Below are 533,193 nucleotides of genomic sequence, written 5' to 3' on the forward strand. Positions count from 1 at the left end.
CTACACTTTCTTTTATGCTGCTATAACAAGTAAATTTCTCCATGTGGGATGAATAATGTATATATCTAATATAATCTAATATAATATAATCTAGATTAGATCACACATCACAGATTACACAATGGCAATAAAATGTGCTCTACATATTTCATCATGAAATTGCAATTGCACACATCAAAGGAGTGCATATTGACAGTCAAATGTAAGTTTGAAAAGCAAAACAAAACCGAAACCAGAAGAAAAAAAGAGATTCAAGTACTAGTGTTGTGACAGGCTAACCACAACTGTCGTCTCAGTCAGAAGTTTTCAACCGGTCTGGGCAGTCAGTGCTCTGCCTTATGTTGTTGGATGGATACGAGCCAACAAGTCTGAGGACCTGGGCAGGTTACAGGAGAGGGAAGGAGAACACAGGTAGAGGAACTTCAGAACGTCCTTCAGCAAACAATAGTAAGTACTGATTTATATGAAAAGAGTCTTCTTTGTCATGTAGCTTTGACACACTTAAAAACAAAGATCCCTGCTCGAGGTAGTTGTTAAATATTCACGAGGCATTTCATTCTAAGTGTCAATTTAGAGTTTCTAAGTGAAACTTTCAAAACAAATATCCTATCGTACTGTAGGTGATTATGATCAATTTGACACGATAAGTTTATGTTCATTTTTATGTATTTATCAGACGCTTTTATCCAAAACGACTTACAAATGAAGATATAACAAGCTATCTAAAAAGCTAACAATAAATTTTAGAGCATTTAATACTTAATCATGTGTCTTTTTTTGGGTATGTTCTTATATCTGAAGTAAGACACCACGAACATTGCATTATAGAGTTACAACTGTCATATGGATCATTGGGCTTTTAAACTGACTCTAAAATAGAGATTATTCGTGTATGCTAATACATTAATAACGCAAAGAAATGGTATCCTAATGAATATTATATGTAGGTGTTTGTGCCACAAAGAAATAAGGCTGTTATTTCATCATATGTATAATTTCTTTATAAGATCTCCCTAATCATAGATTTTATGTGATTTCTGCTACAGCTTTGTTTTAGGTTGGCACCTCCCTGTGAATATAATGCGTTTTTATTGCTGCCGACTCACACTTCCAGTAAAGTTAGCAGTTCCCTGCTTTCTGAGTGTGCTTTTTGTTGTATGCTACTATATCAACAACACAGCCACGACGCTCTCATCACTCGTCCCTGCGGGAAGTGTAGTGAGACTTGAAGGATCCATCCCTGAGCATGCTGGCACATTGCCTGATCTCTCAGGTCCCAGCTGTCCTCCTGGATTTTACAGTGAAGAGGAGCTCAAGCCTTGCCTCAAGAGGCCTCTCCAAGATCCCAGGGCACCGGGCGCAAATGGCAAAGCATTTGTGTCACATCTGATGACTTCTGAAGAACACAAAGAGGAATCACGTGGGTTTAACAAAAACCAGTTCAATCAGTTTGCCAGTGATCGCATCTCCCTGCATCGTGATCTGGGTAAAGACACGCGGCATCCAGAGTGAGTAACCCCTCTGCTCGTTATGATCTCAGCATAGCGTCGGACATGGCTGACATGGCTGACCCTCACACGAAATGTGTTCGTCTTACAAAGCTGGTACCTGTTAACTTTCAGTTTCGCTCTGACAGCTGCTTGGAGCAGAAATTTTGGCGCTGTCCTGGTCTCCCAACCACCAGTGTGATTATTGTGTTCCACAATGAGGCCTGGTCCACTCTGCTCAGGACAGTCTACAGCGTCCTACACACAGCTCCTGCCGCACTGCTCACAGAGATCTTACTGGTGGATGATGCAAGCACGGACGGTGAGTGTGTTTGCTGTGCTGCACAACAAGGCTGATCTGATTCTATCCAATCCCTGATTCCTGCAACACATGGATTACTCCATCGTATTCCTTGCATATGTAGCGCAGTACATATATCAGTGGTGGGAAAGGTAAACCCATATTTTGCAGAAGAAAAAGTAGCGTTACATTTTGGAATGATATGCAAAAGATTAGAAAAGTACTCAGCATAAAACATCACAAGTGAATGTTATCCAACAAATCCCATTTCTAGAAAAGTCGGAATTTTACAAAGAAATGCAAATGAAAACTTGAACATGTAATGGATTTGTATGTTTGAGGCTTTATTTAACAGACACGAGTACAAAGGAAATTCTTTTGTGCTTCGGTTCTACGGTTGTGTGCTCAGTCTTGTGCTGTACGCTTTATACGCCCATAAATGCAGCACATACCCAGACATGAGCGGAACAATTTTTAGGGGATAAAAAAAATCAACAGTTTTCAGTGTGGCGCACAGAGAGCTAAGTCTGACCTGCTGCCCAATGCCAACATAACGAAGGGCAGATCATTGGGTTTAGAAGACAGGAAGCAAAGAGTCACAGCCATGTCAGCATCTGTGGAGCTTGGGTTAAAAGGGTTAACAATTTTAGGTTCCCGAGAATCGATATTATGAAGATCCTGTCATGGTCATCTCACATTTTGGTTATGACTACTATTGGAAGAAAACTTTAGGCAGCTGCACTCCTGCGTCAGGTTCTTGTGTAGAGAAACAATGAGACAGCCTGAAGAAGTGCAAACTGACATGGTGTGTTTAGGCCCAAGCACAGGATAGGTCTGCAATGAGTGATTAAAACTGCTTCGAACCTCATCAACACCTGTCTCTGCTTGAATGTAAAATCCAGATAAGTCAAATTTTTTTCTACAAATGAACATTTGGATTCTGCGAGTCTGTCAGATTTTACAGAGCAGTAGAGTGTCTTTTCTGTAGCATCCTGAATATCTCAGATAAATGTCATAGCTTAAGAACTGTGTTGTTGCTGCTGTCCACAGACACAGAATCTCTCTGAAAAAACTGATCTTTGCCGGTCAGAGTTCCCCTCACCCGTCATGTACACTTGTTCTGTTTTCAGATTATCTGAAGACTCCACTTGATGAATTTGTGAAGCAGTTGCAGGTGGTGCGTGTTTTACGCCAACGGGAGAGGAAAGGCTTGATTACAGCCAGGCTGATGGGGGCGCAGGCTGCACGAGGGGAGGTCCTCACCTTCCTGGATTCCCACTGTATGTAGTCCATCATGATGTTCTTGCTATGCTTTTCTGGTCACGCATTTTTCTGTAGGTTCAAAATAGAAAATAAAATGCACAAAGGAGACTCTGCCTATTTGAACGAAAACTTTTTAGTTGCGCCTCAACGGTGAAAACTATTTTAAACTGTTCCCCTTTAAATTCCTACATAGGCGAATGCTTCACTGGATGGCTGGAACCTCTGCTGGCTCGAATTGCAGAGCAGCCTACAGCTGTCGTGAGCCCAAAAATCACCACTATAGATCACAATGACCTAAGGTTCCTCAGACCAAACCCTAAACTGCAACATTACAGCCGAGGAAACTTTGACTGGAGGCTCAAGTTTGGATGGGAGGTTGTCCCAGAAGAGGAGAAGAAGCACAGAAAGAATGAGACCTATCCCATAAGGTAGATACGAGTAAATTACAACAACACACGATAAGGATCGATAACGCTCTACAGGTTTTTTTTATAGAATACTAACTGTGCATCTAGTGTCATCTTTTTTTTTTAATCTGGCGGAAATTACAATTGCTCAATATATGGGAATTATTTTGCAAGAATTTAGGGATCCCTAAAAAACTAATGAGGTGTATCATTTATATACTAGCCAGATTATATTTTAAGATAAAAATGCTAATTGTGTGCTGCTGCTGCTATATGAACAGTTTCCCTTTTGTAAGTCCTGGCAAGAAAGTAAAGAAGAGGAATTCCCCAAAATCTTAAATTACATCAAATCGTCATAGTGAATGACTGATTTAAGTCGTATTTCACAGAACTCCTACTTTTGCTGGTGGCCTGTTCTCTGTTTCTAAATCCTACTTTGAGCATATCGGGACTTATGATGACCAGATGGAGTTCTGGGGAGGGGAGAATTTGGAAATGTCCTTCAGGGTAAGAAATAGTCTTTGAATAATTGTCTTTGAAACAAGTTTCATGAATGGTTTCGAGCTTCAGCTTGATGTGCTGTGTGTTTTCCCTACCACAGGTCTGGCAGTGTGGGGGCCTTTTGGAAATCATTCCATGTTCTGTTGTTGGGCACATTTTCCGTAAAAAGAGCCCCCACACCTTTCCAAATGGCAGTGATGTCATCCTTCGCAACCTGGTCCGCTTGGCTGAGGTCTGGATGGATGACTACAAATGGGTCTTCTATCGTTCTAACAGAAGGGCCGCTTCTTTTTCTAAAACGGTTAGGACAAATGCACAATAGCTCCACGATCCAGGTAGTCTTATGACATCTGTGTTGAATTGAAGCCAGCATCACATTGCTTTAATTGTGCCATTATCCTCTCAGAATTCATTTGGAGATGTTACAGAACGGCATAAACTCAGGGAGAGATTAAAGTGCGCAAACTTCTCTTGGTACCTGAATAATATTTACCCAGAAGCCTACATCCCTGACATCAGGCCCGCCATGGACGGGCAGGTAAACTTCTTTTACATTTTCATCTTGTTGTTTCATCTCTAAATAATCTCACTAGAGTTTTTATTTGTAAAACATGCAAGTGTGTGAATATTTGTATGAGTCATTAGGTTTTAGGTTTTAAAAAAAAAAGAATGCGCATGGACAACATAACCTTGACTTTTCTTTGTTTTCTTGACACTTTTTATTGTCGGATGACTTAAAGTTAAAAAACACTGGATGGAGATGCCGACTGGATGTGGAGAAGACAAAAAGGGAGTGGAAGCCTGGTCAGAAGTTAAAATGTACCAAAAAACATAAAGCACAGGTATTACATATTTTGCTTCGTACTGTGGAGTTGAAATGATTTTCAAAAAAAGACCATCCATCTCCTCATTTTCTAATTCCATGTCATTCCATCTTATCCCAGCCACATTGATAGAAACTGCCTTTTCAATGGGCATTTTTTTTTTTTTGGGCATTTTAAACTTGATCTTCATTTAGACTTTTATCTTTTTTTTCTATAGAAATCAATACATAACAGGCAATGTATTGATGACACTGTTAACATGTTGCACATGATATTGATTGGCCTTCTTATTTCAGACCCATCATGTGAGCACACAACAGACTGCAGCCTGTAATTCAGCAGACACTTTATTTGCATTTCGTCTGAGTAGATGTACTTTAGTTACATTTATCAGCTTGCAACTCTTGGTATTCAACACCCCCTTTACATGAGAAAGAGTAAAAGTGACAGATTGCAACATTTACATAAGAAACGTGAACCAGTCTGTCCCTTCTCACTTCATGATGTTCATTTTAACCCCCCTAAACCCAAGCATAAACCTATGAAATCAACACTCCAAATCACTGCGGATTAGTTCAAACATTTGATGTTGAACACCGACCCATTTGGCCTTCTGCAGCCAGGTGTACTAATAACCACTGCCCCTCACTTGCAAACTGATCCCCCTCATTTAGCATTGAGCATTTACTATGCCATTGTTATTTACTCTGAACAGCTTCTACTTATTCAACTAGGCCCTAAATCATACCAAATACTCCAAAAACAAGGGTGCGCACCGCTAGCTGAACATCCCCACTACAATAGAAAAATCCCTTAATGTGTAGTATTAGCATGGTTGTGGTTATTGTAGCTAACATTATCATCTCTTTGCTCTTAGTACTTACATATAACAGATTTAGACAGAGTTGTGTTACTGATAAAGTTACTTATTTTCTGAAACTATTCTCAGAATAATTTAAATCATCATAAAATGCCCAAGTTCACTAAGACTGCCAAAACCTTTTTCCAACTCCTGCATTGTTCCGCTAAAATTCTGTGATCATACGAACTATGTTGCCGCTCAAAATCCTTTTACTCGTGTCAAGAACCATGTTTGTGCTGTGATTCAGATTCAGATGTACAATATGATTCAGAAAATTACATTCTGGAGTTATGTGAGACCTGTATTATCTTGTTGATGAGGGTATTATTTGGAACAGGAGACTTAGCATCTTAGAGGCTACTCTGTTGAATAAGCATGTTAACATACAGTTCAGTTTGAAAGGTGTAGTGTGTAGTAATATGGTTGTGGGTTATTTTCTCAATTTATGTATGTTTTTTTTTGGTGATTTCTAGTATTTTGAATACACATCCCAGCAAGAGGTACGGCTAAGTGCTGGCATTGAGTTCTGTTTACATGCGACCCCTGGAAGAGGGGTGACTCTTGAACTGTGTCGACTGAGGGGAAAAGCTGCAAAAGAGCGAGTTTGGATCTTCACACAGGTACAACATGTTTTTCCACATTGTCTCAGGCTTTGTAGCAACAGGTGTTACAACAGTGTCTCTGAAGTTGCACAAGGAAGTAGTGAGATTTCAATTTCCTCAATCCTTTCACTCTGTCTCTATCCTCTGACACAAAGCTTTTTTCTTTTTTCTATTTATGATCTTGTTTGCAGACAAACCAACTGATGAACCCATCATCACGCAAGTGTTTGGCTGTAGCAGGAGGCAACGTGATTTTGACCAGTTGCAACTCCACAAGAGGGAGGCAAAGTTGGGTCTTTATTTGAGACTGTATGGATCGGTGCATGTGGGCTCTCTTTCTTAGCGCTCACATGGTGTCAGACACACTGAAATAGTCATGGGTTCATCTTTGAGGTCCTGGTGTGGTGAAATGACGCAGAGAAGGTATGAATCCAATCCTTGTTCCGCTCAAAGAGACCTTTTGAAGCTTGTTTACATTAGAGGAGCCCAGAGGGTATTATCCAAAGTTCCACAGTCTTTTTAGTACAAAATTCTCTTTTTCCTCTGTCTGTGCAACATGGCTTAAAACACGACAAAGTGTCTTTGTAAGCACAAAGAGGTCATTTTGGAAATACCCTCTTGCTTTGATTCATTCTGGCTGCCCTCATTAGCTTCAGCTGAGCTTTAGAAATCATTTGCGACGGAACGAGAACTGTGACACTCCTCTCTTCAGTATGTAGTTGCACAAGGAAACCCGATAACGGCGAGTGTGAAGAAAAGGAAGTGATTTTATCATCATCAAAAAATTTCCAAAAAGTTCCCACAACAAAACAAATCCAACATTGAGCTGATGTAGGACTGTCAATGTAACTTATTCCACCGAGCGATAGTTCTTCATTGTTTTACAAAAAAGAAACATAAAGGGACATCAGTGAGCCATGTTGTTGCACTAAGTCACATGTTCCTTTATTGTGGTCATATTAATTATCATGAATATGACCACTATATATTGCATCTACCTGCTGTGGGACTAATAAAGGTTTATCTTATCTTATGCTGTATTCTAACTGAACCCTATAGGGAATCCTGCTCGACGAGCCGTTTATCAATTAATATAAAGTCAATTAAAATCCTCTTAAAGTAATGATTTACAGCAGCTAGCTGCTGCTGACACTGTTTCCACTCTGAGTTTGTTAAGTGCACCTAAACAGAGGCTAAACAGCCACCCTTTCAGACATAACGCTGTCTGGCACACAACTACCATCTATTACTGTATGGCCTTGATAATGAATCAAGCTTATTCAAAGAATAAATCATCTGACATCAGCAGATCTGGGAAATGGTCAAGCTTTTTCAACGTAGATTCATGGCAGAGCTGATGTAATAGATTACAGGGTTTTTCCCCCGCCATAATGACCTCTCTGTCACTATATGAACAAGTGATGTTAGTCACAAGTATCTAAAAAGATGATGAAAATCAGTCATAATGACCGTATCATCAAAAGCATATTAATTCTCACCTCTTTTCAGCGCACTGCTAAGGGGATTTTCAAATAGAATAAACCTATTATTTGAAATGAGCATGTGATGAATGTCAAATTTAAGCACATCATTAAAAATGTATGTATAAAATGTTGTTGTATTTTTTGTAAAATGATCATTATAATTTAAAGACTTAAAGCCAAATATAAATGTATGTGTACATGTTTGTCTCCTGAGCTTTATTGCACTTGTCGAGTTTTTATTTTGTAGTGTGTGTGTGTGTGTGTGTGTGTTTCCCTCTCATAGTGATGCCATAAGGTAAATCAGTTTACACTGTTTTGTTTGACAGATGCAAATGTGAGGACTTAGCTGGACATAAGAGCAGAACTAGGATTGTCGTGGTCGTATTGTGTCAAAGCTTAGGCAAGTAGTAATTAGAGTTTGGGTAAGTAGAGGTTATGTCCTCTGAAGTGTGTTAAATAAGCAGTATGCGAAGGCGGGGTCTGCACATATAAGCACCGCCCATCTATTGAGTCAGTGACGTCAGAGGATTCGACAGTGATGGGATCTCGAGCGAGCGCTGGTGAGTTCCTCTCAAACCAATAAAATCTCTCAATTCTGCTTTGTCACTTCAACAGGGAAGTGGGCAGAACACACAAATACGAACCGCCAGGCTTGGCTGTTGTTGCAGGAAGTTATCTTACGGGCTGGGTCTTCTGTCCGAGTTTGCTCAGGGGTTTAACTGGCAGGTTGTCATCTCTTTAACGAACCTGTGAGTAGCTGGAGTATTCGGTCTACTTGTGTTACATTTATTTCTTCATTTTTAATTTGTTTGAATCTTTCCTCCCAGGGTGTGTGTTAGCTAGGTGTAAGCTAAGAGGTGTTTGTTAGCTGTAAAACAGCAGTTTGGTTTGTTTTCTGTCAAGTCATGCTGCAATATCTGTGAGACAAGAGGCTAATGACAGGGCGAGGATAAAGACTCTGTTGCCCAGTTCAATATTAGCATAATCTGGGCTCCTGCATCATGGCTGTTTGCTGCTAGCGGTCCATTTAATAATCACTCCCGTGCAACACGACGTAATTTTGTGGTATCCTGACATGCTTACCGAACGCATCCTGCTTTATCACGGTGTTGTGCAGGGTGAGGTTTAGCCCTCTAAATACGGGATTTGGGGATTTGACTAATATCATTATGGTTTGTTGTGTGCGTTGACGCTATTTCGGGGTGCGGCAGAGATCATATAACACAAATCCACGGGCAATGTGTGGATGTCAGTCATAACATGCAGTCTGTTCTATACTGATATTTAAAATTTCAGCGTTTAAAAAAAAAATAAATAAATTAAATAAATGAAAGCATCGGTGGTGAAATTGCTTAGCAAACCAGTACTTCCTGGATGGGTTCAACTGAAATGAGGTAAAAAGGGGAATCTAACTTTGTTCTGTCTGCCAGATGTGACCTCTTTAAATGTAAATTCAGGAGGAATTCAACGATTTGTGCCAATGGTTTGTCCACATTTGGCCTTTTTACGAATAACAAAGTGCTATCCCGGCTGTTATAATGCACAGCGTGACATAAACTTTCTTACAAAACGCTGCCTTGTCTACATATTTTAACCATCCGTCTCTTATTGCTTCAAGGACTCCATTGGTTTGCGAACTGGCTTCCATTTGGTTGCTGCAAAGTCTCATGTTTGAGTCTGTAATTAATATCTACCTGGCTCATTACTGCCATGGTTAATTGGCACCTATTAAATGTCCTCAAACCTCCATGTCCATGTTTTCTTTTCCCCAGAGCCTTAAAGGAGACATTTTCAAGGTTCTCGCTTTGTCTTAATGCCAATGCTAATCCGTTTATAAGGGTTCAAGTCAAGGTCAAAAGTCACAGTCATTTCTAAATACCCCAAACTACTTGATAACACAAATATAAATATGTAGTGAGGCAATAAAAGTGTTAACAAAGCTAAATAAGTTTTGTGTTTTAGATTCCTTAAACTGACCCTTGTTTGGTTTGGATGCTGTTGCCTGTATTTAAACTTGTTTTATAAAGTTGTCACCTGGAATGTTCACTGATTTTAAAATATCTCGTCTTCTCTGCGGAGACCGCATGAATCAAGCCTTCAGGGAGAAGAAGATTAGGAGATATCAGTCTTAACATGTATTTGTTTTCATTAAATCGCTGGTAGAAGTCTCCTGGGGTTTATGGCAAGCAGAATTGGATTGATATCCATAGCTGCTAATAAAAAAAGAGTTTATACAGGTTCTGTGCAAAGCTTCGTAATACAGCGGCATTAAACAGGCATCTTGACTGTCCTTACAGCGATGGTCCTAAAGAGCAGTTTTCGGCCACAGGAAGAAGAAGTCCTCCTGCAATAGATGGTGTGGCTCCACAGAGTCCTGATATCGACATCACAGACTCAACCGGTGATTGCGTGAAAGAACAGAAGCGTTTGAGATGGTTTGAATAGCTGAAGATGATTTGGGGCTTGTCCTTCAAAATGACTTGGAATAAACTACCTGTTAAGGGCTTTGGAAGGAAAAAGAAAAAGAGGGCTATTTTAAATGGGTTCAAATACACAAGAAACACTTTGTGTTCTCGATCATCCTTCCTTTACTTTTAGAGGCAAAAACTTTTTGGACGTCACCACACGGACCGTAGAATTGCATTCACAAATGACAAATGCATTAAGTAGAATTTCTTCTGTCTGAAACGGTCATTGTTTAAAGTGGATTTTCTATTTGTCTGCTTTTATTTATTTATTCTTTTTAGAGAAAATGAGCAACATTCCCCTCTCTCGCTCCGAGGTGTTTGGGGAGCTGAGGAAGGAGCTGCATGAAGATGAAGAGTTCCGTCAGTCCGACGTTCACGTCTTCATCATCATGGGAGCGTCGGTGAGCTATCAGTGATGGGAGCGTGTTGTTTTTTCTCTTTGTCCTGCTGTTCTTATTGTTTCTGGTACACGAAGAGTAAAGGGGTAGTTGGGTGAGGATGTTTGGCTGCTATTTTACAGAAAGTGTGTTGAAATGGGGAGGAAAAAAAACTAATAATTGCAACAATTACGCAGAATGTGATTAAGTAAATGTTGAAACTGATTTCAACCAACTTCTGCAAACAAGCACCTCTCAGTATACTTTCAAATGTCTCAACGTGAGACGGTGAAAACCTCAAGGTTCCTCTTTTACTTACCGCTTACTAGTCCTGTTTAGGACATTTTTGAAAAAGTGATTTACTTTAAAATGTTTTCTTTTCTTTATCGATACTGAGCTGTAATGTTGATCCCCATAAACGTTTTGGTGTTTGTTGCCTGAACGCTCAAAATTTGTTCAGTTTAGTGCAAAATAAAACGATCCGTCCAAAAGAATACAATGAAAAATGTCCTGTGTTCCTGTGTAAGTTTCCTCATACTTTTCATGCGCTGTGTCAAGGAACTAAATTCTTTCTGGGATTTTAAAACCGTTCATTTCCTTCCTTCTTTCTTTCTTTCTTGGATTACGTTTCATCGTCCTGGTATACTTTCTTCCTCGTTGCAAGAGCTCGGTTTAATGTGTCTCCTCAGCTGCTTCTATTATTTAAAGAAGACTAATAACCAAACCCAGTCAATCCACTGTCCACAGAAAACATTTTCCATGACTACTGAAATCTTGTGTGAGAATGGTTCTTTTTTTTTTTTTTTAATTTGATTTAATCTAATTGAGTATTTCCACAGCGGTTCACTGGCTGTGAGCGTCTCTTTTATGCTGCTTGCTCTTTGTAGAAGAGAGTCACACTGTGGCCTGTTTTTGCAGTGTCACCGTCTGTCAGCGTTTTTCTTTCAGTGCAATCTGCTGGCAGATCAAGGCTAAGGCTGGGCTTTTTGCAGCCTCCCTTCGGTTGTGTTTGTTTTATCAGTGTAGGTGTGGATGTGCTGAAAACCGATGAGGCTTTCATGATCTATCACGTACTTATTATATCATATTATTGTAATTCAACTACATGGTTATGTGCCAACTGTGGCTGAGGTTGCTGGGTAGTTTTTTTTTTTTTTTCTTTTTTCTTTTTAGCTTCTTGCCCAAAGTGTAAGAGTATAGACCGCGGATGAGAAGAACTCGGATAAAGACGGTCATTCCAAACACACAATCTTATAAATAAAGTTGCGAGGTTGCCGTGTGAGGTGATCCCAGTTGAGAATTAGTTTTTACAAAAACTAATTTTCTTTTTTCTTTTTTTTGACGTTGTGGTATTTTGTGGATGCCTGAAGTCATCCCTGATTTCTGAGAGTCTCCTGTTTGATTTCATGAGCTGGTCTTCCAGGCCTTTGTGTAGCAGACACATGACACTTTTTTTTTTTTTTTATACACTTGTGAAACACCTATAATATTGCAGTTTAAGCACTAAACTAGCAGGTTCTTCAAGATGATTTCAGGAGGAACTTGTGCAGTCTTTTGTGTCTTGTTGGTCGACATTTGTTTCCAGTGGGATTACTCATGTTGCGCAATTCTTGAATAAGCCAAAGCTGCCTACTTACCTGTCGCAATATGGTGTTACAGGTAATGCTTTAGCATCTTAAAGGTTGAATGCAATGGAACGTGAGTGTCTTTCTGATAGAGGTCAGCGGCTTATGTGCTCAAAGACTCTTAAACAAAGCGTCCACACCTAATGACCGTTTACAGATCATGTACTTTGAAGGTGGTGTCGTATTAATAAATGTGTATTTGGACCTGCAGGGGGATCTGGCGAAGAAAAAGATCTACCCAACTCTTTGGTGAGTGACTCATTATGATGGCTAAGCCTGTTGAAAGATGCCTCTCTAATGTGGAACCTCAGAGGTTGGACGTAACGCTCCGTACGTTCCTCTGTTCTCTCCCAGGTGGTTGTTCAGAGACGGCCTCCTCCCCGAACAGACGCATTTTGTGGGCTTTGCTCGCTCTGACTTGACGGTTGACGCCATTCGCACTGCTTGCATGCCATACCTGAAGGTAACATCGGACCTTCTGAAGCTCTTTTAAATTCTCCAGTTGCCTATATTCCTCTTTTTTTTTTTTTTTTTTTCTTCCTTAAGCTTTTTCAGTAACACTCAGTGCTTGCTTAAATGGTTGCACCCTCTGGCCCAGGTGATGGACACAGAAACAGAGCGACTGACGGCCTTCTTCAGCCGGAACACATATATCAGCGGGAAATACGCAGACGAGGGTTCCTTCTCCAAACTCCATACGCACATCCACTCTCTTCCCGGAGGAACGGAGGCAAACCGTCTCTTCTACCTGGCACTGCCTCCTACGGTCTATCATGATGTTACCAAGAACATCAAGCACCACTGCATGAGCACAAAGTCAGTACAAACTTCACTCCCTAACTGTAGATGTGTCACACTGACTGTGTTTCTCCTTTGTCCAAATGGCCGTAAACACTGTGGGTATTAACCTTGGCAGGCAGCAGCATGTCTTACACTCCAGGGACGTCTCTGATGTACTGTTCTGCTGTGTTGGGTCTATCGGGAGCCAGTGTTTTTTTTTTGTTTTCAGAGAAGCAACCTATTCAGTCATCTGGCGAGCAGGAATCAAAAACTGATTCTACATTTGATTATTATCTTTTGATCTGTATTGTTGACTGTTGAGAAGTAAAAAATTAGGAATTTCAGGATGTTACCTTGGGTTCTGGATAATGTATCCCTTTTTTTCCCCCATTGTTACTCTTATATAACTTTCTTTATTATCATCCATTTCTCTTTGAAAGTGCGTCTAATAGATCAGGCCTCAGCAGCTGCTATTGTCAGTTTGAGTGGAAACCCGGGGGAAGTGACCGGAGAGCGACCGCCTGGTCAGTGAATGAGAGTTTGCGTTCATGTTCGTCTTTGTGTGTGTGTTTTTAAGGGGCTGGAACAGAGTGATCGTAGAGAAGCCTTTTGGACGTGATCTTCAGAGCTCCGAGGAGCTGTCCGCTCACCTCTCGTCCCTCTTCACCGAGGAGCAGATCTACCGTATAGATCACTATTTGGGCAAAGAAATGGTACAGAACCTGATGGTGCTCAGGTAGGAAAGCATCTGTTTGTTCCACTTTCCATTGATTCGATTACAATGCTTTGTAAAGTACCTGATAATTAAACAGATCCTCATATAGGGACTGTGATAAGATTGCCACCTTTCATGTTGGTGACCTGGGTTCAAATCCCCTGCATGAAAGATACTACCTCCAGTAGGGGTCCTTAGGCAAGACCCCCTTACCCTACCTGCCTACCTGTAAGTCGCTTTGGATAAAAGCGTCTGCCAAAATGTATAAACATAATGCCTTTAAAATAAATAAAGTTAGCTTTCCTACACTTACGTTTTTTTATTTTTTTTTAAGTCACATTAAACAATATATTCCAGCAACTATGATGTCCAGTTGATGCTGAAGGAATAACCAGCTGTTGATTTAGTGGATTTTAATTATGCAACACTTCATCTTCAGCTGGCTCATTGTTTTGAAAAGCTCCCGTGAATAAAAGGCAATATAAACAGAGGTTGGTTTCCATCCAAGAACCGAAGTGAAGATGGTTGTTTATGCATGCTGTCATGAACGGCTGTCCTGTTGTCCCGTGTGCTGCCGTGTGGGAACAGTTATGTGTTGCTCACTGCAGGTTCGGAAACCGAATCTTTGGGCCCATCTGGAACAGAGACAACGTAGCCTGCGTCGTTCTCACCTTTAAAGAGCCTTTTGGCACTCAGGGACGAGGAGGCTACTTTGATGATTTTGGCATCATCCGGTGAGTAGAAAAACCAGGATAATGAATCCCAAATGTTTTTTTGCTCTTCCGGGTAGGTTTGGCTGCAGTAAAAGTTTGCGCCAGTGTTTTAAAAAGTACAAATTGGCAAGAAATAACAAGAGAAACTTTACACCCCATTTTAAGTGAATATTTTTTAGCTTTTTGATTGAAGTTGCATCTAGAGATTGAAGTTGTGTTAACCCCAACTGCCGTAGAATTTGTAATTGTTTACAACTGTGAGGCAAAGTCGCGTTAAAGTGCGTTATAACCTGTTTTATTGGATGTGATTTTTCTGGCTTTAACGTTAAAGCGGTGCCGATTTGAACAGACTCGATCCCAGCCGCCACGGTGTCCTTGTCTGTTGTGTGACCACCTGTTCCCCTTTGTCGTGATCAGAGATGTCATGCAGAACCACTTGCTCCAGATGCTCTGCTTGGTTGCCATGGAGAAACCAGCTTCCACCAGCTCTGACGACGTTAGGGATGAAAAGGTACAGGACTGTCTCCCAGGAACCAAATGCTTTATAGTTCCAATGTGACTGACACAGAGACATTTGGAGGGATGGGTTTACACCATGTGTGAGAAGATGAAGCCTGTCTGTTCTGCTGTCCCATGTTCCTTCTCACAGGTGAAGGTGCTGAAGTGTATTGCTCCAGTGTCCATGTCAGATGTGGTGCTGGGTCAGTATGTGGGGGATCCAGAGGGTGAGGGAGACGCCAAACTGGGCTACCTCGATGACCCAACGGTACCTAAAGGATCAACTCAGGCCACTTTCACCACAGCTGTGCTTTATGTGCGCAATGAACGCTGGGATGGTAAACGGGCCCATGTCTTTTTAAAAAGACTATTGTTTTTTTTCCACTGTGCTCCTCCTTCATACATTGAAAATATTCCTTAGGTGTTCCTTTCATCCTTCGCTGTGGGAAAGCTCTGAATGAGAGGAAAGCTGAGGTGCGGCTGCAGTTCACGGATGTCCCAGGAGACATTTTTGGAAAACAGTGTCGACGGAATGAACTGGTGGTGCGCGTGCAGCCCAACGAGGCCGTCTACGCCAAGATGATGAGCAAGAAGCCCGGCGTTTACTTCAGCCCAGAAGAAACGGAGCTGGACCTCACCTACAAGAGCAGATACAAGGCAGGCTCCAGCTGATTTAGTTATTTATTTATGTATCTCACTCTTAATCTTTGTCAAGTAAAACACTTTAAAAAAAAAAAAGGCTACAACTGTAGTAAAAAAAAAAAAAGCAAATTACAGCTGCAGCTAAACATGAACCTGCCCATAATTTTCTTAAGTTTTTTATACGTCTTTCTAATTCAGAACAAATTGTTCTTGATCTCAGGATGTGAAGCTTCCAGACGCTTATGAGCGTCTCATCCTGGATGTGTTCTGTGGGAGCCAGATGCATTTCGTACGCAGGTCAGTCGCTGCCGTCTCATTTTACGGCCTGTTGAATTGGTTTATGTTGCAAGAGCGTCCCACTAGATGGCGCCATAGAGCTTATTTAGTCTGCTTCAGCATGCCAGAAGCTTGACCTGCAGAAACCTCATGTTCCGTTATGCCTGACTTGAATTATTGATATCTGCAGCGATGAACTGAGGGAAGCGTGGAGGATCTTCACCCCTCTCCTTCACCACATAGACAAAGAGAAACCGCAGCCTATTCCTTACAGATACGGAAGGTAGGGAATGTTTCCACTCTGTGCTCAACCAGAGGACACATTTTCACACCGAATGTTGATTCTATCCTTTATCTTTTCATTTTATTTCCCTTTAGCCGTGGCCCCACAGAAGCAGACGACCTTGTACAGAGAGTCGGATTCCGCTACGAAGGCACTTACAAATGGGTCAACCCTCACAGACTTTGAATTGAGATTAGATGAGGGAGCAGAGGTAGAGTAGGAGGGGTTTCGGCAGGGTAAGCGAGCTATCATGTTCCAAAACTGGAGTGTCTTTAAGAAAGCAGATGTTTACACCACGTGGGTGCATTGAGGAGAGGAAAAAAAGGAAAGTAGCTGTCTAAACATGATCATCTCAGGTATAGGAGTTATTCTTTGGAGCCTGCTCAACGAGCATTCAAATGAGGATTTTAAATTCACATCATGTGCATCATTCCCCCTTTTACCTTCACGACAGCTTTTAAAGTCTTAACTGATGGTAGGACCAAATTAAAGAGGATGTTTTTGTGGAAAGAATAATTGTCTGAACTGGCTCCATGTCCCTCACTCCAAAAAGTAAGTTTTAAAAAAACCAAAACGGTGTGGTAAATGGAACCACAGCAACCGACCAGACCAGCTGGGTCATATTCACTTAATGCAGACACAAGGAACAGGAACCAGTGTCCCCCAGCTCATAACCTCTGATTGTAATACCGTTACTCTTTCACTCCATTGATTAGTAACACATAGGAATAGCTGTTTTTAATTTTTTTTATTTTTACAACTTGCATTCTCTCTTTTTTTGCCTAACCTGCTTGGGACCAAGGACATCGGCGTTGTTGAGGATGGATGCTGTAGCTCACCAAAGACGATGCAGGCAGTGTCTCTTTGAAGCATTCATCCTGGAATAGTCTTAAGCGTCCTCCAGGACAAGGAAAACGAGCCGTGTCCTGTTTATTACCCGCCGCCTGAGCTTTATTCCATTTTTCCACATTTACGTTAGTTAACATTTCATTTTAAAATCTCCACACAGCAGCCGTTTCTGCTACAGGTCAACATTGAATGTCTGTTATGGCGTACTGAATGCTGCTGTCCACTGTGCACTCATGTGAAGCGCGCAGCGCTTTATTACAACTTTGTAATAAACTAGTTTTTGCTTCTGTTAATGTTTCCTGGCTCTGGTTGTTTCTGTGTTTTTTAAAGTGCAAGACTGTGTTGGAGTACTGGGGGGGAAAAGGCCAACAAAACTATTAGAATGTCAGTTTTTACTGTTGGGCCGATGCCATTTTTAATGCAACACAGACAACGACCTGAGATTTGACACCAGAATGAATTTATTCAGACAAAAATGAGTGACAACTCTGTGAGGCAGGACCACAGGAGATAGATGGTACAGTTGGACAGAAACACAGAAACGAGCTGCCTTGAATGGCCATTTTGTTAACTCTTACTCTTATAAGAGACAACGCTATGGTTCAGTCGTTCTTTGGAAAGCTGCGGGGGGGGGCTCCCACTGGGCACCCTCGTTGTGCCACTCTGTTTTAGGACTCTGTTCATGTCAGAATATACATAATATAATTTCAGTTGCCAAAACTTAGCAACCATGCAGTTTAAGGCACATTAGCTTAGTTTAAAAACAGTTGCTGTGCGTTCGACAGGATTCAGTTTACAGTACAGGGAGGAAATGTCTAAAGGATGGAGGACGCTTGCATACTAAAACAAAGTGAGGTATTGTGTCTAAGATCAACTAACTTATGATGGATACACTGGACGGCAACGTTATAAATCTCTCCTGACTGTTCCGCCATAGAAAATTAATGGCAGTCGGGGGATTATTTTTAAGCTGTGAATTCTGTATTAGTGTTGCAATTTCAAAGCAGACACCATGCATTCTGTTTGAGTCAGAATAGAAAAAAAAAAAAAAAAAAAAAAGGATGCTTCTCATGCAAAACAACTTTCTAACCCCAAAGTTTCAGTATTACAACTTGAAAATGAGAAGAAACACATAAAACTGAACTGGAGCCGAGCAAGATCAACATGGATTCGCTGGCTGGATTCGTTACGTTGCACGACAGCTTTGGAGTGACGCATCATCATCATTCATCCAAATGTCACATAAAACCGGACAGTGGTCACGTTCCCCGTTTAAAAAGGCACTCTCAGTTTTTTGTTTTGTTTTCACATGTGCTCCGGGTGGTTCTGCAAACAGCTGATGAACTCTGTGACTGGATGGCCCTGGTAGCAGATCTGATAGACTGCGTTGAACAGCGGAAACCTGGAGAAGGAGGAGGCGTTAAAGCTTGATGAGGTCCTCTCAAGCTACTGCTAATGGGAACAGTGATGCTGCGGGAACACGTGTGCCGCTCCACTTACTTGTCAATCAGGTTTTTGTGCTTGAGGATGAGATAAACCTCAGCCGCCGTTGCCGGTCCCTGCAGCTTCTGACCGTTCAGCATCTCTTTCTCCAGATCCACGATGGACTGATGAGAAACAGAATCATCAAAAAAAAAAAGAATTTTGATTTCTGAATTTAACAGGGAGCCAATGTAGGAAGGACAAAATGGGATAAATGTAACCTGGTGTGGTGGTACCATTCAGCAGTGTTTTGGACCAACTGAAGGAGGTTCAGTGGGGGAAAAAAAAAAAAAAAAAAAAAAAGGTTAAACAACACGGTTCTCACCTTTCCCGTCTTCACAAAAGCTTCGGCCACTTTGCGGTTGCGGCCGCCGTAGCAGGTTGTGATGAGGTCAGCGACGCCGCAGCTCTCCAGGAAGGTCGCGGAGGACACGGGGCTGGAGGTGCAGAAAATGCGGGCGAAGGCGATCATTTCCATCAGGCCCAGCCTGATCACGGCTGCCTTCGTGTTGTCTCCAAACCCCAGGCCGTCGCAGAAACCCGCCCCCATCGCCACGATGTTCTACAGGAAGGAGGAGCGTGAGCGAACGCTGCAGACATTAAACTAATTCAACCCATCAATGAATAAATGAAGTTGACCTTTCTCATTAAATCTGGAGCGTTAATCACATCCTTTTATCCCTCTGAGCCTTTTAGAGATTATAACCTCAGTCTGACTGAAATTGGTTTCTCCTTCATTTTCATCCACCTCCACCGTGGTTATGCGTGTGGGTACTTGGTCTGGATACATATCTTTTTACAAAAGATTCACTGAATTCTTACAGGAAGCTTAGTTAGTTTGAAGAATCTGACCAGAATCATGCAGTTAGAAGGCATGCAACTATTTACTTATTGACAAATAAATGAATTAGTGATTTCTTTGACAAAACAAAAAGGTAAACCTGCAAATAAATCATTATTATTTCCCATATTCTGTACTTTCAGACTTTTCTCCCTGCGTCAATGTGCCACTTTAGAGGCTTCGGCTCGCACTATAAACCATTTCTGTTGTTCCGAAATGGACCGAAGAGAAATGCAACTAGTGTGAATGTCACATTCCACACTGGAATCTCAGTTTTTCTGGCATGCTTGTGTGTTTGACTTTAGGAGCTCACCTTCAGAGCGCCACAGATTTCCACCACGTCGTACTCCTCCACTACAGTTACCCTGAAATTGCTGGTCTGCATGAGCTCCTTCAGGAGAGCCCCGTGGTTTTTATTCTTGCAGCCTGCAAGCAGAAAAATCTCATGTGTAAACACGGGGAGGAGCTCTGATCCAGCAACATAACTAATATTAGTCCTGTCAGAAGAGGCATGTTTCTGTTTTACTACAGTTGTTGTTGTGCTGACAGTAAATCCTGAGAGGAATGCAGATATAAAAAGAAAGGAAATGTCAAACCAAACATTAAGCTTTAAACCCATCATCAAGTATGCAGAGAGCTGGAACTGAGATTATAACCTTCTCATTTGGATCTTGTTGAAACGACAGTCTCCGTCACAGCAGACTCACCGATGGTGGTCTCGCAAAACTTCTCATCGGCAACCTCGTTGGCAATGTTGGCCCCCATCAGTACGCTCATCGTGATGCCAAGCTTCTCCTGGATCACATCAGAGATGAGTTTGAGTCCATCGGGACCTTCGTCCACTCCCTGGAGGAACAAAAAAAAACAAAAAAAAAACAAGCTGATGTCTGGCTCAGACCGCACTGCAGAGCGAAACTTCTGACTGCCGCTTCCGGCTGAATATGGACTGAGAAAAAAACCTTCATATCTGATTGGAACAGTTCTTATCAAAGAGCAAAGTCTAACCTTAATGAGAGATATTCCCAACGCATCACTCTTAATCTTGCCTTTCACCGAGTCGCACGCTTTGCCAACAAACTGATGCGGAATCACAAACACCAAAATGTCTGCATCGTTGGAGGCATCTACCAAGTCTGGCACGGCCAGCTGAGAAGGGGAGGAAGGTAAGGATGATGTTTTAAGAGAGGAAATGTACATTTAAGACTGATGCAGCCCACTGAAGAAAAATCTGATATAGACTAACATGCTTTTAGCAGTAAATATGTGAAAAGCATCTATAAAGCAGCAGCAAGCTTTAGGAGTCAAAAATAACCAGTAGAGGCAGCATACAAGAGAAAAGTTACACCTGCAGCTTCTTACCACATTAGCTGGTAGCTTGTGTCCAGGTAGATACTTCACGTTTTCATGGGTGGTGTTAATTATTTCAGTGAGTTTGCGCCCGTTCACCATCTCCTCAAACACCCACATTTTTACTGTGTTGTCAAAATTTGGATTCCGAGCAGCATTGGTACCCACAATCTTGGCGATGGCGGAGCCCCTGTGGTGTGAATAGCTCCAGTTTATTGTCTTATTTGCACGTCAAGTTCACAGCGACCAGACGTATCGTTTAAAGCTCTTCTTCGAGTCCTTTACTGCTGTTCACTGAGCTGCACGCGCGCACACAGGGGTGAGCTGATAAAGTTCGCTCTCGTGTGCGCCAAACTAGATTGAGAAATAAGGTGCTTTTAAGTTTGCGAAATCAGTTTCTTTTTTGTAAGGGATTTGGGTATTATTTTTGTGAAACTCCTCTTGTTTTGAAGCAAAGGTGAATTCGGCATGAAAAAGCAACACAAAACACGTATCTTTATTTTCTTCCCAACAAGAGCTACTATACTAATTATAAAAATGTCAAATGGAAAAGTGAAATTTTTGAGAAATGTTTGAGAAACAGAATGTTCCCGCCGAATTTACAGGATCATTTTAAGCATCTGTTTTTACCCTGGAAAGACGTTTTTATCTCGCCGGACTTTTTCAAGTCGACACGGTCATCAATAATCTCCAGTAATTCAGAACGGAATACTGCTAGTGAAAACGAGCTAACATGTTCTATACACATTGTGGCTAACTTCAAGGGCACAAAACACAAAAAACGGATATGTGGTCTGTTCACTGAACATGCAGCCAATTTATTAGCATGTGATTACAACCAGTCTTTGCTCCTGTTACCTAAACGTTCCACATCTGCTTGGAATGGTGGAGAAGATCAAACTTCACTCGTGTTACTATGGAGAGTGTTGCTAGTTAACGATCCGCGTAGCAACGTGGCAACGCCGAGCATGCAGCATGTAACCTGAAACAACCTGACAGTTCACCACATTAACATTAATCAACTTGCCAGTTTCCAGAGCCCACGATGCAGACTTTCTTCGGAGCTGCCATTGCGAGGAGATGTAGCGCTGAGCGGAGGTGAAAATGCACTGACTGCAGTTGTGTTACGTAACAATACTCTGATTTTATTGGCCTGTCCTGTGGGGAGACACCGGCCCGCCCACTCCGTCGAGGGCCGATTCTGGTCACTCATTTATGGGACAGAGGTTAGCAGGTCAAAGGTACCGGGGACAAAGATCTGCGGATGAATAGTTTTTTATGATTTTAAACAATCAGTGTACAGCACTTAAGTTGTCCTCACTGAATTTATTTTGCAGACGTGGCTAATATACAGATTGATAGCGGCAGTGTGTGATTTTTAATAGCTTTACTATGATATACTTGATTGAAATGGTCAACATTATATTATGTGATAACACAGCTTCAACCTTAGCAACTGAAGATTAAGTTTTAAGAGCCCACATTATCTACAAAGCCCAATCTATTGGTTTCTAGTTTTGTTTATAATGCAATAGATATACATACTTTAACGTTTTAATGTTCCCTGACATGAAATACCATGTTTTAGCCCCTGTCCCTTTAGGAGGAAATGTTGAGTGGGACACCAATGCTTCAGTAGTTTTATCATCATTCTGTCTGCTCCTGACCCATGTCCTGTCGTTTGAAATAATTAAAAAGCAAGTCTATTCCATACAAGTCCCCTTTAGAACAGGGGCACCTGAACGGACCCTGGCCTGCAGACAGAGATCACAGGATGAGCATCAACAGTTGTTGTGCTGCATGTGGTTTAGTGTGGAGACATTCAGACACACCCATCTTCAGCAGCCATGAAGTCCATCCACACACACACACCCATGGGGTGTGGCTGTCATGCTCTTGTTTTTGCATATACAGTCAAATGTCCACATTATATTTCCTGCATCAGCAGCTTCCCTGACTTCTGGTACTAAATTGTATAAATGGCACAAACAAGGGCAATTGTTATACTTCTGCGTCACAGAAATGGAAAAAAAACCATTGTAATTTGTTGTAAAACAGTTAATACAATACTATTTATGAATCCCTTGAAGTTAGGCTAAAAAACAATTACTTTTGAAATAGTTTTGTGCTTTTTTTTTTTAGTTTTTGTTACTTCGGTGCAGGACTTTATTATGTATTTGAGTATCTCAATGGAACATTTGTTATGACTTGACTTATCAAAGACATGTCACTATCCGGAGAGAGGATGAATAAAATATTGTGAGATTTTTCTTTTTGTGTACTTCTTTTTTGTGTTATATCTGTCAGTGTCAGGAAGTCAGAGATCATGAGATGTTATTTACTGTACAAGTTTCATATTGTACATAGATGGGACAGCCACAGATACACAGAGAGGATAATGTATGAGTAGCAGTTTACATCTACTGCAGCTAACATTAATGATTTAGAAGAGACCCGATATATATATATATATATATCACAGCTTTTGAACTACATAATTAATTTGTTGTTGAGAGTGCGTTGCTGTAATTTCATAATCTGGCTAAACTATGAAACAAATGTTCAGAAGGTTTCTTTATTTGCCTGTTTTCCGCACTACAAGCCTTTCTGTTTAACTGCCTGCATGCATGCTGTGCTGACTTTTCACACTGAAAACCATTAAAAGTCAGAAAGCTCTCTCTGGGAGAAAATATTTGGTTCAAAGGCCTAAAACAAAAGAGGACCTTGTTGCATAAGAGCTGGACAGCAAACAAAAGAGGCGATGGAGGAAGGAACTAAAGTCAGCAGTCTGGGTTTCTGAGAGCAGGAACAAAGTGAGAAAATCTAGCTTATTTTGCTGAAAAGTGTTCACCATTTTAGGTCAACCACAAACTCAGTCACACTTTAATGAACTACAAGTGCGTCCTCTTTGGAGTGTCCCATTTGAGTTCTCCATACATTCGCTTCTGCTCTGGACAGCAGCATGTGAGCATGTACACCCGGTTGTCACCTGCAGTGGCTAAAACTAAATTCAGTATGAAAACTGCTTCACGTCACCCCTCTACTCCTCAGCGCGAGTGCAAATGACGACACAGAGCACGTTGAAATGAAAAAAACTACATAAAGTTAAACTTTAATCTTTAATATAACTGCTGCAAATCCATAATTCATCGATACATCACCAAACTGTAACAGCATTCTGTCATTGCTCAAATGAAAATGCAAAAATGAGCAATGAAAGCCAAGAGAAGGGCAGAAAACACGCCGACCTATGGACACGTATTGAGATGCATGACCTCATGCAACGATCAAACAGCAACCTTTTCATGAACTGATGAGTACAGCTGCTGTGACTGTAGCAGTACAAAGTAAAAGACTTTGCCCACTTTCGTATACTTTAGATAAATAAACCATCTACAGTCATATATAGACAGAACTTAACTGAGACACACAGCTAGTCTTTGCCAAATTAAAACAAACACGGACAACATTGGATAGACCCGACTATACTAAAACATTAAGATTATTAACCATAGTCATTGTAATATTTACATTTAATTACAGCTGATGGCACGATTGTGCTTGATAGCAACACAACACAGCTACACATTCTCATTTTCCTGCTGAGACTAACACAGAGCTCAGAGTCGAGTAGATTCACTGCAACAGAACATTTAAGATGGTTTCATTTTTGTAAACACAGTCAGAAGGGAAATTCTTGAGCATGCTCACACGCTTACAGGCTAACAGAGGGCGGCATTTATTTGATATTTTTTACATTTCTCCTGATCGGCTTCTGAATTTGGCACCAACGTCTGGTGACTCTGTAAAAACACACTCAGCCTCATAAACACATGAACACGTGACAATATGGAACAAGACATGTAACTCAAAGTGGAGTGAGATGCGCGGCTGAACTGTTGGACCATGTTTAAGATGCCTGCTGTACAATGCTACATGCAAGTCGGAGCCCTAGATGATGGAAAAACACATTCAGCGTATTTATTGGAGCAACAGCATGCCTCCTCTTCTGTAGTTATTTGTTCATAGCATAGTTTGTGTACATTTAGTTATTATTTTTTCTTCAACTGATTAGGTTAGAGCTCTTGTTTGAGAGTATTCCTCGTATGTTGTTAAAAAATTCTGACTTTTTAGAAAAGAGTTCAGTGAGAATATTAATACGGCTCTTGTGCCTGTACGGTGAATAAGAAGCTAACTTAGTTTAACAGAAAGGATGGACACAGGGACCTTATATTTAATATTGTTTAATGTGTATCTTATTAGTTTTAGGCCTGTTTTATATTGAGCAAATTAAATAAAATGGGTTACAAAGTTAATTCAAGGATTTTGTTGCTATCAGAACCCGCCTGTCTTAATGTTTAACTCTGAGCTCTCTCTCGACATTTTACTACCCCTTGATGAGATGTTCCTGATATCCAGCTTTGGGTGTTATTTCAGTCTTTGCTCTGGCAGTAATCTTTGGACAGAGGAGCAGCAGCTGTTAATGTGAGACATCTGCGTGTGGCTGGCCTTGATGTCTTTGTTTCCTTGATTTTGGGACTTTGAGCGCTCACTTTACACCAAAAGACGGGTACAGTAGAGCTGTTCGCTGGCTACTCATCGCTGAAACTAAAACTGAAAAAGCTGCACTCAGTTCTGCTGCTGCTGCCTATTGACTTGACTTTGAGACTGGCAGGAAACAATAACCGGAGAGTGAACTCGTATCACTGCAACAAACAAATTAAATTTTATGTGAGAGTTGGGAGACTCTCTTAGTTGTGACTGAAATTCACCATCTGCTGGTGGGGTAAGTCTATGAGCTGAGTTCCAAAACAACTTACTGTGTCCTTACTGCTGTTGTGTAACTGAAAGAAAATGACAATTTCATGGCATACAGACAGAGTTATCAGTCCTCTCATGTAACCAAGCCAATGAACATGCTTCCAAAAAGTCAACTCAACATACTCAGATGACGTAGATGATGTAGACTAATGATAAACTATGAGGTCAATTTTCTGAGGAAATTACTTCCCACACAAGGTATTTACCATTACATGCCTGTTCCACAGCAGACGTTTGAACCGGCTAGCTACCAGCTACTTCTAAGTGGGAAACAAAGCATACTAACAACAAGGGTCTGAGTAAACCAGCAGAAGCCATCAGGTTCATGTGGGATTTCTTCAACAATAAGTTCCAACATTATCGTGCCACAAAACATTTGTTTAACAGTTTAGATAATTTGATCAGTTGTTGGTTGAATTGGTAATGGCTGAGATTAACGAGACAATATGTGGTTGTATGGTTTAAATCTAACTTTTTAGATCAGCAGGTCAGAATTCAGGTCTGCAGCAGTAAGGTTCTGCCAAGATTGTTGCTTTTATATCAATGACAACTAATTTTCATCAAATCTTTTTTTCATTCACATCCCCCTCCAGAAACACCCCACCCAAAGAAAGCTCCCACCTCACCAATCGCAGGGTCTCTAGTTAGGGGGAAACATCAAATTGACAGTAACATTTTTTAGTTCTAATTTCAGGTCTAATGAAGGAAAGGGTGGAATGCTCTCTCCGGGTCGGGAATGAGATCCTTCCCCAAGTGGAGGAGTTCAAGTATCTCGGGGTCTTGTTCACGAGTGAGGGACGAATGGAGCGGGAGATTGACGGGCGGATCGGTGCGGCGTCTGCAGTGTTGCGGGCTCTGCACCGACCCGTCGTTGTGAAGAGGGAGCTGAGCCAGAAGGCGAAGCTCTCTATTTACTGGTCAATCTACGTTCCCATCCTCACCTATGGTCACGAGTTGTGGGTAGTGACCGAAAGAACAAGATCGCGAATACAAGCGGCCGAAATGGGTTTCCTCCGCAGGGTGTCTGGGCTCTCCCTTAGAGATAGGGTGAGAAGCTCAGTCATCCGGGAGGGGCTCGGAGTAGAACCGCTGCTCCTCCGCATTGAGAGGAGTCAGATGAGGTGGCTCGGGCATCTGGTTAGGATGCCCCCTGGGCGCCTCCCTGGGGAGGTGTTCCGGGCACGTCCCACTGGGAGGAGACCCCGGGGAAGACCCAGGACACGCTGGAGAGACTATGTCTCTCGGCTGGCCTGGGAACGCCTCGGGGTCCCCCCGGAAGAGCTGGAAGAAGTGGCCGGGGACAGAGACGTCTGGGTTTCTCTGCTCAAGCTGCTGCCCCCGCGACCCGACCCCCGGATAAGCGGCAGATGATGGATGGATGAAGGAAAGGCCAGCAGCATCAGCAGGACCACTGCAGCAGGTCATAATGATACCACAGAGCACTCAAAGAAACTACGAAACTCAAGAGACTTCTGTGAAAAAACAAGACGCACTGCTTGCTTTATGGTCACTTCATTTTTAGAATGACCTTTTAGTCAGTCAGTGATGGCTCACAGACTGATTGTGGAGCTGTCGTCCTGAGAGATGAGGTAGTACAGTGTATTGACAGAATGCACAAGAATTTAAAAAGAGCAGACAGTCTTCAGATGAGGATGGATGACATGAATACAAAAACGAAAAGATGGATAAAATGGGGATAAAGCCAACAAAGTGTAGATCTGAGAATATTCCTGCAAACTAATAATTATTCCACATAAAGCCTAATCAGACCGACGGATAACAAACACCACCGCGATGCTGATTCACTGAACACATATGAACCGTCATTTAGCTCATGCCCCTATTGACTGAGTCTGTTACTATGTCTTGAAAAGGTGTTTACAGATGACCATGCAGTTATTCTATCACCACAACATGTTGATCACTGGTTTCTGCTGCCACGCCATCTCTGTGGTCGTCCGCTTGCTTTGGCCACGCGATCGTGTTCTGCACACGGCCCACAAACCTTAACCAGGCACAGTTCACACACATCCTCTGCTGCTGAAGCAGTCGACAAACTGCAGTGTACAAAGTTCAGGAAGAGGCTCCCGGCTCAAGGCCGCAGAGACTCAGTGAAAGTTACTGACGTGACACTTGACATCGTCTAAGCTCAGAACCGTTCCCTGGTCATTGTTGTTGTTGTGCTTGTGCTTTTTATCAGAGCAGCGGCACAGCTTGTGCTTTATCACCTGAGAGGATTAAAGACAAGAGGTTTAAAAAAGAACAGCAGGGGAATTTAAATGTGATCAAATTGAAATACTCTTAGTCTAAAACTTGAGGAATTTGCCTGTATAACACTAGAAGGAAAAGGACATGACACAAACTAAAGTGAGCAACCTAAATCTTTGCATATATCAGGATTATGCCTCTATGCAAACACTTTCTCACCTCATAAAGGTAGTCGAATATCTCAAGAATAGTCAGTATGCTTGCCCCAATAAAAAGGCCCATCTGACCACCGATATCACCTGGAAAAAAGAGAATATTGTTTAATCGTTTACAGCACGACCAGTGGCTGCACTCATCTGCTGTGCGTAACAAAATACAGCTGTACCTAATAGTCCAGCCACTTCATATGCTTTCTTCTGTTCAATAGTTTCATAGTTGAGAGCCTCAAAGAAGATGTCTAAAACCAGGATATTTTCTCTGCGGAGACAGAATAAACAAGTGAAACCTTTAATGCCTCATTTTAAAGTTGCTCCTGTTGGAGAGGCTGCGGGGGGGATTTTGTACATCTTCATGGGGACACTTCTGTTACTTTAGAGCGACTGATCCAAAGTCTGAAATACGACCATGACGATATCATCGGGGTTATCAGAGTCAGCGTTTGACAGGAAGCTGCAGTTTCAGAAAGGAGGCGGAGCCACCTCTGCATTGAGTGCAGAGTGTATACTATATTGGAAAATCACACAAGGTGGTTTGCTCTCATGTGATTATGAGATGGCCATCATGCAATTTAGAATAGCTGGTTTAACAAAAACAAGTAATAGGGAAGTGATGATTGTTTTGAGCCCACAAAAATGAATACACAACACACGAATCACTGATACTCACTTAATGTACTGCTCAGATTTGTTGTATTTCTTTGCCAGATACTTGGCAGAGGCCTTGCTGGGGATCTTGACGAAGGACAGCTCTTTGCTGTATCTGGTCATGTTGCACGGCGTCTCACACACACAGAAATCATTGTCTCGCTCCACCAAGAAATCTGGAGAGAAGAGAACCACAGCACAGCTTGACCTTTGGATCAGTGCGGCTGTGGCTTAAAGAGGCCATGGAATAAGTGCATGTGGGTGTACTTGTATTATTCATGCTGGAGGGACACAAAATGTGGCAACCTGCCTCCTTACTGAGAAAAAAATCAAGATTTATATAAATAAATTGTTAAATCATAGTATGTATACTTTGTTAAAGGTAAGTTTAAGGGTTAGGTTTAGCCTGTGTCTGCAGGAAATGAATGTGAGTAAATATGATGGCATTTGAAGTGATGGCAACACATCTGTGTATGTGTGTGTTCTTTAATTCAGACATGGCTGAAGCCTCTTTCTTACCAAGAGCTGGGTCAGCACATTCTTTGTACAGCTCGGGGCTGCAGTAAGGTGCATCGCCTGCAGTCAAAGCAACACACACTCGCATCAGTGTTTATTTCTTTTGGACTCCCTCTCTGAAGTCTTTTAAGTAAGTAAGTAGTTCTCTGCAGCAGTGCTCAAAGTAACTCTTTCCTACCAGGCATGTGCACCATGCGACAGTTGCAGTTGTCCACCAGGTAGCGAGTTTCACAGTCGATGCGACAGGCAGTGATGCTGTAGCTGTCAAAGAAGTCAGAGTCCATAGGCGTCACCTTACAGTCACCCCACGGTGGCGGCAGGTAAATCAGCTGCAACAACAACACACTTGTCTGATACTGTATGTAACAAATAATACTTTGGAGAACTGAAAATGGAACAGTCAGAAAATATTAGTTGCAAGTGAAGTGCAAGAAAGAAAATAAAGAACAAGAATGCGACATAAATCAAAAGCATGCTGCCGCCAGTTACAGACGAATAAATCAAGTCAAGATTGCAAACCAATTACATCGTACTGTATTCTACATCTGCATGAATAAAAGGAACACTTTTCAAATGATGGATGTGATACTTCTAATGCATTTCAACTAAAATCTAATAGTTTTGGCAATCGTCCCTCTCAGTCATAATGAAGTAACATTCTCCTAAAATTAACTGATGAAATTTTGAGATTTTTGGGCTTTTGGAAAAAAAAAAAAGCCTTATTTTAAGTGATCAACCAGTATAGTTCCATGTTAACGTTGATTAGTTGTATTCACCTATTCTCATTCTCTGATTCCAGAGTTTTTGCTTTTATATTTGATGAGTTTGTTTTTGGGATAAAATAATCTTGTTTTAACAGGTTGCTTTAATATCTTTGCTGCGTATAATATTGCTTTAACTGTTAAGATTGATGGAGGTGGAAAAATTGCATCACCAGTTGCATTATATAGTTTTACAACAGTTTGTACCCGCTGTTCCTGGCAGGACACAAATGTCTGGAACCCAGGTGCCACCCCGAAGCCAAGCTGGTCAATGAAGGACGGCTCGTCCTGACTGTGAATCTGAACTTTGATCCCGGCTTCAAACGAAGTCTCATCTGCAGGAAAACAAAGGTTGAGAATATGTGGTGATTGTGAGAAAGTATTTTATGAATTAATCCAGACACTTGGAAGAGTTTTATCTCTTAGTCTCACAATGTGAGATATTAACGCCCACGTAAGCCACCCCAGCAACACCGTCAAACTGCTGACCAAGAGAAAGGTGCAGGTGCCAAGAGAAAGGTGCAGCCCTAACCTGTTTCTCCCCAGACTGGCAGGTATTCATCCTGCTGAATGTCCAGCATGAGCTCGAGCCCGTTACCCATGCCTCCTTTGGTGGTGATGAGGGGAGGACGTCCATCACCGCCAGCGTTAAAGGTGTAACACTTCCCATAGCGAGTGAAGACCTGAGAGACACAAAAGAGAGGTTAGATCTACATACTGTTAGAGGACTTTACTATGCTTTTCCACTGGGGGTCAGTGTAGGACTCTTCTAATATTCTAACGCCGTGTGTGTTGGAACATATGGGCACATGACAGATATTGTAAGAGAGAAACAGAGAGAGGGAAAAGTGTGACCAAAAGAGGAATGAGAGGGAGAGTGAAGGAGCAAATGGGAAAAAGGAGGTGTAAGTTACACAATCAAGCCAGTGTGGCGATGGAGCGTGGCACAGTGGTGATTTAACGTTTCCTTGCTCACTCTTTATGGCACTTATAATGGACTTGATGTTACCATGGAGACCAAGCATCCCGGCCAGTAAGAATATAGCCTTGATTTTAAAGGAGAGCTGAGGCACAGATGTTAAAATGAGCTGCTAAGAGTAACAGCAGCAAAGACCCATATGATCGACAGAAAGCTAACTTACTGCATTAGGCTTTGCAGGAATCTAGCATTAGACTGTGGAGTGTTGTGTGAGTCACATAGCCCATGCAGAGATAGTGGGAGAGTGATGGAGGGTTGGGATGCAAAGTGAAAAAGACAGAGAGATAGAGGGAGTTTAACTGCTAATGCTTGGAGCAAGCTATTGTTCAGCATTTTTGTCACAGTCTGACATATCTATGATTAGAAATAGAAAAAAACACCCAAGTAATTGTCGAGAAAGAGTTTGGATATTGCCAACGGCAGTGTAAACATTTAGGCCATCTATCAAGTAAAGTCAGCAAGGGATTGCTGCTGTTTGCAGCAGATGCAGACATTAATCCTGAAATGGGAAGAAAAAACCACACTCAGCACTAAAAAAGGCAAATGATAGGCGCAAATGATGTGTTCACACATAGACTCGCCCAGCTTTGCATTAGTGAGTGCAACAGTATGAACATCATCCACACCTTCTGAAAAATCTCCATATTTAAGCTTATAACAAGGAGCTACTCATCAGCTGGGCTGTCATTAACCACTAAATAAATCCTAGTGCCTGTCTGTGAGTGTCTGATGATATACTGCAAAGTGTTAAACTGAATGTTAGGGAAACCTATTAAAAAAAGATCCTGTAGATGTGGATTTAAAAGTCATGGATTTAAATACTAAACAAATGGCCTCTATGCCCCCAGAGGAGAAAGTGGGCCAAAAATGGAACAAAAATGTAAATCTAAGCAGAAAAAGATGTCAGCTTATGTATGAGTATGTCTTTAAGTGCCACAATCATGAAGATTTAATGAAGGGCCAGTTAAACAGGGAGCAGTAAGATAACTTTATGACTTACAGGTACTTGAGGGAAAACAACATGTAAAATTGTCCATTAAGGGTTTAAGGAACATCATACAACTCCCATGTTAACAGAGCTTACAATGCTAACACAAAGCATACATGTAATGTTTGCCATGTTCATTTAAGTTTTTTTTCATACAAAGAATGGCTGGAACTATTTGGGCATAAACAGTTTCTGCCACAATTAAAAGATGACAGAATTACTAAAGTAATGATGTCATTTTGCATATGATAATATGCAAACCCATGATATTTTTACTGAGATACCCTACTTGAAAACACAAATATGTCTATGAAACTATGGAAGCAATACAGTCTCAATAGCTATGTTGATCTACATTATAAGCTTAAAATAGCATGTTTTTATAATTTTTTTGTTTTAATGCCAAACAGATGGAATCCCATTTTATTGGGTGAAGTGAACTGTATACTATATTCTGCCAGGCGTGTTTGAGTTTTTCCATAAACTGTAATCACATGTATAATTTTTAAAAAAATTGTTAGAACCTTATTCTCTTTTTTTCTTCAGATGTTCTGACAAGTCACAAAGTTGCATGGGAGAAAAAAAAGCCACAAGACACATATCCCAGCTTATTTGTATTTCCCATGGCATAGACTCCCAACAGCCAAGGGAATTATGCCGTGACACCACATGAACACTGGCCAGACGGCACTAATCGCCACAGGAACCTTTTGTCATTGAGACCCGTTGCTAAAATTTACACGTCAGCCACGTAAACAGTGGGAACAACATTGCCCAACTAACACAAAGTGCAAATACAACCTGAATACAGTGATTGCGCGAAACATCACAGCAATCCTGTCGGTAAAGGATGCAAGTGTGGAAATAGTTCAGTCAGGAACCAAGTGATAGCTCAAATGACAGACTGACAGCGCCGTCCCTTGGGCCATGCCGCCATCATGACTTAAAATCATCCATTAGACACAGTACTCCTTTTTGCTGTCTTCTTCCAGCCTCTACACACTCATTTGCACTTACTGATCACAGATTCCTTATGGAATCTTTGGACTTCTGTAAAAGAGGAAAAGCGCTGCCCTTTTCCCACAAAAGAAAGGATAAATGTGTCAGATCATCCAGTGGCTGCACTTCATGAATAAATCAATCATTACATAAAAGTTCAATCATGTATTTAAGAAGTGCACAATGTTCTCCGGCAGCTTGATCAATACACAGATGTGAGTTGATGTCAGTTAACACTTGTTCTCTGCTTTTTGTTCAACAGTTGATGTTGTGACAAAGGTGCTGAGAATAAAACATGTAGAACGAAAAAAATCTGCCCGGCGTGTACACTGCAGGCTGCCTTTTACTGCAAATAAATAAATGATTGCACACATATGAAAAAAAAGCTTTTCAACTGCAGAAATCACATGGAACACAAGATGACAAGTTTTACACCAAAGACAAAGTTTTCCCTCTATTTCTAAGGGGTTTTAAACAGCAAAATTGACATAATCTACATAATTTTATTGATCACATACTGCAGTTTAAACAGACTGATCTTCAAAGCTCTGTGATCAGAACTGTCACTCAAACACAATTTTTCATGTAATCCCACGTACGTATGGAAAGCACTCAGCAAAGCTCAGCAGTAATAAATCATTATGCACATAATTATATGTGTCTGTTTCTATAACCACACCCGATTTTAAGAGAATCTCTAAATGACAAATCCATACACGTTGCCATCCATTTAGCAAGGTCTTAATACAGTGTTGCAGTCTGTGACCAACTAAAAGACATCTCAGCAGGCTAAGTTCAATCCATTAGTGCTCTCTTGTTTTATGGGGATGTTTTCAAAGACTTGAAAGCTGTCTCGCTAAAGTGCAAACACTTTTACTGTTATTAGGCAGTAAGCTGTAACAGCCACCCCTGGGAAAATGCTGTTTAAATGCAAATGCAGGCAAAGAAATATCCATAGTGACCGGTGCAAAAATAAACAAATAATTATACTGATAATATTAATATTATTAGAGAAGAAAATAAATAAAACTAAACACATGTGCATAGTTGTGACATGCTATTGTGCAACTCAGGTCTGTGATCTGATAAAGATTTCAGTTGACCTGGAAAAATTTGGAAATTTCACACTTTAATGCTTTCCTTCATCCATGAATAAACTTACAAAAGAAATAAAAGGATTTGTATTATTGGGGGAAAGAATGTTTTCAGTCATGCTTGTGGCTCTGTCGGGCAGTAGTCAGTGCTGCTTTACGCTAAAGTTCAACGTCATCAAGCTAACATGTACCCAGTGCTACAATGTTGCTGTTCAGCATATTATTTACAATTTTTACCTTTTTAATTTATGCTAGCTAACCCCGAACCCCGAGCACAGCTGCTGCTGATGGAATTATGTGCGAAGTATTTGGCTGCACATCAGGAAGACAGATTTACAAGGACATCAGTAACTCTGTGTCCTGTGTTAATTGTCTCTCTTATTACATGCAAAATATATCAAAGGATCTCACTGCTCACTTCACTGTTTGCTAGCTGGTAACGATCAGAGCAATAATATTAGTGGAGAGTTTGGAGTGTTTTTGATTTGTGAGGAACAAAAACTCAGTTTACATTTCGAAATAATGTTGCTGAGGAGTAATCACCATCCTCTTCCTCCTGATCCAACAATAAGTGTGGGAGAGCTGAGCAGGTCTGTATTGTGAGATTGTTCAAAAACTCAAATGTGTTACAACTTAAAGAAAGAGGCAAAGCCAGCATGGACAAGTCTGTAGTGTGAATGTATGTTATGATTTTTCCTAAATTTACCATACAGTATAAGGGATGGTGTTTAATTCAACAGACCAGCAAACTTTGCTGGCTGTTCCCCACAATGCAAAGCCCCGATAAAATCTTGACAGCTTGACAGTGAGATCCTCATGTCAGTGTTGGACAAAAAGTTCAACTTGTGTTTCCAACGGAATTTTCCCAGGAGAAGAAATACCAAGCGAACAAAATCGAGCCCTTGTTACATTTGCATGCATCACTCTTTCATTTTTGGACAAAACATTGAATTAAACTTTTCTAACTTCTCTTTTCAGAGAGTAAAATATGCAACAGAAAGCTGCCTCAGCCTGACTTAACAAAATGATTAGTTTCATTCAGCTTATTAAAGGCGGTTTCAAACTCAGCCTTAGAATTTGCTCACTGATATTAGCTGAACAGACGTTCTAGTATTTCTAAGATAAATGTATCAGAGCCATCTATTTCCAAACTCTCTGTATGAATAGGTGACTCACCATGCTAATAACCTGTTTTGGATTGAACAGAGAGCCATTCCAAAGAGAAAATAATATATAGGCAGAGGACTGAAAGCCAGAGCAGAACATTTCTGTGTGTGTTTGTGCAATAATGATGCCCAGAATATAGAATATTCTGAGTCACTTGTTAATGCAAAGAAGATGAGAAACATGCAAGGCTATGTTGAGGGGAAGTGCAGAGGGCGTTCTGAGGAGAGCAGATAACTAAATGCTTCATTCACACACGTTTAGTCTTAATTAGAAACCAAAGACCGTCCTGCGCTGCTGTGATACCTGTTGTGAAGATATGTGGCAGCTTTGTACCTGTAATCTCAAAAAGGTAAAAAAAAAGTGAAAATCACAAGCTTCATAGTAACCCAGTTTGTATTACAGGATTACGTTTATGACCTGAGCTCTGCCGGGTCTAACAGGTGCTGTTCATGTTTCTAAAACTGAATAAAACATAGGTAGCAATACTGATCATTTATTTTATTTCAATGTGTCCTGACCAGCAATTATTATTGTGATTTGTTTTGTTATAGAAACTCGTATAGGAGTAGTTTGCACCCCACGGCAGCTTGGTGGTGACTCTACGCAGACATTAACCATAGATTATATGATTTAATTTTAACCGTATATTAACTTAACACAAATAATACCTTTTTACGATAAATAATACATGATTGGTGATTGAAAAAATTCACTATTCACTATTAACAGATGTTTGAAGGAGTACATTTAGCTCTGACTCTGTCCCACAATAACATGGAAATCACGTAAATCCTTGACCAAATATAAGTGATTTTCTTTTTGGATTGATTATTCTTTGATGTATGAGCCTAAACTAATTATTTCTATAGTCTGTGGTGCATCATGTATTAGCAGCAGGCTACAGAATGTATCTGTTGGTGAATCAAGACAACTACTGAATGGATGGTTCCCATGGCAACGTGACGCACAGCCTACATGCTGTTTTTACTGCAACTGAAAAGACACTTTGGTAGGTCAAGAGGTTTGGGAGGTGAATATAGGTTATTCATTCAGCTGAGAATCTGCACCATAAGCTGTTAATTCAAATCTGAGTTTGGGTCAAGAAAGGGGATTTTAGTGTAGATTCAAATCCCTGGTGAGTCAGATATTTTATAAATTACTCACTGAAAAGATGTCGAGAGTCAACATTGGATTGTGGTTAAATTTAGAGATTAAAACGGCAAAATTCAATCAACATCTATGGCCCACTGACTGTCTTTTAAAATTATGGTTCTATGGGTTAGGTGGATTATCACTCAGTCAGGCTATTACAATCTGATGTTTGTTCAATGTCAGTTATGCATTTGAATTGTCTTACAGTGTCAGACATCAAATTTCAATATCCTGATGACATTCAAATAAATTTTCTGTCTGGAATATCATTAGAACGAGAATCAGTGAAAGTCTTTTTTTTTTTCAGATGATTTAATCCAAAACTCAAATGAGTTCAGCCTAAATTAACACAGTGATATTGTCAGGTTACGAGAGAACCGCCTTTGTGACATCAAAAGCTCAACATAACTCGCTAAGCAACTGATGTCAAAGGTAATCTCAAAGTAACAGGTTAAGAAAGCATGCTGATCTCAAAGCAAGAGTTATTTAGCATCATAAAGGTGGATCTCTTTCCCGCGATCACAATGAAAACTTATGCTGAAAACAGAACTCGATGGCATTCTAGAGAACAAAATCAGATAACAGAAACATTTAACTGTCATCAGTCAAGCATATCTTGCAGTAAATCAGTTCTGCTGCAACCGTCATGTAAAGTGACTCAAGAGTTTAGTGTATTGATCTAATGTTGATGAAATGTTGGCATTTTGCGCGTTCCTATATTACCAACCTAATTCAAATGTTTTTTCACCACTGAGTTGATCAAGCATGGATTTAATAAGCTTTACCAAAAAGCAACAATTTGTAACATTTTTAACAAAAAAAAAAAGAAATTAAAAAATTCTCTGCATGTGTACACATCTCTGCAATAGAACACAGACTGAAAGAGTGATTATTCAAATGGCATTTTAAAGAACATCTAATTAATAAGATCAATATCACTTTTATTTAGCCTAAAATCCAAAGTCATTTTCACCTATCTGTGTCAGAGGTGTAATGAGTTATTTTTATGGGAGCACGCACAGAGCCTGAGGAGAAGGAGTTGACAAGTAAAGTTGATAGCTATTACTGCGATACTGAACATCTCGAGTTTTAAGTTTTAGTCGAGCAAGTGAATACAAAGAGAGCTGGGATATCTTGAACACAGTTTCTAACACGTCCCTCAGCTAAACCTGACACACTTTCACAGGTGAGGCTAATTGAGATAATCGTTAAACAGATAAACAAAGAAGCCAAAGCACAATTTAAACACTGCTGTACTGCCACCACATGGCCAACAGAGATGCGAAGGGACACAACACCTTCCTCCTTAAAAGGATTCATTTAAGAATACACAAATACAGAAAGTAGCTGCCACAGATCCAAAGGTCAACCAGGTAAAATCAGTCCAACACTCCAGTTACATAAGGAAGAAACATACTGATCAAATAAATGGCTTGAGCCACCACACACTCTCCTAAATATTGAATATTTTTCCCGCAGCACAGAGATTGTCAACAAATAGGTCTTGACTTATGAATTGCTTTGTATATTCGCAGATGCTCTCCACAGTTGCAAAGAGAACTACAGCAAAGCTGAATATCAAATAGTTCAAGAGGACTTGCAGAATCATATGTGATGGAACAGCTCGTGAAAAATCACCCAAAGTTGCCACGCTTTACACACGTACTAGTAATGTGGCATATGCAAAACGGAGCGCAGCACCCACAAACCTTAAAGGATACCTCACACAAAGTTACACATTACATACAAGTTGAAACAAGGAACCTAACCAAAAGCAAACTGCTGTCTGCAGAGGATTCAATTCAAAATAGAGCACAATGAGTTCCAAAAACAAAAGACAACTGCTGCAAGCTTTACAGTATTTTCACCTTCACAGCTGAAACCAATTGGGATTATCAGGACAATAAAGTCAAATGCACAGCCTCAAGACTCTTGTACTGCCACTGCAGCTCCAGGGGGGATTTAAACAACAACAACATCACTGTGTTTCACTATGAATGCATGTACAAAATTGGCAGTTGTACCCGAACAACAGAAAAAAAAGTGTGTATGTCAAGGATTGTTTACAGGAATCCTCACGTGTATCCGAGGCTGTCTGCTCAGGCAGTGATTGCTAGCAGGATAAATTCTGGTTGCTTATGATAAGAACAATACATTCTTCAGGTATGAATGACTCTAGAGGATCAACCATTTCTTCTATCTCTTGTTGTTTTGTTCCTCTACTTTTTTTGTTACAAAAGTGAGAATAACGAACGAGAATTGATCACTGAAGAAACTCATCCAGTGCACGGACAGGTGGGGGTGGTACTGGGCAAAGAGTGGCGCCGCCTTATGATACCCTAATCGTTTTGGATGTTATTGACAACAGAGTAGAATCTATTAATTCTACAGCTAAACTTCTCTGCTGCTTGAAGAAAATGAATGTTTATCTGAAATGAATCCTCCATCAGTCTATCTTCTGCCTTACCAGTTTTATAGATAAAATGTCATAAAACCTGTTCGACTGTTGTGAGGAGTTTTTTCCCCCTTCTTATATGGGATTTTACCTACCAGCCTCCACACAATAAAAATATCTCGTTCCCTCCTATGTTTCCTTCCTCCCTGGTCTGCGCTGCTCTTCCATGGTTCCCCTGTGCCCCCTAAACTATGATGTTCCTCTCCCTGTAGATTCCACTACATCTCCTGCCCCACTTTGCCACCCACCCCTGCCTCATTTGATGAATATTTCACAGGCCTGCAGAGATAGGCATCCTCCTCTCCCATTTTATTCTCAGACACCGTCCAGCTCTCAGTACCTATCACCTTCAGAGACGATAGCATCATAGCGCCGAGTAAGGGGCATCTCAGGAGACCGTGAGAAAGCATATCGTATGAAGAAAAATGGAAATGTCTGTTCACTTAAGTATTATTTGGTTCTGAGTGATGCCCTGCACTAGAAAAAAAAGGAATTGTGCTGACTTTAGCTCTATCACAGTGTTTGAGTGAGTTTGATTCGGCAGACAATATAAAACAAGATGACAACACCTCACATGTGAGAAGAGGCGAGGGCTATGTTGTCCAGTGATGGAAGACGTGTTCAAATTCTTCATGCAACCAAGACATAGATCCAAAAATATGCCATTACAAATAACAGCCCCAAATTGATATACTTACTAAATAATACTAAAGGTTCAGCTATACGGCCTGGCAGAATGTTTATTAGATTGTTTGTACTGATCCATTATCCCTGGTGCTGCAATGATTAGTCAGTTAATTAGTCACTCAGCAGAAAAATATAATTCCACGCTAGTTTTATGATTAGTTTACAGTTTAAGAGCATTCATGAGAAAATATCCTCATTATTATCATAATTAAGCCCCAGTGGACTTGCTGCGTTTCTTTCACCCATTGGAAAGCAAACGTTATATTTGGTTTTGGATCAAACACGGCATTTTAATATGTCAGCAGGACTTAAAAAAATTTGATGGGCATTTTTTTGTCTCCATATTTTCAGTCAGAAGTCAGTAGATCATGATTATTAAGTTTATCATTAAGATTATCTGTTAGCATAGACAGATCTGGTTGTTCATTGCAAATTTAACACATTTGGGTTTTTGGACTGTTGGCCAGAGAAACCAAGACGTCTGAAGCTGTTTTCTTTGGTTCTGGGAAACTGCAGTACCAGTGCTTCATTGCCATGTGGATAAATGGTCTGAATTGAATCAGTGGCAAATTAAAGAGGCCCTTTCGGAAAAAAAGAAAGAGGAGATTAACAACATAATAACTGATCAAGCTGAAACAGCAGAGCCTGTGGGCCATTGTCTGTCTCCGAAGACAAGTAATTGTTGTTTCACTGCAACCCCTGGTCTCCACAGTGGATGAAGTTGCAGTGGCACAACACACGGAGAGGAAATAACCTCCCGAGGGAAGACTCCTTTGACTTTTCCCACTTTTGTCTGCTGTTTGCTGAAATTAGGAAAGGAGGATATTTTGTTAAAGAAGGAGAAAAGAATACTTTTACAGGCTGCCAGGCTTTAAATTGGTCTTGTGAATTTCAGTGGCAGATGTAAACGCTGGTTCCCATTCACACAGAGTTGTTTAAGCTTTTGCAGTAAGTAGAAACGCTCTTCTTCTCGCTCATGTTCCAAATGAGGAAAATAGATCAGAGTGAGGTGGTAGATAGCAGGCTGGAGACAGTGTGACACTGTAAGTGATGTAGATGTTAAGTTTATTTTTGTGATATAATTATGTTAAACCAAATTATCTACAATGGCAGCTTGAAAGTGCTTATATGCAGCTGGCAAATTGTGACATGTAATATCAGTCTCAGCACTGCACCACCCACTGCAAGCCCATCCCCGGTGCCAAACCTTGATGCAGCAGATCCATATGGGATGCTAAAACCTCCTCTGCCTGTCTTCTCCCTGTATGTCTCAATCATCATAGTCGCCTACAAATCTGTCAGCACGCTTGTGCCAGCCTTGTGCAGGTCCCACGCTCGAGCTCTGCTGTGAGAGAAATGGCATGTAGGCAGTGAAGCCATCACAGCAGCAACTAGCAGCGCTGTAACTCCAGCACGCACCGCCCTCATGTCACACAGCTGAGTAAACATCGAGGGATAAATAGCCCTGGGCTGAGCCAAAGGGGAAGAGGCATTACTACGGCTGAGGGCGTTTTCAGTTTTCAGACAGGGTTCGACTGGGATTAAATCATTATGTGTGGAATGTGAAAGCACCAATTATCCATTTTTATATCTCAAACACATAACTACCTTTCGAGTAAAACGGTGATGAAATGATCAACAAAATATAGCTGAGACTGCTGAGCTGAAAAAAAGAAAATTCTTATGAACCGGACCTGTTACTGCAGCTGCGAGGAAGTCCACATTATTGCTTGTGACAGCCGTAGAAGTGTCTGTGAGGTTTCCCTTAGGATGCAGAAGCAGCTCCTTCACAACAACCGAGGGAGGTGGAGACCATTGTAGGGTAGGTGATGGGTAATATTCACTCAGGGTTCATAACTGCAATCTTGAAATTTATGCACCCATGTATTTGAAATTGGACACGATCCTTCAAAAGCTGAAAGAGTGATAAAGCTATTTTCATCAGAAGATTTTCTTCTCCCAAACTTTGCTCACATCTCCATTGTAGAGATTCAGAGAGATAAAAATGTACTCATTTGGGTACATTAAGACAAGCTGTGCAAGTTGCCATGATTTTTACCATGATTAATTCCCTTGAAAATACACCTGCTACATCAGAATGCCATTAACTAATCACAGCTCAACATTCAGTAACATCTCCCCAGTGAATCTGATTGGACTTCTCCGCTCTCTGGTATTGAGCACCACATTGTGCAGCTGGATATCAGCCATCTTCACAAACAGGCCTCAGACAGTTCAGATTAACAGTCAAACTCTTTCACTGGTCCCACCAGATTTGTGAGCTCCTTCCCGTCTTGTTCCCTCTGTAGACTTATGACAGACTTATGACAACATCTGCTGCTGGACCAGAGTTAGGACCAATTTCTTTCCTTGGGCTGTGAGATCATTTAGTTGACACTAATGATATAGTGAAATGAAGGGTATTGTCTCTTGTTATTGACTGAGCATCACTCTTTTTGAATTGTGATAATCAATCTTGACGAATTAGCTGTCTAGCGCGGTTACATGCCGGTGTGAGGATGAGGTTCTTTTGCATTTAGTGTGTTTATACCAAAAAAGTCTTACAAAGATCACAATGTCTTCTGTACTAACCACAGAGTGTTGCATGAAATAAGATGGTTCTGCAGTTATTCATTTCTTTTTTGAGACTTCTTTAGTTTGTATGTGCAGCTCTGATAAAAGACTGAGTCAGTTTCAGTATTTCAGTTATGTTGCGTGGATTAATCTTTTTCATGACTGAGGATTTCCTATGCTTAAGATATTTTCTTTTCAGATTCTAAGAAGGAATTCTTAATATTCTTGAGAATAAAATTAGTAGGAATTAGGAAGCTAATAGATGATTTACTTGATACACTTGTAATATTATACTGTTACATGAGCATTTTTTTCTGTGGCCTAAAGCAGTCTTAAGTCCAAATAAATGTATTGGTAACAGGCATTCTTGGCACCATTCTTAGCATGATTTCTACATGCGCAGGGTGCCTTTAGAGTGTTACTTTTATTTGGGCTTGGTCTTCCAAAATGATAATGTAAAAGTCCTCATGGCTACACGGAAAATGTTGGTGAAGCTTTCCTCGATAAAATGCGTTTTAATGTGTTCTCCAACTTCTAACCACGATATTGAAGTTGTAAACTATGATTCAAGAGCAAAGACTGAGCTTCACATTACTTGCTGTACTTATATAGGTATTACTGACCTCTCTGTCTTTGCTTGTATCAGTTCTCAAGACCTTCCCACCCCACAAACCCCTCTCTTTCCTCCTTTTTATTCAGGAATTGGAGTCAAGGAGCTGATGGCTCCAAAGGTGTACCTTCACCCTGAACTTTGCTCCTCTAACCAGAAGTTCTCCATATTCCATAACTTTATTCATCCCTCCCTCCAGTTAGTCCTCAATTAATCACCTAACTCTACCATGGTGTGGTGTTTGCTAGCAAATCAAACCTTAACCATGTTCTCTTCTTGTGTAAAAGGTATGTGAAGTTGTAGTAGACCACAGGAAGTCATAATAAAAACCTATTGAATTAAAAGAAGGAAGGTAAAAATGCAATCCGAAGTTTGCTTTCGAATACAACTCAAATGTTTGAGAGTCTGGTGACTATATCCTCCAACCTGCTTAATTAAGCGAACTAGGTTACTTCATAGTAGAATGATGTATCTATATTTATCTTCTTTCAGCCGGAGTGTGGCTATGGCAGGTTTCAGATAGATGCGATGCGCTAACCCTCAACGTTGGGCGAAGCGGACTTTTAAAATTGTAACAACAATCAGTCACCTCAGCAGGCCCACTATCAGTCAGGCAGTTGGCTCACAAACAGAGTTTTCAGCATGAAAAGTTCAAACTATTTTTTAACTTCCCACCGCAATCTACGCCACCCAAGCAAAGAAGCAAAGACTCAGAAGTCACTGGAGGAGGTTACCCTGATCCAAGTGGATGATAAGTGAGACTAGTGTTTCTTAAAACACGCATGTGAGAATCCTGCCTTGCCACTGCGGCAGGATGACTGTAGTCATGCAGCTGACAAGCAGTTCCTGTTCATCAAAAAGCGATGGTGAAAGGGTACCTTGTGCACTGAAAACTAATGCAAGGGGCTATTGACCAATAGTCTGTATAAGAAGAGTTCAGATTCAGTGCTACAGTGTATAATGGGTCACAATAAACTGTGCCACTGTAGAGTCTAATAATGGCGGGTCATTTCTGAGTTTAAATGCGTCTCCAGAGTCAGATGATTGCGTGTCTGTCTGGCTGCAGAGATGGAGACGAAAGGTTGTATGTGTATGAAGCATAATTACCTGTAATAGAAGCTGACATACTGATTGCTAATAATGGGTAGAAAATGTATTGATAGTTACTGTGCGTGTGTCTGTCCATGTGTGTGGTCTGTTGAATATTCAGATCATGTGGAAGTCTCTTCAATGCATGTCTAATCATTTTCAGTGCGTAATAATGAGCTGTAATCACCTCCAAGCAGCATGAGGGGAAAATTCATGTCGTAGAACCAAAAGGCTGTCACAGAGCATTTCAACTGACACCTGACTTGAACTCAGTAATGGACTCAGGGGGCTGTTGAAATTGTACGTTTCACTTTCCATACACTCTTCTCACAATCCACACTGACTTTAATCATTATAGTCTTTGCTTGCCTGATGGAATTGTTAGTCGCGTTTAAGTTGTTTAAGTTGTTGACAGTCACTGTCACCATTTTGCTTCGGCTGTGTGCGTTGCAAACACTACGAGACCTCAACTCACAAAACTGTGTGTGCTAAGCAACATGGTGTCAGACAGCTTCCCTGGATAAAGCCTCATAAATAATTCAAACATTGTGCTCTGGTGAGATAAATACTGTATGTACGGACGTTCGGTAATAGAAGGTAACAGTGGAGATTCCCTCTTAACACACACCTTATACAATCCAGTCTAATTGCACAGTATAGTACTCCTGGTTTTATTTTAGGCAGAGGATGGTGTTTCAACATCTGAGTGGCTGTAATAAAGCAGCAGAGCTCCTGTGGGGGATGAGTTGTGACCAGCTTGTACAGTAGATACTGTCCTGTGCTGGGAGCTGGACAGCAGAAAGTCATTGCAAACAGCCCCAAGCTTTTGTTTACCAGACAATTTGATCACTGGGGACTACATCCCAGCAGAGGAGGAGCAAACAGTCACCCTCATTAATAAGAAAACATCAAACGACACAGATAGAGGTGCTGCTGGCACACATCCCCCCTTGGGGAAGAGAAACTTTCTGCCTCTTTGCAGCCAACGAACCCTTCTTTCATTAAACATCTTTCATTTTAATATTCTCAAAATATTAACATGCAAAGGTGGGATGAACCACAATTAATGAATGCAGCCATTTGAGGGACTCCTGTCACTTTTCGGTGCAGTTTAGAGGGCGGGAGAATCGTCAGGAGGGAAAACAGGCCCTGTGGCTCTACCCCAGGAGTGAACCTCCTCCATGTGACAAATTTCACACTCCGCTGAGAAAAATCCACTGAGACTTTAGAATTCTCAGCTTGTCACATACTGTTGCTGGATACCAAGAGATTAATTCATTTTGCAGATAACGCATATAAGCAACTCCATCTTTCCAACACACTGCATTCACATTCACCTGCCCGATTTAAAAGTGACAACAAAGAAGGATTCCAGCTGGGGGGCAAAATGAGCCTACAGATCACAGGCACACAGAGATCGGCACGTTGCACAAACCGCCCTATTTGGATGCTGAAACACACTATACAGTATCAACATAGTTATATATACTTTGGCTATAATGGCATGGGACCATTATTAAATACATCATAATCGTGCTTTTCAAAGAGGTATAAATCAGGCAGCGTTGAAATTATATTACAAGACAAGATAGAAATTCTTTGGATGAATTGTTTCTTTTTAAACATACAGCACTTGCCTACATGCCTACCATCTATTTCCATTCTGATAGAAAATGCGTTTCACTCTTGGATTATGAAGAGGAAAGAGCCTCTGTTCAATGTTCTTCTTTTTGTTGTGCACAGTGTTTCAAGCAATCGATCTCTTGTTTTATTTGCCTCACTCTGCGTGTGATTCTTTGTGTGTGTAGGTCAGGGGGGAAGGGGGTTGGTGTGTTTACCGTTACGGCACGCTCGGCTACCCTGCTGTTGGAGAGAAAAGGACAGCAGGCGCTGGCACAAACATCGCAGGAAAACAACGCACGCACGCTTTTGAAGTCCGAGGTATATCAATTGTATTTGTCGCTTTTCACTGAAGAAAACAATGCCCAAGTGTTTGTTCTATTTGTTCTTTAATAGTCTTTTTTATTATCAAAAGAAAGGAGAAAATCTGTTGCCGGGGAAAGATCGGAATTGTTTTTTTACTTACAGCCTTAGATGAATGTGTTGGTGTCAGTGTTTAATGGCAGCCGGTAGTCTGTCAGCTTTCAAGCCCTGTTCAGACAGTGGTCTGGTACTGGTTGTATTCAGGAGAAATTACCACCTGAGAATTTATTTACAATTCTGCAATAAAGAAGTGCAACAACTCCGTTTGTCTTTAAACTTCAGGAAAGCAGCACAGGTTTTGCTTTCACAGTGGTTCGACTTTTGAGGAGATTCGTAGGCAGGAGGGCTGGTGTAAATTTAATCAGTTAAAGACACATTATTTTCAGTGTCTTTATCCCAAAAAAGAAACCGACAAAGATCAAACACTTGGTGACTTGGTTACATCCAATGTAGTACAATCAAATAAAGATTGCCGGTGATGTGTGCTGCACACAGTATTCATTCTTCTACAGTTCAGCTTTTGTTATTTGATGTATTCTCTGCTTGAGGGATAATTTACACTCCAGTCCTGTATGTCTTAGTCATGTTTCTAAAGACACATTATCCCAAGATAAGTCAGGAAACAAGCAAACAACACGGGTACATTTGAAAAACGTTGCCTCATTCAGAACTTTTGACATGTTTTAATAGAAATGTCCAAATATTAGACCACCTCCACATTTTCTACTTTCTGGCTCTTTCATGGTTATCATTCTGTCTGCGAGCACATGGCAACAGAAGAGAGGAGGAGATGCTCAACTGCTAGTTGAGATCACAATCAGTGCTATTGCGTAGTGTGTGTGTGTGTGTGTGCTGTTGTTATCTCTTCAGAACCTTTTTTGAACACTGATCCTTGCAGTGCTAGTAGCCCTCATGGAGACCAATGCCTGGTCCTAATGAGACATTTCTAAGGCCCCTGTGAGGCATGAGGTATTAAATGGTTATGGTTAAGTTTTGGCGATCATCTTACATCCACATTTAATAGAATAACACCAGTTTCTCAATATAATAGCTAGAAGCTGTAGATTTCTGACTCGGAATATTATTTTCCACTTATGAGATCAGTTTTCGAATACAGTTATAAATTAACAAGTGACTAAATGAATGCTGAGAAATCAGAGTCCTGACCAACTGAAATCATCAGGTTTAAGAAAAACTGCATAGGATTCAGAGAATGTTATTAACAAGTTATCACAGTACTCTGTATTATCTTCCTAATCTGAATGGATAACCTACATTACCTGCTCAAAAACTAACTGTTTTTACTTCCAAGTCACATACTGAGGCTTGATCAGGTTGGTTAGGAGTCAAAGTTTCACTTTTGAACGTGCAGGGAATCTACGAGCTAGTAAGTTGGTGTCGGTGAAGCTTTCTGCCATAAAATTGGTTTCACTGTGTATTCAAACTATGATGTTTTCCTCACCTTAGCAAGAGTACTTAAACACTTAACTGTGGTAATTACAATTTTGCATTTATTGATTTATATATTTCTATTGGTCCTGGGTGCCGGCTGGTTTTCTTTGTTTGTTTTCAGGCTGGGCTGGACGGTTTGGAGGAGCGCTCTCTCACCATTCTCACCTGTGGCTGATTAGCAATCTAGCACCGGTTAAAGCAGTGTTTTTCAATTCAGGTCCTCATGTCCCACTGCCTTGCATGTTTTTGATGTTTCCCTCCTCCACCACACCTGATTCAAATGAATGGCTCCTTATCAAGGTCATGAGTGGGTCATCTGACCTGTGCCAGATGATTGTCTCTATTCAGTGTTATACGTATGCCTGCTCTAGCACACAGCCTTCCACTGAACCAGCCAGCAGCCCACCTCCAAGCCTCTCCTCATGAACCCCTGCATGGAATCCCCTGGACACGAGACCCCACAGCCCACAGATCATCTACCTTATAGTCTCCTGTTTGCTTCTGGATCCAGTCTTCCCCAGCCCTAACACTTAACCGAAACTAAGTCATTTTATTGCATTGCAAAGTTGTGAAGTAGTAGAGCAAAAGAAGCCTAACTAGAAGTCAAAATAAAGGCAAGAAAAAGGAAGTGCAAACAGATGTGGCAGAGTGGGAACAAGTTGGATGTCTATTCCCCTCAGTCTTTTTTATTTGTTGATAAGCCAGCTCTACAGAGTGACATTTTGCTTCTGGCGCAGTTAGAGTGTCACTTGCTGTTGCAGAAGGAAGACTGGCATTATGCAGCTGTGGAGCAGTTTGCTGTTTGTCAGAAATTTCAGGATTTAAAATAACATTTCACACAAGTGGTGGATGAGGAAGTAGACCGATTATAAATGGACATCCCAAACTGCGACATACTGATATGAAACTGATTTGCATCTCTAAACAAAGGGCTCTTATTACTCTCACTATGACAACTCTGTAGATTTGAATTGTTTTTTTATCAGTTAGAAATGGACAAAGAATCTTTCAGCTCTCTGGTTTTCTCATTTCATTTTTGCTGGGAGCTGCGAAATTTTAGAAAACCCACTGAGTTTATGGGAAGTGAATGGTGTTACTGAAAGTTGAGGTTCAGGCCTGAAACACCTCTTGGCGGGCTGAAGTTTCCATGGTAACCTGTGTTAAAAAGAAAAAAAAGGACAGTGGGAAGCTTATAGCTCATTTAGACTGAAATTTGCCGTAATCTTAAACGCATTCTTTTTCTACAGACTTGTGACAGTACATCTGTTTGTAAAGTATAGAGCTATTTTGAAAGTAGACAACAAGAACAAGAAAGACGAGAAGAACAAATACATCGACATTATCTGGAGGAGCAGCCCAGGTCTCAGAAGCAACTAATGAGAGACATCTTTCAAGGCGACAGCATCTTTTTTTCCCCCTTTTAATCGAAACACACAGCACAATCAAATGATGACTTGATGAGTGCCTCACTGCAACACAAATCACAAGCCAAACACAGAGATGCACATCACTCTCCTCAGAGCAGCATCTGCATATTGGCATTTCGCAACTGAACGTGAGGCTCTAGTTCAAATGAGGCACACTTTAAATATAACAAATTCATTCAAGATCTACTAAAAACACTCAGGGTCTACAAGTGAGAAAGTTTTGCCAGTAGCAGAAAAACTGACTCAGTGTAGCTAAGAGTCAGATGAGGTCTACTGAGAGTAAAAGAGCAAGAAAGTAAAGACTTTGGAGACTACTTGCTGTCCATCAGTAATTTTATATTTCATGACCCTGGCTGTTCTATAAACTACTCCCCTCAGAATAGCCTCAGTCGGCTCTTTGAGGCATACTTATACATCAAACTGATTTTCACTTTGGCCACACTGATATTCTCTGAGTGTTCGAGAGCAGCAGGACACAGAGTCTTTGCGGTTTGCATACGTCTGAACTTTGAGCTGGACCGTCTGGTTGTCTTCAGGACTGGAAGTAAATTAGATACATTTCGGAATAATACATGAAAAATTCAGCCTGTTTATATTTTTGGATTACTGCTAGGGTTTTTTTGAAGCAATGTGTTTGAATGATCTGTTGGCTCTGTGGCTCCTCTCAGCGAGAAGGTCCTGAAGGCATGGAAGCGCATGCTGGGTTTTGGATCTTGTCCCCTCTGTGCCCTTGAATGAGACAAAGCTGCCATAGAAGGTGGAGAGAGGGATATACAGGATGTGCATATGCTGCTAACCTTTGCTTTAATCATCTTTTCGACACAGCTATTCACACATATTCTTACCTGAGACCAGAATACCATCTTGCTGGTAAATGTCCTGTTCTGGTATATCCTGACACTAATTAGATGATTATGCATAATCAAATCTTCTCTGAAGGTGTTTATCATGAAACAAAAGGTTGGCTCGTGAAACATTTGAAATAAATCCAAGCGCACTCAAAATTTGCATTTGAGTAAGATCTTTAATTTATTTGCAAAGCTTGTGCTTAGTTGTAATTAATTGAGATTAACTAAACAGATCAACTGTGATTAAAAACATGAATTGCTTGACAGCCCGTTCACGGGAATCCCCTCTTAAGTTCTCGGAGCTAGCAGCAGCTAATAGGAGCTGATGACTAATCCCTGCTGGTTTGATGAACCTCGGTAGTTATGAAACTGGAATTTTTTGCACCAATTTCCTAATAATGACTGTAAGCAAATTACTGCTCTGCCAAGCCAATGTAGTCTGAAATCTTGGTTAAAGTCATATGAATCTATGCACGGCGAGCCTTTGCTCTTCTTCACTCAAAAGTTGTACACAACAATTTTTTTTTTCATTTTTAAAGAAAACCTACAGCACAAAAAGTACTATTGAAAGATCAAGGGAGTCTAGAGAAATCTCAGTTCATAAAAGCAAAGAACAAAAACGACTGTTGGATGTTTGTGACCTTTTAGTATCAACTGTCATGCCACTGAGATCAGTATAGCCACATGGGCTCAGAGGAACCCTTGGAAGCCAATTCCACTCAACACAGTCTGCAGCTGCATCCAGAAACCCGAGACTGCATTATGCAAGAAGGAAGGCATATCTCTGGGTATGAGCTCATCTCAGACGGACAGAAAAAGAGCGAACAAGTGTTCTGTGGTCAGAGGAGGTCTTGTGAGCCCTGAAAAATAATCAGCAAAAAGGAGCACAGCCATAATTCATTTTTGTCTTTCAAAACCTGTGCTTTCCTAAAGTGACATTTCAAAGCGCTTCTCGTGATAAAAGGCATCCTGACCACCAAGTTTACAACCGTGTTCTCACTTTCACCTGACAGCTTTGATTATATAATATATATAATATCAAGGCAGGGTTTACAGCAGCTTTTTTTTCTCTTTTCTCTTCCTCAGTTAGCCCAAACTATTCATTATGCCTTCTTCCTTCCTTTTGTGGTATCTGAACCTAAGCAGCCCACTTTCACAAAGTGGAACTCATTTGTCTGTCTTCAAATGCTAATGGCGCACATAATGAATGTCACTCAAAATTATCTCCACTCTCTGATATCAGCGCATAATTAAAACAACTCTGTCCTTAATAAGGTGTCAGAGGTGATAACGCAGGACTCTGATAACTCTTCAAAGAGGCACACATACACACGACTGCCAAGCAACAATAGAGTTATAATGAGTGAGACCGCCAGGCCAAAACTCATTTTCGAGTATAAAGACAGTAAGTTATTGTCTTTAGTTATCAAATATTTTAATTAACCTCTCCTGCATGTATATAATTACTCCTAAAAACACTTTACACTTTTTCACAGCTAATTCTCAAGAGTAGCAATTTTCTATAAGCTTTTGCTTGTTCAGCTCTTCACATTTAGTGTCTTTCAGCTAATTGTTTTGGATTTTCCTAATTTAACTTGACCACATTAAAAAAACATAAAAAGGTTGAACTTTGGCACGTTGCAGCTAAAGAAACAGGTATTTCTCGCAGGGGTTGATGGCAAAATAAGAGTAAACACTCAATTTACATCCACCTGTGATGGCTTGCTTCCTGTTTTATTTTTGAGTTTCTGTTTTCTGCTCTTTTTCCTGTACCTGCTTTCTGTTGCTGCTTGCCTCACCTGCTGCTCATTTTGTGCTCACTCCCTCAGTATATATTCTCTTGGTTTTTCCTTTGCTCTTTCCCAGTTCATTGATGTCTCAGCCTTTGTCCAGTCAATCTGCATAGCTGTTTTTTTAGTTTTTGTTAGTAAGTTATTTTACATTATGTCTTTGATTTATTTAAATAAAATCCTGTGTCATTACCCACTGTCCTTGTCTCCTCCCTCGGGAACTCCTGCATTTGGGTGGCAGATCAGCCTCCTGCTCTTTAAAACATTATGTGGCAATGTTGTAGTTATTTGTTACATAGAAAAAATTTGCTATACGTTGAAAAATATGCAATCTCAAAACAAATGCTCAAACTATTGTTTTCTTTTGTCTTTTAGAGACACAGCGTACATCTTACTGCTTGATCACACAGGCTCGACGTCTCTATGTGCCATGCGTCTCATTATGTCGATATCTGACATCTCGCTACACGGCAATGAATGTGTTCAACAAATGGAGAGTTCGACATTACAAAAGATACAGTTAGGGCTACAAAAATATAAATAGTTCAGGGTTTAATATTCTATTATTAATAGGTTGCTGTTCCCATCATGCCAGATGGGCGCTGCTCTACACAAAATAACGGGCAGGGGAAATGTTGCCATCTCACAATTTCAAACCTCGCATTGTAAGACTAAAACATTTTGGAGACGTGCAAAAAAATATCTACTCCATCTTTTTCTGGTGAGACTAGGCTCAAATAATTAATATTAAAACTCTGTCTTCTGTAACTTCCCTGTGTGGGACTGCTAGCAACTTTGCAAAATACAAGTCAGCGTGTTCTTTGTTTTATTTGTGCTGGAAAACATCTGAAAACATCAGTTAAAACAGATGACACTTACAGTACAGACATCTTAAATAAAAACAAATCTGGTTATTTTGTCCAAGAACTAAGAAAACCTCATTAAAAATCTCAGTATTCGAAAGGCATTTGTTTAACGAAAGATGATGGGGATTAGGAGAATGATGAAATTGTTGTGGAAGTGAACGACAGAGCAAACACGAACTAAACCTGGGATAAGAGTAGAAGTAAGAAGAAATTACAGATATGAATGTAAAATGTACTTTTGTGAGTTTTAAGTTACAACAAGCACAGACGCAGCAACAGATTTCTTTTGCACCTGTTTGTTTCCTGATAGGTCTGTTTGGTTCAATCTCCAAACAAATGTGAAGAGGTGAGGCACACTCCTTCATCATTATTCTTATCTGCTGCCCTGACAACATATTTCCCGTTCTTTCAGTTTAGCGCAGAGGCATTTTTAAGGTTGAAGGGTGGAAGAGTGGCTGATCCGGTGGGGTCCTGCAGGTCAGACAGCAGCATCTGCAGGCGCCGGACACTAACGACAGGGGGAGCATGATAAGCTGCTGCTGCTACTGTAAGCAGGTGTGTCCCTGTCATCCGGAGGGCACACAGAAATACGATGGGCCTGACAACTCAGTCACAGCTCCAACTTAAGCTCTGCTCCATTTATCAGAGCAGCGGAGAAACCAACAGCGAGTAAACAACAAACACTGAATCAATTTACTTGTTTGGATATACCTGTCTTCTCCAAGTGCACGCACCTCAGTACCTCAGTGACTGATGTCCTCCATTAGGTCTTATTGTCTGAGCGTCACTCCAGTGAGTGGTAATGCCTCTTTTATCTGATGTCACTATAAGCAACATAACGAATGGCGTTTATTCCCTTTCATTAGATAAAGATACCAGTTCAGATCATATTTGCTCTGACTATGGGAGAAATGGTCATTTGTCCTCAAATGCGTTTGATAAAGAGGCATAAAGAGGGGCAGGACTACAGTCACTGTGAACAAAGAGCAGCACTGATTTATTTAAGAGATGCTATTTCTTGAGGTTAAACACTTTTGTCCCCACCTGCTGCACGATGCTGTTATGAATTAAACTGTTAATAAAGATGACCTCAGATGTAATGCAGGGTGGGTTTTCCGGGGACTTAAGTTGACAGTGGGTTTAAGAGCAGCTGGTTAAGCACAGGTTGTTGAGATGTCAAGCAAAAGTTTATCGAGCATTTTAGCAGCAAAGTCATGTCTCGACTTCAGGGCTGCGCAAAGCTACTCTGATTGACAGATGAAGCAGAAAGATGAGGAGGCCAAGTCTACGCTCAAGTGGATGATCACATTGTGGAATAATAACGCGATAGTAACTTTACATCTGTCCAAAGCAGTTGTTCCCCTGCTATTTTATCCACATCAAAGCACCATTTTAAACTCTTTACTAAATTCAACAAGACACATGAGGATGTTTTTCTGTTATTACAGAAGCACAGTCTCAAGTAACCGGTTAAACTCTGTTGTCCTCCTGATGGAAACCTTTGGCTACTTTGCTGCTAAACTGACCAGCTCATTGCTATCTGCATCTTGATGTTGTTTGGTGCTGGGCCTGTGGTATTCAGTGATTTTTTTTTTCTTTTTATAAAGCTTCTCTGCTGCATGCTCTGCCTGGAAACAACACTGTGGAAACAGCAAGTGTGAATGGAAATAATGTTAAAGTACTCCTGTTGATCTGTGGTGGACTGCAGGTACTGGTGGTATTTCATTGTGGACTTGACCCTTCAAGCAACAGATTTCAAAAACTGGTTTGCCAAGTGTTATCTATCTATCTATCTATCTATCTATCTATCTATCTATCTATCTATCTATCTATCTATCTATCTATCTATCTATCTATCTATCTATCTATCTATCTATCTATCTATCTATCTATCTATCTATCTATCTATCTATCTATCTATCTATCTATCTATCTATCTATCTATCTATCTATCTATCTATCTATCTATCTATCTATCTATCTATCTATCTATCTATCTATCCATCCATCCATCTATCCATCCATCTATGTATATGTATATAGCTATAATTGCTATTCGACATTTTCCAAACCAGCCATTCTATTTTCCACTTCCTCCTGCCCATCTCAAATCTTTTATTATCAGTCAGTCTGCAGCGCATTCTGTGCCGTGAACACCAAATGTCATAATTATTATCCTTCAAGAAACTCCAGCATTCCGAGGTGTCAAGGTCCCAACACATTAACAATGCACCACCACCACAAACACACAAGCACCACCAGCAGCGAGCAGGGAAACAGTTTTTTTCCCGCCACAGACACGCCATTATTTGTTATAGTCATAGCAAAAGAGAAAAACAGAGAAAAACATTGCCCGGACTTAGTCAGTAGATGAAAAGAGGAGCCATCACTGGTTAACTGATTAGCTTGGTAATTGCGGTGTAAATGCCACTCTGAGGTTGATATGAAAAAAAAAGAAAAAAAAGTGTGATGGCACATCCAGGAAATACTAATCAGCCTCCCGGCTGTTTTCCCTGGAGGCTGCAGTTGTTGTGATTGCAACTGCCTCCTGCAGGAGCATTTTATCTGCGTTCAGGTTTGTGTTTCTCTGTCAATGAGTGTGTTCGCCCACTTTCCCATCACTTTTCCCTCTGACAGTAATTAAAACCTTTTATGAGAGGAGAGTGAAATTTGGATAGAAACTTCCAGCACGTAAAAAAAAGACTCATCACAGCCAAGGCATAAAGCATGCAGAGAGAGCGCTCTTTTTTTCAAATCCTTCTCATTACAATAACACTCATTTTTGTTATAAATAACATGCCTCCGGCTCTTTTCTTCGCTCCCCCCACTTTCATCCTTTTGTCCTTGCCTCATTCAGAGCCTGCATCTGTGATGTGTTCAGTAGACTACCGTCTGCACCCTCACCTGTCTCTACAACTGCTCCCATCTGTCCTTTCTCACTTTGTCCTGCCCTCCGTCCATCTCGCCGACCTCGTTACACACAGAGTCTCCGTCTGTCTGCACACAGTTTTTCTGCAGTTTACACACACACACCCACACACACACACACACACAGACATAAAAGTAGGGCTTTCTGAAAGAGCGTTTGAGCCGAGTGAAAAACCCAGCAGCTGTCTCTCTCCTCGTCTGAGTCTCTGTCAGCAGTGTTTGTACTGTGGCAGGATAATTCAATTGTTTACAGATTTAGAGCTTGTCTGTTATCAATCAACTTTGTTTACAATGCATGTTCCCAGCTTATGCGTGGTATATTTGTGCTGCTGTTTATGTGTGTGTGTGTGTATTTCTGTGAATCGGACCAGGTCACCTGCATTAACCACACACACAAAAAGCTCTGAGCATCCCAGTTTGAATTCTGTTACATGGCGTCATTTCTTCCACTCTGTCGGGCCGTTTGTTCCTGTACTTTATTAAAGCGACATGACATTGAAACTGAGAGAAATGTTTTGATCTGATATGTTGTGTTTTTCTTGCGGGATCAATACATTAAAAAAAATAATTGGGAGATTTTGATTCAGCTTTTGGTTTTAAATGAACATAAATCGCAGTGGGTTAAAACAGTAGCATCTGTACATCATGATGGCCCAGATTTTTACCATCCTCATCCATCTGATAAACACAATATACAACCCACATTGCTGGATGAAGATCCTTTACTTTATCATTCCCTATGCTTTATGTACAATTCTACTTTAGTAAAGGCACAAAAGCATTATTAGAAAATACATTAAGCATTAGAATGGGTCACACGTGTCTGATCTGTTATTTCATGCATTAGATGGCTAATACTAATGCATCTGAGCCCAAGTAGCACTTTACTGCTCATCCAGGGGGAGCTTGTTTAAAAATGGAGGCAAAGCTGTCACAGCTCTGGGTTTTTGGTCGAAGCTTTGTTTCTAGTTTTATTTTGTGAACTGCATTCTTATTCTTCAGCTTGTACATCTCTGATTCCTCACCTTGCCTCTTCTCTTTGGGTCTGAATCCCACCTCAGACGTTAGTGGAGGAGCAACAGACATGAGAAGTTAACGCAACAGACGATTAATCAAGTGAAACATTCTTGCTTTGGAGCCATCATTTTTAAAATGTTAAACATCAGTTAAACATGACATGTGGCGCAGCTGCATCATCTGTCTCTTGTGTCATTACACTCTCACACTGTATATATTATGATCCCTGTCAGATGAGCATTACCAGTGACTGTGAGAAGTCATTTTATATACTTATAATTCAGTAGAAAATATGGATCTTTTGTAACTAAAATGAGAAAAGGCTGTCATGCTCCTCCCTGATTAGCCTCTCTTGTGCCTTTTTCCAGCACTTCCAAGTGTATTTAGGATGCTGTCTTCTTTCTCACTTCATTGCTTCCTCATTTCCTAGCCCCTCCCAGCAGGGATGATAGAAAGATATGTGGACAGAGGAGTTAAAAAAAACTGCCAAATGAGACATTCTTATCTGCTTCTGCTTCAGTATAAAATTGTGTGAAGGTACATCTATACATGACGTTGCTTCTATAAAGACTACACCTTTGTTTTCTTGGTTTAAGCTTCTCCAGAAGCCTCTCTCAACTCTACTCCTTGCATTACATTTAAGGTAATAGGGAGAATAGTTTCTTGGTCATTAGAAAAGAGATCAGATGACCAAGTTAGTGTGATGGAAAGTGTTTTTCATCATCTTCGTCAGCTTCTCATATTCTCCTTTCGCTTGTATTCCAACAGTTTCTCTAGAACCTTGCTTTAGTTTTTGGATGATCATTTCTTGACCTGTTTACCTCCCTCCTGTGTTTCTTTACTTATCTGAACTTTTGTTGCCACCTTCAAATCAAAGCTTGCCTCTGTTTCTTTTTTTAACTTAATGCCTCCAGCTTCTGGGTCCTCTCTTGATCTCTTCATGACAAAAGCAGCACAGAATAATTTTAGTGCTTGACAAAATTTATTCATTATAGATGTTGACTACTCTGTCTCTCTGTGTCACATCTAACAGGAACCTCAGAGAAATACACTGACTGGTTTGGGGTCAGACTGTTGCAGTCTAAATTGCGGCATTCTCAGTCTCCTCCTCCTAAACCCGCCATCCCTTAAGTCACCCGTACTGATCCTTAGAATAAATAAACAATGTGTACAGCAGTGCAGCCAGCCCATGCTATTTTCAGTTCCACTGTCCTTTTCCCCCAATCTGAAATGTCTTCATAAAAAGTGTTTCCCTCTTTTAGGCTTGGGGATATAGAGCGTGCACAGGCAACAGCACTGATCCTTCTTAAAATCAGCTGAAGTCATGGAGACGCCGTGTCTGCGTCTGCACAACAAACTAGGATAAGGAATATCTTTAAGATGAGCAGATTTGTTTGGAATTATTCGAGTGGGTGTTATGGTTTAAGTAGGACATTAAAAAGAACGGTTTGGATACTGGTGTGCTGGAATGATGCTTTAAAGCTCGTCGTTTGCAGATGATTAAACCAGCACAGTCTTACATCAAAATGTGTAATAGTTATACTGATCCACAGTGTAAAACATATTAGTTTTACAATCCAGACTTTAAAACTCCCTTGCATCTAAAAAAAATGACAAGTTGTGAAATTGTCCATGTGAATCTAAGCTGAATGCATGATTACTTTGGAGGGCCCAAAGTGCTGACATAGAAGCAGGGTGGCTGTTTAAAATCCTGGTTTAAAATAGATGCAATAAAGATGTACTTGAGCTCTCTTGCTGTGTTGTGTGGTCTCACTGCTGACAGATGGCTTTCATATAAAGGATTATGCTCTATTATGAGCACTGAGAATTTACCTGGTGATCTGGGTATCGGTGTAACTCTGCCTCTTAATCAGTGTTTAGGGCTGGTCAGCACTAAATAAGTCATGCTCAGCACTGTGAGGAAACTACTAATTTAATCAACGCAGAGTGTCCAAAGGTAAGTTCATCACGGTTCTGTTTTTGGAGGTGGGAATAAATCTAAAAAGCAATTTACCATTTAATATTTCTAGCTACACTCACTTTATAAAGATGTTTCTTTCTTTATCAAACCCAAAGCTCAAGATTTGGGGAGTAAAAAGAGTGTATCATGGGAGCAAAGAGAACAAAGGGGAGGGAATAAGCGGGATGTAAAGAAAGGGAGATAGAAACAGGAGGAGAGAGCATGACATGAAAACACAATGAGCATTGTCAGGCGCATGGGAATTGTTATGAAGGATGTGTTGTGCAGAGGTTAAGATAGAGGAGGAAAGCATGAAGCTGCCCAAGAATTGAGGGAGAAGGGGGATAAAACAGAAGATAAACATCACTAAGAAGGTGAGTAACTTTGCTAGCTCAGCGCAGGAACCAGTGAGCAGCTATCCTGACCTACAAACTACTGGGTGATGTGAGTGGTGACTGTGCTTCACATCTTCACGTCTCTTCAAGCCACAAAGAAACATAAGCCTAGGAATATTTTTGCCAGTGGAAAGATGGCCCGCCCCCTTCCAAATGTCTGGTTCTGTTCAGCTCCCAGCGCAGCTGAAGTTGTCAAATAAATCTAAGCTCAATGTCATACTTTAGGTTGCCTTTCTAAAAATTCAGGCTGGGAATGAAGACCATTATTAGAAGAACTGCACAGCAGTAAAATGATTAATCAGACACTAAATGTGCTCACAACTGCACTCCTACAGTTTAGGAAACATATTATTTCAAATGTACACAGAGTCTGCAACTTATTATTCGCCAGTTAAAGCCAACACAATTTGAAGTCAAGTCCCTAAAAGTCCCTAAAACCAGCTCAAGAAAATCATCCATCACCTAAAAGTCTTTAGTTACCTTTCTGTTTATTTATTGTGACAGTTACTTTATGTTCGCTGCATAATGTGACAGGACATACTACTTCTAAAACTACAACACTTTAGCAAACACTCTGTAAGAGAGTAAACAAAACAGAGAGCAATTATAGTGAACAGATGAAAACATGCAGACAAGGTCAGTAAGATTTTACATGTGTATTTTTTTTAACAGGATTTCTCAACGCATCCACAACCACGCAGCCTAAATGCGGTGATTCTCTGTTCTGTCCGGTCTCTTCCCAGGTTTACGTTTTGTTTGCAAAATCTACAAATGCATGTTGCCTTCTTTAAAACATGACAGCCGCGATCAGTACAGAAATCATAGCACGACTGACTAAACAGCAGTGAGCTGGGAGCTCACGAACTTACATCTATTCCCGGGGTGGGGCTGTCAAAGCTTGACTTTGACAAATGAAAAAGGGCCAAGCATTAGACCAAGGGAAGCTCTCGTCAGAGTAAGACTCTCATTTGGTTCCCCCTTACTGGAGTTCACTGGTGAGTGGGTTTTAAAATGAGCACAGTTTGCCGTCTACACCAGAAATACCTCAGAGTCCAATTAGCAGGGATGATTCCACTCAAATGTTGAGGAATACAGGAGGGGCTCGGGGAGCTTTCAATAACTCTGTTACAACTGCCAGAGTATTTAATCGATCCTCAAAGTATTGCTCTGAGTGAAGGAACTCAATAAAATTGCACATGACTGACTGTGCTTACGTTTCACTGTCTAACACACTAAGTGATTATTAAGGAATAGCATGCAAAATTGAAGGGAAAACACATCATCATAACAAACCGCTTAATCTCAAATTGTCTTGAATTGAAGCTTTGATGGGGAATAATGGCTTAAAGCAAAGACAGACATTTGAGTCCATTAGTTGAATAAAGCAACACTCAGCTTAGCTGGTTATCTTAGTACTACAGTGATTGAAGAACAACAAGCCTAGCTCTGTCCTCAGATAACAAAATCTGCCTAAAAACAGCTCTAAAACTCACTAATTAACATGTTACATCTAATTTTTTTGCTCATACTTTCATCACTGTTTTGAATATGCACATATTCTATAAAATGATAAATTGCCTCTTTTAGCGTGTTTTAGCATCTTAATGAATGGGATTCAGTGGTTCTGCTTGGCAGATTTTTGTTTAGCCAGGCTAGTTATTCACCCCATGTTTGCCTTATGTGGGCAAGCCTGATTAACAGTCCACTGGCTGTGGCGCCATATTTACAGATACAACAGTGGCATTAATGTTTTCGTCCAGTCCTCTGCAAAAGAGTAAAAAAATGTAGTCCTTAAAAGGAAAACACATTTTAGATGAACTCAAACAAAAACTCTCAGGGGGACAATTTAACAGCCATTCCGTCTTCATTTTCTGTACCATCAACTTTAATAGCAATTTTGTGAATAAACCCAAACAAAACAAACCCTTTAAAGGGGCCACTGATCACTATGCTTAACTAGATTGTGTATTAAAAAATGGAAAAATGATTAAGACATACCTCTTCGACAGAATATAAAAATGTTTAGCATTATTTGGAAAAGTGGTCCGGAAGGCAAATTTACAGATTCATGCTTTTGTTTTCCAAACCATTTAGGCAAATTAATTATTTCCTTAAAAGAACCAATCTTGGTCATTTATCTAAGAACCAAATCGTCTCTCTTATCACAGCCTCTTTTTCTGATTTGATCTTTTCACAAAGATCAGTAAGTAGGGATGCATTTCTTTCCTTATTCATCAGGCACTGTGCAATGAAACGATGGAAAGATTAACAATGTCGTGCATCAAAGGCCATCTTCAAAGGCAGTATACCATGCCATCTTCTGGAGTTGTGATGAAGATTATAAAAGGAAGTTGAGAGGAGAGAAATAAAAGCCTTAAATCTCTTCAGGGGAAACACCTTTCTACTGTCACTATGTTCTATCCAGATGCAATTTTCTGAGCGCTTTCTGCTCTTCAAAGAGTCTCTATTAAAGTAGACACAGTTGAAATGGGATTAAGGGGTAGTTTTAGAATCAGCCCCAGACTTGTGTGCTACCTAAATTAACCACAACATAAATTATCCATCCCCATGAATACTGAAGAAACACCGAGATGTCAGTAAGATGATTCAGCGGGTATAAAAGTTCATACGATATAACAACACACACACACAGACATCCAAAACAAAAACTTAACCGATTCCTGTGTGTGCATTTCATCTTCCAGTGCTGGAGAGAGTGACTGAAGTGGAACTAATCAGGACTTTGGAAGCATGTGCTCACAACCACAAGGCAGTCTCGAATCCTATCAAGGCAAAGTAATGATGCAATGTTTGGGTTGAAGAGACAGGCTTTGTGCTCAGCCAGCGCCCACTACATCATTAAAGGGCCACACAAACACAATCTTCCCCTCTCAGCCTAAAAAGGACTGTTTGGTTTTGGATATTATTTTCTTTTTATTCTCACTGTGAGAAGAGCAAACTCATTACAAGCCTTGTTATGTTTCTGTGTGCAACAAGAAGGCAAGCTAAAAGGGGATCTCAGTTTATGAAATCCAGACCGACTTTTTACAGCAAAAAGGCTGAAAATCACGGGCATAACTAACAACATCAGCAACTGATGGTGACCCAGTTAGCCATGACGTTGTGACGGTAAGCCAGCTGAACTTGGAGCCTGAAGCTGTTCAATAGAATTCAGTCACCGCTGATTCCATGATTTACACCTGTGGTCTCCTTTCTGTGAAATTTCACAATTTCTTCAATGCAGTAAAGATCTCGATTTACCAGTTAGAAAAACCCCAACAAATCGTTCAATTTCTGCCTTCTGTTTATCTCAGAACAGACTCAAACGGATCAACAGCAGTTTCACATCTATGGTTGTTAAGATATAACTAAAGCTCTGCAAACTACTTTGCACCAATCTGACTTTTTATCCCTTGATACCAATTTAGATACCAGTGCTCTCTTTGTGGTAGTTTTAGAATATGTATAATCCTATTTCAGTGCTTTGCCTGGAACTTACTGTGATGAGATAAAAGAAAATGTGACTTTGTTTATCATTGATTGGAAATTAAGAACAGTACAATAAAAGGTGTGGGGTTTACTCAACAGACAAGATAATAATTTTAATGATAAAAAAGTTATGTAGAGATAATGAAAAAAAAAATTATGCTCAATGGCTGAATAAACAATATGCAATAAAAGTCTATATATATCATTTCTACATCATACAAATTGCTTTTCAAACAAACTGCATGCATGTGTAGTGTGCACTCTAATTAGGACAGAAACCATCCATCCATCCATTTTCTATACCCACTTAATCCGTCGGTTGGGTCGTGGGGGGGCTGGAGCCTGGACCCTGGACAGGTCGCCAGTCCATCACTGGGTCACACAGAGACAAACGAGACAAACAACCACACACACTCACTCCTAAGCACAATTTTAGAGACACCAATTAACCTAACATGCATGTTTTTGGATGGTGGGAGGAACCCGGAGTACCCGGAGAGAACCCATGCATACACAGGGAAAACCTGGAGCCGGGAGTTGAACCTGCAGCCCTCTCGCTGTGAGGCGACGGTCCTAACTACCACACCACTGTGCATCCCAGGACCGAAAACAAACCTCTTTATATCTCCAGTTAATAGATCTCAACAGGTTACTTACAGAGTATAACAATAAAAAAGGTTTCCGTCAGTATTTAAAGTTTATTTTATTGGCTAGAATGATTCACATACTGTTTACCTCGTTTAGTGGGTCCTTCTACACACCGAGGAATGGCTATGTTAGCTTTATAAAAGGCATGTAGAAAAGAAGTCATGTTCTGAGGGAGATGATGAAGAAAAAAGTGGAGGAATTAGCTTGAGGGAGAATCTTGTAATTTTCTTTACCCAGATGAAAACATTAATGAGGAACAAAGGTCTTCAAAGTGATGCCTAAGTTGCTTGTTTTCTCCTCTATGGATGATTTAACTTAGCAATGTAAATTAAATTTGTTTGTAGATAGTGGGTGGATGGCATTTACGATGGCTGCTATCGCCAACTTGACCACTAGACATCAGTCATTTTTATACACTGTTTTATTTTCAGTGTTTTGTCGTTAGATACCATAAGTTGTTTCAGTCGCAACAGCGGTAGTCATGTCCCCATTTTGCCTTTTTCCTCAAACATCACACTATACTATAAAAGAAACTCAGCACATCCCTCTTTTTTTGCCAGAGGGGAACAGATGTACTAATCATACCAATGTTGTTTATTAGTCCAGTACATACTGTAACTATTTTGGTCACTTTAAAACGGGGAATGTCACGTGCAGAATAGTTAAGTGTTGGAGTTTTCAAATTGGCTGTTCCTCTCTCACAATGTTTTGACGTCACCTTTCTCCCAGAGCCTGTCTATGAGCAATTTTGAATTTGGTCCAGAAACATGCTTCCACCAACCATCAAAGGTCGTAAACTAACTACAAGCAGTACTGAACTAAGTAAAACAACTATGGTACCTTTCCTGCAGTTAGGTGACAATCCAACTCCCTTGAACCAATCTGACCAATCTTGAACCACCAGGCATGAGCACCCAATCTTCACCTGCCATTCAGCTCATAAAGCTCCTGAGGCCGGTGCCTGGGGGCCAGACTCATGTTTCTTGAGCTGTGCCCCTTAAAGAGGGCACTCACTCATATTTGATTGTCATCCCACCATATAAAAAGACCTGACTCCAACTCCACCTTTGAATGAACTGCAAATCTGCATGTTCATACACTTTACTGGCTGACATGTGACATTGGTTCTTTTTCCTTGATAAATAAACAGACTGTATGAATATGTGTTTTGTTTAATTTGGTTCACTTTGTCCACATTTTGGACGTGAAAGTCTGATGATTTCTGAGATCATATTTATGAGGATATAATGAAAAATTCTAAGGAACGCACAACAGCAGGCAGAGACACAAAAACACCCAATAGTGCTGTTTTCACTGGGTTTGGGGAGGAAAATTGCCAGAGTTACCACTTCAAAGCCACCTCAATTAGCTGCTGCGGGGCAGTGTGCACTGCTCCTTCTTGGTGTCATTGAGTGGGAATGCCTTTTAACATGTTCCCCTGTTATATCTTTGGTCTACACATCCAAGCCTTCTCTTACTGAAGTCTGCTGAATAACATGCTATTGACCACTTTGATAATTACCACTTAATAATGACATAAATATCCACTGAGGATACAATTAAAATTGATCAAAAGTAAGTATGAAAGACGGAAGTTCCAAAGTTCCAAATCTAGAAAAAAAAAAAGCTACAGTTGCTATTGCAGGGTTTTATGGCAGACCCAGCCCTGCAGATCTCCCCCTCTGCTGCAGGGGAAACTTATATATGCATAATTCAAACCATATACGCTATATAATATCACTGCTCTACTTATGCACATTTTCTTCACCAATTTTAATCTTAATACCTTTCCCGCAATGGTTTCATTTCCAATGATATCTCTATAAAATGATGGCCCCTCCTTGCATGAAAATGAATGAAATAAAAAAACACATGGAAACTCTTACAGAAGACTACACGGATTGCAGTAAATAAATAAATCTAATTTCAGGCTCATATCAACACACCAGAGGGTGATCATCAGAAAAGAGGACAAAGAAGAATTGATCTCAGAAGTTTGAACGTGATTCTAAAAAAAACAAATTTGTAATAACTAAATGTCTTATTCTGCGATGATAGTGCTGTACATTTTGTAGCACAGTGTATATTTGGGCGATTGTGTTTTACCGCCGCTAACCATCAATGATTTCAGCAGAACAAGCTCTAAAAACCTCTGTTGAGCTCGATATATTTTTCTTTCTGCGGTTTGAGCGACCTCACAAAAAATGACTAATCTTGTGACAATACTGCAAGAAAAACTACTTTAGAGGAATGAAGTTTTGCTTAATTTCTGTTTCATTTGGAACACTAGACTTGAGTGCTCACTCTAATGCCATTGATAAAAAAAAATAGAGGTATTGTGAACAGGAGAAAGATTTTTCTAAAAAGTGAGTGAGCAAGAACAGAGTAATTTGGATAAAAACATATCACATGCTGCATCCTAGTGAAGACCTAATGTAGTCAGGCAGTTTTATTGTCACCTAAATAGCTCCCACTTGGCACAGGTGTAGGAAGATTTTCAGCTCCAGACTCAGAAAACTGCAGCCCCCTTGCTACTTTAACGTTTTAATGTCATGTGACATGATCGTGTCCTCTAGTGCCTGCATAAAGTCCGATGACATTTCTAACCAGCGTGTATTGTTTTAGGCCAAGCAGGTATCACGTTTAGTAAGAGCTGTGCAGCATCACATTAAGTCGAAGGCACATATGGTGTGGCTCTGATTACAGAAAGTCAGATTGGTGCAATATCAGTGTGGGTGGACATTAATAATGTATTCTAATATCACTTCCATTTCAGTGGTTGCACATCAGTTAAACCAACTAAGGTGCTGACTTTGGCTGTTCCTTAGTCCCATCTGTGATGTGAGTACTCACAACGTGACTCTGTGTCACGAATGGAGTCTCTGGTTGCTGAGTTTTCAGTCTGTTGGTTGTTTTTCTCTTTGCTTCCATACTTGACTCAGTGCCAGTGGAAAAACATGGCTGCCCCTCAAGGATTTCTCATGCATAAATATAGGCTGAACGAATATATGAATGAAACCCAGTATAATATTAGGCTCGGGCTGTGTCTGAACCCCGCCTTCTTTCCATTTACTCTACTATGAATTTAGATTTAAGACAGCTGTAAAAATAGAGCATTGAAAGGAGAAAGTGGTGATGATGACATGAATTTATTTAAATGCTGGAATTTGGTAATTGCAGTAACAGCCGGTTTTGTGGACTGTCCTCTGTCAAATCTTTATAAACAGATAGCTGTGTGTGAATATTCAGAATTTATAATAAAGGAACAAGATTTTGGTGCGAAAATGCTTTCTGCTTTTTGTTTGTAGTCTGAGTTGTATAAACTAATCCTGCTTGAGTAGACTTTGGTAGCATGTAAACATTTTGTGAAGAGCAAAAGAGGCTGAACAATTTGGCAAATGTACCCTCTTAAAACTTCTAGCGACGGTTTTTGTCTTTACAAAAGAAATGCATTCAAACAACGATCAGCTCATATAGGAGGAAGGCTTGGTCCTAATGTTCACTATCCAATATTCTATATCCAATACTTCCGGGCAACACTGCAAGCCCCTAAACACTGGCGTCTTCTCCAGGTAGCTATATGATTATCCATAACTATATATACTATGTACTATAACTGCTGGGTTTACAGACTGTTATCAGATCAGATCTTCCAAAGAAAAAGACTTACCACTTTGAAGTCCTCTGGTCTGCACTCTGTGCCGTGGAAGTGGCAGGACAGCAGCATGTCATTGATGTCGTGACCGGTGCGGTCGTAGAATTCCCACATGTTGAAGGATTTTGGCTTAAAATTGTGAAAGTCGGCTTTGACCTTTAGGCTCTCCAGCACGCTCTCTTCAACAAGGTGTATGTCCCTGATCTCATACCTGGCAAAATAGATGAAAGCGAAGAAAATGCAATTTTATGCCCAGTAGTTTGACACGTACTGATGGATCTGCAGTACATTCTCACAGTTAATAAACACTACCTCAAAGGGAATGATGTTCAGCCTTTAACCATTTTTGTGCACTTTGGGGAGGTTTATGGGGAGTGTTTTGCTCTGCTCAACTAGAGCTAAAAAATAATTGTCCAGAATCGATCAAAAGAGACAGAAAACAGACAATGAAACTCTGCATGATGACTTTTCTGTTGCATTTGATGGCTCTCAAATGAACGGAATTACCAGAGTGTAACACTTTATTGCACACTTCATAATAAAGTTCAGACACAGGCTCATAAACCCAGTCGTCAAATCAGTGTCAATGTAACAGCTCTCTCACTTATCTGGTTTCAAGAGAAAAAAACGTTTGACTGGGTTGTTTTTGCCATGAGACTTTTAGTAAAACGCTCGTGTGGATTCTTGAACTCAGCAACACCTTTAAAGCTAAGTGTGACTGAATGATTAAATGGTGGGGATTAAGTTTGACAACAAGAGAAGAAAACAGTTCAGCTGGAACTCCAAACCTTAAATTAACAACCACCTTGGAGCCTGTTCCAGTTGAGACTTAGAGATTTGAGATTTAGAGGCTGACTACATGCTGGACACCCCCTGGAGGTAAAAAAAAGAAACTCATGCTCATATCCTGAATCACTACTGAACCCAATACACATGTCTATGGACTGCGTAAGGAAACTGGGGCTCTCAGAGTTTACAGCCAAACAGCAGGTTAAAACCTTTATGCTGTGAGGGATCAGTAGAAACCACCTCAGGATTAATTAACCGCAGGATTTAAGGATTCAAAATAATGAATCTTCATATCCTTCTGATATACTGGACTCCTAGTATTGACATACAACTACAACTCAATTAAGTTTCTCTGAACTCAACTCTGAGCCACTTCGGAGCTGTACTGACCAGGAACTAAAAGCAAGTATCTTTTAGCCGAAAAGTGTCTAATTACTTTTGAACCCATTTAATTTTGGCCTGATCAAATTATAGCTCAGACTTGGCACTTTCGTCAAGGATCATTAGAGCTATTCTAAATTGAATGTAGAGCCTCAGAGACTAAAAATGCTCTGGACTGCACCTGTCTCCTCAGCTAATTGGTCCTCTGTGCTCAACAGCTAGCTGCCAATGGTGTATGTCTGCTGTTAGATACCAAACGCTAAGACATCAGTGAAAAAGGACCAAATCAGGGCAGTTCTTGGCTGAACTGATTCTTTGTAGGTTTCTCTCTTTGTCTCTGATCATAGCTATAATCAAAGGTCTTTACATACCATCACAGTGTTTTGTATATTGTTATTTGATATATGTGTATTTTTAAAATATCAGTTAAAGCCACTCCAATTAGTACAAATCAGCTATCTCACAAACTTAAGCTGCTAAACATCTTAATGTCAACAAACTCAATGGCCTTGTTTACACATGGCATTATTATGTGTTTTTAGGTGGTCACAACAGCTCTAAGTATGTGCATGCACAGAAGATTCATTAAGGCCATATTGAGATCAAATAGCTCAGGCAATTTTCATCTACTGCTTTGCCCCTATTAGCCATTATTGTGTTTAGTAACTCTAATGAACCACATAATCGATTGTCATGTCTGGATGTGTTTGGCAGAGTCCAGTGCAATGTTCCTGTGTCTCCATGTGACTGTTGGACAAATGATAACTGCAGGAGTGGGTCGGTTCTAATATTGAGCCAAACAGGTGCAAACAGATGCAGGTTTGCAAAATTGGACACATGCAGGACTCCAGCATTTGGTCTTTGCAAGCTAAAATGATGTTGGTTATGTGCTTATTTGGAAACAAAGTGTGGAAGCAAGGTCTGAACGCACCGCTGGGTCTCATGTGAAACAGTCACAGAACAGAAAACTTCCATAATCATGAAAACGAATGCTGTATTCTGGTTTCTGTTTTAGCCTCAACCAAATACATTGTAAAGCCTAACTTTAACCACGCAGTTACTTTACTAAATTAGTGGTTGCTCAGCTTGATATGTGTCTAGCTCCAACACCCTGTCTCTGATTTGTCTGATTTTCACTTTGTAGCAAGTTTCTAGTCTGAGCACTGTTGACCAGTGATAATTATTATGCTTTGGCTGCATGGAGGGCAAAAGACAAAGAACCCACTAACTAAAATCTCTAAATATTATGAAAATATATCAAATGAAAATGTGCACCAGAAAATCCAAAAGACTGTACATGTTACATGTATAGGTACTGAATACTAAATCCCTGATATCGCCACACTGAAGGTTTTTCTTTACCATCTGATAGTCTTTTAAAGCTAAACTGGGAATAAAGGGTGACAAGTGACTGCGTGGGGAGCTGGAGAACCCACATCACATGCAGCATTATTGGTGCCACTGAGAAATGTACTTTTATTTAACGGAGCTCAGAAAAATCTGACCACGCTGCCTTGTGGTATAAGAGAACAGAATAGCTGTAAATGCTCCCACTCTCTACCCTTGCTGTGATCTCCCACCGTGCTATTATTAAAAATGTCACCATTTTAATGGACTTACCAAAGAGCAGATTGCTTTGAGGTTTCTTTTTTTCCTCAAATGAAAGGCCTTTAACAAGATCTTCATATGAATGCACCCATATGTGAATATGGTCTTTTATTGATCTTTTGAAGGAAAGAATTACTAATCCACCCCATGCATTTTCATGGACCACATGAATAAGAATGAGATTCGGCGGTTGGATTTATTAAACTCAGAGCGTGTCACATTTGATGTTATTACACACATCTAGAAAATGAATTACGGTCGAACATTTGGAAATATCCTTTTAATTCCACTTTCATGGGGGCAATGAGACATCCAGCAGTCAAACTGAAATCCTCTCAGATTTACATCAGTCACATAAGTAATATTTGTGACATTAGCATTAGTCTAAACCCCATAAATACAGAGGCAGGGAGTGCTTTTGTTTGAATGAGAGAGAACTTCATTGAGGAAATGCGTTGGGTCTCTACTGTTCGGATTTTAGACAAATCTGCTAAGAAGGCACTTTTGAGATAAAGTCCCATAAGTGCAAGCTGACGAAGATGGCAGAGATTGCCCCTTCAGCATGTGTGCAGCTTAAATATCATGCAAGGAGACATTTCTCAGACTTAATGACTCCTAACATGAGAGGTGGGTGGAGAACAGTCTTAAATGCATTTAATGCCACAAGCGCTTTTATTTGTGACCGCGGGGTGTCAGAGCTAAGTGTGTCATCGCATCGCCTCTCTTCCTTGCAAGGGAGGCCAGAGAAGGAGGACTAAACCTATTTAAGAGCGGGATCGTTGAGATGAGTATACAGAGAGGGAAACTCCTTCCTTCTAAGGTGTTCAGTGTTGTGAAATGTTGCCTCAAATGGGAGATCATGGGTCTTAATGTAGAAAAATCCAAATAGCAAGAACTGATTGTAAGTGATACCAGCGTCACAGGACAAAACAACTCATTTTAATGTTCGTTTTCCAATCTTTATAAAAGATTTTCAATGGAAGTTGTTTGAAAGCCTCCATGAAAATAAACACCTTCAGAACTAAGCTGAGCTTTTAGTCTTCACTTTCTTCTCCTGAAATACTGTTACACCCTAACAGCAGCGAATAAAAGAATCTTGTTAATTGCTTCTCTGTTGCGGCCTTTGTTGATATTTGGAAAAATATTACGACACAATGGGACAAGCAATCAAAACCATCAAAATCAAGGATCAGTCGTAATGAGTTTCTCTCTCTGAGATCGTTTTCTTCCTCTGCCTCTTTGACAGGCACCATGCACAATCTTAACCACTGACAATGTCATTCGTGCTGTTCTTTAATAATGATTTCAAAAGGCATTGTTTTTGTTCAAATTTTTGGGAACAGGTGAATTTAAATGTGCAAGGGAGGAGTGTATCTGCAGCTTTGCTTAAGTTCCAGGCGCCAGAATTTAAGTGTAAGAACGACACAAATGCCCACATCTTTTGTCATTTAATTTGTAATCAAAGAAGCAGACTCTCCACATCTTTTTTTCCTCCAGTGCATACAGTTGCCAAGCACCAGTATCCAGAGCCTCCAGCTGCACCAACAAAACAGCTGGAGGTTTCTGATTATAATGCCTCACTTAATTCAAGGCTGACAAACGTACTCTCCAAGCACTGTATGACTCAACAAGGTGGAACCAACTGGGGCTCGTTGGATGAATGAAACCAAATTGGCAGGATTAAGTATTAAATCCTTTACTCAAGTAGCAATTCCAGCCTGTGAAACACTATTAGGAGAAGCAGTGTTTTAATCAAAATACAACTTAGAAATATGTATATATATAAGCAAAACGTTCTGAAATCATTGGCTTCTTAGAGCTAAAAACCAACATATAAAATAGTTTTAATATGTTAGCAACCTTTACAACGCAGGTGTAGCATCTAAAATCTGCATCTACTAAGAATCAGCAGCCTTCAGTATCTCTCTAAACTGTAGTGGAGTTAGAATACAAGGTGGTGCAAAACATAAATACAAGTGAAGGAAAGTAGGTACACAATAAAGTGTGGAGACTTTTCTGTTCCCATAAGAAAGAATAAAACAAGTGCAGAGATGCCTTTAAATTTGAATTAAATTCTGGGCTTCATTGGACTCTTGAAAAATGAGATGTTAATGGCTACCTCTGGTTGAGTAGGGCCAGCAGCTCCCCTGCGTGGTACAGGTCGTTGCGCGTGACCCGGCTGAAGCGGAACGCGTTCAGGTTGCAGAATGTGACCGCGGGGAACGTCATAATCGGGGTCGTGACCTCATCCAGTTTGGTGACGTGCGGGTACTCGAGGTAGAAGTGGATCCGGTCCACGCACACATACAGCAAGAAGGTCAGAGAGCCCAAGAAAACAACGAGCCACAGGCAGCGTTTGATGCAGAATCGCTCGTACGTGAAGATGTGGGAGATTCCGTGGAGGGTCGAGCTGTGTGCAAAAACTTCTATGGGTGGAGGTTGATTTGAGTCCATTTCCTCGGTTTCCACTTTGAGATCCATTGTTAGAGTCCACGAATCTTAATGCCAGAGTCAGTGGGGGAAAAAAGCCTGAAAACACTAACTGAGAAAGTATTCATTCACATGTCATCCATCTGAACAGGAGAAAACGTGCAGATGGCCACTCTTGGGGCTGATAGGGTTTTGTCGCCATCACTCATGCACTCGCAGTAAAAGACATCCGCCGTTCATTAAAAAAAAGTGAGAGCAGCAGGATTTGTGAGCAGAAGTAATGGCTCTCACAAGAAGCAGACATGCAAAAGCAGCGTGACTCAAAGGCGAGCATAAACCAATACGTAAGAGCGAGGGTTCACCAACACTGCCTGTATTAATGTTGAGTAGGTTTCTCAAATAGGTTGCAGTGCAGAAAAGAAAAAGAAGGCTAGATAAAGTGTTTTAATCAGCTCGCTGATCGCTAGAAGATTACAAGTCCCGCGAAGCACAAATAATTCCAGCACGCCAGCAAGAGGAAACCCTGGAGCTTGATGAGAGAAAGAAATCCGGTTTGACACTTGAGCGCATTTATTAAGAGTTGCTCTGTTGCTCCGCTTTACGCATGTCTCGTTGTATCCGCATGTTTACAGGTTAGATCAGGAGATGCTGACTGCTTTCTGAAACCGCGTTTAGGAGTGGTTCGGTGGGGAGTCGTGAGGTTTCCTCCTCTTCTGTCTGTGTCGGTCTGAGAGCATCAGCAGCGGCGGACGAGAGGAGAAGAAAGAAGAAGAGAGGAGAACGGAGGAGAGCGGACTGACGCTCTGCGCCTGTTCACCTGTGACTTACTGTTTTTATGCCCTCCACACACAAAGCTTCCCGCGCACAGGGACAGACAGATGATCAGAGTTATATATAACTCTGAAATTGATTTCACTGGGTCATTTTGGTCATTTTTTCCCCAAGGTATTTACAATATGATGTCTCCAGTCATGTTGAGGCTTATGTTAATGAGAACTGAGTGACTTTACCAGGTTAAGCACTATGTTCCTAGGATCTGCTGAAAAACATTGATATTTTCCTTTAATTGTTTAAAAACGTCAAAAGTACAAGTGGACGTCAGAAGACGAATTGATAAATGTTTATGGAAATTTGATCCAAACCGCTTGATATAACACCTAAGATAACAGTGATGTTGAACTTTTGCTAGCCGTTCAGATGATTTTAAATCTTCAAAGAGGCAAACGGCAAACCAAAAAAGTAAAACTCCTGTTAACACTAAACAGAAACAGTCAGCTAACGGCGTCTCATAGAAGTGCATCCATTTTAAAACTTGATGGAAAAATGATCAGTATGTTAAAAAAATTCTCCCAATGAGGCTCAGAGTCACTAGAATCAGTTAACACAAAGGTTTAATCTTGCAGCAAGGAGACAAGTCTGCGCAACATATCACAAGGCCGACACAGGGTTGTCTGAGTTCTAAAATGTTTTCTCTTTCTATAAAGCATTAGCCACATAAGGTAATGTGACATCCCTGTTGTTCCCTCCTATCACTGTCTTTGTTAGATGCCTGGAGTTAATATCATGACATCACGTAAGACTTTTTTGTTCAATAAATCAAGGTTCATATCGAGAATAGAACTAGCAAAAATAGGAGGCCTTTTTCAGCACACAGCTTTAATCTAGATAGATTTAACAAGATAGGATGCCTCCTTCTAAAAAAATTATTAAAAAATGCAAATTAAAAACAAAAAAATAAAGAAACACAGCTATGAGATCTAAGCAGCTGAGGAAACAAATCTAGTCCTCCAAAACTGGGAAGACCCCACCTGACATTGTGTCTGGATAATGTCTTTTGCTAAACATGCTCCCTAATAAACACCCATTGCTACTTAGTCTGTACTGCTGGAGCTTTCTTTGTGGTCTTATTTGGGGCTCTGGAAATCAAAATTCCCAATGTTCCAAAGAAATGAACATTGAATATCAACTTTTTTTTAAATCAGCTACTTACTACATTTAATTTTAATGTTGTGTTAAGTTCTTAATGGAACTGTGTGATGTGATGCATAGAACGTATGCCATTATGTGATAAGAATATTTTCTTGGTCCTGTCTTCATGCATTATGAACTTATTAAACTCACACTTGAGTCTGAGAAAAGGAGACCGCAATTTGAATGGAAACTGCCTACACATACATCCAAACTACTTTCAGAATATGACGGTTGCTGAGTTTGTCTGAGAGCAGCTTCTCTCAAAAACAAAGTCATAAGAAGCAGCAATGTTTGCCGTGTTTAGATTGAGCCCATGAATAAGAAATGGCATTTAGTCCCCAGCTGGATACTGGTGTGAAAAATGGATCTAGCTGTTCCACAACACCAAATGAGCCTTTGTTATTATCACAAAATATTTATTACGTGTGATGAAAGATGCATTATCTGCCCTAAACACATAAGCTTGAAAGGAAAAATCCTCATCAGTGACATTAGAAGCCTTCTCAGCTCTTAACAAAGATCACAGTATTTTGGACTGAATTTCATATTTTCATAAAGTTCAAGCAAACCTTTTCCCCCATGGTTATTCTGTTAGACATACTTCTGTGTGGGATTCTGTTATTGTTAGTGAGCTCTCGATAACCTGCACAGCAGCTAAGCTGTAGAGTAACTTGATATTTTGAGCACTACTTTTGCTCATTAATTCCAATGCAGAGTTTGAAGTGTTCAGCTTCCTCATTTGAATTTGACATTTAGCACAAACCCTAATGGTTTTAGTTTGTTTTAGTCAAATGCTGAACATCAAACCAATGTTTCTTTTGATGTTTTTCCATGCAGCTACATTGATATGCAACGGTTAAACAACATAATGGAGAAAGGATTCAGTATGTCTTCACCAAAACATAACTTCCAACAGTATATCCAGATAAGTATGAAATAGTCTTCATATTTATATGATATTTATGCTTAGATATAGATAAATGTTATGCTATTACTAAACGATTTCCACAATTTCCCTATACAACTGATGTATGTAGTCGAATCAGGAACAATAGCCTCAAATGCCTCAAACCTGCATTTTATCAAAAGCTCAACGGATTGGGGGGGGGGGGGGGGGGGGGGGGGGGGGGTCTTGTTTGGGATTTCACAGACCTCAGTAAGTATTTTTGTAATAGATGTATGGTCGGTAACTATCATTTTGATATTTCATATAAAAGACTGTAATGGCTATTTAGTGAAACATTGTTCCATTTAGAGTAAGGCAGATGATTAAGTAGGGTTGCTTAGGAGCAGGGCTATGCTGTGTCTGACAAGTCATTACCCTCTGGGTGTACATAACTTCCATGTTCCTGTCAGATCCAATGCTCACTGTTGGAACTTTTGAAAGAGACAACTCAAAAGAGCAACAGCTTAAATGCTAAATGTGAAGTTTCACAAACCAGTGGATGACAAGACAGTGGCAACATCTGTCTTCTTCATACAGTCGAAGAGGGAATGTTGCAGGGGAAATTTTGGTTGGGCTAAGAAGCAGCGCTTCATATCCTGAGATTATGAGTTTCTGAATTTTCTGCTTTACTGTGTGATAATGTACGGGATATTTTTGGGTTAAATCATTTGTTTACTTCAGAGAAGTGTTGCAGAAGCACACCTTTGGACAGGTGTGACAGGCATCTGCTGGCTGTGGTGCTGTTGGGTGTTGTGGTCAGACTCGTAATGTCGTTCCTCTCCAGGCCTGCAGGGGGCGGCTGAGAGTGGAGCAGCTACATTTCGCAAGCAGACGGAGCGACAACATGTGAGCAGCGACAGCAGCAGTGAGGAAAAAAAACTAAACATGGCGACGCCCGTTGGAGTAGCTCGTCTCTGTCGTTTGGCAGGACGGAGTGTGTCCTCTCTGTCAGCCAGACACAGGCGAGCTGTCAGCCTGCCAGCGCGAACATGCTTCATATCCACAACGACGAGGAACAGTGAGTTGATGTTTTATAGCAGTCACTGAAATGCTTGCTTTTTGATTCTGCACCTCAGAGGTCAGTGTCCCATATCGGGCACAGCATGAATGACAGGCGTTTGTCTTTGTTGGGGGGTTCAATTTACAGCCCTCCCCTCCCAAACGTCCTATATTCTCTAATGCGTAGCAACAAATTAAACATCATCTCTCCTTAATGGCGAATCAGCAACAAATGTTTTCTCAGGTAGATTTGCTTATTGCATGTAATGAAACAAGACTCTTGGCTGTTCGAAATGCTTATTAATGTTTGTTAAAACCAGAGTGGTATAAGGTAAATAGTGTTAACACTATACATTACATTTTTTAGCGGGTTACTGGGATAATCATTTAGGAAATGTTAACGGGTGTATTGACTTTCTCACTTATTTCAGCCAATAAGTTTTGCTTTCTGAATTACAAAAAAAAAATGGGATCATCACACATGGAGGATGTTGATTAGGCTTTTTTTTGTGTATGTTTTGTAAAAAGAATGAACTACTAAACGAAAGTATTATTCTGGTAAACCTCGGTTCACGTGGCTTTAGGAAAGCTGTTTTGGTTGTAAATAACATGGATGCTAACACACAGCTTAAGCTTTCATTATGAGATGTCAAGCTGAAAGTAATCATGAAAACAGAAAAAAAAAAAAGTTGTCTTCCTCTTCAGATCTGCAGTTCAGACTTGATGAGCGCACGGCCCACAGCAGCCTGGACCTCTTCAAGAAAGACACCGGCGTCATTTACCGCATGTTGGGCCTTGACCCCAGTCATGTCCAAGACAATCCTGAGCGCTTCCGAGACTGGGCTGTCGTGTTTGCTGATGAGAGGATCGGCAGCGGACGACACTATTGGGAGGTGACAGTCAAAAAGTCTCAAGAATTTCGCCTCGGTGTTGCAGAGGCACAGATGTCCCGAGAGGACTGTGTGGGCACCAACAGCTGCTCCTGGGTGTTTGGCTATGCTCAGCGGAAGTGGTTTGCCATGACCAACAGTAAGATAGTTCCCGTGACGCTGGTGGGAAAGCCTGACCGTGTAGGGATCCTTCTTGACTATGAAGCAGGCCTCTTGGGGTTGGTGGACATCGAGAACCCCCGTATCATTCACACTCTCAGAGCTCAGTTCAAGGTTCCTCTGTGTCCTGCGTTTGGACTATGGGATGGAGAGCTGCTCACACACTCTGGTCTGGAGGAGCCAGAAGGCCTGAAGTGAGGCACGACTGACTCATATTTGGGATGGCTGTAAAATGCGGGGGGCTGCGTTTGGTCCTCTGGCAACACTTATCACGACAGTATCTTAAATAACTCTGCAGGAAAGAAAGCAATATCTACACTGGGAATCATGTGTAGCTTCACAACAAGTGACGGTTAATTTCTGTGGTCCAGTTAAACATCACATGTTCTAACAATGTATTTTCAGTTTTCATGTGTTGTTGTCAAGTCTCAGACAGTTGCATTAAATACGCTGTTTTTAAGTGCAGCATATACTCACCTCACAGACTGTTTGAGATAAAAAGAATGTGTGGTTGGTTTTGAGAAGAGCATTAACTGCCAAGTTGTTCTTTTATACCGAATGTTGTAGCATTTCCCAGCATTACAAAGCTCATATCAATGCAAAACCTGATGCAGTCTCATTTTCATACTGTATACTGTTTAATAAAATTCTTTTAACTTAAACTGCTCTCACACTTTTCTTTTATTTACAGCAGAGTGATGATATCTACAGTGACTGAAGCTTTGTACGGAGGTCATGTTGAGGAATAATCACACTGAAACTTGAAGGAAATGATAAAACAAAATGGGTAGATGGCAGAGGCAGATGGTAAGAAATGAACATAAAAGAGCAAAAATATCAAAGATCAATGAATGAAACTTCAATGAACATATGGATATGAAAAAACAACCTGAAGACATAACCTGAATAAAATCAAAATGGGTCAGAATGTGTGTTATTCCATGAAAAAGACCTTTCAGCTTTGTAGACTCGACTAAATCTCCTCCTGTCGAGGTAGAATTATTAATGAAGCAGCCCTGGGAATATTGTAGTTTTTCCGCAGATGGCATAAACCCTCTCCCATTAAATAGCATACTATTGAAATAAAATATACAACTTTTAAGTTCAAAATAAATGTCACGGTATATTAGATATTTACATCTCAGTGGCATTCATCTATCAGAATCTGAGCACAAAAACAGCATTATTTCCACACCAGCAAGATCATCGTCCGTTAACATTTTTTCTCCACACTAGCAACACATTGCTTGTCGATATAATGCTTTGATATACATTACTAATCAACCCTCAGGCTGCAAAAAAAGCATAGTCTAAAGGATGACATGGTTTACCACATTTTAAATAAAAACTCATTCATTCATCGGTGTTTTCATTCACCCTGTGTCCTTTCATTCCTCTCGGGTGCATTGCTTTAAAGAGTACTCTTCATTGTGTCCAGTGTGGTCTTCTGCTCTGCGGTGATGCTTGGTGAGTCGCTGTCGGTGTACTCACTCTGGTACTTATGCAGGACTGAAACGACAACATCATGGCCAAACTGCATGGCGTCATCAAGGGGTGTGTTGCCCCATCTGATAGATAACACAGTGTGATATGGAGATGGATGGATTCTTATAGTTAGTATAATGAGTTAGTATAAGATGAATGAGTTTAATCTTGAATACCTACCGGTCTTTGGTGTAGGGATTCACTTTACATATTTCAGTTAGGAAGATCACAGCGTCTTCATGGCCTAACAGAAAGAAGTGAGGAAACCCAACGTCAAAGCACAAAAGAGAAATCAATAACACTGTGATGACAATGCCATTTTCCCTGGACTCTTGCATGAATGCCAAAGCTGAGATCATTGAGGAATGAATGGACTAATGATTAGGTATGTCACCTTCTGCAGCAGCGACGTGGAGAGCTGTGCGCGAGTCATAGTCTCTCTGCTCCATGTCCACAGCTGAAAGGGCAAACCTGGGGGGGGGGGTTGACAATATGACTGTAACTGGAGTGACTCAGGATTGTCACACTGTCAGAGTGTGTGCTGTGTAGAGTTGAGCTTTTCTGAGGGTAAATATGTTTTAAAAACTCTCTTTTTGCAAAGAGATTGATGGAACTCTCATTGCAGTCAGTCAGGACTCGGTTGGTTTAGCTTAGCATGAACATGGGTATGCCTATATGTACTGCTTTACAGTGGATACCATAGCTTGTAAACTCTGACAACTACAAATTGAGATTTACGTGTTGAACTGTTTCATGGCCAGGTGCAGTGACTTCCTGCACATATGAAAAAAAAAGGTAAATCTACAAGTTAATTAGAGAGCCTTCATACAGCTGGTAGATGGATTTTCCAAACCTTTACTTCATAACGTCTTAATTCATCACGACTGTCTTATTAGGCAGATATTAATGTGGTAATCGTGTTGTTTCACGCTTGTCAAGAAAGCAAATACACTTGGTGTAATCAAGAAAATGTCAAACTGCTAATTCAAGTTTCTGTGCAGCAAGTTTAGTCCCCCTTTCCCGTTGAAAAAAAAGCTTTCCACTTACCTCCTCAAAGCAGAGACGTCACCGCTGTATGCTGCAAACATCAAGTTCACCACTGACTTGTTCTGAAGGATCAAAAGGAAAATATTAATGAAGTGAACTGTTTTTAAAAACTCCTGCATAAACATTGTCTCTTTGTTACACAAATACACATAAAGTCTACCCTTGTTGAACTGAACTTACTGGGTCATCATCTGATCCTCTCCTGGGGTCGTGTTTCTTAGTGAAGTGCCTCAGGTTGTCGTAATTGTGGAAGTTGAAGTGAGACACAAGGTCCTTGTGGATAAAAAATGTGGATAACTCATCATAGGCATTCACAATAAAATAACATCTATTACACACATCAAATAGAAGAAGACATGATCAAAAATGAGAGTTTCAAGCTGAAGTTGAAACTGTAAACTGCTTACCTGACAGAAGTGAATGCCGCGAACGCTGTTTCCAAGCCGATCTAACGGCGGGGACCAACACAGCATACCCATGACATTGGGAACTACTAGCAGCACAGCCCCTGAAACTCCAGATTTTGCCGGCAGACCCACCTAAACAAGGAGCATCAACTGCAAAATTGGAGGCCTGGGAGCCACACCTTAAGACTTGCTAACGCTCATGCTTTATGGCCACAGTACATTGAGAAATGTTGCTAGATTAAATCAAAAGGACTCACGTGGAAGGCAAACTGTCCAGAAAAGTCGTACATGCCGCAGGAATGCATGAGACTTAGGGTATTACGCACGGCTTCAGCACTTAACACACGGTCACCTGTGATTGGGCAAATTCCCCCATTGGCCAGCGTAGCAGCCATGACACTTCCTGACTCACAGGTTATCTCTATGGAACACAACTGCAATGAAGAGGCATACAGACCAGTTTAAAAGTTTCACTTAGAGACTTTAAACAATCATTATAATATATATATTATTGCTGAACCGGTTCCAGAGTGTAATCCCAGTTACTTTGCTTCACTAAAAGTTACAAATGTTCCCCAAGAACCTCATAGGAAAGTATTTACTCATTTTCATAAGTGTCATGGAAAAAAAAAACTTTTGTTCAAAACATTAGAAGGCCCATCCTAAAGAGGTCTTAAGTTTGAAATAGATCAGATAAATAATTAGTGTGCCTCCATTTGTGCCTTTTTCTTTTCTTCCCAAATTACAAACCTTGATAACAAAGTAATATTTTATATCTCATCATACTAACATTATACATGTGATATAGTCTCTTTGTGACCACATGATGAGATAGCATTAGATCTAAAGCATTTTTTGCAGAGTATCTTGAACATTGTTGTCAGACTGATTGTAGCACACGTATTTTTGGATTTCTTTGGATTTGGATTTCCATGGACATGACATGTTTATGATTACTTAAGTCTTAGGGCTAAAATTGGGTTCAGTCAGGGTAAAACTGAAGTAACCGACAGACTTACATAAACCCTCTCTTGCCTCACCTGAAAGTAGAAGTCAAGAGCTGCAATCATATCTGCATTGTCAGGAAAGCACTGCAAGAATCAGAATAAGAATCAGCACAAAGTGAGGATATTAATGTAAAAACCTGAACACTGAACATGCATGGAGTGAATGTGATTAAATGCAAAACTACGAGAAAAAAACCCTCACAAACCTTCTTCTCTTTAAGGTAATAACCAATTGCATAATTTCTATCACCAGTCTCCCTCTCTGACTGGAAACTGCAGGAAAAAAACAGGTTTGAAAAACTGCATTTCATGAAGAGAACAAAGTACGAGGAAAATCACTGTGCGTTTTTGAAGCAGTTCTCACGTTGCATTGCTGAATCCCACATACTCTGTACCAGCCATGCTTTTCAGGAAATCCATCACCTGTAATGACATCATAATGAAAAATTCTTCAGTAGGGAGATTAAATGAAAGAGTGTAATTAAAAAAACAAATGAGAAGCATTTACTCACATGGTCAAACCTCTCAGCCTTATTTGAATGAGGCTGTCAAAACAGAGAGAACATAATCATTTATGTCAGCTTCACAGGACATCAAGAGTTACTAAGTCCCTATAGATGGCAGTGTTTGAGTACTTTGCCATTGAAGCAGACTTTTAAGAAACTTGGCTGGATGTCATTGTCTGACGTGAACATGTTGCCGCTGAGCGTGTCAGTCCATGTGCTCAATGTAGCCTGGGGGCATTTTATGACTGTGCTTGAATTTCAAGGTCCAGTAAAAGATCATTACCAAGTTGTGCAGTTACCAAAAAGGGATTGCACTAACATTCAGATTTAATGACTCTACCAAGAAAGGTTAAGGGTGATATTAGTCATTCTGTGAGTTGAAAGGAAGACATAATACAAAATCTGTTGGTTCAATGTCTTTCCAAGTAGTTTAGCATTCTGCCTGATGTGAAAACCATTTTTTAAAAGACCTTTTGATCTTCATAGACAGCGATTCCCACTGGGGCACGATTACTGCTGTGAGTGAAACCAAAACAGCTTTTGACAACTTCATACTTCTGCCTTTAATTTTACACGACCTCCAAGAGAATATTAAACACATGCAAATACAATAAACAAACAGTGTTCACTTAAACATTGTCCCCTGTCGACATGCACATGCAGAATGAGGGTGGCAAACACACTTTCTATTCTGGAGGCTGTAATTGGCCAAAAGCACATACACACCCCTGTTGTCAGGCCTGAAGTCCCTCCCTTACTACTGAACTTGGCCCACATTTGATAAAAGGACCTACAAACTCAGCTGTGAAACTGAGGAAACAGCCATATATGGCTAAAACACAGGTAAAGCTAACAGATAAGTTTGACAGTAAGCCACATGGTGATGACGATAGTTCAGCTGCCACTGAGAGGTTGTGCTCGGTCAATTAGGTATTAGGTATGTCAAGGCTGTTGCTGATGTGAAACCTCAGTGACTTTGTTTACCAATTTTTCAAGCCAAAAAAGTCTCTTTCATGTAACTTTCTATTGTGAAAAACATAAAATCATGGGTCGTCTTTAGTTAGAGGAAAGCAGTATTCTGTTTGCTAAGCTTAAATACAGTTCAGTGGCTTATTTGTTTAGGCCTACAAAACATGATTAATCCATTACGACCTTATGCAACATATAAGTAATGTAGTTTCTGTGCTGAGAGGAAGCCTCAGGTCTGAATAGGTTAATAAAATATTCAAAATCAGCTTACAGCATAGTCAAACGTGTCTCTATCTGAGTGTTTCACTGGCAAAAGTACCACGATGAATGTTTGATTAGACCATTGTGCATACAAATAGCGTCAAAAACATGTCTCAAAAAGAAGAAAAAGCATACAAATCTGTGAGTCTTACAAAATTCTTGCATACATCCATGGGGAACAAGAAAAGGGTGAAATCTGATGTAAGAGGATAACGTCATGTTGCGAAAGGTTAGTTGGATTAAAGAACACATGAGATGCCCCTCTTTATTTATTGCCCACACACCCCCATTTAATGACACTCAACTGTGTCAAATGATCATGTACGCATATTCTGCATTCAGTAAATACCTATTATCATATCCATGTAATCAGTCATTGTGCTATAAATTTTACCTTAATCAAAGAACTGATTACGATAGCTCCGGCATTCACCATGGGGTTGTGTGGCTTATCTGCACAAGAAATAAAAGCATGGCATCACTGATTTGCCCCTAACCACAAGACCAAAAAAAACTGCTGAGAATAAAGGTTGGTTTCCTATATGGGGGTCTTGCATGTACTATTAGATAATAAGTCAAACAACAGCATGTGGCTATGAAAATGGGGCGTTAAAATGGTAAACAGACTAGATAAAAGCCCACTGGTAGTACTTTTTGTCTTTGGTTTTTCCTTGTTTTTCTTGCACTATGCTAGCTTTGCTGCTAACAAACAGAATCTGTTGAATCATAGATCAAGAACCACAGATGACACAGCAAACAATCTTCTTTAGAACTTTCACTGCAGGCAAGAAATTGGGTTAAAGCCAATTCAGTGGTCCGCTCAGTCTGTCCACCGACCATGATCTAGTGTTTGTGGTCAGAAGCCATTTCTCAGTGGTCCCTCTTGTTCGTTTTTTAGGGTTTTTTGTAGCAACAAACAGACACCATCAATAATAATATTCTATGAAAACTGCAGTGTTGAGAACGCCTCATACGAAGAGAAGGCTGAACTTCTAAAGACTTAATAACTGACCACTGAGCAACAGTGGACAGACTTACCGACCACTGCATTGGCAGCAACTGCAGTTGAGTTTTTGTATACTAGAATAATATAGAAAATTTTTTTTTTTAGTATAAAGAAGAACTTGTCATGCGTACACTCAGCATTATTGTCACTACTTGTGACAGGATAACTAGAATAAATCAGACCAATCACTTACCTTCCTCATTCAGTGACAGTTTGTTGAACTTGAATCCGCTTGGCTCTTTGCCCACAAATTGGTGAACATGGTCACTGCCAAGCTCATGGACAGCAATGGCATACTCCAAAGGCTTCACACATGACTGCAGGCAAAAAGGAATCTTGGTGTCACCCACTGAGTATCTGCATGATATGAGGGTGTAACAGAGAAAAAAAAGAAAGAAAACAAGCAAAGAAAAACAAAAAAACATGGAGGATGGTTAGTAAGGTGGTGTAAATGGTGAAGGTTTTCAGGATGGAGAGATGCATTAGAATGGAACTGTGCCTTCACCTCTGCCCATCAATTGTGCACAGAGACACGCCCCAGAGCTCAGGACTGAACTTAGCCAGCTGAGGAATGTAATCAGCTACCTGAATAAAAACATGAAAGATGTGTGAATGTGCTACAGTGAAAGAAGTCGACACTAAATTTGCATGTCTGTTACTTACGTGTCCCCTTGTTTGCTGATGTGCACTGTCATACATCGAACTGATCTGTTGGGTAAACTCTTCAAAGTTAGGGATGATGAATTTTTTCCTGAAAGCCTTAGTCAACAGCAGGATGTTGTTGCCCACACACCTACAACAGGACATATTTTAAAACTGATATAGAGAATTGAAAAAAAAAACACTTAAGAAAGATACAATACAATTTTTTGGGACACATAACTGGCAAAAGATATCAATAAATGCCACATATCATATAAAACTCTTTTATGACCCTGAAGTGTTGATTTCATCAAAACATCAAAAGCGTGTCGCCACACTTTCGTCTGATGGTATGTGGTCATGCAGCTAATAACTTGTTTTAAGATATAGGTATTAAAACTTGGGATGCAATCCAAATTGGAGTTAAAAATGTAAGTCTTTTCAGACACAGCCTACTAGTTTCTGAGACAGTCCACGTGTAACTAAAATGCCTTAAAAACTAACACATGAATATAAGTAGACAAACAACCACAAATCAACAACAAGAAATAATAAATCTGGTAACGAAGAGGAGATATTGAAACTGTCATAGTCAGGAAAGCCCAGATTTTATAATAACATCAGAAAAGCTTCCCTTTTAATTCCAGTTAGGATGTCAGTGAGTCATTATTGTACAGCAGAAAGGCAGCACACTAAATGTATGAACCTTGAAACTAGAATGGAATTCATTCATTTATCATTTGCACTTGTGGGATGGAAAAGTGCCTATTATATAGTAAAATGGAGACACTGCACGCAAATGCAAACAGGAATTCTATTTACCGCTGTTATTTAGAACAGAAGCAGAAATAGTGACAAATATATCTCAAACAGTGTTACAGGCTGTTCATAATGTGAGTTAGAGAACAACCACAACTCAACTTCTAGCTCAAAATTACATTAAAAGTTGAATGGCCAAGACTAGAGCTGATCATATTTCAATTTTTCTGTCTTTGAGTTTTATCAAGGTGACTATAGTGTTCAAACCACTGGAAAATAGGCAACAACAACATGATTTGCAAAAACACCATGAGGGGACAGAAGTTCCCTTTTCCTGTTTGCTCTGGGAACACAAGCACTTGTCAGATAGGATTAAAGCCCAACATGCTCAGTTACTGAGACTGATGGTGCCGAAAACTCTAATCAATTTCCATTTATCTCAAAATTCTTAACTCATGACTGAACATATTTTCATAACCGTAATAAATGCAAACTAACCAGCATTGGGCGGATAAACACCTCGCAGAAACAAGACTGTCTATATCAGCACATCTAACAGTTATCATACATTTTAATTACTGCAATTGGCCAGCAACACTGCTTGCTCTCAAGGAACGGTATGCACATTCTGTCACAGCTGGTCTGAACTAAAATATCTGGCCCTGACTAATCCAAGGCGAAGCTAGACTGAGACACCAGCAAAAGAGAGTACGAGGAGCTTGAATTATTCATAGTTCAGAGTTATTTCCTAAAAATAATAGAAGATAGCTCTATCTATTTCCAGTAGCATATTCATAGTGAGCACTGGAAAAGCCTGTGAATATGGATAACCTCGTAATTTTAAGAAAAAAGCAAAAAAAAAAATAGATAGGCAGATTCATTTTGACAACGATCGACTGCCAAACCCTGGACGGTTTCAGACTAGAAGATACATTTGAGTAAATTACACTTGTCAGTTTGGAAATTATTCCATTAGAACACCAGGGAGCGTAATGGCGCTTATAGATCCATTGAGCCTACTAATGTAATTGCCGCAGTCTGGAGTTCAACCAGAATGATACCCTTTCATTAACAAGCCCTCAGACCCCTCTGTCTTCCTCTACCCTCCACTGCATCGCTTGGCATGCATGCATGCACATGAATTTGGTTCGTAGCAGCTGTCAGCTATAAAACGCCTGTGTCTGTCAGTCTGCTGGACTCAAATAGAGTTGACCACAAATCAACTCTCTCACGAAATGAAAAAACATGAAAGTCCCTTCAACTTTCCTAGCCTCACATCTTGTACACTTTCATCCACTTACTTATGCTTTTAAGAATTTCTGTTTTAAAGGCTGATTGGGGAGCAGTGACTTACACCCAGTGTTTATTTAGACTACCACAGATGGTGTTTTTGTCTTCTTGTCACAGTCATGTTATTTTCCTTTTGAGTTACTGTGTGCAGAAATATGTCCCCGTAAATAAACAAAGCTTTTCTCACCTTCTGAAGAGCTTCTTGTCCATCATGACTGGTCCAATAGAGTCACGTGTGGACTGTCGCATCTGACGGACGCAGTCACGCAGTCGAGGGTCTGAAGTTAATAAACCTGTTTTTTTCAAAGCCTGCATAGTGGAGAAATTATATGAAGGGATATGATGAAGGGAGGGGGTGATAAATGACACTTTTCAATTTATCCGTGTAATGTAAACTGGCAGCATCTTAAACGTGTGCACATGGGATATAGTTCGGGGATTTCAAAGCTTCAGGTGTGCCAACAAGAGAATGAGGCGAGCTGAGACCGGATCGCTGCGATCCTTCTCACTCTGTGGGTCACACTGACAGTCACTATATGTAGCACGTGCGTCTATTTTGGGGACACCATGTGCATAACCCTCCTGACCAAGGAAGCTTGAGTAGTAGTTGTTTTATTATTTTTTTTTACTCATCACATCTGATAAATGCTTCAGTGAGCAAACAGACCTAACCTGTGGCTGCAACTTGGTGTTCCAGTTATTGAATGTCTGTGAGATTCTTAGCTTCAGGGCAGGAATGCAGTGCACAGAGTGTTCCTGGGCTTATTTTAGAGTTTTATCCTTTACACTATGTGACTGTGGGACTGTTTTGTGAGCTGCTTTGCATTTACAAATACAATTGTTAGCTTATTTTTGTTAGTTGTATTGACAAATAATAGTTATGTTTCACTTATGGATTACTAGAATGCTTTATAGTTCATTAATAAAATAAAGAACACAGTTTAAATGGTTTTGAGGCTTCATAATTCAATCTTATCTATATCTATAATTGTAAAATACTTTGAGAACATAGATCATACTTTCCTGTTGACATTTCTATGAAATATGCTGCCCGGGTCACCTCTACAAACACATCCAGTCATGTGTACTGTAACAAGTTGCCACCAGTGTTGACATATGTCTTGTCTCCTAATTGCGTGCCTGTTTTTAAAAGAACTAAGTTGTCATAGTCACCATGGTCTCCAGATGTCTGTCTTTTTATCTATAGTTGCTGCTATAGATGCTGTCAGAAATAAAAATAAAAAATCAGTATCTGCTCCTCAGTGTTTATATTCACTGGTTCTAGGTTTAGAAATGTGACTATAAAGAGCCTGTCTGCTTGGTGTATTATAGTTGTATCATTTTACCAAAGGTTTGGAACCTAAGAGTTTGAAAATATGAACTACGGCCAATTTCCAACGAAATTTATTTAGCAACATGTTTCCTGCTCAGGGAACTATTTACCTACCATGTATCCCATGTGCAGGTTAGTATGGAGTCTATAATGTACAATGTATATAAGGTTTTGTGGTGACGACCCAAAAAATAATCAATCCTGTGAACTATAAAAGCTGCTCTCAGATGGTATTTTATCTCAATCCACAGAGTCACACCTACTATTTTTAGACCTATTACGTAAGACATTCCCAAAACACCATTAAAACCTTGCAGTCAGCCGGAGACGCTTAAAATTCCTGTTTTGGGCTATCAGGTTGCCCACTGAGGTTTATTTAACTGAAGTCAAAGGTAATTTAGAGCAACATAACAATCTTGTAGGACACATGGCAGATGTGTATGTTTGCATATGTCATGTGAAGTCTAAATGGGGCTTGCCGTGACAGAGGAAGAGCGAATATGCTTTTGACTCACAGAGAAGAAAAGGGAGAGGGGAATCATCTCTTTGCCATCGGTGATAGTGTAGAAAAGTAAGTCCTCCATACTGGACATCAACTGATTTCTGTCAAAACAAACAACAAACACACCATGCTGTGATCTTAAAACCAGACGGGCTCCCATGTATTGAGTGAAAACCATGTGCAGGGCCTCAAGGATTGTGTCAACAACACTGAGAGCAGGAGAAATAATGGTACCAGGCCAGATATTGACATAGATCCTCCCATTCAGTTTGGTAATGACAGAAGACATCACCTCTAAGCAATAACTGCATGCACTAAAGACACAGTAATACAAATAATAAAGTGTTATATACACAATATCTTTTCAGGTTTAGCCAACAGAAGGATTACAACAATTAACTTGCATAACAGGTACAGTGTATCTTTTCAAGATCACACTAAGTCTTGTGGTAAGCTGTCACAGAGTTGTCAGTAGGGCACCACATTGTAAACACATTAACTTCTGAATGTTTGCAGGGATGGTCTAATGAAAACAGACATTTTTACAGCCCAATAAAAACTGCACCGAGTTATTTGAATGTGACTGTCAGTATGGATTGCAGTACATGTTATTCCAGTACTGTACATATTGTTCAGCAAAAACAATGCCATCAGAGATGAGATGTTACTTGTGCCACGTGCACTACTGCAGTCACATGCCGTCATGGATTCTGGCTTTCTGACTACGTGTTTATAACAGATCAGGTGTTTGGTCCAAAAGAGAATTTCTCATTTTTGTTTGTCCGACACAGGATAATTTTCTACTTTGACTGTGTTTAGAGTCTTTTAACTGGATTATGTGCTCTGTATTAAATTCTTCTCAGTTTTGTGTTGCTGTTATTGTTGAAACTGTTGAACTACTTGCTCACATAGTCTCTCACAAAGTGGTGAACTCCTCCACAACTATTCTTCTGAAAGCCTCAGCCTCTCTGGGAGACTTTAAAAAAAAAATTTGATGAAAATTTGATATGATTTTCTTTTCTTTTGAATAAACTATTTCAATTACATATAGGTTTAAACAGGTGAATTGGTTTTCATTTGTTTTTAGGTTTTTCCCCTTTGACACTGCAACGATTCTGGAAATGGGACATAAACAGACATTTAGTTAACACCATATAACAAAGAAGTGTGTCAAATTCGTATAATTTCAAAGCTAGAATCAGCAAATGTGCAACATTGTTGCATTAAAGGCCTACTTGATTATTATATTTTTACTGCTTGATTTGAAATTGACTGAATGTTGCTCCAACTAACACTTCTATCTAAGGGATAGGGATCATTCAAACTATAACTAGCCTGGAAACGATTAGCTCAACATAAAGACTGGAAGGAATGGAAACAATAAATCTTTTACCGCCTAAAGCTAAAAAACACGTATGAGCACCTCTGTGGTTTACGAATTAAACACATTATAATTTGCTTGCCTTCACCTTTTCACCTTGAAAAAGTAATAGTTGTGATTATATGTGCAGGAGTTGTAAAATTCAATTTTCTTGTCCAGGTGTACCAACTACAATTAATGGGACTATTCTGACGTTGCCAGGCAACCAACAGAGATTCTTGTAAATGACTGCGCCTGTCTAACATTATAAAAACCTTATAAAAACACAGTTTGTTTTTCATCTTTTGTGAGTATATACATATTGATAGTAGCAAACTTTTGTACTATTGGTATATATAAATTTCTTTCAGTATTTCGAATTTTGTTTTACTGTAATACCAATCTGAAAGACAATCAACTCTTCTGAACTGGATCTCTGGCTGCAGCGGTCAAACGCCAGTGACATTTTAAAATCTCTGGTTATTTGCAAGTGAACATCTAGCATTTACCCTGATTTGAACTCTGAACATGTCTTCAGAGATACAGAATTTTGCTTCGTAAGTGGTTTCTTGTTGACTTCTTACTGGCAACTTGAACCAAATAACACCCAGACGCTTTTAATGATAGCTACATCGCTACATCAGGCAAATCTAACTTTCGTAAAATGACTGTGGGAGTACTTATGGTAAATCATGACGAGGTTACTATTGTTGAACAATATTGCCGCCCATTACACTGGCTAAATCCTGTTGTGACCTACTTGGAGTGCCCCTTGTCCACATCAGGGCCCTTTTGATGAAAGGCTTTGTGGGTGTGGGGTGATGCGACCCAGCTGGATAACAGAACAGGTTGCTGACTTCTGGACATGTCAGCTCCAACTCTAGCGGAGATGACTGCATTTTTAAATAGCAGCAGGATTCCCGGGTTGGCTGTCCTCAGGCTTTTCAGGCAATGCATTATAAGTCGGGCCTAATCTTTAATAATTGAACATATATATATATATATATTGTCCTCTCGTCACGAGCTGATCTTGAGAGGTAGATGTGACCGGTGCCCTGTGGTCCACGGAGCTTTAATAGCAGCGGCTGTTTTGCAGACTGGATCAAGTAGACAGTACTGGCTGTTACTCGGGGGCGGAGCTGTGACACAGACAACACGATGGGTTCAATAACCACTGACATGAAGTTGAGCGTGATGCAGCCCACCAGGTATGATTGCTGCTACTATTTCAACAACATCTGCTGATTCACGAAGGTGAAGATCACCTCCGACCTTTTGGAAAGAACTGTCATGCTCTTGAATGTCCTTATAAAGTGCTACTGGCCTCTGACAACAAAATTGTTACCATAGACAGTGGGCCACTCAAGGTGGTTGTGTCTGTCTGGTGTGTGTGATCTTTTATCTGTTCTTCCAATTTTTCTATTATATTGTTTGTTCTCTGGCTTTATAAAGATGTGTGCAGTGCCATTCTTACTTACTCTAAGGCAAATCTTTGTTGGTTTTGTTATTACTGCAAGTAATGATCAGAACGGTGGCGATTGTGATACAAGTCAGGACAACATTGATAATGTTATAGTTTTTGTGTAATGTTATGCTGCAAAGAAGAATATCAGCCTCATCATCTGTTTTGGGGGTCTGTAAGTATTCTGACCTGAATCATTATAAATCAGCCTGTGGTTTGACTCTTTTGCTATCAGTCAATAAATTCTGTGCATGATGGGTGTAAAGTGTGGGTTGTTGTTCTGTAAAGAGTGACTTTTAAGTGAGGAGCCTTTAAGTCTACTGCTGTGATATGGTGACACCCCATGGTGAGATTCTCACACTGATTCAATGATGTCTCACCATCCTGTCCTCTAGGTGGCACACTCACACCAGGAGCCTCTGCTCAGGTCTGTCCCTGTTCCCTGGCAGTTTTCTTATTGAGGACACATCCGAGTTATGTATCTGAGATCCTTCCTCTCCACGGGGGTTCTCTTGTGCTTCAAAAATGCTGCATTATATTACTTTCTTAGTTAGGTTTTATTGTTTTTGATGTCAGCTGCTCCGCTATTAGGCCCAATGAAGTGCATCACAATACCTTTGACACAATACATTGTGTTTTGGGGAATTAGTTGGAAATCTATGTATTTTTTGTTTTCTATCTTTGTCTATACTAGTCAAAGAGTTGTTCTTATGTTGGTCAGGAAGTGTAGAACACAATATTATAGCACAAAACACACACTCTCACACACAAATCACCAAACAATCGCGTTTTCTGAAATGTTCTCTAAAATGTGTTTTACTTTTGTGTTTCCTAGCATATTGGGATTGTTGAAATGTTGGGCTTTTGGTTTCGCTTTCTGCTTTGCTGTTGTTCTCTCTGTGATGTTTTAGGGTTCTTTTGTTTTGTTTTTGTGTTTTTATTGAAATGTGATTTGGTCTCCTGTAATGTCATGATTTCTGTTGTGGTGTTTTGTGAAATCACATTGTGTGTTTGATGTTGTGGTGTTTTCTGCCAGTGTTTTGTTAAGTATTTCTTAAGATTTTCTTTATGTTCTTGTATTTTGTACCTCAGGGCCACTGTGGGCCTTGTAAGGCCAACTTAGAGCTTTCAGAAGTTGTTGAAGTATCCTGATGATGATCCACCACGCCCACACTCTGTTACACTGCGCATACGCTACACATACAGTCTTTCTCATTCATGCAGACTGCGAAATATCACATTTGGTACAGACTTCAGAAGGTGACATGATATAATCTCCATTTACAAATAAACGAGGCCTCATTAAGTTCCAGTCCTATCGTCTGCATTTCTAGGCATGTGACTTCTCCAAAGGTGTGCTTGCTTACCCGTGGCCTCTCTGCGCTACCTCTGCCGGTTGTAGCTTCTCTGTTTTCAGGAGAAAATGTTTTCCATTCCTGGGCCAATGAATGCCACCTTTGTCCCTTCATCCTCCATCTTGTGTGAGAAAGCCCCCCTCACTGCACTCACCAAGCCTGCACAAACTTAACCTCTTCCCCCTCCACCTCACACAGGAAAAGAAACATACCGGCTCTGGTGCTTTGATTCAGGCTCAGTAATCTGAAGGTCTGGATAAAGCCTTGGCTGAGGAGCCAGATGCAGGGCCTTTCAGGAAAGAAAAGGGTCAGTGACTGTCAAAGTGTGATTGGAGCATTCGTTTGGATTAATCAAATGGAAACTTTAATTCTGGATTACAAATAAAACTGAAGACATTAGCAGACATCTAAAAGCTTTAAAAGAGCTGTCCAGAGATGTCGACTCCTCGCTCAAAGTCAGTTTAGAATAGCTGAAAGATAATTAGGTCTAATGAACTTCAGCCATTTGAAGGAATGGAAAACATTATTCATCCCTATTATCAGCCTGTCCTGGTTGTATTACCTATTATTACTGCCATTATCTTAGTATCGATGCTTGCTCACTTTTCCAAATAACCTGAAGCTAAGGGAACTTATTCTACTCATGTTGCCATACACAGTACTTAGGTTCAAACATTACCTCAGAGACAAAGTGTATAAAGCACCTTAATTTAATTCATTTCTAGTTTCATTAAAACACCAAACCTTCTGCATTGCCTGTGTGCTAATGATTGGACAAGAAATAACAATATCACACAGAGAAACAAAGCCTTTTATTAGAGACTGTTAAATACTTGTAGAGATTTAATGCATCGTTTACTTCATTTCTCAAATTAAAGGATCAGAGTCATTAAGCCTTTGCCTCCCAGGGAGGACAGATTTCCATCTCTTGTCTAAATTTAATCTTCACCACATAGCGACACACATGGACTTGCATCCATTTCCTGGATAAATATACCAACCTCAATGTACTTTGAGTATCCTTTTACCTGTGCATACTATGAATGGGAATTTGCAAAGTGACTGTGATGGAGTAGTTTAAGGAACAGCCTTTGTCTTAATAGTTCTGACTATACTGACTATATGTATGTTAAAACTTTTTAACATACGTCTTTTTTACCCTCTGTCTTAATCATATTTATCCCCACCCAATGCCTATATTCCTAATCTACTACCCTTTCAGAATGAAATATCATTTTTGTGTTTCTCTTCAGCGCTTCCTAACAAAGTCCTAGTGAAGGAATAGTGAAGTGTTACAGTTAAACATGAGGATGCATTTTCACTTAGAGCAAGCTGAGTCATAAGAATATATTCTCTTCAGCTTCCCTTACAATACAGCCAGGTAAAGGAATGACAACAATTCCCATTTTGAATATGTCTGCCTCTCTGGATATTCATGGTTCCCAGAAGATGAGTCCCATCATTAAAACTGCTGACTGAATTCTTGACTCCAGTTGTCTCCATGACCCCATGGCAAGTGGTGGAGCTCAGCAAAATGTCTGCATAGGCGACAGTCCCACCTGTTAGTCTCACATGCACTTTTGCTTTACTATGTTATATTACCGTGTAACTGTTTTATTAAGCGCACCTCTGAAAAACTGGAAACTGGAATGCACAGACACGTCTCAGTACCTGAACCTTTATTTTTTGCCCTGAAAGTAAGACAAGAATTGAGAAAATATCAGTTGAAAATAGATGTGTTTCTGCCATTATTTAATTCAGCAGTCAGTTTTGTTCACAAGCATTTAATCAACATTACAGCCTTAAGGAAACAACAGTTCGCCTGCTGGATTTTATTGCACTACAAACAAGTAATTAAAACAGTTTCCTTTCATTTCAAAAGAAATATCCACACTGGTTATGAGGACAGGATATATTGTGAAGCAGTCTTTCATCTAACAGACCTGTTCATGCTCTCCTCCAGGTGGGTACTGACTATCCTCTGGCCACTGGCTTGTGTTTGCACAGAGGCCCGCAGCCACCCCTCTAATATGGTCACTGTGCCGAAACCTAGACACCCTGTAGACCCCTGGAGCCTCTGTACACCCGTACAGTACAGAGATCAGCCCCTCCATCACCACCCTCCTTCCGTCACTGCCATCTCTTTCCCTTCCCCTACCCTCAAACCCACCCCTCTCCCCCTTCTCCCTTTTTTCATCCTCTTAGCTTCCACACCCTTCCTCACCCACCAACCCCCATCCTCACCATGCAGCTATCCCACTGCCCTGCCATCTCGCAGCATTCCGCGGGCCGTGCACACAGAGGCCTATTGTGTGTGCTGGAAGACGGCAGAAGGCAGTATACAGTCAGAGCACCAGAGAAAAAGGTTGTGCAGAGCTGAACTGGACTTAGAATTCCTGCTGTACCTTGACACAGATCTGCAGCTAAAGTGGCATAAGCATTCAGTGGCATTACTGCAGCGTTGTTTTAGATGGAGCTGTGTTAATGTTGGACTGCTGACTGCAGCCCTTCACTGTGTTTGTAGGGTAGACATTTGCAGCAATTGTTTGATGCTATAGATAGTGTCAGTTAGCTCTTTAACTTCTGATGATGATCAGGTTTGCCACCGGTACCATCTGAACTTAGTTGCGCTATCTATTCACTATCTCACATATATTTGAGTTTTTAGAGTGGGTTAGTTATGTCTGTTTTTCCCAGTAGATACACACAGCTATAATTGAACAGTTATCCTCCATGTTAATGCTCCCTCCTATAGAAATGCAGCTTTATCTTTTTTTTTTTAGGTGACAGAGCAACAGTGACCTGACAGTACTTCAGTGTTTGTGGCACTGTGCACTCCTACTTGTGTTTAAAAGCAATCATTATTGATTCAGCTGGCAAACTGGCTGTGTAAATTCCAGAAATGCTTTAGTCTGGACTCATCAGCATTATCACTGTTTGGTATTCTCTTTTATCTGAAATACCAAAAATAAAAAATCAACAAATTTCCTAACTTTTTTCCTTGGAAGCAGCTGTATTACCCTTATTAATGACAATAAACCTAAATTGTCACAGGAAATTAAGATTATTGAAAACACGGTGCACAAAAAAGAAGAAGCATCTTGGTGTTAAGTGATGCAATTAGAGCTGACATAAGAATCCATTTTAGGACTTTTGTCTTGGATGTAATTCCAATCTACCAAACCACTCCGAGCTGGTAGAGGTAAGATGTTCAATCTGTCTTTCCTGCACGTAGAATGAGTGGGACACACTCAAAGGTCATAACCCTGGAATTACTGTGCCTCTTCACGTGACAAAGACTCCTTTTCAAGCCCAACTGGTCACTTGGGCCTATCTACTGTAGATATACATGACAAAGATCCCACAGACATTTCCTCATGTCTCTGGCTCAGCTTCACAATAAATAATCTTGGCATATATGTGTTATTTTGTTGAGACAGTTGCTCTGAAAGTAAATAAATCCTATTACAGACTGACTGTACAAATAAACTGCATAAGTGATAAGAAACACAACTCTAACATTTAACAGCAGATTGCAGAACATTTAGTTCTGTCTCAAGGGAAAATGCATATTGATACAGGCCATAGTAGGATTGGTCTTTTGCCTAGAACTCACAACTTTTTGTTAAACGTCTTTGTCCAAACAAGCAAGCTTCTCAGACAGTTTTACTGTAATGGGAAAGTGCCACAACTGCTGATTGGTCCGCACTTAAAGGTTGAATGTTTGCAAATTAATCCTTAATCCAAGAAGCCTGAGTGGAACAAAGAATCCTGCTGACCTAGTGTTGAGTTCCCATAACCTGAGAGTTTAACTGCAAGCAGAAACTTGACTGTTTATTAAGCGCAGATACAGAGTGGGAGTTTTTGCAGCTACAATATATGCTTATCAAATAGATAAATAAATAAAACATTTTTAGATCAGCAAGCAAATCAATCTAGTTTAGAGTCAAACCGTCATTTGTATATACAGTTGTGCTGTGGTGAAGACTCTACTCATGAATCTTATGGATGGACATGGATTTTTCACAGGAATGAAATACAACTCTGGATTGGTTTGGATTTCGACAAAAAATATTCTGACCTAAAATATTGTATCTCTTATTTGATTATTAATATAATTGATGTTTGATCAGTAGCCTATTTGGTTAGTCAAAGGATGTGTACAGTGTTCCGTTTGTGATTTGCACTTAGTTTTAGGGTTTGTCCACATGGAAGCCGTTACTTGACCTGATAACATGTAAGTTATGTCAGTTTAACTCAGAAAATGGCACTGAGAGTTGGGATTTCCTCATTCAGCGACACAATGGCAAGCAGTTGAGTCGAAGCTTGACCTGTGTTCTGCTGCATGTGGATGTCTTTTTTAATGTGAAAGTGAAGATACATATCTTGGCCAGGTCAAGGGAGGGAGGAAGGTTTTTGTGAAAAAAAAGAAAAAGAAATCCCTGGGAGTGTACATGCTGTTAGATTGAGAGGGAGGAGTAGGTTCAGGTTTCAGCCTTACAGGGGGTCAGGGGGAAGGACTGGCATTTTGGAATATACGAAGATCCATACAAGGCACAGTGGACATAAAATCGCGGTGCTTGCCCTGACGCACTGGGTGCAGAGTGCCAGCTGGGGCCCCGCGTTGGATTCCACTTAGTTTTTGGAGGGTTTGACTGCATGGTGCCATAAGTCTCTGGGAACACACACTTCAAACATCACCTCACTGAGAGCCTGGTCTCCGGCATCCCTTCATTTCTCACCCAAGCTCCTGCATGTCTAATATTTAGACATGTTCAGCTTTGTGGATTCAAGGACTGTTCTGCTACTTGTAGCATCCCAACTTGTTTTACTATCCGTGGTCAGATGTCAGGAGGAGGACGACCGTAAGTCTTTTTTTCCTTTTTACTTGCAAAAACTTTTACCAGCATTGCCAAATGTTTGTCTCTATTTCATTATTCTTTCCCTGTACTTCCAGAAGATTGAGTGGCATAATGCCACATGAATGGATGTTGTAGTTTTTTCCAACAGTTTTTTTTAAAGTAGTAACTGTCAGACAAACATACAAACTCGTCAAGGAAGCCTGTGAATTTCTCTCTGTAGGATGGGTAAGAATGTTGAGGTGCATCTGTATGGGATGGAGGACAAGGTTTGTCCTCACCTGAGTGCCACTGCTCAACCTCTCCTGCCGTGTTTGATCACCTTGTAATTCTAGGTATCAGTAAAGGAAGAAATATTGCAGAGGTTCTTGATGCCATATTTCACTCACTACGTAGCAGAGACACTTACCACTGTGGAGAAGTGAAACGTGTTTAATTGTTTTTGTAATAATTAAGATAAACCCCACTCACAGGGTTTGGCTTGCACACCCAGGATTTTCTTGATGTGAAGTGACAAGGTGAGACAGGGCTTGACCCCAAACTTGAAGACTCAAAGGGTAGCAGGAAGGGACTCAGACAGAAGACAGTGTGCACAGCAAGCAGTCAGCAGATGATGGATTGATATTGTAGCAAGATTAACTTTTATCTTAGTTTTATTCCAAAAGTTTAGAAACAGCAGTTCAGAAAAAAGTTTTATTTGCAAGTAGGCAAACTTATTTTGCAGCACATATATACTAAGTATCCCTGTCAGAAATATTCTTGAAATAATAGTTGCAGTCAAGCCCAGTCCTTAACTGTATACATGAAACAAATCACCCATTCTCACTTCCTCAATGTGCTTGCACTGGCGCTTAACACAGCTGTGGGATCCAGATGGATAAATTTAGAGGGACCCTCTGTTTACTTACAGCAGCAGCTTGTCAATTGGGCACAGTGTCCCTATAAGAGAGGTTCATTCATACAAGCAGCAGAGCAGGTCTGCAGGTTAAGTACACTCAGCCGACTCTGTGAAATACCTCGGTTAGGGCTTCAAACACAACTGCTGACTGTGGCTTGTGTTGACATTACATTTTGTGCGACTATAAAGTTCTCCTTATGATAACTTGGGGCATTTTTTTTCCTGCCTCATTAATTATGTTTAGAATTTACTATTCATAGATGTGCTCCCCTAGAAACTGTGTATTTCTGGATCAAACCAGCAGCTGATCATCAACATCAGAGAAGCAGTGAACTCCACAATTATGAAAATAAGATGATCTCACTCACTCATGCACATCATGTTGTTTGTCAATTTGAACAACAATCTTTTTTATGCACAGTTTATTGTTTTATTCTATACAACATAACATCTTTCTGCTTCTTCCCTCTACGCCCCTCCCCTGTATTTGCTAACCCTACCTTCTCCATTGTGACTCCTCCCACTTCCTTACCTTTCTCCCTTGGCCCCTAACATCCCCTTATCCCCACTTCCTTCTCCCACGTCAACAACATGCACTATACAAACTCATTCCTTTGTATAAATCTCTTTACCTTTCCATGTCTAATTCTCCCTTGAACCAACCTTTCTCTTCATTCATCGCTGCCATTCTCCCCGTCCATCTGTCTCGTGCCCCCTGCTGGTCACCACAGAGGACGCAGGTGGCTGCATCCAGGATGAGCAGCAGTATAATGATAAGGATGTGTGGAAGCCAAAGCCGTGCAGTATCTGTGTGTGTGACAGCGGATTGGTTCTGTGTGATGAGATAATCTGCGAGGAGATCAAAGAGTGTGCCAACCTTATCATCCCATCTGGAGAGTGCTGTCCCATCTGCGCTGCTGATGCCAGTGACCCTATTGGTTGTAATTTATTTATTCAAACACCTATAAATAAATTACTCTTTATGCTTGCATCTATATCACTCCTGGCTAACTGGGGAATGGGGAACTGCCATTGGATCCAAACATTATGTCCGATCAGGCCTCAGTCACAGATTACAGTGCCAGTTGGAGATTTAATAGCTTTGGCTCCTCTAATTGTAGTTTCATGATTTGGTATTTGGGGCCTTTTATTTATTATCCACCCGGTGTTCCCTATTCCAAAGTGACTCTCTAAATGTTAATTATGGAGACTAGATAAGAAACATCATCAGGATTGCAATGAACATATGGGATTTGGATCCTGGGATGTGCTGTCTAGTCCTCTCCTCTTAAAGCAGCCAACACACTTCTGCTCAATTGAACAAAAAGCTACCAAGCCATAACTTAGTGATTAACATGACCCATTTGGAGGTTTTCTACAAAATCATATTGTTTTCTCAAAGTCTTTCAAAGTCTAGTCTCAATGTTTCAAGTTCTTGTCATCAGTTACTGCGTTCCTGTTGTGTCTTACATGACAATTAATGTTTAACAGTCATCTAATCAGGTTCACAGTTATTAAGAATGATGTATCTAAATAAGAGGGATAGGAGTAAGGTCTCAAACTGATCAAAATGATATGGCTTACATCTTAGCAATGGGTCTTGTCTATGACATATTTCAGACACAATAAAACAAAGTCATAAATAACTCAACAGCTTAAGAGGCAAAAGGTAAAAAGGTAACTTCAATTTTGGTTGCACTAATTCATACTAAATAATTTCTGATAGCAATGTTAGATAGCGAAGCAAAGACAGAGCATCTGCACTTGTTGCTGTGCTTTATCCAGAACAAGCTCATAAGACATTACTCTCACATTCAACATTAATGATTAGATTGACTAAACTATCATCTCTTTTCCAATGCTTGCTTCTGCTTCTTCTCTTGCATCATTAATATAACCTGGATGGGTTCTTTGCCTTTGGGTTTGGTGAGTGGTATTTGATCTCTGTAGCATCCTTATATTTGCTTGTAGGTCTCCTTTCCCAAGAATCATATCAAAGAATTTTCAAATCAGTTATGCTGATGTCTGAAATGTTTTCCTGCAAAATTTCACTTTTAATTATGTTTATCTCCCTTTTCCCTCATCAATCCATCTGCAACCTCAGAGACATTCGGTGCTAAGGTGAGGCAATGGGCGATATTCATGTGCACAAAGAATGGTGACGGCACACAGCAAAACCTTTTAAATTTTCCTGTCAAAGAACTAATCTAAATTATAATTATGCTTTCTTTTTGAAAATCAGGGTCAGAAAGGAGAACCAGGAGACATTGCAAATGTAAGTATAGACCCGCATCAGTACATGATAGTGACATTGTACTTAAAACTCTGGACATGGAAAACTATCAACTGAACAACCTTTATTTTTCCCATAGCTTTACTTTGGACTGATTTGTTCCACATTTCTATGTCAGTTTGTTTTCTAAAGCTACTTCTTCAAGAGGTTTCTCACTGATCAGAGACTAACTGAAACATTTCAAGCTCTCTTAAATGAGGAAAAAAAAACCTGCATTCCAGGGACATAATGAACCCAATCAAATCCTCTTAGATCTTCTCAGCAATTTTGGTGCAAGTGCACTTCAGGTGAAAAAAGCCAGCCAAATCAGAGGTTAGGTGGAGGTGATGTTTTCAGAAAAAAACTGGTCTTGTCAAATCAGATTCTCTTCAGATTTAGTTTGATTTCCACCCACAAAGTTGGAATGTTCTCCTGTACAAAAAGTACAAAACAACTCAGTATGAAAGACGGTTATAAAGAGTTGTCTGAAACAATTTATCTATCTTTGTGCAGGTTGTAGGACCTGAAGGACCACCAGGCCCTATGGTAAGTTTTTTTTTTTTATTGTTTTCTTCAAATTATTTAAAAGATAATAATAATTGAGTAAAAGTGTGTATGATTCCTTTCCAAACTCAAAACGTTTTAATAGATTGTTGCAGGATAACAGCATGACTTTGGCTCGATTATAATTTGAATATTGCTGAGACACATATTTGTTTGTGCAGGGCCCCTCAGGTGAGCAGGGACCCCGAGGAGAAGCTGGCGCTAAAGGTGATAAGGTAAGAGAAGACACACTGAGTGTGTAATCCAAAATGCTTGGTTAACACAAAGTACTTACTAGTTAGCACAGAGCCATAGACAGCAGTTAGATAGTGTCACATGGGGATGTTTTGTCCTGCAGTCATGTCACAGATAGCATTTACTATCTCTGATACGCCGAGTGACTTGGAGAAAACACAGCTCTCTCTTTTCCCCAGGGAAATATTGGACCTAGAGGAAGAGATGGTGAGCCCGGCACCCCCGGAAACCCTGGACCCCCCGGCCCACCTGGACCACCAGGGCTCGGAGGGGTAAGCCAAGAGACACAGAATCAGCTCCCTCAGATTTAACTCTGTGTTAGCTTCAGGTCGCACCAACTTGCTGTGAGAACAGGCGTGCAGCTGGATTGAGATAAATTAATTGAAAATAGTATAATTGATATCACTATCCTTCCTTCTGTTGGTGAAATAAAGGAAAAGGTAAACTCCTGATAAAAATCTTGGCTGCACTTAACGTGATCCAACAGCACAGAACTGTGTTGTGTTTTCTGAAGGAAAAAACACTTGTAATAGAAACATGATAGCTACAAGGAGCAGGTGCACATTTTTCCAGGTGCATCCTCTGTCATGCTAATGAAGCAGCGTTCAAATCTGTCTTCGAGGCTAGTCGAAGAAAGGCAGATAAACGTCCCAAAAACTGATTTTTGGTCTTTGCATGATTTGTGTGCTCACAGAACTTTGCAGCTCAGATGGCTGGAGGTTTTGATGAGAAGGCAGGGGGCGCACAGATGGGTGTGATGCAGGGACCAATGGTAAGTAGTACATCCTACAGCCCAGGTTTTCTGTTGGTGTACTTATGTCATGGTAAAGACACTTAATCTGCCAAGGAGACAAAACATCGTGACTCACATTTAGCTGGTCATGCTGCAGAAAATGAACCGTGAAGAATAAGTTATGCCTCACAAAGATGGAGGCAGCGCTGCCACCTTGTGGCTCAGCAATTTCACTCCAACACACATTTAATCTGAGCCAAACACTGAACTGGAGCATGCAATAAAAGAATAATTACAAGAGGAATATGTTTGAGTGTGAATTACATTGAAATGATTGCTAAGAGCCATTGTAAAGAGCCTTGTAAAGGATTATTCTGAGAATATGATTTTGAAAATGCTTTAAAACCCTGTAGATATTTTCAGTTTTTTTAGAATGAAGTAGTGTTTTAAATATCCCCCTACACTCTGGATATTGTTCTGGATAATTAACATTTCAATAATCTTATCTACTATAAATTAACTGATTTTCCACAAAATGCTATTTAAGAAAAGCAAATTACAGTGATGTCAAGTTTACATTGTACATCTTGTGTCACTGCAGGGTCCTATGGGTCCCCGTGGTCCTCCTGGACCTACTGGAGCTCCTGTAAGTACCTTCATTACAGCTCCTACTCATCAAGTGATTTGTATTTATCATAAAACAGCTAATGTGGGGATAAATACGAAGCATATTGACCTAATGTAAATAAACAAATTCCTAATGTTTTGCTTTGCCATTTTCAACAACAGGGGCCACAAGGTTTTCAAGGTTCACCTGGTGAGACTGGAGAGCCCGGTCCAGCTGTAAGTATTGGCATCAATACCAGAGGTCCTCTGTGTATCTCCCAGACTGACTTTAGTCTGTCACATCTGGTCAAATACGTCGGAAAAGCACCAACTTTACTTAAACTTTATCATTTATGAATGATAATATGACTTAATTTTAAGTTCATCTACCACTTAGTGAATATACAAATATCAACACATTTTGTAACAGAGTGTCTAATTGTCTTTATATGTTTCATGCAGAGAAGTGTCATTTATGCTTTGTTTTACTTTGCTGTGTGACAGGGAGCAATGGGACCTCGTGGACCACCTGGACCTTCTGGAAAACCAGGAAGTGATGTAAGTATTGAGGCTTCCTCTACACAAGAAAACAGCACTTCAAAATCAACCCAAGTTCCATGACCAAACCACATGTTTGAAAGTAAAAGATGAATATAAGCCTCATGTTAAAAAAAAACAAAACATATATTCTATATTTATATTAACATATATTTCCTGACTTTTATTTCCAGCTGATATGTCAGTTGATTAATATTGCCCCAGTTTTACAACCTCTCAGGTGTTTGTCATTATAAACTCTTCCTACCACAAGGGGGCGCTATCTATCTCTAACGGTGCTGATGACCTCACAAAACATAAAGGACATACAGAAACCTAACTGTGGGGAGCAGTGCAGCTAAACTGCTTCAATAATCTTCACATGTTTGTTTGTAGGGTGAAGCTGGCAAACCTGGCAAACCTGGTGAGCGTGGACCTGCAGGGCCTCAGGTGAGGAAATCCTAATCATTCAGTCATTGATTATATCATTTTCAGATTATTTCCCACAGAACTAACCCAGCTTCAAAAGCAATAAATAAATGAATAAAACAAATACAACTATGTTTTTTATTTCAGGGAGCTCGTGGATTCCCTGGAACTCCTGGACTTCCTGGAATTAAAGGACACAGAGTAAGTATTGGACCTTTGTGCTTGATGGGAGATGCAGGATAACATCTGATCAATCACAGTCACAGAGCTGTAGCTGCCGACGCTGTACTGAGGTGTCTTGTTTTGTCTCTTGTAGGGTCATCCTGGTCTGGATGGAGCAAAGGGAGAGACTGGTGCTGCAGGAGCCAAGGTACATTCACCAGTGGTGATATCCCTTTAATTCAAAAAGCAAAGGAAGGAAATTCAGAATTTCATTGTTTATTTACTGGTTCTTGCTCATAACTTCCTATTTGAATGATCTCTCCTCCTGTCAGGGTGAGGGTGGTGCTGCTGGAGAGAACGGTGCCCCTGGACCCATGGTGAGGCTTCTATGCTTTATCTGGTCTGCCACATTATTCTGAGCCCTGTTGTATAACACTGAGAAAAATTGTAGATTCTTTGTCATTTTCTCCTGCTTTTTCTTAGTTGTGTAGCTGTACGATGTGAGAAGTGAAATGCTTGAGTATTTGGATTCAAATGATTTAAGTCACTCATCAACTGTGTGTTCTGTCTTAGGGCCCACGGGGTCTGCCTGGTGAGAGAGGACGTTCTGGAGCTGCAGGAGCTGCAGTGAGTAACCACCTCTTATCTGCTTCAGGCAAAGAGCAGAAATGTGTTTCCAGTCTGCCACTCTTGCAAGTGTGACTCCATTGGAAGGACTTCTCATTATGATGCATAAAGCTAACTATTCTGTCTTTGCCCTCTTCAGGGTGCTCGTGGAAATGATGGCTTGCCCGGTCCTGCTGGTCCACCTGTATGTTTCACCATTTCGTATCTTTCTTTTTTAATTCTGTTACCCTCAGCATAACAGCAACAAAGTGATGGTGACCTTACATGAGGTCTAATCTGAAGATTTTTGTTCTCTCTACAGGGACCAGTTGGTCCTGCTGGAGCCCCTGGTTTCCCAGGATCCCCAGGAGCCAAGGTTTGTACATATTTCATCAATTAATGACCTTTTTTCAGTCTTGTTTCTTGCAATTAAAACGTGTTGTTTCTCATGATTATATCTGGTCTTTTATTTTTGTTGTTTCCATTGTTTTCCATTTCAGTGGGATGTTTTGCAAACTACTCTGTAAATCTGTAATTTTAAAATTTAGCTGAGGAAGTCCTCAGTTAAAAAAATGCATAGAACTTAGGCAGATCTGGGATCCATAAGTCATATATTACTGTGATTTATATGTCTTTGTCTGATGTTTGGGACAATAGCTTTCAGCTCAGTGGCACAAATTCTACATTCATTTGATCATTTGACGCTGAACATCTGAGGTCTTGTTTCTGTAAATGATCAATCTTTTATCTCCTGTCAGGGAGAAGCTGGCCCTACTGGTGCCCGTGGAGCTGAGGGAGCACAGGGACCCCGCGGAGAGGCGGGTACACCAGGATCTCCTGGACCTGCTGGAGCATCGGTTTGTTTGTCATTACTTGTTTTCATTATCCAGACTTTGAATTCACCATTGAACTTCACAGTTTTACTCCATATCCATTTATATTGATACACTGTAGTCTAATGCTTCTTTTTCTGTGTCTGCACAGGGTAACCCCGGTACTGATGGTATTCCTGGAGCCAAAGGTTCTGCTGTAAGTTCCTAATGGTTTTTGACTCTTTGGTTATCTTATATCACTTTGTATTATATAGAATTGATCTTATTTTTGCTTTACTCTGATATGTCATTGTCTCTTTCTTCTTGAAGGGTGGTCCTGGTATTGCTGGTGCTCCTGGATTCCCAGGCCCCCGTGGCCCACCTGGACCACAGGGAGCAACAGGACCTCTGGGGCCCAAAGGACAGTCTGTAAGTCAGTTGGGGATAATTTGAAACAACATGAAGCATTCATACTTGCCTGAGTTATGATAATTTACTGCTGTGACTGTCTTCATTGTGTTTCCATGTTTAGGGGGATCCTGGACTTCCTGGATTCAAAGGTGAAGCTGGACCAAAGGGAGAGCTTGTGAGTTTCTCATTTCAAACTTAATTCAAAAGATGTTTGACTATAAATGCAATAAACTCAAAGACACCTCTGAGAATATAAGTAAATTTAATGAAATATTTAATTATTACCAGGGCTCTGCTGGTCCTCAAGGTGCCCCTGGCCCTGCTGGAGAGGAAGGAAAGAGGGGTGCAAGGGGAGAGCCCGGAGCTGCTGGACCACTTGGACCTCCAGGAGAGAGAGTAAGTAACTGGAATGAGCACTATTTGTCATCTGTGTCATCTGTCACTAACACTAACATTTGGCATTAACATAGCTAACATCGGCTAAGTCTTATCAAAAATATTTATCTTTTCTGTGATTGTTTCCAGGGAGCTCCTGGTAACCGTGGTTTCCCTGGTCAGGATGGTCTGGCTGGCGCTAAGGTAGGTCTTCCCTAAACTGATATTTCTAAAACAGTCAGAACTGATTTAAGGTCTCTGACACCACGGAATTAATGACTTTTTCTATAGCAAATACTGTGCAGCACAACATACTACTACAGCTGATTGTAGTAGAACAAATGCAATTTTTTTTGTTTTATCTCCTTCAGGGGGCTCCTGGTGACCGTGGTGTCCCGGGAGCTGCTGGGCCTAAAGGTGCTACTGGAGATCCTGGGCGCACAGGAGAATCTGGTCTCCCTGGAGCAAGAGTAAGTCTTGCACCTTTTTTATTTACCAGTCTAGAACCAGTCCAGAGGTGTTGCTCTCTTGTAGTTCTCTAAAAGGAGATTTAGTGAGCATTTAGTGAGATTTAGTAATTGATGGTGAGCTTTAATACATGTCTGCCTTTCACAGGGTCTTACTGGTCGTCCTGGAGATGCTGGTCCTCAAGGCAAAGTTGGACCTTCTGTGAGTAAAATATTCACAAAATTTGTCTTGATATACCATGACCTCAATATTCATGCAATTTTTAGATTAATTATAGAAATTGTAAAATGAGAAAAGTGTGGATTACAGCATTAATCCCCATGATTAGAGTATTTCAAATAAAAAACCGGAGCAGCTAACTCATCAAAAAACACATTCCCCTGGAACACTGTTGAGATAAAAAAGCATTTTAGAAAAACCACAAGTTAACTTTGTGCTAACTTTGTGCTGAGCTGCAATTCTCAATTTTATGGAATCCATATAGCTGAAACAGGACAGTGTACATTGTCCTTTCAGCCAAAAAAAACTGATAATCAACCTACAGTACAAAACTCTTTGGTATAGAATCTACATAAACAGTAGTATAAATATGATTCTGAGGATAATTTACAAGTTTCATCACCCAGATTGATGCCTGCTGTCTCAGGATTCCTTGCTGATTTGTGTGAATTTGTGTCTTTGACAGGGCGCCGCTGGTGAGGATGGTCGCCCTGGCCCACCTGGTCCTCAGGGAGCGCGTGGACAGCCCGGAGTTATGGGATTCCCTGGACCAAAGGGAGCCAATGTATGTGTGTGAGGGTTTTTATAACAGTAGATTAAGAACATTTTGCTGGAATGACTTTTGTTAAACTTGTGACGCACTGAAGCTAAAGAGAATTCCTTTGCAACAGGGTGAACCTGGAAAGTCTGGAGAGAAGGGGCTTGTGGGCCGTCCTGGTCTGAGAGTGAGTACATGTTCATCATTTACATTTAACCCTCTTGCAGAATCACAAATTGATTGTTACTGTTTTGTGTCCAGATGACTTTCATAGTTTAAATACTTCTCTGTGAACAGGGTCTGTCTGGAAAAGATGGTGAGACTGGTGCTGCTGGACCACCTGGCCCTGCTGTGAGTATTTCAATAAAATCCTATGTTGTGATATAAATCTTATAGTTAACTGACAGTCTACTTGACTGATCTTGTATGTTTGCATTTATCAACTTAGGGACCTGCTGGAGAGAGAGGAGAGCAAGGACAGCCTGGACCTCCTGGCTTCCAGGTAAGTTTATTTCCACTAAATCCCTAAAACCACTATCATTAAACTAAAACATAAATAAAAGTCATCTTAAATTCAAAGCTTGATAAGCAGTTATTAATATCAGCATTTATTCAAGATACAATAGAATTCTTGGATTCTTGACAGGTAGTCACTTAAAAATTGGGTATTTTGGAAAATTGCTGACATTTAGGAAAAAAATCGAGTCTGTACGTATTGATATGATTTCACTTGTTTGCTGTTGTTTGACAGGGTTTGCCTGGACCAAGTGGTTCCCCAGGAGAGGCTGGAAAACCTGGAGACCAGGTGAGCTGTCATTATGCCCAAATTCGCTGCATCTGTGATTCGTTCTTTATCCGGAAACTCCTTGAACACTTTGGACACAAAGGTGTCCTAAAGCATTAGTGTACTAAGACCTACATACATGATGAAAGACCTTAATTTTCTGGGGAATTAATAAAACACGGTTAGACATTGTGGAGATGTGCGGTGGCAAAAGGCCAGAAATCTAGTGAGGGGAGTTGAAAACAAGCTAAACAGCCTCTAGTGTAAAATGCTAAATGCTACTTATCGTACACAATGTCAAAGAAAACTGCAGAATATTCATTCAGGCATAAGTCTAGTATAATTTTCTTGCTGTATGTGGCAGTAATACTCAACACTCACGTCTTGCTTTTTTGCAGAAGCAGTAACAAGCTACTTAAATATATCAATGCTAATGCTAAATGCTAATCACCTACAGCCTGTGAAACACAAAATCATCGATCTTATTCTCAAATCTTAATCTTCAGACATGATTCTACGCTATTATTATCACAATTTGTGATTTACATGACGTAGCTGCTACTATATAATTTCTCTTTGTGCTTAATAAAGAGCCCTCCTTTGTTACCGCAGAACAAGTTGTGAAGTGTCATAACTTGTGTGCCTTTCTGCAGGGTGTTCCTGGAGAGGGTGGAGTTCCTGGTGCTGTTGGACCCAGAGTGAGTTTCCATGTTCTAATTTATAGGCCTAGCAATGCAAAGCAAACTACACACAATCAGTTATGCAATTTATGGGCATTTGCCAATGTAATTTCTTGTTTCTCTTATCGAATCTGTCTGTTTGTACACCAACAGGGTGAGCGTGGTTTCCCTGGTGAGAGGGGTGGTGCTGGAGCCCAAGGTCTTCAGGGGCCCCGTGGCCTTCCTGGAACACCTGGAACTGATGGGCCTAAGGTCAGTAGATAACGCTTTAGCAATCTTTACCTCCCCTCATGCAAGCTAATGTCCTTATGCTGTGTTAGACATGCAACAATAGCTCCCATAGTGAAGTTTTATGAATTCATGTGCAGCTTGCTAAAATTTGATACATTAAACCACATTTAACACTTTGATTTTCAGTAGATCAAAGAAGCAGTTTACGATATAGTCATTCGTACGTTTTAGATATACTTTTGGGCAGATTTGGTTACCCTGGAACAGAGTCAGGTAGCTGTTTCCTTGCATTGAAAGTTGTTGAGCTAAGGTAAATGGCACAATATCTTCTGAGCAAACATGAAGGTATTATCTAGATCATGAGAAATCAAGTGCTCCCCAAAATGTTAATTTAATCATTGATACGCATTAAGATGAAATAATCACATGAAAATATACATATAAAATTTGAACGTGAACCAACAACAATTAATCCTGGCTACTTTGTTTTCTGCCAGGGAGCAATTGGACCAGCTGGTGCTCCTGGATCCCAGGGCCCCCCAGGTCTGCAGGGTATGCCCGGAGAGAGAGGAGCTGGTGGCATCCCGGGACCCAAGGGAGACAGAGTGAGTAACAGATTGTTACAGAAGCCAGTATTACAGACTTACTGTAGAATATTTCTACATCATGGATCACTTCATGAGTGAAGGAGCAGCTTATAGTTGTGATGTCTAGTATAGCACAAATAAATAGACAAAAATGTTTTAGTCTCTTCTATGTTAAGTTTATTATTAAAACCCAACTGTCTTTTTTGTCCAACAGGGTGATAATGGACAGAAGGGGCCTGAGGGTGCTTCTGGAAAGGATGGTTCTAGAGTGAGTTAAAGATAAATCCTTGGTCTCTTCTTTTATTTAGTTCTACCTTTATCATGTTTCCTCTTATGTCTCCATTCGTGCTCTTCTCTTTGTCAGGGTTTGACTGGTCCCATCGGCCCACCTGGCCCTGCTGGACCCAATGGTGCCAAGGTAAGAATAACAGTGTTACCCTTTGGACAGGTAAAGGGATGAAGCAGATCTAGTTTACCTCAAATTGAATATGCAGGTTAGTCATTTAATGACTTTTTACTAACAGTTTCTATTTTACGCAGGGTGAGACTGGACCTACTGGCCCTAGCGGTGCTCCTGGTGTTCGTGGTGCTCCTGTAAGTATCAAAAGTAGCACAATATGGGGCACTTAAAAAATTGGAGCTCCTACTTATCAAAAAAAATATTCCAACTGAGAGATGATTATACATAATTTCTCACTGTTTATTCATTTTTCAAAGATACTGTCTATGATTATGTGAAAATCTGCTATAGTCAAACAAGTTTTGATTTGGGGTAGTGTGACCAAATCTCAAATGGATTAGCACATTTCCCAACTTCATAGAGTATGATGCTGTGAGTTTTCTCACTGAGAACGAGATGGGTTTGTATTTCCAAACTAAAACAAGCCTTAAAAATCTATTTTAGATGAAAAATAAATAATAATAACCTATCAACCCAAGCTCGTGTTGACCCAACTACTCTTGTGCACTCTTGCAGGGTGACCGTGGTGAGGTCGGCCCCCCTGGGCCTGCTGGCTTTGCTGGACCACCTGTAAGTAAAGCCAGTTAATTTTAAAATCGAAAACTCTTATCAGTTGACATTCTGCCTATACTACTGCTCTGTTTGATATATGTAGGGTGCAGATGGTCAGCCTGGTGCCAAGGGAGAGCTCGGTGAGGCTGGACAGAAGGGAGAGGGTGGTACTCCTGGACCTCAGGGACCATCTGGAGCTCCTGGACCTGTGGTGGGTATTTGACCTGGGAAAAAAGCCCTTGAACCAGATCCTCTGGCACATTGCAGAACAGCACATGAGTATCTATCATGCTTTAGGGTCTATGAAGTTTGACATGGACACGATTAATTGTTGTTCCTCTTTTTCAGGGACCTACTGGTGTATCTGGACCTAAAGGAGCACGTGGTGCTCAGGGAGCTCCTGTGAGTAACTCCTACACACCATATCAATCCACCGATTTCCCATGAGTGAAACAATATTTGAATTACATTTGACATTTTTCCACTCTCCACTGTTCACACATAGAGCTGAACTTTTTTTGATTGATAACGATTTCATTTTTGTTTATTTCATCGGGAAAAGGCTCATTAAGGTTAAACAAATCTTTTGCAATACCACCTGTGCCACACTGAAGCACAATTTACAGTGTTGCAGACAGTAATACTGACTGCATATATCAATTTATACATGAATGATTATTAAGAATCATAAGGCCTGTAAAACATAATTCTAATATCCACGAGTCACAAGTCATGAACATCAGAGATCAAACAGGGGGATATGAACCAGTCTAAACATTCTCAACCACTTATTTGTCTCCAAGTCAATTACAGTTCATTCAAGTTAATTCAGTAAGACCAGCAGATTAAGGTAGTTTTGTAAATAATTCAAAGCAGAGTGTGCAGGATATGTTTTTAGGTTATTTTTCCCACTTCAGTCAGGGCCTTAGGGACCAACTGTAGTAATGAAAAATGGATTAATATACACTAACTCCCCACATGTTTTGGATGGATGAAACAGACCATCTGACCTTAGTATACAACAAACTTTGATGTGTAGAGATTTATCATTTTTTATGAGCCCCGGCGTTCAGTATTAAGACATATCAGATATATGACATTGCCACCACCAAGGGAAATAAAGGCACCAATGACAAGGTGCATTTTGGCCTAGAAGGATAGGCATTACTTCTAAAATGTAAACCCAAGTTAAAGATCCCAGACTGGCAATTTCATTGTAGCCAAAACAGGTGGAGAGAGAAAATGAAAAAGGTCATATCAAAGATAAGATGAAGCAGTACATATGGATTACAATAAATGCATTTACGCCCTAATTATAACCATAGTTAAAAGTGTTAACCAAAGAAGTTAACCAAAATAGTTTTTAGGGAGTGACTGTTTAATAATCTGATCCTGTAAAGCGTGAGGCTCACGCTTTACAGGATCAGATTATAGAGCAATTTGATTTGTCTGATCTCTAAAACAGATTAGACTTTGAATCTTAGAATATTTCCACTGTTCACACAAGAGCTGCGAATAACCGTCAGATTAACAATTGCAATAATCTTTAACTGTAACCTCAAATGAATTTTTAGGAATATAATTTGTCTACAACATAGAAAGTAAATCAAACTGACAAGTCAACCAGCCAGATGAAGAATAATTAACATTTTTGTAACACATTACCAACAATAATGAGCACTGCAGAGATGCCTTTGACAGCAGCGCAGTTCCTGTTCATTGTGGAGATTAACAGATACTACATCAGGCACAGGAACAATATGTGTAAGAATTTGTTCAGATGAAATGTAGAGTTGACATACTTCTCAGCATCACATAGTGCACAGCTGTGAACACTTTGTTTTCCAGGCCGACATTAGTCACCTAAAGATGTCCAATGAATATATAAATGGGATCCAACCACTATTAAATACAAAAAGAAACCCATATGATCAGCTCTAGTTTGTTCTGACTGAAAAAAAAAGTTTTTTACAGCGGATCCTTTGACTTTTTATGGTAGGAAAAGCTAGCAGTATGCACCACACCAGGACTCTGGAACTTAAGCAGTTAAATGGGATCCGATAAACACTAAATGTACAACTGATTTTATGTGCATTTCCCACTGTGACAACATATAATCTCTATAAAAGAGCTTTAACACCCAGAGCTATTTATTGAATGATACAGTAGTGAAAGTGTGGACATTTAGGAAGTCGTGCAGGTTATTTTGATTCAATTCTCACACACAAGGAGAGGAGAGGTGCAGAGTTGTGTTAGGCAAACTGCAATATCTCGCTTGCACATTTTCCAATATAACTCAGTAAAAGATGATGAAGTTGAACTAATTTAAAAGGCACCAAAGAGCAGCCGAAGTGGAAACGTTGTCCTGATATGTGCTTTGTCCATCACCTGTGTTACATTCATTGGCTCAACTCATCATCTGGAGAGCTTCAATAGTCACTACAAACATGCAGTACCAAAAAAGACATGAAGCCTCCATACAGCCTAACAATAATTCACACTTTGCATCGATGAACACAAGCATAGTGCAACAACAGTGTGTCGGTGATGAGCAGCACCTGAAGTGTCTGCCTTCTTAAATACGACTCCATAGTCTTAAACACAACACAAATGTGCCATCTAGTGTTCAGATTTGAAAGCATCACTGAGGTCAACCAGTGCAGCTGTTTATGTTTACAGAATTATTATTATTTTTTTCTCTTAACAGGGTGCCACAGGTTTCCCTGGTGCTGCAGGAAGAGTTGGACCTCCTGGTCCTAATGTGGGTATTTTGTAAGGTTTTTTTCATGTTTGTAAAATTATTAATATTTTCTCCTCTTAGACATTACAATTCTCTGTCTTTTGCATCTCAGGGTAACCCAGGCGCTGCAGGTCCCGCTGGCCCTGCCGGTAAAGACGGACCAAAGGGTGTTCGTGGTGATGCCGGTCCACCGGGAAGACAGGGAGATGCTGGGCTGCGTGGACCTTCTGGCGCTCCAGGAGAGAAGGGAGAGCCTGGGGAGGATGGACCTCCTGTAAGTTACATTTTTTTGGCCCCACAATAACACATCATCTGTCACTAGGCTGATGCTCTAAGACAATGGGTTCTGTTGAATGGTGGGAAAAAAAATCTTATGCCCATCTTATCTTAAGCACTTTTCTTTGAATTTGTTGGAAAATATCATGAAGTAAAGGAAAGATGTTTAGAACAGCTGAACTAAAATAACCAAGCATTGCCTTTGTCTCAGGAATTATAGGACAAAATTAACACTCTTTCTTTCATGAAGACGGTTCAGAATTGCCTACGATGAAGGAGACAGTAAAGGAAGCATTGGAACATATTTTCTTAGCATTAAGAAAGTTTGACCGGGTCTTATCATGGCAGCTACTTGCATACTTCTGGGTCAATTCACTCGACCCCCAATTCACAATTCAATTCACTCGATTTTACAGCTCGACCCCCCCGTGTCAATTAGAAGTGGTGAAGCTCAACATGAACATTTCACAACTGAGTTGCCTTTGTCTCACCTCTACAGGGTGCTGATGGGCCTTCAGGTCCTCAGGGTCTGGGTGGATCACGTGGTATTGTTGGTTTGCCAGGTCAGCGTGGTGAGAGAGGTTTCCCTGGTCTCCCTGGACCTTCTGTAAGTGCTTTTGTTTGTTGTCTAAGTGCCCTTTGTTCTTTTTAGCTTTAATGTTAGCTGTTTGAAAATTGAATAGACATCAAATTAGGCCTGAAAATCAAGAGTCTCTGCAACATTTTTTAAACTCACACAGTTAGTCAAGCAGTCGCCTAACTGTATGTCTCAGATATACATTTGATATACCTTTAGCTTGTTGCAGTATGTGTGTACAGTTATTCTTTAAGTGCTATATTTAAAATCAGAGGATTATTGGGGCCAATTTATGTTAAAGGAGCTGCTGAAAATTAAAGACAATATTCTGTATAGGGAGAGCCTGGCAAGCAGGGAGCATCTGGTACTGCTGGTGACCGTGGACCTCCTGGACCTGTTGGGCCACCTGGACTTACTGGACCTGCTGGAGAGACGGGCAGAGAGGTTAGAGCTCAACAACAGCCAAATATCCATATTTATAATACTTGAAATAGCACTGCCATCAAATGAACTCATTATGTGCAATATGCAAATATATTTCTGTATCTTAGGGAACCCCTGGATCAGATGGACCCCCTGGTAGGGACGGCTCTACTGGAATAAAGGTGAGAGACTTCAGCGGCACATAAAACCTTGAAATCAGTTAAACTAAACCACTGTTTGACAGAAAATCTACCAGATCTGCAAGTTCTAGCAGAAACTAATGTTATTCTGCATAATCACTTGTAGGGAGAGCGAGGTAACACTGGACCCGCAGGCGCACCTGGAGCTCCCGGTGCCCCTGGTGCCCCTGGACCTGTTGGACCTCTTGGCAAGCAGGGAGACAGAGGAGAGGCTGTAAGTAGCATGCTATAAAGACTGCAGTTAATATTTTTGATAAGGACAAGAAGAAGCACCTCCAATCATCATGTCACTCTTCAGGGTGCTCAAGGACCTGCAGGACCCTCAGGACCAGCTGGTGCTAGAGGAATGGCTGTGAGTATCATCATCTCTGACTGAGAAATCATTGATTGTTTTTTTTTAACTTTGATTGAATAAGGTTAAAGTTTTACAGATGTGCAGCCATGAATTTCAAAACATGTCAAACCTTTATTCCAGGGACCTCAAGGACCACGCGGTGACAAGGGAGAGTCTGGTGAGACTGGAGAGAGGGGACAGAAGGGTCATCGTGGCTTCACCGGTCTGCAGGGTCTTCCCGGACCCCCTGTAAGTGAAAATAGTTAATCCTTGTCGTGACACTTTTTTCATCTGTATTCTCCATCCTTTGATCTTTTGATGTTCCCTTCCTGACAGGGTCCCGCTGGAGATGCTGGAACTTCCGGGCCTGCAGGACCAAGTGGAGCTAAGGTGAGGAAACTGAGCGAAAGTTTACAAAACTCTTAATTCCAATTTAATCAGTTTCATCCTGCTGCTTTAAACGCCAAAGATATGTGATGGTAATGAAGTGCATAGGTTATTCTTTTTGTAATTCTCCAATCACCTGATGAAGATGGGGACAGGAAAGGCCGCATGTTTTAATTACCCACTGCTGTGATAAGATGGGCAGCCGAGGTATTTTGTAATTACTTTCTGCTAGACAGACAGGAGGGGCCAAGATATGTGAAACCACCCCTGCTGAGATCAAATAGGCTTCAATATGTATTCTAGATTAGCCAAGCAGTGTGCATAAGAAAAAGAAGGAAAATGTCACCACTCAAATCATTTTCATGCATAAGCTACCGAGACAAAGGGTCTGAAGTATTTGAGAGAAACTGAAGTGCCTTGAGATTACATTTGTCTTTCTTTTCATCAAGACTTCAATGTGGATCTAAAAATATCACAAGTATAGATTGATAATTTGAACAAAAAATGAAAAATAAGAAAATTGAGCAGTTTTAACCAGTTACTTTGATTGACACTCATTTCTGTAGGGACCACCTGGACCAGTCGGACCTGCTGGCAAAGATGGTAATAATGGACAGCCTGGCCCCATTGGACCCCCTGGACCTCGTGGACGCTCTGGAGAAACTGGTCCTGCTGTATGTAAAAATAACACTTACCACACTCAGTAGCGTCTGTACCATCCTATTTCAGTGAGTTCTCATTTTCTGCTTTTATTCCTCTTCAGGGTCCTCCTGGTAACGCTGGACCTCCTGGTCCTCCTGGTCCACCAGGGCCCGGCATCGACATGTCAGCCTTCGCTGGCCTGGGTCAGATTGAGAAGTCACCTGATCCTCTCAGGTACATGAGGGCCGATGAGGCCTCCAGCTCCCTGAGGCAGCATGACGTTGAGGTCGATTCCACACTCAAGTCCCTCAACAGCCAGATTGAGAACCTGCGCAGCCCTGACGGCTCCCAGAAGAACCCTGCTCGCTCCTGCAGAGACATCAAACTGTGCCACCCTGAGTGGAAGAGCGGTAAGTAGACCAAACATCAAGGTCTGATCAGCCGCTGAAAGCGACGTGAATCACCATGAGCATGTATAAAACAACAGAAAAATGAATGAAAACTGTATGCTCTGATTTAAAAATGTGTTCTTCCTCTTGAGTAGGACATACTCAAGGACAATAAGCGGAGATACCTATAAAGTTTTTTGACCAAGACATATTGTTACTGCTGTCAAACAGATTAGCTTTTACAAATTTTTCATTGTGTAGAGAACACTGAAAGTTGGAATCTTTTGCCATTACCTGAGCTCAAATACAAATAAAGGCTCTTTTGTCAAGAAGATTCAGCATCCGATGCAGGAGTCTGATTCATTCAACAGACCAAGCCTTGCATTTAATCAGTGGGCTTTTCTCATTAAACCATTATCAAACCTCATCTCTCTAGGTGACTACTGGGTTGACCCCAACATTGGCAGCATAGTCGATGCCATCAAGGTTTACTGTAACATGGAGACTGGAGAGACCTGCGTCTACCCAAGCATCCCCAAAGTACCAAAGAAGAACTGGTGGACCAGCACAAGCAATGATCGCAAGCATGTCTGGTTCGGAGAGACCATGAATGGAGGCTTCCACGTGAGCACATATACGTGTCATGAGTCAATATTTCAGTGTGCAAACTGATCCTGATAAGACTGAAACTAATGTGAAAACTTCTACACTTGTTTGGCTCCACAGTTCAGCTATCCTCAGGATAGCCCTGCTGCCAACGTCCAGCTGACTTTCTTGAGACTTCTGTCCACTGAAGCATCCCAGACCCTCACTTATCACTGCAAAAACAGCATTGCCTATATGGACCAGGCCACAGGAAACCTGAAGAAAGCTTTGCTGCTGCAGGGCTCCAACGATGTGGAGATCCGTGCTGAGGGCAACAGTCGCTTCACTTACAGTGTGTTGGAGGATGACTGCAAGGTAAGTGCAAAACATAATAATAATAAAAAAAAAAAAAAAAGTCATGTCAGTCATTCCATTATGAGGCTGCAGTTACACATTTCTCTGCTCTCAATCAACAGAAACACAGTGGCCGGTGGGGCAAGACTACCATCGAGTACAAAACACAGAAAACCTCCCGTCTGCCAATCGTGGACATTGCTCCTATGGACATCGGAGGAGCGGATCAGGAGTTCGGAGTGGATGTAGGCCCAGTCTGCTTCTTGTAAAGTGGAGTATCACAATGACCCCCCAAAACACAGGAAATGAACAAACTCAACCATGAAACATTACACACACTTCCACAATAAAGAAGACTGGAAATTTAAAAAAGAAAATTGATACTTTTTCTCTCAAAACGAAGTGCTCTCCAAGTTGTACTCCCTGGATGTTAGCACTGAAGGGCACCGGCAATATCTGTACACCACACCAGCATTCTCTGTCAACCCACTTCCTGAGATCCAGTCATGTTTCCCATGGCCCAATGTTGACGGGAATGAGTCCGAGCCAGGAGGAAGATGGACCAAGCAAACAAGTTATGGAGAACAGAAACATGACTTGATGTCACTTATTTATTGTCTAACCTGAGTGGGCAGAGTTGAGGTAGGACTGGACGGGTTCACTTTTGTAAGTAACACAAGCCCCCATTCCACTACAGAACAGCCGCACAACCTCTGTCCCAGTCCTACGCCATCTCCCTCCCTATTTCCCTCCCTGACACGTAAATACGGCATTTTGAATTAGTGTAGACCGAAAAAATAAAAATTCTCAGTAAGCAAATTCAACCAGGTGCTCCAGGCCTGTCCATCGAGAGCAGGAGCAAAAGCTTTACTGTGTATCATAAATCCTTGGTTCTATTGTTGTAAAAGTCTGTGTTTATAAACAACCAGATGGTTTTATATATATTTCCACATTATGTGTGTACATGTGTCTATATGCACACCAACACTTTTTTTGGAAAGTGAGCTTACATTTGGGATGCATGTTTTAATGTCCTGTACCCCTTAACTGCCCATCAGAAGAAGGCCCAGCTCTCATCCGAAAAAAAGATTAGCTCTGAAAAATTGGAGGAAAATTCATTTTGCTTTTTTCTTGTAGTCATCCAGATTGTTTAAAGCTACCTCACGGTGAAAAACAAAGTGAAAAAGTTGAGTCAAAATCTGAGCGGACCAAAACATTAGCTTTCAGATGGATCTAGGGCTGAACAGCCATCTTTGTTTTGGGTTGCTCTCTCCTCAGAAGGTGCTACGAGTCCCCGACCCCCTTGCCTCCCATCCTTGATTCCCACTAGCCTCACACCACACATGCACACTCCACCCTGGAGAAAGGGTGCAGTCGGGTTAAGACAGGGGAGACATTAGGCTCTCCTCTGGACCCCCACATCTGAACGTGGGACTCCGAGGACAGTCGTTCAAAAACAACCAGGGTGGGTTGTGTCTGTGTGTGTGAGGGCATGTACATTTTTTCGAATGAATTTTATTATGATTTTTTTTTTCTATTCGTTTGTTTTTTGTTTTGTCACACCTCTAATTGATGTAAATTGGAAAATAAAAGGAAAGCCTAACTCAGAATTAAGCTGATTTCTAATTGAGTTTCGAATAAAAACAGAAACGGTGTGGGGACGTATTTCTTCTTTCAACAGAGTCATTCATGTGCTTAAATGTCTTTTTTTTTTTGTTAAACTTGTATTTCTTGAGGTCAGATACTCTAGACTGTGAGTGTGTGTGTGAACATATGTGTGAAAGTTTAAGACTGTGAGGCAAGTGTGTTTTCTTACAAGAGAATCTCATAACAAAAAGGAACTAAAGTACTGTACTCATTGTGCGGATTCAGGGTGGGGCTGGGTGTAGTTGGCTCCTGTTTGTCTGAGCTAATGGACATAAATAAAGAACATACTGTTGACTGAAATCAAGCATTTTGTAGAGTTATGGTGCACAGAACAGCTGCATCACTACTTGTCTTTACTGTGGCCTGCTTTCTCTCTGGTCTGTCCCGACCAATAAAAGCTCTACTAAAGCTTTAACAGACACTCTTATTGAAGATTCATTCACACATACAGTTTCATTTTCAAATTGTCTGCTTGCCATTTGAAATGAGTTTGAAAAATAAACTCCTGTAAAATCAACAACAAAAAGTCTTGGGAAAACAGAAATCCTTACATCAAGAAGTGATGAAATCAAGAAGTGCTATGTTGCCACGGATACGGTGCTTCACATTTGCCATGGAAACTTAAATGGCATCATTGCTAAATATGGTACTGAAAAAAAAATCTTAGAAGCATGAGTTCCCTCCAGCACCATTCTCACTCTGGACCTTTAATCTTGATATTACCTTTTATTTCTTGAGATCTTCAATTTCTAAATATGTTATAACTAAGTTATTACATAATGTTTCATAAATGCTATAAATAATATCTAGTTGGTCACAATAATGCCTCTTTATGTACATAGATGGTGCGCTTTGCTAGTATTGTGGGTAATGTAGTTGTCAGGTGCTGATGAGGAAGAAGAAAGCGTGGAATTTGAATTAAAAAAAGCTACATTAAAGATTCACGCCGTCTGTTGATAGAAAATCTTGAACAAAAACTTTACTCTTGCAAACAGAGCAAAGTTGACAATTGGCTCCCTACCACAACTTAATGCAACTGATCCTCCTCCCTCCATTAGTCTTTCAGAGCGACTGGGTGTCGTATTTAATCAAATTTATTTCTCTTTCAGTAATCGATTGCTCAGCATGTATAACGTAATAAGACAATGCAAAAAAAAAAAAAACATAAATATTTGAAAGTTTTACCCTAAAAATGTTTATTACATATCTGACTTTCAGTTCTCTGAACTAACTCAATTGTACTGCTTGGATTCCAAATGTCGGGATAAGTACTGAATCTCACAAATACAGATTATATCTCCTCACAGCTGTTCCTGTTTTGACACTTCTAAAGTGTAAACATCCCTCATACTGTTCAGAGCAAAAACAGTATTTGACTGATCCCTGAAAATCTAACTTTATATTTATTCGCAAACACTAAGACTCAAAGTTCAATCAATGACTCCAATGTCTATTTGCTTTAAATTTGGATAAATAAGCAAGAAAGGAAACCTTGCAAAGCATTAACTTTTGACACCATTTTATTAACAATCGTTGATTACAGAAATCACAGGAAGGTCAAGAGATGAGCTCTGTATAGAGCGACTGATTGGCAAAGTCAGCGGGCCTCTCTTGTGGGTGAGGCATGGCTGGACTCCCGCTGAGGCCAACATGGGGGTTGGCAGCGCTCAGGAAGTAAAAAGGCACATGAGTAATTCTTCCACTGGACCAACACTGCAAACAGAGACAGAAACATAACTCTGGAGCAGGTAGATAACCTTAGGAGAAGCCATTCTTTTATCAGGGTTAGGGCGATTAAATCTAAAATGAGGTTCAACGACATGAAAGAAATTTGCAAGAGTGGATTTACAGATAAAAGTCAACTTAAAAATAATGCTGAGTTAATAGTCTGAAGTTGATAATCAAACTTCACCATATGTATTATGTGACTGACAGTAACTTCTGAGACCTCTGAGGCTGTATAGATGTTATCAGTGGTTAAAGGCACTACATTACTTCCTAAAACATAATAACATAAAAAATACGTTATGAAGTGTGAGACTGACCACAGTGAGAAGAGCCCCGTGCCGGAAATTTGGGTGGAACTGCATGAGTCTCGGCTCCACGCCTGGTTCCCCTTGAACAAAACCACTAAACAGGGAAGAATATTCAGCACATGCAGATCGGATTTTAACTCATGAACTCCGCCAAAAATTAAAAAAAAAAAAAAAAAAAGCATGAAAACGATCCGAACAACAAACCATGGCAAAAGCTCGAAGATGGGGTTAGCTCTGGTCTTGAACACAGCGATGACTGCTGGCCGGTTTGCTGCTTGTGGATCACCTGAGAAGACGGATGAGACTGAAATTAACCCCTTTAACTTAAATGCTGACGGGCTTCAAATGGGGCGAACAGAAGAAATGAGAGACCTTTAAGAAGCACTGCGAGTCTCTCCCCTCTTGGATCCCAGGCTAAAGACTGAATCTCTCCACCAACACTGGAAGAAAGAAAACTCGCATAAAAACATTTTTATCCCGTCTCTGGCCCTTTGTCAGCGTTTGAATGAACCTCTGTTATTGATACAGTTAGGCTAAAAGTCGGCCAAAAAGCCATTTGCTCAGGCGCTCTTACATGATGTCTCCGTCTGGTGTGTTAAAGGTCGTCTCCGATAGGTCGGCCACGACAGCGGCCGCCTGTGGCCCCTTCGACGTGCTTGTAGTTACGCCTGTCGGATACAATGACATCCCACATCATTTATCCATTTATCTTATTTACTCTACACACAAATTCAGAGCAGTTACGACACTGTAATAACTCGAACTCGAGAGAAGAAAATGAATTTAATTTATGCCATGCCCGAGTTTCTTTAGAAGTTCTACTAGCGACAGCTAACCTGGTGTGCCAGTGAAGGTCAGAGCGTAGATGACCGTCTCCCCCTGAACAGTGAAGAGCAGTCGACTCCCGTCGGGACTCCACCCGCCAGACTGACCCACGGAGTCAAACACATGAGTCAGAGAATATTTGGTCACTTAACAGAGGGATAACTTCAAACAAGGTGACAAGTTTTCACCTGGCAGCGCCCTTTCAAACATGGCCAACGCTCACAGGTCCACATCCTGGTCTCCCAAACCCTGAAGAAAGAGATCTTAGTTTCACATCTACATTTAAAAGCTTTCTATATTAATCTTATATCAGTATCTTAACTATGCTGCTGATTCTTCAAGTATTGCTAAACATTCCTGAAACTTAGGCAGGTCTCTATTAAAACACAGCAAGTGGCCAATCACTTGGTTTCACACAGACAGATAACAACAGAGGTCTTTACTTAAAATGTGATGTAGTAGCTCTAAAAAGAAGGTTAGAAACTTCTGATCTCTGCCGTTTTTGCCAAACCTGAACAGGGCAGATGGAGTGGAGGCCAGGACATGGCTGCCATCCGGGGACCAGGACAGGTAGGTGACACCGCCTCCCCCAACACGCTGAAGCGGTACGCAGCTCTCCGCGGCAACATCCCAAACCTGAAAGACGAGTTTATCTTAAAAGGTACGAAGACAAAAAAAGGCAGAGTTCCAGTCTTTGTGCATCAAGCTGAATCGAACCATCATTGCCGTGTCCACTGGCGAGGCCGACACCAGGAGAGATCCGCTAGGAGACCAGGCGATGGATGTGACGGGGGAGTGACCGGGGTGGGCCAAAACTTGAGCACAACTGGACGAAGGCCTGGACGGGTCGACGAGAAGAGCATACAGTGAAGCAAAAATTTAACTGTTACGAAATACAATTCTGTGGCCAGCAGGGATAAAAGGGATGTGAGAGATGGCTTTAACTACAAAGAACACAGCTTTAGCTACCTCTGTTATTACAGACCCTCATGGAAAATAAATAGGCTCCATTAGATTGCAGCCTGCATGCCCCCAGAATGAATAAGCAGTGAGGAGTACCAGCAGCAGCGTATGCTGCATTTAGAATGTTTTCATCACTGCCAGACACCCCTTCAGAGAGGGAACTTACGCTGATCCAGCAGAATGCAGCATACGTTACCAGCTTTTCTCTTAATACAATAATACAAAAAGAAATGTGTGTTTGGTAGATCAACAGCTTCTGTTGTCCAGGTAGTCTGAAGAAGCAGTGGACAGGTGTGGCAAAGGGCTGTGTGACAACAAGTTTAAGCAGAAACAGCCTTTTACAGACACTCATATAAACTTTTAATCTGGGAATTGTTTTTTTAGTCAATGAGTTGATGCAGCAACAGCCCTCTTCAGCTGCAATCAGACTATACTGAGACATGACATCATTGACAGGAGACTAAAATGAAATACAGGGTTACAAATGTTTCTCTTTCTCTGTGTTTGAACACTGTAGGAAACATTTTGGATAAAGTACATACACCAGTCGGCAAAATGCCCAACATGGGTGCAGTCATTATTGTACAATTAAATGTGGAAACATTACACATATCTTATACTTTGTTTTGCTGAAACTGATACATATCGCTGAAACACTGTATGAAAAAACAGAATCCTGTATTGTCACTACAATCCCACTTTTAGTTTTAAAAGTTCTACCGTTTACATCTGACAAGAATGAAACGTAACAGACTTTATTAATGACATTCAAACTTCTTCTTTTTTCCTTTCTTTAGAATGTTTTTTAATGTTTTAATGTTTTTTAAGGCCCCGTAGACATCCTGAATATAGAACGCACCTGGTTGACAGCGAGCAGGGGTCAACGTGCCACACAAGCAAACAGTTCTGACAGGCAACCGCCAGGGCAGACGCACACAGCGGCTTCCACTGCACGGCTGCGACACTCTTCTGTAGACGGTGCTTCAGGGTGGGCGTTGTAGCGCTGAGGGAGGACAAAAGGAGACGGAGCAGTGACAATACCACCACAGAATCCCGGAGAGGTCAAAGAACAACACTGCTGTATGTCTGTTGTGGAGACACGCAGCGTTGCTGAGATTCAGACCATAGGGTCTTTGTTGCATCATGTACTTGCACAGTGTGCGACTGTTTTCACGAGGAGTGAAAGCACCGCCAGTCGTGTTGCACTGTAAAACTTTATGTTGATCGCATCAGATTTAGATGAAAACCGTGCAGTCAAAGTTTAACTGTGTTACTGAACACCACAACCTGCAAAGGTGGCACTTTCGAAAGAGAAATATAAACCTTACAGTACAGTAATGTTACCTTCTGGGGTTGTAGATCTTGATGGAGTCGTCTAACAAAGCTACGGCAAATTTATCAGTGTGTGGATGCCAGGCGAAGGCTCGCACCACACAGTCGGACCTGATGACACAGGAGGGATCACAGCACCGAGAGATCAATTACAAATGGATAAAACAAAAAGACTTCAGCAAATCTAGCTACACAAAATGATGCGAAGCTTTAACTGGCAATTATGTTCATTTCCATTAATCTAACAACAAATCACCTGAGTAATTGTCTGGCAAATAAAACATGTCTCTATAAAACTATAGCTCAAAACCTGAGTAAATGGCTTCTGATCTTCACTTTGAATACATTTTAAAGCAATAACTGTCAAAAAAAAACACAGTAATACATCATTCTGTCTGCACTTACCAGTTCAGCACTTGTGAAAACTCTGCGATCATGTCCTCACTGCTCAGCTATGAAAAACAAACAGGTAATGCACACTTTATCTGAACGCAATAAGCCCTTTTGTGATCAAATGTATACAAAACCTACAGTGAGATGAGGAAACAGGGAGCCGTGGAAGGAGGAGACCCATCGGAGCAACGCCAGGATACAACCAGAGCTCACCGACAGCCACTTCGGCACTGCAAGAGTCACAGGAGAGTTGATGTGTTTGCACCTCGCTCAATGCACAGGGACAGAGAGTTCAGATCCTAACGCAACATGTGAAATTTCCGTGCGTCACGTACCCTCTGTATGCGAGGTGGTAATTTCATCGAGCAGTCCTGTGAACCCGCCATCCCGCCTGGAAGACAAAGAGAGAAACTCAATACATTAGCTTTGTCAGTGATAGACTTACAAACTACTGGAATACTGAAATAAGCTGCTGGCTATGTCGTGTTGTGTTTGAGGCAACATATAAGGCAAAACTTGTCTGGAAGGCTGCAGTGATTTGCATGACTGAGGTCCAACTGTTCCACTCCATTAAGCTTCAGAGCAGTTCTGTTTGGTGTACATTTTGAAACTGACTGACAGCATGTCTATTCTAAAGGTTAAAAACCAGTTACACTGTTATCTTTGATCTTTTATATGAAACTTCATGACATTGAGTAAATGCTACTAAAATATATGATCGGTGCTTTTTTTCAAAGTATGTACTCGCGTGTTTAAAGAGAGCTTTGGGTTCAGTGTTGTTCTTAATAACATTTCAACACGAACCCAGAGAAGATGAGGGATCAATGCACAAACTATTGCTGTTGAGCCACGTATTATACGGGAAGCTGAGACAGATACTTCATGGAAATGAGCTAACATCTTCAGCTGTAAACTTTTGCTGTTAACAGTCATCTTGTTTGAGGGTCACGACACCAGAACAAATACTCCCAGTTAATAGGAGGACATTTTTGAATGTGACACAGTGCAGTACACTAACATTCAGTTTGACCCAAACAGAATAGTAAAGTTACTGACATCGACAAAAACTAAAAAATTTAAAGTTTTAGAATCATCATCATCATCATGGCCAAGCTGTTGGATTGGATCAAATCAAAGTTTGCAGGTGTGCCCAATGAAGCGGCCCGAGAGTGCAGGTATCACACCAAACTAACAATACAAGAAGTCTACAGAACACAAAGACCTACATATGAAATAAAACTACTGAATGTAATACTATAACTGATAAAAAAGTATGAAAGACAATTTGGGAAAAGTATGCAATTATTCAACATCTGCAACAACACCAGCCGGCCACATAACATAATCCCTCTGAGGGGATTGTACAGAATCTATTAAGCTATTTCAGGCTGTGTATGTGTAACATTTGTACGGAATAGAATGGAGTGGAGTGGAGTTTTGTGACTTTGCAAGCTCCAAGGACTTAATGGAAGATCTGTTTTATGTGTTCGTCTTAGCTAATTCAACCACATGATTATTTAGATGGGTGCAGTTTGTGGTATTGTTGATCTGTCCTTAAGTACACTAACTCATGTCTGACCAATCTACTCTAATGAAGGGAGGCTTAAAAACAGAAGCACTTCTCAGTGTAATGCCATGCAGATCTGAGCGCTCTATAACTTCTTGTGTGACTGTTGATCGTGTGTCAGTTTTATTCGTTGTCCTACCATGCCGCTGCACTCCTCATCCACAGTGTTTCAGAGTGGTCCAGGAAAGCTGCTTTACTGCTGCTTTCTGTCCGACTGTGGAGCTTCAAAGACTCTCTGGGAAAATGCAGACTCAGAGGACTGGAGTCCTGCACAAAACACACAACAAAACATACTTCAACCAGACAAATGCGCGACGCTGACGTGATGCTCAGGGTTAAATGTGGCAGTGCGACTCTAAAATCCTTCCATGACCACCATGAACGATAAAATTAACAACTGGCCCAAGTAGAAACGCGATCGCTTGTGAGTGACATGTGCAAGACATTCTGGAAAAAGAAACACAACAACTGTGACGCAGACCTGTTTGAGTCGCTCTTCACTGTTGTTTCCTGACAGCAGCTCGTTGTTGGACTCGCACAGAGTGGTCTGTCCGGAGGGCAGCGGAGGGGGAAACAACGCCAGAGAGCACATCTTCCCCACGGTCAAACCCTGCGTTCAGAACCTGGAGATACGTCATGGACCCATCAGGTAATGTTAAACAGACAGAGGTTTTCTGTTTCCAACAGCGTTACGCGGACAGTGAACAAGCTGTAAAGCCGTCTAGTTAGCTAGCTAACTATTAAAGTGGGATAACAAGCCTGCTTTTGCTAGCTTTTTCTGTTTTGTTTTGTTTAACTGTTTAGCTTTCGCGGCAATAAGGACAACGTCTTATATACCATGGACCTTACCTTGTACCGTGTCCTCTACACTACACTGTGCTTAATTATTATTCGGTGGGTCTCTAAAAATAAAGTAACACACGCCACGCTACGTTGTTTTGACTCAGTTCTTTACATTTAGTCAATGAATCCCGCCGTGTGGTCTACGGGACAACGGAGGGACAAAAAGAACAGAGATGTTCTACAACCCACTAGGTGAACAAACCTTGACGTGCTGCCCCCCTCAGGTCACAGTGCGACATTGCCGGCAGACTGTGGCAAGCAGGAGTTCAAAATACAACACAGCAACATGAGACAAGCACAAACATTATCACAAGAGAATGAAATGTTTCCCTTCACAGACAAAGTAGATGAAAACAGAACCAAAACCAAACTATTTCAGAGAGAAAACAAACCAGAAAATATGAAGTTTAACAACACAAAGTAACAGAAACTTTTCCAGTTAAATCGAGAATCATTACAAACCAAATTAGTCATTTTTTTTACAATGCTGAAAATAGTAGAAAATGACAATTTCTTAATAAAAAAATATCTAGAAATAAAAAATCTACCTAGCTAAGGAAACCAACAGATTACATCAAAACTTCTCTTAAATTGAATTCCCTGTCCTGAGTCTGCAGGAAGCGACAGTGTAGAGGAAAACTCCCTTTTAAGAGGAGTAAACCCCCAGCACCATCTGCCTCGACCAGAACGGAGTAGAAGGGACAAGGAAGAGGGGTCAACAATCACCATAACACAAGGTAAGGAATTCCTGCTGAGACAGAGAAACACAAGTTAATGCGAAAAAATGCACAATGTACATTACATGTACACCATGGGAGGTCTCTCAGCTGCAAAGACCTATAGCAGCAGGATGTTCAGGGTCTGCCTAACTTTGTCAAAAAGGAGCGTTTTAAGCCTGATCTTGAAATTAAAGAGGGGATTTTGTATTTATAATAATTTTGTATCGTGGAAAGGTGATGCTGTGTGTTATGTTTCTTAAAATGTTGAACGTGAAGTGTCGCGGCTTTTCTGTTTCCTACACGTTTTCTTATTGTTAAATGCTGAAAAATGTGAACTACTGTCTTGTGCCACATTCTTTTAAATGTTTAGTGAAACGGTTTTGTGTGCCACCAAGAGGAGAAAAAAACGTGTTGTGTCACGTGTTGCAAAACTAGTCTTTCCAACGCGCATAACTTTTGTCAAGAAGACAATTAAGATCCATCGTGTTATTACAAGAAGTTAATGATGCAGGATTTTTGTTCTTTTTGGGAGAGCAAAAGTCGCCGTCAGTTAAACACGGGAATCCTGGGCGGGCAGAGATCCAGTGCGTCTTGCTCAAGGACACATCAGCAGCAACAGACGCAGAACTGGCGCTCATCCTGCTGCTCCGGAACCACCCGTTGAAGCTCAAACACAGAAATCACTGAATGACATGCGTTCATGTTGACACATTTTGCGAATGAAAATGATGGATGTGTTGATGGAGAGCAGTCTTCCATATGCGTTTACAGAAGGGGGGTGGGGGTGGGTGGAGGCAGCGCCCTCTCGCGGCGCAACTCACCTTTCCGTGACGTCAATTCAGCACTGGGTAGGAGAAAGCTCCCCCCCCCCCCCCCAAAAAAAAAAAAAAAAAAAAAACCCAGCGCGCCTCACGTTGCATGGGTCCCCGGTTATTGATAACACATTTTACCCGATGGGATCTATCCCAGTAACGTGAAACTCGTGGATACGGGCGCTGGAAATGCGAGAGGCACCTCTGAGCGAAGAAAAACAACGATTAGCTCGTTAACACGAACAAGCAGAAAGCCGAGCCCACCCCTTCACTTGACAACGCGACATCAACCAGGCAGAAAGGTATGGGAATGTCATGCTATCCAGTTAAATGCTGATTGAATAAGAAATCGGGCATCACAGGACGTTCGGGCAGGATGCCGTTGCTTGGTGCGGTGGCTTCATGCCCCTCACACTGCACCACTGAACTGATGCTGCCAAGAAGCCAATCATCGTCGATGAATGCTACAAAATCATATTTGTGCAGTGAGAAAGCGCACGTTACGAAATATTTGTGTTGATGCCAACGCTGAGTAAATGTACAGACGCTGCGGCAGTTTCACTTGGCATGGACCATAGTAGGTACCATCGGGCTTGCAATTCATGCACGTCGGCTATGATGCTACTGAGTGTCATCATCACATCCTCGGTTATTTAAAGATTGATCTTCCTGTGTGTGTGTGTGTGTGTGTGTACTCCTCCTTCGCACAGGCCTGGTAGATGTTTATTGCCCATTTTTCCACGCTCTCATTTTGCTTCTTGTGCAGTGGTGCAGTACAAGACACTGAGCTGGTGGACGATGTGTGAATTGGGTACATGTGCTCTCTCCCTCTCACACACGCATGCACGCACGGACTTACGTATACATCCACACTGAGGCGGTTATGCAATTCGTCACATTCTTTATTATACACAAAGCGCTTCACTTGATGCATGACGGTCCGCATATGGGAGCCTCTTGGCTGTGATCCTGTCATACACTGATGCTGCTAAGAGGGACAGTTAAGAAGCAGGTGACAAGTCGGTTCTGTGGACTGTGCAACCTCCTCTGGTAGATTCATTCATAAAGCCCATTTCCACTCTGGATGATGGCTCCACTGGGCCGTCTGGTTTTCCCATTCACAGACACAGAGTCGAGGCTTTACTACATGATTCAGACAGAATTTGGTCGTGGAAATGAACTGACTGAGTGGATAAACTGGCTCAGTGCCCAACTCACATCACGACTCCACTGTTGTGGTGTTTTGCATTGCCTGAATGGAAGAAAGTTAGTATGTACTCTGGAAGTAAGTTGAGGGTAAAGGAAATGTTAGTTTAAGCACTGGACAGCTCCATAATGCAATGATGGTCACATTTGTGGAGCTGTCCAGTTCTGAAAATAACCCACAAGTTAGGATCTGGAAATGTATCAACACGCACCTGGTTCTAATGCATTTGCGATCGTGAATCTTCTCCTTTAGGCTTTCTTCTCATCTGTCCATCCTCCATCCACCCTAACCTGCTGTGTTGGGGAAACCCCTGATGAGTGGGACCTGTATCCATGAGCCCCGTGCCCCTTCCCCCTCCCTGTCAGGCTTTAGTACCCCCATCTCAGAACCCCCCTATCGAAGACTCGATGGAGACACCCCTGCCTGCACCCCAGAAACAGACCTGACCCCAACACAGTGTGTCCTCCGAAACGTACTGTCCATTGACACTGGCGGACAGGGGGCGCCGGGCGGCAGCAGCCCCACTCCCAGTGATGGACCCTCAGGACACTTTGACAACAGCGTGCTGAAACTACATGAACATGAGGCCTGCCAGTTTGCCGGCGGTGCAGAGGCAGGACACAGTCCGGAGGCTGGCGCTGTTCGGAGCCAAGCAGAGAACATTAGACTACAATCAGGAAGTGGAGGTTTTTTGGAGGGACTGTTTGGCTGCCTAAAACCAGTCTGGACCATGATTGGAAAGGCCTACTCCACTGAACATAAACACAACCAAGAAGGTATGTTGCACCTCTGTGCTATCTGATTGTAATGTGTTTGGAAGGAGAGTTCAGACTTTAACATAGTTGTTAGTTGTTCACCACATAAGATTATTGTGCTGTCTTCCTTAATAGAGCACCACAGAAGATGAATATTTGAAGCTTCATCTTCACACTGGTGGAACGAGTTTAAGTCCTACTTTTAAATTGATCCTTAAATAGAAGTACAGAGGAGTATAAGCAATTATTCAGCTCCAAGTGTCTGCTTTTTTGTGAAATATAGGATAATTTGAGATGGATGTCAAACAGTTATTTTAATAAATCAACTCAAACCACTGCCAAAAAGGCTCGTAATTGCTGTTTTAACCTTCAACAAAGTATTGATATGTTTCTTGTTAAGTCCTAATCGAAAAAAGTAACTGGCTGTGGGTTAAATGTAGGAAAAAAAACTTAAGTACAAAGGCCTGAAATGCAGAGGAGCTGAAATATAAAGTTGCAGGAAATGAACGCCTTGTACTCAAGAACACCACTTGAATAAGTCTGCTTTGTTACTTCAAAAACTCCTTTCACTGCTCACTGACTGACACCTTGTCCAGCTGGCAGCCTGTCTGTTTTTTTCTCTCTCAGCCAGCATCATCAGCTACGCTGAGTTTTCACGGCTGGGGGGGGGGGCATCATGTGCATTTGCCTTCGCTGCTGCAGCTCTCAAGAGATGCCGACCCTTCATGAAGCTCATGAAGAATTGATCTGCCTGTCTCTTTTATTCTGTGATGCTCGTCCGTCTTTAGTGACCATGCCTTCACAGTTATTTAAGCAATGCCAGTGTGACAGATGACAGACAGATTAGACTATCAGTGGATTCTTGTTTCTTCTCCAGTTTTTCTTTTAGCTCTGGATATAAATGAAATGAACTGCTTGATAAGTGCCAGCATACCATTTGCGTGATCATGGCAGGTGCTTTGTATGATGCAGTTGTAGGCCCCAAATTTGCTCGGACAACCCCTTTAATCCTTTAATGTTGACACTGGGATGCTGTCTGATGTGTCATAGATATCAACCAAATTATTACCGTGAAAAAGCCACTAAGAAACCATTTCTTGCTTTTACATTTAATCATCAATGTTTGTTTTGTTGGTCTGAGTTTAGAGTCCTGGGAGGTTCCTTTTGAGGAAATTTCTGACTTGCAGTGGGTGGGCAGCGGGGCGCAAGGGGCCGTCTTCCTCGGAAAGTTCCACGGAGAGGAGGTGGCCGTAAAGAAAGTGCGGGACATCAAAGAGACCGAGATCAAACATCTCCGTAAACTCAAGCATCCCAACATCATTACTTTCAAGTGAGGAACTTATCACTGATATTTTACTGTGACAAACTTACAGTCACGCAACTCTGACTGTGCTTCCCTTTTTCTGTTCACCAGTGTTCTGCCATCTGACTGCCTTGCTTTTTTCCAGGGGTGTGTGCACCCAGGCTCCCTGTTACTGTATCCTGATGGAATATTGCGCCCAAGGCCAGCTGTATGAGGTGCTGAGGGCGGGCCGTAAAATCACTCCTTCCCTCCTGGTTGAGTGGGCCATGGGCATTGCAGGCGGCATGAACTACTTACACCTCCATAAAATCATCCACCGAGACCTCAAGTCCCCAAAGTAAGACTCAGAGCAGTCAGCCTGGTGACAGCTTCTTTCCGCACAAGAACTGCAATTTCACGACTTGGTCTTTATTATGTACTATATGTGTAATCTCACCTTCCCCAGCATGCTGATCACACATGACGACCTGGTTAAAATCTCTGACTTTGGCACTTCGAAGGAGCTCAGTGACAAGAGCACGAAGATGTCGTTTGCTGGCACTGTAGCCTGGATGGCTCCTGAAGTCATTCGGAATGAACCAGTGTCAGAAAAAGTGGATATCTGGTGAGCCTGATGATCATTCACATACATCTGATTCTTGATCCAGTGTGGCAGTTTAGCAGTTGTCTGTAATATAATGCATTACAGAGAAAGTGGACTGTGATTTGATAGTTATGATTCAGAAATTTCTCTCAGGTATTTGAAGTTGTACTTACTGATGCTTTCTAAGTCTGAATTTCCTTGTTGTGATTTGTATAAATCTAATTTCCTCTTCTCTCACTTTTGTTGAAAGTAACTTGAAACCCGTTGAAACTGTCTGAACAAATAAAGCTTTGATTATCTTAAAGGTCCTTTGGTGTGGTACTGTGGGAGATGCTAACTGGGGAGATCCCTTACAAAGATGTAGACTCATCTGCTATCATCTGGGGAGTGGGAAACAACAGCCTACAGCTGCCCATACCTGAGAGCTGCCCAGATGGCTTCAAAATCCTCCTCAGACAGTGCTGGTGAGCAGTGCCTGGAAATGGACAGTTGGAATGAGGATATGAAAGCAGATGAAAGTATTAGAGCTGATGGCTGAGTGAAGTTGCATGGGGAGGTGTTAGTCTTTGGTTTAAAGACTTTATTGATTTTACAGTGCATGGTGAATGTACACAGCTGTGTTTCCCATCTTGGATTTGCAGGAACTGTAAGCCCAGAAATAGGCCCTCTTTTCGTCAGATCCTTCTTCATCTGGATATAGCATCAGCTGATGTACTATCCACTCCACAAGAGACATACTTCAAGTCTCAGGTATGGGTAACTTTTTTTGGTTGTGTTTACCTTGAAATCAATGTTTTGGGCTTTGGGCATGGTCAAAATTTCTGTTTACATTTCTGAGTTTAAGGGTTGTCTGATCCTCAGAAGGAATAAGGTTAAAAATGAAACAGCCTCCTTGATATCTTAAACGAGATCAGTGTATCATTTGGAGTTTTTTTTTTTTTTTTAAAAACCATGCAAAAGAATGGGCACCCCAAGATATCTGAGTTTCAGATAGCTTATGTCAAGATGTCAGACCATGTTTAGCTTCCACTGGCCATGGCTTTTTCACAATTACCTTTTAGGTCAGGTGATACAAATACTCTAAGTCTTGTTCCATTGATAAGCAGCCATGGGTTCATGTGCACATCTGCTTACAACTCTGCAAAGTAAAATTAATTAAACTCCCAAAAAATGCAATAACTCTGAAACAATAATGACAAAATCCAGCCTTAGAAGTTTGCAAATGAGCACCTGAACAAGCATGTTGGAAACAGGTCCTCTGAAATGATGAAGATAAAACAGAACATCTCTCTAGATGCACAGCAGAGAGGTGGATTAATCATATTAATCATATGTTGGGCTTGTGTTGTAGCCTGTGTGACTGACAGAAAATAAAAACAAACCCACAATGGACTACCTCAAGAGGTGCATAAGTTAAAGGTTTTTGCCACTGCCCTCAAAACTAAATATCCTCAAAAAGTATGTGGATAATCAATAAAAGAGCAGTGCATACAGGAATCTCACAGAACTAAAAGCATTTTGCATTACCTGAATATAAGATATAAGATATATTTTCCAATTTTTTTTTCTGCAGCTGTTAAGTAAATGTACTTTGTCATTTGAAAAACTATGGTGGAGCTTCATTATTTCTACTGTTTTGCACACCACTGTATGTCAATATACACAACCAGAGAAATACATCAAAGAAATCAGTCAAATTAAATGCCATGCAAAAGAGAACTGCTTTTTAAGTCAGTTGGTAAGAGCTGGTTAACAGAAATGTGCGCTCAACAGGCTGAATGGCGGGAGGAGGTGAAACAGCACTTTGAGAAGATTAAATCTGAAGGCACTTGTATTCACCGACTTGATGAGGAACTGATCAACCGACGCAGAGAGGAGCTCAGGTTTGTTCCTCGTTGTCGACCTCAGGTATATTGTTGATGTATACTCCAGGCATCATGCTATGCCAGATCATTGGTAATCAACAGATCCTTGTAATTGTATGTTGTATTGTAAGTGTGTATGCATGACCCCACTTCCCTTTGTCCCTCCTCTTGTTGCCTCTCCTTTATCTGCCTCTGTGAGTGAAATAAGTGCCTTTAGTGTACATCTGTTGCAAAGGATCTGGATTCTCTCAGGCAGATACACAATGACATAAGCACCCTCTTTTGTTTGCAGACATGCTTTGGACATTCGTGAACACTATGAGAGGAAACTGGAGAGGGCTAATAACCTTTATATGGAGCTGAGTGCTGTCATGCTGCAGTTAGAGCTCAAAGAGAAAGAGTTGCAAAGGTACTTTTGAATCCACGAAAAAAATGTACCTTATAAATGAATTGGCCACGGCACATGTACATGCACACTTTGATGTAATTTGTTATTTCTTTTCAGGAGAGAGCAGTCTTTGGATAAAAAGTATCCAGGTTTATTCAAGCATCACAGCTCAAGACAGAGCAGCTCCTCCAACTCCATGGACAAACTCATGAAAAAGAGAAATGTGCCACAGAAACTGCCCTCCGGAAAGAGGTGTGAGATCTCATTTCAGTGGGTATTTGATAAAAGATTGATACTAAAATGGATAAATGAATATTCATCAGGCTTGCATAAGTGTAGTTGTTGACTAATCCCTCCCACTCTTTTAGGCCAGACATCCTTAAGTCTGAGGTCATCATTCCCAAAATGGATTCTTCCGTAATGCAAGTCACTATCCCAGCCTGCCCAAACAGAAGCTCCACTTCTCCTAGCCGGTCTCGGAGAGTAAAGACCCGCCATCGCAAGACAGGTAAGGGCAGCAGTGGGGACCTGGCTGGACTTAAAGCTAATCAGTCCTCCCCTAACAGGGACACTACTGCCCAGGCTAACAGTTCTACCACCAACACCTCCAAGCAGCTTTTGGAGCCCTCTGCAGCCCTGCGAGGCCTCAGCCACGAGCAGCAGCAGAGGCAGTTCTCCTCCTCCAGCCCAGACCTCATCTGCACCACACTCGAGGCAGACGGCCAACGAAAAGGGGAGTCATCAGTAAGTGGGCTCGAGAGAGGGGGGAGCCTCAGCGCCTCTGCTGGTTTAGGGGGGTCAGAGGGAGGGGTGGCCGGTCTGGATGATCTCACAGAAACTCCTCCACGCAGCGACACTCCCAGCGAGGATGCTGCGTCATTCCCGTTCTCCAGCAGTCCAGACTCACCGTGTGGGAGGGGAGCGGGAGCAGGAAGGGGATCCCTGGGGTCTCGTCGCCTTTCTCACGATGGGGAGGACAAAGAGGATGGAGCTGGTGCTGTGAGGTTACCGCGGGGGGCGTCAGGGGGAATTGGGAGTCAGCATCTCACACCTTCAGCCATTCTGTACAGGGCAGCTATCACACGCAAACAGGTACAGATCTGGATATTTGTTCATGTTCCTCACTATCCTTCTGACGGGCCTTTGAACATTTTCACTTGTGCATTTTTTTCTGCTTCTGATTACAGAGGCGTGGAGTGTCATCCGAAGAGGAGGAGGGTGAAGTTGACAGCGAGGTTGAGTTACCACGGAGACGGTGAGTAACTTGCTGTCCTTCGTCACTGGAAAATTCCCTTAAGCCATCTTTCCTCTCTGACAGTTTGCAGATTTGTTTTGAGAACTAAGAAATCTTTTTTCGGCTTGCATCATTCTCACAGTTTTCTTTCTTTTTAAATCTCACCAGACGTCCGACCAGCATTACCAAGTGCCAGTCGGTGTCTACGTTCAGTTCAGAGAACCTGTCGGTATCAGACGGCGAGGAGGGCCACACAACTGACCACTCTCACAGCGGGACACCCGACGTGGTCAGCACCAACACCGACGACAGGTTGGACGACCGCAGTGACGATCTTCTCTCTCAGGGATCGGAGATCCCGGCGGACAACACTGATCCTGCGCAGGCTTCTGATGGCCTGTCAGAGAAGGACGGAGCACTGGGGCAGGGGAAAGCTCAGCTGGACGCCGGGCAGAATCCTAATGAGGTAAAGAAGGAAAAAAAGTTATCACGTTGGGGCCTGCTGCCACATGACAGATGTGTATGAGTCCTCTGATTGTTTTGTTAAAATTCAGTAACTGCTTAAGGTCCCTAATATACAGTTATCCATCATCTCAGAAAAAAAATAGAATATTGATGTAGGTCTATTTCCCAAAACCATGTCCCTCCAGATTCATCTGATGAGATTTCAAAGGGGCCTGACCCCCAGGTTTAGCAACCAAATAACAAAACTGTCAAACTATATCTAGAACAGAGAAACTATTCACTATAAATCTTTACCTGCTGCAGGGAGGTTTACTGGAACTACTTTTTTTTTTACTGCAGAGTGTACTAAAGTATTATTATGCTTAATAATAGGACTCCACAATATTAGGAAAAAATGCATTGAAATTAGTGATTTTGAAAGATTGAATGGGCTGCATTTGTTGTAGGAGAAGAGGCTCTTTGAATAAAAGAAAAATCTTTTTTAAAAGCCGAAAATGTTTTTTTTTATTGCAAAGACTTTTTCTTATGCAAACCATTTCTTGAGTTTAACAACTCTTCAAGTGGTTTTAGCAAAGCTAAGAAAGAAAAAAAAGCAGGCAAGTCTTTCTTTGGTGAAGAATCAGCTTATTTTAGAACAGTGGATGAGTTACTGTGACACCATTGCATTCATTTAATAGTTTTCAGTCAATGAAGGCTGAAGTCAGTGATTCAACACAACAGGAGAGTATTTGCAGTGGATGTCAGTCAGATCTGGCTTTTTACTGCTTTGCACTTGCGATAAAGAGCTTTGTGGTGCCACTTTAAAATGTCCAAACGAATGATTTATATCATCTTTTGTTGTGGAAACATTTTTGAAAGGCCCTGCCAACAATTCTGGAAAGCACTGCCAAAAAAGCATCAGTTTTTTTACTTACATGATATTCTCTGCATCTCATTTGAGTTTTCCTTTTGTATCAAGCAGCAAAAAAGGTGCAGCGTGATGTGTTGGAGATAATTTGCCCTTTTTGAGATTGCACATCCTGCTTTGTGACCATGCCCCATCCTTGTGTCATGATTTTGGACATTGACTCAATATATAGTGTTATTTTGCAGTACGGTACAGGCATTTGTAATGGACTGCTTTTACATTGCTCTGTTGTTGCTTTTACTTGAGTGCCCTCAACTACTTCCTGAAAAGAAAAAAAAACAACAAAAATAAATTCCTCTCCGCTATGGCTCACACCTCTTCTCACTTGCTATTCTATCTTTAGAGTCGGGCTTTGTGTGACGATTCTGACTGCGACAGCGCTGAGCTGGATCAGTCAGGTAGTGGAGAGCCGAGCCGTCCCCCCAGTGCTGGAGCGTGGGTGCCACCGTCTCAGCCCTATCAGGGGTCTCCACAGGCGCCCCACACGGGACCTCCGTAGTTCACTGGACACAAGCAAAGACCTCCAGCTACCCTTCAATGAGCAACCATTACAAGCGGACACCAATCTGTCAGTGCAGTACATTACTGTTACCATGAGGGATCACACTTACCACACCACTCAGACTATGACAAGTCGACTTATGGAGTCTCATAAGTTAGTTGACGGGCAGAACTGCATCAGATGACATAGGACATTTGTCATAACCTGACATCAAATATTTTGGCAGCTTGTGACATCAGATAAATGACATTTATGTTAAGTAGGGTTTTCTTAGGCAAAATAGTTACCACGGTAACCCTAGCCACTGGTCCAGTTCAGCAAAAACCCCTCCTCAGATGCACACGCACGCACAAAAAGATGATACACTCTTAGTCCTTTAAACACTTTAATCCTCACTCTGGAGCATCCTCCACGATACTCCACACACTAATGCATTAAATACTAATGAATAATAATGTAAATATCCATGACATACCACATGAGAAATATCTAACTTTATTTTATTTGTAAGATAAAATGTAAAACTTAACGGTATGCAGCCTTGTGAACAAATGCATGACTACATGTTTATAATTTATGGTTCGAATGTGTCCGTTTTATATTTTGTGAAAGTTTACACTTTTTTAATCCTGAAAGTATTAGTTCCCTTATTATTTTTTCTATTTTCCTTTTTGTTCATAAATGTCAGCACTTAAAGGAAAAAACAAAAACAAAAAAGAAGCTAAATGGAATGAAAATCACATCAAAACATTGATCATGATGCATAAATAGGGATCTCAGTAGATAATATATTATTTTTTTTAACCCTGTTACTACTGAGTTTCACACATGCGCGCACGTTTGACACGTGTGAGGTTTTTATCGAGTCTAGCAAAGCTTTGACAAGATGGGAGACTTTTGGACTCACTCAAAATGAGCCTTTGCCATTTTATATTCCCTCGGCTGACTAGTTTATTCGGTGCAGTGTACAAAATGTTTTATTTTCCTGTACAGGAACAGAAGATACAGTTCAAAATAATATAGGCATCTGTCTGCTGTTTCAACACCTTTGCAAAACAATTTAATTCAAATGAAAAAAGCAAAACAAATCTAGCATTATAACCTTTATGATGGTGACATTCATGGTAGGACTGTTACACTAAAGTACATTAACGTAGGCAAGTTGTGCCAAATAAATTGGCAACTTATTGTTTAGTGGTATTGCTGTGCCAGGTCTTCAAAATGCTGGCTTAAGAAAAAGTTATGGTCGTCCTCAAGCATGTACCAAAAACATGAACGTAGATATCATCTTTTGCTTCAACAATTTAAGCATCAAAGTGTTTTTTTTCGCAAAAGCACTCCAACACTTTAGCATTGCATCGTTACTCATTGACCAATGTTAAGACTCATTGTGGAATATTAAGATTAGGTCACAATTTATTTTACATAAGCAAGGATATCTCTTTATTTATCCCGTAGATTTCCCTCCGATGTAAAAACCCCGGCACCTCCATTCTGCAGAATGTGACTCGACCGCCAACAGTAGCAAATATGAATCAGGTGCGCTATGCTAGCTGCTAATGTAGCCTCCAGTTTCTTGTCTTGGTTAAAATTGTGATCAAATGTGGAAAACCTGTTCGGTCTCCATCTTGTGCATCCAAGATATGTAGAGTTCAACAATGCAACACGGCAAAAGTAGTGAGTTTGAACATTTCATTCGATGCAAAATATGGATAGCAAAGAGCTTCCTTGGAATGAAGAACACTCCAAAGTCAGAGTGTTTCCCCCTTGATGAAGGCAGCATTAAGCCACGAAGCAGTACTTCTGCTTTGTTAAAACTATATAAACAGTGATGTGTGGAACTGGTAGTGGTGGCATTTTTTGTAATGAACCAAAAGGCCTCCTTATGACGTTGGCAGGCTTCTTAAAAACCTCATTCGACTTTTACCCTTTAAATGACTGCAGGAGTAGCCAGATAAAGAGTCGTGCACTTCTCTGTGGTGGTTACAAGTAGAACTGTAAGTATCCTTTGGGTTTAAATATCCGTTTTGTTTTTATACAGCATTGCACATTGTACTTGTAACATAGGAGTTATATCAAAAAGCTAAATATTATGAGCAACAATAAATAATGTTATTGGTTAAAAACAGACGTGTGAAGTTTGTTTCAAGAAGATGGGCCACGGTTTAAGCTACAGTTTGTGCTGTCGCTGCGTCACCTGAGACGAGTGAACGAGAAATAAATGATTATTTTCAAAGACTTTGAGCATGTCCAAAATGTTCCGGTGTCATTTCTTTACGTGTCCTTCGACCAGAACGAGCACGGTCTAACAGATACTGATGATTAGGTGCTTGGAAAGAACACGAGAGCCACAGGGGGTGTGTTTAAGCATTTCACATCTTTTATTTCTGTATTTCTTTTCTTCAACAATTGCACCCAGATCTACAATAGTTTGAAAACGTGCACAAAAAACGTGAGTTTCTTCATCCTGCAAAGAATAATAAAAATAAAATCTGACCCAGGCAAAAAAGGATAGCAGGAAACTAGTGTTAATTCTATAATTCTCCTTCTAGTTAATCATAATTTAATACCTCAGCATAATATACTTATAAAGACCAATACGTCTTGTAGTTTTTGCCCCTTGCAGCATTCCCCCAGCCCTGCAGTTAAAAAAAATATTTTCTCTATTTAAAACAAACATTTCAATGTTATCATCACTATGGTCTTAGTAATTTCTGAGAAAAGAAAATATTTTCCTCTCATTCAGGTCCCCCCCACCCGTGCCCCTCCCCCCTCCTGGGGACCAAGGCCCACCCACCCTTATCAGAATCCAATACACAACAATGCTCAAAAGTCCTGATCGACAAATAAAACGGATGGAAACACAGGAATGACACAAAACAATTACTCAGCAAGTTAGAGGTTGAGACATGATGTAGCTTAAAAATCATCATTTGAACCCGCACTAAAGAAGAGATAAATCACCTTCCGACTTCAAAGTTTTTTCCTGCATACGTCCTCAGCTCCTTTGCGCCCACCGAAACCCGTTAAAACCTACAATGCCTCGTCCAGGAAGTACAGCTTCAAATAGTAAATGGCAAATATCAATGAATTTTACTTGTACAAGGAACCGAGTATTAAATAAAAAATAAATAGATATTTAAAAAGGAGGGAAAGAACAGTCCATCTATAATGTTATTGTGTGGTTTGGTTGTTTTTTTTTTCAGAATTTTTACATTTTCTAAGAAAAATCTGACATAAGAAAAACATTATTTATGCCTTTTCAGATTTTTCTAAAACGCTTAACCTACAGTATATCAAGAAGATCATACAGATATACAGCAAAATAAGAGGTGTGGGGGGGTAAAAATAAAATACAACCGAGGAGAGTCTTTGAAAACTATATGCAAAGGGAATTTAAAAACATAATAAATAAATATAATACCATTATCATGGAGATGGTGTAATTACAACTCTGTAGGTGTCTAAACAAGGCAGGAGAAAACAGTGAGTTTCGAGTACTTGGTTTTTGCATTAAGTTCAATAAAGGACCTCTTGGTAAAAAGTAGGGGGAGGGGGTTACATTAGGTGCTGATGAGGATCCGCCATGTCAGTTGGCTGCAAGTCCAGTAGCTTCAGAGGACAGCCTGAGCAGAAAACAAAGACACTTTAGACCTGCTGTGTGATTGTTCTTACTGCACCGCTTCAAACAAAGTGATAAAAAGAAGATGCACACTGAAGTAAAACATGGAGGTAAAATAAATAACAGTCTCAAACAACAAGACAAGGCACTGTTAATTCACCTGGAGCTATGTGAGGAAATGAGATTTAAATTCTAGTCAAATGAGTTTCACAGTTGGAAGCAGGAGTGTAAGAATGCATTTACTGTCGGATTTACAGCACAAACCGAGCTTTGATGCATTTATATTTCCAGGTGCCCAATAAGTGACCGTTTAGAGTCAATCAAGTAACGGCAGACTGACATGAAAAAGCCTTTAATACACCAAGACTATTTGTCAAAAGAGACCATCCTGGTCTTCTAATTTGCCATTATAAATGAGGCAATGTATCCTTATCTCTGTTTTAAGGTCATTGACAACCACTAGCTTGTTAAGTGCACATGTAAAGTAGACGTAACCTCCATAAACTCAGATTGAAGTAAAGGAAGGACATGCCCGAGAAGGCAAACAGGCTTAAAACGCAGCTTTTAGCCTGTCCACCTGCTGCTGTGCGATGAACATGCTGCACTGGCACAGAGCTTCTTTTCTTACCGGGCATTGATCAGGTACTCGGCCAAGCTGATACTGGCGTGGGAGCCGGTGATGGTGACCTGTCTGTCAGTGGAGCCCTCCACTGGGTTGGCGATCTTGATCTGAGCCCCTGACATCTGACGGATCTCATTGATCTTTGCGCCCTGACGGCCGATGATGCAGCCGATCAGCTGCAAAGTAAGTAGAACAATCAGAGTGATGCTTTCAATGGCACAGAGGAAAATAAACAGGTTCTAAAAGCATTTTAGAAAAGAAAAACAGGGAAGGGGATAAAAGCGGCTTACATCATTTGGAATGGTCAGCTCATGAGAGCCAGTTTGTGCAGAGGCATCCATCCCAGCTTAAGGAGCAAAAAGGAAACTCCCATTAGTGTGAATATTGCACGTATAACAATCACATCCCTCCTTTGACGACATCTACCTACCCTGGAAGCCCTGGTTGCTGTGTGCAATGGGGAAAGGGCTCTGCTGCATTGCCAGCTGGTGAAGTTTGGTGAGCTGTTTGAAGCAATGACGGGCAGGAGAACAAACGTGTGGAGAAAGACAGAAATGCGTTAGGAGGAGAGAAAGAAAACATACCTTAGCCTGAAATTTTTATTCCCCTTTTGCAAGTGGTTACAGTGATGATGAGCGGAAATACTGAAATGGAACATGGGACCTGTGATTTAACCTGAACTTAAACACAAAACAAAAAACTCTTTGTAAAGACTTTTAGTCTGTAATTTTGGGATTTCTTTTCAATGAGTGTGTATCTGGAAGTGATGACTGGAAAACAAACAAACAGAGGGATGAAATAAGAGGGTGGCATGGCTTCCCAGGACCGAAGTTGCAAATATATTGGATCACTTACAGAGGGCCCTTCACTTACATCAGGCTGTGGAATGGCGTGCTGCCCTTGGACAGCGTATGCCTGCAAGGAGAGAACAGCACTTAGGAGGGAGTGGCAGTGTCACACACAGCATCCTCCAATATCCACCAGTCCCCTGCCCTTGATGTGCCACAAGAACAAGACTACACAGAAACACCAGCTCCAAGAGAACGACAAACTCCTCTGACCACTTCACCCAAACAAGAACTTTAGTTGTTTACCTGACCACCTGCAAAGATGACAGGAGAGCCTGAGGGTTTGGGTCTGTACGGGATGGTCACTCCTTTTGGTGGAGACTAAAAGCAGAAACATCGGCTGTTGACTTTTGACGTTCACTTTTAATCATCGAGAGTAGCAGCAGCAACAGAGAATTTCCAAAAACGGAACGGGACTGAGTCGTGGCATCGTTTGTACCTCAAGCATGACGACGCAGATCTGCTTCACGCACTCGATGATGGACTGTGGGGTCCCTGCAACGGTGATGGCACGTTCTGTTGAATTGGGCAGCATGTCCCCTGCTACTTGTACCTGAGCTCCTGCCGACTACAGAGAGGTAACCGGCACACATCAGCTATGGCACGTCAAGGATAAAATGCAAAGAATGATTTATTTATCCATTTATTTCACAAGGAGGCAGACAACCCACCTCTCGGATCTCTTTGATCTTACAGCCGCCCTTGCCGATGAGTGAGCCGCACTGGCTGGCAGGCACAACGAGGCGCATGGTGACTGGCGGTTTGCTGGTGGCTGTACTGTTAGTCATTGAGGTGCTGATGTCCTGAAGGTAAAGTGGCACAACGAGAGAACATTTGAAAATCGGTTGCGTTCATGGTGCGGTTTTTTTCGGCAACGATGCAGCGAGCGGCTCTCACCTCCTCCAGTTTCTCAATGATCATGGAGAAGGCTTTAAAAATGGAGGTGGTGGGCCCCGCGAGGGTTATGATCCTCTCCGGGCAGTTCCCCTCCGAGATGTTGATGCGAGCACCACTCTGCACAGATAGAGGAAGGACAACAGGACATGCCCCTGTGCAGTCAAAGGATGCGCGAGTCGGCTGCACTGCAGCTACGGACATGTTGCTTCTAGTTTGGCCACATTAAAAAAAAAAAAGAAGAAGAGAGGAACGTACCTCCTCTCTCATCTTCTTCACCGACTCTCCTTTCTGTAGGAAACAACAAATATGCAATATTTATAAAAACACACCCGGGGACAAGCAGAAGATAGCATCGTTCCAGGAGCAGAAATCGCTTACCTTGCCAATGATACTTCCAACCTCCTACGGAGAGAAGGAAAAAAAGCATGTTAACATAGTACATGAATTGCCCGTTTCTTAAACTTTCAGCAACTAATTAACTTTGATTGACGGGCTCTTGGTTGTGATAACATAAAAAATGAAAAATAAAACACATTTGTTGCTGAGAAGCAGCACAGCAAAGTGGACCAGTTAGGGAAAAAAAAATTTGAAAAGGAAGGTTTGGTTGCTGGACTGGAGAGATGAGTCAATTTGTTCGTCCAATGCGAGCAACAGCAGAGAACGGACTCTATCAGATTCAGAGTAACGCCTGACTTCTTGCGTAGGAGTCCTCGCAGCCCTTCTGGCAGGCCCACCTGTTCCTCCCTTCCCACGACAAGAGGAGAGGGCAGCTGGGCCTTCACTCCCTTAACACACAAGAGATCACTCCCCGAGGCGGGAGAGTTTCTGCTGACTTCCCGTTCTCTGGTTTGACAGGACTCAGAGAGGGTTAGTTGTACCGCCAGAGTCCGCCTTTGAGCAGAGCTTTGCGAACCGCTCTCTCCCCAAAGCAGAAAAGACAGCGTCACCACGGGAAGAAATGGCTGGTTCCTAAGTCAGTAAGTCTCAACTTTGCATGTGTTAGTGTATTCAAGCACTGCCCCCTATTAGTCTTATTCTTCTTTAAAAACCTTTCAGTCGATTAGGGTTGTGGTTTGAGATACCACTCAAATCCAAACATGTGGAGTGAATGCAAACATGAAACACAGCAGGCGGTCACACTCACCTTCCCGTGCATGAGTAGCCTGATGGTTAAGGTGACATTAAGTCCTCCTTCAACCAGGCTTGAGTCCATTGCTGCAGCACAATCCACACACTACACTGGCCCACAAAGTGAGTTTTTGGTTAGCGGCTGTATGTCTGCAACATAGTTGGGGGAAAAAGATAGCGTCAGAGTCAAATGTGCTTATTGTAAAGTGTGAGAACATCTCAGAGTGAAACCGTGTTTACAAAAAAAAAAACTGCAGTCAGCGCAGATCAATGGAGTGCAGTTAACATTTGTAGAGACGAGCTTGCTGTACACTTAAGCAGCGTTTGCCTGCCACTTCCAAAGAATGAGGCGTTTCAGTTCAGTAATTCACATTAGACTGGCCCGAGTCCACTCATTCACGTTGGCACAATGACCCACTGTCTCCAAGGGGCCGTGTCTATTTCCTGGCACCAAAAAGCTGCGGCGACATAACTTCGAGCGCTCTTTTCGATGATTCTTTTGAAAGTCGCCCAAAACCTTTCTACATCCAGTGGTGCACTACTGTCGAGAGTGCATCGGTAGTAAAAATGGAGGACAAGCAATACAACGTAAACATCGCAAATCCCATTTTGCGGGTGAGCATCACAGCTAGTCACGCAACCATGATATGAAAGCTCAGTTAGCACAGCAACGCATCCATCGTAACTTCCAAAATTCCCCGCTAATGGCTTTAGAAATACGTTACATAAATTACTCAGTGAAATCGTCACATTTGGAAGATGTATTTAAGGCACAGCGGGTGATAACTAACTCCCGTGCAGCCATTCAGTTAAACACAGTTCGGTAATTTTCCATTCAGCGGGCTAGCATTAGCATCGTCCGATCCTGGAAATAGCCGTATCCCGCGGCCTACGGATCGCACTGAGTTATTCCCGTCCTACACTCTGAGAGGGAAAAAGGAGAGAGAGAGAGCGAGAGATACATCACGAAACCGAATTTCTGTAAGTCTTACCCGAACCGTCCCTTGAAGTGTGTTCAGGGGGTGGGTAGGGTGGCAAGGGTAGAAGGGGAGAGGTTCGGGAGGGAGTTTTGAAAGGATCCGGGGAAGAGGGAAGAGACACCGCTGTGTGATCGGACTCCACTCTTCTCTTCTGCTTAACACAAAAGACAAAACACATTCAACTTTGACCCCATCGCTGCCCCGCCCCTCCACTGGGTCATCCACGCCCACCAGGGGAGGGGGGTCACGCCCCCTCCCCACTATGAGCGTTTCTATCAAAACAACATAGACATCAGACTGCATAAGGAATTTTACAAATGAGTGCGATGAAAATGCTTGTTGGTGCAGGATGCTGAGGTTGTTCAGCTAATCCATGAACACACGTTACAATTCATTTTCATGTATTTGGCCGTATTTTGTACAGTGGCTTCATGAAAAATTCTGTTGTCTTTTTTTCCCTCTTTTGCTCAAACTACTACTACAACCACTACTCCTACTACGAATGATAATAACAACAACTATTATAATTTTTATTGCTATTAAAACATTAAAAAGAGACTAAAAATCAATAATCAAAGTATCCAAGGGTATTTGTTTATCAAGCTGAACCAAATCAGGATTCCATGATTCAATGTTGAAAGTTTTATTCTAAAGTATTACAAATATTCTAAATGCTTACAGAGCTAAAAGAGGTTTCAGTGGTTCGTGTGCTGCCCTGAAAACTTCCCAACGCCCCCACTGCAGTTGTGTATAAATCCAACAGATGGCACAATAGCACCAAGAGTTTGTGTCTCCAAGCTGCCTGCTTGCAAGACTTAAAGGGGAATTCCGGTATTTTTAAACCTAGACCTTATTTCTGGCATGAAATACATTTATCTACTCACCGAGAACAGTTTGGCGAAAGTCGGCGTCCTTCAGAAGCTATTTAGAAAACTCACGATCGGTGTATATCCATATAACGGAGTGAACAGGGCAGGGATGATACAGCCTCTAAATAAGGCATTATCTGTCTTTATTTCACCAATACTTTAAGACGAATGAATGAACGAACATGTACTATAGCTCTTTTAGCTCACAGGTGCTGTTATGTGGCTACTTGCGGCTATAGGAGAGCTAATGGAGGGAATTCTACACACACCTCTACTGGGACCACTTCATCCACACGCCCCCCTGGAGCACAGTTTATTTATTCCTTTCTCTGTGACAGTCGGCTAACTTCACACGGAGTTTGCTACTGCTAGTTTTGTGCAACATGACAGGATATTTATCAGATTTTGACAATGTAAACGACAACTTTGAGTAGGATGGACGTTCTTACCGGAGTGAATGAGCTGTGCTGCAGCCATGTGTGTGGATGAAGTGGTCCCAGTAGAGGTGTGTGTGGAATTCCCTCCATTAGCTCTCCTATAGCTGCAAGTAGCCACATAACAGTAGCTATGTGCTAATAGAGCTATAGTACACGTTCGTTCATTCATTCTTCTTAAAGTATTGGTGAAATAAAGACAGAGGCTGTATCGTCTCTGCCCTGTTCACTCCGTTATATGGATATACGCCGATCGCGAGTTTTCTAAATAGCTTCTATTTAAAGGACGCCGACTTTCGCCAAACTGTTCTCGGTGAGTAGATAAAAGTATTTCATGCCAGAAATAAGGTCTAGGTTTAAAAATACCGGAGTTCCCATTTAACTGAGGTTTATTCTGAATCTGCAACCTAAAAATGACCTTTAGAGAGTGAGTGGCACAAAGTTTGGAAGCACAAAAGCAGCAAAGCAAAGGTCCTATTTTAAAGGACTATTTTACGAAATGGATCGGCACTCTAAATTTAGACTTTAAAAGAGGAGCCAAGACTTATGCGTTTTAGTGATAGAGCAGGACGAAACTTCAAAGATATCAGATAATAACTCAAATGAAAACAGTTAGCCTCACAGCACTGGCCGCAATGTCAGTGTTTCTGTAGATTTCCGGTGATGAAGAAATGAAGTCTTGTAAAACTGACATTTCTTCTGATAGACTATACTAGTCCAATACTCTGAAGGTTTTCACGCCTCCATTTTTTCACCCCTGACATTTTACTGAACTTTACCAATGGATTTCTTGACCTGAAATACACAAATCTTTCATTTATTTTCTATGCAAAGAAAATGGTTGATGATGTTACTTCCCAAAGAACTGATCAGGTTGTTTTCTGCAACTCTAATGTCTTGTTTCTCTGTTCCGTAACTGATATTTGAAATGAGGAAAAAACACAGTGGAAACTGCAATCTACAATGAAATCCTCAGAGTAGCTTCAGTGGCTGATTTAAGGACTGAAAGCAAACGAAAAAGATGAAGTAGAACAGTAAAGCCCCAGAACTGTCTTCATGGTCTGGTTGACAGTGTGTTCTGCCTGAACTCATGGAGCACATGTTCATTAATCTGGTGCACATCAGAGCACCCACAATACAATTAGCTGATGGCCGGAATGGCCTGCTATTGTAAGTAACCAATCTTCTGTAGTCCTCTGAATGGTTTATCTTTGATAAATCCAATTCTCGAACAGAACTGATGTCCTACACAGTGTGGTTTACACACTGGTGTGTGACTCATGAATCATGTCTGGCTCAGTTTCATGGATTCAGAATCACTTTGCTTTCCATAGATTGCCTCCACAGTGGAGGGAGTGGAGTTCAGATATTCAGAAAGCAGTTTGTTTTAGTGCTTCTTGGTCCCCCCCCCCCTCGTCTTTAATACATGAATCCAGCAGTAGATGTCAGGGCTCACTTTATAAGCCATCTGCAGTGCCGCCTGTGTGGTGCCAGGTTTACAAAGCTGCTGGTGTATTTGAGATAGAAACAGCTGACCAGATTTACCCCAAACAGACCTCTGTGTAATGTGTGAACAGTGTCGGTGTTAGGTTATTCCAAAGGCAGGGTGAATAAAATGAAATAATTTGATGTGGAAAACAAATAGTGTTTTTTTTTTGTTTGTTTTTTTTTAAATCAGCGTTTGAATGGTCTTCCCTTTGATCTAAAGCACAATCGCTGAGAGCTGGATGATACAGAGGAGAGGAGGTGCTAGCTCTTCAGTTTGTTTCCAACCACCACATGGTCTCCATGGCCTCTTTTGTGTGTCCCCTTCATCAAGCAGTTGGTTACATAATAGTCTGCTTATTTTAATCACAGCATCTTTCCCTCAATTTGTGCTCTTTTACTTGTTCCTCTGACTCTTCCCTGTCATACCACAGACCAAATTCAATATATTGTCCCCTTGTTCCCAGTGACTCTCCCTGTGTGCTTTTATCAAACGTGCCCACTGGCCATTCTACTCTCCCTTCCCCTTTTCCTCCACTCCTGAGTGGCCATTGATTATCATACATGGATTGCATGATGAAATGCCACTCGCCCACCTAATATGCTCTCATCAGCTGCCCCTGACATCCCATTCCCTGCAGCCGTTCTTTGCTAGCATGTAATGTCCACAGTTAGCTTACTTTGCACCGATGTGGATTTGAGTCTGTTTTTTAAATTTTCTGTATGGACAAAAATGTAAAGAAATAAAAAGGTAAGTGATGAATTATACAGTAAGGGAGAATAGATTAAAGACAAAAAATTAGTAAACAAAAAATTTGTTCTTCTTCTGTTTTTTTTGGTTATTGCTCTTTTTTTTATCATTCCAAGTGAGAGGAAATGCTTGAATCTGGAATAAAACCAGCTTCCTTTCTGTAAGTGCCCGAAATCATCTGGTCATGGAGAGGTCCAGTTCATTTTTCCTGTTGTCCACAAAAAAAAAAAAAAAAACTTGCCAAAGCAGGATTAGTGTGTGCAGGTGTACAGGGATGACTTCTCAGCCTGGGCCAGACAGCCTGCCTTAACCCAATTGCTTGCATGGCAGGTTTTTTGCCTGGTATATTATGTTTGGCGAGTAGAAATAATACACAAGAGGATTGTGTAGCTGAAGGCCTGGAGAAGCTGACACCTAGACTGACGATTGTTAGTTTCATGAAAGTTGTGGAAAACTTCTCCTTTCTTATGACTAGGAAATGGGAGGAAAGAAAGGAAATGATAGCAGTCTCATGGGAAAACATAATACGTATGTTTGTCCACACGTTCAACGTGTAGTTTTGTCAGAAATCTGGGATGAAAATCTTTAAATGGCAACATTTATGTCGGCTGCTGTTTGTAGTGTCCATGTGACCTGACTGCAGTGTTGATCCATGGATGTTAGAAAATGTAAGCAGTAACCATTCAACCTTCCAACTCTAAACGTGTGTCACATGTTAGTTACAGCAAAGTAGAAAAATATGGAATCATGAGAGAGAGAAAAGTGGAGAACTCAAAAGACTGTGGAAAACACGGTCTCAATCCCGTGGTCTTTAGTCCGAGAGTCGGGGGACAAATGCCATCCATCTCCATCCCCACGTTTTGCGCTGTGAACCCAAGTATCTATGATATGTTCTGCTTTGAGATTGTGTTATAAATGGGAACTATAGTAAGTATATGAGAGATGGAGGTGGCCTTTGGTATGGAAAATAAAGCTGGCAGCAACAACAAGCATAGACTGTCGACAGTGTAATATCACTGATGGGTGCTTGGGGCTGGCTCCAAATCATCTCTGCCTCCAATAGACTCCCACTCAAAATGTACTAAGTCAATAAAATTTGCCCACAAATCTTATTATTGTCATTAGCGGTGATCCACACAACGACGTCTTGTAAAGAGTTGAGTGACAAAAAAAAAAAATCATCACGATTTGCACTAAAATTCCTTCTTTTTACAAAGCAACGCTCAACTTGATGAACACCATTCATAAGCTGCTTTCACGTGGGATGCAGTGGGTGCTGCCCTCTACTTACAAACCCATTTATGTCAATGTGTTAACCAACACAAGAAGGGAACTCTACGACTCCAAGCTTGATACAGCGCGAGGTCGGACATGCCATCCGTATGATCTATGCTGAAATGTAAACAAAATTTAACAACGTAAAAGTCTAGCTCTTGAACACCTCTAAATTCTTTGAACTTCTGTCTTGTCCTGTGGATATTTGTGAACCCACATCCCTGCTGCACACCTGCACAGGGCTTTCCTATGACAGCTTGAGAGATACATCCCGCAATCTAAGTCTGAAGCATGAAAAACCAGCTACTTCCTGGAAAAGCAGTTTTACTTGCAGTTGCTTATGGCTACTAAAGGTAGCTAATTATTCTAACATAACGTAGGTAAATCTGGTCTACATGAGTCTCCCTGGGGGTCGTGTTTGGGAGGAGGACGCTATCTCTGACCAGTCGGCTGGTGGTATTTTAAAAAAAAATCCCACAGAGCATGGTAAATGTCGACTTGAAAGAGGGCAGTTCACAAACCACTTGGTGACGTCACATTGGCTACATCCATATCTTATATAAAGTCTGTGTTGACGAGCTGTGGCCCCATGGTCACGTGTAGGGAGCAAGAGATACACACACACTCGAATGTATATACCCTTTTTTGCTTTGTTGATCATTCACTCTACTTCCATAAAAATGGTATTTTTAAGGTGGAAAATGCTACTGTTCACAGTAATAAACATGCAGACTAAATCCAATTTATTCTCTTCAGCTGTAAATTGTCTGCACATATTAAAGTAAATTATCTGGATTACAGTGTGGAACCTGATGACACACTTAAAACCAGAGAGGAGAGTATTCAATTAGTCGCCTAATTAGCAACTGAATGTTGTTCTAAAGATTAAAGGCCTTGGAATGAAAAGAAAAACACAAAGCAGACAGACCTGCACAAACAGCTTAAGACCCTTTACATTTGGGATCATGATTTGAAAACCACAATAGGGAGATCTGTTCATTTGTTTGGGATTTGTCACATCTGAACAAGACTGTTTCTGTCAAGGCAGAACAAAGGTCAGCATTCATGTTTGTCAGAGCCATGGGCAAGTTGTACAAATATGTAAACTCACTAAAATAGAGATGCAGGGATGCACAGTGGGGCTGATTCTCTCTGCATGGGTGTGAACAAATCCAAAAGCCTGCTCTGGTATGGTGACTGCAACGTCACTACCTTTCCACAGCCATAGTTAGATGGGCCTGCAGGGTCACAGCGAGAGGTGACACGTGCCTGTGCAAACCGTCCATACAGGAAGCAGAAAGGATGTAGTGCGGCTGTGACTCCCCACTCTTATTTTAAGAGGATCTTCCGTAAATAGGTTTCCCCCACAGAGACAAATAATTGGCGTGATATCTTAGGGGCATGAGCAGTCTGCATTTTAATGCCAATCCTCCACAGGAAGAACCCAGTTATGCATGGCACTGGGCATGATCTCTGGAATCTGCGACTGGAACAGAGATTAAGACAGTAAACAGGTTAAATGATTTTTCACCTATACATCAATGAACAGACTGATAAAACAACAAATCCAATAAAGGATGTTGACAAACGTGTGCTGTGAAATGTTTGTGGCTACCTAAATGTGTAATTTACACCAAATAGATAGATCCAAACAGATTAAATTGTGCTGTCATCCATAGATTTATGACCTACATCATTTTCTATTTCTGCATAAAACACACGTACTGATAGTAACCTCCAGTTAGTCTGAAAGTAGATGAAATTCAGATTTTACCCCTTACTTCTCACTATCTTAAAGTGATCTCATCAGCCGTGTAATGTGATATGTTGGTCTGACACTTTGGCTCAAATGAAAAATATCTCAAAAAGTATTTTATTCATTCATTTCATTTCACATATGATGAATTTCTAGATAACAGAGACTTCTCACTTTGTTGATCTTATAACTTTTCATTTCCTGCCAAATTGAAGTTGACGTTTTTTTGCATTTTAGTGAAATATTTTGACATTTACCATGTAAATATACACACATTTTTTTAAAATAGACATTTGTGCTTCCTAGAGGGTGTGAGAAAATGATTTTGTTAATTTTCTTTGGACCTCTATATTTTTACATGAAAATGTTTTTTTATTGTGGTCCATAGGCTAAAATAGTTCAGTGTTACAAAAAGCTGTGGAATTGCAAGATGCCTTCAATTTTGGAGTGTATTTCTGCAGCAGAAATCATCCATCTTGTAGTTTTAGTACCTAAAACCTTGTGCTTCAACAGGCCTTGGCTGTGCAAATAGCTGCTCATCTGTATAAAATTTGCTTTTAGATGTGTGTACAATTTATGATGCCTTGTATTTCATAATAGCCTCCAAGTTCAAGTTTTTAAGTTCTGAAGACGTACACGATGAGTCGAAACACTAAAAACTGAAATGTCAACATGACCATTTTACTTTCTAGAAAACAGAAGTGCTCACAATACCTACATTCTTTATGTAGTTTTTTTTTTCTTTTTCCCTACATATGTACAATGTCTACATGTTTTATGTATTTTGCTTACATTTTCTCTTTTTTAAACGTGTGGAACACAAGTACAAATTACTTTGGGGTAACATGCAACTATAATCTTTACCAACCAACATACAGCAGGAAACTGTTCTTTACCTCTTGTTAAATATTTGATATTGCTGTCTCAGTCACCAGTGACTTTCCCATCTCTTTAATTTTCTTTTGATTTCGCTCAAATAAAGTAACTTAGCTAAGTTTAAATGATTAAAATACCTGGTTAAAGGGGAAGTTCATTTTTAAAAAACCTAAAATACGTTAATCTACTCACCGAACAGTTTGGTGAAAGTCGGCGTCCTTCGGAAGATATTTAGATTACTTGAGATCGGCGTATATCCATATAACGGGAGAGAACGGGGCATTGACTATTCAGCCTCTAAAAAAGGCATTATCTGTCTTTATTTCACCAATAGTTTAAGACGAATTAATGAATTACATTTGATGTACACAACTATCATGTTTACTACCAAGACCTTCAACCCCACTAATGTGGACTATTGGGCTTCTAATGTCCAGAGAAAGAATGTGACATTTACAACTTGTTGTTCAAGAAAGAAGTTCTCAGATCGATATATCCATATATGTTGTTTGTTAATGCCCTAGAATACGGCCCATAACAGCATCCTAGAAAGTAACACCCCCTACATGAAGCAGGAGTGAAACATGACTAATATGAGTTTGCACATTGGCGCAGCTGTCACTTTCAAATCATTCTTTTAAGAAGCCACAAAGTCCTCATAACAAGTAAAAGGGCAGTGTTGAACCAGACACCTTCATGTTATTCATGCTCAAGGCCAACATACACTATACTATGTAACCAATATATAATATGCAACCAACTTCTGAAAAGCTGTAAGCATTAGAAAAAATGGAGTGTGAAACCTACACACACAGACGCACACAAAAGAAAAAAAAGCTCCCGTAAGAATCTAAGAGACAGTTTGTCAGTCCCGGAGCAGACACTGTACATGGAAATGATTACGTAAAACAGATTGTCATTGACAGAACGAACTGATCTGATCAAGCTCACAACAGAGCTTGGCAGCTGATGGTGTAGCAGCTTTCTCCCTCCTCCAAAACACTCACTGTATCATAAACTACTCACTGATTTGAATACACACAACAAGGCCAGAGACAAAGCAAAAAACAGACTCGCTATTTTCAGTCTCTGCCAGCATTTTGTCACGATTTTGTTTGGTTTATGATACTATAAAGATCAGTTTTGAAAAAGCTAATTCGGTTACATGTTTAGCTGCCTTGGTTTCAATCAAAATGTCTGCTTTTGGACTAAATGAGTCACACAAGTAAAGTTCACTGACTGCGAAGTATCATTTGTTTCCATCTAGAATATAAAATGCAGAAAAATAACAAGGCTTTAAATGGTAATAAGTAGCCAGTTTCCAAAACTGTTATAATGAGACAGACTGTAGGGACAACATCAGTTTGTTTGTGATGTATTCATCTGACTAGATTTATTTGGACTTACACATATCTAGTAAGTGATAGTTGACTTAATCATTAAATTTAAAACTTAATTGGAAAAAAAAGATTTTAAATGCCCTTTCAGCATTTTTTAACTCAGCAAAGCAACTCTGGTTCTTTATCACTATTTCTGAGAGCAAAATCTGGCATAAAACAATTAGATTAAACATTAGATTTGTTTTTTAGAAAGGAGAGAATATATTCTTAAAGGTTTTCCCTACAAACCATCCATCCATCCATCCATCCATCCATCCATCCATCCATCCATCCATCCATCCATCCATCCATCCATCCATCCATCCATTCATCCATGCATCCATTAATCCAGGCTGGAGCCTATCCCAGAAAAACAACTATTCACGCTCACTTCTAGGGTTAATTTTAGAGTGACCTATTAACCTGACATGCATGTTTTTGGGCAGTTTCCTACAAACCATTTCTTAAAAAGCTCTTGAATCTTACCTGTTTTATGAAAGTTACAACCATTTCTACAGACTGTCCATCCAGTTTACAATTTTAAACTGATTATGTGAGAATGTTTGGAAGTTTTAAAAGACTGCTTAGAAATGGAAAATGATCATAATTTTGCTTATTGGGATAGATTTGTTTTTGGTCTTTGACCATCTCAACTTGCTCAATAAATTAACTTAGATAAAACTTGAATGCCCTTTCTCTGAAACTGAGTCTAAACGTACATAAAGAATAAGAAAAAGATAGGTCTCAATAGCTCCAGTATCATAGATTTCACAATCCCATAGATTTAGCTTTTAATCAGAAAAAAGAGGTGGGGAAATAAAAAACAAAACTGTTATAACTATTTCTGATACAATTCATTAGTGCAGCTTGAAATTTCTGTGCTGCGGTTCTCTTGCTCCAAACAACATGAAAAGGCCTATTTTTGTTGAAAAGTAACGTGGGATCACGTTATTGCCTTTCAGCATTGCTGATGAAAATCTACCTGATGTTATTCAGGCAGATATCATAATCATGGCCCGAGGTAATGTTTTATACAGGTTAGATGTAGTCTCATATTTTCCTTCTAAGTCCCTTCAGCAGCTGCAGGTTGTAAATTAATCATGTGATTGTATGCACGAGCTTGGCTGCTGCTTGAGCAACTTGTTACACATCTCAGAAACAACCAGCTCAAAAACTGAATTCATCACCTTAAGAAATGTTTTTCTAAGTAATTTTGGACAAATGGGATGAAAGTGATTATTGATGGGGTCACTGATAAACACAGGGCACTACTTTGAGCGGGCCCCAGCAGAGACGAGGCGTACTGGTACAGGCTGCCATATTTAAGGAGGAGCTAGTTTGATCTTTCAGGTTGAACTTGGACTGAGATTCAACTTCCAAACCAGGTGCCAGTTTCTGGGTGGTTGCTTCTTAGAGCAGTGCAGAAAGAAATCTGCAGCATTCAGGGAGGCTGGGGTAATTATGTAGGACTATGCTCCATCATCAAAACAAAGTAAAGATAGAGGATTTTATTCATTTTTATTTCAACTTAATCTCATTATATGCAGCCAAGAGCTCCAATTGTTTTATGTGTTGGGAGGCTTCCATTAAAGGTTCATGGCAGTTATTGAAAACCAGGGAGTCTAATTTAGTCACTGAATTGTCCAAAAATGTCATTTTTCATGTTGTGTCACTCGATTGTTCTATTTTGAAAAAAAAAATAAAAATCACAATTGAGAAAAATGTGTTGTTTAAGAATGAGTGGGATGACGCACATATGACCAGCTTATGTCTGGTCAGGCCTTGCAGGGTGCTGAAAGATAACACAGATTCCTTCCAGTAAAATCTAAACCATCTAGAAATTCGACTGCTCAGGCTGAGCTGCAGTCCAATACAGCTAAACTAGGGAGATAAACTAATCACCCATCTTGCTGAGAGATAACATGTGAGGACATCAGTGCCAGATAACTTTGCTCAGGCCTTCAGAGAAAGACAAACTGAACAAAAAAGTACACAGTTTACAACACAGCAATTGGCTGCCTCAGTGCCCCTTTTGAAAAACCAACCTTGGATCAGATGCAAAGTTATTAGTCATGGTCTTATCCAATCAGCAATCCTTAATGCTTGTGCTAGTGGGCATTACTCTGGAGAGAAAAGATTGTCTTTTATTGTCAGCTTGATTTCATACTGGAGATTAGTCACATTCATTCTGTTGCTAGTGGCAGAGACCCCGAAATGAGTGTGCGTTCGTGTATAGAAATTTTTTAATTTGGGCATTCAGACATTAAAGTGACCATTTTCTTTTGACCAAACACCGATGACAATCTGTAGCTTCATACAGCTGAATGTATACGGTATGTATCTTTCCCTCGTTGTTATATGAAGAACGATAGCACTTACTGTAAACAGACCGGTGGCAAATAATGAGCAAAAATCTTGTAGCTAGTCCATTTTGATGATTTTGTGTAGAATTTGTTGTGACCATTTATCATCATGATGATGTGCTTTGTGGGAATTTGAGGAATTAACAACTTAAAAAGAAGCTTGTTTTCATGCAGGCAGGAGAGAATTCTAGGACTTTGTTTAAAACAAACAGAAGAGCTGGAAAGAAATGTTATGTAACAGATACAAGTACAATGGGAATTATTTCATAGTTTTCACAGACTGATCTCATCTTGTTTGAAAGGGCATAGAAAAAGAAACAGAAAAGGACAGAATAGTTAACAGAATTTACAGGTAACACAATTCTGGAAGATTCTCCGGTCAGTAGAGTAACTGGTGAGGGTGTCAGGATTTGGTATAAAAAGGAGCGTCCAGCCAAGGCTTAGTCTTTCCAAGCAAGGATGGGTCATGAATCATCTAATTAAAATGAGGTAAATACATTATCATTTCTTTCCTCCGTGGCATTGTGCTAACACACACCTGAATGTTCCGGATCAGAAAACTTCCAAAACTTCTGCTTTCTCACAGATGCTGATGATCAGCTGATCAGGTGCATTTGATCAGCTGCACTTGGCTGCCACTTTCCCTCTTAATTCACAGCGTAGAAGTAAAGATGCACTTTGTTTTAACTCACTGCTTCTGCATTCTAGCTCAGTTTCTCTTCAATAAATAATGACAAATGCGTTGTTCTTGATCTGAGGTTTTATTTACTTATTAAGACCTGGTAAGGACCGGATGATTCTTTGATTAATAAAACCTTGGAAATTAAACAACATACTCTCTTTTTCACATGACCGTATGTTGTCCCAGTGTTCGAATGTTTGCATTGAAAAGCACCATAAATGAACATAAATTCCTTGCCAAGAATTTGTGACTTCAAATAAGCTTGTTATGGACAGTCAAACTTTAACTATGTACATTTCAACGGTCACATTATTTGTCATTAAACAAGAACTTTTAAAGTTAATTGGTAACAGTTAATCAGTTATATGTTCTGGTTTCAGCCTCTCAAATGTAAAGATCTGCTCGACTTTTTATGATTGAAAACTAAATATCTTTTGTTTTCTATGTTGCTGGAACAAAAAAACAAAGTTTTTAAAAATACCTATATATAACTTTTGGCCACTACAGGGCATGTTTGAGCCTTGCTGATTAGACTGAAACTAATTCTGCAAATTAATCAATAATCGATTGATTATTTTTTAATTAATGATAAGCAAGAAGAACAACTTTATAAAGTGTCTCACATAACGTGTCAAATTGTCTCGATCGAAGTCTACAGCCAAAAGAAAACAGCAGCAACAAAGAAAGATCTGTTTTTGAATGAAATTTTCCTTTAAAGTCCCTGTTCCCTCTCATTGAATAACAGACGAGCATCACTCCTGAAGAACGGGAAGAATAAACAACACACGCGCGCACCCATGTTGCCTCTCTCTGTGCATAATGATTCATCAACCACCGTTTGCTCATGAGACAGAGATTTCGAGGTCCGATGAGTTCATTTTCGGAGCTGGCTGTTTTGTCGTGGGCCCTCGGATGCCCCCACCCCCACCTCTCTCATCCCGCGTCTCGACGGAGCAAACGCTGCTGCAGCAGCATCACCGGCAGCCTCCAAACTGCGTTTTCCCTGCCGCGATGGATCCCAGTGTAAACCGGTGAGCAGCTGTCAGAAGACCGCTGTGCTACGGAGAGGACAGACGCGCAATGACCGCAGAGAATTTTTTCACCTACATCTAAAGGATAAAAAAGAGAGAAAAGACTATCATATTTCAAGCAGTTACATCGGATCGTCTTGTTTACCAGCCAGATAGATAAACAGCCGGCTGACGGTGGCATTACGGCATGTAAAAGCTGGATAACTCTTCCTGTGTGACCGACACCCATCTGCAGCTGATTACAACACAATGAAAAAGGTAAGCTCGTTGACACGTCCAGGATTTACATCGGGCATTGCGGGGTTTCAGTCAAACAAATTGGACTGGAGCTCATCAGGCTGCATTGTTGCCTCGTCCATGGCTCTCACGAGTTGAAATTTATGACCCCCCCCCCCTTGAATAGGTTGCTCATCACCTGTCGACTCATGAGTGTTGCTGTGGCTGCTAGATGCCGATATGTAACTTGTTATGTCATGCCAACAGCCGGTTTAATTGTGAATTCAAACGACATTTACCTCAGAGCGCCGGGAGGAGACCTTGCAGCTGGCTGCCAGAGCCAGAGTCAATAAAGCCTACTTAGACAATCGCACCTGAAAGATTTCATTCATTTTTCAGCTCTGTGTGGATGACCTGTCTGTGTCAAAGTTATCAAAGCCTTGCTTTTGCTTGCTTGAGTTTGGAGGGGAAACAAAACTAAACAAAGCAAACCAACATGTCTTATGAGAACAATTAGATTAAACTATGTTAGCTTTTAACTCTGTGCAGATATGAAATTAATCAGCACTTAATTATCGTTTACTTCGACTTCCTTGTGTGTGTGTGTGTTTTTCTTTCTTTTGATGATTAAAAAAATCTCTGACTTGCAAGATCAGAGACTCTTCTTCCTTTGAAGTTGCACCAGTCTCAATGCAAGAAGTACTGGCTTTTTCCGTGTCTAAAAAAGATGGTATATTCAGCAGATATTTGTGAGGGGCCCCATCCTCTGGAGGGAGCAAGAGCTGCTTGCTGGTTCTCCATAAACTGGCACTCATCTTCTGTGAAGCTGAAGACGAGGCTGCTTACAGGGAGGGTGATTGATTTGCAGTTTGAATCGAGGCCTGTGTTGCAGTTGTCTTTGTCGAACTGGTGTTCGATACAATTAAAAGCCGATTTTGTTAGTAGTCTGATCAATAGTTCGTTCTCTGCTTATTGGGACCTTAAATTTGTGGATGGCACAGTGAAGGATGTCAGTGTAGCAGTGTTGTGCTGGGCAGACTGAAAGGTACATGCATCACAAAGTAGGTGAATAATCACGTTTTTGTTTCCTGACTGTCTTTTTGAAGGAGTACATGACTGTTAACAGTAGACTAAAATCATATAAACCCAGTGTGTAGCAGTACAAACAGAGCCCAGGGGCAGCTCTAGGTATTCAGAGTCAAAAAGCACTGTTGGTGGTGGACAGAATCATCTCACTATGGTGTCAATGTCACATCTGCTGCCAGGGTGCCAACAGCTATGATGATGCTGTACCAAGGAGTCTGAAGGAAACCCAGCTGGCTCCAGTCCAGGGTGGTGAGTGTTTTAAAAAATTGGCTTAGTCAGGGCCACTGTGGGGGGTAATTAAACGATATAGTGTACAGTATCACAAGCATACATATAAAGCCAACAAGGCCAGAGAAGTCAAAGTATTTCTTCAACACAGGTACGTGAAATCCTGCTAACTACTGAGCCACAACTGAATAAACACTCACGCTGAATCCTGTTGTTGTGATCAAGACAGCTGCCATGCAAACGGTCTATGTGTCAGAAAAGGTTGCATTTAAGATGTATTGTGGGTTCCAATAACTGGGGTGATACATGTGCATTGATGACGTATTCAATATTTCTGATCAACTGAATTTCAGAAATATTGTACTCTTACTCCTCATTCATTCTCCAGAGGAAGAATTGCTGAGATGTCTTACGGAGGAAAAATGGCTAAACTGCTAAGCAAAAATATCCTTACTTAATGCGAAGTAGAGTGGAGAGGATGATTTAAAAAAAAAAAACTTTGTGTTTAGATATTTGCACAATATGGATTTTAAAAAATCTCGTTAATGTTGGAGTTTATACTGCAGGGCAACTGATGAAATATAATTTATTTGTTGACAGCTGGATCTAAAAATAGCTTATAACTACAGCTGCCAGTTAAATGCTGTGGAGTTAAGCTGTGATTATGCTTGCTGCACTGGTCGCTGCAAGAGCAAACTGCGACATTGACACAGTGCCTTAACCACTTATATTGGCCCGTCAGGCTTGCTGAACTCACTGCAGTCCTTTACCAAACAGTAGACAATGCTGCACCGCGTCACCAAATGAGTAGCACGAGAAGAAGTCGCACGGGAAGAACTTTATGCATACGCAATAGTAACTACACATTTTCAACTACCCAGTTTCAGTCTTTAGCATTTTCTTTCGGTGTTTTCGTAACATTTGCAATAGTTCTACTTTTTTTGGTTTTCATGGATCGTTCAGTTGCCAGTAGACACGGACCTGTTCTCACACTCTTTCCTGCAGCTCCTTCTGTTGTTCAAATTGGCGTAAATTTGTGTAATGTGCGATGTTTTCTTAAACATGTGAAAGATCTGTCGAAAAACTTACTTTCCATTAATCAACTTTGACCACTTGAAAGCAGGTAAAATTAGGTTGACTCATTCTTATCAAAGAGGTACTTGTGGCAAACTTGTTGGCAAAACAGCTGCTTATACACCCACCTGATACAGAGTGCAATTATTGTTTTATTAAAGTTGTGTTTATATCCTTTAAGTCCAGTATTCAGTTTCTTATGTCTTTGTTTTTGGTCTTTACCAGTATGGGCATACTTGGCCATTGCCTGATGACTTAACCTCTTGGCGCAATGGCCAGTGTTCTAGTTTAGCCAGCATATATCTGGTTAATGGACATCAGGCCAAGAGTTTCGAGCTCTCGTCAGTGTTTGAATGCAGATGAAATAGAAAGTGAATGTAAAGCTACATTGTTGTCAAATGATAGTTGATAGTTTTGAGGTTGTGTTTTTTGCCTGCTCAAATGGGATTTGCTTAATATTATTCTAGCCACAATTAGAAAAGAAAATGCATCCAATACCAAAATATGGATTTTTTTTCCCACGTATTCATATTCTTATACGCATCGTGTCCTTGCCCTATGCCCTAATGTTTTATTTCTTTATCCAGGTTTCTTTCTTTGTCCAGGTTTTAGAGAGCTTTTCTTTTAGTGAAAACAGCAGAAAACTGCTTCCTGTCACAATTATCAGAGATGGGAAAGTGATCAGTAAAATTAAGATACAGACAGCTTTAACTTTGAGCTTTGCTGAAAACCTTTTAGCTAAAAAGCTTAAACTGTAAAGTGAGTTGATCATTTGATTTCAAATCATCCACGTTGGACTGCATTTGAAAAAAAAATATCCGAATACTGCCACCACAGCAACAACAAATAATAGACTAGATAGTTTTCATTCTCTGCTGAAGCAATGGCAACAGAGAAAGCGCAAGTGGTAAAATCTTGTGTGTCTGACATATTGTGTTAGAGTTTTGGCATTAAAAGTCTGCTCGAAGTGTGAAAAGCTGTGCTGGGGCGAGTTAGCTTTATCATGGGAAGCGAAAGTGCAGAATTTACCTAATTGCAATTTACATGAACAAGGACAGCAATAAACTTATTTTTCTTATTTTCTCTAAGTTTTATTAACTTGCTGACTTTCCTTAGCCAACATCTTTACAACATCTGCCATATACAGTGGGGTCTAAGGTCAGATAACAAAGTAAAGGTAGTAACCATACAGCAGCATAACAAGATCGATATGGATTACTGAATTTTTTTTAACATTTTTTTGTAAATCTCAATCTACTCTCTCATTGTTACATATCCACGCACTGATTAGCAGTTTGAAAATAACAAAAGACAATGGGGCTTGCACAAAAAACAAACAGGTTTAGTTGAAAGTGTCACATTGAAAGGATTTCAGACAATACAATCACCATTTTTTATGCTTTGAAATTTTAATGGAATGCATGAGTAATCCTGAACTGTAGAGCAGAAATACATTCAGCCGACATGAAATTTTAATGATTTAATTCATCTTTAATTAAAACTATGCCCCCCTCAGATGGCAATCAAGTTTTAATATTGTTATTATGTCGAAATTATATATTTTTTAATATGTTTAGAAGACATATTAACAAAAGAGGCAGTGAGCATGGCTTGGCATTTCCCCCATGGAACTCTTAAAAGTACCAATGAAAGTCTCAATTCAGATTCTGGTTGCAACACACAAACGAAAACAAACTCAATTTGCTCGATAGAACTTATCCCCGAAAATGATCTTCATTCATAATGAGCATTGTTAGCTAAACAATAATAAAGTCAAGATAAAGGTGTGTTACCTATTTATTTACTTTCTAATATTAGTTATAGGTAACCCTGTGAAATCCATTCATTTTTGTGGTACCAAGTTATATTATGTCATAAAGAGAATAGTAATGGTAAACTGGTTTCTATATGTGCTGCTGTAAAAAATGTCATGGTAAAGAGGAAGAAGTGCTCTAAAGCATGGCTACATTTAATTAAAAATAGTGGTGAAAGTGATTGTTCTAATATCTACAAAATGATTATTTCTCCAGCAACATGCTGAAACATTTTTCTGCACAATGTGGGATTCACCTCTGGGTGTGAGTATTTGAAGCTCTACGAATATGCCACACAAGTGCTACTATTTACCAACTGAACAGATCATCTGTAAGAAAAAAATGAATATCCTGCATTATAAAAAAACATCAGTACCATGCTTGGCACATTTTTCTTTGACAATGTAAACCAAAATGAAAAGGATACAATAATTTCCTCTGTTGTAAATATTGACCTAGAAACTGTTGCTACAGCAAACATTAGCTCTCAAGCTACTGACAGCTCAGTTTAACCCATGCTGCACAGGCAGGAAAGGAGGTGAGTGAAGAAAAGGAGAAAGACTGTCAACATGCTGTCATGAAGCGTTGGAACCCCTTCACAACAACACTCACATCTCTTTTGAAAAAAAAAGATATTCAAAAAAAGTTGTTTTGTATCAATGGGTTGAATTTATTCTGTTTGGGAGCAGTTGTGTTGATGCTGAAAGCCTTTTCAGTTGATAGTACTTGTTTCCATACAGAAAACTCGTTTAAGAATCAATAAAGGAATGAACCAGAAATGAAACCATTCCCTTTCCCATCCCTAAAGGGAAATATTTCCACTGAATGAACATTGATTAATGTGTAATGATGAATTGCACGTTAAAAACTTGATTCATTTTTAGGGGTTTTAGAAGAGAGTTGATTTCCATTTATTGAAATGACATACAGGTATTTATATATGAATCAATAATGAACAAATATATAATAAATTAATATATATATATATATATATATATGAATACTTATATGTGTGTGTGTACATACATACATTCATCCATCCATTTTCCATACCCACTTAATCTAAATCTAACTCGGTAGTGGCTGGAACCTATCTCAGCTGTCATTGGGCAAGAGGCAGGGTACACCCCAGACAGGTTGTCAATCAATCACAGGGCCACACATAGACAGACAAGCATCCACTCTCACACTCACTGCTAGGGTCAGTTTAGAGACACCAATTAACCTGACATTTGTGTTTTTTGGGTGTTGGGAGGAAAGGAACCCACACATACACTAAGACAACATGCAAACTCCATTCAGAAAGGCCCCCCATAGGATTCGAAGCAGGGACCCTCTTGCAGTAAGGCAACAATACTAATATACATACATATGTATATATAAAACATTTAAATAATTTACTGCCTTTAAATTGATTAAATGTAGCTAGATGCCTTTGACTCATTAACATTCGAAAGCATTCAAAGAGCCATCAGTGCCCAAGTTGTCTCATCACTCCAGTGCACTTCACTAAAGCTGCCCCCTTTTCCCAGAAGTGTGAGGAAGTCTGGCCTGTTGCATACATCACCTTGGCATTTTTGGCAGATCAACACTTGTTGGAAAGCTTTTACCAGAACACAAACACATTTCCATCAACTTAAAGGAGCAGTGTGGAAGTTGCGTTTGAACAGTATTCACTAGATTCTGTAATTTCCGATTAGTCTGATAGAGGGATAGCATTAGCAGGCAACACGTTGTATCTGGCTGACATTATCTTCAAAGCCTCAATCAAAGTATCATGTTACACTTTGATTGAAATCAGCTGATCTCCATCACATGACCCCCGAGTAATTTCTGTCCAGCTAACAAAGCTAGCTGTGGCATTTTGCCACATAAGTAGTTTTGGCGCATAAACTCACGTGAATAAACAGTTTTCAAAAGGAACACGGAGAAAACGTCACGTTTGTTTAATCAGTTCGTCTGATCGTCTGCAAAGTAACGCGGAATCTCGCTTGCGCTACCCTTTGTCCCTTCTAGGCTACTGTAACAAATATGGCGATGCAAGTGGTGTCCTTCCGGGTAAGCCTTTGTGTAGCGCGGACCGCGGTACATGTAAATAAAAAGGCGAAATTTAAAGTAATAAAAACGTAACGACTCGTTTTATAGGGTGACTATATAGCACTAACAACATAGTTATATGTATCATATTCCATTTCTGTTAATAAATCACCATAATTATTACAAACTGCTCCTTTAAGTAAATAATCTTCATTTCACATGACCCTCCTCTATTCCTCTCTCATCATGAGTGTGCATATATGCTCTTCTCAGCTGTCTCACTGTGTTATATGTGTCAACTAATTATTTTCAGCTCAGTGTGACTCTTTACTGTTGTTATGCTGCTCTCTCTCCTCTTGATATGTATCTGTATTTAGTTTAGTGGTTCCATTTCATGCTGTGTGTCTGGACTACACTTGACAAGTGTTTATCCCTATGACACATTGTTGCAGTCACGGTCGGGAAAACTGCATTGCCCAGACACACGAAATGGCTCCTGAATTTCCATGTGTGTCTGGAAAAGCAACTACATCCCAGACATACGGGATATTTTGAGCTTGAAAGCAATCATCTTACATCTTACTAAACACAATCTACACATATACGCACACACAAAACAGAAGAGAAAAAGAGGAGCAGAAGAAAAGTAAAGACTCATAGAGTGATTCAATTAAATTGCGCTGAGCTGATATGGGTCCTTGGCATTACAGCCTTTTCACACAAGAAATGATATGTTATCAAATGTAAACATTAGTTAAACCTTATTCCCCATTGTGACAAGAAAGCCCCACCTAATGAGGTGACAAGGTCTGTAATGTAGAAAACCCTGGCAGTTTGAATCTGTGAAATTGACACTGTATTTGGTGAACAGGAGTCGCAAATGTTCAGCCATAGGTCTGACTGTTTATTTTGCTCAATATGTTTTCAAGCATGTAAAAAAGCTCAAAATCGATAGGTTACCGGGTTACAAGCCAGAATTACCCCAAGGGCGTCTTTAATTAACTAAAAAAAGAGAAAGGATTCAATAAAAAATTTATAATCTTAAGTACTTTGGCACCGCATGCATCCATCCTTAAAGTTGTACCTTTATTCAAGTCTCTGTTCAGTAACCAAACATTGTATGAAATGTTTACTTCTGTTATAGTACAGCGCTAATCTGATGTTATGCTGCAGACTGCTATAAATCTTTTATGATTAATACAACATTAAGTGGGCTAAATTTAAAATGTTCTTGGTTCCTTGGGAATTCCTATGTTAAATTTGTAGCACCATTTTTGTGACTTGCCCACATAGAGCAGTAAAGGCAGCTTTTTCTAACTTCACGAAAACCTCGCAGAAAGGAGGAATTTAGGTTTAGGATAGAAATACAATGAGTTTCTTCATTACCGCTGTGTGTTTACTGGCTTGGGTTTTAGTTTGTATACAGTATTTCAAACTCCCATCTCACTACATTTACCATAGCAACAAGCCACCAGTGTAACTTTAGTTCATGCAGAAGAATGGCGCTTTGAACTCGTGTGTACACTTCCTTAGCATTTGTGAAGTGTCTTAGTGCTCCATCTGTTCAGCTATTGTTTCATCATCACCCTCTGAAATTTGTTGAGGAAAAACAACTCAGATAGAGAGTAGAAATGGCTTGATTTAATTTCTCAGTAGAGTGGCTACTCGCATTTGATATGTCCACAATAGAGAGAGACTTTATGACCATGGTACCTCGTGTCCATCTCATGCAGGAGCTGATGAAGCGGCTGCAGGTGATTAAAGTCTGCCTCCATTGAAGCTCTTCTATGCTGCTGAGTCAGTGACCTTTCCCAGTATTAGGTCACTGTGCTCAACAAGCTCCTCTCTTCTGTTCTCGCTGCCTATCCTCCTCCACCCTCTCTGCTTCTGCTTAGCAGTTTTTGTGATGCAGCAAAAAAAAAAAGAAGAAAAAGACAAGGACAGAGCAAATCAAATAATAAACATTGCAAAGGACTCTCTTTTCTTGGCTTATTTCCCTTCTCTGTCAGTATTTGTCAAATTTATTTCGTGGATAAGAGCTCAGAATAGAAGCAACTGTTTTACAGTAAGCCCCTGACGAGTGTCTTGTTATCTCCCTGCATGTGTCATTTCACAATGACTCCTTGCCTAGGCTGCGTTGCAGAATGGATCCTGTAACACAAATTTGCATGTTAAGCTGAATGTTCCGCAGGGACGAGTAATCAGCACACAGCTATTAATGAGTCTGTGTCTCCCTGGTGATTAATTATGTCTCATGTGTCCAAAGCTGGGAAGATCCCGGCAACAGCTGTTTGTTTGTTCATGTCACTGTTTTTATGGCTATACAAATTTTTTGTCAACAGCCGAAGAAGAACTGTTTTCTAGGGATATTGAGAATTCAAATTAGGGTTGAATAAACACTTGGGGAAGATTGAATTTTTCTTCTTCCAGCTTCCAATTTTAAGTAAGTATAAGGTAACAGATTTAGACTAGAATCATTATTAAGACACCCATGCTGTGTGAATGCAGAAACAATACAGGAGAGCACAGAGGATGCTGCAGCTATACAGCAAGGCAGAGTGATTTTTAAAGCTCTGGGATATTTTATTTTGTGACTACAAAGAATCTCTTCAACCCTTGCTTGGATTTCTGGGTCAGCTCTTGGTGGCTGTCTGTGGGTGGTGGTGTGTATGTAAAAATACTTTTTGGACAGAGACAGAGCTCACAGAGTTTCATTGTAATATCCACCACCCTGAATCATCCGTTTGCTTTGATTAATTCTGTGAAGACAAAAAGAAAACTGGTATAAAAAACTAATTTTGCCTTTTGGAGATCTGCTTCACAACAGGTCTAAACCAGTTCACACGCATATTCGGGAGAAGAGCAAGATAGCGGAGGGACGCTGTCACATTAAATGCGGTGTGCTGTTGAAGAACCATGTGGGGGACACTGCCTGCAGAAAACCAGAAAGGAACAATTGAGGAATGTTTTTTCAATTGTTGCATTATGCATGGAAATTTCCACTCTTTCATTAAACTGCCTGCAGCAGGATTTATTTTCCTCATCGCCAAGTTGAATTGATAATGGCATCGTTACCCTTTTAAACTAGTAAAATTCATCTGTCGTTTAACTGCAAGAGAGTCAGCGTGCACAGACACTTGGCTTAAATATGATTCTGAGCCCTCAGAAGATTAACACCATGGAATGGCTGCCTTCTGGCTCTTGCCATCAATTACGTTCTCTCAAACCAAGACCCGACCCAGGGTGTGAGCCTGTGTCACAGCTCTGAGTACCATATGGACTCGGAATCTCATGTCATCACATCTGATGCCACCACAGCTACACACTGATCTTACCAGAAGATTATTTTCACCCCTTTGACAAGCATGGCTGTGCTTTATTTCATGCACAGCAACCATTGTTGTCAGGGTTCAAGTGTTAATAGAGATAAAACCAAAACTGAGTGATGCATTTCTTTTTCAACACAATGAAAAGGCTTGTTTGCTGAACAGACACTTTACTGGACTCCACTACACATTTATTCTACTATATTTTGGTTAAAAATGGAACAACCAAACTATAAACTGTTTTACTTGATGTTTACTAGCGATGAAAATTTCAGTCCTGATGAATTTGGCAACGAGAAGCAAACATGTTGGGACTGTGACGCATCCCTGTCAAAATTTGGCTGTGGTGAGATGGCACCAATATTGTTAATACCTCAGTTTGCACCTCAGTTTGCATGTTTTTTAACCCTCTGGGGTCTGAGCCCATTTTGATTTTGCCTTTATATACCACAAAAAAAAGCTTGGTAACTTTTTTTTCTAGTTTGTAATATCAAAATTAATTGTAGTTTGTTTTCCACGGCGCCGTAATGACGTCATGTGATCTGGTCAGGCCAGCGTGATCATAGACCTCAGAGGGTTAAATACAATATTCTATTGACAATTTATGTTTGTGAGACAGTGATAATCAGACAGCCTGCTGATTTTCTTAAAGCTCACTGAGGCGGTCTTTCATATTTAATTCTACTTTGTAAAAATGAAAAACAAAAAAAAACTGTTGCTGAAGAAAAAGTCTTTGTTGTGTTGTTTTCTGATAAAGTATGTCCAGGGGTTTGCATGTTCTTGCCATCTGAGTGCTTTTAACGTGCTGCAAGACCAGCGTTCAGTCCTCTGCACACTGTTTGATGTACAGCTAGAGTAACCAGTGAGGTTGTTATTGATGAAATTACACTGTGGTAGATCCCAGCTGACTACTGTTTACCTGACGATCCCTCATGCTTAACTAGGCCATCTGGTTCCAGTGTGGGGATTGTGGCCTTCACCACAACCAAACAAAACTGCTACACAAAGATAGCTGCATGGTGTGGGATTTTTCTCATTGGATACTGTAACGGTTAATATTAAGGGAAGATTGGATATTGCAAGATAAAGTATAATTCATAAATGTTTTGGTTTATGCTAATAAAACATGCGAGGAGTCAGAAAAGATTATATTCACAGATGAAAAGGCATATGTAAGAGACAGGCAGACATAGTGGAAAAATGACTTCCTGTGCTGTTCCTGAATGCAGGCATTAAACGGTGGTCATTAAGCGTAGGATTATCCAATAATTACATAACAAATAAAAGCCTGTTTAAGGAAACTAACAGAGCCCAGATTTTCTTTTTTCAAATTATAATAGATTAAAAAAATTAAGAAAACATATTTTCCCATGATGGACATATGGCATTCAAGAAAAACATCTGGGCCAGAAGATTATTTCACGCCTTTGTGATAAGCCATTCCCCACTGAACAGATGATTCTCAATCTGTTTAAAAATTTTCTGGCTCTTCTTGTCCTAGAAATGCTCCCCTCTTATTATTACGCTGATGATTAATAAAGAATTTGTTATTTCTAAATGAGGAGTGGGGCAAATGTCACGGTCTAGAATTTTTTGCCATGGATTTTGTTGTCTTCCTTGTTTTAGTGGGGCATTTTGGTTTTCCATGTTCCATTTTCTGGTTTACTTTTTGCCATCAATGTACATCCTGCATCACGTTTACCTTGCTTGCTGTGTTATGTTGTAGAGTTTCTCCCCGTGTGTATGCTGTCTCACACTGAGTCCTGATTTGCTGATTGCCTCGCCTGCATCTTGTTAGTTGTTATCTTCCTCAGTATATGTAGTTCTGAGCTTTCTTTGTTCATTGCCAGATCCTTCTGTCATGCTGCGGTGTATAAATGAACAGGACCCAAATACAAGCTCAACCGGCAGGAGGGAGGCAGATTATGACAAAAAAAAACAACTTTATTCTCAAGCAAACTAAAGGCGCTGCATTGGCAGGAGCACAAAAGTTTCAGACCATGACGACACAGACCTTTACCATGTCCTCTACTGCAATAGTGGTAACCTAACAGTCAGTAAACAAGGAATAAATTATTTACACACACAAAGAATAGAGAAACACTCACATATAGTCACTAACAGACTGCCATTACTGCAAGCAGCATTTACTGTACCCACAAACATTAATGTATGTACACACTTTTTACAGACAAACACTTCTCATTCAAATGAAAGATTTAAGGAAGGAATATTATGGCCTTTTGTGAACTACAGATTAAACTAAGCGGAAGTTGGAGACAAGGAAATCACACCGTGGCTTCGCTTTGACTTAATCCTGCCTGTGCACGACATCAGAATCTTGCATAATACACTATGTTATTGCTATAGGTGGAGATAACAGAAAGAGTTAGAAACTGCAGGGACAATATAGCTTTAAGGGCAAAGCCATCAACAATATGACAAGTGACGAGTTTGTCATCTGGAAATGACTTCACAGCTTACGTTACCACACAGAGTGAGTCAGTGGATGTTTTTCGAGCTTTGAGCAGGTTCAATTGTTGCTCTGTTACTTTAAGGGTCATCAAAATATGTTCCTATGCTTGATTCTTGCCTTTGCAAAGATGTCTTGTTTTTTCATTGCAGTCTGTCTGTCAGCAGGGTTGTGCAAAAAAAAACAAAAAACGACAAATCTCAAGCTCTGGGGCATCAAGCCTCGTTCACAGGCTGATGAAATAAGTCCAGTTTCTTTAACACATTTTGTTTCGGTGTCACTGGATGTCTTGAACTTAACTACTTGCGCCATGGAAACAATGCCAGTGGAAAGTCAATTAGCTGCTTTGTTGTGGAGGAGACACTAATTCTATGGAGTGGAAACATGGCTTCTCTCGTCAGTGTGGACATATGGATTCCTTTACTTCATTGAGGTCATAGAAGGACCTGCAAACGTCCTCTTTTAATCAGTTTAAGCATATTGTATTTCTATTTCAGTCGCAATTTGGTTTGATTTAAGCACCCAAAAAACTTGATTAGGGTTAGGAAAAGATACTTTTTGGACTGTGTGACATGATCTGAAAATAAAAAAAATTGCATTACTTAGATTATTGGATTACTTTTGATAAAATTTATTTTAAAAGATGGAATTTCACATGTGCCCCTCTAGTTTAATCATCATTTTTAGTAAAGAGAAAAAATTCGGGTGGCTTTATCGTTCTCTCAAAACTCACTATTGTAAGTATATACTGGTGAAGCATGCTTTCCCCTTTGTTAATCCACATGCGAAGTTAAATAGTTTTCTTCTTGTTGCATTTTATGTACCAGGTTTCCATGTAGTTCGCTGCCCTTTTGCATTGTTTAGAAACTCCCTACAGTGTTTTATCAGGAGAGCTTCTCAAATGCAACCAAACAGCCCCCTTCACTGTCCATAGCTCAAAGAATCCTTGGCAATAAACCTTGTGATATTAGGACACCCCCATTTTCTCATGCTATGCACACAAGCACAAACAATCTCAGACTTCAGCTGGAAGGCATGATGTGCTCTGTGTCACATCAGGCTTGAGGCAATTTGGAACCTGTCTGTCTTTTCAACACGTCTCTCAAGACAGCTAAAGACGAACACTCAGCATGACTCACCGTCACCCTAAAAAGTTAAGAGAACAGTTTACGACATGACATAAGGGTGTGCTTAGATGTTTTCTAGATGTGATAGATGATTTCCTTTTATGAGAATTACGTTCTCAGTGCATGCAGTCTATTGGTCTGGATGTTTTTAATGTGTATTTTCACCTTTATACCAAGTCAACAACAACACCAAACCTATATACAGAGAGAATTATATTTTCTCAGGTACACATTCCCTCAGCCTGGAGGGGTTTCAGATTCTTCTCATTTCCTCTAAAATCTTTGAAATGTAAATCCTCCTAAACTAAGGTGATGCAATATCAAGTGCTCTCAGCTTTATCTTAGCCAGTTGCACTGCAAGAGATTTGCATGACAATATAGTCACATGTTCATACTGTTAAACCCATTGAGGGTATTAGCACTTATGACAGCTGGCCTCTTTTTTATACTCAAGTTTGCAATGTATATATTATTCATTGTCTGCATTCACACTCACTGCACAAAGTGGAGCTTGTTGTGTTTAAGTAGCACTCAAAGTCACATGAATAATTGGGGATACACAGTAAAGGAGGAGCCTGTCACAACACAAGATCAAATGTTAAATGAGTGTTTGTCCATATGCAGTGTGAGTGAAACAAAATATATTCTTGCAAGACAAAACCATGAAATAGGATCGAGTATCCATTGAATTCATTAATGCAGGCTAATGTGCTGCAGTGCTGTGTGCTTTCAGTGGAGTTTTAGAGAAGATGCGTGATGTAATACACAAGCAAAAGAACTGACGTTTACTATTTCTCTGCTGGCTTCAGCTTGAACCCAGACCTTTTTGGTTGCCACTTCAGACCAATTCTTCAACATGATTTGACCTCCGGTCTGTCATCCCTCTGTGTGGAGCTTCAATCGATTAGCAGGTGCCCCTGACCTGTGTGCTGTAAACTGCAGTTGTGCAAACTGTGAAACAGCAGGGACAGACTCTCTCAGCCTCCATCCGCATCCTACTGAGGTTATACATCCTTGTCTGTGTGTATCTGGGCAGTGAGCTTTCAATTTTCAACGCCACAGTTGCATAATTTACAACAGGGAGGGAGATAGCTGTTCTTCAAGACTTGCATGTAAGGGGGCAGTGAGATGCTCCTGAGAATCACAAGAGGCTGGAGGGCAAATCCTGGATCACTCGGAGATATGTTGTAGTTTTAGCCTGTTCCAAAGAGACCTGACTAGAAGCATGACTGCACTGTAGGCTGTGGATAAAGGAGCTGTCTCAAACGTCCTCTTAAAAGCCTTTGTATTTGCATAGCTTACAGTCTCAGAAACTCACAGTCGAGCATCAGGACAGGGCTGATGATACAGCTAATATTAGCCTCAGATATGCCACCTGCATGGAGAACATCTGCCCGTCATCAGAAGGCAGTCTCTATCCCTCTGTTGATTGCTAATGAATTTCTTCTGGAGAATCGCAAGGTCTCCCAAAGGTCATGTTTATCCTTATCTATTTGCAAATAATACAGCGTATATTTATAAAATATAAAAAAAGGACTTTTATTTTCTCCCATTTACAGTCTTGTTTGCATGACAGTCTTTCAGAGACTTGCTTGGATGGATGCCATAAGTTGAATTTGTAAAGAGACAAACATGTCTCATGTTTTGCTAAAATAAAGTCCATTCAATCATCTGTCTGTCTCAATATCAAATGTATTTTACTACACAATTACATGCTTAATTAGAGACATTTTGTTCTCGTTTGAAATCAAATTTAAAGAATTTGTTGCTGACTAAGAATCAGACATATTCATGTCGCATATTCAAGCAGAGACGCAGTGAATGCTCTTGGTGTAGTAATGATATTGATGAATGGTCTTTGTATAAGTAAATGTGAATGCAAAATGTGTGATAGATTTGACAAAATGTTTCAAAGGTGGAGAGGGTTGAGGTGGAAGAGAGTTGGGGTTTCCTTGAGGCAATATGCACAACAGAAGCTGTGTGATTGTTTCTGCCTGATGCTCCTGCATACGCTTGGTCACTGCGCTGCGTAGAGTCTCATTAGTATGGGTGTCAGTGCCTCTCCTTCAGCTGAACCTGCCATACCACTACAGTAGTAAAGCTGCTTGCCTGCCGCAGTGTCCCCGGATGGCCGATGTGAGCTCTGTGTCGTCCAACAGATGACTGAAATGTAGCAGATGACTCACATGATTCAGTCAGAGGAGATGTGTGTGAGTTTGAAATAAGTACTGTGAAAAAAAATCCTGTTTCATATGGTTCTTTAAAGTATGAAGAATGTACACTTGTCAGCCACACAATTACAACACTGATGGGTGAAGTGAATAACCTTGATTATCTTGTCACAATGGACAATATTTCCTTTCTAAACACTTATGCTGATCAAGCATCTCTCATTGACAGTGGCACACCTCAAAGGTGTCAGCCTCCCCCTGGTCTGCCCCAGCACATTACAAAAACTGCTCAAGCATGGCTTGACCAACATGACAAAGAGCCCTAGAAACTGACACAGCCTCAAAATCTCCCAGATCCCATCAAGCCGACCTGTTCCTCACACCCAACTCATCACAAATTGACACTTGGTCTGACGCCCCTTGCATCGGTTTTTGTTGTTTTCATTGCACTGGATGCACTCAAAGCATCATTTTGGTATATACAAGGTTTCCTGAGCAAGTAACATAGCAGTTGCTGGATGTCTTGTCATGGAAATGTTGATGAAGATTATTTGTTTTTGTGTTGTCTTTTTAAAACTCTAACCATAATGTTTTCCTTTCCTTAATCGAGAACTTTTTATGCTACACTTTAATCGAATACCTTTAACGCTTTGCATTACTGAAGTTCTTATAATGTGCAGCAATCTTTAATATGTGTCAAGTGTGGGCTGCACAATGGTGTTGTGGTAAACACTGTCGCCAGTGTCAAGAGGAAGAAGGTTCTGGAGTTTGGTAGTAGGCATTTCTCAGAAACTTTGCAGTTGGTGGTGCAAAGACCGGTCCAAGAACTTTACAGGTATTGACACAAACAATTGAAAAATAAATCTCACATATTTCAGTCCCTCTCTTCATTTAAGACAGATATTTTTGAGTAAGACAGAGGAAAAGGAAAAAGTGTGAAAATGAGATCTCTGAAGCATGCAGCTAAATAAACAACAAGAGAGTCAGTCATGAATTATGAACGTGGGCGAGGCCCAGAAAGTTACCAAATCAATAAAAATGTACAAATGTGGTATCTCTGGTCCCTAGATCTCTCTCGCTGTCTGTATCAGACAAGCTACTAACAAAAATTTCTGTCCACAGCAAAAAACAAACTGAAATCTAAATTGTCATGCAGTCAGCAGATGTTGCCTGTTACTGTTCTAACGAACCCTCTCCGGTCCCTCAGCTATTTCTCTTCAAGTGAGAGACACCCAATCGAATTATTTAGTCTTCTTTTTTGTTTTGTTTTCATTCTCCAGTTTTGTCTATATTTACTTGGTTACATAGTCTCTTCAGTTACTGGTCTCATTAATCAAGTCTTAATTTTTCTGAGCTTCTATATCTGGTGACAGACAGAACAGTACTGTCAAGTTAATGCTTCTTGGAAACCACAACAAATTATATTTAGGCTGTTTTATTGTGCAATCAAGATTTATTTCATAGGTTCAAAGACAAAGGCATTGCTTATATCATTTTAATGTATCTAAACTAAAATAAGCTTCATATTTTCATTGTGAAAGAGATTAATTCCTTGCTGAAAGTAATGTAAGAAGCTTGATACCTCTCTTGTGTCCGTACTGGATTAAACAAAGAAAATAACCTGGTAAATGATCTTTTATGGAGCTTTTTATGTGCGGTGATTTTTTTTGACTTGGATATAGTTTTAGGTCTTTTGCTTGTCTTCATTAGTTATGCTGAGTAGATTTATGATAGTTATCATGTTGGTGTGGAGTCAGTTTTAAATAAAACAAAAAAAAACTTTAAATGTCAACTATTGTGGATTTTCTAAAAGGTTTTTCCCTGATGAAATCTGAAACTGATTAGAAGTAAAAGTTGAGTTGATCATTACATCAAATGTTAAAAAGCAACTTTTGTTGCACCCTTGGCATCGGTGGTGTGATGTGGACATCAAATTAATGTCAAAGTCTTTAAGACTCTTTTTCACGACATGAGTTGTGTAACAATAATGGTCTTTCACTCTGTTTAAGTTATGGGATTATATTGCACATTAAACTTACCTCATGGCTTCTTTCAGACATGCACTTAAGAGGGACGCAGCGAGCCAATGTGCTCACCAAATAATTGCCATTTGCACAAAAAAAAAGATGAAAAATCCAATGTCCAATATAGAGAAGTCTTTGCCTGATTTCTCACTACAACGTATCATATCGCCATGACAATTCACATTAAAACATAGTTGAAAGCAGTACTTTTGTGCATGTTTACGCTAGAGATAGGCTTTAATTGGTGTCTTATGTGTGAGAAGCGAACAGCACTGACAATTAACAGCAGTTGATATCAACTTGAGAAAAAGATTGCATGGGATGTATATATGAGATGAGAAGTATAAGATGAGAAATGGCTGCTCAACTAAAGACTATTTCGGGTTTCTTAATAATTAGGCTCCTAATTTTTCATAGTGAGATGTCGTTTTACCATAAAAAATCACATCAACCTAATGAGCATGCTGTTTAGTGGTTCACAAAATGGCAGTAAAAAGGAGCAGCTGAAAATCTTTATATAAAATTAGACAGAAAGCAGAAGCATCTGCTCCAGCCCAACGCTAATAAGCTGTTTTGTGTCAATTATTTGGCTCAGATGCTGTGCAAAACAGATGAATATCAAAGGAAAAATCATGGCGTAGAAAGTTGGACAGCACTGGTATTTATATATTAAAACACACAGTTTATATGATTCCTGTAAAAGGATTATCTTGTCCAAAATGAACCCACAGCTACTGTGTGTGCCTGTCACAGCTCAAACTTGTGTCAAAACTTGCGAAAGTGACACGCATATGTTACAACATTTGACCTAGTCAGATTGCCGTCGCAAACTGGAAAAGTACTAAATGAATTTGAAAAGTGAAAAGTAAATATTTCAGGGGTCTTTCACCCATGATACCAAACACATTCAGTTGCCCTCAGATTAATGAAAAAGGGAAAATAGTCTCACACAGGACACTGCAGCTTGTATAAAACCACTGCCTTTTATTTTTTTCCTCACTTAGTGTTTGGTTGGTTTTTAATGGCAAAAAAATGGGTGGGGTTAGGAAAATAACATGGTTAAAATAGATGCCTAGATATGAATAAATAGATCAAATTGAATAGATGCTTAAAAGAACGTGCCTAAAATAGAGCCTTTTTAACCTGTCGTGTTCCTGACAATGTGATGACTTCGTGGCCAGACACAGCTCTTATTGTTCAGATCCTGATGAGCTTTCAAGTTCTCTATTTTACTTGTTCCAGTGTTCAAAACATTAAAACGTATGAGGTTTACACTGACCATGAATGACAGGAGGCTAGGATTGTATAAGCGTGGAAAAGACCTGAGTGGGGAGATATTTATATATTCTCTCTCTGAGCACTCAGAGTCATTGTCCTTTGTCCCACCTCGAGGCCAGAGGATAAACTCTCCTCTCACTCCCTGCTGCTCTGCTCTGTCATCACTCTTGGCCTTCATTCAATCAGTGTGACAATAAGATGAAGCTGCACTGCCTTTGCAAAGTCACCTGATCATGCAATATTCTGTTTTTAGCCTTCACAGCATCCCCTCATCTATTCACGTACTGCCATCCTTCATGACATCACAAGTATTCCCAGATAAAACTTGTTATTATTGGAGCTGCGCTTTGAGGTTCACTGATGTATTGTTACATAAATTGTTAGACAATGTGTGGCTTTGTTGAGCTGTAATTGCACCGAGGCCCAGCTATGTGTCGTTTGCCACTTCCTACTAAACGCTAAGCCAATTTGTGTCAGTCGTCATAGTTTCGAAGCCCCCCCCCCTTCACACCATGTAATACTCGCTGCAGGAGTGACTTTTTCCAGGCATGAATCACAGATCCAGCACTTTTGTTCCTCGTCTGCTCACAGTAAGATATATTGACATGTTGTCTCAGTATTTTTGATAATGCATTTGGTCCTGCAAGATAAGAGGCTCATATATCAAGCTGTGACAGGTCTTTCGAGCGGCAGCCTCAACTCATCGTTGATACTCTTTTATTCATTCTGTATATTCTGTGTATAGTACTCCATTGCTGTGGGCCTACATTTTTATTTTTTACTCTCCTCCGGCAATTTTCATCTCCAAATGGTCGCTCCTCTTTTACCCCCACCCTTGTCTCAGCCATGGGACAGCCTGTTCTTTCTATTTGATATTCTTTGATACCCTGTTACTAAGGCTTTGCTTCAACTCAAATTAAGTTTGTGTCCCCGACCGCTTCTTCTCCTCCTCCTCCTCCTCCATGTAACACAAACTTTAATTAGTGTACTTTTTGATTAACAAAAGGTAACAAGAAGAGGTGGAAAAAGTAAACACCTGATGTAAAATGTATTTAGAAATTAAGAGGGCCTGAGTTTGGAATTATTAGCAGCTCCTATGGGTAAACAGGGCACCACAGACTCATTTATCACAGACTACAAAAGCCTTAAAGGCAGAATGTGCTCAGTCAAACAGGTAAGTGTGGTGTGCCACAAAGGAAATCGTGGCTAAACTATTGATGGCAAATGTTTAGACATGATACTGCATGGTGGAGTGGTGGTTTGCACTGTCACAGCACAAAGTGTTCCTGGTTCAAATCCTTGCTGGGGCCTTTCTGTGTGGCCCATGCATGTTGTCTTTGTGCATGCATGAGTTCTCTCCCTGTACTACGGCTTTCTCCCACCACCCAAAAACATGTATATTCATGCGTATGTTAGTAATTCTAATTTGCTGCTAGGAGTGAGTGTGAGAGTGCATAGTTGTTTGTCTCTGTGTGGCCCTGTAATGAACTGGCAACCTGTCCAGGGTGAGCCCTGCCTCTAACCCAATGGCAGCTGGGAAACTCTCCAGCCCCCTCTGCTACCTTGAATGGGATTAAATAAGTTTAGAAAATGGATGAATGAATGTATGGGTGTATGGACAGGGGGTTGTTGGTGGTGTTAGGGATTCCTGATGCCGGTTAAGATGAGCATGGTGCCCACCAGTCCTTTCAATATTAGCTAAACCAAACTGTGGGTCATGTGTAAGTGTTATTATATGGGAATTTGTTTGTATTAATATACTTATCTCTGGTGATAATTCTATGTTGTAATAGGCTTCTTCTTCTGTGTACCGAACGGGAACTTTGGAGCCTGTGCACAGAACCTGGGCCAGTTTTAGTTTAGCATATATACGTGAAAATAAATCGACCATGAACTGCATTATCTGAATATGTTATTGATATGTCTTTAAAAAGTTACATTTTATACAATTTAATTTGGACTAATATGTTTGTGTGTGAGTGTGAGCGTGCATGGTTGTTTGTCTCGTTTGTCTCTATGTGGCCCTGTGATGGACTGGCGACCTGTCCGGGGTGTACCCCGCCTTTCGCCCGATGACTGCTGGGATAGGCTCCAGCCCACCCGCTACCCGATTAACGGATTGACGGTATAAAAAATGGATGGATGTTTGTGTGTGCATGTTCTCCCCGTGTATGCATGGGTTCTCTCCGGGTACTCCGGCTTCCTCCCACCATCCAAAAACATGCATGTCAGGTTAATTGGTGACTCTAAATTGTCCGTAGGAGTGAGTGTGAGCGTGTGTGGTTGTTTGTCTTGTTTGTCTCTATGTGGCCCTGTGATGGACTGGCGACCTGTCCAGGGTGTCCCCCGCCTTTCGCCCGATGACTGCTGGGATAGGCTCCGGCCCACCCGCTACCCGACCATGGATTGACGGTATAGAAAATGGATGGATGGATGTTTGTGTGTCATTTCAATCTTTTAATGCCCCAATACGGCTCACAATTGTGTCCTGTAAAGTACTGAAATAAAATGCACATTAAAAATTCTTCATAAGAACAGACATCATGTCCAAGTCTTTTGTTTAACAAGCCACAAAGTCCTCACAAGGTGGAATTTTTCTTTTTTTTATATTCATCAGTTGACATGTCTTCACACTTTGGTTATAAGTGATTTTATTTCTTATTATGCCACACCATAGAAAAAACACAAAAATAAATCAACTGTCCAAAACAGATTATGGTGTGCTCTATCAGCATTTTCATCGGACACCGATCTTTTGACTGAGACTGCTTTGTTCTGAGATCAAGGTCTTTCCCGTTGCAGAACATGTGGTCAGGATTTGCATTCAGCATTTTATCATCAAAGACTTCTCAGGGCACTCTGGCATCCAAAATGCTGATCCCTGGCTCTGAGTGATGTATCCTTGGATAAAGAAACTGTAACTTCGGCATCTATTTATGTGCTCAGCGTTTGGGATGTTAATAGTGATCATTCTAATCTTTTTTCACACAACACACTCACATCCTGGCAGTACATAATCCCAACTGACCGAGACCATCAGTGAAACAATTAAGGGAGACAGAGTATCTTCTTGATTATCTTAAGGACATTTTTTACTTTTGATTTGAAATAGTCACCTTGTAAACAGTTTGGTCATTTTACAAGTCTCAGTACACTTTTAAAACATGCAAGTCTGTGGCTCTGTTTAGTTCATTCTGACAATTTAAAATATATTTAGCAATGGTTTTCCCTCCTGCTCCATTGTTTTGCTGTCTTAACTCCATCACTAAGAAACCATTTTTATACAATCAGCCACCACAGAAATATCCATCCCACATTTTAACCAGCGGCTTATCACTTCATGTATCATCCTGTAATTCCAGCAAATCTGCTCATCAGCAGAGACCACGGCAGGATATACAGTATATTCATTGTATGTTTTCCTCAGGTGTAAGACTGAATGATTAGTCTCTAACAAACTAGCCTTCAACTTGCTGACTCACAGGATGGTTTCTGATGTGATCAACGGGTAGTGGTAATGTAAAAAAAAAGATTCCTTGCTGTCAGATTGCAGTTGTTTATACCTAGTCTGTAAATCAAAAAGCATGTCTTAAAAACATTAAGTAACATAGTTTTACTTTAAAGGGACATATTTGAAAAAAAAAGTACTTTTTTTTGTTCTTGAGAGCACATATTTGGGTGTGTGAAGTTGTTATTGACTAAATAACCTCTTCTGGCACTTTGTTTTGTGCACCCTAGGTTTGAAATTATCTCATTCAATGACCTACTTGGATTTTCAATGGCAACTTACATCACTTGTCAAGTTCACCTCACATCCTCTGGTGGACATCGACCTCTATGCCCCATCTAACATACAAAAAATAACTTTTCACCAACATCCTGCTGAGATCTTGATTGTCAAACTTCTTCGGGAGCTCCATCGTGTGCAGGGTCTGACTCCATTTCAAACTGATATGGTTTCTAGGAGGAAAGGCGCGGCGTAAAAGGTTAAGTGAGAGGCTGCTAAGTTCCCCACCCTTAAAACTGAGGAGTTTGGTTTAAAAAGGAGTGAGAGGAAAGCTGATGTGCTTAAACCAAGTGATAATTTGACTAAAGCATGCCTCATACATTTTTTAGGCATCAGGCCTCAGGAAATTGTGCCCACTTGTTTTATGTATGACTACTCATGAGTTGTCAGTGTCTTACCTGCAGTAGACACCAGTCAGGAGTCTCGTAGTTTAGAGAAGCAGATGGTTTCCTCAAGGCTTAAGCTAAAAGCCACTCAGAGGGGCGCCAATGGAAGAGTGAAATATCCCTTTTAAATCAACTTTCAATTCTGTGTCCCTCTGTTTGATATCGGAAGAAAATCAAAAGAAATCAGCCAAAGCTGAAGAAAAAATCTTTTGGTACAACCTCTATATGCTTGAAGGTCTCACATTCATAATATAAACATAATGGGACATCATACAGCACAGGAAGGAGTCACTTTCTTTCTTCTAGAAACAAACTGACTTTGAAACGAAAAGTCCAAACCAACAAATCCATCCTTCCATTTTCTATACCCGCTTAATCGATCAGTCGGGTCGCAGGAGCCTATCCCAGCGGTCATTGGGCAAGAGGCAGGGTACACCCTGGACAGGTTGCCTGTCCATCACAGGGCCACATAGAGACAAACAACCACACACACTCTCACACTTGCTCCTGAGGACAATTTTAGAGTTACCAATTAACCTAACATGCATGTTTTTGGATGGTGGGAGGAAGCTGGAGTACCTGGAGAAAACCCACACATACACAGGGAGAACATGCAAACTCCACACAGAAAGGCCCCAGTTGGGGATCAAACCTGGAACCCGCTCGCTGTGAGGTGACAGTGCTAACCACACCACCATGCAGCCTTGTGAAGATGCTTAAAAAAAAATAGGGGGAAACATTGGTGAAGGAGAATCATGTAGATGTGCTGTATGTGTAAGATATAAGCCAGGAGATCATAGTATGGTCATGAATGGGTCTTCCAAAGGCCATCATAAAGTTACCTGAAACCAACAGAAATTTGTAGGCAAAAGCAAGAATATGTGTATTTAATGTCTGTTACACATTCTAAAGACAATGCCTCTAAATGCTAACAGTGTTGGGAAACTTCTGAGCAATCCATTCATTTTCCAGGGTCAGAGGTAGGTTTGAGTGACCAGCTAACATTAAGCAAGAGGTATTAAGCTCTGGCATCTTGTTACTGGCAAAACAACACAAAGAGAAAAACCTAACACTAATAAAAAGCGTCAGTAGAAAAAACGGTTAACAGCCCAGCTTGGGTAAGCTACCATAATCAGTACAATACACATGAAACAAAAAGCAGAACCATACAATAGAGGGTCAATATCTTATTTGTGCCTAATAGTTAATCTGAATAGATTGCACTCCTTTTAAGGCCAACTCGTGTTTAAAGAATATTGATTTATAGTCAAACAGAAGCAGACTCAAGCATTGGCAAAAACTGTTTTTTTCTCTATTGTTTGTTCCAGGGGGCTGCAAACATGGCCAAAACCCAAATGTGGAATAACGGTGGTAACAATAGCTGTCAGATTATTGTTTCAAGCCAATGCAACTTAAAGATTTTAGCACACAGCTATTTCATTTTATTTGATTATTAGTATTAGAGCAATAAAAAAAAGATTTCTCATTATTTTTCATGTTGTAATCCCCTCTGCAGTTCTCATTTTAAGCTCATGGAGAGCCAACAGTAGGCCTGTGTGGCCTAATGTCGAGCAACAATGCCAAATCCTATAAAATGCTGAACTCGTGAATACAGCTCTTGCTTAGGTCTGCTTTAAAAAAGAAAGAAGTTAATCATCACATGTCAGCCATTCACATTAAGACATGAGTGTCTCAGACACCAGCACCTTTCTCCTAGTGGTATTGTTTTTTTAAGCTATTCTACCTCCCTGCTTCCCTGAACATGTTTTGCTTGAGATGAAATACCAACACACATACATCAGTGCCAACTAACCAATCAATTCTCTTTGAAAAATAAAGCTGGAAAGTAGAAAACAAAACGTGAGTTTCTTAAAGAAACTGTCCAGAATCTTTATCTCTCTCTGATGGGCGTCTATAGGAGAAATAAGTATTGTCTGCAGAGAAATCTGCTTATATAACTGAGGCTGATCAAATTACTGAAGTCGACTCGTTGTCCTTATACAGTTTATAAGTGTTATTGATCAACTTTAAGTACTGAGGCTTAGCTTCAGTTGTTTCATATACGTGTAAGATTGTCGTGTGTTCTTCAACAAACACAATCAACAAACGCATTTCCCAGAAATGTGACAATATGTAACATAAATTAAGGTAGATCGTTTATCTAATTGATTGCAGTAACATCTTGAAACAAAGAATCAATCTTACAACAATTTCGTTTATCAGTTACATCTTTTTTAAGATGTGTTGTATTGAGTACAACATTGATTGCTGTCCATTTAGTGTTTAAAATTCCTTCATGAAGCTATGCAAACATTAGTTCAGTGAGAGGGACAAATGGAAGTGCAGAGGCTGCAGTATGTATCAGTTGAAAAATTAAAAATACCTCTCATAACGAATGATTACCACTCATGCTGCTGATCTTAGCCCTGACAGCGGTTCTCGCCTTGGTGATAAGCTGTGTTGCCAAACTCTCCTTGTGTGTGCATACTCGTGCGTGTTTTAGTGTAGTTGGCCCATCAGCAGCTTGATGGCTGTGTGTGATGGAGAGCTCACAGCAGCCTGACCAAGGTAATGAGTAGTGCACGACTGCAGCTGATACTCCGGGGCCGGCTCACCTGAAATGGATAGCCACTCACGCACACACACAACCTCCTCCGTATACAATAAACCCAACGCATTTTGAAGGTCGTTCACATCTCTCCATTTATCAAGCTTTTTTTTTTTTGACCACCTTGCCATAGTGAGTAAGATTTATGTGAGATACCATCAAAGCTTTAAAGACGTAAGCCTGTTTCCACCTTGTCAGTGATGCTGGCCAAGGTTTCATAAATGGTACTGCTGAAAATTGACCAGTTTCAGACAATCATTGCCTAAAGGAGATGTACTTGCTTCAGTTTATCTCGTTTGTTGCTTTTATGTAGTTCCTGTGGTCAGGGACTTGGTAGTTCAGAATTCATGCTCCATGTCACTGTCAGATCAATAAGACGTTTGGAGCCATCTCCTGGGTGTTGTCCTCTAGAAAGCCTCCAGTAGACATTTGATCAAGGAGGGTTTGTTGTTTGTTAAGGAACAGATAGCAAGAGTGGTCAGTGTGGCAGAGTGACACTGACAGCTGAGTCCATCCTGCTTGAGAAGTCTTGTCAACAGTATTTGCATATAATGAGCTGATTTGGACCAATAAGCGATGTTGTGTTGTTGGTGGGTAGTGGTATAATCTAATCTAATTATGCCAGCTGTGATAAATAGAGTAGGAGACATGGAAGTACCTTACTGGAAGCAAAACATCAAAGTAATGGGACACGCTGTCTTTTACACCAACCAGCATAGCAATACTGACAATACTGTCTGATGTTTCTTCTCTAGAAACAGAAACAGCTTGTTATACACATTACCAGTCACATAAGATTTAAATGAGTGCCTCTAAAAGAGAAAAAAACTGCCAATTAAGTATTCTACTTGATAAAATAAACTACATTTAACCACTATTTAACCACTATTAAGTGGTTAATCTGCAACTTGAGGCACTATTAAGTGCCCATCTCTACCATTTGACAAAACACAATTTTCAGGGATTATCAGGATTATTGTACTCTTATCAAAAAATTGTGGAACTGAACATGCCTGAGCCATCTCTACCACTTAAGTTAGGTATGCAATGTTAAAAAAATGTATATGTTATGCCATTAAGCTGATTAGTCTTGCAGACTCGGAGTGGTAAATCAAGGTTTAGGAAAGTTAAGATCAAGACCATTGAGGCCATCAAGATGAGTGATAAACAACAGGGAACAGGAGTTGACATTATCTAGAATCAAGACAAAGGCAACTGAGGACATTCAAGGGCAATGACAGACAACAGAGGAAACCAAACTCAAAAACTAGAACTTTAAAAGACTAGAACCAGAACCAAACCAAAGATGATACACAAGAAATAAAGCAGTTACAGCAACGAGTCAAGCGGCAACTAACTCAACATACAACAGCAGCTGAACAGAGGCTATGGATGCCATTAAACCAGGGAGAGACATCACATAAAGAAGTTCCTTTTAATATAATCTCATCTCAAAATGGTCCTGACACAAACATTTTAAGGCCAAATAGATGGAAATCTATATAAAATAGATGACAATACATATGAAAGCAAACATTTAACATTAAAACAAAACTATTTAATTAATGTGTTAGAAAAAACATTCGGATGAGGCCAAATCTAAAAACCACACAAAACAAGAACCATAAGAATGATCTGAAAGAGGTCTAGTAGGATATCTAATGGAGTCAAAGTTAGCTTGATTAAGTTATTTTGAATTATTCAAGAATCTGTTGTGCCGACACCAAAAGTTTACTGAGAGGAGGCTTAAGTTATGCCAAATATGGCTGATTTTCAGTTTGCACATCCATGACCTGTGACCGGCAGATCAGGTTCACAGAAATACAATTTATGTTTTTACCAGCCAAGTAAAGGCATGACATGCACAGAGCCACAACCACACACACATTTATGTGGAAGTTTTTTTCAGTGTGAGTCAGGGAGACCTAAAACCTCCAATTTGTTATATCTGTAAGGCAAAAAAAGCCTTAGAGCATAGATGTCAAACTCAGGCCCGCGGGCCAAATCTGGCCTGCAGAGTAATTTTATTTGGCCGATGAGATAATACCAAATGTTTACTAGAGCTGGCCCGCCAGTAGACAGTGCATACACCGCTAATGCTGCGTTGGCACGTCAATCAGTACCCACAAGTACCCCCACTTCTGTTGGCATTCATTGGCAACCTCATACTACCAGTCGCATCGGGCCACCCCTCCCAAAAATGGCCAAACGAAAGGTGGAAAACAGGCACTTTCTGGACATGTTGGAAGCAGAATATCTGTTCACAAAAAAATTATCATTATTATTATTGGTAGCCTGTGAAAAAGCTTACCATTGAAATTGAACTCAGAATGCTACAAATATAGAAAGGGGCATACGTTTGATTTAAAATGAATACCACAGATGTGCCTTTTATTTGACATTTGATTTCATATGTGTTTATAGTATCAAGCTTTGCTTGTTCCAGAATCAATATTTAAGCAAAGCTTAAGTTTGTTTCAATATGAAAATGTTCATCGTTATATCTGAAGAGAAGGAAAAACATGTTTTCAATAAATATCAAGGCTGGCCCGAGACTTTGTCCAAGTTTTTAATTTTGGCCTGTTGTGTATTTGAGTTTGACACCCGTGCCTTAGAGGAACAACTGCTATAACATTCGGAATAACAAATTTAAGCAGACACTATGCTGAACATGTCTGACAGGATTAAACTAACAAATGCAAAGTGGTAAAAATTAAAGCCAGTGACAGCACACAGCCTGCAGCATCTGCTGTCTTTCACTGATTTATCAGAGATTAAACAAATAAAGTAATTCATAGAGGACTCATGGACTTACGGCACTGGATGACCAGCTATATTCCATAGTTATTTACTAGTAAGAATTTCTGCTCTATAATAGTTATTTGAGAGAAAATTTTAAATTTGTCAAATTATAACTTTCAGTTTACACCTTCAAAAACATTGCAGTTGTTGCATCTCTTACTTTAATAAAACAAATTGAATTAGAAATTAGACATTGAAACCTTTCTGAGTCCATCACAATGACCTCTCAAAGGATCCTCATGCTGGGTTGGGATCTCTGTTGTCATGGTTATTGTGATTAAAAAAAGAAACAGACAATAAAACTGTAGATAAGAAGGGGAAGAGAACTCTTTCTGTTTGATAGGTACTGGGAAGTGTGTATATTGACGACACTTCCATCCACCCAGACTTCCTCATAGAGGTCTTTAATTACCTCTGCTGGTCTGTCATGCTAATTAACATCTTTATTTCTGGCATATCGGCTTAAACATCATATTCTGTCACAAAAAAATATACTAAAAATAGATGCACTCTGGAAATGTTTTAAAATAGAAATTCTCTGCTTTGAATCAGAATTTGTGTTTGATGTTTGTTTCCTATCAAAGAGGAAGTGTGTGTGCTGCAGAATTTATGTTGGCACAGCACACTTTGTGTAAGTAGCACACTGGATCATGATGGGATTACAGACTGGTTTTGATATCAGAAATTCTTGCAGTTTAAACCCTCTCAGCTTATGAATTTTGAAATAGCCTTTTAGTGTCAATCTCCAGACAGACATCACACTATGCTGTGAAGGTCAAAGGGAAGTGAAAATAATGACTGGAATTACATCCTCACAGCTGTATGCCTCCAGCTAACCAGACAAGTTGCAGTTTAGATCAATTCCCACCTCTGTTCCTGAACTTTAGAGTTGAATAATGACCAGTAAATAGTTTCACTTAAACATCATAACCAAGATGAACATTTTCTGCATAGAATGCCATCACTTTATCATTTTATCATCATGTTAGACATTTATGTAAAATCCTGTCATAATTTCCAATCACTTTTTGTGTAATGTTTACTTGATCTTTACCCACCAAATTCAAAAGAGTTCATTCTTGGTTATAAGTAAATGCTTGTGCCAAATTTCATGGCACTCTCTCAAGGCTCTATAAAGATACAGCCACGGTAAATAGTACACACGTTTGAATTCTTAGGTTTAACATATCAGTCCATAAAAAGTTATCTGGTCCTTTCCTGGTCTAAGAATTAGGTAAATACAACCCTGGATGAAAAACAATACAGGACATTAAACTGTTTTAGTATTTAAAAAAAAACAAAAAACAGATCCACTCTTATGGCTTCCATAGAGTTTAAAGAGGGTAATTAGAAGCCAAGTGTTGTTGATCAAATGCTCTTGATCAACTGATCATCAGTTAGTGTGAGCAGCTCTTAAAAAAAAAGGTTTGTCAGTTTGATGGTCTGTACTGGTCAGGTGTGTGTTGACACAATGTCAAGGAGGAAAGAATCAGCAATAATCTCAGAGAGGCAATTGCTGCTGCTCATCAGTCTGGGGAGGGTTACAAGGCCATCTCCAACAATTCAGTCGATAATTCTACAGTGAGAAAGATTATTCACGAGTGGAAAACATTCAAGACAGTTGCCAATTTTCCCAGAAGTGGACGTCCTCGCAAGTTCACCCCAAGGTCAGACCGTGCAATGCTGAGAAACAGTAGAATACCCAAGAGCTCCATCTTAGACTCTACAGACCTCAGTTAGCATGTCATTTCCACCTTTCGTGTGGGAGACCATGGTTCAAATCCCCTGCATGAAAGGTACTTCCTCCAGTAGGCAAGACCCCCTCATCCTATCTGCCTATCTGTAAGTCGCTTTGGATAAAAGAGTCTGCTAAATGCATAAACATAAACATAAAGTTAAATAAATCCGCTGTACAAGTGGACAAAGACTGAACAGGTATGACTTCCTTGCTCTTCCTTTCAAAGAGAAAGTGGCAGCATGGCTTAGGTTTGCAAAGTTACATCTGAGCAAACCACATGACTTCTGGAACACTGTCCTTTAAAGAGACGAGATCAAAGGGGAGATGTTTGTTCATAATGCACAGCACAATGTTTGGTGAAAACCAAACACAGCTAATCGGCACGATCACCTCATGCTGTGGTGGGACCTTAAGACAGTTGTGCATAAAAAGATTACCGGGCAAATTTAAATGAACTCAAGCAACATTGTAAAAGTCAAAATTCCTTCAAAACGACTTGTGACTAATATAATTATACTGAAAACAGTTATATCAAATTATTGATATAAAGATGGATTAACAAACTATTGCTTTATGGGGTGTGCTTAGTTTTTCACTCACACCGCTTCTGCATTTTTGGCTTAGTTTTGGTTAAACAGATAATGAAACTACATAGTAATTCTATGTTGTATATAAGCAGAACCATCTTGCGGTGTAAACGGCACTACAAATAAAATGTATTATTATTTCTTTATTATTATTCATGCGAGGCTGTATTTAACAAAATTTAAGATGCATAAAACCTTTAGATTTGAAAGTGATGTAGTTTCTTTTTACTATCACTGTATCACACTCAAGAGAATTAGATGGCGATATGAAAACAAAAGTCTTTTGCTGGCTTTTCTGCTTTAAAACTCAACATTAAAATGACAAATGCAAAAGCCTTTACAGAGGTTGACAACACATTTAAACACCTTTAGAGAGGTGTCGCTGGTTTCCGTGACAACATTGGAGGCAATCAATTGTGCTCAGCTCCACCAAGTGTAGGGATCATACATGGTTCAATCATCGGTGCACTTCAATATGCAGGCTTCTCTCAAGCAAAAACGGCATGCCTTCAGGAAATCATTAAAGCTTGTTTTGTGAGCCGTAAATGTCCGCCAGCAAACCAGTAGAGGCCCTGCCATTTCACTGTCACATCGTCTTCATCTCTCAGCGGGGCATACTATTACACTTTGTTTTTTTTCTACAGAGCAAATCTTGTTCCTACATTCCCTGTGATACTTGTTGCTGCTTCCTGTTTCCTGTCCTTGTTGAACCACAGAAGTTGTTGCCATTTATGATGTAACTGAACAGCATGACGCTTGTGCAGCACCTTGTAAGCTGTTTGCAGCCTGCTGTCATCTCTCAGTTGTAATGTGCAGTCCCTCCCTCAGATGGAGGTCAGCTGTCGCTGATGTCACCAGGTCCATAATTTGGACCTGTTTTAAGAGAAAGTAGCTGAGATAATTGAAGACAAACGGATCAGTTATTTGAGAAATACCTTCATCCAATGGTTCTGCTGTTTGAGCACTTGTTTATGACACTTAGAAGACAAACTAAACTAAACCTTTCAACCTCTACCAATGATACATACTGGCAATATTGTTTTTGTTTTTGTCTTTCCTCCATTTTAATGTCAGTTTTTCAATAGAATTTACCACATTAATTTCTCAGAGGGCCTTTTGACAATGCCAAGAGAACTCTGAAACATGTTAATTGTGTAGAGGAAATGAGATGTAGACCTTTTCTATTACTATGAATGATGAGAATTGTGTTACACCATTGAATTATGTTCCATTGAGACTTCTAGATTACTTGCAGTATTTTTACTCGCTCTTTTTATCTGTGCAGAGTTATTTTCCACCATGGCATTTGAGAGATGATCACATTGTTAATGTTTAATCATTAATACAACTGAATGTTGACAACAACAATAATAACAATAATACATTGATCAGCGATAGATCACCAGCATCTCTGAATTCAGACAAGAAGTTCAGAAATCTGTTAGCAGCTTAGAGTAGAACTGCAGCTGCTTCCCATTTACAGGAGACACCTTTAAGATAAATCATTAAAGTGAAATGTATTGTTTTGAAGTGATAACACAATAATTCAACCGGTGCATAATCTATGTGAGCAGGCACTAAAAATTGTTTAAAGATTGAGAAACAGCCTCACACATGAGATGCCGGAGATTTTCAGGAGAAAATGAAGACATTTTGGTCTGGACTCTTTCCTCAGCTGTTGACACATGTGCTTCACAGTAGGAGACTCTGCTGAAGATGCGCTCACACGGGCGAAGGAGGGGGTGTCTGTCTACAGCGCACAGGCCACAGGAAGTGATGCAGATAATACACTGTGGGAATTGCTTCGGACATTTCATTACAGCACGAATCGAGGCTTTTGTTGTGTTGATATCAATACTACGTGTTTCTGAATGTATCCACAATAGCATTGAGTGAGTCAAAAGCAGCACATAGGTTAAGAGAGCGGGGAATGGAGTAGCAACATTTACATGATGTACATAGTTGGCAGTAAATTAAATGTTTGCTGTATATTTTATGCATCGTCTTACCTGCTACTCTTCAGGCGATTCCACTTGAAAGCCCAGAGGAAAAAAATCTGAATGTTTGGGATGTTTGCGTTCACACATGCCACTCTTCCAGAACATTTCTGCAATATTTCAGGAGTTCAGTGCTTTTGTGAAAACAGCATACTTTTTTCTACACTCAGACTCCAGTGAACATATAAAAGGAAATACTTGGGTTCAGTGTCTTGCCCACAGATACATTAACAGTGGAGTGAGTGGGATCAAAGCAGCTGTCTTCCAAATTTGTCTTTTTTGTTATTCAATGACCGCATGGTCTCTAAAGCCCCTCTATAGTCTATTTTCTCTTTCTAAATTTGACAAAGACACACTGAATCCTCAGCAGATGAACTGGGCTAAAATCTATCCTGGTTTTTATTTGGCCCATCAGACTTAAGAGATAAAGCTCAGAGATGGTTGAAAGTGTCTGTCGTGCACCAATTAAGAAAAGAATAAAAAGTCTTTATCATGCTGACGTGGTAAAGATATGTACAGTCTAACAGGGTGACTTTAAGAGGAGTTTCTGCGCCTGTGCACATACGTACACGCACACACAGATATATATGCTTGCATCTGACAAACAAACTTTATGCCCTTTTTCCAGCTATTTTTGTACAGAAAAAGTTTCTGGAGGACGTTGCCTATTAGTATATGATTGACATCAGTGGAATTTCTTATGTAATCCGTGGAGGGACAAGGACATTGTTATTGTGCACTTTTCTCGTCATCTGGGCTTTGCAATGGTGAGTCCCCCCCCCTTCTGGTTTAACTCTCAGGGCCATATGATTCAGAGGGGCTGTCACACAACACAAGATAATGAGTGGAGCGCACTACTGCAGTATGACAGCATTCTGCCCAAATACACTGCAGCAGCTTGCGTCTGAGCATTCAAGGACAATTCTTTGTCATTTAAAGGGGCTGAACGTAATGCAGGACTTGGGTGTTGTTTGTGTTAGTATTAGTTTATTAAAACAATGGATGTTTATGGACACCTGTATGGACATGTACTGTATGTGTGCGGCACTGTGACAAAGGGCCCTCATTCATATTGTACTTTCATATACTGCCAAGGAGAGTCAGTCCTTCATCTGTCTGAGAAGCAAGCTGGATGCAAGCTTTGGTTTGTTTGATCCAGAAACATAATGAGAAGACAATGCAATTGCATGCTAGGATAATTATCCTCCTAAATGAATCCCAAATGAGTCCCAGAGTTTCCAGATGTACGCCATGAAAACATTTGGAAACATTCTATTTAAAGCAGAGAGCTCTGGTTGATGTGTTGGGAAATGTAGACACAGCCACAAGAGAGACGATCGTGGCATCAAAGTTCCTCTCCAATGTGTTGAGGTTACACTGTGTCCTCTGACATCGCATTGTTCCTCTGAAGAATTGTGTACAGCTTGAGGTTGCTGTTCTAGGACATCAGCTGAATAACTACTCTCTCAGGCTGGCGCCATATGGCACATTCAACCCTGGCCCTTTATTAAGACTTCTTAGGCTTTTTCTTTTTTTTTTTTTGAAAGAGCAAAACTGGAGGATTGAGGCTTTTATTCACAGAGAGAATGTTTTACAATAGCCGGAAAAAGAAAGCTTATTTCTAAAGGATTACTCCAGCACTATCATAAATCTTTGGGAATCAAAAGCAACAATATGAAACAAAGAATGGTCAAAACAGATGCAGCAGACATTTAGATATCCTCACTTTAGCCAATAATGTAGGTCAAATGCTCTGGGTCCTACTATACATCTCCCATAATGCAATGCTAGTAAAAGCTCAGTAAATGTTCATGTTTTTCTCGTTCTGTTCTCTCAAGGTCATCACAGGCTTCCAGGTCCTGTCTGAGTTGTAAGAAAACTTCACTGAAATTCACTCTGACAGTGGTAATAACGTTAGGAACTGAAAATACAGCCTTTAAACAGAGAATTTCTCAGTAGTGAAGACATAAGATGTGTAGCTTGTATTGTATGCTTCAGTAAGGATATTGTTTGAACAGTGTGGATTTTTTCAGCTTTATTAACTCTAAACTTTTAAACTCTAACTGTCAAAAAGATGTCAAAGGGTCACATTTAGCTTTGAAAGTCAATCCCATCCTCTTAAGTTACACTAACTCTGCCATGTTGTTTATTTTTACACTTTCTTTTTCATTTACTCTGTTTGTTAGCATCATTCCTCAAAAGGTTATACATGGCTTTCTAAAAACGTTTTATCTGACATGTTTCATGGCCCAAGTTAGAAGTGATTAACTATTGATGTTGATCTGTATCCAGACGTGGATCCAGGTTATTTTTGTTCAGCCTTGGCAGAGGTAGGCAGTCTTGGACCGCTCTTGTTTATATAGTGGCACATCACAGCTGCTGTTATCTGAGGGGGACTTTAGAATCAGAACCTTACTTTATCATAGAGAGAAATCCGTTGCCTCTCTTTGTGCAAGGAATCTACAACAGTGATAGAAAAAAAAACTCTTTTTACAGTCTCAGACAGGGTATGTGTCTTCCTCGTATGCATGGAGTGAGACATTACAGCTATCATAAACGGCTTTATAAGAGAATTTTGGCCTTTTAGGTTTCGATAAAGTTCAAGTAATAGTAGTCTAAGTCACATGGCCAGGGCTGTAAATTTAGTTTGCCCGTGAAAAGTCATTTGTGTGTTTCTAGAATAGGCATGTTTCCAATTGCTAATGTGAAAGGGAACATGTTTATTCATTTAACTTCTTATTTAAAACAGAACTACTAAATGAAAAGTTGTTTTAAGAAACAACAGCTAGTTGAAAAGACATTGTTGGCTGGACCAATGCAATCTCATGAGAGATCCTAAAATATACACATTGGTCCATGAAATCAAATGGCAATTTCACAATGAAGACTCACAAATTGTACAATAACTACTTAGTGCAGTACCTACATACCTAGTACCTAACTGATACAAATGTGGACAGATGTTCATACTGTACTCTTTGCTCAGCAAATCTCAAGGCAGATTCACTATCACTTTGTGCCTGTTGTTAAGGCAATGGCAAGTTTATTTGTAGAGCACAATTCGTACACAAGGCAATTCAAAGTGTACTTTTGAGAAGAGTGGACACTATGACCTTTGACCTTTGTGCCTCACCCTGTTGCATATGTATCTACGTAGACGTTTCACTTTCACATTCAGGCAGAAGATTATTTATACAAGTCATATTCCTCAAACTTATTTATGGGTTTCTGTCTTCATAATTATCTGGGTTTGTGCCAATTTTAAATGTGAAAAAGAAAAAAAAAATTCAAATTTAAATTTTAAACAGACTGGGCGCAACACTGGCAGGAGGAGAAAGTGTGTAAGGTAAGAGATTTTATAATCATTCATCCATCCATCCATCCATTTTCTATACCTGCTTAGTCCGTCGGTTGGGTTGTGGGGGGGCTGGAGCCTATCCCAGCAGTCATCAGGCGAGAGGCCAGGTAAACCCTGGACAGGGGTGTTAGTTTTAGTTTAAGTATTAGTTTATTAGCTAACCTGGACAAACAACCACACACACACTCACACTCACTTCTAAGGACAATTTTAGAGTCACCAATTAACCTAACATGCATATTTTTGGATGGTGGGAGGAAGCCGGAGTACCCAGAGAGAACCCACGAATACACGGGGAGAACATGCAAACTCCACACAGAAAGGCCCCAGCCGGGAGTTGAAGCTGGAATTTTATAGTCATGAAAAGATTTATTAGAAAATGCCAGAAGATGTCTTTAGAATAACTACTAAACCATGTTATTCTTAAATTACTAATTAAATCTGAGACAACCTGGAACTGATTACTAGAAGGAGTCATGCAGCTCTCCCCCTTTTGTTCTTCGTTATATTTATGGTTGTATGTTTTGTCTTAATGGACACACCACACTTGGACAAACAATATTTTGTGTTGGGTGTCACCTTGCAAATTTCCACTTGCTTTGATTGAGTGCAGAGGAATACAACATCACAAAATGGCAAGGACACTGTGAGGCAGGTTTATACTCACATGATTTTTTTTTCTGGATTAATAGCTGCTTATAATTTTTTAAAAAGGAGTTGAGAGTAGGCTGCTGTGATAAACAGGCTGTTGGATGAGTCACCCAAGTGTGCTGTCTATCTTGAACATGAATTGAATAGATAGATAAATTTGAATTTAGTCAAATTGAAGAGAAAAGTGTTTCGATATTGATGAACAAATTTATTTATAAAAGTGGACCAAGTGGATCTGCTTGTTTGCAACTTTTAGTAGGTTTAGTAAATCCAGGTCCTAAGCTGTTGTAAACCTGATGATCTCATTTTGGATAGTAAAACTTTTAAAAAAGAAAAAAAGAATTGACATTTTGTAAGAGTGAGCAATAGTTTAGCATGAATTCTATCATTGGCCCATTTGATATTGCCGTGTAAAATGGATGGAATCCTCCTTTACTGTAACTGTTTTTATTTCCTCTTCCATGTAATTATTCCTAATATTATGGCCACTCAACTTCACACAGTTAAGGTTATGAAGTAGTTCTAATCTTCAAAATGCCAGATTATTTTCAGACAGCATATTAATGTAGCAACAAAAATGAACTAATGCTCCACTGAGCCTTCAGACAAACCATGGGTCCATGTTCTCATAAATCTAGCATACGTCTCTGTGTTTGCAGTCTTTTGCAGCAAAGAAAGAGCAGGAAGAAAAGATCAGTCGCGCCACTCATGTGTATTCAGGCAGAAGAAACAACAGCCGGGTGAATCCTGTAGTGACAAGAGTGACTTGTATTTTTCTCCCCTCTTTTGGAAAGAAGATGCACGAATAACGTGCCTGCGTCAGAGTCAAGCACATCTTCTACTTTCATATTTACAACCATTGTACACGCACACGTTTAGGGTATTTGAACTGCATGAGTGCAACAAAAAAAGCATTCACTCTCACAACACATAGAGCCCCCATCATGAATATAGATTGTAATGAGCTTTTCCTTTGTATCTGGGCTCATACTGCTATGAAGGGATTGTCCCTTATGGCAGTGGTGGCACTGTCACCAAATGAAGATATGCAGTTCATCTAATATTGAATATCATCCTGGCTGGGATCCATAATTCATTATCTAAGTGAAGACGTGACTCTCGTGAAGAGGATGAGATTTAAAGGCTCAGTGGAAAGGGACGATAGAACAACGGCTCGTACCAGGTGCCCTCGTTCACGTGGCAGCTGGGATCACTCCCTTTGTGTCTCCTGTATCCTTCTATGAGGTGAAGTTCAAGGCTTGTCATTGCAGGAGGTTATCTCTGTCTTGTAAAAGCTATCACAGTGTCTGCCAGGCAATACTTATGCTAATGAGCACGAGCAGGCACTTAAAAGCTTTTAATTTGTGCTGTTTAACATCATGACTTAGGTGGTTTTTACTGTATTTTTCTGCAGTGCACAGTTAGATGAAAAATGAAATCACACAGACTCCCACTGCTTGCACGTATTTGCATCTACCAGAGGCAGTACGAAATTAACATTACTAACATGCTACTGTTTAGGCATACTAAAGACTGTATCAGACTGCCACCCCGACAGACATGTGAAGCCAATGCGGAAGTGGCTTTGAGTGCAAGACCACTTACTGTACAGCTGTTATGGGTGCTGACTCCGTAACATCTCTGACTTACATCACAACTCTCCCTGTGGAATAGAATAAGTATTAAGTAAAGTCAACAGATTTTGTCCGCCTAATGTCATAAGTTAAATTCACTTATATCGACAGTGGTTGCTTTGAAAATAATTACATTTTTTAAGGAGGGTAGCCCTTAGATTTTTGTTTCCCCATTCGGATAAATTAAATAAGGTGGGCCTTAATGCAGTGTTGCCAAAATAGACTATGTTGTTAATTTATGTTGTTTTTTCCCAAGTGAAAGAAATCCACACAAATTGAAAGTGAAAGTGAATAAGTGAAAATTAAAAATCATACTGCAGGACAGTGTTGGAGGTATTTAGATACAGAGTAACATGTTAGAGTACTCACATTACTTTTTTGCTGTAACTAGTGACATAGCACCTTAGTGTCACAATTCAAGCCATTTCTGTTTACTTATTTCAACCTGCCCATTGTGTTGCCACAAACAAACAAACTGGGAGGCGAAGAAAGAAAGTCAATCCATGATGCATTCTGTATCACTTCTGCTCAGCAGGCAGCTGGTTCTGCACAAGCCAGAGCGCATGTGCAGCTCACTCAACAAGTAATACTGCTGAGGGGAAAGTGTTTACGCCATGGAAGAACTCACATTCATCTGAATTCATGGAGAAAAGGGCAAGAACGACATCATATGTATTGTGGTTGGTTTGTTAGCAGTGAAAAACTTTTACTTTAGATTTGAAGAAACGCTTGCAGGCAAAGCACAGTTCCACAATTCCTTGGTTGAGTTTTTATATGTAAACATAATCATCGGTAAAGTGCTGTAAAGGGGGAAATTACATATGTTATTCCTGTTATTATCCTGCACAGAACCGACTATTACCATGTGTTAGAGCCAGTGCATTTAAATATAGATGTCCTCTTACACTATAAACAAAGTTCACAAACATTGCAAAGTCGTGTTCAGATAGATGGGTTTCATAGATACAAACATTACTGGAAGCCTGTGCATCCAACGGACAAAATGGCGGTTGGCAGTCATAGCATTGTGATTAAAGGGATAGTTGTTTTTTTCCCAGTGGTGTTATGTGCAGTACTTATGAGTAATTAATGCCATACCTGCAGGAGGTAGCCAGTCAGTGTGCTCTCTGTTTGGAGAAGCAGGGAGGAATTTTCATGCGGGAGCTAAGCTTACAGCGACTGAGAGCACAGACAACAGAGGAGCAAATTTTCATCATCTAAAACAACTCAAAAACGTCATATCGAATCAGTAAACACTACATTGTAGATTTCTTTACAACGTGTCACTGTTGCATCAGATCATTATTTACTTTGTCACTATTCTCTCAACCAAACAACATCCATGTTGCTCCATAACACGACATGCACTGCTTATATTTTGTGTCGTGGAAGTAATTTGCTTGGTTTTGTTTGGACTTAATTACATGATCCCTGGAAAATGCAAATTTTAGAAAAATATAGATCTTGCTAGCAGATTCACAAAGGACAGATTCCACAAAGGACTTATAGTCTGGGTTTGTGGTTTTAGGGTCTCAACAAAGTTGAGAAACAGCTCGACTGACAATACAGTGTTGCTAAAGTGGCTATTAAATGGGTTTTGAATTATTAAATAAAAGATTTTCTTTCACAAGTTTAACTTGTCAACATTCTAACTTCTGCTGCATCTTAACTCAGCAAACACTTTTTTTTTACCATATGTTTAGATTATTACTCACTTCTTACATTAATGGCAAGAGGTACAGTTGAATGATGGACTTGTTTTATGTTAATTATTTTAAATGTGCCTGCACAAATACATTAATAACGATGCATACATTGTACTGTATTGGTTTTCAGTTGGTTTAATCTGCACATGTCAGTCGTATCTAAATTCAAAATTTACTTCCATACATTTTTAAGGAATATTGAGTTTACTGTAAACTGTGTGACGCACTGTGGTAGGTTGTGTGTAATGGCATTTATTGCCACTGCTATTGATGTATCTCATTCATTTCAGAGCATAGCTGATGCCTTGAAGGCGCTTACAAAACTGATTTCATCCACACATCTAAATGCTTTTCTGGGACTATAGTTCATTAACTACAATTCACCAATTTAGCAAGTCAAATGGAGTAATCTATCTGACTTGACTCACAGAGGCTCACTTGCCCTGTAGTTGCAGCTGCATCTAGTTTACCATCATGAATAATTCAACTGATACACAAGACCACTTTTAATTTAGATATTCAGAGCAGCTATGTTCTCTGCGTCATCCTTCTCCCAGTCAGCACTTTTTTTTTCATTTTGAGTTGTGCTCACAGTCATGGGAGGATGAAAGAAAGACAACGAGATAAAAGGGGAGGAGACCATGAGAAAGCGTTTATGCAGCTGCGTACCTCTGCGAGCAAGAACGAAACACACGCCCGCTCCAGCTCTCAGGTAGATATCTGTGAGATGTGCTGCTTTTAGGGCGAGAGAATGGGGTGTTGTTGAAGCTTGAGCAATCATTCATTTATGTCACAGCAAGCTTGAAACAAAAAGGGAAACAGCCGAGGCGTTAACGCTCACAATGTTCATGAACTCTTACATTGCATCATCTGGCTTTTACCGGTGGACCTCAGAACATACAGTCATGCCCCCAATTACAATTTTAATTATGGCTGCTATTTTGTTGGAGCCATCTAACCCCAGGGGTTTAAAAGTGTTTTTTTTCCGTTTTTTTTTTATCCATTTCACCCTACAAATCACCATGATGGTATGCCAGCGTAAAAGATCAGTTCTGAATCATCTCTCTGAGTTAATGTGCGCTACTGTAACAGATCCTAGCAGGCAAAGTTGGACACAGACGGACTTCTGCTTCTGTGAGCATGCATCTCTCACTGCAGGACATGTTGGTCTGCTCTCACAGCTTTAATTATCCAGAAGGATGGCTTCACTGTCCAGCCTGGTGATGGACAAACAGGATAGATGCAGGTTATCCAGAAAACACAACCCAGACCCAGCACTCACTTCTGTCATGGATCTTGTTTAAAAAAATGAAGAGCTAGTGAAGGATGATGGCATAGTATGCCGCTTTTCTGTTGCCTCCTTTCTTTAGTAAACTACAAACATTTCCTATCAGAGGAGCAATGAAGAAAGAAAAAATGTATTTTCAGCAGGAGACTGTTTTACCTACAGGACAAAACCATAATGGTCAGAGGCCATGCTATGTGATATACTTTCCCTAGTCTGATTCAGCCCTTTTTATTAAGAGTCGTTTCAGTCTGAATAATTGATAACTAACTTCAGATGGCTCCCAGGTCATAGTTTGTTAAAAAGGAAATAAATACATGTCAACGCATTAACATAGTGCCCATCTGTCTTCTAAAAGTTTTCGAAACGAAAAGATCATCATATCTTCAGTAATCTTGAAAGGTTCTTATTATCCCTTCTCTTTGTTGAGGATCATCCATTTCCAAGTAAAAAGAAGTGCATCCTCTGCTTGATAAATCATCATTCTTGAATAATATGTCTTGGCAAAGGCTTTCGGCCCATGATTAACACCAGTCCTTTGACAAAACTGCCCGCAAACTGACAGGCATGTGACCACAATGGCCTCACACATCACGGCCACAGTGTCAGTGCAGGTCTCTATTCACACCAATTTCTACCCGCACACGTCACATCCCTCCACTCTATCTGTGTAAGCTGCCCATGACCTCGCTGGTCGTACAGTTTCTACCAAGTTTCACAAGCTGTTAGATCAGTGTGGTGACTCTCAATAGCACCGTGCTGCCCATAAAATGTGGGCCTTATTCATTTGAAGGTATTATTGTTGTTTTCCTATCCTTAAATAAAATAGAGGACCAGGTAAATTCTGTTTGGCTGCTTCAGACAGAAAACCACCATGTTGTTGTTAAATCAGCCATGTCCTTTACCCCTGCACTGCCTTTTGTGACATAGCACTTCTTTAGTATGGAGGTGGGAATGGACAAAGGAGACGTGGGATTTGAGGGCTCAGCAAGATTTGTCACATTTTGACACTCGCTTTGCTCCAGTAACCCGTGTCGCACTAGGTCATTGTAGTCCCCCACATTTCTGCAGAGCGATGTTTCACAGCAGAAAGGATGGTCGAGGTTTATGTAAGCTACACAGGTACTGGGGTTTCATGTGAGGTCGTGTCTGAAGGACTCGTGTTGAAAAAAAATAGACGAAGTAGGTGGATTTGTTTTGCACATTTTATTCTACAATAAAATCTGCTTGTGAGTTGTAATCTAAATGTTTTTTGAAAAAAGGGGAAAAAATAAGAAGTACAACAAACAACAGAATAACAAATTAAAGTTGGTAGGTGTGTCCTAGAGCTTAATAATTTCCTAAGTGCCTAACGACCCAATACATGTTTTGACATGTCATAGAAACGAAAAGGTTAAGTCCATTAAGTTAAGTTAACAGTGTTAGTTAACAGTAGATTTGCTTCAGTAAACATACATTATGGCATGACAGTAGGCAAATCTATTAGATTATACCTTCAACTCACCAGCCTAAAGGTAAAGCAGCAGTTTTAAACATTATGAACATAAACCTTGCTTTTATATTTATATTATATTTATATTATATGTGACTAAATATAGATAATTAAACAATTAGATATAGAAAACATTGTATTACATCAGATGCAAAAAAAATTAATAAAATCAGTTTTGGCCATTGAAAAATACACTTATATCCCTGTGAAAGTAAATGTTCCCACCTTTTAATCAAATAAATTTATTTTCTATTGTTGTACTCATAGGTACCCAGTAAGTATTTCACCAATACCCTGTACACATGGCTACAGTTACTAACAGTAAATGACACAGTAATTAGTGTGACTGACGTGTTTTCCTCTTTAAACTTCTCTTTGCCTGTCATTTCCCCGATTAGCCAATCAGTCTCTGCCTTGCCCATCGGTCTTATTATGTCTCTCATCAACTTCCACTGCTGCCAAATAACAAACAAACTGCTACGCATTTAAGGGGTGGAGCGACTCACATAACCTTACCTGGACCCTCACCCCTACACAGACGCACGCAGTGATCTGGGAGGATAAAAAGTAGCTTTGAGCAGCTATCGCAGCTGCATACTGCGTGGCATTATCACCTTCCCTTGGGATACTCTGATTAACTATTCCTAACCACAGAGATTCATTTGCTGCTTCTTTTACATAATTCCTTATCTCTGCTGCTATGAATAATTCATGTGAAACTCGGAGGGTGAGATGACATTGTGCTGGAGAAGGCTGGGAAATGAGCGAGGACATCTTCACTTGTCTTTAACGAAAGTTTGCGACCTGGAGTAAATACAGGATTTATAAGAAGAGGGTTGTATAACTCGAAACAATTCTGGTTCAGTGAAAACCAAGGCAATCTCAGCTCATGTTCAATAATTTGAATCACTGATATGAGTTTGCGCTAAATGGTTCATGGTGAGGTATACAGAGGGTAGATACAGATGATCAATTTCTTGGTGTAATTCTCCTCACAGCATGTCCTTCCTCAGTTCGTGTATCAGAGAGACTCAGGTCACAACGTGTCCACTCTGACTTCCCTCTCTCATTATGTATGGCCGCATTTTCGATAAAATGCATCAGCATTTTGGCCTCAGCGGCGTTTACACCTGTCACGCCCCCAATCAAAGAACAAGACTCTTTCTGCATAAAAAAACACCTTAGTTTAAGATCCAGCTTTTAATGAGCCTGGGTGAGCTGTCAGTCAAAAGCTATGCTCTTCCTGACAGTAACAGTGTGACCACAATGTGACCTGAGTATTGAGCATTGATCGTGCTGCAACAGAGGGTCTTAAGTATCAGGTGAGCTACAACCTTCGACATTATTTAAAGCTTTTAAAATGGCTGGATACAAGGGTTAGACAGAAACAGCCAAATTTGAAATAAGCCACGTTTTTAGAGACTGTAACTTTGGATTCTTACTTGCGAAAAGTAAATTGTTATCCAAATGTAAAGTTGATTTCAAAATGAGTCTGGATTTAGTTACAGCTCTGCGAATCAAAGAGAAAAACTCAGCACAGCTTGATGACCAGTGTGCTGTGTTCTTATTTTTTTCACATGTAATCTAAGAGAAGCTTCCCAATGAATCTCTAATCAGTGAAAACATAATGAGGTGTTCATTACACTAAATGTTTCTAATCCCTACACCCTAGATGTTCAAAATAGTATAAAACTCTGTAACACTTTATTTGTTTTATTTCAGCAGCTTCAAGATTATGTGTTATTCTTTGTTTTGTTTCAGTTTCTCATTGAAACAAAATCAAACTGGGCAAAAAATTATCATAGATCAAGTCTTTTGTGTCATAAATTCACATCTGCAAACCGAAGTGTTTGAAATGTGTGAAAAAATTCTGCCGTTTGTGATTAATTTAACTGTTGAGACGTCCTCTTGCCTCCATAGATAAAAATATTTCGCAGACTTGGCTGCCAAATACCAACATGGTCTTCTGAGTGGTCGAAGTAAAGAAAAATATCAAACATGTCCGCATCAAGCTGTGCAAAACCACCTCTCACTGGAGGTCAGCCACAGTAATACTTCTAGATACTACATCACACTTTCATTGAAGGCTAGTGTTTGTAGGGGTTGCACGCAGCCCATCAAACCACAGCAAATTCACAATGTTATCATGCATCTGCTGATTAATGCATTTGAAATATTCTAAATGTCTTAGAGTTTATTTTACATCTAAATGTAACATTTCACCCTGGATCAGGTATACAGGTTTGGGGTAAGCTTTGATATTCCAGTCATCAATTCAAACCAGTCTAATCTTCACATAAAAATTCAAATCCATGCAATACCAGCTGCAATGTAAGCAAAATTGTTGATCTATAAGAAAACATTTTAATCAAATGCTTGTGGAGAGTCGCAGTGATCAGCAGCAAAAATACATTATTAGATCACATATCTTGCTGGTTGTAGAGAGTCTCTCCTCTGGCTTCTCTTAAAGTTTCTGCTGCATCCTGGTCAATGATCCTTGACCTCCTTCTGGTCAATGCTGTCACTGACACCTTCACACAGAGCTGATATTGTCTGGTCCTGGTATCCTTTCTATTTATAATGGTACCAACAGTTGTGATGTCTGATTTTGTTCACCTCTTGGATGGCTGGGTTGCCTTTATTCATGTATAGTTCCAGATATCTTAGTTGCAGCTGAAACCATCAGAGAATCCAATTAAAACTAATAAGGATTATTTAAGTCACTTCCTAGAATGTGACTTAAGATTAGAAATAAAGCTCATTGAGCATATCTGAGCATATATGAGTTAGACATACTCTCTATATAAAGCTCTCATATCATGTGATTCCAAGTTGCAGATACAACAATTGTTGTCATTTAAATGCTTAGTCCTGGCTGGCTGAAATAAAAAATATAGACGAATATCCATGCAATTCTGGGTGGCTACTAAGCCTTCTTTTGTCTTTTTGCATCTTCTAACAACCTCTAAATCTTTAACGCAAACTCCTTTTCCCTCTGTTTGCCTGTCTCTCTCCTCTATACCTGTTTTATTTTCCCTTCTTCTTTCCTCTGCTGCCTTGAAAGTCCTTGATTCAACCATCTACCAGAGAAATGGTCTCAGGAAAAAAAAAAGTAGCACTGGTAGACACCTTGAGGGCTGATTCATACATATACAATGACAGAAGGTTCACTGGAGTCTCCTGAGTTTAATGTGTTTGTGTTAAATCCCATCAATTTATGCAGACAATGAAGAGCTTTCAAACTAAACTCTTTATTGTTCTCCTTTTGTGTGTACCCTGGTTTGTGCCATTCGAGATGTAAAATGCTTCCCCACTGCTCCACATTCTACTCTGCACTCACATCAGAGAAAAAAGTTGGGGTTTATTTGGCTTCAATAATTTGAAATGGGAGCAATTTTTCACTATATTTGTAACACTTTACATTTTCATGTATGTGGATTACATAATACCAGGCATGCATACGTTTTCATGTCTGGTATTATGTAATCCACAAATTTTTTTGACTTAAACAATTTAAGAAAAGGTAAAGTGTCTACATAGCTGAAATGGAACTGATTCATTGAGTATTTGCTCAGATTATTTTCAGGAGTTGTGTGCGGTCTCAGGTGGAAAACCGAGAGACATCACGTTAAAAAGGTGCCAAGCTCTCAAACAGCAAAGACAGTGTAACATAGCAAGAGTAACAAAATGGGAAGTCACCAGCTGTTGAGGTATTTTATAAAATGCTGAAAGAAAATTAGAAGTGTTGGACTTACTATCTATACTTGGGAAATGAGTTGATTTGAATATCAGGTGCACAGGCAATATTAAAGTCGCAGTTCACAAACAGCTTCCACTTTACATGTTCTTGGTAGTTTCATTCTTCTTCTTTTTCTTCTCATTATTATAATTATTATTGTTATTATTATGTTATTATTATAAAAATTTACAGGGGGGAAAAGTGTTTGATATCAGTGGATGTTGGTATTTGTACAGGGATAATCATATACACTACACTATATTGCCAAATGTGTTCGCTCATCTGCTCAAGTGACATCCCATTTTTAATCCATAGGGTTTAATGTGACGTTGGCCCACCCTTTGCAGCTATAACAGCTTCAACTCTTCTGGGCAAGCTTTCCACAAGCTGTAGGAGTGTGTTTATGGGAATTTTTGACCATTTTTCCAGAAGCGCATTTGTGGGGTCAGACACTGATGTTGGACAGAAGCCCTGGCTCGTCGTCTACGCTCTAATTCATCCCAAACATGTTCTATCAGGTTGAGGTCAGGACTATGTGCAGGCCAGTCAAGTTCTACCACACCAAACATGCTCATCCATGTCTTTATGGACCTTGCTTTGTGCACTGGTGCGCTGTCATGTTGGAACAGGAAAGGACCATCCCCAAACTCTTTCTACAAAGTTGGGAGCATGAAATTGTCCAAAATCTCTTGGTATGCTGAAGCATTCAGAGTTCCTTTCACTGGAACTAAGGGGCCAAGCCCAGCTCCTGAAAAACAACTCCACACCATAATACCACATGAAGTTTGGAGGTCTGTAGCGATTGACTCTGCACAGGTGGCCTCCTATCACAGTACCATGCTGGAATTCACTGAGCTCCTGAGATCGACCCATTCTTTCACAAATGTTTGTAGAAGCAGTTTGTATGCCGAGGTGCTTGAATTTATACATTTATGTGGCCGTGGAAGTGATTGGAACACCTGGATTAAATTATTTGGATGGGTGAGTGAATACTATTGGCAATAGAGTGTAACTGTGGTTGGCTAATATCTGCCAACAGCATCAGACAACCAATTTATTGATTGGGCTCTTCTTTGAACAGAATGGGCTGTTTCTTTTTGCTTCTTGTCAGTAGCTTTGTGCAACAAACTCTCAATAAGAGAAAATATATTAAAAAGAATGTTGTTTAGAAAGGTTGAACCTTTCCTTTAGATTATGAACAGTAGGACATTTTCCCTTGGAAAGACATGTTGTCCTTTATTTTTCATTTAAAACTGCTGCATCAACAACAGTATCAAAAGATCTTTTCCATTGATAAACAGATAAAAATTGTAAATTAAATCTCAGATGTAATGTTAACAGTATATACAAGATAATACTGTACATGCCAGAGGCATCCATACAGGGAACGTTTGTACAGATACAGTACCATCTGTTGTGATTGTGAATGATGCATCTCTGCTGTTGGTGAATGTATGATTTAATCAAACAAAATCAATAAACACATTATCATTCAGTAGTAAATCTACTCAAATCAGGAATGGGCTGTTAAGTGGATATAATGTACTTCCTTTAATCACAGTGTTGACAAACTTCTCTAACTGCTGAATGTAATTGTACAACTGTTTTAGCACTTTGATTGAGAATTGATTAACATCAGCTGAAACTCAAGTCCGAGCCATAATTTAAAAGAAATTCATCCCGCGGTGATTAAAGTCAAGGCTGCTCTCTCCAGCTCTCAGAGTCAAGCTTTGTGTGATAAAGAGACAAAACAGAGCGACCTCTGACCCTTTAACCCAAAGGCACAAATGAGATACAGCTAGAAGATATGTGACGAAGTGATGAAGCTGTATACTGTATAAGCTGAGCTTTTAGACTAAGCTAAAGGTTAGAGATGTGTGCTTGCTAATGATGAACTCCAAAGCGGTTTTCCTTGAGCTGATTGAGGCCGGGGTTTATGGAGCTGTCCAGGGTCCTGACCTTTTGGAGTGGAAGGGCGGATCAGCACCTCTGAGGTCTTCTTAGTCTTTATAAGCTGATTGGCACAAAGCTCATAGCTATTTGAATAGTTTAATTTGTGCTTAGCTTGATTCTGGTCAAATATTGTGATTCAATGAGAATACAGTTTTAACCCAAATCAACAAAACACATGCTTTATACTGAGAATGTTTGCTTATTGTTGAGTCTGAGGCTATCTTAATTTTTCTTATATGCAGTGCAGCATACATCAAGTTAACAAAACAGTATAAATATCAATCTTTGGTTATTACATAACTTCACCTGTGAAGTGTAATCAAGTCAAATTTGCATCTGTCCATCCAAAGACTTTGTTTGAGACCAAAAAAATGAAAAAGCATTAACTTGTTGCGATGGTTTGGCTGTTAAATATTTGAGTAAAGTTCTAGTGTGTAGCATTTAGCAACATCTGTTGGCAGAAATGTTCTGTAAGGTGCATCACTATGCTTCCTTAGAGATAACGTTTGAAGACAGCACTCTTTTTTTGGTAGCAATCTCACGCTTCATCAGCTCTCACCACCTCTCTTTTATCTACCAACAATTGTTTTGAAATGGTCAAAAGTAGCATATTTATTTTCCCATGGACATGTCAAAAATGCCTCTCAAATAGAGTATTGAAATAGCTTTGAATCACTCGTGAGGCACACAGCCTTATGATGTGTACGGAGGAGCAGGAGTTTCACCTTTACTGGTTTACACAGAATATAACCCTGACATTTTTAATTTCTATTACATATCCTGAGCAGACATTAATACACGTTGTTTGTGTTTGCAGAAGACTGTGTATAATGAAGCCCGAATAGTCTCAGACAACACCTTGCTGAAGAGTTACTGTACGGTGTGCACACATCCAGCATATACCAAAGTCGGATGCCTCTTCTGTTCTGCTGTTAAGTCTAGATTTATATTGTTTTGCAGCTTTACACTGGCTGTATATTTAAATTTGTGGACAGGCACTGGAAAAGCAGAGGCACCACAGATCTTTTGAGAATGGCCTCGGTGTTGCTGCATCCTCTGAGTATTGTTCCTATTAATCAGGAGACCATTTGCGATGCAGCATTAAATCCTCAGATGTCTAAAATGTGACAAATGAGGATTACCTGGGTGAAATCGATGATGATCACGCACTATTAATGGTCCCTCTGCAGGAAGAGCATCCATTGATATACAACTCTGGCTAGAACTGCTGGCTGAGAGGAAGCTCTAATTTAGGACTAGCTTTGTGTCAGGTTTTTCACTCAATCCTTAAAGTTGGAGAGAGGGCTCTGGATAAAAGAAAAGTGCTCACATCTGCTTGTTCTTGTCTGTTTTTTTTAGACATCAAACACACCAAACAAAAAGAAAACAAAACCTGCATTGTTCTCTCCTGACAGTGGGAATGCACTCACTTTGTTCGGTGAGCAGCTGGTATAAGTCAGACTGTACTCAGTAGATAGAAAATGAGAAAGAAAGAGGGGAATAAAAAACTCTATAGTGAATGGATGCTGTATTATAGTGAGTGTCTTCATGGTCAAAAGCTCACTCATCACTTATTGCCCATGGCGTTTCCCAGGTCAACAAGGGGCAATGAGCTCACCGTCATTGGCTACCTCGTCTTTGTAATCTTGTGTTTGTCACTCATGTCCAGGGGATAAAATCCATATGTTACTGAAAATTTATAGTAGGCTTCTTGCATGTCCTCTCATTTGAATAATTTAGCATATGTGTGTAAAAATGGTACCAAGTTGGTTTGATTACCTTCAGTGGTGCCATGTGTGTAAGAAAGAGATCAGGTGTTCACAATATGAGCAAAGGCCAGGGGTGGTCTTTACTTATGCATGAGGTAGCGGTTTTCCAGCTGATCAGTGATTTGATTTTCCATGTGAGATCACTTGGGAGACATGTGTGACTGCAGAAGTCATGCTGGCCAAGAAAAAAAAAAACATTGGTATGTATGTGCTGTGTTGCTCATTTTACACTTATATTAGTTTTTCATAAGTCTATGTATTGTTTGTTTGCAACTGATCAATTAACTCGTATTTTTCTTTCTTTTGTGTGTTCCATTTAATTACATAGCATAAGATGCAATGGTAACTAATATGGCACTGTTATGTAATTCATATATGAATCCATGTGATGAGTGAATAGTAACTTGTTCATGCGAACAACAGAAGCAGAATAACACAATTCCCAAAAGTCCCTGCAGAGAGTAGAACATGCAGCTTAAATGGGTTAGTAATGGGTTAATAGATGCCTTTCACCCAATAGTGTAGGATTTGGGTTCTTTTAATGATGATGTATTTTTAGCACATGTGAAACCCAGGAATATATATATATATATATATTTTACCTTGTCCAGATTTCTAACTGCCCCAGGTTTAATCTAAAACCACTGATTACATTTAATAACTTTGAGTATTAATATTAATAGCATACAACTCAAAGATGCAAAGCCTGCATTGTATATTTAGCACCTTGAAAAAGGTTACAAGCAGACATCACTCACACGCTTTGATAAGTTTGTGTCTGTTGTATCTGACATTGTACAGACTAAATGATTAAATGTGCCGTGTGCACAGCCTGTCATTTTTTATGTGCGTGTGTTAGTTTATGGTTGAGATGTGTTATCACTATCTGCTTATCAGTCATCAAAGCATTGAGAGAACTGTGAAATCACTCAGGTGTGTAAATAAGAAAAACAAAACATTTTCACATAATGGGACTTATATTCAGAAACTGATGAACTGATAATGAAATCTTTGGTCTCAATTTAAAGCGTGATTGTGAAACTGTTTTCACAACAGCCCATAGCTGATGTGTGTGTGCGTATCTTTCTTGCTGTTCTGTCAATGAACAAAGACAAGTGGCTAAACATCATTTAGGTGGTGAAGGGGTCAGTTGAGTCTCGTTGTCCCTGTGTTTTGTGTACATGGAGGACAGACAGAGAAGCGTGTGCATGAGTTTACAGTATGTGTATGTGTGCGTGACCAAGGAAGAAAGTCAGGCAGAGAAAGGGAGGAGGAGATAAAAAGAGAAACAAGTGTAAGAGAGAAGGAGGAGATGGTGGGAGCCTAAGGAAGAGAGGTGGCAGGCAATAAAGCGCCCCATCAATCTGGTAAATGAGTGTCCTTCTAGCAGAGGGTACTCTGAGAAATGCAGCATGCTCTGTGTTCATCAGTCAGAGGTTTAGTGCTCATCCTCCGCTCCAACACTTGCTTATCGAAGAAAGAAGCAATTTAACAAATGCTTGCTTCATGGGTCGGGATGCCAATTACAATCCATTTACTTACAGTATGAACTTTCACTTTTGCCACCTTGAGGATTAGCGATGTTAGTGAGATTTTTGCTGAAATTGTCCCTTTATGTAACTGACACTTTAAGTCAGTTTGCTTGACTTTCTTACAAGCGTTCATTACCGGCTGCTAATGTAATCTGGCTACAAACATCGACATGAGAGAACGTATGACTGTATGTTACCTGTACAGAACCAAAACACCTGCGCAGCACAGCCTGTGCCCACTGATGCTAGCTGGGTCCTAGCTTCGGAGTTATTTTAACAAAAACAATGAAAGCTTTTATAATTGATTAAAAACAAAAAACAAAGAGTGAAAGCAGGACACAATTAGAAGTAGGATGTCGCTGTCAAGAATGAGCCTTGTTGGAGGAATTGCTCTGTGATGATACGATGCTTGTAATGCCAAACAAGCCAGGCGTTTGTCATTGGTTTCATGGGCTTTGTGACTTGGCCACACAAGCCCATAGCTATTAGTGGTGGAGACAATGTGAGAATCAGTAACAGACCTCTGAGATTACCGTTCATACTCAATTCAGTGGTCACAAAATGACCTGAGAGGGATTTTCACGGTGTAGATTTTAATCACTGTATTGACTGTTTTGTATTTTGATTATAGATTTCTGTTGATAAACAAAATACACCCACATGTACAGTGGTGCTAAATATTATGTGGGTATATATGTATATATATACTGTTCTATAGACACTGCTAGGTATAGTATGTATATATATATATACATATATATATACTGTTCTATAGACACTGCTAGGTATAGTATGTATATATATATATGTATGTGTGTGTGTATATGTATATAAATATGTGTGTGTGTGTGTATGTATATAAATATATATACATCTATACATGTACATACAATCTTGATTTTATGCTCTCATCTTTGCACGGAAGCTGAATGAATGCTGAAAATATAAGCAGCATTAACTTTTCAACACAATATTGTGTTATTATTGTCCAAGAATAAGTTGGATTATTCCAATGAAAGGAATAATTGAGTAAGTGTTCTTAATTGGGATTTGTATCTGACCCTAATGAGCTCTGTAGCTTCAGATGAAGAAATCAGTTGTTAAATGAATTTATCCTAATTGTAGTTGTACACTTGAAAGTATGCATGTTGAATAGAAAAAAAAACATAACAAAAGGAAATAAAAACAATTAAGCCACCACAAACAGTGGAAGTTTCATAACAACACATGCATGAAAGTTTTTGCTCCCAACACCAGCTTGAATGGAAAATCTTTGAGCCTTCAGCTGAAACAGCAGCAGGAGCAGCAGTTTGCTCACCTTGTGCTGATCTGTAAAGGTGACACTGTTGGGCAGGACAGACATGCTAAACAAAGATCAAACAAAACTCCGTCAGTAACATTACAGTGTGTCAGCTCATCCAGATGGCCTGTCTGGTGATAACGGTAATTTACTTGACGCTGTGATAGCTCTGACTAATTACTGCGATACTGTGGCCCACACACACCTATCTGTAACACAGAGCGCTGTGCCTGTGCCCAGCAGGCGGCTCAGGGAGGCAAGAAAACCCAGGAGATGAGGCCTGCTCACCTCTCCATCCTACAGCATTAAACAGTCCCACAGGGATCTATTCTCACTTGCCTTCTGCTTTTCTTTTAAAAACTACCCTATGGGGCCATCTGGCTTTCTGGCTGCAGAACTGTCCTCTGTCTGTGGTTTCTTAACTCAAAGTACAAAACTTGCAAAGTTGCAGCACAACTATAATATCAATTTATTAGAATAGTTCACGAGTTTATGTAGACGGAGGGTTTATTGTTATAAAGCCAATCTAATCTTAGAGGAAGTAGTGACGTCATCTTCATATGATCTGCAGAGTAGATTTCTGAGCCATACGGTAGCCTGGAGTCCCAGATGCTGAAGGGCAGCCCACATTCCTGAAAAATACCCAATTTTTACAGTATCTAACTTATGAACATGAACTAATGTTGTAAACGAGGTTTGAACACATCAATACTAATATCAGTTTGGTGGCCAGAAAGCAAAGGAGTTGCTCAAACCACTGATGGTGGTTTGTTACTCACTTGATTTTGGTGTAAAACCTAGTTTGAGCAAAAAGAAAAAGGAAAAGAAACGACAAACAATCATTCATGCTCACACTTGCCCTGTCAATATAGACTCATCCATTAAAATTTGTTTTATATTCACGATACCTTTGATAAGAAACCCAGCTATAGTTATGGAGCCTGTTACCATTTTACATTCCTGGAAACCACAGTTGTATACTATGTCTGCGCTCCTTAAGTATCTATATTTCTGTATCTCTGTATATTTCTGTATGTCCCTCAGTCAAAAGACCTTGTCGTTTTTTGCCACCATGTGAAGTATAGATTGATGATTTAGGATGAAGGCAAAGGTTATATACGCGTTATATTTTAAACTCCAAATTTTGTTCTTTTTCCTTACTCTCTTTGGATTTTTTATTTCTTTATTCTGACCATTGATTTAATTTTTCTAATTTTTCTTAATTTTCTAAACTTAATCAAGTTGCTTTGGGCATTTATTTAATCCCCAAAAATATTTTATGAAAAAGACATTGACAGGACTTACCACAAAGTGAAACAGAGGTGTTACATTTCAAACGAGGAGAGGACACTTTCTGGCAGGACTCAAACTTGGTTTCCCAGGTGACAATATTCGGAACCAGCAGCTACCCCACTTTCCTCCTCATTTCTAGGTCGACGAAGCAGTTTGATGCAGCCAAAAGAGGATTGTTTTTTAAAAAAAGGAAAAAGAAAAAAAACAGTGACCTTTTTAAAATCCTATTTTCATCTTAAAGCTTTAATAATAGAAGGCTTTTTCTCTCATATTTAAACAGATCTTCCTTTTATTGCAGGGGATGTTAAATATGTAGATATACTGTACTATATTCTCAGTGTGTTGGCAAGCACATCATGAACTGTGAGCATGTGCATACAGCAGTATGTTCTTGGAATGAAAATGAGTCAAGCTGGTGTGTGACACAGTGTAGATTACATTTGCAGGCTCCTTTCTCTGCTGTTACCAATACACTCTGTCCACTGAAACTGCAAACAGAGAAAACAGTGTGACCCAGGGTAGATTTATATGTGGGATAATGTGCTTCTTTCAAGTAGAAGGAAAGAAATTTAAAACATTTTTTTTTAAAAAAGCACTGTACCATAAACTTAACCTCCAGCTGTAGATGCTTGAAGTATATCCTCTAAACCCAGAGACAGATGTTCCATTTTCACTGCTCCCGCTCCGTGGGCTTAGCCACTCATCTCAGCTTCAAGTTGACAGCATAGCCAGGAATAAATTACTTTGACACTGCACTGGCTAAACACTGCCCATCATTCCCTGTCTTGATTGTTAGACCACGTTTACTCTGCTTCATGTCACTTGGTGTCAAGACCACATGGACTGGACCAGCTGGAGAGCACTTACTCATGAGCTTTGTTAACAGTGAGATTGGCGTGGAGGCTAAGGAAGTACACACAGCACTCCCCAAGATGGAGACAGTGAAATCTGTGGCACATGCCCATTCTGGCAAGGCGGGGGATTTTGTCCACCTCCGGTTCTGCACTGACTGCTTATTAAAGGGTGTCCTCGGTGCATACACAACATCTGAGAATCTGTGGGAAATGATGGCTAGAGCTTCTGCCAGTCAGGGCTCCCAGTGCAGTTCAGATTCTAGACGGTTTGTGCCAGGACCTTCCTTCAATTATATGACGCACTAGCTGTAGACTTGTGGTGGCAGAGTGTGGGAGAAGCTTGGAGGTTTGATACGGCATTTCCAAGACTAGACAGACAAAAGTATCTCAATTAAGGCCATGAATCTTTCCAGTCATCAAACCTTTTTTATATTTTCTTTTAGGAAACTGTAAGTCCTCTGTTTAACAAACTGCTCTGCATGAGGTTTCACTAGTCTTCTAGTCTTCTATTACATTTTGTTACACTGGTCGAACCTCTGGACAAAGAAAGAATGAGAAATGAGACAAAATGTTACACTGTAGCAGTTTATGTCCTTCTCTTACCGTTAGCCATGAAGCTGAGTGTAGTCCAGTAGCTCGTTAAATGGATAAATAAAATGACCAGCGATGTTGTTTTTGCCACAAGGTCTATTACAGCCCTGGCATTATTCATTGTTTGCCTGCACAACCCAACGTCTTACAAACTAAATTGTTATTCCTTTGACAACTGCTTCCCTCAAACATCCTTCTAGTGCAGAAGAGCGTCTATGCCTACAAGCACAGACAAGTGTACAATAATGCGGCCTTGGTCACAGAGCGTCTCTTTAGCCCCCAGCCTGCTTAGGCTCTGCTCAGGCGGCAGAGCCAACTTTTCCCTGTGACCAATGTTCCACTGGCTATAGTCCTTCGGGGTCATAACATTAGCTTTCTCACACAGCTGGTGAAAAAGAGAGCCTGTCCCATCCATTAGTGGCAGCAATTCTGACTGAACGGCTGTGATGCTTAGGAAATGTTTCCACTTGCAATATTTTAAGCCAGTCAGTGTGTTGATCCACAATCTGCTAATTCTGAGTCAGTTGGCATGAAAGTTTAAACAATCACCTATGATCCAGAGCTAAAATCCATCTCAAGTATGAACAGCAGGTCTGCCGGATGAATTTCTTTTAAATTCTTCAACATAAATCCTAATGATACAGTCATTAATCAAAGAGTAATGTATTATTGAAACATTTACATTACATTTACATCTTGTTTTGATGTTTAGGTGGGTTTAAACAATAAAACGGATCCACAATCTGATTCATGTCTTACCATTTTAAAGCACTGCTGTATTTTATGTGCTAAAAGTTATAAATTATAAATTGAACTGCTTCTTGTTACTCTGTTTCTCCCATTCCAGGCTGTGCGGCTTTGATTTTCACTTTAATTACACCACTTTGCAGCTTTTTGTATAAAAATGTATCTGTGCATATTTAACATGACCTTGTTGAAATCTTCTTAAGAGCCTCTGCTCCAATTTAAGTGTGGCCCTTTATGAATAGACATGCTTCTTCTCCCATAGCCCTCTGCTCTACTTTGCCCGAGTCTGACTGCTGCACATGAACTCGTTCGCTCTGGTCATGTGCAGTACACATTGAATCCCAAATCCTGACGCTCTAATCCATCCCCACAACAGCGAGCAAAGGAGCATATTAATTTCATCTTGTTTTTAGTGCCGGGGCCAATTTGAGCAGCTCGAGACAGCTGCTGTTCAGTCGGCGTAAGCTTGCCTCCCGTAGGATTTACGTAGGACTATCTCTGAGAAATCCATTTAATATGACACCCTGGAGCTGTGCTATATGGTACAGGAAGCTGTTGTGATTTGTAGAAATGCAGCTGCAAATCTCCAAAGCAGCCATATGTTAGTTCTTATGATATTTGAATGTTGACGCAGTAGGTCAAATGTTCGTTGGAAATTGAGAGGTGCTAATCCTTTTTTTTTGTACTTTTTGGGTTCATATGTCTGTGTGTGCATGCGATTAAATGATTTAAGGTCACTGTCCTGCCGCATATTGGAAAAAGTCAAGTCCCACTCAGAGGGTCAGGTGAACTATCACTGAAAAAGATAAACCACAGAACTGATGCTCAAACAGCTAGATTTATTCCAGCCCACAATGAATTAACCCCAATAGTTTGAAAATGGGTAAGAATCCCAGCAGGCTATTAAGGTACAGTTGTGCTGTGCGGAATGCCAGACAGCAGATTTAAAAGATTACATTTAAAATCAAACAAAGACATTTTACTTCCCATGGCATAGCACTGTCTCTTGTGCCTTTTCCAGTGTAGACTCAAGCTTTCCCTCCAAAGCCCAACCCTCTGGGGCTATTAAAGCTTTGACAGCATTTTAAATGAATGCTGCTTGAGAATTCACCCTGCCAGCTACTAACCAATAGCATGCAATAAGTCCCTGCGGCCCAAGCCCGATTCTGAATTTATGGGTTGTGTGTTATTGTCGTGTAGACACCGGGCTGTAAATGCTTAGCATGCGAGACACAATAGTACATGACGGCAGAGGTTAACACGTGCAGCCTTTGGGTCCTTTGTCTTGTTTTGCCTGAGACCATTGCAGTGTCAAAGTCAATCTGACAGGGAGGAAAGTTCACAGCTTGCATCGGGAACCCTACAGCTCATACCACATTTGTGCTTTATGAGGATAGAAAAGCTGAGATGGAAATATTCAAAGTCAAAAATGTGATTTTATTCATTTTTTTTTATTTTGCTCATATGCATGTAATTGTGTCTGTCTTTATTTTGAATAAAAACACAAAAAATGTTGAGCCTTCTGTCTTGCACTGTGACATGCATGCAGTCACGCAGCATCAGCAAAGTGGTTATTTGTGGTCAGGCAGTGCTGAAGTACTGGCACAAGATGTTACCAAATGAAAGCATGCAGAAAAGAACTAGCAGTAGTACAGTGTGGATAGTAAATGGCTCAGGGGATATGTGCAACCTCTCCCTTTAATTACATTTTCGTGTGTGCAGTGGTGAATGAGGAAGAACAGTGCATTGGGATCACTTTAATGGGTAAATCGCTGATGAAGATCCCATGAACTGCAAATGCATCTATCTGTGAATATTTCAGCAGGCTTTGGAGGAAGACATCTCCCAATGTTCAGCAATGTCAGAATCTGTAAGGGCTTTCAGAATTTGGAGGGCGTGCTTGCATGCCATCAACAAAGTTCCCTGACAAGCCAGTCACCGAACAAGATAAAACGGCGCTTTGGGTAGCTCCAGTAAATACAGAGGGAGCAGCATGAAAGCTGTCAGCTGCTCTAGCTTGTGCTGTCGTGTAAAACACCCCATCTGCCTGACTATCTGTGTTTCCCACAGTCTCATCACACTACCTGTGACAGACCAAAAATACATGGCAAGTTCCACGGCAATAGTGTGCTCTTCGGGTTCGGTCTGGACCACCTGGCCTCTGCTGAAATATGCCAGTACCTTACAAAACAAAGAAGGTACATGTTAACAATGACCTAAAATAAAGTTCTGTTTTTAAACTGATCATCTTCAGGTCAAGTGGAAATGAATAAATATCTTCTAACAACTACAACATTTTGTTTAACCTTCATATGCATGCTGAATCATCAGGTTAGCGTAGTACATTCTGTAGGCAACATTGCCTTGTTCTGTGACTAACCAACATTTGGCAGCTGAATCTCCACCGCAGAAGACGTGTCCCTGTGGTTATAAACAAAGCTTGAAATAAATGTTTTTCAGTTACAATACAGCTAAGCTGTCACAATGGCTCTGCTGTATCCTAGTGTCCGTAGTATCTCACTAGAGACTCATTGTACCGATAGTCCTTGCAGTTTAGAATCAAGACATGTTAAAAGAGAAACTATTGCAGTTGTATAACTCATTTTTGCCAGCAGTGCTTACTCCTCGTTATGGACTGAAAAAGGGAAAGGAGGGAGGGAAGGAAGGGTGCATTTAACATTCATCAGTTTAAAGTCTTGTTTTAATTTTACAACTTAACAAATTAAAATGTACTGATTTGAAATCACTCTTCAGAGATGTTTTCCCATGCAAGATCAGAAAAACTAGAAAAGCTTTTTCGTCCAGACTCCAGCACACCTGTTCTGCTTCAGCAGATGGACTGACATGCACTTATTTCTTCAGAATTCAGGCACCTTGTAAGAAAAATGTCAAACCTCTTGAAAGCTTAATCCACAGACTAAAATATCCTGATTTTGGTTAGTAGATATTGACAGGCCTTTTCTCATTCTCAGTGTTGAAAGTTCTTGTAAAGCAAACTTAACAAAAATTATTTCTTTACGGATTGTGCCTTTTATTGGCCCCTCCTACTCCAATCATGCAGAAGGTTTTAAGAAAAGATTGATATCACTCATGTCTCATTTTATTAAAATGACCATTTTACATTATGTTAGATCTTATATGTGATGAATGAAAAAGTTTCCCATGTTTTTGGCTTGTGAGGGGCTGTGTCACAAAGACCGTTGTGTAATCACAGAGTTCTACGAGGTGGAAAGGTGCACTGGCAGTATCACACCATGGACATGTGGTCTGGGTTTGATCACATAGAACAATGGCACTGAGATCACAAGAACCTTCATGTTTGTCTGGTTTGGTTGGATTTATCAGCACTTTCAGAGAAGATGTAGAAATAGTCTGAAACTTGTAATTGCAACAACTTTGCTATGCCATAGATGCAACATATTTTGGGCCTCTGAGCAGTTGCCAAGCAACCAGTGGAGACTCCGGGAAATGAGCCGGGCCAACAGTGATCTGTAATTTTTAAACTTTTTTTTTTGGCAGTTTTAAACAAGCAATATAGTGTGCCCAGGGATGGATTTGGGTGGATTTCTGCTCATCGGTGAGGAAGCAGAATGCAGTGCTGCTTGATTACTGGTGACAGAAAACTGATTAATTGACAGCAGACAATATGCAGAGAAACTGGTCTCAATTTGACTTTAAAAAACAAAAAAGCAATTGTTCTGCTTCTTTTTACTTCTAAAAAATAGCTTTAGTTGCTCTTCCTTTCCTGAGGTGGGAGAGAATAACACTTGCTTCATCCACAGGAAGCACAGATGACATAACTTTCCAAGTGCAACAAGCTATTAGTAGATTCTCTCCACACAGTGGGGATAGCGAATGGTGTTGGCCCGTCATAAGTGTTATTATTGCAAACATGCACTTTGTACTTGTGGAAGCCTGGAGGAGGACAGACACATTTTCACTTGATCTCATTTATTTATTTAACATTTGATTCCTTTGGCAAAGTCTGGTTCACACAACAGAGAAATAATAAGAAAACAAAATTTGAAACCTAAAAAGGAAATACTGTGTTTTAGGCCATTGAGTAATTTTAATGGTGTAAATGTTCTTCTGGGCATGTGGCTGAAGGAGGGTGGATGACCGGGAGAAGCAATGAGAAAAAGGTGATTACTGCAGGAGACAGTGAGGGCCAATAGCCAGTAGCTGTATATTCACCTTTAGAACAAGGAGCAAGAGCTGGATCGATACTTCTCTCGCCTTGCAACCCGCTCCTCACTGGAGGCTGCAGGCAAAGTGAACAGCTACAAGGAGCATTTATTGCAGGCCTACTTAGTGGTTCTGTTGGACACAGACCAGCAACTGCTGGTTCTGCTTGTAAGCAGACCCTGCATAGATTTAACCAAAGCTGCGTGTCAGCACCGGGCGACATGACATCACGTCCCAGTGGGCCAGCGATGAGGGTTTTTGACAAAGCAACAGCAATTCCACTGGCCCCGAGAGGATTACTGTTTTGTCAAAGTACATTTACTGTATGTTCAGGGTTGTATCCACATGTTTTTTTCAAAAGCAAAAATCTCATTCTTCAGTTTTACCTTTTTTTTTATTTTACAAAAAAGAAAGTTGTTTTTTTTTCCTTTTGACTCAAAACTGAGTTCACTGTCTAATGATATCATCTAACTACAGTGTACTGATGCTGCAAAACTTAAAACTCAGCATGAGTGTGTGCTGATGTGTATCCTTTTCCTACTATGGAAAAACCTATATTGCCCGTTTAGCTGAGTTAAGTTATCGATATGGACATTAAAATATTCCCATGTTCTGGAAGGTAAAATACAATTTAATGGTATTGGATCAAAAAGAAGTTTATAACTGATGTCATATATTTCACAATTCATTCTGTGACTCATATAATTGCTTTCAGTTCTTTTTTTCCCTACTGTATATACACTAGCTTATTAATGCTGAATGACAACTGAATGACAAGAACTGAAGATCAGATAGATATTGCTGTAAAAGGGACTAAAGAATTAGACTTTTTTCATGTCATTTTTAAAGATATTTTCTACTTGACAGCAGAAAAGGTGATACCTAAAGGACACTAAAAACATTGATTTTCCTTACTGGGATGTATTTATTCCCTCAGAGGAAGTTCAGAAGAAACTACTGCATATAACATACTTGAAAAGTCCCAGAGATCTTCCAACAATGAAAGTCTGTGTTGTTTGTCATCTGCCTTTGACTGTCCAACACAATTACATCTGAAAATATTGCATTCAAGTGTGTGTTAATGCAATGCCAAGGAAGAAATCAGCAATGACCTTAGAGAAGCAATTGTTGCTACCCTTCAATCTGAGAAAGGTTATAAAGCCATTTCCAAACAATTTAGAGTAAATCATTCTACTGTAAGATGGATTTTTCACAAGTGGAAAACATTCGAGACGGTTGTCAATCTTACGCAGCAAGTTCAGACCGTTCGATGCTCTGTTTGCATTGAGATGTATCTCATACTCTGCAGGCCCCAGTTTGCAAGTTGATCACTGAACAGTTTGAAGAAGAACAAGTATTGGTTGGTTTGAATGGTTGCCATGAGCTTTTCAAACCCTCTCCTTGCTAAAACTGAACATGGGAGCACAAAAGATTTGCAAAGGTCCACCTGACCAAATGACAAGACTTTAGGAACAATGTCTTTTGAGCAGACCAGACCAAAGTGGAGATGTTTGGAGATAATGCACAGCACCACTTTTGTAGAAAACCAAACACAGCATATTTCACATTTACCTCATACCTTAACTATAAAGCACGGTGGTGGAGGGCTATGATTTGTTTTATTTAAGGTTTGTTTTATTGCAACAGAACACAGAACACTTCAATGGGTCAACCATAAACTCCTCTGTATACGAAAGTATTCAAGAGTTAAATGTGAAGTCTGTCTGACAGCTAAAGCTTGGCTGAGAATGGGTCATGTAACAGGACAATGATCTTGAACAACCGAATGCCTGAAAGAAAAAATAATCTAGGTGTAACAGTTACCCAGTAAAAGTGTAAACCTCAACCTGATTGAAATGCTGTAGGGGAACCTTAAGGTAGCTGTGCATAAACTAATGCCTGTAGGCCTCGGCGAAGCAACCCTGTTTAAATGAAGTGGGCCAAGGTTCCTCTATATCAGTGTGAGAGACAGATAAGGTCATGCAGAAAATGATTACTTATAGTTGCTCCTAAATGTGCTTCTATAAGCTATTGAATCATGGGGTGTATTTTGTTTTTCACATACTGCTTCTTTAATTTGGGTTCATTTCTGCCAAATAAACTATCACATGATATACGAAAGCCAAGAACAGCAAAGCTTAAAGAAAAAATTGAATGCCGTTATCTCAAGATCACGTGTTAATGATCTCATTATCTTAACAAGGCTTGTTTTATTGTAATAATGGGTTAATTGTGTCATTGATAACAAGGACCATTTTCCCGTGATACCAGAATAGCTTGTGTTGTTATCTCGAGACAATTTTGTTTTAATGGACTAATATATATTGTTAGTTTAGCCAAGTGAAGTATTTTTTTTCCAATTTGCCTGAATGGAAGCTACTGGCTTTAGTGGAGTTGGTTAAATTCTTATCAATGCCCATAACTGGCACCGTCTGTGCTCAAGAGCAGACATTTACAAAACACATTGCAGCAAACAGTCACTCACATTTCTTGCCTTGACTTAAAATTAATGATTTATCCCAAATGTCATGGGTGCAATAAAGAACAATGAAATTGGGATTAACACAGGGACCACTCATTTCTGAATTTACCATAATTGCCACTGCAGGCAAGGCTGCTCTCGGCTTCCGTAGTCATGTGATTTTGATCATTTGAGATTTTATTGACCTAATAATTAGAGCAGGTAATGATGAGATGGTTGTTTATGATGTCCTTACACATAAACTGAAGTTCACAGTGTAACTGGAAGAGTATTATTTAACATCAAATGCTAAACTATAATGTTTACTGTAGTGGGGAAATGGATACCCTGTCAGTCTATCTGCATTACTCATATTAAAGGTGAAAGTTACATGATTACTACAGCGGTCTCTTTAGTCCCCCGACTAGTTTGTGAAACTTAGGTGCGTCTGTTTTTTGACAGAAGCATTCATTTATTGAAAAGTCCTAATTCTTTGCACAGTCACTTCACGCTCGGCTATGGCAGGCACACCTGCCGCTCCAGACATTCCACCAGAGGACTCAGTTCCCAGGTCTGGAACGCAATCAAGGCAGCGCTCAGTGCTGTATCGAGCCATGATTGAATGGAACTCATTTCCAGCTCAGACTGCTGGGGCACACAATAAAGCAAGCTTTGAGAAAAAAAAAATCAAACAACATCTGGTAGCTCTGTGCCTGTGAACGTACAGTATGTGTGCATTTTATTCTGTACATAGAAATGGGAATATATGTGTGAATGTGTTTTAGTACTATGTGCTTACTGCTTGTGTATTTGCCCCTTTAATGTCCTGTTCTATCATTTGGTGTCACTTTGAAAAATCTTTTAATGTGAACCTTTCATGTGTGCCACTAGGTTTCAGTATGTAATGCTGAAAGTAAGTAGATATCATGGCATTAAAACATTTTTCTATTGCTTTTATGTCAATGAGGACAGTGGAAATGTAATTCGTAATATGTTTGTGAGTATTATTTCTGGGGGTTTGTGTATGTAAGTATCCTGCTGATGGACTACATGAGCTAATGGTGTTCATGAAATCCTCGATAATAAAACAGAAGGTCATGAAATTGCATTCAGTTAAAAGGCAACCTTTAAGATTTTTCTTTTTACCTACCTGGTACTTTTTTGCAGCTTTGGTGGATGGCAAGTTTTTACTTCTAAGTATTTAAAGCCATTAAATTCAATATTTCTGCATATAGAATTGAATGATTTCATGTAATGTGAAGGAGCCACTGGTTGTAATGAAGCCACAGAGAGCCATCACTCCACTCTGCAGCTCCCCTTGGATCACTTTTATTGCTTATAATGTTGTTTGTAGCTGTACCGGGCTGCAATTTTCAGTTTGGAAAAAAAAAGAAAAACAGGTCTAAAAACCCGCTGTAACTTATTTGCTCACAATACCCAGTTAACAGCCAGCTAGTGAACATAGTGGAGAATTTAACAACAAAAGAGCCAGATATTACCCTTAGGAGTTTTTTACATTAAATAGAGCTAAAAGGAGAGAGAATATTGCACTTAAATTTGTCAGCTGGCTTGAGGCACAACATTTTGCAGGATTTGTAAACTGGAAACTGTTTGCTCATAACTATGCCTTATCAACTTAAAAGATGATAATATGTCTGTGTTATGTTTACAGATTGTTTCTATTCCCTTTTTAGTGACTGGAAAAAAACGCATTCTGCAAGCTGGTAAATGTAATTCATTGGATTTATCTGCACTCTGCATGCATAGTAACCAGCTTTTATACCCAAGTACAAACCAGACCTCAGCACACTCATTCTGAACTGCTCCATGTCTCAGTGGAAAAAGATTTCCATGTTACACATGTTAGAGCTTTAAAAAGCTGTTGTGATTCACCTATGCAGTTTTGTTCTTTTGACCCTGTTAACTCCATGGTGTAGTGCAAGGAAGTGTGGATTGGCAGGGATTCTTTCATATGCTTTACTGTTGAATAGACGTGGGAATTGTCCTCGGGTGCAGGGGTTGTAGAGAGTAGATAAAGAAAACACAAAATTGAATCTCTGGGCCGGATTTATTTGAATTTCAGCGTGCAGACCTGATCTTGATTTTTCCACATATTTTGTATTTTGAAAAGTGGTTGTACCAACAAGTCTATAAGTGTCATTAGAAAGTCGAGAATTAAAACTTAGACTGACAGACTGAAATTCATTTATAGCTTGTAACAATATAGAACATATGACTATGAAGTTTTAGATAATGTCGAGATTATCTCTCACAGGAAGACATCAACCCCTATTCTAAAAGTATACTCTCTAACAGATCTAATTCTAAAATCTTGTAGTATTTAATTAATATGGTGATTATAGTCATTGTTTTCACCCTCTAAATGATCTGTACGGCACCTGAATGCACAAACAACTGCAACATCCCTGCCTATGTTGACAAAAAATGCAATTATTATGTCACTTACAGTACTAAGTACATATATATGTATATATATATATATATATATATATATATATATATATATATATATATACATATATATGTGTGAATCAGCTAGTTAAAGTTACTCTTGTGAATGTTGTGGCTTCTGTGGAGCAAGGTTAAATACTGCATTTCCTAACGGGCAGTCCAAGGATTCATTCACTTCGTTGGCCACCGTCACACAGACAGACAAAAAGATGCACTGAACCTGTGACAGAATGACACGAACTGTGAGCATCACTTCTTTCTCATCTTGCCCCTGTGATGCTCAACACTTATCAGGGTTTCGTTTATACGGTGGATGGGTGGGTGGTGAATTTAACACGTTTCTGTGCGTGCGTGTAAGTGTGTGGGTGTGTGTCAGTTTGTCAGCAGTGGCGCCTACGGGATGTGAACACGTGGGACCACAGTCGACTTGGGAGGATCATTTGCGGCAGGCTACGCTGTTGTAAAACGCTGGTGTATTTGTCAGCACTCTGCGGTGCCCGTCCAGGAACACTGACTCAGATAAGTGGCTGCTCTCGCACTGCAGCGAGTGTATGGGAGGTCAGAAAGGTGTAAGAAGTGGCTAAGCAACACAGTGGAATGAAAACGTGTGCAGTTAACATTCCACATTCAGCTGCCAGGCAAGATTTAATGCTTGATGTGGGAGAGGGCTCTTACCATTGACTGATAGTGAGTCACTCCACTCCGATACAGACAGCATCTGTTGGAGTGAATTTAATGCAACGTGGATTTCTGCTCTTTAAATTATGAGTTTTCATAAGCAATATTACTCAATTTACAAAGTCAGCTTCAAGAATGAGTAAACATGTGACTAGAAACCTTGAGAGAGTCACCCAAATACCTCAGCTTCCATAGTTTACTCAGGTTTGTACTTGTGTTGTTAGACTTTTGGTTGTCTGATGCAGTTAACCATCCCATCATGTTTGTATTCTTGACAGACAGAAACAGTGTCTTATACAACTTCAGTTGCAGGTTCTACTATTTTGTGTTTCACGATGCCCCAAATGTTTTCGACTGGTGAAAGGGCTTGACAACAGGCAGACCAGTCCAGCAACCAAACCATTCTACTACAAAGCCATGATCTTGTAATAGATGCAAGGTTAGAGTTGTCTAGCTGAAATATGTAAGGCCTTCCCTGTAAAAGACATCACAGTGATGGGAGTATATGTTTCTCTAAAACCTGTGTATCCCTGTCAGCATTAATGGAGCCTTTTCAGATGTGCAGGCTGCCAGGTACATATACACTAATGCACCCCTATACCACCAGAGATGCAGACTTTTCAACTGAGGCTGATAGCAAGCCAGGTGGCCCCCTTCCTCTTTAGTCCAGAGGGCATCATGTCAATGAAAAAATTATATATATTAAAAATTTGATTCTGCTCTGACCACAGAGCATTTTTCCACTTTGCCTTAGTCCACTTTAACTTAGCTTTGGCCCAGAGATGACAGCGTCGTTTCTGGACCCCGTTCACCTATGGCTTCTTCTTTGAATGATAGAGCTTTAACCTGCATTTGTGGGTGTCACCATGAACTGCGTTCACAGAAAATGATTTCTAAAAGTGTTCCTGAGCCCTTGCAGTGATTTCCATGACAGAGTTCTGCCTGTTTTTCATGCAGCCCTGTGTGACGTCTCCAAGATCACAACATGCAGTATTGATCTTTAGCTATGTCCTTTGTACACAGAAATGTCTCCAGATTATTGGAACCTTTTGATATCATGCCCTGTTGATGATATGAAATTCAGTATCTTCACAAATTTATGTTGAGGAACCTTGTTCTGAAATTGGTCCAGAATCTGCAGATGAAGTCTTTGCAGATTGCTGAACCTCTGTCCATTTTAACTTCTATGAGACTCAGTCTCTCTAAGGTGCTCTTATTATACTCCATCATGTTACTGCTGCTGCCAATTTACCTTATTAGTAACCTAATTTCCTCCATCTGTTTCTTTTCAGTACAACTTTCTTTCCAGCCTTTTGTTGTCCTTCTGTTGCTGCCATGAAATTCAAGATGAGGTCATATTTTTTATCAAATAGTAAACTGTCTCAAACTTTTTTTATATTTACACAGCATCCCAACTTTATTGGATCTGTGGTTGTAATATTTGATCACAAATCAAGTAAAGTGTAATGTAAAGATGAATTCTAACTGTTTCTCTAAAAACAGAAAGACATATTATTGAACGGCAGACCATATTAGATTTAGTGTTATCCAGAACAGCTTTACGGTATACCAGAGCTATCTTCTTCTGTCATCTTGCTGTGTGCTACTGGGGATACATTGACATTAGTTCAAAGTCTTATTTCAGACTGAATTCTGTATTTCTTTCTACTAGTGCCAAATATGCAGTAGATAATACTGACATGAAACTATAAAATATTTCCCTTTGTCTCAGAATTCCTCTGTTAGTGAGCATTAGGGAAGATTTATCACCTCTCACTGTTAAAAGAGAGGGAATCACAATTCACTTCACAGTAAGCAGATTTGTGGGAATGGCGAAGAACCTAAAAAGATTTGAGGAAATGAGGGTCCATTTCCTGCTCTGGAACAAATAGCGCCTCTTAAATATAAAGCTCATTTACGTGTACGAGTCACAAAATAGTTCTCCTGTGTATTGTCAGTGCAGTACCTCTAGGCTGTACATCACCACAATGTCTTATATTTGGCCTCTGGCTGTCGGGTTTCTTGCTTTGGTTGAACAATTCATACAGTAAACTGAATAGCCTGTCCTTTTCGCTGAGAATAATAAGTGATGTCGTCTATCTTTTGCCTTCCACTCACATTGCTCTGTTGCATTTATGTGTTTAGTGGCACAGAGATGGAGATTGCGTTTAAAAGAAAAGCTGTTTTTGTCAGTATCAAATCACTTAAATCACAATAAACACAGCAATTTGTCATGCAGCGGGACTGTGTTAATGTTTCATGCAAATATAGTTCATTAAACCTGGATGTAGTGTGTGTGGCACAGGCGGTGTGGTCGTTAGCACAGCAGCTGTGTGAGATCTCGGCTGGGACCTTAAAACTTAACACCGAAAACATAGGACAGTGTTTACATGTCCGACCTGTATCTGTATGGGTTTACTCCGGGTATTCTGGCACCTTAACGCAATCCAAAAACATGTGTGTTGGTTTAATTTGTGATTCTAAGTCGACTGTGTAGGTGTGAATACGTGATTGTTTGTCTTGTTTGCTTCTGTGTGGTCCAGTCCATAGTGTACCCAGTCTCTTAACCTTTGACAGCTGGGATAAGCTCCGGCCCTCAATGACCCTGAGCAGGATAAAGTCTATGTGGAAAATGAAATAATTGATTTGTTCTGGTACATTTACTGAGATATTGGTTGGATACAGCTACTTGCCAAGGCTTTACTGAACAATGTCACCATGGAACACATTCACATAATTTGTGCCAATTGACTAGTTTGGAAAAATTTGAGCAAAGAGTGAATGAGCCTGCATCAATCATATAATTGATACAAAATATTTGTGTTGATGGATTAATGGATGGAAAATGGATTAATAAAGTCTGTGTATCTGCTGAACATTGTTGCAATACAGGCTTTGCATCAACCAGCAGTTCGTTGCCAGTTCTAATTCTTCTCTTTTGCACATTAATCTTGTCCATGATTGATTACACAAAAAAGTTTGATCACTCTGACAGAACGGCCCTGTTTTAAGGTGGCCCTGTTTTTACCTCCCTTTTTTTCCTACCATTTAGGAGATATAGTCTTCCGTCATCTGGCATAAAGAGCAGGAACAGATCCAGTAGATGTCCTGCCCTCCCTATTTTTGACCAACCAACTGGCCAATCAGGGCAGACTGGAGCCTTCAAGAAAGAAAGTGTTTCAAGGAGAGGGTGGCGAGTAGTGCTGCAGCATTGAGGACCTGTAAATCTATGCCTGTAGACACCCCCTCCTCCCCCAAAAAAGAGATAATAAATCTGTAAAGGAAAATGATATGGGCTGTAAAAGCCAAAGGTATATGATTCAGTGTGCAAAGTATAGGCACATAAGGGTATAATGGAAATATGAATAGATTCAGGAAATGGCCAGTTTATGTGCCTCAATGATTTAAAGTGTTACTGCCAATGCTGAGTTTAACTCCCCAACAACATAACTTTGAAAAATGCTACTGTAAAGTTGATAGATAGCATTGAGGGATTGAGGCCATATTTGTTATGGAGAAGGTGACAAATTGTTTCAGAGTGAAAGAATAGATTTTTTTTAAAGACTTGGGGAAATGGGACATTTCTATTGGACATAACACTGAATACACTAATTTCTAATTGAAATAGATGTATCTTGATATTGAAATATTTTCGAACAGCAACTTTTGAGATTCCCCCTCTGCACTCTTGTTTTATGTTGTGTGGTAATGCTGATGTGCTGTTTTGTTAACATTTAAAAGAAAACAGTTGCATCGTTTGTCTGTGCAAGAGAGTTTTCCTTCCACGACACTGTCGTTTGTGCACTTGTTACTACTGCTCCCCCTGGTGGTTTGAAGAATTAAACAACTCACAGTATGTGTGTATCTCCTGGCTTTACCCTGCTCTGATATGCTGCCTCTGAAACAGCAGAGATAATACATGGAGCATTTTTTTTTCTTCACTTCATTACGACTCTGAAAATCCAAGGACGCACAAGAAGAGAATTACTTCTAATTGGGTTCTAGCTCATTAGCTTTAAGTTAGGATGTATAACACTCTTCTCTTGTGGTTTAAAATTGTACACAAATAGCTCTTTAACTGTTCTGTATGGCTAATTACAGCCTCTATAACAGGAGACACACTGGCACATTTTTACAAAACATTTATAAGAGAAATAGACAATAAACAAGGGTAAAAATGTTTTCTTAGCGTATATTGATTCATCTCGACACAATTATCAGACTGCATTTGCTAAACAGAAGTATCACTTGTTTGAATTCCACGTTTAATGTATAATTCCTGTGTGTTTTTCATCTTTCCACATTGCAGGTTAAGCTCTACAGGTTAGAAGACCTGTACTGATTGCAGACATGTTCTAAGCACGATTTCTCAGCCACCATGAAAGGGTTAGGAGCCAGCCGAAGTCGTCACCTCTCTGACTCATGTGAACCAGGGGGATGCACCCAAAATCCTCTGTGTCCTTTGGCGTCAGACCCTCATAGCTCCTTTCTGTTGAGCCCTACCATAAACCATTATGGCACTCTGGACCCCCATCTCCATCAGTGCACTCCCACCAGCCCCACCTCCCTGGCCCCTGACTGTCTGCTTCCTTTCAGCCAGATGACCAGCAGCAGCACCTTCCCTCGTCTGCATTTTAACCCCCAGGCTGATCAGCTCGACTGTTCCCAGACCTGTATGGCTGGTGGTGGAGCTGGGCAGGGCAGCAGGGCAGGTAACCTATCCTCATCCTTGTCAATGGGTATGGGCTTAGGTCTTGGACTGACTGGCGCTCCTATGATAACTAGTGGATCAGCCACCATCTCTTCTGCAGCAGCAGCCAAGATGAACCGGTTACCCTCCAACCTTTTGGATCAACTTGAGAGGCATCTTCCCCTTCAGCGCGATGGCTTCAGTACTTTGCAGTTCCACAGAGGACGTATGTCCAAGCAGCGCAGTGAGAGTCCAGGACGCATTCGCCACCTCATGCACTCTGTGCAGAAGTTGTTTGCCAAGTCCCAGTCCTTGGAAAACTCTGCTGTGAAAGGTAGCCTGAATGGGCGCTCAGCTGGAGGAACAACAGGAGGTGGTGAGGATGGTGGTAGACCAAGTCGTAGGAGCAAGAGTAAAGACAGGGCTAAGACTGAGGGGCAAAAGCAGAGACCTAGACCTAATACAATAGGCCTCTGGAGCTCCGATGATGCCCTGGACACTGACACTACCAAAGCTGGCACTATTGCTGTAGGTTACCGCAACCCACTGACCATGATGACTCTTGGCAGAGCGGTGTCAGACAGCCAGGCGCCTCTCAGACACATCCCACAGGGCTACAACACTATTTCTGCACATTCTCTCAAGACCTCAAAAAGCAGTAGTGACCTCAAGTTCCTGGCATGCCCAGTGACACAGGTAGGGTCTACCGAAGAGGCAAGAACCAGGGGAAGCAAGGATGATATGGTGGTCAAGAGGGGCACCTGGTCGACTCTCACCCTCAGCCAGGCCAGGCAAGTGTTGCAAAAGGGCTCTGCTACAGTCAACAGGACTCTGCTCAAATCAAAGTCATGCCATCAAGACTTGGCACAACAGTTCCTTCAGGTAGGAGGGCCAGTGGGTATTTATCTTTACTGTCAAATCTTTCTTTGAAATTTATTTTTTTAGTTGAAGCTTTAAAAATCATCCTCATCTTTATTTATTACTTTACTTTTTCATTTTACTGTCATGCTTATAGGTTTTCCTCAGAAATCACAATAGTCATTGTGTTTTTGGAAGTGCCATTGCTACCCATGAATAGTTTGAACAAATTTGTGAACAAAATTAGACACAAGCTATGCTATACACACATTAACAAGGGATGTACATTGAGTGTCAGCATGACACAGTCTCACAAAAATGTGTGTTTTCATAACTCAGGTCCCCCTAGAGGACTGGACAGGAACTTTGGGTCGTGGACGGACCAGAGGAACTGAGATCCCTTGTCGAAGGATGCGAAGTGGCAGCTATGTGAAAGCTATGGGAGACCTTGAAGACAGCGAGGACTCGGAGGGAAGCCCGAAACCCTCGCCCAAATCCGCAGCTCGTCGTCAGAGCTACTTGAAGGCCACCCAGCAGTCCCTGAGCGAGCAGCAGCCACCACCACCTCCACGCCAGTGAGTCTCACAGCACAGACAATCCAATTAATCAAACTGGAATTATGGCTTTGGATATCATGCCCATTGTTTTGTCATAGTTAAGTTTGTGTTTTTTTTTTTTTTTTACTTTACATTCATGAAAGCATAAACAGTATCTGCATTGAATAATGTTAATGTTGTGGAAGAGACTTTCTTCTCGTGTCCTCGAAGTCAGCAGGTGGCAGCATATCGTCACAAATATTGCTGGGGTGTGCAGCAGCATTTAGAAAACAAGCTCACAGAGGCAGTGCATGGAGGTAGACATGCAGCTCACTATGAAGGGACAAGAACGGGCATATACAATCATCTTTATTTGCTGCAAAGCAAATAGGTGGTAAAATTTTGCCATGTGTTTTACTCCTACACCTACATGGACAGGCCTTGCTGCTACGCTCTCATGCGGGAGGATTATCTGTGGTCTCCTCTACAGAGTGCATGCTCTATGCAGCATCTGAGGTCAGTGTGATCCACAGGCAGGCAGTCTGGCCCTCTTTCCACCCTCACTTGCCCTACCACTTCTACCCGCCACCTTTTTTTGCCCATACCTTCCTCGTATTTCTCCTCTAAGCCTGCAGCTACATCTCTCATCTTGCAGGTACCCCGAGTCACATGTTCGTTCTTTACTCCTAACGTGATTCCTCAAGCCCTGATGTCATGACATGCAAATGTTCATGGAAATCACTCCAGCACACTCCACTGCTTAGTCCACAAACATTATCACTGATGCCAGGTGCCAAACTGGCAAGCCAGAACAGAGGAAATTAATTTCTAAGAACAATTAAAAAAAAAAGACACATGCATAAAATCCTGTTTAACTTTTTCTCATGAATTGTTGTTTCCTCTGTGCTGCAATTCTAAACCCTAACACACATTGCCATCCACACATCTCAGTAGTATTTAATTTTAAACACTCAGGGGAATTTTTGAGAGTGTCATTTAAAGTAAACCCTAGATATCATCAATTAAACACAGCCTTTACTTTTTCCACTCTCTTTCTCGACTCCTGAGAGGCTGATTATTAAATTCACTTCCACAGCTCCCTGCCGTCCCTGAAAGAGCTGAACACTAATCGGAGCCTTGATAACTTAGACTGCCTGGTGAGCCCCCTGGAGGCCCCGCCATGCCACAGGAACATTGATTTCAGCCATTGCTCTGGTACACTGGGCAGAGGCTTGGCCAGTCAGGTATGTCTTTGATGGATTTATGTGTTACTATTATGGTAGTTTGTGATATTGTTTTGTTTGGAAAAAGATTTTTCCCTTTTCCCCTTATTTTCCGCTCCAAAAATTGAAGAGTAGATGTGATCAATGGCAAGCAAAACTGCACTGACACAACTAAACTTTTAATCCACTGTAAAGAAATATTTTAATGTATATCTCTGAGTGCAGTTTCAAAAATGAATGAACCGGCTGGTAACAAGGTATAAGAATAGAAAACTTTAGAGTTATTGTAGATTGTCAAACTGGAGCATGTGCAGCAGTGTAAACCTGAGTGAGCCCATTGTTGTAGCTTCACAGGGATTAGATTTAGAGTCGCACCATCAGCTAGGATGAAAATAACTTATAGTGAGGCAATGGGGTTACTGTATTTGGCCAGATTTTATATCAACCAGTGAGAGAGTCAGTGACTGCAACCAGCAAAGTATATAGAAGGGGATTAACAACATATAGCCAACAGGTGTATATGGTGGGAATACAACAGTGGGTTAATCAACAGATCTCAGAACCAGTGTGAAGTAAACACAGGAAGCAAAATTAGCAATAATGTGTAAGATGAAAACATTTCAAAATAACACAGAAAGTGAGAGAAAAAGCTGACGGAAGTGAGAGAAAATAGACAAATCCACCCCCAAAAAAAACAAAACCTAAAGCAGTAACATTACCTACATATTACATATTTTTAAACCATTTCTTTTTTGCCCATCTTAACTTGTGGGAATAGCCAGTAATTTAGTACTTAAACCTACATAGTGTGCTACGTTATGTTTCGGTACCACACGCTTTGGATTTTTTATATTTGAAACGCACAATTTAGTTTTCTTTATTTTCTTCTACTTCAGTAATGCCCTCAAAATTTTGGTTTGACACTTTGGAGGAGATTCAAGCCTTACGTTTGCACTGCACAAAAAAACATCCACATTTACAAAAAGCAAATATTACCAGCTCTAATTATTAACTATTCTTAACACCTTGGAGTGACCGTTGTACTGCAAAGTAAGAATATTCACACTTTAATGTGCGTCTGTCTTACTCAAGTAGAATTTTGAATACATGACATCTACCAGCAGCTCAGTGTTTTTCTATGTTCACACCTTTACTGAAGTCAAATATCTAAGTATCGCTTTCACTAGCGACTGTAGATCTGTTAATGCGTGTTCATCAGTCTGCCCTCTGCCCTCAGCGTGTGAGTCTGCACACGTTCTTTCAGGTATGCGGGCAGGGCTGTGGGCACCCTGCGCCGTACTGTGAGGGGGAGTCGAAGGCAGTAGAGGCTCTGGATCTTCCTGCGCCAACGTGCTTCCGCTCGCGCAGCCACAGCTACCTGCGGGCTATCCAGGCTGGCTGTTCCCAGGATGAAGACACAGCCTCTGTGGACTCAGAGTCACCACCACCCACCACTTCAGGCTACAGCTATAGCTCCAACACAAGTGAGTACAAATGACAGGACAATCTCTGACTGTAAGTTGGTCAAAGTGGAGGAAGAACTAACTGTAAGATACCATTCTTCTACCTTAAAATTTTTTTTAATTTGTGTAGGGAACTGAAAATAAAGTCTTAAAATACAGCACCCAACTCCATCAAATGTGAAATTTTAAACATATTTCATTTCACATACACTAACTCTCACAATACTGTTTAATGCGCCCTGGTCAGAACTATTGTCATTCCTGAATTTTAACAAAGAATTTACAATCTTGTTATTCATAAATACAAAAGTTTGACTATTATAATGTTTGTAAAAAAAAAAAATTCCAAAGTTATAGAACAGCAACTAAAGAAGGCTTTCAGATTGCGATAAATATTATAGACATAAAGTGTAAGCCTGGCTATATTATTGGTATCCTAATGATCTATATTTAGTTCCTCAGTACATATACAATTACATATACACAGTTTATGGAATAATGTTCTATGGATGGGGGAAACCAAAGTAGAGCTCGCTAAAAATACTGTGCAATTCAATTCAATTGAATTCAATTTGATTCAGTGCAGTTGGATAATATCTTATCAAACTGCTGAAGTATCAATATTGAGGAGAAATTACTAAATAACTAGATATATAAGAAAACAAAATGAAGAAGAAATAAAATAAAATCAATTTACAAACTTAGAAAGTTAAAGTGTAGCAGAGACAGAGGTGTGGTTGAAATATCCAGAGATGGTCATGAATGGATGGGAGTGTTGTTTTTTTAGCTGATGATGTCACACAGTTTCAGCAGGTAACACAGGTAAACTCTCTTGGTAGACATGGATGGAAACTCAGAGCCAACAGTTCAACATCTGGGGCGCTGAGACGGTTCTTCTAAGTGACATGTCCAGGATTACAATACCTGTGGTTAACGAGTGCGACAATCCCTCCCCATTTACTGTTATCTCTCATCCTCGTCAGGGCTCCAAAAAACCCCCACAGAAGATGCAATGAGTTCTGACCTAGATCTCAGTGAAAACTTTTGGAGAGAGCTGTGATATTGTTCTTACTGTTTGTGCTCAAATATACACACACACATATTATTTTTTTCCCCTCAGTGGAACATGTTTAATGATGTCTCCACCTCACATTACAATGCTGCTGCTAATTCAGTCGCACAAATTTAATGGGATGTTTCAAAGGTCAGAAACAAGATAAACCACATTACTGTTGCTCTGATTTTAAACCAATGTGAGTTATTACTTTGCAAACTGCTGTTTTTTCTCTTTTCTTTTTTAATTTTTTGTTCATACAGTCTATCTTTAAAAAAAAACATCTGCTAAAACTGTCATAAGTACAAGAGCTAATTAAACCTAATTTCTTTTTTTTTTCTGAAGAATAGGTTTCCGGTTTTTAGATGCAAGATAAAGAAACAGTATTAGTAACAAATGAGATGTTTTTATTTCCTCCCCAGTTTAAGGTTTGATAACTGTCTAATAATGATAAATTTATACTTCCAAAGATTGTTGGAATTACCAAAAGGGTCGTACCACCAGACGATATGTACATCCTCACTATCAAGTTTAAATGTCTTGTTAGTGCTTCAATTCATACTGGACTCATGTTTCATAGAATGCATATTTTTTATTTATTTTAACGGTTCTTTGTAGATTTTTGAAATTTAACATGGATACAGTTATTGTACTGGAAAAATGTGATTATTAATTCATTGTAATTACCATGTGCGTTATGATATGGGAAAATTGTACATTAATAGTACTGTTATTTCTTTTCATATATGACTTTTGTCTCGTCCATTGACGATGTGGTCTTATCAGTATATACAAGCTTTGTTAGTAATGGATTACTTGTCATTGGGGTTATACAGTCGAATTACAATGTAATAAATGACATCAGAATAAGCACAGATAACATTTGAAAAGATGTGTAACTGCACCTGGTGATGTTGTCAGGAATTACTTGGTTACGTTTCGATTGCATCATTTTGACTAGGCAAAGTGCTTCACCTAGAAGCAAACACAAAGAGAAGTACAGTCAAATTTGACCCTGTTCTGTCGATTTCCAAAACTTAATTTTGTCTGATTTTTATTTATTTTTGTCATTAACCAGGATATTTAGTGTTTTTTGCTGGGATGTCTTTGTTTTGATATTTTGTTGAAGGGTTTAACAAAGAACAATTTCGAGGGGAAATGTCTCAAACCCCTAATAAGCCCCATTGTTAAAGGTAACAATAGCTCACAATAGGCAGAATATGTGGTTGTTGTTTTTTTATGTCTAGACCACAGACTGTTCCCGCGGCGTCACCGTCGAAATGAAACGTAACTATCCTTAGTACATTCACAAGCAACGTAATACCGAAGCTTAAACCAATCGCCTTCATCTTTGATTAACTCGCGCTCCAGATCTATCCAATCGTTTGCAGAAATCAGTTACGGACAAAACGTGGACTCCAATCGTCGTCGTCAAGGGCGTGGACTTCAAATCTTTTCTTTCACAGTGTCGTTGTGTAGCCTACGGCAGGACTCCGTGGTCTGTCTGCAGCTCATGAATGAACGGAAAATAAGGATTTTCGAGTCACCCGCAACACAGTAAGGTTTTTCGCTTTTTGACGCCCGACGGTTAATGTTTGGACTGTCACTTGTTGTCGGTACGCTAGCCACAGTAAGCTAACGTGCGCGATCGTTAATCGTGAGGTAGGTTAACTAGCTAGCTAATGTGGTTGAAGAAAGGGATAAGACCCAAGAATATGAAGAGTGTGAGTGCAGAAGCCGAGGCGACGAGGTGGTAATGTGGTAGCCGTTTTTAGAGGAGTGGTAATGATGACAAAAAGCCATCTCTTTTCTTTTTGCCTTGCTCATATCAACTACATAATGCCTCGGGCTGTATACCGTTAAATGCCCAGTGTGGTAGCACGCCGCTATGAGCGTCTATTAGCTAGTAGCAGAAGCTAACAGGAGCGGAGGCGTAGACAGCCGGGGTATGGACACCACGATGCCTGGAAAGCCTTGCTAATAAACCCGTTTGTTACAGAAAGTAGCTGCAGTAGCCTAATGTAGTTGTGACTACACGTAAAAATATTTAAGTCGTAAAACACTGATCCGAATTGTTCATTATAGCTTAGAAGAATCCACCATTTATGTGGAAATCGCTTCAAATTGAACGTGTTTTTTGATATTTGATTAATCGGTGAGATTGTCTCTCCGAATAACGTCAGCGGTTCAGTTAAGTAAATTAACTGTCCTTTCTTATCTTAACCTCGACATGTGACTATGATGCGTTTCCAGAGACACGAGAGACGCTGAGAATCACGCTTAACTGCATGTATCAGGTTATCCAAACAAAAAGTCTGAATTACCCCGTACTGCTTGTCGTTTTGTTATCTTGGTGCAATGCTCTCTTCTAACCAGGTCAAAGCACCATGTACTAGATAGTCAACTGGTTTGTTACATTCAGAAGTCAGCTGAAAGTAAGCTGACGCCCGTTGTGTTTCAGTAATTCAACGAGAGATGTTCTGTGGTGACAGTGAAATAGAGTCATCGTTTGGACATCTACTTAAAAATTGTTTTCATCACTTGCAACAACTGCAGTGTCTATTTTTAGGTGTCCAGTTTCATGTACCGTTTTATTCAGTAGCTACCATGTGTTTAAGACCTGAGGACACAATCAATAATTCATCAGCTTCCTGCACTCTGTAGTGCTCTGATGTTTGGACACTTATATGGCTTTTATAAGAACCTCCTGACACTAGGAGGGTATGTACACAAATGGACTGTAGCATTAGAGCCATAAACTTTCCTTAATACTAGCTGTTGTTTGGTTTTGCTGCACTCGCTGAACATAGTTGGTGAGATTGGCTGAGATGGTGTAAAGTTGAAGTCCTGCAGACACAGACTGGTGGAGCTTCATTCTAGTGACTAGGTGTGTTCATGGTATCCAAAAAGCCCATTACACAACACATGGTGTATCTGTAATATCATAGATAGACTGTGAGTCACCCTCCACTGTATTACACCCTCTTCCTCACACTCATTGATGAGGTAATCTCTTCACCGAATGGGCAAACAAACTGTAGTTTCACACAGTAAGGTCAGCAGCAGACAGGCTTCTTAATGATGAGTCCACATGGAAGTATATGAAAAGCCAGTACATTTCCTTAACAAGTAGCCTACTAATTTTATAACTTCTGAACAATGGTAAAATTATGTCAATTAGTCCCCAGAATACTTCTGGCCTGCGACTGAATAATACAATTGATGCACATTGTATTTTGAGGTCATCACACACTGATAAACACAATTTTGTGGTATGCTTTCTGTTAGAAAATGCCAGTTTTTCGTCGAGTGAAATGGTGAATAAATCGTCAGGAATTATTTTTTTGATTATTTTGTAGTTCTTAAAAAGAAAAAGTTCTGTTGTCCCAGCATCTGAAACCTAATTTCCAGCGTTAAGCTGGAAAAATCAACCACAGGTTTTCCATTTGGTTGTGTAAGGGAGACACTTGTGTGATTGTAATGAGGTGTAACGAACCTATGTCACTATGATGAGATGAGAGGAAAATAAGGTAAAATACAAATCTATTTAACAATATCCAATCCAGAAACATTAAACCCTTTGAGCTCTTGCCACATGTCTTAACATTATCTTATTAGGCTCTAACCCAGACTGTTGCCTCACTCCAACAGGTCAGACAAAGAACCACAGGAGGTCCTAAAGATATCAGACTTTGCAGCACATAAGAATGTGCAAACTAAGACTCCAACAGGGCAAAGGTTGGAGATAATTGGAATTTTGTCTTGGTTTTAATGACTGTTCTCAAGGCAAGTTGCTCTTTTCTTTTGGTTGACAAGTTTTTAGCATGTTTGTAAATGGACTTATAGCTGCCAAATGGCCTCACCAGTCATTTTGATATATGCAGTGCCTCAAATTTGCATGAACTCCCCACAGTGTAAACCTGTTGGACAGCAAACTATCCACAGTTGTTAACTGGTTTCACCGTAAGAAAAGTTCGGGTTTTGTTAATCTGTTATAATCTATTGTACATTTTTGATAAAAAAATCCATTACGAATATGTTTATGATGCTTCAATGTTTCCCCATCTGACATTAGACGAATTCCTGTACGAAAGCCAAAACATCAAAATGCCAGCTTCTGCAGTTAATTTCTCATCAGATTTGAATACCAAGGTCTTAGGTGGTTTTTCAGAAGTCATTTTTCTGTTTGTCAGCCTGCTCTACCGTAAGGCTAATTTTGGACACAAACTCTCCTACCACCTCTTTTATGATACTTGGCTTATATCTAGCTTTTTACTTAGTGCTATCAGCAGTAACTTGCAGCACTGATGAATATGCTTGATGTGTGCTTTCCTTTTATGCGTGTTGAACTCGATCCTTCAGTCGAACCACACTGTTGTCCTGTAATTACAACACTGTGCTGGAGGCCAGAATCTCTTCTGAGCCAGCTCGGCAGTAATCGGGAGAACTGGAATCCTATTGCTGGTTTGAGATGGACAATGAAAGAAAATGTGTTTTAGGTTTATTTTTTATTTATTTATTTTTTACTAAAAGATACTAATGACAGCAGCAGCGGTACAGCACAGGAAAGTACTCCACCGTGTACAGTGAGGTATCAGACTGGTGTGGAGGACCCATTAGTGGTCATCTGATCGCACTCAGACAGAACTACTAATGGAGTCAGTAGACTGCATAGCTTTCGTGAGCGATGTAGTTAAGTTATTTGCTGATCACAGAGGTGTTAACGGTGTCACAACTGATCTCAGTGGTTTTCAGAGGACGAAAAAGCATTCGGGTCTGTCGGAAAGAGATTTCTAAACAGCTGCTCCACATAACTTGCCAGCTTGGTAATGAGATTTCTTAGTCACATTCTTTCTGTTAACTTGGCAACTTTTCCCTCAACAGTTGGAATTAAAACAAACAAACAAACTTTGGGCTCCTAAATGTGAAAAATAAACATGTTGCTTTTAATGATCAACCCACAGAAGAAAATTAAAAAATCTCTAAATGAACTGTAATGTTGTTCCTTAACCCCGCGATGTGTCAGTGTATCGCTGTTTGCTTCCAAGTTTGCCAAATCAATGTCCAGCAAGTACAACGTTTTTAAAAAAAAAATAAAAAATTTTATCATGCATCCACTGGTCAGGACTTGATTGAAGGTGAGATGTTCTGTCGACTAAAGTTCTAAAGTTTCCCGTCAGCACCAATCGGAGTAAGAGCCGATAAATACCTGCAGCTCTTATAGGGAAGTTTTGTGCAGGACTGAACATAGAGCCTTTACTGGGTTTGCTCTTCATTGGAACTTGTTATTCCACAGAAAATGTTGAACCTTCCCATTGCGCTCAAATGCCAGATGTCAGCTGGTTTTAGCAGTTTTCTTTTATTTTGTTTGTACCTTTTTACCATTGTGTTGATGCTTTCAGCAGTCACATGTGGAATGCAAAAGGTTTGGAAAATGTATTCTTGGCAGATGCTGAGATTAATCTCTTGTCCTTCCAAATCACTACGACTGACTGTCTTCCTGTGAAACAATATAAAGCTGTTTGTTTCAGTAGCTCACAAATCAAACTGCATTACAATGGAGTATGAATTGCAAGTATGTGCTTACATATTGCAAGCTTTTTGGCTTATAATGGACTGTAGCGTTTTGTGTGTTAAAGGGACACCGCAGCCTTTGAGATGCAACAAATGCAGCAGAGGCATGTGTGGAGACTCTGGACTTACTGGGACACATAAATTAATTTCGGGAATGTCATGTATCTGTGACTTGAGCACTACAAGAAGGGCCTCAGTCTTGGAATAAAGGTTCTTTTTGTCTGCTGGAAGTGATGTTTGTTCTGGGGCGAGGTTGCCACTTGCAGGCCGGGCTGCTCGAGCGACACATAAACGGCGTGCGCTGGATTCCAAAGTCGTGTTTGTGTATGTTGGTGGGATTTAATGATGGCTTTAATGGTTCTTTGCGTCACTGGCTGATGACGGAAGTGCAGTACCCTCAGAATTACAGGGTGTCGGGTTGCTATTTAGACTGAAACCCATTGCCAAAAAAGAATTGATACAAAATTTTCCTAACAGGGCCAAAGTAATAACTTTTAAATAGCTTGTTCAGCTGTTTTAGAAGAATCTAATGTAATCGACTCCTGCTTGTCTTGGAGCACTTACATTTGACTAAGCAACATGCAGTTTAAACGACATCTGCCCCCAAACGCTTGGAAAAGACTTGTGGTATTTTGCTCGTGTCACGTGTGATTGTATTGTAGTTGGCTCTCAGTCGTCTACCCTAAATCTGCAGGCTTTCCACTTTTGGGCCTCATTTTATTATCAATCGAAAGAAATTGTAAATTTTATGTTTCAAATATGTGACCATCTGAATGTTACACCGTTATCCAAATATTGTGCACTTTCCTTCATCGAAATTCCATTTTTCACACGAGTTACTGTTCAAATATAACGAGAATATCACTGATTCTAAAAAGATTCACAGCAGTGTGTAGTCCTTGCAAGGTCCTTAAAACACGTAGGTGTTTTATTTAGTCTTGTGTGCGTGTAGCTTTTTATTAGGTCCATGACAACAGGTTTCTGCAGGTAATTCAGGGACGCTGAAAAACTCGAATTTGTCGTCTTAATCCGTAGAGAAGGAATACTGGAGACCTCTAGAAAGAACAAGCACGTTTACATGACAATAGGAAAAAGCTTATTATTGTGTTAGTTTGACTAAAACTGGACATTTAAATGAATGCTGACCGTCTCTTGTTTTAAAACATGTTAGTTCAACCAAAATTGTACGAAATGGAAGCTCACGGGACCAACGTAAATGGATAATGACGTTGGGGCTGACGGACTCAAATGGGTCTTGGTTTGTTTACTCTTTAAAGGAACTAATAGGTTCTTTCAGACTGAAGTTGACTGCGATTACACAGTCCAAAATCTTGCAAATATTTGGCTAATTATTTGTTTATTCTTTTTACACTTTCCGAAAAGGTTTTATTTTCTTCTTTTTGGAGGTGGCTGGTTGGTGGGATATGAAAGAAAACTATGCAGCAAAAGGCCACAAGCTGGCTGGCTGGCTGCATTGAGGACATTCAGCCTCTGTTCTTGGTGCCCACACTCAACCAGTTGAGCTACCCCCATACCCTGATTCGGCTAATTTCTGTCAAAATGCAGTCAAACAGCGTTCAGTTTTACACATTACTACAAGGGTTGCACTGAGGTGTGCAGTTACTTATGCTTTAGAAAGCTGCCATTGTGAAACAATCACAAATGTATGTTTTATCAGTGTGTTTTGTCACCTTTTACTTATTCGCTGTCAAGTTGATAGAAGCACAATTTCTCCTCCTCTGATTGCACCAGACATGAATGGCCGACTTTGAATGTTGTTTTTACAGTAAGAATAAACAGAAACATTTTATTTCTGCTTCGCTTTGAACAACTTCCATGAACTGCAGTTTGGCTCTATTGATATATACTTAGACTTACTTTTTTTTTGTAAGATGTAACGTTGGAGCATGTGCAGAGTGCCTTGGCTCATTTAAGTCCAGTTGAGCATGTACCAAGGTGGTGATTCAATCCTCAATCCACATAATCTGGGTGTGTTAGTCTGGTTTAGTGAAGCTAGTTTTCAGATGACTTTTGATGGGTGTGGTTTTGGTGGCATTAACACAATAATTCTTCTTTTTCTGGCGTCTTGTGGTGTAAATGTGCTTGCTGAAAAAGCCATGTGAGCGTGGAGCCACTGGGGGAAAGTGCACGCTTCAAACATGTTCTCCAGGACAAAAGTTTGTTTATGTTGCAGCGTTTCCTCACATTCTTCACGCGTTTCGTACAGTTTTCGTCACTGTATGTGTGTGAAAATGTCCTTCACTAGAGGTTTTCTGGTGTCTGTGAAATGATTAGAATCACCTGTAGTCCGGTGCTGAAATTCAAACCTTAAGTGAGTGAGTGAATGAGTTTCAGTTGACAAAATAATTAGCTAATTTTTTTTGTTTTAATTCTCTGCAGTATAGATAAATAACAATGTATTTTCAGTCATGTTTTCAGTCTTGTTTTCCTGCTTTATATGTTCCTTTTTAATCTGTTCATATGATCTGATGAAGTGAAAGTCCCACACCACTAAGCACAAAAACCCACAGCTAGCATGGCTCCATGGTTACATAGTAGGGTAAAACAAAAATAGCTGTCGGAGGAAGAGGCAGAAGACGGTCTCCAGAGCAAAAGGCCTGTTAAGGTGTAGCATGTAAAAGAAGATCCCCAGAGATAGGCTGACGTCAATGGAACACAACCACCAGCAGAAACTAATCACAGGGAGCACAGAGGTTACTTTCAGTACAGCTCAATGGAGGCAACAGCAATAAGGGCAAAGTACAGGTTTGTTTTGCAGATAGGCAGAGGTAATGGTTTTATATTTTGGCACTTCATAGGCACTGTCACTTTTATTTTGCTGCTTTTTATCTGAAGTCTTGAGAGACAAAGAACAGCCCCCTCTCTCCAAAGTTCTCTGTTTTCTCATCACTTTTTGTATTTCCTCTGTGTCTGCAGTCAGCAATAGGAAGGCTCCTCCTCCAGTTCCACCCCGCACCACCTCCAAGCCCCTCATCTCAGTGACTTTGCAGAGCAGCACCGAGTCCGCCCAAGACATATACCTTGACCAGCAGGACCGCGGGAGTGAGGCCAACAGCCAGTCAGGACGCAGCTCTTCTGACAGTCTCTGTAGCGTACGCACAGGCAGCCTGGCTAAGGGGACCCACCCTCCACCTCCTGTCTCTGCTGCCACCCCTGCACCCGCTGCAGCCTTCGGGCTTCCTGTCCCAGCCCCCCGTGACCTGTCCTCTGCCACCACTGTTGCTGCCACCACCACTTCCACATCTACTGAGTCCCAAAATGACACCCTGAGCATTGGAATAACTCTAGAGCAGCCCCCAACTGCGCCCAAGAGGAAGCTGTCCTCTATTGGAATTCAGGCAAGCTGTCTATTATTTTTTGATTTCTAAATCTACAGTGAGATGTGCGAGTTCACATTTACACTTCAGCAGTTGGCTGATCCTCTCTTGTTGGTGATATTTTAGGTGGATTGTGTTATTCCAGTCCCAAGAGAAGAGCTATTACCCCTGTCTGCACCTCTAAAGTTTCAGTCAATTGGAGTTCAAGTTGAAAACGGCAGGCCGTAAGTATACTCTGCAGTCTGTCTCGTATATTCAATAAGGAGGATATTAGGAGAGTACATTAAGACCAGCAGACGGCTGTAAGCAGGTTTGTTCCCAGGCGACTGAATGATGGATAAAAAGCTAAACCTCACGCTGAGGGACCCTTAAGAAAGGTTTCCAGTCCATACTACTCTAGTGAGAAGTCTTCAGGTTTTGGTATATTATAATGTGATTATAATAGGCAGTGTCCAGTAATGAATTTGTAATTAAACCCCTAACCTATAATGATGCTGATTTTTGGCTCCCTCACCAGGCCTTGCTTTTCTAAAAGCACTGTAGCTGCTCTATGTTTTTCCATATTCCATGTCTGTGCTGGTGAGTCTGCCACATTTACAGCAGTGAGACGTTAAGGCCGGTCAGCAGTCGACCTAGCAGCAGAACAAAGTTCTGATTGATGGTCTTTCACTCTTCTTTTGACTGTAGTGAGCTGAACATAGCACTGTAATTTATTTTTTGTCACATTTATTTGAAAGTGTACTTCTTTTTCTCCTGCTCATTATCTCTAAAGCCAGCAGTTCATTAAACTTTAATGCTCTGTTCCTGCTTTGTTTCTAATTCCCTGACTGCCACATCCTCGTTGCATTTCCTTTTTATGAGTTTGGTCTAGGTTATAATGCACATTCAACTGTCCTGTCAGTTAAACTCACTGTCTTCAAATTATGAGTGTGGAATATGTTTAACCCATAACTTCATTGTGTTCTTTGTGTAAGGCTGTCAGAAGCTGATGTTTATGCATGTCCCTGCAGTCTCAGCCGGGACAGCAGCATGGCCTCCAGACAAAATACAGAGACTGAGCCGCAGAATGTCGCACCCACAGAAAACAACGTAATCAACTACACCAACAGTCAGACAGTGAATTCCACTGCAACAAACGGACAGGACAAAGCCATGGAACAGCAGCCCCTTAAACACACCTCCGCTTCATCCAGGATATCCACCGAGACTCTGGACCCGGCTTTAGACCCCTCCTCTCTGCCGCCGCCTGATCCCAGCCTCGAGTCGGGGAACTGCAGTACGCAGGGAGATGCTGGTCAGCCCAGTACGCCAGCGTGCCTCAGAGACGGCAATTGGTTTCTGAAGCTACTGCAGGCGGAAACGGGCCGCATGGAGGGCTGGTGTCGACAGATGGAGCAAGAGACCAAAGACAACAAGATCTCAGAGGAGGGTGAGTGATAAAATCCCATCAAGTTAATGCCAAACCTTTCAGGCCCTATTTACTTTATTCACATCTTATGTTCAGAATAGATCCAGATAAGATAGAAGATGTATTTCAACATGGATGCATGACTGCCTGTCTGTTTGCTGTATCATGAATATCATCACATTCCATCTGTTTTCCCAGGCAACATGCAAATCAAGGCCGCACCTTGATAATGTCTGACTGCTTTTATTCTTTAGAGCTCTCATTCACCCAGTACACATCATTAGTGTCTTTCTGTGCGTCATCCAAATTCCTGCAGCAGCTTTGCTTTTGTTGCTTCAGTGGGATGGAGACCAAATGAGGCACCTTAGACATTAAAGAGACGAAGCAGTAGTACATTTAACTAAAGGCTTGTCAAGGCAGAGCCATGAAGAATTGATGTGCATTTTGGTGAAGTTCACAGACAGGGGACTAGGTCAGGACAAAGCATGGCACACTCATTACTGCCATTGACTCAGAGTTCTGCAGATCATTAGAGCGGCAGTTATTGTTTTATTTGTAATAGAGCTATTGCAGTCATTTCCCCTTTTCCCTCCCCCAGAATATCACTTAGGCACTAAGCGCAATTTCTGCAGTGTGTAAAATATAAATGAGAACAAAGTGAACTCATGGTTTCTGAGGGCCTGACTGATGAATTTTCATTTACATGCAAATAGCGGGCAGAAAATAACTGAATAAAGTGAGATTGAATTAACGAATTACATGGGAAGAAGTCATGTAGGATGTTAAAAGGCAGCGTTTAGAAAGTGTGTTTTATCACCTAACAGGAATATATTTTGCTTACACATCCTCGCTCACATCTTAATGTAAATTTACGATGAATTAATTCTCGATACGTATTTTTCTCTGCATTTGCAGTGTTGGGGACGATCCGCAGTGCAGTAGGCAGTGCTCAGCTCCTCATTTCACAGAAGTTTGAGCAGTTCAGAGGACTCTGTAATGAGAACTTGGTGAGTGGCTTCAGTACATTCTGTTGAACTTCTCTCTGCGTATTTCTGCTGCCCCGTTGATCCGATACTCAAACTGATCCGAATGCTTCCATCTTTTACAACAAAATGAAAAAGTCTTTTGATTAAGTTACATTTAGGAAGTAATCTGATTCACATTTTTTCCCCACTAGAATGTAAACGCCAACCCCCGACCAACAGCGCAGGACCTTGCAGGGTTCTGGGATCTGCTGCAACTCTCAATAGAAGACATCAGCATGAAGTTTGATGAGCTCTACCAGCTGAAAGCCAACAACTGGCAGCTTCCTGAGAAGCCTGTGAAGAAGGTGATGTTTTTTTGTTCTTTTTAGTACCTTCAGTTATGTTGCTGTTCAGTTAATCAACATTTAGTTGTTACAGTTGTTTTTCAAGCAAAGATGGCAGATTTCCTCCAATAACTGCTTCTCAGGGACAGTTTTTGTGTTTATATAGGACTGAAAATTCGGTATCTTTCTGCTTTGGACTCCAGGTCCAACATAGCATTAAGTAATGAATAATATGATAACTATATGAAATGAACAACGCCAGGCAGAGGAAGTTCAGCCTCGCGTTGGTGTGTGCTGACGCACACAAAAGCATGCGTGGCTGAATCAGCTGACTGAAGGCAGTGTTGTCAGTTAGAGTTGCTTTTTCCGCGATGCCGGCTTCTCACTAAGCACACAGCCCGCTTCTGGCTCAAAGGCTTTTTAGCAGCAGATCAACTTTGACCTCACCGTCTCTGTACTTTCACATGACTCTGATGCACCACAAAGCTGCAGCTTGTGTGAGAAAGCCTTCAGTTTTCTTACACTGTGTAGATAAAAATGAGTTTAATCGAGCTAATGAAAGCTATTTTTTCTCAGTCTAAAGTTGTGCCTTAAACAGCTTTTCTGAACAGTTCTTGAATATCTTGTATCAACACCACTGGAGGTGTCTTTGGGCGGTGCCAGTAGCTTACTCTTCTTCCTTATGACATCATTTCCTCAGGATGAAAACAAGCAGCTTCCATCATCTGTGCCAAAGAAGCCGTCGAAGCCACGGCTGTCGACAGGGAAGGACAGGAGTGTGGACTCTGCTGTGGACAAGCAGCGGCAGGAAGCCAGAAAACGGTTGATGGCAGCGAAGCGGGCGGCATCAGTACGACAGAACTCGGCTACGGAAAGCGCTGACAGCATCGAAATATACGTCCCCGAGGCGCAGACCCGCCTCTGAGAGCGAGCCAGCACCCGTTGTCATCGAAATAATGACTCACGTCAGACATTCACTGATACAAAACACACAGATCTGAGACGAACACGCAAAAACCATCCAACGGATGCACAGAGGTCGATCCCTCTTAGCAACACCGCTGACTACGGAGACATGTAGGGATCACAGAGCACCGTAATAATCCAGAGTAATGCAGATCGTCAGCCTGCTGCCATGGGACAGAAATAACCTTTACAGATGTTTAATACTATTGTTGTTATTATTGATATTATAATAATTATTATCTCTTAAAGTATTTCAAGACTGTCTTAATTGTGTAAGTATCTTGAATAAGGACATCATGTACCTTGTGAGCTGAAGAATCTTGGCATCCCTGAAGTTTACTCTCTAAAAAAAAAAAAAAAAAAAATCCTTTCACAGCTGAGTCCACCAGCTGATTGAGGCTGCGGCTTACTGGCTGAGCTACCATCCACACACACTCAGGACACACATGCAGGTGTACTCACTGTCCACCGAGTCTTCCTGTTCTCTCTTTGTATCGGACTGCCACTCGTTGCGGTGTGGTGTGAGCGCTATACTGTGTGGGAGTCTTAAGATGGCGTTATTGTACTCAGAGGTTTAAAATGCAGAGAAGCAGAGGAAGGCAGTAGCATATATTATATATATCACACTATTACAATGTTGATTTTGTAAATGTTGTATACCAAATTAATTGTTAGAAAGAGGTCAGTGTTCAGCACCAAGGTAGTTTTTTATAGATCGAGTACATTTACTGTCATTATATATTAGCACTTGATGCAATCATTCAGACCACACCTTTCTCTCTTCTGCTCCTTCTCACAAACGCCCACTACACAGTCTGTTTGTGAATCCCCACTGTTAAAGTCTTACATTAGGTAGTTTGTTTTTTTTGGTAGGGAATTTGAGGAATGAAAGTCGAGTTACTTTGAGCTACAGTGGAATGTATGACTTGTATCCATTTACAGCTCATGTTGACTTGATCGCTGCACTTTCCGTTCACCTCAGATCAAGTTTGCCCACCTTTGTTTTCCCTAATCATTCTGATTTTCACTGCATCCTTATGTGATGCAGGGGACCAAGACATTCACCACTTGATACGGCATTCCCGTTCAACCAGACTGTGTGATAGGGTAGGGGTCTGCCCGCTACTGGAAAGGAATTGAGGCAGCATAGCAATAATGTAGTTCTATTAGATCAAGTGTCCGTTGTAGGTACCATTTCTTTAATTTTTTAAAGTCTTAAGTAAAGCAGAAGGAAATCTGCACTCTTTGTTTTGTTACACAGAAATGTTGTATCAACCAATTAGCCAAACCTCGATTAAAACAATCATTAGGAAAAGAAATTAAGTTAAAAAAATGAAGCAGTGTGGTTTGCTCTGAGATAGTCTGCCGGAGACCCTTCCAGGCAGATGTGGACAGCGGACAAACTGCTCAGATATAAAATGGCACCGCAGATGTTAGATGTTTCGTGGTATTAGTTCTAAGCGTTGTTACGTTGTGAAACTTGCATTCCCGTGGCCCTTCTGTGGTGCTGGATGTGGGTGCAGCGTCAACACGCCGGTGGCAGATTGAGACACTTAATCTGACACATCAGTGTGTTCTGGCATCAGTTAAAATCTGTTGTCACCTGTAAAGTTTGTAAAAACTACCAGTTGGAAAAATAAGTGAGAGTGGGGGGGGGGTTTCTCAAAGCTCTTGCTGTGACACTCCATAAAACAATCATTTTTTAGCGAGGGTCCCACTGACTGTAGTTACTCCTGAAACTTAAGCGCTTAGAGTAGGTAAAGAACACTCTGACCTCCACGGTGTGGCGCTGCTTCTCCGTATGATTAACCCACAGTGTGACACGCATAGTCCTGTAACGGGGTGTGAGCTCAATACCCCTTTAACTCACCAAGCATAAATCTGATCCTCTGAGTCGGTTTGCCACCGGTGCTGCAGTTCAGTTCAGCCAAATTCTGCTAATTCTGGCATCCGACAAAGACACTTTTCTGCATAAAGCCAGAGCAAGTTAGTTGGCTGCTTTTCACGGTTAGATGGCAGGATTGGCGAGTTCGACAGTAACGCATTAATTTAGGCCTAGCTGTAACGTCACAGTGTTCGGAGCAGGGTTGGCTTCTGCTCACTTTGCATCACGGAGCCCTGATTTTTTTTTTTTAGAAAATTTAGACCTAAAGATCCTGGACAAAATGAATCTAGAGTGTTTAACTGTGCAAATTGATAATTCAGTACAACATAGTTCTTGCCCTCTAATGTGTTTCCATGCAAATCTTCGACTTTACTTCACTTTGACTTCAATCGATAGGTCCAGCAGGCGAAGGATGAATGTTTATTTCTTCTATGAACAGTGTAGTGAAATGTAAAATCTCAGGTTGAATACTAAATCGTAAAAACCACTATGGACAGAATATTTGTTGTATAAGCTTGGATGAATTGGCCAAATGTTCAGAACCTTTGCATAATATTCCATATGGCTCCAGACCCGCGCAGTGTTCCTCTCTGAGGAAAAATGTATTTTTCTTCCTAAGGTGTGGTGCGGTGTACAGACTGAACTGCTAAAGTCATCTGTGTCTTTGGCTCTCCTTTCTAGCAGCTTTAACCCCTGTCCTATGGGGTTTTTTGGCTGTTTTTTTTTTCTTTCTTTCTTTTTTGTTTGTTTTGTTTGGGAATCAAAAAAAAACTGTGGTACATTTTTTTAAAAATTTTAAAATTCATATGTCATTTGACACATTTTGTGGGGACTTTCACCTTAAATGAGGTCAAACATGTCTAATTAAGATAAATGGTGCTGCGAGGGCGACTTCATATTGTGCCAAGATGGCAGTGATCATTTCAGTCTCATTTGAAGTTTTTTATTTAAAATGATTGTTTTATTTAATCCTCTCGTGAATTCAGCTGGCTGCGTGTGTATTCTCTGAAGTTTTTTTGTTTGCATCAGCTCACTCCAGATGTGCTGTGCCTCGTCTCTGTTTGAACTCGTGACGCTTTGACTGTGGGTTTGGAACATCTGTCTGTTTCAGTTTTTCCTAAGTGGAAACGTGACGTTTAAGGTGTTCAAGAGTTGAACTGGGAATAGCAAAATAATCATGCACAAGTGTAGGTTGACATCTTTTTTCTTTTTTTTTTTTTTTCCTAAGAGCTGGTTCTCCCCCTAGTGGTCAGTCCATGTGTGACACTCCAAACATTTTCTACTCCATTTTGAATCATAAGAAATCAAGTTGAACTGGGAATGCTGACACAGTACACTGCATTGTCGATTTTCTTATTCTCTTATTTGTATAGCATCAACAATGGACATGTGCACCTCATTGTCCAAAGAAATCATTAAACATCCCTTTGCTACATGTCCTGGTCATCACTTCTGTCTTTTTTTTTTTTTAATTGCACTCATTCATGACACGGTGGTAATATTAGCTGCTAAGTTAATATTACGCTTAAATATGTCATAAGCATTAAAGTAGACTTTTATAGTTACTGTGTAATCTAAAAGCATGGCCTTCTTGCTTATAAAATATACAAAGATCCTTACCAGTGAACTTTGAGTAATCCTTTAAACGGGTCTTGCAAATGATCCGAAGTTATTTAATCTGTGTAAGGCGTTCAGGGTATGTACTGTGCGTAAGAATTTCTAAGTGTGACTAATGGTGGACAGTCCTTTCCCTTTGTTTTTTTTCTCTCCATATCTTTTTTGAGCCGGAACCCTTTATTTGCTTATATACCGAGAGCAAGACCTGATCAGGGATCTTCAGACAGCTTGTTTACTGGTACTTCCTGAGTTTCAAAGGGCTACAAAATGGACAAACGTCGACCAGAAGGTACAGCTCCGGAGGTGGATTATGTTTGTGCTATTCAGCCACCATGTGGACGAGGCTATATTTTCTGACTTAAGTGGTTTCTAGAATTTACCTAATTGTGAGAGACACAGTTGCGGTGAAAATCTTTGAAGTTAAAAATTGGGTCATCGTGTATGCTTGACGCTTGATGGACTGACTCATATAATCCGTTTGGACTTCAGCACCTGCCCATTTGGCCCTATCGCCTTGGCCACATATTTGTCCTCTCAGAGATCCGGCAAAGGAAAATGAGCAAAAACCATGTAGATCCAGATTATCTTGTACTGACCTATTTTGCAGAGGAAGCACATATCTTACAGATGGAGGGTTGTTTAATGTTATGGTGAATTAGTTAGACACTGTGAGCCTAGTTTCTTTTAAGAGAGTAAAATAATTGTGATTGCAATTATTTACGTGGCATATTTTCTGTATTACATATGTTGTAGAATTAAAGGGGAATGCCACTCAATTTTGGAATGCATGTTTTTGTCCCTTGTATTTATGTGTTTTTAAAAAATGACCTCCATTCAATTAATTTTTCTCAAATTTGGGGCAGGATAATGATCCAGAAAAACCTCTCTTTGTGATCCCAAAGTCTTTTGAGTTGTTTTCTTTTTTTAATTCTATAACCTAGAATAAAACCAGGCTCGGCAAAGCACTTTCATTTGCTCCAACCAGGTCACACAAACAGTACTTATCACCTGGCTGGTACCACCCAAAATGAGAATAAACAAAGAAATCCATACGAGCAACATGATCACCAGTGTGCATACCCTCAGTAAAGATTCTCATTCCTTCAAAACAGCTCTGAGCTGTCAGGGAAAGGGCAAAGAATAACTGACGGCATCCTTGAGTTTCTGGCATCAGGAGACTTTGGGCCCTATGGATCGTGGGGTTAGGTTTTGGTTGATTGGGCTTGCTCCCCACAGAGGCCATTGGCTCCCATCTAACTTGTATCTGGGGAGTTTGGAGGCAGGGTGCACACCTCGGAGTACTTGTTAGATTCTTTTAGCCCTTCCTAAGCTAACCAAGGCCAATTGCTGCCCTGCTGGAAGAGATGGCTACTGTGGGGGCTGTTGCCATGTGGGGAGTGTGACTCACTGATCCACAGAAATGTTTAGATTGATGAAAAATGGCTACTAACTAACATCCATGTGAATGTCAGAACGCTGCATTAAAACAAGATGAGCAGTGTTACTAATTTCACATGCGGTGGTTTATGATGTTGTGTCTGATCAAAAATGGAGTTCCCGATGATGTGCACTTAGATGATTGGACTTTTCACACTATCTAGAACTCCAACTGAATCAGGCCTGTATACCTAACATCAGTCACTGAGCTCTCTGTTGGGGTTCAGCAGGAGCAAAAGCCCAGCTGCGGGCCTTGTTGTTAAAGTACTATATTTTATATAGTTTAGTTATTCTACATTATTCTAATTATTCCTCAGCTAAGAAAATGGAGATTAAACTTTGTAAATTTAGTGGTGCATATTTATTGATCATAGCACCATCTTCAGGCTTCACGGTGAAAGAGTCACAAAAGAACCATACTGTCTTTAAAATTGTTAATTACTTTGATTACCTTAGCGACACAAAAGTTCATGCAATGAGTGACTTGTAGATGTTATAAAATGTCACTTAAAAGATTTATCATACATGTATGATTCAAACAATGCTTTGTTTTGCCATGCACTGTCAGCACATGCATGAGCTTTCAACTTAATCACATTATCGTTCATTTAAACCATTGACACATATGTTTAAAAACATAAAGACGAATGAAACTGGCAGGAGTGTCAACGGAGGAGGTCATTTTGTTGTAACAGTTTAGGTTTCCAACCCGCCTCTAAAAGATTTTATTTTGGTAAATATAACCGGAACTACTATTTTGATTGAACTGTTGAACTTCCGGTGGCAAACAATTGAGAAGAAGGCGGAGCTAGAAGAAGAAGGGGATGCCACCGGCGACGGTGCAGGTTAACTGATAACACCACTGTAACAACGAGAAAACAACCCGGAAATCTCTGCCACCTGTCGTCTTTTTGGTACGTTTTACTACTTCTGACATTATTAAGATTTTCTGCAAGTTATTTCTTTGCAAGCGGCTCTTTATTTGAGTAGAAACAGAAGTAGTGAAGTTTCCAGGCCATGTATGTGTACGTCAACGTAGCAGCTACAGTTCTGTACATTACGTGACATGTTGAACTTGACGCAGAGATACAACTTCTGCTTTCAGGACAGACATAACGTAGCCGTCCTGTTTTGATATAGTGTTTGAAATATTAAGCATTTTGCTTTTAGTTTCCATTTTGACATTCATGTTGTTAGTTTGGAATTTGAAGCTAGCCACCAAACATAATTTATTGTATCTATAAACATGTCACGGCAGAGGAGGGTATCTTTGGAAGTCAGTTGTTAGGAATAAAGTCCAAGAACAAATAATAATAAAAATGAACAACAATTAACAATTAACAATTTTTTTGCCATTATTAGGTCGATTTATGGATTAGTCAAGAGAAAAATTGTTGAGTTATATATTTTTTTCTCTATGCTGCTCATCCACTGGTTCCAGATTTCATAGAGTAGATTTTTTTATGAATGTATTTGTAGTCTTTGATATCATCTAACTGCTTATGTGGTATAAGGCATTTGAGCGTGTCCACTTGGACTTTGGGAAATCAAGAATGCGGTTCTGTACTCATAGCTTCTCCCCATTTTTGATGAAATATTTAATCTGTTTTGCCACAAGTTATCAACAATGAACATGTTTTATAATCAAAGCATCTTCTATTGTGTTTGTATGCTCAGATATTTTCATCTCCTTTATTAACGTGGCCCTCAATATTCTTGTATTTGCTTTGAGTCTACAGCCTTTTAACCGTACATTTTGCAGTTTTAACGCCCGACGTCGAGCCTGAACATCTGGCGTCTGACTGTGCGTGTGCTGCTCTGATCTGCTCAATCATCAGGCGACCTCTGACATGTTGTGCCAAAGTTCCCAGTGACCAGAGAACACTGTCCCCAGGCTAGCCGTGACAGGAAAGCAGTACGCAGATCAGCTGCATCATGGCTGCCAAGCAGCAGAGACCTGCGGCTGCTTCAGACAGCTCAGCTGAGGTCAAAAGGACAGAACGGAGGGCCAATGAGAAGAAGTGCTGTGAGTGGTTTGTTCCTCTTCTCTGTTCCGTGAAGGTGAAATGTGAAAATGATGCTTCTCATATGTCCTCTCTTAATCATTGACATCTGAGCACCTCAGCTGGAACTTTATTTAACATGATGCACTAACTTCCTGTTGGCTGTAAGCGTTGCTTTGTATGAGATGCCCTGCTCTGTGGATAGGTAATGTTTCAGCCAGCGCAGGTCGCTTAATGTCAACTCTGACGCACCTTCTGTCATTTTTGCTATGTATACACTAAGAGGGGGTGAAGGGATATTCAGTGGCATTCCTCCTGAAGCGTTTCAATATGATGATAAGCAGTGACCACTCAGGCTTGAAGAGTCTTTTATCAGGAATGTGGGACGGTTCTTAAATACCGGTTCTTAAAGTTTTCAGCATTAAAGGATTCCTGGCTGCAGGGCCTAATCATCTCTGTCGTGAGAAGTTTGAGTTAAGTCTGCTCTCGCCACATCCTTGTTTTGAAAGATTTATCTTCTCTGAACTGAGGACTGTTTTCCAAGTACACAGAAGAAAAGAAAAGAAAAGAAAAAAAAAAATCAGAATCAGAATATTTTCCATTCCAATGCTGGAGCCAACACAGTTACACAAGGAGCACTAAACTGGGTTGCTGAGCAGCAGAACTCTGAGAAACATTAATCATCAGCTCGGACGCGGTCAAAATGTTACAATAAATGTTAACCAGGCTGTGGACACTGTAGAAGTGACATGAAATTATAACAAAACCCTCCCACTCCATGCTGTCTTGGCATGCTGTATGTGCACGTACTTATGGTTGTTTATAAAACCTCTTTTGTTTCAGACTGGACCTTTTACAGAGGGGGGGGGGGTCACAAAAATGTCCCGTCATGCTTAAAAACTGAAGTGTTGTTGACGGATTGTATTAAACCATTCCTCTCCATGGTTGCTTTGTGTGCAAACTGCAGCGTGGGCCTCCTACATGACCAATTCTCCAACCATGATAGTGATGATTGGGTTGCCTGCGAGGGGGAAAACCTACATGTCCAAGAAGCTGACGCGCTACCTCAACTGGATTGGAGTGCCTACGAAAGGTCGGTACTGAGGACACATGAGCTTTTTTCACAAAGTGACGGTTGATATGTGCACATGAAATAAAGTTTTTTCACAGGGACACTCAGATATGCATCTGCTTAAGTCAGAGTGGTGCTACAATGCATTTCCTCTCTGTGAATATTGCAATGGTTTAGAAACATGACTGTAGTTAGAATCTTGCGCTTAAGGCAAAGGGAATTTAACTTGCAGTTATATTTAGGCCGTCACCCATTATTGCACTGCTGCGAGCGCAGCTGTGCCCTTATGTTTTCACCTTTGAGGAATGCAGGAGAACTGGTGCGGCAGATGCAGCTGAAATGAAGGTTGTTGCCTCAACAGAGAACGTACAGTAATCTTCTTACCTGTCTTTGCATGCCTCTCCCCTTACTGTTCCCCTCCGATCTTGGCAGTCTTTAATCTCGGAGTTTATAGGAGAGAAGCAGTGAAGTCATACAAGTCCTACGACTTCTTCAGACACGACAACGAAGAAGCAATGACAATTAGAAAGTAAGTACGAAACATCCCCTTTATTGGGACCTCCTATGGTGATATGTCTCTACCATCAGAGTCTGAACAGCTTTTCCATGCGGGTTAATCACGCACATGTATTTTCTGTCTCCTATGCTTCCACAGACAGTGCGCTCTAGTGGCACTGCAGGATGTCAAAGCCTATCTGAATGAGGAGGGAGGCCAGATTGCTGTAAGGACATGAAAATGTGAACAGCGTGTGTGTTCTTTGTGAATAAATGTAAAGTTTAGTTTGATTTACGCTGTATGTTCCATGTCTTTGGTCAGGTTTTTGATGCCACAAACACCACCAGAGAGAGGAGAGAGCTCATCCTTGACTTTGCAGAGGATAATGCATACAAGGTGACGAATGAGTGAAAGACGCACTCTGCTTCGAGTTAGATTCAGTTTTCAGAAACCACCGACAAATACTCCAGATGTGTGAGTGTTTAAACTGGTCACGAGTCTGATTCATTTCGTCTGTTCCGTCAGGTGTTTTTTGTCGAATCAGTATGTGATGATCCGGACGTCATTGCCGAAAACATTATGGTAAATGTGAAGTTCATGATTTTGCGTTAAGTGCGTACTTTTGAATTGGCAAAAACTGGAAGGAATTTATCTGTGCAAATGATTCTTTCACAAAGGACGTGAAGGTGTCCAGCCCGGATTACCCTGAGAGGAACAGAGAGAGGGTCATGGAGGATTTTCTGAAGAGAATAGAGTGTTACAAAGTGACCTACCAGCCATTAGACCCAGACGAACATGACAGGTAAGAAGTTGTTCTTATGTAAGAATTCTTATTCGCTTATACTTTGTCACAATTTTCTGCAGCGTGCTACTGAAAGCAAATCTAATGTAGACTTTTCTTAATGTAGGACTGTGTTATTCCTTCTTCTTTTGAAGATGTGAGTGAATATGTACTTGCAGAAATGTTCCAGCAGGTGGAAACAGAAGCTCATTTGTAATGCAAACCAGCTCAAAGCTCCCAATTTTTTTTGAACTCCTGTCTTTGCTTTTTAAATTTTTTTTTATTAATTAACTGACGGGATTCATAAGTTTGCAGCTGTCTTTCTCAAACAAAAAACGTAAGCTTCACATTTGGTTTTAATAGCAAGAAAGGGTAGTTAATCTTTTCTCTACCTTTCATGTCTTGTTTACTCACAAAGAAGCTATTGACACAAATATCCCTGAGGATTTTAGACTGTCTCCTTTACTGGCTTCTCAGCTTGTTTGGGTCAGACAAACATTTCTGATTTACATTGATCTTTTTACTCTGGCCTACAGGAGTCTGTCCTTCATCCAGATCATCAATGTCGGCCGCCGTTTTTTGATCAACAGGATTCAGGACTACATCCAGAGTAAGATAGTCTACTACCTCATGAACATCACCGTACACTCCCATTCCATTTACCTGTGTCGGCACGGAGAGAGCCAACACAATTTGGAGGGACGCATCGGAGGCGACTCTGAGCTGTCGGAGAGAGGAAAGCAGGTGCTTTATCTGTTTTTATAGATCCCTCTTGCAGAATCCAAATCCTAGTGTGTGTCTAATTTATTCACCAAAATGTTTAGTTCAACCATGAATCCAGAGCCTCACAAATATTCTGTTGCATGCAATCAATTACTGACTTTCATTAATCATTTCACTGAAGTCGTGCGTGGAGCTGTCAGTCTGAGAGCTTTTTTATGTTATCTTTGACAGTTTGCTGCAGCACTGAAGGGTTTTGTGAAAGAGCACCGACTGTCAGACCTGAAAGTTTGGACCAGCCAGTTGAGACGCACCATTCAGACAGCGGAGGAGCTGGCCGTCCCCTACGAGCAGTGGAAGATACTTAATGAAATTGATGCTGTAGGTCTTCTGATACACAGCCAAATGGAGAGACAAACACAGTGAGTCTCACTGCGACTGCTTCTCGTTTCAGGGAGTGTGTGAAGAGATGACCTACAAGATGATTGAGGAAAAACATCCAGAGGAGTTTGCCATGAGAGACCGTGACAAGTATCATTACCGCTACCCTGGGGGAGAAGTAAGAGATTACACTTTCCCCCTAGAGGAGGTTTCAGCTCTCTCGTATGCTCTGATGGATGCAGCCGTTTAGCTAAATGTGTGATATTTCTCTGTCCACAGTCTTACCAGGACCTGGTTCAGCGACTGGAGCCGGTTATTATGGAGCTGGAGCGACAGGGCAACGTTCTGGTCATCTGTCATCAGGCTGTCATGCGCTGCTTGCTCGCCTATTTCCTGGACAAGGGCGCAGGTTACGTGCACAGAAACATGACACACGCCAAAGCAGCGCCTTACGTCGCAAATTCACATTACTGTAGGATCGCAAAAGTCTTAGTCCTGCCGCTGTTTGTTCAGCTGAGGAGGCCGTTGAAGACAAACACAAAGAACCCTAACCCTAACCCCTCAAAGTCGCAGTGATGTAAGGACAACTGCGTCATGAGCCAGAGGAGCCTTTCATAATACAAACATTAAAAAGTACACTCAGATTGGCAGCTGCACGGTGTTGCCAAATACACATTTTATGAAAGAGTTTCAGTGTGTAAAACACTTTTCATCTGCCGCTGCTGTAAACTGTTGATTTAGTGGGATTCAAGCTGCTAGAGCTTCAGTGCAGTAAGAGCCGCAGCCCAGCAACTGTTCTGTGTTTTCTAAAAAAGACCAGATGCATCCAATCCTATCAAATAAAGCATTTCTTTCCCTTTAAAGGTAAAATGCCAAATGAAATGTAAGATTCATTAGAAGTGCTCTTATTGCACAACCCAACAAACAGCACAAGCTTTGTCTGCTGCCGATATTTCACAGACATCCTGAGCAAACTCTACCAGACTTTTACAGAACAATCCCTCAAACTTCGATGTTTATTGGTTTTGATTTGGTAGATTAAGACACCAACAGTTTTTGTTTTGCTAGTAAGCCTTACTCATAACAGAATTATGAACGGGCCTAATCCTTAGGTGGATGTTGTGTTGGCCCACCAGGTTACTTTGCCCTAAGCTCAAGGCTGCTGCAAAGACCGCCCAAGAATAGGGCAGCTGTAGCAGCGGCATGCAGTCTGCCCTACTTGTCTGCCTCAAGTAAATAGGGAGCATATTTCTTAGGCTTGCTGAGACAGTAAATAAAACTCTTTAGAGCATATATTAGCATTTAGGCTACATGACATTGGCTCTGAGCTGAAGCCCTGATGTCACCTTAAAGTGTTGCTAAAGTAAGGAATGTTCAAAGTCAGTGCAGCTGGGCTCAGTGACCCTCCAATAAAGTATAGGTTTTCACCTTGTTAGCAAGCCCAGTTGGGGATTCTTAAATTCTTGATTAAGCAGTTTACTCCACGGTCAAACTTTTTTCTTGCCTGGACACTGCAGCACACCAGCGTATGAGACAGCCAGGGGCTTCATGTCTGACAAACCAACTGGACCAGTCATGCCAGGAGCGTGTGCCGAGTTGAAGGTCAGCAGTGGAGACAGAGATCAGGATAATTTGTTTATTTACTGATGATTCGCATGAAATTACACAAACGTTAAATCTAACCATTTCAAAGCGGGGATTTCTCTCTTGAAAAGAAATAAATCCATCGCACTGATGAACAGATATGGGGTTACTGTCGATGCTTGGAGGATCAAAGCAGCAAAACAACTCTCAGAGAAACATGGTCTTATTTTCAGATCGATTAAAATGTTTAACTTGATCATTAAGAAAGGTTATTTACACAAGAATAATTAGACTACAGCGGGTGGTGGTCTGTTTTATAGCAGGGCAGTGAATTACATCTGTGTATTTATGTGTGCCATTCAGGTATATGTAGACTACCAAGCCAAAAAAAGAAAAAGGTCACCACATTGATTTAACCAAGCAAATGGGTGAGAAAATCTCTCACGATCACGATCGAAGGCCACTTAAACGTTTGGCGAATCGATTAAATGGTTTGCGGAAAAGAGACGTACAGAGGAGAAGGGAAACCACAGATCAAAGAGAGAAAAGCACTGATCAAACGTATTGAAAATAAAGGCATCGACCTTTTTGAGCAATGGAAAAAGGCCATGTGGTCAGATGAGTTCAGATGCGCCATGTTCCAGACTGATGGGGGAGGAGCAGAGCTGCATCCTTCATGCCGAGTGCCTGCTTTGATTTGGGGAGGCCTCAGATGGTCTAGGTTCAGCACCATCAGGTGTCCATGCATAGATTTATTTTGTTCCTAGATGGCATTATTCCAAGATGACAATGGCAGGATTCATCTGCCTCAAACTGTGAAAAAAATGGTTCAGGGAGCATGAGACATCATTTCCACACACGCACTGGCCACAGCGGACCTTAACTTCATTGAGATTTATTTTTGGGATGTGCTGGAGAAGATGTTACGCACTCTTGCACAAGCTTATCGGAATGACTCTAGTAGTGAATCTGAAAAGCTAAATCAAACACAGCTAAATCTGCACGTCTGGTGATTCCAACGGGAATCAGGACCATGAAGTATTCATTAGAAAGAAACTCAACTATCCCAATTCAGCAAGCACTCGGCAGAAGAGGGTGAAAAAAATAACCTCTGGCTGAACCAGGCGACAGAGGGAAAGTCATGAGTCTCAGCTGGTGAAACTGAGAGGACAAAACAGAGCGAAAACAAGAGCTCAGAGGGAGAGAAAAAAGTGTCTTGTGTGCAAAAGTTTGCTCAGTGAGAAACAACCAAAATTGAGCTTCCTTTGTAAAACAGTGCACGGCGTTCATTTTAAAAATACTTGTGCAGACAAAAGTGCAAAGTGGTGTTCTGCAAAAACAACTTGCACATCCCCGGGCAATGTTCCCTTTTATAAATCACAGTTCACTTGGGAATGTGTGCACGTGGATCAGCTGCACATCCCACCATCTTCACGCCTACATGCAACTAGAAAGGCCAAACCAGATCGCCTTGTAAAACCGATGTAAAGAAATGAGGCTGCAGATCAGCGTCTCCGGGCACTACCTCGTGGTAATAACTGAGAAGAAGAAAAGGGGCTTTTTCTGACTCGAGCTGGTTGCAGGCCATGAGACTTCTTTGCTCCTTGAACACAAATCAGAGTTTGTCAGTAAAACGCTATTTATTGAAGTTTTGCCAGGTTGGCCTCAGCCTCGGACTCATACTACAGTCACTACTATTAGACAAAATGATACAATGAGCAGAATTTACAATTGAAAAAGTGTGCACGTTTGTCTTAACTAGCACAAACAACAGGGGGTTTAAACTGCAAGGACAAAGTTGATCTGCAGCTAAACCAAGATAAATGTGTGAAGTTCTCACATTGTATTTGTTTATCTGGCCTCATTTTATCACTTTACCATCTGCGTCGCTAATCTCGCCATTCTCCAGAATATTTGAAGTACTCAAGGTTAGGAGTTTAACTACAAGTGTGCAAATGCTCCCGTCAAGATTGTTTTTATAGATCCCAACATCTTTGCGTGAAGGGACATTCACCTCTTGTAACCCCTCCCGGTGTGCCTAAGAGGATTATAAATAAAGCTCCTGAACATTAACTGGGAGTGATGCTGGAAAAATATTGTTTGGCATAAAAGCCATAATTAGGTGTGTGCAGACAGAGGGTTTTACCAGTCAGGGGAGGCAGTGCTCCGTGATGCAGCATCTTTTTTTAAAGGCTTGGCTGGAGTTAAAAACCAAAGAGTGGGTTCTGCTCTGACTGGCATTGGGTCTAAACGCTCTTCCACCCACGGGCTCTCTGTAGACTTAACACGGAGGTGTGCACCGTGCAGCTTATACAGCACGGCATAAATGTGCTGACCATGGGTGTGCCTTCCACAGCATGAGAGACAAATCCACAAACATTTAAGAGCTGACAAAACCACAGCTGGATAAATCCAGAATACCAGCTAAAACCTCACTCGTCATTTTTTGTTTTTGTCGGCTCAGATGATCTACCCTACATGAAGTGTCCCCTGCACACTGTCCTCAAACTCACTCCTGTGGCCTATGGTAAGTCACCTGTCTGCTCAATAAGTGTACTCAGCGTCTACTTTTGTTTTTGTTTGCTCCCTGAGATTCATTATTCCCCTGTCGCTCTCTCTCTCTCTCTATATGAATGTAAGGTTGTAAAGTGGACATGTTCGACCTGAAGGTGGAAGCTGTCAACACTCACAGGAACAGACCATTAGTAAGTTTCTTATGAAGACGTTTCAAAATCAAGTTGTCGGCCACCCCCCCCAGCTCTATGTGATAAGTGTGACAGGACAAAGTGCTTGGAGCAGGCCTATTCTTAGGAATTCAAACCAAAAATTACACCCTGTGGTTTCTTATCCTGCTTTTAAAAAGCCAGTTATCCAGCCCTCCAGGCAAGATGCTCCATACACAATCTAGATCTTATACAGAAGTCTTATCACAAACCATTCATCAGCGCTAGACCCAAGCCCTAGTAGTTTATAATCTGTAGAATTACATCAAGCATTTTATTGATGAAGTTTCATTTCCGTTCTTCATAACAACATCAGGTCACCAAAGCCAGGAAGAACCCAACACACAACAGACTGTGGTTAGAAGGAGGGACTACCGACATGGTTTGACACACACACAGGGAGTGTTGTCACAGGTTTATTGGAACTGGGTGTGAAACTCCAGGAGGCGTAGCACAAACGGGCTGCTTCAGTTTTACCAGTTAATTTATTGTGGATATGTTTGCACAAGTATGATAAAGTTATTATTTAAATCAAATGTGATGCTTCAACATTGACATTTTTGTGATATTTCTCAAACTAAATGTCCTCTAAGCACCAACATCTGGGCCAGCAGAGACTTAAAGCCACGTTCGAGGTGTTCTTGAAAACATTTTGGAGTCACGACCTGGAAATAGGTTCTGAAATATTCTTGACCTCGTATTTGACTCCAGGAATGCATTCTAAACTGCATCCAATTTAAAAAGAGCACTTATTTCGAACTTCAAATGTCAGTAGAGTGGCTGCAGAATGTCTGTTCTGGCCACTGGAGTTGATCAGATGTTGTGGAGAGGGGGGGTTTCACAGGCCGTTTGTTAATAAGCAGAAGCAAACAGCACTCGCTGTTTCACTGGAAGCAATAGAGAAGATATACATAACATATTTATAAACTAAATAAAGTGACAGCTGAGTTTAACGTGATGTAGGAGCTCTTTTTAGGTCACAGTTTGGCATTCTGGGTAAACATTCTGGAGAATTGACTCACTTGTACTTTCTTGCCAAGAGCTTGATGAAAGGATTGATTTCACTCATATCTGACCGTGTATCTTGACTGCAAGTAGCAGCCTGCCAAGTTTTATCCAAAGTTAACAAAATCTGTATGCCAGTACCTGAAAAAATGTTTGTAAAGGACTATTTCTGTCCTCTTAGAGAGAGGTTTACATGTCTGTGGTACAGAACTTCTGGCAAGAGCCTGAAAAACTGTTTCTTAAATGCTTCATATCAGTTATATGAATAAATTCCGACTTCATGTTTTCAGCAGTTCCATGTGCTGCAGCGCTTCAGTTAATGATGCCTTGCCTTCCTGTTTACTTGATAACTATTCATTCATACAGTTACTCGTCTTCTTTGTCTCCAAATGACAAAATGAAAGTTTCTCATATTTCAAGATGTCCTGAAAATACTTGTAATGAAAGACGAAAGAGATGTATTGTTTATCACAGGCATATGAGAAGAGACTCATGCTTCAGAACAAAGAAATAGGATTAAGAAAACGTAAACACATGTAACCTTTCTATGTTAAATTAAAGATGCAGTAAGCTGAGATAATAAGCTTTGGAAATGTATTATATACACATATATACACTCACCGGCCACTTTATTAGGTACACCTGTTCAATTGCTTGTTAACACAAATGGCTAATCAGCCAATCGCATGGCTGCATTTTTCCATGTAGAGGTGGTCAAGACAACTTGCTGAAGTTGAAACCGAGCATCAGAATGGGGAAGAACGAGGATGTAAGGTGACTAGGTGGCGTGGTTGTTAGTGCCAGACGGGCTGGTCTGAGTATTTCAGAAACTGCTGATCTGCTGGGATTTTCACGCACAACCATCTCCAGGGTTTACAGAGATTGGTCCGAGAAAGAGAAAATATCCAGCCTTGCTGATGTGAGAGGTCAGAGGAGAATGGGCACAATGGTTCGAGATGATAGGAAGGCGACAGTAACTCAAATAAGCACTCGTTACAACCGGAGAATGCAGAACACCATCTCTGAACGCACAACACGTGGAACCTTGAAGAAGATGGGCTACGGCAGCGGAAGACCACACCGGGTGCCACTTCTGTCAGCTAACAACAGGAAACTGAGGCTACAGTTCGCACAGGCTCACCAAAACTGGACAATAGAAGATTGGAAAAACGTTGCCTGGTCTGACGAGTCTCTATTTCAGCGGCTACATTCAGATGGTCGGTCAGAATTAGGCGTAAACAACATGAAAGCATGGATCCATCCTGCCTTATATCAACGGTTCAGGCTGGTGGTGGTGGTGTGATGGTGTGGGGATATTTTCTTGGCACACTTTGGGCCCCTTAGTACCAACTGAGCATCGTTTAAATGCTGCAGCCTCCCTGAGTTTTGTTTATCTCTTTATGACCATCTTCTGATGGCTACTTCCAGCAGGTGAATGCATCATGTCACAAAGCTCATATCATCTCAAACTGGTTTCCTGAACATGGCAGTGAGTTTACTGCACTGCAATGGCCTCCACAGTCACCGGATCTCAATCCAACAGAGCACCTTTGGGATGTGGTGGAAGGAGAGATTCGCATCATAGATGTGCAGCAACTGCGTGATGCTGTCATGTCAATATGGACCAAAATCTCTGAGGAATGTTTCCAACACCATGTTGAAAGTATGCCACAAAGAATTAACATGTGTGTGTGTGTGTGTGTGTGTGTGTGTGTGTGTATAGCCAGTGGCAAACAAAAAACTCTCAGTTTGATCATTCATACCTCTGAGTGCCTTTTGTCTTCATTTCCTAACCAGTGATCTCCATAAATGTTCCCCCCTTGTAGAGTTTGTGCTCATTAGCTGACAAGTGTTTGAGTTTTAGACAGAGTGGGTGTTAACACATAAACATTAACTGAGAAAGCTCTCTAATTAGGGTGAGGAATATCCTGTCTGCTGGGACCGATGTGAATGGCTTTTCTATTTATGGTTGTTTGCATCAGTAACTGTTTTGTTTCTTTTTGCCTTCTCACAGCTTCTCACATGTGACAACAGAATTCCACGCTATTGTGTTGTAATTGTTCTGAGAAAAAGGTTTGCTCATCCACCCAACTTTGTTTGTTTTTCTCTGCCCAGAATAAAGTCAAAACGGGCCCCATGCCGCCACCTTTCCTCCGCAGGAACAGCTTCACTCCGCTGTCCAGCCAAGACCAGATCAAGCGACCTCGCCTTTACAGCGTTGGCAACCCTTCACACTGCCGACTGTCCCGTGCTCCCACTTTACCCAGAATGCAGTTCTCTGAGGCGTTCGAGGGGGCTGAGATGCAACAAAGCGAGGTCAGTGTCAATCACAGATGTGACATTTCTAAGACTTCGAAGGCTAAATGCGTTTACTGTAACCCGTCACAAGCTTGGTACTATATGTAAAAGTATTTATCACAACTGCGTTTGGACCAAAGGAGGCGGGAAAAGGTTATCAGGTGGATCAAAAATTACAATAAATAAATGAGTTTGTCTTGAATAATTCGGTGGATCGTGGGCTTCAGTGTCTTTTGTCAATCACACGTGAGAAAGTGTTGCTGCGACACTCTTGCTTCTGAAGCTCGTTTGTTATGACCTGACTCATTAAAGTCAACACAAAATTACGTCTGAACACAAAGAAAATAAAGAGTTTTATGGACTGAAAAAAGTATCTGGGCAGCGGAAAAATCTAGAAGCTAGACCACTAATGCTACCATGATGCAATCCAGCAGCAAGAGTGTTACTCCACCTACGGAATTATAGTGAGCCACCAAGCAATGTCTGTATAGATAAATAAACTGTATATGACAACTTGATCTTAGTGCAACAGTCAAAATCACTACTCTTGGATCAATGAATTCTTACAACCGCATCTTGCAATATGTTCTCGATTGTAGTTGCGGCCCTGGAGCTGGGTTCAAACACAAGAGAGTAGTCTTTTAAGTTGACTCTATAGCTTCAGCGAGCTTTATTGATAAAACTACAGAAGCTGCTGGTGGTTTTTTAAGCCGTATTGCTGAAGGGGCATGTGAAAATTAGGACTGGAATTTGGTTACATTAGAACAAGACTGAAACATCTACAGACACCATGCCGCGCTGCTGTGTTTCTGCTGAGTAACGATAGAATAACGAGGCTTTACTGACTTTCATCCACAATGTACGGGCAGGTAAAGATTTAGGGTGTTCATAAAATAGTTTTCAGTGCTATACTGCTGGTGTAATGCAGCACTTGGAAGCTGCGGTAAATCCTCCTCACCTTGACAGATTTACAACAGGAGTAATGAGAACCCAACTGAAGAACCTGCAACATGAGGACATTTTTATCGCCGTCTTGGGGTCAAAAGAAGACGCAAAGTGGATTGTTATGTTTTCAGATGTTTAGTGATAAACTCGAGATGGCCTTGCATTAGGAGACAAAGCTGCTGTGTGCAGAGCGTAGCTGAAATCTGTTCAGTTGTTTGCTCGGGGACAGACAACGCTGCAGGAGACGCTGATTTTATGACAAAACCATAACAGAAGTATTCAGGTGACCTCAGACCCAATCATGACAACTCAGCTATTTTCCTCCCTCAGCATTTCTGTGTTTCAGTTAGAAAATGCTGCTCTGCACAAATGGACACAAATCTTACTTTGGATCAGCCAGAGTCTCTGTCGTTTTGGCTTTATTAACCTGTTAAAATGCATGTTTGTTTTTTTTCTTTTTCTGTATGCCTGTGTTTTAACAAATGCTTTTGTGAAGCCTTTAATTTAGGCTTGAGTGTTTCCAACTCCTCTGTATGTGTGAACTGCAAAAACTGACACCCAGAGATTAGAGAAGAAAAACAAAAAGGATCATCCCTCATAGCCAATGACTGACAGAGTACCTGATAGAGTGACTATATTTCTGACTCATCTGGTAACATTTTAGGGCTTCTGAATTATTTAAATGATCAGAGGGCATTTTTAAAATCAGGGATTTTCACTGTTTCCTTCTGGGTTATTTGAAAAAGTCCCTTCATGGAAGTTCTATGCTTTTCAGTGCTGTTGCCCACAAAGTGACCTTTATGAACATGACTGCACTTCTAAAAATGGAGATGGGCAGAGAGCCCATCTCGCTCTGGCTTCCAACCTCAGAATTCAACATTAGCGCGAGTTCGGTCTGTGCCAGTCAAAACAAGTGCCTCATTCCTGTTTTGGTGTGGTGTTGTTGTTAATGCAGTCACTTTCTCTCCCTTCCTTTCCCATCTGGCAGGACTCTCTGAACGGTTTCAGTGCTGCAGACACAGACGACTGTATGAGGAACTGAAGATGTTTTTCTTCACTGCGATTCCGTCAAACAAAACCTCTGTTCCCTCCAGCTCAGTTATCTCACTCCTTCCTGGCTTGCCTTTTAAAGCAGGCTTCTCTCCAAGTGGGTGTGTCAGCAGTTATCCCAGCAAATAAGTTCCTCAGCCCTGTATCAAACACTGTATCTGTAAACCCAATATGTGTTACTGTAGGGTATATGTTTTAGCACGTAACTGGGTGAACATCTGCTTTTATAGGACAGGCTCTGGGCTGTGATTACATCAAATATACAAATCAACGATTTGTAGTAGAGAGACTGAAAATCATACGATATATTATAGATGACTGATATTAGACTGTAGAATGTGTTGATTGTGTGTTTTATGCGTGGGATTGATTTATTGCCTTCAGTTTTAATGTGTGAGAGTTCCTCTCTTGAAGGAAGCCATGTGCAGCCTTACTTCGTCCTCAGATTGGTTTTCCTAACTTTCTACTGTAAACATTCCCAGGTAATGTGTATCCTTCCTCTGGAGATCTGACGGGGGGGGGAACAGTAATTCTTTTTCAGAGTGTTATTTAACTGCCTGAAATGGCAGTTCACTTTCCCAGCGGGCAGACACAAGCTGTAAAAATGTATTAAATGTTCTGTCTCGCCCTATAAAAAGTGCAGGAGCTACTGTGACTCTTCGGTCCCCTGAGACGATGATTTAATTATTCTTATGTTATATTAAGGAGCCTGCTTGTATATTTTGTCTTCCACTCAAATAGCAGTTATGGCATTTTCTACATTTTCACTGTGATAACGTGGAGATAATCCCATTTCTTATAGTCACACTCTACTAAACAGATTCAAAGAAGTGCTCGGCTACACCTGATATTGTTGAGTTTTAAGCATTTATTTGGAAGAAAAGCAGGCAAAGTGGTACCTTAATGGTATGCAAATAGATGAGATCTATTCGCTTGACTTTGATTTCTATAATGGGGGTCGATCGGTCATTTGGAAAAGTGCCCGTATTTAAATGAACACAAGTCTGTGAAACCAGTAAACGAGACTATTGCAGATAGTATATGCTAAATGATGTTTCCCTTGATTTGAAGGATTTGTAATACATTTGAACGTCGTAAACATAGCTTTAATCTTATTGCACACATATTTCATTTAATAAAATGAATATTCCATTGTTTATACACTGACTTCTGTAAGAGGATGTTGTCTGTGCACGTTTGACACTTCAAGACTAACCGAGAGCTTTAACCGTGACTAAACCAGCGTTTCCTTGTGGACTAATAATCACAAGATGTCCTTTTGTTGCAAAAAAAAAAATGAATTGGGAATAATTTCATCAGAGGCCGAGTGAGTCATCGGGGAAATGGAACGTCATCGGGGAAATGGAACGTCAAAGACTGAATAATCAGCATTTCAGACAGAGAAGTTGTTTTGACGCCTGTGAAGGTCCTTGAATAAGTCGACAGATTTAAAAAAAAAAAAAATAGTCCTTCAAGAGCTAATAGTTTTTGTATTACTAGCAAAAAAAAAAAGGTCAAATAAAAGTAGATTTTTTTGCATATATTATGTGGTTATATCCAAGTTATTTCATCGGATGCTGTTAAATTGAACAATATACTTACTCTTTGGTCTTTTCATGCTCTTGGGAAGGACTGAACATTCACAATATTCTACTGTGTCAGGAGCAGTGAGACTGGGAAGGATATATTATCCTCTCACCTGTTCAGAAAATCCCATTTTCTGTGCAATTTGTAAGTACTTGAACTGCACCTTACACAGTATAGTCGTTATGTTCCAACTTTATACTCTGTTAGTATTCTACAACTCTGCTGTATGTTTCTACTCTGTAACAACTGGCCTCGTGGTTATTTTGTCGGTTACTTTGTGATAAAGAGTTTTATTTCCCAAACACTCCCAGTTGTTCTGGTTTACAGTCAAAACAAGGTCAATTGCAAAATTAAAGCCAAGTTTAACCATAACTTAGCTTAGTTTGCTGTGCCTGAGGGGCAAAAAGTGTTTGGTTAGTTACAACCAAAAGACTTTAGAAAAGCTGTAACTTCTCCAGTCATCTTGTGGCCCCTCACATATATTTCATTGTAGTATTTTGTCAGGTATAATACGAGATCTGACTGGTGTATTCATCATCAGTGCAGGGGTGTGGAGTGAACAAACCTGTGTTGTGACTTTGCAACCCTGGCTACAGGAAAACCAAACAATGTGCCATGAAAGTCAATCAGATATAAAGAGCAGCATGCTCAATTTAGTCCAGTCTGTCAGGTCCTCCGCCTTAGATTCACTACCTTATCCTCCATTAGATACTGGGCTCATTTAAATTGGAAGAGCTTAAGTTGAACTTTGGTTTTATGCCACACAACTGAGGTCCCATATGTGCTGCATCCTCTGCTTGCACACATGGGAAGTCCCCATTAATGTAGACATACATGCAGGTTTTGGACCAACATACACTTCCATAGAGATGATAGCTTGCTTGTCTCAGCAAGACAATGCCAAATCACAGTCTGGCCCACCTGCAGTCCAAAACTGTCAGCCACTGATGACATTAGGTGTTCTCAAAGGAGGAAAATAAATAAAAGGGGTGGCTTGGATCAAATTCACATCTTTTCTCGTTAACATTCCTAAAGGTAAAATAATATCATACCCTCACAAAAGGGCATTCAGTGCAGTTTTTCTGTTGGGAAACTATTGAGGATGTTTTCTTTTGTTCTCTTCAGCTGTATTGCTTTAGACTTACAGGTGTGTCTCTTTCTCTGCCTGTCCCTGTTTAATGACAGGAACTGTACAAAACCATAGAGGGACCGATCACTGCAATACAATACAGTTGAATGACAATTAGACATTTTCGCCTCTCGGACAGTTGTGCTGTCCCTGATGCCCAATGTCCGCTATGAAGGTGGTATTCCGTGCAGATTTGGTGAATCAAACTGTTGGTTTTGCCTCTAACTGACTGAAGGTAATATTTTCATATTTTCTAACATTCAACACCTTCCATCTTTCCTTATTTATTTCCATATTTACTTGACAGGTAACACACTCCCTACATCTTAGCGTTGCTCTTGGTAACCCCACGGTTCTCTTTGCTTTAATAAGCACTATTTGAAATTCATGCTTAATGTTTCAGCTTCTCGGTGCAGTCAGGCCTGACTCTGACATTGTCATGTCCTGCTTCGGTTGGATTTTCTTCCACCCCCTGATTTTGAATCACTGCATTGACTCCAGCCCCACTGTCCGCGTCCTGCTTGGCGACGTCTTCTCGTGTTCTTCCAACCAGCTGCTCTGTGAGGTTGCGCCACCCTCCCTCTATAAGTTGCTCCATCTAATCCTCCTCCTGGCATTTGAAGTCTTACCTCTGGAAGTTTGGTTACGCGCTGATCATCTCGGACAACAGAACATGAGGACCGCAGCAGGGGATATTCTGATTTTATCGTTCGCTTTGCTCGCTTCAGGTATATTTACAGATAACCTTTCACAGAAAGAGATGTTCTTTATTTTTTATATTTTGGCTGATGTTTGTCGATCTACCAAATAAGCAGCTCGGGCAGCTAAGAGATGTTCCACACCGCTGGAGTACCCGACCACAGCACTGGTCAGTAAAGTCACCCCCGGACAGATGTTCAACAGCGGGTATAAAGTTTCTTACAGGTGCGCCGACGACTACACTCCATCCGGCGGGCTCCGATTTGTGAAGTGTCAGGATGGGGAATGGACCAACTTGACTCTAAAATGTGACAGTAAGAGCTCGACACACTGTTCAAATAAACGTCTCAATGTTGTTCTTTGAACCAGTCTTTTAAATTAGATCCACAAGTAAGACGTAGTTTTACAGTAACTTCAAGCAGCAAAGACGCCCTCTACCGCCCTCTATCGGCTACAAAAGAAACACGTTTTGTAATGTTGAAAATGTAGAACCAACTATTGACTCCAAAACGTTTGGAAAACGTTTTCCTAATGAGCTGAAGTTGTTTGGACTGCCACGAAGCCAAATACAGTTACTGTGGATTAAATGACGTGAAAATAATCGCTCATATTTACATTGAAGGTTGTGTTAGTTGTTGGACGGCTCATGAGAAGACATCTTTTCGACTGCAAAAAAAGGGGAAAAAAGAGCTTTCAAAGGCTAAAAGGAGAACAGAAATAAGTATTTCAAATGCTTGATGCTGACATCCGTCTGTTATGATGATCTTCACCGAACCTTTTAAAAAAAAATTTTATTTCTGTTTGCCTGCGTCCAAATGCTGAGATAAGTTGAATCATTGTCAGACATTTCATTTTCTGGATTTGCAGGGATATTTCTTTCACTATTAATGAAGTTAAGGTCGTTTAAAAGTGCAAACACTGAAATTAAAATCCAGTTTCTAATGGTGTTTGTGTTTACTGAGGGCTTTTCCTCTGTGTGGGGGATTCACGTGTAGAGTTTACAGCATTTCACCCATAATGCTTTGAGTATGATTTGTAAAAAATGTTAGTGTGGATTATGTTTCTCATACAAGTTATACATGACACATCTAGACACCCTCCGCATAATTTGCGGGAAAGTAGGATTTGCAACAGCATAATATAGCCTAAGCATTGATTTTTTTTTCAAACCTCGGGGAATGCAAATGTTACTCTTAATTCTCCCATCCGGTTGACAGTGCCATGTCTTTCTCTAATTTCTACCAGAGAGAACTTGCGGAAACGCCGGCGATATACCCAACGGGGAGTTCAGTTATGATGGGGAAACGTACATCGGTACGAGAGCTTACATCACATGTAAAAATGGGTATGTTTGTGTCAAAGAACTGATGTAAAACTTAACAAGAAGAGAGAGACCCGGTGTGTCGTTAACTGTATCTCCGCATTGACAGATACACCCTCAGGGGAAACAGTTACGTCACATGCCAAAAATCTGGATGGAGTGGTGCATATCCAATCTGTGAAGGTGAGCAACAGCACATTTAATCTTCAGGATCAATAAGTGACACTCTGCGGTGGCAACTGCATGACCACGACAGGTGGGCGGTGTTGTTAAGTATTAAAAGGCTTCATATGACGCAGATTTGTTTAATCTTTTCATTCTTCTTAACATATTTTCCATCTTAGTAATGATATTGTGAAACAAGGTCAACGTTTCTTCAATGTAAAGTCATGCGTTTGTGGTCATTTTGATCCAGTGGCAGCGAGATGTGTACATCTCCAGGTTTTTCTAGAACACATGAGCTAACAACATATGATGCAACTGTCTTATATTTACTTACCCAGCAGGAAGCGGAACGGTTTAAATTGACTTTATAGTAAGCAATCACACGGCAAAGCTTTATGTTGCCCTTCGATTGTATAAAACGCGTCTGTTCTTCCTCCTGTCCTGGTCGTTGTATTTGGGAGGAGAAGAAATTCCTGGTAAATAGCTGAGATTATCGTTTCCTCAGAGGGAGAGAGCAAAAACACCTGCTCCAACCCAGCTGTGGACAACTCGGTGCGGAAACGTGAAGATGTTTCAGTGTACCAGGTGGGAGAGAGCATGAGCTTCACCTGCAAGCAGGGTTTCCTGCTGGAAGGAGCAGCGCGGATCACCTGCGGCCCTGATGGCCAGTGGCAGCCTCTGCCTCCCAGATGTCTGCAGTCAACCACTAGAACGCAACAGCCTGGACAGCCGTCAGGCAAACAGAGTCAGCTCCTATTTCTTATTACAGTTACTCACTATCCATGTTGAGTTTAAAGTCTGTAAAATCTAAAAAAAAAAAACCAAAAAAAAAAAACCTGACATCTCCCCCTTTGTGTTCAGAAGCTGGATGCGGTGCACCACCAGCTGTCAGCTCCTCCCATGCCAACCTTGCTGATAAGTACATCACCAAGACTTCGTTTTCCTCTGGTGAAAAAGTCTACTATATGTGTGATGTTGGCTACTTTCCAACAGCCGGCAGCAAGGGTCGCATGTGCCTCAATGGAAAGTGGACGCAGCTGACGCTGAAGTGTGAACGTAAGAACATCCATCTTCCCTCACAGTCAAGAACTTTGTGAAAAACGCTTCATGAAAGCTTCTCTGTACCGAACTTTTGCAGGAGTCAGAGGCTTGTTTTACTTGTTATTTGTTGTTTCCTGAAATTAACTAAACACTCCAATTTCATGGATTTGGAGGTGCAGAAACCTATTTTTCCCCCAGTTTTCTTCTTTTCTTGAATCAAAATATGGAAAATATCAACAATTTGTTTACGTCCATTTAGTTTGTTGTTTGTGTGTGTGTACACCTCTGTTTTTAGGCTGTCAGTTCCTTGGAATACATCTCCTTGGAATACACTTTTAATTACACATGACAATAGTATTTACAAAAGGCAAATTGTTGACTGGATCATAATTACTGGCCAGAAACACTTGTGTTTAAAAAATCTTCCCCACTCCCCCCAAAGCTTGCTGTAGATATATTTTAATACACTGCACTGTCTGCAGTTGTCTATGGTCCCCCCCTTTTCATCTTAATCTATATTAATGTTATAAATGATATTGCAGAGCACACCTATAGGATCAAACTGCACTCCACCGTGTTGAAACTCCACAAACTGATCTGATTATTCACTTGATTATCTTATTTGAGCAAGTTCTAACGACTTCTATGGTAATTTCTCTCTCTCTTTCTTTCTTTGTTTTTTTTTTTTTTCTGGCATCAACAGTGAAGTTTTGTGGACATGCAGGAGTTATTAAAAACGGACACTTTGTTTACACTGGAGTACAGTTTGGAGACACTGCTACAGCCATTTGTGACGAGGGGTGAGCGAAATGAAACGTGTCGCTTTCATACATGTCATCATTCTTTACACTTTTGAGTTCTGTGACCTTGAGAATTAAAACTTGAATTTGCCCCGTCATCAGGTATGTACTCGTTGGAAAGGCCACCAGAAACTGCATGAGTCACGACTGGGACGGACGCATCCCTATTTGTGAAGGTGCAGTCTCACACACACACATGCAGGACTTGTTTGGTGGCTTATTGTTTTTCTTGAATATCTTCAGTCATATTAAATCTATTGTATTTCTGGCAGCTGTGAATTGCCCGGAGCCAAAAATCACAACTGCACAAAGGACAGACAGCGCAGAGCCGCCACACTTCTACAGAAATGTGGTTCGCTATGGGTGTCACGTGGGAACTCTTGATGGGCCAAATGAGATTTGGTGTACAAAGAATGGGACATGGAACACATCCCCTCCAGAGTGCAGAGGTCCGAGCTCGCATGACTACCTCACCCAGCAATTTCTTTTAAACACATCTAGTTTGTACTTTGTTCACAACGCTTATAATAAAAATAAAATGTATTTTTTCACAGAAATAACATGTCCATCACCAAATGTGAATAATGCCCTCTGGATGGGAGCCCATAAACAAAAACATTACCCTATGGAAACCTTATCGATTGAATGTAGGAGGGGTTTTACCATCAGAGGACCCACTTCCATTACCTGCAGCAGAGGAGGCAGGTGGTTACCGTATCTTCCTGAGTGTTACCAATGTAAGTAATACATATGTACATGAGTTGCTTATGTAGTAGAACAAGTTTTTACACATTTTACAATTCTACCTGTTTTTATTTCCAGCAAAATACTATTTAAGGGGCTAAATGAGCTACCCGAAGTTTGAAACCACATTGAATACTGCAGTATTCAACCCCTCCTGGATGACTGTTAAACATCGACAAAGTATTAAAGTAATCTCTAATACTAAGCTAACAATGCATTTCTTCCAAAATGAATACTCTCAAAATCATTCTTTAATAATGCACTGCAATATATGTTGCTCCTAATACTTGTATGTCATCATTATACAGACATTAAAATATATTTAAAATGAAACGGAAGTACAGTATGTTTATTTTTGATAAGTGTTTTGGGGAGTAACAAGTACAGACCTGTTTCATTCACCTCTGTACATTATGGTTTTTTTTCTCTTTTTTTTTTTAAACTTTTTCTTTACAGTCAATAATGTGTATCATGTCTATAGACTAAAGGGTGAGTGAGCATCTCATGAACAAACAAGCTACAAGAAAATAAGAACACCGATTCCATTCATTTAAAAAGACAGTACAAAATTCAGACATTTCTTTACATGAGCAATAACAATTCAAGTGCAAATATCATTATCAACTCCGATACATCATAGCAAACTCTTAAAAGGCAACAATTAAAAAAAAAAAAAAACAAAAAAAAACATGTTGCAGGAAAGAAGCTGATTCTGGTGGGAGGAACAGGGGGTGTGTTGGGGAACTGAGGGCACGTGGGTCGAGTGAGCACACAGGGATGGTGAGTGATGGCATCCATGTAGGTGATTTTTAAACCGATATGAGTTGCTTGGCCCAACAATACCCTCAAGTGTGACAAATTCCCTTTGTGTCATCCAGTACAGTCTGTGACGTGGTGTCCCATCCCGTTTCCTTTTATTTACATTAGATGGAACACAACATCCTTAGATATAAGAGGGCACGCTTCTGTTCTGTTTAGAGAAAGCTGAACATGTAGGTCCATGAAGGGGATTATTATGCACCAATAGTCATCTGCATTCATTTGACTGCAGAGGTGGTGCTAAGGAATAGCTTCATATATTTTTGCAAATAGGCTTGTTCTCTTTTAGCAGAGAGCATCATCACTGTGAGGACTTCAGACAGTCACAATGCCGGGTCGAGAAATAATCTGGTTACACAAATGGTTATCGTTTTGTTAGCGTTTGGGGTGCAGTAGGTTGCTGTTTTTGAATAAAGCCAGGCAAACTTTCCTGGTTTTTTACGCTCTTAAGCTAACATTTTCAATTCAAAGGCAAATGAGCAGATTTCCCAAAATACTGAAATCTCTATCTGACACATCTGACATAAAGCAAGTGTTAGATTTTCACTAAATTTAAATCATTGTCTTACCCTGTTTTAGTCCCTTTTTAAATCAAATCATTTGTTTTACACACCAAATTCTTTCTATCACATGTAACTAATATACATATTTTTTTTTAATACTAGTAACATGTTAAAGCCTAAACATATTCTGCCCATAGCGAGTGATAAATACGAAATACAAGCAGTCTCAGGAAGACTGCAGCCCAGAAACACATTTCGGGTCTCAGCAGGGCGTAACGGGAATGAATGTGGGCCAGTTTTATTCATTGCACTTTGTACTAAAAATGAGGGATGGCAGGTTCTAAATCTGGCGCACAAAAGTACTTGACCCGGCCTTTTTGAACGGTCTTTGGAAAGGCTGTCTTCACAAAATGTGAGAGAGGAGTTCGGGGGGTATCGGGTGTCTTTGAATTTTAGACTAGTGAAACATCACGGGGCAGCAAAGAGATTATTTGGGGGGGTGGGAGTTTCCTGCATAAGCAAATCAGGATTAAAGAATTCAACCCTCGTCTAATTTACTTTCATTATTTACAAGACTGAAATAAAAACAACAAAACTGGTAGTCCACAGACAGGTAATGAGAGATTATCAACTTTAAATGGATTAAGAACAGAAGTATCTCAGATTCGGAGCTTCCCTTTGTTTTAAACCTACAGATTATAAGTGTGTAGAGTACATCAGAAAGACAATGAGACTGAAGAATTAAAGTGACCTTTTAAAAGAAGCAGCAAACATAATGTCCATCAAAGACATTTCTCTCACTCTTTGAGACATGCTCCACTAGACATCACATCATCTCATTTCTGTGGCTCTCACAATTATTTATCTCCCAAATGTCCACTGGGTTCCTGGAATGGTAAACTGCATTTTTGTGTTTGCTTTGAGTTGGCTTGAAAAAGACCAGAAGAAAACATCTGAAGGTTGGGAAACACTGGTACAGTCTAAACAGACAGAGCAAAACACAGATTAACTGTTTTAACAGTAAAACCCTTGGAAATTGCTCTAAGAGCTCAAATATAGTCGGGCTTTGAAGGACCTGGAACGCAGCTGTGACATTAATTTAACAACTGCTCCTCCTCGAGGACAGCACACAGACACTGAAGATGGAATTAGTTACACAACACTTGCACAACACTTACACTCATACTTAATGGTAGGAACTGGAGCTCACACTGCTCATTTAAACAAATACAACAACAAGCTCTATCAGGCTCAAACCGCATACACATAACATCACTCCTACTGTTTGAAATAGGCTTATTCTTTTTCTCTCTTTTTTTTTGTTTTTTTTTCTAGTTATTTTTTTTGTTTCATTGCACATTGCAACAGAAACAAAACCCACTTGCTTACTCTACATCCCCACTAAATGTTTGAGCTCGGGACTGCAGACCTGTGCTGGAATGAAACTGACAAAGTAAACCTAAAAAAATGTATTCTTTGTTAATTCTCAGGTTTCGTAATTATTATTATCTTTTTAATTGTAAAAGCCTATGAAAAAAAGGGGGGGGGGGGTAAACGCACTAGTAGGTTTCGTGTTTATAAGTCCTGTGATGGTTGTAAGATGCGGCCTTTAAGGTGGAGGGGGATGTTGGGGTGGTATGTGGGGAGGGGGGGTTGCAATCAGGTAGTTAGCAGCAGGGTGAACTTTATTTGTATGGCCGCAGGAAAGCAGAGACTTTGCTGCTTATGAGACGTATGAAGGAGCGGGGAAGCATCTCGTTGGACTCCCGAGTGGTGTACTTAAAGTAGTTGTTTGGGTGAGCCAGCACGTCAAAAAGAGTCTTAATCAGTTTTTTATCCTGTAGAAAGAACAAACAGATGTCAGTCGCTCACTCACATGCATACCTCCTCAAAAACTAAAGCTGTTACACAACACTGTTAAACAGATTAGGAAAACGTAGGCAGTACAACCTGACTCGAGCAAATAGTGTTTTAAACTTATTTCAATTTAATCAGCTGACTAAAATCTGTTTCTGAAACGATTTCGATGCATGAAGCAATCCGGTTGCAGAATGTTCACACGTTAACTTTAGAAAACACTTTTTGATCTACAACAAAGTCCTGTGAACCATCAGATTTTGTGACTCAAAAACAAGTTGGAACTCCTTTTTTTTCAAATTTAGGCCTAGTAGATGCATGTGAGGGCAGATTCAGCAACTATATTGCTTTTTTTCTCTTTGGTGAATGTTTAAGGAGAAATAACCGATGATGTTCACAGACTGGCATCAGCTGTTTGAAATTTCAAATGTAACTTTTCATCCACGATGAACTGCATCATAAACACAGATGTGGTAGAGTGATAGAGAGTAAATTAAACATAATTCGTAAATAAACGTGTATTCCAAAGTATACATACACTAATATATCAAGATATAAATCAACAAAAAAAGTGAAAAAAATTAAATGCTTTTAATATTTAGTGTTTTGTCATTAATATTTATATCTCAAAGTTTATTTAGTCATTTACTTCTTTGTCTTTATATTTCCAAATGTCTTTATTTCTGTGTATATTTCCTCATTTATCTTATTACACTTGTAAGACGGAGGGGAGGCTGTGCTGACCTTGAGGATTTCTTGATGGTTTTCTGAAGCGTAGAGCCTTCCATCTCGCACTATGTCCTCTACAAGCTGTTCGTAGTCCTCTGCATTCATGAAAAAAACAGGAGACATCATTACACATTGCACCTTATGCCATGCTGCAAATATGTCATGCAAATCCAAAACAAGTTGGCTGGTGAAAAATTGCAATCCACAGCCTAATCCATATAGTCAGGAACTCCTTTTGACTCATTTTATTGTTGGCTAATGAGATGTTTCAGATCATTTAATGTGAAGAAAAGGTATGTTGTAACATTAAAAGCATCAACAGTGGAGTGATTCAAGTCAAACACTCATTGCTACAGTTTCGTGGTTGTGACAAACATTATTTCCCGCAATTTCATGATGTCAAACTGTTTGATTAATCAATCAGGGAAATTGCCTAATGTTCTGCAAATCCCTTTGTGCCACCAAAACAGCCACGGTGGCCTTTTGTACCTTGTCGTGGTAGGCCTCTGAATCAGGCTTGTACTGGTGCATTACACCGATACTCCATAGAATTGGGATCATGGGAGTTTAGAGGCCATGTCGTCACTTCCTCAGCAGTTGCTGCAGAGTGTCAGGGGTCACTGTCCTGCAGTGGAAGGGAGCGCTGCTGCCATGGAGAGGTGCGCTTGTTCTGTGACAGTGTTTAGGCAGGTGATATGTGCCAAAGTAACAAGCACACAAGTGCCACCATTCAACACATATATGCATTGTAATGAGTTGACCAGTTTTTTTTCCTTCACCTGTCAGCTGATTGAATGTTGTTACTTATCAGAGTGAATGAAAAAGACTGATTATTGTCACTTTTGAGTAGAACACACAGTACTTTTGGTAGGTGGGAGCAAAAATAAATCTGTGACACTTCAAATAAAAAAGTACCAATTTGCTGTCTGGAGAAACCCACGCTGGGAATGAACCATCTGTCGTCCAACTGAGAGACAAGGACTCAACTCAGTGAGACGAAGATAAAAGCCCGTTGACTCACCAGACGGGAGGCAAAACAGTGTGAAATGAAATGGAAAGCTAAAAGTGCACATAAATTACATGAAATTTTCTTTAAAGTGGCCTCCTATGATATAAGAGGAGCGTTTCTCATTGGCCAGTGATGCAAACATGAAATCCTACTTAATAATGTAGCGATTTAAAATTACAGCATTTAGTGTCTCAGATGTTATTCAGTTTATAATTAAACATCACAGATGTAAAAAAAAAAAAACTTACTTCCATTGCATTAGAGGTGAGATTTTAAACACCACAAAACATTAATATTTTTGTTGAATTCGAATTAAATTGACCTTAGAAATGTATAAATCTGATTAAATGTGCAGATATTTCCAAACTTTTACACAACAGATACTGCATATCACATTTCTCTACAGAAATCATAGAATAAGATGATTTATGATGCTGCATACCATCATAAGTAACGTAGGGGATTTGGAAGCCTCTGGCGCTGTTAGCCTCGTTTGACTTGAAGTTAATCCACAGACGTCTGGAGCGAGCTGTGAAGGCAATGGGCCGCTCATACGTCTGACACGTCTCATAGGTGGTGATGGATGTGGCTGACCCTAGCAGGGACACAGAAACAGTAACAGTGGTCAGGTTTCAAAGCTATACTTTCTGTAAATTATAGCAACATCAAATTCTTATCAATCTACAACCAGGAAAAGTTACACTTACAGTTCTTCCTCATAACCAGTACATCGCCACACTCATCCTCTGATGGCAGGAAAATCTCTGGGACTACTATTAGGATCTTGCGCTTGCTGGGTGGGTTGATGTTCCAAGTACACTCCACATTAGCAGGGTAATTTCCAGGATAGTTGGGTGACTCAATATAACCCATGAACTCACCCATCTCACCACCACATTGTCTGTCTAGACATACACAAGCAAATCAAATTAGATTCAAGCTCATGTTAAAGACATAAAGAGACAGAAAACAGTAATCGTCATGCTCACTCTTGCACTGTGAGACACTGGTGGCACCATCAAAATCAGTGGTGGTGTTTCCCGGGCAGGAAATGCAGTAATTTTGTCTAAACTCTGTCTGATAGGTCCCCACTGGGCAGCGGATACATCGATGCACTGTGGTGTTGTAGTAATGACCTGGAGAACACTGAACTGTGTGGTGGCAATGAAGAAACACATTAAATTAAGAAGTTTTGGAAAAATATTTTAGTATATTTCCCTGGACGAGAAATACATTCCATACATTAAATACATTACACATGTACCAACAGAAATACACTGACCTTTGACTTCACAGTCATGAAAGGAGCTGGCACCTTCCCGCTTGGTGCTCAGTCCACCCCCACAGGGGAAGCACAGGGTCCGTCCCAGATCTGGCTGATACGTGCCCTGAGGGCACGGCTGACAGGGTTTGAAACCGTCGCTGGAGAAGTATCCCGTTGGACACTGGCCTGGTTTTCATTTGAAGGATGCCAAAATCAGATTTACTAATTTACCAGAAATGCATGCTTTTCATTGGGACTTTAAACTACCTGCACAGGAGGAGATGTTTCGTGCGCCAGTGGGTCCGTGGCCATCGCTTCCAGGACAGAGGTCACAGGCCAGCTGCCCCTCTTTCTCCTGGAAGGTCCCGGGGGGACACTGAACGCAGCGTTCCTGCTCACCATGGTAGTAAGACCCTGGCAAACATCTAACTGAGAGAACATCCACAATGGCTGCTGTCACAGATGTGCACACACTCTACGTTACTTAATCAAGTACATCAAATTCATGACAGAAGTCAGCACAAAATGTGACCCGAAAAGCTGGTTGTGTTCTGAGAGCGAGAACTACTGCTCACACCTTCACCCTTTTCAACAATGATGCCTTCTGCTGGACGAAACAAGGTTACATTCTTTTCCTTGAGTTTCTCAGAACTGCTCATTAGACATCCAGCTCTCTGGTCTTACCACATCGGCCGCTGTCCCTCTCTGAGCCTGGGCCACAATTCTCCTGGATGGGAGCAGCTTGGGGAAGTTTTTGGGCCACCTCGTACTCCAAGCCAGCAACTCGAATCAGGAAGCGCTCCTGGTTGATGGACTTCTTCAGGGCCTTTATGTATGTCTTCACCTGCTTCTCCATGCGCTGCCGCAGGCAACTCAGGTTGCAGCTCCCTGGTCAATACATACCAATAAATCAGGTCAAAGTTATTATGACTGTAACTAATGACGACACGTATTGGCTGTTTAGTAAAGTGACACTGAACTGTACATAAGCAGTAAGTGAGGAGTCTGACCTGTGGTGTCTCCAGGTTTGACCTCAGCTTCCAGCTCCAAAGTAATGCGTGTTACCTCTTTGTTGGAGGGGTTTCGTGCACGTCGCCCTTTAGCTCTCTTGGAGGAGTCACATTTGAGGTTAACAAATGTTACCAGGCAGTTGCTGCAAGGCTGCCCCCCTCCTGCAGACACATGTTATCACATTAACGGTTAAGCAGCACTGTATTACTTAATTGCACACATCATTCACAATTAATCAATTTTCTTCAACATTTGAGAGTGGTGCTCCATAATAATAACAATTATTTACAGCTGCAATAAGGGATTATTTTCAGTATTAATTCATGATCCACCAACAACTTTCTTGATAAATTTAAAACATAAAAACACTGTATAGTGTATTTAGATATGAAAAGAATGCAGAGATGCTAATAATTTAGATATTAAACAAAAAGCAAGAAAGAATGAATAATGGGTTTTAACATATGCTCATTTTAATTTTGAAGTTAAGTTTTGAGTAATACAAGACAGCAGTAATTTAAAAAAATAACTAGAAAGAAACTTGTCAAACAAATTAGGTAAATCGTATTTTTAACAGGTTAGAAATATGATTGTGTGAAAAAGTGAATCCCAAGAGGTCGAGTCATTCAGGAGAGGGGAGGGGTATGATTCGATAAGATTTGTTGATTTTGCCATATATGGTAAATAAAATCATGAAAGAGTCAGAGAATCCAGACTAAGTAAGGGGACAAGGAAGAAAACGGATACTGAATGGCTGTGATCATCAGGCAGCCAGGCAGCGCTGCATGGAAAAACACATTTTTTTTCTTGGGAATCACTCATTTATAATAAGAAAAAAAAATGGGGTAAAAAATGTCAGTGAACACAGTATGTCACTGCCTCAAGTTAATGCTTTACTAGATCCAAAAGAGTCTGCCTTCTCTGGGCCTGAGTTCATTTTAAATGGGCTGCGGTGAAGTGGAAAATTGGCCTGTGATCTGCTGAATCCAAACATGTCTTTTTTAAAAATCATGACTGTTGTGTTCTCTGAGCTGAAGAAAAGAGGGACCGTCTGACTCGATATTAGTGCACAGTTCAAAAGCTGGTCTCTAAAAAGACTATGAGCCATGACAGGAGTAACTTGCACATCTGTGAGGTAGCATTAAAGCTGAATGATACGTACAGGCTTCAGAGCAACATACGCTGTAATCTAGCTGATGTCTTTTTCTGTCTTTACGACAACAGTAAAGCACAAAAACACTCAACCATTGAAAATGGGATTTTCAAATACGTTTTGCCTTTGTATCATTTTTTTTATCAAATAATTTTACTACGTTGTATCCTGTTTTTCTTTATAAAGTTTACCACCTTTTTGGAAATATAGTTAAAGGCCCGATTTGAATTATTCTTTTTGTGCAACCGCTCTCTAAAATCCTAATAAAAGCAGCACATTCCAACATTCAGTCCTTGTGCTTTCATGTTTAGAAATCTGTACACAGCGTCACACACAGATAAACACTGACCTGGTCCCAGCGTCCTGCCCCTGTCTTCTGTCCTGCCGTTCAACTTTGGATGCAGGTGACATTTTGCATTTTTAATCTTGAAAGAAGCCGTCTGCTTCACTGGAGGCGCCAAAGTCTCTACAGACAAACACAGCCCAGTGGGTGGAAGAACACAGAAACATCATGCTGCTACCACTACCAAGACAGATTTCTGTGCTGATTCTTGAAAAGAGTTTGGTTAAAAAAAAAACTGGATGGTGACAAACCTATGCAGCTCTGACTACTGCTGGTGTTGAGCCTGGCGGGGGACTTCCCTCTGAGAACGGGGATGCCACAACTGACTGAGTAGCTGTTATCTGACTCTGTCAAAGTTAGCAGAAGCACAATAAGTTCCTAAAATTGTTACACAGTTTGATTCGTTGTCATTGCGTTCTGACTGGGAGAAACATACCTGCCAGATAGTGAGCCTTGGAAGCACAAGTAAGAGAGCAGCTCTCCTTTTTTCCTGTCTTGCTACAGGTCAGAGTGGCCTTTGGTGCAACCAGTCCAGGAGAACATTTCACCAGCTCTGACAGAATATAAAATTAACTCTGAATCACATGCTGTCAACATAGAAACCTAAGCAATAAAGGAAGAAACTGTGCAGGTGCTGCCAACATAGGTCCTTTATGTACATGTCAGTGAATCAACCACATGGGGGCAGTGTTGTTACATACCAATACAATCCTTCCTGTTCCAGTGCAGCTTGTATCCTGGCGGACAGGTACACTCATAGCTCCCCAGAGAGTTGATGCAGCCGTATTTACAACCTCCCCGATTTATACTGCACTCATTAATATCTGTACAAAGATGTTTCAGACAAGCATGAAAGGGAAAGAGTTTGTTTATCTTTTTGGCAAAGATGACATTAAAAATCTTTAAGACTGTCTTTAAGTGATCTGTCCAAAATACTCTAAAATCAGTCTTGTTGAACTGAATGAAAAACAAACGGGCCTATGAGGAGACAGCACAGCTGCGAATAAGTAGTTCTTGTAAGCTTGCTTCAGATCATCCTGTCAGAGCATCACATTACAGGAAGATTAATGTGTTTGTGTGTAAACAGGAGCGAATTCTCGTTTTTATGTCACCCGCATTCAATTTCATGGTCAGAATTTCTCCACTCTGCAGGGAGGAAGACTTGTGGTAAGCAGTAAATTATAATCACCTTTTCAAACACATGCTGAGCTAAAACCACTAAAAGCATCCGGTATCCAGATGCAGTCTGGCTGCAATCGATGCCAGACAGAAAATCAGTTTAGAGAGAAAAGCCGAGCATTCAGCAGGCAGCGGACAAGTGGCAGAGACACCAAGGAAAGAGACGGAGATAATGGCAGTGATTGATGATCTGGGCTGCTGATATGAAAAGCTCTTCCTTGTCTCATTCGATTATTCACCTTGAATAAAAACAGTCTGTATTGCTAATGCACTCGCTAAAGAAAATGATGACTTCATCAACAGCCAGAACTGCTTGGAAATCTTGTGAGGGATGTGCTGCTCATCCTCCTCATCAGAGCTCTTCATTTAAAGGACAAAGAACTCTAATGAATATCTGATGGAAGAGGAGCTCATCTACCAGCAACTGTCCTTTGTTCCTCGCTTACTTGATTCTAACATTTCGCTGATCTCTTTAGTCTTTGCATGCTCATCCAGTGTACAGAGAGTCAAGACAAGCCAAGAGAGAAAAAGGCCGGAACAGAAAGACAAACTGACATTTAGACACCATGGTGTAATGCACAGGAGGCTCTGGATATGCTGGTGAGTTCACAGAAATGTCATCATATTTAAATTTTAATTAGTTTTGTGTGCTTATTCAACAAGCACTCCCACTACAAACAACATCATAACTGAGGTTTTAAACAGCGACTTTCTCTAATCACAAACCTTTTTTCTGTATCTCAACTAGGAAGCTAAGGGGATTACATTTAATTTTCCTTTACAGTACAATATGAAAGCGTTTCTGTTAAAATCAAAGCTGGAAGCATGAAATTAGGTACATTTAGAAATACTCTGAAAGTATTCGGTCAACACAGCTCTGAGTTTTTTTCTTTATACCAGACAAGCAATAGTGAGTAGACTGTTAAGCAAGACAAAGAATGGCTAAATATACTCCTACTCAGGAGGAATTTCATAGACTTTGGCACAACGCTTGACAGCAGGTCACTGAGGTAATTGGGTTTGTTAAGGGTGAGTCTATTGTTAAACACTGAACACAGATTTCTGGACTGTTTGGTAGCTATATTTCGGTTCATGAACCACACAGGGAATAACATAACCTTGGTTGTGGCCAGGAGAGAAGCGAGTACAACAGGGAGCACCATAAATCTCTATGGCTATCTAACAGTTCCAACAGCACCGCTGAAAAGCGGAGCGTAATCGTTCATCACTGGCTCACTCAACAATAGTATACAGAACCATTAACGCCAGACCATCTTCCCTCCTCTCAGCACTTCAGTGTGGCCTGATCATTGTCGATCAGGCAAGTAAAATCCTCACAAATCCAATTCTGGAGCATTTATTCCTTTAGCTCAGAACAGAGCTGCAGATGTATGGAATGGATGTCACAAACCTATCAAATCTGTTGTGTAATTCCAAGAATACATACATACAGAGGGTGGATAAAATAAAAATAATCATTTAGAATTTAATTTAACCCAGCAGCAGTGCAACAGCCTTTCAGACTCAGTCTTAACCAATCAGGTGTTCTTAATTTCTTCTTCACATAACAAATTGTGCTTGGAACTATTAAAATCATCATTTATATTTCATCGTTTGTAACAGTAGAGTTACAACGTACAGCTATGGGGGTCGGTCAGTGTTGTTTTCATCCAAACTAACATATTTCTGAATGCCTCATTCTCTCATATGTCGACACCTTTACCCCTTCTTAAGTCCTGATGTGCAACATTTTGATGAAGCAGTCTTGATCAACATACCTGTCAAACTAGCAACAAAAAAACAAAAACAACAAACAAACAAATCATTGCATAACTATGTAGTTCGAGTGCACAAACTGTCTCTATGTCTCCATAACTACAGTGAAGCCCTGAGGCACTGGAGACAGCAGCAGATTCTAAGTGATGATAAATACTCAAATCAAAGGACTGCCACAAAACACCATGATGAGCTCTGGTGAGCCACTTGGCAGATCTGACGCATCCTCACACACCTCCTGACACCAAAGGTTGTTTGTGCTTCAGAGCACAGAGGCTTCCTGATAATCTTTGATTGGCATGGTCATATACTACCCTAAAAGACCTTTATGATATTTATTATCATAGTCCTTTTTAGCACACACTACACACTTTACCTCACTCTCAAATATAGCATATGTTTTTCAAAATTCGATTGACCTCCTGCAATCCAGGCTGCTGTTTCAGTTCATTTCAGGCAATTCAAACATCAAGTCGCAGAGGCTTTCAAATGACATATCGTGGGTAAACCACCTGAGGGATTTAGGTACATTTCATTTTTGTCCATGAATACAGCTGTTGTTTCTTAAGGATCGATCCACTTGGTAGCTCTCAGGCACGCAGCTTTCACACCTCACATGTGAACCACGAGGTAATTCAGTGCATGCTGTTAAGTTGTTTGAAGCGGACTTCTAAAGTTGATTTTTACATATTATGTTAAAAAAAAAAAAAAAAATCTATCTGACAGTTGTAGTTTCAGGATACTAGGGTCTGTGGGATGTAAAATTTCTCTGAGGATGAGATCCACCACTGATAAGTGTATGATTGTCCTTAAAAGAAAATGCAGACAATCAAACAATTACAGGAAAGTAATCCTACATTTAGAAATGTGTGTGTCAGAAGATTAATGGGCTGCAGCCTCCTACGAATCCAAACAGACTAGAAAGTAACAAAGGCTCTTTCAGATATGCACTTCTCTTCACTAATCTGATGAAACTCTGGTCACTTCATCACTGCAGACTTACTTGGTCAGACCTACTGACAAATAAGTAGCTGAGGTGGAAGTTAAAGCCGCATTAACGGCATGCACAGTAGCACCCACGTGTTTTTTCACTTCGTCTGAACCAAATAAACAGGGAAAGAATTTTGTCTGCGGCATTTGCCGCCTCTCCTCCATGTCTGACACACACAGCAGAAAGCAAAGACGCTGTGGTGGAGACTGAAGTTACCATTTTTCAACAACTACTAGAGTAAGTGTAAAAAAAAACAATTCTAACAAGGTAACTAAGTTATTTATCATTCCAAAGTTCATTTAAAAGTGCTTTAAAGTGCTCCCCTCCACCATGAGTGTGCATGACTCAAATTAAGCACGCATGTCAGGCTAATATAATTGTCATGAGGGCACAACATGTTATAACAACACTACACCACACTTAATATACTTAAAGAATCATGTTCATAGTGTAGTGTGTCTCTCAGTCACTATCAGGGGTTTGTCTGAATAAAGCCATGAGAAACATAATGCATCTATAATTGAGTCAAAGGTCAAGTGTTTTAAAAAAAAAAGAAAGATCTGATGTTGGGAAGTCTGTCATTTACTAAATCAATCATTATGTTGTATGGACGGATGAGTCCATACAACATGATGCGGACCAAAGTAGCAGACTCACCATCTGACTGACATGATGAGAGAAGATGTAAGTATGACTGATCGTTACCAAGAAAAAAAAAGCAAACAAAACAAAAAAGAAAAAGATGTGAGCTGTTTTTAGGACTAAGCATAAAGGTAAGCGGTGAAAGCTTAACAAAGGGATGTGGATGCTGAGGCAGAGTGATACACAGGAGGTTTACACCCACAGACGGGCACGCTGGCTCACCTCCACAGTGTGCCAGGCCGTAGAGGACATAGCCTTTATGACAAAGACACTGGAAACTGCCGGCAGAGTTGACACAAAAGTGATCGCAAGCACGGTCGAAGGAGCACTCGTCGATATCTGTACAGACACAAAGAAATGACAAAAAATAAATAAAATCATATTTTAGTTTTCAAATCAGCTGCTTCAGTTGTTCTGTTGTATGGAACCATTGTTTGCTATGAATTACAGTGGGTCACATCATCTGTCACAAGAAAAAAGCATTGTGTATTTTCAAAGGAAGACATCTTCTGTTTGGTACTTGGCATGATGGTTGACTTCCTGCAGTCACACCGTTTTCCATTTCAGTGCACTGAAATGAAATTTTCTAAGTAGTCTTGCAATAACAAGCAGCCACAGCAGGAGTCAAAAGAAGGTCTGCTCTTCACCTGATAATAGGGGTCGAAAGGCTGCTTTTTCTCCCCCACACATGACCTCCCTATCATGTTCCTTTTTCTTCATTTCAAGCATATCATTAATGCACCAAGATCGTTAGAAACCCCATCGTATGACCTATCACTCTATTTGTCTGACGCTATATGAAAATCAAGTGATTTAATATAATTGTAAAACAAATTATCATTGTAGCATCTCGATAACTACTGTATGCCACCATGTTCTCAGTGTTTCTGATTTCCATGACCCTTCCAACCTCCACACCTGTAAATCTACACTATAGCAGTTCTTTCCTGCCCGTCAGTAGCCTCTCAGTCTTATCTTTTGCAGCTTTTCTTCTGTCTTACTCGTGCATCTCCAAAAAATTTCGTAAATGTCATGGACTGGGAGACTACAAGGACTGATACAAGAAGCTACAGGAGACTGATGACATTTGGTTTCATTATGATCAAGGTCTCTTTAATGTCAGTAATAGTCTGTGTCAAGCCCAGGCAGCACAAGCTGGAAGAAAATGGGCTTGTGCTATAACTATGCTGGATGTCTAATTGGCTCATTTAAAAAAGGTTCCCAGGATTTTCCCAAGAATATCATGCTTTCATCTGCAACATCTGAGCCTACTCTGGGTTATGAGGTAGCGCCAGGTTCCATCAAACAGAGGATGCAGGTTATTTCACTGCAATTACAGAAATACAGCTAAATAATGGGCTGCCTTGAAGAAATTACGAATACAGACTGATTAATGTTTACACAAATCTTGCATGGTATAATAGCATTTCACAGAAGATTCACACTTCCACAATGGGTATATTACTTTACAGACAGTTCAGCTGAACTCAGTCACTAAAGTTCTTACTTGGCAGGTATGATATGCGAGTGGGAAAAAAAAAAAAAGATAAAAGATGAGCTGCGATTAAAATCTTAGTGTTTGATTTATGTGAAGTGTCTAAAGGTTTTTGAAGGAGGGCTACAAAATAATGTTCAAACGTTGGAAACACATCAAAACCTGAAATTAATGTTGACATCAAATCTACCTTATGTTAATAAAGAAATTTAACAAAACCAGGCATGATTTAACTGGACATCCATCAATCAAAATCCTCTTTCAGGGCCTGCCGCCCATTAGTGACCTCTGGAAACCTTACAGCAACATGCGTTGGCACATGTTGTATGTGGCATTGCAGAAGTAATTGTTATGGTATATTAAGTACGAGATCTACTCACGCACACTTTAAAAACTTTAAAGGGTAAAAGAATACTCTGCTAATTAGGCAGGGCGACTGAGTTTACCCTTAAAAATGCTGCTTATCGTTACATAGTTTTGTGTTGTGCAACAATACAAAGTATAGAGGGCTCTAACAACTGTTATTTACAAAGCAGCAAAAGTGTAATTTCAATTAGTTTCTCTTCTTTGTCTCAGCCTTTCTACCAAAAATCTAGAGAGGTTCACTATTGTTTCGACAGAACAGATACGGCCTCTATCTTACAGAGATGTTCCCTCTTTAGAAAACATATCTGATGGACATCTCCCTGAGTGCCCTCATGTGGATTAGGAGTAAGAGGAAGATGAGAAGGAGACTTTGGGAGGTGTTGTGGGTGGAGGAATGTCGACAGGAGCTAAGGAGACATGCCCCATCCTGACTTATGGGCCATGGCCCACTGACAGCAGAGAAACACCATGACTGTTTAAACCAAGATAAACCCAGAGTTCAGTTTCCACATATCAACACCTCGAGGAGACAGCAAACGCCTGATTCAGTGTAACGGAACACCTTGATACACAACCAAGCACCTGCCACTACTAATCAAACCGGGAGTACCAAGACTGCAAATTCAGTTCAGTTGATTGTCCTTATCTTTCAGAAAATGAGCCTAGTGATGTCATGTTGACATCATCAGGGTTATCTTGAAAAGGAGAGATAGAGAATTTTTTGATTACAAGGACTAGACTTTGTGGATTGTTTGTAAGGTGGGTGGTGAGATCCCACATTTTATATCTATATAAGATTCTCTCTTCTTTTTCGTATCTTTAGCAAGCTAGTTAGCAAGTTAACATGTTAACTAAGAAATGGTTGGTGGTAATGCTGGTGTTAGCTAAACAGTCATTTACCAGCTTTAGTTTGAAAGATGTGGAGGTAGTTTGCTGTTGCTTTAGTTTTTTGGCTTCTAGTTTCTTCAGAGGCTGACAGTGGTTAACTGTTTTAAGCCTCCCAGAAAACACTCAGGTCTTAGAAGGTTTTTCTTTTGATGAAGCTTTAGGTGTGAATGCATTAATTGGTATTCTAGACCACAACCAACTACAGTGCTGCTTTCTGAAATCAGTATTTTTTAATGGTTTGTGACTGCACCAAGCACAGAGCAGCATGCCGCTGAGCTGCACACTGTGACAAATATCCCAGTGGCCAACAGAAATAAGCCAACCAGACAGGATGGAGGACAAAATGAAGGACAAGCTGATACAGCTGAATGTCTTTATTGCTCTAAGTATATAGTTTGCATGTCCTTGGAGATTTCAGGAGGAAAGATCTATGGTGGAAAAGGATTCCAATTGAAGTTGGCATGTCAGGTTTGATTTGGAAGTCAGGCAGATTGTTGCTGTGAGGCAGTATGTAATGTATTATGCAATGCAAGTGGTGGAGTCCAACTGGAAGCTTTCAAGACTTTGCCTATGACGTGCTGTCCTCCAAGACTCCCCTGAAGTATGTGCTGAAGACAACGGTGGGAGCAGTGCACGTTGTGTTCTGTCTGAAAGGTCAGTAGCATAAAGCTCAGCCCTTCTTGGTCCTCCTCTTCACCAGCAAAGGGTGTTGTTGGCTAAAAGACTAAAAGCAAGTACATAATATAGGCCCACCCCCCACCCCCCACCCAATACAGTATGTTGTAACATGTGCATCTCCCAGCTCAAAGTGCAACACTAAATATTTTATGTACCTGTTTAATCAAATAAATGCACATGAAAGCCAAGAATAACTGTGATAGCAACATCAGTCAGAAGGGAATTAATTAGGATAATAGCTAACCTTTACTAAAAGGTGCTCCACCTTTATTTTGCCCAGCTGTCAGTCTAAGAGGTGAGAAAAAAGGTTAAGAGAACAACAGGTAGGGCAGAGTTGGGTGTGTGAGTGTGTGTATGCCTGCCTGTGTGCTTGGCAACACCTCTCCTCAGGAGGTGAGCTTTATCGCAACCCTTATCCCCAGACAAAACACACAGGACCAAACAAGGACAGCAGTGTCCCAACGTTGACCCTGTGCACCCAATCAGCACATGGCTGAGTTGTTCATGGCATGGTGCCACAGAAAACAAGCTGGGATTTATATTCCGACAAGAAAATATCACATTGTCTCAGTTATCTGTGTTTTTTGTGGCAAAATAATCTTCACACTGTTTGGTTCCAAATAACGAAGGATGGCATTCTACCAAAAAAAAAGATCTGAAAAGACAAGAAAGTAGCTGCAGAGCACAATGACAGTGTGCAAAATTTCCCTCACCACATGTGATGCTTGAGTAATGTGTATGGAGTGGTGTAATGTAGTGCAGTGACTCTAATCCCACTGCATGACACTGATGTGTACCAGGCTGGGTATTGATTGACCACATCAATAAGGAAGAGAGAAATTTAAAACAATCATCTCATCTGTTTTTCCACTTGGATGAGGCTGAACTTGGCTCCACAGTTCTATCCCCCTAGTCTTTTTTTTTTTGAGCTTGTGGTTCTCTAGTGCCTTGATCCATCCAAGAAGAAAAAGGAGATTTTAGAGCTGGAGCAGTAATGTTGCACACCTGTGCCCTGCCATGGCAAACTCTTATTTGTTCTGCAGCTCATCAACCCACCTCCTGTTGAGCCACATTTGGTTATTACTACCAAATATAAAGGACAAACAGGTCTATGAGGTCTCTTTGACTTCTCTGAAGACAAGAAATCTGGGAGCATATTTTCGTACAACATGGTTGGTTTATATATATATATTATATTATTCTTAGCATTTCATACAAAATAACACAATGTGTTTAATCCATGCCTTTAGGGTCAGGTTACACAGGAAACTGTTTTATCTAAGTGGCAAAGTGCAATGAAACAAGTTACTTACCTTGACAAGTTCTCTCGTTGGTTAGCAGCTTGTAGCCTTTCTTGCAGCTGCACTCGAAACTACCCACTGTGTTTCGACACACATGATCACACCCCCCATTGTTCAGTCGGCACTCATCAATGTCTGTAAACAGAAAATCTTAATGAGGAGTGGATACTTCAAATCACTTATCGCAACTAAAAAGGAGGGAAAATCGAACCTGCAGTATCTGGTTTCAGCTGGTTGCTTTTGTTGCTTGGGGAAAACGGAGCAAGCTGTGAGCACAATGCTAAATTACTTTTCTTGTGAGCACACAGTGGCCTATTTATGCAACAAGTGGATGTGGAGCAAAATGCATTTGGAGTCATGTTGTCTAGTCCCTACAGATGTCAACATTCGGTAAAACTGAGAGGAACTACTACACAAGTTTAAAATAGTTGTATCAACACCTTCCAGTTTAGATTCAACATGTGAACAAAGGTGCAAACCAGGACCGTTCCAGTATTTGTCGTATGAGAATGACAGTCTTAGAGAGACTGAAAATGCGCTTGATGGATTTCTTTACTGGACTTCAAAAACTCAGGACTAAACTCAGTTTGCATGTGGTTTTAATGGACTGCAGCTCTCAAGCTGTGAAGCCTTGCAGCAGTAAATTCAAAATCATCATCGTCCATATCCTTCAGATTACTCTGATCTTTATGTCTGCAGCCAATACCCGATAGATGTGACGTGTTCATCCCCGTGTTTGATATTTCTCTGCCTTGGCAAGTTTCTCAGCAGCTCTGTTTAATTCTGAATCATCATCGCAAATGAGGCATTTGTCTCTTGAGGGAGTCTTCATCATCTGGTTAAAATAAATGCATGAGAAACAGAATTAAATAATCCCCTGCTTGCCCCATCTTTGTCTCCTCAGAAGTGCCTGGCCTGAAGCAGGCTCCTGTCTTCTTGTGCCAGTGCTGCCTGGGTTTGTTTTCCTCTTGAATTCTCTCAGACCAAACTAATATAAACCAATGTACTTTTATCAGTGATGCTGGTATGACATCAAATAGGACAGCAGAAAGCAGTCAGATTTCCATCTTTGCTTTTCTGGAAACAAAGAGTGTCTTCATTCTCATCATTTCCTGTAAGTAGTGTCTTTGTTTTACTCTCCTCATAAATTTACACATAAAGTTTGGCAATGATTTATGAGATGTAACACGCAAACTTGCAACTATGCAGGTTGCTTGAAATAATGATGCTCTGCCTCAGGTTGATGGTAATGCTGTGGAAAAACTGTCAGGAAAACTGGAGGCATTACAAAACATATCTCAAAATATGCTGCTGAAAAGCCAAAAGCTGTGTGAGATTCGAGCGCTTGTGGTTGGAGAACAATGTGTTTATAAAAAGAAAATCAAGCTTGTGGGTAGGAAAGGGTGATAACTAGGGGAGTGGGAACAGGGTTAATAACCATTCAATCATTTCGCTGAGCTCCAGGTGGAGAGAGAAGCTCCAGCCTCCATGGCAGCATGACAAGCAGAAGATTAATTTCATGACAGATGGACAGGTGCAGTGTGAATGCCGCCGTGATGCGTGGGTGAAGGGTACGTTACCTTTGCAAGTCTTGCGGTCCGGCTGCAGAGTGAAGCCAACAGGACAGCTGCAGCGGACTCCTGTCACTGAATCATGACATGTGCTATCACAGCCGCCATTGTTCACTGCACAGGTCTCTGCAGGGAAACCAGCAGTCAGACAAACCCCCGCAAAAATACAAAAGAGATGCTGTCTCGGCCTATTTATTGAAACAGCATACACTCATACTGACATGACTGCAAAAATTAGAAGCCACACTACTATCTACATCATTACTTCTGTCAAACAGCAGGAGATATTAAGAGTGGTGGAGCAAACGGGTCTTCCGTGGTACAGAGGAACAAAGAGGAAATAAAGATAGAAAAGTCATGAAAGCAGCTGAATGAGATTAACAAAGAAGAAGCCGTGGAGTTGTGAATAATGAAAGAAGACTGTCATTAAGAAATATTACAGTTAACACAGCCAAACATAGGATTTCACATTGTGTAAAAATATATCAGCATGTTTGATTATCCTTGGTGAATTACAGCCTCAAAAAGTCCTTTGTACTGCAGGACATCTGTCTCCCTTTCATTGTAAAGGAATTTTACTTCTAGACACATGTGGACAAAACCAGCATTTTTTTCCTGTTTTTTTGACAAAACCTCCCAGGCCTTTTGGGGATAAAAAAGCAATTTCAGCTACCTGGACCCTTGTGTTGGCTAAACTGATTTGATAAAGGCAAGGCAGAATAGCTGAGGTCTAACCTCTAGACAGTGACAAATTTCATAGACTTTAACTTTAAACAGTACTACAGAAATTTCTTTTCACATCAGAGACCAGCTTGTGCCTCTCTAATTGTTGTCAGCTTTGTAACAAAAATAATAAGCAACAATAAAAAACCTTCTCTGTGACCTGGAACTATCTCGTCAACACAGCTCTTCACTTTCTAATAGGCTGTAAAATGCTGGCTGGCAGCTCTCATATGAAGGAGACCTCACAGCTTAACCAGAGATGGCAGCGAGCACATGACATTAAAGAGGATGCAGTTGATGTTTTTTCTTTTTTAATTTAAATGGAACACCAAATGCTCCTCACCTGAATCTAAAACTGCACAGCATGCAGCAGCCAGAATCAAACTTTCTCGTTCTTGCACAAAACAGGTTCTTAAACTGATGCAATTTTGAGCTCTATATCTAGTCAAAGTCAAAGACAACAGCTCAAAACAGTTCAGTGGATGCTGTTGCTCAAGACTGAGTGTGATGTACTAACCAATTAGGACTCGGGGTGCCAGTATACACGTGTGTTTATATAGGTTGAGACAAATTTAGGGAACATGTTAACTTGTTTGACTTGGAATTAAGCTAACATGGTAAACACTGCCATAGAGGATAAATGAGCCTCGCATTGTGCATGTACTGCAGTGACTTATCTGTTTCAGGTGGCAACAAGCTTCTCATTCCTTAAACTACCCTGTCAGAAGAAACATTCTCTAGTTGTGGGAAAGATGTCACTCCGTTTCTGTATCAAGCTAACAGTACAACTAGAGATAGCTTAAACTACAGAAATTGAGTTAAGAGCTGAGTTAATCTTGAATGAATGGCATCGGAGCTCATTTAAACATTTGGTGAAATCAAATTGAAGAAACTCATTTGTAGAAATCACAGCATTGTTTGATAGTGATAATAGGGGTGATGGACCCACTGGGGTAAGAGGAGAAGTAGATGAAGAGCTGCACCGATCACAAGAAGGCTACGTTCACACTGCAGGCAAAAGGGGTCCAAATACGACTTTGTTGCCCATTTGTGACCCATATCTGAATTTGTAACGACAGTCTGAACCACACAAATCTAATTTTTTCAAATCAGACCCAGGCCACTTTCATATGTGGTCCTAAATCAGGTACATATGTGATGTTTTTCAAAATGACCACAGTCTGAACGGTCATGTCGCATTTCATCCGAATTTCACGTCATTAAAGTGAGACAGACGTCGCAATTCTGTGCTGAAGGAGGCGGGTCAGGGCAAGATAAAATATAAACAATGGCAGACACCCTTGATGGAACTATTCAGTAGAAAGACAGTGAAGTTTTGGACTAAAATATTCAAATATTCATAACTTTGTCGGCTCTGATTGCGCAACATCTTCAGAAGTGATACACACACTGACATGTGTAGCATCCAAATTTACTTCTGCAAACGCATGCTGCATGTGACATCACGTCTTCTTCTGCGCATGCAGGTCACTTCAGGACCGTAGATCGTTCACACTGGAGTCTGATAGCAGTCACATTTCAATTAGAATGTGAACAACCAAGCAAAAAATAAATCAGATCTCAGCAAAAAATCTAAATTGAGCATGATGACCTACAATATGAACGTAGCCTAAGTGTTTACAAACCTGTGGGGGCAGCTTTATGATCTGGGGTTGCCTCAGTTGTTCAGATTGCTGACTATCTGAATACACTCTGATAGCCCAGAATTTCCATTGATAGATTCAGAGAGAGTGGCTCAGGGAGAATGAGACATAATTTTTAATTGTGGATTCATCATCACAGAGTCCAGGTCTTAACTGCAACCATCGGACTCTTCCATCATCAATAAAAGATCTTGGCAAAATAAATAAATAAATAAACAATGCAACTTATTATTATTATTATTATTGTGCATCACTATCTACTTATTTATTTTTTGGTGTAGAGATTTCAGTGTCTGCATGCAAACGTATGCTATCCTGATTCATCTGAGACAGTTTTCTGGGACAACTTAAGACAATTTGGCTTGTTTCCCATTTTGACTGATTTCAATTTAATTTAATTTCAATTCATCATCACTAATTCTTGTAAACTGTACTCTTTGCCTGATGTATCCCACCTGACATGGGCATTTTTCAATTTGTTTAAAGATAGACTGTTAACCTGGGGAGAGGGAGTCTGACAAATATAAAGTTGAACACATTGAAAATAAAACAGTCCACTGCTCAGTTCCATAGACTCAGGTCAGTTTGGTGACATCCGTCTCTATCCGTTTCTATCATTTCTTCCCATTTATTCAATACTGAGATCACTTGACTCTGTTGTGATATCTCAGTTAAAATGAACCGTTCTCTTGTACTTGTCACATGACCGATTAAATACCTCTTCTCCCTTCCCCATTAAAAGTGGATGGAAAGTTACAGTGGTTACCAAAAAAAAAAAAAAAACCAAGAGAAATTGCAAAAGCCCTGCTTTAGAACAAATGATAGGCAACATAGCAAAAGGATGAGGAGGTGGACGCTTAATATAAACATTCTTAAGAAACCAAATGGCTCATTCTGAAGAAGTGACAAAGATATCTTTTTTCCACATGACTCTACACTAATGAAAACATAGTTATGAATATTATTTGACATGTTAGTCAAGATCCACCTAAATATTACACTCTGGAAATTCAAGAGTCAGGATTTGAATCGGAGCATTTATTCTGTAAATAAACGTTAAATAAACTTTTCACTTCATTTAATTCAAATAAAACCAGCGCGAGTGACAGCGGCAACCACTCCTCTCCTTACAGTAGTTTTCCTGGCTGGCAGATTTGTCTGGGCCGTGGAATTCTGCACACATTGTGAAGGCGGAGTGAAGCCGTGTGAGTGTTAGAAAACACAGGCGCTTCTCTAAGCTGTTTTTTTCACTTGTGTCGTTTGCTGTGTTTCATGGTTTGCTCAAGTTTTTTTAAAAGGTTGTGGTGACAGTGGGATTATTTGGACTGAAAGTTGTGTGAAACTGTTTCTTCTGGTTTTGTTCTCTGCATTTTGGATGCTTTGTGTGCTTGCATGTTGTTCATTTGATTAGGTTTTTATATTATAATGTTTGTTTTTTAAAGAGAAAGAGACATCCACTTCCACACAGCACATGGTTGGAATGTTTCTCTTTTGGTCAGTTGTTAGGGTTGTTGCCATAGTAATATGCATCCATGAATTTGGGGGGCGTAGCTTCTGAAGAAGAACTAAAACGAGAGATGTGTTTGTTTGGCTGTTGAATTGAAAAAATTAAGTGTTCCTGCAGAATGAGTCACTGCACCCCTAAGGCCAAAATTATTATTTTTTCCATTATTCTCTCTATCACACAGAGACGTTTCCATTCATGTTTTAAAGAAACAAAGATGTTCCTTGAATGTTTAGCCTCAGATCTTTGCAGGAAAAAGATAGAGACTTGAGAGCAGAGCTCTGTGGGTTCCCATAATTGCAAAGTGTGAGCAGAAACAGTTGGCAGATGAGACGCTAAGACAGTGTCAGGACATGCCTCCAAAATGCTTATTCGGCAGTCATCTCATCAAACTGTAATGATCATGTGTTAAGAGAGCAAAGAAACATTTCTGACATTATGGTTTTGTGAAGACAAGAGAGCGGCACACGCTCTGGTATGTGTGTCCGTTTGTGTATTTTGGATGCACCCCAGACACATCTACAGCGCATTGGGTTGGGACATGCAATTACAGTAGGAGTAGGCCGACATCTGTAAATATTCTCCAGTATGATGCGCAGGGAGTTTAGTCCAAGGCACATTCTCTGTGGTATGTGTTACATTCAGAGGCGTTCAGACAGTTTATAATTTCTTAACAGAAGCCACATGATTTCTGGCAGCGACACTTCTTCATTTAAATCAGGGCTGTTGACAAGCAGCTTGTCATCAGATAATTAAGATTACCACACACACACACATACACAAAGATGAAATACATCAAATGGTGAGTGGACAGACACACCAGATAGGCCCAACACATAGTCTTAGCAGTAATGGGTGGCCATGGCAAAAAAAAAAAAATTCCTTTTTAATAAAACACTGGATTTTCTTGGCCAAATGGCAAACATGCAGCCACTATGCATTTACTTAGAAGGCACATGGTTTGCCAGATAACTCAGCTAAAGTTCTGAGGTGATTGCTCTTCCAAAATATGAAAAATAAACAAGGAATTTCAGGCTGCAAAAGATTTTGGGTGGTTTTGGTACAGTAACACAAAATATCCGGAGACAAACATGTTACAGCTGCATGCAAAATATTTCTCCTTACATTTCTGTTACTGAGGAACAAATACAGAAACTAGGACACCAAATCTTGAAATAGGTCAGACTCAGACTGTTATATTGTTGCATGTGGGGGAACTAAGTGTTCATGAACATACACTCGCAACAAACAGTAACACAAAACCCTCACATAATATCTGGGTTCAGTGAATAGGCTACTCCTCTGAGAACAAGCCTCCTCCCTCAGATTCTTACATGGTATAATTAAATCGTAAATCTCAAGGCCTGATATGTCTTCACAGATTTATGAGTTGATTTTTCCTGGTATCTTCACCATTTCTATGAAAGCACAGCCCATCTTGAAAATTAGGCTAAAATGCATGAGTGATATAATCCAGTTTCAATGCTCTCCCCCCACCTCACTGTTGTTCCTTTTACTGCAAATGTAGTGAAACAAACGACTTTTGGCCATAAAACAGACGAAGGAACTCTTTAAATTGATTATTTTCAGCAGGTTTGGACATAAGTACACATGTATGAAAATGCACGTTTGGGGGTTGTGTGTTTTGTATAAAGTAAAGCTGACATGGACACATTATTGGCTCCCTTGTTGCAGCTAATAGGCCATGATGATGGAGTTTAGGATCACCACATCCAAGTGTTTGAAATGCTGCAAGCTTAATTTAGCTCATTTCGGTCATATAAAAACACAAATAAAGCAGAAGTCTTTGGTCTGACTCTTAAAAAGCAACACAGTTAAACTGATTATGTTTTGGACTTCTGGTAAATCCAACTTGCTGTAGAAGTACTTGAACTGAATAACTGATGCTTTCATGTAGAAATGCTCTACTACAAATAAAAGCTGGGCTCCTATATGTTTTCCATTTGAAACTAATGTGTATCTGTCCCTTTGGGTTGACCCATCACTGTTCATCAAAGCCTCAACGCAAATGGTTTCCATGGAAGCGTGACTGTCAGGAAGCCATTTGGTTGGTTAGAATTGTACAGACTCCGTTTTTGCCTAATACTGAAATGAATTGAATACTACTTTGAATTTCTGAATTTCCATTGTCTGCATATTCTTCAATCCCCATTTCCAGTTTCCTGTAAGAATATAAAGAAATAAGGGATGTCTCAACACTTTTTCCCTTTCCTGTAACTACAGCGCTAACACAGGGAGCAACGGGGAGAAGCAGTAACAAATTCATCTGCCTGAAGTAAAGTAAAGTAATATAATCGCTGCAAAATCAATTATTTACTCCAAAGGGAAGATTTTGGTTGTACTGAGTGCCTGTTCACAACACCATAAATAAGAGTACTACTATGTGATCAGTTTATATCAAGAGATTTAGAATTCTATGTATGAAGAAAAGAACATCGGCGACCATTTTAATACTTCTTCTTTACTGATACACACATATTCAAACCTGAGATTAACTCCAAACGAATTCCACGCTGTAGAAACTTTGTCAAAGTTCTGTATTAAAAGTCCCTTTTTTTAGAATCTTAAATGTGACAAACAAAAACAATTGGCAAACACTAACTCTTAATTAAAAAGTAATTCAACCACTTCCATACACTTCCAAATGAGTCGATGTCAAAAAAACTGTAGTGGGGTCACTCTGACAAATTAAACTTGCCTTTGTGACAACATCAGCTGCAGCATAACTCAATCTTGTTATATAATGCTCATGCTGCAGGTCAGAGGCTCCCTGTTTGCAGCTGTGTTTAGAAAAGGTGTGGTTTGACACAGGCAGTGACTGTTATTGAGAGGGCATTCACAGAAGGAAGAGGAAGGTGGTGGGGGAGCGAGAGGTCAAAGTTCAGAAGAATGATGCCCCTGTGGGGAGGGGAGGGGCCTGATCAGTGTCTGCTCGGTTAGCTTCCTCTATTCCCCACACCCACAGACCCCCAGAGAGAGGAGCCAGATGAACACATATTTACCATTAGGGAACAGCTGTGGGGCTGCCTGGGGCTGGACACTCCTCTCCCCTGCATGCACACACACACACACATGCACGCACACATTGTAAAAACACCATTTTAGTTCTCCGTGCACTTGAACTGTTACTTTACACAGTATTTGTGTGAGGTAACATTTTATCCACCTTATTCCCAGCCACTTTCTTTGAGAGTTAGCAGTGTGCTACATGTACTGTAACTTCCTATCTTGTGTATGAATAACAACCACACACCTAAAATGGGATAATCTTGATTTCTGCTGCACTGATAGACAACCCGCAACTATTCTGCTGATACAAAATAAAACGAGAAAATTTGGATTCATAGCAATGGATTTGTACATCATATCAAACGATGTGGAACACAATCTTGAGAATTCAAAAACTGACATAATATGATGGAGTAACAGACACAGAATGAAATCTGCACGGTATCTTTTAACTTATCGAGACTGTTGCTTGTTTTTATTCATTTTAATTATTTTTTTTCTTTCCGTTTATATTCTTTTACATATTTTCTAATGCTTTTTCCGCTCTCTGCTGCAATGCTGTTATTTTATATAAAGCACTATGAATTGTTTTGTACATGAAATGTGCTATACAAATAAATTTGACTTTGACAGAAACAATTTGTGTTTGTCTTATTTTTCTTATTTCAGCTGATGATGAACACCATCGCTGACAGGAACAAATGCTTCAATTTCCAATTATGTTCCTAACATTGTGAGTCACACATTCAGTTTAGCTTCATTGTTGGTGCGGGCACAAACAGCACAACTCTTCCTTGAGCTTTGTATGTTTTATTGAGCTACCTAACAGTAGTATTCCAGTTATCTGAACCCTTTTTCTTTACAACATCACCACTCCTCTCAATAATAGAAGACAAGACATGATTATATTATCCCATTTCAAGTGCGGCAGGTAGCATTCCCAGATCATTTATTTTAAAAGGAAGCTCAAAGAAACCTGCTAACTCAAGCAGACACTGGTCCAATGCAATGAAAAAGCATAATTTATTAAATTCATTATGGAATAAGGTGGATGGCATGAATGATAGATGATCATGAGGGACTATTTCTTCTGCATTAAACAAATCTTTCTTGTTCATTTATACCAGTCGAAGAAGATGAAGACATAAGAAAATTGCATTCTGTTTCTGCAAAAGAAAACACAGCCTCTTACTGGTAACGACTGAGCAATCAGCAATTATGGTATTCCAAATCCAGACAACAAACTAATAATAACAGGTCTTTCCCTAAATTGAAAGGGTGACATCTCAAGGCAAAAGTGTTACCTCGCAACATGCAGTCATGCAAATAAATGTTTCACACAGTGCAGACAAAGACCAGTTGCATTGTTTGTATGTGAGATGAGGCTTCTGCGAGTTAGTATGAGCACTGTGAGCCTTGACAGAACAGATAAAGCGGTGGTTAGTGCTGCAAGCTGAAAGTCGGGGACAGCCAGACTCATTTCTAAACTTTATGGTGCCTTTTATGATGAGATAACTTCAGAATTTAGGGTGTTAGGTTGCTATGTCAAAAGCTGACAGTAGCCTAATCATACAATATATGTGCCATCACTATAAGTAATGTCAGAGAGCGTTTATTTTATTTTATCTTGCATCTTGTGTTATTGTATCTGCTGTGTAATAAATGTCAAATTATGACTTAACTGTACTGTAAATCCTGTTTCTACAGCCATCTGAGTGTACTTCTAGCAGAATGCAAGGATTTGCAAATCTCATGCTCTCCCTCTACATAATGTAGTGATCAAACAGCAAAGTGTGTTAAGTCAGAGGCTTCGTCAGCTCAACAAAGAACTTTGCAGGTGTTGTCCCACAGTAATAACTCCACACTGTGACTTTTTTTACAATGACTAATAGCTAAATGACTAAACTGTTTCTTTATTGTGGAAAACAAATTCCCTATTTTTATTTTCAATAAAACAGCTGCACGGTGGTGTGGTGGTTAGCACCATTGCCTCACAGCAAGAGGGTTCCTGGTTCAAATCGGCTGGGGCCTTTCTGTGTGGAGTTTGCATGTCCTCCCTGGGTATGTGTGGGTTCTCTCTGGCTTCTTCCCATCATCCAAAAAGGAGCACATGCGTGAGACTCTCAGGGGTCTGTGATGGACATTTGTCCAGGGTGTACAAATGTCCAAATGACAGCTGGGATAGGCTAGCCCCCCCCACCCCGCGACCCTAAATTGGATTAAGCGGGTATAGAAAATGGAGGGATGGATGCTATGATGTGTTTAAGGTTTTCAGTTGGTGAAAGGTCAGGTGAGGTGCAGGCCAGTCTGGGATCTTTCCAGGATACTACGAAGCCATGCTGTTGTAATAGATGCAAGAAGTTCCCGACAGACATAATCTGGATGGGAGCATATGTTGCTCTAAAACCTGTATATACCTTTCACCACTGATGATGCCTTTCCAGGAGTGCAAATTGCCAATTCCATAGGAACTATTGCAACCCCAGAGATGCAGACTTTTGAACTTAACAATAATAACAAGCCAGATGGTCTCTGTCGTCCGGATAACATAGTTTTTAATGCAGTATTCCACTTTGCTTCAGTCCATTTTAAATGAGCGTTGGCCCAGAAAAGATGACAGCATTCACTTCTTCATTGCATGATAGACCTTAAGCCTCCATTTATGGATGGCACGGTGAACTGTGTTCACAGACAATGATTTCTGGAAGTATTCCTGAGCCCATGACAGGGATCTCCATGACAGAATCATGAGAGTATTTTAATGCAGTTCTGCCTGAGGGCCCGAAAATCAAAGGCATGCAATATTGATTTTCAGCTGTGTCCATTGCGCATAAAGATGACTACAGATTGTTGGAATCTTTTGATGATATTATGTACTCTAGATGATGGAATATTCAAAGTCTTTTATGTTGAGAAACAATATTCTCATATTGCTGCACAATTTGTAGATGGAGGAGGTTTTTTCAGTTAACTGAACCTCTGCCCATCTTTACTTCTGACAATGTTCTTTTTATGTCTAAGTACGGTACTGAATTGATGCTAATTAACCTAATTAGTTGCAATATGTTCCTTAAGCTTTTAGGTACTGCTGACCCTGCCCTAACTTTTTGATGAGTTGCTGCCATCAAATTCTCCTTAAATTGTCTTTCTATGTTCTATTATGAGCAGAAAAAAAGTTTTGTGAGATTAGAAAAACATTGCATTCTGATTGTAATTACATTTTTCAGTGTTGCAACTTATTTTTAAAAACTGGATTGTGCCCCTTTAAAAATATATGAAATGGTAAAACTGAAGCAAAATTACATTATTATTTATTCCAGTATAAATTTAAATATATTTCAAAATAAAGGTTTTTTCCACCCCCTATTATTGCCACATGTATTATTTGAATTGCTCATTTTGGCATCCTTGAATGGCTTTTTTGAAATGCAAGATGATGAAGCAGATGCAGATCATTAAGTCAAATAGAAACACCACAAAGCATACATAGTTTGAATCATCTGCCATGGATCCACCAACATGTCCCAATCCCAACATGTAGCATCTAGAAAGGGTGATTCTAAAAGGTTTGAAGACAGGCCACTGTGAGATAGATCAGAGTACACCAGTGTGAACACACAGACCACCCGAAATTAGAGCAATGTGTTTATGTGTTGGGCATATGCCTGTAGTAAACACGTGTTTGCATGCATGTGATGCATGCATGCAGGATATGCAAGTGTGTTTGTGTGGTTGTTTGTATAACTTTCAGTTTGAATTATAAAATGCATCTCTCATTCTCTTTGTGTATGTTTTGCATAGTGCAGCCAACTCTTCAGATGACTGAACTCCAGAGCAAGTCTGCATCTGCCTGCGATTTGTGAATGTTTATGATTTGCTGTGCTAACAGCATGAATGCTTCCACATGATGGCTGCTCTTTTCTGATATCTGAACTAACTGATACACTCAGCACAAATAAAACATTTTTTTAGGATTGTTTCAGTCAAAAATCTGACTTCAAAGAGTCTGTGTTTGTGCATGTCTACGTGTGCCATCCATACAAGCCCTCCAGACATCACATTTTCCCCCAACAGTGTGCACAGTACCAAGAGAGGTGAGACAGGAGAGACGAAGAATGAACACTTTCGAGAGACATGGGGTGCGTTCTTAGAAGATGCATGGCCAAGCCTGAGTGAAGAAAACCACCACAAAATAAATGAATGAAAGTGGCAGAACGCATACGAAAAGTGCTGCAAAATTAACTGAAGGGGCAACAGCATACTGGCAGGACCAAATGACACAGTCACTGACAAGACAAAAGAAGTTTTGTGAGCATGTGCAGTGTTGCTTTAGGATGCAAATAATAAATTAATCATGAACATTTACAAATCAATAGTGAGAATAAACAGGTTTTCATTTTCACCTTGTGTTGTTTCTATGGATACTCTTTACAATCTGTAGATCACTTACTATTTCTGGATTCTATGTACAATCTGCAAAGATTTAACGAAATTTAGCACAGGAAGCTGAAATGTTTCTATACATCTATTCAGATTTTGACCTGTTCAATAAAACAGCTTTTTAAGCTGGGAACCCCACAAACATAGTCCTGATGTACTCTTCCAACGTTCTTGTCACTCACTCTCTTGTCAGTGGTTGGTTTGGCAAAGTATTTGTTTTACTAACTACAACTAATATAGAGTCTAAGAGTTGGAGGGCCCACGTGCTGGCCGCAGGGATGCCCTCCCTCCACAAATGTAACCCAGACTCTGTGGGAGAATACTGAGATTTTCACTGGCTGACTGCTTCCTAATCTGGCACACCAAATGTATGCTCTTCCTTGAATAAAGCTGGTGAAGACATATAATTTAGTTGCGGTCAATTTGTGGCATCATTCTGGCCTACAAGGGTACAGCAATAATAGTAGGTTGGCTGACCAGACCTTGGCTGTCATCAGGGCTGCGGTTATGAAGGGAATCCAGAAACACTGAGCTAATCAACCTCGATTTAAACCAAGCTCTCAAACTTAACAGCCACCAAAACCAAGCAAGCACATCACCAGACTGCACTGCGCAGTGCACCTTCCAATCTTCTCCTGTTTGTCTTCATAAAAAATAAGTCTTCTCTAATTCAGTCCAGCTTCCATCAAAAACTTGGGCTGCTGCAGGTACACGTTACATTGGTTAAAACTGGTTTGCACAGTAAATGCCAACCAACAATGTTGCTTTGGTTAAATTGTCAGATAAAATAGAGGCCTGCTTGTACTGGAGTAACGGTCAGGCTCACATTTACACTTGAACAACTTTATTGCTAATGTTCCATGACTGTTGATAAAATGCTAGTATTCTTTTGCATGGCTAAACACATCTATTGGGACCTCTACTTTGACTCCTCTGCTCTTGCAGGCCCCGTCTGATTAAAAAGCGCCCTTCAGAATAGTTCAATATGCCTGAGTACCTGAATGATTTTCACTCAACTTAAGTCAACTGAGACAAACATTGATAAATGCCAGTGAAGGGTTAGGTCAGGTGTGTGAGTTAATCCCCGACAGGAAGCGGTAGAGGAAATGACCCAAGGGCTAATAGAAGGAGTGTGTTTCTGACATGACTGAGAAGAACAGGGGAAACTGCAGTGTCCAGCAAAACGTCAGAGTAGGAAGAGAAGCAAAAGCAGATGCAGGGTTGTTGAGGTTACTGAAGTTGCAATAGAAGAAGAGAAAGCACGTGTATGGTATCCTTTTGTCCTTGTATGTCACAGATCAAAAGAAAAAGCTCAGGGACATAGTTACTGTAACAAGGCCTGTTTCTCAACTTACATTTTATCACATGAACCTAATTTCGAAGGTTAATTAAATTTGCTGTTGGAAACAGGCTGCTGAGTTAATCATTTCTAGTCTTACATTTTCTCATTTAAAAAATATTTTTTCTTTCCCCCTGTAGCCGTATCAGGGTGAGACAACTCACCTACACAAGTCTTTCCATCGCTGTGTAGAACAAACTTCATGTGGCAGGAACATTTGGGACCGTGATCCGTCTCCTCGCAGATGTGCTGGCATCCTCCATTCCCGTAGTTACATGTCACTATCGAAGAAAGCAGTTAACACAAAATCTTTTTACAATGGGACTGCAACTATTTCTTGGACATTTGAAAGTCAGTGGAGCGGTGACAGAAAGAGTATGACATACAAAAATCCATTCTCTCTGGACCATATTCCGTATCATGTAAGAACAGTGGACTCAGTCAGACTGCCTTTAGTCCTTTACATAGCTTCAGAAACACATTATTTAATATGTCTTTGAAGTACTTTGAAGTACTGAGGGTTCCCTCCTGTTTAGACTCAGTTTGATGTGATTAGAGCACTACAAACAAACTTGACTTCTAGATGCTGTTCAGCATTTGAGTTGCTTACTAAACTCTATGTGCAGGTGGTCTAAGATTATGTTCAAAGTCTGTGTAGCATACATAATGTAAAGAAGGGCTTGTGCCGAATCTATTTTCTAACCTCTGTCCTGGGTATACTGAAGTCATCACCATAAAGATTTTAAGGGAAAGTTTACCTCTAAATCAAATGGACACATTTTTATTCATAGTAGATCACAGAGGACGAATAAAATGTAGAAAGTGAGACATTTTGCTATTTCATTAAAAATATTAGCTCATGTTGAATTTCATAGCTGCAATACATCAAAGAAAAAAGTTGAGACAAGAGAAACAAAAGGCTAAAAAGTAAGTGGTACTTAAAAGGAACCGCTGGAAGAACATGTTACAACTGATTAGGTTCACTGACAACTGGTGAGTAACAATTTTGGATGGTTGTGCTCTTTGGGCACTGTATTCAAAACAGACATGATTCTGTCATGGAAATCACTGCATTAGCTCAGGAACACAGTTTGTTGTGCCATCCACAAATGCAAGGGTGAAGCTCTATCATGCAAGCAAGGAGTCATACGTGAATATGGTTCGGTAACATCGCTGTGAGGAGGAGAGGAACCATCCAGCTTGTTGTTAACATTCTGTTCAAAAGGCTGCATCTCTTATGCAATGGGGGTGCATTAGTGCCCGTGGAACTGGCAGCTTGCACATCTGGAAAGGCTCCAATAATGCTAGAAGGTATAAAGAGGTTTTATAGAAACATTTGCTCCCATCCAGATGATGTCTTTTTCAGGGGAACATATTTTGCATATTGCATGTTTCAGCAAGACAATGCTAAACCGCATGCTGTATCTATTACTGCATCTTTATCTGAATGCAGACCAGACCTTTCACCAACCGAAAACATTTGGTTCGGTAGTAAACAAAATGACAATAAAGTAGACTCGTGACTGTTGAGCAGCTAGAGTCCTATATCAGACAAGAATGGGACAGCATTCCTCTCCCAAAGATCCAGCAACGGTTCTCCTCAGTTTACAGACTGTTGTTAAAAGAACAGAGGATGTAGTGAGGAACATGGCCCTCTCCGACTATTTTGAGATGTGTTGCGACCACGAAATTTAAGAAATTTACTTTTTACCAAACTATAAATTGTCTCACTTTTATGTTTTTTATATATATATTGTAAAAAAAAATCATTGGTTTATGAGATTAGCAAATGATTACATTCTGTTTTTTATTCTGTTTTTATTATTTATGTTTTATAGTATTCCAACTTTTTTTTTTAAACTGGGGTTATGCTTCGGTCTTGCAGAGCAACTGAGAGGTCACATTCTTAAACTCTCAAACAATCAATTAGCAAACAGCTGAGCTTCTGCTCCATATTGTAAGAATAAGAGCAGAAGCTTGTAATCTTTCAAAATGATTTTTACTGAAATTAAATCAAATTTGCAGTGGACCAAAAAGGGCAGAGTACAGTTTGTGGTTTGCACATTCATGTGTTAAAGTGGATGTACATTTTGTGTTGCGGCATCTATGAGGCGCATTAACCACGGCACTTTAACACACCTGTGATGACAGAGTGAAAAAGAGCACCACTGAGCTGAGCCTTCCATCGCCATCCTGTCTGCACCGTACCATCCCAACACCTTTTGCCCTTTTCCTGGGCTGTCACAGAAAAACTATAGAATAACACTTCTCCAATCCTTATCCAAACACAGACAAATCCCCCATCAGCCCTGGCCCCGGCTCTGACAGGATGATCTCTGTTGCACGGCAACAGGAAGTGTTCGCTGTCCGTCAGAGCAGTCCCCTTCGAGTAACCTCCACACTTGCCCTGGTTGTGTAAATGATCCCTCCTTATTTGAAAAACATGTTTTTCTTTACAAGGACTTTTCAGGAGATTAGTCACAGCTTGGTAAAGCAACATAACTATCGGCTTCAAACTTTTTTGGAAGACAGTTGTGGAATGAGTTTGATTATCCATCATTGGCCAGTTTCCAAACCCTAATCACCTTTTCATGAGGAGCCTATAAACCAGTCATCTGATGTATTTGCATGTGTGTGGTTGAGATGACTTACATTTGCAATCCTTCAAGTTACGGGTGAGCTGGAATCCTGGTCGACACTCACAGGAGATGCCACCCTTCTGTGCTTCTCTGCAGATGTGTGCACACCCATGATTCTTGTCCATGCAGGTGGGCCCCTCCTTTGTGCCGTCTAGTTGTACTGCGAAGAAAATAGCAGGACCAGGAGAGTTTATCTCTTAGCTGCCACAAAAATTACACACTGTTTTTAAAGCCAAAGACCATTCAGTAAACTAAGAGCTTGGTTCACATTTAATATCACAAAGATGGTAAGTGGGCTAAAAAAATGTTCAAATGCCTGTCACGCATTCTGACCCTCGGTGCTTCATATGCCTACTGCTGGTGACTGACATGCCCAGTACCCTTTCACAAAGATTTAAGCACTTGTTGGAACATGCTCACTCTTTTCAGGCTTTAAAAAGGAGTCTGCCAGCAGAAAGGATAAAACTCCCAGCAGGAGCCGATCCCATAGACCTGTAATTTTAATTGAGGTAATCCCCATAAAAAAAAAGAAAAAGAAAAAAGAAAGGAGGAACAAGTGTTAAGAAAAAAAAAAAAAAGAAAACTTCTCCCAGCAGAGAATGAGATCAAAAGTAATTGTACTTCGGTAAGAATAAGACCAAACCACAAAGGTTTGGCCTTTCATTTCTTCATTGTTAAGGCACAACAGGCACCTGGAATACCCTGCCACCCTCATGTCATGAATTATAACCCATATGAATAAAGTGCTTTCTCTGCTTTACTCTGCACTCTGATAATAGTGAACTCTTTGCAGGAGAGGATTGATGTTTGACTTCATCGTTGTGAAAACCTGCCACCACTACAAACACAGTGACAAATCCTAGCTCTCTGGCTCATTAAAAACTAAACATATTCCTTTCCTTTTGCCTTCTCTTCTGGAGAACAGTGAGGCAGTGAGCAAAAGGACATCTCTATTAATGACTCATTAAATCTGCTGTCATACTGAAAGATCTTTGGAGGTCCAAGTTTTTTAATTAGCCAGCTTATTTTGGTATAAGTTCATGACATAGCATATGTGCGTGGGAGTGTTAATAAACACTAAAGAACATATAACCTTGTGAGCTGTAAAATCTAAATGTAGTGTCAGTCTTGACAGCTATGAGATGTCATGTAGATTCCACACGCCTGCCTCAAGGGTTGCAAAAGAAATCAATATAATTTTGAGACAAACTGGTATTCACACTATTCTTAATTCAATCATTCATTTCTGTAGGTAAAACTTGCAACAATAACCTCCCTTAGGTTTAACCTCTTGTTTTCCACATGTTCTGACATAAATGTTGTGCATTTCCACTTATGGGTGATGGCTAGAATCTTATGTCTGTATGTGTTTATAAGAACTGATGCCAATCCAACAATTCTGGCCACCAAGTAAAATACTGTCCATCACCTTAAGTCTATCAACAAGTGTCACAAGGTCATACAATCCTCTCAGACTTTTCCTTAGGAGCTGTTGACATTCTTGCAGGCAAGGCGAGCTATCAGACACAAAGTGCAACAACAGCCTTCCCCTCTACACAAAGACTCAGAGCTGAACAAACACTGAGCCCAAAAGAAAAAGCTACAGGAGTTCTGACAGATTAGACCATGGATGAGTTTCAACAGAGCAGCTGTTTTTAAGTGCTGCAAATTTCACAGTGAGTCATGTGGATGTTTAAGTATGATATAAATTTCTCTGATCATTTTTCCCGGCTGCAATGTGTCTACATGCAGCAAGAGCAGGAAACATCTCTATGAGCTTAACAGAGGATTGAATTCCCAACTAGTCCCCAGTGGACTAAAAAAACATTGACCAAGGTTGTATTAATCATCCCAAACTTCACTTTCCTTTCATTCCTTTCATTTTTATGCAGCGCCTCGACATGAAAATAACAGGCCCTTCTATCAATAAAATGTGAGGCTGAGGGTAGAACTTGGGCCTTCAGCTCTCTGAGGACTAATTCAAGCAAATGTGTTGACACGATGGCCCTTTTCTCCAGCCCAGACCCAGCCATCATCCACCATAAGCAGTTCACTCTAACTTGCTGCCAAAGGCCTACAGTTTTCATCATTACTAAAAAGCAGAAGGCAGAAAGAAAACACAACTTGAAATGGAAATGGATAGGAGAGGAAAAAAAGATGAATGATAAAAATAAGTCATTCATCAATCCCTAAAACAATCTTCTGAACTCCAACTGCACATAACTGTTTATCAGAGACCACTTTATATTCAGGAAACTGGGCAGAACATCATCTTGGAGCTATACAAGAGCTATTCAAATGTCAACTAAAGAGCAATTCATGGTGGATCTGGGATTTTACAGTTTAATACAGGAGACATATATCTGCTGCACTCTGCTATATATATATATATATATCTGCTACAAATGGGGAATACTGCAATTAAAGTGTGCATTTAAGTACCCACAACTTCATCTTCTCAGCACAGCTTGTGACCTCTGAACCAAACACTTAAAGCGGTGATGCTGCCAGAAGTCAATAAAATTGATATTTTCTTATACACTATAAGGAATGACAGATGTGTGTCAAAGTGTTAGTTTGGATTCGAGCAACAGCCAGCAGCCCCTCGTCTTATTGTTTAATCAATGCAAAACCTGTTGTAAAACCACAATCAGTCACTGCACAATTTTTAATGTAAATCAGCCAAAACAACTATAAAATATATGGTTTAATGGTCCCATTTATGGCTGATTTATGGTTGCTTATTTGTATCAATTTTCCAGGCTTTTTTTCTTCACTCAGTGAAGGATTATGGGAACTCAACCAAAGCAGTCTTTCAAACAGCCTACAGTACATTAATTCTTCACAATGGGTCCTACACACAGGTTGACTGCTGTCTCAAGAAAAATTGGCTTGAGCTTGAAAAGGACGATGATGATGATGAGTTAACCACAGAGAAAAAACAATAAAGAGCAAGGAAGCGTGGATGAGAAGCGCAGACAATCACTGTATTGGACAATCTGTTAGTTTAACTCTACAACAAAGCAGATCTTTGTCAACAATTAGTTCTGTTTTTTCCATGGTAGGGCAAAGCTAAGAGGCCTATATCAGCATAAAAATAGTGTAGCTTACTTTTCAGCTTGTCTGACATATTTTTGTAACAAAACTGTACATAGCAACACTGAGAAAACGCCTCATCATGCTGGGACCATGAAGCTTCATCTATGCCTCCTCATTGGACTCATGGGAAGTCTAGAGTAGCCTACAAAAGTGAATTATATTGTTGTGAGTTAATACCAGAGTGCTGGTGGACCTGTGCTGGTCTGCAGTTTATAGAAAAAAACAGGAGACAGGCTCTTGTTGAGCTTGATAAATTTCCACTGCTTATTCTCATACCCAAACAAATATTGGCAAGATCCTCTGGGATAAAGTGACCGCAGTAAGGTCTTTTTCATTCTTCTGAAGCAGAATCCATTTGTGAGTTTTTCATTGGCTCAGAAACTTCAGCGTAATATGTGATATCAGCCATAGTGGCAGCGGGTCATTGTATTAAGTAGAAGTTACATCAAACAGCAGCCTCTCTGAAAACTATCAGGTAACAGTGACAGGATAGTGAAGGTAGCTAAGGCTGTACTAATGACAAAACTCAACGTGCACGGAGAGTTGTGAGGAGAGATTAACTGGCAATGGCACCGTAAACTCTATGTTGTGAGCTACAAATGAACAAGCTATTTATCTAACTCTTATTATCTTATCAGAATCAGACCAGCTTCTAATAGGTTGTAAAAATCTACTGAAAACATACTTGTATTAAATACAGTACAACATCTTCCCAAGAATTCTGTTGGACTGCATGTTCCAGACAAGAGCTACCAGCTCTGAGGTAAAACCTGCCTACCAACAAAATAAACAACAGTAAAGTTTCAGCGGTAGGGAATGAGTTTTAACATTACACAAAAACTGTGCAAAAGAAAAAAAGTTAACAACTCCAGCTAAGATGCCAGCTCATGTGATCCTCAAAAGAACCAAGGAGGCCACAAGTTCTTCACCACAGCTCTCTTAAATCTGAGAACCATGTAGTGGGGGGACCAAAACAATAGAACTGAAGTAGTTGAAGGCATGCCAAGGGTTTATAGTCTGCTCTGAGTGCATAGGGCAGTGAAAAGAGGTCCGTGCTGAGCTGCTGTCATACAGCTCAAAGGGGAGACGGTCCCCTCTTTGCCGGAGAACTATAAGCAGCTACCTAGTGTTGGGTGGATACGAACTGAAAAGAAGGGGCCTAAGAATGGAGCCACCACACTATTAAAGCAACATTCCTTCCTCTTAGATAATGGGCCCTTAAAAGTTTTAATGGGAGGATAAAAATGTCAACGCATGGAAAAGAAAAAAAAGAGAAAGAACGGACTGGGTTGGGCTGGGCTGAGCCGCAACACAGATGGTCAGACAGGGCAGTGAGCCGGTCAAGGAAATAAGTCTTCCCCACTGACTCTGTTCATAAAGAGCAGATAGAATCCATCCAAGTGCTACTGTTTGGTTTGTCTGATTTTTTTTGCTGCTAACAAAGCCTTGTTGAAGCTGCTCATTTCACTCTCTTATTCAAAAAGGAGCCCTTAAAGCCTTAAACAGCAAAGAATGAAAAAGACTATTTCTGGGCTGATATATGCCACCGGCAAAGTGCTTAATATACAACTTGGTTTGGTTTAGTATATTTTGGTCCTAGAATATAACAAAGCACAGTTTTGCAGTCAGTCAGGAGTGGTAAACAGGTAAATTATATTTTAAAGAGGTTAAAATAAACAAGAACTTTGTAGGCACATGTAAGTCTCTTGAGAATATCTTGGAATTTTATTTAATAAGTGCATTAAAGTATGTGTATGCATTAAAACAGGTGTACATGCATAATGTATGGGTGTTACACACACATAAGTGAGTGTCCATCTGTGTAACAGGCAGTTGTGCAGCACCTGCTGGGTATGTGCCACTCTCCCACTCACTCTTCCTCTAATTCTATCAAGGTCACCTCACTATGCAGTCCCAAAGGAGCCTGACCCCCTCCCAACAGCAAAGACACTAAAGTAGAGCATGCCCAAGCTGCTAGCCTTCTCTAATACAGCGATAGAAAATATGTGAAATGCTGAATGTTATTACAGAGCTGCATTCATTCTCAAGTTAAATCAAGAGACAGAGAAGAGAAGAGATATTGGTCTCTGGATATCTGGCCCTCTGACTGAATCCATGACAGCCAAGTGTTAGTGGAAAAAACCCACTGGCACTCAGGAAGAGCATACAGGGCTGGCCAACTTAGGGATGGCCTTCAACAAACCCACAAGGAAAAGGGATGCCCATCTTAAATGAGGTACGGAGAATTCAGCGGCAAGGCCGCCAACATTTGCAAGAGCTAAACCGCTGATGTATATTTGTTGAAGTGTGGGGGTGGATATAGTGGGGGCATAGGGTCTGTGAAAGGCTGGACAAAGGGCAGATAATATTGGAGAGGGAGAGGGAGAGGGAGAGAGAGAGAGAGAGAGACAGAGAGAGAGATGAAGAGATAAAAGGGACAAAAAAAGTGTCCATTATGTCTTTGTCTCTGCAGCTCAAAGCTTTTGCCTTTCCACTCCAGGAGAAGAGCCTGGTTATACGGTTGGGCTGCAGAGCAATGGAGCAGTGACTTTTGCACTTGTAAAAACAGTTCTGTGGCCAATGCACAGAAAGGCAGGCAGCAGGGCAGGACTATTGAGAAACAACAGGGGGAAACATGTAAGAACGCTGCTGGTTGCAGCACAATGGCCTGAAAAAGTAGCAAGAAAAAAAAATAGTCCTACACAGTATTTCCCTTTGTAGTTTAACATCCTAAACATTACATTACTGGAATTACAGAAACAGGAAACTATATCAGTGCATTAGCTAATGAAATGAAAATGTAAAATAGACTACTTCGTGGAATTTACATGATCAAATAACGTTTTTTTTTTTTTTCTTCAAATCTATGATGAGAAAAACAGCAATAAAACGGAATTCATTGACTCTAGGCCTGACTTCACACAGGAGGAATGTCATGGTTGGAGAGCAAGACTAACCGAGAGTACGATGCGACAATGTATTACAGATTTGATCATATTTATTGGAAAATTCCTTATTCTGTTGTAATTCTGGCCAACAGAAAAAACGCATATCCTGAAGTCAACACATGACTCTTCATCTAAATGTCATAACAAAGCATGTCTGTCTGTGCCTGCAGCAGGATTAAACTGAAATAGAAATTATTGAGTTTTGCATGTGCATGTGTGTGTGTGTTAGTGTGTGTGAAAGTGTACGCATGTGTGATTATACCCATCTTGTCCACGGTGTTGAGAGATTTGCTGCACAAGGGTTAACACCTCCTTTGGGAGGCTAATGAAAGTTGTAAACACAGGAGGTTTCCACTGACAAAGTAAATATTTCCTAGCGAGAAAAGTACCAATGTACAGAAAAAATAGCATCTCTTGCGTCCACAGTCAGGTGAATGATGAGTCAGGCTCCATTTGGAGGAAACAAATCATGCTTTTTTTTTTTAGGGGGGTGACAATGGTTACCATCAGATGTAAAGCCATGGACTACATTTTCTAACATCCCTGTTCTGTTGATGCAAAATCTATTTTGGATGACACTTACTTGTTGACAGAAAACTCTGCTTGCTGTTAATTTATGTTCATCTGCTTCTGAGAGTGTACTTGGAAGACTTCAGTGCCTTGGCCTATAACAGATTCCTGCAGCAATGAAAGCTGACAGTCAAGCCTCTTGTAATATTTCTTTCTAAAATGAGTTCGAGATACTTCCTGAGTTCACAACAGCCTGATGATTACATTATAGACTCCTCATTGGTATTCTGCAGCTTTCCCCACAATGCCAGCCTCACTTGTGCCACACTGATTGGTAGTAACAGGACTCCAGTTCTTGGTAAACGTTACATCCCCCACTCGTGCGAGTAGAACTTGCTCTTTCAGCTGACCTTCCACATCATAAAATATAGCTTTTAAATTCCCCAGACACTAATGTGATCATGTGTGAGGTGTACCAGAACAAACCCGATCCGCAGAGACCTCAACCCACAACCCAAAGGTTCCACAGCTGATATCCCAGTACCAGACACTGAACCTGCCAGAAGTCAGTGCCCCGACAGGTCAGAGCTGTTTTGGGTGTCTGAGGAGGACCTTCACAATAACAGGTATGTGGTTTTAATGATGTGGTTGATCTGTGTATAATTTCATTTTGTGTATTCTGAACTGAATACAAATGAACTGAATACATAACTTACTATACGTGACTTATGTAACCACCCATCAACGCACACTTGAGGTAATTGCTCTACCGGATATTTAAAAAGGAACAGGACTGACATTATAGATGTGTGGGTTGACTGAGTCTGAAATTCCTGAATTCCAATGTGCTGGATCCCGTCTCACGCACATACGTCCCTGTCATCCTCCTAAATGAAAGAGAAAATAAATCAAACTCCAAGCACTGGAACTCTTCTTGACCTAAATGGCATTCCTATCAACCACAAAGCACCTTGATGGGTCTGACAAGCTTTATTTCTAGACTGGAGATGTTTGAGGGGAATAAATGAACTGTTACATTTTGGCCAGCTACACGATGGAGAACCTCATTTGGCCAAAGTTACTCCTACTGAGGGGGGCAGGGGCAGGTCTAATAAGAGACAGGCCAGCAGCAGCCTTATCATTAGCCGAGTGGCTGGAAGACCCCTGCTGCCTAATTGGCACAAGTTCCCTGCTAACAAAGACTCGCTACCAGCAGGAGAAACAGAAAAGCGGTGGCAGGCAGTGCAGTGACCAGCTTTCTGCTGTACCTGGAACAACTGGTAAAAGTTGCCCACGAACACCTGACCCATTAATGGAAGAAGCTGATGTCTTTTTAATGACAACAATAAAGCTCATGAGCAAACCGCACTCCAGGCTTTGCTCCTTAAGAGGTGGGCTTGCAGGATGCATGGAGGGCTGCATTTAAATTCACTTGGCTGAAAGATTAAATGAGTTTTCATTTTCTCAATCATTTTTGATATTTGCAGTAATTCTGCAGGGTTGTTTCTCAATAGCTCGGCAAAGTCAGTTCCTCACCACTTCCATTTTTCTTCAGGCATGTACTGTTGTTATAAAAGCAGTAATAATAAGCAGATGAGTGCTTGTTCTGTTAGTCTGACACAAATAAGGAAACAATGACAGGGCGCCTATCTGATGAGTGAAGGAAGTTTGTAGATTTATGGCAGCTTTTATCCCTTGATCCAAATGTGTCTCATCTGGAAGTAATAAAAACAAAATTAATATCAAAATTTAATATTAACAGGAACTGGGGACATCAAGAGAGAAATAGTAAATGTAAGAGAGACAAGGGGAGTTTGGCAAGATCAGACTGCTGCTCAAAGTCTGTTTCTCTGTTTCTGACAGTATAACAGAGATTTGAAACACATGGTCCAGTTTTTTTTTTTTTTAAAAAGAAAAGGAAACAACACTCACAACACAGGCCTGGTGAACTGTCAATGTTTTCATCTAATAAAGATAAGAGTCTTTATTTCACAAAACAGAAGTGAATAAGGAGGCCAAAAATCAGAAGGCACTCAGATCCTGATGTGTATGTAGGGTTCATTGACTGTGGAGAGTCGCAGCAAACTTTATCAAACTTTAGCAAAAAATGATCGACAACATAGCCCAGTCTGTTGGAGCGGAGGAATCTGTAGGCAGCTGGGTAATTACTCCTAAATAAATATGTTTTGTAACAGCTGTACATTCTATGTGATGTCGCTTCATAGAGACATTGTAGTCTCTGAAACATGTTGTGCAGAACAGCAGCACAACACACAACAGCACAGGGAGAAAATTATTTCTTCAGATCCAAACAACCAAAATGTACCTGTTGGAATGTGTCTGTTTTGAAAAATGGACTGACACAGCATTAGGTCTTGAAGGCACATAATATATCACAAGTGCTGGTCTTGCCACTGTGTCGAGTTTAATGACACGATTTTACATGTGCTTTATTTGAAAAAAAAAAAAAAGACTATTGTCATATTTGTAGTGATGTGCACGGAGGTGTTGTGGTTAGCAGCGTCACCTTACAGCAAGAGGGTTTGAATCCCGGCTGGGGCCTTTCTGTGTGGAGTGTGCATGTTCTCCTCGTGTATGCGTGGGTTCTCTCCGGGTACTTCCTCCCACCGTCCAAAAACATGCATGTCAGGTTAATTGGTGACTCTAAATTGTCCCTAAAAGTGAGTGTGGGTGTGTTTGTTTGCGTGTCTCATGTGACCCTGTGATGGACTGGCGACCCATCCAGGATGTACCCACCCCCATCCTAAAATAAATAAATAATGTGGATAATATGGCAGTGGAAGTATTATTCCTTAAAAGATTTCAGGTTCCAGGCAGTACCAGGCACTTGACATGACATGGCTTCTCAGTGTAAGTCATTGTTTGAATTCCTTTGCCAAGAAGTGAGTGTTCTTGGCTTTGACCTAATTGGTGAATAAACATTTTCTATTTTCATTGTTCTACGGTAACACCATAGAACCAAAATGCTGATGTTAGCCTGATGTTTAATGCCTTGAAGACTCCCTGTGGTAATCTGTGACTGTCAATTACTGCGTGATGGTTCAACCTACAGAAAGTGAGTGTCCCGTCTCCTGAGAGTGTCTATACCTCCTACAACAGAGATGTTTAACACTGGCTGCTCTTGACTTCTCTATCAAGTGGTGAACAGAAAAAAGTAGCTAACCAACTGGGATCTGTCAATATTAAGTATTGGTTTTGTCCACCAGAAATAGGTTAAAAGTAACATTCATAATTCAACCCGTAAACATTTGTAATCAATGCTGAAAAAAAAAAACTGAAAAAAAATTCCACAAACTCCTAATTAAGATTTTAGGTTTCATGTGACTTCAACAAACTAGAGTGGCTCTGTAATAAACAACAATCACAAAGCTTCATGAGAAAATTAGATTGGATGAATGCAAAAGAGAGACATTTCCTGTCAGCTTACTTTGACATTATAAATGTATGCATGTCTGCGGCGCTGCTGTGTGTGGCGAGCAAGCCTCAGAGCAGGTCGGCTCTTCTCCTGTCACGTCTCCATCCCACAGGAACGCTCTATAAACAAGAGGTGTGTCTGCCCCAGGCTACACCTTTAATTGTTTTCTCTGTTCACAGTCCCCCACAGGCCACTTTCATACCACAGATACCTTAAAATGCTGCCAAGCACTAGATTGGTTCAATTTGAAAGGGTGGGTGGAAAACAAAAAGAGATTTATCCCTGTTCTTCTCTTTACCCTCCAGACTGAAGACTTACCTTTTTTCATCTTCCATTTAGACCTGTTGGGGCTGATCTCATTCTCAGTTTAGATCTGCACAACGCATCATATAGTAAAAAAAAAATGCCCAGACTTGAAGATTTTCATGTCACATAAAAATCTGATAGCATCATCCAAAATCACTGAAAATATGCACTTTAAAAAAGCCTTTACCATGTGTGACCTTAAGCATAAAGTCCACAGTGTGTGTGTGCGTGTGTGTGTGTGTGAAGTGTAAATAACCTTTAGGCCTTTGTATACAGGTATGCTGGTTGTCACTTAGGAGAAATCCTTCTCTGCAGCGGCACTCATAACTCCCCATCATGTTAACACAAATCTGTTGGCATCCACCGTTGCCTTCCGAACACTCGTCCACATCTACCAGGAAATGCACACAAACACAAGCACAGAACAAAATTAAGAGCACTTAATGACAGAACAAATATTTTACAGATTATCTCTTGTTTTAAGGTTGTCTAGCATTACAACATGACCCATTTATTGGATCAGATTGAGAACGCAAACATACATAGCAGTAAAGATTAAACACCATCATCACACCCTTCTTACTGTAAAGCAATGAATTCAAAGTTAAATCATTTAAAAAGGATAGAGGACTCCAGATAAGTGGAGATTGTGATCTGAGAGCAAATTCAATGTATAGACAAAAAACAATGCACACCAAAATGTATTTGAATATTTTGAAAACAGAAGAGTTTGATTTAAGGATGAGGTTGTGTCTGCCTGACAAGGCGCAACTCCAGAGCTGCATTTAAAACCTCCAACTGTGCAGCACAAAGCCATAAAATGCACATGCAGCACAGACCTCTGGCAAGAGGGAAACCTGATCCACCTGGGCCAGAGTACCTGCTGATGACGAGTGTCTGTCAGCCCAGTGACGGGAGGAATGCATACAGATGTGGGAGGAGGGGAAAGTGTAGCAATTTTTTTCCTTTCTTTTTGGTGGAGTGGGAGGCTGAATCTAGTTAAAATACATACAAAAAAGAAAGAAAAAAAAACATGTTGCTCTGCCACGGGAGCAAGAAAGGGAAACCGACCACAAATTAAGGTTGCCAAGTTCATTTGAGTTGGTAATGAATTGTGGTCTTCCAGCAGCTCTCTCCTTATGCATGCCACCCCCTCAAATTGGTATCAAAAGAAACTGCTAAACATATTTATCTACCGTGCTTAGCCCACCAGTGTCTTCCCTGTGCGTGACAGAGGAGCAGCCCTGAAGACAATATGCTGTCTCTGTTCCATCAGAGACCTGTTCTCCCAGACTCTTTCTACCAGCCACATTGGAACCTTATCCATCCCTCTGCTCTATGCATTAATAATCTGCTGTGTATACAAGTTCTGTTCTTTTTTTTTTTTTAATAAACTGTCATGCGAAACTAATTTACTGTCTATTTGTCCAGTCTGAGAAGGCCTCTGGATTAAGTTTCCTTTCTGGGGAATTCTCAGCTTGGGAAGAGTTAGAAATTAAACCTCACTCTGTCCTCTTCTTTCTTCTTTTTCCACAAAAATTTGGCCCACATGTCAATTCACCATTGTATAAACACACTCATTGTATTCACAAATTACAACCTGACTAGACAAAAATGTCTGGAGTTGACTAGAAGGTCAGTGGCAGGTAGTGCTAATGACCCTTATCGGTCTGCCAAGTCTGATGTACTGTTCTCACATTCCATCAGCAAAACTGTCTTTTTCCACAAAAACAATGTGTCATGCCAGTCAAGGCTGATGGGAAAAGCATCACTCTGCAACCAGGTGGAGCAGAGTCCTCTGAAAAAACACATTTAGACTGAAGTATAAGTAAAGGGAGAAGTATTTATGGTCTCATCTCTCCATCATGAAAGTGGCAGCCCCAGAGAGAGGGCCCTGGAACTGAAGAAAGCAGCCAGAAACCTACAGCTGCACCTTTACAGATAAACTGTAAGCACGTAACAATAAACCTTCACAAGTCAGAAGAAAATAACCTAAAATATGCAAAAAGTCTCTGACCGGCCCTCCCGAACACATACACACACACAAACCTAAAAAAATTGAAATAAATGAAAAGCTACATAAATACTACAGTCCACAACGCATGCACAAAATGCCCATGAGATATGCAGCCAGCCTCAGAGGGCCCAGGGGGAATTCTCTTTCCATGCCCTCAGCGCATCAATGAAGGTTTCATTTCCTGATTCCTTCATCCCTCCAAATGAGGCGTCGGCTGTCAGAAGATCTCTCTTGTTTAAATAGCTCCCATAATTGCCTGTGTTGTGTGCTGGGCAAGGCTGGCGTCCAAAGCAAATATTTCCAAGCGGAAAGGGGTTCTGGCATGGCCAGGAGAAGTGCTCATGTTATTTGGACTTAAAACATTTTTTAAAAATTCTCTAGAGGGTGGAAAAAATGTTTTAATCAAGTTAAAAGGGCTGCCTCACTTCTGAAAAATGAGGCACGTCTGTGCTCTATCCCTGCTTCACTTTAGGAGACGAAGGGTAAAGGAGCATTCAAACGGAGAGAGATTAAGCGATTGGCTGTGTTTGCGGAGGCCATGTCCGCTGGTTTCTCAGATAGCCTTGACTGTATATATAACATTTGGCCTTGTGCAGAGCTTTAGAGCCATGTAAACATGGTGGTTGCCTTACAAAAACTCCTGAACCCTTATTTTGGAGAAATACTCAACTTTTTCGCTTTCTCTCTTCTTTTTAAAAGGTTCAGTGACTTTGGGGGAGTTTATTGCTGACTCAGACTTTTTTTTGCAGGGGGGAAGAGTGAAAAACTGCTGCTATCTGTCATCAAAGCTGTCCATGCATCCATCCCACTGCTTGGCCTCTGTCTGGATCAGACAGAACTGTCTCTGTGGTCCAGACAGACCAGAGACAAGGAGGTGAGTGGACAGACACTGGCTTCTTTGGTCATTTCATTTACAGGAGCTGGAGAGGTACACACTCTATAATAAGGCAACAAAACGGAGCAATGTGCAGCAGCAGGCAGCAAAACAGCAGGGAGATTGTACTGTTGAAGGAGACTGTGCTGCACTGATGAATGAGCAGGCATCAGCTTGGCTACTGTAAAATAAGCATGATTAAAGGAGGGAGTGGCTCAGATCCAGTAAAAACAACATCCTTTCTTATTTTATAGAGGATTACGGGGTTGCTTCTTTGTCACTTCTAGACTTCAGTGACAACACTTTTACACTCCCACCTGACTGACCGGTGACCACAAAGACATTTTTTGTGAATCTGGCTAAGGCATTTGACATAGCTGACCCCTGTCAACTTTTTAATGCTGTAAAAAGTATTGTTTCCACTCTGGAACTTGATTATGGGTACTTTATCAAAAACCAAAAGTGTCCCACAAGGTTCAGTTTTAGGTCTGGTTCTCTTTTTTACTTTATGTTCACAACAGTATAATTTTTTTTAATTCACATTCAAATATCATGAAGATAATCATTTTCAGAAAATGTGACAAAACCGTGTTCAATTTTTAAAAATATAGAAATAGAAACCAATTTCCCATGTTTTTTTCATAAGAGATTTACCGAAGCTGTTTTTGTGTCCATTTTAAATTAAGATTATGTCATTTATGGACATGGTTCCTCTTCTACTCTGAAGCCCCGGGATTTGCTTTATCGTTCTACATTCAGGTTTATTACATTCCTGTGAAACTCGTCGCCGCATCCTTTACAAAAAAGTGGGATGGACTTCTCTGACTATGAGACCAAATAAAGAGTCACGACTGTTCATCTATAAAGCCCTTATTGGAAAGCTACCATCATATTTAACAGCACTGCTGAACTGGTGCTCTGGACCATGCTCGACTAGATCAAATAACTGGCTTTGATTACAAAAGCCCCAGAAAAACAAGCTTTTAGCTGTTATGCTCCAATGCTGTGGAAGTCGTTATGGCTGCTCAAGAAGAAGAGCAATCATCTGCCAATCCCCTTTTTACTTGTTTGATAGGATTTATCTATTTTTTTTTTTTTTTTTTTTAAATCACATCTTGCAGTGCTTTCAACTCAATTAATTCAAGGACTGTTTTATTTTTGTATAAACTTTTCAAAATTTTACATGCACTTTTTACCCGTTACTGAGTATTAACTTTACCATGCAATTTAATATTTGTCTTGTGCTTTGTGTCAAATCGACCTAACTCAAATAAATGAGGGCCAGCCCTCAATTATTTTCGAGTTTAAATGAATTGATAATCTAAACATTCATGCCCACTTTGACTCCAGTCAGCTGAGTTTGTGTAAACCAATATGTTGATCTTTCATCTGCAGAACACACACTCTCTTAAATCATTAGAACGAGGTTGACTAATGCCGGCTGGAAGTCTTAGACACTTAGAGTATTTAGCTTTGAACAGTTTATTAGTTCCAGTGCTTCCTGTCTGCCTGACCCACTGTTTCTAAACACCTAACTGATTCACATCTGCTAAGCAAACACAAATAAAATCTCTGTTTGCTGTACCATATCATAAGCACCGAGGCTTGATTTTGATGCTATTACACAGACAAAACTAATAGAGCTTTGACTGATCTCAGACTCTTGACTCTGGGCCTGTCTCCCTGGTAACCAATTTGGTAAATAAGCACAAACTAAGATTCCAAGTCCAATCTCTTGCTAAGTTCTTTCCTAAATGAAAAACTATGAGCCAAAATCATGCTGAATGGTATTCCTCTGTTCCTCCAAAGCAAGTCTGGAAGTATTTTAACAACAAAACCCCAGGATAAGTGTTTGGGTGGACAGTGCTATGCCAAGGAGACAAGAGGCCCTGCCTTGACGTCTGACGGCTTCCTGTCTGCTGAATGCTTACATCCCTAAGTCCAATCTCAGTCTTGAGTTTCCCCCAAAGCCCTGCCAGTGGGCTCAGCTGGAATTGTTCATTTCATGGTGGATGGGGCTGAGCAACCCTGGGAGAGAGTTGATAGTCTTCAGGAGCCAGCTAATACACCAATCTCAAATCTATCCTTTAACTCATCACTCCAGCTCCTCTCCTCTAAGCTGTTGAGAGGCTCTCATGTCCAAACCAGATCTGTACATGTCACAACAAAAGCAAAGTGACTGCTCACTGCAGAGAAAGCAAGATTATTTTCATCAGCAGCTCTTGTTTGGGGGTAAAAAAAAATTCCAAGATTTTTAAAGCTGAGCGCTATTTTGTTTCATATTTTTAGTGTAAAATACAGTATTAATGGGCACAAAAGCCCACTAAACAGCTGAAATGTTGTGAAATGGCTAATTAAGCACTTCAATATGAAAGTGCTTGTATTTGCAAATGATTGGTTTATATTGTTATTTCAAGTGTCTAACAGAATATTGGAACCCTGGACAGGTCGCCAGTCCATCAAAGGGCCACACAGAGACAAATGAGACAAACAACCGTCCACGCTCACACTCACTCCTAGGGTCAATTTAGAGTCACCGATTAACCTGATATGCATGTTTTTGGGCGGTGGGAGGAAGCTGGAGTGCCCAGAGAGAACCCACACATACACGGGGAGAACATGCAAACTCTCCACAGAAAGACCCCAGCCGGAATCCAAACCAGAAAAGCTCTTGCTGTGAGGCGATGGTGCTAACCACCGGTGCAGCTCCATGGAAACAATGCCTACAGATATAGACTTTCTTGTTTTGCTTTTTCTGGTCTCAGTTATTTCACCCTTTTCATTGCCTGTAAGTCACACAGAGAAATGTGCAAAACTTACAGAGAGAGAAGTCAGATTCTAAACAGGCCTGAACTTTAATTTAGGTTTAGATTTAAAAAAACAGAGATGAAAAATTTAGCAGAATTTCGACTATTTTAACAAGAGACATTTTAATCCGATGATGTATGTCGTGTCCTGGTCTTCCAAAGATGTGACTCAACATTTTTTGTTTCCACAGCCTGGAAAACCATGAACACAAAAATCTTAGCTTTAAGAGATTTACACTTAATATTCCAACAGTGTAACACTACTCTACTCTTGTCTGGGCAGCTGCCTCTGCTCTCTCTCATGCGTAGAAACAACCTGAAACAACTCAACTCTCAAGATTTCAAAAAGTCACTTTCCCTGCTGAAAAACTCTTTGGTGTGGAAATTTCAGTGTTTAATTGCCTTGTGATATTAAAATTGCTTCACAGTTGCAAAGACATCTGTGCTTGTATTTTCCAACCAAATATTAAGGGAAAAAGGGCCCAGGTAAAAAAAAAAAAATCCCTTAAAAGTTGGAGTCCAACATTTGTTGCTGATGTCTGGGGTGAAGGGATTTTCCTCGCTGCCTCGGGGAATGGCGAGCAAAGGCTGCCGAGTAAATCCGCGTGAAGGTCTTTGATGACTACCTACTTTAATCAACAGAACCTGGTCAATAATACATCAGTCTGAAACTTCCTATTTGATTAGCCAACCTTGCAATATGATTACAGAGGATTAACAAAGCAGCAAAAAAGCTCAACAAGAACAAAGCTTCTGTGTTAAATGACAAATGAAGATTTAGTAGACCCTGATGGAGATTCTTAAATGAGTAGAAAAACTACATTGTGTCTGTATGATTACAGTCACTAGCAAAACAGCGTTAGATGACATGACCTTTTCTAAATTACTGCTTCAACGCTGCTCCTCAAAAGCCTCGTCCAAAGGTAAAATGGTGTTACTTTTGTGTTACAGATCATGTTAGGTCTTTAGGGAAGGTTCAAGTAAAAGGGCATTCATTTGCTTATAGATTGCATGGGGAATTGAGCCCTGCTCAATCAATAAAAAACAAATCAGTGTTGGTCAATAGAAATAAAAGAAACATGTCCTGATGTGTGTACGTATGTGTGGAAGATGTGGGTCCCCAAATCAGTCCTCCAGAGAAGGAAGTGACATATCCTGACTGACAGAGAACAGAATGATGAATATAAGTAAACAATGCAATGACAGAAGCCTGGTGGGACCCTGTCAAACATCTGTAATGTCTATTTCAAGCCTGCCTTTGTTTCCCCAAGTGAGTCATACTGAGACCGCATGCCACTGTGGCATTTCTTCTTATGACAGCAAAAGGAATATTGTTATTGGTGACTTTTAGCTCTTCAAAAGACGTGAAATGCTTCATTTGTGGTTGTAATGAAAGAGAGAATTTGTGCAGATGCTTATGATATTAAGCTACTTGAGAGGGATTTAACAAACTAGCAATGATAAGAGTGTATTTGGGTTTCTGTGGGACCTTAACCAAAACACATAGGTCATAAATGTGGGGATGCTGGTGCTACAGTGGGTAACTAATAGCCTTCCTGCATCTGGTTTTCATTGTAAAGAGGATGTGTGTTTTGGATTAAATTGACACCGATTCCTCTGTTTTTCTTCAGTCTCAAAAAATCTTTTACAGCTTCACCATGAAAGAGGAGTGGTAATTAAATACCATTTTCCCTCACCTCTGTGACATAAAAGTCACGACAGTTATAAAATATGTAATTAAGCTCTTACATGCTTCACTTCCTCTCTTCAGTGTGAGTTTTGAGAAGGTACAATAGCGCTCTGTGAGGTAAATTATACAGTGAATGACATCTCTATCCACACAGACAGAAGCAGTGTGCTGTGATATTGCATTGCTTCCACCTTGCTGACTTTCTGACATCTTTGTGGGGTTTAGGGCAGACAGGGGGGACTCTTTAGAAACTGGAGCATCCCCAGTGAGGCTCACAGGGCAGTGCTCTGCTTCACGCTCCCCTGCCTTCTGCCACCGCCCGATGTCATTATGCTGCCAACACATCCAATTACAAGGAGCTATGTGGCACGTGCAGCAGTCAGCAAACAAAGAAGACATGAACAGGGATGCGTGAACGCTGACCTAACTTGTGTTAGGTGGCAGTCACAGACATTGTTTCCTACTGGAGAGAGAGTTCAAAGTGCACTGAAGCCATGAAGAGAAACATCAAAACAATGTGGCTTTATAGATAAACCAAAAGAGAAGCACCTTAAAGATTGCAGGCCCTAAACTGACTGTGAACTTTTGAAGATTAGGCGAGTGTCTCCTCTGCAGCCTCGGGCACATCTGGTCTATAGGGGCTCTGTAGGTTTGACCTCGTCTGGGACCTGCCGTTTAGGCTCTCCATTCCTAGGCCAAGGGGGAGTCATTTTTTCTCAGCAGCCAAAAGGAGCTTAAACCTGGAAGAGGAAGCGGGGGCCTTAACACGAAACCTCTGCTTTACCTCTTCCTCTTCTCTCTGGTGTTTGTGGGAAGGATTATTTCCTTAGCGGAGCATGGGTATTAGAATGAATTAAATTTTCAAGAAAGAAATCTTTGAAGGACTTTCAGGTCCCAAGGCAAACATTGAGATTTGTAATAACAACTGAATATTTACTATTTAGTGCATCCTAAATCCCTGTGGTACAGTGAGATTAAATAATTAACTCACTTTACAGTTAATTGGATCAATATCTTGAAGATAATGTAATACCATTTCCAAACCCAATCCAAAACCTTTCTTCAAGTATGTCCATTTACTCAAAGGTCACTTGTGAGAATAAAAAAAACTGGAGGAGAAAAGTAAAAGCTCTCTCTGTGTTTGATCATGTAAGGTCTCACTTTGACAAATTATCAAAGCGATCGATGAATGCAAGTGTGATGCAACAACAGCATCCACACAATGATATGATGCAATTACACACCAGCACGCAAGGCAGGAGCTGATCCATGGCACAGCAAATGATCCATGCACAGATGAACACTGTTGCTAAATGACTTGGAAAATAGCTCCACTTTACACTGTAGATCCAAGTGATGAAGAGGCAGGGAGTGAGAGGGAAGCAGAGACACAGAAACACAAGAGAGCTGTGGGTTCATCATCGAGTCAGAACAGGTTTGCAATCGATTCAAATATGCGAGTGTTTTCAATTCCAGTGTACCTAATCCCAACATTACATGCAGCTCATCAAGCAAATGTGGGCTTGATGGGGCTGTGCTGATGTGTGGTCGCTTGTAAAGGTCAACTTACAGCAAACCTTTCCGTTAAGTGCTGATACATCTTTCTGTCACCATTTTATTTGAATGTGAAATTTGTCGTTGCACGCCACCTCTTACTTTTATCCACAACAAAGTCACACCAGCAAGCAGGATTAACTGCTCTTTAATATCAAGGGAAATACATAATGCTGAGGTTGCTACCAAGAGGGAGATGATTTCCGAGGAGCAGAAGGGTCTGACTTGGGGGTTTCAAAACAAAAGGGTAGCAGGGTGGGTGGATGGGGGAGAAGGAGCGAGACAGAAAGACAGAATGGGGGGTGGGTGGATCATGTCTATGTTAAGCAGCTCTCTGAAGTGCTATATTTTCCTAATGTCATAACCTTTTAAGTGTAATATGTCCTCTGTGAGGCTAGGATGAATGGCACACTGGTGAAATTTTAAACCATGGGAAAGGACGTCAACTGACAGCTCACTCTGAGCTCCCAGCTCAGGGTCAAGCTCTTCATAAATTTTCCTCTTTTCATCTGACTCATTATAAAAAAGTTCTCAGGTTTCCTTTTGTGAAAACATATGTGGAGACAACCTGCAATGTGAACAAGGAAATGGCTAATATCTGAAGCAGCGGTCTTAATAGGAGCGCAGTTCAGCCTTGAAACATATATTACCATCCGTGATGTGATATTAGACATGCAGAATGAAGGATTTATGCAGCCACATGGGCTACGTCAGACTGAGTTTGAGACTTGACACATACACTTTCTAGTATATAGTCTCCAGACAAGCGCCCCTTATACAATAACACTTAGCCACACAATTAAGTCAGCTACAAAAAGGCCAGGCAAAAAAAAAAATCTCTGTAACACACAGCTGCAGCAAGATTATACACATTCACTCACCTAGACAATTGTGCCCATCATGTGCCAAGCGGAAGCCATCATAGCATGTGCACCTGTAATTTCCAGGGATGTTGATGCACTCATGTACACAGCCACCATTGTATTCAGTCGCACACTCATCAACATCTGCAGAAAGAAGATAAACAGTGTGTGAGCATACATAATCTGAACAGTCTGACATAAATAGTTCAGCATTGAAACAATGCTAATCGCTTTTTTTTTTTTTTGGCTAAGAGTTAAATGAACGAATTGATAGCAATTCGGTTTCTGTTTCCATTAAATACAAAGTCACAACCATTTGTATTAAAAAGTGGAAATACTGCTAGTTACAATCCAAAATCCCCCAACCAGCACTTCCAGAAGTACCATAGGAGGCCACTGGATTTTGGTAAGATTTATAAAATCACAATCTTCATGAAAGAATCCATCTTTTTAGGCTTCAAGCAATTTGTTTGTGGTCAGTCAACAATGGTTCAAGCCAGTCAGCAGTCTACTTTCCCAACGACAGGTTCCAACAACGGTGGCTTACAAAGAAGTTCAGTTAGTGTAGATGCTGCAAAACAATCTCCTATAAAAACAAAAAAAACGTGTATAAACAGGCAGTATTTCTGAAAATAATGATCAGTGAGAAAAAAAACAAAAACTTATTTTTTTAACAGCTGGTTCCACTCTGTCGATCTTATTAGTTGAAGTTAGCCTGAGAGAGACCTCTCTGAATAAGTGCATAAAGGGAGATGGCAGGTACTGCCAATCATTTATTTGATTAGTAAAATATTAACTCACTTGACTGATTATGAGTGTTCTTATGTCCCCACTGAAGAAATCAGTCAGTGTTTTGTCAGTGTTTGCTGATATAAATTAAATATTTAGCAACCAAAGACCTGAAGTCCATTATCGCTTCTCTGTGGCCGAGGTGACTGACTTTGTTTCTTTCTTATTCTTTGAGATGTTTTTTTTTTCTGATTAGCAACCGCTGCGCTATCTACTCTGTTTAGTGTTACACAACAGCTCCGCTTATTAGCACCAAACTTGGAAACTTGGTTCATTTGCATTTTCTTAAAACTCTAAAAAAACAAATTATTTAAATTTTGCGTGCCAATCATATGAGAATAGGGTAGTAGAATAAAATAGTTTATCCAATCATCTGCTACCAATTTTGAAAGTAGTGCTAATACTATTAGACTAATATCAGGCCTGCTGACCTACTTGTAGCAAGCTTATTCTGGTTACAAGGATGTAAGAAGTCCACAAACCAACACCCGAATAAGAAACACTCCCAAATATAATGACCCACAACAACACACATTGTAGAAATAGTTTTGTAAATATCGAGGAAAAACATATAACATGTGAATGCTAACAGGCACAACTCATATAGTCTTATTGCGAGATTTGACAAACATGTGGTTGCAGCTTCATATTGCCACACATTTCATACAAATACAAGCATACATTTTAAAAAATGATTGACCATTTAATTAGACTATGCATCTGCACTTGTTTCTAAGTTTTACAGAGGTTAAAAGTGTACTTCAGAGAATGAAACAGCTAAGCTGATTCACCTGCTACTGATGTAATTTGGGAATATGCCAGAGTTTAACTGAAGTTATGGTTTTGTTTCTAAAGCTTTATACTGATGGCCAAGGTTTTATGCCACAGTTAATAGCCTAAAATTTGACCTGATCCATGCCAAGACATTGCTTTTCCCCTTGGAATTTTATTTTTGGCAGGTTGTAAAAGTATCAACATTGTTTTGTTTAGAATGGGGCATTTAACATCTTTCTACCATAACACAGAGGATAAAGTAAGTGGTAAAATATGTAGCTATGCTTACAAAACATATATTTGACAAAGACTAAAATAATATACCTTATAAAAGCAAATTAAATTAGTTAATGTGTATTTGGGAAGAGAAATCTTCAAAAAGTTAGCCCTGATTAATATGTTATAGACAAACTGACAGTCAATACTTTAAAAAAATGCAAATATTTGCCACTATATTTATATAATGATTTAACCCTAAAGTACATCAGCTCTAGCTTCTTAAACAGAGGAAATGCAAAACCCAAATGAAAGATTGAGACAGAAACACACAGAGAACAGTATGGTAAGACAGCCTAAGTGGGGTTGTCCTTTATGGTTATGATGATGGTTGAGGGGTCCATACCGAGGACACCCAGGAAAGGTGGACTGAGAACACAGAGTAGTTCCACTCAGCACTTACTGTTCCATTTAGGATAGATAATCCCATCTATTCAGCTCCTCTTTGAGGCTGCCCCTCTCTGGGCCTAATTGGACTTGACGGCAGAGGGATGGGACCAAAACTATGGAACACTCTCCTGCTCTCTGCTCATTCCCCTTCAACACATCTGTCATTCCCCCATTACAGCAAAGTCATCCATAACTTTTCTACTTTACGTTTCTACTGTCATGTCCGAAAATACCTACTGCAATTGCACTACAATTAATTTTTTTTCCTCACATTTTACATTTAATTTATTCCCTAATCAGACAATACTCAAACCTATGTAGAACAGGCCTATGTAGAATAGCAACAGGGACAGAGCATCTTTTGGTCAATGTCACACTTGATGGAAGTCTATGCAGACGGATTTGAAAGGGCCTCTGGGGTTGTCTTCAACAGTTACACTGAGATTAGTATGATCCCAGATTTGAATGTCTGATCTCACTGTCTTGTGTGATGGTTCTGTTTAACAGCAGCTGGTGTTTAACTCCACTAGTTTTACATCCAGTTCCCACTTGGTACCTACTCATGTAGTGAGTCGTGCAGACTCATCTATCCTCTGTGCCTGATAGGAGCTTCCATGTTGTACAGAGGTAGGTTATTGGCTGGGAGTTGAATAGAATTGCCATTCTGGACATCTTTCATGGTCAGGACAGTCCAACTTGGGTTGACCAGTCCAGGTGGGTCCTATCCATTACCAGCTGATTCATTTAAGCTGCGAGATGTTCATGAAGCACTGTTAGTTCTTCTTCATAATTGAGACCCTTTTTTGTAGGTCTGCTATTGTTATGGTCACTGGTTCTTGTTCTGGGAGATTGCTGCGGTCAGCTATTAGATCTACTACTCATGGAGCATTGGTGTTATGGGATGCCTCTTTCTTCCACATGCTCTTCCATCATTGTTGAGTCTCAGGCCTGGTGGGTATTAACCCATTACTGAAAGTACAGGACGGATGGTTTGGTGGAGAACATCCAATTTATTTTCTGTCTTCGGTCTCTCTAACGCACCTTCTCAGATAGGAATTCAGATCTGTCTTTCTTTGGGAATTTCTAGTTGTATTTCTTGGAAAGCACCTTCCCGAAGCTCTGATTGCTAGCTAACTTCTTTCTGCGCTGCATTGATACTGACATCATTTAACACTTAAATAGCGAAAAACAAATGTAAACAGGTTCATTTGATGAATGGAAATTATCATTATATTTTTCCAGTTGAAGCCCATTAGATTGATTTTGATGATGTGAATAATATAGAACTATTTCACAGTCCTTTACAATTACAAAAGATACAATTTACATGGAACCATGCAATTCAATCTGTTACTAAAACTTAATTGTCAAAGCTAAACGTTATGCAGTTCAAACAATCATGTTAAATAAATATTTAACATGATTCATTTGACTAGCATGAGAACTATGCACAAACTGAACATTTAAACATGTCCTCCCTTTTACTGTCTTTGTGTTTCTGTGGTCCACACATCCTGGTGCAGCTAGGTCACTCAGCAGTTAGCCAGAGAGCAAATTTTTAGGATTTTTACTACCAGTTGTTAAAACACAGAAGTATTGTTTTGTCTCATTTATTTGTCTTTTGAATTTTGTTGTTATCAACCTTGATGACTCACCAGTTAAACTAATCGTCAGTTCAATGGAAACAGAACCTTGAAAATATTTTACAACAGACTCAATAAAGCAAACTTTTATGACCTACAGGCAGAGAGCCATGAAAAGCACCCGGTCAAGTATACGAAAGAATAATACTTGTAAAAAAAATAAAAATGGCATTGTGAAATATGGTTTTGTAATGGTTGTAATAAAAATTGTAGGATATAATGATCCGGAGGCTTTGGACACGTTGAAAAAGGCTAGAAAAACAGACTTGTGTCAGGGATTCTAAAAGGCCTGCCTCTGGCTGTGGAAATATCCCCGACAGCTTGGCAGGGCCTCTGACTGCTGCTTCAGCCGCTATCTTAATTTTCTCTTCAAACATGTGTAGGAAATTTACTGCTTCACTTCATCTTGTCACATAGGAGCACTCTGCACCTGGCTTTCCCCCTGTCACTGTCTGTGGCTCTCGCCCTTGTCCCTCCTCCTTCTTCAGGAAAATTGCTAAGCTAATGAGTTTTATCAACTGAGACAGAGACTCTTATTAAACCTGTCACGGGGACTTAGGTTCATACATATATGACAACACAGAGGGAACAGAAATGTGTGCCTCCAATCACCAGGCGAAATGAGCCACAAATGTGATTCGACTTTTACCTTCACAATGTTTGCCATCTCCTTTATAGCCTGACTTGCAGATACATTTGTATGACTTTGGGGTGTTCTGACAGATGGCATCGATGCTGCAGTTGTCAAGCGCCTCTGCACATTCATCCACATCTGTAAGAAAGGAGACAAAAAGCTGTAAATTAATAAAGCTGATATATTTTTGATGATTGTATCACACTTACACATATAACCGTGTGTGTATGTGTGTGTGTTTTAATGACCTAAAAGAAAGCAAGAAACAGCAACTACAGACTACATCCTTGCTAACAGCTGTGTGAGGTTGCACCTAAATGTCATAACATAAAAATACTAAGACAACGCAAACATGATGAGCATGTGCAAAGTTTTTAGGTGTAACAGATTTTTAGTCAAACCAAGATTCAACATCTGGGGTTGAGAAATGATGCAAAGGTGGAAGTCTCAAAAATTTGTCTTTAGTTTAATTGCCATTAGATGCTGCCTCATCAACTACATATAAAATAATAGACATAAGCTCGTAAAGTACAACTGAAGTACCATTGAATGCAACATCACTGGCTCCAACACTCTCCCATTCAAAAAAATAAGTCCAACTTTTTCATGAAACACTAACTTGTTTCTTATGTTGTGTCATCGGGTAGATACGAAGGGAAATCACCAGCACTTTCACAATTCTTACTGAAAACAGTCGAAAGTCTGTATCAAACTTCAAGATTAAGGTTCTTGAGATATTTCAATTTGGACCAAAGCTGACCTACTGACCAACTTTATCATCCATTTTGCTAGTATGGCTAAAAAGGCTTTTCATTTCATAAGAATTTACTTTTAAAAGAAAAATGTTCAAACCTACACTACCCAAACTTTCTTACCCTTACTTAAGCATGAATAATTGATTTCATCCCACCAAGAAAGAAAAGAAAATGCTCTGTGAAAAATGGAATTGTTGCGTAACTTCTGAAAGTCTGAAATACAATGACACAAATGAGAAAAGATAAGAATGAAAATGGATTTAACCAGGAGCACGATCAGGTTTGCCTTCACGGAACCACTAATCCCACCAAATCCCTGTTAACTAGCCCAGGTGTTTAGGATTACCCCCCTGCACACAGGGGAAGGGCAGCTTAACAAGGTTTACATAGGTCCCAAAATTCACTCTTATCACAAGGCCCCTGCAGGAGTTGCCTGATCCCAATGGGAAATGACCTGCAACCTAAACCCCTGAGCTTAGCATATTGGATATATCTCCCCATACCTGCAGGACATGAAGTCTGCTGTGGAAATAAGTGACACTGCAAAAAGCCCAAACTTTGTGGAGTCTCTATAACAAAAGTGAATGCTGCACATTCATTATGCAGTCTTAAAAGCAGCACGACAAAAGCAGTGCCGTTATTACTTCTGGAAGAACTTGAAGTTACAAGGACAGACTGCCAATAAGGACTCCAGCTTTAAGTAAAAGGTTGGCAGCGATATCTACTGATTGTTTGAAAAGTGTTAAGTGTCTAAATCAAGGTTCGGTTTCATAGGAATGAGAGGCAACACGCCCACAATCTTAATTCTGAATATCTGAATGTACTTAATCCAATCACCTTGTGCTCGAGCGAGTTAAAGGCTAATATTTGCTAACAGAGAAAAGAACGCTGGATTCTGTTCCAGAGGAAAAAAAAGCTCTAAACACATCTCTAATGCAAATGAATGCTTGGTAGAGCATTACTCAAGAGTGGGCCACGTGGCTCAGACCCTACTTATAGGCAATGGTATAAAGCAATCAAAAAATGATGAACTCTAATTATGAAAAACAATACGATAGTTTATAAGTCTATTTATCCTATTCCCCCCAAATCTCTTTCCCATGAGCCCTTCACCATTTTTTTATGTAAGCATCCCGGGGAAATAAAAAGCATCTGACGTACATTAAGAGTTTCCAGAGATGAGTAAACCAGGCTGCAACCAGGTGGCTGTCTTATTGGGGATCCAATGCAAAGAGGACTCGCTCAGCTGATTCACTATGATTAAAATTATAAACTAATCAAGTGTTCTTGGTTTGTTTCTACATTGTGCAACCTGCTGAACCTGCACACTATTATTTATCTTGCTGGCTCCACCTGCATGTTCCAGCTAAGTCCATTGACTTTAAGTGGGATTTATGATCTGTTTGAACTGCATGTCAGATTGTCAGATAGTATCAGCAACCCTTTCTGACACTGAGTGGATTGTTGGGAATTCTCACGCACAACGCACCCTTATTAGCCAGCTGTATGGAAGTGAGAGCAGAGCAAGTTATTATCATCCTCTTTCTACCTGAGTTTTCACTTGTTATGTGTAAGATTATGGATGAATCACTGAAGAAACCCCTTTGATCTTCACCTAAGGAAGGATTTATTAGACTATAACCTGGGACCCAGTATATGTTAAGACTACTTTTCTGGGCCCTGGACATTTTTAACAAATATGCATATTTACCAAACAAAGACTAATAACTGCCCATTTCTGCAGTTAGATGTGTCATGTTTGCTGCTTTACAGATTGCATTACAATGGCGATCTGCATGGAAAATTCTTTTAGATCACAGACACATCTTCACTGCAATACTGCAAGGAGTCGCAAAGAGGAAACACTACATCCAGCTCTCTTAATGAGTATTCAGACAGCAGTGTAGGGAGGTGATACAATGACATTAGAATAGACTTTTGGTACACGTAACGATGGATAAAGCTGAAAAATACTGCAGATTTCATATACAGAATCTATTTTATGTCTTGATATCATTCTCCTGGTTAATATTTATCAGTTTGTTTCACCATTTTAGTGTTGCAAAAAACAATTGCTAATCATAACCAATGTAAGCACTGTCAGCCCCCCCCCCCATACAAAAACACTGGATTTTCATTATAAATGGAAACTTCCTAAAATGATTTCCAATAGCACTATTATTTTTGTTAGGATTTGTATCAGGATGTAATAAAGCACCTGGGAAGGTGTGGTTCATTTTGCCAAGTTTCAACAAAACCATTTGCTGGAGCTCCTTGAGCCCTGTATTGATTTATATTAGGCACAAACAATATCAATTCTGAAGCCTGGGTTCTTTCTCCTTACAGACCGTCTTGCAGGATAAGAGCAGGGGTGGCCATGTGAGGAAGTGCTTTTCAATGGAGGAGGTATTAATCACAACAAAATGTCCGTCTTAATGTCAGCTCTCCTGGTGCCAAATCTCTGCGGTAAGATTCATTGTGAAAGAAACTCAAAGAACCCCTCTATTCATCGTGTTATTAATGTTCCCTTATGGAGCATTAGTTCACTTTATCTTTCCAATCTGCAAGGCTGCCGACTCTCACGCTTTGACTTTACTACACACACTCACAAGTCAGTAACTGCAATTACAATTCACAGATAGATGGAACATTCACCTCTATAGTTGTCCAACTTTTTTTAGAGTGAATCCAACAATGATCATAAAAACAGTGAAACTGTCCATTGCATACTGCTTTATCACCACCAACTGCTTCTTTTTAAGTTGGATTTTCACCCAGTCTGATACTATTGCTTTAGGCAATTCTAGGGTGCAAAGGAAACAGTGACTAATAACTGGGGTTTCAGTGTCTCAGATGTTACATCACTGCCATGTTGTGATAAATAATAACTTCAGAGGCATTATTAATGATGTCTGATGGCAGCTTGCTTCATATTAAGGATATTAAACAAATAACACAGCCTCTATGTTTGCCAAGAACACCTGAGCTGGTGAAATCATGTAATGATAAAGTTTAATTTTCCTTTCCTCGTTATATCAAAAGGCGCCTTTGGCAAATCCAACGTTGCGTCAGTGTTTTGATGCGTTTCTTGTTGTGCTTTAAACAATAACTGAAAAAAAGAGGTAGTTGAGTGTAACGCTGACTCTGCCAATACATGGGGAGCAAAACATGCTGAAAAACCGTCACTTTTACAGGCGTTTCTGGAACACAAAATGACGTATAGCTACACAGGCCGAATACTGGTTATTACTTAAGTAACAAAAGTTACATAATAGACCAATCGCAGTTACTGAGGTGTAGCTGCAACGTACAGTAACATTTCTGAAGGGGTGTCCTTCAGACTAGTGGGAAACTATTATGTAAAGTGTACAGCTGTGGTATTAAATCAGCAATCTTAAGTTGGAGCATAAATGAAGGTTATTGCAACTGAGCAAAACCCTCCTCCTCCATGTAATATCTATAAAATACTCATACTACCAGGGTTTTACATGTAAAAAGAACTCAGGAACCAATACTGCAAACTGTGTGCTAATGTAGTCAAATGAAATGATTCTCAAATTAATCTATTGCTCTAATTTCATCTCAGCATGATAGTCCTAATACCATTTTGATGCTCTCTTTCTCCCCGGTTTTACATTTACGTGTGTCTCGTCCCTTGTGCCCATCGAGTAGCACCGTCCTTCACAATTTGCTCCGGCACATTGAGTGGAGTACGGCACCGTAAAAAAAAAAAAAGAGAATGCACAGTGGAGGAGAGCAGAGCACAAGAGAGACAGTGAAGTTAAGATCTGATACTTAAACAGATGACATTTTGTCACAGTAGTGTTAAAGCAAACAAAGTTTTCTAAAAAGTGTTAATCTATGAAAACAGTACCTTCATTATGATCCACTGATTTTCAAAAGTTTACCTCTTCTTTAAAAAGCCTCTCACCTTCAAACTACTGTGTCCCTCTTTCGACTGCACATGCAGAGTTTATACAGCTGCAGAAGACAACCAGCAGAGACCAGGAATTTTCATACTGACAGATCCCAAAATGCTACATAAGGCACTAGCATACATCAAATGTTCCAGTTTTATTTCTACCTTTATTCAGGTTTCTTCTGAGGAGTTTGCTTATGTGTATCATTATCTATGCATTTGTTCTTTTCCTAAAACCTTTTTCTTTCCTCATATCACAGCAGAATTTTCTGTTATGGAGTGACACAGATGTCCAAGCTCCGTGAAAAACCCTCGACTTTAAGATGTTGACCAAATGCAACAAGAATTTCTAACCTGGTTTTATCCAATGTTGAGATGGACACGATCACACAGTCAGTTTACCTAATGGTGATTAAGGTATGATGGGATCATTAGGTCGAGATACAGGTAATAATAAAACTAAAAAGCCAATGGAAAATACTTTCCTGGAGCAAAATGAGCAGATGACACTCTCACACTCCCTACGTCTTTGGTGTAAGTTGCACAAAACAAAATAAATACAAATCAAGAAATTCTGGCCCAGAAACAGCAATAATTCATGTCTGTTAGAGCTCTGTTTAAAAATCTAGCCATAAAAGTAACTGGGATCCTTCCAGCAGACACATGGACAACAAAAGCTAGATTTGCTGGTCTTGTTGGAAACACTAAGTGCCTTTGCCATGGAAATAAACATGTCAGAATCAATACATTCTTTGGTTCAGTCCGGGGGACGATCCTCTGAGCGCAATGTGCTCAGTAATGCTGCCTTGGTAATTGACTCATGCTCAAGATGAAAAGATTGTGTTTTTCACTGAGGGTTTTCACCCCCCCCATTCTTTTGTGTTGAGGAATTGCAGTTGTTAGGAACAAGTTAAGGCAGCAGGGAATGAAGCCGGCGCTTTGAGACAAGGATGAATAAACAAAGTCAAAACAACAAATCCAAAGAAGAAAGATATGTTGGGCAATGCACTGATGTTTAAACTGTTTCTTCAACCAAGTGTGTCATTGTGAATATTACTGCATTTGTAGCTCTCCTCTGGCACTTGAGCATATTAAAGCCACAAATGGCTCGGGTCACCGTTTAAACCCACTGACATTCTCGGAAGATTGAATTAAAAGATTTTGTTGGATGAGAGCAAGTTGTACAATAATGAAGAATGTTTCCTTTGCTCTGGAACTGATTCACTGTATGCCCTATTGCATGCTCAATAAAACTTGAAAATCTACCATGTGTCACACATCTAAACCCCTGAATGCATCATTAAGTGGCCTTACTCAGCAGAGCAGTTTTTAGGTAGAAAAAGGTTGTGCGGTAAATAATGGTGAATTTATTAAATTTGCTGGATGAAAAAACATGATTGATATAGTTACTCTGAAAAGTAATTCTTCCATTTATCCAAAAGCAGGCCCCACATGCGATCCGGAGGTGCCACGGAGAGCTGCTGGCTGTGGAGGTGAGACCTTGTCAGAGGTGTGTTTCCTCTCTGATTTATGGAAAGGCCCCGGGATAAGCAGTGTATTTAACTGGGCTGGCTGAAAGAGGTGTTCGCAGGAATGAGACTCAGAGGGGAGAGCACGAGTTTGTGGGAGAATTGTAGGTCCAAAAGTGTGTAGTTCATATACAGGGTAATGTTTACTTTGAGTGTTGAGACCCTCACTGTTTGCTTTGCCCAAAAAACTGCTTTGCTCACCCCCCAACCCATCAACCTTGCTTTAGATACAGAAATAGACCGATTGGAGTTGGAACACCCATAGATTGTAGCTTTACTTGTGCTGCCTGCAACCAGCTCATAAATAATCCCCAAAAATACCAGTCTAAGTCTTGCATTACATGAGAGCAATTAAACATTTGGCCATATTTTGCTGAAAGAAACATTTCACATGTGGATATTTGTGGAAAAGAAGTAAGCCATTACTTCTTGACAAACTCATTTTCAGATTAAATCCTTCATTTCCATTAGCTCTTCAAGGCAAATGAGGAAGGGTGCTGGGTTCAACACCATTAAAGTGTGTTCTTGGAATCAGTGTTTGTCAAACTGTGTATAATTACAAAGAAAAGTATTGTAATTATCCATCTTTGAACCACACTTACACTATAGTTTGGGTTGCGGTTCAACAGGATGGGGTTAAGGTCTGGATAATCACTGGAGGTGCAGAGCAGCAGTGCAATATGAGAACACACAGTAAGATCTCTTTTATCCTCTTTCCCTCTTTTACCTCTGTATTTGTTGTAAATGACCCATATGATGTTAACTCAGTTTCTGTTGTAAAGCAAAGCGACATAGCTAAAAATATAGCTGAATATTTCTGAAAAATAGCTGAAAAATGTAGCTGAACATATATATATATATATATATATATATATATATATATATATATATGAATATTCTGTGTATTAATTTGGAGTTGTTAAAACCACAGAAAAATATTCTGACACCAAAGAAATGAAAAATTCAAGAACAGTCTCATTAGTCTAAAGTCGAATGCTTCTCCTAAGATCATCTTAAAATATATGTCTTCAAACTTAAAACACTCAGCTGCAAAACCTGATTAGTGTTTGAGTGTTGTCTAAAACCCAAAGTCTTTAAATATGGAAACAGTCATTTGAAAAACCTTTAGATAGTTCAAACAAGAAGTCCTTTCTCAGCGTCTTTGCAACAGAAGCTTTTAACATCACAGTCTCTAAGTGGCTTGAAACCACAAAATTAAGCATTTACATGCATGTATATATCATCTCATGAAATCAAACTAACACTTGTAGGCTACATTGTAGATATAATCTATTTGATGTGATACAATTCTTTTATTTAACCCGAGGTTGTTCCCGACAGCACTCTACACCCACCTTGAAGGTGAAAAAATAAGGTATAGTTGAAATGCAGACAACATGAGACAAGATTTAGCATCTCAGCAGAGCTCCTGCCGAGATCTTCTTCCCTGCAAATGAAGGGACACACTGTTTATTGTCTGGCAAAGCCTCTAAAAAGTTGTGGATAAAAATATCCACTGCTACCAGTCGGAATATTTACACTCATCCTTCACACGCTCTAAAACATTTAGGAGTCATGACCACTGACTGATCCTGGGATTTTAAATGCTGTGATCACAACTTCAAAAGCTACAGGTCCCTCCCTGCTTGGAGCAAGAAGTACCTCAGTTTAATCCAAAGGGAAGCAGAGAAATGGCAAAAGAACATGCAGGGTGAGTTTCAGGCGTCTTAATCTGCTGAAAGACTTTTACTATGTGCAGCTCTGCACATTTGCCTCGTCTACACGACGCAGGCTTTCAGAGCTACAGGTTGCTGTAAATATGTTCCAAAGAGGACATTTACACAGCAAGTCTGCATCATAAACTACTGATCTGAAACTTTCACAGTCAGAAGGCAAGGAAGGTTGAACAGGAGATACTATTAAGCTGCAAGATGGGAAGTGAAGGATTTTGTGGTTTTGACGTTTGCTAAAAAGTCAGGATATCGTAAGTGGTCAAACAAAGTCTTTAGATTTTTTTATTTATTTATTTCCTTTCTCTTTAACTGTATAAAAGTGCAAAATTACAGTAAATAGCTGGTGAACCTTTTTTTTGTGGAGCAACTTTTTTTCGCAATAAATCTATCTGAAAAATATTTTCTCAATTAATCATTTGCTTTGTGCCATCTCAATCATAATATTCATGCTCAAATAAAGATTATTCACATATGAACAATTTGGGGAAACTGCAAATTCACACTTTTTTTAGCATAATTAGCTTGAAAAGTAAAGCAAGCACCTTGAACTTCATTTAAATTATTTCAAATCAGGATTTTGCACCGTAATTAACAGAAAAATTTAATGTATGTTCATTTTCATGTCCAGCAACCTGACAGCAGGCAGGCAAAGCACTAAACAAGTTATGCAGTGATATTGTAGTTTGTCTTTTAAAGATTCAACATGTCTCCTGGCTCCTAAAGTTAAAAGAAAATAAAGTAATCTCATACTGCATTGTTCATTCTCCATTCCTCTGCATCTGTATCACACAAACTCTAAAGTACAGTGGATGTGTACAGGGGGTGTCCAACACATACAGAATCTTTGCTTTTTGTAGCGCTGCCAACAAAACAGAGAGGAGCCTCGATGTGCATGTAGACTGCAGAGCGAGGAGCAAGTCGACTCACCTCGTGTCATTCATAAAACATTTCTCAAGGTAGTTCGAGCCCAAGCTCTGTGAATGAATAATGACCGTTCCCTGTGATTTTGATCATAGACCGAGCATCTGGTGTTGTGCCTTTCCTTTAGCATGTGTGGCCTTAATACACTATGACTCATCGACCTCCAGACCACCTCAAGAAGGAAAACACTTATTACAGTAATTAAGTGAATCATAGAGTAATACTAAGAGAGCACAAGCACAGTGAGAGGCGGACATGAGGCTCTCCAAGTGTCAGGAGTCTTCTGCGTTGAATGAGCGTAACAAGTAACTATCTTATTAGGAGCCAAAGTGACAAGAAATTCATTCGTACCTTTCAACTGATTTTCAGCCTTTTTGCACATGTGCTTAACCGTTAATGATTTCTTGGCCTTTGGAGCATATTTTATACATTAGATGGGTGGCACTTAGTCCAGCTGTATACCTTTTATTTATAGAACCAGAGCTAACTGACATGACACTCTCCTCTCCACACAGCAATTACATTCATTGGTGGTTGCTTTGGCCAGATACAGTACCAACTATAAAGACGGTAACATAGCAATTACAGCACAAGTGTGATATTTTTAGTTGTTTCCTGTCAAACTGAAGTATAACTGAATGGTTGACTGTGTAAGCTGTGAGGGAGCCATTAACAACTAAAGCTCAGAAATGGGGAGTTCTGTGGACTGGACATGCACTTCATTTAAATGTGGAGAGACAGCGCACTCACCTCAACTAACATTTCACTCAAAAAGCATGAAGTGCCTAACAGCTTGTCAGTCATTACTGCTGATGTGTTTCACATAAGTATGTGTAAGGAGACGGCAGATGAAATCTTTTCCCTTCACATCAGGAAGGGTGAAAGATTTTCAACCAAAGCACACAATTAAAACCAGTAATGTTCCTTCATGGTTGATCTACTAAAATGCTATAATTTAAACAACTGATCATTTTGTTTGCAAAGGGTCTGGAAATTCTACGAAAATCAGCAAGTTTGAGCAATTTTCTCTGTGAAGTTCTCTGTAAATATGCAGCGAATGATATAAGTGGCAGACAGAGCGCTGACACTTAACAACAGGAACTACTGTTTTCGACACTCTCTTGATTATCTTAACCAATTAACTCTTATCTTTAAATAACTTAAATGAGTTGCCATTTATTTGTTTTGTAATAAACTGATTAACGTTTAATTGAACTGAAGGACTAAATGTTGCAGCTCAAACCCAACCAAGACGAACTGAGACGACAAGTCGAGTGACATGAGCACGGACCAAAACGCCCTCATTAAAACTTGTTGTTTTTTTTATATGAAAGCAACCCGCGAAGTATTTGAAAAGCAGCACATTTTTTCCCCTCAATTATCAACCAAATATTGACTCATCTGTTGTCATGCCTATGAAATGTGCAAAGAAGTTCTTTTTAAAAGAAAACATAAAAAGTGTTCAGACAGAGGACTGTTTCTTTAGTCGTCTTATTTGATGCGATAGAAAGTCCAAACCAGTTCAATAACAGTTCCCATTATTGATTCTTTTTTCCAACTAAAAGAAAGGCTTCTGAATTGCAACCTTGGCAATTGACAAGTGTTTATATATTTATATATATATATATATATATATATATATTCACCAAAAAGCTGTATATTGTCCCAAGAATTGTTAATTAAATTCAAATCAAAATGGATCAGTGAGGCACCGCATCCTTTCTGGTAAGTATCAAGTGGTACATACATAAATAAATGCAAAATTACTATGAACATTTTCTGTTTGTCAAATCTCCATCATTTGTTTCCTGGTTACCTAAATTACTGGTTGAGACAAAAGCATTTCAGTATCTCCCCATGCATGCTATGCATGTAATATGGATAGGATTCCATTATATTTGAAACTGAAAGAAATGAGCAAATGAATAAATCAGAATGAGGAGGAGCATAATGAAAAAAAATCTACACTAAGACAAACTGCCTCGTACATATCATTAAATGGTTCTTATGTTGTTGTTTTTTTGGTATTAAATGTAAATCTATTCTCATACCTTAAACAGTGATGTCATTATAGTCCTAATGTGAATTTGTTAAGAATATGACTCCAAACATGTCAGAATTTTAGTGTTTTGATTAGGTTGGAAAATTACACCAACAGACTGCATGGCTGGAGAGCTCATAATCGTTGAACATTTACTTAATTAATCCACAGAAACTTTATTTTGATATATCTTATATCAGTTATTAATAAGTACATAGTGTTATTTAAGAAAGCAGGAGTGACTAAATACCGCTAAGGATTGTATGTTTTTTCCCATGCTCTCGTCCACTTAGGAAGGCTCAACTTCACCAGTGAAGTCATTCCTCTGTCTATACAGAATGCACTGGCAAGAGCCACCAAATAAATAACTTCATATATATATATATATATATATATTCATTTGGATTCCTTGATGTATTGGGTTGGATTTTTCCATTACTAAGCAGAATAAGAGCATTTCCTTTCACTTCCAGCAGTCTCTAAAACTGGCGCTCACCATCAGGAATGTAAACACACAGTCTGTAAACAAGGCTCTCTCTGACCCCCAACCCCCTCCTGCAATGCTGACCACTGCAGACCAGCCTAATGATGTCCCTCTCTGACCCCACCAAATTCTCAAAGACAGACGCAGTCCCATTATTCAGCACAGAGGTCATAGAGGAGAGTGAAGTAGAGGGCAAAAGAGAAGGAGCGATGGTGTGGCATCGGCCATGGGTTCAGTACAGACGCTGAGATGACGGACTCTCTTCATATCTTTTCCTGAATCACAGTATCTGCAATCTGATAGTAATGGAACCGAAAAAAACAAAAGTGGGCTTAGTGGTGGGGGTTAAAGGATTAATGATCTGAGGTACGCTGAAGTCCCTCACTGAGCCATCAGCACTTGTGAGGCAGGCTCTAGAGGTGAGTCTAAAACTAGAGGGGGTCGGTGTGTCGTCAACACTGACTCCATCCTCCCCCGAAACCAACGGGGATGTTGTCAGCACAGCACCGCATCTGCAGAGAACAAAGGCCACTGCCAGGGTGAGAGGGAGAGAGGAGGGAGTTTTCTAATCTTAGCCACACTGTCACATATGAGAGAAGCATCACAGGCATCACTTTGAGCATATTGCTCAGATTAAAGCCTTGAAAAATAAACAAGTCTCAAACAAGCTCTGCTTTTTGTGCTTCTGAATGTTTTTTCTTCAACCACTGGACACTGGTTACAAAGCAATTGTTTCTGGTGTTCTCAAGAAAGGGTGTGTGTGTGTGTGTGTGTTTGGGGGGGTGTTTGAAACACACGTTCTCTTTTTCTTTTGGATCTGAAATCTGCAGCTCAGCCAGCTCTGCAAAAATTCCAAAGGAGGTGGCAAATAGCGGTCACAGGAGTCTCTCTAGCTGCTGATAAAGTGATTTTTTTACTCAAGCAAGGGGACGAAAGGTACCGTAACAGAGTGGTTTCAATAGCTAATAGGTTCCCAAAGGTTAGCAGCAGGGAATCTGCTGTGTCCACCGCTTATGGTTTTACTTGGCTGGGACTTACAAAATCTTTAGTGAGAGCTAACTGTTCACATGCAGTTTGAGCATGCTGATGACGAGCAGAGTCACTGAATTTAATTCAAACTAAAAGAAATGTACACTTCACAGTTAAACATTAGATATTTTGGAAAATGTGCTTATTTGTGCTCCACCATAAAGTTAGTCTATCTTAGTAGGGAAACTACACAGGGTCAGCTAGATTGGCTCCATCTGCAGTACTAAAGCTGACTAAATATCTTGTTTGCTTAATTTATACAAACCATACCAAAGTCTAAGAAAAACAATTCTGTGAGCCTGGAGGTCACAAGTCAAACTTTCACAGCTGTTACCTGGCAACCAGCTAAAATGTGAGGTAGCCACCACTCCAGATTATCAAAATGCAGTCTCAAGTCTTAATGAAGGAGATTTCAATGTTCTGTGAGGTGTATTTTGTGATGTGAACAAACAAAGCAGCACCTCCTCCAGTGTTCCCATTGTGTGTGCTACAAGCTACGCTAACCAGCATACTGACTATACCATTAAATTACAAGCATTTCAGGTAGCTATAATGGCTTTGCCCCATAATGGCCCACGTTTAGAAGACAAGTATGGTATGAAAGACACCAAAGAATCTGTTAAGGAACATTGGCCTGATTTGATCAAAGCTGAAACTGAACCAGGGGCCATATCCATAATAACTCTAACGATCCTCTCAGAGAACTCCTAACTTAGCTTATACCTCTGTAGCTATGAGTCTTAGCTTCAAAGTGATTCAGCTTGAATCTCAGAGCAACTGCTGGCGAGGAAAAGACAAAAACTCTTATCTTAGTGAAGAGACAGTGCAATGTATGACAATATCTTAAAGACTACCTCTGTATTTGTTTGATTAGTTGTCCAAAAACTAATCACACACAATAAAATATGATAAGCCTTGATTTTAAATCTCACACATACATATTTTATTTACATTTGACATAGCATGTTGGTAATTTGGCAGTTAATGTATTTGATAGAAAACCAGTGTTCTGAAAGTACTGTAATTATTAGTGTAATCAGGCTGCTTATAGAAGTTTGTGACAGAATCAAATCATCACTACTGCATACTTTCATGTCATGGGTTGCAAAATATCTGAACATAGCGATTACTTTAATTTCTGGCATCGTGGCATTCTAACACTGTGCCACAGATGGAGGCACGTCTCCACTAAAAAAGATTCACAAATGCTGGCAGCTTCTTTATTTTTAAGACTCAGCAAAAACTGACCTTTCTCAAAGAGCTTATATTCAACTCTGAATTTGGCTAAATGTGTTCATTTTCAGCCCAAACTGGACACCCTGTCCCATTTTTTTTTTCAAAATTAGTCCTAAAAGTAATTGTAACTGATGAAGAACAAACAAAAAAAAGGGGTGAACAACAACATGATATAGGCATATTATATCTGCCATCGGCCTTAATACTTAATCGAACTCTACAAATAAATGCATGATTTTCTGAACAGGAATGCAGGAACAGGAACTTTTTTTTTTTTCCAACAAATAACATCACCCCAGCAAATATGCAACTCATTGTAACATAAGAATTTTCTCATTGGAACTCCTTCAAAAGAGAAATCAAATTTCTTAAGGCCAGAATCTTTGACACACTCATGCAGAGAGGAAAGTGTCTTGGTTTTACATTCCATCGGCCAGGATGAAAGTGAGTGACTGTCCAGAACAAAGCTCCACTGAATCCGCCTCCAGACAGTTTTGACTTTACATGTCCCTGTAAATGTGGTGCTCACTCTGTAGCTCGTCTGCCCTGAAACTGAATTAAAAAGTTTGCATGAAGCTGCAACTTGGCCACACGAAAGGAAAGGAAAGAAAAACAAAAAAATTAAATTAGGTGGACACAATGAATTGTTTTTGAATGACTGCCACTACATTAAAACCTCATTTTGGAACTGGGAGTCCTCTTTCTGCTAAGAACAATCGTTAATATCCAGTCTAAAATCAATCATCACAGTCCATACCCATACAACCCTGCACTGCTCTTGGACATTGGTCATAAATCAACTGTTTTCACCACTCAAATAATGCCAAGGTAATAATCTTGCTGCTTTCTCAGTTACTTTGTAACAACATGTACAGTGGCACTGGAGCACCACTGGGAAGTAGGTGCGTGTCTGCTGAGTGTTAAAAAGAAGCTGAACTCGCCGCCTCCAACCACTCATCATTGAGTGACCGGGGGCCACCTCGAGGCTCAACTTGCCTCAGACTCTCTGATTATAACGAGAACATAACTAGAACCGTGTGCCTTCTGCAAAGAGAGACGATAGACACACAATCGCCTTTTACCACAAGCAAGTACATTGTTAAGGAAAAAAAAAGGTATTCACAGCTTAGGAGCTCATATACATTAACTGGCCTTGGGGAGAAATAAATAGGCTTGCAGTCACCAAGTGAGTGAACTGTAATGGCCTGATATGCGGTGTCATTAATTTCTCTAAGACACAGAACATCCCAGAAAGGACAAAAGACGTCTGTTCTTCCCAGCTGACCTGAATACTGTACATCTTCAAGTTACCAGCAGTGCTCGGCACCTTGGCAGACAAATAGAGACTTTTGTGCCTGCTTGTTTTACGGGGACAAGCAGTCTCTGAGGGGACAAGAGTAACAACTCCACATATGCTACTGAAGAAGCTTGTAAGGACTCAGAACCAGTGTAGAAACCATGCAGCCTCTCAAATAAGAGTGAACTTTATGAGAGAGAAGGAAGCCAAAGCTGTGTCAAAGTACTATGAGTGGCCAGGTTCATAGAAGATAGTGTAACAGTCTTTTTTTCTTTTCCTTTCTGTTGAGCAACACACTGTGAGAGGTTCAAGGCCAAAGGGGTAAGCACAATTAAAAGCTCAGTTTAAACAGTTCTTTCATGTGGCTTCACATAGTGTTTCAAGTACCTGCCAAATTACCACAGTCACAGCCCATGCAATCACTTACTGTCACATGTATGTACTTACAGACAGTGCTCGCAAGTTTGAGCAGTTGAAGTTAAAATTCACATTACTGGTAATATCTTTAAGAGAGCTGATGCCGAACTGATCAAAAGGTATAAAGTTAAAGTGCAAGGATTCATCTCAACATTTTGAGAACAATTTTAGAACTTTAAAGGAAAGGTGCACCTTACCTAAGTCCAGCTGATGCAAATGTCAAAGCTTTACAAATACTTTAACTCCTCAATCCTTGTTCCAACAATCAACAGCCATGCATTCCTCTTTGCAGCTGCCTGACATTTAGCATATGCAAAGACAAAAACTGGATACTCAAAACCGTGTCATAAGTTTGAAAAATCTAAATAAATTTGGTGCACTTTGGAAACAAGACCTGTGAACTGATGAAGTCAGAACTTTTTGGCCTCAATGATCACAGGTATGTTTGGAGAAAATAACCTCTCCAACTGTTAAGCATTAGGCTAAAGATAAAAAAAAAAGGTATTTGATCCAAAACACATCCAAATCACAACGGACTACTTCAAGAGCAAAATATACGAATCCAAAGATAGACCTCAGAAGAGCAGAGCATACAAGATAAGCAAAGAAAATCTCAGACCGAGAAGACTTTTAATGGAAGAATTTGCAAAAATCTGAAACTCTTACTTGGACACTAAAAGTGTTCATAAACTGTTTTACTTAAATGAGAGTATGGCACCAAAGCCTTTGTATGCTACTATACAATTACGTTTGCATTCTTCCTCAGACATGCAGCACATTCAGCCTTATATCAACAACAGTGGGCCGGAGAGAACTAGAGAAAGGGACGAAGGGGGCAGAGGGGAGCTGTACTCATCTTTTTTTGTTGCATAAATACAATTAGCACATTGGCTGACAGGGTGCTCTCTGACGCAGTGGATGAAATGCAGTCATTGCTTGTGACCGACAAAGAAAAAGCACAGCTACTTCATTAAGTGCAAAGGAAAGAAAGCAGGGACAAAGCAAACAAAGCAAGAGGAGAGGGCTGAGTGAGTGTTTGGGGGATTTCTTTTTCCCTTCCACCGCGTTCACAGTGCTGAATCAGTCAGCATCTCAAGGTAAGCCTCCCCATCACTTGGGCCTCATATTGCCCAGGGCTGCTCGGTTCCCACAGTGTGTCAGGGCCTGCATGTGGCCTTCCTCCTCACTCCGGCAGCCCTGCGTCTTTAGACCCCCAGGCCCCGGAGCAGAGGTTACACCAACACAGCGAGCCACAGCAGCATGTCAGCCCCACACCAACCGTTGCCTTGGTGCCGCTGCATTAGCAAAGAGCTCCCGACTCTGTTCGAGGGAAAGTGATTTGCCATGACGTATACGGCTCCCCTTTTCCTCGTCTTTTTTCCCCTCACTTGTAGCTGCTCCCTCACCATCTATCTGTGTGTATTTAATCTCTCCCTGTTCCCCCACTCTCATTTCTCCCTTCTTTGTGATTTCTCTCCACCACATCCTCAAATCTTCTCTTCCTCATCCCACCGCTCTTTCACTCTTTTTTCACGAGTAATGACTGATGCCAGAAACACAGTGCCATGTTTAGACTGACATTGATGAAAGACAACATCTGCGCTGAATAAATATTGAGCTGACAAAATTGCGTTTTGTTCAGTCATTGTTCATCTCTGTCTCTCAATTTTTCAGAATTATTTCCAGCTTGAAGAGCTGCCGTCAACATCAAAACACAATATTTATTTTCAGTTAGGCACAAAATATGCTCACAAGAAACTCCCGAGCCCAGCACAGATAATATGTCACTGCAGAGCTGCTGGCTTTACACTGATAAACAGGAACTGGAGGAGAAGCCAATCAAGTGGTCATCCACTGCTTTTCACTCGCTGACCAACAAACAGGTGCATGCCATTACTGAGCAACTCTCATACAGCAGCATTCCACACGACAAGGAAGTGTGTAATCGATGTTGTGGAAAATAAAGTGAGAAAAAAGTAGTTCTAATTGCAAAATGTAAATATTGAGTTTTCCCACAAGTGGGGGCAGACCACCCAGGATGCAAAATAGTCACCCACCCCCTTTCTCTTTTTGCCTTGTCGACCGCCCGAGAGATGTCTTTTTGTGAGTGCAAAACATCACTAACCACAATCAGCGCTCACACAGAAAGCATGATGCGTCTTTGCATGCAAATACTTCTGGCAGCTCTGGCTTGGCGTTTGTATTGTGGGAGAATTAAGTGATGAAAACCAGCGGGGAGGCAGCTGAGTGGATCAGAAATTGAGTGTATAACACTGTGTCTCTCTTGTTCCTGTAAGGTGGTCTGGTCTGTCTGGTCTGACTGAATTCTCATAAGATGAGAGAGCAAGAGGGCAGCCAGCTTGGCAGGACAGTACTGTAGCTGCAGTGTCTGACAGACAGAGACTCCTCCGTGTGCGTGTTACAGGCTGGTGTCAAATACTTGTCTGGAGTGTGACAAATGCCTCCTGGTAGTCTCACTACAATTACCTGCTGGATTAGCTATGAAACATAACTGTTCGCACTGCTGGTGCTGTCTGAAGATCAAAGGCAGCTGCTTTTCTCCAACAACAGCAAACTCACATGGAAACTTAATTTCAGCTCTATTATGTTTCCTCTCCTTTCTGTCTTGGCAAGTCTGCATAAATGTAAGCAACTGTGCACATTAACACAACAAAAATGCAATTAAATTATTGCAAAATAAGACGCTGAATCAACAGAGGACATCTGTTTGAATCAAATAGAATAGATGATGAATCAACGTCTCAAAACTACACATTTTCTCCATACATTTGAAAAAGGTTCTACTTTCAACGTATCTCAATACATATTATTTTAAACCGATGTTACGAGCTTTCCAAAGCCACTTATAAAATTCATCAATTTGGAATCCACCAACGCAACCAGTTCGCTCTTAGCCACAATGAGTAAAATAAACGGCATTTTCATGTGAAAACTTACCTTGTGTGGTTTTACTTCCTGAAGCTGACTGTTGGACAAAGACGACTAAGCAGAAACCTAAAAATCCAAGGCTTGCGCGTATCAAAGCGTGCAGATACATGTTTAACTTTCACTGTAGTTGAACAGCAGCACTTTCTAAGATGCACGATGCGCAAGAGCACATACAAGGGTGAGTGTGTGGTATGAATGTCTCGTGTTATTCCCTCTGAGCACCCGCTGACAGGATACGGTGCGGTTCTTTTTCTTCTGAACGCCTGCTTATTTGAGTTTCAAGTGATCGGGGTAGAGGACAGCCCGACAACGCGGAGCGCAAGGAGGCTTTTCTGTTATCATGTTTCGAGCCCAGACCCGATGTCAATTTAAGAAAGAGAGAGCGAGAGAGAGAGAGAGAGAGAGAGAGAGAGAGAGAGAGAGAGAGAGAGAGAGAGAGAGAGAGAGAGAGAGAGAGAGATGGGAGGGAGAGAGGGGAAAACGGAGAGATGGAGTGCTCGGCGGGGTCTGAAGGGGGAGGAGAGAGGAAGAAGCGTCCGCGCTGCGCTCCGGACTCCTCTGTTGCTCCTGCTCTTTTCCGACTGGTTCTCACGGATTCCTTTTTTTTTGTCCTGTAGGAATTTACACACAGGTGTTGTTTAGGCTCAAGGTGTATAGAGGTTACCATTGCACTCGTGCAGTCGAGTGATTGGTGTCACCTGCGCAAAAAACAAGTTGCCGTTACGGCAGCGTAGTAAAGGCAAAGGCTGAGAAGGGGGTACGGGAGGGCGGATGGATTTACAAACGACTCAGATGGGAAATATAATGGCTTGGAGATTGCATTCTGTTCTTACGCAGCAGAGTGTAGAGGTGATCCAGACTAACCGAGGAACGCGCGTTTTCAGTGGATCATAGTTGAAGCATTGATGTGATGATGCTGTCTTACTAATAAAACATGTCTACAACAAATCAAGTACAAAATGACACCATTTTCTTTGAAATCATTAACAAATTTACCTAATGTGAACTGAGACTTCTTGATCAATTAATGTATATTAGAAAATTGATCCTGTCTGCCCGCACTGAATAGTTCAAAGTTCACTTGAAGACTTATGAAACGTACAACAAAATGGGAAAAATGAAATCCACCAAGTTTTTAAAACAACACCTCAACTGATTTCTTTACAAATCATCATTAAAGGTCGAATGGGAGGCTTTAAGCAATTTTCTAACCCCATTATGGCTGCATGAGGGAACCAAAGTAACTTACATAAAAGAATATGCACATCAAGGAAGTTGCATTTGTGAAATAAAAAGCTTTGTTAATATGAAGTTAATATGCTGAAAGAATAAGTTACACCAGCTGGTCCAAATATATTTCAGGATGAATCACTTCCTCTGCTGTAATAACCAATAATCAGTGATTGTTTACAGGAAAGATTGGTGAAAGCTTTACGCGAATCATCTGGAATCAAAAAAGCAAAACAAAAAGAAGAGGAAAAAACAAAACCTGAATGCAAAATTACATTTTCTATCATAAGCTTCCAAATCATAACCAACACCATGTTTGTCAGTCTTTCCTTGTAAGAGACTGCAACATTTATCTAATCAATATTTGCTTTGAGTAATGACACTCTGACTGCTGCAAGAAATCAGCTGTACTGAGATGTATTTGTAAAGCTTTTATTTCTAAAGCCTTTTAAGCCAGTATGTTCTATAAGATTGAACTTTATCGGTACATTAAGTCAAATTGTGGGGGTTAAAGATGCTCCACATCCACCATTATTGCAAATCACTGATCACGAGTTACTCAGTGCACATCATTACCCCCCAAGACCAGAAGAGGTATGAGGTGTTAGATGCAGCAAAACATCTCACATTGCCAGTAGCACAACGCACTGAGACGTTGCACCGCATTTCACCACCAATGACATGTGAAACATTTGTTTTTCAGGAGGCATCTTATAGAGCAAAAACATCTGCGTCTCCACACCTGTTTTCTCCTTTAGCATTATCAACAAAATTAATCATCTTTTTTAATTCATTTACGTTCGCATTTCAACACACGGCCCGATTCTGCACTATAATTATCATGACTGCTCCCAAGTCGAATTTTTTTTCTCAATCAAATATAATTAGGGCCTCACAATGAGACTGATTGGAGATAACAACTCTGGCTTCTTCAGAGGATGCAGAGAATTAGAAACAGACAAAATCCAAAATGGCTAAAGGCAGAAAATGTGAAGGGAGGATTTTTTTTATTATTATTTCTATCTTGCAGTTTATCAGAATGTTGTCATCAGCTGTACTTTAAAGATTACTTGTGATTACTTGTGCAATTAACTAAGTTTCAAGGATTTTTTTTTTTTTGCCTCGATTTAAAACAAAAAGAGATTCACTAAATCAGAAAAAACATTCAGAGAAGCCCCTCTTTGCATCCACAGAAGAAGAAAAAACATGCAAATCCGCAGCACAAAGTCAAGCAGTTCAGTGTAATTAAAATAACATCCGTCAGGGATATGGAAATATCCCATGTCCCTGTATCCAAATCTCTGGGTAATTGTGAGCACTTGTATAACCAAATGAGCTCAGAGCCACTCTGGGAGTTTGAGAAAGTCAGCACACAGTTGCCACAGAGCCTGAGCACAAGTCGCCATGGAGGATCAGCACACTTTTCACGGCAACATGTCATTAAAAGACAGAGAGCTGAGCACGGGCATTGCACTGTGCACCAAACTGAGCTATTTTTACACCCACAGACACATAAGTGAAACCCAGGTAATGTTTCATTTATTACTCTCGTCATGAAAAGGATTTTAGTGTAAGCTGGGTAAAGAACAGTTGAAGAGTGAAGACAGAGTCGAGACAGCACAAAGAAACTTTAATATATATATATAAATCAGGTTCATGAAATCTGCTGCAGAATGACTGACCGAAACCTCGTATAACATGTTTTGCACAGAGTAAATATGAATTTTGATTAAATATCAGTTTGGGCATTTAAAAAAGCTGAAGCATGAAGCTATTTGGATCTGTCGTGAAAATGTACTATTGTCAGAAATATAGAACTTTTAACAGCTGCCGCAGCTATTCCGTCTACACCGACGCTCTCCTCTCAAAAATAAGACGCACATCAGAATTATGGCAAGCAGATGTTACAGACAGACATCGTTGCAACCGACTTTTCGATTTGACTCCAAATATCAAAGTCAGACAACAGCTGTTGCAGGATGATAAATGCAAGAATGATGCATGTTGGGAGGCAACTGTGAGAGCCACCACTGTACTACATTGCATGCTAATGGACTGTGGATTTGGAAGCCCTGCAGAGCGCCCAATGTTCTCTTCCAGATGGTCATAGGCAGGGGCACATCACCTTGGCTCCTCATTTACCTCCTTTCTGTTGGACACTTATGCTCTCCAATTGTCTAAAAGATTTATATGTGAAAATGCTGTGGCCCAAAGCGAAAAGTCACCCCTCTTTTTTTTTCTTCTTTCTTTTAACACTCTTCATATGCGAGGTTACCAACACCACCGCAGGCCCAGCAGGATGTCTTGGTACTCACCATGCCAGCACCACAGGGGAGCAGAGTGGCTTGCTGAGTTCCAAACTTTAGTACAGTCATCCCAGAGAAAGCTGTGGGCTTGCCCCAGGAATGCCTCCTGACCACAGCCTCAGTCACTGGCACTAGCAGGGAGCAAAGAGTGCAAAAGGAAATAAAGTTATTAAGTCAGAAGAAACAGAGATATCTCACACAGGTACTGTGACAAACTGCAGCAGTTATTCCTGCTTGTCAAAAACTATTTCTCCAGCTCCGCGGAGGGAAACAAACTCAGCAGCAGAGGTATTAAAATGCTGTTGCACTTGGAACATCACATTGCAAGATATGAGTTTCTAATGAGTGCGTGCTGTCACGGTCCGGGTTATGGGGGCTTTTTTTTCCTCCTAAGTGGCAGTTCTATTAGCTGAGCCGTACTGTTGCTGCAACAGGGAGACAGACAACACAGAAAGGCTTGTTAGCTGGATGAGTGAGGGTGCAGGTACTGCAGAGGAGACAGGCGTGTGTTTGAGGTGTGTGTTCGTTTGAATGCCTGTAATCAAGTAGACTCATCAAGATCAGAGGATTGATAGATTCTGCCCTAAATGTAATCCTTGCAGAGTTCGTATCATTCAAAGTATCAACCGTCATCATATAGCTAGATTGCATGACTGTGTTTACAGCCTTGGCAGGCAGGCACACACACCCAAGCAGAGCAGAGGTAATACCCATTTATTTTCTGCTAACTCTTTTGATGACAGCTCGAGCTGGGCTGGGCATGCTTAAACCTCAGCACAGCCGACAGAGGCTCTGTGCCACTTTGTCTCTGCTGATCCTCAATGATCAACTCATATGTGGAGGAAGGGTCAAGGCAGCTTCTCTCAGACAGACACTGTGTAAGTAGGTAAGTACAAAACAGGGCCAGCATAGTGGGGAAGTCCCATGAGCTCACTGTCTAGCCAGATATTGCAGAAGCTACGCCTACCTCCTCCAACTACTGACACCAGGGAATGTTTCCAAGGAGCTTTGTAGAGGTTCTGTGCAACAAAATAGTTAAACTAAACCTTCGTCAAATCAGACAAAGAACAAACTTGAGATCCCCTCCAAACCACTGAAGGCTGCCTAAGCACAGCACGCGCGATGATTAAGTACAAGAGTCTCTGTGACACTTTGATGAGTAAAACTTCCAGCAAATCGCCCACATTCACCTCTGACATTCTTTGCTAATGCTCTGACCTGAATCACTTCCTCTTCGAGGAACAAGACATCGCTATTTTGTTGGGAGAGATAAAAACTGCTGCTCAGGACAAAGTGAAGGGTCACATGGGTTCGGGCATGGGCTGACATCACAAGCAGAGCAGAAATACCAGAGCAGAAAAACGTATTCTTGAATATGCAAACAAAGCAAAGAAGGGAAAAAAATATATACTGCTGTAGGATACGTTTCAGGGGTCATTTTTGTTCAAATCGTTCCAGAAGTTGAAAGACTAAGCTTTAAAAAGACGTAGTGTACTTGGAAGGACCATTCCAGTCAAATCTCCTTTTGAATGAGTTAATGGGATTGTTGACTTGTTTTTAAGCTTCTTGTGTGAGTGATGGCACAATTATCACACTGCACTTTATCATGGATTAGTAAGTGTCAGCTGAGATCTGAAAATGAAGTCTAAATCCTCACTGATGTGCTTTGACAACAAATGATCTGCCGTTATGACCTCACATGATTCATAGATGATGAGCCTGACAGAGCTTTGTGATAGCTCATCAAAAACTAATCAAGAAGAAGGAAGAAAACAAAAAAAGAAAAGAAAAGAAAAACATATGTCAGGCACAAGAATAACTCACAGGCAGAAAAATAAAACACCCACACCGGTCTCTATCCTTGGATTCCAGACAGCTGTGATATGCAGCAGAAACAGACCACTCATCAGCGTTCTCCCTGTAAAGGGCTGAGCTGGTTTGCAGGGTAATTTTAACGCTTTAATGTCTTCACTCAGAAAAAAAGCAATGTTGAAATGTTGAAAAATGTTCAAGGCATTCTCTAAATTCTATGGGGAAGTCACAAGAGTCTAAACAAACAACGATAATGATGGCTTCAGGGTGAAATTAATTAAAGTCATAGTCACACAACTAAACCGTGTGAAAAGGTGGGTGTCAGTTCTAATTCATTATTACATGTTTTCCAATAAGATACACTGACCCAACTTATTGCATTTTGCTCTACAAAGAGTTAAATGGTTGATGGAAAAGGTGTGAAATTTCCACATTTGTCCCCATTATTAAATGCGTCCTGCACTAAAGTCAAGTTGCAGCATTCCTGGTTGTATTGGTACCCTGACACGAATCTCGACTGCCCTCTTGCGGAGAAGATGTCTTTAAAGTCTGACATAGTGAGCCCTCCTGGAGACAAGAGACATTTTTCACTGCGTACATTTTTTTTTTTACGTCGCGGCAAAAGTCTTACAAAAGTCCCGCTAAACCCTGACATTAGTGTACGTTTATGTGCTATGCCAGTTCTTAAAATCTTAAGGGTTTTTGTCATGATAGTCACTGTTTTTCCTTTCTTGTCAGCATGTTCTTTAGACATCTTACCTGCTGCTACGCCCCCCTGTGGCCTTGCAGTGGCAGTGCAGGCGGCTTTGGGTGGTTGCGTGGGATTTGTCGTGCTAATTAGCTGCATTGGCTGCACCTGTGAGAGCGTGCTTGGTGGAGTCACGAGCTCATGTTTTGACTTTTCAGCCTTTGGCTAAACCCTGTTTTGTTTTGTTTTTTCATCACAATTTTATGTTGTGGCCCAACATACTTCTATATATGTGTTTAATATATGTTTAATCTCCAACTATACTTTACATCTATGTTCAAACTTAGTGCACCTGTGTGTTAATTTGAATCTGGGATACAGCTGTGATTCGGCTCGGAATCTGAAATCCCTTCAAACGACACTCACCCAAACATTTGAGATGTACTTTACTTCTGCTATTTTTATTTTTAACATTTAGTTCCACAGCTAAGCTAACTGTCAGTTTGCTAGCTATTAGCTAAAAAGCTAGTGTTGTGTTTGCAATCGACCTTTCTATTTATCGAGTTTGAAACATTGCCACAACGGGTAATCTTGCTATTTCACTTCATGTGAAGCGACGATCAGTTCTGCTCTAAACAGCTGAGTTCTTAGAATGTTAATGCTCTCTGTAGTTTGGAGTCTTGCTTCATGTGCCTGAAAACTGTGCAGTTCAATGAATTCTCAAAGCAACACCGGGAAACGTTTGCGAAGCTTAAAACTACCCGCTTCTAGCTCGTTTTGACATACATTGGCCATTATTTTTTGCACATTCCTGGACCGGAAACTGCCTTAGAGGACCTGAGGTTGGGATACCGCAGTTCACAACTTCACAACGTGTTTCCGGCCTGCACCATGCTGCTTTATGGCCTATTCACAATGATAAATTCAGTGCATGTCTGTACATGTGCAATACTGGAGACTTTTTGTTTTTTGTGACAACTGTTATATCCCACAACTGTAGCCAAAGTGCAAAGAATTCTAGATTCTCTAGTGCTGCTTTAACAAACCTGTAGACATAGGCCAAAGTTTACAGGATAAATATTCTTAAATAGTTTTTCTGCCAGTGAATCGTAACAATCTCATAACCTTTTGACTGCATCTCTACTTTTTGTTGCTTTGCCACGGAACCAGATAGTTAGCTGCTTAATATAACTTACATGCTATTATTCTATCCTATATAGTTTATGTATTTTGGCAAATTGAAATTGCTACAAGTGTAAAGAATTAGCTATAATGGTCCCTGTTTACAGTGTGCAGTGCTTATTTATTCATCAGCTAGACATTTACAAATTACAAAAAGAATCTTTGCTTAATTTCAGTTTCAGAGTAAGTGTGAGAAACAAGTAATGCAAGCTCCGAATTGTTTTTCTTCGGCAGAGCAGACATATTCGGAGACCAGTTTAGCAACTTTTTAAGAGCTGCCGTGAGACTCCGATCCATGGAATAAGCCACTTTCTGTTCTGTTCACGATGGCGTGGCGAGCAGAATCTGCTCTGAAAGGTGCATTGTCTTCTCTCTCGGCAAATCCCACATTAGAGAAGGCCCCCGAGCCCTCAGCCAGATTTCCTTCAATTGAGAAAGGCAGCCAGGTCATCTTTGAGGGCTTTGCTGGCAGCCAAATTGTAAAAGAATGTGATGGAGCATTGTCCTGCATAAAGATCAAGACCTTATTGCTAGTTGTGGGGGTCTTGATGTACCACTGCTTGAGGAAAATATATTCCAGAAACTGGCACCATTTTTTCAGTCCATCCTCAACCTGAAAGATCCAGCAAGCTTATCCTTAACGATTACAGCCTATACTAGTTCCCATCCTCCACATATTACCATGGAATATATCCATAATTCCCAATGAGAAATCTTCAGGGATATCTTTTGGCCCAGTCATAAATTTGTGCTAATTCTGTTCATCACTTTAGGCCCCACCTTCCTCTTCAGCACAAATACACACGATCTGAAGGGTCTGAGCTCTAATGAGCATTCAGTATAAACTACACTGAAAGGTGAACTGCCTAATTAATTTGTACAGTCTATATAAGTTGATTTGTTACATGTAATTAGGCTAACTTTGTCAACATTATTCCCTCAGTTGAGCTCAGTTTTATGCAGAGTATTTGCATATTGTTGACTCTTTAGTGGCTCAGGTTGCTCACTTTTGATGAGCCGTTATCAAACTAATTTAGCCTTCGTTGTGTAAATTAACATGTTTTTGTTTTTTTTATAACTGAGCCTTATGTCCCCACCATTTTCAACACAAAGCTACACTCATGCTTTCAGGCGTTCACAATATTGCCTCTTTGCCATTATACAGAATTTACGATTGAAATATTAGTTTCCCTTTTGCCTTGATGTTCGATTCCACCTGAGTAATTTGCTCATACCGAGAATACTGCACTATGTGTTATTCATAGAAGGTGACTCGTCAGGCCAATGAAGGTAACAGTGAAAGTGACAGATGCTGTCACTGACTCCTCCTCAGTAAGGTCATCTGCCAGAAAGAAAAGACAGCTCGCATACCAACATGCCACAGAGCAACTTGCATTAGCTTGACAGCTCAAAGCTGCTTCTTCCTTTCTTGGCTTTGCTGAGTGAGAAGATTTTCATTGTAAACTGAACTAATAAAAACACACCACTGAACTGTCCGGTGGATTGTGTCCATTTCATCTCGTCAACAGATCGTGCCTGAATCTCTTTATCAGGAAATATTCAAAACATTATTCAAATCCCTTTTCACTGGTCTCCTGTAAAATAATTCGCCCCCTGACAGATAGTGATGATAGCTTTGCTTTCATATTAAAAAAATGTGTAAAAATAAAACACCAAGAGAAGGTATTCAAATATTCCAAGGGCAAATAATGCAGAGGAGGTGCAGAGAAAATATCACGGCGTGATCAAGACATCAATGAGACAAAGTGGCTTCTGTCATTTAACTGCAGCGCATCTTGAAGCTATGTTCAATAATGCAGTCAATTATGAGTCAATGTTTCAGAAAGTGACACTTGCAAATGAATAAAAGACTTCCGCTGCGTTCTCAACTGACTGCAGTCCAGCATCTCTTTTATAAACTACCTATTCTGAGCGACTTTTATTACCCTCCCCCCCGACTTGAGCTCAATTTTCTATTCGCTATATTATATATTATACCCGAACAGCAAATTAGAAGAAAAAAAAAACCTAATGCATTTGTCTTTAAAAGTCTGCAGTAGAAAAAATGTTCTTCAGGCAGCCAGTCGGCTCGTGAAAGAGCAATCGCGAGCAGCAGGGATGTTTAATAAAGGCCAAAAAAACAGGTTGCACCAGTTCTCTCACTGTGACAGATTTAAAAAAAAAAAAAAAAAAAAGCTGCAGCGGAGCCAGAGAAGCAAGTGCTTCAAAGCAAGTTTGATTTGACTTGAAACATTAGGGCTGACATGTCAGAAAGGAGGGAAGTGGGGGGAAAAAACAAAACAAATATGGCATATCCCGATGCGGACAAAGAAACTTCTGATCAGCACAGTGATGCTTGTGACACACCAGCCCACGCTGACTCCAGACACATGCAGGAGCTGCAGAGTGATATGATTGGATGGGTCATTATGCACACATGCAAGCCATATTATACATATGGGACATCATTTATACATTTATATACATTTAATTAAATAAGAGAAAACAGATACTACCACGAAATGACATTTAAAAAGTATGTATGAGCAGAACTATGAGAGGGGACCATGTCACACAAAGGTATCAATGAAACAAATGAAAGCAGAGGGTGATGTGGAAAAAGGTCACCCCCAACCCCAACCTGTGGATTATAAGACACATTAAAATGACTACTTACGTCATCACTGACCCTTAAAAGTAACAGGATATAATTTACAAAAACAACGGCTACTATGAGAGTCAATGAATATCCAAAAAACCTTTCCAGTTCCAGTTTTATGAGAAATATATTATTGTAAATGTGGCAGTACTATATGCCAGTGTGACCATGACATTCAAGTCATGTGATGCAGTCACAAGCTCGCTAATGCAGTGGAAATGAAGAAGCATAAACTCTGTGGTTAAAAATGCTTCCCCAAAATTACGTAAGTCCTTCCCCGTCCTCTATAAATCTCTGCTATGTCTGTGGTGCAAGATATAGCTCAGTCTCTGATCAGTCCCAGCTTCCTCAGAGCCTCCCGGCGGTCCTCTTCATTCTCTGCACGAGGGCAGATCAACACGCTGATGCCTTGTGTTCGGGGCAGTTTGGCAGACTCTTTGGAGTGCTGAAGGCCAGTTTGAGCCAGCGTGAACATCTGAGAGTGTGGCTGTTCGCTGGTGGCATGGCTTGCCTTCAAATCCTCTCCCTTGGCTTGTGAAAAATCTTTCCCACTCCCCAGAGAGGCAGGCCGGGGCCGACTGCTGCGCAGCTGCCTGGGGCTCTGCTCACTGCTGAGGTCCTGACCGGCCTCAGCAGAGTTTTGATGAGTTATATATTTGCTTAGACCCAAACCGGAACGTTCCAGGGTGGCTGACTTACCAATGACCTTTGGTGGGGTTAGCTGCTTGACCAGTGCAGGAGGTGTAAGAGGAGGGGAGCTCGCAGTGACCTTTGTGACACCTTTGACTGCAGGCAGGTCGTTATTTGAAGAGAGAGGTCCAATAGGGTCTCTGAAAGCTGCAGGTGCAAGAAGACAATCAGGACCCTGAATGGGAGGAGCTGTAGAAGTCGCTGATGGCAATACAGCAGCAGGCAACACAGGCTGGAAGGCAGAAGGTGGACTGTTGACATGGGTGGAAGATGGTGTTGTTGGTGGTGTCTGAGGAGCTGCTGGGCTGGCTGGAGCAGAGGAAGAAGCCCATGACAGTTTAGTTTTGGTTGGAATTCTAGGGCTCAGGCAAGGACTTGCATCTTCTTCATTGCTTTTAAGCAGTCCAAGCTTTCGAAGGGCTTCCATTCTGACCCTCTGAGGGTCTAACAACACCCTGTCGCTGCTGGTGGGCACCGAATGCCCAGAGTTTCCATCAAAGCTAGCTGCTGTTTTGTGTGACTTCAAAATAATGTTGGCAGGGAGTTTCTTGGGCTTTGGGGCCACGACAGGTGGACTTTTAGGTTCAGGCACCTCAGGAGGAGAACTCAGCTGGAAACTAGATGTACCGACTGGTGGAGGTTTGGCTGGAGATTCCTCATTAACAGAGGGGCTCGCAGAAGGTTTCTCCGCAGGAACTCCTGGATGTAGCGGCTCCAAGTCAACCTTTGCTCCTACCATAGTGGAGATTCCTGCAGGTGGAGGGACATTTACCTTTTCTGGGAGTGAAGGAGTGTCTGGTTCATCCATAAAGTCTGACGGAGGAGGGATTATACCCAGATCAACCTCTGTGGACAATCCTGGGTGGGCCCCTGTACTGGTGACACTCTTAGGATGACAAGCTCCATCTAAGGTTAAACTCAGCGCTTCAGTTGGGTTCACTGATGGGTGCGTTATGCCACCAGTAGCAGATTCAGTGACAGGAGGGTTGGGTGGAGCCACCAGGTCCACTCTTTCAGCAGCTTCTGAATGAGCTGCTGAACCGGGTGTGGATTGTGGTTCGGTTCTTTGATTCACAGCACGGTGCTCGGTTTTGATTTCAAATGTTTGAGGTGCGGAATCTGCGGCTGTAGGAGCGAGTGGCGTGGATAGAACATGAGTTCCAGACTCAGACGTCAAACTGGAAATATCTAATGAAAAGAAATAAATGAAATGAATAAATACAACACAATCAGTGAAGGTAGCATTGTGGTAACTGATGTTAGTGCAGAATGTGCAAGCTCAAGACACACAACTAGCAAGAAATAACGTGCAAAACAGAGTATTTGATGACAAAAGCATACCATTTATTCTCATCTGATCCATTTCTTTTTCTGCCTTTGACCAAGCATCTGGTTCATCATTTGATAGTCCGCTGTCCTCCTGCACTTCCAGAGCCTCAATAGTTTCCTCCAGATACACGAGACATGCCCTCTCCTCTGCAGATAGGTGCTCCATACTGTCGTCACTCTGCACACAAAAGAATATATTACACACATTTCAACTTTATACTGTTTGACATCTTTTCAAACAGATGCAAAGTAATGACTAAGCTGAAAGTCAGCTTAACATTTCCTTCCCTTTGGCCAAATTTGAGAAGAACAACTCAAACGGCCTCACTTCCTCTCATCAGCTCGTGTTTAACCTTCACATACTGTCTGTAAATGTCCATGTGGATGTCATAACAACACAAGCCACTAATTTCAGTTCCTCATTTTCATTTTCCAACCACAGACAGAATCGTTCTCTCTTGCAGGTTTGCTCAGATTGACCAGGGAGAACTGAGTCCACGGACTGTGTTACACAACAAACAGATGAGTGTCTGGGACCAACGACTGACACGAGATATACAGAAACACTCACATAGCCAGAGTTCATGCTGATTACGCTGTCGCAGCTCTCTGCACTGTCCATATTGCTCGAGGGTTCCATGGCAACGGCGCCTGGCCACGTGCCACTCTTCGACATTGCACGAGGGAGGCGATGAGCGGAGGACCCGGGCTTTTCAGTCCTCGTTTGACTGTGTGAATCTCTCTGAAAATAAGTCTGGGGAGAAATCTGAAAGGTTAAAGAGAGATGTTTGAAGATGCAGACACACACCGAACAGGAACCAGGTGACATCTGTGAGGCAGCGGTGCCTCCACAACATTACCAACTCTTTACCAACTAATAATCTACACCAAAACATCGGAGTCTGAGGCTTAAATCAGGTGAAAAATGAGTGAACACATAGAATCTTTCCATTACCGTGACAAAACAAATATCATAAATTACAGCTGACAGTTAAATGATCTTCATAATGAAACCACTGTCCTGAAACAGGAACCACATCACAGTCACTGCAATATATTAAACACGTCCCCTTATTCTAATTGAGTCATTAAAGTGAAGTGATGGTTGAGCAAGTAAACATTTATCTGCACAGAAGACATGGCCTGCATCAAAATGAAAGGGGATATTAACATGAATGTGGATTACTGTGAAATGCTAAATATTTCAAGTAATTAGATAATTCATTACTTTCAGTTTATTTTGCATTGAAGTGACAGTATGCCATGAAATTAAATGAATAAGTACTTTATAAATCCCAGTGGGGATTTCTAATGTTTCAGCGTTTTTGTTCCCTTTCTTAGTCAGTTCATTCGATTAATGAATCGATAGTCGAGCCAGTAATCAATTAAGAATATGTCCTCGGTAAAAGATGCTTGAGGAAGGAAGGCGTCTCAGATGTGGTGATTGTAATAATAAAATCTTTTGTCTTACATTTTTATGCTAAAATCTAGTGTTTTAGCGCTACTTTATGTCAATAAAACTGACTTCTACAAAAGATGTGCTGCAAAGCTTGGAAACTTAAAGGTGTATTTGTACTGTTGGAGGCTGCTGTCTCTTAGTATTTAGACTGGTTATCCCAGCAGCAGGAAGAAGAGGACTGCTTTGTTACGTGCACCTCATGCCCGAAAATACAATCAAAAGACATTCGGCAGTGCTTTAAGCGTTTTTGCACATTTTTAGTGACTATTAACAGAAGCCAAATGGAATAATAGGAGCTAAGCTAATAATAAGAATGATTTATAAATTCCAAAGAAGGAAACTCTTCCTGGTGTTCATTATGAATCAACAATGAAGAGTGAAAAGCTGTTTGCTTGTTTTCACACGTGACGCATTTGCATCATGTAAAACAGTGGGAAGCGCTGTGCTTCCTGTTTGTTTCTTGGCGGGCACATTACTGCTGGCAGGTCAGGCGTGGGGAAAGCATTCATCCACACGGCCATGCTGAAAAGGAACTGAGAAGGTCGCACCGCGTTGTTTTTGAGTGCTTAAAAATGCACAAGCAAGCACCGTCAATGAAATTTACAGCTGAGGATAGTAGAATGAACTCAGTTCATTTTGGTTAAAAGGGTCAAACGATGCCGTGCACTGTATCCCAGGGGAAGATATTTACAACCTGTTACAGGACTCAGTCATAGCTGCAACGTCAGGTCCAGGTGTGTTTAGAAAGCAGAGTAAAAAAATAATAACTGCCTCCAAGTTAGGAAGCAGATCAACGGTTCATTTAAACAAAGACACAGTAACTTACGCCCCAGACAAAGACATAAATTCATTCATTTACAAAAGCGTGCCTGTCGGTCCACACAAGACTGTTCAAATTTCTGCTCCGTTTGACACGAGAGAAGAAGCGTTCCTGGAAAAATGAGAGGATTTCAGGTAATGATCAGCGTGTATGTGTCATAACAACAGATCATATCTGATCGTGGCATTGTCTGAAGACGACTTTATGGAGTTTTCTTCAGATCTGTAGAAAGCCTCAGGTACACAGAGGTCATGCCGTCTGTCAGCAGGGGCAACTTTCACTCCTCCCTTAAAAACACAGCCCTTTAAGTGTGACAACAAGAGAACTTTGAAACTCATCTCTAAAAGTCAATTTCAAGACAACTGTACCCCACCAGACTGAATGAATAAGGAGCGATCTAGTCATGATGAGAGAATACAAGCACATTCCCATCAGATTGTTCCAGGAAGGATTTTTTTTTTTTGCCTAAATAAGCTCAGCCAGGAAGAAGACATGAAGGTTAAAGGAAAGGGACTCACAAATTCAAACTTTGCAGCACAATACCACTTTTATTACTAGTGTGTTTGAGGATTGAAGTTAAGGCAACAATGGCGCACGTAGTCCAGAGCGCTGGACTGGGACAAGGACGTTTTGGACGTGCTGCAGAATGCAGAAACCTGATCGCTCACACATGTTTTTCTGGAAACAAAAGCTCGTTGACAAAACATATACCGACCTTCCAGCGAAAGGTTCAATAGCTGCTAATTACTCTCCCGTTTAGGCCTTCCAGATCAGCTGAGCTGGTGGGAAACATCCAGGCCAACACCTCTCGAACCTGAACGAGACGACAAACCTGCAGGGCAGCGGCGGCAAAGCAGGCTACGCCCACAGCTGAGTCAGGCCTGATGGTGACAGGAATGTCACTATGCTTGCTTCCACAGGTTCAGCCAAGCATTGTGACGTGCTCGGGCCTCCCGAGCCTCGGCCTCGGGGCAGGTGCGACACTTTAACTACCAGGGGCACGACCAGCTCCGTAACCTGAGGACAAGCTGCAGTTTTGAGCCAGACTTATTGCAAACCGTCCCACCATCATTTATATGGCGTCTACGATGACAAATGTGTGCCTTAGTATGCCAGAGGGATAAAAAAAAATGTAAAGCATGTGCTTAAGAGCAGCAAGTCAGCTTGAACTGGCTTAATGATTTACAGTAAACAAAAGTTCAGGGCCAGCATCAGGTTGAGCAACTCACAACCTGCTGGAATGAAAAGAAATATTTCATTAATGTTTAGCTTGGCAGTTTGTTCCTCTAAAATGACTTTTATTGACTTTAGCGCACCAATATTTGCACTTATCCTGAGTCAATGTCCAATATTCTAAAATGATTAAACTCGTGTGATCAATGTTTTCTTCCCCAACCCTGAAACGGAAATACACTGTGCATGAAAAATAACTTTTAATGTCGGTGCATTTCTAATAAACTATTTTCTAATAATCTATCCTAAAATAGACATTAGTCTCATATTGGCGAGTCAAAACTCACCAATAATCCCCAGAAAAAAAGAGTCCATAAGAAAAGTCTGAACAAGTTGAAAAGCCGATTCAATCTCTCGCCAAATTAGGAGCTAAAGAAATATTTCGCATTTACTTCATTAGTTGAAAAGTTTCTGACTTTCAAATATCACTCAATTAATGAATAAAATAACTGGAGCAGTTAACTCCACGACTACAACTGCACCAAACGCGCTTCTCCTCCAGGAGAAAAACTCACCGGAGATGTTGGAGAAAGTGTCGAAGTGTTGGACTCTCAGGTGTTCGTTCACACGCAAACGCACCCAGAGCTGTTCTCAGACGTCAGTCCATGGCAGAGATGCTCCTCACACCCCTCCGGCGGTTCAGCTCTGTTCCTGGAAGTCAACCTCGCGACGGGCTGAGAGGCGAGCGCGAGCAGGTATGAGCTGCTGGCTGCCAGGTGAGCCGGTTGATGTTGGCGGGGGACCAATCAGAGGGCGGCTACCTCAGACGTTACCAGGGATATACCAGGGTCATCAAACAAAAAAATTAATCCGTTCTTTTCTTATTCATAAATGTGGAAAATGTATGATAGTTGTTTTTTTTCGTAATCACATGTGACTAAATGCTTTGTTCTTTTGGTTTTACTAAAAAAAAAAAAAAAAAAAAAAAAACAGGATCAAATTATATATATATATTTGTTTTATATATATATATATATATATATATAACAAATCATAGATATGTCTTATATCTATGGTTCATTTTATAATTTGACTTTTTTTTATATACATGTCTGCTCATCACATTCTTCATGTCAACATCTGTATTGTTACTAAAAGTGATCCAACTGTGAATTCCTCTGTGGGTGTGGCTGATGTAGAACTCACGTGAAAACAAAAGTCACTGTGGTCATTTCAAATACACTGATCGACAAATCTAGTTATTTATATTCATCTGGGCATATGCGATTAGTTACTCACCTTTTTAAAAAAACAAACAAAAAAAAAACATTTAAATGAACTAATAAAATGTATTTATAGGTTAATCTTTATAGTAAGTAATGGTTAAGTAGCAGTTAGTTCCTCATTCATTCCCTGGAAACTTGTAAGTGGTATTTTTGTTGCACAAGTTCTCTTGGCTTGTTGCACATTTGTTGCTGGGAAAGTGTCAGGCAGTCACTGATATCAGTTGGATTCTAAGGAACATGAATAACTCCCCACTTGCTGTCGCTGTGATAATTCAGTCTGAACCAAAGTGGTGGACAGACCGACATTCAATTCCACGCAGAGATATACAGCTGTGAGCAGCTTCCCACATGATTTATTTCAGAATTCATATTCACTGTTTACAAGCTGGAGCCACACACGTTGTGTGTGTGTGTGTGTGTCTGTGTGTGTGTGTGTGTGTGTGTGAGCTCGTGCACAAAGCAGAACTATTCATCAGTTAGTTTCACTGCAGCTTCTCTTTTCCAGGAACAGCGGCACACATCTGTGGCGTGTGTGCTTGTTAAGGTTTTAATTGTGGATCGGCGAAGCCACTTTGTACCTGCAGTCATAAAAAACCATCATGTGTTTAAAGGCCGCTTCGCTGTCAAAGCCAAGCTTAATTTACCTCAACAAGAACAACTAAAGCAGCAAGCTATATGAGACTGACAATACTTTAAAGTTGGATAAAAACAGAGTGACAGGCAGGATAACATGGGGCAAGAATCAGAGGGTTTAAGTAAATAAGATTCTACTTTTTCTTTTAATGCCGCAAACTGTGCCTCGGTTTCTACATCCAGAACCCTGCCAAAAAATAAATAAATAAACTGAAGCAGTGTTTGTTTTTTTGTATTAGAGTTTAGGATAACGAGGAGAGAACCGTTTCATTACATATTTCAAGGCTTTTGCCATTTGAATCATAGCGGCACTAATTTTCTTCTGTTGACTCATTTCCCTCACGACAAAGATAACAATAACTGTCGAGGCCCGAGGCAGAGCTGGGGCAATTTAAAATTTTTACAATATTTGAATTAACCTCAGCTGATAAAAGTAAACGAGCGCACAAAGTCAACAGAGCAGCTTTGAGGTTTTAAACGTCCCAACAGCATTCAGCGTCTCCACAGGAAATGGAGGTAATTGAAGTGGGTGGGGGGGTGGGGGGGGACGACATCCTTGGTAATCACGTTGTGCTTGTTTGTTCTAATATTACTCTGGTCTGTGCCCGCTGCAGGAGCTCACTGGAGTGACAGCAGAGGCGGCCAGCTGTAATTTATTAACACCAGCTCTTCTTCTTCTTCTTCTGCTATCGCTGCTCACACCTGAATCGCCTCCGAGCTGCTGAGCATCCATTCCTGAGCAAAGAAAATTCTCCACGTGCAGCTGCGCCGGCAGAAACAACGGAACGGGGACAATGAATGGACAAAGATTCGACACAGATTCTAACTGTAACATTTATTAGTGGTACAATTATGAAAAATAATCATTAAAAAAAAAAAGACTGGAAGCCCGAGATTATTTACAATCTTTTTTTTCTGAAGTGAGGTCCCTCTTCTGAGTCAATCTCAGACTTTTTTTTTTCTTTTGTCATTTAAATCACAGGGTATTTATTTACGATATGTTTAATTTCATAAGACATAGTCCTTTTCTCTCTTTTGACAAATGTCAAAAATTACATACGTACATACATACATATACATATATATAGATATCTATAAAAGCAGAAATCATTCAAGTATCAAAATACAGACTGCTAGAATCATGTACAATATCATTCTCATCATAGATGTCATCGGTTTAGTCCCAAAATGTCTCCTGATCCTTGGTAATGTGCAAAAGCAGAACAAGACCAGGCTTATGGCTGAAGGTGCCGACACCTGCGAGCTGAAGATGATGCGCCAGTGTGTCATCGTACTGGCCTGACGACGTACCACATATACAACAGTTAAATCAAAAGGACCGGACTACGTAACCAAGCCCAGAAACACATTGGCGGATCAAACAGTACCATTAACAGTCAACGTACTTTGAGTCAGCGAGAGAAACATGCTGTGCCCTTCAGCTCAGTTCTGCACTTAATATCTGAAGTCGTACCAGCCTGCATGGCAGGTTTGGTGAATAATCTTGTCAAGATTAAGCGAACAAAGAGGGCAGGGAAAGAAGAGAGGGAACTGCAGTGAACCACACCTGATCCAGTTCCAGCTTTAGGACTCACTGTCCTACAAAAACAATAAAAACCTACAAAATAACCCAAAACAAACAAACACATAAGACAACTTCAAACAAAGTAAAAACCTTGGAAATCACTATAACACAGTCTTTGTAGTGTTGCGTTCGGTCGGAGAGTTCCTCCCATGCAGGATTACATTGCCTATCGCATGTACTGTATGTAAGCTCATGGCCATGAAGGGAAACGCAAACATTTGGATACAGGAGTGAGAGTACCTACAAAAGAAAAGTTCATGTTCCTTATTTTTGCCACTTCCCCTCGAAGAACAAGTTCTGCACGAAAACCTGCAGCTACATTTCCTCAAACAGTAAACACTAACTCTCTGTGAAGGAGGCCACAATTCATGTCTCAGGAAAGGCAGAAACACACACGGCTCTCCCATCGCGCGGGGCAACCATCACTCTGAAGGACAGGAGGCTGAATGGTGTGAGTGTGTGTGTGAGTGTGTGTGTGTGTGTGTGCAGAGAGAGGTCAGGTGAACTGAAGGGGAGCGTGCAGCGTCGTCTTTGTCCCCGGGCCCGTGTGTAACCGTAGTGAGCTGCGAGCATGATCCGACTGGCGGCGTGATCTGCTGCATGGGAAGTGGGTCGCTTTCTCAGCAAAAAGCATCCCACCCACCATGCAGCAGGGCCCATTCCTGTCCTGTCTTACTGATCTGGGAGCAGCCACAGTGTTCAGCTACAGGGAGGGGGGGGGACGACACACAGACACACACGTACACAAAGCAGTGAGGTTAAAAATGATGTGAAAGCAACAGTAAACAGACAAACAATGTGACGGTGATGGATCGTCCCTCTTTGGGATGATTAACTCCACCAAACACAATGAAACATTAACCTGGTGTCATCACTTTAAGAAAAAAAAAAAGGCAATGTGGACAGAATAAACAGTGAAGGCATTTGTTTTGAAAAGAAGACAATAATGACAAGAAAGAGGAAATGCACTTATTCTTACACACTTGGAGATTTGGTAAAAGTGCTTAGTTCTAGTTATCGGACTTATATCCTGCTGCTCTGACAGACAGCTAGACGAATGTCTTCGGATAGTTTGAACTGTCCATCACCTGAATCAGCAAGAACCTCATCGCCCTTGGAGCCCTCCTAAATTTCCCCCTTAAAAAAAAAAAAAATGCTCAAAAGGACCTCATCACAGTGCAAAGATCTTAGCCTGGTTTGGCTTGCAGCAGGCAGATAAATGTAAAAAGTAAACCCTCCATCTCCCTGGCTCAGTGCTGTGTGGAACCTCGAGGACACCTGCGTCCCACTGATCAGAAACAGTCTGCTAAAGTGATGCATAGATTTACAGCAGCAGTTCCACAGTTTCCCCGGGAAACGTGTCCATCCAGGTACAGGATGTGTGCTCTTGGCTGTGGTTTATCAGATTCTGTCAGTGCTCGGAGGAGTCAGGAGGCGAAAGATCAGAGCGAAAAGCCTCAGAGTGGCCGTCGCCTAATGTTGCGAAAAAGAAAGAGCTGATCACTGAGAGCAAACAGTGGCTGACAGCTGAAAAAAGATAAGCGGTGAGGGCAAGAGTTGAGGAAGCATACAAGGTAAACAGAGAAGGTGAGTGGCAGACTTAGAGTGGATAATACCCACTGGAAGGGGTTTGACAAGGTGGAAAGGGTTCATTCAGAATCAATAAAAAGTGTGGAAGTTGGGGTGGCTTAATGTTTGAGGGGGGGGTGTAAGTTGGTTGAGTTGGTTAATTCTCACAGGTTGTCGTGTTTTAAGAGGAGGACAGGAGTGACAGCTGGAAGGAGGCAGGGAAGGTAGACAGAGGTCCAGTGCAAAAGAAAGAAGCTGAGTCACAGTGAAAGGCACACAGAAGGAGGGGAGGGAGGGAGGTGAGACCAGGCCCAGGAGGAGGAGGAGGAGAAGGAGGAGGAGGAGTCCGCTCAGAATATAGTGGTCTCATACTTGGTGCTGATAGTGCGTTTGGGTTCCTTAGGGTCCACGAGCCACATGACACTGCCCTGGGACTGAGAATCCCCATCTTGCTCCACCATGTCCCCCTGTAAGTGCACACGGACATCATCAGAATCTCAGCAACTGTTCACATGCAACTTCTATTACACTTTGACCAACTAATGGCATCTCATCTGCCATTAATTAGAAGATGATTCCTGTAACCCTGCAGCCAGTAAAGGTTTGTGTTGACAGTTTTATTTGTCGACTATGTAGACTGAGACGTGCTGTATGAGTGTGCGAGTGAATGCGGCATGTAGTGTAAAAGTGTTCCGAGTTGTCAGCTGGACAAGAAAAGCGCTTTGTAAGGAAAGTACATTTACCATTTATACAAAAAACAAATTACAAGCAAAATCACAGCCATTGCAAGACAACATAATTTTAACATCTGTGAGGATGCAGAAAACAAAGCTGAGCTAATAACAAATCTGTGAATGTTAATTTGACTGTTTAAATACAGAACTGTCACTAGAGGGCGCCAGATTCAAACGGAACATTCAAGGAGAAGAAGAGCCCACTTTAAGTAGGGTGCAGCAAAGTGCAACCCGTTTCTTTTTTTCTCTAAAATCAATGAAAAATACAAATATCAAATGAACACACATTCAGAGCAAAAGAGTGGATATGAGAAGAAGCAAAGTGTCAGAAGGTGGAGGTGGAACAGGAGGCAGCACCTGAGCAGCAGGGCTGGTAGAGTGCAGCAGTGGGAAGGAGGGAAGGTGGGTGGTGCAGGTGTAACAGTAACAGCAACAACTGTCGAGAGGAGGAGGAGGAGGAGGAGGAGGAGGAGGAGGAGGAGGAGGAGGAGGGTCCTGGGAGAGATAACACCGCCAGGAGGAGAGAGGACAGTCAGACAGAATGAGAAAAAGTGGAAGAAAAGGCACAAAAAAATTGAAGGGCGAACTGAGAGTTGAAGAAAGAAAATTTACACAAAGTGGAGCAGCATGAGACATGCCGAAAGTCGACAGTGGTCGTTACAGGTAAATGTGTGAGAGGGTAACACAGACAGATACATGGAATGAGTTCTAACGCTCAGTTGAGCCGCAGCTTTACATGTGCCAAACATCAGAGGTGCAGATAGCTCCTTTCTTAATGAGCTGATGTTAAAACCCCCAGAAACATCAGCATAATGCAACTATAATGATGTGAAAAGTTGTTGGATGACACCGATTGAATGTGTTTTCAGGGTTTGAGTCCAAATAGTGACACATTTGTGGTCACGGAGGGCAGCGTGACGCCGCTAAGTCTGACGATAAGTGATACTAATAACACTGACGTCTCACTCACCCCTGACTTCCGTACACTGCCCCGCGGTTTCGGCACAGGTCGACTGGACTTCGTCTCAATGACCTCTGAACTGGTTCCTAAGGACAGGTTCTGGTGCTGTTTGGTCCTCTGGGCCTGCAGAGCCAGCTGATAGGCGACCTCAAACGCTTGGCCCAGCGTCAGAATAATCTCATAGGTCAGGTTCTGCACAGAAAAATGGAGTTCAGAGAGCCCTTTTTCGTATTTTATGGACTGAGTTTTCAGCTGAGAGGACAGTGCTGCACTCGGCAGCAAAAGGGGAATAATACTTCTTTCACCAGAAACTTTAAAACAAACTAACCACGCAGACTAACCCTAAATTGGATCCATCTCCTGTAGCTTAAATGGGGTGGATTATTTGATTTAACCCTGACAGCTTAGAAATGTGAGGGAGGGCTAATGATGCCTTGTCTTGTCCTCCGCGTCGGACAGTCATGTGCATCTAGCCGACACCGAGAGCAGCAATATGGTCAATACAGGTTAAAAGAACAGTCATGGCCTTGTTTTGGCCTGTGATTGTTAGGAACTGCTGCTACAGCGCTTCCTGCTGAGAGGCAGCCTCTTCTCTCAGCCGAACAGAGAAAAGAACAGGTCAGAGGACCACGGCCACCTGAGGAAACCCTGCACTGTTAAGATGACTCTACACTTATTAGGCAGATTGGAAGCATAATCATCAGATCTCTCAGGGGAACGGAGAAATGATGGAGAGTGGCTTATCGTGGCTGGAGTGGTGCTGTGTCTCTGAGGAGGTTATCAACCACAACTGAAGAGACACTCGAGCCTGTCGCATCTCTGTGTCACAACGGGAGACAGTGTTGAAAGAATCTAAGTCAGCAAGTGAGGAAACTTGGCGACACCTTAACCACACGTTTCACTTTGGTTCTTCCGCCATCTAAAAGTCCACCCGTGGAGTTTAAGGTGTCTGATTAAATTCTATCAACATCAGAATGAAAGATATATTGAAAAAAAGCGGCCTGCTGTTATGCATCACTGTGTGCTAAAATTCCAGGAATCTAAAGCAACATCGGACAATAACTTCTAATGATGTAATTAAACAATTTAATTGAGGATGGGTTGATTTTCTAAGAAAAACTAGCAGAGAATTAATGTCTGCGGCTGCTGCAGCTCGGATGCTGCCGACTGAAAGCCAAAAAAAAAAAGAAAATCACTCTTAGGACTGCAGCTGAACTTCAGAGGTTTCCTTACCACGTCTACGGTGCTGAACACATGGCAGTAATGGTGGCTGGTCTGCAGGTCTTTAGTGATGTAGGCAAATGTACACAAGTCCTCTGGGTCCTGGGCTGCACAAGATATATTACGGATCTCATGCTCTGCGATGATGTTCTGCACCAAGAGGAGAACACATGTTATAAGTGAGCTCTCCGCTTGATCGTATCGTCACAACACTGAGATGATGTATGACATTTGATGTGTGACACGACTGGGGATACGCTGGATGCAAAGGTCAAACGTGCGGGCGCTGACCTTGTTGGCTGCGTCGATGAACTTCACGCCCTTGTAAGTGATCGAGAGGACAATGGTTGGAACTTTTCTCATTTGTTCTGTGGACCTCTGGAGAATAAAGCAGCAGCAGGCAGAAAGGACCCATGAGCTTTAGTTCATTTCCACCTAAATGTCAAGTACAAACTCATACATTCATCCTCTGATAATGCAGAAATTGACTGCGTACCCGCATTTTGGCACAAGCATCCTGCGTGGACTCTGTGCCCCTCAGATCTTTAATTTGCATAGAACCAAGGTACTAGAAGCAAACAGAGGAGAAAGCATCACTCATGGAGCATATGTTCAACGAAACTGAAAATTCATACAGGAAGTGACGAAGGCGTCAGTGTACATTGGCTTCATAGGCGCAGGATTCAAAGATGAGTTTTTCTGGCTGGTGGTGCCAGTTCTGGACAGGGGCGTACGGTGCAGCAAGACTCGGCGGCCGCAGCGTCAAACGGGGCTCTCGATGCCACTCCTCATAGCGCTCCTGGGAGAATAACTAGGGTCATTAAAGAGGTCTGGCTGACCCAGTACGACACATAAAAATAATCCGGAACATGCGCATAAAGCACATACCTGAGGTCTGTGTCGTTCACTGCGATATCTTTGGGTAGCATCATAGTCGGTATCTGGCACTTTCTTCCTGCCTGGCTCTCCTGAAGGCAGCAGAGGGTCCATTGAGCGTCCCGGGTAGGGCTCTATCTGACTGAGTGGAGATGAGGTCTGGGATCCGGGCAGGTCCTGGCACTGCAGAGACATAAAAATATCATTGTTGGCTATTTCTCATTTATACTTCTGTAAAACTAACGTAGCCAAACCACATTACAAGGCGTCCTCACCCTGATCTGAGACAAACGAGGAGGCTTGACCGGAGGCTCCTCATAAGGCCTCTCTGCTAAGGAGGCAATGATGCGTTTCCTGTGACCAAGCAGGCTAATTTTTAGCACCTGGAAGAAGGAGAAGAGGGATATCATCAGCTGAACATATGAGAAAACAACACCAGTTCACTAAAGGGTCAGTGAGAAGTGCTAAGAGGTGTTTTTTTTCTTTTTTTTTTTTTTCTTTAAAGAGTCTGTCCTGTTCCATTAAACTCATGGATCGGCACGAGGGTGCAAATTCTCGCCACTTAATCAAAAGTACTGATTCCAAATGAATACACAATAATTCACTGACCTACAGTAACGCACCTTGAAAATGCAGAAATGCCCCACAAAAGGCAGAAAAAAAAGACCTGCAAGTAAAGCTGCATGTAAGCAGTGCTGGATTTGAGACGAAGGCTTTCAATACTACTGTAATACAGAGAGACAGGTTACATTCTCCCAGAACTGACAGGTAACTGAGTTCTGTCTCCCAACTCAGGCATTGGAAACTACTTCCTGGTGTCTGCATATTCACCTTCAGTGTTTCAACTGTCAAACTGACTTCCTTTAACACACTTGACAACTAATTTCACTCTCTGGTGCTTCTCGTGGCCCGCATATGTCACTGCGACTCACATTGACGATCTCCAGCTCCCACAGGTTCTTCACACAGTCCAGACTGCGGTAGCCGCTTGCCAGGAAGTTGTGCAAGTACTCGTTCAGACCCAGATTCTCCAGCCAGGAGGACAGGGAGCTGCTGCCATCACAGCCAAGCGCTTTCACCTGTAATTAAAAAAAAAAAAATGTAGGCCTCACTACGAAGAGTCACTGAATAAACCAGGAGGACATGAGACGAACGATAGGAGGCAAGAAAACACATTAGGAGCTTCTGAAATTATTTTTTTTAAATGCTTTTTGTCCTTTTGTGAAATATAAATGATTGAAGTTCTTTGGGCCTCAAAGAGACAAATACCTGAACTGTTTGAAAAGTTTCGAGGGAAAATCTCTCAACGTTTACATCTGAAATGTGGCACATGGCTGAAAGTGGGGAAAGAAGCATCCGATCGGACTCAAGGATGATTATGATTACGATTTGATGGTGACAGGTTTTCTTTTTGGGTCAATACTCAATAATTCCCAAAACGAATATGACTAAATAAAATTTTAACTAACAGCATGAGGCCATGGCGTTTTCTTTCCAGGGGTTGACATGTGAAGTAGCCGCTGAGCAGATCTTATGCGCTGCGGCCTCGGTTTTGTCATTTGGCTTAAAACCAAACGTGCCCGCAGCAGGCGCTGCCACGGCTCCAAGATTTTTGTTGACAATTTGTCATGGGAAAAATTCTACATGGCTTAATCAGTCAATAGTCTTTCTTGCTCATTTTCATGGAACAATACAATGCCAAATATAAAGTATAAAACATGCCTTTATTGCAAAAGGAAGACCAGATGATGACAAGTCAAAATGGTGGAAAACAATGGCTGAACATGACACTTTTGTCTTTTTATACCAAAAGTAGCTTGTTTAAATGTAGCTAGTTACAATATGCATTTAGAACTGATCCTGTAACTACCACTACTTCTTACTGCCTCCCAGAAGACAGGCCTGCAACTATGACAACATGAAGCGAAGGCATTGCACTGCACCCTATATACGCTGTGTTGGACCACAGTTTCTGATGAGAACAGCTTTCCAAGATAATTAGTTGTGCTGTAGTAAGTAAGTAAGTTGTTGCTGTCAGTGTCAGAGTCTTCGTGGCAGGTGAATGTGTGTTTCTGTGAGGAAAAAGTGAGCTATGCCCCTCTTGTAGCCCTGAGTACTGCATCCTCAGCAAAAACTTGCATGTACACCCGGATGTTTTTGTTCCCATCAACGCCGTGCCGAGCCAAAGCCGATAAATACCCGTGACAGCAGACTGCAGCTGAGTCATTTGACGTGGAACTGAATGCCAAATAAAACACTGTCCCATACGAATGGAAAGCTAGACGTTACGGTGTGTTTGACCGCTGTATTAAGCTCTCTGTTTTATTGACAGGTGAATAAAGATGATATCGACAAGTTCATGATTATTAAGCATGCAATAATTGTAACAGGCCTGCCTACAGCTGATTGGATATTAGATATTAAAACCCTGGAGATAAATAGCTGGTAAAAGCAAGTATGAGTAATTCTCTATTTTTGGTTGAGTAGAAACGTGTTGGACATTTAGAAGTTAAGTAAAAGAGAAATACTCAGAGTACAGTCATGTCAAACTGACCCAGTACACGTGCAATCGGGCCTTCTTCTTACTTCCATCAGTGCAAGAGTTATTCGGTATCAAGGAAGACTTGGCGCCTTCTAAAGTAACATTACAGGAGCCTTATTATGCTGATGTTAAGTAATGAAGAAGATGTCAGGGATCCTCTCACCTTTGGTAAAGAGCGTGCTGCATGTAGGATCTTCTTTCTGTGGCTCGGGTCTGTGATTCCAATCTCTCTCAAGTCCTGGTCTTCCATTACATTGCTCCCCTAAAGGAAAAAACATCAAATTAGGATCGTTGTACATATATATAATAAATCAAATCAAATCCCAAACGCACACTGCTTGAATCCAAGGTTAAACGTAACTGAGACAAACCCTCCACGAGAAGATTCTTTTCTGCAGGCTCGGTATTGATCCCAAGTATGCTTCCATTGCAGAAAAAGGTCAATTACTCTTGAGTGATATCCTCCACAGAAGCCCTCCTACTGACTGTTGTAAGCACACTATGTCGATAACCGCTTAAACGCGACTTAAGTGTGCGGGTGGGGGGGTGGGGGGGGACTGACAGGGATGTGAATGATGGTCAAACTAGCCTTTAGCTAGAAACAATATCACCTTTGAGACTGTGTGGCAGGTAACAGATAATGAAGAAAGGAGCCATAAATCAATGTCAGAGTTGCAGCGTGGTCAGCAATATGAGACGATGAAGAAGGTTACTCGAGCGTTGATGGCTGACCTGAGCTGGGACACCAAAACACCTGTCAGGTAGAAGCAAAGCCAAGACTTCTGCTACAAACACTCATTTTAGAACCCCACTTTTTTTTTCCCTTAAGGTTTGACAGTCAAAATAATTGAGCCATTATAAAGCTAAACTACTCAGCCTCAGTCAGTCCATCTGGAAGCCGTAAATGTCAGCCGTGTATGGAGAAGGTCAGCAACTAAAGCTCATCTGTTAAAGAATCACGGTGCTCCATGGGAGCTGCTGCCTCAGGAACTAATTGCGACGGCTCAGTGTCCAAGTGGCTGACTCTTCAATATGAACCTCAAGTTAATCCTGCGGTGCTCACCTCTTTGCGCTCAGATACGCAAAAACTACACAGGACTGAGGAGAGGCTGCCTGTAGGTCAAACTTAGCGGCGTGTTTTTCATGCGGAGGATGCAAACAGGAGGGAGGAAGAGGAGGGAGGAAGAGGAGGGAGGAAGAGGAGGGTATTCTGTGTAACGCTGTGGAAACAAAATGTTAATCTCAACTGTGCAGAGTAAGACTCTGGCATTGAGTTTTAAATAACCCTCCCCCGTTTGTACTGTATAGCATGTGTAACATAAGCAGGAACAGCTTGTTTGAATGAATCTGCAGGAGAAGGGGAGGAAAACTTCAGAACTTTCAGAAAGCCGTGTTAATCACAACCGCGGCGATCCACAGTCTCGGTTACAGCTCGCATGCCTTCTTTGTTCTTTTAATGCCTCGCACTACGCAAACAGCTTGAAGCCCATTATCTCTGAGCCGCAACACGCCGATCGCTGCCTCCTCAGTACAGAATCGACACTATTCGAGAAGCTGGACGGATAATAGCACTTTTGAAGTGCACGGATGATTGTATTAGTGTCCCACACTGATCGATAAATGGCTTAACGGGGGGAGGATTCTATAGAACTCTTAACAGACTGTTTTGAAGACTGTTTTCCCCCCACACACAACGTTGTTTAAAGGCAACATTGTGCTTGAGTCGTAGACTTTTAAAATGCAGTTCATGATATCTGACACCGAGGGGAGCCAAGAAAAACAAAGAATCAGATGCTGCAACAGATATTTGTCTGGACAGATTCTAAGACAAAGCCAGACATGCTGATAAAAACACACCGTACAATACTGTGTGAGGCAGCTGTCAGGCAAAAATGCAAAGCATTTGCGGGCCGCTGCCTTGTATTTTAACTCGTGACAACAAGACTGGATGCAACATTTTTTGAGCTGCTCCCTTTCGATCCAATCATTTTTTACATGACTTCTCTTAGAAATATGACAAAACCTTGTTTTCCTCAAATAATGACCCCGACTCCTGCTGCTGATAAGAGGCAAAGACAAGAATTTTTTAAAAAGTTAAAGGTTTAAGCTGTGGAATGATTTTCACCTCATGTTTCATCTGCTTCAGAGGATGAGGAATTATGTTTGGCGAAAGCTGCCAGTTGTGTAAAGTTTTTCAGAAAATCAAAAAGGTTTTAGCAGGATCGTTCCAAACAAAGCTCGTGTTTTGGAATCCTTCTGTTTACTTTAAACTGTTCTTTTTCTTAGGGCTTAGTGGTTTAAACAGTTAAGGTGTTGGATTGCCGGTTGGGCACAGCTTGGGATTCTACAGCATCACCTGCAGCTTTGGGAAATTATAACGGACCTTAAAAGTCTAAAAAAGAAGGAAAATAAGTCAAAAGTGGAGCCGATTCAGAACGGAGACAAAACTCTTTGTGATGAATCCAGTTATAGAATGGAGAAGAAAAACTTACTTGTTTTCACTATATATGATAAACGCCATATGTGATATACTTAAACATCAGTGCAGAGTTTAGTTTACGTTTCACTGCTGTACAGACGTCAATGAACAAGCCGAAAAAAATCCTGATCTCCCACCAAATAAGTACTGCAGTCAACTCTGCTATTTTTCAGATGCTAGTTAGCATAATTCAAAGCCTTTCAAACACACACACATACAGTAGGAAGTGGTGATGACAACGTTGTGATGCCAAATGCCTGGATGAATGAATGAGGAGAAACCTGAAGAACATGAATGAAAAGAATGAATCCGCAGAAGTGGAAGCCGGGCGGTTTTGTTAGTGCTGGGGCTGCTCATCCATCTCTGCTGTCCCCTCATTAATATGCTGCTCCGCTCCTCCTTCACCCATCCAGCGCACAGCCACTGAGCTCCCCTCCCCTCCCGTGCTTCAACAGCACTCTGAATTCAGAGCGGGCTCTCGGGGGCAAGGATCACTCATTCCGACTGTCCGAAAGCCAACAGCCCCGAGAGTCGCAGTTTGTCCTGCTAAACCGGCTGCAATCAGACCAGGAAAGAAAAGGTCAGGGCAGACTAACAGAGTGGCCCATTCTTTTTCACTCTAATGCATACACAAACGTTTTTAAACGGATATTAATACATCACCAACACTGCATAACAGAGAAATCAATTAATCCATACAGAATCCTTGCGCTCTTAATGCATGAAGCCATTACTGGATTTTTCTGCAGGGTTTGGCCGCATTGACTCGATCTAGTGTTACCACTTTGCTGCCAGTGAAAACAATTAGGACAGAAAGACGGAGAAACGGTTGGATCCAGATTAAACAGATGCAACACCAACATGCAAACAGAAGTTTGTCTGCTCTCTGTATGACTTTTTAAAAAAAAAAGCTCTCTTAAAAGAAGTTGCTGCTTCCGAGAGGTCCTATCAGAGGAAATTTGCGTTGCACTGGCTGGTCAAATAAAAATCTAGCCTCAGACAAAGAGGCGCCCCTGCAGAGCACACACTTAACCCAGTCCGCCCCAGACAACACAAGCTTTGCACAGAGGATGAGTAAAGGAGACATCTTGTCTCAACAAGTATTACTTGACAACTACAGTCCGCACCGGCGAGGACCGGCGTGGATGCGCAGAGCTCATTTGGTCGGGACATCTGCTCCATGGGTCGATAAAAGAAAAAGGAAAAGAAAAAAACCCATCTAATTGGTTTCAGAAGAGACTTGTGTCTGCTGCGCTGCTTGGACACAACGCAATCAGTGATGTTATCGATCAATTTTTAGAGCAAACCCGCAGGTTAGACTGAGATCACTGTGGGCTGGGTTGCAGAGTGAACACTGTTTAGTCATCTCGCTGAAACACTGGCTGCAGCGGACGCCTGAACAAATGTTTAGCACCACAGTAACAGCTACAAGAAACCGGCAAAGGCAGTGTGGAGCAGCCTTAGTGCTTAAAAAATGCTCAAATGCTTTTGTTTCTTTCGTTTGGCCGTTTTGTTTCAGCACAGCTAAAGAGGAGACGTCATGGCAGTATCACTCACTATTAATGAAGAGTAAAAAGGTTCTTACAACCATAAAAAACACAGGAGCGGTTTGGCGATGACAAGCCAACTCTGAGAGGAAAGCTCTCGTTTCCAGCTGAGACCAATTTGTGATTCCTTGTAGGTCAACATTAACTGAGAGGAGGATGTGTCGTTTAAAGGTTACTGCTTCTGAATCTGCAAGTGGTTTGTGGAAGCCGGGTGGTCTGGAAGCCGTGCCGAAGGGACAGAAACATTGCTCCAGAGCTCCGACTTGAAGGAGAGAAGATTTAACTGCGGAGGAAGAGGAGTGTGAAAGAGTCAGCAGGAAGATTAAACCAGAGGGTAACTTCAAACGCTTTAATGCAGACTCGAGCATTGTGATCGCACTGGCAAAGAAGGAGACGCGAGAAGCGAAGGCTCCCTTTTCGGGTTATGTAAAATGAATTAAGACTGTCCGGGCACGCGCCTCTGTGCTCTAAGATTAGTCAGGCACAGCATGATGGTGACTCCACACTTCTGTTGGTATGAACGAGCAAGAAATGTTCGCTTTGCTTCGTATTCAGGTGTCAGTGATGCATTGCTGTGGGCGCTGCCAACATTCACCACATAGAAAGGATGAGGAAAACATGACAATTTGCTCCAAGCAAACAACTTAAAGCGTATGAGGCAAAAGGTCCTAATCTATAACGTTGAAGTCTGGCTGACTTAAATACAAAAACCCATTAGGCCACCACTTGCTTAGATTAGTTTGCATGACAGTTTGTGGCATTTGTCAGCCATCGGACTGAGTACACTGTACATCGTATTCTATTAAAGTGACAGTGGGCTGGGTCAGCTCGTGGCAGCAGTTAAGTAGCTCTGGATTCAGTTATTTCATTCGTGTTTGTGGAAATAATTGATTTAAGGGATGGTTTTGCCTCAGGCAAACATCCTATCTGCCCCGATGGACACAGAACATCTATTAAATCACAGAAACGCCTGAGGAGTCCAGGACACAGCCTTCTGCTGGGTAATAGGTAAAAAATATTGAAAAGTTTAGATTTTTGCTAGGATGCTAGGAAATGAGCAGCTGCAGGAAGGCTACAGACAAACTGCGCTTTCAGCTGCAGTTGTCAGAAGTCGAATGTATTTCAAATGAAGAAGCACAGATTCATAGCGACCTTGCATGGCATTCTGGGTTCCCAGCAGCGCTGCTCAGACAGAATAAGACAGCTATTGTCCATTCTCTTCTTCTTCTGTGTCCAAATTGTCTGAAGGGTCACAGTTCATGGGCAAAAAGGAGGTCCAGCTAGTTATTCAGTATTCAGCAGTACAAACTGAATATTCAAACAAATATATATTATATATATATATATAGATATTCTGTGCCACGTATCCCTTGTTGTGCTTAAGAGAATGTGTATGGGTAAGCCTCTTAAGATGTTTATTTGTTTCCAAATTATCTCACCCTCCCAGCTGGTGTCCTTCATTCCCTCCTCCATCAGTCCTTATAACTGCTAAAAGCAACGGCGCTAACTCACAGTGGCACTGCGCACTGTTGCCAGGCACTTGTTGGCCTGGCAACAGCATCCCATAGATCACTTAGAGGCGTGTCAATTCTGGCCAGGACGGTCATCGAGGATCGGTTTTTTCGCAGACGGCGAGAGTGAGAGGCCATGACACCGGCCTGCTGAGAATCTGAGGGTGACGGCTCCGACACTGAACCGATGTCTGAATTTCTGGATTGTCACAATATTCGCAAGACTGATATGAATATGCGCCGAGGCCATCCTGAATAAGATATAAATCTGGTGGCAGCTGCAACAACACAAAGGCTGCAGTTCACTGAACTTCAGATGAGGTTTATGGGATCGTGTCAAACCCATTTGAAGAAGTAAACTAAAGCACAATGACACAACGCTGAGTTGAGAAGGAGTGAGTGGAAGGCAAGAGAGGAAAAAAAACAAACAAAAAAAGTGATAAAAGAAGCAGAAAAAAGTTCATTCTTACAACACTAAAGAGAATTAGAATACACAAGAAATTGAGAAATGAGACAAATGTTACAGAAAAAAACCCCAGTAATATAAAAGACTGAGGAACTCACCATGTAGTGCAGGTCGTCGAACCCATTCAGGAGCAGTTTGCTCTCGTACTGCGGCAGCCCCACGTGCTCCAGCCAGTCTCCAACAGGCTGGTCCAGCAGCCGGCCTGCAGCACCTGCCGACAGGGGAAAGCGCTTCAGCAGTGAGAAACCTTTCAGCCGATAGCAGCGGCACTCCGAGGACGAGACGTGGCATTGCCACATCATTCTCGGCCAGCAGAGCCGAGCGCACCGGCAACAAGAGGGTGAGGGAGACAGTGTCCTCCGTGGGCAGGGCGTCAGCTCCCGCAGGGCTGCGGGCGCCGAACCTCACTCACCTGAGACAGAATAAACTGCCCCCGACACAGGGGTGAAGTGGACGATAAAGGGGATACGAGCTGGTGGACTACCAGCTCATATCAACACAATGATGTCTGAGGAACATTCCAAAATCATAGTTACGATCAACATACTCCCCCACTGATCAAATTTAACAGAGCAAACATGCCCCGTGACAGGTGAGTAAATAAACTAAATGAAGAGTTACAGAAGCTCTGGCTGTGAAACAAAACTCAGATGTCAGCGACGAGAACAAGGGTTCAGAGCTTTTGGGGAAGTTCTTCCAGTGAAGGGGAAAGTCATCTGATTAATTAGTTCACAGGTCCATCCCTCATTCATATACATCCAACCTACTTAGGATGTGACGAAAGGCTAAAAAGAAGTGCGAGAGGCCGTAGCAGACGTGTGACATGACAGCAATGAGCTGAGATTGATCACAAAGCAGCGCTACACTGACAGCTGTCAGCAGCCTGAGCTGAGAGCAGCCACCCGGCACAGACAGATGATTGCCTCTAGTCCTGTTAACATCGAGCCGATAGGCACAACCTCTTTCCATACACTATAGATCAGTTAATGCACACTTTAATTTACCAAAGTAACCTTCAACTGCTTCCCAGACGCACACAAAACAAACTCCACAAGCCAGAACAACAGTTTTCTGCGCAAAGTGCAAATTTGAAATCCGCCCCTTTTTCTCCCCTCGTCAGCCTTCCTCTGATCTGCTCAAGCAGCGATGGAACCAACCCTGTGTTCCACACCAAACTCCCACAGCAGAAATTCCGTTTGGTCAGCCGGGAAGTTTGCAAAAGAAAAAGAGAAAAGAAAGGAGAAGGGGGAAAAAAAACACAATCCAGGCACAAAGCGAGAGTCCAGTCAGCCACTTCAGAGGTCACTTTTAGTCACAGCTTGCTCCCAGAAGTTACTCTACCGAAGACACGAGTGCTAAAATGGTCGGAGATGCGGTCAGTAGCAGCCTATAAAAAGAAGCGACAGCGGACACCACCTAATCCTGCATGTCGAAGTGCAGTCCTTCTCTATTGTCCTGCCTGTCTCCTCTCCTCCCGTACTCTCTGCCCCTCTCTCCACTCAATGCATGCACTCCTCCGCTCCCCCCCTTTCCCTGAAACACTGCAGGTGGCTGCTCTTTGTCAATGTGAGATACAATCTCAGCTTGTAACCCCCCCCCCCCCCCCCCAACAAATTACTTGCATTTGCTTTTAGGTTTCGGCAGCATCATCGGTCCTCTCTTCTTTTTTTTTTCTTTTTTTTTTTTCTTGCACTTGTTAGGTTACAGTCCCCCCTCTTCCACTGATCCTTTCCCTACGATGCCGAGGTTAATCAGTAGAGAGATGAAAATAAAGGAGGCTGCAGACGTGGAGCCAATAAAGTCCGGGCAGCATCGGCAAACACGGGAGTAATCGGAGAGGAGGAGTAAAAGCGACGTAGCTGTTCATGTGCGAATCAAATGGGAAGCTTTTTCACCAGCAACTCTATTGACGGCCTTTTGACAGCAGCTTCTGTTGTCGGGGCGGCTAAAAGGCTGAGGCTCGGCTATACACAGCTGTGGATTCAGACTCAACATCAGAGCAGGCAGACACAGGCTGTGATGGGGCACCAACTACTTCAGTGCAGTAGTTTTGACTTCCATCAAAACTACAGAGTGAAAAGGAAGACGCCGACCTCCTGGCACATGCACTGGTTCATTATTTAAACAGCCCACTCCAGTGCAGGGCATCACAAACCAGAGGGCTGGAGTAAGACGCCCGGGTGGGGGGGAAATGAAGTGCTGCATTGTTTACATATATCGAAAGGCAGCTGAGGCACAGTGAAGGTGAATATTGAGCGAAGTGAGAGGCGGAAGCTGAAAGGAAGGAGTCAATTGTTCAGGGTACCGCTACAGTCGCCAGGAACCATTCATCAATCTTTATGAAAAAAGATGGAAAAAAATAAAAATAAAATAAATAAAAGTCACAGGGGGGCAGGTACAGAATGCTTAAAATCCAACACAAGATGTAAACAGACATCTCTCGGGCTGCTTTAAAAATACAAATATTGGTACTTTCAGATTTCACAAGCACTTGTCTAATATGGAATGATAATAGTGCCACAAAAAAGAAAAAAAGAATACATTGCAACTATTTTTTCCCCCATAGTGCTTTTGCCTTTTATAATTCATTATCATTGTGTTTATTTATCAGTAAAATGTTTGCCATTTTTAAGATGCTTTGGCTTTTTCTTTGTAGCTTTAGCTTTTTCTTCATAGCTTTAGCTTTTTCTTCACTGCTTTGGAGATTGCTTTTTTTCCTCAATAGCTTCTGCCACTATAGTTTCTGTGTTGAACTCACTTTAAGTGGAATACATTCTACATTTTTATATAGCTTTTGCCTTTTATCTGTTGCTTTTGCTATTTTAATTTTTTTTTTTTTTTGCCGATTGTATTTGCTTTTTCTCTACTTCGTGTGCTACACTGAAAAAGGAAAGCGTCGTTTTCAGATCGTAGTCTCGAACCTGCCACCTCAAGCCCACAAGGCTAATCACTAGATTCAACCTACAAAAAGATAATTTGTGCCAGAATGGGTATTTACGATTGGAAAAAATCGTGGTCAAAGCTGAATGATTATTTTGACTGACTTGCAGACTTTCGATTGCAGGTTCAAGACCTGGCAACGGTGTTTTCATTTTTTTTCAAAGTAGAACACAAAGAGGAAAAAGAGAAACTCAGAAAAAGGAGGGGACACAAAAACAAGTGACAAAAAACAAAGGCCAAAGTAATAGCAAAAGCAAAGCAAGATGGCAAACATGAAATATTAGGAAAAGAGGTACAGAAATTTCAAGGACATTGCTACTCAAAAATAACAAAAGCACTTTAGAAAAAATTAAACGACATAAATCAATGAAGTACATTACATAAAAGATAATAGAAAGATTTCCACATTTATCTCCCTTCATCTAAAATGTATTTACACATTTATTCTTTCATTAATTCCTCTTTATATTCTCTCCTTCACTGTCTCGTTCTCTCACAGATTTAATCTTTTCCATGGCACTTCGATCATTCCACAGACACCTTGAAAACAATCATAGGAGGAAAATTAGAAAGCAAATCCTAAAACGCACCCTGCTAAAACATGGTGTTAAAAATACGTCAAATACTTTAATTATCTAAAAATCTTCCATATGTATCGTGTATTTTGAAGTACTTTCCTCATCCTTGCGCAATGCAATCTTGGGTCAGTGATGAAATATCCAAGCTGTAAAAATACCAATTCAGAGCCACATGGTGCTGCTTTTGATTGTAGCTTCCAGTAAAAAGAAAACAGCGGAAGTAAAAAAAAAAAAAAGTCTTGACAGCTTTAATAGATAACAGAAGGAGCAAAGACTGATCTCACCACGTCTTCTCTGATCCATTTGATATCTTTATCAGCTAGTGCTAATGAAAGAGAGCTAACAGGTGTTGCTACTTGCAGTAGGAGCGTTTAATAAAGTGTTGAAATCATCATTATTTCCCACTCTGTTTTTAAGTTCCTTCTAGAGACGAGCATTAGCACATAAATGGCAGTTACTGGTAATGCAGTGCAGTGATATTCTCATTGCTATGATTTCCCACACAACAGCAAGCCAAGTGCTCTGGTTTATATGAAATATGCATCTACCCACAAACACTGACTGGGTTTCACTGTTTTTCCCACAAAGACTTCTGCTGCAGTGGCCCATGAGTTTGTTCAATCCAACACTGTATGAACAAACTACTTGGACTTGACTTTAACACTCCTGTGAGTCTTTGCCCGAACCAGCATGAAAGTGTCCTTGCTCCAAGCGCAAGCTCGCCTCGGCTTGCAACAGCGCCTTTGATGTTCTCTTAGTTTACAATTCAAATAGTGTCTTCAGTGTTATCCTCATCACTTTTGGAGCATTCCATTTCAAACTGAGACAGAACGGGAGTCGTATTAACCTCACTGTAGGGTCCAGAAGGGTCGGAAGCTTTTGAGGCCAATTTATGTCACTACTACCCACAATGCATTGTGACTTAAAGCAACAATGGCCAACTACGAGTGGAAGGATTCTCTCTAATATTGTTAAAACAAAGAAAGCTTGAGCCTTTCAAATCCACATAGCCAATGCCTCATTTTAAAGCAGATTTAGATTATCCTAAAATAATTGATTCAAAAGTTCTGACATACAGCACCAAGTAAGGGTGGTTGATGGTTCAAGTGTATGCAGGCAAATTTGGGGTTTTCCATACAAACCTGAAGGATTTGCAGTAAGACATTAAAAAATGCAACAGTCATGCCATTTATTACACAGCTAACAGCCCAGTTCACTGCTTTACCCTTAAACTTTCAACTTTAACGATCATTTTGTTCATTCAAAACAACCCAACTTCTAGGAATAGAGCTAGCTGCTATTTTAAATCACGAAGAAGCACTGATAGTCATACTCTACCTGGTGTAGCATATTGCTGATCTCGGGAAAAATCGATGCCAGCTCCAATCAGCGTCATGATCTTCTCGATCTGAGGACAGGAACAGAAACACACACATGGATCAGAGTTGGGAAGAGCCCTCAAAGCAGCACCTCCACCTTTCGACTTGGAGAAATATCCCCATGCTTTCGGGCATCAAGGTCATTCCGTCCCAACTCTCCTAATTCTCCCAGCTCATGCCCAGAATATTATTGAAAGGAGGGGGGGGCGGACAGTTTTTTAGGTTTATGGGTCCTGCGAAAGCCCTTACTAAGATGATCAGATTTAGCTCCGAGTATCACCAGTCGCTCATTTTTCAAATATGTAACAAAAATTCACGAATAATAAACAGTTGTTGTTGAACCGCAGTAATCAGTTATTTGCAGTAAAATTTTTCAAGAAATGATCTCAACTTTTCTGAAACCGAAATATCATCTTTGGGAGGAAGTCTTTTCTACAGTTATGACGAAAACTGTATAGTGTACGTATGGTGTATGTTGCACTTTTTTTGTTATAATAATATAATATGTTATATTACTCATCATTAAAAGGCAAACTTCACATTTTTGTGACTAAAACTTGGATAACAAACAGCACGAAGATAAGACGAGCGAATAAGGCGTGGAACGACCCAATTAAAGAACCAAAAGTTGAAGAAAGAGTGACCCTGTAAAAGCTAATACAAGCATTTCCATTCCCTCCATCCACTTCATCATGCACAGGGTCAGGGGGCCTGGAGCCTAAACTGCAGCTGACTCTGGGACAGGGCTGGGCGACACCCTGGTTGGATCATTAGTTCATCACACGATAACACAAAGAAACAGACAAGCATACACACACACGGCCACAGCCAGTTTAGAATTATCGGTTGATGAAAGGGCAGTCAGGTAGGAGACAGAAACGCCTGGAAAACCCCACAGATACACAGAGGACATGCAAATAAACATTCTGCTCGGTTTGTTTTTTCATCACAGTGATACAGTCAACTGCTACCGTCTCACGTTTGAGAAGATACTGCTGCGCTTCATCGCCAGCCGCTAAAGCTTTCCCCAACATTTGTAACAATTGTTACAATACACCTGAGGCTCCTTAGACAAAGCAAAGACTGAGTCAGAGAGACTGAAAGGCAAGAGCATTCGCTACACTTGAGAGGACCCAGATTACCCACATTGGCGAAGAATAATTTCATGCATCACTACACAATGCATGTGAACATCCCGTCCAAGTACAGTCATGCACACGTTTTGACTTCTCCCAACAGCATACTGTAATTCCCTTTAAGTGCATTTGCAGGGGGAGGGGACGAAAGCAGGTGTGGACATATGGAGCTGCAACATTCCACCTGTCAAAGCACAGAAGCTCGGCTTCGTCTTTGCAGAACGGGACATATCAGGATTGAATCAAATGAAAAAGAAGAGACTGACAGAGGTGCTGTCAACTCGTCAAGTTACTCTCACTCCTTTTGAGAGTAAACGCACATATGATCTGGAGTGAATAGATGCTTCTTATCCCTTGTTGAAATGATTTTGTTTTAAATGTTCTGCCTCCAAAGCACAAATCCCAGCTGCAGCTCCAAAAGCCCACAGACAGGCCCCCATTAGAATGATTATATAGGCAGGAAAGTGCTATGAGGAGACCAAAGTCTACACTTGTTCATCATCTATCGGTATCTGGAAGTTTAACAGTGAAAATGGTGAAGAAGGCAATTAGAAGAGAAACATCAGTCAGACAGGGGGAGAGAGAAATCTAACTTGGAAGAATGATACATCAATTTAAGTATGCTGCTGTCAGACTGGATGTCTCACCAGAAATTGAAACCTCTGGACTTGCTCAGAAAAGAAATGAATAATCGTGAAGATTTCACGATTTCACATTTCAAACGGATTCATGAAGCCTGAAAGGATCCCATCTACTTCTACAAAGAATGCCCTAGAAAGGACAGAGCCAAAGACCAAAGAGAAGTCAGGTATTCATATGAACACAGGCATCTTACGCTGCCAAAGGAATTAGATCTTGTCCGTTTTGAAGTGGAAGAAGTCTTCTGTGTCTGCCAAGAAAAAACGTTATTTAATTTTATTAAAGACCACCTTCTCCGTATTTTTTATTAGAATCCAACACGTCGACCACAAACTTCGGCCAATAACCTCTATCACATGTTCCACATGTTCCTGGTCAGTCATTAAAACATGGATACTGCTGCTGAACAATGAGTAAGCAGAAATATACGATATCGACTGATTGTATGACCTATCATATAGAGATTGGAAAACTGGATTTAAAAACATACAGGACATATTCCCTAAGGGTAAAGATGATAACGCAAAGGTTCTGTACATGTGTGGGTGTTTTTCACTGACAGATTTGTAAACTCTCACTGTGCAGACCCTTTGACAAAAAAAAAAAGTGGGTGCACCAAGTGGCCATCACTGAATAATCTAGGATGACACGACAGGGCTGCAAATTCTTCTTCAGAAATTCTCAGCAATTGTACCTCACCAAAATGTCAATCTGTTTATCCTTATAATCTATTTCGTTCAAACTGTTTCGATGGTTAACTTACTTAAATGCCATCTGTGAAAATCTGAGGATTTTTTCCAAAGTGGGAGACAGGCCTCCTCCTCCTGGGGGCTTCAAGGAGTTTCAGTGAACGGAAGTGAAGAAAATATCAAATACTGAAATAGTTACCAAAACTAGATCAAATAGAATATCCTACATGTGCGATATTTGGTGAAAGAGGAGGGAATCTTCCCCCGAAGAGACACCAAACAAGTTCAAAAAGTTCGAACAGTCACAGCGTCAAAGCAACCACCAAGAAAAGCAAAACAACCACAGAAACGCAAACTACCTCAAAGAAACTTTGAGGTAGTTTCAGGGTGGGATGGCAGGTTGTTTCAACCGTAATGAGACAAAATGGCTAGAAAAAGGCAAAATGACCCCATCAAGAGACAAAATGCTAACAATAAAACCACCATAAAGAAACATAAAACAATCAAAAGAATTGTATTGCAACAAAAAAGCTCAAAACAACCGCCAAGAGATTGTTAAGTGTACTCTGAGCATAAGCCGAACTGTAATATTTGGCTTGGACTTATTTAGTAAATGTCTAAGAAATCAAATCAAATAATCATTAGCACTCCACAAGCACCTTACAATTAAATTAAATGAAGGGGAACATCTTTTACTTATCTTTGTTTTAGGTGAGGCCCACAATCCCTGGCATTGTAAATCCCTGATCCTAACAACTTGAAGAGCTCTTAAGATACTGAAAATACTGTTGATTACAGTATCCCAAAATACTCCAATATAGATGCAAAATGTAAAACCAACCATCTGCATCTTGAGTTCATTTTGTGTTCTGATACTACAGGCATGGCTGTCTCTTATCCATTTTGGCTTCAAGTTTCCAGCTTGTGGTGTTCATGATGTTCTCATAATAACTTAAATTATCAGACCTGCGCCAATAAGAAAAGTGCGGATGAGTGCTGGCATTAATCAAGGGTCCAATCTGTGGAGTAACACACAAACAGAGCAGTCGCAGCTGCTGAGTTACGGAGGGCAAGGAAGGGCCTGGGTCTAATAAAGTGGCCCAGGTCTGCAGTGTAGGCATGATAATGCTCCTGATGGAGGCATCACTCTTCAGCAACGAGCAAAAAGGGGGACAATAAAGAGCTGTGATCTGACTCTGATGTGCAATAGTAAGTTTATTTCTTCACATCTGAGGGGGTCAGACATGCCAGCGCGCTTTTTTAACACCGAAACAGAGGTTGTAACACCCTCTCCCCTGGTTGCCACATGCTCATCGACCTCGTGACTCTCTGAAAGCCTCAAACTGCTGTGGATAAGAGGAGAGAAATGATAACAATTGGTTTTAAAAACAATTACTCTGTCGCACAAGTCTGCAAATGGATGCAAGAACAGAATACACGCAAGAGTATTTATGTCTCACTGTATCGGCTTCTCTTGCACAGTTTAATGGAAAAGGGAGTACTAACTGGTCCAATGAGATTCAGAGACAGTTGGGTAAATATATTCTTATCAGCTACGACCAATGGAAAATTACACCCACAACAAGAAGAAAAAAAAAACTCATGATCGAGGAATAAGACGCTCGGAGCCATGAGCATTAATACAGAGGAAAGAGTGGAATGTTTTTCTGCTGCAGGACTGAATCAATAAAGACTTGAAATGGAAGCGTCTATTGTTATCAGGACTCAGTATGAGCAGGGAGATACAAAGAGCCGGGTCAGAAGTCACTGACAAGGTGGAGGTCAACAGCTGAAGAGCCAGCGGTGATGAGAGACGGTGTGGGTAAGATAAAAACCCATTTATCATGCTTCTCCCTGCAGGCCCTCTGCTCTGGGATGACTAAGCAGAAAAACTTATAAAACGGGGACTTGAAACCGTCGTCTCATTAGCGGCTTTGAGAACCTTAAACAACATGCAAATAAAGCTGAGAAAAGTGATGGTGGGAGAGCTAAAGGACGCCTGGAACAGCGTCCTCAGGGTGAGACAAAAGGCTGCTGCAGGGAGAGCGTGTCCGAACCACCGGCCTCAAATTGCCAAGCTGGCAACAAAACAAGGGCTGGCTGAAAACTATGAACTAGTGAATGGCATCAAGGGGAACACAAACGCTTTCTGTGGAGGGTGCCAACACCTCAATGCCACAGTGGGACAAAGCACTGTCAGCAGGCACATCAACATCCCCCTAAAATAGCCCAATGTCACGCTTGCACTTTTAGGAACAGTGGCCCTTCAGAGCACGAGAAACCGTGCGAACCCAAGCCCACAGGATGCAAATAAACAGATCAACCTTCCAAACAAGTGGAAATTCTTCATCCAACTTTAAACAGACAAGACATCCCCTTCCTCCAATAACTCAAGTGGTGACACTAAGTTGTGGCTGTGTGTCTCGGTCACCTGTGGTTCTCCTGTGTTCTCCCCGCTGTCGGGGGAAAGAGAACAAATCTCCCCCGCTGGCCGTGCCGGAGCTCTCATGCACACCCACTGCGGGGTATAATCACAGCAGGTCAGATACACTAGAGTTCTCCTAAACTAACAGAAATAAAACCCAACAACACAACGGAACAGAACCAAGAAGGAAACGATGATGTTTGAGTTTAAAACACCGCAGCCGATGACTGTTGCAACGGACGAAATAATTTTAAAAAAGCAGGCGAACGTGAAGGTGAGGCTTACGCCTTCGCCTCATTCTGCTGTGTAACAAAAAAATATATATTCAAATCAGAGCAAAACAATTATAAATGTTTAAGAAAAAAAAAGAAGAAAGAAAGCATAGTTTGCTCATTCAGTTCATTCAGGTGGAAAAGATTAATAAGCCCCTTGTGGAGCTGCTGCCTGTAAGGGAATCAATACTCACAAAAGCCGGTTTCATAGCGGCTATCGGATCCGCGGAGCTCAAATCAAAAGTGAAGTGAAAAAGTGGAGCGGAGAGGGGAAGCAGATCGTGGCCCTCTCCTGTCTCTGTCTGGAGCTCTGTGTCTCCTTTTCTCTGGGAGAGCTGGCCCACACAGTGTGCCCCCAGGATTGTCATCTCCAGTCTGATTGCGAGGACCAACCAGCATTAGCATGCGCTTTACACACCGGCACACAACACACATACACACTCTGAGCTCCCTAAATGGAGAGATGCATAGGCCAAGACCTCATGCAAGTCAAATCTGCCCGTCTTGAAACCGGAGGCAGCGCATCCAAAAGGAGGAGGAGAGGGTGTAGGGCAGATACAGAAAAGACAAGGGAAGAGGGTGTGAGAACTGGAATATTTTAGCAAACCGCATTAAAAGATGAAAAAGATGTTTCTTAGAAGGGTGTGCGAGTGCACAAATGGGGGAGGAGGGAGGTTGGCAGTGTCCTGGGACCCCTTGGACAAATGCTGTCACACAGCCCTATAGTGTGCTCCAGAACAGCCAGTTGTGACCAGCATGACGGCTGTCACAGCAACTCGAGGACTCACTGTGGGTGGACTGATAAGGGCTATAGGGGGAGAACAAATAGAAAAGAGAGTTTAAAAGTTTCATGAAACTCCAAACATCAAAGAGAGTGCGGAGACGGCTGCGCAAAATCAAACTTCAACCACTTTCCTCATACATGCGAAGCACTTTAAAACTGGGGGAGGGGGGCGAATATTTCTATTGCAACTCAATGTGGGCTCATTCCAGGACAGAAACAAGAACGGATGGATTCGGGTCTCTTGCTTTCTGCTTTGAGCAAACTCCAGTTGCCTCCGAATCCCCGTTCAAGAAGAAATGAGCTCACTGAAAGTGAACAAAGGAAACGGTCGATTGTTTGTTTTTAACTGAACAATTTAACTGTGTCGTTTTTGGAAATGTTAAAGAAAGAAAGAAGGAAATCCCGGTGCCTTTGCCATGGGAAAGGACGGAGTTAACCACTGCAGCTTGCTTCTTCAAAGCGCCCTTTCTGAGGCAGCAGGCTTAAATGTTGCACGTTGCAGCTTAAGGCTTGTACATTTCAAATTCAGTCTTGCTGCCATGCGTAAATGTGAGATCCATTACTCTATCTGACAGGCTCCTTCACACACAAATACAGTCTATGCACTGTAACAGAGAGCCTGTGCATACGTGAGGCCCAACACGGGAAGAATTCCACCTGTACAAACACATGTTACCGTGCAGAGGCAGCACTAATAGTTGGGGCAAAAATCACAGATTTTAAGGGTCATATGCATTGTTATTATAATCCCAAAGCCATTCAGCTGCGTTGCTGACTCACTCTGAGAGTTGCATTCCTACCAGAGGAATAAATAATTGAGAATCAAACGTGGTTCTCTCTGCCAGCAGTCTACTTTAAGTTTTCATGGGTGCCTTTTGGCACTCAGGTGAACTTAAAGCTGGACTCAGTAATATACACTGGTACGGTGCATACAGCAAATGAGGCCAAATGCTTCTCCCTTTCTGATAAGATATCTTCTTCAGTAAGCAGTCAACGGCAGAGCCTGCTCTCCTGCCGAGCTCAGAAAGGCACGACACCTGCCGTGCTGGCTCCTCCCCTGCTACAGGCCGGTTCTCCTGCTCAGACTGTTTGCTTCATGTGTGCAGAGGGCAACAGCACAGCTCCATGGTTGTTGCAGAATGCAGAGGGGAGGAGCAGCAGTCTCCAATAACCAAGTAATGACACGGCTGCCTTAATCCTGTCACGCTCTCAGAGGGCACATCCCTCCGGGCGCAGTTTGAGGAGGAGCAGTGTTCATGAAACTGGATAATTACACTGTACAGTGCCCTGTCAGAGAGCAGACTCTTGGAGGGGGAGTTAAATGGTTCAAGCACACAAAACCCATCTCTTATTTGACCTCATTACTCAGCTGGACAACAAAGTTGCGCAATGCCTTAGAAGCAATGACTAAGTTATGTTTTTAAATGGCTACAGAGCTCAGTGTTTGGCGAGGACTACACTAGGCTATGGGACGTTCTGTCGCGAAATTTGTTCTCGTTCTAATCCCAAAGATTAGAATAACACTGTTCCTGTAAGCCAAACATGGTCGTATCTCAGAAAAGCTGTTCAGCAGCTACTTTTTAGCACACTGCTGCCCGAAGTGGTGTGCATCTTCTCACAGCGCCGCCTTAAAAACCGGCACAGATATTAAGCTTTTCAAATCCAGGGCGGGATGGCAGACTCCTCTACTCACAGTTAAAACTACTACAAAAGGCAGTTAATCAAGCGGCGTGTAAAAAAACTAAACGATGACTCTGGTTTGAGTTCATGAAAAGATTTAGACTCCCAAATACCAAAGTCAGGATCCAAATTCTTTTCCAGCACCTGCAGTGTAAATAACTAATCACAGAATTAAAAGATTGAAGTTCCAGTGTGTGGAATTTAGGGAGATCTATACAATATTGTGGAATGTTGATGATGATTACAGGATAGTTCCTTCTCATAGAATATTGCCAAGATTTGAGAAGCACTCAGACTAGACTCATTATGCGCTTTTAAAAGGTGCTCAAACATGCAAAAACAGATTCCAGGGACTCTACAAGAAGTCAACATCTATGAGTGCTCATGAAACTGGAGCTACAGGAAATTCTGGAAACTGATGACCGGCCACACTCACACAGAATGATGGGTGAATGAGATGATTCTCATTAATGTCTACTAGGGAGGCGATCAATAGTGTAATATTAGGAATGAAAGAAATATGTATTTGACTGAGGCATCTCAAAAAGGGAGGTCAAACAGACGTTTCTTCTGATCAATGGTGCGTTTGTATGGAAACATGCGTCCTGTGCTGTTTTTGCGGTCGCCGCCTCAGCGGAGGCTCGTGTTTGAGTCTGCGTGCAGAGAGGAGCTGAACGGAGACGGATCTGCAGCTTCCACCTTCTCTTTGAGCCTCAAGTTCCAAATCTCTTTCTCTTGTCTCATTCTTTCAGCTTTTCTGTGGTTTTATCCCCGTCTTCTAGTCTTCTCTAATCTCCTTTCACTGCGGCTCTATTTAGCTCTTTATCCATGTCCAGACAAAGCATTAAAGTGCTGAATGGACGGGGGGGGGGTGCATTCTCAGTTAGGTATATCCACCGGGATGACAAACACGGGCCAAGATATGAGAAAACGAAAATACACACGTTTTGGGCTTGGTAAAGTTCCCAGTGCAGAATTCTGACAGAAGCAGAAAAAAAACAGCGAAAGCTTCTTTTTTTCACCAAACATCTTTTACATCAGCTGCTGTGTTTGCCTGGGGGTTTGTGCGGCAGCTCAAACTGCACAGCATCCGTCCCCCTCAGGACAACAGGTGGCTTCCAGTTGATGGAAGAACGACACAATCTGTGTTAAAGTTCACTGGAGTCAAACAGAGCTGTTTGCAGTTGATATTCGGGCTCGTCTTTAGTCCTAACCAGAGTAAACGTAGGAGGAATCAGATTTTAAGCTTGTACAAGAAGCATGCACTTTGCTCTAAATCATACTCCAATTCTTCTTTAATAGGAGATTTTACATTTGGGTGCAAACCATCCAGAAACTGTAAAATTCGGAAGCAAATAAACACAAAGACCGAAGCTTCAGATGTACGCATCATCAGTGTTTCGCTTACCTCGTCCCATTCGGAAGTGAAGGAGGGGGACTTCTCCAGCCTCTTCTTGCCAGTGCTACAGTTAGACACAGACCCACTCCGGTTTCCCAGTCCCCCTTCCTCCTCACTCGGAGGTGACACGAGCAAGTCCGAGTCAGACTTTGAGAGGCTGCGTGCCAGCTTCAGGTCTCCAGGAGGGCGCATCCGAACCCCAGGTCCTGCGCCCAAGTCCCTGGGCTCCTTGTTCACAGTCGCATAAATCGCTTTTGGGTCACAGTCTGTCAGAATGGCAGCCATACTGGGTCGGGCAGGCGTCAGTGAAGCCCCTGTCACCTCTTCCTTTGGTTTGACAGATTCTTTTGCTTCTGGCTGGCCTTGGTTGGATGGCAGGACACCTGGAAGCCTGAAGGCGTCCTCGTGGCAGTCGATGACGGGAGAGGATCCGTGCAGGAGGCCGGTGAACTGCTCCGGGACACCTGCTCCCTGATCCTGGCTGAGCTGGGAGTTATCTGCACCAGGACAAAAAGGAATACAAGTCAGTTGAGAAAAGAAACCAACTTTTGAGGGCTGGAACGTGTTCTTCCATCTGAGGGGCAGATCCAAAGAGCGAGGCTAATAAGAAACCACCCACACATGCCATGAAAACAGATCTGCAATTGTTTCCTACCAGGAGTGACGGAGAGAAGAAGAGGGAGAGAAGAGAAGACGCAAGGAAAGGGCGTTTGTTGGCTGGAGAAATAGCTGAATTCCAAACTCAGACTGCAGCCGTCTGACGACTGTCTGGGGGTGCCTGTGTTTTGTAACAGGGAGTTGAAGCCTGTGACCAGCCTCAGCTCACAAGTCCATTGGGCTGCTCAGTCCGTTATCTCAAAAGGGCAAAATATCAAGAATCCCCCCCCACCTCCCAAGTTACTGGATAAACTCTCAGGTGAGCAGGAATTACACACACTCAGCTACAGAGAAGGACAAACATACAACAGAACTATGCAATATCACTACAAAGAGGGAGACTTACATAAGCAGCCTTCTCCAACAAAAGAAATTCCTTAAAGAGACTGAAGTGCAATTAAAAACAGTTGGATTTTCTTCCTCCCTCTCCCCGAGGAGTTACAGCCACCTAAGCTTCTTTTCCACAATCAAATCGGCTGCAGCTCGACGGTTTTCATCTGAGCTTTGGCCTCACGACACCAAAACCCCACGCGGGAGCCCAGTTTTGCGGTCGTCCGGTTGTGCACTGCAGCGATGCGTGCTGCTGTCTGCCGAGTGGCCAGCAGCCCTCTGTGTCTTCTGGCTTCTAATTCTAGACCCTAATGGTGGCTCAGGAATGGAAATTCGAATCACCCATCCTCCAGCAGCCAGACTCCTGATAATTAGTCCTGTGACACATGGCACAGGAGTGTGTGTGTGTGTGTGTGTGTGTGTGTGTGTGTGTGTGTGTGTGTAGGCGGACCGTCTCTGCCAGGGTGACAGGGTCGGGGTGTTCGGTGACAGGGAATCTGGGACGCTTTTGTTTGTCCTTCACAAAACAGCTTCACGCTAAAACATGCAGCCGACATGCTTATCTCTACGAGGGGCAAAACATCAAAACAACTGTGTTAAAGGCCGTGGAAGAGTTTGCCAAGCTGCCGCTTTCAAATTGACATTTCAGGGACAATTAACAGAGAGGGAGGGATTCAAACAACGCCCTGAGGTCTCCACGGGGAAAACACTTGCACTCACAGAAAAAGTGTGTGCGTGGGGGGCGGTGAGTGTACTGTACACATATGTTAAGATCTCAGCCAAACACCCCCACCCTCCTCGGCAGCTGGGGAGTGTGAACGCCCTATGAGCACATCGAGTGTGGTGCCAACAATCCCACGCAGCGTTAACCCCTGCAGAGACCACAGCACCCTGGGTTCATCCACAAAATGTGCACCAGCGCAATCCCATGCCGTCGCAACTCTTAAAAGTGGCTGACGTCACCACGGAGGCGGGATGCGTGTCTCGTTTGGCAAGGACACCGCGACCAATGTCTCGCAAGTGACGTCATGTTTGGTTTGCAGTGCTGGCTGTCACTCAGCCATCTGCACCCGCCAGACTCCATTCCTGTTCGGTCTGTGGAAAAGTTTTCTCCACAGAGACCCTGCCGTCTGGGTCAGGTACTGTGTCAACAAACAACCTGACGCCGTGTTCATTTGACATAAGGACATTTACAGTAAACAGAACGGTCAAATAAATAGAAGTGAATCCTCCCTGTGCTGAAAGCCAGTGGGTCATTATGTGCAAAATCTGCACAGCAGGATTAGGAAAAATAGACAAGGACTGAGTTACTTAAACAAACACATCTGGTAAGTAGAACTTATGAACATCTGGAGATTATCATAGCAATTTTCTTGCCAAACGGGAGCTTTATGTCCGTATCTCCTTCACACCCATCTGCTGCAGTTAGTCTGATGCACTGCAGTTCATAAAAACAAGACGTTCATCTTTCTAACAACCACTCAGCGGTAAAGTACAGAAACTACAAAAGCTGTAAATTCACAACAAAGAGCACAGAGGACAAAACTACTCGGCACCAAGTACACAATAAGCTTTTGTTTTATCATTTCGGCGAAGCCATGGCTGTTACTCCACATGAGAAATATCCTTTGGAAACGCTGCAGAACACCACGCAGCGAGGGGATCTGTTGGGACGCAGCACATTCCTGCGAGGAGCAGCAAAGGGTTTCTGACAGGTAATAAACACGGAGATCTTGCTGACCGTGCAAACCTCCTCCTCCCCCACAATGTGTGCTGTGGTTTGGACCCTGACTCTCTACACACAGAAGGGGGGGCATACTACAGACAATTTCTTCCACAGAGATATCCACGAGTGGAAGCTGCGTAGGCTGCACATGTTCGGTAAAGGGAGAGAACTTTTAGGAATACTTAGCGGGTGATGTCGTTATCGGGGAAGCTGGTAACTCTGCAAGGATCCAGCTGCCTCACAACTTACCAAGAAAGGAAGAAGAACAAAGTGCACTCTCTTTTAACTCGAAGGTTTTACAAGTCGGGATGCTTTCCAGGTCTTAAAAACTAAGTGAACCCCCTGATTCATTTGCTTGTAATCCCTTTTTTCCGTTTGACGTAATCAGTTTCTCATTTTGTTGCTGGGGAATTTTGGCCCATATGTCTTTACACTGTTCCTTCAGTTCATTGAGGCGTGCAGGCATTTGTTCATGCGCAGCTCTCTGAGGGTCCCACCTCAGCATTGAAAAACAGGTTGAGCTCTGGACTTTGACCGGAGCAGGGCCGCACCTCGAGTCTTTTCTTTTTCGGCCAGTCTGTTGTAGATCTGCTGCCATGTTTGGGATCATTGTCCTGTTGATGACCCAGTTTCAGAACAAGCTGTAGCTGTCGGACACATGGCCTCACATTTGACAGGAGAAAAGGTTGGTATACAGAGGAGTTCACGGTCGACTGAATGACTAAAAGGTCGTTCAGGTCCAAATCACCAGCCCTCCGCCACCATGCTGGACAGATGGTACAAAGTGTTTGTGCTTACTGCTCCTGATGATACTTTGATACCAGATTAGTACGTCTTTTACGTACCAATACATAACACCTTGAAACCAAAAAAGTGTGTATTCAGTCTTGCTCACACGCAACCTGGTGTAGTAATTGTATAAATTGGTATTTTGTAGAAAAATACAGAAAAAAAAATAAATGTAATGTTCAAAACAATTAAGTAATCACCCTCCAAAAGCAACTGACATTATCATAAAATAATAAATCTATTTCTCCTGCCGCTATGCTCCTCTCTGCTTTATGCTTGACTGGATGAAGAGGCACATCCAGCTTTGAGCAGGGACGTGGTTCCGTGACTCAGAGATGGGAATGTCGCAATCTGATCAAGAATTCAGATTCATACTGGCAGTGAAACGCGCGTCGCTCACTTGCCAAAGAATGTCAATCAGCTTGCTCCCAACGGGCCAGATCTGCTCTGCTCCCCCAAGAATGCCAATTGTGCATTCCCTGGCGAGGCTAATCCGAGTCGGCCCATCTCAAACGCATCTAACCCAAATGCATCTCTCCTATTTCATCAACACGTGACTTTCAGTCCGAACTTGTCCGGTGCATCTTTCCCTCTCCGCGGGCCAGTGCCGGCAGCAGGTGTTGCACCGTATTAGGCCACTAAAATCTGAGGACTCACCTCCTGGTGCTTGTGGACCCACGTGTGCAGGAGGGTGCAGACTGTCTTTCGTCTTACTCGGGGCTCTGAGGTCGTTTGGGGGGGCAGAGGGCTTACGCTAAACAGGGAGGAAAGAGAAGTTAACTCACAGCTGTCAACCCACCAAACAATTCCTGTGTTAACAGACAATCTTGTTAGCATTTGCTGTCTCCTAGTTATCCTATTATCCAGACAGAGTAATCACCCATCTAGCCTTACAATAAATGCATCAAGACATCACAGTGAATGCGAAGGTTCCCCTACATGAGCTCACAAGGCTGAAGATTTAAGCACAGATGACACCAAGAAGCAAATCTATTACGACGAGGCAGCCGGTTCAGTAAGCTGGGAGCAGATACAGCGAGGGGGGGGGCAGATAGGGTCGTAGGTGGGTGGCAACAATGATAAAAAGCTGCTAACTGAATAATAGATATGAAAAGGTAATAAAACAAGATGGTGGCTATAAATCGAGCAGGCAGTTTTATAAAGACACACAGTTATGGGCGCCAGTTTAAGATGTCCTCAGCCTCATCCGGGCCTGTGATTCAGCCTCTGATCATCGTCCTCATTTATTCAACAGCATGCAAAGATCTAGTAAAATTTCTCTTGCTGTGGATATTCTAATGAGTTGAGGGGAACTCGAAAAGGCTTCAAGTTGAAGATGAGAGTGTCTTTCAAGCATGATCAGTGTATTGCGTATGTTTTAGTACAATGTCAGAGTGTAAAAAAAAGAAATGGAACACTGCGCAAAAACGCCACCACTCAAAGAACTTTGAGCTCTCAGATAACTTTTACAAAAGACCTCCTTTCCCAGTCATCTAGACAAAGGGCCAAGAGATGCAAATTCTAACATTTCACGAGCTCTCTGACATCTCAAAGCTTTGCCCGGGTATTCAGAAACCACACGCCCCTCCAAGCTGCTTCCTCCTTCTTATGAAACTAAAAACAATGGATGGGAAAGCTAGGAGAAGTATTTTCAGGTAGCCGTTTCCTCACTTGGTCATGTAACTGTAGTTAACAGTAATGATGGAGGTCAAGCTGAGGTCAGAAGGATCAAGAAATGGCTGAAGAAAAAGGTGGAAGAAAGCTAGAACTAGAAGTTGGTGCACCGTTCTACATCGCAGGGGTACGTGTGAAGATGAAACGCTTCTCAAACTCTTATAACAGGAGAGGATCGGTCACGCTTTGGGCTCGGGTCGCCAATCAGCCTGTGGCGTTAGGATCACTTTACTAACGGAAGAAAAGACAAACTCTCCAAATTAAGAACTGAAAGAATATTAGTCAGACAGTTAAAGACTATAAAAAGTGTTGAAACTAACCAAAGTGCTTGGAACTAAGTGCTGCACATGCAAATTTCACCTTGCATTTTGGAGAAATGTTTAATTCTCGACTATGACTTCTGCAAAAGTGGTCATTATTTCGCTTACTGGCCACTTGCTTTAATCTTTGCATTCTGCTGGACAACTTTGTCACGGTCGCATGTTCGTGTGCCAAAAGCACAAATCAAACTGCCGCCGAACTGGCAAAAACAATGACTAACGGGCTTTGAAATGAGCAAATATCAACACATGCTTTCGATGCAAGGGAGGAGAGCAACGGACGTAAGAATGACGACAGGAAGTACCTGAGGTAGAACGCTGTTGGAAGACGGTGCGGTGGCATTCTCATCTATGGAGACAGAAAACATGAGAGTAAAGGCAGGTGAAGAATTATCTCAGAGTTCCAGACAGTCCATCGGCGATTCTGACTGTCAGTAGAGACATTTTGCCCGCAAATGAGAAAGTGATTTGTAATAAAATCATGTTTTATGCATGGCGACATTATGAGTCTACACATCAGACGGCCTGAGATTAATCCTCCTGTCCGCTGAGCGGCACCAAGTATGCCGACACGATGAGGCTGGTCTAAAACAGATAAAACGCTAATCATTTAACAAGTCTACTCAAAAGTGGAGCTATAAGAAGAAAAAAAAAAGCAAAAAAAAGAGAAAAGAGTCATTCTTTTCTTTGTAAAGCCATAATTCATCTTCACTGAGGAAGTAAGATCGCACTCCTGCCCTGTGACGGTGCTGCTAAAGCTGACTGAGCTGCAAGGTCCCAAGGGGGTGGTTTTAAAAACATCTTCATCAACAGCTTGGGATCAAAATGGCCTTCTAATTTAATCCCATTTAATCCAATTACATACCGTGCCACACAGTTAAGGCAGGAGTTGAACATGTGTGGAGGCTGCGGCTCTGAATGCAGGTTCACTGGGGTTCTGTTTGTTTCATGGAGCAGCAACAACAGTGCCCGAATTAACTGTTTGGGGGGGGGGGGGGGGGGGGGGGGGGGTACTTAAAGAAGAGGTGCAGCCCACTTTATCTTCAAATTACTTCCTCCCTGTGGACTTGACTAAAAGCAGAAAATTACCTTTATTGGACTGGGACTCGTGGCTGGGTGGTGGGACTTTGGTCTGTGCGGTCAGCAGCAACTCATATGTGTGATCCTCCTCTTCCTCTGCTGGCTCTCCCCTTTCATCAATGCTGCTATTAGTATACAAGGCCTGCTGGGGAAAAAAAGCAGATTCTTGAAAAGGACAGACGTGAGAAGGTGCAAGGGCTCTCTGTTTAGTATTCTTAGCTGGAAGCATTCTGTGATTCGAAATGTTTTGGCATTCTCTCTGGTCAGTCAAGGTTTTACCCCGACTCTCTTTTAATGTGCCTCAGTAAGGAGCCAGAGCAGCAGCCGTAAAGAGAACAGCCACAAACAGGGCCGTGGCAAAGAAAATCTGACGTTCTCTGTGACATATAATCTTTTTTTCTGACAGCCCCAGTAACCGTGCAGCAACGTAAAAGTGTTCATAAAAGACCTCAGCTTATGACTGACATGTGTGAGAATGTGTGGTGTCAGACGGTAAATGTTTGGTAAATGGTGGACCTGTCTGTCACTTTACCTCTGAGCTCATCTCCTCCTCGTGACCATGACCGGGGTGTGCCGAGTGGACAAGGCGATCTTTCTGTAAATGACCATTCGTGTAATAAATTAATGGTTGCTAATCATTCTCCATTATTGTAAGATCCTGCCTGCCCTGCAGCCCCTCTCTGTACCACAAAGAGACTGATGCTGGAAGGTTTTTTTTTTTTTTTTTGCTGTCAAGTCATATGCTGAGTAGACAGCTAACTCCCTCTAGTGGGGGTTTTGCTTTTCACTTGCAGCTAGAACAAGTGCCTGGCTCTCTGTCTTGAGTATGTGTGTGGGTGGGCTTCAGTTAAACGTCTGCCAACCTTGCTAACTTCACTGTCGGGGCGTCCCGAGTCCCGGTCAGAGGACTTGCCACTGGTGACGCTGTCCAAAGAGTGGCAAGAAATGGCTTCACACAGAGCTTCGTAGGGGCTTTCCTCCTCAGGGCCTGGAGCCAGACCGGAGATAAGCTCGTTCACCTTCTCCAGGTCACCTATAGACCAAAAGGTTCAATACAATATAATACAAGCAAAGAAAAAAGAAAAAAATCATTTAAAAAACGTTGTTTGTCTCGCTGGCTGAGCTGCTACCACATGTCCACCTGTAGACATCGAGTCTTACCCTTCTTCCTTGGACTGGGACTCAGAGGTGGAGGGATCGGTGGAGGGGGAAGGTCAATGTCAGGGGGTTTTCCAGTCATGTGACCTGCAACAAACAAGAGATTTTATTACAGCTGTTAAATACCAAGTTTAAAATAGGTACTTTCCACAGCAGCTTTCTGTTCGCATATTTGGTCTTTACCCAGAATGAGAGCAGCTATCTCTCGACTTTTCTGGGAGGGCATGTCTTTGACAGTGTCCAGCGCGGTCAGGCCCCTCTGGTTGACGATGTTCACACCGATACCTGGAAATCAAAACAGGAAAAGTGTACAGGCAGCGGTCAAAAAAAGAGGACACCTAATTATCTTCGTAATTCGTGTTGGTGTTGATGAGGGGCAGCAAGTGACCTGCACTGAGAAGCTTCTGTACCACATCCGTCTTCCCAAACAGGGCAGCTTCGTGGAGGGCGCTGCCTTTCTCTGTCTGAGCACACAAAAAGAAAACCACAAGCACAAGGGCCAGAGATTAAACAGATCGCACCGTACAGCACAAGCGTGTCATGAACATTCATGTTTGCTTCCTTCTACAGATGCCAGATGAATCGGACCATCAACAGCACCAACATTTGAGGAAGATAATCAGCGTTTGGCAACAACTAGATTCCATGCCCACCACCTGGTCTGCATCTTTCCTGACAGTTACAGTTATGCGGCTGGGGGAATCAAAGCAGATCATGTTCCAGCTCACAGGGCCATGCTAATTGAAACCTGCAGGATGCGAGGCCTGGAGGATGCTGCATAGATTCCACATCCTTGATTTAGAGGAAAAGAGGACAGAGCGAGGGGAGAGTGTTTCCAGACAGATGGGAGCCACAGTTAGATTTGGAGACCGGGCCTGAGGGCCCACCAGGGGGAGCAAGGCCAGCTCTGCTTTGATACCACGGCAGTTCCTATGCAAAACGAGAGCTTAAGAGTTTTACATTTAATCTCATAGTGTCAGTAGGAAGTAGCAGGAGGAAGTGCTGCAAGTACAGATTAAGGAACCCAACGCGATTTGAGCCATAACCGCATATTAAGAAACGCATGAAAACAGAAGCTTCAAGGTTAACACAGACATGGGAAGTAAACAGTCGTTTCCAAAAAAACACACACCTCGTAGTTGATGTCCATGCCAGCGTCCAGCAGCACCTCCACCACAGACAGGTGTCCGTTCCGGGAGGCCAGGTGCAGCGGTGTGTGTTTCTTGGTGTTACAGCTGAGCAGGTTGGGGTGGGCGGTGAGCAGCAGCTTCACGACCTCCAGGCGGCCGTAGAGCGCAGCCAGGTCCAGCGGAGTCTCAAACTTGTTGTTCCTCATGGTGGGATCAGTGAGTTCCTCCAACAGAAGCCCGCACCACTTGAGTGTGGCCGTACTGGGCAGCACAGTGCAGCGGCGTCTCGTTATCGTTGTTCTGTTGGAGGCCAATAACTGAGTGAGAAGCAGCTTGGGAAAAAGGCAACACACACACACACATATACACACACTGGAAGTAAAGTGGATGTAATAGGTGACACCAGAACAGAGCGGAGACGGTTGAATCGTGTCCTGTAAGGAGTGAGAAAAAGTGACTCAGCATTGTTAGATGAAACCAACAATAAAGCCCATAAAGACCACTTTAGCAGATTATAAAAGTGTTACGAAAAAGCACAATAATGAAGCACACAGAAAGGACTGGAGGGGTGGGCTGGGGGGGGTGTCTGGCAGAGGGGGGCTTGGCCCGGGCGGATGACTGGCTGACGTACATGCACTAATAAGGACAGGTGCTGAGGGTGAGCGCCAGAGGCGACGGGGCGCTCCAAGATGGGCAGAGATACAGAGGCAGGTGGGAGTCGACAGAGACATGAGTCACTTTAACTAAAGACAAGGATGCAGAGGCACGTGTGTTTCTGCTACTACAGATGTACTGATTGCAGTTTCATTGGCCTGATTCCTAATTTGGCCAATTCTGATTTTTCTCCTCGATAAATATAACCAACTACATACAAAATCATTTCATTTCAATGGTACGTTCAACTGCAAAATACCCTAACCAATAAACAACATGTTCTACAAGACTGCAGCTGGCTACATCCCTGGAAATCTAAAAAAAACAATGAAGCATTCAAAATTAGTTGAGATACAGTTCATGCCCCTTTTATGCACGAGATTATAAGGTCTAACACCCCCCCCCCTCTTTTTTTAATTCATCTCCAAACATGAAAAAGCATCAGAGAATAGAACAGGCGGTTCATTTAACATTTGTATAGCAAACATTTGTTTGTATGGATGCTATGTTAATGTATATAAACTAGTTTTCCATTTCCTTTTCTACATTTTTCTTGTTTGTGCTTTTATCATTAATACGACTATCATCACTTTTGCATCACTAATAAAGCTCCGTAACAAAGCCATTTCCCCTCGTGGATTAATGACGTTTAGATGAATCTCATTCTGAAAAGGGGGCACCACTGCCCCGACACAAAAGTAATAACTCTGCACGTTACGTAATGCCGCTGCTTTGCTGGAACCTGAGAGAAAATAGCGAGGAGAGGACTACTCTGACTGATCTGGACGATCCAACGAGGGATTAGTGCCCCGCATGAAAACAACAGTAATCCAGTTTCCATCCAAAACAAGAATTAACTTCTGATTTGAAATAATCTTAGCAATCTTAAACGTTTTCAAACATCTGCAGGGCAGAGGGACTGGCAGCGGGCGGGCAGATCAAACAGAAATTAAAAGCAGTAATTACAACATAAAGTCACTAAGTGGTGTTTATTGGGCCTAAAGACTCTGCAGCAACAAGATCAATGCCCATTAGACAAGGGAACCTCCGGCACTGTTGATGATCGCTACCACGAGCAGCCAGCAGGGGGCAAGCCCAACTCAAAGCAAGGAACACACAGTGTCAACAACATGCCACTTCAGAAGATGGAATTTTTTTTGCCTTCATATGTAGAAACAGTAGTAAATGGAGAATACATGGCCACAACCATAGCTCTCAATCTCACTTGATGTGGGGGAAAAAAATGGCAAATTTGTCATTCATGGCCATCTAAAAAGAAGACCTGTGCACCACCAAAAGTTCTTCAATTCCTGATTATCGTACGCAGATGGGCGTGGCAGAAAATGCCTGCTATTGTGGAGCCACATGCTCTGAGAGAGTCAATCATTCCAGACACACACACTGCCACCTACAAAGGGCTGACAGCTGCCGTGAGAAGCCCCCACATGGATAAGCATGATGCCAGCTTGGGTGACTCCCAGAAGAGCAGGCCAGCTGTGCCACTCAAAACAGGACACGGTGTGTGTGTGTGTGTGTGTGTGTGTGTGTGTGGGAGGGGGACTAACAGGGCGGGTTTAGACAGGTCTCTTTAACCCCTTCACTGATACTTTCACAAAGACCTGGCACCAGATGGGATCAGCAGGTATCTCCCCTATTTATTGTTGGAGAGAAACAGGAAGTATAATAGTCTGCTGGCAGAGCAGGTCACACCTTAAGCAGAGAGAAAGGAGACTTGGGAAAACAAAACAACAGCTGCTTATCAAAGGAGGAGGGCAGGCGGGGAGAAAGACTTTTTCAGGGATGAACTAAAGTGAAAAAAAAAAGAAATAAGACGTCAGTTTTCACTGCCTGGGTCGTTCCATCGGATGGATTTGTAATGTGTATGTTTTTTGCGTTTGTTTTGAGGCAAACAAAATCCAGAAACAGTTGGACCGCACACTTTCTTCCTCTGTGACTCACCGCCGAGCACTGAGTCACAGAGATTCACTGAGATTTGAGAGGACTGCAGCAGGCAAACATCAGCATGATTCACCTCTTCAAACGTGCAGGTCTTCTGCCTCAGTAGTTATCCTGATGAATCCAAGTTTTTTTTTTTTGTCAATCTCACCTTTATTCGATGGCTGCAGCGATGAAAAAGGAAGTAAATGCTGACAGATAAAGACATTCGACAAAGGCACCCTTTGAATCAGCTAAACATCCCCGAACTGAATGCAACGTGAGCTACAATTTATTACTAAACGATACTTTGCCCAAGTGCTCACATACCACGACCTCAGTGTTTTGGAATGTGTCAACACCGAGTGCCTCCACTGTCAACGTGACAGTCAGGGCTCTGCAGCGATGTGTCAGCCAGCAGCTGATTGCATTTAAAGACGGCTGAACAGGCCTTTGACTCAACGATGGGAAACGAGAGGCTGCCTTTGATCATGAAGCCTGCTGAACACGTTTTGCAGAAAGAGGCCTTCCCATGGCAGGGTTCAGGTCGAAAACGAAGGTGTTGATCCAGGAGACCATTTCAAACTGCCTTTTCTCTTGTGAAAAATTTTTTTTTTAAAGCATGAATGCTCTCATATGTAGTTCTTACAGATCTTTTAGACAGATTCATTATTCATGAACCAAAGAAAGCTGCTGCTTGTGAATAACGAGAAAAACAACTATTTCGAGCTAAACCGCATTGAAATTAGCGAGCAAGATTAAAAACAAACAAACAACAACAACAAAAAAAACCCACTCAGGCTTTGAAGCGGTGGAAAGTGAGGAAAAACAGAATGAGAGGAAGTACAGAGGAGTCGGCTCGTTTGAAACTCATTTTAGAACGATGATCTGCGGTGCAGCGACCCCAAACATGGCTGTGATGAATTCATTTGCAGTTTTTGGTGAAACGGATATATCTTTACATAACAAGGACTCAGTGGACTCTTCAGCATAATACCTCAGACCATGACTGCTCTATAAGAGCAGGATCAGGCTTATCTCCTCTATACGACCAGAGGCCACGTGAGCAGTCAAATAATCATGTTGGAACAAGACCGAGCTCTGAAGGCTATTACGCAAAATGGCACCAATGACTGGCAGCCTCGCTGGGAAAGAGATTAGAATTCATATGGCACTGCTAAGACTTCCTGGACAGTTCAAGTCCCTTATGAAAAGCCTGTGTTTACTGGAAGGCAGCAGGAAACAGAAAACCTCATCCTGGCGAAGATTAGCGCTGGTTGATAAAAAGCGAACCGTGACTTCGAGCATCTGGAGATTCCACTCCGCTGTGTCACTGTGCTGCATGATATTCTCAGGAGGGAAGGGTTCAGAATCGGGGGGGGAGGTTATGATTTTCACAACCTGAAGATGGTAACACGGTTCGACTGGCGACCACGATCACGTGACGTGATGGCTGGCAACAGAGCGAGGCAGCGGTTACGTCAGCCTGGCCCCCGGTGGTGGTGGTAGTAGTAGAGGAGGAGGAGGAGGAGGAGGAGGAGGAGGGCGGGGTTGGGCCGAGCAGCTGTTGCAGCTAGTATGCCAAAGGGCCGCCCTGTGCTCGAGGCATGCCAGTGTCCATTGTCACTATGTGAAACCCTGCTGGCTTCTCCTCGTTTCCACAGATCTCACACAAGAGGGGTTTTCCTCACCACTTTCTTACTTTGCAGCTATTCCTTTTCAAGTCTCGGCTCTTGAAAATCGTATGCCAGCCTCCCCGTGTCCGCTCAACCTCAGCATTTGTAAGCACTAAATAAAATATCTGGGTAATTGCATTGGGGATTTTTTGGACTCCTCTAGCGGATCTTTATTTGAACACTGCCACGCATTCCAGAGTAAACAGGCCTTGCAGTCCTGTAATGAGATGGCTGTCTAACTGGCTTCCTGCCACAGATTGTGATTCTCTGAGCAGGGAACTTTTTCCTCCCTTTTACAGGGCAGATTAGTGTCCCCCCCTCCCTCTTTTAACCATCATTTTCACTTCATTTCATTAAAAGGGAGCCCACCTTCCAAACCATTTCCCTTAAATCTTCTAAGACGTTGCATCTCATTCTAGCTGTGCTCTGACTCATCTTCTGGGGACAAAACAAGTCCAATGAAAAAATTTGCAAATGTAAAATTGTGAAAATAGGGATATGCTGATTCTTAAGTCAAATGACAACATATTCCCCCTCCTGGGGCTCTTCAAGCACGCTCCAACCGCTTTTTGGCACGACAAAGACGAGAGCGAGCCCCGGAGGGCGAGCAGAAAAGCAGAAGCCAGGGAAGGAGCGCGATGAGTTGACGAGGCAAGAGCTGGACGCCGAAGAGACAGACAGTAAAGATAAATGAATGTGCAGTCAGACTGCAAACAATGCCCCTGGGGAGCGCACCGGAAACTGCTCTACTTGATAATGAGGTGACCAGGTATGAAAGAGTCCTGCTGCCAGAACTCAATATTTCCCCGAGTCATCCACGCTGTTGACGCTGCACACCGAGCCTGAAAGACCATTTCTGCTTCTGTCCTGAGATTTGCTCAAACGAAAAAAACAAAACATTTCACCCCTGCCTTCGCTCCAAATCTTTAGGCAGTGCTTTCTTTGTATGCGAATGTGAGCCGGGACACGTGCAGCACAACTGGGTTGGAAATCACCAACATATATTGTATTAGACGCATGACCTATATAAGAAGATGAGGTCTGGGTGAGAGGCAGCGTGATGCGAGTTCAGGCAGGCGAAAGGCAACATTCTATCACAGTATGACACACAGAGAGGGAGGTAATTAACAAAAAGGAGGTCGGCGATAAAAGATCATTTAATGGAGACCGCGTGCAGATCTCCTGGAACTTGGGCTTCCACAATAACAACAGTGTTATTTAAAAATAAATAAATAAATCAGCCGTCTTATATCAAATTTCCAACATGTTTGGAACAGTCGTTTTATGTTGAAGCGCAGCTGAAGTGGGAGAAGATAATCGGATCATTGTGATTAACTAGAACTTAAATCAATAAACAAATGGTTCGTCACAGAAAAATAGGGAGGGACAAATAAGCCAAGCCAGGAACGATTCTTTCACTGTTCATTAATAAAAAGAAATAATTAAAAAAAATTATTTATTATTTATCAGAAATTATTCATTAAAATGATATTTTTGTTGCTCAATGCTGAAAATCAAACCAAGAGAGGGATTATGCAACAAAATAATGATCAGAATTATAGAAACTGAAAAACAGCCCACGGCCGCAGCCTCAAATGATTTCATTTCCTTTTAAAACACTCGTCAGTTTGGGCTCCAGAGTCTAAACTTTTTGTAAATGACAAAGTTCTGGATCAGCGTGTGCCGGCAGTGCTCAGGCAGAAGGTCTGCCCAGGTCAGATCATATGGTTAGCGCTCCCCCGCTGAGGCATTCGAAACATCATCAAAGCGGTCGTCCCACAGAGGACACCATCAGTAGCAGTGAGCACAGAGGCGTAATGAATAAACATTCGTGGAGCTGGCCTCCTGGACCAGTATTACAGAGAACTGGCCCCAGTCCAGGCTGATTTCTTGAGTGGCCCAGAAGGGGACTGATGAACACTCTCCGCCATGAGCACTGAAAAGCCTCATCGCACACCTTCTCACTACTGTAAGTATGCACACACACACACACCAAGGCTATAGGACCAATAAACCGTGACACTGTTACTATGACAACGTCCTACCAACTCCTCTCTTCAGCAGAGCGAGCTCACAAACCGGGAGGTGGGAGGAGGAGGGAGACGTACACCAACTGAGGCACTCACACAGACAGGCACAGCATGGCAACCTCTCTTTGATGCTGATGCAAGGAGACTGGTACACTGAACACCTCCCACCCTCCTCCTCCTTCTCATGAGATGGCACTCTGATGCTCAGGATCAGGATGCGCCCCGCCCACCCAATCACATGATGCCATCAACTCCAACCAGCCAGAGCAAACACAACACATCCTCCATTCTGATTAATTCATAACAAGGCATCAATTATTCAGGTTCATGACCAGGTAGAGACGCCCCAAACTATCTCAACTGTGTGAACAGAAAGACATCCTTCAGAATCTCGGTCACTGTTAAATCTACAGGCAAGACTAGACGGAAACAGAAGCTACCGCAGTGGGAGAATTCCCACTCTGATATACAGAGTAGCAGCATCAAAGACAGCCAGCCTTCCCACCAAACGCTAAGAAGATTAGTGGAGGGGAAATGTGACAACGTACCAAAATAGCCATCCAGGCCTGGGTGGGTTTCCAAGTCCACCTGCAGAAAAAAAAGAATCAGATCACGGAGCAGCCTGCGTGTTCACTGCACTCACCGTGAAGGTGAGGCTGTCAGCGACACCGCCGCCTCAGCCATCCTCCTCACAGAGAAAGGATGTGACTGGGCAGTGGAACGTAACGAGAGCGGAGTCATGGCAGCCGCCCTGTGAGGACAAACCTGTGAGGTATCGTGCCGCTTTCAGCTCACTGCTAAACCTAAACAAGCTAAAGCGCTCAAAAAGGCTGTGGCGTTTACCATGTGTGGCACCTTAGTTTTACATGCTAACGTTTGCCGATTAGCACCAAATGTTTTGTTCTGAGTTTGAGGCATCAGCAGGGGGTACAGCCAATGGCAGCACAGGTGATGGGGTGTGGGGACACGAGGGGGGGGAAATCCAGGAGAGGAATAGAACAAACAAATGTACAAAACAAGCATGATGGAGCGCATATCGAAGAAAGTCTGCACTACTTGGACTCAGCAAACTGAGCAGAATTTGGTTGAACTTTGGCAGGGACAAACCCCCCCCCCTTTGGATTATTGCAACATGTCACGCAACCTCACAAACAAAGAGGGGAGCTTTAGAGTTCACGCAAACTGTAAACGTCACGGGCTGGGAACGGCTGAGCTCGACCCAGCTGAGGAGGGTTCTGCAGCCTGCCACTGAAACTGCGAAGGACATCATTGTGACCAATCTAACCGACATCAGAGAGAAATAAAACAAAACCAACAACAACCCCAGCCACAACCCGTTTCCCCAGCTGCCGTCTGGCACGCGACACAGAAGCTTCTGCTGCCACATCAGCTGACTCAGGAGCAGTTTCTTTCCTCGAGCTGTAAGACGACGGACATCACAAACGCTTCATGCTTCTCACTTGAGCTCTTATACAACTTTCAGGCCTGATCCTGATCCAAAGGCTGGAGCGGCGATACCGAAACATTGAGCAAAGAGATTTCGCAAAGCGGTTTTACCTGTTTCCAACAGAACATTGCAATAAAAGAGGAGCTCACAGTTGAACATGTACAGAAAGCCAAGACAGTAGAGATCAGCAGACAGCGATGCGAAAATTAAAAGCCTCCCCATATCTCCGGCAGAGTATCCCGCCCACCCCAAAGCAGCAGCAGCAAAACAAACCCAGGCACAGCAACAAAGCACAGGAGCAGTTCAAAAGGAAATGTTGGTCTCGGCAGCACTGTGTACACACCTTGGCATTAATATAGGGGTCAAAGGGCCCACAGCGTTTGAACTCTTTATGGTCTACAGAGCTCTGGGAGGGAGGAAGAGAAGATAGTCGATGGTTTTGGTTCAGACAAGCAATGAATGCACGAGTGATGATCACAAATGAGTCAAACTAAATAAAAAGGAGAAAAAATTCAATCAGAGTTGAGTTAATGGACAATCAGATGGCATGAACAGGAAGGGAGAAATGACACAAAACGAGAAGGTCTTAGTTACGATACAGCCGGACGTGGGTGTTTCATTACAAAATGGGAGGTTTGGGCTAAATTTAGGACTCAGAATGTGCCATTTCTCCTCATTCCAAACAGGACAGGTCAGAGATGGTTTCAGTCTGGAGGCTGTCTGTGCAATAAGCAACCAAACAAAATATCAAAAACGAGAGTTAAAGCAGTTAAAATGGTTAGAGGAAAAGAGCACTTCTCACACTAGCACAGCACCAAAGCACTTCAAGTGTCACACCTTCCAGTGGGAAGTCAGCCTCACGATGCGCTGAGGTTAATGCACTGGGAGCACATTCTTTTTCTTTTTCTTTTACGTTTATTTGGTTCAAATGCAGAACATGCCATGCTCGACTCGGGTTTGCAGTCAGAGGATCTGAATGTGGCATTTTGCTCAGCTTCCTACGGTCGCTCAGCGGACTACTGGAGTTTAACAAATGTGCTGAAAAGCAAAGTGCAATTTTGTTCCAATGACTGCAGAGGTGCTGCAACAAAGTGTCTTTTGCACATGACAGAAAAACCGAACTAAACTTAACAAGTCAATTGACTTCTGACGTCGTGTCACTACTGCTTTCAGTAAAGATCGCGCCGGGGCGTTAAACATGTTCGACAAAGGTTAAAAAAAAACAAAACACTGCAAAAGTGACCAAAATAAACACACGCACACCAGCACAGAGGCGTGAATGCGGTGGCAGACCTGCTCGTTGAGTTTGGGGTGTGAAGGTCCTTGGTGAATGAGAAGTTTTACGATATGCTCATCTCCCTTCCATGCAGCCAGGTGGAGAGGGTAGCAGCCCTTGTTGTCTGCAATGTTGGTCAAGGCCTCGTTCCGTAGCAGCACCTCCACCACGTCGCTGCGGATGAATGAGGAGACAGAGCTGGTGAGAGGGGCTATAAAAAAACCCCACACTAATCAATACACACGGTCAGTCGATGGCTTTATCTTCCCGGTGGGATGGCAGTCTGCGAGGGCCGACCTCATAAAGCAGGCTGTTCCACGCGTCCAAGTAATTTATGGCTGATTCACCTGTGTCCGTTCAGGGCGGCGTGGTGGAGAGGGGTGTATCCAGTGCTGTCCACACAATTCACATTGGGGCCTCTCCAGATGCTGTTCAGAACAGAAAAGGATTGTTAGGCTTGAATAACATGAAACAATCCAACGCATACAGTAGTTTTCTGTGTTCCAACATTAGAAAAAATAAATTTAAAAAATCATCTGGTCCTTCCAGACATTAGATAGAAACAGCCTCAGATGGACTGTACCACATGGCATGTTTCACTGTGGCATTATTTATTTAACCAAAACTGAGTTCAAATGCAGAAGCAGTGTGTTTGCACTCCTACTGCCCTCACAGGGTTTAAGAGGGTAAGAGGAAGCCAAGTGCCACCGATCAAATGCAAACCTCAATGAACTAAAACAGCACGGCGAAGAACGCAGCGCGGGCCACAAATCCTCCACAATGATGTGCGTGACTGATAACGCCACACAGAGAACGGCTGCCTCAAGTTATCTGCTGCTACAGGTGGCCATACGAGCGACTGCGGTGGGCATCGTAGGCTGTGCTCAGTTGTCGGCACAACACTTCTGCATTTTGCCTCTTTTTTCATTATATTCACATTAAATTGGCACAACATCATGCTGCGATTCCTTCATTTTAAAACAACAATGCATACAACCCTCGACTTGAAGGAATGCGTTTTCCTCTGGCGTCTACACAAGAAACGCACCGAACAAACAGTGTCTCCAACAGTGGGTGTGACCTCGTACCCGGGGCCCTCAGATAGCGATCGCACAGAACAACAAGATTACAACACAGCCCAACCCCACCTGCACACAGGTGGGAATTAACCTCCTGGCACACTCTTGAGACAACTGGAATGAAGAAGCACTGGGCTGACAGCACCAGAGAACCAGGAAGCTAACCGAAGTCATGCCCCGAAGCAGAACACACTGCTGTGAGGCCGCTGTGCAACGTAGGCCAGTATCAGTCCAACACTTCCATTCACATTTGTGCTTAATTCAACTGCCCGCTCAAACTGGTTCCTTTTAATATGCAAAGAGGAGGACAGAGACCGACCACAGAGGGGGGCGGTTGGGAAGGACGGAGAGGCTAATTTAGGAAGCTAAAGGATGTCTGGTGAGACAGAGAGCCAGGGGGGGATGTGAGGCTCTCTAAAAGACTTTAACACACCCTAAATAAATCATGTGACGCAGAAATCCCAGAACGAGTGAGCCAAATATCTGAGACCGGAGCCATTCGCCATACAGAAAGAGAATTGGAGCAAACGAGTTGGGCCTCGCAGACAATCAATCAGAAATGAAGAGGATTTATTTATTTTTTCTCTTTTCTTAACATTTACTTTGATATATTATGGAAAAAAAAGAAAAAAGATCTGAGAGCAAATACAAAATACTGCTCTATCGGTCTGAAACTGCCTTCATCTAAAAGGCAAGTTTATGAATGAAACTTTTGGAGAGAAAACACACACAACACAAGCCATTCTCCAAAGAAAAAAAAGAAGGAAATAAGCTCCGGGGGTTGATCAGATTCCCAGACAAATTATGAACTGATCCTTAACATAATCACTGTGAGGGTGTGACAACAGTTTTTCTTAGTGTACCCACCTCAGCGTGACTGCCACCGAGTGACTTTGAGCCACACACGCACACACACACACACACACACCTCGTTTCTGTCGCAGTAATGGCTGTTTTGCCCCCTTAAAATACATCTCCCATAATAGCTCTCAGAGCAGCCTGCAATTACACAGTCAGGGCCGTCTCATTAAATAAGTGTCTTGTAGGGCTCTGAAGCCTGCAGAACAATGGGCCTGACAGAGCACAGGCACACAGGGATGCATCGCTCTGCTGCTCAACCTAAGCTCTGTATTTTTTGAAGCCGGCCTTCTGGGTCTCATCAGACGAGTCAGAAAGCCACAAAGTCATGGGACATCAAACGCAGAGCTCAGAGGAAACACTCGAGTGGGGAAGATTTGATGGGAGGAAATGCTGGGGACTGATACATTTCTGTTTGGGGGGGGGGGCATACAATTCTCCTCTATTTGCAGTTGCAAATGTTTGCAGCGAAGACTTCAGCAGCGCTGCCTTGTGTGTGGCCCGCTGCACACATGAAAAGAGAAAGCTGAGACAGAAACAGACCTCTGGTTGGTGTCCTACATTAAAAGAGTTATGTAACAAAAAGAAAAAAAGAAAATCCGATACACAAATTAACATAACACGAACAGAGCAGTGACTGCGGTGGCAGACTCCAGCAGAAAGTAATGCAGTGATGCAAGATCACGCACCAAATCTGCGTGACCTTTTTTTTTCCTTTTCTTTTCTTAATTTCACTGCACCGCCTGAGACCTTTGCCCTGTACTTTTACTATTGTGCAAGATACGAAACATGTATCATGAGACAAGCGCAGGGTTTCCCACTCAAGTCAACAACCTTAAAGAAAATCGAGAGCAAAAGCTCAAACGGATGATGCATTTGCTGATTGGTCATCCTCAGCAGTCAGGATTCCGCATCACAAGCCACAACGTTCGGCTGGCACAATGTTCCGTTTCCAATTTATTATCCCCAACCAAACCAACCGTCCCTCAGAGCTAATGTAAATCTATGCTCCCTACAGTTTCTTTGCATTTTTCACTGTCAAAAGTGTTTCAGTTTGCCATTAAGAGAGCTGCCAGGAGCAGTTTTAAGCACAGCACAAGTGTTACGTCCTCCCAGCATTTTGGCAGCGTGGCACTCAAGGGCATGAGTCAGAGCGGTGCTCGACAATCCACTTCATCCTCTTACTACGGCTCACAACCGACCTAACCGAGGGACGGGGCTTAGGCCCGTAGCTGGGCAATGGGCGAAAACAGAGTTGATTTGGTTTTGGAGGCGGAGGAGGGGGGGGGTCTCTCGCACATTCATGGGAACTGGTGGAGGAATTCCTGTTTGAAAGGCCGAGCTAATCCTTCATTTGCCAGAGGGAATATCAGAGATGAAGCTGGGGAGGGGGGGGGGCTGCTGGTTCTGCGTTGTATAAAGCCTGGTCACTACAAGAAGAGAAACTACAAGAACGTGTTCCAATTATTATGTATCGTTTGCACAAATCAGTCGAGCAGACTTTCTTTTTTCACACTTTAATCCTGAAGTTACTGATGTTAAGCTTTTGAACTCAAACCAAGTGAATAAACTTCAATGACATTTACGCACATACAACACATTTTTGTGAATTCTGCTCAAGTCAGCGGAAAAAAAAAAAACAGGCAACTGTTATATACAGTGCACAGGAAATCTGTTTCACCCTGAGGCAAAGATTATCCGCTCATCCCAACGGGACCAATATATGACCAAATGTTTGGCTATGAAGCCCTGGGGCAAAATTCAGTAGTGGCTTAAAGCAAATAGGAACCTAGGCGAGTGTGAACCTAATGTCAAATAAACAGATTTGTCCTCCAGCCTATTAGCCGTGCGACCAAGCTGCCAGGGATTAGTCTGGCCGAGGGCACTGAGCCCAGCAGTGACCGGCTCGTGTCAGCCACCGTCGGGGAAATTGGGCTTAATTATGCACGCTGCTGGCAGGTGCTGAAACCAGATGCCTTGCTGCCTGGATGCTCAACCTGAGCATCTCCATCTCAGCAGTTCCCAATGCTGTGAAGGACTACGCTCTGCACGAAACGAGCAAAACACTCCAAAAAGACACCATGCCAGGGAATTGATAGACTCTAAATTACTGTTTGAAAGTCCTAATCGTCTCCTAATTGCTTTACATTTTGCTTTCAAGGTGCCAGACTTTCCAATCTTAACCCTTTTGAAGTGGTTTTGCTAAAAATAAATCTCCGGAAACATTTTCGGAGGAATGTACTTTTTTTTTTTTTTTTTTTCGGATGTTAAGTCGCTTGAAAACGACCTAAGAATCATTCAAGCATAAAAAGGTCAAACAAGCTTAAAGGACAAACCTCGGTACCTCACACAGGACTCAACTAAGCAAAGAACCACCTGTAAATAGTATCTTTGTCGCAAAGACAGATTTCTGTCCAATTCTTGAGTTAAACCTACAAACTACACCAAAGACAACACAGTTAGAGTGCAGCATAGTATTTTTGGACCAACAACATGATTCCCAAAGACCTGTTGGCTGAAAACTTATCTCAGCATGTTGTCCTTAATTAGAAAAGAATTGAGGAAACTTAACACGTGGAAGATAAAAGAAGAAGTCGCAGATCTAAAAAACGACAGCAGATCAAACTGTAGCTGTCAGCGGCAGAAGAGTGTCTGAAAGTGAAAAAAAAGGGAGGTGGGGTCCAGCAAAGACCTGACGCAGGACCTGAGAGATCCGTCTGCTGTTCACAGAAGCATCATCAGGAATGGTCTCTGTGGAAGCCATTCTTTAAGGAGGAGAAACAGGGAGAAAAAACCTAAACTGGACTGAAAATCAGTGGCAACAGGTGCCTGGAGCTCCCGGACCTCAACATTATGGAAGCAGAACGGAACGAAAGGCAGCCGACATCCAAAGAAGAGCTTTGGGATGTCCTTCAAGAAGCCTGGAGAACTGTTCCAGAAGACTGCTTAAAGAAATGACAAGAAAGCTTGTCTAAGAAATAAAGATTGTTGTAGCAAACAACTGGCTTTTAAGCTTGTAAAAACTCTGCTTTTGCCATGATGCTGTATTTCCTGTCAGCATGCAAACAAAGAGGTGCTGCATGACAAAACCATAGCACAGATTTAACAAGTTCATGACCAAAAAAAAACCCTTTAAATCCACTTTGGAACAAACCAAATCGACGGCCACGTTAACCTGTTTTTTTTTTCAGTGCTTCTACGCCGGTTAAACAAATCAGAATGGACTGAAATAAAGAAAGAGTTCCAGCAGCTCATCTGCCGGCTCCAGTGCAGACCTTCAACAAAGCCTGATTGAGTCTCTCTGGCTCATATCGCCACAGCGTGCATTTCACAGTGCAACTGTGTCACAGCAGGTGGTGTGAACCAACCGCATATGCCCAGTGATCAGAGCCGTCCAAGGGGAATCCGGCAGAATCACAAAGAGGGGGGGGGGGGCACAAACTGCAGGCTGAAAATGTGGGACGAGCACGGAAGGAAAGAGGAAAGCGGTGAGGAATCAGATGCAAGGAAAGCACACTCAAACGCAGCCTGTCCTTCAACATTTTCCCACACTGATTTCACAGCAAAAACACAACGAGACAGTTGACCTGGAAGAGCAACCTTCACTTTCAGCAAAATTCTTGCAACATGAGATAGATGAGCAGTTATTTTCAGTAATGCTGACAACTCACTTAAAAAAATAAATAATAATGCAACCGCGTCATCTCGTATGCGTTGTTAAAGCCTCGTTTGCTCAGAAAATTCAACAGAAAGCCCATTTTGACCTGTTTCAGAGGCCATTTTCCTGACCATCAAAGCCTATCATCCCCTCCCCTCCAAAACGATCCCACGTACGCGTAAATATGAAAGTAGGTGTGTTTCAGTCACGTTGCTGCTTAACTGCTTAGTCATAATCCAGCTAAATCATTCCAGAGTTGTTAGGTTTCATTTATATGGTTTTAAAGCAGCAGCTACGCAAAACGGGATGCTAGAAAAACACCGAGGCTGTATTGTTTCCAGTGTCAACACATCGAGGACAGAACCATCACTCCCAAGTGCAGCATTTAGGTCTGAAGGTGGAGCAGAGGCTGGCGTGGGGCCCAGCGGGTGGCCAAGCAGACTGCTGAGGGAGGCAGAGTGGGATAAAACCCCTGTCACACGCAAGCAGAGAGGGAAAGAAATGAAGACGCCTGCCGGACGGCCAGATGGGTGAAAAGGGAGAAGAAAAAAAGAAAAAAGACGCTGTTACGGTTCCTTTTCCCCATTCAGAGACACGTCAAACTCAGCAACTGTAACCTTTGTTTTTGTTATTATGAGGCTTGGTGAGAGGAGAGAAACATGTTTGATATAGTTATTGGACATGTGTTGCAACATTTCTCGAGACAGCTTTCATTTTGTATACAAAACAGGAAGCATAGAAAGATGGAAACTGTTAACACCAGCCTTTTTTTTTTCATTTTCATTTCTATCTGCAAAAATCATCTGCACTGCTCGGCATATTCTCAGGATAAATTTGCTATTTCATACAACTTCAGCAGATTCTCTCGTCACAAACTAGTCACCAAACCCCCCTTTTTTTTCTTTTTTTTGGGGGTTTTTTAAATCTATTTTTAGCCAACCACCATAAAGACGGCTGCAAACTGCAGGGACAGGACGCTGCATCTGTCCCTTCTCTGCTCCCTGCCCACACACACACACACACACACACATATGTGGAATTCATCACTACTGAGAGCTCCTCTGTGAGCTTTCCCAGACTACACAAACACGAGCTGTAAACATAACGCGCGGAGTGGAGCGTCCCAAACTCAGACGCGGCTGGAATGCTAACACGGTGGTGTTAGATTTCCCAGCTAACACAGCTCCCTCCTGGGTTGGGCCAGCTAATGTTTCTCTCAGTTCAGAGGTCAACAAATGATGACTTGCCAGGTTTTACCCCTTTATCCGAAGGACGTTGTGAGTGATAGAAGTGGCACAAGCCTCCTGTCTGCACAGACTGCTTGCAGTGGGACAGTTTGCACGAACCTCCAGCTTCTGTGAAGCTCAGCCAAGGATGTCGATTGTCAGAACCCTGCTGTGAGCCTGTCATTTGGAGACGCATCATCCCTACGGTGCACCTTCACACACGCATGCATAAAGGGCCTAATGAAAGGAGACAGTGGAAGTTATTTTCAAAAACAAAGTTGTTTTTAAAAGAGATTCTATCAGCTGACAGCAGTCCGACAGCACGGGACAAACTGGGAATGTAACGGGATGGAATGATCTGGAGTTGTGCCCAAGCCTCTTAAGATGCTACCCAAGTCGTCAAACTGATAGAAAAAATGCTTTCCTCGTGAGCATTTAGAAAACAGAGGTGGGGGGGGATTACAGTTAAAGGGACTTTTGGAAGTATCTGAAGCTGAATTTAATCTTCAAACACTTCAAAAAAAGCACCACTTGTTTTTGAAACGCTCCGGAGATGATATAACAATAATAATGATAGAATAGGGTAGACTCTGCTTAATAGGTGGTCCAATTCTACTCACATGACAGCTCAATTTTCTTTGCAAAGCCCAAAAAAAAAGTATAGAAAAGTCCCAGAACGGTCTTTTGGGCCCGCTATGAATATGAAAAGCACCATTCTATGCTTTGTCAGAGGGACAAAAGACATGGCTGTGAAGCTGGGAGACGAGCCCTCATCTGGATAAGCTCTCAGAGAGTCTGCCCAGGACTCCATGCATTCCACTGTTAATTTCCCCTCAGTGGGCAAGCATTCTCGCTGCCAGGGACTTTGTCTTACCTCCGGTCAAACTGCAGCAGCTGCCTGGATTTGAGCAATCTAGGCCAGGAAGTGCAAGTGAAAAACTTTTCCTGTTCACCGCTGGGATTGAACAGCGGTCACGGGGATCCTTGCAAAAAGAATAACACAATATGAAGGGTAAAAACGCAGAGAAGCTATGCCCTTGAATACATATCCATACACCCCAGAAAGAGCGTGCACCCAAACTTAACTTCAGCATCGACTGAGCTCCTCCATCAAAGCTTTCGCTTCGACCTGACAACTTGAGGAGGCCCTGTCCAGCTCGTTTAATGAAGCACCACCAGACAAATGTTTGGGGCGGCGATGGTGTCAACATGCCGGGGTCACCGTCTATCCCATAGCAACGGCTGGGATGCAGCCTCGTGGGAAAGCAGACATTCCGCAGAGCAGAGCTGGTTACAAAAACACTGCAAGTCGTAACACGCACCCCATTCCACGGATAGAACGCCAGAAATCTACTGGAAATACACACAGCACACCTCCAAAGAGCCCAATGGCTCCTGCAGCAGATAGACCTGTGCAACGAACAGGGACGTTACCGCTGACTGCATCCTGCACGCCAGGCCCAACGTTCACCTGTAGCAGCTTCGTCTCGAAAACGACACAAAACCACAAAACAACTTGAAATACAGCAGTCTGAATGTAACCAACCCTCACTCCTTTCTACACACTCACATTACAGCCGAGACGGGTTGAGATTTACAAAAAGGGAGATCAAACCTCCTCCGACAGGATGACAGAGCAACACTTTGTAACAATAAATGATGAGTAGGTCACAAAGAGATTCTACACAAAGCCACAGCCTGTACCACCGTGGCAATTCACTGTAATGCCCACAGACGTATCGACATTTTCATTATGCAGACTAAACCGAATGTCATACACGACGGCAACAACCCCGCAAGCTTCCCTGAGGTCAATACTCTTTATATTCAAGCTGCCGGTCCTGTAAGCGCAGGTGTCCAAAAGCAACAGGCCCTTCAGCAGAGGTTCACTCATTTCCTGCACAGTGCGGCCAATTATTTCCCAGAGTCATCATTGCCAAACATCGATTGCTCAAGACAGAGCGGGTGACACAATGGGCTATTCAATCCATCCTCAGATCTGTGAGCGAAAGACGGAGTCAGCCTCGACTGCATGACATCTCCGAATTGGATTTCCGATTAGACGGGTTTAATGTAATTACCTTGAGTACATTGTGCAGTCTGCACTAAGTAAAACAGTGATGCAGCACCTTTGGTTTCGCCTTAACACTCCTCCCTTAGATGATGGGGGCTTGCACCGAGGGGCATTTTGAGGTTTTGATTGACTGGCTTTCGCCTGTGTGCACTAACAAGTGGGCAGATTGCTCACCTGTAGCACAAGTACAGCAGCTATTCTCTTTTATTTTTTTTTTGCAACCTAGATTCATGGAGAACTCTCACGAGTGGTCACCAACAGGCCATTTCTTTTATTTCTTGGTAGGTCCTACTGTATATTGCAAAGAGAAACCTTAGGAGACTGGATGTCTGGTTCCAGGACAAAGGGTTTCAGCCCAGGTAGCGGAAAGCCTAAAATTCAGATAACATCTGTGGCACGAAATGAAACTGCACTTATCGGATCTGTTGTGTTTCACCATCTTCTTTAACAACACCATCTTCTGCACAAAGTCACGGGGACAACACGTTAGAAATGCCTGTTCCTGATATGTCAACCTCATCTTTCATGCCATAGAAATGATCCCTGCTGGGTCGATCAGCTGTTCAAATCCCAGACACACTGCAGAGTGCGCACAGACACAGAGGACACACCAAAGTACCTGTGTTTCGCTTTATCTCGCTTGCTTTTAAAACTCTGAACTATTTACGAGGTAGTGGGCAGAGGAGAAGACGCTGGTGGCAGGTAAAAGCCTCAAAAGATCGACAAAACCCTCCATATCCTTTATGATGTGGGGAAAAAACCACATCAAGTGAGTGTAGATCAGTGAAGAGTTCCCACTGTGACCACAGTCAAAGATGAAAAGCCAACACCTACACACATGAGGACAGAAACCAGGGGGCTCCATAAAAGATTTCCACATTTTAAAAGGGAGTTTTCCAAAAAAAAAAAAAAGGGAAAACCTAATTCTGACTACTGCTTTTAATTCTCCACTCTCACCAAAAGCTGGTTGTAATCATTAATACATCTGTGCCAGTTTCCCCAAGTGACTGTGGTCTGTTGCAGATTTCTCAGGTTTAACAGTAGAAAATGCACAAAAAAGAAGGAATTATTGTATTACACTACAACTGGCTGGAAACACAAGAGCTGTGAGCTAACAAAGAAGCATGCCACTGCCCCTGCGCTGCACTGCCTTACGTTGGGTTTGTTTGCCAAGACAAAAACAACAACCGTGTTCAACTAAGCATGCATATTTCAAGCCCGAGCAGTAGGAGATTAGACCATGTTTGACAGACACAATGCCGCCGGCTGAGTCCCATTTAGTTTGTCCGCTCCTTTTAGCATTCCCAGACCCTACCTGAGCAGACTGGAGAGGGGATGAGAGGAGGCGCCGTGGCCGCCGCTGTTGAAGCTTCCACCAGTCCCGGACGATCCGCCAGCGGATTGTCGCTTCCCGGATAAAAGCTTCTCCACAGCGGCCAGGTTTCCCGTGCGCGCCGCATCAAGAAGCTCCTGCTCTTTCCCCATCGCGGATCCCAGAAAAAAAAACACGAAAAAAAAAACGGAGGAGGTGCGGGGAAGAGAGGGAAAGGGGGAAGAGAGGAGGGGGGAGTGGTTGTGGGAATTAAATTTCCTCTGCGACTCTCTCGTTCTCCCAATCTCAAGTTATTCCTCAGAGCTGCTAATGTGGCGGGGAAACAAAAGCTCCCTCCACCGCTGGATCCGTCCGTCCCGATCCACGGTGCTGCTGGTGCTCAGGGGGAAAAGTTTCGTTCAGGAGCACGGCACCACTATCGAGCAAACTTCCTCTGACCAGTCCTCCGAGCGTCGCCCGTCACTTCCTTGAAACTGCCCTTTCTTTCTGCATCTCCAATCCGAAACCCTTCAGACACGCACAAATACAACTCCTATCACCGCCACCCTTCGCTGCTTCATACACAGTCTGGATGGGCATAAGCAAGATGGCGCGTACGTAGATTGCGTATAAGAAGTGGAGAGAAAGGCAGGGTTATGCCCATCCAGAGCTTTGAAAGTCTGTTTAAGTGTTCAAAACAAATTTCCAAACCTGACCATTTAATGATTTCCTACAAGTTTTATTACTTATTTACTTAGAAACGCATTCGTCAAAGAAAAAAGATCACACTCACCAGGCTGAACAGCTTTAAACTGACAGAAAGTGTAAATAATACGTGGAGACGTAAACGTGAAATTTTTGTCACATTCACGGGTGTAAACAGGAACATTTCATAGCATCTCATTCAGTAACAGTTCGTAATAATTGTGAAGCTCTATATGTATAGCTATTTTTTTTCAGCTATTTGCCTGTTTCATATGTGAATAGTTTGTGACTGGTACCATAAGGGATATCGTGTGGCTACATAGTTCAGTAACAGGCTTCAGTATTTAAACGAAACATAAAATAAAACGAAAACGCACTGTTTTAAATAAAGACTGTTTAATAACTTTTGTGGGAGTCTGCTGTGTTGCCAAAATGCAGGCTGTGTTAATAAAGTTGGTACAAAACGGAAACGGAAATTGAGAATGAATGTGTTAGCGATACACTGGGAGAGCTAGCTTTGTGATGCTATCACTCCCGTTTTTACTGAATATTTACACACACTTAGTACACAGCAAGTGCGTTAATTGTTCTGTGTTTTTGCGCATTAAGGAAAATACTATAGATACGACATGTGTAAGCTGCTGATAGTTACTGTCTAACCACAGACTGGGCGATAGCTAAACTCTACTGTTAGCTTGTCTGTCGCTGCTGCCTTGTTGACGCTTAGCTGTAGAGAAGGTATGTGCAAGCCTTGTTCCCATTTTCATCTACTTTTTATCTGAAAGTAATACCTTTCAGTCGATTTTTTTTTTTTGGGGGGGGGGGGGGGGGTGCTCTCCAGCTAAAACAAAACAAGACTAATTAACCAACAAAAAAATCGTTCATCAATATTCTAGCTTTTCATTTGTTGCTAGCTCTGTAAGTTTTAAAGTGTGAACAACAGTCTGCTGAGCTGCTGCATCATTGATGTTTGCAGAACCCGAGGTATCGACTGACAATGGCAGATCCTGCACGGATCAAACCGGAGGATAAGCCCGAGAGGACAGCGTCCGCTAAGGAGGAGCATCTTAAAACGGAAGTAACGGAAAATGTACCCGTTTCAGAAAAAGCTGCAGACGGTGACAAAGAGTCGTCCTCGCAAGATCAGCCAAAGGAAGAGGTCAAAGCTGTGAGTTCATTTACAGTTCTCTTTTAAGGTTTCTGAACCCTTTTAACTTTTCAGTAACTACATAAATAAAACCTCACCAGATTTTCAAAATGTCACACTTCGTCATTTATGCTTGTGGAAGTGTATCGTTGCACGACTGTTCAAGAACAAGAAAAATAAATCAGAACGATAAGCTCAGCAGATCAGAAGTCTTAATTCAAATCTGTGATATTTAAAGTTGATATATGAAAAACAGTTTAATTTAAGAGGTTTTTAAACTTTGGACTTATTGAATAATTTTGTGTTGCGTATTAAGGAACCTATTAGTAACTAATGGCAGTGCAGCAGAAGTTATGTGAACGAGATCTTGCCTTAAATCAAACTTGTGTGTACAAAAAGGTTGGAGGTTAACAAGTATCAGTTATGATTTATGTGTAATCTGGTTTTACAAAAGGACTGTAGCGGCAATTACATTTTTTTTCTTCTCCCACCGCAAAGGAAACCGTAGCAGGAGATGATGAGGAAGAGGGGACCTCTGGCCAGCCCTCATCCAAAAGACTGAAGGTGGAGCCAGAGAAGAAGAAGGAGAAGCGCCACAAGGTCGATGAGGATGAAATCCAAAAGATGCAGTAAGACTGACATTTTGAAACGTGCAGAAGATCATTCTTGTTTTTGAAATCCTCTGTCCAAGTCTCATCCTGCTGTTTCTCCTTTATGTCTTTTTTTTTAGGGTTTTAGTGTCGTCCTTTTCTGAGGAGCAGCTGAATCGCTACGAGATGTACAGACGTTCCGCCTTCCCAAAGGCTGCCATTAAAAGAGTGAGCTGTGAACTGACGAAGATTTCTATTTTAATCCATGATTTTTTTTTTTCTGTCTTATCTCTTTCTCATGTCATTGTTTCAGCTGATCCAATCCATAACAGGATCATCGGTGTCCCAGAATGTGGTCATAGCGATGTCTGGCATCGCCAAGGTTTTTGCTGGAGAAATAGTTGAGGAAGGTGAGCGGAGGATTTACGAAACCAAACGATTCATACTAGACAAATTGAAATGAATAAGTGAAGTGCTTCTTTTTCTCTGCAGTTTGAATTAGAACATGTTGCGCTTATTTTTGTATCCCCTTTACAGCACTGGATGTTTGTGAGAAGTGGGGAGACACCCCACCGCTTCAGCCCAAGCATATGAGGGAAGCAGTGAGGAGGCTGAAGAGCCGAGATCAGATTCCCAACACCAAGTATAAGAACATTATATTTCACTGAGGGACCCGGGCTGCAGACTGGAAGAGGAAGCCAGATTGTTACGTCACAATGTGCAAAATGTGCCGTGAATACATGCGGTGACCATTAACCGACCGAGCTCAGCATCTGTGGATGATTAAACGGTCTTTAAAGCTGGAAAGTAGACCTCTGTCAAGTGAAACTCATAAACACAGATATGTAAATAAGTTTTATACTCAACTATAAAAGGTTCTGTTCTTGTCAGAAAAATGTACGTTTGTCTTTTTCCAGCCATACAAGCACACTGAGTTCTGAGAATGTTCTTTTTCGGATTTATTTCCGACTCTTATAACTGACCTTTTTAATTTATTTTTGTGTTTGGGTTGTTCCCGAAACTAAGCTTTATTTGGAAATGGGTAACTTCCTGGACAGGACAGCCCTGCAGGAAACGAGAGAAGAAAATAAAAAGCAAAACCCCAAAATGTGCTGAGCAGTTTATTTTTTCACTTAAAACCTTTTCAGCATAGTAGCTTCGGTTCACAGAACCAGTTTTATATTAGTTTCAATGAAGTGATGAATACTATTACAAAATTCAAGGTTATTCTACACAACTCACCAAAAAAAAAAAAAACACTGTCCACAGTTTTTCAACATTGTGCCACTGAAAATGTTTCCACAATGACTCCCCTGCATTCCTCTGAAGTGATTTACATGAAAACAAGCGTTCCTTCCAGTGAACTGACCTCGCAGCTGTAAGTAATCCACAAGGCATAGACAACCTAACATCACCTCAGTACATGCATCACGAGGAAAAAGGGAGAACACCTGGCAGCGAGTCTTTCTTTATCACCTCCGTTCTGCATGGGTGGATGTTGCTTCGTCACAGGTAACCCTGGCCTGCTCTGGGAGTGCAAAGGAAGTCTAATGCAACAGGTCACGAGGAGATTTAACTTAAAGCACCGGTTCATCGGAGCAACAGAGATGCTACTTAACACAGAGGACACTGGGGGGAACGTGGGAGCTACATGTTGCGTCCAGTGTGCCGCGTTCAATCCGTACCAGCACATCTTTGTCTATTAAGGCCATGCAGAACACCAACAGCTAAAAATAATGTGTGTATAGGTGATACTGAGGTAAGTGGGCAGTATCTCTGCTTTATTACACCAACAAAATGAGGATTTTTGAGTTTGCATGCAGCCGAGGAGAGAATATAAATACATGATACATACGTAGTTATCTCAAGAACTGAATTTCACATTTAACAGAACAAACTGTAGTGTGACTGTTCTTTATCGTGTTTTGGGGGTATACGAGGAATGTTAAATAGATAACATCCCTCCTCAAGAATGTAAATCGTTCGTAGCTTGCAAGGCAACCACAGCTAAATAAAAAAAAAAAAAAAAAAAAAAAAGTCATTTTAAATGGAAACTGCAGTGACATATATCTGCCACCAGAGGTCTCCCACGTACCTTTAGAACATTATGAATGGAAGTCAAAGCTCAGAAGATCCCTGTAACCTTTGAAATGGATTATGAACTGCCCAAGGCAAGATCCTGACTCGACAACAGCAAACTTGTGTGTAAGATTTAACTGACAGAGATCTGCTTTTCATCGAACGAACACGTTGTTAAGCGGCGTCTTTGATGAACAAAGCTGTCGTTGTTGTTCGAGTCCATCCGTGTGACAGATTTCTGTGTGGAAAAACCACAGCCTGTTAGATTAAATCTGCAACATATCAGGGTGAAAGTCACTAAAATCATCACCTTCTTTGATTGATATGGCTTCAACAGTAATAAATCAGATCAAATAAAAATAAAAAACATTAACAAATTCAAACAAATGTAAACAAGTAAAACAAGGTGCAGAATTAACTTCTAAGTCAATGATTTCATACATGAGTTGTAACCTGGCAAGTTACAAAAACACTATTTCTTTTTTTTTCTTTTTCTAGGAAATCGACCTCCACAGTCGAGGGAGTGATCGAAAGGCGTGTTTCTTCCTTTAGTGGACGTTCGCCCACAGAGCGCATTGTTTCACAGTACAAAAGAATCGTTTCACGACTCACAGAATAATGGAACATTGGGGAATGTTTCGACCCGCTTTTTTTGAGATATTTTGATAAGAGTGTGCAACCACTCCACCTTGGTGGTGAAGCAATCGAGGAGGAAAACTGAGACTCATCGGTCTCTCTTGGTGAAAGCAGCGGAGGTATGCTTTCTTTAAAAAAAAAAAAAGATAATTAAACTCAAAAGTGCACCGTTTTTCTCTACCTTTCACAACATATTTGTAACAACTGACAATACTTCAAAAATGAAACCGAAGTTTCTCATTTTTTTACAACAAACAAAAAAAAAGCGACCCTACATTAGTAAGTAGGCCAGCTCTACGAGTGTCGATTTGAAACCATGCTACATGTAAAGTAGCACTGTTCACTAAGCATGCGTGACATTAGGATTTGTACGAGATGTGACTGATAGACTAGCAGCTGTCTGGCAGTGTCTGTGCATGTGAAAAGAGGTTTTGGCATACACTCCACTTAAGATTTCCGGAACACAAACAACTAAGTGGAGAGAATTAAAGCTCGATCATCTTGCATGCTGTGTTTTACACTGAAACCACACAATGACTTTACAGTCCACACTGATTTGGATGAGCAATAAACTGGAATAATTTGCATTGAGGAAAATCTAGACTATCAGATTTAAAAAACAAATAAACCCCCCCCACACACACACACACATAACGTTAATATACTGGTTCCCCTTTCAGTGTTAGATACAGGGGCTCTTATCTAATCTCCTGAATAGTGTGTACAAGTTGGAAAGGAACCAAAGCCGTGGTTTGGATTCATCTTCCATTTTCACATGAATTTTAGGAGATGCTGAGCTTTGCTGGCTCCCGACTTTCAGCATAACACATCCGATCACCGTTCCTCAGCAGCGCCAGGATCAGCGCTCGACCCCTAAGAGCCTCAGAGCGTAAACGTGGGGTTGTGCTTCCTGACTTCCAGAAGGAGGCGCTCTCTCTCTGTGAGGGCCTGGGTGAGGGCAGCTTGTGCCTCACAGAGCTGGGACTCCAGGGTCGGTCTCTGCAAATGAAGGATTATTGGACTGGTTAGTGGGCGCTGATGCTTCTGTGTGGCGCTTGCACACCATGTGGGCTTACAGTATATCAGATTCCGCGACAGATGGGTGTAATTACAATATTATTGCACCCTCCTGTGTGCTTAGACACACATCTGCTGCATTTCTGTTAAAAAGTAACAGCACGCCAGAAATACAGCATATTAATAGTACAATAATACAGAGCTCGGCATGGCTTTATGGTTGATACACAGCTGAAAGGAAGCCACTGAATTTGCTTTCATTTCAGTCACAATCACCTTTAACTAAACACATGTGGTGTTACAAACAGCATAACCCAAAAACTATTGCTGGCTGTTTTATTTTCTCTTCTTCACTTGATTAAACTTGGCAACACATATTCTATTGGGGGAAAAAAAAAAAAGGTGAGAATGTTAGAATTGTGAGTGCAGTATTCTTAAAATCTTCACCACAGACCCACTGAACTAAACATGTCAGCATCTGGTATATCTTGGTCTGCCCTACCTCACTCTGCTGGTGGACAGAGTCAGAGCAGTCAGCGTTATCGAGGCCGGCCACAGGCACATCTGCCGAGGGTTTAGCGTCTGCACAGTCAGCTGTGACCAGAAAGGAAACAAAGATGAGCACTTTCTGTTCACTTTTTTATGCAAAGCTGCGACAGGGGACGCATCAAGGTTAACCCTGTAGTTTCACTATGACTCTCTCTCCATCTGGGCAGATCCACAATGCGATCATTGCATTATTTTTAAACTGCACTGAATGTAAGTAAAAAAAAAAACAGAAACTACCTTTTACTCTCATGATGCCGTCATCGCCTCGCTCGAGGACCAGCTGATCTATAATGAACTTGGCTGGGACAGGTTGAGGGGCCGTAGGGTAGATCCTGGGACCGTCATCCTAAAAAAAATATAAGATACCTTAACAATGGCTGCGTAGTTATGTTTAGGTCCTTAAACTTTGAAAAGCTTCTGTCCAACATGTCAGTCTAAAGTAGTCGTAAAGAAAATGGCAGAAAGACATGGCATTTTCACTCAATCTGTGTCTGACTACAAACATAGTTGAGCTTTACAGCATTCTACACCAAAAACAAGAACACAATGTGACGTTAAATAAAAAGGCTTTTGCACTTATATGTTAAAATTGTCAAATTCAAAGAGTAAAGCCCAATACAAACGGTACTTAACGCTGTCACCTGCACACTGCTGACCTACCTTCATAGTGACGGTGACATTGCTCACACGTAACCTCATTGGCTGACCGTCAACACTGAATTCGTCTTCGAGGAAAGGACCAATGTTAGCCACCGTGGAGGCGAGCAGCTCTGCCTGACAGTCTTGCACCCTGATGTCCACAAACCCCAACGACTCAGCCAGAGCAGAGCGCTGAGCTGCAGATGGGCCCATTTCTGCACGCATGCATAACGCAGGCGAGGCCCCGCTCCCCTGCCTCTGCCTCTGAACTGGTTCATCTGGAGCTGCAGGGGCAAAAAACAGCCAGACCCTGCTTACCCTCCGACCCAAACATACCGCACTTGGTTCTCTTTTTGTAGAGACCTTTGAATTGAATTAGTATGGCAGCACTTATTCTGGTTACCTTGTACGAGACCTGCCAGAAGGTCTGATTGCTTCACGTTGCCCATCTGGACAGTGGCCAGATTCTGTGCTTGAACAGCCACAACCTGGTCTTCTCCTTGTGCTTCCATGGTACAAGCCGTTCCACTCAGGATCAGTAGCAACACTGAGGACTGTGAAACACCACATCACAAGCCACATTTAGGTTTGAAATTACAATACTTGTTCAAATTACAGAGGAGAGTCCTAAAGTACCGTGAGAATAAATTAACTCACCATGTCCTGAGACATATCCTCAGTACTTTGGGAGAGGGAGCTGCTGAGATCAGCTGACGAGCCCCCTTCTGTCCCCGGGGCCGGGCTGCCGCGACTGCCCGCAGGCGTATTGTTGGGACGCATGGACTCCACACCCGATTCTGGAAACGTAATGCAAATTTAAATGGGATGTCACCCCTGTGGATCACAGCAATGTCTTTGGAAACTTGGTGGTATTTAAACACCTGAGTCCGCGAGAACAACGAAATTCTCGCTGAAATCGCTATCGACAGAGAGGTTTTCGTCAGGCAGGCTGCCATCCAAGATAGCGCTGTCAAAGGATTGCTGCGAGTGCGACTGCTTCATGGATTGTTGGCGCAAAGAAGGGGATGATTCCTCTGAACGCTGCACTTGCTCCCTGTGAACACACACATGCACACAAATGATGTGTCATTAAGGGGTAACCTGTAAAGGCCTGGAGTGCACAATATATGGTTCAGACCCACAAACACTACAGGCGGCGCAGCAGGAGAAAGAACTTACCTCCCCTGTGCCGTGAACAACTTGCTCACGCCTGATCCACGGCTCAGCATGCTAAAGGCATCTTTTGTTATTGAAAACGCCCCTTTGGTCAGGTCCAGCGAGGCACTAATGGCATCTTTGGTGACATCCTTGGTGACATTAATAGCGCTCGACAGTTCACCCTCCAGGCTGAAGGTTGACGGCTCGCGGGAGATGGCTGGGGAGGGTCCAGGTGAGAGGGGTGGTGAGAGAACAGAGGTGTCCTCCTGTGTTGTCAATACATTCCCCTCCGGCTCCTCCTCCACAGCCTCGTATGCCTCCTCCACCGCCCCGTCTTGTTCATCCTGATCAAACACGCCGGAGGCACCTGTATTGATGGAGGAGACGCCGTTTTCCAGGCCACTGTCCTCCAAGACGACATCAACAGAGTGATGAGTCGGGGAGATGTCAGAGTCTGTCATGCTGGGGCTGTCTGTTTCTGGAGTGTGAGGGACCTCTCCCTCCGGCTCCATGCAGACTGGTGGTAAAAGGAGACCCACTTCTACCGAGTCCAACAGAAGAGCAAGACAAACTGTAGCTGCTTTTGTCTTCTTCCCATGAGCCTGTTTAACGCCTCGTACATCCCGACTCAACTCTGCCCCCAGCTGTGCCAAGGCATCCTTCATCCTCAGAAGAGCAACATACTGGTAGTGATTGAGCCACATCTTCATTGGGGTGATGGTGTGGGCCAGAAAGTGGACAGAAGCAAGCGACGCGTCATCCTGACGAGGCTCCTGCTCTGAAGAAAGCTGGTGGGCTCCGCTGGGACTGGAGGAGGAAGACGACGATTCTGTTTTGAAGGCAGATGGCTGACACATCCACACGGACATGGCAAAGGGCTCAACAAAAGGTTGGGTTTTGCCTTTGGGGAATCGGCGTGCTCCATCAAAACCTAGTGCAACACGGGACAGACTGAGGGACCAGACATCCTCAGATCGGGGCTGCTTTCTGTCCAGAGGCTGGGATGCGATTTCTTGAGAGTGCTGGAGGAAGGCGGAGGGGACGGGGTCGAAGGCACTCAGATCTCTGGGGTATGGGCGAGGTGGACTTGTCTGGAAAAAAGGGCTGCTCGCAAACTTCTCACAGGTACTGCTGAGGTCGGCTTTGGAGCCATGAGGGCAGTGGCGGGTGTTGCTGAGAACCATCTGGGGTACAGTAACAGAAAGGGACTGTGGGCGTTCTGGATGGTCCAGGATGGATGAATCTAGAGGAATTATCAGCTATAAAAAGAGGAAAAAAAAGAAAAAAGCATTTACAACCAGAGACTTCTATATTAAACAAAAACAAGCTGAGCCACAGTAAAACAGTGTTCACCTTGAGTTGAGCTGCATCCATGCGAATGTCTACATGTTCTTCAACTTTATTACTGTCCTGCAAATGGTAGAAAGCTTTGACCTGGTCCAGGGTGTGGAGGAGTCCCCTGGAAAACAGACTGATCCACAGCAAGCTGGCTGGGTCCACACAGAGCTGCAGGCTGTTTAGCTGGACATACAGGTTTGAGGTGGGCACTGGGAGAGAGAAAAAGGTTAAATACACTGCTACTTAGAAGATAAAGTCAATATTAGCTCAGGGACATATAGTTGGCACAAAAAAAATTAATTTCCTCAAATTTAAACAAAATACCTGGTAAACTGGGGTTGTCAGGGAAGTAATATTCGGTAAACTGCAGATGGACAGCTGGCACATTATCCGGCAAACGCAAAGCTTTCCGGTTACAGGATATCAAAGAGTGGGTCTTTCTGTTTTGACGGCCCCTTGTAGACACCTGGTTGTGTGAAGATTGAGGGAGTAAAGAATGTATTGGTAAAAAAAATGGGTTTTATTAGTTTACTTATCTGCTGCTGTGGGGAGACAAAGTCAAATCAATCAATCAATGACCGGAAAGTGGAAAACAGAACTCAACCCCCTGCATGTGAGCATCAATAATTTCCTGTTAGAAACCAAGGGAGGAGACCAGGCATTCACTGAATTTCCCCTGGGTGTCTCCTGCTCTTTCAAACGGGGAACTACAAGCGTGTTACGCTTAAAATAACTGAAGAACCAGACTGCATGAGTGTCTTAAAGTGGCAGTCAGGGGTTTTCTCACTTAGGGAGATGTGTGGAATTGTTCTCATCACCAAGGCATTCTATTGTTAGGGTGTTTGACTCAAATACTAACAGTAAATTTACTAGAAATAACTGGCAAAAGTAATGACAATGCTATGCTTTTTTAAAACTACCATTATTACACTATCACTTTCTATGTTACTAAAAATGATACTTTCAGGTTTGGTAAAGTGACTTTGAACACAAATAACTGAAACTAAAGCGTCCAAAAGTAAATCCAAACCTGTGATGCTAAAACTTCCTGATTTTAAAATGAGCTCCGGCCCTTTTTCAGCGATGCCGTCTGAGAGCTTCCAGCGAGGAGCAGAAAAGTCTTGCTCCATTTAGGCTACTGTTAGAGCAGGGAAATCAAATCAGTTTTACGATGAAAGCTTGCCTGGTGAATGTCCACATCGTCCATCCTGATCACCGCGCAGCTAGAGCGCAGCCTCTTCAGTGATGACCCTAAAGGAGCCGTCACAGAGTTCCTGCTGGCTGCCTGCTCTTTGTCAGGAGGGTTTGACTTGGGGCTGGACTGTCCATCTAAAGCATGAACATGGGAGAGCAGACACTCGGGTAAAGGCTAAAACAGACAGAAATGTTAAGAAAATTAAGAGAAGATTTCAACTAAAGTACAAAGGCCACGGTGTCATGGATATAGCTGATGAAGTGATCTTGGGGTTGTGATGTGAAATAGTTGAAAGATCAAGAAAAAAAAGCACTGATTTAGTAAATACTATTGCCATTCATTCCTTTGTCGCATCAGCTTTAATTTGGCCTTAAACAGGTAAGTTCTGAACTCCTACTTTGAAATGCCTTAGCAGGAGAGTCCTTGGCTGGCTGGGAACCCTCAGTATGTGGCCCAGGGAACCCAGAAGCCTCTGCTCTTCTCTGGTACTCATGCAGCAGTTTAGCAGCCCACTGAGCTTGAGCCTCCATAGCTCCACTGTGGCGTTCCCAGTGTCGACACCCATCAGCTGTGCAAGAGCAGAAGCAATCGGGATTCAGCAAATACTCCAAACACCTAACTTATTAATACAAACTGGCATTATACTGGCTCGTTATAGTCGTGTTTAATGAGTCGGGATAAACTTAAAAACAATCCTAAGAACAGCGTGTTGTCATTGACTGGAAAATATAAAAGACACTTGGGTTACAGAAGAACAAAGAAATGCAAACTGTGTGGCTATTCTAACCCTTTTGAGCTGACCTTAATTAGCTTGAGAGGCAACTCCGCTGTTCAACATTCATCACTTATGAGATTGTGTAGTTTATAATAGCACTGGGCACATTCTACCATGCCATTAGTCTGCTTGAATAGCAATCCTAACAACCAGCCCTGAATGAATGCTGTGGTTACAGTGGGAGCCGAACACACCCTCGGGGTAAACCGCTAACAAAACGCACTTCGCCAAAGAGGCAGTCATCACACTCACCAGGTCTGTGGATGGGATAGTAGTCAAAACCCAGCTTCCTGAATGTTAGCTGCATGGCACCCTGCAAGCCCGGTGGGGGAGGCTCATCTGTGCAACATCACATGAGGGCTGTTTAAAATCATCTCGACACTAATTAACCTTCAAGTACTCAACGATTTACCACGTGTAGGGATGGCTCCCAGAACACAACCGGAGCTTTTCGTTTAGACAAAACCGCATAGATAAACTCGACAAGACAGTGCGGGCTGATAATTGCTCGCACATGGCGATGTACTTCAATCTAACCTTCGTCCATTGAAGAGCTGTCATTGCATATGTGTAAGTCCAAGCGGGATATGAAGGTGTGGTAGGAAGACTCCTTGACATCAAAGTGATCAAAGTATTGACTTATGTTGTTGGGGGTGCTGGTGGAGGAGGGCGGGGGCTCAGTCCACAGGCTGTGGATGCCGGGAGATGGAGGAGCAGTCTACACCAACAGAGGAGTCACACGGTTTCAAAATGACCTCATTTATCTCCGAAGAGCAAAAATATCACAATAACAAAACTGTTGGCTTTAACTCTAATGCATCCACTAATTTCATACCTACTTGAGTAAAAACTATCCATACTTCAACCATATAGACCACACACTTCTTAACTCTTTAAAATCATATGAAGATATACTGATAATAAAAATGACACAGAAATAACAATAACTCAATTTACACGTAAAGAGGCGTAAATGCCTGCTTTCACACGTTTCTCTCAACTACATAATGTATGAAATCACAGCATGAAGGAGTGAAGACCTGCAGGGATTCAGCAGTCATGCTCTTCCTCTGCTGAGCGGACTTCTCCATGGCCTCACTGAGAGATTTGGCATAATGAAGGATGGCTTTGAGCTGAGAGTCCGTCAGCACCCACAACAGGTCGTCCAGAATGAAAAGCAGCTTGGATGCCAGCACGTTACAGTCCTTTATCTGGACGGGCCAAAGGAAGAGAAGTAACAAGTCTTGTGACTCTCATCTTTCAATATATGTGGCGTGACCTTTACAATCTTTCACTACTATGGTCACAGAAAAGCACAACAGCAATTCAAGGGAAAAAAAAAACGTTCCGACGCTGTGTAAAATGTAAATAAAAACGGAAAAGCGATGGATTGGAAATGTGATAAACCAATATTTTACATCTATAGTAGACAATATCATCAAAAGATTCAGAGAATCTGAAGAACCACCCGTCCTAAAAGGTATATACACAGGTTTTACAGCAGAACGTGCTCCCATCTAGATTTTCAGGGAAGGCGAGAGACTGGCTTTCTGCATTCCAGACCTTTCACCAAATTAAGTCATTTAAAGCATTGAAAATGCATGAAAAACAAAATACAAGAAAGAAGACCCAGGACTGTTGAGCTGCTAGAGTCCTGCATCAGACAATAATGGGACAACATTCCTCTCCCAAAGGTCCAGCAGCTGGTCTCCTCAGTTTCTAGATGTTTACATACTGTTTCTAAAAGGAGAGAGGATACTACACAGTGACCAGCATGACCCTGTCTCTTTTTTTAAGACTTGTTGCTGCCATTCAATCCCATATTTTTCATAAAATTGTAAAATGTCTCTTTCAACATTTCGTATAACTCCTAAGTTCTGCTGTAAATCAAATATTGGTTTATGAGATTTGTAAATCACTGCATTCTGTTTTTATTCACAACTCGCACGACATCCCAGTTTTTTTGGGACTGTTGTCATATGTAAAAAGGTACAAATCTGGTCTTACTCTGCGTTTTAGAGCAATGCGAATGCGTCCCTGGTTGGTGATGAGACGCAGCGGAGTGCTACCGAGGTCCTGGTCGTCACTTTCGATGGCATCCGCCTCGATTCGTAGACTCTGCCAGTTAATTTCTTTGAATGTCAACACCTAATTGAAACAATAATTACATCAAACCATCAAGCAACGGTCCATGGCACTGCAAGACAACCAAGCATCACGTTCTGACAGTTATTCGGAGTGGAAAGGACGGGAAGCAACAGACACGTTTCCTTTAAGTGAATTAGAAAACTCCTCACTCTGAGAGGCTGTTGCTCTAAAATTAGTCCTTGCAGCTAATGAAAACATGTGACTCGATTAAATGATTTACTCCAGGTTTAGTAAGCATGCACGGCTTCTGCGGTGGAACACTGGACTAGGTTGTGCTGTACGTGGGTATCAGACATCAGAGACTTTATTTTAGCGGTGCGGGGAGAGAAATAAAAGCATGTTGCGCTGCACTCTACCTCTCCTCTCTTGGGGTCGGTGATGCGGGTGTAGCGAAGGTCGCTGCGCTGCCACTTGGGGTTCAGGCTGTTGCCCTGCAGCTGCCAGAGCTCAAAGGAGGCGTGAAAGGCACGAGCCTGCACCTTGATGGTAATAGAGTTGATCCTGACAGACATGCCCTCCACCACTTTCTCGGCGAAGCCATACTCACTATAAATACACAGGACTTGTGAGCGAGCACAGCATTTGATATCTGATATGTTGGTTTGGCTCAAGGTTTGTGACAGCTTACCTTTGGCCTGCTGTTATGGCAATAGGAGAGGGGCCATTGGGAGGACGAGGTTCCTCACACGTCCTCATCTCAACCTCCACCTTATCCAAGAACTGCAGAAAGAGGGAACATTCAGACAGCTCTCACGATACAATTGAGCAAGTGTGAATGGGGAAGTAAGCTAACATTTACCAGTGATATGAGCATAAAGAACGAGACCTATTCAGCAGTAAAATAAAGGTGAAATAGCAAAGCGAAGTACTGCTTGAGTCATGAAAGAGTTGGGTGACTTGATGAAGCTTAGTGTCGCAGAAATGTGAGAGAACTCTGCAGAAGGAAAGAAATATATAGCAGAATTCATACCAGGCAGATGGGGCTTGTTTTCAGCTTCGTCCATTGTATCTGAAAAGAGAGGAGGGTCACCGCTGTCATTCACAAACACTTGCCAAAAGGCACAAAGGCATAACAGGCCCAGCATGACGCAGAGGCTGTGACGGGGGAGAGGACAGGTAATCTGAGGAAATATACCAGGTGAAAACACTGTCAACACGCTCGGATTTGATTCACTGGTGTTAAAGTAAGTATGCAGTGTAAGGTTCACTTCGGGCTAAGCCAGTGTTTCTATGACCCACTGCCCTACATGTTTTCGATGTTTCCCTCCTCCACCACACCTGATTCAAATTATCAGCTCACCATCAAGCTCTGCAGTGGCCTGATAAGGAGCCATTCATTTGAATCAGGTGTGGAGGAGGAGGGAAACATCGAAAACATACAGGGCAGTGGGTCACGAGGACCAGAATTGAGAAACACTGGGCTAAGCTATCATTTAGCTACTAGTGTAAAAGTAAAAGGGTCAAGAAAGTCGGCAGGATCCATCCTTGGGGGCTGCGTTTCCAAATCCCGGCGCTCTGGTCCCACTGACCCACATGTTTTGGACGTTTCAAAACACCTGATTTGAATTAGTGGTCATTAAAGGGCTTTTTGCGTAACTTGATGACAAGCCGGTGAGTTAATCTCCTCAGTTGAATGGTGTTTAGCGGCGCAGGAAAACATCTACAACATGCAGGGAAGCCAGAAAACGCTGCTCTGGGAACTAAGAATATCTGTAACAAACCTAATGGCTATCAATACAACAGCTCTAATTGTAGCTTTGGTCAGGAATCAAGAAGCAGACCAACATACCACAAAGCTGTACCAAGAGCAAGGTTAGAAAATAGTATGAGCTCAGATAAGAATCTACTGTTCAGCTGTCCAGTAAAAATATTGTGAGGAGTCCAAAACCAGGAATATAGCATCGCCACCTTAATTTAACCACTTGGCAGCTGTTTCATATACAATTTCTCTTCATACAAAAGGACTCGGTACATGTGACACTGTGTTGGAAAGCTGACTTTCTTGTGATGTGATCAATGCAAATCATTTTAGAATACAGAGCAGGTACATTAATCCCCCCCCCCCCCCCCCCCCCCCCCCCCCAAACAAATCAAAATGGAGGCAAGTCACACAAAAATCAGTAGTAATATACTGATTGATATTTTCTTGACACAAAACTGACACATGTCCCCACGAGGGTAATATGTTTTGTGAATATATTCCCACAGACTGCTGTTGTATTATCACTTCGAGGGCAGAAGTGCCTCATTTTTCACGGATTCTCAAACGTCACCGGTCTTGGTACGGCGATTTTAAAACAAAGCCACTGCCGTTAGCTTTTGACTGACATCTCACATGCAACTATAGGAGCGTCTGCGTCTTTTTCGCAGGTTTTAATAGTCAAGAAGCGTGTTTTTAGAAAGTGTTTGAACATACCTTTAGAAAAACCTACATTAAAAATAGATTTTTTTGTGCTACTGTATCTTAGAAATGTGTATCCAAACAACTGTAAGACTGTCCCGGATTACACATGAACATGGGGTTTTCCTGATATTAGGGGTTTTCCCTCCTCCATTTAACAGGAAAAAAGAAATAAATAAATTCTCTTGTTGACATGTCAACAAAGGGGACTTCAGATGACATCAGATCAAGGAGTAATGGCCCACAAGCTAACACCTGTTTTAGTAACAGATAAATGTTTCCCAAAACTTCATTTGAATGTGAACTATGGGGCCAAGTGCATCGAAAAATCTGTAATTATCAAAAAAAAGTTTCCAATGTTGCCTTTCAAAAGAGACCAAAGTCAAGCATTTTCTCCATAGAACTCTAGAACAGCCCCCAATTCACTTTGAGTATGCCAGGAAGAGTCATTTTAGACAAATTTTCCAGGAATGGGAAGTGATTAAAGCTGACGAAAAAAATTTCAAGTATCATTTTTACAGATACCGCAACAGAGGTGCCAGTTCCTAAAAAAAAAATAAGTAGAAAAATGCCAGACAGTTAGGAAGAGGACAAGTGTCTGAAGTGAGGCTGCTGACTTCTGTCAAAACCATCATAAATATCCCAAAAATGAGGATCAAAACAGATACATGACAGTGAAATAACAAGAAACTCCTCTAGAATATCACCAGGAAAGCTGTAAAGCATCTCCTGAGATATATATCAACTAAAATCAGCACAATCTTTGACATACAGCATTAATAATACTGTCCATAAACACTGGGGAATGCTCCTTTTCTACTTTAAAGCCAGCTTTCAAGGAAACTCCAAGACAAATTGACCTTACTTGTGTAGTATTATTGGGCTTGTTTGGGAACGCAAACCAACCAGCCTGACAGCTCAGTGTACACCAGCCAGTAAAACTCAGGATCACTCTCGCCTCTGGCCTTTCGTGTCCCTCAGAAACGCGGCTTGCCTGTCCATTATCAGCAACCAGTGCTGGTCTGAAGAACACAAACATTCAAAGCAGAGCCTCGAGCTGTGCTTTGCTCTGCGATACTGCCACCGCTCATTTCCACTACCAGTGTGTGCAGGCAAAAGCAAGCTCCATGCCACTCTTGATCACTTTGAAAATGAGCCACGACACAGTCGAGCAAATTATATATTAACTGTATGACAGCTCAGAGTTTTAACAGTCTCTATAAAAAAAAATAATAATTTGAAGCAGACTGCTAGACAAGCTACACAATCAGGTCAGATGAGTCAACAGTGACGTACCCTTATGGCGGCCTTGTTGCAGTAGACCCGAGTGACGGCCAGCCAGGTGGGCAGATCGAGCATGTTCTGGAGAACCTCCTCATCGAGCTCCAGGTTGGACAACTGCCCTTCCCCCTTTAGCGTACTCAGGTTTATCTTGTCCGGGGACAGGTTCTTGGTAAACCTGAGAGAAACAAGATACAACGGTCAAAATAAAAACTCTATGGCACAAAGGACGTTTTTACGTGAAAAACCCCAACATATGTTACTTATGAACTGAAGGACAGACATAAGCGAACTTAAAGTATGGAGCCAAGATGTTCTCCAAGTAGAATGAGTCATCCTGAGAGGTAACAAAGCCAACTGATTCGTTAGCTACTTAAACGTCAACGCATGACAGAACGTGGCTGTGAAAACTCTCAAATATTTCAGACATCACTCAAGATGCAAAGAGAAAAGCAGCAGATTAAACTGGGCTACACGGTTTGGATAATGTCATTATTTATCTGCAACACTAAATAACATAATGGAGACTAACCTGTCTGACATCACGCTAGTCTCGATTAACCTGATATGCAAGTGACAGCTTAAGCTGAGCAACAAAATAACGGCTGTCACCCTATTGCATTCAAACTCTGGGCAATTACGTTTCTGAAGTCAACATTTAACACATCCAAAGAGCCGTTAATGAGTCAGGCCAAATGTTAATCTCTTAACTTAATAACGGCACCTTTCAACACTTTCCTCAAGACTGGTAGAGCATAAGAGACTTGGTTGTGTGCATTTTTAAAGCCCACAGATGATAAAAGGTCGTAGTGCAGCTACAGTATACAGAATAAGCTAAACATGCTTGTTTGCAAGGATAAACGTGGCTTTAAAGACTGCAAATATTCAAGAAGTGAGGGGAGAGAAAGGAGTCATTGTACGAACTTAGCCAAAAGAACAACCGCTTGGTTTGACGATAAAAACAAGACCAAAACTGTTCGTAAACAAATAGAAGGAAAATTTTAATCCTAAATTCAATCCTTCAGCTACTGAAGAAGACGGGTTTTGTCATACAATCACAAGGAAACCAGAAGATTTTTAACACTAACATGGCTGTGCTGCATCCAAACCAGGGTCAAACACGAAACTAAACACTGTTTAGATCCCAATTCTTTGTGTAAAAATCTTATGTCTTGTGAGAACGACTATAAACGCAACAGAATCACAAAGTGATGTGGTTTTAAGTCACGGCTGCTAACAATAACAATGTGCTTGATTGTCCACCTTCCAATAAGTGTCCACATTGTCCTTTCTAGTACAAAAACTTGCTTGAATTAGTCAGTGTCAGAGACAACCACAGTGAGGAGGGAAATAACAGCCAAACGGAAAGCCTGTTATTGAGCAGGCATTTGTTTTGCAGGATGAGAAATTTCATCCTGCATTTCATCATTGCTCTCCGACCACAGTTATTTACCCAGCAGCACCGAGCAGGGCCAAGCTGATAGTGGAAGACAAAAAATACTTGACCTAAAAAAATTTTTAAAAAAGAGGCGACTGCACAATGGCAGACTGTATGTCCCCTAAGAGGAAGCTTTACAAACACAGCAACTAAAACTTGCCCCCGATTGCGGGACATTACTGAAATACAGTCCCAAAAAGACTGAGATAGCAACAATGTTGAAGGACAATTGCAAAAAATTCTGACAGCAATGAGCAGCTGACAACATTGGGTACTTCGCCTCTTATCAAACTGAATCTCATCTACAGTCGGAGCTGCACAGAGGGAAGTCTTTTACAACCCAAACACAACTGTTATCAAGCTTAATAACGTCTCTATCACCAGCTGATCCAAATAACATTTCCCTTGTGAATGATGTCCTTCATGAGTGATGGGGGGCCATTATTTAAAAGATACACTAATCTTAAACCGAAGCTAAGCGTTATCTTGAGGAAATTACAGTAAATCACAGACGTCCACTTCAGATGATTCGACAGATAGGTTCAAATGAGTGAAGGGATGCTTCTAAAGCATCAGCTTTTGACACATTGTCATTGTACATATATTTTTATGGCCCTGAACTAAAAAAAAGGAGGCAAAGTAAACAGCGTGGTAGGGATGGAGCCAATTACAAACTGAAGCACGATAAGGCTGTGAAGAATGCTGAGATATGTCTGGGAAAGTAATGTTCCCGTGCAGGTTGAGGTGTCTGCTGCTGCCTTCACTGTCCCCGTTAAGTCTACCGCCCCTATTTTAACCTTGTTGTTACAATGTGTGGCGTGAACAAAATAGTAAACTAGGTAGAAATCAAATATACGAGCTCGATGACAAAACGCTGTCAGCTGACGTTTTTTTTGGGGTTTTTTTTTTGCATTGAACGCAGAAACATTCAAACCATCACCCAGATGGGCTAACTGGCTAACACAAAACCAAACACTTACCTTGATAAATGTTTCAGGATTTGCTTTTTAATAATCCCCGCCATTTCTGGGACTCTTTGTGGCGAACGTTGTCAACGGATTATCTACTTAAATACATGTGAACTAGCCTTCAGGTACCTCTATATTGTGCATAGCGCTAGCCGGTGCATCTTGTTAGCAGCTGTTTCTTCGTTAAACACCGGACAGCAGCTAACTCTACCCCCCTTCTCGTGCATACGCACGCGCACGAAGACGCTGCTCGGGCGATAAAGCAGCCTCGACACAACACCGCCATCTGCTGGATATTCAGGACAGGTGTTCCCACCAACCACGAACAAATATTCAACGAAGTTGGCAAGAAACTCCAACAAACTGCCTGTTTCTGAACGCTTGTTGTATTTATATAGCAAATTACACATTAAGCATAAAAGGCCTTTTATTTGTTACTGCATAACAGTGTGAAACATTAGTGATGGCTACTGTGCCGGTGTGACACATTTGTGTGACCACATTTGCCTCAGTGAAAGGTTAAACAAGTCCTCCGTGACAATATGCATAATTTTTATGTAGCCTCTTATCCAATCACTTGCAAATGACAGGTCAATTTATGTCAGTCGTAACACAAAAATTGAATTGCAAAACGAAGTAAATGGAAATTAATTCATAATAAATGTCTACAGGATTGTCGTGTTATTTATTTTGTTCAGGCTTTTTTTTTTTTTACATGTTTGAAATCTAAAATCAAAATGTCGATGATCGATGATTAATCTACAATATAATTACATGTGCTAGCGTGTCACTCAGACGCAATCAAGGTTTCAATTACTATATTATAGCTCAGGTATAAATAGCCTGTAATTTTAAGAAAAGCTCTTGCTTTCTTTCTTTTTTCCCACCAGTGCCATAACTCACAGGCGCGGGGCTCAGTCATGTGACATGCGCACTCGGCCCTGTTTTTGAGTTTTGTTATGACAAGTCGAGGCCTCGGACTAAATTAGGAGCGAAGCCCCCGTGTCTTCCCGGGCAGATCCGTTATGGAGGGCATGGACCTGGACCTGGACCAGGAGCTCATGCAGAAATTCAGCTGCATGGGCACCACAGACAAAGATATCCTAATATCGGAATTTCAGAGGCTCCTCGGGTTTCAGCTTAACCCCGCCGGATGCGCCTTCTTTCTGGACATGACCAACTGGTGAGCTCGGGGTCTCGTCTGGCCTGCTGTGTGGTGGTTGTTAGATAATAGCTAGAGTACACCAGCTAGCTCTCTGCCCAGCTCTTCAAGCGGTACACCGATAATATGTCAGGAAGACAGAAAAGTAAAACACTGGGAGTTTTGTCCTTTATTGTGACCCAGAACTGTAGCGTTTGGAGAAGTCAGCGGAGTTATAATGACAGCTAACGACGTTGTAGTAACACAACGAGCTGAGTCAGTGTTACTGTGACTTTTGATCGCCAGGCAGGGACACAGCGGAGGGTAGCTTGATTTGCATACCAGTTAAAAATGATAACTTTATTGGTTAATCTGGCGTGTTACGCGAGGATCTTCTCGTTTTATGTATCGGTATTCGAATTGTCCAAACGTTCGCGTGTCTCTGTCGTAACTACAACCACAGTGAACGTTACAGTTTATTACGTAATGTGTCAACAACGTCCATCGAGCCTGATGTGCTCAGATCTGCTTTGGTGATAGTAACTCTTTTCACGGGGCAAAGATTAATGTGTGTTTTCTTTTTCACTCACTGAAAATATTCGATACAAACATTTGTTTTGCTTTAAATTTTTTTGGCAAAAAAAAAAAGGACTTCCGGTGGCTTTTTCTTTTTAAATGAAACGGCTTCTGTCCGAAAACGAAAATGAATGCGTTGGCGAGGGGAAAAAAACTGTTTTAAAGCCATCCCTAAAATAAACGTACTTGTTCGGTCAAATGCAGCATCAAGCCAGCTATTGCAGGTCTAAAAGAACACAACAGAGGCAGCGTCCATTGGGAGATCGGGCCGTAGTAGCGTCATGTGATGAGCTTTCTAAAAATAAAACCCCAAGTTTATGGATGACCCGCGTGTCACGGAAATTTCCCCCGTACAAACTGGTGTGTGCTCTCCTGGTCCCAACATTCCCAGCTATAATGGCTGTCCTGAGTTGACCGAAACCAAAAAAAAATAAAACGGTTGATCAGTCTTCTTCTTTCTTCCCTTCATTCATTCATTTGAAAGATTAGTCTTTATGACAGTGAAATCCCTAAAATCCTGAAATGATCTAATGCCACTTTTGCAGAGTGTAGGTCACATTTGTTCAGAGGTTAAAGAAGACTATAAAGGTGCCTTATAGCTATAACTTTGGACACGTATGTACTTTGTCTTGTGGTCAGTTTGATACTTTTCCCTCACTTACACAGAAGTACTTAGTGAAAAGTTGGCAGTGATCCAGCTTAAAAAGTACTGAAACACCAAGTTAATCTTTTTCTTTACTACAGTTTTTAAGTTTAAGATATTCTATCCAACATTTTAATATTTTGAACATGACTTCTTCATTCACTTCTTCAGTTTTTGGACTGTTGGGTAAATAAAACTAGAAGTCAGAAGATTATGTTCAATTGATATATAATGGCCCTTTTCAGAGGCCACTTATTTATCCATCCAGCTATCCACTTTTTAATCTGCTCACTCCCTTTTTTATCTGTTCAGGGTTGCAGGGGCATTGGATGAGAGGCGGGGTACACTGTGTCGCCAATTGCTCACAGGCCGTTGATTATTGAAGAAAATAATCAGTTGATTTCCCATAGTGAAAATAGCTTTTATTTATGAATGGATACTTTTTAGCCACAAGTTTCCCAGCTCCCATATTTAGCCTGATTATGTCGATTTCTGTCAAAGCTGCCGTTGAACAATAATCTGCAATGGTCTGTTGTAGTACTGTCACTTTGATCTGTATTGATCACTCAGATTTCTGCTTTTTTTCCCTTTATCTCCCAGGAATTTACAGGCTGCCATCGGAGCTTACTATGACTTTGAAAGCCCCAACATCAGTGCACCGTGCATGTCCTTTGTGAAGGATGTGACGATTGGTGAAGGTGAATCAGTTCCACCTGACACACCTTTCACAAAGACCTGGAGGATACAGAACACCGGTAAGCCAACTGGAACAAGAATAGCTCATAATAATTATATGAACGAAGGCAGAGCTGATTGTAGGTGTTTGGGAAAACAATTATAGTCACACGTCAAATGAGGTCAGCATAGTTGTTTGTGTGTCTTTCAGGCTCAGAGTCATGGCCTCCGGGGGTATGTCTGAAGTATGTGGGTGGAGACCAGTTTGGTCATGTGAACATGGTGATGGTGCGCTCTCTCGATCCCCAAGAAATGACTGACGTCAGTGTGCAAATGCACAGCCCCGTGTCTCCTGGGATGTTCCAGGGTCAGTGGAGAATGTGCACTGCAACGGGACTTTATTATGGAGGTAAGGACAGTACAAGTATACACAAAGAAATTATTAACGTTGGTATTTTTTCAGCAAAACTTAACTGAACTATATGTAATGATGACTGTTTTTGCGTTGAAATATAATATTACGTGTGTTCGCACATATGTAAGATTGACAAGAGACTGGGAAACGATATACATACAAAGAGGAAAACAAGGATTAAGCAGCAACATCCAGATTGCACCCTTGCCTTTCATGAATTCTCCAATGGCTCTGTTCACACATGGTCTCATACAGACATTGACCAGACTTGAAGTTAGGAAGCTGGCTGGGTACAGTCTGCACGAACACGAGTCCATGGCGTGAATACAAGCAACCCTTCTAGATACTGTCAACAAGATTGCAGGGCTGCGAATCATTAAAACAGTTTTTAATAGTTTAATATTTAATAATGGAAACTTTATAGATTACTGTGAATAGTTACTATGAATATTGCAATAGTTAGCCGTTACATATACTTATCATGTTATTATTCTATAAGATGGCGTGTGTGGGTTTTTATATGAATGCCCGTCTTGACAGATGTCATTTGGGTGATCCTGAGTGTGGAGGTGGGAGGCCTCCTTGGCGTCACACAGCAGCTTTCCTCTTTCCAAGCTGAGTTTAACACCCAGCCTCATCGCAGCCTCGAAGGAGACTACAACCCTTTTGCCTCACCAGAGAAAAGCAAGTGCCCCAACAGCAACAACAACCACTTCCATGGTGACAGCGCCCACAGAGTCCCTGAGGAACATTGGCAGGGAAGCCCACACCAGCTGCAGCAAGACCAGAATGGACTTTCACACAACTCTGTGGATATAGTAGCAAACAGTCTACAAAGCAATCTATCAGTAGTCTCTTGTAACCAGGTAAGATACCACTCAGTCAGAGTTTAAGGGGTTTTAAACAGCGTCACATCTTTTAAAAAAACAATCGGGGTATAGCTAGATCAGTTCGATGAAATACAGGATATCATTCTGAAACGTATTGCAGCGTATTGTATTTGTTGAAATTTTTCACTCATCTTTTTCCACCAAAAAAATATATTTTGGAGACTTTTCTGCACTGGTTTAGAAGCTAAGCAAACTAGGAGCCCTTCTGTGGATGACTTTAGACATGGCTGCAGGAGCATATATCGGATTTCAGTGCCTCTCTACCCCACTTTCAGTTTATACAGGCAGAGAAGGAGCTCAAAAAGAGTCACAATAGTAAAGGTGACCTGTGATGTCATCAACTCAGTCGTTACCAGACTTCAAAACTTGTCATCCGAATGCATTCGTTTAGATCTCAGGAGATTTCAACATTGTGTCCCTCTTTGCCACATATCCAACTTTCAAACAGTTTGTCAACTGCTCCGCCAGAGAAAAGAAAAAGTTGGAATTTTTCTGTGTAAATGTGAGATGCAGACACCTAACTTGTTCTCCTCTTCTCCACTCAAACGGCCATTGTTCGACAACCTGTGATCAAAAAGAGTGAGGAGATGGTCTCAGGAAGTTGAATAAACTCTGAAGGGGAGCTTTGGGGCTACAGACTCTAAGTGATTGAGCTACATGGAGATTAAATTAATGTCATGACTGAGTGTGATAGTCTGTATTAACTTCTGTGTGTAGTAGGGTTGCTAAAAAAAAATCCATAGTGAGAAGCTAATCCACTCTGAAATTTTGTATCTAAATAGATATTAATTTGCAACGGCATGGATACACAGATACGTCTTTCACCACACAGCTCCTCCCCTTGCTAGCAGATAAACACAGGGACAACAGCATGGAGCAGCTGCGGCCAGCATAGAACTAACTTTACGTGTTTCTATTGTTCTCAGGGCTTCAAATGTTGCATTTTCTGCCCATTTTTGAGACAGCCCAAGTGCATTTTAACAGGGCACAAGGGCAACTACGAAATACGACCCAAGGTTTTTTTTTGTTTGGGTTTTTTTAATCGTCATCATACTTCTTCTGAAACAACAGCGGGAAGCTAGAATCTGTGTGTGTGCGTCTTGTGTGAGTGAGAGACAAGAGAGATAACACCAGCCTGTCTCAGACATAACAACGAAGGTCAGAACAGTAAAACTGCGCGACTAGTAGTCATCTTGCTATGCTCCACACTTTGAGCCATAGGTTCATTTCTCCAAGAAACCAGCCTTCAGACCCTCCTGTGACGTGACAGTCCTGAGTTAATAATGACGATGAGATTAAAGAAACATGTTCAAGGATAACTAGTTTGATGTCTCGACCGCAAACTTTAAACATAAGACTCTCATGAAGGCAACAACAGCACGAATGATAAACTTCCCTGATTAACTGCCACGAATCTGTCAGCAGCATGTTGAAAGGTAGGAATAAACCATTCACTGCCGGAGGAACTGAAATGATAATAGAATTCATTACAACTAAACCCAGAGTGTTAAAAGAGCTACAATTCACTCATTTCTGAATATAATTCGATGATGGTCGTTCAAAATAACGCGCCTTAAAAATATAAGTGCATCTTTTTGTAAGAGACTGACCATCCAAATAACTTCACCACAGATTAATATTTATCTTGACATCACTATTGATAAATGTTTGGTAATGATCAGCTTAACCATCGGAAATACCAAACTAATTTTGTTTTCTGTGTTTAAAAAGACTTTAAAGTAAAACAGAGGTTTGTTCTTTCTGTCATTTGCCTATTTTGACCCAAAGCGTTTATTCATTGGCAACGCAGTCAAGAGGAAATCATTTGATTAAAGTTGATTTAATCAGTGCTCCTGTTGTCAGTTAAAAGCCCCAGTGCTGCCAGTGGGAAAAGATCATGTGGAGCTCTTTTTAAAAGCATGTTCATTTGTATGGAAAGTATGGAATGCTTTCCTTGCTATCAGTTTTGAGTTTGGTATCATGACAAGTCCTAGTGTGGATACTATGATCCTCCCAAGGGCAGCGATGTGCATCCCCAATTACAAACCCTGGATCGCCAGTGACCTGAAAGAGTCGCTGAACACGAAGAAGAAAGCCTTCAGGGAGGGAGCTGGGGAGTTATTTAGGAGTGTACAGAAACATCTGAAAAAGAAGATCAGAGAGCGAGGAGGTCACGGAAAGAAAGCTGGAAAACAAACTTCAGGAGAACACGAGGGATGTACGCTCAGGGATGAAAAAGATCACAGGCTTCAAAGAGAAGACGGGTTGGACTAATCAATGATTAGTCTCGATAGGTTCAGTTCAGAGTAACACGCCGCAGTCTTCCCTCCAAACATTAGCTACCAAGACCTCACACCCTCTGTGGAAAGCGTCTCCTGCTCACAATTTTTCACAATTTTCTTGATAAAGTAGCATTCGGTTCAATTGATTGCATAATGTTTTTGTTTATTTTTTCTCTTTTTTTTTTTTCCAGCATCAATTATGGGGGGGGTTTGTTGTTGTTGTTTTTTTAAACAAGGTTGTAGTCGCTGGGACATCTGAGTTGGTAATGAGCTACGGCCTTAAATGCAGGAAGTAATGCTGGTGCTGCAGTATGGCTGAAAAAGCCTCAGGCATCCTCAGTTAACTGGAAGACACGTTCAAATGTACTCTGGAAATCTTGCTGTGGTTAGGAAACAGGTGCACCAACCCACTCATTGCTCAGTTTAAGATGAGCGAAGATGAGGTCTTTGTTGTTTGGTTTTAAGTTAAATACTCACAGGGAGATGTTGTCAGTTGATTGTATATCTAGCAGCTGCTGGAAGCTATCATTTTTATTTGATGCTGTCTTTGTGAATTCTTTATTCGATAAGGTATTGATATGTGTTTTGTCTAAACACCCCAAACAAATATGTTTGCCATAAAGCTTGAAAATAGCATTTGTGTCTGAGTGGTGGGCGTTTACCAGCCATCGGGTGACTAATTTCAGCCATACAGCCTACATTTCAGCTCTGCATTGTACTGTGTTCTGATCTCCTTTTTGCTTGTTTTCCGTCTGCTAATTGTCTTGACTTTTTTTTCTTTTTCTCTTCTTGCAGATACAGGAGCCCTCTCCTTTTGGGCACTCTTAAATCATGAGACTTGTCACAGAAAAGCAGCACTAAACTGTAACTCTGGAATCTGTCACACCCATAAGAAAAACAGGAGGCTTTATGGTGGACTGTATGGAGATTGAGAACACTTTATGCAAAACCAGAGGTCGACGCTCCCGACGTGCAGCTGAACCAACATCCCGCACCCACAGTATGCTCGAGTGAATGCTAAGTTAAAAATGAGCGCTTTGACTCTTTGGAGTGAAACAACTTTTTTTTTTCTTTCATTTTTCAGATTTTCTTTTGTTAGTTGACAGAGTGCACATGGGATTGTGACAACAGGAGTGTGTGTTTGATTGTGTGTAGATGTGCGTGCATTGTCCAACATGGAAAAGAGACTTTGGAGTTAAAGCCATTTAATTTGCCAACTGATTCTTCAGTTTCTGCTCCGACTCTTGGTTTATTGAGCGGGTTTGCGGATCCTCTGGTCTCTCTAGCACTAAATCTAATAACAAGGCTGTCCCTGTAACCTCATTTTTGCTTTTTTCTATCTTAATTTTCAATAGTCTTTTTTTTTTAAAGAACCAGCATTCTTCTGTTATCCACATGGCTCTTTTGACAGTATTTTCTGATGCGTCCTTACCTACAATTTTTTACAAGCGATGCATCTGTTTTTCCACTGGAGGGAGTCCCCCATTATTAACTAGAGGAAGATAAGATCTGAGAAACAGATATAGTACCTCTCACAGGCCTCTGAAAGACAGTGAAGGTTGGAATTCTTGCTGTCACTTTAAGAATATACATGTTTGAAATAGAATATCGCACAAGGCTCATTTTTGGTATTTACCCCTGTCATTGTGCTGATTAACATTTAATTTTTTGTGTCCCCGGAACAGGATTAAATTCGAAGAACTCGTGTTTAATTTTCTATGGCAGCACGCATCTTTCCCTCTGCCCTTACAAACACATTTGCAACTGGGCTAACCCGTCAAAATTAGTATTTGATAAGGGGCAAGTTTAATTATGACTGTAAAGAGGCGCACCAGTAAAGCATATTGTTCAGATAAGATTGTAGATGAATAGTCCAGAGGCATTTTGCCATCAACTGTTGATAAACCTCATTGGATATTAATAACAGGGGAGGTCCCAAACTAATTTTCATTTGTAATGCGAGACTAATGACACCATAAACATCATGCCATAACACACTAAATTCAAGCCATATAAACGGCAGTAAAGACGTAACATTATGGAAACATTTATTTTTCTATCATTGAGGCCTGACTTTTCAATGCAAAGTTGTCTTCGACTGCCTTTTAGCATTTAAGTTGAATGTATTTCATGATACATAATCCATTTCCCAAAGGTTTCCACATTACATATTCGAACTGAACTGGTGGTTCTATCAGTGTAGTTATTGTTGTATAGTTCTCTGTCTCTTGTTAAAATGTTACATGGAAAATTCGGGTTTACAGATTTAATCACATAAAAGGTTTTTTTTTTTTTGGTTTTTTTTACCCCCCAATGTCAGAATCATACCTGCTCGAACTAAATGGCTTATCTATGCACTGAATGGTACAACTTTTATGACAACGGCTTCTTTCCTACTCCACGAGGAAAGGGAAGGTCAGATAGGGTCGTCGGTTCTGTGATTTAATCTGTCACCCACATTCAGTGTGTTAGAACGTGTCATCAAGTAAACACCCTTGATGAAACTGTAAGCCGCGTGGATTCTGAGCTGTGACAACATGACAATACCAGCCTACACCACAGCAAGGATCCCTGGGCTCTGGCTGTGTTTGTAGATCAGTGTGCGTTTCCTATCGACCACCTGAGCGTACATGTTTATCCATGCCATCAGAGGTGGTCACCGTCAGTTTAACCCATGTTCTTTTCTTTTCGTAATTGTTGAAGTTTCCGCTGGCCTGACTACAGGGTGAATCAGTTGGCATTAGACTCATACAGCAGCACATGTATGCAAGTGAGGAAGTGCAAACAGATGAAAGCTCATTTTCCTGTATGTTTGATGAATGTTTGTATGATTAAATTATCACTGAAAGCTAAAGTCTTGAGCTGTTGGCCATCTTTCTTTGTGCGGCTTTCATTTACAGATTGGAAGACAAAAACTGCTTGTAATTTTCAAGTCATGACTGATTCTGGTCTCAGCGCTGACATTTTAGTTTAACATTTGTAAGTGTCTGAGCCGCTGCCTACCTTCCTGCCTGCAAACGCTTGTTTAAACCCCTTCTTCTCATGAACAAAGTAGATGCCTTTTGTTACAGCATGCTTCAGGAGCCACATTTATGGAAGCCTATAAATAACCTCTCAGTCATATTCATAATTCAAAAGACTAAACCAGTAAGTTACTGTTGTAGTATGCAGCGAGTTAATGCCGAGCCCCTGTGACATTTATGGAAAAACATTGTGTGGCCACCAGGTAGTAATAAATGGCAATGAGTTAAATGCAGGTGCTGTGTGCACTGGCCGAAAAGTCTCACTTCAGTGGTGCCAGCTCACTCGTTATGTGAATGCAAGCAAGTTTTTACATGTTAAAGGCATTGGCACATAGTAGGGAAACAGGTGCAATGATAAAAATGAAATATGGTTGACAAGCTGTCTAAGTTTCAGTGTCCTGGTTTTGCTGATGCTCACTCTCACACCCTTATGGCCTAAAAAAAAATTTAAAGTTGTCTTTGAAGTCTTCATGAAATCTCATTCAGTGTGAATATGTTTTTTAAATATCTTATGTTAGAAAAATAGTTGTGTACTCTCTTGCCAAGAGTTGCATTAAAAGGACATTGAAATCACTCTGATGTCTTCATTAAACAGTGTTTGGAGAGGAAGAGAGGTGGTCGGCACTGCAGCTAGCTACCGTAGCCTAGCATAAGAACTGCAGATGTTGTGATAGCTCATCTGGCTCATTTTGTTTGGGAAGGAAGCTAAAAATGCTAATACTCAATTATAGCAAACCTTTTAATTCAGTAATTCAACTTTCTGACAAGTTCAGTTACAATGTTCCGTATGTTCTTATTAAGGTAATTTCCACCTCTGAAATAAACTCACTACTTTCTAGTATTGAATTTTTCTTTAGGAAAATAAACTGTGGCTATGGGGAAAAGCCAAGGGATTCTCACAAACTGGTCTACCATCTTTCTGCCTCTCTGTATGATAGAAAGGAGGATGAACTGAGGAGAAAGCAAGATGTTCTGGATATACAAAAGTCATAGAGAGCTGGAGCTCATTTCACTGAATTCAATTGTAAAGACCACCCACTACAAAATCCTGCCCGCTCGTCATGATTTTATTCTAACTAATCATTGTCTTCTGCATAGCTTACACTTCTGATTACAATTGCTTGTGTGAGATACTTTTGAAAAAAAAAAAAAGTTTTTTTTTCGAATTCAAACAAAGAGAGAAATGAGCAGATCAGTGTTTAACTTTAACAGCTAGCATGCTGGTTAGCTGAAGGGAACAAGGCTGGAACCAGTTAGGGAGAGACACCCATGGAGAGTGGGAAATTGTTGCTTTTGCATTTCATGTTAAAACAACGAGCTGTAATATATTGAACAGGTGCTTGAATTCCATTTTTGGTTTCCTTTGGTTTGACAGAGCAAGTTGTTTTTGGGCTTCCCGCCAAGCTCTGCTAACTGGGTGCTAGCTCCAGCTACATTTTTAAAAGACACACACCTGCAATCAATCATTTTGTGATTTGTAAGTGAATAAGCATTGTTGTCAAAATATTATTGTGTTGATTATAATGATATCGTTCATAATGTTGCAGGATAATGCTAAAGCACAAGCCCGCTAACACAAAAGTTAGGTTTTGTAAGACGTTTAAAACCAAGCGAGAAATTTCCACAGACTGTATTCATGCTGTTTATGAAACTATCTTGAACATCTTGCATAAAAGATGTGGGTATAGTACACTGATTATCACCCACTCTTTTATGACTCACCATCTTTAAAAGGTCGTATCTGGCTAATTATTTAAATATTTCCAAGAGAACCACCAAGATATTGATCACAAGCAGTGGATCAAGTTAATGACATCATAATAGCACATGGGGGCAGGGTGTTAAAAATGATTTACTTTGTATTTCATGGGAGAATGTGGGCTTAAACAATGAAAGTTAGTGAAACCAGGTATATTAGGGAAATGGTCCCTAGTACAACACCCAAATGCACTTCCTCATCTACTGCATGTCTCCAGCTATGTCCATATTTTATATAAGATCATACACATCCATCATCTTGTGTTAAAATGTTTTACAGATGAATGAATTCTGGTTTTATTTACATTTTTGCACAGTGCCCTAACTATTTACAGGAAATTGGGCCGTGAATTGAGATTTCACCCATCTTGATGAATAGTTACTATCATGAGGTAATTTTAGTGTTTACGTTCAGGCTCTACAATAAATACCATAAATTAAGTTTGTCTTTGTTAGTGATAATTAGGAAAATAAAATATAATAAAAAAAAAAGAATGAAAAAAAACACACAGACACTACCTTTTTTTTTTCCAATAAACTTGTTTCCCTTTCAAACCAATATCGCAATATTGACACCATCACACCAAATTTGTTTTTTGTTTTTTTTTGTTGTTTTTTTTTTTTTCTTTTTATCACTGCCGCCATTATCATCTGTGGTCATAATCATCTTTATGCATATTTAAATGAACTTCTTGTTACATCAAGATGAACAGGCACTACACCAGTTAGGAGATAAAAGTACATCACTAACTATGAACATACATCTTCTAGACCGCTAATATAGGGTTTCCACAACGTGAGCTGCTGTCCCCTGTGTGCATAAGGAAGAGATCAACATAAAAAAAAGCATTTACATGTACACCTTTTTACTGCCTCAACGTGGTTAGGTCTCAGTTTCAACTCAACACAGTTGTACAGTTACAATAGAATATCATCTTTTAAATTACATCATCATATACAAATCTGACAGCGTGGGATAACGTCACGCTTTTTATGATACACTGACAATTCCATTGCAATAAAATTCATACAATATGGTACCTATTACTTAAGATGTTTTCCATTGCTGTAATTTAATGAAACACATTTACATGTATAACACTACATTTTGTCTTAATAGTCAATCACTTGCATTTTTTTTTGTTGTTGTTTTTTTTTATTTTTTTCTGTTACAATTACACAACTCATACACACTGGATGAAGGTGTTTTACCCCAAAAATATTAACCTGTTGATTATGTCTTTGAGCTTGCATGTATTGTGTACATCGTGTTCGCGTATGTGTGGCTATGTGAGAGTGTGTACGTGCATCGAGGATGTTGGACATTTGGACGACAGGAGTCCTTTTTGCTATGCTGGACAGCTTTACTCTAAGACACAACTTGTGAGCTGGTGATGTGTTTTTTTTTCCCTCATGTTTGAGACCCTAACCTGTCGAATCCTGTTGCAGACAGAGAGCTAAACACATCTGACCCCTGTTGGTCCAGTGACTTTTATAAATATTCGGACTTCTAAGTTATAAAAAGCATTTCTGCCTTCTAATCAGAGATTTAGGTGAGACTTGTAAGAAGACAACTCACAAATTCATCAATCAACCAGAGATGTATGCAATTCCTGCCAGAATTTCCTGCCAAGAGTCAAATCCACCATGCGGTACACTTTGCACCACTGGTGACATGTATTCCCTTTGTCATTAAGATATGTTTTTTTTTCAGATAAATGAGTGTGGGATGGACTGGGAAGCAACTACGAGTTCACTGAAACGGTTTCACATGTGATATGTGAAATTAGTGCATGGGGGAGAAAACAGTTGATGGTACTGGGTCATTCTTTGGCTCAGCAGGGATACGGGCCACACAACTAGTGCTTTTACCTAGGCAAGGCTTTTTAATGACTGTGGAGAATAATGTCTAGTTAACATGCCCTTTTTCAAGCCCAATCACTAGTACATTCATGTTCTGTTGGAGAGGCGTCAATGTGCAGACAACAGCCTGTGAACAGTAATGTACTGACATCCCTCCATCGGCCCTTTGCTCTGGAAAAAAAAAAGAGTCCCAGGCACAAGTGCTGTTCAAGACCTCCCTCTTATAATGCAGTGGCATCCTCAAGATGACTTCATCTTGGCTCTGAGAGAATGTGTCACACATATGTGTTGTTAGCAGAGGTGGATTCAAATGAAACCTGATTTATTGAACCATTAATGAAAGCTTCTGCACAAACCGTAAATCCTTTCCATGATTTTGCATGAGGATGATATTGTCAAAGGATTTACAAGGCTTAAAAGAAATAATAAAATAAATACATAAACGGAAAAAACGAAACAAACGTAAAATCAGTTCATCGAGAAGCTTTCTCATGTGAAACCAGAAGCACGCGTGCATGTCCAGAGGCATGTAATGCTGCATTCGGAGTTGAAAGTTTTGCATCAAGTTGTAGCCTAAAACGAGGCTGCAGGAGTCGGGGAAATGCAAGTCTTTGCATAGCACATGCTGCTATGCAAGTTCAGAAACAGTTCAAAACACGTAGCACTGCACACACTGGAGTAGAGGCTGGACCAAATCACAAAGAAAAGTGAACAAGAAGGGAAAAAAAAGAGGATACTGCCTGTGGTACTTTTAACACTACACAGCATTCCTGATGTAAGAATGACATACACAGCATTGAAAATGCTACACAAAATGGCAACACACTGTATATACACAATGCAGGTTGGAGAAGCTCGTCCTTGTCAAATGGGTAGAACTGATTATATAATCCTCCCTTTTTCACAAAAGAACACACTGCAGAACGCTGCAAGTTTTAATAAGCTGCATTATAGGTTAAATACAGCTGCACAGAGAAGCAATGTGTTCCTGCACTGTCGTGATGTTATAGTAGAGTGTGTATACTGGTATAACTGCTCCCGTTTTTTTTTTTTAATGTGTAAGTCCACCCACCCCAAATGCTCGATAAAATATGTTATACTGATATACTGTCTTTTAGGTTACTAAGTTGTATTTAGGCAAGACTGCTTGGCGCATCTGTTGGGCAAGGGATGTGTAGCTCTTAAGTCTCTGGCTATGTGCGGTGCAGTTGGACGGGACAGTTCAAGCTGCCTCCAGTGGCATGTCCTTGTCCAGTTACGTGACTAGATTGGCTCGACATAATTGGCTGGGTACAGTCCCTCTCGGCCGGTGTCCAAACGGCCTCTACACCAGCCCTGCTCATCTTCATCCTCGGTCTTGGTCAGTTCATCACCTGTGAAGGAAATGCCACTCTTTAATCATCAGTTGGACGATGAATGTTTGCTAAATGGTGAACTGGAAATGCGTTTATCTGTTTTTCTATTATTAGAAAGAATATAAGTGGAGGAAACATCTATATTTAGAGTTCTAGTTGAACGACTCCACCTTGACACACCTCCAAAAATTAAATCTGATGTTGCCTTGTGACAACACCCCCACTCAATTTTTGAGTTGTCCAGAAAACTGTGCAGTGATTTATTTATTAATTTACATAAATAGAAATGCAGTATATATGGCAAAAACATAGCTTGTGCTTTTCTAACAGGCTTGATAGTCAATATTTGGTATGACCCCCCTTTATTCTTCAGCACAGCTTGAACCCTTTTAGTAATTTCTTTAAGTAATCTTCAGGAATGGTTCTCCAAGCTTCCTGAAGGACATTCCAAATCTCTTCTTTGGATGTTGACAGCCTTTTGTTCTGCTCTCTGTGAAGATGATCCCACACTGTTTCAATAATGTTGAGGTCCAGGCTCTGGGGAGGATTCATCCCTCCATAAGACCTGTTGCCACTGATTTTCAGTCCAGTTCTTGTTTCATTTGGCATACCTCAGCCTTTTCTCCTAGCTTCCCTTTCATAGGAATGGCTTCTTAACAGCCAACAGCAAACAGTAGATGTCTCAGCTGAAAGTCCAGCTGTATCTCTCATGTTTATTTTTTTAAATTTTTTTTTACAGATACAGTTCATCTGGTGCAGATGATTGTTGGGTCTCCTAGAGATGAGCCAAAGTTTTCAGGTACAAGCTCTTTGGGGAAAGAAAATACAAATTTTTACAAACAGTGGTATCTTTGGCATTTCGTATTGATGCAACTAAATAAATGGGGACAAATTCTGTCTTTAAAACTTAATTTTTCTTTTCCCCACACTGCTAGAGGTAAAATGCACTGGGAAAATAATTCCTATGTAATTATAATAAAAATAATTCCTTTTGCAGTTATTTTATATAAAAAAACAGTAAAAGCTACTACATATAGCCTATGAAATGATTGCAAATCCCAGAGGTTTGAAAACAACCACAAAATCCCACACGATAAACTGCTGAGCAAACAAAAACAACCTTAGATATAACCTGCACAACAACATATATCCAAACAGCACTGTATGAAAGTATGTAGGCTGATGGGTTTAGGTGTTTGGAGAAAAAGACTTTTAGTCCCTACTGCATTTTTAGGGAGATGACCGGATTTTTGCTCTTTAGAAACTTGATCTTGAGTGTTAGTATCAACTAACAAACACTAGTGTTAGAAATTTTGATGATTTAAAAATTTAATAAACTGTATTTCCTTTGAGAGAGACGAAGATACGATTACCTCAAGTCATAAGAATGAAAGGTTATGACACATCAATCTTGTATGGGAATCCCTGAGCTAATCAGGGCAAAGCTGAGCCACTGTCCCGATTCTTAAATGTTTTAATGTCATGTGACATAATGACACTTAAAGTTGGACAAGACCTTGCAGTAAGTCGAATGCACCCAACATAATGGGTCTCTTGTCATTAGGCTTCAAATGTCCTCAATGCATTTAGGTCAGTGATGCTGAATGTAATAACGGTCTCTGTTCACATGAAACCTCCACAGGTGTTCTCAGCCCTTTCAGAAGGCGCAGAGGGGTAAGAAAGCCATTCCTTGAGTAGCTATTTTCCCTTCCTTGAATTACTATTCACATCATTGTGTGGACGGATAAAGCTCTTTTCTAGACTATTCCCCAGACAGCTTGAGTTAACTGGTGGCAACTGCCTGTAATTTGTTTTCCACGTGACTATCAATGACAAATCATTGCTATTTTCAATAGAGGAAGGGCGCTTTAAAGTACACATGAGGACTGAGTTGTTGCTGTTTTGACCACCTGCATCATACGCTGCAACCTGGTCATCTTATCCTCAGTCTGGACGAGTAGAAATCCCATTACCTGTGTCACCTGGCGTGACCATGGATAATTACCTGCTTTGAAGGTGAGTTCATCCTGTTCCTGGCCTTCATAGTCATAGAGGGCACGCACACGGACCCCTTTCCCGGCACTGGAGTCATCTTCGAATGAATTCCCGTTCCCACCGTTTTCGTTGCCGGAGTACGCAGTGGGCTGCTCGTCATCAGACCACTCAGTCGAATACGCTTGGTTCTTGTCATAGCTGCTCACACTGGTAGAAGGAGACAATCCCGGGTGAAGTTTTGATGATAAACATTTTGACAATTGGCTAGAAATTTCTGTGTGCCACAAACTTTCACTGTTGGCCAAAATCTATTAAAGACACATAAATTAGTCAAACAGTTGCATTAATCTCCTTATATCACTGTACACACGAGCACTGTGGGTTGTTCTGAGTCATTCCTGTGTGCATCATGCTGCTGCAATAACTCACTGACACACCAAATCTGCAGCTGAAAATAATCAACCCATGGGCTGACCTGTTTTAAAGAATTTGAGAATCAAGTGTTCAGGAAAATCTTTTGAAAACAGACTAATTCTCAGATAGATTTGGTCCTTCCAGGAAATTTGATAGAATCATTTTTTAATTCAAACTAAAAATAGTGGGAAGTTCTTGTAATATATCGTAAAACATGAATGTGACCACACAACTCATTTTGTGAACTAACCTGCTACGGTCACCAGGTGGAGCCACATGGTCGGTGCTTGGAGTGGGTGGGGCTCCGTCTGGTTTCTTCTTCTTTGGAGGAGCAGCGGCCTGGTCTGGGTTGTACTCCTGGTGAAGACACATGAAAACAGAATGAATGATAAATTAGAAATAGAAATAAGAGGTTTCATACAGTATGTTTTATTAATATATTGGATTTTTGGTCTCGAGGTTTTATGTTGTACCTCAAATGCAGGCCAGTTCATGTGCATCTCTGGGCCGTGGTTGTTGCTGAACCACTTCAGGTCCTCTTGTGTGTTTGCAGCCAGGATCGTGCGCTCCAGTTCTCTGTATATTGTGGCATAACTGAGGAGAGAAAATGGAACAAATAGAGACAATGAAAGTGCCAGAATGGACCTGGGGGCGCTGCCAATCTGGCAACAGAAGACAGAGTGTAGCTCAAATTCTGGTTTGAAAGAGATCCAGTGTTCGGTCATCAAAGAACGGAAGTGTCTCCCTAAATTTTCTGCTGTTGCTGTAGCTCTCAATAGCTCAAGTATTTCATCTAAATAATTCCCTCTTTCACCAAAATGTTACCCTTTATGTCACCAGTTTTCCCAAATCGATGTTTGACAGAATAAAAGGACATTAGGTTAAAGAAGGAACATATACAGGAAATATACACTGCAAAAAAGTCAGGCAAGACAAAAAACAAAAACAAAGCAGAAGTGTGAAAATGACAGAATAAATCAAATTGAAGGTGAATGATTAAACCAGTCCGCTTGAATAATCAAAGGCAACCAAAACTGGCGGGTTTGTTTGAAGAGCTTGATAATCACTTCGCTATGGCTCCTGGCTTTGTTTGTTACACACAGCTTAAATCAGCCCAGAAAATGACAAGCATTCGATCAGAACAAAATTAATTTAGGCAGAAACATTACTGACTGAATCATCAGTTAATTAGTGCTTTGAATCTGAATGCTAATGAGCAGTGCATGGCTGGCTGATACTTGTATTGAGATTAATTCCTTTTGAAGGGAACTGTGTTGAATGTCACACAAAACAAATCAAACTAATCGATCAGAAATTTCCAGTGTGGTTGTTTTTTATTAAAAGTTAAAGCATCCAATCCTTCTCTAGGAGTTCACTCTAAATATGTTGCATCTTCCCACTGTGCATTGGAGTATACTGTATATTCTTTAGAATGACAATTATATGGACAAGAAATACATGGATTAGAAGGACAAATAGAAAGGCCAAATAAGCCACACTGTTTGTCTTATTGTTTGTTGTTTTTTCTTGACGAATTTTAATTTTAAAATGAAAGGATAGTAATCAGTGGGTAACAGAGCCGACAAAGAAGAGCTGTGACAAGAAGAAGAGAAGAAATTAAATCAATTAATCTTAAATTAGAATGGAAACTTGTTTGGTAAAACACTGCCCCCTTGTGGTGACAATGTTTGAATGACCAGAGTTACAAAATCCCCTTTAAAAGAGATTCCCATCATTTGGTCTATTACAGCACAGCACTGCGCGATATAGGTAGTACATTTTTTTTTTACCACAGGTACTACCACCTTGATATAGGTGGGATATTTCACTGGTCGCTTTGTTTTTATCTAAGATAATTATCATATAAATGGATTGATCACACAACACAGCCTCAATCATGGAGAGAACCAGAACAAGCACAATGGAAACCTACCTTAATATCCAATCTCCCATTTCTCAACACAAGTTTAAAACTTCCCAGTACGCTCAACAATACAGTAATCTTGACAACTCTGACAGCTTGGTGTCACCTCCATTTAACCTCCAACCCCCAGTACTGACAGAAGAATTATTAGAGATTAAAAACACAGAGAAACTACTATCCAAACTATATCCTAACTATATATTCTATATATTACTATTATTAAACCAAGACAACCATATCACTTCCCTTACAAAAATGGGAAAATGACCTACTGGTCAATCCCAATGTCAAATAAAAATACAAATATACAACTAATACAGTATAGAATCATCCACAGAACTCACCTCACTACACATAAAATACATAAAATGGGATTGATAGACACAGACATTTGCTCATCATGTACACTAAATAATGCAGACAATTACTATCATGCCATGTGGCTCTGCCCCCCAGTACAAACCTTCTGGGAGGGGGTCATTGAAAAAATGTCAGATCTCTTGGGATGCAGCCTTCCATTATCCCCCTCACTCTGTTTACTTGGAGACCTTACAGTAATTAACCCAGAACCCAATAATACCAGACCAATACTTACAGCCATAACAACTGCCAAAAAGACCACACTCAGGAACTAGAATACAAGACACAAACTCAACACATCACACTGGTTAAATATCCTCACAGCATACATATCTATGGAAAAGCTCTCAGTCGCTCTCCAAGACCAAACTCATTATTTTGAAGCAACCTGGACCCCTCCTCTTCTCAGAACCCTACACTTGCTGCCTGTGAGCCTGTGCCCCAAACCTGACAAGCGATGTCTTAAAAGTTCTTGTTATTATCGTTTATTTATTATGTTATATTACTTTCTTTCTTTTTCAATTGTTTAATATTTTGTCTTTATCATCTTTTATTCTGCATACAATTTTCCCCCTAAACCTCATATATTTTACTAATTCATGCAACAGTATTCTTTATCATACATTCCGAACACTTGTGACTGATACCTCCTACTCCTATCTTATTTGTTTTTTCTCACTTGTTCTGTTCTGTTTTTTTTTTTACTATTTTTTTACGTATGGCAAATAAAAAAATAAAAAAAATATCAGAAGATTAAACGTATCTAACAATTCTGTATCCAGTCAGTGGTCTGCAGTGTCAGTGTTTATTTATGTGTTGCAGGAAAAATGGTGCTAATATCAGCGTCAGTAATAACAGTAATAAAAAAACTCAAAGCAAAACACAAAAGCTGTAGCTTGCCTTGTAGCGGGAAAATCCTCCTAATTTTGAAATTTCAGTTGCTGCTAACCAGCTCGCTGTCATGTGTCCAGATGATAGCAGGGCCAGGTGGCTATTGTGGTGGTCCATGATATAATTCTTCTTCTTAACCCATAAAATGGAATGCTTTAATACTGAGCAACAGGCGGGCCTGCAAGAGTCTGTCATGAGATCAGACACCCCAGGCGATTGGTTGACAACTTTCCACCACAACCTATGCAAGCAAAGCAAATAACCCAAATTTCAATTCGGCAACAGAAGGTGCCACCCTGTTCAAAGTGAATGAGACACAAGACTATGGAAGCCTGGAAGATAGTCCCGTGAATCTTGCCATCGTTTCTCATCAGGCGGACAGACTGTAGCTGACATGAGAATTCTTTATCGTGCTCTCTGGAGAATCTTCTGAAAACTAAATAGGGCCACTCCAGAACCTCTGGGAGCTGCAGAGCTGGTATATGTGTCGCTGCACCAAGCTCCCTAAAATCCATGGAACAGGACTCACTGAAGAGGCTGCCTTCAGTGACACCCACCCTGGCTACAGAGTAACAGGAGCAGGAATGGGCCGGGGCAATAAAAAATACAAAAAACAGTCTAAATTATATGTAAAACTTATCTATTTCAGTCTGGCTAACCTTTGGTTCTCGGTGAGGTTAAGATGGCGTTTGATGTCCAGCAAGGCCTCCTTGAGGAAGGTCAGCCTCTTGACTTCATGCTGCTGGCACTGGTCAAACACCTGCTCCATGCACTCCATGTACTGCGGAGTGCACTTGTTCAGCTCATCCAGAGACTTCTCATACTTTTCTTTTGCCTGAGGAAGAAGAGGGAAAACACAGTTTTACCTGAAGCCATCTGGAAGATAAATCATTCAGTGATCATTTCAGTTTCAGTGGCTGGCTTGTTCTAATTTGCATCAGCAAATTTGGTCTACAGCTTAATTTCTATGCTTGAACAGAATATGAATGGCTCTTGAAACTATGAGTCTCCAGAGAGTGTTGCGATACTGTCATACCCTATCTGGTCACCAAAATACAGCAGGTGTCAGAAAGAGCGTGTCGCAGCAACATAAGGTATTTTGTGGTCCGGTCAAAATGTAATATTCCACACATTAACTTATAAATGCAACGTTAAATGTCACATCGTCATATACATGACTTGAGTTGCGATACAAATTGTGCAGTTATGAAGGAATATCATGCAGATGAGTGTAAAACTTCATATATGGGACAGAAATCTGGACTTCAGCAACACCATTACACACCTGACACGAGACAAACAACAAGACTTTAAGGTCTTTACCTTCTGCACGTCTTGTTTGCATTTATCCACTTTCTCGTGGAGTTTCTTCTGCTGGTCTGCTGTGACAGAAGCTTCAGTTTTGCCATTGGCCTCTCGGGCTGCAGCCAGCTTCTCCTCCTTGCAGGCCATATGGTACGTTTTCTTAGCTGCCTCCATCTGCACGTCCAAACATGAGCATCGTCAGTAACACAGATACATAATCTGGTTTGACCAAAGGGACACAGAAGAGTTATATCCTCTTATCTCAAAATATTTAGTGACTTTCTTTTCCACATTCATATATGAGTTTTGATACTTGAACTTGTTTGGTACTGGTCACTATAGTCATGTCTACAGCCCTTGGCAAAAGTGGTTCTTAGTACTAGACCAACAAAAATAGTTGGTGCTGATCGGGCACAAGTGCTTACAGGTTAGACTGGCTTCGGCACTGGAACTTAACTGGGTTTTCAGTCTGACAAAACTGATCATTAGTTATCCATATCCTCCTCACCTCCTTGAGCTTTTTGGCCCATGGTTTCTGAGCTTTCTTGAAGCCTTCCTCTGCTTCTTTGGCTTCTTTGAAGCCTCCAATCATTTGCTTATGATACGCCTCCTTCTGCCAGTTCTTGACTTTCTCAACATCTTCATTCAGCAAGTTGTTTTTCACATCTTGGTGCAGCTCACTCACTTTCTCCGCTTCAGTCATCACACCCAGCCAAGCTCTCTCCACAGAGCCATACTGTGGGCCTGGGAGTTGCACATAATGATACATTTCAAACAAGAAATTCAGGGCAGGAGTTTGGTGGTCAATTATTGCCAGACACATCAACCATCAAACTGCGTAAAAGCATATTTGACAAACTGATGGCGTTAAGTGTATTCATTTTGTTGAGCTATTTTCCTTAAAAATGCTGACCTTTCTCAATAAGCTGTCTCCATCTCTTGGACCACGCAGTTAGCTGATCACCATATGCTTTTTCTATCTTGGCACGTTCCTGCAGACAGCTCATAAGATCATTGCAGAGCCGATGGCCGTCATCAAATCTCTTGACAGCGCGTTTGTAGTTCCCCACCTGAGCAGGGAGAGACAAATGTGAGGCTAATCTGCTTCTACATATATCACAGTGAAAGGAAAATCTACAAAATGCATTTACAGACATACACATCTAAAAATGCACCAGTCGTTCACATTATTTTTACTTGTTCTCTGGGTGCACAGTTTGTGACATGGTGGAAATGTACGCATCGCATTCTGTTTATCAGATTCGATCAGGATTTTGTTCGAAATTGAGCAAATACTCAGTCTGAAAGTGAGCCGACAAACAAATCTGACCGCCCCTGAAGATGGTCTGGTCCTGGGCTATGGAACAATGACATATTTCTCACTGGTAAACACAATGGCCTGGCTACTCTATCTAAAAAGCAGCAGAGACTTGCTGGGACTTGCCTGTATGATGCCACATTTGAAACAAAAGAACGTTTTCCACAAGAAAAATGTTTCAAGGTTATTTTATTAACTCTCCTCTATTAAGACTCATCTGCTGTATACTCCAACTCAAATAAGAAAATCCAAATGCCCTATCAAAATAGCTGAAAATCACCTGAAAATAAATCTCTTAATGCTGGCAGTTTCTTTATACCAGAGACCATGAGGCAGAGAAAGGGATGAAAAAAAATATAGAAGACTAGAAGAAGTGAAAAGTAAAGAAGATCAGTCTCAGCGAGTGTTCCATAACTTAACCTTTCCATAACACTTATTTATGATACAAATATGAGCCTGCTTAGTTGCACTTTTACTCTTATTCACATTGTTGCCATTTTGCAGTTGTCCTTCTTCGTGATTTTGCTCAATAGGAGAAAAACTGCAACAAATTTAATGCTCAACTATATTTACCATGGGAAAACCCCTGGGATGTGTGAGGTGGGTTGTAGAATCTCATCTCTGATCTAATTATTGGTTCCACCCATTAATCTTCCGATTGATTAAAGTTTTCTCTTTTTTTTCACGCTCTTCTTTGTCAAACCTGGACTAAAAATCAAATGCAGTGTAAAGTCTCCTGTGCCACAACATCTTTTCATTCAGATATGAAACCTAAGCAGAAACCAGCTCCAGCCATTTATCGTCTCAATGCAAAATTATTAGTATAATTTTTTCAATATCCCACTCAGACAACCATACTGCATCAGTATTCAGAGTTGTCATCTGTTATATTTACGAACTGCATTTTTTTTTTATTTTAAACATCTTACCACCTTAAGTGAGGCTGCCTTAAAGGCAGGCTGTGTGACTCCTCCTCTTTGGTGCCTGCAGGGGGCTGAGCTCATGGTGCATGATGAAGGGGGGGGGGGTTACTCGTGCCTGCGCATGTGTAGTTATGCAATAACATGGGTCTGTGTGTGCATGTGTGTGCACGCGCTGTGGCTGCTTTAATCCTCTTGAGTGGTGTAATGCAGTCAGACAGATTCTCAGGAATGGATGACGAGGGAGAGACAGAAATACCATTGGCCTTGTGCATGTAGAGATGTGTAGCGCGTAAAGCATCATACAGACACAGCTCATGGAGAGCCTGTCTGACGTGTTTGCAGGCTGCAGCGCCGCACTGATCAGTCAGGAGATCAGCTTGCATGTGGGGTTACTGTTTGAGATGAAAGCTGCAGGGAGACTGTGAGACAGGTGTTTGACCATATGACTTTTGTCCTGTGTGACAGATTGCCAAGTCACACCAACAACAACACGTAGGTGGACTGGTTTTACTCGTGAAAACACACCTGAGCTCCAGTATCTGCACTATAAAACCAAGCATGGCTGTGTTTGCTATCCTTGTTGGATAAAGCAGGAGCCTCTCTGATGACAAAACCTGAGATAACATTTATTTTTCTGTGGTATTTATTCATCGTGAGCTGACCTTTGTTGTGTTGCTAAGTGCAGGTGCAAGTGGAGAGAGGCTTCCTCTGAAGGCCTGATGACTGAGGCTCTTTGTCTAAGTCTCTGTAGCTAAGAGCGACGATACAAAGAAGACTCTGTACTGGGGGAATTCATTATCTCTAATTTGGTGGGTTTAAAGTGCGCGCACACACAATTGCAAACACACACTTACACACAGTCATGCCTCTGTCACTTCAGAGGACATAACACAGGCTTATTATTAATTACTCCTTATGTACTGCACCCATAAGCACGACTTGTCAGCAGTTAACGCTAACCTTAAACATAACTTTAAGCAAGACTGCTGAAATATGTTTATCGATACACAGATCTTCACAGTGTGCCTGTGTTAAAATCCCAACAGCATGAGTAATACTGGTAAACATACACACTATTCATTGCCAATTGTTTCAGTGGGAGATGGAACCCGGATTTTCCTGTAATTCATATCGGGAAATTAATTCTTACATCATCATTTTTTTCGGACATATAGGCAATTTACGATTTTTTTTAAAAGGCAACAATTTTTTTTTGCACACTTTCACATCAAAGACAAATGTTCAAATGCCAAAAAGTAACTTTGATGTGTTTTTTTTCCTCTCTTCCCCCCTTTTTTGCGACTGGGTCGATATTTTACGGATTGGAAAAGTTCACAAGGGCAAGTTACAGAAAATCCGATTAGCTAGAGGGATAAAATGTGTCCTTTTAAAAAAAGCTGTAAATATGTTTTCTCTGTTATAAAGAGGGGACAACGTTGATTTGCTTATTTTTGAGGTCATACTCTAGGGGCCATTAGAGATACAGGCTCTTTATACTTTTACATACAGAACAAATGAAGGTTCATATTATCTGAATAGATATTTGCCCTTCAGGTCTCTCCTCGAGCTTTCTTTCAGATAAAAACTCTATTCATTTTGTTTTGACACTGTGTCTAACCACTAATTCAAACGGACATGACATTATAAAACATTCTGTTATAAAAATATGGGACTTTATTTTGCATTGTATAGAGGCTGTGCTGTAACTGTCCCAATTGATGTCTTGGACTTAGCTTATTTTCCAAAAAGATCATTTCTATTTACATAAATATAAAGTCTGAATGACAAAAACAGTGGAATTTCCACCATGAAGGAATTCATAATTACTTTATGTCACATTTTGATATATTTTTCTTAACTTTCTTACATAGGGTTATGCATCGTTTCCTGGCCATATTCATGGGAGTAATAGCCATTCAGTGATGACATCCAGTGAATGAGATGATTACATTTGAAGTTTGTTTCAAAGGCAGCTGTCTGCTCCTCTACAAATGCGTCCACGTAAACATGCGAGAGGACTTTGAATAACATAAGTGTGTCATATGATACTATAGATATCGCATCAAAGAGGATAACGCATGGAATTTTATTTCATGAGCTTTGGAAGTGGAAGGTTAGTAAACTAGTCACAAGCTACATTTGACCATGGAGTCTTTGAACATTAATTACTCATTATAAGTGAGTGAAAACACAGAAATTCATATCAACACCAATTCTAGTCTGATAAAGTCATAATTGGTGAATGTCATAGTGTGTTTCTGCATGTATATGTCACTAAATGTTTCACACTAATTTGCTTTGGAAACACTGCTGGTGTGATATGAAGCCACAAGGAGGACAGAACAAACACGGTTTAGATGATGCAGACTTAGAGTAAGATAGGAAGACTTGCATCACTCTAATATTTGGTAGCCTAACTTAGCAGACAAATTGGAAATTTGGAGAAAAAAAAACAGCGTTATCTGATGGCAACAAAATCCACCAAGCAGCATCGCTATAGAACATTTATGAAAACAAAATCAAGAGTGATGTTTAATTAAAAAAAATGTGTTATTTGGTCTCTTCTAACTCTTAGCAAGATCATAACAAGGATCACACCCTCCTTAAAAGTGTAAAGCTATCCATGAACCACTTTCCTCTGCAGTCTTTAATGCCCAAACAGCCTGACAGCTGACCCACTGTACTGCAGCTACCAGAGTCTCCTGATGAGTAATGGTACACATTTCGCCTGAGAACTTGTGAGAATAAAGGCTATGTCAGTGTCACAGTTTTAGTGATGAGCGCTTGATTTCAGCAACCAAATCAATACAGAACAGTTGAAGAGTGAAATGCTGTGTTGCAGACACGATGGCGTCTCTTTACCTCCCAGAAGCTGTCCATGGTGTCGTCAGCACCTGCACATTCATCGTAGGAGCCAGACATTTTCCTGGATGTGGCAAAGCACTCTAAAGACTAAACCTGTCCTCTGCAGCAAAGCTGGGTTCCTCATGCACTGAAAGAGACCAAGAGAGCAACAACAACATGAGACAGCAGCATCACACAGTTACAGAGTGAAAGCAGCACAGCGAGAAGGCCTCCGTGTAACTGTGGCGTGTCGGTTCCCCCTGATAACCAGGGGGAGAGTTTCAGTGGGGGGTGGTTCTATTTAAGAATTTTATAATAATGAGACAAAAATAGTGTCCTCCACCAAGCATACAGAGCTGTGCCCTGAAGAATCTTAAAGGGCACCTTAGATGGCGTGTCCTAGAAAAGACGCTACAGCGAGTGGAGCTTCGCACAGCTCTGACCCTAAATCTTTCCACAGTAAACCCTTATTGTTTAGACATATTACATCTGGGAGATGGATGAAAACAAACAAACACACACACCCAAAATAAAACTGCACGGCACTCATCTGCCCAGAAAGGTCCTTTATGTGCAAACAGACTGTAATTACAGCTTTGAAATAGAAGAAAACAAACAATGAAAAAAGATCAAGTCATCTATTTATGCACCTCTCTGTTTCCTTTCATCGTGTGCTTTATTTACCAATTACTTGCTCAAGTCCACAGTTCCTCCTGGAATTCCTCAAGCATTCAGGGTGATTCATATTCATTTATTTGACACGTATTCAATATCTCACCACCAAGGTTAAAATAGAAGACACTGTTCACTACTATGTTGTTACGGAAATTCATTTTGCTCTCTTGACTAATGCTTTTCCCTTGACACAGGGCTCTTCATTGCATTGCAACAGGAAGTAGAAGAATGAAACTTATAGAATAGTATGTAAAATTAATAAGGCTTTGTTAATAAAGTTTGTGGCAGACACGGTTACTTGGTCTTTATAATTACAATGGATAGTGGAGGATTGTAGTTATTATCTAAATTCTGCACAAGCTCCAACAGTGCAAACTACTTCTAACGCTATTAATATTTTTAATTAAAATGATAAGGAGTTTTGCAAATTGCTATTAGTATGCAGAGTCCAAAATCTGTGAAGGTTCGACATGCACCATAGAGGTGAAGATGAAAGATGACTCGTAGCCATTTCAGATTAAAATCTGAGTCAGCAGTCTTCAGACTGCTGCATCACAAGTAAAAATGTTACCAGAGCCCTTCATGCTTCATCCTTCAACCTTTTTTTTGAAGTCAAGCACAAATGAATTCCTGCAACATCCTTCATCCCTGAAGAAAAAAATCAAAAAACAAAAATGGCTTGATTCATTAGGCTGTTAGAAAGTGTGCTGACCTCACTTTCTCTGTGCACAAATATCAACATAATTGCCCATGTAAAAAAAGAATTAGTCTTGAAACAACAGTAAGCTCACAAAGGCAGTAAAGTATTTTCATAGATAGGTTGTGGAACATGCCTAAATTTCACAGGGCCTGATCAAAATATTATTCGGGGAACCTGTACACCCTTTGGAACTGGTTATGGCTGCAGCGAAAATGTTTCTGCAGAACACTGACTGACACTAAGCCGTGTTTTATCAAAGCCACTGGTTACAATAATCAGCCCTTTCACCGGTCTGTGAGTATTTCAGCAGCCGTGGCTTTCATTCACTTATTTGTATTAATAGCTCTGCCTTTGTGCAACACACTAAAGCTGTGTTTTGTAACTTCACTGCAGTTTTACTGTCAAAAATGAAATAAACTTGTGCTTTTCTGTGACAGTGCTGTTCCAGTATTTTTCTGACTTTCTGAGGAGCTCCTCAGCTCTGATAATTTTCCCTCGCTCTGCCCGATCTAAACTTGGCTCCAGTTGCATCTCTCCAACGCCAGAAACTTTCTGCATTGGCAAATTCTCAAACAAAGTCGAATAAATGATCAAGAATCTTTCGTATAACAGATTTCCGTTTGTAGTCGACATAATTATAACTACGCAGTAAATTGCATGGTGCAAAAAACAACAAGATCATAACTGAATTTCTTAAAATCTAGCTTGAACCTTTAAATTCACAGATTAAAACATTAAACTGTTAGTGAGAAGTTATATATGAGGTTTGCCTCCACTGGCATTCAGCAGAAACATTTATTAGCTACGTAAGTTTCTTCTGTAGAGTCTCTTTTTTGTTAGTGTTAGCTTTTGGTCGACTTTTGTAACTTTCTCTATGTTGTTTCCTTGGTGTCTAACTGAGTATTCAGTTAGTGTATGCACGCGATCATAAAATGTAACATTATATAACGTTTTTATATATACATATAACATTAAGTCATGAGAGTAACTGCTACTTGATGTCGCTGTTATGCCTAGTTTAGAAAATATCATGCCATTAGCCATTAGCCTAGCCAGAAACAGCCTGTAAAGGATGTTTGAGTAAGCATAAATAGGAGAGTGAACCGAGTTTGCAACAGCTAAGCAACTAGAGGTGACAAATCCACCTTTACTACATTCTTAAAGCTCACTATTTCTGGTCTAACTGGCTGCAGGTGGTAGCTCTATATTTGATGTACAGATATGGAAGTGGCGTCAATGTACTTATTTGATGCTCAGAGAAATTCAGTGTAGGAGACATGAAACTAATGTTTTCTAGATATTAACCTGAGGGCTTAATATATATTGTACTGCATTTAAAGTTAAATAAAATTAAAGTAAAATAAACAGGTGGTGTAGTATTTTTTGAATACCTCTGTTTATATTAGTCAACTACAGTATCTTATGGCAAGATAGCTACAAAGTTAAGCAGTCCTAAAGTAGCATTTCTTAATCCTAGCAACCAACACTGGTCCAACTACCTGTCCATCAGCCAAGTCACCCAATAAGCTTTGGCCTCTATGACTACAATACCTATTAACATCAAAGCCATTTAAGCTCTGACATAAAGCCAGAATCCAAAAATAAGCTTTGTTTAGCTAGAATTCACACACTTTGACCAATGTAACACATGCTTATGTTTGGATTAGACAAATAATTCCTTGAGAGTTTGTCCACATGTTTCCTTTTGAGCTCAAGCCTGAATGCAGAAAATAACCCTGCAGCATGGCTTATCATTGGTCCGCAAGGGTGAGAACTTCAGAGGGGAGATTATTTAAAAATAGTAAGAGAAAGGGCTCAAACATATTGGCTCAAACCTTATATTAAAGAACAGTGTGGACATCAAAGTAATCAGCCTGAGATTGCCAGGACAGACAGCATGAACGGAATACATCACTGACAAAGGTTTGGGTCATTGTGAAAGAGTGATATGTGTCACATGAGGTAGAGGGGCTTACACTCCAGTTATTGAGGTCAATTCACCTCAGTGACTGTGAACTCAACTCCCATTCCCCTCAGAAACTAAGTAGTGGCAGAGTCATAGTAAAAACGACAAGTTTTTGTAACCTTACTCCCAGTAGTGTGTGGAGAACAACGAAGAAGACATACATATGATTAAAAGTAACATTTAGAGATAAATGATTTAAATAGCAGCTTCTGTGCTAGAAACAATTATCCATTTGGATGCATCATACTGTTTGAAACCACTTACAGCCCACTCAATGTCCAAAACACTTGCTGACAAAGCAATCCCTTCAGTAATCTTAATTCTGTAAGTAGGCTGTTGTGATTGCGGAGGCAGTGTAGATGTCTAAAACTGATAGAATGGTGCACTGCCAACCTAACATTTGCACACTTTCAAGAATCTAACCATTGTTCTGCACACACACTTACCATGGTTGGCTCCATCGCTGCAAATACATAAAAAATCCACAAATTTTAAATGAGACAACTCCTTAAAAAGACACTCCTTGAGGATGTAAAAATTTGCTTTTCAAGTATGTCCTTGGCGGTTTGGAAGATAAAGGAAGAGACTTGTTGCTAACTTTATTTCTGCAGCTTAGACCTCTGGGGCCACAGTGATCTCAGAGTGGACGGTAAGTCTGACCAAACCAGCATGTCTCAGAGGCTGAGGGATAATCCTGCAGAGAGTCATTTGAATAGCTTTAGAGGGGGAGGGAGCTCACCGGGTAGAAGAGCAAAGAAGCTGATAGGACGACAAGGACAGAAAGACAAGGGGTGGGAAAAGGAAAGTGATGTTGATATGATTTGAATATGCGTCAAAATTTGCTTTCTATGTGCTTTCTAGTTACTTTTTGCAAAGATTTCAAAGGCTCTGCTGGCATAAACAACTCAACAAACTTGTAACTGAGCTTGTAGTAAGATAAAGCAGCAAAATACTGATGCACCACAAATGCTTATAAAAGAATAAAAGGCAGCCCCTGATCCTGGCGACACAAATGGTCTGCAGTCGGAGGGTCCAGTGTCGACAAGCCTTTTTAAGCACTGAATGGGAACCACATCACAACAAGTAAGCTTGTTACAGTAAGAAGATTTCAGTGAGATGAACTAACTTTACTCCAGCACATTACCAAGCTCACCGTTTCCATTCTGATTGGACAACAAGAGTTTATAATGACAAAGTTAGTTAAAACTATTAGTGATGGTTTTAATGTTAAGCAATTGATATCGAAGCTAACATCCTTTGAAGAAGAAACTATTAAATGCACCAGCTGATGTTTTATGCAGTTGGAATATGATGACTGGTTGTCTGTTGATTGTCTTTGATGAGCACAGCATGCCCTCCTCAAACTGTCTGAGTAACAGAGGACACACAAGGAGAGAGACAGAGGAAGGTCTTTCATTTGAGATCTGAAGAAGTGACAGGAGGAGAACAGGAAAGGAGGTGAGATGGAGATTGCGATGGTGAGAGCAGTATGATGGTAGAGAAGAAGAGAAACAAAAGCTGGGAAGACGATACAGATAGCTCAGGAGATATTGTGGAGCTGCTCAGGCAGCCAGGCTCTTCCTGAGTGGAACAGAAAGAGCCACTGGGCCAGAATGGCAGCTGAACACATCAGCACAGAGACGTGATTCATCCTATAGTGCAGCGTCTAATAAGCAGGCCTGTGGATGTTGCCAGGAGACAGAGCTGCCTTGTGCAGACTTCACACACGTCGTAAGAGCCGAAGTCGTCATAAAGCTGGTCATGTGACTAGTGTTTTGCACAAGAACAAGAAGCCTGGTTTGAAGATGGTATGTCAGCTGTGTGTCTCGCAGTCAACTGCTGAGAGGCCTTCGATCATGTGCATCCACCAACGTGCTCATGAGGGAGAGAAGAAGAGTGCAAGAGCCCACTGAACCAAAAGAGAGACATATAGAGCAGGTCAGAGCACAAGGGGGAATGACTCCTTCTTTCAAGAGAAGTGCAGTAACCAGAGCTGGATGAATAAGATGCACAGCTATAGAGGGCAACTGAGAGGATGTTTGTGTGTTGTATTTCTCAGCTGACCGTAGATTGATGTGAAGGCTATGTTGTTAGGGCACGGAATAACTGAAAAAATGTGAAGTGACATGTGGATGCTGACGGGGAGGCTGGGACATGATTTAGGGGAACAATGCAGCCCTAATGGTATCTCTTTTCTCCTCCGTCTCATTGCTTACTTAAAGCCATCAGACTGAAATGACTCAAACTGCTATTTTCAAACAGAATTTTATTATCAAGCACTATCTGACAGAGAAGAAAACCAGCATCGAATGGAGGAGAAATTGGCTAAGCAAGTCTTTTTCTAATGTCTGGAAATACTTCTTCTTTAGATGACATAAACAAGTCACAATAAAGCCAGTCCAGCATCTCTGTGAGACAGAGCTTAGGCACAGCAGCGCTTTGAGCTATCATGCTCGCACTGAAACTGCTGACATAATAATGTTTAGTAGGTCGAATGCTGACCATTTCCACTGTCTGCCAAACAAAAGATTTCTAAGAAATCAGACATATTTCAAATAAATCTGAGCATTCATGGGTAGCCAAAATGATCTGGCCCAATGAAGACCCTCATCCAATTGGTCAGAGGAAATAATTCAGTCTGGATATGGTATAAACGGTGTCCGAGAACTAGCCAATGTACACAAGCTGGGCCAAATGCGGCTGAATTTGGTAATGTTCAGCTCAAACTGGCTGAAATATATACAATATATAGCTAAATCTGGCAACTATCATTTGACCATAACAAATTCAACTTTAGTCTTCTGACTATTTGCCTCATTGAACCAGACTGAGATGGCAACCTGGATGAAATAAATGCTGTGAGCTTTGTAGGTACTAAAACTAAAACTGGATAACTGAAAACTTTGATCTGCTGGGGGTGATTAGTTGACACATAATTAACGTTTTTACAATCTTCAGGGGGACATGCATGAAGAGCTACTTTCATAGCAAACGATCAATTGTGATATCACACAAAGTGATGAGGGTGGGACCCTGTGCTCTACCCATAGCTAAACAATCCCACTCTAATCAAGGAAGACCTGATTCTTCTAAACAGGGTGTCACTTCTAATCAGCAATCTAATCAGATATATTACAAATAATATGTCTTCACGTCCATAGAGCAGTTACTCATCTTACACACACTGATTTCAGCTCTAAATTTTGTATTGCAGCATTTCTATGTTGGCCTTTGCCTGTGAAGGGTAACTGTGGGTCATCACTTCAAACAAACAAGCTCGGGATGACTCAGCTATATGATCATATTCCTCCAGTGTTGCAGCACAAAACATCATTGCTGCTGGTGCAGGGAGGATTATTATTATTATTATTATTTTCATAATGTGTTTGCCATTTTTAATCAATATCTATACTGCGTAACAGTGTGAGTCAGCAAGGTACGTCATCGCTCATCTCCAAAAACAACAGAAGGATCCCAGGATCATCAATGATTTACTCACTGGTGATTTTTCACTTCCTCCACCCTCAGCTCCAGGTCATATTGAACTATAGACAGTCAAATGTCAGTTCAAAATCGAACCTAAAAAGTTTAGGTACATGCTCCAGTGCGATATTTCACTTTTATTTTAAAAAAGAAGGGATCTTCTTCACCATCCTGGGGCCTGGAAACAAATGGCACTGATCACATATAGCAATAATTCTAAACATTCCAGTCAGGGATGATCTCTGTGCTACACACAGTGTACTTTGGCTCCAAAGTACTTTGAACTAAAATGCTCACATTTTCACAAGGGCAATATTAGGTTACAGGGAAAATAATAAAACAAAAAAGATTTGTGTGTGTGTGTCTTGTCTTTCAATGTCCCTGGGGTCCAAAAACCAGGAGCCCACAATACTTAAGGCCCAACACATGAGCCCCACATGTTTGAAGACTTTTTTGAGGGTCAGAACTTAGCTTTATGGTTAATATTTGAATATGGTTATGGTTAGGTTCAGAGTAAAGATTAGGAAAGGGACTGGAGAATTCATTATATCAATGATGATTCATCACAAAGATAGAAAAGCAAGGTTGTGTGTTTGCTTTCCAATAGATACTACCAAGTGTCTGACATGAAAACTGAACTGATATTGGCATTATGTGATGAAAGGTCAGAGCACAACTGAAGTAAATACTATTCATTCAAAGGCAGGATTACTCAGAATCTTAGCATTTAACTCAAAGATAGCTCAAAGCTAAATGGTAATACGTTGGTTTATTTCACTTCAGCTGGTACCACGTTGTTCATGTTCACAGTCTCAAGTAAATTATAACATTTAAACACAGTGTATAGCTGAGGGCGTTGAGAATGGCATCTAATATTTCCTAATAGTCAAACATTGAATACATTAATGTTTTGACCCAGTGATGGTGGCATGCCAGTATCTCAGGCATCCAGAGAGTATTTTAGTTTATCGCCATATTAGCTCCTTAAGAGGCTCAGTACTTTGGCCAACACTGATACAAATAAACAGATTTGGTTTAGGATTAAAGGGATATTTCTGTTGTTTTGAAGTAGGGTAGTGTAAAGTACTTATGAGTAGTCAGTATCCTACCTGCTATAGGCAGCAGTCAGAGCGCTCTTAGTTGTAAGAATCAGGGAGGAATTCTGATGGAGTAGTAAAGCTAACATCTGTTCAGTGGCTCAAGTGAACATTACATGTAAAATGTACTTTGTCAGTTTTTTCTGTCAACTGAAGAATGTCCGACTTGCTCCAGCCTATGACGTGCATTGTAGGTGCCAAAGGCATATTGCTGCCTCTGCCAGAAGTTGCTTTAGACTTGTTCGATATCTTACTGCTGGGCATTACCTTTTCTGAGATTTAAAAGACAGTAAATGTTTGGGCTTTTCCAGGCTTTTCATTCTTTTTTTTTTCTTTTTTTTTTAACTGTATCATAGTTTCCATTTTAAGATTAGACCAGCAGGATTTAGAGTCACAGCTGGTCAGCAGCATTATACATTCCTAGGGCCACCGGGCATCTAGTGACACAGAGCAACATAAACGTTCTTCAGTAGCGACAAAATAAGCAACTGTCTGACAGACAGTTGACGGTCTGGCTACGTTCTGAGTATTTGCCTGGTTTTCCAAACCCAGGGCGCTATGAATGCTGCATACTGCCCAAAAAAACAACTTTATGAATACTGATCTGTTGGCTACCTTGAGTGCCACCAGCGAGTTGATGCTGTTTTAAAGGAACAGTCTAAAAAACTATTAGATGCATCTATTCAAAATTTGTTTCAAATAACTATTCTCTCTATGATTTCAGCAATTTTATGACTTCATCACTTGGTACCAAAAAGTCAACCAAATTCCAGCAAAACTACCAACTTTTCTGTCAGAGCTACAGTGTCAGTGTTTAACGCTGATTAGAAAATGTAACAATGCGATCATGGTCATACAGTACAATTTCTATAAAAGTATGCAAGTATAGCTTGAAGTAATAGCTTAAAGCACCACTTTGCTGTTGAAACATAGTCTTGATGAGCTTCTAGCATAGCTTCAGTTTTTGACTAAATTAAGTCAACTGATTGAGAAATTTATCTGAATTACACATTTGAAATAATACAGACTATAGAGACAACCCAACTGCAGTCTGGAGTAATATTGACATTGGAGTAACATTGGAGTGGAAAAACTGAATGCAAATGCACAAAATAGATAGTGAGAGGCACAGATGGTGTGACAAAGAGACAAAACACATACGGACAGAAACTGAATGGAGACTATTGAATGAAGGCCTGAATGAATCTATCCTCAAACACAACTTTTGAGCAGAAAAATACATTATCACAATAGGGATTTCATATAAGCTCTCCCATAAATGCACACTTGCAACAGAGTTGTGATTTAAGGCAGCGTCCCGTCTGCTGCTGCAGTGGTTATGTAACCATCAAGCCTCTTGCCACAAGCCTCTTGGTGACAGTGTGGTAAAGACAGGGGGGAAAAAACATCAAGGGAGAGTGAAGGGAGATGGAAAAGAGAAGCAGAGCAGAGAAGAGGAGAGGAGGGGGAGGCAGACATATTGTGATGGGTGGTAATGGAGGAATGAACAGCAGCAGCTGCGAGATGGAGCAAAGAGGATGAGTGCCATGGTTCCAGGGCAGTTTTTCTTGATGTCCATGCTGACATAGGGAGCAGAGGAGGGGTTGGAGAAATGAGCAAAGCAACAGTAAATACGGGAATGTTGCCCTTCAAACACCAGCTTTCTGTCTTTTTATCATGTAGCTGCCAGATTCTGCTCTGAATACTGATTGACTCACTTAAAAAGATAATTTTGCACTCGTGTGTATGTAAGTGACTTAAGAGGATGAGAATGCTGCAGATTAACATAAAAAAAGAAGAATTTCCGCTGTTTCTCAGGATACTCATAACAACCTCGACAAAAATAAACAGGTACTTTAACAGTAGCCTTCTGCCATTTCACTACCACTTGTGAAACAAACATCTTCCCACATAAATACCAGAATAAAATCTTTATTTTCTTAAACATGAAACAAAAGAGAGGAGTGAATTGGAAATCTGTGACTAAGCTAAGCGATAATGTGAGCATGCTAACATCCTCTCACCAGCAATGCTAATGACCTGAAACTAAGCAGATTTTTATTGTTCTAACAAACCTCATTTGGCTGGTTGAGATGTTGTATTCTAACAATTAGGAAAAACACTGCAAAACAGACACCGATTAAAATGTCATGATTGCCATTGCAGACACAGCTATGAAGTACAGAGCAAATTAGTATGTTACCCCAATGTTTATTACTTATTTAAGACCCATCTGTGGATTTCTCCATAAAAACAATTTGAAAAAGGGTAGGAGCTTTCAAAAAATACTTGGCAGGTGACTGAATGAAGCATTTATCTATAACCCTCTATCTATCTACAAGCCTCAACCAGTCAGATTGAGCTAGCGCAACCAGTACAGCCAGTCTGCGCCTATAGCTGTTGTTTTAGGCCTCTTATTAGTCCAAGCCTCTATCTTTTTGACAGGCAGATAGTTTTGGAGTTTGGCAGTGACGATTCACTGGAGATTCTCATGAAATACAGATGATTTGAAAGGTAACCTGATGATGACATGCAGCCTCCATCAAAATTCAGCTTATAAGGTCACATACAGTACTCACTGAAGTTAGAAAAACAACAACTCCGCTATTTAGGGATACGTTGCAGAACAACTTTATTTCATAACCAACCTGGAGCTGCTGCTCTTTGTAGAAATTCTGGATGTTGTTGTACCGCTCTGCTACTCTGATCCCATCCACAGTCACACAGTTGTGCAGTGACTGAAAACAATTAAACCGGCCACATTAAAGAGTTTTCAAAGGGTTTGTTAACTCTCTTGAGGACTGAGAATTGCACAGTTTGGGACAAAACTATGTTCCCTGTTGCATGTGAGTAACGGGGAACAAAATAAATAATGTACCCTCAGTGGTCACATCAAAACATTGGTTTAAAAATATGAACTGATTTTAAAAATAAATATGGGGTCTTTTTAAGTCAAAGTACTACCAATGTCTTCAGAGATATTTTATGAGATGTTATGTTTATGAGAAGAAGTCTTGACAACCGTTTTTGCCAAATTGGCTAGCACAGTGATGGATATTTATACCCAATCACGAGCCAAACTAATACTAACCCAGCAAACACGGATGGACCCGGACCTGTCCGAGAGAGCCCGATTGGGTTGTTTTCACGTCAAATCACAACTACTCCGATCAGGCCCAGAATATGACCTTATCTAAGTCCGAGGGAGCCCAGTGGGGTCGTGATCGAGTCATATAATGACCAGTCACACCAGAGATGATATCACCATATCTCTAAGGGTTGCTAAATAAGAAGGAAATAAAAACAAGTACATTTCATGTAAGGAATTGATAACCAACCGAAAGGTGTGAACAGATAATCTCTTCCAGGAAGAGGTAGTTCACAGCTAAATAAGAAACTAAGCCATTTGTAGCTTTTTACTTTTTCCTATATTTTTGAAACCAAGATCCCAGGTGCAGTGTACTAACTTTACTTGGTAAATCTTTGAGCAGATACATCTTTTCTCCCTGAATTAGGAGAAACACAAAGGCTTTATTGCTACTAGAGTGCAAAAGGACTTGTACCATGGCAGGAAAAGGAGGGCAGGAACAGTTGACATCTCAAAGATTTTTTTCTTTCTTTCTTTCTTTTTTGGAAGTCTCTTGAAGCAAGCAAGTCAGAAACAAAAGAAATCTAACACAGCTTTGCTGTGTGATGACGAAAGAGTGTGTCAATCAGAAAAGCTCAAGGACAATAGAGTCCTGATATGGAGGTGGTGTGGTGGTTAGCACCGTCACCTCACAGCAAGAGGGTTCCAGGTTCGATCCCTGCCTGGGGCCTTTCTGTGTGGAGTTTGCATGTTCTCCCCGTGTATGCGTGGGTTCTCTCCGGGTACTCCGGCTTCCTCCCACCATCCAAAAACATGCATGTCAGGTTAATTGGTGACTCCAAATTGTCTGTAGGAGTGAGTGTGAGCGTGCATGGTTGTTTGTCTTGTTTGTCTCTATGTGGCCCTGTGATGGACTGGCGACCTGTCCAGGGTGTACCCCGCCTTTCGCCCGATGACTGCTGGGATAGGCTCCAGCCCACCCGCTACCCGATTAACGGACTGTCGGTATAGAAAATGGATGGATTATGAAAATGAACAGATGAGTAAAACTGTAGTAGGTAAAAGTCTTTCTAGAAATAACGTCCACAGAAATCTTAATTTCTAAGAGAAAAAAACAATTTCTGGAAAATATAGACAATAGTGGAATTACCTTGTTTTATAACCCTGTCTCTGACACACTTTGTTTACTAATAAAAGCTTCCCTTTCCCAATCCGAAGTGCAAAGGATCCCCTTGGGAAATCTTTCTGAACTGAGCCATCCTGCTCCAATGAGTCTCCTTATCAAATTAAACAATGGGCTGCATTCAACAAACATCTGTATAAAAACTCCCCTGCTGCAGTGAAAATGTGTCATAAAGCCTACAAAATAGATATATCTAGCAAGGAAAAAAAATCAATAACTATCCCTGAGTTATGAGTCTTCCCTGTGAAACAGTGACAGCTACACTAATCTGGGTGGTCTCTTATGATGACAATAAAAGAAAATGAAACTTTTAAGAGTCAGAGTCATAAAAACTGCAGATCAATGGATTTCTGCTGGAGTAGCTTGGAAGCTGAAAGGATAACTGCTCTATGATGTTATGTAAAGTGATGTTAATCATGTAGCACACTCACATGGACAGTGTAAACAACTTAAAGAAAAATCCAATACAACAGCCTCAGGTAAGAAACTATCACCTGTCCTCCAGTTGGCTCATTGACCGACCGAGAAACCCTCATCAAATATTAACACCACAGAAGAAGAGCTTTTAATTAGTGCAAGTGGTGCGTTTAACAGAATCATTCTGAAAAATGTGCAGGTCTAAATTCACACTGTTTGTTGTTCTTATAAGTATCCGACCAAACAGGGATTTGATGGAACAGATGGATCAAAAAGGAACAACTTACCTTCTCCACCAATGGGAGGTCAGGTTTCCATAAAGCTTAGAGAGAACTGTTGGTCCCCTGCAGGAGGTCACCTGTGGAGATAAAAGCACGAGACGTTTGGGGTCAAACCCCTTCAACATCAAGGACCGGAAAGCAATAGTGCAGCTAATTGCTCCTGATGAAAATAAAACTCCAAACGAGCGCACGTGTCAAAACACTTACCTTTATCTTCACTCAGGCAAAGATATAAAGAGATTAGCTGAATTTCATTTTGAACTACTGTAGCCAAGGGGAGATTAGTCATCTCTCATAGAGGGAGGTGGAACACTAAATCATATCAGCTATATCAGCTTCATTGCTTTACTTTTAATTGCACTCCAACACACTTTTTTCTAAAATATATTATGTAGCAGCAGACAGCACTATATACAAGATACAAGACATCACTCATCACTGAACTTTGCACCCCCAAACACACTCGAAATCTGTCTTTTCTTCTTCTTTTGACCTTCTCTGACCCTGACAACAAACCAAACACTCGCTTCTCAGAGGCAGAGCCATGGCACAACTCCGTGAACTGTGAAGAAGAAGAAGGTGACTGAAGTGGAGCGTGAGCTGTGTGATGAGGGGGTAAAAGTTCATTGAAATGACTCCGTGTCCGAAAGGAGGTGGAAACTTTAAAAATGGACCATTAAGTCTGATTGTTAAATGCATGTAACAGCATGAACTGATTAATCGTTCGTGGACATATAAAATGAATTCCGCCAGAGGTTTTGCGGTGGCCTCTTGATCAGCAATGAAAAAGCAGAGCCTCATCTTCTCAAATACCTTATGTGCATACTGAGTGTTTGTATAAAGAGAAAGAAAAACAAGTAAATTACCAAATAAATAAGCTGTGAAGAATTAGATTTACCTATCTTTTTTAAAAAACTTCACCCTGAGAAAAATTATCTACTGATTAGTAGCAGCTCCACAACTGCAAGGCAAAACTGAATAACTGGGGTCTATGGATAGGAGACACTTCTAAAACACTATGGGTCTTATCATCTTCATCACCAGTCTACAATAGATTTGAAAAATCTCACAATGTCGAAAAGGAAAGTTTCAAACGCATGTTTTCCATGCTTCAAACCCACAACTGTACATAGCAGCATCATAACACTGAGTCAGTGACACTGATGTCATTGTAACTGATTCATTGCCACAGAAATGAAGCACAAAAAAACCCTATCATCCATTCTACTCATGATGGTACAACGCAGCTTCGTCAGTGAAACCTCACAGCCAGACCCACCACAGCTAGCTCCAGGGAGGAAGACATTAATCTCTCTTCAGCGGTGTAGTCTCTGGTTTTTTCAGCAGTCCTTTAGATAGTGTTATCATCAAATCTTTCCTTCTGCACCCGAATTGTGCTAGCAATGAGCCCCTCCATCCTGTGAGCATGTTATGCAGGCTGTAAAGGGTAAAGTGATTTCAGGTAAAACCAGGGTGAAGAATCAACACACTGAAAGGAGCGACAATAGATGCATCAGACACATCTGATGCTGTACGACGGTCGCATTCAACTGATTCCTGCCCACTTTTATATAAGAATGCTGAGTCACAGTCAGGTGCTGGTGTTTTTCCATCCACGAGTGTTCATAGGTGTTGGTTGATTTATTTTCTGAAGCTAAATTGTTGTGAAGATTCTGATTCCAGGATCTTGAACTTGAATATTTCCTTGTTTTGTTTGTCTTGTAAGACCAATGTTTGGAGATATTGGGATTTTAGTCGGTTGGTCAATCAAAACAAGAAATTTTAAGACCTCAAATTTGAGATCCAGCTGATCCAAAATGCTGCAGCCAGAGTTCTGATTAGAACTAGCAGGAGAGATCATATTTAAAATTCCTCTCCTTACATATAAAGCTCTTAATGACCAAGCGCCATCATATCTCATAGTACAAAAAAATTTCCAAACAGAGCACTTTGCTCTCAGACTGCAGATCTGCTTGAGTTTCTAAAAGCAACATGGGAGGCAGAGCTTTCAATTATCAGGCCCATATAAGATTAGGCTTAAAACTTTCCTTTTTGGCATGGCTTATAGTTAGGGGTGGCTCAGGTGACCCTGAAACAGCCCATAGTTATGCTGCTATAGGTCTAATTGCTGGGGGACAACTCATGATGCACCTTTCCTCACTCTGCTCTCTTTACTCTCCGTGTACATATCACATTATCGTTTTCATTAACTTGTTTTGACTATCCCTGATCTGGTGTGATGGTCTTTGTTGTCCCCTCTTTCCTGTCCTCTCAAACCCCAGCTAGTCGAGGTGGATGGCCACTCTTCCTGAGTCTTGATCTGCCAGAGGTTTCTTCCTGTTTTCTTTCTTATCACAGTCGCCTCGTGCACACTTAGGACAGGAGATTGGATCGAAGAGAAATTTCTGTTTCCATGCCTTTTTCAGAATCTGCTTTATGTGAATTGGACTAATTTGGAATTTAATTAATTGTATTCGATTGGATAATGATTGTAATACAGTGAATTGGGTTCTAATTGGCTTGAATTAGATTATATCTTTGAAGTGCCTTGAGATGACATTTATTGTAATTTGGCGCTATATAAATCAAATTGAAATGAAGCGAATCACCTTAGACACTGGGGAAATTTACTTTTTTTTTGCAACATTTATGACTGATAAATGCTGCTTTGGAGTCGCTTACAAATTGATTTTCCACAAATTTAGCTTTTTAGAAACAAATGCTTGTTTTTTTTTCTTTTTTAAAAAAGATATCACATAATAATTAATTATTGTCCAATTTGTGTCAAAGTTGAATAAAAAACAGAATGGTGCAAAAGAAAACAAATCACAAAGTAGACTTACTCTTACTTAAAAATACTCTGGCTATAGAAAAGAGCATCTGACTCTTTCAGAGGTACGTACCGGGAGGGATTCCCTACACAGAGTGAAAAACTGTGTGGGCAAGCAGAACATTTTATGAATAACGTTTTCCAGCATGAAAACATTTCAAGTACTACTACACTGTACATAGTATCATTACAAGAATCTGAGAAACTTCATGTTCACATGATCCAACACAATGCCAAACCGCATCCTACACGCAACAAAATGGTTCCACAGTATATCGGTCCAGTTACTAACGTGACTTAAGGAAACAGACAGAGGAGGCAATGAGCAGCAGTAATTCTACATCAAGAAAGAATGAACAAACAATTTGATTTTCAAGCTGTAGCAGTTGGTCTCCGCACTTCCAAATGATTGCAGAGATGAGGTGATGCAAGACAGTGACCCTGTTAAATAATAGTAAAAAAAATGAGTGCATCAAGAATCATAGTGAGGTGCAAATCAGTGGAATTAGATAGCTTCCATTGCTCCTTCTTGACAATACTGTCACTTGGGATTGCTACATCAAACACTACTCCCTTCTTCTGTAGTTTGTCGACCACCACAATGTCTGATTGGTTAGTCAACACGAGTTTATCAGTCTGGATCTGGAAGTCCAACAGGATCTTTCTCAACCAACTTTGGAGGTATCTTCCACTGACTTTGGGACTTCTAACTCATAGTTGGTAGAGATTTACACAATTACCAACACTTGGTAATGGCAATCCACATATGCCTTATTTGCCTGCATCTTACATGAAATTGTTCAGAGCGTCGCTACTTGCTTGTCACGACAAACACTCCACCATCACTTTCAGGAAAATGCTGACCAGCGTGCACCTCTTGATGCCCGATGAGCAAGCCAAGCCCGCCATGTCTGAGCACACCAAGGCCATCACCAAATACACCCATGCACATTGACACCTAATTGCAACTTAATATGAAATATCTAATACACCTGATCCTGAGTGTGCAACACTTTTTGAGACATGAAAAATGCCGTCTGCCTTAAATTCAAAATGAACAAAAATTGAGCAAAAATAAGAATATCTCAGTTCCAAAATTTGATTCTATTTCAATTGTGAATGATTTCCAAATCATTGCAACCTGTTCTATTTTAAATTCTTCTTTTTAAAACAAACCAGCATCCTAGGAATATTGAACAGTTTTCTGAGATTTTGAAGACCAAAACATTGGTTGAAATAATTTGCAACCAGTACCACATATACACAGTACAGTGCACCATATCACAGTGAAAAGCCTCATCCAAAAGCCTTTTTGGATATATCAACACATATCAACAAGCCCATTGATGCTGATGGTTAACCACTTCCACCCGAAGTGAAGAACATTCTTATTATTCAAACCCTGAGTTTCAAAAAAGGTTGAACAAAAAGGTTAATGTCTCATGAACAAAAGGTTCATGAGACATGCTGAGTTTGTGCTCTGCCTCTGGCTAAGCCACATTGACACCGTGATGTTTCAGAGAAGACAAACGCTGACATGTTGTGGTTACATTGCCTGACCACTTCATAATGTTTGACTAAAAGAAACATAATGATGTAATAAATGTGTAACGAAGCACTTTCTACTGATATATCCGGATCACCCTGGGGTAAAGAGCTGTCCATTAATATTTCATAAAAATTATTAGAGTAGTAATAGCATCTCAGTTATGTTCATATTTCTGGATTTTATCTTAAAATCATCATCATCAATTCAGAAAAAAAAAAAATCCCTCTGTGGTGCGAAAGGTGTCCGTAGATGCCTTTGATAATCTGTAATGCCATCAATCTTCCACCAAGGATGGAGTCATCCCCGTGTGTGTTCTCTTCTGTTCTGAAAGAAATTAAATACTCAGACAGCCCTTCAGACTTGCCTTTCTTACTTCGCCTCTTTTCTCACACCTTGTCAGACAGCACTATCTCCTCCTCCAACAGGGAAACATCAGCCTTAACCCTTTCACCAGCAAACACATTGCAGAAGGCTCAAAAAAAACTTTCCCACCATTTCACACTCTGTCCTCTGTGCCTGACACATGATGCTCCACAAATACTGAAGACTAACATCGACACAAGAGGTCACAAGTATGAGCAAACACCACATTCCTGTCTCTATATTAAAAGAGACAGAATCAGATATAACTCAGATTTATTTTGGACTATTTGGATGTAAGTTTACATCTAAAATGCTTTTGCTTCTGCAAAGAAAATCTTATCTGAAAACAAATGAATGTTGTGGAATGGTCAAATCAAAGCACCTTCCATTTCACAAAGCAACCCTATTTAAGATATTTGACATTAAACCAAAGATCAAATGACAATCTCTTTAACTGTGATGCTTTTCATTAATCCCATGCTCATGTTAATCCTCTGTCACTTATCACAGTCAAGGCTGAAAAGAAACCAAATGGACAAGGAATTGGATAGAAAAAAAACATCCAAAAACCATTTAGCGTCACTTCTTAAAACGATTACGTTTTCACTTCCTGAGTTAAGCTTGCTATCAACAGCAGTCTCAATAGTAGATGATGCTCACGTAACAACTATTCTATCAGAGGTTAAAGATAACCACAGATAGAGCCGGTGGTTGCATGAGCACAAATCATAATCAAATCCAGGCGAGATACTTTCGGTGCCGAAGGCTGTCGCCCTGCCGCAAAAAAAAACAAGACAAGCCAAGCATGAAAATGTAAAATGAACAGTACTGCAGACAGGTCTAAACACTGCAGGAAACAAGAGATGTAATTCCCTACAATGTTGAACTCTGCAAATAAATAATCAAAAGTGAGCAAAATGTGGTTCAGTACAGTGATTATCTGATGAGAAATCTGAATGCATTTTGGTACTGACAGCTTTTGATGTTTGATATAAATGACACATTCATGTCGACCCGAGAAGGTGCTGAACCTGTGGACCACAACATAATTAAAGGACAGAACATGTTACACAAAATGGTGCTTCCTTTTCAGATATATAGATTAGATACTTTTGACTGTCTCCACTTAAAAGTGTGAACAGTATGCTCTTGAAAAACAACTACTACTACCCCCCCCCCCCTCTCTCAACTGTATTATTCTCTCCTCTCTGCAGCCTTATGTCAGCTCTCTTGGAGGCTCCTTGGTTGCTGACTGACATGAACTCCAGCAAACTGTGAATTCAGCACCACGGACAGCTCTAAACTACGAGGTGGACAACCTGTCTGACATCTGCTGCTCCATCTTTACAAATCTCCTAGCAAGAGGGTTTGATGAAAACACATAATGGCTCTCAAATCACACGCGCATTCTCATGCACGGAGTAGCTGTGCGGTTTAAAGGCAGGGCTGAATGTTTTGGGAGATGACAGCAGCTGCAGGGTTTGGGGATGTAACGCCCCATGCAGCTGCCATTAAACCAGCCCCTGAAACACATCATCATAGTCTAAGATGGCATGACTGCTGCCAAACACATGAACGTGGCTATGAGACACTTTAGTCAGCTGTAAGCCTAGATGCACTTCAGCAAGGGAGCAGATTTGATGAATGATTAAAAGACCACATGCACCTAATCCCATGTAGAAAGCGGGACGCTCCTCCTCTGTGGTGCTGTTGGTTTGTCAGAGAAAAACAATGACGCTAGAGATGGCTTCTCGCTGTGCTGTGACAACCAATTACATAACGTGAGAACGCAGCGCTCATTCGCGTCCATTTCACCAAGAAATCCTCAAATATACAATATGGTGATTTCTGTCCATTAAGCCATGTACTTTGCAAATAAAACCTATCCCAAAATCCAAACAGTGATGATTACGCCTTCTTTGATCGACCTAGTTCATGTTCAGTCTTGTTTACCCCTTTGGCGCATGGACAGGAACATAAAATGGCAATCCCTTTTCAGCCATCTCCATCGACTACATATCTAACATGTCAACAATATTTAATATCATGTTGGCAATTTCAGAATTATCGTTACGCAAAGAACAGAAGACTATTTCTACACTGACATAAAATGTACACATTCTGACAATCTGAACGTTAACAGAAAGAGCTGCAGCTTGAAAAAAAAACCCTGCATCACCCTAATGTCTGAATGGAAACAAGGATATTAGGTAGGCTAAAACCAAACTGGACGAAATCAATAATGTAGTTTCGCTTGCAGTAGTAATTCAAGATGATGCAAGAGTCATCTTCACCCTTGGCGTAAGCAAACAACGGTACATCATGTAAAATGACGCATGCATAATTCCGAATAGCAAACGCTAAAGTGTTGCAGGAGAGTCTGTTGTTTCTAGTAGGTGTTGCAGCAAAGGACGTGTGGGATAAGACATTGATTGTAAATGGTGCGAGATTTCTTTATCCCTGCGTCGCCCTTTGCCAAAGGATGCTCATCTTCCCTTCGCAGTGCAGCAATGTGGCGTCAACACAGAGCACAAACACACACACAGCCCAACTTACCAGAGATTCTGCTGCTGCTGCTCTGATGCACTACTACCAATAGTCTCTGCTGCAAATTATTCAGTATTTTCCCTTGCAGTGACAGAAGGTGACCCTGCGTTCTCTGCGAGACTGCATCCACGAGATCACGATGCGCGCAGCAAGGGGGAGCTCCACAGCACAGGCGCGCGTTGGGGGGATGGCCCAGCTTTTACTCTGGACGACCGAAACAAGCTGCAGGGAAACGAATGAGATAATGCAACTTGGTAACGCGACTTTTTAAATCCCCGTCCTGACGCTGACTGCGGGTGCATGTGGGGAGCTTTGTCAGGTGTGCCAACATTACTGTGCCATCATGATTTACATTTTTCTTTTACATGCGAATAAAAGGGAAATGCTTTTTTCAATTACATAATGTACCATTTTTCAAAATAATATTGGTGTTTAAAAGATGGGGAGAGCCCCCGAATGTGACATGCACTGTCAAACCAATGAGAAGCGTGCGTCAAGAGGAGGAGCCCCCTCCTGTTCTTGTAAACCACGCCCACAACGCGCTACACCACAAGGGAGGGGATGGATGGAGTGTTTTTGTTCATTGGCTGCTTAACAGGCCAACTGACTCATCCTCTGTTTCAAGAGCATAGGAGACATCTGCTCACCTGCTGATTTTCATAGTTACACGTTTTGCACTGAGTCGTTTACTTAATGGCTAAAATTACAACAAAGCAGCAATATTACAGCAACGAACAGAGTCAACACTTTGACTGCTAATGAGTACACTTTCACACTGCAGTCTGCCTGCACTACCATTTTATTTTGAATGCACTTTGAATGAATGGACAAACCATCTGCCCCCTCAGCCCATTATGGACAAGAGAGCCACAGAGGTAGTTATCTACCAGTCTCCACTGTACAAAAATAACAATAACACATCTTTAGTATAGCTGTAAAAATTGTTTATCTTTCAATTAATTTCTTTTTCAGCACAAAGTGCCCTGCCGACAGTGAAGAGAGGAAGTGTTTGGAGTCAGTTTCAAAGAACCAAATACCTTCACGATGATATAAATGGATGCTGGTTTTTCATCTCACTCTGATGGGCTCTGACTTTGACTTCAACTGCCAACAGAACGGTCTGTTTATTTCACTCTAGCCTCCATGCTTATGTGATTTGGTACACTCTGAAATAAAACGAATAGACTCTTCAATGCACACCTAATCTCAGTCAATTCAACCATTATACTGTATACTTGAGTATTGTGAGGTAGAAGGATGGAAGCGTACTGACTGAACAGAGGTAACTATATCTGAAATGTATATGGACATTGGAATATTTTTACCCTGGGCAATGCCTTCTTTTTAGCTCACATGTGCTTAGTGACATCTAGTGGCAATCAGCTGACAGTGCCAATATTATTACGTAAATCTTTCAAGAAATGTGGGACTCTTCATCTTTGAATGTAATTCTTCTCGTCTTCTTTCTGGATGAAGTCATGCTCACGGTGTCACACCATGTACACGAAATAATGCGTAAATCTTATCCTAAGCTATTAGAGATTCCTCATCCAAAATGTTCACCACTGTCACATCCTGAGGCGAGGAGGAGTATTGATGAGTTGCCACTGCCAAATGTGCCCCCCCCTCAGCTTTCATCTGTATAAGCTTGCTTAGGCATACATCTGTGTACACTTTGACTGCATCTGTTTACTGAGATGAAAAACTAAAAGGTGGGAAAGACAAGAAAATAAAAGTTAGTTTGCAGAATGGCAACTGTGCATGTCAGATGCTACTTCCACATAATACACATCTAAAAGTTCTTATAAATGATGAGCTGACAGGGAAGGTTCATGAAATTATAATATTCACCATTTGTTTTCGGGTGTTTTCTCCCCTGGAATAGCTAACAAAAACATGTCATTCCTAGAAAACGAAAACATGACAGATTTTCAAGAATCAAGTTAAAATGAAGCGTATATTATGTACCTGATTAAAATAATCATGCGTTATATGATCCAGTTAAGCAGGTTAAAAGGAAGTTGGTATAGTTATGACAGCCATGTACGTACAAGTAAGTCATATTCATTTATAAAGTATAGCACTTTTCAAGAATAAATATCACAAAGTGCTTCCACAAGATGAAAATAAAAAAGAGGAAATTAAATTTAAAAAAAAAAAGGAAAAACAAAGCACTTCATAGTTATTAAACAAAAACATGATAAAAACATCAAACAGTAGAAATAAGAGCCAATCAGACAATAAAAATTAGGCAAAATTAGGGGTAACTATCTCAAAAAAGCAGTTTTTCTTTTTTGTGCTTCTGTGGGGTTGAGGGATATTGAGGGACAACGAACAACCCCTTACTGTTGCAGAAAGTCTAATGCACACAGGGGGGCTCCACCATTCAACGCTCTGAAAGTTAGAACAAGGATTTCAATCTAAATTCTGAAACCGATGGGGAGTCAACGTAAAGAAATCAGACCGGTGTTATATGGAGCCTTCAGGGTGTCTTTCTCAGCAGCCTGGAACAGCTGTAGACATGTGCAGCAGAGATGTAGCACAGATGAAGTTCTCAGGCAAGTGAAAAGGGAATTACACTAATCCGGTCAAGATGAAACTAAAAGTATGGTCAGTCATTTCCAACTCTATGAGGCAGTTGTCCTAAATTGATTAAAAAAAAAATAACGGGGCAAACTAAACCGTTTATGTCAGGGTTGTCCAAACTTTGTTTTTGATCTGATTGTTCTGATGTCAGATGCATTAGCATGCTTCATCTGGTAGTGTCTCCTTACATTGATTTATTTATGGACAGCAACAGTGGTTTCCATCTCTCTTGAAAGCTACGGCCCTCAGAGTCTACTTTCCTTTTTTTAACTGCAGTTTCCATGTGCGTTAACTTTGAAGGCCGGCTCCATAGAACAAGTCACACATTGGCCCCACCACACATTGAGCTTAATGCCTTATTCACACTGTTTGACATAACTGGCGGGCCACAAACAGCACATTTCAACATGGAAGCCCAATGAAATCATACCTTGGGCCATGATTGGACTTTGGACATGTCTGATTTACATGCACAAACCGAGCTCAAAGAGACATCAAGATTAAGCAAAGGTGTTTTTTATTAAAGATGAAAGACTGTATAAGCTCTGGACCAAAACCAGCAGAAGCAGAAACAAGCACTTCAGTTTTTTTCTGTTTAGCTGAAGAAATTTATCAGCCATTCAATGTTTTATGGACTACATGCAGCTCAGAGGGACAGATATCTTTGCTATGTCATCAGGCTGCACATCACTCTGTGCCCTCACACAGTGAAAAGAGTATTATCCCACTGAGTGTACAGAGAACCAAATCATGTTATTGCTAACAGTAGCTGCCAAACTCAGTCATATCTAAAACTCATATTCAACTGCATTTCCTTCCTCATTTATGTTGTGAAATATGTGTATATTCATATATATAGTTATAGTTATAAATATTTACCACATGAAAAATATGTACTTTGGTTTTAAGAAGACTTATAGGCAATCTTTGAAGGACACGTCTTTGTGGACTGGGTCTTTCAAAGACTGTAGCCTGAATTGGGACACAGTTTTCAGCTACACCAGAGGCCAGAACTGTCCTCAGAGATTAAGCCAGTAGATGACATTTAATGTCTGTCTTTTTGTATATCTAAGGTGAGCTTGTATCCAGAGACCTTGGTGGTATTTCTGCATAGAAATGATATATTATCCAGTTTATCAGTCTGGATCTGGAAGTACCACAGGTTCTTAGCTCTGTCATTCTTCATCTTCACATTTCAAGGAATGGTTAGAGCTTTGTTTCATGCAAATATGTAACTTTGATCTTGAAACTCTATTATTTTTCTTCACAGAATATTACTATCTGTCCCTGCAGTATTACCTATGACAATAATATCTGATTTCTACATCAAGTTGTCAGCTGAAACTAGTTAAGCCCAGGAACTGATCCATAAATGGCAACTAAAGCTAACAACCAATTTTGAGAACAGTTTGAAGATATGCAAAATACTTTGATACGTCCTTCCATTGTAGCGCAAAGGTCTACTACATTTAAATAACCGATGAGCTATACCTGGGGAATATGTGTGAGATTTAAAGTTAATAATACATTTTTAATTATATCTTACATTGTTGACACATTTGTAGACATAATACCATTAGTGTTATTATTGCTTTTGAATATTTTTGTTACATATACTTCCTTCTTTAACCAGTTTTCAATACATTTCCCTTTATATCTTATATTGTTTATAACTAAACAACCTGTTCATGTCACAGCAAAAAAAAATTCTGATCTGAACGTATTCAGTGCTCTCAGGCTATTTTAAGAGACGTGTTATAGCCAAAACTTGTTTTCCACAGCTAAAGTAGTCATAAGAGTTCCAGTGTTGCTTAGTGATAAGTAAAACAGCTACACTCTGAAATGCTATCCCTCTGCTGTCTCTAGGTTGAGGCCGGAATGGCAAATGAATGAATGAATTTGTTTTGTGGAATGTTGTGTGTTTTGAATTTCATTGCATTTTGTGAAATGTGGTTGATTTTTTAGCTCTCACTTTGACACCCTCTTTCGAGATTACACTTAAAAGTCTTCCTGTATGATGAGCTTATTGTCAGTGTAGGCTCAGGTGACCTTAAATCTTTGCTTAGTTAAGCTGCTTTAGGCCTAGGTCAGCAGGAAACCTCTCAGTAAGCACAAGTCATCTCTGCTCCACTTTCCACTTATTCACCACCCATGCAATCTCTCAAATTCACTTATCACACTTAAACTCTGGGGGCAGCATGTTTCTGATCTTCTGCCACTAAGGCAAATTTTCCCAGTGTTCATCGTCTGTTATTTTCTCTCTTGCTGCACCTCACACCAAATAGTAAAATGAATTGGTCCCCAGGTCAGGATCCTGTTACGCTCGACTTTTCCCAGTAAAATTAACTTTTTTTGTTGTTGTTTTGTTCCCCCATGATCACCGCAGCCGTACTCAATCAGTGAAAGATGAGCTGAAATGCCGCAGCGCCACAAAAAGTAAAAAACATTACCTGCTAGACTGCTTTTCTTACGCTCTTGTCCTTTACCTTGACGACAAACATTATGAAGTTAAAGGGGAATTTATTATACAGTATTTTTAAACCTAGACCTTAATTCTGGCATGAAATACGAGAAAATAACTCGCGATCGTATATCCATATAACGGAGTGAACATGACAGGGACGATGCAGCCTCTAAATAAGGCATTATCTGTCTTTATTTCACCAATACTTTAAGATGAATGAATGAACGAACATGTACTATAGCTCTTTTAGCTCATAGGTGCTGTTATGTGGCTACTTGCGGCTATAGGAGAGCTAATGGAGGGAATTCCACACACACCTCTACTGGGACCACTTCATCCACACGCCCCCCTGGAGCACAGTTTATTTACTCCTTTCTCTGTAACAGTCAGCTAACTCCACACGGAGTTCGCTACTGCTAGTTTTGTGCAACATGGCAGGATATTTATAAAATTTTGACAATGTAAACGACAACTTTGAGTAAGATGGAGTGGATGAGCTGTGCTGCAGCCATGCATGTCGATGAAGTGGTCCCAGTAGAGGTGTGTGTAGAATTCCTCATTACTCATTACTAAAATACCGGAGTTCCCCTTTAAGGAGAAATTGGAGAGAAAGAAAATGTCAGGACAAAGGAAAAACAACTATGCTGCAGTGAGCATCCACTCACACTTATGCTTAGTTGTGATGTAGGTCTGCAATGTTCAACTAGAATTTTACAAACGGTGCTTTGGATCTTGGTCTGCTGCAATCTCATCACATTATTACACCAATGTTATCTCATCTATAGTGCATGAGAGATAAAACAGAATATTACTGTATTATCAAAAAGTGTTAAAGTATTAAAAAGTGTCATTTATTGGTGTCACAGGCTGCTCAAACACATCTTCCTGTTCTCTTTTCTATCCACAGGAATCACAGTTAGTATGACTGGATAAAAATAACTGAGCATCGCTAGGAAATTTGCGGCCGCAGGGGATTGTGGGACTGAATTATCTCCCTTCTCTGGTCCAGTGTTTCCTATCCTAAAGCAGATCTTACGGGAAGCATTTGACCTCCTTTCCTAAGTATTTGGAGAATTCGAACAGCTCTTATTATGATTTCTGCTCTGATACTTCTGGTTAATTTTACAAAGCTGGGAAGGTTCTTAAGCAAAATAGACCTCTTGTTTCAGCATAGACCCTTCGATAGTTTGTGAGGCAAAGGTTTACTCATTACTGATGGTATTTTAAACTTGGGAAAAATTCTGATTTGTCTGGGACACAATTTTGTCTTTCTTTAGCATTTTAGACAACGTGAAGCTCTGTGGTTCCATAGCCTGGTTACTCAGGTGTTTTTTGTGCACGAAATCGCTGTGAAGAATTTTTAACTAAACTACTGCTATTGTCATCTGGCTCCTCTCTGAGTTGCTTTAGGTTGATTATTTTTCTTGGCTGACCTTAAAAAGCCATGAACCCAGTCCCTTGTGACGGCTTCTTCTCACGGCTGAACTGATTATGACGAGAGGTGAAGCGAAACTGATTCACAACTGCATGGTTTATTTTCAAGGGGTATACATAAAACACACAAGCTTAAATTACAACATGGTAAAGACAAAAGTTTGAAATTGCCAGTTTTAATCTCAAATCTTTCCTTTCAAACACATGAATTTCACACAGAAACAGAATACCAGCGATGGTCCACTTAAGACAGAAATGTTGAGAAAAGGTCAACGTTTGTTTCACAGTTGCTGAAACACATTTCATACATTTCACAGGCATTTAATTTTTTTCTGGTGGGTCTAACAGTGGCATTATTGTCAGCTGACCTGCTTGCAGTCTAAATTCATCTAACAACCTTAATGCTACCACTAGATCCATTGAACCCTGATCTTTAAGATAAATGTTTACCTTGATCATTTATTTATATCGCTTTTGCACTTAATTTCCCATATTCTCTCTTCTTGTATGAAATATTGTACAACGGGACCCATGTTTTCATCAAAGTTTCTGAACAATATCCAGATTAGGGTTGAGTAATAAACCTAAAAAAAACCCCAACATGCCAGACAAATTGTTCAAAGCAGTTGTGTTTGAAGACATAAAAATGACACATGACGGTGAGATGATGATGAGGGTTATATTAACAATGGGAGTTGCTATCAATCACTTTTTAAATAGCAGAATCCCTTAATTCTTTATAACCATCAGTTAACCTTACATCCATGTTTTTGGACAGTGAAAATTTGAGTACCTGGAGAGAAACTATACACGGGGAAACCATAAGTCCACAAAGAAAGGCACAGAGATTCAAACCAGGGAGCTTTTCCTGTGAGGCCATATTTCACATATTCATTCTTCTTATTTTTTTAAAAATAATAATGTCACATACATTTGTGCATTGGATTGGTAAATCATTGCAATTTTCTAGTGATGGTATCAAACAAATATCAATCACTCAAATTCATGTTATAGTTGTAACCGTACAGAAACACTTATCTTTACGGAATGCACTACCTTTCCTTTGAGAACAAGCTGGCAAAAGCCTATTTCAAGTCAGATGTCTCACTTGTTCTCTTTATGGCACATTTAAAACTTTTATGAAAAGCATCTTTTATTTAACAGTGTTGCTTATGTAATGGCTGCAATGGTGAAACAAGGAACATAAACTCTGACTGCACTGAATAAATAGAGGATTTTAAAATAACCAAACACACGCAATATGACATATGACAGTTGTAGTTTCCCTCCCATAAGCCACTGTTTTCTTTTGGGTCTCACTAGATATATTCCAGAACACATTTACCACATAAAAGCTGCGAAAGATAGTGTTTCTTCTTCTTCTTTTCCTTTCAGTGATGTGATATCATATGTCATGTTTCCTTTTCGGTAATGGATTGATTATTTGTCATTTTAGAGTGATTTTATTAAAACTTCTAGTTGTTGGTTTGACAAAAATAAAATAAAAGATAAAATGGAGTCAAACCTTCTCAATTAAACCTGTTTAATTATAGGAAAAATATGCATATATTAAGCATAATGTTTACTCTGTCTTCAGCTAAGCCTTCATGTTGTAATGGCAAAAATGGACACATGAAATCTTCAGTGAAACATGTTCTGTATACGTCAGTTACGGCTATTAACTGGGTTTTAGACATGAAAGATGGAGGACATTTTGAATCATTTGTATCACCCATATTTCAACGTTTACTGCGGAACGATTATGCAGACGACTCTCAGTCTTTACTATGTGCCGCTTGAGCCTCCCGCTCTTATTCTGAAGGAATCAAACAGGAAGTTCCGCTTCTATCGTTACAGGGAGGCGGAAGTTAATCCTTCAGCTGGAAACTGAGACGTTACTTGACGGGGAGGCTTTTGACGTTGCACGGTGAGTAAGAAATTACTCAAGAACAAAACATGGTCGAATGTATTGGCTCGCAGACCCGCTTCGCCTTCTGCTCAGCACTTCCCTCAGCTTGTGGCGCAGTGAAATAACAAACTTGCAGCGTAACGGTGCAGTTTGCGTTAGCTAAGTCTACATGGTTTATAACGGTGACAGTCAGTTCTACCGCTGTTAGGTCAAAGTGAACTGTTGACTGTGGTTTAAAGGTATTTTAGCCTGGATGGTTTGCGCAATTAATCGTGGCAATGCAAGCGACCACAGCAAATAAACCAGGCTTGCTAACCGAGACATCAGCCGTGTGGTGGGGTAGAATCGGTCTCGTTCAATCTTGACACCTTCAGTCAGTTTTATCGGTTTACCACCACATAGGTTTGGTTGGATGTCCTTCCTCTGCAAACTTATCCGCCACTGTGTGATTATTTTCGAGCTTCTTTGATAGGCTGTGCAAATTCCTCTCATTCCGTGTTCCCTCAGATTTCTCGCTGATTAGGGAGGGCAGTGATACCATGTGGCAGTCACATGAACGGCGAGGATGAGGCATAAACAAGGAGGCAGCTTGACGAGTGATCCGCTGCACAGTGTCCGCCGCAAAGAGGGGGCTTGCTGCGTGTACAGAGACCCCGCACAAGTGGCCCCCTGTGCCCCTCCTCTCTGAACGTTTACGATGAACAGCACCACTCAGACCCCTGCCGTCGTAGATGGAGGTGTGAGGGTCGGCTACGTGCTGGTGCCATTCCTCCTCTTAACTATTGCTGGAATCGCTGCAGCTGTGGTAAGTGGTTAATTGGACTGCCTGACGCAGGGTGGTCTAATGAGACATATGTTGCCCACTGTCAGGGAATTCTACAGTTAACACAGCCCACAGCAGTATGATTACAAAGACCTACCTGAACACTAAACTCTTCATTTTCTCTGTTCCAGATCTTGTATATTCGCAGGAAAAGAAGGTGACTACCAGTCTATATGTGTTATGATCAAATCTTGAACTCAATTGCTTTGTTTTTGTGGCCCAGCTCGACTCATTAAATCACCAGTGACCTCTATTCCTCAGAATTGACAGGCTCCGTCATCAGCTGTTACCAGTTTACACATATGATCCCTCCGAAGAGCTTAATGAGGCTGAACAGGAGATTTTGTGGAGAGAGGAAGACACGAGGGTAAGATGCACCATTGTCTTGCATTCTCTGCTGCAGCGACACCTGCAGATGTATGAAATGATCAGATCTTCTAGGTTAGATTGGAAAAATCTGTCCATAATGCCACCAGTAAGTGACATGTGTCTTTTTGGTAGAATTAAGCATGCAAGGTACCAATAGAAGTAATCAGTTATTCAACCCCCCACCACACACACACACACACACACACACACGCACACAAAAAAAAAGAAGTAAAGACACATCCCCTCATTCCCTGTGTTCTCAGTGTATTTTTAAAATGTTTTTTTTCCTCTGTGAGTTTGTTGTTGTTGGCAACATTTAGCTTCAGGGCACAATAGTTCCTCAATTTGCTGATCGTTTCCCCTTATGCAGGCACATAGCTGCAAAAGTAAAGTGAGAGCAGGAGGGATGTTGCAATGCATGTTTTCTCTGCTCGCCTCAGACCCTTCTGACTTCCTTCAGTTGCAGCGAGCGACTTGTTGGCATCATTTAGGTGGTCAAATATTTTAGAAACGTTCGTTTTATTGGCGGCGCTGTAAATCCGTGCAGAGCTGCACGGTGCGTCGAAAGGGACAAATATGTCGCATCTGCCTTTAAGACGTTTGTCACGCGATAGACACTGAAATAGAAATCAATTTAATCCTTTCATTGTCAACAAATATGCGTCTCTTCCGTCAAAAATTCTTTCTTTCCTTCAAGTTTTTCTTAATCTCTCCATAATTTTCCATTTCTTACATGCAATTAAAAACGGAAACCTCTAGAAATTGGAGCTTACATTTCAGACGTGTCAACATACACTGTCACATTTACATTCATGTGTAAGTCAACAGCACCATACTTTCTGACGTATACACTGTATAATGTGTGTGAATGGTCACATATTAAGTTGATGTTTTACACTTTTTTTTTCCAATCCATTGTTATTCTTTCAGATTCCATATTGTTATAACGTCAGTTTTTCACTAATTTCAAAGTCATGTACAGAGTCTTGAGAAACACTAGGTGGCAATGTTGCTTATGTCAAAGTTTTTCACTTCAGATAAAGTACTGAATGAAACTAATGGACCAACACAGGGCTTGAAATATGTCTCAAAGGGTCTCCCCTAATCACAAAAGCATTTAGTCACTTATTCCGTACAGATATACGTTATAGCCATACAGATAGTTGTGAGTGATGTATCTGTTCTTTGTTGCCAATAATTGGAATTGGTGACAGGAAATTGTATTTGCTGCTGCACTGTGAAGTTTCTGTACTGGAAGATAAACCATAGAATCCTGAACAAGTCAGCCTCTCATCACCATACGTTTAGAAATCCTTAAAAATGAGTTTGAAATGCTGAAATCTGCCACTTTCCCCACACAACACTGTAACTTGTTAGCCCCCAACAGCTTTGCACATCCCGGTCAGCAGTGTGTGGCTGTGCTAAACTCTTCTTCCGCTGTTTGATGCCCGCAGATTGTACAAGGTTGGGCGAGAAGTTATCAACAGCGGCGCCCTCTTCTGACCAAAGACGTCAGTGCATGATGGAAGTAAAACCCTGATGCAGGACACGGTGGAGTGAGGACACAACCTTCAGCCATAGAGATTAGTTATCTTTCAACTTAAGCCGGTCACTTTGTCGCTGCTCCCGTTTGGCGGTATCTCTGAGTGCACGAGTGACAATAAGCCTTTCTTTGTCCTGTGTTATATATATATAGATCGACTGCTCATATGTGAAGTCCTGATGCCAATCCTGTGTGCCTAAGAGATGCATTACCTTTGACTTATTTATTTTGAATGTATTTATTAAAGGATATTTTTACAATTGTACGCAATTACATCAAAATCCAGGAAGGTAGACGATACAGGCTCCTGTACATTTAGTCTGTTTACATTCACATTGTTTTTGTGGGTGACATGTGGCAAGCAGCTATGTTCCTGTGGGTTGCAGTAGACATTTGTGCTGATTGTCACTGTGAATGTGCACCAGTTAAAGATCAGCACTCCTGCCTGGGTTGGTTACTGTGCATAGGTTGTTTGCAGCGTGTCATTGGCTTCTTTGACAAATCACCTCTGTGGTTTGACAAAAAAAAAAACAATCAAAGCCTCTTAATGATCCAAGTCAACGTTGGCTTCTGTAGCCTGGCAGAGTTTTAAGTTTCATTTTGAGTCAAAAGGCCAAACAGCCCACTTTCATTTTAAGTTTGCTCGCAGACTCGCTGCCTTGGAATGCACATCTTTTGTGGTTTTGCCAAATCCTGTGACTCAACAGTGGCATGAAGCGCCAGATTTGGAAGTAAACAACACCGACTTCCTCTCATCTCTTAAATGAGTTGTGACTAGTGCCCCGAAATATGTCCTGTGTATAAGGCATGGCACCAGCAAACTTTACCTTTGGCTGAAGAATCTGTGCAGATGAATGCCATAGGTCTGACTGTATCAAGCACTCAGGAAACCTTTTTGGGTTTTTTTTTTTCCCTCCTTGAGTTACAATCTTTATTTGCCTTGCATTTGTTGAATGTAAACCGTTTCAGCTGACCAGTTAGACGGTTGTATATCGTGAAAAGCAACTACTGCTCACACGTGATGTTATCAGGCATGACATCTACAGGTGCTTTAGTATGAGCCTTTACAATCACGTGTCATGATCAGCACCGGACATGGTAGCGTGCGCTCCTGTCAGGTGCCTAAATTAATCTTTTTTTCTTGCTGTATGAAATTTATCAGGAGGCACTGAAGTCAAAGAACTACTGATGTAAATGTGATATTGACAGCACTGTTGCCACGTTTTTTTTCCTTTTCGATTTCGTTGCGCTGCTGTTGCTTACAACAATAAAGACGTTAAGTGATGCGACTGGTCTATGCTGTTGTGTGGAAAAACAGATACGCTGGTCACCAAAAACAAAATGACAAAGAAAAATTCTCTTTATTGACCATTTCTGATACAAATTGTAGGGCACCATAGAAATATAGACATTGTACATTTATATACGTGTACATTAAAAAGAATGATCCCATCCTATTGAGTTTACGGTATATAAATCAACGGATGCATGTTGCTATGTAAGATGACTCGACACTGTTGAATAGTTGGAAAAGAATGAAAGAGATGTGAAATGACCGTATGACCAATTGCATGATTATGGTATGGGTGTGTGTGGTTGTGCCAGACACAGAGTGGCCAACAGAACAGTGAAAAGAGCGCCCAGTCTACACAAACATTTGTCCATGAAATTCTGAACCAACATTTCAGTGCACCAGAAGATTTAAAAAAAAAATTAAAAAAAAAAAAGAAACAGGCCTGCTAATCTACCACAGTCAGCGAACACAGTCGTCAAGCTGACAGGTCTCCCTGACTTGCTTCACACATAAAAACTAAAAAAAATAAAATAAAAAAACCTGTCTGCAAGCTCCGGTAACGAACGAGCCACGACACATACGTGTGCAATCACACGCTGGACATCTTAAGATACCACGTTACAGTCAGGTAAACAAAAAAAAAAAGACAACTTTGTAATAACGACCTCTTCTCAATTCATGCCAGAGGTTACATTAAAAACAGAAAAACCAGTTAAATGCAATCATATGGTAAAGTAAGCTGTTGAGTGAGGTATGAAATACCCAGGCTTCGTCTCGCCTGTTTGCAGTTTTCCGGGTTTTGTAACTGAGGTTGTAGCAGCTTAGGTGTGTGGAAAAAACCCAGTTAATTGGACTGTGACCGCAGGTTCCCTGACACTTAGAAAACACACAAACATTTCATTTCTCTGTAGCAGACAGCATACGACACGCATCTTCAGAAGGCTAAGAAAAAGGTTTTAACGGTACTAAAGGGAGGACCGAACGATGAAGCTGGGAAAGCAGCGAGAGCTAGATGGAATGAAAACCGCACAGCCCCCGTTGGATAACGGCGTGACCGCCTATCCACAATGACAATCGAACTCCTTGTTTGACCAATTGGGGTTGACCTTACGAGCGATTGAGTGCGCGCTCGGGAAAGAATCAGAGGACCGAGTAAAGACAAAGCCAGCAATGTAACAGCATTTGTAAAAGCTCCCTGAAGAAACGACACTGATGACTTTCAGCCGAGAAATCTGTCAACGCTATCCTTAAAACACACATTACACCAAAAAGAATCGAGTTATAATATGAAAAGCAGCACACTCATGTTTTTTTCTTTTTCTTTTAAAATGGTATGTAACCTGGAGTAAGGAGAAAAAAACAAAAAACAAGACAAAACAGTAAGTCTGGTCAGATTTTTCTGTTGACTAATGATACACTTTACATCTCCCCACTACATGCCAAGGACTGGAAGTTTGAGAAGCATCACTAAATCTAAACTGTCCAACAGGAAAGAGCTGAAGATGCTCTAATCTTGGGGGTGGGAAAAAAAAAAAAAGTGGAACTGACACTTCTACCATCAGACACCTATTCTCATCCAAAACGCTGAAGCTCAACTCCATCTAGAATATGATGCAAAGGAGGAGAGGTTAACCACAGACAAGAAAGAAAAAAAAAAGAAAAAAAAACAGCAACTAGGTAAAATTCACCTTTGTCCAGTACAAAACGAGCAGAAAAATCTATACGCCCTACCATCTCAGATGCGGGTACAACAGATAACGTTTAGCAGAGAAAATGTCCTAGAAACCATCTTTAGGGGAGAAAAACATCCAGGCTCCTCAGAGCACACCTTGTCCAGTATAAAAGACTTGTGATAACATGACATGTAGAGAAAAGGGCTGTTACCTTTCATGTAATTCTTAGATCTATGCTTGAGCAAGTCCATCTTTCTATCCAGTGCAGCTGCATGATATATGTACTGTGTTAACCCGCCTTTGGTAAAGGGGGCTTTGTCGTGAACAGTGGTCATGTGGTGGCACTGGTGTTGGAAATACAGCCCAGTTCTGGTTAACAGTAAGTCAGTATGTTGAGTGAGGTAGCATGCGTTGGATTACTGGTCCTCTTCCTCTTCCTCCTCAGATGATTCTTGGGATGCCTTCTCTTCCTTCTCCTGTAACGGGGGGAGAAAAAAAAAAAAGGCAAAAAGTCAAGACTTTGACGGCATCCACGAGGAAAATGCTTCACTGCTCAGCAACCATAGCCGCCTGCGATTCATGCCTCAACATGACTTTTCTTTTTCTTTTTTTAAAATAACCCCAAGTACAAACATGAGAAAAAAAAAGAAAAGAAAAGGATCTCTTTGATGAACCACATTGGTATGAAAAATACCCAGGGGAAGGGTGAGCCATCTGTAGTGGAGTGATTCATCCCTGGTGAGTCATGATGAGGCATCCTGCTTTTTCCCCCTGCATGCTCACTGCTGCCCAAGACGTTCATTCATAAAAGCTAGCGGGCTGGTTAGAAGGGCAACTTTGGGTCTTTCCTTTCTGTGACTAATGCAATCCAGACATGTTTTTAAGAGTACGCCCTAACCACCAGTGCACATGACAGAATGTTACTACAACAACACAATTTCCTCCTAGATTTAACACATGCGTTTGAGAGACAGCGCGAAGGCCTGGCAGCCCTTTTTAACGAAAAGTTTTCCAGATGTCTGTAGCCCGTTCATATTTTCATTACACGAGTAATGTCTGTGGGTCTGATGGACCCACCGCACCAGCCTTAGCTATAGGAAATCCAATGCTATCCCAATCACAAGCATTAAAGACAGCTCATGTGGTTCACACTTAGCCTTTTACATCTCTGATCACGCTTCTTGGTTATTTTTGTACAAATTGATGAGACTTGCAAATCTCAAATATTTGATCCACAATTAAACAGAAAACCACGAATGTTGAGACATTTTACCATTTCACATTAAACTGGCACAGCTGAGAGTTGGTTTGCAGCTACAAATCCCCCCCAAAAAGGCTGAGCAGTTACAAGTTACAATGTTTATTTTGTAGCATCCCCTCTTCTTAAAGAAAGAAAAAAATAAACATATGTGAACTGAGGAGACCGGTTGCTGGACATTTTGGGCGAGTTGACCCATTCTCCCAAAGAACCAGACTGCAGGCAGGAGACTTCTACAACGGCTGTTGTAATGAATGCAATCTGTGGTTTACAATCACCCTTTAGTCCAGAGGACATGATTTAAAAAAAAAAAAAAAGAAAAAAAAATTATACTTTAAATTTGTTGGCAAGAACAGTTTCAACTTTGCCCCATTTAAATGGGTTTGGGCCCAAAGAAGAAAGTGGCATATCTGGATCTTGTTCACATGGGCCATTTTTTGGTTTTTGCATGTTACAACTTAACCTGCCTTTGAACAGGCAATGATTTCTACAAGCGCCTCTGAGCCTGTGAAGCGATTCCAGACAGAATCACGACCACATTCTAGCAGTTGAGGCACACTTTTCTGAAACTGCTTAATTTACAGACGCAGTTTCTGCAGATTGTTCAGCCTCTAAATCACATCGCTGACCTGTTGCAAGCTCATCTGATTAGCTGTACCTGCAGCCGTTTCCTCTCTCGGCCCCTTCATTTTCCAGCCTTCTGTTGCCTACGACTCAGCTCAAGACGTGCTGCCGCCATTCAACACGAGCCAGTTTTGTTCAACTAAAACGTGGAAAATGTCTCACTTTCAGCGCTCTATGCTCTCTGTTATGCCCCCCCCCAAACCGTATAAAAGCTGATGGGGGGGTAATGAAGGAACCAAAAATGTACAAAAAAAAACCAGTTAAAACAACAAACAGCTTTTTTCTTTCAGTGAACATTGAAAATGGGTCCCACAGACCCAAACGCCACAGAAAGGTTAAGAACACATTTTCAAGAAGACAGATCCTATATTCTACAATCACCAGGTGAAGACTTCAAATAAACAAGCAGCTGCTCGGAATGAGCACAAGAACCAAAATAACTGGCGAGTAAAAATGACTCGTCGGAGGGGAAGGAGGCAGTCATGGGAATTAGGAAAATGCAATTTCACCCTTCAGACAGTCATACCAATCATAATTCAATTTGGAGAGGAATGGTTTAGCAAATGTGAGCACTGATGTTGCACTGTTTGTCCGGGGGACTCTTACCTCCTTCTTAGGCCTTCCCCTGCGCTTTCCCCCTGCAGATGGGGCTGCTGTTGCCTTCTGTGAAAGAAAACAGCACAAGGTCAACAAGGCAACAAGAGGGTCCTGACATTTGGGCTCAGAGACTTGCTGAGCTACAGCCAAGGCTTTTCAGCTAAAGGGAAAAAAACAAACAAACAACCCCCCCACCCCCCCAAAAAAACAAAACACTTTTGGTATCAACAATCTACTTCCACAGAGCTTCGCCTCAGGCTGCCTGTAGATGGCAGTCGTACATCTGCAGTGAGAAGGACAGAAAGGGGGCATTGGGTTCATTGGCTATTATCTGGAAGGCCAACAGGAACTGCACACAGGGCACTCCAGTTCGCTGGCCACCTGGTCTGAGGCTCAGAGACAGCTGGTGAAACTGAGCGGAGACACAAACCCTCTGCAGCTCGGCCCAAGCCTCCAAACCTATATCAGTCCATGCATGTGCGTCCTAAACTCCCTCCATCTCTCCCTTTCCCATACATAGCAGCAAAGTCGGAGCGCACGGGGGAGCTGGAGGGTTGGGGCGAGGGAGAAAAATCAGTTGTTGCTATGGAGACGACAGGCAGAGAAGAACTAGGGCTGTGTGCTGGTTGGGGGCGGAGGGGTGCTTAGTGTCAGCTTGGAAACAGTCTTGCGGCCTCTGCACCTGCACCGCACTGTGCATGACAAGCTGCAGGAAGCTGGAGGACAGGAAGTACAGGGTGAGCATCCCGCCCTCCCCCACCAAACAAAAAAAAAAGTGAGGCAGTTAACCAAGCTTTTTACAATGGGAAACCATAGCTGGGCTATTTCTGACACCCAGAGGTGGAAGCAGCTAAACTGCAGCCAACAAATATATCACAAGCAACAGCTCGACATCCTTTAGGAGGATGAGGTTAGCTGCTGCTGCAGCACTCACCAACCAGGAGGAATCAGGGTTTCAAAACAGGAAGGAATGCAAGAGAAGATGGGACTACAACTGCCATGTAGAGTCTCGTGATAAGGTTGGGTCTGTCTTTCTTGGCACTGCTGCCGTTCCAGCTCAGGATGCGCGCTTGCTGCTGCAGCAGAAATCACGATTTGCAGCGACTTACTTTGCCCTTGCCTGTCGCCTTGTTTTTGCTGCCCTTCGGCCGTCCTCTGGGCCTCTTTGGAGTTGGGGACCCACTTGGCTCCTGGCAATCAAACCAGATAGAAGTTAGTATACTAGAAACCATCTCAGATGGCTTTGGGGCACATGACAGATATTTTAACAATTTAAAAAAAACAAACAACTAAAACAGTCACACCCAAACGTGCTACTTAGAAACCGAAACTGTTGAGCAGCCTCATTGGGATGTAAAAAGGAGAAAAATGCAAAGTAAACACTTAGGGGATTGCCATCACCTCCGAGAGCTCAGCAGGAGGCAAGTTATTGTATTCATGCGCAATTTGTGGTCCAAAGCTGTGTCATGGCCGACTCGGCTACTGTTGCAGTTCTAGCGTGTTTACAACCGCAGCTCCTAGCAACCAAGCAATTCAATAGTAAAACACAGCAGGCTGAGTGACATGTATATGAGCCACTCTGCGCTTCGACTCTGCTATGTCATCCATTACATGAGGAGCGGAGGTGGGTCGAAAAGGGAGGGGGGGTTAAAACCAGTTTAAAGGTGTTGGGTTACGGGCAGCTTACAAACGGGTGAGACATGCAGGAACTCTGTTGTAGACCTCCACTCTGATAAGGAGCCAGCAAATGGTCAAAAGGGCATGCTGCTACCATATCTAGATTTTGCATTTCACTCAGAGCTCGTGACATTGATATGTATGAGCATCTTACCCGCAGTAACATCTATCTGATCATCAGCTGCAACAGATGTGAGGCCAGGGTTTGTTTTTGTTTTTTTTTTCATGCTCCTCAACACGTCTTATAACACAGGCCTGGTTCTTTCTGCTTTTAAGGTTAGAGCTGCTGTCATGACATGCAAACCCCGATAGAGCACATTTTCCCAGCAAGTGTAGAAGTAAATGGACACTACTTACGTCAGAGGATTTTACCTGGGGCTGCTTGCGGGGTCTTCCACGCCCTCTCTTCTCTGTCGCCTCCTTCTCTTTCGGTGAGACGGTCCCCTTGTCGCTCATGTTTGCTCAGCTTTTCAGACCTATGGAAGACAAATCACACCGGTTGGTGTTGCTGCAAGATGAGGCGTCGAGTTCACACACACGCACACGCAGAACATGAAAGCGCTCGGGCCACTAAACCCACTGACCGCAACAACAAACCAAAAAATAAAAGACGACCGACCTAACCGCGCGCCGGTTACGCGTTGAACTCAATTAATCCGCGCTTATTTCCAAGTCTATTTCTGGCTCATCTGCGCTCCATTACACAGCCGAACGTGCTACACAAACAGGGGATTGACACCGAACCCGATCGCATGATATTGCAGGGACTCAATAGGCGGCGAGAGGCCGGACAAACCTGCAAAAAGACTACTGAACCCGTTGCTCCCTTCCCGGAACCGACCACGTTAAAGAGGCCCCTTTGCTGTGCTTGTTGGGACCAATGATCGGGCCCGTGCATGAAACTATCTCACAGCATGTCTGCACGCCGGAGCCGCGGAGAGATCCGCCGACACACACACGCGCGCGCGCGCACACACACACACAAGAACGCACACACAATGGCTGCTGTGTGCTCGTTTGCATTTGCAAGCTAAAAGCCCCGGCTGAATGGGGGCTCGCTTTTTTTTTTTAAACGGCACTGAAAATGCAGGCGAGCGAGGTGGCTGTGCGTCGGGAATAGCCCAGGCCAAAGCAACAAAAGACGGCTTGACGTTTAGAGCATGCAGCCTTGCCTCTCAGGAGCTCCAGCTCACTGTAAAATGCATTAAATCGGTTGTAGCTAATCGAGCATGTGAAGCTTCCCCTCCCGCTTCGCGTCGCCTTCCTTGCACTCACCTTTTCTTTTTTTGTCGCCTCGGTAATAAATTTGAGAAGAATTGCTTCCTTGGTTGTCTGGTTATACCCGGTACAAAAAAACCCTTCCAACGATCTATAGGCTACAGCTTTTATTCGTCAGACAACACACAGCCCGCCCATTTAAAACCCCCTGCTCATGCAGCTTTAAAAAACGGCTATGAATTAAACTGAACGGGAGCGATTTGCTTCTCTTTTTTTCTATTTAAGGAATAAAAATTGTAAAAAAAATAAATAAAAAAATTCGTTCCTTTTCTTTTTTTTTTTTCTTTTTTTTTTACCAGCAGGATGAGAAGTTTATTCCAACGGCGATCTATATATAGCACGTGTGTCTTGTCTCGTGCAGATAAAGGGAAAAAGGCGCCGGTCAGGAGGAGTTTTGGCCAATTTAAAGAGCCGCCCTCGAGGGAGCTGGAACACTGGAGGGCGGAGATATGGGCCACCAACAGTACAAGAGAGGCCCCACCCCACACACACACACGCACACACACACACGCACACACACTCCACTCTACAGCTCCCGGATTCTTCAAATGTTCCAGGTTTGATCACAAAACACCGAACAGATGTGTAAAAGTTTCAGAAATAAACTTAAAGGGGGGTAAAAAAAAACACGAAAAATTGAATAGAAATATTCTGAATAAAGCAGATGCAATTCAACCTAGTAGGTCTTTGCTGAACAGTAGAGCAACATTCTGCAGTTTCCACTGTAATGGCGAGTGAACTATGACCTCCCCCAATGTAAACGTAAGCCGCCCTTAAACTCCACTCCTTACTTCCGAGTAGTTTTGTGCTTTTTCACACTTCACAAGAACCAGTTCAAAGCTCAGTTCAGATTAAAACTGAGTTAGTTCAAGTTCAGAATCTGAAATTGTGAACACAGTCCTACAATGAACGAGTTTTTCTTCCAAAAGCTTCTCTGAATTGTCCTCCTCCATGATACTGTGCTTTGAAGTGCCTGAATGCAGGTTCCGGTCATCTGAGCAGGTACATGCACATCCATCTATTTTAATACCAACTCAAAATGAAACAGTTACAAAATATATAGTTTTAGTGCATAGCCTACCTTATTTGATCAATTTTCACAGAGTATGTTTGAGCCCTGCAGTCATTTATGCAGGTTTAAATGCAACAACTTTGCCCTTGTGTTGACTTCAAAAGTTGTAATCACTTTTGGATTTATCTTTTTGTTTTATATTGATAATGCTCCTCTTATGGCACAAATTCTGCTTCGGTCAAATTAAATGAAACATTAATGGCCACTCGTTATCATGCATCAACTGAATAAATATATTTTAGAAGAAAGTACTTTGGTGCAGATAGAGTCAGCACACAGGACAGAGCCTGTGGGTAATGCCGCTGTTTGTGCCAAGGCCAGATTAATTGTTCCTATATTACAGGTGATATCCTTTGCCTTCTGTAGTGCAAAGTCATCCACGGCATCCTTCAGATTCAGCTGGCAGACCTTACTACCCCTTTTGTAGCTCTCTTCTGTACCCTGCTTTTTGTTTTAGTCCTACAACTTGCCGTCTGCTGCTGGAGTGTTGCTGTGTAGCTTTGCACATTTGTAACTACATGTCTGTATTATCCTGATGCAGTTGCGATGGTTTTACACATGGTAGTTATCTTTGTACTCTATGTAAGTATTGCAGTAGGGAATATGAAGGAATAGGTTATAAAGTAGTTTTTTGATGAATGATTTTCAGCACATTTAATGAACTGGTCTAATTTCACACCAAGTGACAACCTGCATGTGCAAATAGGTACAGATAAGCTGCTTCTTAAATTTCAAATGCATTTTAATGATTAGAATAAGTTACAAATTAGTATTTTTTCATCGTCTTTGATTGCTCGATTTATGTTTGATTGTTGCATTTGTTCAAAATGAAAACTTATTTGAATTTCTCATAATCACAGTCTATTCTCATTTGTAGTTAGTCGTGTATTTTTTTGCTTAATGTATTTTGTTTTCTGACTGTCATTGATGCTTATCTTATCACAGCTCAAAAGCATTTGAGATTTAACTTTCATATAAAGTTTGCAAAGAAATAATAACACAAAATGAAGAAAATTGATGGACACATATTACAGTAAAAGATAACCCAGCTTCCTCAAAAAGGCAGCATATGTAAGCTACTTCGTGCTAACAGCCGAGAACAAAATAATCAGATTCTTCAACATTTATTTGCTGATGTGACAAAGCATATTTTTGCTGAGGTTTAAATTTCCCGTTATGAAGTGAGAATCTAAAAAAGTTAGCTACACCTGGAAATTATATGACGTCATTGCAGAAAGGCAGCCTGGTGCCAGCAGTCAAGATGAAAAAAATGGACAAAAAGGGACACCTTTAATATGGTATGATTCATGTGAACATCAGCTTGAACCTCTGAAACTGTTCTCACTCATGCACCGCAGCCTTGAAATATTCCAGACATGTTCCCGTGGGGCAGAAGAAATGTGTGCAACATTTGCGCCGGACTTCTTGAGGAAACCTGTTAGAAGTCCAGCAAGCCAGCGACTGCATTTAAGTGAGAATACGCCAGCCAATACTCCAGAATATTTGCAGGAGTACTGTATGCATTCTGAGTAGAGATGCTTCTTCGTATTCTTTCCTGCTGAATGTTGTGTGTGACAACCGCTTAAGGTCGAATATAAAGAAAGTGGGGAATCATTGGCCACATCAATGGCTGATTCATCGATAATTCAAAGAACAGTGACACGCATTTTTGCTGTTTACTGAAAATCTGAACAATAGCACCACAAGAAAAAAAATCATGCAGCATGCATCTTCTATCTGAATTAACAGTTGAACATGCCAGTTTTTCTTTTTTTCGATTTAAACCTCTTTGTTTAAGTTCTAAAAAATATTTGAATATAATTAAAAGCTCTATTTTATGAAAAATGATCTTATCCTCCTGCTCTGTCTGCATTGGGTCAATCTGTACCAGACAAAGCTGATAGAAAAGAAAGCCACTTTCACTCTAATTGCAGTACAATTTCACAATAGTAAGATTAGTTTTTCTTTGAGTAAAATGATATTCTGTTTCTAGTACCTGTGACTAGCAGCGTGCTGCTAGACAAGTGTTTCTTGAGTAAAGCCATTGTGCCCCTAAACCATGGGACATTTTATCTGTGTTTATTACTCATTAACTGGCCCAGACGCACAAAATTGCCTTTTCTGCAACCGCTGCCTTCAATGCATACAGACATAGGTGACCCTTTCATGTTCCTAAGGCACCAATGGAGCACTTTTTATATTTTAAATGCGCCCGACTTTGAGTATGCGGTGGTTACAGAGGAAACAAGGTGGCTTCTCATGTAAATTAACTATGCATGCAGAATAGATGAGTTGTCGTTAAAAACACCCACTGAGAATGCAAACTGTCTTGAGGGTAGCTGAAACCGGTCTCCCCTCTTTCATTTGTGTGTATTCCACCTTGTTAGTTTGGTCAAAGCAGATCTCAAATAACTTTATTCAAACAAAATGTATTCAATTGATTGCTGTTGCCCCAAAAGCTTTGTCATCTGAAGAAAGTACATTGATATCAGTACACTGTACATACATGATGAGCGCGAGTTTGGTGAAAAGGGGACTGGATAGGGCATGAATGGAGAGAGTGCTTTTCTCAATGAATCCAATGTTCTGCTCAGCATGTGCTTGCCTTGCAGACCCCTCTCCCCCCTCCTTTCCTCCCAATTTCCCACTCTATTCACTTCCCTCCTCTCTATCTTCTACAACTACTCCAGCCCCATCCCCCACACCCTCACACATCTCTGCCATACCCAGCCCCTCAGTGTGGAAGGAGACAGGAAAATAGGTTCACTCTGTGTGTCTGTGTGAGTGCGCGCACGCACATGCATGTGTGTGTTTGGAATGTTGTCCGACTCAACCGCTGGCACCACCTGGAGACCAATGAGGGGACTGGATAGTGTGACTGTACCCAGATTCAATAGACCAGCCAAATGAGTGTGTGGTCGCAAATCATAAACAACGCTATCATGAGGGTCCAGTTCTGCAGCTGAGGTCCTAAAACTGCACTGATCAACAAGCATAGGCACAACCAGCCTATATTGGTAATGTCCTGAATGGTCAACCAGGAGCAGCGCAAATTAACATAGAGGCAAAAAGGCAAACTTCTTGATAATGAGGAGCCTGTTGTACGCCAATGATACAGGCGCAGCTTGTTTCTTGAAGAAACATAAATCATAAGCATTAACCTGATTATCTGATCAGGTAAAATATTTAAGATGCACCCTTTGGCTCAGATCACAAAAACTGTTAATCGCATCTACTTTGATAATTAAACTCCTCTATGAGTGTTAGATGACCACTGTTCAGTTTATCTATGTTGAAATCAGTTGTGAGGTATTGGTTGGGAATAGTTATGAAAGCTTAACATGAAGCCAAATATGACAAATGATGAAAACCTTTTGGACTTACCAAATAGCCAGCTATCATTACAGCTGCAGTATCGTGCCATCTGCAGTGATTATTCAATTAAATAATCCCCTCACTAAGTTTTGCACTATGGAAGGAAAATACATATGGAACAGAATGAAGCGCACAGATCACTATGTCCATACTTTTCAGGCCAAACTTTACACTGTTCATTATAAATAAATAGCTTAGTAACTTTTTAACACCAAAACAAGGTTTACTTCTGCTGTCTGTTAAGGGATAGTAAATCTAGCCCTTACTGTAAAAACAGGAACAAGGACGAGAAACCAGTAATTCACTGTGATGATATCTTTCTCTGTCATGTAGATAAAGCAACTTGTTTATACCGTAGGTACACTTACATAAAATAATATCTTCAGAAAAGTTTGTGGAACTTTTACAGTCAGGTTATGTTTCAATTTTATTCAAATAGCTTGTAGTGTTTTTTTTTTTTTGTTGCTTGGCAAACCCTCACTGGTTGAGTAAGGTGATTAAAGTAAAGCTCCTTTCAGACATGGGCTGGTTTCCACTAAACTGAGGGCAACTGAATGTGAGCTTCATGTCTTTATGAACACCGTGGTCACTTTTCATGGATGTCATGATGGCGTTTTCCAGTATAATAGTGTAACAAAATGCTGTTATACATCAATCTAATATCTCTAAAAGGACCATTTACTTGAATCTGAAGCGGCATATCACTAAATATTTTCCAGATATGCAACAAAGTCTTTTAATCACTTTAATTCATGAGCTTGACAATGTAACCTGTTTCCAGACACAAACACCCATGAAAAGCAAGAAGGAAACAGTGGAGGGTACATTGTCCTTCATGCAAAAGATGGCTAGTTAAAAACTTATGCAGCAGAACCTTTTCGATAGTCATTGCATTTTTCTACCTCCCTCCCAGTAGCAATTCCTTTCTGTCCTATTGTGCTCACATTCACAAATGCTTAGGGTTGGAAGTTTTGTTTAGAAGCTTTCATCAGACTTCTGTGACCTGTTTGTGTTGGAACTTAACAAATCTATGTCAATATGTTATAGCATGTTATAGCATTTTGCTGTCACTTGGGAGCTGTATCAGAAAAATGTGGAAGAATCTGAGTTCTGGGCTGCTCTTGGTTGTATTGGTGCTGTTGTTGGTTATTGGCTTTGCCTTGCTTTGGAAACATCTATTTTCTGGTGGAGTATAACAAAGAATTAAATAATGAATATTGTTTAGTGCAGCTATTGTCTGTACTTTCTTCCTGTTTTTCTTTGTTATTTATAGTTTATGAGCCCTCTTTGCTATGATTTTTGTTGTTGTCAGTTGACAGTAAACGCTTAGCAATACTCAGTATACAATAAGTGTAGTGATATATATCAGACTACTCACTGTTAGCTTTTTAGAGGTCTACACTTCCATCCATCCATGAAAAAAAATACCCCAGATCTTTCATTCCGGGGAAAAGGAGGATGAGGGCAGAGTAGATAGATACCTACATGCTACCATGAACGGGAGCTTAGAAGTGCATGAATAGCATTAAAATCAATGCACACAGTGAGGTTTACAAGGGTAAAATATACATAATTATACAGATGAACAAATCTACCCAACAGAGAACAACAGTTCAAGGATACAGTGACGTCTCATAATTTATGATTCTGGATTGTGACAATACTGGGATATTCAGTTGTTTGATGGAAAAATTGTGTGCAGGCAAGAAAAAAACACAGGGATGTTACATAAGAAAAGGTTAATTTGCGTCCATTTTTGTGAGTATTTCACAAGACCAAGCTGGTCAAGTATATCATAATTTCACATGAGAGATATTATCCTCCCTCTAAATTGACATAATTGAAGAGAATACGATTCAGATGCAAATCAAATTTCATGGATTTTTCCTCTCATTTCTTTCTTTTTCTTTCTTTTGGCTTTCTTAACATCTTCAAGCGTAAAACCTATTTGAATTTTCCTCATATCAGATCTGAACCCATATAAACCAGAAAACAAGCCAATGAGCTGGTTTGAATTTAAACATCAATAAGATCTTCCAACCCTCCTCATCAGACGCCCTCTTCAGAGCCATCTTTTGGCTCTTGAACTCTGCAGCAGCCATGGGCAGACGGAATCCTATTAACTATCAGGGTAGGGGGGTCTTGGCCCACTTTGGCACGCTCCCCCCTCCCCCCATCATGTCCTTCTGCTCTTTTTTTTTCTTCCCCTCCTCCTATATGCTCATCTGTCTTCCCCCTACAGCATGCTCAATGGCTTATTCTAGGAATCCATTTATAGGCGCTGCGTAAACCTCAAGTGAGCGGCAGCCAAACCAACAAACAGATGTGGACAAAACATCCTATTCCTGCCTGGGTTTCCCCCTGCTTGTGCTGCTGTTGGCCCTGGATGAGCCTGAACATGACTAACACACACACACATGCCACTCACATCCTCTCTCTCATCCCCTCAAGAAGAGAAGGAAGAGGGAAAAAAAGGTAGAGGAGCAGGAGAGAGAAAATCCATTGGGAGGGGAGAGGAAAAGACTGGGATCATTTGAAAGACGAGGTGGGTGGGGATAGGAATATGAGTGGGTGTCTTTTATATTTCTTCGAGGGGGCGGATGTAGGTTAGTGGGCGGGGGATGGGACCAGGCTGATTCAGCTAGCTCATGAGTAGTATGTGACTCACACAAACACAGGAAGTAGCGCGTGCTGCTTGTTTAGTGAATACAGCACTGTATTTATGTAATATTCCAAATATACAGGCAATAATAGGCGCTCTTACTCAACCTTCTTTCACCTCCTTACATCGGTCACTGACTCAAGGCTCCACTCTCTCTTTCAAATTGTTTCATTTCCACATCCTGAGATTTTTGGACCGACGAACGCATCAGTCATACTGTGACTCAAGCTTTAGAAATTCTTAAGAGAGAAAACACTGCCATATTTGTAACTTCCTCTGGCAACAACAGTTTGAACATCCAAACAGGTTCGGCTTTTTATATTTTATCTTTAGTTTTTATTTGTTGATCTATACGAATAAGCAGCTGAAATTAAATATGCAAATCTGCACTGATTTGTTCTCTGAACAACATCGAGTCCATTCAGTCGGAGTATGTTGATCAGATTAACTGGCATCTCAAACTGATAAACTTAAAATATACAACTGCATACAGTGCCCAAAGTTACAAAACAACATTGAAAAAAATAAAGAAAAAGAAAAAGGGTTTTGGACAAAATCATAGGCAGCCTATCCTTTAGATGACTAGTTATTTAGTTTTGCAATTTATATTTGCAATTACTATTTAATTTAGTTAATAATCAACAAACTAAGACACACCAGCGCCCAGCTTTTAAGTGTTTACATTACCTGGATTAAATAAATGAATGATTATGTTACTGCATGAAGGAAACTGATTGTTGCCAGTGGCAATAACAAAACAGCACCAAAAATGTTATTAACAAAAAACATTTAATCGCCAAAAAAACTTAAAGGAGTTCAAAGTACAAGAAAATACTTAAAAAAGCAAATACCCATTACATACATAAAAAAATAAACAAACTAAAAAAAAAAACACCTATTTCATATGCAGTTGAGAAACTGTATGGGTGGATCTGACTTTTTTATAAAATCACTTTGTACCACTAGATGATGCTGGAGTCACCGTGGTCCAGTTTACCCTGGAGGCAACAGAAAAAGACGAGGAAGCAGCCAGCAACCTGCTGGCTAAAAGAGCACAGAGACCAGTAGAAGTTTGGGAAAACACAGTAATTAGTTGAGCAATAGTGGGTGCTCCTGGCAAGCAAATATCTTCTCCAGCACCCCCGCCCTCAAAGAAACCATGTTCAGCAGCAAACATACCAACTGACAGAAAAAGAGCCAAAAAAATAATAAATATTAATGTTGCTTCTCTTCACTTTAGACAGTTTTGGGCCAGTAAATGATGGAACTCTGATGCTGATTTGATTTTTTTGTTTTTTAATAAAAAAGCTTGTGTTGTGGATTCAGCATCTATGGTTGCTATAATTTTTTCAGCTTATTTCACAATGTCGGCTTGCTGTACGGGTTAATACGGCATTGAGTTGCCCAAGTTTATTACATGAATTACCAAAGAAGAACGGTGGCGGGTCAACAAAGACATGTTTTTTATGTTTTTTACCGATAAGTCAAAACTATGAGAAAGGGTCCATAGTGTCAATGTGTTTTTTACCATGTTTGTGCTAAAAAAATGCTAATTGCAAAATGTAAACTGTAATGTAAATGATGTAAGACCAAAATTGGCACAGGTCTTAAAGTCGGCTCTTTTCTTGATGATTTTTCAGTTATAATGAATGTAGCTAATAGTGATCAACAGGCAACAGAACTAATAAAGAAGAGTTTCCCCTTTCATCTGGTAGTCTTATAACTTAATATGGTAATGGATTCGAAACATACACTTTGCCTAGTGAGACTCTGCCTCCTTGTGGAGACAATTTTTGAAGCCCTAAGTAACAAAATCCACCTTTAAATGTTATTTCGGCAGTTGGTAATACCATCAAAACGTTTCACAGTCCCAAAACTATGAAGGGAATGCAGATGCAGAAAAACCCAATGAGAGGAGTATAGATTGATGTTTGCAGCATCTCTCAATGATCAACCAATCTTTTTGGCAAAATGATCTATGGACAGAAGAAGCCAAAGAAAACCTCTTAATTGAATTAATTGTATATGTTTGTTCATAAGTGATATAAAGCCCATAAAGCAACTAGGTACAGTAAAAGATGCGATAGTGCTGTGGGGCTGTTTGTTGCTTCTGGTCATGAATTTATCAAAAGAATGATGAGAATCAGATCAGAAAATGATCAAAGGCATTTTAGAAAAATCTAGATTTGTGGTGAATCGCTTTTCAGCAGGATATCGATCCAAAGCCCACAGTCAAACTGACCCGCAATGAGTCCTGATCTGAAAGCAAATTAAATCCTTGGAGAGAGAGCTGAAATTTGCCATTGAAAAAAAAAGAAAAGAAAAGAAGAATCCTGTAACTTTAAAGTTGAAATGCACACCAACAACAGAATTGCAGAAACTAAATTGGTATGTTTTTTTGTATATATTGTTCAGTTTACTACATACATTTTTAAAAAAGGAAACATTATTTCACTGTTCTTTTGTTGTGGTTGTAATACTGTAAATTTGCATATTTCTTTAAAAAAATCAACTTTGTTATTGCCATAAAGTGAGGCTCTACAGTGACTGAGACTGACTTTAACTATATGCTAAATATAACCTCTAATGTTTGTGATGTTAAATCTGAAGTATCAACCATACTGCTGTATTTTGTTTCAATGTTCCATGATATATCCTTCCATCCATTTTCTATACCCGCTTAATCCAACTGTAGGGTCGCGGGGGCTGGAGCCTATCCCAGCCGCCACTGGGCGAGAGGCAGGGTACACCCTGGACAGGTCTATTATATATAATATATGTAACCCATTTTACACAGACACACACACACACACACACACACAGACACACACACACAGTGTGTAGAGGTGAGAAGATAGGCCGCACATTGAGTTTAGATTTGAGAGGTAACATTCAGGCCAATGCCATGTGACAGAAATGACACCATCTTGTGGTGATACACAAAACAGCACCTGCATTCTCAGTATGAAAGTGTTTTTTTTTCCTGACTGCTTATTTATACTTCAGAGGATAATAAAACAGGCAGAAGAAGTGGCCCCTCTTTTCCTTGTTCCACTCCCACTCATGACAGACAGCGGTGACGCCGTATTGATGCTAATGCCCCTCCACGTGTCTCGTTCCTGCTCTTGTTGACATGAATTCCTCATGGAAGCCAAGCACATTTGTGATGATGTCCAGCAGAGGGTAGTCTTACCCTGAGAGAAGTCAGTCTTCCCTATTTCCTCACCTGAATTTATCACAGAGCGAGAGGGGGGGGGGCATGCATTAAACAAGCATCGGTCTATAAATAATTGCGGCAAGCTTTGCGAGACAATTCATCCTCAACATCAACAGGTTCGGTGTGTAGCAGGAGATTTTAAATGCTGTAAATATTAAAGCTTCTACAGCAAACACAGTTCTGCAGGTTGCCTGTAATTGATAGCTGATTCTCTTAAATTGGTTTTAAAGCCTGCGCTCTATTAGAGAGGCTAAGACAGAGATAAATTAAGTCACAACTTTATTCAACCAACCTCAATCAGGTCTAAATCCAACTAAAGAAGAGCAAGCAAAGAAGGTCTGTCACTCTGACAGATGAGCATATGTTCAGAGGAGTTGGGAGGACTAATAGATGAGAGTCACCTTGGTGACGGTGCATCTGGAGTTTTAGAATTCATGCTACCTCACTCTGTCGTACCTGATTGATCAAAAGGGAAAGGTCCCGCCAGCCCATTTTGGGCCTGTCACATCCCTGCTTGGCATCTGCAGTCCCCAGAGTGGGCGCCTGGCCCGTGCTGCATCTGTGTTGGTTACTTATAGAAAACAATCTGAGCTGAGTTTTATCACAGCTTTTTATTTCCTTGGGGATCAGAGAGCAGATTCGCTGGACACAGTGCTGATGTGAGGACTACAACAAATAACTAGCAGGCTTTACAGTTGGGGATGATAGGTTTACAAACTCCTGCACAGAACAGGATCTTGGCTCATCTGCAGAGCTGAGTCGCTTTAACATTTGTCTTATTGATTGCATTTTGACTGGCATTCCCCTGTCAGGCATATTGGAAAGAGGGCAGTTTTGCCTCTCAACAAGAGTAAACAGAATTACTGTATGGAAACAGTTGCCAGAGAGTGACATTTTAAGAATGTCAGCCAAAATATGGAGAACAGAACCATGCTAAAATGTTCTCATACTCATACTTTATACATGAACAGATTAGGAAACACAGCCACCCTGGGAACAAACGTAAAACAAAATCCCACACCGGTCCCGTTAGGGTCCAAGCCAGCCAGAATAAGAGAGACTCGAAAAAAACCCACAAACCATGATTTGATGTATGACTTGTAACTTTTGAGTGTCCTCAGCTGTGCAATTTGCATATTTTTTGCACTTTGCATCTCTGCAGGTTTTTACATTATCTTTGCCAAATATGGGCGGTTATGTATTTGTACTAATTTTGTGTCACATTTTGCCTCATTTTGGTAGTTTTCTCTCTATATGGTCATTTAGCATGTCTCTATCTTTGGAGCCATTTTTTAAAAATTTCTTTGTGATAATCCAAAAAAAATTCTTCATGGTTGTTTTACGTCTCATTGTCATAGTTTTTCTTTTCTTTGTTGTCACTTTGTTTCCTCGTGTAAATACAGACAAATAATGTGTTTATCTGGGATGTACAATCATTTCTATCTCTCTTTTCAATGTCCAGACAGGTTAGAGTAGAGGGGTAGCGTTAGATACGTTGATTACTCATGAAGCTTGAAACCCTTGTTGTAGATGCAAAGTCCAATGGTGGCGTCTGGAGTGATATCAGTTGACGGATCCCCTCTCTGACACCAGGATGTCCGTCTCTGGCCTTGACCACACCACAGTGTTCGGTATCCTGTGCAAGCAAGTGTCAGATAGCTGCCTATTGATGAATGATTAGAGTTGCAGAAGACGGCCCGTGGCGCTGCCACCCGCAGGGGCCAAGGCTAGACGGATTGGTCCATTTGTAATGCAGAGGGAGCCCGGTAGCTGCATTAACTATTAAAGTGTGGTTATCTGAGGGTAATGGTACGCCAGGAGCTCTGAAGCAAACTACAGCAAGAGAAGGTATAATAGTAATGTTGAATGATGGGCCCTTCTCCAGTAGATCGTATGATCTATTCTGCTGTCTGACTGAGTATCTGTGAAATGTCTCATTAGGCTGAACAGAGACATAAATTAAACCAGTTCAATTTGGCATCAAACATTAGTTTATGACCAAATGCCTGGACAATGTTCACAATCTTTACATTATTTAAGGTAATTCTGAACCTTAAAACAGTGAATTTCAGTATTTAGACATTAATTGAAAGTAAAATTGGCTGTGCTAAATAACTGAATTAATACGTTTACATTTACAATAAAGGACGAACCTAGTACTTTGAAAATATTTTACTGTGCTCCCATGGAAAATGCCTCAATAGGTATTGCATAGGTGTGCAAACATTCTACTATTTCATTAATATAACAGATATGTAAATAAAAACATGTGGCTTTGATATATACTAGTCCTAATACTCAGTGCAACATACTGTATAAAAGAAGTTCAGTGTTCATACAAGCCTGTTAAATATAGTCAAACATTGTGTTTCCATGTCATCACCCAGTCCATCATGGAACCTCAACCTCAGCTCTTGTGATTCCTCATGTAATGGAACTCCAGTGGCTTTCAAACACTTCCTCTCAGCTTCCTGATAGTTCATGAGAAAAATCGGAATAAAGTTGGTTTATTTTCTTTCTCATGGTATTGTGCCTTATTTGGCAGAGCACTGATGAAAAAGGACACTAAAAAGCGGTATCGTGATTCCTTGGGATATCGAGGGGTTATGTAGGAAAACCAGAAACAAAACCTGGACCCAATTCTCCCAACTTTATTCACAGTTTATGTGTAAAAACGGCCTCTGTTTTAAGAATGTATTTTGCTGTATGGTAAAAAACAGATGAAATGGTGTAACACAGAGTTTGGCATAATGGCTTTCCTCCAACAAGCTTGAAACTATATAGTTGCCTCTGGCCTGGCCTCACAGCACTGCCAGTAAATGAAACAAAGACCCTGACAGTGAAGAGGGCAAATGTCTAAATGGCTTCACCCTCTGTTGGCTCTGGTGTTTGTTTTACTTGTAAACGGGCGCAGTGAGGAAGTTCACTTGATAAACTTTCCGCAGTTGGTCAATATCTTTATCTGTTCTCTTGCTCTTGCAAGGGGAAGTCTTGAATACAGAGAAAAGTGGGAAAATTGATTTCACTGTACCTTTCCTCCACTCACTGTGTCATCCTGAGAGTTGATTGGCCTTAGGAATGGAGAAACACCAGGAGTGCCTTGGTGCAGAAGGGAGCTATCCATCCTCAGTACCTGGAAGGAGGAGGAGAGGGGAGGATGTCGTTCCACCTGCCTGCTGAATAAATCAACGCTAAGTTCGTTCTGCAGCTGCAGTCCAATTAACCAAAGGGGTTCCTGTGAATGCTGGTAGTTGGCAAGATTAATTACGCACAGCTAACAATACACACTGCAGTTCACAATACCCCAGAGGGCAAACACTGACACTTTCTTTGCAGCTTCCTTTTGAAGTATTGTTTCCCCTGACTGTATAATATTATTATTGGGACTTTTTACCATTTTGCCGTGGTACAGTAGCTAATTATGTTTATATCCATGGCTTTGTCCAGATTTGAAAGTTGCAGACAAATGAGCAAACATATGTATACAGTCACATATTTCAAACCTTTAAATTCTCAAGTTTTATGTGTCAGGACATAATGAAAAGCATCTGGTTCTTACTTGAACTTAAAATGAGTAAAGTTGAATTAATATTAACAATGAATAAAAAGCCAACATTCAGAATCAGTGTGATCACTCAAACAAGTGTGACATGTAAGCCTCTATAAAAGCAGATGTTTTGGTGGTTTGCTGATCATTCATATGGGTGTCAAAACAATAGCAAGGAGGAATTACATAAGCAGTGCTATAAGAGAAGCAGCCCATCAATCTGGGAAGGGTTATAAGGTCATTCTCAATCAATTTGGAGTCCATCATTCTACAGAGAGAAAGCTTTTCACAGCTAGAAAACATTCAAACAAGCTGCCAATTTTCCCAGGAGTGGATGTTCAAGCAAGTTTAGCCCAAGGTCAGACAGATGCTAAGAGAAACTGCAAAACAACTCAAGAGCTCCATCTCAGACTCTATCCAATATAGCTAGCATGTTAAATGTTAATAGTTTGCGACTGTAAAGTTGAAAAAAAAGAAGAAACAAGTAGGGCTTGATTGGAAGGGTTATCAGGAGAAAGACTCTGGAACAATGTCCTTTGACAAGCCCAGAGTGGAAAGGTTTCTCTGTAATGGACAGCACCACATTTGGTGAAAAACAAACACAGCAAATTAGCACCTGACAACTGATACCAACCGTAAAGCACGATAGTGGAGGGCTTATGATTTGGGCTACTGAATCATGGAATGTGCTTAGTTTTTCACACCGCTTCATCATTTTGGCTTAGTTTTAGCTAAATAAATTATGTGTAATATGTCACTGTAGTGTTGTTCATCTGAGGTTGAATCCACATCATTTTAAGATCCCATAAGGATCAAATGCGTTCTTTAGATTGTCCTCATACATAAAAACTTTGCTAAAGAATTGAGAGACGATGTGCTTTCATTTTCATATGAATGCAAATTATCTGTAGCAACCTCAAATTTGTTGCTGAGCTAAATACTTTGCAAGCAAAGACTGTTATCTCTTAGATAGCAAACCTGCCTTTGGAGGTGTTTCTAGGTGCCATTATTTCCTTCTACATGGCCCATGACGAGACTTTAGTTTTCACCACTTCACTTAATTTAAAAAGTACCTTCAATTTAACATAGAAAGACAGAGGAGAAGGTAAAAGGGAAAGGTTAATGGGACTGACACAAAGGGCAGACAGCAGAGGCAGTCTAGCCTTAAGTGTCACATCATACTCACATCACAGCCCATACAAGAGACAATTAGGCCCGGTTAGTAATTAAGCCAGCTCCAGAGGCTGGGATCTGGCTTCAGCTTTCTATAGGATTAAAGCCTTCTCCAGGACGACTGCTGGTAATGACTTTCATCCTTCTATCAATGACATGTTCACACACTGACGTTTGACTTCTGCCACATCAAAGAGAAAGGTCACAGAAGATGTAGCAAATGTGAGTGGAGGAAAGGGTAGACAAGGGAGTAACTGCAGGTTGCTTTGGTCAGTGGGAGAAACTCTGCCAATTGTGTTTGATCTTTAACAAATTTCTATTTAAGATGTTGCGGCACAGAGGACCACCGTCCTCATCTTTCCGTTTCTTTTTCTGTGCTGCTTGTTTCTACAGAGCAACAGAAATCAGGTAAACATGGATATGACATTTTCATCCAACTTTAGTTGAAAGGTTACAATCTGTTTCCAAATGAGAATTTATGCAGGACCTTAGAAATAGAACTCAATATTCCATATTAACAATGGTGCAAAAAGCTGTGCCTTAGGAGAAAGGCAATATTATTATTGATGTCACAGACAACTAACGCGTTACTCCACAGCTTTCATTAAGGTTATTTCGAACAGAAACTTGCAGCTGCTTCCACAAGCTAACTTAGCCCGCTGCTACAGTCGATGGACTGCGTAACAACCATTGAAATAACAGAAAAAATGTGTGTTTCAAGAGACAGCTTTAAGAAATGTTTTGCTGAGATAAGAATGTGTGTGGTGAATAAATACAGCCAGCAGCTGGTTCACTTAGCTTAAATAAACACAAGGACTATACAGAAACAAACACATTTGGCATTACTGTGTCAGAAGGTAACAAAACCTGCCCACAAGCACCTTTAATGCTCACAAGCAACATCAAATTTCACAAGCTGTGGTACAAAAGCAAAGGTCACTGTTCCCCAGTTTTTTTCTATTTGAATAGCATCTTGAGAAGTGCCATTTGATAAAAGCTTGATTAATTTCTCTGATATTTTCTCCACAGAAGCTTTAATATAAGTTGGGATATTGTGACTCAAAATTGAGGGAGAATTCAGATATGATGATGAAAATGTGTGAAGGCACATTAACTGGATGGCATTGATGTTGGATTTATTTTCACCTTTTGTGCTTACTGCTTAACACCGGCTTGAAAAAAACAGCAATGTATCACAGCTACTATTCATACAAGACAAAAAAACAGACACACACACACACCAATCCAACATCGTAGATATCGAAACATAACTGAAAATAATCACTGAAAATAAAAGGAATTAATTTAACAAAATCAGGAACTGAACCAATGGCCACATGAAAGATTACACCCCGTAGTAATAAAATTGAACCCCATTCAGCTGTACCAGAGCATGGTTGGAAAAAGTCAAAAGTATTTTTTGGATAGTTTTAAAACGTATGTCCATTTGAGGATGCACAATATGCATTCACACGAGCACACAACTGCAAAACCACACGCCGATTAAAAAACGCTTGCAGATGTCTGGATAAATGACCTGCTTTGTACTGAATGTTTGTTTCGTGTGAGCATGAAACTTTCTTCCAGAAGGATTTTTCTTCCTGCATCTGCTGCAAAGTTTAGCTGAGCCTGAGGTAGTGTGTTTTAGTGCAGAAGGGGGCTCTGCAGTTTGGGCGTTGTCATGGATAAAACATGCATGTTTATCGCAGAAACAGTGACAAGCGAAATACTTCTATAAACAAAATTGTACAGTTGAAAAAAAAGTGATTTATATATATTTATATCAAAGTGTAAACCTATGGTTGATATTGTTTCGGAGAGTGTATGAAAAAGAAACTGATTTGCAGCCTACAACCTTCTATAAATGGAACTTTTTGTCAGAAAACTCCCACGTGTGTCTTATTTGTGATGGAATCGGAACATTTTGCCTTAAACATGGTTCCGTTAGCCCTTTGCGTTGGACTTTGTAAACACACATCTATATGTTGTAGAATTTTCCGCCACACGGGGGCAATCTCAGGAAACTGTGGGACACTAAGCTGTGTTGGTGCGGTTGTTAGTCCTTCAGCTTCGCTCTGCTGAGAAAAACACAGAGGTGGACAAACATCTGTCCAGTGGTGGAGTCAAACTATGGCAAAGTAAACATGAAAAAAGATATATTTAAAAGCTGTGTTTTCCCTTCCGTGTTCCTAAAAATATCATGTACACACAGCACGGTTTACACAGAATCTTTTGTAAATCTTCAACCAGAACAGCACGAGTAATAGCTACCTGCATATACACAAGGTACAAGTGGTAATATTAATTTTTTTTTTGTACAAACTGCTTTTAATGCCCGTCCAGACCCTTCGCTGATTAAGTCTCGTCAAAAAGTGGGGATGTTGGCTGCTGATGCTGCGATACTTTATGTAGCTGTGAAGTGTGTAGCACATTCTGATGCTTCAGTTCTTCAATATAGCCGCAGAGTAATGCCTGGTTTTCATGTGTGTGATCTGTCCGTAGTATACAGGCTATGCCCTCTAGTGTTCAATGAAAGGAAAATCTTTTTTTTTTTGGTTGGATGGATGGATGAGCTTCACTTCAGCAATTAGGGTGGTTTTACGGTCCAGTTTTATGGACTATGTGCATGGAATTACCATAACAGAGGGACACTTGTAATATAGGAGAAGACAAGTAAAAAGAGGTCAATCTGTCTGGTAATCTGTTGTGAAAGATGTTGTCAAAAGATGTATGAATGCTTTGCGTGAACTTCATATGTTCATATGTTACACAATTCATTTCAGTTTCAATGTTGGATAAAACTGACTGAAGTTTTCAGTTGAGTGTGTAAAAAAAGGAGTGATCAGTTTAACTTTAAAGGTAGGCCTCCATTGCAAAAGATGAAATATTGCAACGTACTCGAGGCAAAGTACGGAGGGGAGCAAAACAGAAGTACATCTATTGAAGATCACGGTGACTCTCACAGGAATGAATCACCCTCTGGTGGACTCCCATAAGAACACACATGTATATGGAAACAAGGTGTGGCTGTATATATATTTGTTAACATACAAAAAGTCCTTTCAACAAGGTAACCACTAACAGTATCTTGCTGGCATTTTCCCATCGTTTTCCCGTCAAGAAAGGAGAATTCAGGGGATATTCTGACATCAAACCTAGATTATGTCGTGTTTTGCCGGATGTAAAGAAACAGCTGTGAACAACAGGCTATTGTTGATTTTTCTTGGTTTAAATCAAAATTTCTCATTCAAGAATTAGACCAAATAACTGAACTTATGAATTTATATTTTTATTAATAAATATTTTATAGGTTTACCACCTCCGTGTTGTATAGAGTTCGGATTTATTCAGAGAATACAGAGACATTCAAGCTGTTTTAATCCTCAGAGTCTTTCTTAATATTGATTGTACAGAGGCCTATTAATTCTGATGGACTAATGAGAGATATCATAATGAATCCAATTAAAAAAAGCCAGAAAGTTTAATGTACTTTTTGCATATTCAGACCAAGCAATAACGATTCATATTTAATTTTTATGGTCAAGATATGACACAATTCTGATATCAGACTTCTAACAGGAGTCACATTTTGCTAAAATAACATCAAAAGCTTTTTTTTCAAATTTTCCTCTGGAGCTGGCCATCTATAATCCTACTTAATAAATATCCTTTTCATGTGTAAACATTTCGTGGCCACATCTAAGGCAGGCTTCTCTCCCACACAATGCAGGTTCATCTGCTATAAAATACATTGTAGTTATGCTCTGACTGTTGCTGCCTGAGGATTAAAACCAAACATGACTTATCCTGTATGATGTGATTGTAAAAGTGGTTTTGTGGCTTTTTCCAGATCGGGTGTCTCACTGTATAACAATAACTCTTGGCTGCAGCTGAAAACATTTCTCTGAAGTGGATTTCATTCACACAATGTATGGTGGGTAACATTCTCATCCAAGATAAATTGGGGCAAAGGATAAAGGAGAGGATTGAAAAAGCACATCTCTGAGGTTCAGGCGTAGAACTTCATTGTCTTTCAGAGTGAAATACGGTCTGTATATGATGAGTGGAGATACATTAATATTCTGTAAAAAAAGGCTTCTTTAGATGCTTTTCTCTTCTTTTAAATAAACATTCAATATTTCTCTCTGGGACTTCAAAGCACTGCTCGTGAATTTACTTATTTGCTCGCCAGTGTCTTATCAGGATCCACGCTTAGCTTCTGTAGATGCACAGGTAGTGCAAGCAGTTGAAAATTTCAGTGAAGATTAATCATTATCTAATTTTGGGTATATTACCCAGTCGATGTACAAATACGATAAAATGCATTGAAAACAGATGGCATCTGCATCGTTGCATAAATCAAGGATGGATATTTGAAGAAATGGACGGAGAAAAGAACAAAGCTAATTTCATTCAAACCATAAACTCGAGATACCCAAATTAACTGTCTAGTTTAAAGTTAAAGTTAAAAGGTTTAAAGGGTTCGTGAATCTTCCTTAGATCTTGTGCAATTTTGGACCACAAGAGTCACCAACAAATATTAATGTCGTAATAATGATTTATTACCTGAACAGATTTTCAGATTCATGCTCAGATTCAGATTCAAGAAACAAACAACAGATCTACTTCGTCTCCGCGCTCATTCGGGTGGCTCCTTGCAGACTGCTTTGGTAACTATTTAAATTAGCTGCTTGTTAGTTGTCATGTTTTGCATTTATTGGTCATGTTTTAGGTTTCTGTCTAGTCTTTAGTTTTGCCATGTTTTCACTTTCCTCCGTCTCTCTTCTTTCCAGTCGTCAGCTCCACTCCTGCGTTCATTGTCATCAGCTGCACTCATTCACTAATCACCCTCCTCCGTATTTAGTCTCCAGGTTTGTTCATGGTCTTTGTCAGATCCTCATCGTCAGTCATGCTGTATCAGGTTTGTCCATGTTACC

The 533,193-nt window shown here is 41.0% G+C and overlaps 23 protein-coding genes and 1 long non-coding RNA gene across 47 annotated transcripts; 12 read left to right on the forward strand and 12 right to left on the reverse strand.

The window, feature by feature from the left end:
- Positions 1 to 294: 294 nt before the first annotated feature.
- LOC140271961 (polypeptide N-acetylgalactosaminyltransferase 6-like) lies at positions 295 to 7,191 on the forward strand. Its single transcript, XM_072367259.1, has 11 exons — positions 295 to 447; positions 1,047 to 1,508; positions 1,637 to 1,809; positions 2,919 to 3,068; positions 3,245 to 3,479; positions 3,848 to 3,965; positions 4,060 to 4,260; positions 4,366 to 4,497; positions 4,700 to 4,801; positions 6,119 to 6,265; positions 6,439 to 7,191. The coding sequence occupies exons 2-11, from the start codon at positions 1,081 to 1,083 to the stop codon at positions 6,550 to 6,552; spliced, it is 1,800 nt and encodes a 599-aa protein (XP_072223360.1). The 5' UTR covers positions 295 to 447; positions 1,047 to 1,080; the 3' UTR covers positions 6,553 to 7,191.
- Positions 7,192 to 8,245: 1,054 nt separating this feature from the next.
- On the forward strand, positions 8,246 to 17,250 carry LOC140271553 (glucose-6-phosphate 1-dehydrogenase). Of its 3 annotated transcripts, none has more exons than XM_072366814.1 (13): positions 8,246 to 8,291; positions 10,479 to 10,600; positions 12,413 to 12,450; positions 12,556 to 12,664; positions 12,800 to 13,017; positions 13,559 to 13,717; positions 14,305 to 14,430; positions 14,827 to 14,920; positions 15,059 to 15,245; positions 15,329 to 15,564; positions 15,770 to 15,846; positions 16,016 to 16,108; positions 16,204 to 17,250. In XM_072366814.1, the coding sequence occupies exons 1-13, from the start codon at positions 8,270 to 8,272 to the stop codon at positions 16,292 to 16,294; spliced, it is 1,572 nt and encodes a 523-aa protein (XP_072222915.1). In that variant the 5' UTR covers positions 8,246 to 8,269; the 3' UTR covers positions 16,295 to 17,250. The 3 variants fall into 3 exon arrangements, with proteins under 3 accessions (XP_072222915.1, XP_072222916.1, XP_072222917.1); XM_072366815.1 differs by lacking the exon at positions 8,246 to 8,291 and adding an exon at positions 8,318 to 8,480; XM_072366816.1 differs by lacking the exon at positions 8,246 to 8,291 and adding an exon at positions 9,999 to 10,132.
- Positions 17,062 to 21,762, reverse strand: LOC140271554 (glycerol-3-phosphate dehydrogenase [NAD(+)], cytoplasmic). The gene is made up of 8 exons (XM_072366817.1): positions 21,655 to 21,762; positions 20,640 to 20,817; positions 20,286 to 20,426; positions 19,988 to 20,126; positions 19,594 to 19,706; positions 18,765 to 19,001; positions 18,458 to 18,564; positions 17,062 to 18,359 (listed from the first exon to the last, which is right to left on the reverse strand). The coding sequence occupies exons 1-8, from the start codon at positions 21,696 to 21,698 to the stop codon at positions 18,263 to 18,265; spliced, it is 1,056 nt and encodes a 351-aa protein (XP_072222918.1). The 5' UTR covers positions 21,699 to 21,762; the 3' UTR covers positions 17,062 to 18,262.
- A 5,070-nt stretch (positions 21,763 to 26,832) lies between these two features.
- Positions 26,833 to 71,972, reverse strand: LOC140272291 (acid-sensing ion channel 1A-like). The gene is made up of 10 exons (XM_072367684.1): positions 70,946 to 71,972; positions 66,064 to 66,259; positions 30,329 to 30,479; positions 30,004 to 30,131; positions 29,214 to 29,364; positions 29,039 to 29,095; positions 28,542 to 28,695; positions 28,042 to 28,133; positions 27,876 to 27,955; positions 26,833 to 27,676 (listed from the first exon to the last, which is right to left on the reverse strand). Exons 1-10 carry the CDS (start codon positions 71,305 to 71,307, stop codon positions 27,557 to 27,559), a joined length of 1,491 nt encoding a protein of 496 aa, XP_072223785.1. The 5' UTR covers positions 71,308 to 71,972; the 3' UTR covers positions 26,833 to 27,556.
- A 3,034-nt stretch (positions 71,973 to 75,006) lies between these two features.
- Positions 75,007 to 76,874, forward strand: spryd4 (SPRY domain containing 4). Its single transcript, XM_072367685.1, has 2 exons — positions 75,007 to 75,191; positions 75,878 to 76,874. The coding sequence occupies exons 1-2, from the start codon at positions 75,059 to 75,061 to the stop codon at positions 76,417 to 76,419; spliced, it is 675 nt and encodes a 224-aa protein (XP_072223786.1). The 5' UTR covers positions 75,007 to 75,058; the 3' UTR covers positions 76,420 to 76,874.
- A 10-nt stretch (positions 76,875 to 76,884) lies between these two features.
- On the reverse strand, positions 76,885 to 89,868 carry gls2a (glutaminase 2a (liver, mitochondrial)). Its single transcript, XM_072367683.1, has 18 exons — positions 89,556 to 89,868; positions 87,449 to 87,536; positions 85,788 to 85,909; positions 83,573 to 83,702; positions 83,415 to 83,494; positions 83,103 to 83,266; positions 82,298 to 82,356; positions 80,680 to 80,712; positions 80,532 to 80,590; positions 80,374 to 80,440; positions 80,201 to 80,251; positions 79,418 to 79,594; positions 79,161 to 79,292; positions 78,934 to 79,026; positions 78,754 to 78,815; positions 78,101 to 78,177; positions 77,887 to 77,950; positions 76,885 to 77,789 (listed from the first exon to the last, which is right to left on the reverse strand). The coding sequence occupies exons 1-18, from the start codon at positions 89,750 to 89,752 to the stop codon at positions 77,633 to 77,635; spliced, it is 1,812 nt and encodes a 603-aa protein (XP_072223784.1). The 5' UTR covers positions 89,753 to 89,868; the 3' UTR covers positions 76,885 to 77,632.
- Positions 89,845 to 94,383, forward strand: LOC140272293 (uncharacterized). Its single transcript, XR_011907908.1, has 3 exons — positions 89,845 to 90,003; positions 90,653 to 90,684; positions 93,576 to 94,383. It is a non-coding gene; the product is annotated as an uncharacterized lncRNA (long non-coding RNA).
- A 1,139-nt stretch (positions 94,384 to 95,522) lies between these two features.
- Positions 95,523 to 118,602, forward strand: col2a1a (collagen, type II, alpha 1a). Of its 2 annotated transcripts, XM_072367682.1 has the most exons (54): positions 95,523 to 96,477; positions 98,101 to 98,307; positions 99,474 to 99,490; positions 99,612 to 99,644; positions 100,155 to 100,187; positions 100,367 to 100,420; positions 100,619 to 100,711; positions 101,134 to 101,211; positions 101,774 to 101,818; positions 101,962 to 102,015; positions 102,283 to 102,336; positions 102,712 to 102,765; positions 102,892 to 102,945; positions 103,061 to 103,114; positions 103,239 to 103,283; positions 103,480 to 103,533; positions 103,673 to 103,717; positions 103,835 to 103,888; positions 104,271 to 104,369; positions 104,497 to 104,541; positions 104,655 to 104,753; positions 104,857 to 104,910; positions 105,024 to 105,131; positions 105,261 to 105,314; positions 105,482 to 105,580; positions 105,726 to 105,779; positions 106,264 to 106,362; positions 106,469 to 106,522; positions 106,633 to 106,686; positions 106,784 to 106,837; positions 107,087 to 107,140; positions 107,773 to 107,817; positions 107,953 to 108,051; positions 108,528 to 108,635; positions 108,832 to 108,885; positions 108,982 to 109,035; positions 109,158 to 109,211; positions 109,594 to 109,647; positions 109,733 to 109,840; positions 109,978 to 110,031; positions 112,337 to 112,390; positions 112,482 to 112,643; positions 113,145 to 113,252; positions 113,559 to 113,666; positions 113,774 to 113,827; positions 113,952 to 114,059; positions 114,144 to 114,197; positions 114,321 to 114,428; positions 114,516 to 114,569; positions 115,133 to 115,240; positions 115,330 to 115,618; positions 116,034 to 116,221; positions 116,324 to 116,557; positions 116,659 to 118,602. In XM_072367682.1, exons 1-54 carry the CDS (start codon positions 96,384 to 96,386, stop codon positions 116,803 to 116,805), a joined length of 4,455 nt encoding a protein of 1,484 aa, XP_072223783.1. In that variant the 5' UTR covers positions 95,523 to 96,383; the 3' UTR covers positions 116,806 to 118,602. The 2 variants fall into 2 exon arrangements, with proteins under 2 accessions (XP_072223783.1, XP_072223782.1); XM_072367681.1 differs by lacking the exon at positions 98,101 to 98,307 and having other exon boundaries at positions 95,525 to 96,477.
- A 1,083-nt stretch (positions 118,603 to 119,685) lies between these two features.
- Positions 119,686 to 126,513, reverse strand: aaas (achalasia, adrenocortical insufficiency, alacrimia). 2 transcript variants are annotated; one of them, XM_072367075.1, is made up of 17 exons: positions 126,345 to 126,513; positions 125,781 to 125,922; positions 125,439 to 125,566; positions 124,068 to 124,123; positions 123,871 to 123,962; positions 123,745 to 123,791; positions 123,352 to 123,450; positions 122,867 to 123,010; positions 121,762 to 121,882; positions 121,556 to 121,680; positions 121,233 to 121,293; positions 121,056 to 121,146; positions 120,794 to 120,887; positions 120,592 to 120,659; positions 120,424 to 120,505; positions 120,229 to 120,313; positions 119,686 to 119,896 (listed from the first exon to the last, which is right to left on the reverse strand). In XM_072367075.1, the coding sequence occupies exons 2-17, from the start codon at positions 125,889 to 125,891 to the stop codon at positions 119,741 to 119,743; spliced, it is 1,560 nt and encodes a 519-aa protein (XP_072223176.1). In that variant the 5' UTR covers positions 125,892 to 125,922; positions 126,345 to 126,513; the 3' UTR covers positions 119,686 to 119,740. The 2 variants fall into 2 exon arrangements, with proteins under 2 accessions (XP_072223176.1, XP_072223175.1); XM_072367074.1 differs by lacking the exon at positions 126,345 to 126,513 and adding an exon at positions 126,149 to 126,303.
- A 271-nt stretch (positions 126,514 to 126,784) lies between these two features.
- map3k12 (mitogen-activated protein kinase kinase kinase 12) lies at positions 126,785 to 139,111 on the forward strand. Of its 3 annotated transcripts, none has more exons than XM_072367072.1 (14): positions 126,785 to 126,879; positions 129,133 to 129,656; positions 130,782 to 130,965; positions 131,084 to 131,275; positions 131,384 to 131,542; positions 131,827 to 131,985; positions 132,163 to 132,271; positions 133,295 to 133,404; positions 133,679 to 133,795; positions 133,892 to 134,044; positions 134,143 to 134,866; positions 134,962 to 135,029; positions 135,177 to 135,474; positions 136,724 to 139,111. In XM_072367072.1, exons 2-14 carry the CDS (start codon positions 129,194 to 129,196, stop codon positions 136,877 to 136,879), a joined length of 2,892 nt encoding a protein of 963 aa, XP_072223173.1. In that variant the 5' UTR covers positions 126,785 to 126,879; positions 129,133 to 129,193; the 3' UTR covers positions 136,880 to 139,111. The 3 variants fall into 3 exon arrangements, with proteins under 3 accessions (XP_072223173.1, XP_072223172.1, XP_072223174.1); XM_072367071.1 differs by lacking the exon at positions 126,785 to 126,879 and adding an exon at positions 127,762 to 127,975; XM_072367073.1 differs by lacking the exon at positions 126,785 to 126,879 and adding an exon at positions 127,762 to 127,975 and having other exon boundaries at positions 133,892 to 134,026.
- A 129-nt stretch (positions 139,112 to 139,240) lies between these two features.
- On the reverse strand, positions 139,241 to 145,160 carry LOC140271338 (poly(rC)-binding protein 2-like). 2 transcript variants are annotated; one of them, XM_072366507.1, is made up of 13 exons: positions 144,992 to 145,160; positions 144,016 to 144,149; positions 143,250 to 143,273; positions 143,127 to 143,159; positions 142,872 to 142,988; positions 142,646 to 142,777; positions 142,414 to 142,542; positions 142,221 to 142,295; positions 142,000 to 142,041; positions 141,557 to 141,629; positions 141,417 to 141,472; positions 141,133 to 141,302; positions 139,241 to 140,508 (listed from the first exon to the last, which is right to left on the reverse strand). In XM_072366507.1, exons 2-13 carry the CDS (start codon positions 144,082 to 144,084, stop codon positions 140,472 to 140,474), a joined length of 957 nt encoding a protein of 318 aa, XP_072222608.1. In that variant the 5' UTR covers positions 144,085 to 144,149; positions 144,992 to 145,160; the 3' UTR covers positions 139,241 to 140,471. The 2 variants fall into 2 exon arrangements, with proteins under 2 accessions (XP_072222608.1, XP_072222607.1); XM_072366506.1 differs by having other exon boundaries at positions 141,982 to 142,041.
- Positions 145,161 to 157,743: 12,583 nt separating this feature from the next.
- dlgap4a (discs, large (Drosophila) homolog-associated protein 4a) lies at positions 157,744 to 250,078 on the forward strand. 2 transcript variants are annotated; one of them, XM_072367611.1, is made up of 11 exons: positions 157,744 to 158,138; positions 228,649 to 229,911; positions 230,227 to 230,462; positions 231,520 to 231,667; positions 232,884 to 233,130; positions 242,675 to 243,096; positions 243,202 to 243,299; positions 244,050 to 244,504; positions 245,399 to 245,490; positions 245,661 to 245,813; positions 246,493 to 250,078. In XM_072367611.1, the coding sequence occupies exons 2-11, from the start codon at positions 228,718 to 228,720 to the stop codon at positions 246,715 to 246,717; spliced, it is 3,270 nt and encodes a 1,089-aa protein (XP_072223712.1). In that variant the 5' UTR covers positions 157,744 to 158,138; positions 228,649 to 228,717; the 3' UTR covers positions 246,718 to 250,078. The 2 variants fall into 2 exon arrangements, with proteins under 2 accessions (XP_072223712.1, XP_072223713.1); XM_072367612.1 differs by having other exon boundaries at positions 157,746 to 158,138; positions 244,086 to 244,504.
- A 2,420-nt stretch (positions 250,079 to 252,498) lies between these two features.
- LOC140272245 (6-phosphofructo-2-kinase/fructose-2,6-bisphosphatase 2-like) lies at positions 252,499 to 267,916 on the forward strand. Of its 4 annotated transcripts, none has more exons than XM_072367629.1 (16): positions 252,500 to 252,611; positions 253,536 to 253,723; positions 254,668 to 254,793; positions 255,205 to 255,301; positions 255,428 to 255,494; positions 255,590 to 255,664; positions 255,794 to 255,850; positions 255,946 to 256,070; positions 256,586 to 256,793; positions 257,004 to 257,150; positions 257,224 to 257,328; positions 257,430 to 257,559; positions 261,199 to 261,261; positions 261,375 to 261,439; positions 264,578 to 264,778; positions 266,694 to 267,916. In XM_072367629.1, the coding sequence occupies exons 2-16, from the start codon at positions 253,633 to 253,635 to the stop codon at positions 266,745 to 266,747; spliced, it is 1,611 nt and encodes a 536-aa protein (XP_072223730.1). In that variant the 5' UTR covers positions 252,500 to 252,611; positions 253,536 to 253,632; the 3' UTR covers positions 266,748 to 267,916. The 4 variants fall into 4 exon arrangements, with proteins under 4 accessions (XP_072223732.1, XP_072223730.1, XP_072223731.1 ...); XM_072367630.1 differs by having other exon boundaries at positions 253,569 to 253,723; XM_072367631.1 differs by lacking the exons at positions 264,578 to 264,778; positions 266,694 to 267,916 and adding an exon at positions 261,774 to 261,883 and having other exon boundaries at positions 252,499 to 252,611; positions 253,460 to 253,723.
- A 2,198-nt stretch (positions 267,917 to 270,114) lies between these two features.
- On the forward strand, positions 270,115 to 274,375 carry LOC140272248 (complement receptor type 2). 2 transcript variants are annotated; one of them, XM_072367635.1, is made up of 11 exons: positions 270,115 to 270,199; positions 270,287 to 270,484; positions 271,416 to 271,515; positions 271,601 to 271,674; positions 272,162 to 272,401; positions 272,518 to 272,712; positions 273,401 to 273,497; positions 273,600 to 273,673; positions 273,770 to 273,946; positions 274,052 to 274,234; positions 274,320 to 274,375. In XM_072367635.1, exons 1-11 carry the CDS (start codon positions 270,145 to 270,147, stop codon positions 274,340 to 274,342), a joined length of 1,416 nt encoding a protein of 471 aa, XP_072223736.1. In that variant the 5' UTR covers positions 270,115 to 270,144; the 3' UTR covers positions 274,343 to 274,375. The 2 variants fall into 2 exon arrangements, with proteins under 2 accessions (XP_072223736.1, XP_072223735.1); XM_072367634.1 differs by having other exon boundaries at positions 270,116 to 270,199; positions 270,284 to 270,484.
- Positions 274,376 to 274,569: 194 nt separating this feature from the next.
- scube3 (signal peptide, CUB domain, EGF-like 3) lies at positions 274,570 to 352,579 on the reverse strand. 2 transcript variants are annotated; one of them, XM_072367613.1, is made up of 23 exons: positions 352,085 to 352,579; positions 333,781 to 333,903; positions 329,278 to 329,403; positions 319,711 to 319,845; positions 309,169 to 309,315; positions 306,681 to 306,797; positions 300,731 to 300,778; positions 293,826 to 293,942; positions 292,258 to 292,380; positions 287,740 to 287,856; positions 283,631 to 283,753; positions 283,366 to 283,482; positions 283,181 to 283,276; positions 282,936 to 283,052; positions 281,433 to 281,594; positions 281,107 to 281,310; positions 280,690 to 280,851; positions 280,441 to 280,608; positions 280,148 to 280,309; positions 279,866 to 280,063; positions 279,601 to 279,753; positions 278,165 to 278,244; positions 274,570 to 277,401 (listed from the first exon to the last, which is right to left on the reverse strand). In XM_072367613.1, exons 1-23 carry the CDS (start codon positions 352,182 to 352,184, stop codon positions 277,249 to 277,251), a joined length of 3,048 nt encoding a protein of 1,015 aa, XP_072223714.1. In that variant the 5' UTR covers positions 352,185 to 352,579; the 3' UTR covers positions 274,570 to 277,248. The 2 variants fall into 2 exon arrangements, with proteins under 2 accessions (XP_072223714.1, XP_072223715.1); XM_072367614.1 differs by lacking the exon at positions 300,731 to 300,778.
- A 9,179-nt stretch (positions 352,580 to 361,758) lies between these two features.
- LOC140272242 (specifically androgen-regulated gene protein) lies at positions 361,759 to 368,194 on the reverse strand. Of its 5 annotated transcripts, none has more exons than XM_072367619.1 (5): positions 367,999 to 368,194; positions 366,966 to 367,267; positions 364,543 to 364,737; positions 363,984 to 364,149; positions 361,759 to 363,830 (listed from the first exon to the last, which is right to left on the reverse strand). In XM_072367619.1, the coding sequence occupies exons 3-5, from the start codon at positions 364,645 to 364,647 to the stop codon at positions 362,275 to 362,277; spliced, it is 1,827 nt and encodes a 608-aa protein (XP_072223720.1). In that variant the 5' UTR covers positions 364,648 to 364,737; positions 366,966 to 367,267; positions 367,999 to 368,194; the 3' UTR covers positions 361,759 to 362,274. The 5 variants fall into 5 exon arrangements, with proteins under 5 accessions (XP_072223720.1, XP_072223722.1, XP_072223721.1 ...); XM_072367621.1 differs by having other exon boundaries at positions 366,962 to 367,267; XM_072367620.1 differs by lacking the exon at positions 366,966 to 367,267.
- A 3,454-nt stretch (positions 368,195 to 371,648) lies between these two features.
- On the reverse strand, positions 371,649 to 385,312 carry LOC140272393 (ankyrin repeat and SAM domain-containing protein 1A-like). Its single transcript, XM_072367824.1, has 11 exons — positions 384,932 to 385,312; positions 378,994 to 379,092; positions 377,221 to 377,367; positions 376,564 to 376,671; positions 376,301 to 376,471; positions 376,074 to 376,211; positions 375,909 to 375,980; positions 375,704 to 375,790; positions 375,425 to 375,562; positions 374,201 to 374,383; positions 371,649 to 372,963 (listed from the first exon to the last, which is right to left on the reverse strand). The coding sequence occupies exons 1-11, from the start codon at positions 385,133 to 385,135 to the stop codon at positions 372,847 to 372,849; spliced, it is 1,464 nt and encodes a 487-aa protein (XP_072223925.1). The 5' UTR covers positions 385,136 to 385,312; the 3' UTR covers positions 371,649 to 372,846.
- A 22,430-nt stretch (positions 385,313 to 407,742) lies between these two features.
- Positions 407,743 to 427,455, reverse strand: LOC140272394 (ankyrin repeat and SAM domain-containing protein 1A-like). Of its 2 annotated transcripts, XM_072367825.1 has the most exons (5): positions 426,847 to 427,455; positions 416,984 to 417,064; positions 416,654 to 416,810; positions 415,704 to 415,766; positions 407,743 to 407,918 (listed from the first exon to the last, which is right to left on the reverse strand). In XM_072367825.1, the coding sequence occupies exons 1-5, from the start codon at positions 427,014 to 427,016 to the stop codon at positions 407,832 to 407,834; spliced, it is 558 nt and encodes a 185-aa protein (XP_072223926.1). In that variant the 5' UTR covers positions 427,017 to 427,455; the 3' UTR covers positions 407,743 to 407,831. The 2 variants fall into 2 exon arrangements, with proteins under 2 accessions (XP_072223926.1, XP_072223927.1); XM_072367826.1 differs by lacking the exon at positions 415,704 to 415,766.
- Positions 427,456 to 428,002: 547 nt separating this feature from the next.
- On the forward strand, positions 428,003 to 430,354 carry taf11 (TAF11 RNA polymerase II, TATA box binding protein (TBP)-associated factor). Its single transcript, XM_072366855.1, has 6 exons — positions 428,003 to 428,286; positions 428,525 to 428,716; positions 429,194 to 429,324; positions 429,426 to 429,513; positions 429,599 to 429,695; positions 429,823 to 430,354. The coding sequence occupies exons 2-6, from the start codon at positions 428,546 to 428,548 to the stop codon at positions 429,951 to 429,953; spliced, it is 618 nt and encodes a 205-aa protein (XP_072222956.1). The 5' UTR covers positions 428,003 to 428,286; positions 428,525 to 428,545; the 3' UTR covers positions 429,954 to 430,354.
- A 39-nt stretch (positions 430,355 to 430,393) lies between these two features.
- Positions 430,394 to 447,095, reverse strand: bltp3a (bridge-like lipid transfer protein family member 3A). Its single transcript, XM_072366854.1, has 21 exons — positions 446,920 to 447,095; positions 444,517 to 444,679; positions 441,790 to 441,828; positions 441,448 to 441,539; positions 441,176 to 441,365; positions 440,679 to 440,819; positions 439,712 to 439,882; positions 439,209 to 439,389; positions 438,924 to 439,010; positions 438,294 to 438,464; positions 437,885 to 438,030; positions 437,026 to 437,167; positions 436,717 to 436,910; positions 435,385 to 436,622; positions 435,087 to 435,259; positions 434,863 to 435,002; positions 434,609 to 434,759; positions 434,227 to 434,489; positions 433,804 to 433,912; positions 433,520 to 433,611; positions 430,394 to 432,999 (listed from the first exon to the last, which is right to left on the reverse strand). Exons 1-21 carry the CDS (start codon positions 446,961 to 446,963, stop codon positions 432,883 to 432,885), a joined length of 4,044 nt encoding a protein of 1,347 aa, XP_072222955.1. The 5' UTR covers positions 446,964 to 447,095; the 3' UTR covers positions 430,394 to 432,882.
- Positions 447,096 to 447,831: 736 nt separating this feature from the next.
- Positions 447,832 to 456,383, forward strand: LOC140271433 (protein ILRUN-like). The gene is made up of 5 exons (XM_072366654.1): positions 447,832 to 448,090; positions 449,868 to 450,022; positions 450,154 to 450,351; positions 450,898 to 451,223; positions 454,325 to 456,383. Exons 1-5 carry the CDS (start codon positions 447,933 to 447,935, stop codon positions 454,355 to 454,357), a joined length of 870 nt encoding a protein of 289 aa, XP_072222755.1. The 5' UTR covers positions 447,832 to 447,932; the 3' UTR covers positions 454,358 to 456,383.
- Positions 456,384 to 461,196: 4,813 nt separating this feature from the next.
- pacsin1a (protein kinase C and casein kinase substrate in neurons 1a) lies at positions 461,197 to 494,043 on the reverse strand. 2 transcript variants are annotated; one of them, XM_072367665.1, is made up of 11 exons: positions 493,691 to 494,043; positions 486,399 to 486,469; positions 473,521 to 473,650; positions 469,331 to 469,487; positions 468,926 to 469,161; positions 468,436 to 468,591; positions 467,772 to 467,947; positions 464,411 to 464,531; positions 464,188 to 464,294; positions 463,534 to 463,730; positions 461,197 to 461,546 (listed from the first exon to the last, which is right to left on the reverse strand). In XM_072367665.1, exons 3-11 carry the CDS (start codon positions 473,578 to 473,580, stop codon positions 461,437 to 461,439), a joined length of 1,320 nt encoding a protein of 439 aa, XP_072223766.1. In that variant the 5' UTR covers positions 473,581 to 473,650; positions 486,399 to 486,469; positions 493,691 to 494,043; the 3' UTR covers positions 461,197 to 461,436. The 2 variants fall into 2 exon arrangements, with proteins under 2 accessions (XP_072223766.1, XP_072223767.1); XM_072367666.1 differs by lacking the exons at positions 486,399 to 486,469; positions 493,691 to 494,043 and adding an exon at positions 477,290 to 477,511.
- A 7,972-nt stretch (positions 494,044 to 502,015) lies between these two features.
- On the forward strand, positions 502,016 to 506,811 carry smim29 (small integral membrane protein 29). 2 transcript variants are annotated; one of them, XM_072366714.1, is made up of 5 exons: positions 502,016 to 502,092; positions 502,582 to 502,879; positions 503,029 to 503,054; positions 503,159 to 503,264; positions 504,721 to 506,811. In XM_072366714.1, exons 2-5 carry the CDS (start codon positions 502,772 to 502,774, stop codon positions 504,787 to 504,789), a joined length of 309 nt encoding a protein of 102 aa, XP_072222815.1. In that variant the 5' UTR covers positions 502,016 to 502,092; positions 502,582 to 502,771; the 3' UTR covers positions 504,790 to 506,811. The 2 variants fall into 2 exon arrangements, with proteins under 2 accessions (XP_072222815.1, XP_072222816.1); XM_072366715.1 differs by having other exon boundaries at positions 502,028 to 502,879.
- On the reverse strand, positions 506,152 to 513,619 carry hmga1a (high mobility group AT-hook 1a). 4 transcript variants are annotated; one of them, XM_072366718.1, is made up of 5 exons: positions 513,507 to 513,619; positions 512,290 to 512,408; positions 511,365 to 511,445; positions 510,265 to 510,321; positions 506,152 to 508,252 (listed from the first exon to the last, which is right to left on the reverse strand). In XM_072366718.1, the coding sequence occupies exons 2-5, from the start codon at positions 512,386 to 512,388 to the stop codon at positions 508,193 to 508,195; spliced, it is 297 nt and encodes a 98-aa protein (XP_072222819.1). In that variant the 5' UTR covers positions 512,389 to 512,408; positions 513,507 to 513,619; the 3' UTR covers positions 506,152 to 508,192. The 4 variants fall into 4 exon arrangements, with proteins under 4 accessions (XP_072222819.1, XP_072222821.1, XP_072222818.1 ...); XM_072366720.1 differs by lacking the exon at positions 513,507 to 513,619 and adding an exon at positions 513,208 to 513,465 and having other exon boundaries at positions 512,305 to 512,408; XM_072366717.1 differs by lacking the exon at positions 513,507 to 513,619 and adding an exon at positions 513,208 to 513,454.
- Between the last annotated feature and the right edge of the window lie 19,574 nt (positions 513,620 to 533,193).

This window comes from Leuresthes tenuis, unplaced genomic scaffold (assembly GCF_036924035.1).
Source record: "Leuresthes tenuis unplaced genomic scaffold, fLeuTen1.0.hap1 SCAF_16, whole genome shotgun sequence".
NCBI classification, from domain to species: Eukaryota; Metazoa; Chordata; class Actinopteri; order Atheriniformes; family Atherinopsidae; genus Leuresthes; species Leuresthes tenuis.

Excerpts from the sequence above, each read along its gene's own strand:
- LOC140271338 (XM_072366506.1), bottom strand. The coding sequence starts at position 144,084 with ATGGACTCAAGCCTGGTTGAAGGAGGACTTAATGTCACCTTAACCATC. Across the intron at positions 142,778-142,871 it reads TCATTGAGAAACTGGAGGAG|GACATCAGCACCTCAATGAC; the intron begins GTGAGAGCCGCT and ends CTTTACCTTCAG. Across the intron at positions 142,543-142,645 it reads AGATCAAAGAGATCCGAGAG|TCGGCAGGAGCTCAGGTACA; the intron begins GTGGGTTGTCTG and ends ACCTCTCTGTAG.
- pacsin1a (XM_072367665.1), bottom strand. The coding sequence starts at position 473,580 with ATGTCTGGCTCCTACGATGAATGTGCAGGTGCTGACGACACCATGGAC. Across the intron at positions 469,488-473,520 it reads CCATGGACAGCTTCTGGGAG|GTGGGGAACTACAAACGCGC; the intron begins GTAAAGAGACGC and ends CTCCCTGCTCAG. Across the intron at positions 464,295-464,410 it reads TGAACTGGCCTGCATTTGAG|GAGTACAACCCAGACCAGGC; the intron begins GTACAACATAAA and ends TGTCTTCACCAG.
- smim29 (XM_072366714.1), top strand. The coding sequence starts at position 502,772 with ATGAACAGCACCACTCAGACCCCTGCCGTCGTAGATGGAGGTGTGAGG. Across the intron at positions 503,055-503,158 it reads TATATTCGCAGGAAAAGAAG|AATTGACAGGCTCCGTCATC; the intron begins GTGACTACCAGT and ends TCTATTCCTCAG. Across the intron at positions 503,265-504,720 it reads GGAGAGAGGAAGACACGAGG|ATTGTACAAGGTTGGGCGAG; the intron begins GTAAGATGCACC and ends TGATGCCCGCAG.
- aaas (XM_072367075.1), bottom strand. The coding sequence starts at position 125,891 with ATGTGCTCTCTGGCGTTGTTTCCCCCTCCGCTGCCCTCCGGACAGACC. Across the intron at positions 121,883-122,866 it reads CCCTGCTCGCTGTCAACCAG|GCCTTCGTCCAGTTGTGCTC; the intron begins GTGCGTTCTATA and ends CGACCCGTCCAG. Across the intron at positions 120,888-121,055 it reads GACCTTCACTGGCACACCAG|GCGTAACTACAAGCACGTCG; the intron begins GTTAGCTGTCGC and ends TGTATCCGACAG.
- gls2a (XM_072367683.1), bottom strand. The coding sequence starts at position 89,752 with ATGCATTGCCTGAAAAGCCTGAGGACAGCCAACCCGGGAATCCTGCTG. Across the intron at positions 80,441-80,531 it reads GTGGGATTCAGCAATGCAAC|TTTCCAGTCAGAGAGGGAGA; the intron begins GTGAGAACTGCT and ends TTTTTCCTGCAG. Across the intron at positions 80,252-80,373 it reads ATTACCTTAAAGAGAAGAAG|TGCTTTCCTGACAATGCAGA; the intron begins GTTTGTGAGGGT and ends TGATTCTTGCAG.
- LOC140272242 (XM_072367618.1), bottom strand. The coding sequence starts at position 364,800 with ATGTCACCTGGTTCCTGTTCGGTGTGTGTCTGCATCTTCAAACATCTC. Across the intron at positions 364,150-364,542 it reads TCAGCATGAACTCTGGCTAT|AGTGACGACAGTATGGAGCA; the intron begins GTGAGTGTTTCT and ends TTTTGTGTGCAG. Across the intron at positions 363,831-363,983 it reads GGATCAGATGAGAATAAATG|ATATTTCCAGTTTGACGTCT; the intron begins GTATGCTTTTGT and ends TCTTTTCATTAG.
- scube3 (XM_072367613.1), bottom strand. The coding sequence starts at position 352,184 with ATGTATCTGCACGCTTTGATACGCGCAAGCCTTGGATTTTTAGGTTTC. Across the intron at positions 306,798-309,168 it reads TAACTTGAAGGATTGCAAAT|TGACATGTAACTACGGGAAT; the intron begins GTAAGTCATCTC and ends TTTCTTCGATAG. Across the intron at positions 283,053-283,180 it reads CAGTAGTCAGAGCTGCATAG|AGACTTTGGCGCCTCCAGTG; the intron begins GTTTGTCACCAT and ends GTTTGTCTGTAG.
- LOC140271961 (XM_072367259.1), top strand. The coding sequence starts at position 1,081 with ATGCGTTTTTATTGCTGCCGACTCACACTTCCAGTAAAGTTAGCAGTT. Across the intron at positions 1,509-1,636 it reads AAAGACACGCGGCATCCAGA|CTGCTTGGAGCAGAAATTTT; the intron begins GTGAGTAACCCC and ends TCGCTCTGACAG. Across the intron at positions 3,069-3,244 it reads CACCTTCCTGGATTCCCACT|GCGAATGCTTCACTGGATGG; the intron begins GTATGTAGTCCA and ends ATTCCTACATAG.
- LOC140272394 (XM_072367825.1), bottom strand. The coding sequence starts at position 427,016 with ATGGGGAAAGAGCAGGAGCTTCTTGATGCGGCGCGCACGGGAAACCTG. Across the intron at positions 415,767-416,653 it reads ACCCCAAACTCAACGAGCAG|AGCTCTGTAGACCATAAAGA; the intron begins GTCTGCCACCGC and ends CCTCCCTCCCAG. Across the intron at positions 407,919-415,703 it reads ACCCCTATATTAATGCCAAG|AACAACGATAACGAGACGCC; the intron begins GTGTGTACACAG and ends GGCCTCCAACAG.
- LOC140271553 (XM_072366814.1), top strand. The coding sequence starts at position 8,270 with ATGGGATCTCGAGCGAGCGCTG. Across the intron at positions 12,665-12,799 it reads CTTGCATGCCATACCTGAAG|GTGATGGACACAGAAACAGA; the intron begins GTAACATCGGAC and ends CCTCTGGCCCAG. Across the intron at positions 15,246-15,328 it reads GCGCAATGAACGCTGGGATG|GTGTTCCTTTCATCCTTCGC; the intron begins GTAAACGGGCCC and ends AATATTCCTTAG.
- map3k12 (XM_072367072.1), top strand. The coding sequence starts at position 129,194 with ATGAGTGGGACCTGTATCCATGAGCCCCGTGCCCCTTCCCCCTCCCTG. Across the intron at positions 129,657-130,781 it reads ACATAAACACAACCAAGAAG|AGTCCTGGGAGGTTCCTTTT; the intron begins GTATGTTGCACC and ends GTCTGAGTTTAG. Across the intron at positions 131,543-131,826 it reads TCAGAAAAAGTGGATATCTG|GTCCTTTGGTGTGGTACTGT; the intron begins GTGAGCCTGATG and ends ATTATCTTAAAG.
- LOC140271433 (XM_072366654.1), top strand. The coding sequence starts at position 447,933 with ATGGAGGGCATGGACCTGGACCTGGACCAGGAGCTCATGCAGAAATTC. Across the intron at positions 450,023-450,153 it reads CTGGAGGATACAGAACACCG|GCTCAGAGTCATGGCCTCCG; the intron begins GTAAGCCAACTG and ends TGTGTCTTTCAG. Across the intron at positions 451,224-454,324 it reads CAGTAGTCTCTTGTAACCAG|ATACAGGAGCCCTCTCCTTT; the intron begins GTAAGATACCAC and ends CTCTTCTTGCAG.
- spryd4 (XM_072367685.1), top strand. The coding sequence starts at position 75,059 with ATGGCGACGCCCGTTGGAGTAGCTCGTCTCTGTCGTTTGGCAGGACGG. Across the intron at positions 75,192-75,877 it reads ATCCACAACGACGAGGAACA|ATCTGCAGTTCAGACTTGAT; the intron begins GTGAGTTGATGT and ends CTTCCTCTTCAG.
- bltp3a (XM_072366854.1), bottom strand. The coding sequence starts at position 446,963 with ATGGCGGGGATTATTAAAAAGCAAATCCTGAAACATTTATCAAG. Across the intron at positions 437,168-437,884 it reads ACGATGTGGACATTCACCAG|GTGTCTACAAGGGGCCGTCA; the intron begins GCAAGCTTTCAT and ends TCACACAACCAG. Across the intron at positions 433,612-433,803 it reads CGGCATCATGAGAGTAAAAG|CTGACTGTGCAGACGCTAAA; the intron begins GTAGTTTCTGTT and ends TTCTGGTCACAG.
- hmga1a (XM_072366718.1), bottom strand. The coding sequence starts at position 512,388 with ATGAGCGACAAGGGGACCGTCTCACCGAAAGAGAAGGAGGCGACAGAG. Across the intron at positions 511,446-512,289 it reads CCCAGGTAAAATCCTCTGAC|GAGCCAAGTGGGTCCCCAAC; the intron begins GTAAGTAGTGTC and ends TTTGATTGCCAG. Across the intron at positions 508,253-510,264 it reads GGGGAAGGCCTAAGAAGGAG|GAGAAGGAAGAGAAGGCATC; the intron begins GTAAGAGTCCCC and ends CCCCCGTTACAG.
- taf11 (XM_072366855.1), top strand. The coding sequence starts at position 428,546 with ATGGCAGATCCTGCACGGATCAAACCGGAGGATAAGCCCGAGAGGACA. Across the intron at positions 428,717-429,193 it reads CAAAGGAAGAGGTCAAAGCT|GAAACCGTAGCAGGAGATGA; the intron begins GTGAGTTCATTT and ends CCCACCGCAAAG. Across the intron at positions 429,325-429,425 it reads GATGAAATCCAAAAGATGCA|GGTTTTAGTGTCGTCCTTTT; the intron begins GTAAGACTGACA and ends CTTTTTTTTTAG.
- col2a1a (XM_072367682.1), top strand. The coding sequence starts at position 96,384 with ATGTTCAGCTTTGTGGATTCAAGGACTGTTCTGCTACTTGTAGCATCC. Across the intron at positions 108,052-108,527 it reads CTGGAACTGATGGGCCTAAG|GGAGCAATTGGACCAGCTGG; the intron begins GTCAGTAGATAA and ends GTTTTCTGCCAG. Across the intron at positions 109,036-109,157 it reads CTGGACCCAATGGTGCCAAG|GGTGAGACTGGACCTACTGG; the intron begins GTAAGAATAACA and ends TATTTTACGCAG.
- LOC140272393 (XM_072367824.1), bottom strand. The coding sequence starts at position 385,135 with ATGATGTGGCAATGCCACGTCTCGTCCTCGGAGTGCCGCTGCTATCGG. Across the intron at positions 375,563-375,703 it reads TCATCGACGCAGCCAACAAG|AACATCATCGCAGAGCATGA; the intron begins GTCAGCGCCCGC and ends CTCTTGGTGCAG. Across the intron at positions 372,964-374,200 it reads GCAGTGTACGGAAGTCAGGG|GGGGACATGGTGGAGCAAGA; the intron begins GTGAGTGAGACG and ends GTGCACTTACAG.
- LOC140272248 (XM_072367634.1), top strand. The coding sequence starts at position 270,145 with ATGAGGACCGCAGCAGGGGATATTCTGATTTTATCGTTCGCTTTGCTC. Across the intron at positions 270,485-271,415 it reads CTTGACTCTAAAATGTGACA|AGAGAACTTGCGGAAACGCC; the intron begins GTAAGAGCTCGA and ends AATTTCTACCAG. Across the intron at positions 273,498-273,599 it reads ACAGCCATTTGTGACGAGGG|GTATGTACTCGTTGGAAAGG; the intron begins GTGAGCGAAATG and ends CCCCGTCATCAG.
- LOC140272291 (XM_072367684.1), bottom strand. The coding sequence starts at position 71,307 with ATGGATCTCAAAGTGGAAACCGAGGAAATGGACTCAAATCAACCTCCA. Across the intron at positions 30,480-66,063 it reads GACCAGAGGACTTCAAAGTG|GTCTTCACTCGCTATGGGAA; the intron begins GTAAGTCTTTTT and ends TGTGTCTCTCAG. Across the intron at positions 29,096-29,213 it reads TCGCATGGTGCACATGCCTG|GCGATGCACCTTACTGCAGC; the intron begins GTAGGAAAGAGT and ends CTTTGACTGCAG.
- LOC140271554 (XM_072366817.1), bottom strand. The coding sequence starts at position 21,698 with ATGGCAGCTCCGAAGAAAGTCTGCATCGTGGGCTCTGGAAACTG. Across the intron at positions 20,427-20,639 it reads ACAAGCTACCAGCTAATGTG|CTGGCCGTGCCAGACTTGGT; the intron begins GTAAGAAGCTGC and ends TCCCCTTCTCAG. Across the intron at positions 20,127-20,285 it reads TGGGAATATCTCTCATTAAG|GGAGTGGACGAAGGTCCCGA; the intron begins GTTAGACTTTGC and ends TTGTTCCTCCAG.
- LOC140272245 (XM_072367629.1), top strand. The coding sequence starts at position 253,633 with ATGGCTGCCAAGCAGCAGAGACCTGCGGCTGCTTCAGACAGCTCAGCT. Across the intron at positions 255,495-255,589 it reads AGGAGGGAGGCCAGATTGCT|GTTTTTGATGCCACAAACAC; the intron begins GTAAGGACATGA and ends GTCTTTGGTCAG. Across the intron at positions 256,794-257,003 it reads TGTCGGAGAGAGGAAAGCAG|TTTGCTGCAGCACTGAAGGG; the intron begins GTGCTTTATCTG and ends TATCTTTGACAG.
- dlgap4a (XM_072367611.1), top strand. The coding sequence starts at position 228,718 with ATGAAAGGGTTAGGAGCCAGCCGAAGTCGTCACCTCTCTGACTCATGT. Across the intron at positions 230,463-231,519 it reads CCACCACCACCTCCACGCCA|CTCCCTGCCGTCCCTGAAAG; the intron begins GTGAGTCTCACA and ends TCACTTCCACAG. Across the intron at positions 245,814-246,492 it reads CTGAGAAGCCTGTGAAGAAG|GATGAAAACAAGCAGCTTCC; the intron begins GTGATGTTTTTT and ends TCATTTCCTCAG.